The 556,036-nt window shown below is 41.6% G+C and overlaps 20 protein-coding genes, 2 long non-coding RNA genes and 2 other non-coding genes across 57 annotated transcripts; 15 read left to right on the plus strand and 9 right to left on the minus strand.

The window, feature by feature from the left end:
* Positions 1–23,547: 23,547 nt before the first annotated feature.
* LOC115591839 (uncharacterized) lies at positions 23,548–29,347 on the minus strand. The gene is made up of 3 exons (XR_003986026.1): positions 29,136–29,347; positions 28,528–28,796; positions 23,548–25,198 (listed from the first exon to the last, which is right to left on the minus strand). It is a non-coding gene; the product is annotated as an uncharacterized LOC115591839 (long non-coding RNA).
* A 107,807-nt stretch (positions 29,348–137,154) lies between these two features.
* Positions 137,155–153,158, minus strand: hdlbpa (high density lipoprotein binding protein a). The gene is made up of 28 exons (XM_030433015.1): positions 153,027–153,158; positions 150,863–150,934; positions 147,085–147,199; positions 146,802–146,971; positions 146,340–146,555; positions 146,048–146,254; positions 145,728–145,943; positions 145,434–145,640; positions 145,219–145,326; positions 145,022–145,126; positions 144,121–144,199; positions 143,862–144,001; positions 143,675–143,779; positions 143,469–143,582; positions 143,266–143,352; positions 143,040–143,171; positions 142,733–142,951; positions 142,123–142,344; positions 141,805–142,023; positions 141,553–141,691; positions 140,942–141,093; positions 140,754–140,858; positions 140,525–140,659; positions 140,162–140,305; positions 139,170–139,349; positions 138,952–139,068; positions 138,711–138,851; positions 137,155–138,604 (listed from the first exon to the last, which is right to left on the minus strand). The coding sequence occupies exons 3-28, from the start codon at positions 147,158–147,160 to the stop codon at positions 138,515–138,517; spliced, it is 3,825 nt and encodes a 1,274-aa protein (XP_030288875.1). The 5' UTR covers positions 147,161–147,199; positions 150,863–150,934; positions 153,027–153,158; the 3' UTR covers positions 137,155–138,514.
* A 7,710-nt stretch (positions 153,159–160,868) lies between these two features.
* On the plus strand, positions 160,869–188,729 carry farp2 (FERM, RhoGEF and pleckstrin domain protein 2). Of its 6 annotated transcripts, none has more exons than XR_003985929.1 (28): positions 160,869–161,023; positions 161,727–161,958; positions 169,356–169,460; positions 171,328–171,370; positions 171,453–171,531; positions 171,883–171,980; positions 172,414–172,528; positions 174,408–174,555; positions 174,657–174,752; positions 174,907–175,070; positions 175,223–175,291; positions 175,437–175,494; positions 175,649–175,910; positions 181,002–181,186; positions 181,363–181,452; positions 181,751–181,884; positions 181,980–182,061; positions 182,155–182,392; positions 182,510–182,640; positions 182,733–182,801; positions 182,896–182,985; positions 183,174–183,194; positions 183,655–183,737; positions 184,574–184,692; positions 184,904–185,067; positions 185,524–185,663; positions 186,766–186,873; positions 186,975–187,113. XR_003985929.1 is itself a non-coding variant. In XM_030433125.1 (28 exons), exons 2-28 carry the CDS (start codon positions 161,758–161,760, stop codon positions 187,309–187,311), a joined length of 3,198 nt encoding a protein of 1,065 aa, XP_030288985.1. In that variant the 5' UTR covers positions 160,869–161,023; positions 161,727–161,757; the 3' UTR covers positions 187,312–188,729. The 6 variants fall into 6 exon arrangements, 5 of the variants coding, with proteins under 5 accessions (XP_030288985.1, XP_030288987.1, XP_030288989.1 ...); XM_030433125.1 differs by lacking the exon at positions 185,524–185,663 and adding an exon at positions 187,218–188,729 and having other exon boundaries at positions 186,975–187,126; XM_030433127.1 differs by lacking the exon at positions 184,904–185,067 and adding an exon at positions 187,218–188,729 and having other exon boundaries at positions 186,975–187,126.
* Positions 188,730–192,872: 4,143 nt separating this feature from the next.
* boka (BCL2 family apoptosis regulator BOK a) lies at positions 192,873–203,529 on the plus strand. Its single transcript, XM_030434412.1, has 5 exons — positions 192,873–193,118; positions 193,325–193,647; positions 196,193–196,321; positions 199,964–200,127; positions 201,671–203,529. The coding sequence occupies exons 2-5, from the start codon at positions 193,434–193,436 to the stop codon at positions 201,794–201,796; spliced, it is 633 nt and encodes a 210-aa protein (XP_030290272.1). The 5' UTR covers positions 192,873–193,118; positions 193,325–193,433; the 3' UTR covers positions 201,797–203,529.
* Positions 203,530–204,686: 1,157 nt separating this feature from the next.
* atg4b (autophagy related 4B, cysteine peptidase) lies at positions 204,687–211,803 on the plus strand. Of its 2 annotated transcripts, none has more exons than XM_030433962.1 (13): positions 204,687–204,840; positions 207,218–207,319; positions 207,411–207,482; positions 207,584–207,682; positions 207,849–207,950; positions 208,057–208,129; positions 208,834–208,913; positions 209,273–209,469; positions 210,364–210,442; positions 210,577–210,722; positions 210,855–210,911; positions 211,000–211,093; positions 211,190–211,803. In XM_030433962.1, exons 1-13 carry the CDS (start codon positions 204,831–204,833, stop codon positions 211,276–211,278), a joined length of 1,200 nt encoding a protein of 399 aa, XP_030289822.1. In that variant the 5' UTR covers positions 204,687–204,830; the 3' UTR covers positions 211,279–211,803. The 2 variants fall into 2 exon arrangements, with proteins under 2 accessions (XP_030289822.1, XP_030289823.1); XM_030433963.1 differs by having other exon boundaries at positions 211,205–211,753.
* On the minus strand, positions 211,800–214,798 carry dtymk (deoxythymidylate kinase (thymidylate kinase)). Its single transcript, XM_030433964.1, has 5 exons — positions 214,539–214,798; positions 214,275–214,383; positions 212,598–212,688; positions 212,302–212,499; positions 211,800–212,213 (listed from the first exon to the last, which is right to left on the minus strand). Exons 1-5 carry the CDS (start codon positions 214,666–214,668, stop codon positions 212,097–212,099), a joined length of 645 nt encoding a protein of 214 aa, XP_030289824.1. The 5' UTR covers positions 214,669–214,798; the 3' UTR covers positions 211,800–212,096.
* A 1,389-nt stretch (positions 214,799–216,187) lies between these two features.
* On the minus strand, positions 216,188–220,897 carry agxta (alanine--glyoxylate and serine--pyruvate aminotransferase a). The gene is made up of 11 exons (XM_030432997.1): positions 220,496–220,897; positions 218,916–219,108; positions 218,427–218,491; positions 218,246–218,346; positions 218,087–218,157; positions 217,886–217,970; positions 217,709–217,807; positions 217,514–217,583; positions 216,726–216,821; positions 216,450–216,578; positions 216,188–216,353 (listed from the first exon to the last, which is right to left on the minus strand). Exons 1-11 carry the CDS (start codon positions 220,652–220,654, stop codon positions 216,246–216,248), a joined length of 1,176 nt encoding a protein of 391 aa, XP_030288857.1. The 5' UTR covers positions 220,655–220,897; the 3' UTR covers positions 216,188–216,245.
* Positions 220,898–221,822: 925 nt separating this feature from the next.
* Positions 221,823–251,296, minus strand: LOC115591212 (allantoinase, mitochondrial). Of its 3 annotated transcripts, XM_030432994.1 has the most exons (16): positions 251,198–251,296; positions 249,355–249,462; positions 248,971–249,115; positions 244,640–244,834; positions 242,610–242,716; positions 226,906–227,052; positions 226,666–226,817; positions 225,726–225,840; positions 225,481–225,627; positions 225,326–225,371; positions 224,887–224,980; positions 224,613–224,799; positions 224,388–224,526; positions 222,236–222,408; positions 222,117–222,149; positions 221,823–222,018 (listed from the first exon to the last, which is right to left on the minus strand). In XM_030432994.1, the coding sequence occupies exons 5-16, from the start codon at positions 242,640–242,642 to the stop codon at positions 221,869–221,871; spliced, it is 1,416 nt and encodes a 471-aa protein (XP_030288854.1). In that variant the 5' UTR covers positions 242,643–242,716; positions 244,640–244,834; positions 248,971–249,115; positions 249,355–249,462; positions 251,198–251,296; the 3' UTR covers positions 221,823–221,868. The 3 variants fall into 3 exon arrangements, with proteins under 3 accessions (XP_030288854.1, XP_030288855.1, XP_030288856.1); XM_030432995.1 differs by lacking the exons at positions 242,610–242,716; positions 244,640–244,834; positions 248,971–249,115; positions 249,355–249,462; positions 251,198–251,296 and adding an exon at positions 229,140–229,275 and having other exon boundaries at positions 226,906–227,155; XM_030432996.1 differs by lacking the exons at positions 242,610–242,716; positions 244,640–244,834; positions 248,971–249,115; positions 249,355–249,462; positions 251,198–251,296 and adding an exon at positions 229,140–229,269.
* On the plus strand, positions 229,677–239,992 carry LOC115591211 (tetratricopeptide repeat protein 39C). The gene is made up of 14 exons (XM_030432993.1): positions 229,677–229,981; positions 231,273–231,321; positions 232,485–232,613; positions 233,046–233,160; positions 234,324–234,684; positions 236,208–236,376; positions 236,666–236,759; positions 236,858–236,965; positions 237,073–237,182; positions 237,805–237,928; positions 238,039–238,136; positions 238,233–238,337; positions 238,456–238,494; positions 238,612–239,992. Exons 1-14 carry the CDS (start codon positions 229,836–229,838, stop codon positions 238,699–238,701), a joined length of 1,737 nt encoding a protein of 578 aa, XP_030288853.1. The 5' UTR covers positions 229,677–229,835; the 3' UTR covers positions 238,702–239,992.
* A 3,218-nt stretch (positions 251,297–254,514) lies between the features above and the next one.
* On the plus strand, positions 254,515–291,671 carry kif1aa (kinesin family member 1Aa). Of its 16 annotated transcripts, none has more exons than XM_030432548.1 (50): positions 254,515–254,912; positions 257,112–257,280; positions 263,298–263,371; positions 263,526–263,708; positions 263,821–263,886; positions 264,149–264,327; positions 264,565–264,676; positions 264,942–265,019; positions 265,126–265,191; positions 265,283–265,300; positions 265,395–265,473; positions 265,572–265,650; positions 265,951–266,114; positions 266,876–266,914; positions 268,488–268,690; positions 269,398–269,477; positions 269,910–269,985; positions 270,633–270,712; positions 270,808–270,914; positions 271,014–271,094; positions 271,222–271,402; positions 271,646–271,718; positions 271,830–271,920; positions 272,004–272,152; positions 272,250–272,428; positions 272,714–272,851; positions 274,218–274,535; positions 277,417–277,535; positions 277,637–277,743; positions 277,827–277,956; positions 278,265–278,424; positions 278,536–278,626; positions 278,718–278,836; positions 278,939–278,994; positions 280,313–280,421; positions 280,548–280,614; positions 280,725–280,809; positions 280,890–280,995; positions 282,899–282,925; positions 285,295–285,409; positions 285,532–285,665; positions 285,751–285,812; positions 285,893–286,038; positions 286,769–286,957; positions 287,409–287,480; positions 287,593–287,714; positions 287,810–287,953; positions 288,034–288,226; positions 288,332–288,450; positions 288,543–291,671. In XM_030432548.1, the coding sequence occupies exons 2-50, from the start codon at positions 257,175–257,177 to the stop codon at positions 288,583–288,585; spliced, it is 5,514 nt and encodes a 1,837-aa protein (XP_030288408.1). In that variant the 5' UTR covers positions 254,515–254,912; positions 257,112–257,174; the 3' UTR covers positions 288,586–291,671. The 16 variants fall into 16 exon arrangements, with proteins under 16 accessions (XP_030288408.1, XP_030288409.1, XP_030288411.1 ...); XM_030432549.1 differs by lacking the exon at positions 282,899–282,925 and adding an exon at positions 284,811–284,834; XM_030432551.1 differs by having other exon boundaries at positions 277,658–277,743.
* Positions 291,672–292,437: 766 nt separating this feature from the next.
* On the plus strand, positions 292,438–297,992 carry scly (selenocysteine lyase). 2 transcript variants are annotated; one of them, XM_030433119.1, is made up of 13 exons: positions 292,438–292,594; positions 293,378–293,479; positions 293,652–293,761; positions 294,122–294,222; positions 294,320–294,497; positions 294,600–294,727; positions 294,861–295,016; positions 295,106–295,212; positions 295,347–295,383; positions 296,033–296,116; positions 296,324–296,423; positions 296,603–296,678; positions 296,778–297,992. In XM_030433119.1, exons 2-13 carry the CDS (start codon positions 293,385–293,387, stop codon positions 296,929–296,931), a joined length of 1,326 nt encoding a protein of 441 aa, XP_030288979.1. In that variant the 5' UTR covers positions 292,438–292,594; positions 293,378–293,384; the 3' UTR covers positions 296,932–297,992. The 2 variants fall into 2 exon arrangements, with proteins under 2 accessions (XP_030288979.1, XP_030288980.1); XM_030433120.1 differs by lacking the exon at positions 292,438–292,594 and adding an exon at positions 292,605–292,826.
* Positions 297,993–298,077: 85 nt separating this feature from the next.
* espnla (espin like a) lies at positions 298,078–315,828 on the plus strand. Its single transcript, XM_030433117.1, has 11 exons — positions 298,078–298,818; positions 299,456–299,646; positions 302,909–303,095; positions 303,183–303,365; positions 303,503–303,634; positions 311,357–311,521; positions 311,606–311,735; positions 311,868–312,040; positions 312,123–312,287; positions 313,440–314,368; positions 314,688–315,828. Exons 1-11 carry the CDS (start codon positions 298,525–298,527, stop codon positions 315,217–315,219), a joined length of 3,081 nt encoding a protein of 1,026 aa, XP_030288977.1. The 5' UTR covers positions 298,078–298,524; the 3' UTR covers positions 315,220–315,828.
* Positions 315,829–316,009: 181 nt separating this feature from the next.
* klhl30 (kelch-like family member 30) lies at positions 316,010–321,150 on the plus strand. Its single transcript, XM_030433118.1, has 8 exons — positions 316,010–316,270; positions 317,109–317,956; positions 318,044–318,242; positions 318,756–318,842; positions 318,988–319,143; positions 319,453–319,641; positions 320,269–320,414; positions 320,551–321,150. The coding sequence occupies exons 2-8, from the start codon at positions 317,183–317,185 to the stop codon at positions 320,797–320,799; spliced, it is 1,800 nt and encodes a 599-aa protein (XP_030288978.1). The 5' UTR covers positions 316,010–316,270; positions 317,109–317,182; the 3' UTR covers positions 320,800–321,150.
* A 20-nt stretch (positions 321,151–321,170) lies between these two features.
* crocc2 (ciliary rootlet coiled-coil, rootletin family member 2) lies at positions 321,171–355,358 on the plus strand. 2 transcript variants are annotated; one of them, XM_030433110.1, is made up of 37 exons: positions 321,171–321,393; positions 321,621–321,684; positions 323,697–323,838; positions 323,985–324,100; positions 332,916–333,083; positions 333,173–333,256; positions 333,991–334,094; positions 335,217–335,361; positions 335,820–335,926; positions 336,473–336,679; positions 337,138–337,234; positions 337,424–337,513; positions 337,616–337,750; positions 338,539–338,738; positions 339,166–339,348; positions 339,780–339,924; positions 340,009–340,155; positions 340,238–340,468; positions 343,330–343,523; positions 344,074–344,201; positions 344,529–344,698; positions 344,782–344,961; positions 345,209–345,343; positions 345,417–345,560; positions 347,673–347,911; positions 348,008–348,167; positions 348,259–348,426; positions 349,586–349,970; positions 350,047–350,171; positions 350,262–350,382; positions 350,468–350,631; positions 350,715–351,155; positions 351,813–351,962; positions 352,044–352,244; positions 353,556–353,687; positions 354,357–354,536; positions 354,663–355,358. In XM_030433110.1, the coding sequence occupies exons 1-37, from the start codon at positions 321,278–321,280 to the stop codon at positions 354,744–354,746; spliced, it is 5,982 nt and encodes a 1,993-aa protein (XP_030288970.1). In that variant the 5' UTR covers positions 321,171–321,277; the 3' UTR covers positions 354,747–355,358. The 2 variants fall into 2 exon arrangements, with proteins under 2 accessions (XP_030288970.1, XP_030288971.1); XM_030433111.1 differs by having other exon boundaries at positions 321,340–321,452.
* A 398-nt stretch (positions 355,359–355,756) lies between these two features.
* Positions 355,757–381,921, plus strand: sned1 (sushi, nidogen and EGF-like domains 1). Of its 4 annotated transcripts, none has more exons than XM_030433112.1 (32): positions 355,757–355,773; positions 356,246–356,750; positions 363,293–363,580; positions 364,161–364,301; positions 364,450–364,612; positions 364,706–364,831; positions 365,118–365,231; positions 366,156–366,269; positions 366,840–366,953; positions 368,150–368,197; positions 368,294–368,401; positions 369,826–369,918; positions 370,059–370,193; positions 370,558–370,677; positions 370,990–371,106; positions 372,262–372,405; positions 372,804–372,977; positions 373,119–373,232; positions 373,321–373,434; positions 373,520–373,633; positions 373,745–373,861; positions 373,983–374,270; positions 374,357–374,540; positions 374,785–374,897; positions 375,610–375,888; positions 376,143–376,266; positions 376,369–376,451; positions 377,210–377,308; positions 377,668–377,784; positions 380,689–380,776; positions 380,929–381,008; positions 381,246–381,921. In XM_030433112.1, exons 2-32 carry the CDS (start codon positions 356,532–356,534, stop codon positions 381,287–381,289), a joined length of 4,176 nt encoding a protein of 1,391 aa, XP_030288972.1. In that variant the 5' UTR covers positions 355,757–355,773; positions 356,246–356,531; the 3' UTR covers positions 381,290–381,921. The 4 variants fall into 4 exon arrangements, with proteins under 4 accessions (XP_030288972.1, XP_030288973.1, XP_030288976.1 ...); XM_030433113.1 differs by having other exon boundaries at positions 370,062–370,193; XM_030433114.1 differs by lacking the exon at positions 355,757–355,773 and adding an exon at positions 381,109–381,136.
* Positions 381,922–384,557: 2,636 nt separating this feature from the next.
* Positions 384,558–423,912, plus strand: ryk (receptor like tyrosine kinase). 2 transcript variants are annotated; one of them, XM_030434316.1, is made up of 16 exons: positions 384,558–385,296; positions 399,545–399,666; positions 399,773–399,872; positions 400,951–401,082; positions 402,396–402,455; positions 403,080–403,230; positions 404,343–404,443; positions 406,429–406,512; positions 408,923–409,048; positions 413,344–413,430; positions 414,353–414,422; positions 415,147–415,279; positions 417,625–417,734; positions 417,875–418,034; positions 419,891–420,027; positions 422,703–423,912. In XM_030434316.1, the coding sequence occupies exons 1-16, from the start codon at positions 385,077–385,079 to the stop codon at positions 422,812–422,814; spliced, it is 1,905 nt and encodes a 634-aa protein (XP_030290176.1). In that variant the 5' UTR covers positions 384,558–385,076; the 3' UTR covers positions 422,815–423,912. The 2 variants fall into 2 exon arrangements, with proteins under 2 accessions (XP_030290176.1, XP_030290177.1); XM_030434317.1 differs by lacking the exon at positions 406,429–406,512 and having other exon boundaries at positions 422,703–422,839.
* Positions 423,913–427,202: 3,290 nt separating this feature from the next.
* Positions 427,203–446,697, plus strand: slco2a1 (solute carrier organic anion transporter family, member 2A1). 2 transcript variants are annotated; one of them, XM_030432923.1, is made up of 16 exons: positions 427,203–427,341; positions 427,587–427,657; positions 427,815–428,115; positions 435,244–435,381; positions 436,537–436,699; positions 437,256–437,465; positions 438,555–438,653; positions 438,745–438,884; positions 440,693–440,762; positions 440,923–441,087; positions 441,520–441,724; positions 442,547–442,694; positions 444,520–444,683; positions 445,215–445,279; positions 445,628–445,748; positions 445,845–446,697. In XM_030432923.1, the coding sequence occupies exons 3-16, from the start codon at positions 428,056–428,058 to the stop codon at positions 445,960–445,962; spliced, it is 1,866 nt and encodes a 621-aa protein (XP_030288783.1). In that variant the 5' UTR covers positions 427,203–427,341; positions 427,587–427,657; positions 427,815–428,055; the 3' UTR covers positions 445,963–446,697. The 2 variants fall into 2 exon arrangements, with proteins under 2 accessions (XP_030288783.1, XP_030288784.1); XM_030432924.1 differs by lacking the exon at positions 427,203–427,341 and having other exon boundaries at positions 427,381–427,657.
* A 2,384-nt stretch (positions 446,698–449,081) lies between these two features.
* rab6ba (RAB6B, member RAS oncogene family a) lies at positions 449,082–503,598 on the plus strand. Of its 3 annotated transcripts, none has more exons than XM_030432926.1 (8): positions 449,082–449,425; positions 472,532–472,590; positions 484,044–484,097; positions 484,466–484,601; positions 485,204–485,315; positions 491,333–491,426; positions 494,535–494,601; positions 501,228–503,598. In XM_030432926.1, exons 1-8 carry the CDS (start codon positions 449,092–449,094, stop codon positions 501,290–501,292), a joined length of 921 nt encoding a protein of 306 aa, XP_030288786.1. In that variant the 5' UTR covers positions 449,082–449,091; the 3' UTR covers positions 501,293–503,598. The 3 variants fall into 3 exon arrangements, with proteins under 3 accessions (XP_030288786.1, XP_030288787.1, XP_030288788.1); XM_030432927.1 differs by having other exon boundaries at positions 484,475–484,601; XM_030432928.1 differs by having other exon boundaries at positions 484,496–484,601.
* On the minus strand, positions 498,668–501,300 carry LOC115591173 (uncharacterized). The gene is made up of 3 exons (XR_003985916.1): positions 501,190–501,300; positions 500,977–501,048; positions 498,668–498,907 (listed from the first exon to the last, which is right to left on the minus strand). It is a non-coding gene; the product is annotated as an uncharacterized LOC115591173 (long non-coding RNA).
* A 3,023-nt stretch (positions 503,599–506,621) lies between the features above and the next one.
* LOC115592032 (E3 ubiquitin-protein ligase RNF186) lies at positions 506,622–509,208 on the minus strand. Its single transcript, XM_030434519.1, has 4 exons — positions 508,805–509,208; positions 507,670–508,163; positions 507,148–507,252; positions 506,622–507,057 (listed from the first exon to the last, which is right to left on the minus strand). Exons 2-4 carry the CDS (start codon positions 508,005–508,007, stop codon positions 507,012–507,014), a joined length of 489 nt encoding a protein of 162 aa, XP_030290379.1. The 5' UTR covers positions 508,008–508,163; positions 508,805–509,208; the 3' UTR covers positions 506,622–507,011.
* trnap-ugg (transfer RNA proline (anticodon UGG)) lies at positions 509,208–509,279 on the minus strand. The gene has a single exon. It is a non-coding gene; the product is annotated as a tRNA-Pro (tRNA).
* Positions 509,280–509,742: 463 nt separating this feature from the next.
* Positions 509,743–509,814, minus strand: trnap-cgg (transfer RNA proline (anticodon CGG)). Its single transcript has one exon. It is a non-coding gene; the product is annotated as a tRNA-Pro (tRNA).
* A 364-nt stretch (positions 509,815–510,178) lies between these two features.
* Positions 510,179–517,634, plus strand: cep63 (centrosomal protein 63). The gene is made up of 14 exons (XM_030434518.1): positions 510,179–510,627; positions 510,791–510,968; positions 511,178–511,273; positions 511,776–511,883; positions 511,998–512,111; positions 512,217–512,390; positions 513,437–513,582; positions 513,763–513,906; positions 514,014–514,113; positions 514,214–514,399; positions 514,582–514,668; positions 514,807–514,997; positions 515,082–515,385; positions 515,471–517,634. Exons 1-14 carry the CDS (start codon positions 510,587–510,589, stop codon positions 515,636–515,638), a joined length of 2,037 nt encoding a protein of 678 aa, XP_030290378.1. The 5' UTR covers positions 510,179–510,586; the 3' UTR covers positions 515,639–517,634.
* Positions 517,635–541,851: 24,217 nt separating this feature from the next.
* On the plus strand, positions 541,852–550,362 carry amotl2a (angiomotin like 2a). 2 transcript variants are annotated; one of them, XM_030434329.1, is made up of 11 exons: positions 541,852–542,091; positions 543,112–543,895; positions 544,043–544,193; positions 544,740–544,884; positions 544,984–545,067; positions 546,348–546,643; positions 547,165–547,355; positions 547,458–547,559; positions 547,648–547,808; positions 548,125–548,304; positions 548,530–550,362. In XM_030434329.1, the coding sequence occupies exons 2-11, from the start codon at positions 543,165–543,167 to the stop codon at positions 548,616–548,618; spliced, it is 2,130 nt and encodes a 709-aa protein (XP_030290189.1). In that variant the 5' UTR covers positions 541,852–542,091; positions 543,112–543,164; the 3' UTR covers positions 548,619–550,362. The 2 variants fall into 2 exon arrangements, with proteins under 2 accessions (XP_030290189.1, XP_030290190.1); XM_030434330.1 differs by having other exon boundaries at positions 541,856–542,091; positions 548,533–550,362.
* Positions 550,363–556,036: the final 5,674 nt, after the last annotated feature.

Below are 556,036 nucleotides of genomic sequence, written 5' to 3' on the forward strand. Positions count from 1 at the left end.
TCCAGCATTTCACCAAAGGCCTGCAGCTGAAGATTAGCCAGCTGGCTAACAGTGGCACATTCACAGAGATGTTGGTGATGTTGTCCTTACTAATAAATACATAAAAATGATTTAAAGTTTGTTTTTTGTCTCCTGTACCTCAGGATCCCAGCTGGCCTGCTAACTCACTCTGCCTTGCCCTCTTCCACATCTCCCCTCCTCTTCTCAGTTCTGCACCAGCCATCCCATCTCATCTCAGCACTTTGCAATAAATCTGTTCATCTGACTTTTAGTCTGTGGTTTATGCGCGGGCCTGCTTGAGAGCTAAACCTGATAGTTTTACCTTGTTCAACAAAGTAACAAAGTTTTAATAGAGTAAAATCAAGTCATGAGAAAGAAAGTGTGGCATTCACACCATATACGTAACCATGCACTGAAGAATAGAATAGAGTAGAATTGAATATCTTTATTGTCATTGTAACAGATACAATGAAATTAAGTGCAGTCCTTGTTCAGTGCAAAACGTCTATTTGAGGTAGTATATGCACAAATAAAAACTACTGTATGCATATTAATGCTAATAACATTTATGAGATGCACCCATACAGACATCCACATTCAAAAGGACTGCACTGATCACATTAGGTAGAAAATAGGGAATCAACTTTTGGTAATAAACATTGTACATTTCCATTTGACTTTATTTGACTTTTTTCCATTTGATTTTAAATAGCATTTTTCACAAAAGGGGTAAAACATACACTTTGCTGTACCAAATTCAAGTTATAAACTTGATGTTGCAACTGTCTTATTGTCAATATTAAAGGGTAACGCCGACAAATTTACACATTAAAGTGTGTTTACATGTCTTGGGGAGAACTACTGCACATGTGAAAAAAGTAGTGTAAAGCCATTTGTGGGTCCCAGAGGAAGCTGCATAACTTGATATATTGCCTTCAGTGATGTCACCCTGGCCAGACTGCATTGTGGGTAATGTAGGCGCCAGGTGTTGAAAAGCAGGTCTAGTTTTCCTATAGCACTGTTAGACTCATTAAAGGAGGTTAAAAAAACAAATGATTAACAGCAGAATTAGATATCAACTTCATAATTCCTCATGTATTTCTTCCTTTTCTAATCCTGGTGCCTACATTGCCCACAATGCAACTCAGCAACCAAGTGACATCACTGGAGGACATTCATCAGATTACATGCAGCTTCCTCCAACTTCACAATACTTCTTCACATATGCAGTAGTGCCTGTAAACACACTGTAATGTGTAGAATTGGTGGAGTTACCCTACAAAACTCCCACCGTCACTCCAATAGTTGCACTGGGAGTTATAATTCTAATAAACTGCAGCTGCTTTGCTAACATTTGCCAGGTTCAGCTGCAACATGTCCCGCAATGTTCGCCATACATTTTTGGAGAGATGATCAACTCCTCACAAAATCAGAACTCAACAAACTCACTGACTAACTTTGCTGTCTGAAAAGTTGATGAAACCCCTGTGAGTTATTATGTCCAGAGGCCAATTTGTTGTTGTTAGAGAGTCGTTATCAAGATATCACAGGATGCCCTTGATCTTTTATAAATTCCTAATAACCCAGGATATATTATGAGTTACACGTTTAAACATCTCCCTAAGCTCATTGTCGTGTCACAAAACATGTCAGAAAAAGTTAGAAGTGAAACATGTAACAGAGTCAGTTTAAAAATGTAATTCATCTCAGTGTGAAGCTGCTGATATTATACACTTCAGTGGTCGACCTGACTCTGTTTAACAAAGGCAGACTATAGAGCGCAGCCCAAATGGTGTGAATGATTTCGAAGGCGAGACACAAATTTGTATTTTGTATTTGATTAATATCATTTTTCAAGAGCTCCTGGAGAGAGTTTTGTGAACCTGGCAGAAACAAAAGTTTTGCTATTCACCACTGAATAACACGTATGATCAAGTATCTCAAGCAAGTCTCAAGTTCCTGGAAGTGGATTTTAATACTTATTAACATGAATGGGAACCACTGGGTTCAGGGAGTCCAGGTTTTGTCTTGAGTGGCCACTCAGTCAGAGATGCTGTTGAAGAGGAGCTACTCGTGTCCATGTTTACCGCGCGAGAAAGGGTTTGACTTCATTTTACAGATCTTCAAACTAATGGTAAGGAGGTGATGAATACCAAATTACATATCTGAAATGACTTTGATTGAAGAGTACGCCAACATGATTCATGAGTCCAAATGGTTTCTGCTCAACTTCTGCTGATCAATTCAATTTCCAAGTTATTTCTGTCTAACTTGCCCTCAGCGAGCCACTGAACTGATGTCAGCTGTTGCAGTTTAATTTCTAACGATAGTTTCTGTCCAACTTCTGCTGGACAGAAACTATTTTTTTTAACTATTTATGTTGTTACTAATTTCTGTCACTTGTGCAGACCAATTGTATTTTTTTTTTTTTTTACAGACCAGCCGCCATAAATTGCTAATAACCAACAGATACAATTTCATAATAAAGAATGAAGTGACTAGTTTCCCATTTTGAAAGTTTCATTCTTTAATTGCCTTTTGAGGCGTAATAATAACAATATCTTCCCACTACCAAGTTAAATGTGCAAGTTAAATGCAGTTAAATGAATAGAGGGAAAAAATGAAAATAGTTATTATAATAATAAGTACCTGTGTATAATAACTGTATGCATATGACAGAGAAAGAGTGAGAGGGAGCCTGATTATTGATTGTTGTATTGGTGAGAGTGTAAAAGGTTAAAACATGTTTCCTTAATCTACTGACCAGCAGAAGTTGAGCAGAAACCAGTGAAAAGTTGCAGATGTATTAAAGACATTACCAGCTATTTATAAACAGCTTGCTGGAAAATAATAGAATATCATCTTATATAATATTGGGGTGATGTTCTATAAATTTTGAGGCAATTATTTGGTTGATTTGGTGGGTAATTTCAAAGAAATTCCAGATCTGGTGCTTGGTAATAACTACCTACTTACCTGTACAATGAAGTCCTATGAATGTTGTCAAACGGGGTGATACTAAATTTGATTACATAAATGTTCATATGCACCGGCACCTTTCCTCAACATAATGTCCAGTATTTGCATCAACAAGAAAGACTGTAAAGAGAGGCAAATACATATTTACGTCTGTCTTTCTTCCAATATTCAGTAACGTGCAGCAAGGGTTTTTTTTTCCGTGACCCAGGTCAACAAATACATCAAACCTCTTTGTCCCCATGCCCGTTCTAATATCGTTTTATTCTAATATAGTTTCACACTGGAAACATTAACTCCTGATGGCTCCTGTGAGCGACGAGGAGCTGTGTACGCCCACATCACGGAGGGCGAAATGCCAAACTGAACACAAATCACTTGAACCATCTCCAGCCATTTACTACGTTTCTCCTTATTAGAGTTTCTTTTTGTCCAAACAGATCTTCTCCTATTTAATTAGGCATTTAGCTGATGTCCAAATCAACCTTGGCATTTTCAGACACTTGCGTCTTTGTGATCACACCTCACACCTCTCCTCCTCCTCCTCCTCCTTCCCCCCCCCCTCCTTCTTCCAACCAATTTAATTCCAAGCTCCAGATTTCATGGTCAATTTTATCTCGCTCCCTCTCAAAGAGTCCATCATCAATTCTTCACAACTTTTCATGTCCCCTTTCTCTGCAGATCCGCTGCGAAATTGCCTATTCAGGTTGTTAAATAACTGTGACTGCTATAAATTTACGGCAACACCCTGCGCTTTGAATATGCATTTTTGAATGCTGACCTCCAGCAGCAATTAGTCTTCGTCTTTGTTTATGCTTTGCACAAATCACACAGCTCTTTTCATTCTGTATTTCACACTCTTTGATTCGTCTTCGTTAGACGGCCGACACTGCCTGACCCACATACATCGGGAAGCCGATCCCCGCTTTATGCCAACTCAACTTCTTCTTTCAATTCGTGTTCTGATGAGAGAGCCTGTAGGAAGCGACTAGTTATGTGCACGTTTCAAGCAACGACGGTGAAGCCAATTAACAGCTCGTGTCGCCATTTTTTCACCGAAGAGCCGATGTCACCAGAATCTGAGTCTCACTGAATCAGTGGCTGTCTGGTAAAACGTTGGCACAAATCTGCATGCGTCTGGTTCGGTTCCAAGGAGGTCTTCAAGCAGGTGGTCTTCAAACACACATCACATGTCTGGAATGATATCTATCCAAACATTTGATTACAGTGACTTTATAGACTCAAATGCACAAATTTAAAAAAAAAAAAGGGCTGGAAATGCCCAAAATCCCCTGAAGACGACGTCCCTCTTGATAGTTTTGCACTGGAAGTAAGTAAGTGAGTAAAAAATACGTCTCGTAAGGTAAGAGAGCTCACACTCTGAGGCTGCTGTGTTTGTCAGGCTTTATCAACACTTTGATGATTAGTGTGTGAATTTACGTCAGATCAATATCTTTGCACAGAAAATGACGTTGTTAAGCTTTTAGGTTTTCAGAAAAATATTTTGGTATTAGGCTACATGCTATGAGTTACTTATACAATTCAAAGAGGGAAGCTGTGATTATCTGCAAACGGCAGGAACGTCTCAGCTAACACTTTTCAACTACGTAATCTTTTTAACGCTTTGTTACGCATTATGTATTCGATGGTTATTTGCGCGAGGGGTCTTTTGTCCTGTAACTAAACGGTCTCCGACACAGCGGTCGCATTTCGAAGCCTCCATTCATTGCGTGCTGGCTATGGCTGGATTTGATTTTACAAAAGAGAATGCGGACACAGAGAGAAAAAATAGCGGCTGAATACACTTTTAAATGTAAGATTTGACCGTCTCATTTAGCAACACTCGGTTTGGCCTTCGTGGTCTTGGAGAGCTTCAACCTTCAAACTGAGATGCAGCTTTTATGTGTCGTGCTAGTCAGCTAGAACTTGGTGACATCTCTCCTAGTCGTTTGCAGCTTGAGCTGGCTTGTCAAACAATTTTACTGATGTCCTTTTCTATAATGGTGTTCAGTGGGTAAACACATTTTTTATGACCTGCAGGGGATTTTTCCAGTGGAAAACCGCGAGTGGCCAAAATCGTAAGCTGGGCTGAGAAGCGATGCTGAATAGAGTTTAAAATAATACTGTCATGATTTTAAATTCACCCACCGACAAACCTCAGTGAGTCATCATCGTGAGACAAATGTGTGGCAAGCTGAGGTTTAAGTGCTGCAAATGTCAAAGTCTAAAATCATGTGTTTAATCATAAAAATACATTCAGTCAACACAAACTGAACAGCTTCGATAAGTAAGAAATACCTAATGTGGTTATAAGGTTTTACATTTATCTCTTGTTTTTAATAAATGCACTTATTATAAGTAAATCCGGACAAACGTTTCAGTCGAAAACAGTCTTAACTGCAGTGTGTGGCTGCACTGTTGTTTGTTTCTTTGTTTCTTCCGGCAAAAGATCAATTATTGTGTTTTTTTTTGTGTGTTTTTTTTAAACTGTCAAAGCGGCTCTTTACTTCTCTATAATGGAAGAAGTAATAGAGATAAAGGCAATATCTTTATGACACTTAGTCACACAGTCTGAGTCCTTCCCTTTGTCTTTAAAGAGACCATGGGCTATAATTGGAGACCAGTGCACATCGTCTCTCGGCTGAGAGGGTAAATGAGGGATCCCTAGACTCCAGGATTACCCTATTATTGAGAAGACGTTCCACTAAGCCTCCACCACTGACACATATTCCTGTTCTATGGCCTATTCACTTTAAAATATGTCTTGTCAGGGAGGCTTACGGAAATCTACATAATCCTTTTTCATCACAATTAAAGATACCACTGAACAATAAAATTGCTTGCTCTCTGGTTTGTTTCATGTTGCTCTGAGAAAGAAGGGGGTGAGGGAGAGGCGGCTGAGCGTCAATGAAGGTTGGAAAAAGGCTGAAATGAATTCTGGATTGTGTCTGACAGAGCAAAGGAGTCGATAACGTCCTCTAACCTTTACAAGCGAACAGCCGTCCTGTCAGGGAGGAGCGCGAGATGCAATGTCGGGCGATTCGTCTCGCTCTTGGTCTTCACTAATTAGTCATCATCATGGAAACCTTCTTCTCCGGACCAAAGTCAATAACTTTATTCTAATGTGAAAAGAAAAAAAGCAATATCAAACAAACTTCATCAACATGTTAGCGTGCCAAACAAATGACCTGCAGGTTTTTTATGGAACGAGATCGCACGTATTCAGTCGGGACCTCGCTGGATCTCGTGTTCCGGTCTGTCTGTTTATTACAAATTACAGTGATTAACTTCTTGTTGAGAAAATGCAGCTTATTCATCACTTTCTGTCAAAGTCTAAAGACTCCGAGGGGAAGCACAGCCATCTTATTTCAATGAAGGTGGGAAAATAAAAGCACATTTTGGGGAAAATCTGGATATTAAAACAACCTCCCGCTGTAGATTAACTACGATCAAAATAACTTCACAGGACGTCAGAAATGGAAAATAAAGCTTGGCTTTATATAAGAAAAAAGGGTGACACAAAAAAGTGCAGAAAATATCAGTTTGGCATAACTTGGCATTCATTCATTCACTAGTAGCTGCTCTGGAGAGAAAAACTGCTCCCAGTCTTTTCTTAAATAGCATCCGGGTAAGCACACAAAGCATTATGGTACATGCTGTTTTCTTAAAGTGAACCCTCTGTAGGCAAATACAAATAGAAATTCAATGTCGTATGTAATCAGTATCAATAGACTGTATTATGAATTCAATTCTTTTAACTCTGTTTTTAATTTAAAAAATAATATGAAATTAGCTTTTAATCAATGATGTAAACCAAATAACGTCAGAAATCAACTAATGTAACCCATAAGTTACAACACCTGCTGCTGATTGTTAAATGTTGTGATCGCCCCACCAGAGACGTCTACAGGCCGTTCTCACAGCAGATATTTAAATCTGTTAAATCTTTTAGTTAACACAGATTGTGTTTCTACATCTCCCGGTGAACGTGGCTGCAGACGTCTCTGCACTACTGAGAAGAACAAGTCAATGCTGGGAAATATATTGATATTAAACCGTTAAATGAGACTGTATAGATTTTTATATCTCGATATTGTTGTCTTGTCCTGTTTTTAAAGGCTGCATTACTGTTAAGTGATGTAAGTTTTTGCACTGTTGTATTATTAGCTGCCTCTACCCACTTCTTCGTTATATCCACATTACTGATGGTTATTTACGTGAAAGTACCAACATTCATCCCCACAATATTGCCGTTATTGAGCCATTTTATGTTGCATTATTAAGATTAATACCAACTTTATATGTATTTATCAGCATTTTAACAAGCTTTTATTAGTTATTGCATCTAAAGCAAGAACAGTGCCTAAGAAATGTTCATAAATTCTTCATTATGCGCATGTTAACAGCATATTTTATAGATATCTTTCTTTTATAGCTGGCTGCAAAAAGTGTTAATTGTTAATAAGTGCAATCTTATAAACTTCTTAAATAAACATTCATTCTGCTCTAATTAACACTGATACAGCCTTATGGATCTTACGAGGACTTTATTATCTCTAAATTACATTTTCGCTGCAATTGAAAGTCCTGAATTCTAAATATTAATACCATAAGAGTACATAAGTATCAGCAATCTGTACTTCAAGTATCATAAGTCGAGGTGCTCTTCATGTCGAGTGGGCTCTCTCTCAGCGTGATGTCAGTATTTATCTATATTACTGGATTATTGTGTATAATCATCAGTGAGGGAACCACAACTGACACATGTAAAAGTCAATACTAAACACTGACTTCTGTAAAGTCGTCGGTTTACTGTAAACACGACACCGAAACACTCCTCCTGTCTGAAGGGATGTTTCCAGCCGCTCTGTTCATACAGCAGCAATTAACACCGCACATTACAAGGCTGAATTGGAAAACTCCAGTGATGCCGTGTGAAAACAAACACATGAAATAACCATCAACATTTCCAAGGCGATGAGACAAAACCACAGACAACCACCTCTCCCTTTTGTTCTTGTTCCGACTAGTCTCCTCATCTCGTCTGCGCAGTGGAAAATAACAACAGAGAGGCCGACAGTGATGCTGCGTGCATCTACAGTAAACCAGACACTCGTCATATTACGTGAAATAGTAGAAATAGATTGATTTTTAACAAGCAAATGTTCAGACGAGAAGAGTTTCCCTTCACCGGTTGTGTCTTCCCAGTCTGCACTGTGATTACAGTCCCGCGCTCCCCCACGTGTCGTCAACCTGTTATATATTACTCCCGGCCTGCTTCAGTTAGTGATTTCACAGAATGACTATCGACGACGGGATGAAAAAAAAAGGTCAGTGAAAGTGAACGAATGTGTGCATAGGGACGTATAAATAGACGGGAAGCGTCGCCGGTGCCACGCAGAGAGTTTCTCCACGCTGAACCGCCGGAGCGTTCAGTGAGCCTAAACACAGACGTGCAGACGGTATCCTCGACAACAACCAGCGGGAGGAGCGGAGCGCGGTCCAAGTCTTCTTTTAGATCCTCATTTTAGATTTTGTTATACACAAGAAGAGTCATCTCGACACATCTGTATTCATCCGTCCAGAAAGCTCAACTCGCAGCTATGTGAGGCTGTAACCCTGTGTCAGCATGCTAACATGCCGACGTCAAGCAGGTATTATGTTTACCATGTTAACTACCTTAGTACAAGATGTTAAAGGGACAGTACACCCCAAAAACACCTATCGATACTCTTACCTGCAGTGATGATGGAACTGGATGGTCTTGCTGTGAGCGGTTTCATGGAGGAACTATTTTCTTTCCGTATCGCTGCACAGAAGGAAGCACGCCTCCACTCACGGACAGGAGGCTAGCTAACGGAGCTAGCTGAGGCTACAGCTTAGCCGAGGAGGACACCATTAATGTTTACATCCCACGTTTTCACGAGCCTCACATTTACGCTTCCTTCCGCGCATTAATACAGAAAGAAAATAGGTCCTTCATGAAACTGCTCACAACAAGGTCTGAGGATTAGCTTGAGTAACCAGGTAATGATTTTTTTGGAAAGAGCCACTGCGCTTTAAGCAACGCAAGCCAATTCCCATCTAGGTCCATTATGTTTGAGAGAAGGCAGACTTTTCTACAGTCTATATCTGCAATTCATGTCATTAGGGGTTCATCCTCTGGCCACCATGCATCTCTCCGACAGATTTCACGGATAAACAAAGATGTCAAAGCCTTGAAGAGGGAGGAAAGTACCAAAACACTGAACAGTCATGGGTCAAACATATTATTCCCTCTTTTTTTCCAATGATTAGGAGTTAAACTTGATTTGTTTTCTTGAGATAACAGGACAGGACAGGAAAACATGAGATCTTCTATCAGGGAAAACAAATAATGTATCAGAGAAAATGACCATTACATTCTCACTGCTCTGGTTTTGGGAGTTTTAAAAGCAAAAAATATGAACATTTTAAGTCCAGTTGAATGTTTTATCTATTTGCTTTGGCATGAGGTTATTTATATTACAGCTGCTGTTAGGGAGGGCTGTAACAGTAGTATCATTGTGTAGTCCTTGTTACTTTTTAAAGTTAGACTCTTGTGAGGAGAATCAAGCTGCAGTGTTTGTTATGTCATGTATATGTAAGTCTGTGACGAAGCTTTAATCGTCCACTGTGTGTGTGACCCACGAGTGTTTCGGGATTCCTTGGAGCACTTGAAATACACACAATCTGTAGAATGCACGCTTTACATTCTCATAATAACACCAAACGGTTCATTAATCCACTGAAAAACCACCACAATGTTTTAGAAATAGACTATAAAATCAGAACAAAACTCTAAAACTAGAAGAGTCCACGTCTTTAAGGTTTAGACCTGCTGGGTTTTCTGTGGTTTTTTTTCGGAGATCTAACACAGAATGAAAACTGCTATCTCCACAAGCCCAATTCATATGGCCAGCTAGCTGCTTGCATATACGCTGGGTGTGCTTATTATCAGTCTGGCCCTTCCAAAAAAAAAAAAAGCACCACGTCTTGTGGCTGCATTACATTATGGCCTATTGAAGGTAGGTGCAGCCGGTGCAGGAACTGGTACATCTCCATCCTCTACATCAGCCCCCCCTCCCTCCTCCTCTGTATGGCAGCGGTGAGTGTATGAAGAAGTCCTTGCTCTTTGATTCTGAGGGGCTGACACCAAAACATGACATCTAGCACTGATGTCCTCCTACTTTCCTCTGACCTGTAATGAACGTTTCAAAAAAAAAAAATACACCACAGCCGAGTTATTCACCGGCAGGCTGCACTACTGACTTGCACTCCCAGTTTGTAACCCTTTTCTAAGGAGTTGTATCAGCGAAGTTAACAGGTAACACACAATCCAGCGTCTCCCGCAAGCACTATTTGAAGTACGGAGCAGCGAGGAGGTTAAAGGGAGGAGGGCAAAACATCATCTCGCTCCGAATGTCCAAAAGCTCGAGTTTCACCGCCGCTGCTTTCATCGCTTGTATTCGCCCAAGTCCTTACCTACAGGATGAGGTCAGATAGTGCCGTGACACAATAAGCCCTTCGCCAAAACAGACACAGGACACACACACACACACACACACACACATCTATGTGACACACCTCAATCTTCAACATGTCTCCGTCCAAGTTTGCCGCTGGAGGTTTGTTTTAAAGTCGCATTTTTTAAGGATATTGCCATTGTCATCGCTTTATGACTCCTTTAAATGAAGCAATGTTGACTTGTGATTTTTATGAACAGTTTTCTTTACAAGACAAGTGCAAACAATTGAGAAAAGAATATACAAGAGGCGATAAAGACAGCTGTTGCTGAAGGTTCTCAGTCATCCAGGTCATTGTGAATCTAAGTGCTGCATCGTAGGCAGCTGGACAACTGGTTGGAAAATGTAACAAGTCCAGTTGCCCACGATACGATTATCTATTTCAATCCCTTAAAAAAAAGTCACAAATATGCGGCATTTATACTTTAGTGCCAAGAAAGAAAACAGCCCAAATGGAAAGACATAACATGCTAATTTAATGTTAATCATGCCCCTTTTTTCAAGCAGCGGCTGTAATCTTTCCCATTAGTCGTATATTAGTTAATCTCTATTTGTAGAGGGACCATATGTGCGATATTAAACATAAATGTCTCCATGTGATGCGTTGTACCAGAGTTAGCTTAGAGCTCATTTACATCTGCAGTCTCTTGGAATTATGAGCAGCGACAAATACACTGATGATTAACAGTGAAAGTAACCAAAAGTGACCAAAATATCTATCAATCATTTAGTTGTTTTTGTCACTTGGCTGGTTAGAAAAGTGTTTTCAGAGTAGAGTGTTTTGCAGTAACGCCGATTAGCTGTTTCTGTTTTACCAAAGCAAAGTATGTGCAAGTATGTAAGTATGTGCAAAGAGGCTCATTGATTATCATTTGACATCCCTGACCCGGTTACACTCAATATTTTTTAAACATTTTTTTGCCACTTTATCACTTTCTATTACGCGATGACCAGCGCTGATCCATTATTTAGGTACGAGTGGGCATCTCAACTCGGGCTCATGCAGATTCAGCTAACACAGCGACTCCACAGGACAAAGACTTCCCAACCGTCTAACCTTTTATTAATTTAATCTCAAATGGTACAAAGTTTAAAGGTGTAGTACTTCCTGCCTGCGATCTGAAAAACCTCAGGTCCCGCCATTTGCGTTCCGTGTTTTGTCGTTTCCGGTGTAATCCTCGAAAGTAAAGCTAATTATCTGAGGAAGCACGTCTTCCAAAATACCAGTTTGTAAGTGTCTGCGCAGCTGGGTGGTGTCTAGCAGGGATACAGGAGATTTCAGGAGGTAATCTCCATTCACACTGTATTCTCAATGGCTGCTGGTGGCTTTGGTTCAGAGAGGATGTGAAACTAAAAAAAAACCAAAAACACACACTGTATTTTATTTCTCTGCCGGGGCAAAAGAGAGATCGTCAGAACAGGTGACAAGGTGTCACAGCTGCTGTCGAGCCTGAAGTGAGTCATGAGTCACGGGCAGGTTAAGTCGCGGGTCTGATTTAATATAACGCATCGAGTATGAAGACCTTTAATTTGACTTATGGCGCTGCATGGAGCATTAATACATCAGTGAATCATCATCGCATCATGTTTATATATAAAGCACGAGCGCGTCAGACTGCTGAGACGGTAAATGAGAGCATGACAGCCCTTACTGTATCTTACAGTTTGTCAAAGGCGCTTGATGCAAAAATATGCAAACAGCTCGATAACAAGAGGTGGAACAAGTAAAATCTGTATTTTTTTTAAAAAATGTTTAAAATTTAAATGAGACAGTATAGAGAGGGAGGATACGAGGCTTAATATATGTTTATCTAGATCTTTATGTGACCCACTCGAGAGTCGTGGTAAGTGTCGTCTGCTCACTTCTACAGACATGATCGTAGATTATCTTTTTTATAGCAATGATAATAACATTTTAATGTATTTTCTGATTTAAAATGAGAATAGAAAATGTACTTGCAATGCTCCTTACTCCAGCCACCAGTAAAGCTGCAATTCATTACATACAAACACATTTTAAAATTCAACAATATATAAATAAATACACATAATTGATCATATCTGAGAGTGGAGGAGGTCTGCAGGAGGGAGCCGGGAGCAGAGCCGGAGGAATAAACACCCAGAATCACCTGCTCGTGCTCAGAGTTTCTTTCTTTAAAACTTCCGGGATTGAACAGTCGATTCATCTTCACTCCTTCTCAACAGCAAACTGAAAAAGGTGACCCCCACTGATGGGGGGAATGTGTTTTACTTCATGAACATGAAGAGAGGAGAGGGCAGAAAGAGGAGAGAGAACGGGAATCTCTGGTGAGTGCTGAGTGTCGTCAGAGGCCTAAACACACACAGATGCACCCAAAGAACGTGACATTAAAATCTGGACTAACTAACTTTACTTACTTGGTACAGTTATTTTCATGTTTCAGTTTGTGAAAGATGAGGATGATAAACAACCAGGAAGTAATGGACAGGTTCCACCAATAGAATATGACCTGTATTTTTGTCACGTTTGTTGAGGTTCTCACATGTTAAAATGTGTTGTTGCTGTAATAAACAAGGGTGGTTAGTCCTGAAGCCTGTTTACGATCAAGTACGACATTTGAGAGTACCGTCTGCAGTGGAAATGCAAAAATAGTTCCCGGGTTAATGATTCATTTTACATATATTATAACTGATGTTAAATGGTACAAAAAATGTAAGTGCTAAAATAAGGTAACATAGACTTTATTTATCCAGGGTCCCCTCGATTAGGAAGGAAATAAGGCCTGTATAATAATGCGACCATTCATTTGCAGCATGTTTGTTTTAGATGCTGCGTCTATCTACGAGCCCATCGGTGTTCTAGTTGGTCCAAAACTGAAGCTGGTAGCCTGCAGGACTAACGGTTTTGTATCTCTGTTGTTTCACTCCATCATGATACTCTTTGTCTATTGAACACATGCAGCTCAGAGCCAATCAAACTGAACTGATGACTTCTGACCTTGATAAAGGGACGCTGAACCCCCACGGTCTCATAAGCTTTGTGTTGATGGGTCAGGGAGAGAGTTAGCTTAGCATATAATTAATGTTAAATAACCCCTGGTTGTTTGTCAACACTTTTCCCACTGTCTTTTTCCATGCCTTATAATCTTCAGAGTGCCTGCAGGCACAGCATTCTCTGATAACATCTTAAGCCTCTTGTTCCAATACCCTGGCCTGGCAGTAACAACACTGGCCAGTCACTCATTTACAAGCAAAGATAAATGCACAGTCCTTAATCTGTCTCCAGTTAGGTCTCCAGCAACACAACGCAGGCCAGGCCCACGCCTTTAACTCCTCCTCAGGCTTAGCTGCTCCATCAGCTGCTGCTGCTGCTGCCATGTCGGCTGCCTCCGCTCTCACCTCTATCACCTGCCACACAGGTACCCAGTGATAAGCACACACACACGGGCCGGGAAAGGTCTCCCAGTAATTAGGATGGAATTTTAGAGCTTCTGTGCACGGCCCCATTATTTCAACGCCGCTGAAGACACGTCGTGGAGTGAATAGTTTCCTTATATCTTTTGGAATTCTGAGCGTTGTTTTACCTTTTTGGACGAGTAGAGGTCATTTAAGTTGACTTCAGCTGCTCAGCTGTGAAGATTTGCTGCTTTTCTTTGTCTAACGTGGCTGTTAACTGGATATCTTTGTGTTTTTGGATCGTTGACTTGAGCTTCAGAAGAGGGTAATCAGAATTTCTCTCTTTTTTTCCAGCATATCATTCACCAAATGATGAATAAATGATGATAAATCATAAAAAAGTAATTCACTGATCATGAAAATACCTGTTAGCTGCAGGTCTACTCGAAAAAAAATATTATTTAGAAATTAATCCGTGAGTGGTCATTTTTATTTTGTCCTCATCAATTCTAAATCAAACACGATCTCACATTTGGTTCAAAGGGTTATCAGAAAGATATTTTGTATTCTATTAAAGGAGCAAATGGGATGATATTCAACATAGATCCCACACTGGAATCCAACCAGGGACACTGCAATTAGTAAACATCATACACCACTAGTCACAGTACCCCTGAATATAACAGTGTGCGTTGAGGAATAAAGGTAAATTCCAGAAAAAGAAATGAAGGCGCATTTGTAAGAAAATGTACAAGAGCTCAGTCAAATGCTTAAACATCCAAAACATTTGAATGCATCACTGCGGCATCTGCTACACCCAAGACTTTTGTCTACTAGCATGTAACTATAAATAATTTGATATTGATCAGTTAGTGTGTTTTCAAAATACTTTAACATACATATTTGCTGCCTTAAACGTGTCTTGATAGTAAAGTATTGTCAAACTGTGGCTTGAACACCAACATGTGCTGCCACTAAAACATACATGTACGTGTAAAATCAATCCAGCATCACGCCAAACCCGTCTAATAGACCCGCCAGTCGACATTATCACTGACGCCTTCCTTCTGAAAACAAGATATTCTCATCGCAAGTAAATATGCCAGATCTGGTTACACTTTCAAAATAAAAGCGTCAAACTACTGGGTTAGCTTTGCCAAAAGATCGTTCTTCGAAAAAAATAAAACCAGAGCTGGTCTAGTAGTTATAAAAAGAAACGGCTGGATAAATCTCTCATTTCTGTTGTATTGTTGTATTTATTTTGTTAAATCCAAACGCAAACTGGAAACAACTTGTAGTTTTGTGGGGAGTTAAAACAGCCGAACAAAAAAACATTACATCACATAACTCCCAAACACCAGAAATAATCATTTCTGTTTCTGTTTGTGTACAGATGACACAAACGAGACACAAAATGTAAATTAATTAGTGAGCTTCTGAGGCGCTCTGAGGTGAACGTCTGAACTTATGACAGAGCCGCGCTTCCTGTTTTACTTGCTTCATGTCTGCATGCTAAGCTACGCTAATTGCCTCATCTACCTCCTGGCAGAAAAAAAAAAAAGTGAATAATCATATTTTCCAAACTGTTGAACCAATCCTTTAAACTCGTGCTAGAAATTGCAATTTAAAAAATAAAATAAAAAAACATGCTGAATAGAAACCAGGCTCGGCCTCTGATTGGTTGGTTTCTCAGTTATGATTCGGTTTGTGTCTCTCATTAAAAAACAGATTTATAACATCATTTCTTGGTTCTAAATTGTTCCTGGTGGTGGATTGTGAGTGTTTTTCTGTCTCAGTCACTCCTGAGCTCAGGCAATTTCAACTGTCAGGCAAGCACAACAAAATCACTGTCAGTGCCATATAATTATTGGGGGAAAGGAAGAAAGAAATAATTAAATGTGAGTCACTTACACAAGCTCATTAAAGCTTATGCTATCCACTCTATTTTCCTTTTGGTTTGAATGAGACAAAGAGAGAACAATATCCCATTAAAGGCTGTTTTGCACATCCTATTCATTTGAATTGGTACTGAAGTGTCAGTGTTTTGCTGTGGATTAAAGTCTGATAGCACTCGCAGGAAGAATGATTCCCCCGTTTGAAGACTTGTGAATACACACAAGGAAAAGACAGGCGGCGGAAGGCAGAGAAGAACAGACTGAAAGAGAGCGAGAGAGAGAACGGATGAGTGGGAAACATAATGGAAGAATGCTCCTAATGCACTGTCTGCGGAGGGTGAATTAGGAGGCAAATGGTGTGATTATTGTGCGATGTGGTGGTGGTAGTGGCGGTGATGGTGGGATCTTGCCAGCCCCCAGGATGCAGATAGAAACCACCAGGGGTACATGGAGGGGAGCAGGCAATTGTGATTTATGGGTAGCAGCGGGCTGATAAGGCAGCTCCCTTCATTTAATGCCTTATCGGCCGCGTTAAAGAAAGGCCACAATTTGCAGCATTCTTAAAAGCCCCAGATGTGACTAATCTCTGCAACCTTCCAGACAATCTGTCTCAGGGAAAAACTATAGATCACCCACTTGTCTTACTGATCTTCTCCCTTTAGCGCAAACCACAGAGGAGAAATGGTGGAAGGGAAAATGTGTGTGTGCCTCCAACCTAAAAGTAAAACGCTAAGAATGGAACGTAATGAGAATGTAACACCTGAGACGTAAAGATAGAACTTTAAAGTATCTGGTTTTTTTTTACTCTTTTTATCAATATGATTAGAAGGAAAAACATTTTTATTGACCTGTTAAAAATGTTAAAAATGTTTCTGAAGCGACAAAAGCACTTAAGGTTGGAGAAATGTATTAGTCATGATCAAACAGGGTTAAGAAAAAAGTGGAATATTTACAAAAGTCAGGGGCAGGGGCTGTTTTAACATAAAAGTTCACCCCAAAATCAGAGGCTAGCTAACAAAACTACCAAAGCTAGCTAACCTTATGGCCCAGCTGAAGAGGGTAACACACACCATATTCATTCACACAATGCATTGTGACAAATCTGAATGGTCATCAGGTCATATTTAAACTAATAACATCTAACAACATATATGTGATAATAGTCAGCTAATGTTAGCATTCACCCACTTCCTAGCCAACGCTAACATGTCATTTGTTTTAGTTTGTGTTCTTTTGTTGTAAAATACGATAGAAAAAGTAGAATATTGACGCACATGTCAGGTACATTTATTTAAGCCTTGAAGTGAAAGACACACTGGATGTAAACAAGCGGTAATGTTAGCTAGGAAGTGGTTAAATGCTAACATTTGCTAATGTCCCTCCAATATTCTACTATCCATCATATTTAACAGGTGATGGTTAATCAGGATGGGATGAAATGATAATTATTTGTCAGTTCCTCTACGTTTATACAACTTTGAACCTAAAAATGTCCGCCTTCTGAATAAGATCTATTGAGGTTTTCCTCCTGCCCCTCTCGTCCATGAGTGACGACACATTTCCTTCCAAATGACACTGATTTGTTGAAGTCTACAAAGAAAATAGTTCCTACGTTACACTGCTTACAACAAAGTCTGTATATTATCTTGAGTGACCGTGTCATGTTTCAGGAAAAAGAAATTCCTGTTAAGTGAGTCTAATGTAATGTCTTGGCGCTTTTAGCAACACAAATCGAGTTCCATCTAGTTCAAGAAAAGGCAAATAGCTCTAAGAATTGACAAATAGCAGAGGTAAGAACCTTAGGGGGCGAGCGGTAATAGTTTCATATTGGAAAAGATGCTTATTCGCTCTCTTGCCGAGAGTTAGATGAGTCTATTGATACCAATCTCGTGTCTGTGTGGTAAATATGGAAATGTAGTGTCACCATACAGAAGTCCCGCGCACACCCACCATCCATCACGGCCACATTCCCCATCATTCATGTGGGGTGAAGCACTTGACTCACGGGGGCAGAAACCATCGGGAGTGAACATCATCTCCTGCAAAACATTCAGTATGTGGTGAAACAAACCAGTAATATATGAATATACGTGTAGTTTTATTGTCCGATTGATGTAAAAGTGCACAGCTGATTAACAAACTTGAGTTTGAATCGCCTGAGTGGATTAAATATTTGTTTTTTAATGTCTCCATGTGGGAAAAAGTCTCCATTGAACTTCATTTGCACACACACACACACACACTCACGTCTCCAGCGCCGTGTCAGGTGTCTCGGCACTGTTCTACCAATAAAATGGAAACTTGACACAGCTGATCAATACTAATCACAGAAATAATTACTCACTGGAGCTTAGGTATGCTATTGATTTTAAGGGCAGTTGTTTGCATTACTGTCATATCTGATCTTAATAATCTTAAAGGGCTTTTTTCCCCCTTGAAGTTTAAGGTCCTCAGCCATGTATGAATGTCATTGCAAGGTCCAATCAATGTGTACTGATGTATTGAGCAGCGGCTAAAGTGACTTTCATGTGTGTGGTTGTGTTTTCCCCACAGGTTTGGACTTGGACAAATATAGGGAGAAAAAAAAAATGAATCTATACACGAGAGCAGGTGAATATTGATCAGCGTCGGATAAACAAAAGTGAATTTTCCCCCCCCCCCAGCAGGCTCAAAGTAACCGGACAATACTGACACAATGAGTAGCCGGAGGAGACGTTAACACGCCAGCCTGCATGTTGATAACCAGTAAGTTTTACATTTCACTTATTCACAAATCAAATTGTGAAACGCCACCGGGTCTCTGTGTCTCTGCTAATAGTTTTGTGTGCAAATAGGTAAGAAGGAAGCGGAGCAGTGTTCATCTCCAGGTCGATCATCTGCCACGCGACATCGCCTGGTAATCCCTCCTGCTCCGCCGTTCACCTCTGTGCTCAGCACGAGCAGCTACAATCCTCCCAATGTATGCCACATTTGACTTTAAAGTGCTCCTCTTTCTTTAAATTAAGTGCATATATTTATTTTTCATATGCCTCGCTGTGTTCTACAAGTGTAATTAGTCTGGGATACTCAGCAGTTGATTTTTTCCCCCCTCTCCATTCTTAAGTATTCATGGAAGCCAGTGATCTGACAAATGGAATTTTTCGGCACGGCAGCATCTCGCATCTCAGACCTTATTCCAGCAGATAATCCTGTTTAAATATCCGGCCTGGTTTACATAGCCCAGGTGGGGAAAGATCAGCAATTGCATTTGAATGCTCATACATGCATACTTGTGCAGCCTTTGCCCTCTCACATGCCTACATGTAGTAAAATGCATTAAACAATACAACAAGTTCAGCCACCGGGATGAGATGTCAACAGGACCTGCACACCACTGATATGTCTGAGGTTGACATTGGAACCAGACGTTCAGGTTATATGCTTATTAGTGGATTTTCATGTCAGAAGGTGTAGAGGAAGTAGGTGGTGTTACAACAAGCTACAAAGCTGCCAAATAGGCAACCGCAGTTGGAGCCTGTGGAGGCATTTTGGACCATCTCCAGGACCATCAACCAGAGGTTTGAGACGGTAAGCTGGACCATCTCCAGCTGTTTTATTTGTGAACAAACCAGGTGTGTTCACAGGAAGGCAGATCATCTCCAGCTGTTTTAATGCTATCAAAATAAATGGCTACTTTAGATGGACTGTTGGACCTGTCCCGGCATTTGTGTTGACTTAAACTGACTGTTTCACACAAGAAGGTGGACCATCTCCAGCCATGTTGTTGGTGACCAAAACCAGATATTTTTGGCGAGAAGTTGGACCATCTTTAGCTCTTTTTGTGGAGACCAAAACCAACGATTTTCGTCAGGAAATTAAACCTCCAGCCGTGTTATCGGCAAAAGAAACCAGCTTCTTTTGATGGCAAAAAAACCCCAGCTATTTTTGGGGAAGTCCGACCATTTTTGTGTTGACCAAAATTGTGTATTTCACTCGGGATGGAAGGCCATCTCGAGCCATGTCACTGGCCATCTTCAGCCATGCTACTGGCAAGCAAAACCAGCGATTTTTTCATTGGAATTTGGTCCATCTTTGGGCATTTTTGTGCCAATAAAATGGCTATTTTTTCACAGGAAATCGGCCTTTCTCCAGCTGCTTTATTGGCAACCAAAACTGACCGCTTCTGACAGAAGTCAGACCATCCCCAGGCATTTTGTAGCCACCAGGAGAGATATTTTAAGCCAAACCATGAAGTTTTTGTGCGGAATCTTAAGCAGAGCTCAACCACAGCGTTACGACAAGAGAGATTGATCCTAAACATTTGTAAAGTTATGAACATTTACGTTGGTAATTGGGTCTATCCAGCACATTTGTGGCTTGTTTTGTGTTATAGAGGGGAACACAAAGGATTCTTTGCCGTGTTTGTTGCTGTGTTCGTGGCTCGGCGCTCACCCGACCTCTTTGCCTCTGTAATGTGAAAACGTCCTACCAGCTAACTGCAACCGCCGACGGGCTGCCGCAGCCTTGACTTTGCCGCGCCGGTCTATTCTCAGTCCACCAGGCTAATTCATCATGAGCGCTCCTCTCACACCAAGGTCGGTTACATAATGAGGGGGGTTAGCGCGATAACGGCAAAGCTCTGATTGGATCGCGGCAGAGGGCCAAAGATGACCACCTTACAGTTTCACATTGACTTCACTTAACATGACCCACTGTTGCTGTAATGTCCCCCCCCCCCCACCACCACCACCACCACATCCAGGAGCATCCACTGGCAGCTTGCGTATTGTTTACTCTGCTCTCTTTGTTGTCACGGTCCACTGGGGAATATCCTACAAGTGAACTGGCATTTGACAGGGCTTGTATGATGTGGGAGGAAGGGGTGGCGCGGTGTGTTGGGAGTCACCTATTTCCTCAGGAGGCAGGGCCTTTTGGTCTGTTGGTCCACACTCCACTCTGTCTCCTGCCCCCTCCTTCTGTCTCTGTCTCCCTGTGTTTCCCCACCGCTCCAGCCCGCCTGCACGCCTGACAGACAGACAGATGTTATCTGCCGTGCATCTCCAGCTCTGGGCCTCTATCACTCTCCACAAACAGCCCATTGCTTGCACACAGGCTGCAAATTCCGTCTGCCTCTCTCCCTTTAGATAAGGAGCAATATCAGTGACAGAACATATTTTATGTATGAAATGTAGCTCACAACAAGCAGTCAAGCATTAGGTTTGTTTAAATAGATGATCCTTATCGGCCATTCTTTCAACACGGAGTTTCTGACATTGTTCTCTGTTTATTTTTTCCGCGCACACAATTCTTCCTCCTTTATGCTATCTGGCCCCACAATTGGCTTTTAGAGAGGCTCCTGTCCGTGGGGTTGAATTCATTGCTATTTTAATTATAGCCGCTCAGTACAGCAGGACAGACTGTGTGTGTGTGTGTGTGTGTGTGTGTGTGTGTGCGTGCATGGGTGTGCGAGGAGAAATATTTTCCTGCCCGGGCCGCCGCAGTTGTAGTTCTTCCTCCTAAACCTCATCCAGTCAACATTCCTCGCGGATTATTTTGCCAGGGATTTCTTCTTGTCAAAGAAGCGACACTATTCCCCCTACTGTTGGCTGTTGTTAGCATCAGATATTGGATGATTTCCATTTAGTGCTCAGGTTATGCTTGTCAGTTTGTGCCCAGCATTTTTGTAATGATGGAAATAAGATCTTACATATGCCACGAGTCTGGCTGACATAATAGTTTGGTTTGTGTGTGTGTGTGTTGTCTGTGTGTGTGTTTGAGGGAGATGGCGGCAACAACAAAAAGGGAGATTTAATATGTGTGTCGTTAACGCTCTACTTTTTACTTTTTCTACGGATGTTTAAACACAGACACAAGCTGCAAAGTCCCATATTAAAGGGGCATTATGTAGTTGTGGAAAAGTAATTCAGATGTTAACAATACTGATGAGGATATTATACAATTTCGGAAATATTTATTTTTTCAGTACATGAATAAACAAGCTGTTCTCAGAGGAAAAAAAGGTCCCCAGAACACTGTCTGAAGCTAGAATCATGGCAGGGTCCGCCGCATGTAAACAAAGTAAAACAGTATGACACTGTATTTTCCTTTGAGGTCAGGCTGTTTATTCAGTCATGAAAATAAAGACATTTTTTAAAATTGTGTTTGTTGGGACATAAAAATCTGATTAAAATTTCCTCCCAAAAACTACATAGTGCTCCTTTAATCGTATTTCACGTTGAGCGCCTGCAAGGAAACTCAATAAAATATGATTTAATGTACATGTACACTGATTGGATATGTTTTTTGTTTGGATAATACAAGCCTTGTTTTGTCATGAAAAGCCCTGCCCCACTACGTCCTGTTTGGTCCCCCCACCCCCTCCTTCTTCCCCCAAAAAAGCGAAGCCTCACCCCCAACACACACACACACACACAGAACCGGAGGGGGGGGGGAGCGTTCAGGTCATTACCATAACAAGCTGGCGTGTTTCTGAAGATACACTTGTTCGGAATAGACAGGGGCAAGAGGGGGGTAGGCCGGGGTGGCAGCACAGGCCCAGTTTATTTCAATAACAACAGCCAGACACAAGGCCTATCTAGTCCGACTTTGAATGAAACACTTGGGCTCTGATGGAGCGATAAGACACAGATGCTAAAAAAAACACACAAAAAAAAAAAGAGGACTGCTGCAACGGCCTCTTGACCCTCGCTTCGCTTTGAGGAGAGCAAATACAAAAACATGAGGCGGTAAACACAGTGTGTAGTTTAACTCCACTTTCTTTGTGCTGCTTTATTATTTTTTTTAATCTATTTATTTATTTAGGAATCCAGCATTCACATCGTGGAAGAGAAGAGAAGAGCAATGGCTGCACCCTCTCCTGCAATTTACTCTTGTGTAAACCTGAATTGTTAATTACAGGGTGATAATTTTCACATGAATGGCTCCGTGTTTACTGCGGGCCAACTGATCTATCCCTGGGGAGGCCCGTGTCAAGTGCTTTACACATAAACAGATGTGTTCCCTCTTTCTCCCCAACACAGGTAATCCTCGAGGTTAAATCTGTGCTAAACTCGACTGTGAAGAAGAAAAAAAAAAGAGAGAGAGAGAGAGAGAGAGAGAGAGAGAGAGAGAAAAAGACCTTCTTATTTGTACAGATAGAGCCACACGCTTAGATTCAGAGGGAGATGTCCTAAATCTCAGCTTGATTTCCTATGTTAACCGTGGCTTAGCTTCGGCTGGGCTGGATGCAGGAGAGCCTGTTGAGAGTTAGTGGAGTAGTTGTAAATATGTGGTAACACTTTCAGTGGTAATCCTCCTGCACAAAGAATTGCCAGAGATTATGGACCGGTTGTCTGACAGAGAGAATCCTCCGGCACAATCAAATTCCTATGGCTGCTGAGATTTGTAGAGGGCACAATGCTGCACTGCCTCGGCTCGCCAGCAACGTGAGGGCAGGCTGCTCCCTCGATGGGGAGCTAAGAAGCAAATATAGCATGAAGTGCGTGTTAAGTCAACGCGGGGCGGCTAAAAATATAGCATTGTGGCCGCGGATGCCGGCAGGAGGACTGCGTCCGACGTGTTTATTTTGTTTCTTTCTCTCGTTCAAAGAAAGATGGCTGCCGCTGTCCGCTGGAGAGCACTTCACCGAGACAGTTTGACCTGTGCCTGTCCTCTCCTGTTGATCCCCCACGACCCTCCTCGCTGACCCGAGCCGAGGCGACGTGAGAACCGGCAGCCTCCACCTCCTCCACCACCTCCTCCTCCTCCTCCTCCTCGGAGCGCTACACAATCGCCCTCGCTGACACATTTTGAGTGGGGTTTAAGGAAGTGAAGTGAAGAGAGAGTGTGAGGGAGCGAGAAACCCCACCGCAGCCCCATCGCCCCGAGGATGAATAGGAGATAGAAGCCGTTTCATTTCAAAATCGGCCTCTGCACTTGGCTGAACCTACAATAAAAGTTGATAATTGAGGAGTGAAAGAGTAGGATCAATATGACTGTGAGGAGAAGAGAGAGAGAAAAAAATGGAGGCTTGGGCTTATGTTTAATGCAGTTTAACTGATATTTAATATTTTCTGCTTTCTCTCTCTTCTTCTCCTTTTGTCCACATTAAAATACTTCAAAAAGAATTCTAATAAAGTGGAAATTAAAAGGAGCGTAGATTGGGGTTGGAAAGAGAGGCCTCTAATCCCGCTATCTCTTAATAATTCAAAGTCTCTTTTATTTTCTGAATAAAAAGCGGAATTAATCTGGCACTGTGAAGCTGTCCTCTCTTCTCACTGTTTAAATAAATCCCCGTTCGTACATTAGACGCGAGGAGGCCGGCTCTGGCTCCTCGCCAAGCTCTGTGTCAATTCCCTCCTGCCTCCTTCCTTTCTCTCCCAGCCCGTCTTTATTCCCTTTCTTTTGCTTTCTGCCAGGGAGGGACCTATGAGAGAAGCCATGCCACCAGAGAGCCGCTATCTCCAGAACCTGCTCAGCACACAGGCCTATCACAGGCAGCTAAGACCACTTAGCTCAGGCCGCCAAAAGGCACCCTTATGAAACTTTACCCAGATATTAGGGCACTGTGAAGCCAAATGATATATTACAAAGGCATTGTGTAAGGGGGTGACCATTTATAGTATTTATATAAGGCTGCCCCAGCTGTCAGAAGAGACACTATTTTGGCCTTTAACAGAAATAGAAAGGTGGGGATTTCATCCCTTCGGCCAGAGTGACACACGGACTTCTTATTGTGCTAATAATACACACGGATGCACAGTGGATCCTGATAATGAAGGATATCATTATGTGTTTTTGTTGCGTTTCAGATTGCGCCAGTGTTTCTGTACAAGAGACAGTTTCAACAATTCAACAATAAGTCCACTCCACAAATGGACGGCTAAGTCGCACAGCTTTTTCACAAGACAAAAGACAAGCCTTTGAAAAGTGACACCATGAAATAAAAGGAGCTTAGGCTCCGAGAGTAAAACTGAGTGAACGCAGTCGACAGAGGAGTGGGGATATAGGAGGAAGAGGCCCGAGCAGGAGCGCCAGGGCCTGCAGGCTCCTTGATTAGCACAGCCCCCCTCTATCAGTTCACAGACTGCCCGTCTTCAGAAACCTCTCGGCAGCAGGTCTCCCCTCCGTGTCCGCGGACTCCTCCTCCGGTGGTGCTGTGGGGCAGGAAGCTGCTCCAGTCGACACGCCGGTGCTCTCCGCATCCCAGTAATGCTTCTGCAGAGATGAGCGCAGAGGCTGTCCTCGCTCTGATAGATGCCTTTTGTGGCACTCTAGGATCTAAGATCCTCGGCCTCGATCCTGGATCAGCCCTCGCGCTCTCTCCTCAGTGGTCGGAGATTTATGGCATCGTCTTTCTTCCTCTGCACGCGCTCCGGCTCAAACTGCCCACAGTTGCGATTGTGGCGATGCCTTCCTCAGAGACTCGGGCTGAAAGACAAACAATAGCTTCAGACTCTTCGCATTTTCTTCGGCGGCCATTCATCCGGCGAGGCGCCGCGTTTGAAAAGCACACCAGCATCATCCGGTTAGCTGTTTGTGATTTAACAATATGCTAGAAAATATCAGTATCTTCTCAAGGTGAAGCCTTGGACTCGTGCACCCTATAACCAATACACACATCTCATTTTATGTGCTGAAAACACCTTGATTTTGTGAGGCTGTTGGAAATGAGATTGACATGCCCGGTCGAGGGCCAAGTCTTTCTAAAAAAACCCAGCACGATTCTTTTTTTTCACCGCTATATTGCTCCTTGCAGAAAATCTCTACTTTATGTGTTATCAAATGATAAAAAAAGAAAAAAAAAAATATCAAGAGAAGGAGGAAATAGAGGAGGCCCGGAGGGAAAGTGTAAAGGTGTGTCTTAAGTTCCCTGAAGGCAACAAAAAGTCATTTTCACTGAGGTGTGCGCTATTTTTATTTATACACCTCCTCCGCTCTGTTTCTTCATACATACTGTTTGTGGGGCTATCATTATACCAGACAGAGGGGTGGGGGTAAAAACCATTTGCATTAGCATCACTGTCTGACTCCAGGCACTAAGCAATGATACGTTATTCCATACCATTCAGAGGGCCATTATCACTCTACCGCCTCTGTCCCCTCTTCCAGCAGGGAGCTCACACACACACACATGCACACGCAATTACACGACGCGCCGCACACACCGCTCCCATCCAGCCCTATCGCGGATAGCATCTCGTCGCAACACTGGCACAGAGGTACAGGACGGGCGAGGGAAGTGGAGGGGAGGGACATTTCCGGAGGGGGGTCCTGGCATGTAATTGTCCTGGTGAGCACTCAATAGCACCTTAAACCAAGCAGGCAATCTACAAAGCTGTGCAGTGAAGGAGGGAAAGGCCCCGTGGCTATGGGGACCCTAATAGGAACTTCTTTCTCACAGAGATAAATGGAGAAAGTTCCTTTTATTTATCGGTAGCTGCTGTTTGGGACTGGGGCTATCAAAGCGCAGCAGTGCTATTTATCCCTCCAAAAAGGATTCGTCCGACACAGGGCTGAGGGCGAAAGAGGGAAAGAGAAGGCTAAGGAGGGGGGCGACCACTGGAAATTGGCAGAAACAGAAGGTCAAACTGTTTATCTTTTTTATTCCCATGTCTCTCCCTCTCCTTCCTTCTTCCACAACTGTCCTCTCTCAGTTTACCTGTTGTGGCGAGATACACAGCCGCAGTGGTAAAAAAAAACTCTTTTGGTAGCTGCTCCCGTGTGGAAAACAGGGCGGATATCATGTCCACAGACACGCAGTGAAAGATCAAACCAGCGGGGTTGAACCAGTAACATGCAGTTAAGGTGAGTAAATAACGAGTTTCCACACGGTCGTCAGTGATGGAAGGTGTTGTTGGTGGTGAAAGTCAAAAGTAGGAATGAATTGAAAATGTTACACGATGAAACACAACCTCCATTCATATGAGGCTGGGTGCTTTGCTTTGGACGGGGATTTTAAAGGTACAGTTCACCCCAAAAAATTCAAATGTTGTCGCATCTGTTTACCTTCATGCTGACGGAGAGTCGGATGAAGATTCATCGCTCTCAAACAATTTCTGGAGCCTCACAGCAAAATAGTGCCGCAGCGTTCTCCCAGACAACTGAGGCAGATGGGGACCTGTTAAAAAACGTAAAAGAGAAAAAACAACAACAACAACGAACAACACAAAATGGCTTCATACAGCTCACCCGCATGGAATCAGGTGTACATCTTCAGAAGCTTAAAGATTGATTTAAAAAGATGTTATTTACACATGTTTTTAAGCTGAAATCTTCGCGGTAGCTGCGAAGCTAAACCGTCTGAAGTGGGTGAACAAGTTGGACCATTTAAGGTTTTAATGGAGCCATTTTATATTTGTTTCTTTTGTTTCTTTTGGTCGCTTTTTCACAGTTTACACATGTTTAACGTAGTGTACCCACCTCAAATGGACTGCAAGCTTGATTTAGCTAGTAGCCACAGTGAAGTTTTCAGCCTAAATAAGGCTGTGAATAGCGTCTTTTTAGGATCCGGATGCTTCCAGACACTTGGATTATGTCAGACCAGCTGTACGAAGGAATTCTGCATCTTGTACACTTGTTTTCTTCACGTTTTATAACAAGTCCCCATCTGCTTCAGTTGGTTACGAGAACGCTGCAGCACTGTTTTGCTCTGAAGCTCCAGAAATGTTTTGTTGACAACAAAACTTCACCATCAGCATGGAGGTGATTAGACAATGACTGAACTTTAGTTTTTTGGATGACCTGTTCCTTTAACACGCTAATACATACTGTATGTTGGCTTATTAAAGCAGGATGTGGGCTCTCAACCACTCCTCGCCTGATTCCTTAAAACAACAGGGAATGAAAATGTCACAATCCCGAGTGCCTGTCCCTCTTTGTGTCCCGAGAGCAGCTCCACCGCGATAAAGCATTCGTTTTGTCCTGGATGACTGAGCATTGTTTGCTAAGCAGCTGTCTACATGTAAACTGTCATGACCCTGCACACATGCTCTGCAGAGTGCACGAGCCGCGAGATTCACAGCTGTGGATTCAGGTTAGTTTATGATGATCAATGTTTTAAAGCAGATATTTGGAAACAGAATAAACAATTCAATATTTCAGTGAGATATTTTGTAATGCTACCAGCTGATGACTCGTGTAAAAATGTCCTCATGTCTGACATTGCCTTCTAAAATAATCTATGACTGTTCTAAACATGATTCGTGTATTTTCTGATCCGCCCCTTCTAGTTGAGGTCTCTTACAGCTGCACTTTATAATCATATGTTTATATTAACAACAAGTCAAATGATTATGTGTGACTCTGAAGGGGCTCTTAATGCTGAACCCACAGAGAATCATCAGTCGGCTGCAGATCTGTACTGCATTTTAGTGTATTTCAGCTCATTGTTTTGGTTCAGTGTCACAGGTCTCATCATCGTTGACATCAGGCAGATAAACCCGCTGTATGATATCGACACAGAACCAAGCTGTTGGACGAGTGGCCGAGACCAAAACGGAGCTACAAGGAGAGTAAAATACTGGACTTCAGTTTCTGCAACAAAAAACTATTAACTAACTACAAATTATTTACGTGCATGTAAGAAATTGAACAACAATTAATTTGTTATCAAAAAGGAGTACAACTGCAACATCAATTTATTTTCTAATGTGATCTTTTCAACCGCCCGTCAAGTTGCTGATGTTCAAGATTAATTTATTTTGATGAAATAAAGAAGTTAATGATGAGATACATCTTAGAAACAGAAACTGTAATACCTGGTGTGGTGAGAGGTGAGAGAGTGAAGCTGCTGTGTAGTCTGTCGGTACGGCAGCGGACACTTCTGTATCGTTTGCCAGATGGCAGCAGGGCGAACAGGCTGCGGCTGGGACGGGTGTCGTCTTTTAGTGACTCTCATCAGGCTCCTCACATATCACATGTTCTGTTGATGGGTACCAGTGATGATCTGGGCGGTTTTAATCACCCGCTGTAGACTCTTCCTGTCCAGTTTGTGATGTTTCCAGTCAGGATGTTTTCTACTGCTCCCCTGTAAAAGTTAACAAGAACTCGGAACCGGAATTGCAGTGGGATTGTGGGAAATGGTGTGCAATAAATGCTGCTCAAACTAAAAAATGTTAAATAACCAACAAAGTCACCATGAGTAGTTGTGCTTATTAGAAATATCAATGTTATTCTGAAGTAAATGTTCTTACTTCTGTAACACAGCCTGTTACTTACAGTTTAATGTTCACTGTCTCACTATAGGCAACAATTGATAGCTAATTTTCTAAATGAATTTAAATTGTATATAACATGAAACTTGCTTATCGAACAGTTGTAAGTAAAAGCACATTGGCTGATATGTGCAAAAAATAAAAGTCCTTACCTTTTTTAGTGAAGCCACATTGTCCGTGTGTCCCAGTTCTGCCAACAATATGTGGAAGTGACCTTACGACAGTGATGGATCATCGAACCGATCGCACATTAATGTCATCACTTCCCGGCTCATTTACCTCGATCTCGTCTACAGTTAAGTGTCCTGGCGAAAGCAGCTCAATGGACGGCTCTCTTTGAAGCCGAGCGTGGTTTAGGAGGTGAAGGAGGACTGGGCAACCGGCACACTGGTGATGAATGACTTCACTGATCCATTACTGTCTATTTTAGTCCCGTAATCCAAGTGGGAATGCCCACATCAAAGCCTGGCTCCTTCCTAAGAGGAATTCCCCTCATACTTGGACATGCAAATGAGCCGGGCCTCCTCCAGGCCCCCACACCTGATTGAGGCGTGCAACGCCATTGCCAACGACGTGCCATGGGAATTACATACCAAGGGATGGCATCCAATTGGACCAAACTCTCCCTAAGCAATTTGCTTTGGCTTTATTCACTGGCATAGTCAGGCATGGCAGCACTTCCTTTATTTCACGGCCATGCCGCAAGATTTCTGGCTGGACCTCGCTTGGAAGCCATATTATGGCTGAGAAAGGAGGAAAAGAGGGATTTGGTTTTTACAAAAGAATGGAGCACGGATCTGTGTCAGTGTCTCTGCTCATTCAGGTTTTGGGGATGTTTTCACTTGTTGCCTGAGCTTATGATGAGATGTTCATGATTCTCTTCCTGTTCCTGATCCTATTGGAACAAAGCGATTGTCGCTGCTCAGAGCTGCCAAGCAAGTTTTCACTTCCAGGAACAAAAGGAAGGCGCGCACATGAACATGTGAAGCTACCGGTAAAACGTTAATTAATATGTTTGATTCAGTGCTTGAGAGGGACAATAAAATAAAGAGTGTGTGTGTCCTTTAATCTTCACTGTTGCACCTCAGCTGAACACAGCACGTGGCAGAAATTTACCCAGAAATAAATGGAAGAAATAGAAATAAAAAAAAAAATACATAGCAGACTGATAGCTCCTGTAACTTTTAGTGAGTTTCACCGTCCCGGAAAGAAAAGTCGCTCATGTGATTTTCTGCTGCACTCCAGACAAGACTTAGTCAAAAGGGAAGAAGGTCACCCGGCTCCCTGGACACCTCAGCCAATGAAATGGCGAGGGAACAAGGGAGGAATAATAGATATTTCAGTGAGGAAAGGGGAATTTATGTACATGTAGATGAGAAGGAGGAAAAAACGGGTCAGTGAGTGCGATGGACCATCTTTTTTGGAGAGGAAACCTGGCTGAGGGAGCAGGAGCACACGTTTAATTTCTGCTCAGCCATGCATTCAGCCGGCGGAACAGCAGACGGCGGCTCTCGCTGTGACTACAGTCGGCGATCAGGGGTCTCTTTACGTCGGGGTCACAAAGTGGGCTTCTCTCTCCTTGTAGATAATGAGATAGCAAAATGGGCGAGTGCCACCACAGCCCCCTTTTTTTTTTTCTTTTTTTTTCTTGGAGAGCTCTTATATATGTGGCTCTGACACCTCTGTGGGTTCAGGCTTTAACCGGGCTCCGCTCGCACGCCCCCGCCATAATTAATTTGTCTTAATTGCCCTGCTGCTCTGGTCGCTGTCCCAACATTATTTCTGCACTCTCTGCAGATTTAGCGTTTTAAAAAAATCTCCGGGATCAGTCGGCAGGGGGACCCGAGGAACACTGAGCCTTTTGTGTCCCGAACAAAGTCGACCAAACAACCACAACACGGGCCTTTGTGCTGTCATCACAGGAATAATGTTTATTACTTTTACAAGAGAAAAGAGGACGACTCCCATTTAATACTAATTTATCATGATACCAAACGGGTCACACGGTTTGTCTTTACCGCGACTTTTGTCATTGTTTGGAAATGTAGTCAAATTAGGGTTGATTCAACGTCATGAAAGACAATTTGTGTAACAATTATTTGAGTGAAGCATAATAACACTAAATGTATTGTACATGAGAATCTAACTTTGGTGAAAGGATCGAAAGCTTTTTGACCTTTTGTTGCAGCATGTTTCAGAGAATCCAGGGTGTTTTTTTTCGAATTGTTGATTTTAACTGAAAATGTGTAAAGAAGAACTTTTTTTTTTTCATCTGAGGAATTTCCAACATCAAGGTTTTTACTAGACGATGAAGGGATGTGAGCACATTTCTAAAAAAAATATACTGCCAATACTCCAAACTCACACTCACACTTCCAATGGGAATGTTGCACCTACTCCATTGTATTCATCTTATACATTTCTTTAAACTGCACAATGTGTATTTCAAATTAGCTCTTTCTCAACCAGCCTCAACATCACAATGCTGTTGACGCCTTGTGCATCTTGTAATAATCCAGTGACATAATGTTTGAGGCAATAAAAATCTTCCCTTTTGTCTGCATTAGTTTGTCTCTTTTGAATAAGCATCATTATGAGTGATTTATAGTTAGTCAAACTTTAGGTAGTAGTCATTTAAAGTACTTTATGAATCATGTATGAAGCAAATTGTTTTAAATTGTTGTAAAGTTGCAACTGATGTTTATAATTCTGTGTAAATGGTTAAAACATGCAGGAGGAGAAACATCTTCATTGGCGGATTTTGTTATCACGACTGAATAAACACAATGTCATACTGGTTTTTCTTTGTTTATGTGTGGCGGACCCTGCCACCTTTTCCCTATGAGAACAGCTTGTTTATTCACCGATGGAAGAAATAAATATTTCTGAGTTTGTATTATAAACTCAATAATATTGTAAATATTAAAAATTCAGAGTTTGAATTCCTTATCCAAAACTACGTGATGTCCCTTTAATGAATACAGTGTTGTAAGTTGCAACTGATGTTTATAAACCTTTACAATCGCTTAATGAGTAGTTTTTACGGCACTTAATGAGTGAATCAAGTTTTATTAACTCTAAATCAATCATTTATTAATCAATTTATTACATTATATTATTTCTATTATAAAGAGAGACAAATACAGACGGGGGACATTTTTATTCCATTAAACATTATGTTGTTGTATCATTATAACATATTACAAAAATGTGAGATCAGCATTTTATAATCAATATGTGTGTTACTAATCTAAACAACAGTATTATAACTCATACTGAATTATTTAATTGTTGATTTTATAGGGAGATGTTTTGTTCAGTTTATAAGAACCTCCAGTAATCTGTGAAGTATCCTAATGAAATGGAGTACGTCCAGCATTTCTACTAGAAACGTGGTGGACAATAAGCCCAGAATCATTCAAATGGAAATAATTACAGTATTATAGATGTAGTTAGCATCTCTGCACCGCTGCCTAACACACATGTTCCAGTCGGAGTTGTTTAAATGTAGCTGTGAGCATCTCTGTGATCTCAAAGCCTCGGTAAATAAACCACAACGACGTCATTTCAATGAACCGGACTTTTAAATACATGTTTTTGGATGTATCCTCTTTTTTTTTTTCTATTAGGAGCCAACCTCCACACCTTGTTCTTTGGCAAAATGCCCTTCTTTCCTCCGCTACAAGGATTCCCCACCCAGAAAAAAAAAAAAAAAAAAACCCTGTCTGGCAGATTTGTGCCTTTCTTGTGCTCCTTTCATAGAGCAGAGAATGCAGCTGAAAGGCAGGGCAGGCTTCCTCGCTGCCCCGGGACCAGTCCAAATTGTAATCCTATTCCTCTGTTTATCAAAAAGAGGGAGAGAGCAGAGAGAGGGAGGCATTGAGCTGACAGCTTGATTGTGATGCTCCTGTCTGATAACTCAGCTAACCTTATCCATCTATTTCACCTCAACCTTGCAGCCATGTCCCCAACCCCCTTCCACCTGCTTCATCCTCTACCCTGTGAGAGCCACACACACACACACACACACACACACACACACACACACACACACGGGCTTACCTTGCACACACACACACACACACACACACACATTCCCTCCATGTCTCTCGTTTTCTCTCTCCCGTTCACCGTAATACACACACACAAATAATCACTGCACACCTCTGACCCCTTTATCGAGTGTCGGTGTTAATCCTCATCTCTCTGCTCAATGCAGAGCACAATCACAGAGACCCGCAGGACCTGCAGTTAGCGCTGTGGTTAAGTAGCCCACGGTAAAGAAGTCTGTGATAAAGGTGGCACAAAGGGTCAGTAGCTGCTAGGAGCACGGGCCCGAGCCCATGACTGGCCATGGCCTTGAGACAGGACAAAGAGGCGGGGTGCCGAGGACACGCAGGGTAATAGAGGGATTGAAGAGGAAGTGGAGGACAAAGAGAGAGTGTGAACGGCAAGGGTTAGGCTAATATAGTGGGATAAGATGTGAGCATGTATGTTCGTAAAGAGCTGTCTTCAGTATTTCAAGGTGTTTATAAGAACTCACACAGTGCCGGGTGCACTGAAGAAAGGGCTTTCAACTCTGACACTGCCGGGGCCTCGAACCTGACACAGTGTTTTGGCAGCGGCACTATTATGAAGTCTGCCGAATTAATTACTCTCAGCCGCTGTTTGAGATGTGCCAGTTAATATACGGACGGATATCACCGCAGTGCTTATATAGCAGGAGCATTTTTAAATTGTGATGTTTCTCAGGCAGGTTCTGCAGTGATATGAGCGTCCTCTTTTCTGCTTTGATTTCTACGTGGATTTCTAGATGATAACTGCAGATAATTGCATCCGCGGAATGTGTAAGCCCCACTGAATCTTAAAATATGTGTATCATGTATGTGTGTTCAGATTTGACTCAGAAAAAGTGTCATTATTATTGAAAATCCGCGATTGGGCAGAAGTGCCTTAATTGTTGATGCTACGCAAGCTGTCGTAAACACAACTTGACTTTTTTTTCTCCACGTTTTCCTCAGCGGAGCAACTGACAAAAGGTGAGTTTATTCATTAACTTTATCTTTAATGGAGACGTTTGCATAGATGGACATCATAGAGAACCAATCCAAATGCAGATGGTGCCGTTATTTTATAGCCATAACTTCAGGATCAATATTAACGTCGTAATGATAAGTTATGTCAAAAAAACGTCTCTATTTCCAGTTTAAACTACAATAACTAACTTCCTGTTCCACCGGTCCCCATGTGAATGTGTAGGAATGACTCCTGTATAGTGAGTTGGACTCTCATGTACATTAGTCAGCCTGGCAGCCGCCACATGTCAGCGAAGTTAACCGATGTTTTGCAATTAATATCATCTAATTACTGTATAATGAAAAATTACACACTTCCCGTTAAATTAAAGCTTCCGGAGGATTTTCACCTTGATGGACTGTGGAGTGTTGATAAGTAACATATTCAAATTGAAGCCATTTGCGGGGTTTTATGTTAACATCCAGCGACTGTGATTCAGCAAATCAATCAAGCGCGGCACAGGTAGCTTTAATGATATTCTCCTATGTTCAGAAAACATTCATCTTCCCTGCTCATTCCCGCTCTGACGATTGTCCTTGGGACACCCGCGTGACGCACGGCGACACGCACGCAGGCCGACGCAGAGACACATACAAACACGCGTGCACGCTCCCACAGACAGACGGACGCACACACTCTAGACAGCTTCACTGTCAGAGATAAATGATGCCTGACACTGTGGCCCGGAGAAATGGGCTGGCTGAGCAGCAGCGAGATGAAGATACTTCTCACAAAGGTTCCCTGAGCCAAACAAGTAGTGTCCCTGGGAAACCTGGACGCTGACTTCTGTAGCTCGAGGGCCACGTGTCAGTCAAAACATCCTCCAAACAACCACTTTGAAAGCTGACGAACTTTATCACCCAGACACAAACTTGTAGATTGACAACTTAATGGCAGGATGTGTTCCGCCGACATCGTGAGCTCTGAAAAAAGGAAAAAAAACCTGCCACTTTCATTCAAAAACAAATCAGGAATTGGGCATTTATTTCACATGAATAGACTTATTACTGCACGCTCTATGATATTCATGAATATTTTTCTTAATATCTAATTGTCGGAGCGAATGCCTGCCTTTTGATTCTCCTGTTGACAAAGACTGATGCGAGTTCAAGCCGATACAGAGGACTTTTAATGCGATGTCTGTCTTTTGTGCTGAGAAACAATAGCAGCTGTAGCTCTGGGGCTTCTCTGTGCTGTGGGGAGCCCCAGACACAGACAGGAAGGGAAGACTATACACAATGTTCAGAGACCTATCCCCTTCAGGACCATCGGATCAGTCAGTCAGAGGGCCCCTCCGCGGGCCCCGGGGTCAAGGGCCACGCCAGTCAGACAAGACACAACAGAGGCCCCCGTCGCAACGCGCGAGGTGATTGTGTAAAAAATTCAGCACGGAGGAACTGTTAAAAAAACCGTGTTGTGTGAGCTTAATCACACGATGAAATAGGAGCCACAATGACAGAAGAAGAAGAAGAAAAAAAGAGAGAGAGCTGAAAGAAATAAAAGAAGAGGAGTGAAAATCTTTGTAAAACTGCTCAAAGTGGCTCCCGCTAAAAATATCTGCCGAGGGAGGGAGGTCAGAGGGAGAAAAAATGAGAGGAAAAGAAGAAAAAGGGAAAAAGGAAACAGGCCTTTTACAACTTTAAAGAGAAAGAGGCTGTGGAGTGAGCGGGAGAAAATATTTACTCAGGGAATTAGTTCAGGATCATTGTGTGCGTGCAGGGCTTTAGTTCCCTGGCTCCATTTCAAGGCCCAAGTGGCTCAACTGGAGCTCCCTCCAGGGCAGGCCTAATTATCACAGGGCTAGGGCCATTAAAATGCTTAACTAACCTCGTTTCTCCAAAACGCACAGATTAACGGCAGCCTCCAGCAAAGTGTCGGGAATAACCCTGCTGCCTAATACCCTCTTTGATTTTTTTTTTTTTTTTTTTTTTTCTCTAGCGTGGAGAGGCGAGGCAGAGGACTGGTGTGGTAATAGTTATGGACGGATAAGAATACTGAAAGTTATGGTCACACATCAACCCGCCCTTTCAATATAAAGGCTTGCAGCAGCTGCAGGAGACAGATGGGGAAGTACAGGTAGCACTGAAGAGCAGACGATGTACCTGTTTGTGTATGTTAAATAATGTAAGATGCACCACGCATTATGTTGCTGTGTTAAGATCACTGACGGCATCCAGGGACAGTGAATGTATCCAGCTGTTTTTGCTCAATATAAAGAAATCAAAGAAAACAGAAATCCAGTCATGAAGCGTTTAAAAACTGTTGACCACCACCAAGACAGTCTTATAGTATTACCGTGTGCCAATCAGTATACTGATATCTAATGCATTTAATTTGCTCTACCTCAAAGGGGCAATATCTAATAATTTAAATCTATAACTAAATTATGAACAGAATGTGATTATATAGCATTTTTGACATTATGATGTCAGTGCGCCCTGTTGCAGAGATATCCACTGAAGTTAGCATGCTAACCAGCTAGAACACTAGCTAACTAAGCAAGGTTAATAGCTAAGCTAAAGGTAGCAGCAGTTAGCGGTTTCTCTGATATGATGCACCATATTTGTTTAGAGTATGAATTTGACGGTGGCCACTTCTTAAATATTGCATCTCTTAAAGAGGTTATAGGTAACAATTTGTAGTGATTCATATGTGTTTATCACTCTTCTATTGTCCAAATGTGAGCAGTAATGTAACGTGAAACTAAGTTGTTTAATGCTGCTGGACGGCTCGACTCAACAGTCCAAAGGATGTGAATTCATGTACATTCTCTGCTCCACTAAGAGTGAGCAACGGAAGCTAACATTAGTTTAGAAATGGAGTATATATATATATATATATATATATATATATATATATATATATAAAGAAAAAAGAAAAATAGCAACAAAATAACAATCAGTTTTGGAGTTGTGTCAAAGATGTCTATGTTTTGTGTTGCAGAGATATCACTTAAGTTAGCATGCTAACCAGCTAGCGCCAAAGCTTGTGTAAACACTAGCTAACTAAGCGAGGTAAATAGCTTAGCAAAAGTTAGCAGCAGTTTGCGGTTTCTCTGATATGATGCACCCTATTTGTTTTGAGTTTGAATTTGATGGTGGCTACTTCTTGAATATTACACCTTTTAAAGGGGTTGTAACAATATGTAGTAAATTATATATATTGATCACGTTTCTATTGTCCAAATGTTTGATTGTAGATTGTAACCTGATATGAAACTAAGGTGTTTAATGCTGCTGGACGGCTCAACTCAACAGTCCAAAGGATGTGACTTCATGTACATTCTTCAGTGCCTCTCTCTGCTGCGCTAACAGTGAGCAGCGGAAGCTAACGTTAGATTAGAAATGGAGTCTGTTAACATAAACTAATAACCAGCCTGCAGCACAAAATAAATGTTCTACAGTGCCCCTTCAAGGTGCAATATTTGAGATTATAAGCTCAAAATATATATAAATTTAAAAAAAGAAAAATAGCAACAAAATAACAATCAGTTTTAGAGTTGTGTCAAAGACGACTATGTTTTGTGTTGCAGAGATATCTACTGGAGTTAGCATGCTAACCGGCTAGTTCCAGCCAAAGCTTCTTAGCTAACCGTGAATGCACGACCAATCAGCTGCAAAGCTAACTGACTAATAATCTAATGGCAGCAGCAGTTAGCGGTTACTCTGTCCATATGCGGCACCCTATGTGTTTGGAGTATGAATTGCCAGGTGGCCAGTTCTTATACATTGCAACTTTTTAAAACATAAGCAGGGGCTGCGTATGCAATCAAACCTGTACAGCCAGATGAGTGGCTTCAACATTCCGACTTGTCATAGCACGTAAACCACAGATGTTATAAATTGCTCAATTATATTTAAGTGCCCTCTATTTCAGACCTCTGAGTCAACATGCACACAGGTCTGGTCACACCTGAAAGAGTAATCTGCAAATTATCTAGCTATAGAAACTTTGGCGACATAGGGACGACTTTAGTTAATGAGCTAGCAGTTAGCTGACACACAACACCCAGCTGTGGCATGTTAGCATTGGTCTTTCACAATAACTTCTGCCTTTCTTTCTCGTTAACGCGAATGTCAAATTAAATCAGTCCTTCAAAGCTTTAACATACAGAATAGTCTGAATATTGTGATTGTAATGATGATTTCCCATTATTTCATCTTGCATTTGAATCAAGCTGTTCTGTAAGTACGCCTTCACTGTAGTCCTTTACAAAGAGTGAGTGGGAAGCGGACAATAAATGAGCCGGGGTGAAGTATTTAAATCAGCTAATGTTACAATCGAAATAACTATTTTTCAGAAACACGTTGCATTGAATTATCACGGGTTGACTCTGATCAACTACGTCGGTCTGATGCAAGTTAAACGGCAATGCAGACAAGAGCGACGGCTGAATACATTCACTTCTTTCTCTGATGGAAAGAGCAAGATGTCACAAATGTTTTCAGACTCTGTGAATTCAGCGCTATACGAGTCAATGCGCTACGTCATCTATAGGCACGGACAAAGGAGCTGCCCGCAATCATCAGCCTCAAAAGAAGACGTGCTGCTCGTGAAGTCACGTTTAACCCGTAAAACCTTTTTAGAATGGGAACTTTGCTTACCAAAGGGACACAGTTATTATATACGATATATGTCTTAATTCTGTTCAGCATGCAATATTCAAAGTCAGTGCATGTATTGAACAGGAAACAAGGTCATTTGTATGCGGTGCGGTGTATAATGAATATAATTAATCTTGGCAATAAGACCCCACGCCTATACAGATGCCGATCATGTTTTAGCACTGCTCTAAATGAATTTGTTGTGCTACCCACTTTGTCTTTCAGGCATTGAGACGACATGAATGAAGTGTCTGATAGCAGGATCACGGTCTTTGTTCGGGATAACACGAGGATTCATTGGTTCATTTAAACAACTGTCGAAAAATCAGTGCAGTACGGCGTGATTATTTTTCAAAAAAGCGTTTTTTTTTCACGAAATAAGCGAGTGTTTCTTGATCTTAAGGAAATCAAATTAAACTCAAATCTAATCTGAATGAGTGGAACGATGTGGTTTATCCTTTACATCCTAATTCGAGCTCCCCTACAACCGTATCGCTCCAGCTTTGTCTTCATTTACTCCTATTTATTGTCCTATTTAATGCATCGAAAATCATCAACGTACGTACGGCACAACGAGATGTAAATTTGGACTCAACAATGTAAAACTGCGAAGAAGTGTCGACTTATTCATACGGTTCCACCCTTCTTCCTCTGAGGAACAAGTTTATCTCAGTATTCATTTCTTTTTTTTTTAATCTTTCATCTCCAATTAAATCACACTATTCATCATTCCATCAGTGCATTATTTGTATAAACACTCTCTTGTGTGCGGTGACAGGTGGCGGCGCCCTTCAGGGACCCATCGCACTCTCCAGCAATTGTGATGCATTGAGGGGACAGTTTAGCTGATGTAATTGGGACGCAGGTGCTAACTGGTAGCGAAGTAAACCGGGGCTGACTTTTTCTGTTTTGTTCGACTCGAGCGCTGTGAGAGCGCCTTATGTCGCTGAGATGAGTGTGATGAGTTCACGGCGTTGATGTCGCTCTTCTCCTGTCATCAGAGGCTCCGTGTTACGTACGTGACCCACTGCTTTAGATCATGCAGCGATCGGCCTCGTGTCCGAGGGATTGTGTTTATACTGGACAATGTACCTCATGATTTGCTGTACGTAAGATGTAAGATAGTGCAATCCGATTCTTTTCAACGGCTCTTTGGTACGAAGGAAGTACCAAAGAGCCGTTGAAAAGAATCGAAATCGAAACCTCACTATCCACCACCCCGACCTCCGCACCTCAAAGCAGGGGGATATGGCCTCACCTCGATTAAGGTTTACAATGTGTCTTGGCATTTGGTCTGGTAATCAGAATAAATTGGTGCTGCAAAATCTTGTCCACACATGCAAAATGAGTCTGATCCAAATCCTTTTTATTATCCTCGCGATTATTTGGCAGACAAAACAATGACTGCACCACCGCCCCCTAAAACAGAACCGAGCCATAACCTCCTTCGTGCTTTGAAACTGCTGTAATTCCCATCGCTGGTGGTGAGAAGGTGCGCAGACGATGGCATGTAAACTGCCCTCCGCTCAGTCTTCACGCACCCCGAGAAAGGCTGAACACAACCACATCAGGATGCTGTTGAAGCTGACTGGAAGACTATCGCCTCTTGAGGTGCAAAGTGGTATTACAAGGCAGGTAGACGGGCCAGTGCTAGCTGGTTAGCATGCTAACTTCAGTAGCACTTGGCACATGTATGTGTGGTCTAAATGATCTATCCTCTGGAATACCTGACATCTGACATCCTTAAGTCTAAAAAAAACAAAAAGCCAACAATGTCATATGTATGTTCATTTGTGTATGTGACATCTCTGCAACACAATATGTCGTGAATGTTTTAAACTAAAATTCTGGCCATATCTCAGAAATGTACACCTTTATATCAGGGTTTTGCGGAATCATACAATATCAGTGTTGTTGTGTAGCAGTAGATTAAGGCCCTGTACACACATAAACGGCATTTTCAGAGTTTTTGTGTCTCGTCTCGTTTGCTTGACAGGCTTCCGATTGTCCGACGTGGCCTTCAGGTGGAGGTTATATCACCACCTGTTGCTTTGTGCCGTGCGATGGCACATGTATGTGTGGACTAGATCTAAATGATCTATCCTCTGGAACACCTGTCGTCTCTGAGAGTTGATCTGACATCCTTAAGTCTAAACACCGAAAAGCCAAAACTGTAATATGTATGTGCATTTGTTTTTTTTTCTGTGTGTAAATGTTAGCGTTGTGATGCATTAAATGTGTAAGAATGAAGGCTGAATGTCAAATTAAAGGTGCTGTGACAGCTATATTGTGAGATGAATATTTCTTTCACGCTTGTACACATAAATAGTCCTCTTTGCTTGTCATTTACTATAAAGTGTGCGTGTGATTGTGCTGTAGTCCTTCTGCTGCCCTTTTGTCAATTTCATGGACTCACAGCTCTTTGTGCCTCTCATCTGTATTACAGTACGCTAACACTGACGCCGGGACTCAAGGAAAAATACAACTCAGTCTGCCTGAATGAAAAAAGGCACGAGCATTGCTAATTATTTTAGTTATTCCACAAATAATCCTTTTAGTCATTTTTTATTTTTTTTGCCTCGGAAAAGGGGAGAAAAGTGCGGTAATAAATAAATAAAACCCCAAATAAATAGAGACTGATTTGAATGCGGTGTCGGGGGAGATGTAGTGCAAAGGCGCGATAATAGCTAAGCTAGCTTATAACATCTTTGTTTTCACTGAGCACTGTGCTGTGGTCTCCGGGGCCACAAGAGGATTTTTGGCAAAGCTGTTCTTCTCAAGGTCCACACTTTGCAAACACTCAAGGAGGCTTCTCTGTGTTATCAGTGTATCAGGATCCACTTACACTCTCAGAGTACTGGAGGTGGAGAGGGCTACTCGCATTCAGGGACCGTCCCCATGGACACACGTTAGTGTTTCCTAACACTTGGGGAAGGCTGAACCCAAAAACAAAGACGCCAAATAGTAGTCTTTTTAGGGAGATTAGTTCCACATTTTAAGGCGTTGAATGGAGAGCTGCATCCTGGATATTATTCTGCTCCACGAGCAAACAACACTCGCCGCTAAGACACTGAGAATTTATTGTGATTTCTTACATCCACAGTGAATTTATTGTTGTTTCTCAGAATTCCATTCTGCCTCCGTTTTGACACAAATAAATGACTTTGGGACCTTGAAGGTTTAATTTGAAATAGCACATGTCTTGCAGTCAAGACGGCGGAGTGAAACAATTGCTTTTCAGCTGGTAACCAGACATGGCGGAGGAGAAGTCAGGCATAATATTTATCTCCCTGCCCCTGGAGATGTGGGACGCTCATCCAATTCATCCATGTCTCCATCAGAGAAGAATGAAAGCGTGGCCACGAAAAAAAAGGAAAAAAGAGTCCTTTTCATTACAGCAGCATAGATGATTTATCTTGTTGAGTTTGCTCCATCACATGTCATCGATTAAGAGTTGGTTGAAACAGAGGAAGACCAGAGTTCAGGTCGCATGGAGGAAGGTCCAGCACGACAACTCATCATCCAAAATGTGACAGAGGAGGGCGACGATCCTTCACCGTTGTCGACACGGCAAAACATATTTTATAAGTGCAGGGCGACGAGAATAGAAGGAGCACGTGTTCAAAAATTGGTTAACGTGAATATACTGTGCGGTGCGATTGCTCATATTTGCACTAAAGTATCACAAACGCCTTTAATCTGAACTTTGAACTGAAAAACTCGTCCCTGCAGCTGATGTGAGCTCAGCCTTCACTTGACTGTAATTGCACCTTCAATTCAAACACATTGAGTTTGTGGCATTCAGCGCCGACTGTTCCCTCCTATCAAAACAGCTGCAGCTTTACCCATATCAGGTGACTGCTTTTTTAAGGATACACCATATAGAGATGGCGATTATTCTTAACTATTCCTGTTCAGTTATACAAAATGGACACAAAAGATGAGAAATAGTGATGGAAAATCTACTAGGCTACGTTACTGTAAAACCAAGGCAGCTCTAAGGTTCAGATCAACAACTGCTGCGAGTAAGTTGTGGCCATGAACATGTAAATGAAATAAAAAAGATGGTAACGGACATTATGTTTTGTTTGTTGTCCTCCCAGTTTCTACACTTCCACTGTAACTCGCTGCTGAACAAATTGAGCCGATAGAGTTTAAATAAGTATTTCACTGCCGGGCTGTCTATACAGAAGAGAGACGTTAATATAGGTTTAAATTGGCGCTACATGATGAGAGAAAACAGAGAAAAGTGGGCCTTGGTGTTCCCTTTTTATCACTAGGTAGAAAAGCCTTAGCATCGACTAAACTCTTTGTGTGACGCTTACAAAACATGGAACAACAACCTGTAGCAGCAAAGTCCGCTCTGACTCACATTGGCAGTGTTGATTTATAACATTGGATCACAACTAGGGATGCACAATATTGGATTTTTGACGAAATCTGACATTTTCCAACTCATTACAAAGAGCATCCAGTCTTGCTTGCAGAGGAAGTAACATCATCAGGCCTTATTGTGATGGTACACTGGCAGATGTCGACATACAGTGCTTTCTCAAAATGTCGATATTCACTGTGCAAAATAATACAACTAAGAAATTGCATAGTTTTCCTGTCAGTGATCGATGTGCTGTAAAGACAGGAGCAAGATGTGAGAGGAGGAGGGGAGCACGCCGCGTTGCTTGAGGTGTCAGAAAGCCACAGGTGGGGATCATTCTCTGCAACGGAGGATACAGAAATGTAGATAAGATGACATTTACTGTCCTATCTAAAAACATCAAACGGTCACTGTCCTGGGAAAGAAAATGATTCATGTCTGTTGTAAATGAAGGTAACCTCCTCTCTTGTTTCTGTACTTAAGTGGGTAACATTTTAGAGGACGGGAGAGAACGCGCTTGCCTTCCCTCCGCGCTGCGTGTTACTGAAGAGATCCGATTCATACGCTGAAGTCTGAAGTTCTTTGGAGAATTAACAACTCTCAAACCTCACAAGGAGAATTTCCACTGCAAACTACTTCGTCAACAGTTTGTGTCGCATGTGCAAAGATAAAGCATCATCATCTGCAAAACAGTTCACTTTGAGCCAAGGTGGTGTTTCATTTTAAAGCCTTCAGATTTAATCATGCCTCCCTATTTATTAATCTGCTGAGTGAAGGATGTTTAGTCCAGTATAAATATGTCCGTCACAATTTCCCAGAGCTCACATTGACATTTTTCAAACAAGGTCTTTTTGACCAAGTTTCAATCTCACTGAGAATTTCGATCAGCCTTCAAACTCACCGATCTACAGCTGAGAAGGGCCTTCAGACTCCGACCCGGCGATACAGCTTCGAGAGGGAAACAGACCCAACAGGTCGAAACTCGTAGCGTAAATATAACCACAAGTTTCGGCTTCTGGCTTTCGTCAGGCTCGATATAAATACATTTGGTGCGTACAGAGTCGAAGAGGGACCGACACACGAGTCGTCTTCTTTCATGCATATCTTATTAATATGTTCCATCGTGTGTAGTTCGAGTTTTTCGATATCAAAATTGACACTTCGATGTGCATCCCCTCCTCACAGCTGCTCCACAATACAAGCCGTCCCATCTGCCCATGCAAACTTGAAATTTTGTCTCTTTCACAAAAGAAATGTCAACTGATCTCTTGTTTTTCTGCACCAAAGTAACATCAGAGCACATTTGTATGAATCTGTGATATCTGATATTTTAGTTGCTATTAATACCAAAGATCAACACCGTCACGATGCCGTGAAACACTTTATGTCAAACTTACAATTCCTTGTTTTAAACAGTCCAATGAAGCGCCTCGACTCGTCTTGTGTTGCCAACTTTCACGTCTGAGAGCGCTGTGAGAGGGAAACGCTCAGCTGTCCATCTCAGCCTGTTTAGTATTCTGCCCACGAAACGGTTTAAACCTCATCCCCCATCCATCTATCTACCAAAAGATATGAGATAACTTTTTTTTCTTCTTCTCAACAGATGATATTAAGTGCCTCCTATTATCTCAGTAGGTCTGTATCATATTAGAATCTGCAATCGCAGGTCAGAAAGTATGCGCCGCTCTTGTCTCGGCCGGTGCTGCAGAATTACTTTCCTGCACACAATGGCTGAATGGGTTGAGGCTTTGTCATTTAAACTGCATAAAGAGGCCAGAAATTGATTTTTATTGTAGATCTTCATATCTAATAAAGCTCTGAGGATCTCCTTTCTTCATTGTCTGAATGGCCGGTGAATGCTTTCAATCTTCCTCTCTGTTTCATGCATAAAAGTGGGAGCTGGAATGATAGGAGGAGAATGAGAGGGAGGGCTGCTGCCACGCAAGTGAAAAGCATCCCTTCTCTTTTTCTCCTCTCCTTGGAAACGAGACCTGGGGAGGACGAGCGAGGTGAAGGAGCTGGGGGTAATTGAAAAGTGAAATGTTTTTTTCCTTCCTCTTTAGAGAGAATGTGTCTTTTTCAAAAGAGAAAACATAACCGGGGAGTCGCTCGCGCCGAAGAAATCCCCTTTAAGCAGCGTTCACAGCGCAGAAAGTCCACAAAGATATCAGGACGCTTTCATTTAGGGTGGAAGAGATTTCTGCTTATTTTCTCTTTTTTTTTTTTTACGACAGGTTAATTGTCCAATATTACATCTGCTGCTTTTGTGGAGAAGCTGCTTAATTTCCGACATGGCCCCTATTAGTATTACTATTACTATTACTATTACTATTACTATTACTGTCAATAGTGCAAAAATGCGACATAAAGAAATCAACGGGACCATCATTCCTAAACTTTATCCTATTAATTATAGTGTTTTTTTATAACAATATTAATTTATTTCTGTATTTAGCATTTATCAATACTGTATAAACACAATGTAATATCGTTATAATCAGACATAAGTCGTTTTGAGTGTTTAGTAACGTATTCCTCATTCACTTTAACGCCTCCTGTGCAGCATCCACATCTGGATGCTGGTATATAAAGATGAATGAGAATCTAACACAGCTGGTGTTTTATATTAAAATGCATTCATATGTGGACTTATGATTGTTGTACGCTGTAAAATACTGTACATTTACCAGGCAAAGTTCGTAAACAAAAATCCTACTCATTCTGCCTTAAAAAATATCGTATAGCTGCTTATAACTAAATAACAATGTCTTTGAAAATGTATGTATTGTATTGTAGCATTATGTTCCCTGGACATTATTAGAACATGTGAAAATGACATTATTGCACCTGAGGAGTTTTTTCTTGCAGTGTGCCGGTATTTTCTCACGTGTTATGAGACTATTGAGAGAGAAATGCTGAACTGGGTGGTGTTTTGGCATCAGGTTATGGGAGTAATAAGTGATGGTGATACGTGGTATGATGTCGGTTCCAACCCTGAGTTTAAGATATCTAACATTTCCGCATCATACTGGCAAAAACACGCCGTAAAAGCTGTTTCTTCAAGATATTTCCTCAAGTTAAACTTGTGCATTACGAGCGTCTTTAAATTGTGACAATGATGACGTGACGATGTGATGACCTGTTAAAACAGCCGACGTGATGTTCGTCTTTTAAACGTCCTTTCTGTGGAATATCCAGCAAATGACGATAGATGCTGATTGTGGACCTCCAGCTGCAGCTTCACAAACTGAAGCTAAGTGTTGCTATGATTTCCGGCAAGCTAACTACTATCACACTGAATATCTAGCTGGTGTGAACTCAGGGGAGAATAGATATGTTTAAAACTAAAAATAAAACAAGGTTGAGGATAAACAGAAAGAAAAGATGTATATCTGTCGAAGAGGTGATCTTGATTGTTTTCTGCACTATTGTCTTCATCATCCACAGGACCGGGGAACTATTTTTGGTCGACTGAACCATGTGCACCTCTGAGGGGGTCTGTGGACGGGCTGGGGGTGTTAGATACAACATCAGTAGATTATGTGTAATGCTAACAACAGCCTCGGCTACTCAGCTCCACTATTCCTCACACAATGATGCCTCTGGTACACTGAGACGCTGAGAGACGACACATTCAACACGTAAACAGAAAAAGCTTTGTGTTCAGACGAGTGATCGATAACAAGAGTTTCCAGATTTCAGGTCTCATGTAGGAACGTCCAACACAACAACTCATCATCTAAAGAGTGAGGACGGCAGCTGGGATCATTTCCTTTTGTTCTTACGGCGAAGCGTCCGTTGGAGGCCTTTTATTATGAAATAATGAAATGCGTGAGATCAAGTCGGAAGCGCAGTTAGTCCAGATTCACACAAGGATTCGCTGGATTGCACATAAAGCGCATTTCTAGTTTGACTTGACTCGACAAATCTGCCTCCTGTGGCTCGTGTGATGGAGCAGATTGACTTTTCCTGCCTTTATGCGGAATAGTTGCAGCATATTCATCCAATCCAAAAGAAATCACAGTTGTTGACAAGAGTTTAGCTCACAATAAGAACACAACCTGTCAAATGAGTGACTCTGCCTGTAGGAAACATACCAAATGAAATAAAACGCTCCGATCGGTATTTTAATCTGAGCGCAAAATGAACGAAGCGCGTTCCCTCCGTTCATCTCGGCGCCGCTTCTGAAACAAAATCATTCCCCGCTCGCTCGTTCGAACCAAATGTTATGCAAATGCGCAGCTCACCTAAGTCACGGGGCGGCACACTCCTCCCTCGTTCTCCTAGTTTTTTTAGGTGCTCGCAAATATGTAAACAAAATGTGTTTTTCATGCCTTTGAATATGATTAATTATCGCACAGTAATCCAGCTGCACTTGTAAAGACTTTTCAGACGAGATTAGGAATTTCAAAGTGACAACCATGATAGATGGGAGCATTCTGTAAGTCGCAGATTAAAGGTCACAGCGATGAACTGAAGGAACTCACAAGGCATCGGCGTCAAGTTGAGGCAGATGCAATCAAAAAGCCGCGGCGGCAAATAGACGAGCGCCTCGAAACAGGCAAGATGATTATGGAAATGGGTATCTGCACACAACTAAACATATGGCAGCGCCTAATGCCATATAACACTAGGGGCTGGGTTTAATCAAACTTCGCCAATTAAAAAATACAAATGATATGCAAACATCTGAAAGTCTGAAGAGAAAATGAGGAGGATTGTTATTAATGATAGGGAAGGAATCTCTCCGCACTAATTCTCCAAATGTTTCCTCCACCGCTCTCCTCTTCTGCAGATAAGACCGATCGTCATCACCGAACAGTTCCAACGAGCCGCCGCTTAAATAAACACGCCGGATGGGGGAAAAAATAAAATAAAAAATGGCACCGTGTCAAAAATAAATATACAGTAGATTACATAGGGAACATGTGACAGCATGAGATTTATGTGCAGAAGAATGATAAAAGATATTGTCATTTTTTTTTTTGCTTTGGAGATCAGATCGGAGGCTGGATCACCAACCAGGCGCCGTCCAGGCCTCGCTCCGCGTCGACTGCTCGTACGGGATTCGATTGAATGTACATGTGTTCAGACATTTGCACCATTAAACACAACATACTGTAGAGCATCCTTTAAATATGATAGTCCCCCCTTATTGACACCATCAGTAAAAGTTGATATTGTTGCAGTGGTTTCTGCGACTTGGTTTGCGTCGTGCTACCTCCACTCGGACAGGCAGAAGCTGGAAACTACACTGGTCTGCCCTTTACTGTCGGGATCAGCTGCTCACTAGCTGACTAGGTTTGTTACTTATTCATATCAATTCATAAAATTCCCCATGTCAATATTCTAATATTTGTCTTTTCCTGTGGATGTGTTGGGGGTTCTGACATTAATGCTTACCGAGCACCAAAGTGAGGTAGAGTTTCCATTGGGCGAATAAATCTGTGAAGTTTATCCTTCTTAATGTTTGCACCGAAACAATCATGTGGTTAAAAGAAAGTGCAAGAATTTTGTCCCGTGCTGTCTGTTTACATTGAAGAGAGGAGCAGGGACCAGATGGAGCACCAGGTCAGCTTAAGTTCTCTCAGAATCTTTTTAATATCGAAGTAAAATTTGCATCGTAACCGAAATTGTTTCCTATAGAGGTACAGCTAAGACTTTGTGCTGTGCCACTTCATTTTCATGCCTGTTCACTTTTACTTTTTTGTTATATTTAATGTTTAAATGTCATGTTCACATTATTATTCAAGCTTTTTTTGCACTGTTGCATTTTAATTGTATCAAACCGAATCTGATCGTGAGAGCAGCGGCGACACCCGGCTCTATATATCAGTTGCAGATCATTTTCTTTTCTTAAATCAATTATCATTTCATTAATAAAAAACGGTGAAGAAATCCCATTACAGTTAATATATGATGAATTAGGGGGTTATGAACCCAATGGGGATGTAATTAATGAGGTCAGTTAATGACATTTAGGGGTAAAGAAAGGAGAAAAAAAGGGCCATTATGATTTATCAAAGGCAAAGTTAACAGATAGAAATGAGCTGTTTGGTCGGACTAAACGAAAGATACTGAATGTCAGAGGCGTAAAAAAATGTTTTGCTTCAAACCAGTTAGTAGAATAGTTGCCAGTGATGTTTTGTCAATCAAATAATTGGCCAAGATGTTGTGCTCTTATGTGACTTGGCATCTGGGGAAAAATGTATTCACCCAAAATCCGGTGGGGGTCAACGGGGGCCCAACGGCAATTTTCCTGCCCTGCAGCCCTTCGCGGGTTGATACGGCCGTGTTTAGATGTTTCCCTCGGAAATGATCTAACGGTAATTTTGCGCATATTATCAGTGGTGGATGACAAATTCATCATATTCATCTCGTCTCATGAACCTTTTGTGAAAAATGTTTTTTTTGCCATCCCACATATGTAACACATCCAATCATGCTAATAAAGTCCATGTTTTTAACCTCGAGGGCAGAGGGGAAACATTCTGCCGCCTGAATTCAGACGCTGATCTGCATATCGGGGCCGCTGGGGGCCGCTTCAAAAAAGCAGCGCCCCAGTGTGGCTGGAGGAGACATCAGAGGAGCAGGCACTGACGGAGGAGGAGGAGGAGGAGGAGGAGGAGGCACTCGTGTCGCCTCCTCCTCAGAATCTGAGGGAAAATTTCAGAGTTAATGACATCAAACGGCGAAACAGCACTTAAAAAAGGGGAATTTTAAATATTCAGCAAACGGCGCTGAGAATGTGGAAATCTGATTGTATTCTAAGTTGAAGAGAAGGAAAGGGAAAGGACTGAGGTGTCGACCGGTGCAGGTATCTCCCCCGTTTATACACTACACCTTATTTTCGACCTCCATAAATGCCCAGTATTCCAATAAACATTTAAACAGGAGTCGATATTGCTCCTTCTCAGGCGGGGAAACTGTCGCCTGCGACCGAGTGTGTCGGCATGGAGTCATGGGCGTTTGTGAAGAATTTGGATCCCTTAATGACATGCGACTTGATTCAGGTGTCTGCCTCCATATCTGCACTGATGTCAGTATTACTCCAGCAGCAGCAGCAGCAGTGGCAGCACACACACACACACACACACAGTACACACAGTATCGAGCTCAATCATCCCTCCCCTGAATGAACAGTGTTGTTATTCCATCAGCTGGTACAGTGTGCACACAAACCAAATCCATTTAAAATCCTGCAATACTTCCACAAAAAAAAATAAATAAATAAATAAAAAATAGACTTACATATACAGTATTGCATTTTGCTTTATGGTCACACAGGTTAAGTGAATGTAGGTGAATATGGCTGGAAAAATGCATTACGTCTTCAACAAAATCTGAATTTTTTTGTTTTTTTTCGTGGGGGTTTTTCTCTGCACGTTCGTAAAGCAAACAGGAAGTAGGAATCCGCGTCTCTTTCAAACTAATTTCTCCGCGTTCGTTAAACGCGCTTCGTGACGTCCGGCACATTCTGTGCTCCATCACGTTTTTTCTAACTCTTTGAATGTATTTTCTCTTTCCTATAATGTCAGCATTACACCACTTTACTTATCCTCGGCGACTTACTGTAAGCTTTAATGTATGTGAACATCGCCCAGTAAATCATAATATTTTCACTCTAAGCTCCCCGGCCCAGGCAAAGGTGAACCTGCCACTTGTCCATTATAGACATGACACGGGTATCCCTCCCCCCCCCACCTCCCGCCTCCCCTCGGTCCCTCAGGAGAAGGTAGGGGATGCAGGGTACGGAGGAGAGAGGCAGGGAGGGAGGCAGGGAGAGAGGGGTGGGGGCTTTGAGAGGATTCTTTATGCAGCTCTGTGTATTGCTTTCATGTTGTCCAGCCGGTAACTAAGTTGGGTTGCCCGGGGCAATGGCTAATTCACACCCTCAGATCACGAGCATGAAATGAGAGAGCAGGGAGCGCTAAAGCCCTGGGGTTAATGATAGCTCCCTGGCACCACACGCCCAACACCCCTCCATATAAATCTTGGCCAAATGGTTTCATTTTTTTAAGATGATCCCCGAGAATCTCCTGCACACACTTAAGCGAGGAGGGAGGAAGCTAAACAGGGACCCCACCTGAGATAGAGAGAGAAGATTTTTATTATTTTTTTTTTTTAACATGATGGGATATGAATAAACAAATCAATGCAATCAGGCGGTCCGGTTTTTGGCTTGGTGTTTTGTTTTTTTTTTAAGCCTTGCAGCTGCCTCCTTACACACACTTATGGGTGTTAGCGAAGCACGCGTGGTATTCTTTGTATTTCCCTAATGCGAGCTTGCATGAATGGCCACAGCAGGCGGCCCACACACAAGCCATTTTGTCATGATGGAAGCCTTTTTTTTTTTTTTTTTTCTTTTTCCTACGGAGATCAGCAAAATAAAGAAATAAATATTAAAAGAAGAATACAACTGTGAAGGACTTTAAAAATCTTTTACTCCTCAGTCGAACAAGCTTGTGGATGAAGACCCCCCCCCCCCCCCACCCCCCTCCGCCCCTCCATCTCTTCTCCACCACCGCCATCCTTTTTCTCCCCCCACCCCCCCCCCCCCCAAAACCCCTCTTTAAAGTTATTTCAAATTTCCCAGCAAGGCTTTAAGAAATCTGTTTGTTTGAGGGCAGCATTAGATGTGACCAGCGTTTTATTGTGACATAAAACCGCATTTCTTCCTTGGCAGATTAAAAATAAAATCGGTTAATAAGAAAAGCTGTCAGCAGCAGAAAATGGCTGACATAATCCGTTTATCCTCCAAGCAATAAAGATATTGGTCCTTGGGAGTCTATCTTTCCTCTTATGTTATTTCGCCCAAAACATTATCTTCTATGCATTCAGATGGATTAAGAAGTCATATGGGAGATAGAAAGAAAATGACAGATACAAAAAAAAAAAAAGAAATATATAATATCCCCCTTTCATTCCACATCACACACGTTCACAGGAGGGTGCACACAAGATCCAGTGTTAAGTTAATGAATAAATAACAAAACAGAGAAGAAGAAGAAGAAGTAGAAGAAGAAGAAGAAGAAAAGGAAGCAGCTATCCTGAAGTGCGATGGGGGGAGATTGCGAGGCAAAAACGAGAGGGGTCATCGGAGCAGAGGAGCAGAGTGGGACCAACCCCAGCTCGGGGTTAAGATGGGAGCATCTTCCTCTTCTCCTCCAAAACCGGCTGGGCTGCAGATAAACAGAAATTAATTGCGGCGTCGCAGGCGAGCGCGAGTGGACGACAGAAAAGCAGGGCGACCGCTGGGGAGGAGGCTCGAACATCAGAAACAGAATTCACTGCGAGAGTCTCTCAGGTTTATCTCTCCTAATGCTACATGGCAGGAAGCGTGCTCTCACAGGAGACAGAAAAAATCACAGTTTTGATATTTAATTTTTAACTTTCTGTGACACGGGAACGTCGTTGTCTTTTTATCGACATTTAAAGGGCGGGATTACGGGTAAAACCAGAGGGGTCACCGGAGCTGGAGAGCAGAGTGGGACCAACAACAGCTCGATGTTAAGATGGAAGCGTCTTCCTCTTCTCCTCCAACGGGCTGGCATGCAGATGAAGTTGACCAGAAATATAATTGTGGCATCGCAGGGCGAGCACGAGAGGAGGAAAGAAAGCAGGAACACTGCTGGAGATGTGAGAGTCTCACCTCATCTTACCAAAATGCTACATGGCATGAGTCAAGCTCTTACATGAGACAAAAAAAAAAAACACGTTTTAATATTTAATATTACCTTTCTATGCCACAGTACATCGTGGTATTTTATGGACATGTAAGACACCACACGAGGCAGCTATTCACTGTACCACTGTTGTCTTTTTATTATCCCAGCCGTCCACCGGAGGTGTTCGCGGGGGGCCGTCGACGGCAGAATCTCCAGACGAGCTGGCCCGCTCCCTCGGGGACTCACATGACTGACAGATAAAGGCGCAAGCAGAGTAAACGTGTGGTCAAAGATGTGAGGCCGGTCATGAAAATGCTGATTTGGATCTGCGCGAGCCAGTGGGGGCCACGCTGGGGTAAACGGGAGGAGGAGGAGGAGGAGGAGGAGTGGGGTGGGCGGGAGTTTGTGAATGATGAAGGGGGTGGAGACGTCGGTGAGTGGCAGCCAACGTGTGCCGCAGTGTGAGGCTCCGAACTCGGACTCTGTTCTGTTTAATCATGTCGGTTTGGCTGGTAATGAAATTTGATTATGCCTCTAAAGGCAGCAACGTCGAACAGGGGAAGAGGGTGGGGGGTGAAATATTAATATCTTCTGAGATTATGCATGAAACCCCGGTGTGTAATTTTCCCCTCTCTCCTTGTCCGCCACCAAATTGTTAGTAGTTCATCATTAGCACGGAACTTTTGCATTTCCATTCGTCTTTCTGTGCGGGCCGCGGAGTGATTAATGCGGGCCGTGATTCATTAGTTTATCATCAATGTGGCTTTAACTGATCACTACAGATCCATCATGCACTCCACAGGGCCCCGCAGTGTAGATAAACACTCGGCACGCTCAGAAAGGCTATCTACAGATCTATTTTGGTTGGCTCTTACGGGGGGGCGGGGGGCACATAACTCACAATGCCAGCGGCCCCCCGGCCCACCACACTCAATGAGCAGCCATTGTGTGTCCACGCCTGAGAACACCCAGCTATTAAAGTGTCATCACAATCATTTGTAAAAAAAAAAAAAAAAAAAGGAAAAAAGAAAAGAAAAAGGAGTGACTCCTCGCCACCACGCGGCCACCGCCACCAAAATATGCTGGGATGGAAAAAAGAGGTTCACATAATTAAGCGCTCATGATCCGCAAAGTGAAGGAAAGTTACACTGCGGGGCTTCGTAATAATCATCGTCACCGAGTAGAACAGTGAAAGAATGGGAGACGCCGGCTTAGGAGGTCTGGAGCTGCTTGCTGAGACTCCTTCCTGCTGACTAATGAAGAACTACAGGCCTGATTTCCACCCCGGAAAGAATAATGAACCACAAGAAAACTTTGCAGAAGAAAAACTCCTCAAGTTCCGACTGCAGCTAAACAATTAAACGCTGTGTTTACACGATCAGCTCCTCTCACTGGATGAGTGAACGTACAGAAGTTACTGTTCCAGCTGGCTTACTGGTCACTCGATTTAACTTAAGCTAATATTAATGTTTGAAATGCGGTTGGATTTTAAAGAACACGCAATCATGTGATGTCGTTAATCCATCTCGCCAGGCTTCAACCAAGGTGTTTGCGGCCAGACACACGGTAGTTCAACCGATCAGCGCCACAGGTGTATTTTATTTGAGGAGCAGAACAGTATTGGAGGCTTTTCTCGATGGAAAAGATGTTTTCACGCTCCTCTTGACAGGCCTTTGGAAGAGTTCGAGTCACTGTTGATCTGATTGGTCGACGTTGGTTTGTGCGGCGCCTTTCTTGACAATTCTGTGTAACAAACCACGTGGCACGTTAGCTTGAAAATGGCTGAGGTCAACTGGAACCATGTTGCAGGTATGTTTTGTGTTGAACGTGTTAGCACTCAGTTGCCTATTTACACATCCAGCAGGCACAAAGCAACATTAGCATTCATTTGGAGTTCCACCACCTGACACATGTAGGGCTAATATAACTAGCTCCTTTCTGGTCTCCACTAATGCCTGAGAAGAATATCACCAGCTAATTGCTAACTTTGTCCTTCTTACCTGAGCCGTAACTGAAAACATCAATCCACTGCTGCTGAAACGAGGCTGATGAGGGAGGCGACACCCTTTTGCAACAATTTTGATGCATTCAGTCCAATAAAACATGTAAATATTAGCCTTCATCTTGGGATTATTAATATATATTTGTGTTACTCACACAAGCTGGGGAACACCCAGCGGTTGTTGCTAACTTCAGCTAATGCTACTACTAACTTGGTTTGGATTCAAGCACAACATATAGCCAGAAAAAAATTGACACAGACACAAATTTCCATAACTTACCAGGTGGTCAGACTTCCCAGCTCACATTTCCTCCATGCAAACTCCTTTTTTGGTCCTGTTTCGGAATGAATAGGAAGAACCATCATCCAGGTGTGAGTGTCCGCGAACCGCCCTGGTTACCTTCTCCTCCACTGCTGTTCATGAATGTCCGGACATCATCAACGTTAACGCTAAATGACAACACCGATACGCTTTCGCAACATGAAAATATGTAATCTAGAAACATGATAATTCGCCTAGTTCAGTCTGAATGCCCCACAAATGCGTTTAATATAAAACATACCAACATAATCATTAGGGTAGCTTTAAACTCAAGAATTACAAGAATTTATTTTTCTCTCAACACTGATACTGCTTATGCTGCTTGTTCACTGGTCATCTTTGTGAGCAGCTGTCATTTACAATGTCGGCTTCAACAGGCACAACAGAGCCGAGCAACATCTCCAATCATGTCCATCGCAGCGTTTTTGAAGGGAGTTAATTTCGCCTCTGTATTGATCAGCTGTAATTGTTGCCCCACTATCAGAAAATGGCACATTATGGCTTAGTCTGGCCTGATCAGCGCGACGGATCACTGCAAGGAGGTTTTGCTTATTTCTCGGGAAGATATGACATTCTGCATAATTTTTTTTTCTAAAATAGGGACTGTTTTTAAATTCAACCAGCTGATAATCAATAACAACTAGCCTGAGCTCAGCTTCCTGCTCTGAGCCCTCTAATCTGATATTCACCTCTTTGAAGACTGTGGTTCCTCACAGGCCTCAGTACAGCTCGGACGGGAGTCAAAGAAAAATAAAGGGACCGTTTCCTTTTTCATTCGAGAAGCACCTAAAGAGGAATTGCATTGGAATACACGTCCGGGCAGACTTCGTTAATCAGTCAACTTAGTTACTTAACTAAAGGTGCAATATGTAAGATTTACATGTCACGTGTGTTTTGAAATGAAGACAAACATATATATTGTGTTGGAGAGACATCGACTCCTAACTCCCGGTTGAGCCCGCTAACTGCACGGCTAAGTTAGCTACCTTTTTGTTTTGAGTATTAATTCAACTTATTCATGTTGCATCTCTAGAATGTACTTAATATTTACAGTAAGTTTCACCTGCTTCACAGAATAAAGTCCTTCGAGTCATAAGTCCGTCTACTTGCCCGTCTTCCTCTAACAAAGACGGAGGTTGACTTTTAGACTTGCATAAAACATTTTCATTATAGAATGAAATGAAATGAAATTATTTGTATGACTAGAACACATACAAAGGAAATGATAACACAAAATCAGACGATCGAAGTGATGAAGTGAAATAATCGCATCAAGCAACAATCACGCGAAATTTTCACTTGACACTAAATGACACATTAACGACTAATAATGCAGATGATAATCACTAATCGTGGCCGTTTGCGGAAACCCAGAGCTGTGCGCTAACACATCGACTCGTATCGAGACGGGACAAATAAGGAGCTGCTGTGGAGGGAAGCGAGCGAGAAGGTCAGGCAAACCTTTATTTACTTTAAAGACACAAAGGAGAAATTAAATCGTAGCTGTACCTGTTTGAATAAATCAAGTCGCACTCTGAGAAGCAGCACACTGTGTGCAGACAGCCCAGCGAGACACGATAAAGAAAGTGCAATAGAATGTCAGTGTGAAAGGCAGATATCTGAATAATCAAAATAAGCAATGTATGTACAAAAACTTTTACATCACAATGGCTGTATTTTCAGATAACATGCAGATCAGTTACATTCACAATTATTTCAGTGATTGCCCTAACTATTAAAGTTGAACTCATAAGACTTAAAGCACTGTGTCGTTCATAAAAGGCACAAGGCATGTATTGAAGGGAGATTTTTGCCATTAACACAGAACATCAGTCACATTCAGCTCGCACAAGAGCTGAAGTTCACAGTCGGCCCCGGAGTGGAAAAGATGAACCTTCGAAATGCAATAATTGTAGAGTTTATGAATTGCATGAAATTAAATAACTGTACATAGATATTGCCCTCCTAAGGAAGATTGTAAGGGCCGATATGAAAAGCAGAGAGTGGCTTCAGTTACCTCAAAGCTCCCTCCAAGTGTCAAGTTAAACACGGGAGACTGAGGAAGATCTAATATGATTGGCCCTAGCAGAAAGACCTTGGGTATTTTCCTCTGTAAAAGCCGGCCAAATGAATGCACAGCTGTGAATTAAAAGGAGTTCATCTGCTTTGTAAACGCTTTCACTGCCCCTATCTTTTATCTCAACCTTGTGCTGAAAAGGATTTAATTGATTTTAGAAGCCAAATTTCCCGATGAATGTCTGCACAGAATAGACCCAGAATGCCGTGCCCTCACCTTATTTATAGTGGCCCCTTGAAAGGATGCAGCCTCTGAGGAGTGCATGTTGACAAGTTCATGGGGTAAACATTGGAGGGGTTACATGTGGATGTGAAGGTGGACAACGGGCCGATATTTAATGCTCCTACAATAGCCGTCTCCTTTTTCTAACACAACGGTGGAGGGAGAATATCGCTGTGTCTCTTGCAGAGAGGAAGTGGCCAGTCAGGTGAGAAACGTTCCACATGAAAACACAAGCAGCGGCAAAGAGCTTAATGGGGAATTCAAATATTGCCAATCGTTGCACAGTCGCGACAATGTCACCGCGGCGCCGTATTAACTGAGAGCTACTGATAACCGGGTCTAAGTCCGGCGCAAATCCACCCGCGTTCATTTACCGTGGCCTAGCTGCCCGTATCAGCCCGGGCCGGAACAGACTTACAGCATCAGAAACTTAATAAGCACTTGGTCCCACTTAACACTAAGTGCTACCAGATATGCGTTTAATATCTGCTAGTCCAGGTAGTCAGGACTTTAAGCTATAAAAATGTCATTTTGCGTCTGTAATCCTGTCTATTAGTCGGAGGTTTTAGGGGTCTGAATGTTAGGTGAACACTGTTACATAAAGCGACAGTGTACAGTAGGAACCACACTGTACAGATGTTCAGCCTGAAGAGAGACTGTAGCTAAAGCTCAGAATAATCACCCAATGCCAAGTTATTATTAAATGATATGTTATATGCTGTAATTATATACTGTATCTATTCTACTGTACCAATATCAAATCACATAAGATGTTTCTGAAGGGAAGAAATAGGCCATTAAAAGTAACTCAAATAGCATTAAGTATAAAACATGTTTAAGGGCCTGTACACAAATTATAAGGATCTGAGGGAGGGTCGATATCAAGAGATGGTTACATGTTTTATCTTTCTGCTATAATGAGGATAGTTTGACTTTTTGTTTTTGTGTTGGGGATATTTTGAGTTTTTACTGCATGGTTTTTACTGCATGGTTATTGTGGCCTTAATGAATGTTATACGCGCGCACGCCGGCCTTTATAGCATCACGTTGTCTAAGGCGAATCTGATGAATGAGTTTGACACAAGAATGCGGTTTTCATAGTATTCAGTATTCACGAGTTTGATGTGGAAACTTAAAGCCTCCAGTGCGAATGGACATGACGGTGAAGTAGGACACATCTCGTGTTCAGCTGTCAGACTTGTAACGTCGAAAATATAAAAATATTCAGGAATTTTTAATGAAACAAAAGAATTTAGTGCTATTTTATGGATTTTAATGAGGTAATTATACTCCTGGAAATACTATACAATAAGGTACACAACAATGTGTGCAGTTACTAAGGGGAATATATCAAGAACTTTGTAATAAATTAATCTTCAATGACTAATTCCTGAATAAAGGATTTTAGAGGAGGATATCTGTATATCGATATACTGACTACATTCTTCATGAGCTGTTGCTTATTAACTATGAATCAACAGCTGAGTGGAACAAACTCATTAATGACTAGTTACTGAATCATTAGTTACTGTTTCTGTGGTTGTTGTCTTCAAGTGAAGTGAAACATAATACTGAGTAGTTACACAATAAATGTCATTAACTACTGATTACTTAGTCATTACTTACTCTATTTCTGTACCGTTGAGTGAAGTGAACCATAACACAGAGTAGTTACCTAAAAAATGTAATTAATACCTGATTAATGAATCATTAGTTACTGTTTCTGTGGTTGTTGTCTTCAAGTGAAGTGAAACATAATACTGAGTAGTTACACAATAAATGTCATTAACTACTGATTACTTAGTCATTACTTACTCTTTTTCTGTACTGTCGTGTAAAGTGAACCATAACACAGAGTAGTTACCTAAAAAATGTAATTAATACCTGATTAATGAATCATTAGTTACTGTTTTTGTGTTTGTTGCCTTTCGGTAAAGTGAAACATAGTGCTGAGTAGTTACACAATAGATATATTAGATACTAATTACTGAATCATTAGTTACTCTTTTTGTGTACTAAACACAACACTGAGTAGTTACCAAAAAAATGTCATTAATTACTGACTACTTAGTCATAACTTGTGCTTTTTGTGTACCTTCAAGTAAAATGAAACATAATACAGAGTAGTTACCTAATAAATGTCATTACCAACTGATTAATGAATCATTAGTTACTCATTTTGTGTTTGTTGCCTTCAAGTAAAGTGAAACATAGTACTGAGTAGTTACCCAATAGATTCATTATATACTATTTACTGAATAATAAATGACATTAACTACTGATTACTTAGTCATTACTTATTAAATATGATACAGAGTAGTTACACAACAGATTCATCAATTACTTATTAATTAATCATTACTTACTATTTGGTGAATTTCAAGTAAAGTAAAAAGGAAATATGTTTTTTTCCTGCAAAATGCATGTCAGAGACACATTAGATATTTATTTCTGCAAGCCTTTACTTAGATGAGATTTTTATGGTTTAAATAAGAATATCATCCTAAAATCTTTATGTACTTTAGTTATTGTGCAACCGACTGCACCAACATACACTGTAATAAAACAGAATTTAGTGGGGAGTTTGATAATAATAGGGAAGGCCTTGATTGTTTGAAAATAAATCATAAATAATCCTTTTTATACAGCCCCTCAGTTCACTAAGCTGTGAAATCTAATCTAAATATTTTCTATATGTGGTTCAAATGTACAATTTAAATATTAATATCTTTCCATCTGCTGGCTTTGAAAAGAAAATAAATACAGCTCTCATTGTTTAGAACAAAAAAAAGCCTGTTTCTCTTTAGTTTAAAGGGGAAAGAGGGTTGAAATTCTCTTTCTTTCAGCCCAGACATACACAAACAGTGACGCTCCCTTGCTGCCTCTCTCCTCTTCTCCAGCACGCCTCTAATGCGTCCTAATCCTGGCTGAAGACAGACGCCGGTTGTGTGTGTAAGAAATATCTCTTTGCTTTTTCTGCCTCAGTTCATTATTTTTCTTTCTTGTCACTTAGTGTGATAGGTTGGACAGAGGCGCACAGATGAGCACTGAAGACACAGTCACAAGGCCTTAATCTAGTCTTTAATGCGTGACTTCAGAGATGTCATTTATCTTGTGACTGCAGCAGGCGTCCACAAAACTTTATCTCTAATAATATATTGATGGATTAAAGGGGTCAGGCAGGAGACCAGGCAAGAAAAATTGCTTATTGACATCAAAATACAGTGCCCCAAAACCTGATAAACATAGGGACAGGAGAGTGGAAGTCAGAGAGAGAAGGAAAAGAGAGAGATGAGGGAGGGGGAATTGAGTTGGGGTATTGTGAATGTTTGCACCCGGTAATTTCCTTCCTTCACAAGAGCCTCTGGTGGTCTGAGCCCTCGGCTTGATAAAAACCCCAGCCTCTCCTGCTCTCGAGCTCGGCACTGTGCGGTAGCCGAAAGGAAAAAGCTGGTGACTGCTAGGTCATTTCCACGTTTATCTTGACATAAACTCCCCCACCACCACCACCACCACCACCACCTCCATCCCCCCCTGCTACACACACACACACACACAACACTGCACCTTATTAATCACACTTAAGTGCCGTGTGAGACTGGAGCACTCGTGCGAAGGCTACTGAAAGCAGAAACCTCGAATGTGTGGCATTATCAGGAAAAGCACTGCTGTACAAACTTGGGAGACCACCGGCAGTCTCCTCCATTTTCCTCACAGCTTGGAGAGGAGTGTATAGTGTTTTTATCTGAGCACACACAAGACCCTTTAGTCAGCTTGATTTTAGGATTGACTTTGAACGCCTCTAAAGGACAATTTGCAGATGCAGTGGACTTATTTATCCTCACATACAGATGACAGAATGCTATATATAAAAAAAAAAAAATACTCAACATAAGGCTGATTTTTTTTTTCCCCGACAAAGAAACTTCGGCTTGAAGTTGCCACAGCTCGCGTAGCCGCACTTTTATTGGCTTATTATATCTGTCCGTAAGCCAATCGCAAATAGGTGTGCGACGCGAATTCTCTGTGTGCAAATCAAATTACACAGAGCGGTGTAAAGCACGCAGCTATGAGAGACTTTCCGTCTTTACCGGCAGTTCACATGCAGTCACACCGCCTCTTATTTACCTCGTGTAGTAATAGTCCGCCTGTGTTGCTGCATGTACAACAAACACACTGGCCTGCTACTGTGACTGAGAATAGCTCTCCATCAAACGCCGCTCGCATTATGCAGGAAATTAGTATGAAGCGCAACTTCCTAGGTGAATCCCTGCCGGTGACCATTGCTAAGTTGACTTTCAATTCCAATTTCGAGAATGCCACTCCTGGAAAAGTCTTTAATTACTCAGATCCCGCTCCTCGTGATGGATTGTGATAAACCGCTAGGCCTACTTAAGAAATCTACCGGACTGAAAGCGTGTTTTTTTTTTTATTTTCCCCCTCCCCCCTCCTCCTCCTCCTCCTCCTCGCCGCCTCATCTTTTGCAGTCCTTGCGTGAAAAAACGCGTTTGGAGTCAGTGGCGAGTCGCTCCAATCCCAAATAGAGTCAATTCTAACCCTTCACACACTCTTCCAGTCCGAGAAAATTAATACACTTTACTATTACAAGATAAAGCTATAGGGACATATTACACCGGGCATATCTGCAAGCCCGTAATACTACAGAGTCAGCATTCAATAAAAGACATTTGCAACCAGGCATTTCTCACAACAACACTTGCGAAAGATTTAAAAGCTTCTAAATTAGGTGCAGCTCACGCGCGAAAGGTGCCTGGTAAGCAGGGCGATGCTTACTTAAAATGACAGAGTTGTTTATGAAGGGGGAGCCTCCCTCGCTTCAAGGTGGCGTGCAAGAGGAAGAGTTTATGATGCACACACTGGGTTATTTAGCCTCAAACAGTGTGCATAATGTCGGCTGACAATCAGCGCACATAACTCACATCGGGATTTTTAAGTGATCCCCCACTTCATAACGTCGCCCCTTGAATACTGATTGCCCTCTTATCGCGCCATTTTATCTGATGCGGCCGCCGCTCCGCCGCTCCCTGAGTTCAAACAGGCAGCTTTCTAATTTGCGGGCGTCGGTATTGGGGGGGAAAGTTGCGTAAACTGTTGTGGTTGCAGGTGTTTTAACAATCCTTTGAGAGAAGAACAGGAATGTGTTTCGCAGTAACACCACCTCCCCACACACCTCCTCCAACGGTTCCACACTGTTGCAGCAGTTTTTTTTTTTTTTTACGGCCAGGACAACTGCCCTTGGAGCCATTAAAAATTTAATCCAGCCGGCGTGCGCGCGTATAACATATCACCCATTACAACGGCCTCTGTCTGCGCCAGACAGGAAAGCTGGCAAAAAGTGAAAAGGAAACAGGTCGTTTCTCACCCTGAGAGCATCTCCGGCTTTATCGCTCGGATACTTTTTTTGTGCTAGAAAATGACTTTGCTAAATTTCCTAATGAGCTAACACATCATCACACGACTCCTGTGTTTACTGAGCGATGGCAGTAAAGTTTGGATGTGTGTGTGTGTGTGTGTGTGTGTGTCACCTGAAGGACAGGCAGTGCTCATCAGTTAATCCCCCTCTGGACAAAAAGCCAGGGGGGCTGTAAAGCAGGTTTACAAGCATGTTTGTTGCGAACTAAAACCGCCTGTATTAAACCTGGTAAATCTGTCTCCCGCTGTGACAATGGCCATAAAACAGAAGAGTTTTGCCACGGAGCCTCAAGGTTGCACAACACCAAATACACTCTGCGTTTCACAAGTAACAATGATGGCGGTCGAGCGGGCTGCTGTTTTCCGAAGTGACAAAGTCATTGTGAGATGATTACATTCACACTGCTCACCCCCGCTCTGCATCTTTATCGCAATCATTACTCACTCCCGGTTGTGCATCGCTCCCCCCCCCCCCCCCCCAACACCCAAAAAAAAAATAAAAACCACACTATGAACTGCCCAAACACGGGCAAGATGATCGAGACATTATCCCTCAATGCGGCGTATTGAAATGACCTACTGCATCAACAAAAAAAGAACAGCATAATACATCTCAAATTCCACCAGGGAGTAATAAAAACACCAATTTCCGTGATGAATAAAACGTTCCTCTTTTTGTTGTTGGTCCCAAACAGAGGGAAGCATGGCCAAAAGGGTTGCCACAGTGTAATCTACCTTTGGGCGTTGGTACATTAATTCCATTTTCATATTCAGTCTGCCCCCCCCTCCCCTCCGCCGCCTCCTTCTCCATCCCTCCCCACACTCAGCCCTCTGCTCCCCTCAGAGCAGGAGGAGGCCCGGGCCACTCGGAGGCCTGGGAATACCCCAGAGCCTGCACGCCAGCACTACATAATTCTGGCCTGCCTCATTATTTAGCGTGTCACCACTATTTTACATGTTAAAGCCCCCTGCATCGCCATCTAATTTATTATAAGAATATCGAATAGGGCCGGGCTGGAATGGGGTCACTTGCTTTCACGCGGCGGAGGGGAAATAAATTCACACAAAGTCAGTCAAGTCAAGGTGAAAACCCATGTCAGCAAAGATGCATTTTGTCATTCTTTGGAACAAGAGCATTTGAAAGCAGTGAGACTTTATTTTATTTTTTCCCCCTCCAGCCTCAGTTTCCCCCTCAGTTCGCTGCGAGTATTTAACTACTTTAATCTTTACTTTCATGCAGGGGGGAACTCAGGTTCCTCGCTGAAAGAAAGAATGAAAGAAAGAAAGAAAGAAAGAGGAAAAAAAAGAAAAAACAGAGCAGAGTCCTGCCAAGAGTTGAATTGGCTTTGATGAGATTCAGCTGTAATTATTTCTCAGCAATAACAATAAGGACAACAACAACAGAAGACTTAATCCGCCAGTGAGAGGGTCTGATTCTGCTTCCTGGTGACAGTGATTAGGCCTAATCTAGGGTTTTGGTGTGTTCATTGGAGAAATGCGATTTTTAATGGCAGTGCGTTTTTGTTTTGTGAGAGTTTTATTCGCACTAAATATATACGTTCACGGAGGAGTGGGAAGTGCAACCCGCATCCTTTGTGGTATTGATACCGAGCGAACAGGAGGAGGGGGGGGGGGGGGAGCAGGGCTGCGGCTGAAGATTATATTCGTGAATCGATCGATTGTTTTCGTGTATGAAATGTCAGAGATGGGTGAAAAGTGCTCGTCACGATTTCCCGAGGCCTTCGAGTGCCCAACTAAGAGCGCGGGGCCAAACTTTTATTATCAAACGAGGGAGACGAGCATCAAATGTACAACGGTGAAATAGCAGCAAACAACAAAAAGTTGGACATTTGGGGCTCAAAAATAGTCACAAAATAGGTTCTACGAGTAAGATTACTCTCCTCTGGTTGGCATTTAGTTGAGATAATATCATCTATTGTTCAATCGGTGCCAATTATCAGATTTACTATTACTGATGACAGGTTCTTACACATTTTCTCACAGTTCCCAGAAGCAACGCTGACGTCTCAACACGTCTTGTTTGGTCAAAATAACATTGTGTCCCAAATAATTAAGAATTTGCCACTGACAGTGTTCCATAAAGTTTTAAGTTGCTCCCAAGTCAACAGCTCACGACACTGAGAGATTTCTGAGTAGTTTCTCTCCGTCTTCATCTGCTGGCTGTCGAGACTTCTTCGGCTGTTGCAGCTGTTTTCACCTGCAGGATGTTGGTGTTAACGTTTGCCGTCCGCTGTAATGCCGAACATTTTCATCCGTTGTTCCTTTCATTAGATATAAGTTAGCGTGCCCGGTCAAATGAATACAACATGTATGAATGTTGAACACAGGTTACTACGACGACCTCTCAGCGCCCCGAGCTGCACAGTGAAATCTAATATAACTGGGCTGGTCCAAAGAAATGTGTCCAAAAACACAAAGATATACAGAAAACACGTCAGGGGACTAAAAGACAAGAGGTCATATTCATATTTGAGAAGCTGAGACCTTCGGAATTTTAGCTGATTAATTTTTTGTTGATCAACTAATCGATTAATCAACTAATCGTTTCGCAGCTGCTGTTGATTCTGCCTTGGACAAAATCATTCATAATCAGGGTTGCAGTTTTTTGTCTTTGTCTTTGTCCAAAACCCTCCAAAATATTCTGTTTTCTATCATAGACGACTCAGAAAACGAGAAAGTGCTCCTATTTCAAAGGTGTTTTTGTTTTAGACATTGTGTAAATGATCAATAGAGTAAAAACTATGCAGATTAATTCACAATTGAGTGAAACATCGACAGATTCTGTTTGTGCTCGACGAGCTAGTTCTCTCGAAAAATGTGTTCAAATGTAATTGACAGTTACTTGAATGACCAATTAACCTTCCAAAATGTTAAATGTCACTCAATTCCAGTGTGTAATTTGTAAATATTTGCTGCTTTTCTCTGTTTTATGTGATCACAAGCAGAATATTTGCTGCTCAGGAAAAACAAGACTTCCGAAAACATCTTTAAGAAAACGACACTGGGTATTTTTTATATTTGTATACAGATTATGCCGAAGTAAAACTAATTGTTATACGGCTCTGTCACAGATAATATTGGTCGTCTTTAAAGTGGGAAAAGAACCAGAACCAACACACAAAAAAAATACAATCACACAGCGAAATGACTCGACCGTACCACTGGAAGCCGGAATGACCATTTTTATCTTGAAAAACGACTTTTTCTCGAACGTTACAAGATTAGCGTAGCACCCACACAGTTAGCGTGGTGATAATTTGATCCTTTCACTGTGCCACAGTGACCGGCCGTCAGTCCCCCATCCACCCATCCACCCACCTACCCACCCAAAAAAAAAAAAAAAAAAAAAAAACAAGTGAGAAGCAGAGAGGATGGACTGGAAGTGGGAGAAGGGGAGAAGGAGAAAGGCCAGATGTCAGGGCGCTCCAGGAAGAGGATTGCTAAGCGGTGTGAACATTTTTCAAAAATGATGTTTTGTGCCTCAAACATCTTGCTTACAGCAGCAGGGTCTGATCCAAGCATTATGTGCGAATACATCAGTAGCCCCGGACCCCCCCTCTCCACAGGCATACAGGCACACACACACAAACACACACACACATTTCCCAGTAACTGAAGCTCACTCCCCCCCTCCTCCTCCTCCTCCTCCCCCCATCCCCCCGCCACCCTTCTTCTTCTTCTTCTTCTTCTTCTTCTACAGAAGTAAATTATCAAAACTGTGTTTGAAAGTGAATGAAGGGTGACTCGCTCTCTCTCTCCCTTTCTCGCGCTCTCTCTCCCCTTCCCGCTTTGACATCTCAGTTTTTTTTTCTCTCTCTTTTTTTTTTTTTTTTTCCTTACTTGCCACCGTTTCTGGGCTAGGTGATAACTGCCGGTAATAGGATTAACATTGATTTCTTTTTGCAAGAACAGAGATGTGCCAGTTCCAGCTATTTATTGAACTGCCAGCTTTGAACTATGAAAACTGACTGCAGGAAAAGACCTAATGCAGCATTTTAAAGAAAAGAAAAGCCTCTGTGCAATTCTTTCTCCCTCTCTCTCTCTCTCTCTTTTTTTTGTTATTTCTTCCTCCTCTGTCTTCTTCTTCTTTTTGTTGTTGCGGGATAAAAGAGGAAATCGGGTGCCTCTGTTCTAAGCTCTGGTAATGACTTTATTTATTGACTTTGTTGTTGCCTTTTTCTTCACACCTCAACCAGTCAATATATTTATGATTTGATCTATAATTGTGAGAGTGTTTGACTTCTCTTTCACCTTGAAATAAAGATCCACGCGTGCATTTTTCCCGTCGAAGCGTTTGCTGAACTGTGCTCTGATATATTAAACACATAAATGTGAACATTCGAGTAACTGACTGCCCTGATTGACATACGTTTCATTCAACCAGGCTTCATTCATATTTTAGCTATTTTAACAACAAGCCTCCACTTAAAGCTTAAAGGTCATCGTTTCCTTCAGTGCAGAATTGTATTTTTTTTTTTTTATTATGAGTTTGTTTTAATTGCTCATATTAAGAGAAATCATTCATCTTGTGAAATTTCACTCCACGAGTGTGACTCTTGTAATTAGCTCTGAATGGGTTCATTGATTACTGAGCCGTGTCCATTGATGACACTACTTAAGTGGCTAATAGCTAAAGCCACACAAGTAGTGACGCTTCACTAATTAGTGACACAAGCACCCAGTGTCATTATTCTGTACGCTGCAGCTCAACCTGTTGTTGACTCACCGTTATTGTTCGAATAAACATATAGGCATGAATGGAGTTCAAGGGGTTCCGGCTGCTTTATGAAATCATTCATTTGATGCATTTGTCAACATTAAAGGGGCTCTGTGTGGTTTTCAAGAACAAATCCTGACTCTGATTTGTAGTATTTACAATTTTAATGAGGTAATAATACAAATACGAATATTTATTCTCTTCCATAACTGAATGAAAAAGCTGTTCTCTGAGGAAAATATGAGGTCCCCAGAACACTGGAGAGGTGGCAGGGTCCGCCACTTATAAACAAAGTACAACAGTATGAAATCGTGTCGTCCTTTAAGGTCAGTTTGGCATAAAAATATCAGCAGATGAAGAGCTTTCTTTTTCTGATTAATCACGCACCTTCAAGTACAAGACTGATCTAATTATTCCGCCCGCTTCTGATGAAATCAGGATTGCAGCTAACCATGATCTAATTAAAGGTGCACTGCGTAGTTCTGAGGAAAGATTTTAAGAGAAGACAAAAAAAATCTTCACTACTTGACTTTCATGACTGAATAAACTGAATTAATAAACACAATTTCATACTGTTTCACCATATTTATGTTAGTAGCAGCCACCTTTCCACCTATTCCCCTTCAGGACGGCTTGTTTATATGGAAATATATCAGATACATATTTCTCATATGACATATTTATATACATATATATATATATATATATACATATTTCTTTGTATTATCACCTTATCAATATTTTAAATATTAACCGTCTGAGTTTCAATGTGTTGTCTGAAACTACATAGTGCCCCTTTAATAGATTAATTGTTTCATCCATGAAATAAAATTGTGATAAATGTCCATTTTGATTTTCTTTTTTTTTTTTTAATTCAGCAGATAGTTCTAAAAAAAAATGCAAAAATAAATAATGAAACAGTTCCAATTTTCAGTCGTTTGATCAGCTAATAATCTGTTCTACATAAAGCAAAGGTTGTACAAAATCTAAATCAGTCTCTAACTGCATGTAAAAATACATTACAGTAAACAGTGTTTGACTAAATGTAAGCTGACAAATGACTGACTGACTGATAATTGATGTTTCACTTTCAGATGTGATCCCAGTGAAATCAGCCTCAGTGAGTTATGGTAAATGCAGGCCACCACTATGTCACATATAAATAATAACAATAATAATAATAATAATAATAATAATAATAATAATAATAATAATAACAATAATCTGGAAAAATTGTTATTACAATTGTCTACTTTGCATACACTGGCTTGGAAAAAAAAAAAAAAAAAAGCCTATGTGGATGCAGGGTGCAGGAATGAGACTGAGCGAGGTGTTGTGTGCCGCGGCGCAGAGCAGCCGTGTTGTGCGTGACAGCAGCTCCCCCACACACGTCTCTTAATATCAGCTCAGCTGAAACAAGAAACAACTACCACTGTCACTACAAATGCACCCCCTATCCAAACCAGACGCCTGTCAGCCAGCTAATGTCCCCTGACAAAACACGCTGTGAATTAGAATCGCCCACAAAAAGTGAGTGTGTGTGTCGCTGTGTGTGAGAGAGAGAGAGGGAGAGAGGGAGGGAGGGGAATAGAGAGAGTGAGGGAAAGAACTCATCTGTGTCACAGCCTATCCCCTCGGGCAATCAAGGAAGAAAAAAAAAAAAAAAAACAGTCATTAGCAACTGGTGGTGCTTGCTCCAGCAAATCGCCGTTTGAGTGAAGATTTATGCAGACTCCTGACTGGAAATGATTTATTTATTTTAGCAGAGGCTGTGAGATCATTAACCTCCGCTGTGTCTCTGGGGAACGACATCTGCGGCCCCCCACACTGCTCAGACAAAAGGCCCCACGCGTCCTCTGGCTTCATGGCTCAGGAGGAGGAGGAGGAGGAGGTGGTGGAGGAGGAGGAGGAGGAGGAGGAGGAGGCCCGGCTGAGGGGCCTGTCTGAGAGCCAGAGGGAGACGAGGCCTCTGGTGTGCAAACTGGATCTTTTAGCAATGATCAGCCTCACTTGTTGACATCGCTTTGACAAATGAGGACCCTCCTGCTGTGGTATTTGTCTGATATTGCAGATAAACGTAACTGCGTCACGTTTGATTGTCAAATAACTCATCCATGGAAGAAGTTATTCAAGCCATGAGAAAAAAGACATTCACTCAGACGGCCAGGCTGCAATGAAAATTCCATTCTGCTTAGTATCAGCAGCCTGTGCATGTCTTCTGTGCTTGGTTTGACCTGTTTATTTTTTTTTTAAATTGCAATTACCAAACAGAAGTTTTAACTTGTATTTATTTTTCTGCGGTGATGAGGAGAGGGAGCAGGGAATTTTAGTTTCTGTCTGACAATGTCAATACTAACAATGAGCGCGTGGACCATAATCTGTATCTGTTCAATAAGCTGAATTATCTGTATTTATATCAGGAAAACAAGACGGACGTAGGTGTTTTTTAAATCAGAAGTGGGTGGGGCTTGTAGCAAGTTATTAATTTAAGCCTGTAATCGGTATAGATCGATCAAAAGTTGCCTTATTTATTCTTTATTTGAAAACTATGGTTACAAGCTACAAGGCTGCCAAACAGGCGACCATTCGAGTTTGTGTTTCAACATTTGTAAGGGTGACAGCGCTGGATGTTTTTAAGGAAGAACTCGGGACAAGTAGGGAAAATTTCCAGCCGTGTTTGTGGCAACTTAAACCACCTGTTTTTACGGTAAGTCGGGCCGTCTACAGTGTGTGCGATGTGTACAACAATGTGTGTGGAGATAGAGCCGTGTGTCTTAACTTAACCTCTGGACATTTTCAGCCGTGTTTGTGGTGACCAAAAAATTTGTATTTTAAGCCAAACCATAGCTGGGTTTTGCACCCAAACCTAGCCAGTGAATAAGAACAGTGTTGTGACAAGAGAGAAATAGAACATTTTCCATTAACTTATCAGTGTTTTTTTTTTGCAGAAACGTACCCTAACTTTTATATAGTAGTTGGGTTGATTTTCCTTCATTGTAAGCACGGATATTGACACATTTTGTAGTGTTTTAAAGGGACAGAAGTCTTAAATTGCTAACAGTACATAACCAACCTTTGTAGGGTCGTTAAAAAGGGGACAAAGTGTCATGTATCGCCTAATCGTTCGTAGTTGAAATGAATGACTTGGTCCAGTCAATAGTCCATCACGGGATTGATGGCATGTCACAACGCTGGCTCTCAGATATAAGCGTACTTAACTTCTGCCAAGGAAAATGTATGAAAGTATTAAAATAGTTCCAATTCCTGACACAGAAAGTGACGATATTTTTAATATTTTGACTTCGAACTTACCGCTAACGACGGCCGATATCACCCCACACACATTAAAACTTCTCTCTGATATCGTTCTCAGCCAAGCGTTATGAAATGACCAAATTAAATGAAATTTCAGTTGCATTAAGACTGCATTAATGATCAAGGTTAAGATGAGCCAATGCATATTTTTGCAGGCTTTAATTTGAAACAAGTTAGAGAACATGGCCTCTTGATATTCAAAACATTGCGGGTCTGTTGGTCTCCAGGCGCCATCGCGGTCCCAGCGCTTCGTGTACATCAATACACTGTTAATGACATGTACCACTATATTCATGTCCATCTAATTAGAAAAGTTGAGGAGGTCCCGTACAACTCCAAACTGATTCCTAATGGCAGGAGAAATTAGAAGGGTGAGGCAAATGACAGTATAAATCTGAAATTAATCAGGACCCGAACTGAACGGGGGGCAACGCGCGGCCTCACCCGGGCCTTTTTAAGTATGTGTAATTGAACACTTATAGCAATCTGAAAGCCGCGGCAAAGAGCATCTGCATTAACCCACTGCACCTGGAGTGGAGGAGGCCAGATTAATTAAATAATTTCCCCCCATTCCCGTCCCACAGCGCTGTGATCGTTTCATTTCATGTGATTTTTTTTAAACGATCAGAATCAAGGCTTCTTTGGGAAACGGCATGGAAATGGATACGGAGAGACAAGCTGGAGGGAGATGCAGGTTTTGTCGGTTCACTGGAAGTGATGACTGTGCTACAACCTTATCAAGCAAACACTTGAGAGCACAACAAATCAAGATTTTTATTGGGGGGTAATAAACTCGAGCAATTCAATTGGAGATGAAGAGTACAAATTTATGAGAAATGTTAACGGTGGCATGATTTCCTCCCCAGATGGTGCGATGTTTTGGGATTTAAGGTGTTATTACCATCTAAATATGTACTTTAAACACATATTTAATCCTCTTGACCATAAATACACAAGCGCTACAGGCATTACTGAACATCTTTGTAATTAACGTCCATTTGTCTCTCAAAAGAGATTTACAAAGGTGTTGATTTCACTGCAGAAATCCCCGCTTTTCACTCGGAGAATTGCACTGAAAACACCAGCGCGGCATAAAGACGGTCTTTTTACAAAAGACATTAACTTATTTTCCGAGGTTACTGTGTCTGCTTCTATAAACAGCCGCGTGAGCCGGAAAATAAAGAAAACAAAGAAAAATGAAAGCAATGTTTCAAATTCAAACGGCACAGTTTTCTAATTTAATAAATGAAGTTGGGAAATATGCAGAATAAGTTAAAAAAAAAAAAAAAAAAAAAAGAGGGAGGGGGGATAATTTGGCATGGTGGGAAACAATATGGTATGGTGAGGGTAGAGGGGGGATCAGGGATAAACAAACAAACCTTGACAAGGGCAGCAGTGGAGAATCAGCCTGGGGAGCAGCGAGGTCTGCGGTCGGGTGCAGACAGCCCTGTTTGAGAGGGGGGCTTGCCAAGTACCGACCCTGAACTGCGGCACTCTGGTGCTGCCTGGCTGCACTAAGCAGTGGCTGCCAGCATGCACTGATTTATCAGGGGGGCAACGCCAGCCGCCACCTCGGTCTCCCTCGTGCCCTCCCTTTATAAAGAGCCTCCCTGACGGCTCTGATAGTGCAATCAGGGCTACGGCAGAGCCAAGGCAATTTCTCCTTCACTCTTTGATAACCCCATGCCTTATTGAAAGCCAATAGCAATGGCAGCAACAACAACTCAATTGGAAAGAGTTGCTGCATTTTGAAGGGGGAAAAAGGTTACGCCTTGACAAAATGAGGGGGGAGTGAGGGGATGTCTGTCTCACTTTGTGTGAAAGAGTCATTGTCCTCCAACAGGTGGCGTGATTCCTAAGTGACCGCTGTCCCTCAGCTAGCTTGTCACAGTCAAATGTTGTTTTTTTCCAATCACTGAAATTCTAACAGACTGAGTGGAGCTCACATGTGACTTTTGTCCATGTTGAGCAACAAATAACAGCGTCTGCAGCCACGCTAGCGGCTCTGTCAGGCTGTACTTAATACCAAGAGCCTAGCATGCTAACATGCCTCACGATAATAACAGAACATTTCTGATGTTCAGCAGGGTTAGATTTATATCATCTTTACCCCGTTCAGGGTGTTAAAGCATGCTAATATTTGCTAATTAGCATCAAACACAAAGCACGGCTGATGCTAATTAGAATTTAAACGGTTTTGCTGGTATTTGATAACAAAAGTAAAAGATTTTGTACAAATTAGAACTAATAAAAGTACAAATTGCAAGTCACGCCCAAAACAAAGAATATCACCATTGCTCCGAAAAAACATGGCCGCACTGGATCTTTGTTTTGTGGTAGCAGTTCTGAAAACATTGTGGTTTGGGTTGAAATACGATAATTACTTACATATATAATTGCAGTTACTTTATGTATGAATTAAGTCAAACTAACTCACCGCCAACTTTTGGTTTCAGATTGGACACGAACAACGGTCTCCTGGGTTTGTTCCAGTCCTTCCATCCCCTGATCTCCTCCCTATGAGGACTGCATCACTCTTAATATTACTTCACCTGACTTCCTCCTTTACTGCTGTGATAAGTACTCTGGCCACTAGAGGGCGCCACCACAGAAACGTCAATATAGGTCGGAATAAGCTGCTTTTGCAGTCGAACCTATGTGCCGTTTGTTCTGATGAAGACGTGGCGACTAAAACCACCTGTTTTTACGGTAAGTCGGGCCGTCTACAGTGTGTACAATGTGTACAACAATGTGTGTGGTGATAGAGCTGTGTGTTTTAACTTAACCTCTGGACATTTTCAGCCGTGTCACCTAAACCTAGCCAGAAAATAAGAACAGTGTTGTGACAAGAGAGAAATAGAACATTTAACCTAAACAAACAAAAAGGTTTTAACTTTTGCAGAAACGTACCCAGGTAACGTTTATAATAGTAGTTGGGTTGATTTTTCTTCATTGTAAGCATGGATATTGACACATTTTGTAGTGTTTTAAAGGGACAGAAGTCTTAAATTGCTAACAGTACATAACCAACCTTTGTAGGGTCGTTGAAAAGGGGACAAAGTGTCATGTATCGCCTAATCGTTCGTAGTTGAAATGAATGACTTGGTCCAGTCAATAGCCCATCACAGGATTGATGGCATGTCACAACGCTGGCTCTCAGATATCAGCATACTTAACTCCTGCCAAGGAAAATGTATGAAAGTATTAAAATAGTTCCAATTCCTGACACAGAAAGTGACAATATTTTTAATATTTTGGCTGGAGATGGGTTCTAGACAAAAAAAATCAAATCACAGTTAGTGTCATTTATCCTGTGGGATGCATGTTCGCGATTTCGTGGCAATCCGCGCAAAAGTCTTCTAGACTTTTCACTGCATATTTCAACCTTCAGGTGGCACCAGAGAGACATCAGGGGATCGCATCAAGTTATTAGGAGACATCATCTGGAAACCATGAACGTCTGTACAACATTCAATTGCAATCCAGCTGTTAAAACGTGCCACTGAAAAACAAGATTATCAACCTAATGGCGGCGCTAAACTTAATGTTGAGTGATCAGCAAAGTTAGCAGAATTCATCCTCTGGTGACAATGAATATCTGTACAAAATTCAACCCACATCCATCCAACAAGTCTTAGTTCAGGAGGTAGAGCAGGTCGTCCGCGGTAAGTTGTTTGATCCAAAACTCCCACACAGTCGAATTTCTCCGACTTTTTAGTTCGGCACCTTGCGTGATAGCACGCTGTCATCTGTGCCATCTCTACAGCCGTGGCACCGGCGTCACTTAAAAGGAGCAAAAAACTTGCATTAGAACACCCAGGATATGAGCTTTACCAAGGAATGACCTGTGTCACTGTGTCTCTTTCTCTGAATTTGTTCAGTTCCTCACAGATGTACAGGCTGAATAGCTCAGCGAGAAACAGGCAATGGCTTTTCACAAGCTTCCGATAAAATGTGTGGTCCTTGGGATGAAGTGAATGTGTATGAAAGGAAACACAAAGGCGAGGATTCAGGGGATGTCATATGAAGATATTTCTTAAAAGATATTTCTTTCAAACTGTTAACACTTCATGGAAATAAAACGTGAAATAAAAACTATTCTTAGTCCGGGCTGAGTTTTGTATTGATGTCACCACTGAATCAAGCCTTGTTTGTCTGATTGTAACCGTGCCAAAGCTGGTGATGCTGATAAAGAAGTCATAGATTTCTTGCCTAAAATTGTTCTCTTCAATATTTCTTAGATACCAAATTTCACTTTGTGATGTTGGTCAGTGGTGTAGAGCGAATCTGATGTCAGCTGAATGAAGTCAGTTCATCGTCTCCATTCATCACCATTGCTTTTCATTTGTTCTCCGAGTTCTTCACATTCAGATATGTACGTAACTGAGGGGCATTCAGTGGTGCAGCAGGCTAAAGTTCAGCCATCACACTCGGTTCATTACGCATTCACAAGCCGTACTTTCATCAGATGAGATGTAAAAGTGAAGGAGTGCTGGACAATCGCCAAGACAAACATACGTGGGCAAGGTTGGAGCGGTCTCAGAAACAAAAGACTTTGCAAAGGTCATAGATGTTTCTGAGAGTGAAGGGGTTTCAAGAGATGAAGAGACAGAGGACAAACTGTTGCACATCATCAAGAGGATGCAGAGGAGGAGGTTCCAGAGGGTCAACAAGTTCCAAATGATTATGAAATTATCATTTTTTGTAGGTGTTTTAGAGGTCGCGAGGGATAAAAGCAGCGTAGCGTCAATAGGTTAGACGGGTCAGACAAGGTTTCTGAGTGTGAGGAGGTTGCAGAGGACGAGCTTTACAAGAGGGATTGAAAAAGAAATGCAGCATTCTAATGTTGCTGCGGCTTTACTGCGAGTGTACACCCACAGTGCTACTACTTGGCCTTTCTCTGGGGTGTCATGTTATTGTCTGATAGCTACTACTGTACGTCACTTTTGTGTTAGGGATCAAGGCTCCCTTTTGCGATATGGAGAAAGTGTGGGCCACGTAGTTACACAAAACATGTGATTAAAGATGGAAATCAAAATATGAGATCACTTTAAAATAAGAAACAATCTTCAAGGGCGAGTAACTAAGTGCTTAAAAATACAACTTTTCATACAGGTTACTCTAATGGAATATGTGATGGGTTCATTAACAAAATCTTCTTTTTAATGTTTCCCCTCAATCATGGCCATGTTGCACTTATCAGTGACTTTCAAGTAGGTATATTCTTTTAAAGGTTACATATTACATTCATTTTATAATTCCCCCAAAAATTTTAAAAATCAGTTTTCTCATACTGTCCATTGCTGCAGTTCTTTAATGCTCCTCTGTCTGAGAACACTCTGTTTAAGCTCCTGTCTCTTTAAGGACCGCCCTCCTGATTATCCCGTCTGCTCTGATTGGTCAGCTCACACACACCTGAGCCAGCACCGCTAACATCAACAGAGCAGCTGTGCTAAATGAATGATTACGTGCCAAACCAGCCACGAATGTGTGGCATGGTGATATAGTGTGATGTCACAAAGTCACGAAATTAAAGGCGGGCCTACTGACGAGGCGTTTCAGGAGAAGTGTTTTTTGTGGGAGACTTTGGCCTTTTAACATTCCAAAATCTTTTACATGCACAAAAACCACAAAAACCTTACACACTGAAAGAAAGGGGGTGTAAAGCATAATGGTCTAAACCGGACAAAATGTTTTATTGTCTTAACCGGACCAAACTGTGGCAGTATGACAAAGGTCCGGTTTACCTGTCGCTTGTTCACTGCAACAGTCACGTTGTTTAGGGACTCAATTGACCTTTTCAGTCATTTAGGAACGAGGATGTGTTGGATGAAATATACTGGCACCTAAACTCTCCACCTCAATACATAAAACACACACCACTTCCTGCACTGGCACCGGACATAAATCCCGAGGTGCTGGATGTATTACCAAGAGATGGAGACGAGCAGCAAGTTTAAATGAAGCCATGCATGAAAGAAGGCGTTAGATGCATTACAGCAAACAACTGTTAAAAATGCCTTTACAGTCAATTCAGTCTGCAAATCCTGTGTCTCTCTTTGAAGAGTTAAGTGTCCAGGTAAGGAAGCATTTTTGCATTGTTGTTTTTTCTACTGGACAAGCCAATAAAACAAAGGGTGCTGGGTATTTTCTGTGTCCACCGGTTCTGTTGTTTTTTTCGTTTGTTTGTTTTTTGACACGGATCACATCTCTAAAGATGGCCGAGTGCTGTTTGTGCCCGGGCTTTATCTCACAATCTAAATGTCCTTTTCCCTCCAGGTATAACAGTCATAGCTCCACGGTTAGATTCCTCCAAGTCAATATGTCCTCTCTCTTTTCCTCCACATGAATCATAGCATCTTTTCACTTTATGGTGCATCAGGGTCTGATGTGTGAGCCAGTGACAAAGGCCTTCGCCGGTCAGTGCACAGTAACATGTTTCAGACAAACAAGATCAGCTGCAACGTAGCTGCGCGATACACCGAGCACATTCGATTAATGCGCATTTTTGGTTTTGCACAATGTGTAAAATGTCTGCGTTGTAAAAATGACGCTTTCTCAACATGCACCTAGAGTTCCCTTTCAGCAAAACAGCATTTTATTCAGCTAGCTTCAGATTCAGGTTGTCATTTCACCTGTCAATCAACACCTGCGACATATAAACAGTATGCACGTTATATATTTGAAACACCTGATCTACTGTCACCTCCTTGTTCTCTAGTTCTTAATCTTCCTAAATTGCCGTGGCAGCGGTAGAGAGGGAAGAGAGTCGAGCGCTAGTTTATTCAGCGAGGTGTGAAAGACAAGACAGGAAAAGATGATTAATAACGGAGAACAGATGTGATGTTGTAGGAGGTGGAAGGACGCTTATGTGCTAGATCACTCCTTATCATCCCACAAAGTGACAAGAATCAGCGAGCACGCCGGGCCATGGGAATGTTTATTGGAAAGCAAACCGTGATTTAAGATGTCATATTCAGAGTGATGATAAACAGATGAGGCGGTTTGATTAATATTCAATTATGTTTTTTGTTTTTTTTTTGCACTGGAACTATTTCAATAGGGAGTCGATCTTGAAAGAGACATTGATAAGGGCAAAGGGTGTTTTTAATGGACCACCTGCAGGACATAATTGTATACAGCGTTGAATGGAGATGACTGCGGGGGGTTTTAATTGGTTTATTACAACTGGGTTTTTTTTTGTTTTTTTGCTTTTGCTAAGTTAACAATTCAATAGTTTAGTTGCATTCTTCTGTGTTGTAGCTATTATAGGTAGCACATCCTGCAGAGTGTACACCCTTAACGTACAAATGTGTGCTCAGTAAATGGTTTACAACTCATTTTAATGTAGTAATGTAGTCTAATAAACTACATGAGTGACAACACAGTACAACACAGCTAAAATCCTCAATAATTAAATGGAAACAAACACATTAATTTATTATCTGTTTACGTACGTGTGTAAAACTTTCACAGGCAGGTTTCAAACTGTTATTATTAATGTGTTGAGCGCTCAAGAAGACATGTAGAGTGTGAAGATTATGTTTCTGAGTTTGGAAATAGTAGCTTGACAAAGAAATTCTTAACTCAAGGTCCACTTACTACATTTTCTGCCGGAGCTTTAAGCCTTACCTCATGGCCTTCATCAGAAAAAGTAGTTGTAGTATAAATTTATTAAAACAAACACACACCTAATATTTCATTTCACATTTGATGTATTCCATATAATTAGAACTGTACTGTTTCTCACAGTTTTGTTAATTATTCATGTCTATTACAAGTCTATTCTTTTCTATTTCTTACCATTTTAATCATATTGTTTATATTTTGCTACTCTTACTGTTTTTTTTTTATATTTTGTCCTTTAGCTGCCGTGGAAAACAAATTTCCCCGTTTGTGGGACAATAAAGGAATACTGACTCTGATTCTGATGAACTGTTTTTAGAAAACTTGATTCTGATGTATTGTAGTGTCTCCATTACCTCCTGATAATTGGACACTTGTGGATCTGTTGAGTAGTTCCAGTGAAACCGTCTAAACGAACACAGGCGATCATCTCACGCGCCATCCGCTGTTAACGCGCTCCTTCAGGCTGCGGCTAAGACTTCGAGACTTTGACTTTGAATCGTGTGTGGAAGTATAACGTTAGCTGTCTCATCAATAGCTGAGCCAAAGACTTCAATGAGCTGAAGTTGACTAGTTAACCTCCTGTTGCTCAGTCATATCTAAGGTTGATGTTATTTACTGGAGCAGTTATATTGTATAACAACCTCGTGGGACCGTAATGACTCGTCCAGGTTTCTTGGCGAGTGACCATGGTATAAGTTGGATAACGCCCTCCGAGGTGTCCATTATCAAGTATTAATGGACTCCACTGCGAGTCGCAATGTTCCGGGTTCCACGTTGTCTATTCATTCCTGATAATGGACTTCCTACCCCTAACACAGAGGCTACCTGGCTCACAGGAGGTGTTTCAAATACAGTACAATAACAAGTGTCCTTATCTGCATTCAACCACATCAAATAAAACCATATATGTGTTGTTATTACATTATAATGAGACTATGAGGCCATGCATCCTGAGAGGATCTCTGTGAGATAAAGAGGCATCACTTCACAGGTATAGTGGACAAAGTTACATGTAAAGTGAGTCCAGGTTGTGTTTTTTTCTTTTCCGACCTGTAAATGGTGTTGGCCGGCTCTGGCTCACCAGGTCCCGGGCTAAGCACTGATCCTCAGTTATTCCACATCTCTCTGAACTTGGCTGTCCTGCGGTGCAGCCGCCGTTATGCCGGTTTGATCGACTTCAGGGGGCCTCAAGGTCGGAGCACAATGCAATTCAGAGGTGGAAATCCTAGGTCTTATCAGCATGACCTTCAGGACTGCTGATACTACTGATCCCACAAATACTAGAACCCTTCGCTTCCCAAACACTGCGGCACTGCAGCTTATTCTGTAGGAATCCTGCTAAACAAGAGATCACAGTGGTGACTAATGAAACAAGCGTTTCATTTTCAGGGTCGCGTTTCTGACGGTCGGTGCAGGATTTAGATTCATTAGATTTCAGGTGTCTAACAAACTGCTGTTATTGATTGCTCAGTTTTGATTCATGATCGCTGCTTTTACAGCTTTAGTTGTGACACTGTCAACAGACAGCAGGTTTCTTCACAGTGAACTGCTGTAATTATGCTTTCACAATGCATGATGGGTAATTATTTGGGTTTCTTTAATGAGAATTTCAGCTGGATTCTAATACAATTCTGGAGCAAAAGAAAAGAATTATAAATTCAAAATATAGCACCATACTGTAGGTACACACGCTAACAACAAGCTAACAGGATACATGCTAACAGTTTAACAGGCTAACAAGTAGTCCAACGAGGTACACATGCTAACAGGCTACAAAGCTGACAGGCTAACGTGCTAACAAGCAAAATATAGTGAAAACATGAAAATACAACACATTACTGTAATTTTACTGTAAAAGTACTGTACATCTGTATGTGTATATAACTACAAACACTGTCACATGTAATTGTATTTGTGTGTAATTTTACATAGAAATACTGTATATTCACATATCATATTGGGTTGCAATAGAAACAGAAAATAACTGATTTCCATCATGATTACTCATGATTACAGTATATTACTGTGAATTTACTGTTGTTGTTATTATTAGCCAGTAATTTACTGTAAAGTTACAATAACATTCTTGCAGTGGCAATTTAATTATCATGATAAAGGTTACTCAGATATTTAAGATAAGATAAAACCTGATCCATTTTGTTTACGCTGATGAAGTCTTTCTTTTTGGTTGATCAGTATTGTTTAGATTTGAGATCAAATATTGTTTTAACCTGATTTAATTTGTGAATTACAGTTTGATTATTTAGACAAGTAAAAAAGAGGCTGCATGCATTTAACAAATCTAAAAACTGAGAGAAAACCTTATTTATTTTGTAGATTGCAATGTGACGACACAGCGAGGACCCAGAGCTGTATGTGTATATTCTAAATATTGAATATATTTTGAACTGTCAAAGTAAATGAGCCTAATAAAAATCATTTCCTGGATCAACAAGTGTTTCAGGACACGATTACGAGCTCCCTGAGCAGCAGTAATGGTGGTGGCAGTAGTATCGCCGACATTCTCCCGTACTTATCCAGGTATGAGCCTCATTTAACGCTCAAGGTCCGCTCTTTAGAAACGAGTGCGGCCATGGTAACATACTGTACCCCTCCGTCAAGCAGCTCCTCCATCCGTCAGCGGTGAGGGCAGCAGAGCGAGTGCTTCACCTCCTTTTTTCACCGTCTCCATGTAAGTTTCTCATATTGTCATAACAATGGCTTGTCATTGAGGAAAAGGCTGGTTTCAGTGTCAATCCAGCATTTTTCTGACTACACTGTGAAGCCTAAGTGCAAATGAATCCTGGAAGGAAAAAAAAAAAAGACATTTCAAAGGCTTACACTATACGTACACACTGACTCTGGCAGGGTAAAGAACACGAGGATGCCACTTCAGCGCCGGTGAAAATGCTGTGTCACCTCAACAGGTGGTTGGATGGATTAGTGCTGTTCCCGCAGTAAGTCTGTGCAGATGTGTGAAGACTGCACAAAGCAGAAGATTCACTCATCTGTCTGTCGTTTTGGAAGCTAAAATTCTGCCATATTTTGAAGATGAGCTTCAGGCTAACACTGAAACCCGGACGGACAGCCTCGTGCTCATCTTCAACATGACCCGGGATGATTGATGAGCTTTATTTGAAGAAAACCTTTCAACATTTTTTAAGACAATTGTTATTTGGGAGGCAAAATTTAACCAATTTCTTTAACTTATATTTGGCTGCCTTAACAATTGATTATCAATTACTTATTGGTAACATTTGAAATACTTTTTTACTGTTCTAAACTGCTCTAATCACTGACCTTATCTATGTTTGAGTAAGCTACATCAGGACTTAAAAGAACAGGTGAAGTAAACGTGATGTTGCTTAAACAATAAACCAAATAACAAAATAACGACTTCATTTTGATTGCGGAGCTCCTTTCTGTTGCTGTTTAACATCCGGCCCATTAAAATCTAACCCATATCAAGGCTACTCGATGGTTTAAATGTGATAATATCTAAGTTATTTTAAAACATTTCATTTCATTTGATCGATCCATGTTGTAAAAAGTACAGAAAGTCATACTTGAGTAAAAAGATATTGTCCTAAAATATTACTTTTATGAACATGACTATTACTACTTCAGAAAAAGTCTTAAGGTATCTGATATTAAAGGGTTAAGTATACAAAGTTTGTTGTTGGCTATAAATGTACTGAAGTATCAAAAGTACAGGTAAAAGAACATGTATATTTACTGTTGACTGGTTAATGGTGCTGCTGATTATTGGAATTAGCATTTCATTTTGTTTTTTAATCCAGCAGCTGATAAAATGGAATTATTAGTTATTAGCCACGTTGGCTCTGATGCAGCAAGTAGTAACTATAAACTAAAATGAGTAAAATTGAGTAAAAAGTACAATGTTTTTCTCCAAAATGTAATGAAGTGGAAGTACAAAGGGTTGCAAAATGGAAATACTCAAGTAGTAGTGAGGTACCTCAGAATTGTACTTGAGTACAGTAGTTAAGTGAATGTACATAGTTACACACCAGTGAGTTATTCAATACAGCTGTTTCTGACTTTCAAGCTTTATAAATTGTAAATGTTAAAGGTTGACTTACCTCCAAATTACCAAGTAAAATAGACTTTTACATTTAAGTTGTATGAGCTCAACATGAATGTTTAACATCAACCAGCCCAGTGACTGCAGATGGAAATGAGCATTTTTGTCTAAATCTGACACATTTACATTATATTGCTTTTAATAAATGTGTGAAATTAAACAAAAATACGAAGAAAGTTAAGTGAAGTAGATGTCTCCTCTCTGCTAATGATGTGCTCCATTAATCGTCAGATAATTAAACATTTTTCGCAGTGATTGTCAATATCCATGCGTGGGTTAAATGTTATTTAGCACATAGCCGTGTGTTTCACGCGTGACTGCACTAATATTTGGGGGGTTTCTTTTTAATCCAATGTGGTGAATTGTTGCACTGATAATAGAGGCTGTGTTCATTTTTTCCCTCACAGGTCCTCTGTGTCAGTGCAACAGACAGTAATTAATTTGAGAATATTTTCAAGGTCAGAGCACGTGTTATAAAAAACTGTTATAATTACTGGTGATTTGGCAGAGAGCAGCGCCACAACCTGCCGAAACCCATTCCATCAAACAAATATATGTGCCGGGTGTGAAATGATTGGGAGACGGTCGTCGTTGTTGTTGTTGAGGTCGACTTAAAATATAAATACCAATAACAACATTTATTCACAACAGTCAGTCATTAAAGGCGCCGCTTCGAACTTCGGTGTAAAAAGTTGTTCAGTAAACTTGTTAAGAGTAAACACTGATTAGCCCACGTGTGATTTTCATTTATTTATTTATTTTTAAACATTCACATTGTTCGCATTGCTATTGAAGTTCTCTACCAATTTTTTCCAAAAGAGCAAATTGATGAGCCCCCTTAAAAAGTAATTAGGCTCCTCATGGCGTTAGGTGTAAGCGGTGGACAGGGCTTGATGGCTGCAGCGGCGTCCTAATCCAGGGCAGCAGCTGAGCTGTTGATTTGCAGACTGTGGGCCTTGCATTGTGAGGGCTTTATGGTCCCTTTATGGTACGCCAAGAGACACCTGCATGGGCGATATGTTGCCTGGGACATTTTTCTCTCTCCCACTCTGTGACTCCTTTGCTTTTGTATCATTAGCGGAGCAAGGGAGCCGTGAATCACTCGTCTCACCCCCTTGTCCCCCCCATCTTTTTCAACCTCCTTCCACCCCCCTCCCCTAACAGCCGCCACCCCTCTCCCTCCTCCACCACCACCGCCGCCGCCGCCCCCCTCCCTCTTCTAGGGTGCTAAACGGCTTGACAGAAGGGTGCCCAGACCGTTGGCAGTAGCCATCGACTGGAAGGGAGAAGCTGCCAGGAGTCCTTGATGGATAGGCTCATTTTCCAGCCGGCAGCAAGTCTCGGCGAAGCATCCGTGTCATTTGTAATGTCAGCCAACAAAATGTAATCAAACATTCCAGCGGTTTAATCACAGAGGGCTGCTCGAGAGATGATTGTAGTGTCAATATAATGCTATTTCATTATCTGTTTGTATTTTATATTGACAGTGTCAGATAAACAGTGTGGAAAATTAAGATTAAAAATATGGTAATTTCATTTCAATCACCCCGGCTACAGTTGCTGGCCCATTATGCGATTGATTACTTCTGAATTAAATTTGGGGCTGAATGTAAAGTTTAATCTTCTTTCTTCTCTGCAATTCAGCTCCCCAAAGGCCTCTTAGTAAGTAAGTACCCATTTCATTTGATCTTTAATGAAAAGTAATGGCCCAAATGAATTGTATAAATCAGCTGTCGTGTGTACCTAGTTGACATTCTGTTTCTTTTTCCCCCTTTCATTTTTAATCCAGCTCTTACACATACAGCATTATGACCCAAAAACTACAGGCCAGACCCCCTTTTTTATGTGTGTGTGTGTGTTCAGTAAATATCAAGAATGCTATTAATACTGCAATGATCCTCATCATACTAGTTTTGTTTTTAGTATCACAAAGTTTGGTCTTTTTTTTTTCTTCTTCAATCCGGTAAAAACATTTTTTTTTTTTTAAACTGAGAGTGGATTTTTTTTATTTCTATGAAAAACAGAAAATAAGGTCAAATACGAGCACTCTTGCAAGGTGCTTAGCGAGGAAATTAAGAGGAATGTTTCATAGCCTAGAGTGCCACTTTAAGGAGGAAAATGCAACCCCTAAACCAGCCGAGGGGTGATAGACATTTTAATTACATGGTAAATTTTGAGATTTCTCTCTGTGCCTGGGCAGAAACTCTTAAGCGCTGTCGCGTGCTCGAGATTTGGCATCAAATTCTCCCCGTTTCTGCGGCTATATGCGAAGTGACACAACTGTTAACGAGAGCTCAGCGGAAGAGAGAAGGGGTTGAAAAAAGGAGCTCTTCTTTGTGAGTCCCATTCAGTGCGATTTGTCCCCCTTTGTAGTCCTAATTATGTGCCAAAGTAGGATAACAGAAGTTCTCAACTCGGCCATTATGCCAGCACAAAAAAAGAGACGCATACAAGAAGCTGATCACTTTGGAATTAGCAAACATGATACTATACGGCGAGAAAAAAAAAAATCATTAATACCGTCAGGGATTAGAGGTTCTGATTAAAGGGTAGCTTCTACCGTATGCAAATTAGTGATAGGCATTTATCAGCGCCTGGGCAAGCTGTCTTAGCTGCAAAGCCACATATGTTTTTTAGCTGATTAAAAAACTGCTTGAAGTTGCAGGCTTTTTTAATGGCTGGGAGAGAGAGGGAGGCAGAGAGGGAGAGAAAGAGAGAGAGAGGGAGGGAGGGAGGGAGAGAGGGAGGGATAGAGAGGTTGTGAGGCAACTCATTTCCTTTTGGCCAAATTCCCGCAATCGCTCAGAGCATTTGCCTTAATTCCCTCCTTTATTAGCCACATTCTTTTGTATATAATTAAAACATTTCTCAAGTGAGCATGTGCGTGCTTGTTTTATTTTGCCGCGCGATTTATTATTTTTTTTTTCATCAGCGATACATATTGTGTTTCCGCGCGGGCCCCTTTTTTCTGCAACCGTATCACCGCAGCCTTGATGCCTCTCGCCTCTGAAAGAGTTTGGAATGGTGAATATAAGGGCAGAATTAGGTGAGAATTTGTCAGCAGTCTGCCATTGTGCCAGGGTCTCTGTGTTATTATATTTCCTTTCATATGGAGGTGACCCCCTTTGTGTTAACAAAGAACATGAGGATGAAACTGAGCTCTGTGTGCTTCTCACCCGGGCGCTGATAATGCCTCGGTAACCCAGCACCCCCTCTTCTCCTTGAGGGAGCGCTTTAATTTATGCTTTTTCATCTCCCTGGGCGCAGGACTGTTAACCTGCTCCGTGCACTACTGATTCAGGGGAAGGGAAACCTCTTATGCACACCAGACTGCTGCGTCAAGTCTCCCCCTCTCACTCCAACATTAGGAACTTGGTTTATGATGCACCCCCCCCCAGTCGGCCTAAATATTTGCAAAAGTGGAACTACGAGATTTTAACCTAAATAAAGATGTCACACCAAAACATCACCCGTTCTTTCTGCTTGCAAGGATTAAATCTGCTTGCAATTTTAAATCGAAAACATTTTTAGGAGTAGGTCTCTTTGTGTGCAATTGACTCACGATTGATGTCTTTCAAAGCTAATTTCGCTCATATATTTAGGTCACAGCAATTAATCTGAATACTAAATGATCAAGGACACAAGAGGGATTTCAGTGCAGCCTGACAAACAGCACAGATCCGTCTGTTTTGTGCCAGTTATAATATCAGCTGTCGCCACTGGTGGAATCCACTATAGTGAAGTTTTCAAGCAGTGGCCTTAAGTACAGTTAAGAGGTACTTGTACTTGACTATTTTCACAGTTTGCTATTTCATACTTCCCCTCGGCTACATTTCAGAGGCAGACGGTTGCACATTTCACTCCTCTGCGTTTACACGTGAAAAACACAAAAACATACAAAACATGGTGGATTGTTAGAAATTACTGAGCAACTACAACAATAAAATGCATTACATCGTATAGTGCTGATAATATAAGCACCATAAAATATACGTTCTAATAAGAATATTTTGCTGGCAGTACTTTGAACTTTTACTTTAGAATTGTAATCCTTAAAATTTCAGTTGTGGTTGAATTCTTTGATGCTTTTAATGTGAAGCAGCAGAAGCAGGAAGTGTTAGGTTTACACTGTATATACAGAGAGATAAATATCAAGAACAGTAATTCTGGATCACCTGCTCCTCCCTCATTGTATCCTGTGATTCCTGGTGGCGGACCCTGCCACTTGCAATGAAAACTATGTCACAGAGAGATAACTATTGAAACATTAATTGGCTGCCAACCGTAAAACGGTATAAAAACAGGACCTGACTTGATGAAAAGCATAAGTATTGAAACTTAATCTTACCAAAAGTAAAATGTACTGTATGTTGTGCTGATAATACTATTGTGCTTTTGCTTAAAATTGCAATCCTTGGTGTATTCAGTGCTTTTAATGTGAAACAGCAGAACCTTCAGTTTGTAGAGGCGACATCAGGGAGATAAAAATGGATAAAACATAATAACACCGTAACGCTGGATCACCTACGACATCCTTTCCCACTGTTTGTCACAACAGATTGTTCTTACGGCGTGTATTGGTGCTAACATAAGGGAAATGCGCAGACCAAAACATGGCAAATAAACCCACATTAAGACGAATTAAATAGTATTCATGCTAGACCTTATTGATAACCGCAGGAAGATTCCGTGATTAGACTTCCTCTCCTCACGTGAGTGGACCACTTACTGTACAGGCACACGAGTGGTGGCTTTTGTGGTCTGCAAAAATCAATTACTTATTCACAGTGGACCAATAATACCGTGCAAACCACTGATTCAATAAATGACATTGTGGCAAAGAAGCCATGTAATTGAAATATCTAGATAAGGATAACAGTGACTCTAAATGATATAAAATGATGAAGACAAAAAAAAAAAAAAGATGGGCTAGTGGTTGCCTTGAACAGTCTGGAAGGGAAGGCCTAAATAGCAAAGCCATAGAAAAATGATGAAAAGACCTATTGTTGCTTTTGAAGGCAACCCCTATCTCTCAAGGACATCTAATTAACAGACAACAGCTGAGTCCATTTCAAATGGTAATATTTTTTCTCTTAAATGCATCATTCTCAATGCCTTATTGCTTACTTCAACAGACATTAGTAGGTTTTTTTTTTTTTTCTTTTTTAGAGAGAGGGTTTTCATGCTTTATTTACTACATTATATATTGTTGGTCCTTGTGCAGGCATTTCTCTCTGACCTCTTCAATGTACAATGGTGAATTGGTAGTTAATGGAAAAGTACGCATTTCAACATGCTTTTCGTCTTTGACTCAACACAGGATTTTCAATGAACTGCTTTCACGGCGATTCAATCAGGTATAATTTGTCCATAAGGCAGCCGGATTTCAATCGAATCGCCTGCGATAGCCGGAGAGATGAGGGTTCATACATTCAAGAGCAAACGCTGTATTGAGTCTTACGGTTCGGAGACAAATCACTCTGACAAGTGCATTACGTCTTTACGGGGAAGTATCAGCGTGATGTGGCCTTTCTTAAACCTTTATAAAGTATGCACGGCACAACACACGTATACCGTGTTTACACCTGGTATTAACATGAGTCCTGACAGATATCCAGTCAAGCAGCAACAGTCGGCACAGATGCTAAAACCACTTCCTGTGGTAGTCTGACTGTCAGATTTAAAGTCAAAAATGTAATTTTTCATTTGCTCCACTCTTTATTCAAGGAAATATAAACCTTAATGATACTGCAGCTGCTGACCAGATCAGTTTTGGGGGCATATTTGTGAACACAGTGTCGGATTTTTATGCCTCTTTGTTATTTTTCCCATGACAGAAGCTGAATCCGCTGTAGCATTAGCTTTCAGCTATCAGCTATCAACGGCCCTTACAAAATTTAATGTTTGATACATATTATGTTAATTTTATGTTAATAACCTACTCGGACAAATGAAGGTTAGCAGGTTAGGCTAAGTATTTTCAAGCAAGTAAGAGCGGAAGGAGTTATAGTTTGCAAAAAGGTCAGAACCCAAGTGCGGACTTGGCAGCCAGATTGAGGTACAAAAGGTTATTATAACATAAGCTGAAATCTTAAAAATCAAAATGCAAGCAAAAAGGCAGTAGGAGAGAATCCAAGAAATCAAGGGTGACGCAAAAGCAGAGGACAAACCATCAAGCCATTGGGAAAAAAAACAGGGACACATGAAATACACAACGACAAACATTAAATCTAGAGACAGACTTCTACGTTTTTACCCCAGTAGCACACATGCATCTTGCCGGGATGTCATCAAAACCGGAACGTCTTCCCAGTTAGCAAACGCTCACAATACGTATTTCTAATGTAACTCTATTTGATGCATGACGTACATTTGCAATCTGGGTTGCGGCATCCAGAGGGAAGTGTGAGGCAAGCGGTGGTCAGTTGGTTGCAGTGTGCAACCACACCCCTAAATGGCACTAAATCCTTCATACTGGACCTTTAACCTCCTCTTTTTGGTAATTACACTTGCGTCTATAGCCGCAGAACATCATGCCTCAACTCCTTACAAATGGGACAACATCATCTGAAGGGCAGCACATAGTGTAAACGCCCGCTGTCAGCCTCCTATGGGTGATTTCAGCGGATATAAAAATCCCAAGAAATGTGTTTTTGTGTGCACCTGATGCATTCAGTCTGTTGCTGCTGCCACCAACATCTCCACACACACACACAGAGACACGGACACAGGTGCTAACGACTCACACTGTGCATCTGACGTTTTGTCTCTCCCGTGGGGAGAATCTAAAATCAATAGCAGCTATGTTAAAGACGTAGCCCGCCATCTGACCTGTCCTCCCCTCGTCTTCATCACGGGCTTTTTGCCTTTCTCTCTCAATGCCCTTCACCCCTCCCTCCTTAGCCCCCCCCCACCCCCATTAGTGATGTGCCCAAGCGCTCTTAACAAGGCACAAATTGTTTAAGACAGTCGGTCTAGGTGAAGTGAGTCCCGTCTCCGCGGGCTGACTGAGGTTCTGTGCAGAGGAATAGCAGGTCAGAGTTCAGACAAAGACTTGATCCGCCCCTTTAGTCTGCGAGGAGAGGAACTGAGTGCGCTTAAATGTCTCGGGAGTCGTTTGCCTCTTGATTTTGAAATCAATGAAGGGGGTGAAAAAGGGAGGGTGGAAGGTTTCTGTAGCAGAAAATGGCATTAGAGTTAATGACCAAGTTTGTCCCAGAGGGGTAGTCCATATTAAAGCTATTTCAGCAGTGACAGCACTCGCCACATGACCTGACTGATTAATAACAAAACGGTGCTCAAATAGGAATAACAATAAGTGTCAGTCAGTGTGAAGGGTAAACAATCCTCCAGCTGCAGTCGTTGTGTTTTGTTTGTTGCTCCTTTCTCTCCTCACATTCAATGATATAACAGCAAGATTTCATATCTTTGTTGTTCCTCGAACAATGAAAATGTACCTTTAATTCAAACATATTTTTGTAGAGGTTTCATATCTTGTTGAGTCTTAAAAATAAAAGAAATTCATGATAAATAAATACGTAAAGGTTTTTTTGTTACTCTTTGATAATTTCATGCTATAAAATGTTAATTAATAGTGAGGCATGCCTATTTAAACTTCCTAGAACCAAAAGTGATATCATCAAAGTGCTTAACAGCCAGAAAACCCGAAGATATTCAATTTATAGTGATACAACACATAATAATAGTAAGACAAAGTTTTAGACTTTATTACCTGATTATTAAAATTGTTGACACTTTTTTTCCCAGAAAAATCAAGAAATCAAAATAGCTGATTAATAGTTCTGCAATACATTTTTGTCACACAAGCAGTCCGTTTGAAAGCTATCCCAAAAGTTAATAAAATACAACACGTCCTAAATGCCTGAAAAGGTGAAATGACAGCATCACACGTTCCAGACATTTGTAGTATTGTTACAGTTTTGTTATGTTGAGGTACCAAAATACTCCAAAACACTACATTACTTCTGTAACTACCATTAAGTACCTACATTAATGTCACCTTATGTATTTGACGTTACTTCACTACATTAGTTGACTTCCTACCATCCATCCCGACCTCCTCCACGTTTAGACTTTCCACTCTTTACACAGTTTCTCCTCACTTCCTCCTTTGCAGCTGTAATAATTACTCGGGCCACTAGAGGTCGTGATCTAACAAGAAACGTAAATATGGGTTGAAATAAGCTGCTTTCATATTCAACCTTTTTAGTCTTTTTTAGAGGGGAGGAAAGGAGGAAAGGGAGGTGAGGAAATTTTCATTTAAATAGGAACACTAATAAAAACAGCTTTTTGTTACATTCGGCAGACGGTCGTTTTATCCAGTAAACTTTCGGAAATCTTCAGAAACATGTGCGCCAAGGCCAAATCATCTGCAGTTTGGTTAAATGAGCCACAGCAGTTTACAGGGAAAGTTTCAACAGTGACGAGTTGTTCACGAGGGTCTGAAAAAGTGTCCTGCGGCTGCAAAAAGGAAAGTGTGACAAAATTCTACGTGTGACAGAAGTTCACAAAATCACAAAAATTGCAGATAAAGTAGATTTACATTCCCTTTTTTATCGGGGCGTATAAAGTGAGGGGAGATTTTTCATTTTTTTATTGGTCACGTCTGGTTGTCATAAAAGTCCTTCAACCCACTTCTGGGCCGTAACCACCAGTTGAAAAGCTCGCGTTATGTCGGGTATTGTTCTGAATGCTGATTGTATCGTTCCTTTGCAGCGGCAGAGGCCCCATCTGATATTTACCACCGCGAGTCTGCCGGAGGTGACAAGGGGGCAAGGCCAAATCCCACGTGTCCGGCTGGAGAGCAGATTAAAGTGCTCTGAAAAGCCACACACCGCTGGCCGCAATGAGAAAAAATAATAATGTGGACATGGCCTTCCCTTTATGACGGTAACAACACATTCTCCAGAGACCAATCTTTTTTTATCAATTCCAAAGAGTGACAAACAGCGCACACCCAAAGCCAGAGTTGTATGAGAGGATGTATGGAGTATTTATGATGCTTGTGTGTCCTGAAGGCGACGATGACAAAAGCAGTCAAACAAACTTATATTACTATCCGGCCGTTTTTTATCCAAACAGGTGCGTTGTAGCTCGTTATTTCTTTTCAAAATGAATGAGGCGCTATCCGTACCCCGCAGGAAATCCTTGAAAAATGTGGCCCGGAGAAAAAAATATGATATATACGAACGAGGACTATGTAGAGTGGTATTTTTGGTCGGACATCATAACAATAATATGGCTTACTTCACACACAATGGCATGCAGGGTTATAAGAGAGCGTTTCAGACTTCAGCCGCACCACACAGGGTCACACTGTCACGTGGAGTCGTTCATTCTTAGAGCTCCCGTCACATCAGGTGACACAGTAGCAGCATATTTTTCTCAATATTTAAAGTTGCTAAATATTTGTGTCTGTGTCACTCGTTATCGCCGAGATAAGCCCAAACTACATTTTGTATCATAATAGTGCGTGGCAGCTGTGCTGATCTTTATATTTCATCAGTGATTTGTATCCTTCAAGAAACTGTGTGTGTGTGTGTGTGTGTGTGTTTGTGTGTGTGAGTGTGTGTGACTGCCATGCCGCTGTGTGTACAGCAGTCAGATAAAGAGCCTGAAATCAGACTTGTAATCTGGTTTTGGGGGGAAGAGAGACTTGATTTAAATGTTTCATGGTGTGTGAAGTGTTTTTTTTTTGGGGGGGGGGGAAGGATTCAAACTAATGCGACAATTGGAAGATTACACTGACCATGTTTTGTGTGACAATTCAAAGTTCCTGGGAAGATCAGGCGTGTTGAGCCCACATGCACTGCTGACTGTACAGGGAGCTGAGCAGGCAGAAGCACAGGGGGTACAGTCTGGTACTACTGACTGCATTTTACCATAAGACTGCATGGTTTTGGTAGCGGACACATGCAGAATATGGACATGTGAAATAAATAGTGATACCACAAACGTAGCAAGAATATTAAAGGTGCATTACGTAGTTTTGAGTAGTCATTGATTGATTTTTTTTTTTTTTATGCCTAAACAAACCAAATAAACTTTCTGACTCTGACCACAAAGGACAACACAGTTTCTTACTGTTTTACATGTGGCGGACCCTGCCACCTCTCTAGCTACAAACTGTTTCCTCTGAGAACAGCTTGATTATTCAGTTTTGGAAAAGATAAGTGCTTCTGAGAGTGATATTTGAATTTCTTCTGAATCCACACAGTGCACCTTTAAAAAGATACGGGACCATTTTCTTATGTAAAGAAAACACCTATTTTAAATGATCACGTTCCATCTATAATTGGCGCAGCAACAAACCTTTACACAGGGTTTTTGTTTTTTTATCAATCATATATAAGATATAAAGACCTGAATGATACATACGAACGAAAACATGCATGCATTTGCCGAAAATAGTCTACAACTGTTAGTACTGCATGTTGCATTCTGAGAAATACATGTGTTTCTAGCACATTAATATCAATGAACTTCATCCAGATTTAACCACAGTCATCAAAAAGACAAACGACCTAAATTGAGGAGAAAACAAACGACCGAATTATCTTAAAAACAGAGTTTATGCAAGTAACCGACCTCAAATTAAACATTTATATTAAAGTATGTTCGGCAGGAAAATGGTCACCCGAGTGAAACGCAACGCTTTGATGAATGTTATTGAATATTAAACGTGCGCACGCCCCTAAATATTTGAACACAATAAACGCACATTCGAGACAAAAGCTATAAATCTCTGCAGGATCTCTGCACACTGCGCACAAAAGCACTTGATCCGTCCCTCAGATCTCATATTATGGAGCGCCGCAAAGTAAATAGGCGCCACATTGAAGGAGTAAGAAAGAGGTATAAATAGATGATGTTATTCTGAACCATCTAATGTGAAACAACATAATTTTCCCGACAATGCTTCCCGGCATCTTTGAAATCGAACAGAGCGCTTTAATACACCCCTTTTGTTTCGCCTGTCTCTCTGTTCTATTATTGCGGAGAATTGTTGCTCCACATCTACAGAGGAACTCACATGCTCGAGATTAAACTGGTCACCATAATCAGGCTGCAGAATTTAATTGTAAGAGCTTCTGCTGGCACTGTTTTCTCTCTTTTTCTGTCCTCCTTGACAAAAATCTGACAGTGGCTTTGCATGGCAAACCTGTTTAATGAATGACTAATCCAGGAAGAGCGCATTATGGCAAACTGTCACACACACATTGTACCAATATTAACTTGAATTTACATTATCATCCTCTGGTAATGCTGGAATATTTGGATTTCCATTAATGCATGGCCCTTTCTGTGCGAAAAAAGCAAACAGCAGTGAACTAAATCTGTTTTTCCCCCTCTTTTGATTGGATGCTGGTGTTAACGCTGTACGGAGGAGCTTTCTTTATTGGGATGACAGCTCCGAGGCTTCCCCACTCCTCGCAATCAAGCTCACAAACAAAAGACTCCGCTTGCATTACTCAAAACCTCTTCTCAAGCAGCAAAGCCAAACTCCTATTACACCATTGTGCTGGAGCTGTAAATCAACAAGAACAATGAGGAGAGGCACAATCACACGGGCCGGCACCATCATCCATATAAAACACGGACCCCGAGAACAATGAGTCAGACACTCGTGTGAAGAAAAGTACCTCTCCTCCTCCAGTTATTTATTGTGTTGATCTTCAAGCTCTCTATTCAATGTTTATATTTTTATTATCCTATTTCTGACACACCAGACTCAATGCCAGAGTAAATCCACAGGGCAGACACGTAGTTTCTTTTCTGGGTGGTTGCCGGGGCATGGCCATAAGGTGTCTGCACTGAAGACGGATCTGCAAGGCGCACATCAGACACACTGTAAATATTTAATATATTACACGTCTGCTTTGAACTCGGTGACATTTTGAACCGCTGACTGCTGTGAGGCATCAAGAACTACAGTGCGAGCGGCCTGTAGGGAGAGAAAGTAATGACGCAAAGTATTAGCATATAGATTTAGCTGAGATTAAAATATACTGCAGGAGACAGACTGTAACAAGAGTCTTTTATAATACTGCAATGGTATGATTTATTAACCCTCAAAGACCTAGGCAGCCGGCGGCGGCCAAAAGTGGCTGTTGTTCTAAAATGTTTAATAACTTCTGAGCAGCCATTCCCGTCGATGTGATTTAAAATGACTTGTCCGGTCATTGAAACGTGATTACACCGTCACATCCTGCAGCACTGATGTGTCAGTGAAACCCACGTAGTTTCTTCCTCCGGGCGAACGGACACCGGTTGTGGCCGAGCTTCTTTTGCTGCTCGTGTTAAATTGAAAACATATTTCTCTTTTGCTTCTGCGTCCTCTGTTGATTATTTCATAACCTTTCTATTTATTTTCAGACACATCTACATGTTCAGGTAATTAAATAGAGGAATACACCTGTTTTTTCACTCATAAAACATACAGGAAAATGTGATAGTAAATGTCGGTCACTTGTTAAGACAAGGTGAGATGTAGGCAAAAATTCAGATGGAAGATAAAAACATCCAAGTTCATCTAGTCAAATAGAAAAAATAATAATAATAAACACCAAATTACAAGTTCTCGGACAAAACAAATGTATAATTGTGACTTTAAGTGAGCCGCACTGACACTTAAAGGTGCCATTGATAATATTCACCCACTACATGTGTCAGTACATGCCCCCCGTCCACTGCATTCACATCAAGTGGTTGCCAGTTTGTTGCATTACCTAACATTATAATAGCTCTAACGTTAATATTGCTAATGCTAGCTTACGATTACGTCGCTAGCGCTAGTTGAAGTTAAATTGCTTATGCTAGCTAGTTAACGCTGCTAACTCTAGCCAGCTAACGTTATGGCAGAACAGTACAACGAAGGGCGCATCCTGTAGAGCCATTTTTACTTTTTTTTCCCATCAACTGGCAACTAGCAAGACTCTCCACGCTCAAGAAACACAGACAACACAAGAAAACAACACTTTTATACAAAAAAAACAATAATTTTGGACCCAACAAAAAAAATTGTTAAGTCACAATCATAACAATGTTTAAAGGAAATTAGATTTTAAGAGAGTTTTCTTCTGTGTCTTTCCAAAAGCTGTGTAGACGTATTTCTTAAATGATTTGCCGACATAAAAATGTAACCAGTGTGATCTTTAACTCTCTTTAATTCATCTACCAACTTTGCATGTGTTTGTCTTTTGTCTCTGCGCCACAGCAATTTGCAAAATTGGCCTTAATATGTATACTCGTCACATCAATAATGAAAAAAAAAGGGAAGGAGACACAGAACTTGTCAACAGGCCAGTCACCGCTCTAAATTTGCACGCCTATAAAAACTACCGGTGGAGGATGACATTAATATTGTCGGAGCGGCGCACGGCAGACTGCGAGAGGGGGGCGAGGTGTTAATGTGGACTGTAGCGCTCGTTTTACCTAATAAATACACAAGTTAGTTGAAAAAAATAGCAATATGTCTCCGGTTATGTTCATTTTCCTTAAAGTAAAAAGTCCGTAATGCTTTGATAGTCCTGCTGAAAGATACCCGAAATGTATGATTTGCAACACATATGTTATCCTCATCATTGTAAAACACCGACAGTGTCACACAGTCTCATTCTCCGCGCCCTATAACTGACTAATCACCACAAGCCGCAGAGTTTTATTCATCGTCTCATTGTCTGCAGTCCAGTAAAGTCACCCCGTGTATGTAAAGTATATATATCATAGCTGTGCATAACCCAGCGCTCGTCCCCTATACGAGCATTCGTCTCCATCAATCTACACTACTTAGTTAATAATGCTTACACTTAGTTTAGTGTGGTGGCAGCTTTTCACCAGTCACACATAATGACGAAAGAGTAGGTGTGGAAAGGACATCCATAAGCCCGAGACAAGCGGAGTGGTGCCGGGGAGACGGAAGAGCAAAGCAGCAAGTTTTTGAATATTACTGACCCAGCACTTGGAAAAGGCAATGCACAACAAGACGAAAAATGAATGCTTTTTAGTCTGAAAATCCTTTCACCCTCTCACATTCAGCAGATCAGATTAAGAGAGAGGTTTAAGAAGATTTTGACACGCACAAAAAAACTTCTGAGCCGTGGGAGGGGGTGAGTCGGGGGAAGGTGGTAGGGAGCAGTTTGTAATTCAGTGGCTTCAGGCAATTCATCACAGAAATTGAGTTTCTAATGCAGCATCTTGTGAATCCCTTTTGCCCTGTCAACGTTTTAATACATTACATTGAGAATGTAAATCATGTTTGAAATTTGGCACAAACTGCACAGCCTCCGACTGCAACCGCTCGCACTGTATCACACATACCAGTCTCACATTATACACGTGTGCTGTATGCATAGGGGGAAACATGTGAACACGCGTGTGCTTCGTGCAAACATGGACACCGTGTGCAGGCAGAAGCACCTCCTGTTCTGCTGTTACCGTCCCCGGAGAATAAATTCAAGATGTTTTATTTGATATAAACCAAATATCAAGTTTTGATTTTGCTTTAAGCCTTGCAGGGTTATTGATTCATATATCAAATATCATTTCTGAATCCCAAAAACAAGTTTAATTGAGGGACCTTAATTATTTGAATTACATCTTTTAAAATGTATACAGATGTCTGTGGGTTGATGTTATTGTCACTGTATTTAGGATGTCAGGTCTAATGATTATTTTGAGAATAGTTGTGCTGATTTTTTTTAACTGAATAAAAAGTAGACCATCGGTGGAATGTGACAAAATAAATTAACCTTGATTCACATTTGAAGTGAATGTATGGACCCACAAAACAAGTCAAACTAGATTTAAATTTAAATATCAGATTATCTCACTCACTGGGAGATATAAAGCCTCCGATTAGATGCCTTTGTTTTGAATTGCTAATGCTTAAAAAATATCTTCTAACCTGGAAGTGGAGTTTTTACAGACATGTCCCCAAGCAGATAAAAATAAACAGACAAACAGACAAAATTGCTCATCAACAGAAGGTAAGTATACGTGAATTAAAGGTGCTATTTGTCCGAAAAGTATATTTTTGAGTCTCATAGCCAGCTTGTCAAATAATGTTGCTCTGGGATTGTAAATCAGGTCGGCCGTCATTCCAAAGCGTCATTATTAGACAAGCGAGGAATGAGGTTCAAAAATCAACTTTTCCTACAAATAGCACCTTTAAGTCAGAGGATCCTCCTTTAAAAGCACTAGATAATCTACTTATACCCGACAGAAGAGCTAAAAGATGCTAAATATAAGATAATTATACTTGATTAGTAGGGGTGTGCCAAAATATCGATACTACTATATATCGCGATATTTCGTCTTGAGGTACGTTATCGATACACTGGTGCCAAATATCGATATTTAAAAATGTTTTTCTTTTTTTTTTTTTGGCCCACCACCAGCTTTATCTTTATTCAAACATAGGTATACAACCAAATAAAATTTAAAAAAATGGTTTAAGCAGCTCTGAAACCCACACATATAGATATTTAATGATAGTTGTAGTCAGTGTGTGTGTGTTAAGAAGAGACACTGTGCAATATACTCTTTGTTTACTTGGCTGTCATTCATGTGAAATTGATTGACAATGTTTTGTAATTCCTGTGAAATGGATTCAGTGCAGTCAATAAATTCTGAATTTCTTCAGTGACACAGATATCGTGTTGTATCGTGGATGAAATTCCTTGCAATATATCGATTATCGCAGAATCGCTGTATAGTGATATTATCGTTATCGTGGGCAAAATATCGTGATAGTATCATATCGCAAGGTACCTGGTGATACCCAGCCCTATTGATTAGACAGTCAGGTTTTTGCAGTGTTGGTGTCTCTCAATCAAAATACTGAAAAGAACAGAAGTAGCTTGCTGATGTCGGGACACAGGGAGGGATCATGGGAGTTGCTGTTTGCAGACGATGTAATGTTCTTTATTCACGTTTCGTTAAGTCACGTCGAACAAACACATCGTTACCTTGAGTAAAACTATCTGTGTCACTTGTTTGAACATCGATGGAAACATTCAGTATCGTGCACAACTAAAAAAAATACTGTATATAACACACTGTTGGTCTGATTGTTTTTAGACATTTAATTCAGGTATCTTACTAACCATGTTTTATCGAGGAGTAAACATTACAATGACATAACCTGATAAGGATCAAGCAGCTCATCATCAGATTATGTAGCTACAGCTATTAGTTTAATGTGTCATATACATATTTAATCTAATATTTAGATGAATAAGTTTTACACTCAGAACTGGCAGATACATCCAATATTAAAAGGAATTGGACTTCCCTAATAATGAGTTCACACTTTACAATTTTAGCCCAAAATTTCCATTTGTTGATAGTTTTTGGAAATTGCCACAAAGTCCCAGATCAAGGTTAAAACTAGCTTTCCTTTTTCTCAGATAGACTGATCAAAAAGGAGAGTACAAAGAGCTTTCTTTTATCAAAAACAAAATCATGCTTCAACTTGTTCAGAGGTCTCACACAGGTGTGTGATACTTAGCCAAGATAGTAAAAACACTTCATTCGCACAAAGAAACGGGGCAACCAAAGTTTATTCAGCTCCACTTGAGCTCAGCGACCGCGTGTCCTTTGGAGAATGTGTGGATGTCCAACAAGTTTGTCAGATGAGAAAAGTCAACAACTTCCTGCTGTAGACAGCTGTGGAACTTCAACAGTCTGCGGTAACATTCACAGACGTCCCGATCTGTCTCTCTACCGTGTGATAGTGATCATGTGCTGTATCGTAGGCAGCTGGACTCGTTTCAGTTTCTTGAAGACGTCTCACCTCTCATCCAAGAGGCTTCTTCAGTTCTAACTAACTGGAGGGGAGTTGCAGGTTTTTAAACTCTGCGTGGGAGTGTCCTCACAGAGTCCATGTAAGCTAACATTGTGAATGAAAGGGTAAAACGGTGGATAAATCTTTTGAGGCGTCGTATCACGTTCATAATTTGATCCAAAGTCTAAAAGAGCCACACAATTAAATCATTTAATAAAAGTTAGCCCGGCGCTAAACCAGAGGTTAGCTAGCTCGTCAGCAGGAGTCTCTTGTGCCCTATATGGGCCCCACAACACAGAAGACCTGGGTATCTTTAGACTCGGGAAGTCAAGGATTTTAAACTTCATGCAACTGAGCAGCTTTCATCCACGTTCTTCACATCAGACTTAGTCCTGACTGTGAAGAGCAAGTAACCAGCTTCAGCTCTGAACTACGGTTCTCTGGAAAGGTAGCGGAAGGGTGTGAAATTAAAACAATCCCGATAATCGTAACAAATGTACTGCATAGCAACAACAACAACCGTGCATGCATTGATGAAGGGGATCAGGTGATTGACTGTGGTAGGATTTCTTTTCTTTTGTGATTTCATTTTGTTTGCAATGGAATAAAAGCTGCCAGCAAAAGAACACTTGAACTCTTTTCAGCTGTGAGATATTTGAGCAATAACTACCCAAAACCTCCTCACGACACGACCTCACCAAACATTGTGTGTCCCTCGAATGCGGATGGAAAACACGCTACGTGCTAAACATTAGCATTTAGCAAACAGCACGCAGTTTTCTTGGTGATTCACAACAGACATGAATATAAAGATATATATTTTAGTATTTCTCTCAGTATGTACTGCACATTTAAATGGTACACATATTTATTTATTTTTACCTCTCACATCTCACAAGAGTGGTGCATGTAACATTTTCAGACCTAGCTACGTACGGTTGCCCTCAGAAGCAGCCTCTTCTGTCGTTAGCAATAGAGCTAATCCATTAGAGCAGCCAGGGTTAAGTGAGAGGTTAAGAGAAACACGATGGTACTGTAGGGCAACATTAAGGGAGCAGAATGCATTACACGTTTTGCTTCCCTACCCACATTTTTCCGCTCTAGTGATTCTGGTCCAAAGCCCGCTCTGCTAACCTTTAGGCTACTACAGCCCCAATTAAACTTAAGTATAACAACAACTCCTCCAACAGTGGATTTCTCAAGTCAGACATTTATTCATAAAGCTTTTTTTTTTTTTTTCTTTTCTTATATTATCGCTTGTGCAAATACAGCACTGCAAGCATGTCTTCTTTGGTAGAGTGTGCCACTCACGCTGCTCCGCAAGGTAAAGTGCACAATGAGCACATTTGCTTCAAATACGGAACTATCATTTTCAGAGTGGGGGATCATAGTATTCAAATCCGTATTTAACCTTTCAAGGCAGGAGGATTATGCAGCAAAGTCTCCATTCCGAGCGGTTTCCTCGCCCCCTACTCCCCTGCCATAATAATGATCATTATCATCATTGTGTGAAAAGAGGATTATCATATCGTTATATAAACCCAGGAACACCCCTACTATTATGAAGTAATTTCACTCTCATCAGTGGACCGGTACTGTGTATGACAGTCAGCTGAGCCGTCACAGGTGACCATGGCAGTCTTCTATCATTCTCCGAGCCGGCAGAGTCTGCTGTGAAGGAGGATGGAGAGGCGGCGTCTCTTTTGAACCACAAAATGAAAAAAAGATTAGGAAGTGGAAGTCAGTGTCTAAAGCAAAAGTATCAAAACTTCTGTAATTTAAAAACGATCCTTTTTTTAGTAGACTATGAATAATTTATTGGTTTCCTTTTGTGTTGAGTCATTATACTAACAATGATTGTACCAGAAAACCTGTTTCTCCTATGATGAGATAAATAAGAACTACTAATTAAACTAGAATTAGAGCATCACATTTTTTGCAGAATATATTGATGCCACAGTGCATTTAACCTTGGACCTTCTGGACATTTCATGTCATAACTTCGTAATTTCATCCTGTTACACAAATGTATGTCAACTTTTAGCATAATTATCATATTAATTCTTGCGTAATATCCAAAAATGTGTTTTGTGAGGCCATAGTGGACATGTGTGCCAGATTTGAAGAGCGTTGACAGGCACTCTCAATATTTATTTGGCCAGTACTTAGGGGGGAGTGCATCGCAAGCTAGTTTAGGTTTTTATGCTTTGACATGGATGTTTTTTAGGAAGTGAAATGCATCTCTGTGGATTTTGGATATTCAGTAAACGACTGAGCGTTAGCTGTCTGCAGACATACTTTTCAAACCATGTACATTGTAGCTTGATCGCGGTTGAGCAACTGACGGACAGCTAGATTTAGCAGATCGTAAACAATAGTCAGATCCCTCAGTTGTACTTTAAATATGCCACATTACTATTATAATCATTGTTAATATGGAGCCCAGACATTCAGAACTGAGCAGCAGCTTGTTCTGTCAGTCTGTGAAGCCAGAATGCTAGCTAACGTAACGTTAGCTTGGCAGCCGAAGTGGAGACTGAGACGTGTTAACAGGACAGAATTAAATGATAACTAATATCTTCAGCTTTAATTATCCAATGTGACATTACTGGCAGGTTGTCACTGTTACCGTGTTGAACGCTGACAGCACATAGAAGTCATGAACCCTTGTTCACATGAATTCTGAAGTGTTCAGGTAAAATGTCGATGGTGTATTTTGTCTCAGGCGAGTCCTGGTGAAGGGGAAGGACTCTATTTGTCATTCATACGATCAAAATGTCTAGAAAAATGTTTCATTTCTTTAGTTTAATCAAATGTTCAATGAAATGTGTAATATAATATGTCGACTATCCTTCTGTGTGTTATTCTAAGCATTCAGTGGGCGTACAGCTTTCAAAACGCGGTTTATTCTCCACCTCGGGTGAAGCAGTGACCCCTTGGAAACGTACCAATGGCTCCATTTAACGTCCTTGCGAGCACAAAGCCGTAAAGTCTTTATTCTCGTATGCAACTGGTTTACATATGGAAGCAGTGTCTTTTCTGAAAGGGACACTAGCACCATATTGTGGATAAAGTCAGCACTACTGGACATTGAGTACAAAAAGTGCTGGTGACAAACATACAGCCGCCTCATTCAAAGCGGCGCTTTTCTTTCCGCTTTTCCCCGACTAATTATTTACACCGTGCCGCGCGCTGTCATTTGAAAACTCAATAGCAAGGTCAGCTCCGTCACTCCCAGGAACCCCAGTGTTTCTGCCTCGCCGTATGTACAGTCTTAAACATATGGGCTCTTTTAATTAAATCATACCTTGACTCAGTCCTTCTCAGTCTTTCTGACAGCAAGGTCATTAAACTATTAAAGGGAGTCACAGGCAAAATTGTTGTGAGCAGATTGAGGCAGGAAAGGTTAATTAAATGGCCATTGCTTCTCCTTACCTCAAGCAAATCAGCATTCTTCTATCCCAGACAGGCCAACGTGAGAGAATGTGGCTTTTTTTTCCGCGCTCCACAGGATGTGCGAGCGAAAGGCTATTTTTTTCTTTTTTTTCTTTCCTGTGCTGAGGGTAAAAAAAAAAAAAAGAATTGCTTTATCTCTAAAAAAGATATTTTTTTTTCCCTCACAATGCTGATACAAAACAGTGGCCTCCTTCTGTGAACCCTGCAATACAGTAAAACTAAGGAAACAAAAGCGGGGAGATAGCACCTATGTGTCTGGCGTGGTTAAGGACAAATCGTTTTAGAGTGCCTCAGAGATAATTCCAAAACATCCAGATACCGTGCGCGTGCTGCCTTTTCTTATTACTGTTTGCAGAAAAGGGTCAAGGCTCGCCATTGTAAACCTCATTTCAAATAATTAGCTTTTAATTCAGCGGCACTCTGTGTCACGAAATTAGTCTCATTTTCACTTTGGTGTGTCCTTGCAAAACATTAATAAAACATTGTAAAAACACAAACATGCCCCTGCAGTCTGAAGGTACACTATTAGCTCAACAACTTAACTGCATCTTCAGCTGTAGCGCTGACAAGGATCGCCTACCTCGCTAAACTGCTGTAGCTGCAAGATCCTTTTTTTTTTTCTTCCCTTTAAATATACAAACATTTGCTGCAAATCAAACATAAAGATGTTCAGTCCTTTTTTTTTTTTTTTCTTTTTCAAAGAAGCCAATCACTGCAAAAATGTAATCTCAACATTCTTCTCCACCCTGCAGCTTCACCTTCCTGGTACTGTGAAGATTTTGCGGTCGATTAGGAGACGAGATGGGATCTGTATTGTGGCTACAATCACAGCACACTATTATAACCACCTTTGCATCAGACAATACAGCGTTTTAACTGTAGACAGCTCTGATGGGTTTTACAACAGCTGGAAGTGATACTTTACAGATCTGGAGAATTTTATCTGCTCCATAACTGCTGCTGGAATTCCACAACAACTGCTCAGTGTTTTGTCTGTGAGCTGTCTTCAAAAGCTAACTAAAGCTAGCTGAAGCCTTTGTGATAAATCTGCACCTACAGCATATATATACTTCACTAAATGCCTAAATTAAAGCTCATGAAGCTGTATGATATTTAAAACACCAGCACTGGGTTGTTACCAACTGTGTACAGTTATGCAACCATCAGTTTTCTGGCTGCCATGAAACTCCAGGTACCGCAGAACATCGTAGCAAGCTAGATCAATATGTAAATATACCAATAAATTAGGCCTCTGCTGGATTACGGTGTTGCAAAATGGCATGAAATTAATGAAAAAAATAATGTAAGGTGGCAGAAAAATGTGTTGCTGTACCATTAGGGAGTATAATTTTATGGCAATTATGTGTTACACTTTACCTACAGGCATGTGCTTGTTTAGTTATAAGTTAGAGTTATGTTGTAACTTATATTCGTGTTGCAACCACGTTTATTTTAGTGATGCATAAACCTCAACTTAGTCATCAATTAATGTTGCTGCTGGGTCGAGTTTGAACTTGGTCCGAAGGTGTAAGGAAATAAAATTATTGTGTTAACTTTAACTTCACTCTCAATGGTTCTGTCGTGGCGTTGAATTGCACCCAAATACCAAAGGGTTTTTTCCAGATCCTTTTTTAATACTCAACACAAAGAAATAGATGCTGTTCACGGGGGAAATATCATTTCATTTGCTGAAAATGCTTTTCTAGGTGACTTTTCTGACCAGTTTCTGTATCATTTGCAGTCCAGTCTGCTAAATGAAAATGTTGATAGAAGAACAAACTAACAAGACTGCTAAGTAAACAGCCACACTAGTATTGGGGGTAATATGGATAAGGCGTCAGAGGCTGTTCATTCCTATAAAAGCTGCTCACTGGCGCGTGAACTTCCTGGGTTGAGCCTCTGCATTGTGTCGTCCACACAGTATATATCATGTACACTAGAAAATTCTGCAAGCCAACTCTCACCTCCAGTTTAACTTAATCATGCAGTCTTCTGTTATCGGACTTAATGGATCAAATTCTGATGGTGAAACGAGTCATTCCACAGTAATTGTCGTGCTCAGAGAATATATCCACAGTTCTTTTACAATGTAAGCTTATGGGAAAACGTATTTTGGGCCCAGGGTGCATCATGTGACGGAGAAAAATACTGTCAAATGGTTTTCAAAGCCCAGTTTGGGGCCCAGTGTTGCTCTGAGCTAACATGATGACGATGCTAACATGCCTTTTTATAATGATTAAAGTGTTTACATTTACTATTATCAACATTGAAGTTTTTCATCTTTGCATGCTAACATTTGCTAATTCAAAATAAGTATTACTGAGGCTGATGGGACGGATATTAGATGATAAATCACTGAATGGGTAATTTTGACCAGGTGGTGGCGCTAAATGTTAAGCCAGAGGATAAGTTATCACAATTCATCTGGAGGATGAATCTCTGTACCAATTTTCAGGGCAATCTATTCAATGCTAGGAGAGAAATTCACGCTCATGGTGGTACTGGAGGTAAAATCAGGGGATCAACAAAGTCGAGATGTATTTTTTACTGCTTAAATTAACCACCAAATCACCAAAACCATCAGCCATCATCCTCTGGGTTGCACGAATGCCTGTGTTACATGTTGGATCATATTGGATCAAACCAGCCAACCAACAGAAAAGTTAATTTGTCAGCCACATACCTGTAACTAAACAATAACATGATGACGCCCGTCATCTCCTGTTATAAATTGTTGAATTAAACCAATAGGGCGTTGACCTCAAGTCTAATATTATCCAACTCTCCTTGAGAATAAAATCAAATAAAAGGTAAGGATGAATTGGTTTGAATGATTTCATTCACGTTCACGATTTTTACAGCGGATGGTAATTCGCCGTCCTTTTTCGAAACTGACCCCCCCAAAAAAACCAGCTGTGACACCGACAGAGAAGGCAACAGCAGATAAAAGGTAAAAGCATAATCATACAAGCAAAGTGCTCCGAGAGAATTTTGTCTTGTTTTCAGTGAGACTCGCAGGTGAACGCGTGTCAGCTTCATTATTGTTTTCATAATGCGGGCGATGTGAAGCACTTTGAGATTATAACTGTAATAAATGAGTGCACTAAATTAACCAGGCTTGATGATAATAATGTGCCCTTCTTTGCTTGATCTCGGCTTTGTTGTGTCGAGCACTGAGTCAGTGATCTACGCAATACCGTGCAACGATTTGCAGACGGAGACAGTAGGAGTGTAAACCCTCAGAGTCAATGTTGTTGACAGCCAAACAACTCAGCGTCTTTGCGAGCATGCAATCTGTTGTGTTTCCTCATCTGACAACACGTTTCGTTCATTTTGAAAGGTTACATCAGAATGCTACTGTAATATCAGGCAATTAACATTTACAGTTGCGATAGAACTGTAATTCACAGTTTCCCGTTCAGGTTCTCAGCACTGGGCTCTCTCACGCTCAGTCATCCAGCAATCACATGTTCCAGGTAACTTAACTCAGCGCCGGTTCGTTTGGTGATATGTCGACAGTAACTTTAGATTTTTAAATGCATTTGGTGCACGATGTTTATATGAGGTAACATCCTCCGTGACCTCAACTGGCTTCCTGTTGCAGCCCGCATCCGATTCAAGACCTACAAACACTGGTCAGACCACACCTAGAGCACCTCGCTCTACTACATCAGCTGTCCGGCTGGTACCGCCATCGCTGAGAGCAAACAAAGCCCGCTCGGCGAAGTCGAGACTCTGTTTTGGCGCCTCAGTGGTGGAACGAACTCCCGACCGATGTCAGGACAGCAGATTCCAGGGTTCGTACAGGTGCTTGAAATCCTTGAAAGTGCTTGAATTTCAATGTTGTGTTTTCAAGGTCTGAAAAGTGCTTGGATTTTAGTTGAAGTGCTTGAAAGTGCTTGACATTATAACTCTGTCTTTCACAAAATTGGGATCCGACTGGATAATTAATTTCTGAAGTTTTTTCTATTATGAAATATGATTTTAGATGTTTACAGCATAATACAATTTACATAATTGTGATAAAAAGTGAAGAAAAAAATCATAAGTATATATATTCCTTTGGATACGTATTTTACCCCAGCAATAAGGTGCTGGAAAATATTTAAAAAGTGCCTTAAAAGTGCTTGAAAAGTGCTTGAATTTGACCTTGAAAAATGTGTACGAACCCTGAGATTCACTCTCCATCTTCCGCGTAATACTCAAGACTCATTTGTTCAGACCCCCCTCCCATAAAAAAAAAGTAAAATGTGTATATGCACTTTACTCACAGCACATATGTACTTAAAGTATCCTTGATAAATAGCAGCTACAGTCCTCAGACGAGGGCTTGACAATTGTTGTGGTTTCTCTCTTGTGAGAAATGTACTTACCGTATGTCGCTTTGGACAAAAGCGTCTGCTGAATGCCCTAAATGTAAATGTGAAATGTAATATCTTAACTTCAGTGTGCATAGCTTCTACTTAGCGTGTGATTTAACCGTCGTGTGAACTACGGTTGAGCTTTAAGACGTGAAACATACCAACAGCGAGCAGCACCGTTGGCTAAGTGAAGCCTTGCAGCTACATGAAGACAACAGTAAAGACAGAAGCAGAGTCCCAGGTGAGGTGTTAGAACTTGTGCCTGTGTAATTAAAAAGGATGAAAGTGCTGAACTCAATTATGAGATACGGCGCATTGTTCCAGGCACAATGTGCTAGTCTGCGATGACTGCGCTCAGAAGATGAAGTTAGCATGGCCTCGTCTTTTGTGTCCGCGTGGCGTGCAAGCGCGGTCAATGAATCACTCGGCCGGGTGAAACAGCTGCAGTATGCGGGGAGGCGCAGGTGGAGCCTCCGCCTCGGGTTCGAGCTCGCAAAGTGGCTCAACTGTCTTTTCTGTTTCTGTCTCTCAGTGTAAGGGATTCCAGAAATGGACCAACAGGTAAAAATGCAGCATGTAAATTGAAAAAGGTGTGTCGTGAAGCCGCTCCACAGCTCGTTTTTCTCAGCTACTCCTTGACATTGAAAGTAATATTCCGATCGCACACCAGCTTTCTGTGGGCGTCCTCCCTTTTGTTGGAACGCGACTGGGCCAACGTACGTCAGATACATTCTAATGACGGCACTCTTTACAAAGCTAATCGGGAGAAAGTATGCTGTCGGAAAGCTGCGATAGGATTAATCGCCATCAATTTGCACAGGGGTTCCTTTATCCCGCTTTCACCAGGTACGATCATCCTAACTGTATGGAGGGCATTCATCCGGTGAAACAATAAGTGCTGCTTATCTCGGAGCAGGACAGATATGTGCCAGTCTGTTGTCTTGCGGACAATGTCACGCCAAACTCTGTTCAGGAATGTGACGGTTTAATGCGGCCTTGATTGACCGCGAACGTTCATTATTACACCACGTATTGTAAAAATGACTCCTGCTTTTTTTTATCTCGGGCCTATACTGGAGGACAAGTGTGAAATTTGAAAATGGTGGACCATCGCTGCTGCTGAGTTGAGTTGAGTTGAGCGCCTGAGAATTTACTCAGGGTTGTTGCAGGAATTGTAAACTTTAAATTGATGTCACTGAGAGAAAAGCTGAGGAGGTTCAGTGTTTAATACACTTTCAAGTTTGTCCAAATAACTGTGGGAAAAAAAATCTAGTTTCATAACTTTTTGTGTTCCTTGGAAATTCTTTAAAATGACATTTAATCTCTGTTTTTCAAGTTACTGCTTCTCCTTTGACTATCTAACTTGAGTATGCCTAACTTCTTCGCAGAGTTTATTGGTGTTTGCATTGAAGGAAATTGCGAAAACGGAGGAGGGACTTCGAGACGGCGTCCCCGGAGCCGTCAGCCGTCTGCTTACATACAGTTGGTTGGCTGTGACAGGAAGAGGTGAGTGATCATGCACAATGAGCAGTGCCAACGCAGGTAAAGAAAGGAAGGGGTGAAGGTGAGTACAAAGTTATTTTCTATATCAAAACATCTCTGAGTATATCACCGATTCAGTGTCACAGTAAGTCTTGAGTAGTGACATAGGTTAATCGGAAGGATGGACGCTGGCGTGCAACATTACAACACGTTTTCATAAATGTTCAGTCGTAGAAACTTGATAGAAACTCACGAAAACAATTAATATTCGTGTCATCGTTCATGAATCCGGTCGTCCATAAAACACTGATTAAGAGGAGTTGTGTTTTCGACAGCACTGTTAAAGCTGCTTTCATCAACACTTATTTATTAACAATGAATTAAATAACTTTGAATAATGTGAAAGATGTTGTAACCATGTCAACCCCACAGAGAATTCTCGCCTGTTCTCGCAGTTCCTCTCATGTCCACGGAGCTTTTTGGCGTCTTTCAGCTAATTGTTTCGGTTTTCTGCTCCTAAACTGTTTCCGCTTCTCTTTAACCTCGACTCAAGATTCAGCCCTGCTTGTCATTATTATTCCATAGCCATTACATTGTGCAATCATCATTTACATTTTCATAATGATATGTTAAAGCAAAAGAATGTCTATCGCCTGTTTGAATAACTTTAAAATGTGTTGTTTTTCCAGCGGTGGGTCTCGGCTGATGTTTGAATCGTAAAACCTTGATAAGCTCCTCACGCCACTAAAACAAAAAAAGGAGATACGAGTTCTCTCCCATCCTCATATTCATGGAGTTTGGAGGGTTTAAGAAGTAGACAAAGCTGAGGGTCAAGCTGACAGATAAAGCGTGAAGAGGCTGCGTGTTCGCTGTGCTGTACCGCTGGTAATTATACACAACAAAAAGTGCTATCCATCTCTTTCCTCGGCGGGGGACGCCGGTCCGAGTCAGGGAGTTGACTTAAATGTGAGGAAGCAGAAATTGCCTTCATTGCTGCCCTGGCATTACCTATGCAGATCTTTATCAGGAGGGCCAGTGACTCTATTGTGACTGTTTTGCTGGCCTTACAATGGCTTTCTGTGCACCCATGCTACCAGGAGATTGGCTGAAATTATATTCTTTTCATGCTTGGCTAGGCTGCAGCTTAGAAACAAGCTGCTTATGGAAGCCAGGGGAAGATTGCTGATAATAGGAGCTTCACATCCAGTTGACCTTTTTCCTACTCTCTTTTCCTCCTTCGCAATAGCTCAATTGCAGTGACAGGAGAAAAGGAAACAATCTGTCCCGTAGAGGACACACAACCTGCACCACCTAAGCCAAAGCCCTGGCACTGAATGGCAAGGTCTTGGCTCCTTGCAACCAATACTGTGATTTCCACCGGGCCTAAAAGGGATTGCCCGGGCTTACTCATTATTTATGTCTGTCAATTTCCACATCTCCTTGCATCTTGTTGCCTACAGCTGGGATTCCAGACCATCAGGTCCTGGACCTGCAGTTGGCCACGGGCCGTTTGCCGCGAGGCTGCAAAACATCTGAAAATCCTCAATTTTATCTGCCCTTTGTACAACATATAAATACAACTTTGTAGGCAGAGCTACAAAAATATTGCAAAGACTGTGGAAAGCTGTACACAAAGTTGGAGGCGTTCATGCCCCGATAATAGTTGGATAAATGTACATAAATGTGTTTTGGGGGAAATATAATCAGAAAGTTATTGTATAAATCTGGAAAAATCTCACTGCAACGCCGTCCGATCTGAACTGACAGCGTGTTGCATTTTGTCAGTTGCAAGTTTCAAAAGTATATTCATATAGATTCCATCAGAAGTTTGCAGGGAATACTTCGCCAATACTTCCAAGGAAAATAGGTTCCCTCAGTTATCCAGAGTATCCGGGATACCGACTCGGGAATGAGTTGTATCCTTCTAAACCTGTTCACAATTATTTAGGGAGACAATTAGTTGGACAAACTCTGATAACACGTCAGGTAAAGCAATATTTTAGTGGTTTTAGGGAATGGACATGGAGGTAGAGAGCAAACGTTTGTCACCTGTACAATCATCAAGAACACCAGTAGATGATGGACACAGATCTTTTCCTGTCAAAACATACAAATCACTGTTCAGATGAAATACTGGACATGTTTTCTTCAAAGTTGGTCCAAGAAGCCATTTAAATGAGTCTAAACGTGCAATGATGTAACAGAAATCCAATGTTTAGAACAGGACAGTTTTTAAATGTTGACTAACTATTCCTTTTCCATGCAGATAAAGTTATTATGTAAGGAATTCGTATTCACCATTTTGTAGTCCACATATGACTTTAAGTATGAAAGCAGCTCGGCTTATAAAAGATCTGCTTTGTTCCAAGCAGGAAGTAAAATAACAGACGTGAATACTCGATTCAGTGGAGAAGAAATGAGGTGTTACAGGCTCACATCTCTCCACTGAAAGACACATTGTCAATAGGACTTCAAAACATTATAATAGAGAAACTATGAAAAATAAATAAGTACAGTGCAGTAAAATGTCTGCTTTTATCATTTTGGGATGTTAAATGTGAATTCAATTAACCTAAAGCCCCAACATTCGTTAAAAAAGTTTTTACTCGCCTGTGGAAACATTTCTCTGTTCAAGGTTGAATTAAGAAGAAAGAACAGATCAGAAATCATCAGAAAATGTCAGAAAGCACCGAGTCTTTGGTAGCAAATGAGGAGTTGAAATCCTGCAACCACATACGTGCAAGTCTTCCACAGACCGAGGGAAAGCAGTTCTACTTAGCAAGTTAACATAATGCAAGCACAAAAACTACGTTGGTAAAGAAGTAGCAGTTAACATTAGGTGACATCAACTGGAAACTGGCATTAAAGGGATATTCCGGTGTAAATTTAATCCATGGTCTAACACACCGTGAAACAGTGTCAGACTCCCTCTCGAGAGATAAAGTTAGCAGACCGCTAGCTAACGTAGTTTTAGCATCCTCAGAAACGACCACACGACAACAATACACTGCAGTAAATGGATCCAAATATAAATCGCCATCAAAAAGCCACAAATAATGCTCAGAACAGCACCAAACTTCAGCAACAACAGAAACAGGGTCCCAGCACATATTTCGAGGCATCAAATATTTGATATAATTATTTGTGCATTATTTGTGGCTTTTTGATGGCGGTTTTATATTTGGATCCATTTACTGCAATGTATTGTTGTCGTGCAGTCGTTTCTGAGGATGCTAAAACTACGTTAGCTAGCGGTCTGCTAACTTTATCTCTCGAGAGGGAGTCTAACACGGTTTGAAGGTGTGTTAGACCATGGATTAAATTTACACCGGAATATCCCTTTAACGCTGTAATATATACATTTTAGAGAAGAAGTTGAACAACAGATGAACAGTGATGTCAAAAGTACCCAGAAGCCATACGTTATAATACAGTCGTAAGCTAATACTTAAAAGTGAAAGTAACTCTCAAATTATCTGATATCAAATGTACTTTCATGTAAGTATCAAAAGAACAAGTAAAACTAATTTATACATACATTTAAATGTATGTATGATCCAATATTCACATTATATCGATTCTCAGAATTGCTTTTTTGGCAGAATGATAAAATACATTCAAAAACAAAACGTTGCTCCACAGCGCCTCCAGTGGTCACGGCAGCAACGTGACACACTTCTGCCAACGTTTTAACACTACTCACTCCACCGAGTGACAGTTTGTAGCTGCAAGCAGCCGACAAAACAAAGCAGGGAAAGCTCGTACTTTTACATTTTACGCGGCTTGATACTGCCTCTTCCCCGCGACGGAGGCGGATATCGTACACTGTGCTACATTTTGTCTGGCAGCTGTAGATACTAGCTACATTCCAGATCACTGTTTCTCTGTGTGTCGAGAAAATGCTCTTACTTTCTAAAGCTTAAGACCCTCTTGGATTAATAAACAGGGCCGCTTCTCTGAGCTTACGGGAGCTTCTCGCAGGACAGTGACGCCGCGAGCATGCGACGATCTTATAGAATATGTAGAATATATAATACGATGTGGATTGCCGCCAACGAAACTACACAGCAGCGTGTAAAGTAGTTAAAATGAGCTCAGCCTTGAATATGTACAAGCACATTAACGCAGCAGTAATATAAGACAAAACACATCAGATGTAAAAGTCAAACGGAGGAAAATTTCATTGCAAATATAGTGCTTTTTTAATTTTGCTGATAAAGTCAAGTAACTCTTCAATTGCCGGACTGTTAATCGTGATTTATTCACGTTTTCACAGTGTAAAACAGCACAAGAGGCTCCTGTGTTTGATCCCCGGCTGTGTGCACCTCACATGTTCTCCCTGTGATTGCACCGCACCATCAAAAAACATGTATATTAACTTTGGTTTGGCCAGTGGAGTGACACTGGCGCTGGCTAAAAAAAGCTGAAGTCTGTCCCCTGTGAGGCGTACAGTACAGTCACAGAGCATTATTGTACGTGGTGGTAAAAAAAATCTTCTTCTTCTAGTGCTTTTAGTTATGTAAAGGATATTTACACGCTCACGATACGTGTCACCTTTGATTAAATGTAAGTGAATTAGAGCAAAATTGTCCGCTGTCTACTCTAAAGCTCAGATTCATTTAAAGCTGGAGTAAAACATGTAATCTGATCACTTCAGCACAACAAACATGTGGTAACTTTGTACAATATTGTGACAAGAAATGTCTCACAGTTGTTATGAGGTTGCACACACAACCTCATTTTTGGCACTTCTATCCACAACGTCACCACCAACAGACAATATGTGATGTTGAAGCAGTTTAGACCGAACATTTTCTTACTATAGATGTTTTTTTTTTGTAAATATGAAATAAACGTGTGGACTAAAGATCTATACAGGGAGAAATCCATATTGATAATGATCAAGATTAAAAATATTCAGAACTGAAAGCAACAAACTTGACAAAGGAGCAGACGAGCAGTGTTGCACACAAAAGTCATACGACATAATAAAGTCTTAAGCTGTTACTTAGAAGTGAAAGTAACTCTTAAAGTAATTCTTAAATAATATGATATCAAAGGTACTTTCATGAAAGTATCAAAAGAACAAGTAAAACTAATTTTGACATACATCTAAACGTATGTATGATCCAATATTCACATTATATTGTTTCTTAGAATTGCTTTTTTTGTTAGAATGATAAAATACATTTATTTAAAGATGCACCCAGTTATCAAATACATGTAGTGGAGTAGAAAGTAGAAAGTAGAAAGTAGGAGTATATTTACTTATATACAATAGATTTATTGCATTGCTGTGTACGTAAAGGTACCCAAGTGTTTTCATGTTAACAAACTAGAGGTTTCAAATGTTCCTTCACCTGCTTAACACCTGCAAGACAACACGTTTTACACTGCTTAGAATTATAATCATGGGAATTAAAGGAGCATTATGTAGTTTTGGAGAAGAAGTTCAAACTCTGATTATATTTACAATACGAATGAGGTCATAATACAAACTTTGAAATGTAATTGTCTTCCATGACTGAACAAACAAGCAGTACTCAGAGGAGAATAAGGTCCCAGACAACTGCATGAAGCTGCAAAGGTGGCAGGGTCCGCCACATACAAACAAAGCAAAACAGTCTGAAGGTGTGTTGTCCTTTAAGGTCAGTTTAAAGGAAATCAGTCAGTGAAGATCTGCCTCTTCTGATTTTAATTTCTTCCCCGAAAACTGCGTAATGCACCTTTAAAGACTTCATAGATACAGTGCATGCATTAAGGAAAATACCAAACAGCTTCCTGCAGTTTATGTACATGTTTCCATGTTCCAGTTTGTACACCTGACACTGAACTACACAGGGAGGTTATATTCGCTTTAGAAATGAATTCGGTGAGTCGCTCCTTCCAGAACCAGAAGATGAAGGAATTAAAAAGCTTAAATACAAGAATCTGTATCTATAGAAACATTCATCTCTTCACCCTGAGGAGGCTGATACAGTGAAACTTCCGAGGCCAACTTAATTCACCGTTTTGAACGATCTACATGAGATAAAGCCATCAGGTTCTATTCTTGTCCATTATTAGATGGTGAACACAGACTGAACCAGCACACCTGGTGGCTTTTCACAGGTAATAACACTGAACATATCTGATAATAGACCTCAGCATATGAAATATATACAAAAAAAAAGCAGCTCTTATGCCATTTTTTTCAGGTCAGCACGTTCACCCACTACAAGACGAATACTCTACTTGAGGAGAGCGTTGAGATGGTGCAAACCCTGTTGAGTAAATTATATGAAATGAAATGAAATGCTCCTAAATGCCACTTTGCAGACTTTTAACCCCTCTCTGTGTGAGCAAAAACATGAATGACTTCCCTTCTTTTGCTGCTTCTTAAAGCAATAATTTTGCATCAACAGCGGCTTCGTATTTTCCGACTGCAGCTGTACACGTTGGTAGAATTTGCAGAATCTCCCTGTCGATTTCCAGTTTGTTGAATCTTTATCTGCCAGGATTTCACACAAACTCTCAGAGAGTGATGAACTGATGAAGTCTCACATTTTTTCCAAAGCTTTCAGATAGATAAAAAAAAAAAAAAAAGAAAAAAAAACAGGAATAAAAGTGATCCAGCAGATAGCTCTGGCCCTCATGTGGGGGGCAGTGGTTGCAGGGGATATGTATATCTGCAGATAAAGCCTTCTGTTCCGAAACAGTATTTACCAGGCCTTTTTAGATACACATCAGCTGTGAAGCCATGGGTCCAGCCTTCATTATACTGTGTGAATCTTCCCTCATTTAGCAGGGATAGCATCTCCTTTCTTCCACCTCCAAATACCCCTATCCACGCTCCCCATTCGCTCTGCACACGGGCTAACAAGCGAGATGTTGCCATCGATGGTGGCGGTGTAGCTGGAAACAAATGTCTTTGTTCGGGGTCGGTTTTCTCCGAGACCCCCCCGGTCGTTCTGTGTGACAAACCTGGAAAGAGCTCAAAGAGGAGACGACGCGACGTTCAGGTGGGAAGAGATGCAAGAAGAACCATCGGCAGATAGGCGGGCGAGATAAGACAGACGGAGCTTTGGGAAGTTGTCGGAGAAAGAAAGAAGAGGACAATGAGAGATCTCGGATTTGTGAATATGAGACACGCCAAGATCTGTTTTAAATCATTAGAAATGGTGAAAACGCTCGCATATAATATGGCATCCGTCTTAAAGGTGCATTATGTAGTTTTGGGGAAACATTTTTAATCAGAAGATAAAAAGTGATTCTTTTATTTTATGCCTAAGCAAACTAAATAAACAAACTCTCGTCATGATTGAACAAACTGATCTTGAAGGACGACACACTTTCATACTGTTTTACTTTGTTTATATGTGGCGGACCCCGCCACCTTTTGAGCTTCAAAAAGCGTTCTGGGGATCTGGAATTGTTTACTCACTTACGGAACAAATACATATTTCCAATTTTGAATCATTACCTCATTAATACTGTAAATAAAATAAAAAATCCTGAGTTTGAATTTCTTCTCCGAAACTACACAGCGCCCCTTTAAAATGCCAAATAGCGTAAAATCAGACAAACTTCCTGTGCTCTGCAGACACACTTCTACTGTGAGACAGCAGTGACGGCGCGAGGTGTGATGACCTCTCCCCGCTTGCAGTAATTAGAGACACTCCGTCCCGCTTCACGCAGCTGCACGGGGAGGAAAAAAAAAAATCCTTTATATCCACACGTACGGACGCGCGTGTTAACCGGCCACAAATGATCATATTCTGCCCCTTTGCATGCACGCCTCACGCGCTGATTCAAGCATCCCAAAACAGTGTCTGTTTTTTTGTCTGAGTGAAGGATTTTTAGGATTCCACGCGCTCTGATGTTATATTTTGCCGTTCAGGTCAGAAGGCACCCTCTCATTGGAGAAGATGCTCCCCCGTGACACTCCTTTGACATTTCTCCCTGGAGAACAGAAGGCCCCGGGAAGCATAAACATTGGCTTGCTAGGCGCGCACTTGCGCTGATGTTGAGATGGGACCATTCCCCTATCAGATTTCCGTCATATTTCTCCGGCTGACTAGACTAAGCACGAGTCAGAGGTATGAGCCGATAAAGGGTGTCTTTCACACAGCAACAACACGTACCAGTGTGCTTATCACCCCAGTGCCTAACATGCAATCACAAGGAGGACAGGGGGAAGATTGTTACATTTGGTGATTTGTTTTTTTTTTTCTCTCCTTTTTTTTTTTTTTTTTTGCTTTTGGGGACTGATAAAGAATGTGGAATCCGAGCAGGAAAGCCCATCTGTGCAGGCACGACATGAGCCGCTGCTGAGGCAGGCCTAGATTTGTTCCCCTATGTCTTAATGTAAATAAAATGCTTTGTTGGGTGGTAACTGAAATAAACACAAAGGTGCAGCCAAGAACAGATACAGCACGGAGAAACACGCGATAATGAATTTAGAATAGAAATGCCTTTTTTAAAAATGAGGAATCTGTAGGCAGAAGAAGAAGAAAAAAAACATCTCATGAGCCGATGTGAATGCACAGAGTACCGTGTTTCTTTACTTATTACACAAGCTTTTTAATATGAAGCGTAAAGGCGCTTTTATTTTCATTTGAAAAAAAAAAAAAAATGTTCTGCGAGCTTTCAGTGTGAAAGCCACCGAGGCTCAGACTCGCCTTTATTCCTTCAGCTGTAATGGCAGCAATTAAAAAAGAAAACGTATAAGGTAAACTTTTAAACAGCCTTTTCTCCGGCACGAAAAAACACTGTGTCGCAAAATGGTAATAATATATTCATCCCTAGGTAAACATCCCTGCCATGTCCTTTATAAACAACAGCGGTGAACAAAATGAAAGTGATAATTTCTCTCCCTTTGAGAATTCTCTTCTTTAATTCTGACAGTAAACTCGTGGCTGTTACGGGGTGTTAAGTAGGATTTAAAACTTGTCAGACAAGACATGTTTGAAATTGCTTTAAATAAGTGCACTGTGTTGCTGTCAACCACAGGCTTAGAGGAAAATATCCCTACAATTGAAGCACTCATCTGGGCTCAGAGAGCTGTGCCCCAGCAACCGCGCCAAATTCTTCCTCCTGTGAGCCGACTCGAAGCCCTGTGAGCCAGCACCCCCTGCTGGACCCGGGCCGCACAGCCGGAGCCAGAGAGGCGTCCTCTTTTTGCTCTTCTCATCTGAATGGTTAAACTTTTAATTTCAGACATGACGATGATTTTTAAAACGTATAAAACGGCATCGGGTTTAAGTGCATTTCTGTGGTTGTTATTAGTGAGTGTGCGCCGATTGTAGATTCAGTCGTCGGTGTGCGTCTTTGTTCAAAACTCGAGCACTGAGCCTTTAATGGAACTATTTTCTGCTCTGGCACTGGAACGGGTCCAGCGGTACCACATGAGCCCCCACTGGCTCGAACTACAGCAGCAAATTTCCACCTTCCTGCCAGCGCGTTTTTAAAAAACACGCCTGCATCGTCAGTGATGTTCGTGCGGCTGCATTTAAATGAGACAGTAGGAGATCAGAAATCTCACATCACTTGAAAACAGTATTTGTGCTCAAGTTTTCAAAAGTAATTTCCATTACGCATTTCTCTTTTGCTGGCAGGGTGAATACGGATGAAAGGGGAAGAAGAGCATCAGCGTTTGAGATGACACCTTGAGTCTTTTGAGTCCTGGGAAAAGCGGCATCGATTCTGAAGAACAAAAACTGCACCGAAAAAATATTCTTTAAAGGGAAAAAAAAGATGTTAACTCGCAGTGAGATAACTTCTCGGAGGACTTCACTTCCGATAAGTCGGTCTTCATCCTCGCTGCGTGCTCGCTGTGAGTGAGAAAGAACAGAGTCTGATCCGCCACCACAGAAGAATACTTTTGTAATGCCTAATAAAAAAAAATAAATCAGTGCGAAAGTTCAGTGTTTAAATAATGCAAGCTTTCTCAGATGTAAGAGGATATTCTCTCCTCTTGAAAACAGTTTCGCATTATGCGCATTTACTTTATTCAAATTACAAGCGAACTCTTCCCTTTAATTTCATTTCTCTGCCGATAAACCATTTCTAAAGTAAAAACTCTTTCGTTCCAGCCTCTGTTTAAAGACAACTAACTATGTCGTTTTGTAGTTTTTATGACTGAAACTATAGACTGAATAAACAAGCTGACCTTAGAGGACGACAGAATTTCATACTGATTTACTGTGTTTACATGTGGCGGACCCTGCCACCTTTCTAGCTTCAAACAGTGTTCTGGGACCTTATTTTCCTCTGAGAGCAGCTTGTTTATTCAGTAATGGAAAAAGTAAATCCTACAGAGTTTGTGTTATCACCTCATTAATAATGTATTCATCAAAAACCTGACTTTGAATTTCCTCTCCAAAACTACATACTGCCCCTTTAAAAAAATCCCCGAAAACTGAATATTCTTCGGGATTTTGCGAGGCGGTCAAACAAAACAAGACATTTAAAAAAAAAGACGTCGCCTCGGAAAATCGCCAGGAATATTAACCGAAGAGACGCTCATCAGATGAGACAACACAAAATGAAAAATGCACATTTTCTTTCCAGCCAATTTCCCTGCACGCGAACGCATCGTTAGGCGCGCCTGCAAAGGGTTAAAGCAGCTGTTGTCAAACGCATCACGCAACTTCTTGTATTAGCGCCACAACTTTGGCTGCGGGGCCTCACACCGCCAGTATTTCCCAGTGAAAAGAAGGAGGGGAAGAAAAGGAAGCGGAGGGCTGTGATTTGAGGGGGACTAAACGTCTGCAGCACCTTGTCCTATGATCTGGCACACTCTCCTGCCAAGACGAGTCTTTATCATACAAAGGGATTAGATTGCCCAGTGTAAGTGCCTTCAAGTTATTAGCACCTTCTTATACAAAGTATAACAGCAAACCCAAAGACATTGATTGCAGGGAACAGTTCAAATATGATTTCCTTATAGCTATTAATATGTATGCCTTAAATAGAAGCACACCGCTAAGCAGCTTATGATATTATGAAAAGAATGTTCCCTCAGGGGCATAATATGCCAGCAGTGACAGTAAGGAGAGATTCGTATTTACCCAGATTGGCTGTACTTACGTCAAGCATTCTCAGAGCTTGTGGGAGGGAAGATGGGGCAGTGGCAACAGCTCGGTTTCGATAAGCACTTACCGTGAATAAAAGACAAGCATGAAAGTGAGGTTTAGCCTCTTTAAAGATTCCCGACCAAATGTAGAGGCAGATAGGGCAGGTGCCTTTGGTTCCGGACGTGATTAGCCGTCTGTGCAGCACTGTTCCCACAGAAATGAGACATAGCAGAGACATTGTCCAAGCTTGTCCAGGTGGGGGACCTGTCATCCCAAACCAGAGCTTAGCAGTGCAGCGCTTGGAGCGAAAGATTAGGACCCAGGAATTCAGATTTTTTTCTTCTGCTGCTGTTTTTTTTTTCTTTTTTTCAATGAATGCTTAATTCAAAACTGTATTTTTTTCCCCCCCCCCTCCTCCTCCTCCTGTTCCTTATGCCTCGCTTCACATCAGCTTTCATTCCGTGTTATTCATCATTACCTTCATATTATATTGATCATCTCTACCTTGTCTCTCGCGTCTGCTGACGGCTTTGTACGCCTCTGTGTGTCACGCAGACATTTTTGGGTGCAAGCGGTTCTTGACAGACAAACGAAACACGTGCTCGGGTGGAAATGTGGAGCGTGTGTGTGTGTGTGCTCTCTCTCTTTCTCCTGCTTTGTCGAGCAATATGCAACACATCACAAATGAACACTGATCTGTTTAACTGTATTAATTCTTCCTTATGACCCGGGCTTAGATCATCTAGAGGAAAGAAAATGATCCTTTGAGGTTAGATCAAGCGCAGATCCAGCGAAACACTGACACATCTAATTAGAGGCACCAGGGTTTTAACTCTGTACGTTTCATTGTTACGTTTGATTTGCTTTGGGTTTTTTTTTTTTTTTTTTTTTTTTTGGATTGCAGGACTCATCAGCACAAATCCGAGGAGTGGAAAAAATTGGGAAATTAGGGCAGGGAAATGTAATATGTGGCAGATTTTCTTCTTTAGTTTAGGTGATCTTCAACAAGCCTCAGTGGTGAAGCGGGAGGGGTCAAAGGTGTGTGAACAGGGCCCTATGAAGAAAAATCAACGAAAAAAGAATCTTTTTTTGTTGTTTTTTTTTTTAAATGTTTTATTAAACACTTGCCGGAATTATTTCAGAAATCGAAAGGAAATTATTGACGTGAAAAATGTCTTTCTCCAACACCATCCCTTTGTGGGGGCTTTAAGGGGCAATGAGTCAGATTTAGTGCCCCGGAGCTCAGAATATATCTGTGATGGATCGGTGGGATTATTGATCAATACCAATGACTTCATGACTGCTTTGCAAAAGAAAAAAAAAAAAAGGGGGCCAGAGATTTGTGGGTTTCCAAAGTCACTTTCCAGCCTATAAAAGTGGAAATAAAAAATAAATAACCAAACCGTTCTGTTTGCATTTTACACCTCTTCATGATACGACATTACATCATATATACAGTGTGATATATTTACTTGTGCCGCACATGATGTTTCTGATCGTGGAGCTGACTCATCCCTTCTGCACAGAAAACAAACACCGCATGACTTTCTTGTTTACCCGGCGTTACTCATAGAATCAGGATGTGTGACGAATGTGGGGACTGTGTGCAGACTCGCGTAGGAGGAAGATGATCGGCGGTGATTAACACGAGATGTGATGAAGGTCACGGGAGGCACGCCGCCTTTTTTTAAAAAAAAGCGTCATCAGATATCATTCTTCAAGAGAGTGAGAGGAGCCGTTGTGCAGAAAAAAAATATTGTTTGGTTTTGTTTTATCGTACATAGATATGGCATAAAGAGGGATATTATATTATGGGATTATTACCAAGGCATTAATGTGTAAGCGGCCCTGTAGTGAAGTGTGAGAGTGATTTTAACGCTTTATATACTGCTGAACAGTTGAATTTTTAAAAAACCTGCAATATCTTCTGTCCATAACTGATTATTACGATATGTTGTTAATTTAAATCAGCTTGTTTTGAAATGATGATTGAAATAATCTGTGTTTTTAAAACTCACAAGGCAAACCTGGATTAATATCCCTGTAAACACTCTGTACATGCTCGCTTTTGACTTTCTGGAAGGTTTTTAAATGACTTTTTTTGAGGTATATAATTTGTCTCTGTATTAAGGAATTAGAGTTTAAATAACAAGTTAAAAACTCAGTTATTACTGTGTTTTAAAGTTGCAAAACTTGGAGTTGCCTCGCTTGATGAAGACGTAATAAGGAAGGTTTTCGTTTTCTGGAAACGATACGTACGCAAAAAATCTGCAAATAAACTAGAAAATACCACGGTCAAATAAATGAATTGGCTTTTGAGTGTTAAGAAGCATAAATAAAAGTACCCAAAATAGTAAAAGTTCTATTCATAATGACACAAGACAATTTCATGAGGCATTTGTGGAATATAAGGCTCACACACAGCTACTGCCAGAACACAACTGCTTTTTATTTAGTATGTGTTTTAATGTAAATATTGATGATAATCTGTTTAATTTAATGTGTTTTCTGCTTCAGTATGTACAGAAACACTATTATAACCTCATAAAAAATGATATACCAGAACAACAGTAGATTGATTAGAGAAACATTCATCCATCCAAAACTTAACACACGGACATTTTCATTATAGATGTAGACTCTTTAAAGACCGATATAAATGCCACACTTTTCCTTCCACATTAACAGTTAGTGTTAGCTACTCTTAGTAGATTAAACCGTCGACCTCTAAGTTGCTTTAAATCAGCACACACGCACAAGCAAAAATTCCAGACAGTGATGTACGGTTTGTAAAATTCCATCTATAAAAACTTGAATTTCTCACAGTGAGAAAAAAAAAAAAAAACCCCATTCAACGTTGCAAACTGTACGTAACCCCTCAGCTTACTGGCAAGATTTCAGTGAGCAGCGAGATGTCTGATGTGCCACTACAGCTGAGGCAGGTGAAGGCTGAACTGAAGGAGGTGCAGAAGCATCAGCAGAGAGAACACACGGAAACAAAGTGGCAGACAGCGAGAGCCGGATGAAGTGAGAGAACCTATAGCTTTCGATTCAGTTACTTTGTAGGCGATAGAAGACATAGAATGACAGAAGCCGTCAAGGTCGTTCAGCTGTCGGTCGACTTGGACGTTTCAGAGCTCCTGAAGCAAATAAAGACAACGAGAGAGCGAGAAACTTCGCCTGCCTCACACGGGAGGGTTGAGAGTGTTCTCATGTAAAGCTCAGAGATTCACAATGAAGAGAAGCCAGACTGTTTAACTTTAAAGCAAACTTGAGACGATAAAGGTTGAACGCCACAGACACGGTGTAACAGAATCACAGCCAAAGAGTAGTCTGACTCGTCTTACTCACTGATAGTAGTTACACAGCTAATCTAACTCAACTCACATTAGCTGATATATGCTAGCGTTAGCCATCAAATGTTACTGGTGGTACAAGACCATGACAGGATGGAGGAGGAGGAGTAAAAACGTGTAATTTCCTCTTTTAAAAATGTTCTTTCTTAAATACAAATCACTGTTGATGCTTTTTTTTTTTTTTTTTGAAGGTAAAAATGCTATAAAATTTGCAGGATCCCTAATCATCTATCTTTTTTTCATATATCTAAGCACAGCGGGCCGAGTGATACTTTGCTAGCACAACTGTGCATCTTAAAGGTGCAATATGTTAGAATAATATCCTAAAATATATTGAAAATAATTCAAATTCGGGCTTTCACAATAATAACAAAGTTGTGTCAAATACATCTATGTATTTTGTTGCATAGATATCGACTGAAGTTAGCATTGCTAACCAGCTAGCCCCTGCCTATGCTCCTGTGCTAGCGGTGTCACAAGACCAACACTCCTCTGGTGCCCCGAGCACCCGATCCAGGCTGCTAGCTGCACGGCTAACTGAGATAACTTGCTAACAGCAGCTACAGTTAGCGGCTTCTCTGCTAATGTCAATTTGATAAGACAATATTTACACCTGCTGTTATTTCAGACGAGGTGTATGCTGACACTTTGACGTTTTAAAGCATCTCCCATCTACTTCAGTTGTTTAGAAGCATGCTACAATGCTGTTATGCTGTGAAGCTCAGAAATGTATCGTGTGCTACACAAGTTACCTTTAGAAGGTGTTTGCATGTGGCCCCCCTGGCCCACCGTTAAGTTCGGGGACCCACACTTTGAACCCTACTAACTAAGAGATCTGCAAGTTTGTGTCGGTTTCATTTTTCCGTTCGACTTCTCAGTTTTCCCCCCATTTTAAAAAGCTATCAAACTGCACAATAAGCAATATTCGAATGCACATTTCCATGATATTGAGTGCATTTATGTGTGGTGACTTATTATACACAAGTGATTTGATAATGTAACATTTGTGCATGTCACAGTGAAACTCGGATTGATTGAAACCATTTCAACACACAGCGCCGTGGACACCGAGTGGGCGTCTGCTGGTCGGGCCGGTCTATTTCCAGAAAACATCCTTCCAGGAAGTGGAACAGCGTTAGCATGTAGCTGGGTTTTTTTTTATCACTTTGGATTGAATTTAACTCATCACCGCAGCCATTTATTCATGCAGTCACATATTGAAGCATGTATAAATGCATCATCAGAGGCACCATCGACATAATAATTTTGTGGTTGCCTGATAAACCCTGACCTATAAGCAAGTGAAGCAAAGGTACAATGGCCGTGTTAGCAGTGTCACTCATGGCTTCATATCTTCGCTGTTCTAGCCAGCCGATAAGTGCTGGTGACCAGCAGCAAGAGCTCCAGCCGCTCGGGCTGATGTGCATATTCGTATCCAATCACATCTGTCACAGTCTCAACACTCTCCGGGGTCAGATCAAGGCACATTGATATTTCATGTGGCCTATTTCTTGCGAGCATGTCGCAAATTATACAAATTTCCACATGGTAAATGTAGTCTGGTGCGGCATTAGAGCGGTCATACTTCTTAAATTTTTCATCTCAGATATCAAAATAAATTGCACAGTGGTCGCAAGTTGCATTATAAGATGCAGCTCTTTACAGAAGATGCTATAGCAGGCAGGCAGTCACAGTCTGACCCTAAATGTCCTGTTAACTATCCACACAATCACAGTTTTGCGAAGCAGCCCTTCCCGGGTCAATTCTCACTGTTACGGCAAATGACAAAAATATGGTAATATGCGTATTGAGACTGGACTAAGCACCACCTGAACAAGCCCCCGAACAATGATCTCACCCTGACCTTAATGTTTATCGACTCAATTATCCTTCTATCTCCACATTTGGACCGTACACTTGGGCTACTTATTTGTCCTGCGTATAAAAAAAAAAAAAAAAGATGAAAGCGAAGCGAAAAGTGTTGGCGAGGAAAAAATGAGGGGACGGGGAGAGAGTCAAAGAGTTTCATTTATGAGAGGAGGGAGGTATTATGAGCACATTTATCCAAAATTGGAAAATAATGAAGAAAGATTAAAGCCCTCCCAGTATTTTAGATGTTCCAAATGGACAACCAGTCCTGTAGTTGACAATGGACCACAGAGACTTCCAGACACTATTATGTGCCTCAAAATGAGAGCGTGACAATGTGAAAGCCTCTTTGCAAGATAGAGGGAGAGAAACTTGAATAAGGTCTACTTGTGCACATCCCCTTTTATACATTTTTGTGCAGCGGTGACAAGACAAGAGATAAGCGCTCACTGTCTTAAATGAAGGAGGGGAAAAAAAGCGTAAAGAGGCTTTTACATCACCCATTTTAGCTGTTTTTATTCTCCACCTTTGCAAGTGCAGCGGCTCCATCCAGGCTGACCCCTTGTTTCCTCTGCCTCCCCCTGCGAGGTCTGGAGCCAACACAAACATGCATGTGGCCCTGCTCATTCAGCCTCATCACTGCCTTCTGATTTCCAAAAGACGGGGAGGAAAAAAAAAATCCTTTATTAGTTCCATTTTTCATCACACTCGGCTCCTGCGAGCTATGTGTGCAGTTTTCGGGCTACACATGACAGGTTGAGCATTTTTTGTTCAGCGGAGCTAGATGAGAGCTACAGCCCCCCATCACCTCCACCTAAGCTGAGAAAATACAGACAACCAGGTCACGGAAATTCTGTCACAAGTTATTGGGCACCTAAGAGTGTGGGAAATCCTATGGTGCAATATTATTCTCTGTAAATCTCGAACTGTGAATAACACAAGCCAAGCAATTTAAGCAGGAAGGTCATAGCAAAGTAAAGCAGGAAAATTGCCAGGAGAAAAAAAAACACGGGCTTTCTGAGAGAGTGAAATAGATGAGAGATGAAGGGAGATGAAAAGTTGACGGGCTACCCAGGCAGGTCTACAAAAAGTAATGAATATCCCTTGGTGTGGAGCGATTTTGAGGAACTGTCATTCTGAATGAAGTGAGATAAAAATTATATTTTCGCCCAGATAAAAAAAACCAACCAATACAAAAGCAGAAAGGACATATGTCTGCCTGATGCTGCCCTTAATCCAAGACAAGGCCTGACAGCCCACGCCATCAAATGTCAGAGCCGCTGGAGCATCAAAACAGCGTGATTATACAACACACACGGCCGAAATACAAACAGCAGAGCGTTCGGGACAACATAACGGAAAAAATAGAATTCATAGCCGCAACGTGAGAATTTTTAACTGGTGATTTTAGTTTAAAACAGAAGAAAAAAAAATGAAATTAAAAACAGAATGTAAAGAAATGAACAGTGTTAAAATAACGTCTTCTGAGGTTAGCATGCTAACCAGCTAGCACCAGCCTGTCCCGTCTCATTATAATTTCTGGGCGAGTTTGCCGTGTTTGACAAGCTGTCGTAGCTTTACGTGTATTACGCAAACAAAATAAATCATCTACTGTACCAGCCCATCCTCATCAAAAAAAAACAATCATATAGTTCGACTATGAAAGCAGCTTATTATGACTTATACTTACGTTTTTTTTTTAATGTGGCGCCATCCAGTGGCTGCAGTGATTATTACAGCTGCAAAGGAGGAAGTCAGGTGAAATAGTACAAAGAGCATTCAGTGCGCATAGGGAGGAAGTCCGTCGAGTCCAGTGAAACCAGATGTCAGTGAGTTCTTTTAACTTACCAGCACAGTTAAGTTACGTCATGTACATAGTCACTTAAAAAATGTAGGCGCTTTTGTAACCAGAGTTCCAGAATTATCACAGTTATTTAAGCCCAGACCACAATGTTTTTCTGAACCTAACCCAGTACTTTTGTTGGCTGAGGGTAACCAAACTATCACCATGTCTACCTTCCGCTGCTTCACGCCTCTCCCATCCCTGCCTAACGTGTCTTTTCGTCCCTTATGACCAATTAGCCAACGATAGCTACCTAAACCTATGGCTAGGCCAAAGCTAGCAAAGAGCAGCAGATGACACCATCTTCAAATTCACAAACTGCATCTTTAATCGTCTCTCAAGCAACTTTGGATTATAGTCCTGCAAAACAAACGGTTGTTGTAAAATTAACTGTGAGAAATGGAGATGAGTATTCATCATTCGTCTAGTGTGTAATTTTCTAGATTCAGAATGAAATGAAGAGTTCTCAATCATGTAAATTCATTTAAAAAGTGCGTCTGAGTCCCAACTGGAATGCTGTATGTCTTGAATATGTATGAAAAGATGTCTCACCACAGTAAGCAGTCATACATGTAACCTATGGATGAACTTATTCCCTCCCTTTTTTTTTCATCAATTCCATCCCTTTTGTGAGCGCAGAATGAACCGAGAAGCCGCGGACGTTGTAGAAAATAACGTGTCCTTCGCAAAAAGAATACGGCTTCTCATTCCAACGTCTTAAAGCGTTTTCCTTGAAGAAATCATCCACATCTATTGACTCCTTTTTTCATTTTGCGAGACGAGCCCGGCCATTGAAAGTGAAGAGAAAGGAGCCTGAATTACTTCAAGCTGGAGAGTTACCTCGCATAGAGCGGAATTAAGGACCATTTGCCAATATTGTGGATCAACTATGCTGCAAATAAAAGCGCCATTCTTGTGTTACCTGGCTGGGGAATATGGCCACAATGGACTTCAAACAAGGACCAGCGCACAATCCACCAATTGATTTTTACTTGAGGGACCTTGGACTTTTCACAACAAACATTTTGCCGCAAAGACAAGCACAAAGGGAAGTGTTTGAATAGTCCTTGTGTTCCCCTCTTGGCCTTTGTCGGGAAGAATGTAGGCTGTTCATTGTATGCCAATGGATGACCTATGGATGACTTATCATTATGGCGGAGGAAAGCAAAAAGCCTTTGAAAAACGGCTGTTTTGCCTTGTTGCCCAGCTATTTGGTTTGGTTTATCACTCTTTTTTTGTACACTCGCCACCTTTGCATGCGCTTGTCTGTCGCGCAGCGGTTTATTAATGCAGGATAACAAAACTCGGTGATGAGTTCGGAATAAGTAGCACTTTCTGCAGAGCTTACATGAAATCAAACTCGTGTTTTTCCTTTTCCAGCTACGCGGGAGAGGCGGCAAAAGTTTCTGATTTCAAACCCATCTTTAAAGTGAATATGATAGTGTGATGTGGGTTGCGTTTCATTGTCAGTACTGTAAGCCGGCTGACTATCCCCGCTGCTCTTAAAGGTGCCCACACTCCCACCTGAGTGACACTCACTTGAGCTCTGCTCCAGTCTCTAGCCCCTCTAACAGCAAGATAAGACTCTTATCACCTCCAAGAGTGAAGATTTGGCCTCAATCCAAGAGAACCAACGGAGCAGGAAAACCACTGTCTAGACACTTAAGGTGAACTAAAAGCAACAATGCTCTGTTTGACAGGAAATACTAAAGGGCTGTCGCTGAGGCGCGGCACGCCGAGGAGGCTGTAGTTCAGACAATGTCATTGTGCGAAAGCGCCTCACCAAATCCTCTTTTCCTGCAGTCATTTTTCATCACCATCCACCATGAACCTTCTGCAGGACAGGGCAGGTGGGGAGCGCGTGTGTTTTTCCCAGAATGCACTGAGTTGCCAAGGCGTTAATTGCTGCGACACACACCGGCGTGGTGAGGTGATCTAATGTGGTGTCACGTCCCAGAAGGTTAGAGGCTTCCCGGGAAGTTTTTATTCCAAACAAACAAAAGTTCTGTTTGTTTGTGTTTCTCACCAGAAAGTTGCCAGACAAGCGGGACGAATACTTTTATTTGCTTATAAAACATTTGATGAGACAATATTTTAAACCTCACATGTTTTGCTAGCCTGCAGTTTCCCTCCTTGCTGGGCTTTATTGTTGTGTCTTGTTTGTGTGTTACTGTAACCAAACCTCAATCATCACAATAACAAATATAAACACTCATGCTAATGTTCAAACCTCCACAGGGCAACTTTCATTTTCAGGGTCCATCCCAGTTTTTTACTCCAAATATAAAGTAGCTTGTCTTTGGCAGTTACCAGCATCATTTCTGTACAATATCAAAGTGTATTATTATGGTCTTGAAACTTAATGTTTGTCACCTTATTAACCTTAAATGAGCCATGGCCTGTTATCTGATTCAGTATTTGCCATTTTTGTGATTATTGGAATCAGATCAGTCTTTTTTTTTTTTTTTTTTCATTTTTTGAATGATGATGAAAAATGCATTTATTTGACTCTGATGCATCCAAACTGCAAATTAACCAGTAACTGAAGTTATCGAATAAATCTATTTTAGAAAAAAAAGTGCAATATTTGCCTCTGAAAAGTACTTCAGGCAGGTAGAAAAGAAACAACAAGCTTCGATGATCAGAAGCTAAAAGTCCAGACATCCATTATTAAGAATGTGAGCAAAAAGACGCTGGCAACAAAATATGAGGGATCGCCGAGTGAGGAAACAAAGCTGAGTACAAACCTAAAACGAAACTAATGACGGAGCAGGACGGCACGAGAAGAGGTGAGACACACGGGACGGACATGAGGACAAAAACAGTCAAGCTGAATGGTGAAGGGGAAACAGAGTTAAATATAAAGGGGCTGATAACGTATGAAACACAGGTGAGCAGCAAAAAAAGGGTGGGAAAAAAGACAAAACAGGAAGTGGATCGTAAAAACATGACAGATGAGGACATAATCTACTAAATAAAACCGTGCATGACGAACCAAAAAACCCAAAACATGACAGTAATTAATTACAGTATTTGAGTGAATGTCACTTCTGTGTGCTCACAAAACAATACTGCACACTGACAGAAGTTACACACGATTTGTTGATGGTTGCAATAAATGACACAACTCAAACACACTTCCAGAGTCTGATAACATATTCTGCATAATGTGGTGATGATGGAAATTAAACGAGAGAAACATCAGTAAGCCGTAATTTATTTATCACAACAATGACGTGCTTTCTAATGTAACACTGTTGTTAATGGCAAATTCACAGTTAGATCCACAGACTGTAGAGAACAATAATGAAAAGGAAAACATTTATTTAGTTAAAAAAAAATGTTTTGGGACATTTGGTAATGACGCTGCTTTCATGTGAAGCTGAAAAAAAGGGACATTCCAATTAGGAGCCGGAGCCTGAACAACAGGCAGCAGAGCGCCGTGCCATCTCGTCTGAACATCGGCTTGTTGTGGTAAGGTTGGTCTTAAAAACAAGGCTGAGCTGTGAGAGATAGCAGCAGCTGCGGGTTGGAAGCGTGCAGAGACACGAGGCTATCTCACACCTCTTCAGGTAGGAACTCACCTGGAGGTTTTTGTTTTCTTTTGTTTTTTTTTTCTCCCTTTAACACTTTGTTTTAGTAGCCAAGCACAACTCGAAACCAGCTGGGTGTTCGGCACCTGGATGCGAAGGCAGAATACATGACATTCTTGTTAGGTTCGTTGACTAAAAATGGGAATTCATTTCTATTAAAATGCTACAAATCATTCATTTAGCACTGCTCGGTAGTTGAGGGCCAATCTGTAATTTAACAGCAGCAAAACATTTTATTTGGAGCCCCTGTGCACAAAAAACGTCCCGTGTTTATTCTCGCCTCGCTTGAAATACGTGCAGAGTTTGACATTACGAGGCTGTTTTCGCATTTCCCCTGAATTTATTTGAGCTTACCTTGAATCAGACTTGACCAGGTGTACCAACAAGCCCGAAGTCATTCAGAAGCCAATCAATCAGGATAGACAACTTGCAGTGTGGTGTGCCGCGCTGGCTTTGGGCACAAGCATTGTTGGCGACGCCTCTGCGAAGACCAAGATGAGGGGAAAACTACATCAACTGCATCAGATATCTCCAATCGAAAAATGTTAATGTTTATATATTCACATGTTCTTTTTTTTTAACATGCACGTCATTAGCGTCAATGTGCGGGTAAAAGTATTTTAGTGTTTTTTTTTTCACCTCATTGAAAGTCAGCAGGAAGCATCTGTACATGTTTTACATCTGAATATCTTTATCTAAATGAGTAAAGGCAAACGTTTAAATAAAAATGTAAAATCCACATGAAATGCAGAATAAAGGGCGACACTTTTCCTCTAAATACATGAGCAGACAATCACGTATGAATTGCGAAATAAAGAGCCACAGAAGCTAGAACATATAGCTAACTACTTGAATTGAATGGTCATTTTCAGGGGGCAAAAATACAGTCTGCCCAGTGGAATCCATACATTGTACCCGGCCCTGATGTGGACACCGATCAGTGGAGGTCTGGAGAGAATGGACCTGTGTGTAGCATCCAGCAGCTCAGAGAAACCAGAACCAGAAACCATTTATATGTTTTGGATTGCTCTGTAAAGTCAAAAAAGTACAAGCTTTAAATGCTTTTTTTTCATGGTATAATCTTTCCATATGACCTAAAACAAGTCTGCAGGGGATCTTTAATATAATCGATGGCTGTCTGGTGACATTATTAGGTAGACAGATTGCAAACATAACAGAAGAAACGCGTCAAACGTTGAATGGTAGTTATGGGTGACCTTCTTGTTTACATTTTTGATGGTGCCTTTGGGGCGCAGCGGTGAATTCCCTGGCCACATGTGACCCCTACTGGTCACTGTAACAGAGTCTGAGCATCAAGCCCGCCGGTTCACATCCTCCCCTTTCTCTGCTTTAAGACCGCAGAAGTGCTGACAGAGTCAAATAAACACTTTAGGTGTGTGGACTACCCATTCTCTCGCTAAAATCTTACAGATACGGTGCTCATGTCCCGTCAACAGATTTCCGGGCCGCGACTGAAATGTGTTTGCTGATTTTTTTTTTATTTCGTTTTATTTTGATTTTTTTCTCAACTTGACCGAGCCGAAACCCAGTGCAGGACAAATCAGAAGGCAAATTGGATGTTTTTTTTTTCTCTCTCCTTTTTTTTTTTTAATAGAAGTCTTTAAGTTAAGCAAAATTTCACATAGCCAAGCCTTTTCTGGTGGAGAGTGTGTGTCGGGGAACATTGTATTCGCTCGCATGCGAATGTGTCGCCCTCTCATCATTTGATTGAGCCCTGCCAGTCTCCGTCGCCGGGGATTCCACAGTCCGCCCGACGCCATTTACTGCCAGGGCCCTCAAATCCAAATTGACCCAGACACACACGCAGATGGGGTCTTTTTTTAGCAAATAAAATATTAAAATTAGAGATTCGCGCCAGAAGACACTTACGCAATTTCTTTTTTTTTTTTTTTGCTTTTTTTTTTTTTGTGCGTGTGTCAAAACTGCAGAAAAAGTTTAAGATGGACGACGCCGCAGCCTTAATATTCAACACCTCGTGGGCGATTTCAAACACTCGGGGTGTAAGCTATCGCCCTCATTACTACTGCGCGTCGCTGTTGTACAGCTCATTTGTTTGATGAATCTGTTGCAGCGGGAAGGTAAAAAAGAATAATAAATCCGCAGTAGAGCCATCTGTGTATCTCAATGGGATATTCTCTGTTTTGGTAATAGATGCTCTTTTTAAATTACAAAGGTGCACATACACAACATTTTTTTAAACTGAGGTACGTCCACTGGTGTGTGTAAATAACTCAAATTTAAAGAAATACCAAGAGACAATCAGTCAGAAGAATTTGCACCAAATAATCATGGTCATGTTGCCTGACACAGCTGTCTTTTAAATGTTCGGTGAAAACCTCAAATAATCCAGCTGTCCCTTCAAGCATTTTACAACTGGCCGGTTGAACAGAAGACGTGTATTTATAGTAAAAGATAGGGGGATTTGTCCGCGTCCCAGCCAGCTGCATTTAATGCTTAAAATATGCACCAGATGTACGAGAGATTCGAGCACGCTGAGCGAGCCGGTGTGGAGTGTGAAGGCCGGTCCCGGCTGAGGGGGAGCATCAACTTCAAGTCTATCAATGCCATCTAGTGGAGAGAGGGGTTTCAACTCGATCCCTCTGCAGAGCAGAGACACACTGAGACTGTGACGATTTACAACACAGGCTTTATAATAATGACAGAAACAGTTACTGATACAAACTGTAGAATACTTTGAAAAAGGGGTCGGAAGCAGAACAAAATACAAGCAGATTAAAGATGCTCTTCAGATAAATATGGAGAAAAGTGTCAATGAGGTTCTCATCGACCTCTTGACTCAACCCAATTCTAATTTTCTTACAATTTAACAGTGTTTTTGATAGTGTTAACTAAATCTGCGTTACTTAATGAAAACAGGGTGAACCACACAGACTTGTATCCGAACCGAGGGACACCGCTAACGTTAGCCGGCTAACATCTCTCACCCGAGCCTCGAGCAAAAATGCTATTTGAAGCAACAGTTCACCGTCTAGCACCATTTCTACTCACGTAATGTCGACGGAAAGTCGGGTGAAGTTTCATAGTCCACAAAACATTTCCTGAGCTTCACAGCGATGCACAATTCTGCTAAAAGACTGAATTAGAAGGAGACAAACGTAATAAAATGGCTTCATACAGCTTGTTCGGCCTAATCGAAGTCTCCAGAAGCCCAAATTGATTCGAAAACACGTTATTCACCGTTTTTTAAGCCAAAATCTGTCCTGTAGCAGCTGAGCTAAAAGTGTTAGCATGCACACCATCTGGGCTGCATGTCAAAGGGGGCCAATAACATCTTTTCAAATAAAATGGGCACCTCAAGGTTTCGAGAGATTGGATCTAGCGGACAAGCAATATGAAGCCATTTTGTTTTTTGTCCCCTTCTACTCCAGTTGTTTAGCAGAACGCTGCAACTCTGTTTTGCTGTGAAGCTCCAGAAAGACCGGAATTTCCATCGGCACGAGGCTGCGAAGATAATGACTGAATTCTTATTTTTGGGTGAACTGTTCCTTTAATAAAGTGGCCAAAATGGACAAAATAACATTTCTGAGGTTAACACAACTGGCTGTGTCCCACTCATCCTAAATGTATTATACCAAAACAACTAAAAAAATGCTGATTGTGCAGCCCGAGTTAGTAAATCACTAGTTTGCTGGAAGTTAATAAGAAGTTTGGAAGAACTTTACACGCAAACTGTGTGATGAATTGTGGGTGCGACCCTGTGATGGTGTGTTATGACCCCTGAGCTCCAAATACCTCACCGACATTTGTTCCTCGACACAAATTGACTTTTTCATTGGAGAAAGTGTCATGTCATTGTTGAGTAAAGTCGCAGGTGTTAATAATTAAATCATTGCAGCTGAATTCCATGTTGCTGCTTCAGTTTGCGGGTCCTGGTGTTGTGCACGCAGGCACACTGTCACACCGTCGTGGCACAGAACCGTCATTAATGTGATTAGCGACGCGTGTGACAAGTCCAGAATGTGCTCTGATGGTCTCTTGGACCTCTGGCTTGGTTTTTGATCCGAACAGACAGTATGAAATGTGGGAGCTTGTATTCAAAGACGTGTCTTCTCTAAATCATGTCCAGTGATTGAATTTGTCACCAGTGAGACGACAAATCAACATGCATATCTCAAAATTGATTAAATAAGTTTGCAAGACAAAGTACAAACATGTCATTGTGAGTTATTGTGTGGAAATTGATGCACAATAAGTAAATAAAATCCATTTGAAGTAAGTTTATAACATAATACAGAGTGGAAGTGAAGGGTTTGAATACTTTCCGAAGCCACAACGCCCCTGATCACAATATTTTTGAATTATTTATTATTTTATTATTGATTATTTACTTTCAATCAGTGCTGTCATATTTGAAAATGAAAAAACATGCACAAAAATGTGCTTTTTTCTTGTTTTGTTGGATCATTTTACTCCCGTCTTGTCTTGAACAAAACACATATTGTTTCATTTTTCTTTTTTCCTTGCTGAAATATTTGAAAACGTGTCTGCCGCAAGAAGCAGCAACCTCCTGCAACAGCAACGTTCTTCACCCCCCGCACACGGTAATCTCACAAAGTACGTGCTGAATTTTGAGTTTGTCATTGGACGGCAGGTGAAAGACGGAGACAGAGAGAGAGAAAGTGAGACACAGATAACGGGCCACTCGGCTCTTTTAAGTCACAAGATGCAGGAGAAGATGGCAGCGGAGGCAGGTAATAAGGCGACAACTGCCCAGAGACACGAAGCCACCACTCAAATGTTTCTTTCATTTTCAAAATCAAAACTGTGCTACCTCACGGGCAAACCTCAATGGGCGAAGAGACACCTGAGGCCACCTGGATCCCACTCCAAAGAGTTAGCCAAGACAATTTCCCTCAAATCACCTGCTATCTTAATCTGACAGCCAGACTCGATTACAAGGCGTAAAAATTGCTTTTCTCGCCACCAGCAGTCGTCGGGAAATTATCTTAATTGTGTCATGATTATGCCTCACAGCTCTGGTGGAGAGCTTTACGTTGCTCCTTTTCAAACACACAGGAGCACTTCACGAGTGTTGTGAGCGCCCCTCCATCAGCATTCAGGAAGGAGAGAGAGGATGAGAGGAAAATAAATTCACCTCCGCTGCTCTCCGTCTGTTCAAGTGCTTCACTTACACACACACACGTGTGAAACACAAAAGGGAGGAGAGTTCTGAAATCCTTCATTTTGAAAGAGCGAACTGAGAGAAAAAAAAACATGTTTGACATTACTGACAAATGTCCCTTTAGGTAGTTTTAAGGGCATGAAAGTAAGTGTTAAGTTTGGAGGAGTGATTGCATTTGTAGCTTGTTTCCAGTCCGAGGATGGAACTTTCTTTGTTCCGGCCTGATACAACGTGTGCATTATGTTAAGAGAGTTAGAGGCTCATCAGAGGTCCGACTGGACCACAGAGGACCTGCCTGGAGCCAGAGGTCGCTTTAGAGCGGAGGTGCCCGAAACTGACACTTATTAGTGGACCACAGGCCAAAAGCAAGCTCCTATTGTATCATACTGTTAACATGGAAGATGATAGTTGGATCCCGAGTTCACTTAATTTAGCGACTTCCTGTGCAAAGTGTGAGATGGGCAAAATGATCAGAGCCTGACCGATGTATCAGCAGGACGATATTATTGGCCAATACTGGCCTATTGTAAATATACTGGTATCACATTATATGTTGCCAGATATGCAGCAATGAAGAAAATGTTTGTCTTTTTAATCATGATGCAAAAAAAGATGCTTGATCACTAAATTCCCATTGAGGTTTACTGTTTCAGCACATGTTATTTTAGGCTACAAAGTTAATAGTTAAACTTTAAGATATCCTGACGTTACAAATCTTATTCACGAGTGTTCAATAACCACCAGATTGTTGCATATATCGTTAGACGAAATGTTTTGTTTACTTTAAGTTTAGTATCTTTTGGGCTCTAAAATAAATAAATAATTAAATATCCTACGTAATAAAAGAGCATTTCTAGCTAAAGAAAAAACACTAGATTAAACAGCATTAACATTTATTATAAATCATGATTATATACATTTAATTTTGCTAGAAACACCTGGCAGGCCAAAGTGAACCTTATAGTGTATAAGAGCCTACAACGTTCACTTTCACGGTGTAAGAGGGCTCGTCAATTTAACTCTTACATCTCAACCTAAACACTAATTTTAGCGGCAGTGTGGTTCAGAAGTCAAACCTGACATCTAAAGAAATAAGTTATAGAACATTTAACAATTTCATTTAGAGCCAATTGCAATTCATTGATAGTCAACAGAAAGTGAACCAGCAACTATTTTTAATAATAATTAGTTAATTGTAAAGTCATTTATAAAAGGAAAATTGCAAAATAGTCACTGTTCATTTCTTCTCTAATATTAGTGTTTGTCTCACAATATTTCTCATGTAAAACAATAAAGTTCGAGGCCAACTTTAAATTCATATTTTACCATTTTTGTTTAAATCTCTTAGACTTGGTTCAGCCACTGGGACCGAGATGGTCTCTAGACAAGACAACCCAGAGTCTCACGAGTGGATTATCATAATGACTTCTCCTGTAGCACCTAGCGCCTCGGGCCATTAAGTAACAAAAGACTGTCATGAAAACCTTTGAACACCATTTACGTCAAAACAGTATCAAGCCACAGCTGCATCAGCTTTGTGATGAGCCAGTTACACCAGTCGTGTCACATTCCTCGAGCAAAAGACTAATTTGCTCTTGACAAAAGACGCCGACAAGTGCGCAAGAGATTTTCAATTTTTATTGACTTTTTGGACAATTTCTTTTCCAGTGTCATCCATAACCGTTCACTTCAATGGTATTTGCATAATCTTTCATTCGATGCTAGGAGGATATAAACCAAGGTAGGCTGATGCTAGATGTTGAATTAGCAGCTAGCGAGCTAAAATCTGCACTCCTCAGGCGAAATTAAACTAATTACAATAACTGGGGGTGAAATATTCCACGAGCTTTCAACGGAACAATAAGCATACCTTCCAGCTGTCCATTAAAAATGCACCTAGACACCATCTCTACCTGGTTTGTATCTTTCTAGTAGTAAGGCTGATAAAAAGGGCCATTGCTATTTAAACAGAACAATCTGCATAGCAACTGGAAGACAAAGGGACTGGACACTGACCCATTACAGAGGATGAGTAACACAGGACATCACTAGACAGATAGTTGGCACGAGATGGTCTGCTGTTTTGCTCACAAACACAGTCATAAGAGTTTGTTGTAGAGTGATTTACTTTTGAATGTCAAAAGAGTTCATTCAACAGTTAGTGTGAGGTTCGATGCGTTGGAGCTCTAGGCCTAGTGTTGTAGAGAAGTTTAGTTCTGGCGTGATCTCCGAGCATCTGGCAGTTAGAACGGGTTGCCATTCTGCAGTGGCTGAAAACCACGTCTCCCCCCCCCCCTCCCCTTTAGTTAAGTTTACCAATTCATAAGGCTACAAGGTACGTGCCACTACTTGACCATATTCACAGAAGCACAACTAAGCAAATGGAAAGATGTGACAGAGGACAACCACTACAGTGTGCTTGAGAGGCTAACGACAGACACATTTTCACTCAGCTACATGAGTAAAGCAGGAGGGGGGGTGGGTTACTGAAACAGCTGGCCCCTCGTTGGTCAGGCATCATGTCTTAACATGTCGCCAGCGGTAATTCAATCCCTTTACCCCCACCCTGCGAAGGCAACTAAGGGCAGCTCAAAAAAACTGATGTCTGGCCACCGTTGAATTTGGTATAACAGTTCAAACCACAATGAAATGTCAGGTCTAATACACACGTAAATGTCAGTCTTGTACAGACTGGACTTAACCGCAACATCTGTCACATTATTATTATTTCTTTTTTTTTTTTTAGCGTAAGACAGTATCATTTAATGCAGATACAAAGCTCACAAGTCAATTACAGTATCTGAAAAGCACTTTTAGACTGACGAATCTGCAAAGGCAGACCAGGATAAGTAGACAGAGAAGGATGACATTCTCAGAAATGAAGACTTGTAGGGTCAGCGGTCAGTCCAGGTCAAGAAGGGGGACGATGGAGGGGAGGATTGTGTCCGGTTAAGTTCAGGCCCATCTGTAGCAGCACAGCTTAGAAGCGCTTGGGTCCCCAGGGAGAGGTCTTGGTTGCCACTGGGGCTCCGAAGCTTGGGAAATCTTCAGAGCTGCTCATATCAGGAGCCTAAAAATAGAAAATAAATAAATAAAAAAAAATACAGGGATTAAGAGACGAAGGTGTGACAAATTCTAATTTCAAACAGTGTCAGGCTTGTGTTGAGAACGCTCACCTTCTCATTGCCAGTGGTCCAAGGAGCCTCCCTCACCACGAAACCTTTGGATGGGCCACGTTGTTCATCCATGGAGGCAGCGCTGCCCCCAGGAGGCCTCATGTAAGCCATCTTCGCCTCATTCTCCACAACATCTGCCATCTAACAAGAGGTGGCACAAGAAAATGTCTCAGCATGATTAGCAAGCCATCAACGCAACAGGCATGTTTTACACAGTCATCATAGGCGGGGGGCATCTTACGTATTCTTCTTCCAGGTTAAGGAGGTGGTCGATGGCTTCATCCACAAGCTCAGGGCGACCTGTGACTGTCACGAGGTTCGGGTCTGCAGCTCCACTCTGGGGAAACCTGAGATCAACCTATAAAAGATGGATACCAATCAAGATACAGCATACGTTTTAATGTTGACATGTTTCAGCTTGGTGTTGTACGGCGTCTCCTGTCCTCTCGGCCGCCTCACCTTAAACTCATCCATGATCTTGCGGATGCCCTTGCCGCGGGCTCCGATAATGCGAGCATGAACCCTGCTGTCCAGGGTGATGTCCTCGGAGATCATCTCTTCAAGCTCATCCACGATATGCTGGATGGCCTCTTTTGCTGCTATGGCTTTGTGCTCATACCCTGTAATAGTAATCTGATCCTTTGCAGGAAACATGAACATGACATTGAATAAATTATTGGGGGGAAAAAAAAAACAAAAACATCTTATTCTCACATAATAATACTTTTGGTGACGGTAAACAATAGGGGTGTGCCAAAATATCGATACTACGATATATCGCGATATTTCATCTTGAGGTACGTTATCGATACACTGGTGCCAAATATCGATATTTAAAAATGTAAAACCACCACCACCACCCCTCTTCGGAGGACAGCTTTATCTTTATTCAAACATAGGTATACAACCAAATAAAAAATTTAAAAAATGGTTTAAGTAGCTCTGAAACCCACACATATAGATATTTAATGATAGTTGTAGTCAGTGTGTGTGTTAAGAAGAGTCACTGTGCAATATACTCTTTGTTTACTTGGCTGTCATTCATGTGAAATTGATTGACAATGTTTTGTAATTCCTGTGAAATGGATTCAGTGCAGTCAATAAATTCTGAATTTCTTCAGTGACACAGATATCGTGATGTATCGTGGGTGAAATTTCTTGCAATATGTCGATTATCGCAGAATCGCTGTATCGTGATATTAACGTTATCGAGGGCAAAATATTGTGATGGTACTGTATCGCAAGGTACCTGGTGATACCCAGCCCTACAATTAATTCAATGGTTGTATTGTCGTATTCACTCACAAGATGTCACCAAAATCACACTGTCCCTATTAAAATCTTTCAGAAAATGATGCAAGTGTATCGAAGCGTATCGTGAGCTGAACATCGTGTATCGTATCGTATCGTGAGATTAGTGTATCGCTACAGCCCTAGTAAACAAATCATACCTGGTTTTCGTCATTCTTCTCTGGGAACTGGATGTTAACATCATGCTCAGTTCGGATGTTGGTGATGATGGCACCCTTGCGGCCAATGATTTTGGGGTGATACTTGGGGTCCACAGTGATGGTCAGCTTGAAGCTCCTGAGTGCCTGTAGAAGGGTTGATGTAAACAACGCTCCAGATTACAACTCTAATGAGTTTGACACTTCACCTACCACTGGAAAAGTTAATAATAAAGCTTTTTCCTCATTCAAGGTTATCATAAGGGTGGCCTTTATGTTAATCTCAGAGATAACTTAGGAGACTGAAACACCGCACAGACACCAGAAAGAGCTCAGATATTAACTCTGAATACACTGGCTACTAACCCGATCCTCCTGCTCGGCCTGCAGCTCTTTGACGCGCTCCAAGAGGCCCTCTTTGGCGCGGTCGAGGTGATTGGCCAAGCCGGTGATGGCGATTTTATCAGACTGCTGATCAGGAGCAGGCACTTGAATATTGACCTGGAGGAAGACGGTTGAGCTCACTGTGAATCAGCAGCAAAACAAAATAACCCTGTGCATCTCTGTGCCAACACTAAATCAATAAATCACACACCTCAAATTCATCCATCATCTTGCGAATTCCACTTCCTTTCTGTCCAATGATGTAGCGATGAAGCTCAAAAGGCACTTCCACCTCAATAGTGACGGGAACCAAAGCCTGAGGAAAAGAGACAGTTAGGGAACGAAGCAGCGATTTTGAGAAATAGAACCGAGTTCTCTTATGATATCTTTATGCAATACCTTCAGTGCTTCCACAGCACCCTCGCAACGCTCCTTACGGCCAGAAATCACAATCACGTCACACTTTTTAGGTGCATTTGGATCGACCGGCTCCTTCACTTCACCGTTGGCCTCTCCATTCTCCTGAATAGGGGCCTCAGCAGGAGGTGCTGCTACAATAGCAAACAGACAAAGATTGAGAAAAATTCCATTCCATTTTGAAAGCTGGGGGTGTCATCATTCTCGAAATTCACGATTCAACCTTTCGAGTATAACTTTTTTTTTCCAGCACTGATGGCCATGTCAATCTAAGACCATCGCATCTGGATTTGGAAAAAAAGTTTAATGTCCTTTTAAATCGATAAAGCTTTTTTAACAACAACAACTTTCTCCAGAATAAAGATTCCAGAGTTCAACCAAACAGCACCAAAAGATAGAAATTCAGCTCGTTACAAATGGCACCAGTCAGTTGACGTCTTTGTGCACACACGATAAGTGTCTGGAAGTGCAGATGAAGGCTAATGGTAAGCTGGCTTTGTCTTTAAGTTTAGTTTTTTTTCTCCTCTTCAGATGTTCACAAGTATGCAGTGCATCTAAAACTGAAATTGTCTTTACGTTGATCCTGCGCTTACCTTGTGGGTCCTCACGTTCTGGGAACTTGATCTGTACATTGTGATCTCTGGTGATCTGCTGGATGCGTGAGCCCTTGGGACCCATGATGGAACGGTGGAACTTCTGAGCAATCACGCACTCAATGGTCACTTGAGCATCCTGAGAAAGATGATGTTCAAGTGGGAGGAAAAAAAGAAGGTACAATGGTTACATTTCAGAAACAAAAAAGAGAAGGGAAAGAAAAACAACAAAACAAAAAAAAATATACTAACCAAGTCGTCAACAATCTCCAGCATGCGCTTTTTGGCTGCTTCCACACATTCTTTGGCTCCTTTGAGAGTGACCTTTTCGCTCTGAGAACCTGTGCGAGGGAAGCTAACCATCACACCGCCGTATTCATCTGCAAGGTCCCGAAGGACCTGGCCACGGCGAGCCACGAAGTAGCGATGGTGCTTTGGATCAACGCTCATATTATCCTCAACAACGTTGTCCTGTAATCAAGGAGTATTTCAATAAATCAGACATCTGTATGAAAACCTCACCTTATCCGACCTCATCATTCCATGTTCAAAAGTCATTTGGAGCCTTACCAGACTCTTGATTAGCTCCTCTAGCTCCTTCTGAGCCTCCTGCACTGCTTCTTCAGTGCCAATCACAGTGATGAGCTCCTGGTCTTTGTCATCCGCAGTGGGGAAGATGATCCTTGCTCCAGTGCTGTCACGAACCTTGCGGATGTTTCCGCCACCTTTCCCGATGAGGAACTTGTGGTATTCTGGCTTTGCGCGCAGCTCAGCAGTGTGGCTCTTTATTTGCTGGGGAACAACATTTACAAGTCAACATCAATTATAAAAAAGGTCAGCACAAAAGATGCTCTCATTAACTTCAAAAGTTGAAGCAGACGGAATATTCCTTCATCATTAACTCAAAGTCAGAACCCCCCAAAAGTTTTTAATAAGCTAAACATGATTTAATCTCAAGAAAGAGAACTGCAGCAACCAAAACAAATTTCAATCTTCTGACACTAGCTTTGCACAAGCTTGCTGTTTTTACTCTGACAGCTGAAAGAAGTCCTCAGCATGTGGTGATGTATCCAGCTCTTCGACCTTTTACCCCTCCCTCTATACCCCTGTCAAATGGCTGCCAGTTTAGCGAGGTCAAGACAAGTTCAGCTTTTGATCACTGGAGAACATTTATACAAACCTTCTCCTCTGCCAAAGCAAGTAGTTGCTGCTTGGCTTTTTCCACCTCCTCGACGGGGCCTCGGATGGTGACCTTATCAATCCCTGAGCCCTCGGTGGGAAAGTGGATGTGCACGCCGCCACATTCTTCCATAATCGAGCGCACAAAACGTCCCTTGGACCCAATCAGGGAGTTGTGCAGCTTGGAGGGAATGGATACCTCGATCTCTGAGATGTTTGCCTGGACACAATGAGACACTGTATAAGCTCTGGCAGATGGGTCTACATATGTCTGATTAGAGGTCAAATACATGCATGCATATGCTTACCAGCTCCTTCTGAATGGCCAGGATGCGATTTCTTGCAACCTCACAGTTTGCCTTCTTTCCGGTGATGACAATCATCTCTGAGTTGCTGTTCTCAGCAGGCAGGTCAATTTTAGTGTTAGTTTCCTCCCGAATCTACGTTATCAAAAGAAAACAAATCGTCAAATCAAACCGCGGAAGCCTGGAGACTTCATTTAAAAGAATATTGAGTTGGTTAAACGAACAGTACCTTCTTAATGTTTGATCCTCCTTTTCCAATGATGTTTCTGTGGAACTGCTTGAAGATGGGGACTGAGACAGAGAAGCTGTTCTCCACCTGAGAAAAGTGATATCTGAAAGTTAACACTGGTCCTTACATGGCTATAAATGCCATATTAAAACAATCTTTGAACAGACAAAAGTATTTAAGATGAAATATAAGTAAAGGTTTACCATCTCAGCCACTATCTTCTGCATGAACTTAGCGCATTTTTCCACCTCAGTTCGTGGGCCCCTAAGTTGAACAATGTCGCTTTTCTGTGCAGGGTCGGGGAAATTAATGATGACCTGGAAGAAATATAGAGTATAAGGGGTTAATGGGTTCAGTACAGTAAAAACCACCGCCATAAGCTGTCCGTCACCAACAGTGTCCAACTCACCTCGGGGAATTTGTCGCGCACTTCTTTTATCTTTTCCCCTTTTTGGCCAATAATGGCTCTATGAAAACGCTGTTCGATGATCAGGTCCTTTGTACGCTCGTTCTCCTGCAAGAGACAGTATTATTAGTGACGGCACATCAGGATCCAGTTTGTAGCAACCTGGCTGTGGACTGAAGTTTGTCCTTACCATGCGTGACGCAAGCTCAAGCAGCTCCTTCTTGGCTTCCTGCACACCCTGGGGATCCCCCTCGATACGGATCAGGTTGCTTTTCTCATTGTCAGGGGGGATGCGGACAGTCACCTTGTGCAGCTCTTTGATGCGGTTGACTATAAAATAAAAAAAGATATTTTTAAAAATAAAATATGTGGTTTGAAAGGGAGATCAAGTTTTTGTTGCATTGTTAAAATTCAGTAGATCAGCCTTTAGAAAGCAACAATGAACTTACTGTTAACTCCTCCTTTTCCAATCAGGTGTCTGTGGAATTTGGGATCCACGCTAATCTCTGTATAGTCCATGCGGCTTACCTTTGAGATGGAAGGAGACATAAACATGAATATCACTGAATAAATTGACTTCAGCTTGTAAGATTTTGTAAAAGGTCAATTCTCTGCATCTTCTTATGTAGAGCCTCAGACCATAAAATCCCACTTTAAAAAAGGTCACACTGACAACATTCGTGTGGCTCCATCATTATTTTTGAGTAATACATCTACAGAGCTTGTAGAAAGGTGCAGAATAAAAAGTATATTTTCCTCAAAAAACATTTTGATTGTGAATACAAATGTTTTTAAAGAAAATCTAAAAACTTTGTTCGGGTCCAAAATCATTGTTTTGTTCATCTCTAGAAGTTGATGCCGGCTTCTAAAAAGGTGTGTGAGCCAATAGTATAATGTCATTGGTATCGGGTGTCATCTGTGTTTTGTCAGCAGTCACGATACTTGGTAGCTGCCATTTTTTTTTATTTCAAAGGCTGATTTCTACAATATGCACCGAGCACACTGTCCTCACTTTAGCTAACTAGTGTTAGCAGTGTTATGTTAGCTGGCATTAGCAAGGTTTGCAAGCTATCATAAGCAATGTTTACATTCACTAGCTAGTGCAACAAACTGGCAACCACTTGAGGGGGCAGATGTTTCCATGTTGACCAGTGGCATTGTTCATAAATACAATAGAAAGGTGAGATGGAATGTAACATTTAGTGGCTAAGCGTTATCATAAAACACCTTTAAGTTCTCATTTTAAACAAATCTAAATCTTCCCCGCACATGACAATAAAGGAGCTCTTTTGATTGGCAGGCCTCCGGTCAAGGTCCAAGAAACGATAGTATAGGGAGCTCAATACTCACCAAATCTGTAACAATAGCTTCGATCTGGCTCTGCACCATCTGCACGTCTTTGGTGGGACCTTCCAGGGTGATCCTGTCTTCTCCCTCGGTGAACTCAATGTGCACCTGCATGCAAAATACCCGACAATCCCAAGTTACAAAATACATTCAAAAAAAGTATTTAAAGTGATATAGATGAGATTAAAAATCTGACAAACCTTGGGCATTTGTTGGGTAATCTTGGCCAAGTTCTGCCCCTTCTTGCCAATGATGAAACGATGAAGCCAAGAAGGAGCTGAGACCGAGGAAACATTGTAGCTGTTTGCCTGCGAAGGAATAAAATGTTTTAATTTACACCTCATTGCTTTTTTATTCTTACAACATTAATGAATGTCCCACATCATCACAAAATAACATTTAAAACGTTCCTCACCTTGGCATAAACTTCAGTGAGGGCCTGACCCAGACGGTCTGGCTCCCCACGAAGGATGACAGTTTCTGAGCTGCTATCAGAAGGTGGGATCTCAACTGACACACCAGTTTTATCCAGGATCTCCTGCAGGGTGTTTCCCTTGGGGCCAATCACATACTTGTGCTGAGATTTCTTCACCTCCACTGCAATGGTGGTGGCATTCTTCTTCTGTAATACATAAAGGGTAGATGATCAGAAACCTTTGACTGCAGCAAATCAGTCTGATCTGTATCAACATTTTGATTTGTAGCATACCTTCTCTTCAGAAACCTTCTTGATCATAGCCACAGCAAGGGCCACCTGCTCCTTTTCCCCAGTGATGACAATCTCGGTCTTGTTCACACTTGGAGGGGGGACATTAATGCGGGCGCCGGTCTCCTGCATCATCTCACCTACCAGCTTATTGTAGGCACCGGTGATGAATGGGTGGAACACCTTGTCAATGTTCACCCTCTCCACAGCACGCTTGTCCTAAAAGAGGGGGAGAGGCAGGGGATGACGATGCAAATTTCACTTAAGCAGTTATGTCTGGACTGTGCCTCAGTGAAGCAAGGTAGTTGTCAGAGCCATCATACCTGTTCAGCAGAGATCAACAGGATCTCATGCTTTGCCTTCTCCAGGCCCTCCTTGGTACCAGAGATCTTGATCTGGTTGCTGAGGTCGTCAGGTCGTGGGATCTGGATTTTGGTGGCAGTCTTGAGCTCGAGCTCCTGAAGCTTCTCCCCATTTTTGCCGATGACAAAACGATGGTGCTCCTTGGGGATGGCGACAGTAGCTGAAGCCTGTTGGGGTTCAAATGCACAGTAAGCAACACCGTCCTCAACTATAAATACCTCATTTAGTTATCAACAAAGCAGCTTTCTTGACCTGAGTCTGCAGTCGGGACACAATCTCCTTGCGGGCCTTCATCACGGCATCCAACTTTCCAGAAACCATGATGGAGAGACCCTGATCTTTTGCCAAGGAGAGTTCGAGGTGGGCTCCGGTCTTGTGCATGATGTCCACACAGACCTTCGCTTGGTCTCCTTCCCCAAACTGGTTGATGTCCTTGTACTTGCGCTCCTCTAGAGGCACATGGAAAACCTAGTTCATGGAGAAAAACAAAGATTTAATGTGAAGAACAAATGTTACATCAGGATTGCCATGATAGAACTTTCAAAACCCATGAGACACACTCGAAAAAGAAAAAAAATTAAAATAGCTTGCTTTCCCAGCATTCTACTTTCCATCTCCCAGTGGAAAAACAACACAAACGACACTATGAACCTTTCTAATATGACGCCTCATCACAAGAGATGCTCTCAGTGTTAGCTTTGAAAATTGTTATACCTGGGTGATAACAGAAGCCTTCAGAGGACGGAGCTTGGATGTCCAGGCGTTGGCAGTTTCCTGGGTCCCCTCAGGTGAGGCCGCCTTCTCAGGCAGAGGTGGGAAGGCATCCTTGTAGGTAGGAAGGGCTTCCTCCTCCTCTCCAGGAGCACCAGTTCCTGCCACAGCAGCTGGAATAAGAACAAATACAATTAAAAAAAAATAAAAACCCACACATAATCCACTTATGGCTGTGAGTGTGCAGTTAACATATCAAGCAAGTCTTAAACATCCAAATACTCACCACCCTTCTGCTCTGGCAAGAGCCCACTGCGGTGCTCATTGAAGCTTTCCTGCGTAAGTACAGCGACTGAGCTCATTGTCAAAATCCCACGTTAACACAGAGTCCGAGTGTGCCACTGCAAGGGAAAAAAGGATCTTAATGACTAATCAATTAATTGTCGTTAATACAGTTTTAATCTGTTGAATCATTAACCAACAATCAGAGATGGGCATTAATACATCAAAAAGTTCCTTGTTACAAATACTTGCCTATTAAGTATATCAAAATAAAACACTAAATATTTGTATAAGAACATGTATTTAATCAGAATACAAGTAATTTGTAATTTTAGAAAATCCAAACAGACGTTCTATAGAAACTGATATTAATACCTTTGGACCTCAGTATGGGTTCGATTTTGTTGGGCCAGATTTGAATCAATATGAATGAAGTCATTATTTTGTACACATCTATAAAATGGTTTCCCTTTTTAATTCCCTAATGTAGCCTACACTGATTTTGCATCAAATGTAGATCTGAATGAGTGGTTCAAACAGTCTTCTAATATATAGAAGACCAATAGCTGTATATCATATATTATTGATGATTAACCGATAATCGGTTGTTAAAGCAACTGACTATGAAATAAAGAAACTGGATAAAATTTGTATCCCCATTTTCTAAAGTCTGGCAACAGAGATGAGAAGAGCAATTCACATTATCATCAGAAATATTGTAACAGCAGGAGCATAATAAACAAAAAAAACTCTCAATCAGCTTCAGACTGAAGGGATCCTACAAGAATACAACATTTGGGGGGCAGAGTTCTCAGTGAAGTTTACAGTTTCAGTCATTTTAGAAAATAAAGTTTATTGTTAATCCGTTGAATATGCTGCCCGCATTCCATATGTTTGATATCCACATTAAAAAGGGATCATTGCCAAAAAAAGGTGTTTATTTCAGCCAATATCGATATTGCAATTTTTTATCCCCATAATATTGGTAACGGCCTCAAAAACCGGCATTGGTCGAGGCTCTAGTTTTTGTCCTTAGTAGGGGAAGTTTAGTTAGAAAAAGTTTGTCACATTATTACTGGAGTAATAAACTCCTGTTAAGCTATTCCTGTGGATGCTTTCTTCCTGAACTTCATTGCTGATTGTTGCTTATCTAGTTGTAAATATGCAATTAGAAATACTCACAGTTGACAAGACATTAGGTACATCATCATTGCCAGTAACTATTGCTTGCTACATAGATATAAAACAAACATTTTACAGGGTTATGAATGTTTAGTGTCAGGCTAACCGATACAGCAATCTCACATGTAATAATGGATTGATTCTTTACATCACCACTCTTACTTGTTCTGTTGTCATTACAACATGTTGGTGTAGCTATAATGTGCAATCGCTTTTTGGATGTAATCAGTTATTGTTTGTAAAAAGGTTTCTCACATAAGCATTGTCAATGACATTGGGGTATGACTGGTTCTGTATTTATCTAACAAAGTGAATTTAGCAAACACACACAGCTCAATCTAAATAAATAAGGCCCTTTGTGTGAATGGTAAAAAAAAAAAAAACCCTCAGAGATGTCACATGCACATGTTTAGCATGGTGCACAAGCTTATCATAGGTGGACTTTGGGATTTCCGCCATTATCTAATCTACCTTTATCAAAACAAGGCATGTCACTCACAGAATAATCACACTTGTGGTCACATTACCATGTGATCACTGTGTTGATGTGTGCCGGGGCTGTGCACGGCTGATTAAAGAGGTTATCCTTGGCACTACAAAAGAAAATACTGGTGTGGGCTTCAGCTACAGTATAGTTGTGTCTTCCTACAAGAAACCAGTTTGTCTTCCGTTTGACTGTCATTTGTCTTTGTCCTGTGCAATTCCACAAAGTGTAGCTAAGTAAGTAGGCTCCAAGGTTAAAAGGGTTTTAACCCACTGACCCCCCTGTGCATCCACGTTGGATAGGATTAAAGTAACTCTCCACCAACAGAAAGCTCAGATGCCCCACCTACGCTCCCTGAACATGAGTAACTTTTTACGAGAGAGAAACCCAAGACAATCTTCCCATCTAGTATGACATTTATAAAAGAAACCCTACAACCATGTTGATGTCTCAGTTAAATATATGCGGATGTGCTGACTTAGTTCCATTACCAATTATATGTCCTCCAATGATATAAACAAGCCTTTGACTAAAGCTCGATTCAGCTTCACTGTCAATGAAGAAACTCAATACACCTTCAGGAGTCACTCCTTTGTTTTTCTGGCTGGCAGAGAAACTTAAATTCAGGCCAACAAAAGCAAGGAATGTGAATTGTTATAGACTGGATTTTGCCCCCAAGCATGCCTGAAATGTATCTGAAAGCATGGAGAGAATCCAGATGTCACAAAGAACTTGTTGATATCAAGAGTTTTTCCATGCAATCTTTGACATGGTGGTAGTCCGTTTAGCGAGCCGTTTTCCTCCCCTACACATTTTACATCACCCTTTCACTGGCCTCTTCCTTGTCAGGCTTCATAAACTTAAGGCTGCTGCTCTGCCCAGCACTCATTACTGTTTGCAGACCCTGTTGCCAATTTAAGGCTGCGAATATCTTTCATTTAAGCATTGGTATGAATAAGAATGTTTCGAAAAGAGGATGGCATAACACTGCTGTCACAGAAGCACAAGATTTTCAAACAGATTTAATTATCCTGAAATGTTGACAACGTTGTATCAACAGTGATTTATTTTAAGAGGTAGGCCGTCCCCACTTTGTTGACACTTTAGTGGCAAGAGAAGGTGCAAAACACTAAGCTACACTAAAGCCAAACCAACTTGGTTACATGTTTTTCTTCCACCGGACTAGACTGTGTTGAGAAACTGGACGCAAAACAATGTCCTTTGTTGCCGCTTGCTTGAACTTGGATGAATACCCTCACAATGTGGAAGGGACGTCAGGTACTATGAAATTGTAGTGATGTTTCAAACATTTCTTTTAGAAAAACCTTTAACTCCATGGAAAATGGGTCTATGTTTGCTCGCCAAAAGCCTGTAGGACAAATAAACTATGCTATAGCGACGAATGAAACCACAAAGTGCGACGGACTACTCTAAATGTGCATATATTTAGAAAAGGTAAACAAATCTAATTAATTTGCTAAGTTAAAAGTGCAAAAGATTTTTACTCAGCAATCCAAATGATTCCTCATTAATCTGGTGAGGAATCAGAGAGTTACTCATGATACGATTCACAGCATGTTGCCCGCCATTCTGTGTAATCGATACATTGCAAAAAAAACATCTAATGATACATGATTGTATCTGTCCAAGTGAAGAATACAAGATACCCCTACAAATGCAAAGTGAGAGGATTATGCATTACTGTGCTAAATTGTGGTGTCAGTTTCACAGAAGTTAAAGTACATCAAGCCTCAGCTGAGAACCACTTTATCACTCACACACACACACACTCCAACCAATCTTGTAATCATCTTAATGTAAAATAGCCATAAACTGTCAAAAGGCCAAACAGCCAAAAAGGACAGAACAGTTCTGGAGAAGAATGTGGATATTTCGCACCACTGTATCGATCCACATATTGCAAGAATGAGAGACGTATAAATATATTGCCATAAAGATATGGACCCACCCCTATTCCTCATTACTACAAGGCCTCTTTAATGCTGTGGTGAGGGTGGAAAGAATAACATTGAGGGTAAACACAACAGCATGCTGCTAATTACATAAGACTGTATTAGTGTCAGTACCTACAAAGCTAATAACTGTAAGAACTTACCAGCTAAATGGTCAGTTACCAGATAATCCGTCCTGTAAAGATGCAAGTTCCCGTCAGCCTGCCAGCTTTTGCCTGAGGACCACAAAGAAACAAGATCAGTCATGGGGTCTGATTTTTTTTTTAAAAAATAAACAAAGATTAACACATTCATATTTCAGGGGCCTAATTTTCAAAACATTGCACAGGGTGACTAGTACAGGGTTATGTATGCTCAATAATATCTAAATGAGCCTTGTATCATATCCAATTAACTCAAACCACTAATTGGTCAACAGAGGACATTTTTTTCGAAAAATACTGAGTCATTAAATGGGAGACTTCAGACAGCAAATACAAAGTCAAACTTCACCGACTGTTAAAAGCAGCTGCTGTTGAGGCCTGACTTGTATATTTTTTGACAGTCATGGTTCGGGAGAATACTGCCAGAAGGCCAAAGTACTGCCGTCTCAGACAACTGAAACCATCCCGAAATTAAGAGGTATTCAAATAAAGTTGACAAGAAGCGCATCACTGAACTCCAGTCCAGCACAGGTGCCATCGGAGCCCACTCTCCTTCACCAGCATCTGGCTTCTATAATTGGACACTGCCTTGTCAGACAGAAGGACAAACCTGGCAACTGATGAAGCTGCTGTGGGTGAACCAGGTAAATGGGCCATTTCTCTCTCACACACAGAAATTACACAGTGAATGTATCTTATAAAAAAAGGCTGTCATTACTAAAAGGTGGTCAAATTTGGTCCCGTAGTCATTAAGACATTTGGATTTACTTTGCCACTGGTGTCACCAATTACCTCTCCCTCCTGAATGATAGATGCAGGTTTATTTATCCAGCAACTGTTATTATCTACCATTTGATTAGGGGCACATAATCAGTAAGGGTATGATATTTATAAAAACAGGGTGAATAGGGTGTAGCCTACCAGCCCCTGCTTTGAGTATTTGGTGTTGTAATTCCAGGGCCTGTCTGCATTAACATTATTGAAACAACTGATGCCAGTTTTCTAATTTCTCCACCAGCAGTCAGTCAACAGAAGGAGTAATGTCTTCCCATGATGTATCTGAATTACAACACAATGATGCAAAGTAGTAACACTTAAAACTACCATATCACGAGTACAATTATGATTTGACATTAGGGATCATCAACTATTACATTATTACATCAATGACGAGCTCCACGGTCAGAAAAACAAGGCGATCGACCAACGTAACTTAAGGAAATGTAGCTTCATAATATCCACCCTACGAGATCATTTATGTTAATGAGCTGCTAACAAGTTAGCTAGTTAAACTTGCACCAACGTTAGCTGCAGCACAACATACTCCGAGCATATAGAACTGTATACCACAAATCCCAGATTAAGGATTTAAGTAGCTGGTTAGTGTGAGTGCTAGCTAACACGATATCAAGTTAACTAGCTGACAGTTGCCAACGACACATTACAGTTAATGCTAGCCGCCGTCATGTTGGCTAACGCTGATCAACCATAAAAATGCACCGAAGATCGAGATAAACTCACACTCTTTAAACTGTCGTGGACACCCAGATAACGTCGGGTGTTTAGCAAATATATGTGCCCCTTCGAAAGAGGTGGGATCCCCAGCAGCAAAATCACTGTAGCCTGGATTTAAAAACGCTAGCTTCAAACCCCTTGCTAGTTAGCAAACTTGCTAAAAACTTTGACTACGGTCTGCGACTGTGACACGTAGCTCCTCGGCTAACATGTAGCTCGGCTCACTCAGACACATAAACTTCAGGCTGTACCTTTAGCCAGCTAATGACATTAAGTGACATTAACACTGGATTAAACATTAAAACTGTCTGCCACACCCGTAGACTTGTGTCGTGTCATTTTTTTTAAAGACACCGGCCGACACTAACACGTTCGTAAAAAGTACAAGTTGAAGTGTAGCCCCCTTTAGCTAGCGAGCTCACGTTAGCATACAGTTTGTTCTACTAGCTCGCTAAGTCCACGTAGGCATACAGCTGAGCAGGGGCAGAAATGACACGGAGTCAGGCCAGAACATACTGTAACGTTCAAGGTTCAACCGACAAACTACCGTCTCAACAAGTACAACACCATCACGTACATGGCAGTCAGAGCTCGTATGTAATAAGGATACAGCCGCATTGGGAAGGGGAAAAAAAGGAGAAGTACTCACTTGTTTTATGTACTCGTCTGCCCTGAAGGTGCAGAAGCTGAGATGATTCCACTGGCGAGAAGGTGGGATTGAAGTCTGACGGATATATACCAGGGCCGCCCACCAATCACATCCTCCGACGTCACGACGAAGAGTCCGATTACAAATAACTTCTTTACATGTCTAAGAGTGACACGCTCTTGTGCAACTTCTCAACTGTGATTACATTACGAGTGAAAATCATTGTAAGATAGAAAAAATTAAAAAAAAAAGTGATTAATGTTGTTATTTCCCAGATATAGCTGACTTGGCCTTAAGTAAGGATGTGTTAGAATAATGTGTAAAGGAGATTACTCATACACACAAACACCAAAAAAAGATAAATTCACATGATACAATTCTGTATAGTTTTATATTGCGTCATTTCTGCATCTGTTTAGATTTTTTTGTGAGGTCAGATAATGAGCGAGTCATACTGTTAAAGGTGCACTGCGTAGGTTTTAGGGGGTGAAGAAAATGTTATAAGAAGCGACAGATCGTCATTGGCTGAAACTAAATAAACAGACTCTCTTTGTTGCCACATGATTGAATAAACTGAATAAACAAACTGACCTTAAAGTACGACACAGATTCACACTAACATGTGGCGGACCCTGCCACCTTTCTAGCTATCAAACAGTGTTCTTGGGACCTTGTTTTCCTCTGATAACGTCTTTTTTTTTTTTCAATTATGGAGTCTGTGTCATTACCTTATTAATATTGTAAATATAAACATGTATAATGTCTTCTCAAAAACGACATAGTGCCCCTTTAAGTTCACGGAGCAGGTCTAGGTTCACACGGTTGTTGTGAATTTGAGAGAGCAACATGCCAAACAATCCTGCAGTTTTTTTTTCGTCCGGGACATGTGCATTCAAACTTTGTCAAAAGCAGGTTCAGAGAAGCTCCATTCTCATGTCTTAGTCATTCTCCAGCTAGCTTGAATGTTAATGAATAGACTGCACAGGGTCATGGAGTCCACAGTTACTGCTCGAAGACAGCTAGAAACATGAATGAAAACAAACAAGTAGCCCACAACTGGGCTCAAAGCACGGCAATAGGTATCAAAGTCAGTCCATATAGGATCAAAAACATTGCCTCTGTGACATTTCCTTCAACTTAGAATTCCTCAGTTGTATTTACTTGAACAGCGATCTGATTTATTGTTAAAATCATGCAGCTTCTTGAATAAAAAACAAGTGTAAGCCTACTCGTGTAAGTGCTTCAACCATCTGTTAAACGTAAACGAAAAACAGGTTTCACACTTCCAAAATATTCAGCTATACATCTATGCAAATATTTTTCTCACCTTCGGGGGGAGTTTCACTGAGCACAGTGCTTTCTGTCACAGAATCACCCTGATCACATTCACACCTGCTTCCTCCGGCTCTTCATCGCTTCCTTTGTTGTCGCTTGATGGTTTTAAGTCAGCGTCACTCAAAAAAACATGAATAAATCGCTTTCTTCACCCTGCAATTAATTGTATCTTAATAGAAAATAGTAAGAACATATTGATGAAGATGAGGAAAGTTAACCAATTTGTATAAGACGGGACACATTGTTGTATTTACAGTGTAATCACAAACTATTTTGCTAAACAGGATAAAACAGAGATTCTTTTAATGCGTCCATACACACTGGCTGTCTTGCACTTAACGGTAAAGACTGATAACATGATGGTAACAACTCACTTGCATGTAGTTTGCAAGGCCAGGCTGAGAAAATATGTAAATACTACACGACATATGATTGAGCTTTGGTCGAGCCGAGGCCGTCACTTTGTTTTAAAAAAATGGTGTTGGGATCAAAAACATTTTTTCAATGGTTTTACACATATTTGAACATTTGGGCAACGTATTAAGGGGGCGGTATGAGGTCACAACAGATAACAACGGGAAAAATGTGCACAGCAGCACATCAGTAGGGTTGACAATCACAAAAATACTGTACATTCCCTATGATTAGTATGGTTGGCTTATGTGAATATCATCATCATATTGTACATTTTCTGGGAATTCAGTTGAGAATCTGAGATGTCAACGTCTGTTGTAAACCAGAGAATATTTGAATTGTATCACTGTGAATTGATTATTGTTAATGGAACACCAAGAGATGTAAAGACATAGATACTTTACCATAAAGAGTATGGATACATTTCTGACATAAAATTTATGATCTCATCAGTATCATCACATCAAGACCGTAAAGGAACTACAAACATGTCAAATAAAGCTATGTATCTGAATTAGCTTCAGATTTTCCTCAGTTACTGTCAACTCAAACCTCATCATTAGCATATTAGCAGTTTTCATTATCATTTTGTGACTTCAGTTAGTTTCTAAATCATCATACCATCACCATTTCAGTAGTTTGGTATTCTTGATATTGCTCTGACCAAATATTCACAGTATGTAATGTATAATCACTTATCAAAAATGGCAGTCTGTTGTTTTATGACATCATAGTGGGCTTGGCCTTTTAGTCCAACAAGGTTTTAAACAACCTCTCGTCAGGGGTTTGAACGTTTTTTGACCACTGTAACTTCAAGCCAACAAACCTGGACTGAAGAATCTAAGTTTAGGATTCCAGCTTACTAAACACACTTACCTGCTGGTTAAAGGTCAAAATAAACATGGCTTTACATAAAACATTAATTAAATAAATGTATGTTTATCAGTTCTGTCTGTCTGTGGAAAGAGTTTGTCAGGTTTGCAAGACATCAAAATATCAGCAGGGTTCGAAGATGGGTCTGGTCCCACGTGTTAATGTGCAATTACTGCTGAGTATAAGAGTCATCATCAGGGCCGGAGGAATCCCATCGTAAGATGGTTTCTAGTTTTCAGATGAATTAGACAATACGTGTAGTTTACAGCGAGTCAACAAGCCCGCTAATCCGATTGCGTCATCTAACACCAATGACCTTGGATCTATCATCAAATTAAGTTAGGTAACCACAATACAACATTAATTACTCTGCCATGAAGAGATAATATGTGACTATAACCTAATATATTTTACTAAACTCTGTTAAACTTGAAAGAAAAAATTTGGTCTAAAGGCAGACATACACTAAAGGAAATACAGTATATTCCCTCTGGTGAATTTTAACTTACAATATGAAAGGGATTACATTTCTACTACACAAAAACGTTACGAAAGGAGAGAATCCACAGACTATACATCAGGTGATTTAGGTAAAAGTATCATTTAAGTTCACTTTACAAAAACGTGGTAGTTAAGTTATTTAAACAGTCATGTAAAACATGGCTTAATTATAAAAATTATGAATTACTGGGTTGGGGTCAAGTGAAGAATCTCAGAAGATGACTGGTTGCTGTTTATGGATGAGATTTGGTTCAGATGTAGGTGATGAAAAACACATATGGAAACTAACGATGCATGAATTTTGTTATGTCATATCTTTGTCCGTAACCGCTTTATCCCTTTTTATTGGGTCAAGTTGTTGCTGGAGCCAATCCCAGCTGTCTCTGGGCGAGGGCAGGGTACTCCCTGGGCCCTCACTGCTGGAGGAGGCTGCCATACAAGGTGCCAACTGCACATCAGAAGCAATTTGGGGTTCAGTATCTTGCTCAAGGACACTTCGGCATGCAGCTCAGCTCAGCCCGGGGCCGGGCTTTGAAGCAGCAACCTTTCGATCACTAGCCGACCTGCTCTACTCGCTGAGCTACAGCCGCCCCTCTGCGTGAAATATATATGAGCTAAAAAAATATCATCAACCCAGTATTAGGAAACTTATATTATCAGCTAAATATCGGGATTGGTCAAATTAAAGTAGATAAATGGAGCTGATAAAATGAAGTCAAATTGCTTTCTTTAACTTTCTTTAAAGTGCAGCTTCTGCACACTCCAATACATTAGCTGCTGGTGTTCATCGCTTTCCAAGTTGACTTTTGGATCCTTCAATAAACACTAAGAAGAAAAAGAATAAGGAGAAGATAAGATGTCAAACCACTGCACATGCGTGGGATCATGAAGTGCAGTGCAGTGTGAGCGTCAAACATGTCGCTGGTGTGGACATTTTTTTACAGTGCCAGAGAAAGACAACACAATTTGAAGTTGCAATAAATGCTCAGTTTCAAGCTATGGCATATGAAATCATCAATTTGCTTACTACATCCTAACCCTAACCCTTCCTGTATCTGACAGGAGCAGTAGGTATTCATCTGTATCAGCTCAGAAAAGTACATATCATGCATCTTTAATGGGAGCAGACTTTGCCATACTACCAGGACTAAGATGGTCTATTAGCTTGTCTTTAAGTCTTACTAAGTGCTTCATTGTGGGCGACTGGACGTTTCAGTTTCTTGAGGATGTTTCGCCTCTCATCCGATGCGCTTCTTCAGTTCTTCTTCTTCTCGGATGAGAGGTGAAACTGAAACACGTCCAGGCGCCTAAAATACAGCACAGACAGAATAACCATGACATGCATGACTGAGAGCCTTCATCAACATGTATCTAAGTCCTGAAGGCCATGTTGTTTTTAGTCTTACAGTAAAGAAACTAATTTACAAACCTAACATACACTTCATCCTCAGATTGATACACGAGTACTATGGCATTGTTATACCTTTGTACATTTGTACCCGAGCAAAATAAAGTCTTGATGTCTTGACAAGTTTTTTCCCCCGGACAGTAAAATGCAGGAGAAATTGAAGGTGGCTTGTGTGTGTGTGTGTGCTGCTGTGTGACCACTGGGTGGCAGCTCACACACACACACTCACACACACACACACACACACACACACACTGAACAGACTAATGAGCAGATCCAGGTTAACTGGCTTAATGCTGACTGAACTAATTTACCCAGAATGTTTTATGCACACTTCAACACTTCAGCGCCAAATCTCAGTCCCTAATGGTCACCACCAGAAATTATAAGCATTCTAACATTTAGGATGTTTTTTCAATGATTTGTCATTGTTAATATTTTCTGGATCTCTGATCCTGCTGTGGCGCTGGGAAGATTTTCAGTCTTTTAAAATTCTTGCCAACAGACATGCTCCTTATAAATAAAATAGAATTAAATACAGATCGAGTCCACAATTCTCCCTAAAACTCTGCAATGCCAACCACTACACATACAAAGCCTGGTCTAAGGCCCGACCGGGCTTTGTAGTTGGGAATGACACTTGAAAATTAACTTTTCCTACTAACTGGACCTTTAATGTAACAAAGAAGGGTCTGCAACATATTCACCATCATGATTAGGAAGGCTATACCACATTATGAGCCAGCACAGATGTTAACAAAGGTCTACTTTGCATTTAAAAACACAGATCCAGAAAATCTTGAACCATGTGTTATTCATGCTATTTCCTCTTTAAATGGTAACCTCAGTATGTTTCAGCCTGGACACTGTCTTCTTATGACTTCAGCCTGGTTTATACTTGCCATAGTTTGAGTAGCACTAAAGTTTTCACGGCACTTGGCTGTGCACCTCTGAATCCTTGTACTTCTCAGTGTTTTCAGGTAATCACTATGCCTCTTCATGTTTGTTAATTTGGTGAGGATTCATAGACGTGGTCATCATATAGGTATCAGTATTAAAAGGTGCAATATGTAAGAATGGGCCACCTGTCAAAGTCTTACTTCAAACCACTAGGGGTCAGCATGGCACCAGAGTAAACATAATGAAGTTAAACGTAGCTGCCATTAGCTAGCTAGCTCAGTTAGTCATGTAACTGGAGGTCCAGGCTGGGAGCTTGGAACATGAGGGGAGTGTTGGTGTTGGAAAATCTTCTTTTGTGTGCGTAAAAAAGTCTTAAATCATTAACTTCAACTTCCAAAAAAACAGAGCAAAAACAAAAGTGTTGCACTTCAGTTTGAATATTCCTTTGTTACATTTTTGTTGAGTGTATGACTCTGATATGTACCCAAAGACCTTAGCTGTGGCCTATGACTTGAATCTGTGTATGTGCGGAGGATTTAGTGGCAACTAGTGCTGTGAAGCCTGACTCCTCGTCTCATCCTCCCCTACAGTGTCCACTTCAAAAGGCAAAAAACCCAGATGGCCTTCTCTAGAGTTGGTGTTTGGTTTGTCCTTAATATGGCTGTGGAGGAGGACCCGCTTCCTCTGTAGATAACAAGGTTCATTATAAAGTAATGAAAACACAATAATTCTTAGTTTCAGGTGACACACTAATGAAACATTATTGTGAATATTATATTCCATATCTGCCCTTAAATACCCCTAAATCCTACACACTGACCCTTTGAGCTGGAGGCCAAGGATGTAACTCTATACTATGAAAACAATAACAGGGAAGTTCAGCGGACTGTCAACTTATTAATTTCACTGAGGAAATGTCACATCCGAGAGCCAAGATCTGTAGCTCCATCATTTGAACCTTTCAAAATTGAATTTAGGAAGAACTTGAGACTATCCCAACTGTAAAGAATAAGAAATGTGCTCATGCAGTTAGTATGCTATGATTTATTTAAAGAAATGTTATAGCACAGTAACATTACCATGTCCTGTTGATTCACTATCCTTCTAAGAATGTAGAATGCCTGTCATATCCCCCATATGTCATTATGATGCCTTTATACTTAAATCTATTTTTTTGTCAATAAAGAGATGAATACTTTATTAATCCCCGAGGGGAAATTGTTTACCTACTGTATTCAGAGAAATTTGCCAGTACAGCTGTGTACCAGCATTGCAGGTAACCTCCAATTCTACACACTAAAGTGTGTTTACAGGTCTTTCGGAGTACTATTGCATGTGTGAGTATGAAGCCTTTTGTGGCTCCAGAGGAAGCTGCATGTAATCTGATAAATTGACTCCAGTGATGTCACTCAATGGTTACGTTGCGTTGTCGGTAATGTAGACGCCAGGTTTTGAAAAGCAGTCGACTGGTCTAGAATTGTACAGCAGAAACAAAAACATGGCCTCTTCAACACATTCTTCTTCCTCTTCAAAACCTGGCGCCTATATTTCCCACAATACAACTCACCACTGAGTGATATCACGAGAGGTAATTTCACTTGTACATTTTTATCTGTGACTGAAAACATATCTACCCAATCCAGTCGACATTATGTGCCAAAGGGTACATTCTGCTTATCAAGACTCACATGCTTGTTTTACTTGTTTAGGAGTAACATTTAAAAATATATCAATTTGTTAATTTAAAACATATATGCTTGAAAGGGATTATGTTTATTCTTTCACTTGAACTGCACACATCGAAGGCATCGCACTACATTCAACCCAAATTAGTTGGCGGAAATTCCCCGGAACGGGTATAACCCTCCAAACCTATAAAAAAAATAATTACCTAGTGCCTACATCACCCACAATGCATTTTAGCCACGAAGTGACATCACTGGGGGCAGTTTATCAGATTTCATGCAGCTTCCTTTGGAGCCACAAAATGCTTTAAATTCCTTTTTCAACTTATGCAGTAGTGCTCCTCAAGACCTGCAAACACACTTTGACATGCAAAATTGATGGAGTTAACCTTTAAAGAACAGACATGCTAAAACAGACACTCTTCTTCTCTACTTTGCCATTACCATTTAGTGCACATCATACACACTGAATCTATTTTTTCTGTGCTTTCGGTTTATCTTTGTGAGTCTTATCAAACAAAAAAAGATCAGATAACAAACAAGCTATTCACTTCCTCTAGCTGTTTCATCAGCCTGTAGATTAAAAAACTAAATCCACCATAGAAAAGAAAAAAGAGGCCTTCTTAAGAATTCACAACCTGTAATTTTTCCTGTTTGTTCTCCATCCATCAGGCTATTTAAAGAGAAGGGAGGTAAACCTTCCTCCTCAGCCTTAGAATCCTCAGCCCCATTTCAACCAATGGCAGCACGCATGCGACTCTTAGCCAATGACAAACGAGTGTGAGTGCGCAGTCCGTTGGACGACGACGACCATGGACCGGAGCCGTGTCCTCTCCGCTCCATCAAACTTTTAGCGTTTAGTTTCGACACGGACACAAACGGTAAGTTTAACTGCTACTCTATCAACATATTTACGTTTTTTCTGGCTCAGTATAGCGATGTTTTTCGGAGAGAAAGCTCGGTTTTGAGGAGTAATAGCACCGCGCGAATCTTCGGTTAACTCCGCTCACACTCAAAAAAGAAACCTCAGTTTAAACGTTTTATGAGTTGCGTGAAGTGTGTGTGTGTGTGTGTGGGTGTGTGAATGTCGTTCTGTCGCCTTGTCTCGCTTTCTTAAATGTTTGTTCCGGCGACATTCAAGTTGTTGCTGACCCAGTTAGGACCCACATGTTCCGTAACTGTTCGGCTCGTAAACGCTAAATCGGTGCGCCGTCGTTTCTTTTCTGTACTTTATGGTCGTCTTCTCTGGCAGGCTTCATCTTTACACTCGATGCCCCACAGATAACGTTAGCTTAGATGAATGTTAGCTTTTGGTGTCATGTGTCAACTGTGCGTGTGTGTTGTGAATCAGCCTCGCATGTCCTCAAACAGCTTTTCAGACAGCCAGACTACCTTCTTTTTGGAGTGAAACATGCAGAAACAATGTGAAACCAGACATCACCTGGTTGGAGTCAACCTACAACACACAGTCTCATGATAGATGTACTCCCCCCACACAGAATCAGACATTATTATAGCCATGTGAGTTTTTCATTTTTGGCAATTTTCCCACAACTTTGCTGATTTCTGTGATTTTCTTTGCAGGAGTGAGGCGGGGGAGCTGCTCAGAGCAGTAATGGGGGAGATTGATGGTTCATACCGGGTCCTGCAGACCCCTGGCACAAGGCTGGGAGCCCAGTTCAATGCTGGTATCAGCACGTTGGAGCCGGGCCAGAGCCTGAGTGGCAACATGATCAGCGGGAGCAGAAGCCAGGGGCGAGGACTACACATCCGTGTTCAGGGGCTGGACGACTCCCAGGAGTTCTTTGATATAGACGTAAGTTTCTACCCTTTAACTGTTGAACAGCCTCGTCTCTTTTATTTACACTGCGATAAGTCGGCAGTTTGTCACACAGCAGGCTACATGAACATCATCCCTTACAGTCGTGGGTATACCCTGGTTGCGTGTGGCTTGGATTTGTGACAGCTGCCACATGGCTTTGGCGCTTAAATCCCTTCCTCCTTAAGGCTTCTTATTGGGGCAACTTAGTGTAACTCAGCAGGGCACTTTTTAGTGTCTGATTTCTGAGTGATTTCCACTCCACGCCCAAGCAGTAGCAGTTTTCTAACAACGTAGACAATCTGGCAAACCAGGTCTGAAGCTTGAAAGTGTTTACATTTACATTTTGAATGCTCAACCCGTGTAGTCCTCAATGCTGAGGATGCTGGAATATGCCAATTACAGCATGTCTCTACCTGTTTTGATGGGTTTGGATTTGTAATGATCAACACAAGGCTTTATATTATAGCCACTTTTATGGTTGCAACAGAATTACATTTTCATGGCAAGATAATCATCCGAGAAAATAAGGTGTTACACATTCATTATGACTACTATCAGTTGCAAAGATCCTTTAAGGAATAAAAGTACAAGTCCCTTTTTTTTCTGCGGGGCCGAACAGATATTGTACTTCGTGTCCTGACAGATGTGAAACTTGATTATATGTGTAAACCTTGAAACGTTGGTATATCGCAACCCTTGCTTATGTTTAGTCTACTGTAATTTCACTTTCTTATTTAAAGGTGCAATATGTAAGAACTGGCCACCCAAACAAACAGGAGGCAGCATATCACCAGAGTTGCTACTTACAGTAGCTGACCTTAGCAGTTAGCTCAGTTAGCCGTGCAACTAGCTCTTCAGACTGGGAACTCGGGGTTAGTGTACACCCCCAGCGCTGGGGCTAGCTGGTTAGCCCGCCTACTTCATTAGATATCTCTGCAACACAAGACATAGTCATCACAGTTGATAATTTAGTTAAATTTGTCAGCTAAATGTCTTGCATATTAAGGTGCTGGTGTTGGCAGACAGGGCGAAGTCTAGAAAAATTGAGTTTTGCTCACTGCAAGTACATATAAAGCAACACAAATGCGTAGTGCCACACAAATTACAGTGAAAGTTTAAAGTCATGAAGTGCAATTTACAAGTGAATCTCTATCCAAGAATGTTAGCTGTTGTGTTTTTCTTTTAAGTTTTAATTAACACTGAAGTTAATCCTCTCTAGCGAAGACAGCTGGTTTGAACAACATTTAGATCCATTCCGTTATAGCGCTTTCCTGTGTTTACACGCCAAGTTGCTGCTGGAGTCACTCAGAAGGCAAATAGGAAGCAATAAGGAAGCCACTATATCAGAACAAGTTTCCTGTCTTTTCTGTGCCTGGAGACTTCTCAAAGTGATGAAAGTGGAGTCTCCACAATGTATAAACAACCAAGTCAATAAGATTAATTTACAGTGTAAATTAACAAGACTTATGGGCCACTAATTCTATTAGAATAGTTTAGTAGTGTATTTAATGTGTGAAGCCACTCTTCACTAAATCCTTATGTAGCCACAACAATAGCGGTTCTGGCAGATGTAGTGTGGGGTCACTGCTGAGACAGACATTTCATAATCTAATGCACCATATGTTGTCTCAGGGTGTCACGCTAATACAGAGCGACAGTCTCAAATTTAATTTGTATGGAAGTGGGTTTCTGTCGAAGGAACGGAAGCAAGTTTTCTGTCAGTTTTAGGAAGATATTCAGAGACAACTGAAACTGGCCTGCAGAGTTCAAAGTAAGCTCTGAACATGGTGTTGATAGGAGGTGGCAGACAGAAATACATGGCTGCAAAAGGGGAATGACAGCAATCCTGTTGTCAAGCAGACTGTAGTTTGCTGAGAACAAGATGGCCTCTGAGAGGCTCTGTTGTTCACAGCTGCTTAATATCTCTGCTCATTCATACCGAGTCGTTGTGGGCTCGAGGGAGGATGGTACTCATGTCTATGTGCTGAATGCCTGCAAAGCTTTACATCTGCTACTTGACTTATATTTAATGTTCACTGAAAAAGGACTGCCCCTGTGCTATATCATTATTAGTTTTATGTCCGTGTGACCACAGCTTCTTAAAATAAAAAATGAATGAAGCAGCATACATTGTAATTGTAGTTTATCTTGAATACTGTATGCAAAAATAGATACAGTGTTGAATGTTTGAAATGCTTGTGGCCGTCAAGCAACTGCCTCCCCTCATTGTGGCATTTTGGTTGCTCAGCTGCTCAAATACCATCGACATTTGTGTACAGTCTTTCATAATCTGCCATTACCTGCCACTCTCACGGTGTACTGTGCAGTGACGTAAGTACAGTGTCCAAGATGTGTTGAACTCTGAAGCAGGTTCCTGGCTGTGTCATGCATGATTAGAACCAAAAATGCATCACAGATTTCATCTTGTGATACTGGAGAAGGTACATACAGTGTGATAGGACATGTGTATTTATGGTCACATTATGTCTTTAGTCTGGAAATACAACAGACAAATCGGATCAGAGCATGTGTGCTTTTGATCTGTGGCCTTCATCTGCTGCAGGTACATCGCATGGTCATCATCAGCAGACATTTGCTTGCATGGCTCTCGTCCACAGGCCCCTCCCACAGCCAGCACAGGAGAAAGCTCAGCCTTGTGGTTTCTGGACAGGGAGGCAGGGCCAGCAGGGCAAGGGAAACACAGGATCCTTTTATCCAGCACAGCCAGCCCCTTAGCTGGCCTTAACTTCCAGCTCAAAACTCGCACACAAAAAAAAGGGCCAAGAGTGGGATGTGGAACCTAGCTGTGTGAAAACGCAGTACAGTCGGGGCACCGGTGGGAGGGAATCCGGGAAGGCTTTGCTTTAGTGTTAGCAAACAAGCACATAAATTGCAAGGTTGACAACCGAGGGGGTTGATGGGTGGGGGGGACATGGGGGCAGCCTCTGGTGTTAAAAGAGCAGTTCAGAGGGAGCAGGCATGGGCAGTACAAAGTTTGAGACGGGACAGTGGGGGAGGGGACACACTCAGGAGAGAAGCCCAGCCGAAAAGTTTGGAATTTCAACCACTGGCTCGCAACAGAAATCACTGTTTGAATTTGTCATTGGAGAATGATGAAACTTGTGTAATTCAAAGATGACTCGTTTTTATATGTTACATACAAAGAATTTTATAGAGTGTGGCGAAAAAAGTCTGGTGTTTATTGTCTTGATAATTATACTGTTATCGCCATCTATACTCCAGAGTGCTGCAGTATAGTTGGAGACGACAGTATAATTATCTGTAATGGAGCTGAATGGGGCATGTGTTTTGTGTGCATGCTCCAAAAAGGAGTACTCGTTCTCTTCATTAAAACCACTACAGCTGAGCATGCGGCTCTCGTCTCCACAAAGCACTCGCACTATCCCACTGTTTAGTGAAGTAGCTAATCTAATGGCTGTGCCCAGAAGGACTTGTTAAACATCTGAAGCAGTCCCCTGCTCTGCACAGTATTTGTCCCTCCTGTTGTTACTGCCCAGATATTTTGCAGCTGGGAGTAATTGGCTGCCACTCAAGGAGGTCCCACCTAGCTAAGGTTGTTTGTTTGTTTTTTTTTCTTTCTTTTGCAGAGCAAGGCTTAGTTTAAAAAATATCTGGGTTACACAGGTGACCTGAGCAGAAGGCACAGTAAAACACCTGATCCTGATTACCACTGTGTCGCCGTGCTTATCTGCCAACAGACACTCTGGCCAGCTGTCCAACAAGCGTGTCCTCAAGCCAGGGAGTGAAAAGAAATCAACACTAATGATTTGACATTTTGAAATGGAAGTTTCGATTAAGTTAAAGGCAACAAAGAAGTAGTTGATGTTTGAAATGTCTCCACACAGACTTGTGAAAGTGGCCACTGGTGAGCAGGGCTTTTTAAAATGTATGTCAGCAGGAAATCTCCTACTGGCAAAGACTAAACAATGTACATCCCACTGTGCCAGATACAAGCCCCAACACACCCCTGCTGTCAGTAGGACGTTCTACGAGAGCGCACGGCCATTTGCTGATGGCGGGGGAGCTTCTGTGAGCCATGCTTAACCTGTTATGCAAGGTACACCCAAGCCCTGGACTTGAATTAGGCTGGAGGATATGTGGGTTACCTGGGTTTTTGTCTGTATGTTGGAAGGGCGGTTCTCCCTTTCAACCCCACTTTTCACATACACACTAGAAGATTTGTCTCCCAGAGAAACATCTGTTTGTCATAATCCCTACTGCTTTCGTGGCTTGATTGGGTGACCCACTGACCTGCCTTAATGTAAGAGCTCAGCGATGAGACTGGGCCACACCACACCAAGTTGGGTGTGAACAAACTGCATGTGATCTCACTGTCACATCACAGATGTGCTTGAATTGAAAATGTCAAGCGGGCTCTGAGGGAGCAGCCCACAGATGTGACACATTTATTTGCATGGCAGAATGATTAAGATAAATCATGGTTGAGGATGGGGTTAACCATAGGGCAGGCCTTGAATACCAGTTTTCTGGTTTCGAAGCTTTGGTGAAAGTTACCCGCAAATATTTCAAAGCTGGTCCCTTACCAGGATGGTTTTCAATTCCCAGATACTGTTCTGTGTTTGTGTTTTTTATATACGCTGATTTTGAGACTACTTGAATGCCATCAAGGAGTGTAATTTCCCATGCTTTTAGCAGTCTTTTACCTCGTGCAGCCAACGTCCTCGACCTCTACAAAAAAATAATACAATTCTTTAAAAGTCAAGCACTTGAATATAGATTTTGGATGTTGATTACCATAGCAACAGTTAAGCCTTGAAGCTTCAAAGCATTTGGGTCAGCCCAAGTTGACCAAATGAAATACCAGAGTATTTTTGAAATAACATCTAGTAGTAATTTCAAAATGTTTTCCTCAGATGACTATTTTGTTATTTCCCAGTGCAACAGAAAAGCAGCAGCCTACATCATCAACTTGAACCAGCAAGTGCGTGTATGAATTAATGACTTAATGCAAATGTATTTTGGACATGTGAAAACAAGAAGGTTAAATAAGTTCAACAAATGAACTGAATGAATGCATGTTACAAAGTATTTTCCATTAACAAGCACTGACATGCCAGAAAAGGAGTAGGAACAAGTTTACACTTATTTAATTTAATCCTACCCCTTCTCCCCACTCAGCAATTAATCATAATCAATTTACTTCCTTTTTTATTTTATTTTTCATCAAAATTGTTGCTGCTTTATATTCTGTTGATAACTGGACTCAGACTTTAATGGTATCAGCTCTCGTAATCTTTTAAAGATCAGGAACAAAATTTTAACCAGGAACTAAGTATGCCTCTTCCAGGCCACGGTCATACACATCATTTTTACGATCATATATTTTACATGTATGTGATGTTTTACATTTGTGGCTCTACATTCAGGGTTGACTCATGAGGAGCTGTTTCTCCCTCTTCTTACTGTTTTGTCACTATCCTTGAATGCAGAAATGCCGACCATATCTTGCTGGCTGGTATCACTGCAGTGGTACAGTAACTGTCTGCCCACTGTGTATACAGTAACTGATTGCGCACACAGATAACCAAACTTGGTCAGCAGTAAAAGGAAGGTTTATGAAAGCGAAATGGTCAGCACAGGTCTGCACTCTGATAAAAACCTGTTGAATCATTCTGGGAATTGTCTATAGCCACTACACTGCATACTTTGTATGTATTCATGCATGAAGATTGATTTACACTCATAGTACCATGTCCTTTTTGCAAGCTGTCTGGCAGTAAACAGATCCCAGTGAAAATGTCATCCCTCCCTCTCAGATTGTGGAAGATAGAGCAGAATGTCCCAGAGGAAGATTTTACTCTCCCTCGAGACCTGAGTGCTGTGAATGCAGTGTTACATTCCTGCACAGGGTTAATGAGTAACACAAAGGAGGAGCTTTTGGAAGCACACCAGCCAACACAGAGCCGTTTGCTCAGGACTTCTGAGGAAAAAATCTGTTCACAGTTTGTACTCTGCCATTGCTTTCTGGTTTTCATGTCAAACCAGTTGCCGCAGTTGACGTTTTTTCACTGCTTGGTAAAAAAGTGGTTTGAGCTAGAGAAAAGGTGGAAATGGTAGAATTAATGATTAGGCTTATCATACCTGTTTAACATTGCTATTTATGCTGACTAGCCTGGCTTTACCCTGATTTAAAACTAAAAGAGGATAACATTGTCACCAGTAAAGGAAAACTTGGTAAAATAGGGATTATTTTGTGGAAATATTGTCTTAATCCACAAGGGATTCTTGGTTTTGCTCTAATAACTTTGTTTGCAAAACACTTCAGACATTGGTTCCGTCTGCCTAGAGCTCAATATGTGATTACTTTGACTCTTTGGCATTCACTGAACCTCAGTGAACCAGTCAAACTGAGACAGAATACCTCAAAATATTTCTTACGTTTGGCCACGGATGCATATTGAATTCTTGCTGCCTGTGTAGTATGTTTGGCCTGCACTCAAAGACAAGCCAGACAGTTTTTTAACACACCAGGTTTTGCTCTCTGCTTGAGATCAGCTGTAATCAGACACTGAATGCATGGAAAAAAGGGCATTTTACAACAGATTCCTGAATTTATGGATGTTGTGTCAGTAGGTTTCACCTGCAATTTATAGATATTGTGAATGCTGACCGTATGATTGTATCAAAGTAATGAAAAGGCCAACTACAGTAAATCTCCTGGTGCTCTTTGAGTTGTAACGCTTTACTTTAGCCCATGCAAAGCAGTTCTTTTTATAAGGCTTTTAAAAATACTATTTTACATTACAACCAGATGTCTTGGGCTATAATTTTCTCAAAAAGTCACAGGCTGGGATCCTAAACCTCAAGTGCAGTGTGTTCTTAGTACATAGTAATTAGTTCTTCGTTCAGTGAAAACAAACCCCAGAGCGTTGAGAAGGTAAACTTAGGCAGATTTCCTGCTTGTGATTTTGCTACAGTCTGTCCAGGGGCCTGCTGACAGTAAATGTACATTACAGCAGGACACATTTTTTGCAGTTTACTTGCACATCCAAGTCAAGGAAACAATTTGAATTGACAGATGGAACATGGACGGCCATAAAACACGCAATGAAGTGGATCATTTACAGATGCCAAATACTTTCTGCACCACACAGACAGTGCCTAGTTTGTGTTTTAAGCATGGCCTTCTTCACCTCAGAAAAACGTTTTCGACAGTGGTCTTGGTTGTTCACCTATGTTGTTGATCAGTTTTGTAGTCCTTCTAGCATTTTAGTGTGTAGTGTGCCAATGCAATTACTCTTTCAATTTGAGATTGAAAGTATCCCAAGTGGATATCTAAGCTCTTTGTGTTGAGGTAGTGATGAAAATAACAATTTCCTTTTTTCCCTTTTTTTGTTTTTCTCTTTCAGCCAAAAGCTCCTGCACAGACCCTCCTCTCTGAGGTTTTTCTTAGAGGCAACCTCATGGAGAGTGATTACTTTGGCCTGGAGTTTCAGAACATGCAAATGAACTGGGTACGTACATAGACAACTGTGATTTCTGTTTCCTGTCTGAAATAGATGCATGAATATCCAGGAACTGACATGCAAATTGATCAAACATGACAGTTAAAGTACTGACCATCAAAGGCAGGCAACATTTAAAAGTTCACAGTTTGATGACAACAAAACCGGTCTTACTCCTGTCACTTCTCAGCCATCAGTTTCTACTGCAGGGCACAGAGTGATGCAACATTGTTTTTATTGGACTGGAGCACTATATAATCCAGGAATATATTTAACTTGTCTGGCACAAGTGCCCATACACGCATTTCAGACTTTCCATTGTTTCATTCTTTCAGAAACATAAGTAGAATTCAAGACCACCTACAAGTTCTTTGTAAAGCAACAAAGAAGAGATATGACACGCACTGTATATCTTCTTCAAAGAGAGTGGAGCCGGTATTAGGCATTGAAAAGCCGCAATAGATATAAACAATACGTTTGATGCTTAAAGAAGCTTTCATGTGAGTGAAGCACTGTGTTGTGTGAACTAAATGATTCTTACCAAAAAAAGTAAATGACAGTCTAAGTCAAAGGGCAAATGGTTTCAGCTTTGGCTGCTGTTATTCTTGGGATGAAAAGAGTTACCCAAAGGAGAGAGGCATTGTTGCACATTTAAACTTTCGGATTTACTTCGAAACTGTCATCAGTAGCAGGTCGGACTGTTAATATCAGGTGCCAGGTGATGCTTGGTTGCTTCAGGCTGATGAACTGTCCGTAACAATGACTATGAACACATTTAACGTTACGTAACTTTTTTCATATAGATTTGAAATACTAGCGAGTCTCAACGTGTGGGCTTGATGCTGATCGAGGTGCCAACGCTTCTTCCATTAGCAGACTGAATGTTTTTTATCACAATTACACACTCTGCTGATTGTATGACAGCAGCTTAAGTGTAGTTTAAGTGCAGGACTTTTAAGTGGGTTATGAAATTTATACTGTGGGATGTTTTGGAAACACTTGACTATGTTTGGATCAATGCAGGATGTTTGGACCTGGTGCTAATGTCAGTTTAGAGAACTAAATGACATTTGAAATAAACTGTTCATTGTTGAAGCAGCTACAGCTTTGAAAACAAAAAGAATTACACTACATGTTTTCAACAATGGATATTTTTTTCATTGATCAACTAATATTGTGTGCAAGTATTTTTTTTCTCAATTAAACTATTAAAGAATAAGTTGACCCAAAAATGAAAAATCAGCATAAGCACCCTGTCTGAGGTTTGGTGCATGAGTTTGACCTCCCATCAAGGGTGTAAGTCTTTTCAAATCAGTTTCTGGGCTTCCTGGGACTGGAAGTTGTTCTTTTAAACAAGCCTCCATCCACTTCATTTAGTAGGGCGAATGATGCAATGCAAATATCTAAGAGGCTGGAAGCATCTAACGTCTTTTTATTTATGAAATTACTTAAGAAGTTATTTGATTATCTAAATTTGCTACTGAAGTTTTCACTGCTCAATTAATACAACAAGTCATATTGGTGGAAATAATGGGCTAGTAATTGTTTCTGAAACTTTGCATGAATGTGAAACTATGTACTGAGAGAAGGATTCAGTCAAATATCAGCCGATACCAATTTCTCAATATATCCATCTGCATCGCTCACATTCCACCCTCAATCAGGCCCAGATGTAACCAGGCTTGCAGACTCCTGCATTGAGTCAGTGAGCCCAGTTTCTGCCCACAACATTGCTATATGCATCTACTATCATCTGACACTATCGCACAATCACCATGCAGTAAGGGAGTCATTTAAAGCAGAGGTGTCTCCAGCGGTCAAACTCTGTAAAACCTATCAAAATACTGTGAAAGTCATATTATTTATTTTTCTTCAGGTTTGGCTGGAACCTATAAAACCCGTTGCAAAACAAGTCAGAAGTAAGTGAGCTCAAATATTAGCTCAATAAAAGCCTCTCATGATGTGTGTTGGTTTGCTGATGTGTGTTTTCATGTTTTTCAGGACCATCAAATACGCTATTTAGACTGTCAGTGAAATTCTTTCCTCCAGACCCCGGTCAGCTGCAGGAGGAGTACACGAGGTCAGTGCCTGTAATTTCCTACTGGATATTACTTCTATGACATGCCCGTGTGGAAGAGCTTCACAAACTACAACATTTTTTATTCCTTGTCATGGTTGCCAAGGCACTCTAATATTTGTCCTCTCAAAAACTGTTTCTGAACAACAAACTCAAGGCCTTAAAAAATTAGATTTTCAAAGGGAGGTTTATTTTTTTTTAAATTATCTTGGCTTGATTTAAGATGTTATTTTGTGAGGGGCTGTAACATGACATTTAACTTTGATAACAATTCTTCTGATAATCTATGGTAATCTCTGCATGTTTATTTACTTCTCATAAGTGTTAACAGATGGACACTTTTGTTTTGTACAGGTATTTATTCTCGCTGCAGATGAAACGAGATCTGATGGAGGGCAGGTTGATCTGCACAGAAAATACTGGAGCCCTGCTGGCCTCTCACCTCGTCCAGTGTAGGTTTTACCACACTATTTGTTTTGTTTCTTGAATAGTGGCAATATTCTGTAACTTTAATGTGCCAGTTAAAGCAAATTGTCTTACTGACTGATTTATTGACAACGTCTTTTGTAACATTGCACTGGTTTGCATTGGACAGCTTTGATTGCTTGTGTTGGCACGAGTGTTTGTGTACTCAAACAAGAACTTGTATGCTAAAAATGAGGTTCACCCAAGTTAACCCAAGTGCACATACAACAACACAGCACAGCTGTTCTATTGCATTGTTGAATTTGAATGTGAAAGATTTGGTACTGATGAAAATGTAAGTCCATAAATTAAACACATCACTTTAATCTTATAGAACCCAATGACCAAAGACTTTGTACATCAAATGAAAGTCTAATTAAGCATAGATGAATTGATGTTCTGCTCTACCTTAAATCACAGCCGAGATTGGCGACTATGATGATGTAGCAGACCGGGACTTCCTGAGGGTTAACAAGCTGTTGCCTTACCAAGAGAAGGTGCAGGAGAGGATCATGGAGCTCCACCGCAGGCACCTGTAAGTTTCTCCCTGTTCACCTTTGTATGTGTGTCGTGTTGATTTTTGTCAGTTTGCTTTCAGATGCATGTTTTTCTCCTCGACACTCGGTCAGTCAGGACGCTAACTAGCTTTAATTGAACCTGTAGTTATTAGACTTTGGCTAACCTCAGTAATCATGCCAAGGTCAACACCTCTTCCACCTGCTTCACATGTACCACACTCTCTCATCTCTAGCACAAAATGGAGCAGCTGAATGCCAGGCTGCCAGCAGATTGTTCTGTCGCAGCTGCTGACTGGGCACTGCTGCTACACTTGTGCACAGTTCATCATATTTTATTTATGCTTTTTTTTATTCTCAAACAGATGGGACTTAAGATACCTCAAATAAAAAGTACTGTCCTATGTACTATACCAAATACATTTTTTTTATAAGTACAGGTACACAAACAACATCCTCTTCAGATTAACAAGAGTACATGTGGTTCATTACATTCTTCTCCTGACAATGTTAGGACAGTTCACTGTGATGTGGACACAGCTCAATTTAGCACTGGCACTATAACAGTTTGATGTCCAAAGCATGACCATAATATTGTGAGTTAAAGTGATTATGCCCTGCTGTGTAAGAATGCAGTGCAAGTTACAAATGAGCAGCATCACCACAGCAAACCAGATGAGTATCATTGTGGAGCTGCAGTGTGGAATTAGGCAACACTAGCTGTTGTAAGAAGAGAAAAATAATACACACCTTCACTTCCCTGGAAGACTGAGTTTACATGTACCTATTTTAAATGAATATATTGTTATGACTTGCAGATTTATACCAGCTGAAAGTTGACTAGAATTCAAAGCCACTCTCTTCCGAACATTTCCAGCTAAATGTTGAACCAACCACAAATCCTGAGCCTCAACTACACATTCCAACCTTTTTAGAACATCTCAAATTCATACCCTACGAAGGGCATCACATGAATGGCAATTTTGGGAATTTGTAAACAGTGGCACGTTGTCTATGCTCCTATTGATGTGGCTTTAAAGACAAATATTTACTGTTGACTAGGATGAGGTAACTGAACCAAGACAACTGTGTTCTTGCTTCACAGCCATAATGAGAGGGTTTGCCCGACTCCCGAGTCCAGAGTCTGAAAAAACAACCTGCGGCATTTTTCCCACCACCAGCTTTCTTGTTAGCACAGTACTATCCTATGGCCAATAGGGGCTCTTTTCAATTCACTGTATTAGGAGGCTCTAAAGACCTTTGCTAATCTCTTCCCCCGGTTGCCAGTATGGAAGCGCAAGCAGCGAGTTCCCCGGCCTAATCCTCTGCTCTAGCTGGTCTATTAGCCATAAGGCCAGTGGGGCAGGGGAGGGCCCTAAGGAGATTTCACCGCTTAAAGGATGAACAAAATTAGAATGTGGCAATGATTGGATGGATATGTCTTCCTAACATGCTGTTTGGTTGTAATCACATGCTTTTAGATAATGCCTCTCAAATCCTCAAAGTTAAATAAGATTTAAGGACACACTACTCCAAATACGAGGACTGACGCAATCGTTTGTTTAAAGTTCATGTGGTAAATCAACAAAAAAGCCTGCAGAGTGGACAATGAGTGGACACTGTACTTTATACTCCAGAACCCTGGTTGATTTTGAGAAACACAAACGTTTAACTGCACTTTTGAATAAGAATTTATATGTGTGAAACAATATTTTAAAGTATTTTCTATGACTCACTGAAAACCACTGCTGAATCCAAGGAATTGGTGTGGTGATGAGTTTTAAACCAACCTAGGAAAATGTCTGAAAATACATTTTTTTAGTCTGTATGTCAATATTGTCTGTCCAGCCAATGTCCTATGATCATAGAGAACTGGGTGTGTTTTATTGTCTCCTCCAGGGGCCAGACTCCAGCTGAATCAGATTTCCAAATCCTGGAGATTGCCCGTAAACTGGAAATGTACGGCGTCCGCTACCACCCAGCAGCTGACCGGGAAGGCACCAAAATTAACCTGGCTGTTTCTCATATGGGCCTCCAGGTTTTTCAGGTGACTTCTGCTCTCATGCCAGCAGTCTATTTTGTGGACGTGACCTTAAGCCTCAAACAATGTGCTAAACATTGTTTCTATCTTTTTCTTTTCTCTCCCAGGGCAACACCAAAATAAATACCTTCAACTGGTCCAAGATCCGCAAACTGAGCTTCAAGAGAAAACGCTTCTTGATCAAACTCTACCCAGAGGTTCATGTACGTATCAATGGAGAGATTAAGAACTTCACTCAGAAATGCAACAGTTGGATGTCTGTTGTTTTATCTCCATGTCTCAGATTTCATATCCACTGTGAAGGAGACCGGTTTCACTGTGTGATTTACCCGTCTTTCTCTTCATGTTTGTTTTTAGGGCCCCCATCAGGACACTCTCGAGTTTATGATGGCCAGTCGAGACCAGTGTAAAATCTTTTGGAAGATCTGTGTGGAATACCACTCGTTTTTCCGTTTGTTTGACCAACCCCAACCCAAATCCAAAGCTATCCTCTTCACCAGAGGCTCTTCCTTCAGATACAGGTATTCAGTCCTGACATAAAAAAACAAAAAAAACAACTGTCATCTTTATTGCTTGTTTATAAAAAAGAACATTCAGGTTATTTGTACAATGAAATATAAATGTTTCAGACTTCTCATTGTTCAGTGTTTTAATTCAAAACTCTATCTGTTAGTGGAAGGACCCAGAAGCAGCTTGTGGAGTACGTCAGGGAAAATGGAGCAAAGAGAACGCCATACCAGAGGTGTGTGTTTCCATACACAGTATGCACACTGTTTATCAGGCAGACACCTTGTTTACCTTACCAATTCCTTCTAAGTGTTGTCTGAGAAATGTTTCCACATTGCAGTCATGATAATAAATCTGCCGTTTAATTGTTTCTTGTTCAGGAGGAACAGTAAAATACGAATGTCTGCTCGCTCCGTAGCCACAGATGTGCCAAAACAGGTCAGTGGCGCCACAAGGTTGATTCATTTGTGCAACAAAAATTTGACATATTGTACTTGGAGGTTGGAATGAATAAACTAATATGATTCTCATCTTCTCTCTTTTTCCTCCCTCACTGTCTTTTCATTGTCCTGTCTATGTTGTACTCTTTCAGAGCCTGTCATTCAATGACAGTCTCAGGGCCCAAGGCTCTCCTTCCTCAGCTACTGTGTCCTTCTACCCAGCGCACATTTCAAGCATTCTCCCGCGAACAGAATTCCCACCTCAGCCTTTGTCCACACTGAGCCAGTCTCCAGCGCCTTCCCAGCAACAGCAGCAGCAGCAGCTTCACTCCTCTCTGCAAGCTACCAGAGCCCCCAGCCCTCCGATGGAAGAACCTGTCAAGGCAGCTTCCCCATCTCACTTCACTTTTCAAGGTGCCCCTAGCAATCAGGCAGCAGGACACTGCAGCCCCTTGTTTGTGTGTGTAGAGAGTGGCACTTCCCAAACACAGCCCTCCAAAAATGGCAATGAGGATATTGGACACGGTGGGAGAAGGGGAACGGGGTGCTCGCTGGGAGGGAAGAGGAAGGGGGTTCTTACACCTGAGGCCTTTGAGGCGGAGCTTTTGCGTACAAAACAGAATCCTTTGTTCTCGATGTCCACCACACCACTGCATGTCACTGAGGAGTTCATAGATGATGATCCCACTGAAATTTCCTTTTATGGCGGAGGGGCAGAGGCTTTCACTTTTGGTCTCGATGATAAAGTTGATCAGTTTGATTATGTTGAGGAATCTGACCTCAGCAAGAACAGGATCTATAGTGTGGGAATTGAAGACCTGAATGGGAATAGTCATCCCTTCCCTGATAGCATTGTTGGTCATTCTGAGACCAGCTCTTTAGTTAATAACCGCTCTGAGTGCAGCTCCCTGGACAACCTGGGGCTCAGCTCTGCAGGTGAGTCCATGTCAGTGGGTTACGGAGGCAATGACTCGTCCTCGCTTCGCCTGCCAGGCTCTGACGTTCAGTCAGAGGCCAGCTCAATGGTCAACTTCCCAGCATACTCTGTGCGATCTGACAGCAGCTCTGCTGTACAGTTCAGTGACCTGGTCGAGCAGCTTGAGCAGCTCAGCTACCCACCAACAGCCACCGAGGGCTCTGGGAATGGCAGTTCAGATTCAGACTCCGACTGGGGCTCTGACAGCGTCCTGCCTCCTGAGCAGAACCTGTTTTATAGTAATCCCCTGACAGGGGGCAGTGGGATAGAGGGTTTCCTGCTTCAGTGCCAGAACCTGCAGGCCCTGGCACTCACTGACCCGTCTGGATCCCCTCATATTAAAATGTAAATCACATATTGTTAAAGCACCTGAGGCCTTTGTCCAGGGCTGTGACTTTTGTAATAGATAATGATAATTAGTCAAAACAGCATTATTCACTTAATAATAGGATTTAACTTTAGTCTCAACAACACTTCTCACATTCACAATGCTTTTATAAGATAATAAAAAAATGGTGTTTCACCGTGTGAACTGTAAAGCTGATAAATTTACTGCTGGTGCTCGGCAATCTTTGTTTGGAGTTAACTTCCAACCGCCTGCACTCCCATCTGCGTGATGCACATCTTTGTCGTGTACACTTGTTATCATATGCTTTATTGTGAAATCTGCCGAGAAGTGGAGAAAAATATCTGCTGCGCCACATGTTGGTTTTCTGCAGCAGTAATGCTCCTTTTTTCTTTTGTTTGTCTCAGTGCTTTTGACCAGGTGTTTCTCTGCCATGGTCAGGTTGTGGTGCTTTTTTTTTTTTATTATTATTCTTTCCTGTCTCCTTGTGAAAATTTTCATGAGGTCCTTGAAAGAAATATGCTTTCTTCGTCTCATCCTACAACATTCAGTCTGTTTTGGAGAAAATGTTTCCTATGCATTGTGGGTTATATCCCTCAAGTATTTCAGTAAGTGCAAAACATTTTGTGCTGTTACGCTGGAAGCTTTATATTTTTTAAGATGAGTTTCACATCTTTTGAAACAATAATGTACACATGAGCATAGGAATGTCTGGTACGATTTGTCTGCATTTTGCAAAACAATAATATAACTCAGGATGTCAGAAAATTCTGCATCCACCTTTGAATTTAGATGCCTGCCTTAAAAGTTTCAATTAAATGAAACGGATGTAGCTTATTAAAGGAAATTTGTAAGTAATGCAGAGTTTTTTTATGATGATTTCTACCTATATTTTAACTAAGTTGTAAGCTTAAAAAATGTGATATCTTACAAAGTACTTAACAAATACTTCACTACTTATTTCTGCCAATAACCATCATCATCTGGCTTTAAATTCTCATAGATGGTCCTGTGTGAGTGTAGAGTTTTTCAGTAGATGGTAATCAGTAATCGTTCTGTAATCTCAGGGTAATAATGAAAACAGAAAGTCGTCCAGGTTCAGTGATCCTCACCAGGCATCGTGGCACAAGTCACGGAGCTTCTTTTCCATTTGCACTTGTGTGCTTCACTGACATCTGCTGGCTGAAGTGTTTGTCAGTGTCAGACTAGTCCAGAGCAAGAAGTCGGTTCATGATGTCTGAAGGATAAAAAAACTAATTTCACCAAAATAGACTCCAAACTAACATTTTTGCTTAATGCTGATCTTAGTTAAAGAATGTAAGCAGTGTACTAATGAGCCATTAAGTGCACTGTTGGTTCCTCTTTCTTCAAAAATGAATGTATCATCTTACATGTGTGTAAGAACAGTTAGTAAACCACGTATAGTAGTGTAGGACAAAATAGTACTTCTTAATTATTAAAACTTAAAAACTCAGAAACCAACAGTGTTTGTAACTTCCAGGAAACCCTTTTGGATAAAGTTGATTTTACGGACATTGATGTTGCTTCGTCTCTTCTCTGGCGTGTGGCCTTTAGCATGTTTTTGGGGTTTTGGCATTAGCCATCTTCAGGGTACCGACTACATGGTATCCTGTTTATTGGAAGGAAATGGGGTCTTTTGCACATTAGCTTTGAATTTCTTTTTTATATTAGCTGGATTCTTAAACTTTTTTTTTAGTGTTGGTGTCAATGATGGATTGCGGTCACATGGTCGGTCGCTAACATATTAGCATGCACAAAGCTTTTTTTAATTGTTTGTTTCTCCAACCTCCAGGACGTCTTACAACGAATGTACTTGTGCCGTAGAACACGAAAAGCTAATACTGTGTTGATCTCAAGATAATTAGTAGTAGTTTGTTAATTCTGATTCTGATCCATAATCTCCTCAAAACAATCTTGCTTGCCATATTTTTGATTTCCTTTTGATTTGAGCTCACTTTAATCTGCATGAAGGCAGACTTCACTTGGCTTTTTCTGTACACGATAGTGTTTTTTCTTTCTGTTTTTCACCTCACTGCCTTAAAGCACTTATCACTCTTTTCATGCAATATGCGTATCTCAGGTGTATGTTCCTGTTTACTATTCAGTAGCATTAGTGTGTTTCCGTAAATAATTATTTGGGATAAGGGGCTGTCTAAAATTAGGAGTCTTCCCCTTAGCAGTCAAGAGACAATTGTTGAATACTCACCAGTTCTCATTGTCATTTGAAGGATGGCATGCAGCCATTTTTTATTTTTCCTCACGAAAAACACAATTTTCAAAGTGTTTTTGCAAGCCCTCCACATTCCCAAGTGTGAACAGTTGTTCTGTGTCACCTTGAGAATTTTGGAGCATGAATTTGTTTCAGGTGCCATCAGTTTCCTAACAGTACTTGAGAAGTTTTGTCTTGGTGGCTTTTATCTTAATTCTTGCCTTGATTCTTTTTCTGCCATGTGATTCTTCCCACATCTCCACTAAAGATTTATTTAATGACGGGGCTGACGATCATAACCAGCTAAGCTAACTGCACTTAGGCATCAAGTAATCATCGCTTAATCCTGAACATGTATATTGACTTATCATAAACAACCTGTACTTAATGTTTGTATGTTTCACTCTCAAGAATAAAGTAATCACTTTTGGGTACCATGAATGTCAGACTTAAAATTCTTTGTGGGATGCAGACTGAAATCAAATCGCAATGGTGATGTAATTCTTGCAACTGCTTAAACAGAAACCACAGTGGTGTTGCGCATTCTTTAAAAGGTCAAAATGGAGGATTGTGCATGGGTCCAGATCATTTACCTCTTTCTTACAGAAGTGTTGTTAGATATGTGATGGACGACAGAATCCCTCAATGCTTTTGGAGGTTATACCAGGCCACCAGACTGAAAATATTGTGTGTTTTAAGCTTCCTCATTTTCCAAATAATTGGAACTAAATGAAACTCTTCTTCTTGTGAAATTAGATTCACATGCAGGAGCAACACGCTCCAGACGGTCTCTGTAGACTCTTAAGTACTCTCAGCCAGTCCTTTTTAGATTCTAAAAGAGTGCTCCACATGTCCTTTTATAGAAGTCGAGCATCCTTCTCAGTATAGAGTGCGCTTCAATGCAGAAAACACGAGATAAAAGAAGCCTATATGCAACAAGTCAACGCACAGTCGTTCTTCTTTTTACATTTGGGCCAACAAACTCATGCTGTTGGGGGTTGGGTCGAACTCATACACAGGATTCCTCAGCCTGATTCCAGCTGAGTGTGTGTGCTCCCTGTTTGGACAGGCTTTATGCCAAGTCCTTCCACAGCTAACCCGAGTCCCCCCGCTGCGAAGCCCGATGGCCGCTCTCTTCCCCCTCTTGTGTCTTTCCCTCTGGGGCCCTTCAGATAAACTATAAACAACTATTTGCCCTCCAGACGAGCCGCATTCCTGATAAGTCATTGCGTGAGCAATTATTTCCGGGTCGACTAGTGACTTTTTTTTTTTTTCTTCCCTCTTTCTCCCGGCCTTCCCCCACTCCTTTTTCTTCTCTCTATTAGAAGTGGAAGAACAGCTGTGGTGACCTGTGACTCGGTTTAAAGGATAGCCTGGCATTTCGTCCGCTTGTTTTGTATCTTCATTTGTTGTGAAGTAGAACAAAGAGCAGTAGAGCCAGTTTTTTGTAAAAATGGAAGTGGGCTCGTTTAGGTTGGCAATGAATCATTTGTCCTTCTTGTAGTGGGCTCTGAAAACAATGGCAGGGGGGAGAAATGTGGGAACCATTACTTGCCTCGGTCTACTCCGCTGTCTCCCCTTTCATTAGTGGCCAACGTGTGTGATGAACCATTTCACTTGTTTTTGTTCCCTTGTGCACCACTTTTCGGAGAGGAAATGAGATGATTGTAGAAAAACAGGTTATGTGAACGAGAAAACTCTACTGCGGTACAGTAGATTTGACTCGGCTCAACATGTTGTAGCACAGTTACAAAAGTGCTACTGTGTTGTAGAGATTGTTGACTTTAGATCCACCCATTTCTAAAGATCATGTTTGTCCTGATTGGGCGGAGTCCATTAACCTTTGTGATTACGTTCTCTAATCTGATGTTATCTCTAATCTGATGTTATTAATTTGATGTGCGTGACTTCACAAAACAAACATTTCTAATTTCTGTTCCGCCTCTCCCACAGATTCAGTCGTGGACAGCCCTCAGCTCTCGCCCCACAACCCCAAAGGTCCCCTCTGCCTGTCGCCCTCCTTCCAGATGTCGACCCTCAGCCTGCCGGGCCAGGCCCCATCGCCACTGCAAAGCCCCATCCTGAGCGAGGTGGGCAGCAATGCCAAGCTAGAGGAGGAGGAGGAGGGCAGGAGGAAGGTACACTGCTTACATGCCACCCTTCCACCCCCCGCCTCACAACCACTTTTAAGAGTAAACTGGTATCACTGAACCAAGACTGTTCAAACTTGTTGCTGTAATAGTGGAGGTGGAGGAAAGATCAGGTGGTGGTCTATATTGTGTATTTTAAAACGCATGTCCCTCTGTTCTCGCAGCGCTATCCCACCGACAAGGCCTACTTCATTGCCAAAGAGATTTTGACCACAGAGCGAACGTACCTGAAAGACCTCGAGGTCATCACTGTGGTGAGTTTCTCCGGAAAATGAATGGATTTTCAATTTTCAACAAAATTGTGATTATTCAAACCTTGGCCTGTATAAATGTGCATTAATGGATAACAATGAATTTAATTAAACTAAATAAAAATAAAAAAATGGAACCGGCTCTTGTGGTATAACCTTCGTCTTATAATGTAAATACCTACAGCAGACAGTTAGTCGTTGAGACGCCTGACTTGTTAGTTCCATCCATGATCATGTTTACAAACCAGTCCATGTAGTATATGTAGATATGCATCATGTGTTGTCCCTCTCCTGCTCCCAGTGGTTCCGCAGCGCTGTGATCAAAGAAAACGCCATGCCCGAAGGCCTGATGACCCTCCTCTTCTCCAACATCGACCCCATCTACGAGTTCCATCGAGGCTTCCTCAAGGAGTTGGACCAGAGGCTGGCTCTCTGGTGGGTGCTCCCTTTCATGTTCCTCTGTGCGATAAGACTTGTGGAATCCTCTAATGAGATGATAATAAAGACAAAAATCTGCCTGTTTCCTCCAGGGAGGGACGCTCTAATGCTCACGTCAAAGGGGACTACCAGAGGATTGGTGATGTGATGCTTAGGAACATGTGTGCTCTTAAGGTGACCACGCTTTTTCTAGCTCTCTTCTCACATGTTTGACTGACAGGCGAGCATCCCGTATTTCATGCCGTACATGTTTATTGTCATCCTCAGGAATTCACCAGCTACCTACAGAAGCACGATGAGGTGTTAACAGAGCTGGAGAAAGCCACCAAGAGGCTGAAGAAGCTGGAGACGGTCTACAAAGAGTTTGAACTGCAGAAGGTCTGCTACCTGCCCCTCAACACATTCCTGCTGAAGCCCATCCAGCGCCTCATGCATTACAAACTCATCCTGGAGCGACTGTGCAAGCATTATTCTCCCAGCCACCGCGATCACGACGACTGCAAGGGTCAGTTCTCCACAACCTTTGTCTAAAAAATTGACAGCTTCTTACTTTTTCTCAGCATCACCCTTAAACTTGTACTAACTCATAATTTGGATTGACATGATTGGTGTCTCCTGACAGAGGCTCTGAAGGAAGTGGCAGAGATCGCCACTCAGCTGCAGAGCAGTCTCATCCGGCTGGAGAATTTCCAGAAGCTGACGGAGCTGCAGAGAGACCTGATTGGTATAGAGAACTTAACAGCACCAGGCAGGGTGAGTGCAGTGACACCAAGCAGAGACTAGGGGGCGCTGAGAAACTGAGTGAGTGTCACCCAGAGTATCTGACAAACTTGTTGTGTTTTCAGGAGTTCATACGAGAGGGCTGTCTGTACAAGCTTACCAAGAAAGGACTGCAGCAGAGAATGTTTTTCCTGGTTGGTACAAAACTACTGAAGCTGTAATTAATGCTTTAATATTAACAAAACCATGTAATAAAAATATTTCTAAATGCTTCTGTTGTCTTTTCAGTTCTCAGACATGCTCCTCTACACAAGCAAAGGTGTGACAGCCACCAATCAGTTCAAAGTGCACGGCCAGCTTCCTCTTCACGGCATGATAGTGAGTATAATGAGCTCCAGTTCACCTCTTCTACCTTCTGTCCCTCATCAGTCCTGTAAAGACCCCACCTCAGCCCTGGGCTAACTGTCAGAGGGTGAGATGTGTAGGTTAGTGTGTTCAGTATTGTTGAGAGGGGAGGGCCTCTGGTCTCCTAACTTTGCATGTCTCTGCTTCACTCCTGGCTGCAGCTCATAGTGCTGGACGCCCCGGTAAGTCCTCTGAGCTCTGCCAGCTCGGACGCCCGACCCCGACCCTCCTTCTTCTCCCACACATGTGTAGACGAATCGCCAAAAAACACACCTAGCAGACTGATGTAGAATCATGTCAGTCCTAGCAGCTGTTTTCTTTTAGCTGTAAAATGAAGCCAAAACAAACCATGGGCTTCTCAAATGATGAAATATAAGCAGGATGTAGTGATGATGAGGCAACCTGATAGATGTGTTTTTGGTCTTGGATACTGATGGGAGGCTAAATATAAAGCGGGACATAAACTCCACACAGACACATTCAGTATAGATGCTTCAGTAGAGGCTGTTTGGCAGATCTGTCTGTGACACCAGCCAGACTCTCTGACTTTGTTTTCCCCTCTTCATTCCTCAGCTGAAATAATTTATCGCAGTGATGGTGATGTTTGGTTGATGGTTTCTGTGTTTCTCTTTTTGATTGTAGGTTGAGGAAAGTGAGAATGAGTGGTCGGTCCCCCACTGCTTCACCATCTACTCTGCTCAGAGGACCATTGTAGTGGCTGCCAGGTGAGACGGGGGAGAAAAGGGTCATGATATGTATTACTATAATTGTTAATGTTCATTTTCAATAGATTAGTAAATGCAAGTAAAAATAAAGTCAAGCAAAAATTGTCTCTTCTAGTAAAACACACAATAAATGAAATTGTAGGTTTCCTGTGAATGAAGCCTCGGCTTGACTCTTCATGCAATTGAATAGTTTCCTTCAATACAAGAACGGGTTTACAGAATAATTATCCATTTCCAAAGTTATCAAATTACTGAAGCAACAATCATTCATGACAGTTAGAGACAGAGATAAAATAGCTCAGTAACTAGGAAACAACATTAATGGTTACCTTCGCCCAAATATTAGAAAGGTGATACGAAGGATATTTTACACATTTAAAGAGCAAGAAATCAAACATTGACATTATTGCATGACTGTGAATATGAGCGTCGGACACCTGTTACCTCAGCCTGTAAATATTTCTTCCACTTCTTTCTAAATTGATTTCTGTTTGACATAAGAACTTGAATTATTCAGTGCCAGTTACTCAAACACAATAATAACTTTATTTAGAGTTTATATTCAGGTTTCTACTGAGAACAAAAGCAGATCAGATGTTTTTATTGAATTTACATTTTATTCAGTCATAATTTCTGACTCTGTGGTCACAAACCTGGCTAATTCCTGTTTAATGTATAACATTTCCACATCAGAATGCATGAAAACAGAGTTACATATTTTGTTTAGTTCGGTACATTTTCCTATTTTTTTTATTGTCTCTCGATCTATACTGTATATGCACAGAACTTTCTGTCTTTCAGTCTGTGTGAGGTCTGACTGTGTTTATGGTTTTCAGCTCTAAAGTGGAGATGGGGAAGTGGATTGAGGATCTGAACTTGGCAATCGAAATGTCCAAGAAGTCCCAAGAGAAATCCAGCATCTTCCTTGACCCTGGATTTGGTGATCACTCCAATCGTAAGAGCTTTTATTGATCTCAGTGTTGTGAAAAAGTACAGTAACTGCTTAACGGGTGGCAAAGTGTGCTTAATGTGACTTTTTAACACTCCACAGCATAAGAAAATTGTTTTTTTAAAAGCTTTTTCCTTGAAATGTACAGTTAATCCATTTCCCTCCAAACAACTTCCTGTCCTGCCTCCTCCTCCTCTTCCTCCTCCTCCTCCCTCAGGATCGTCCGACGAGGTCTCTCTGGAGCAGGAGTCGGAGGATGACATGAACTCCTCCCGTACTTCACTGGATAAGCAGACACACCACCGTGCCAACACGACCATGCACGTGTGCTGGCACCGCAACACCAGTGTGTCTATGTCTGATCACAGTCTGGCTGTGGAGGTACTCCTCCTCTGCCCTCTTTGAAACACACATACACACTCATTTACACACCCGCACACACTTATTACATATACAAAAACAGACCACAAGGCATGGAAATGACCTCCAGTACTCCTTCATCATCGGCCGTTGCTCTGAGGTCGTCACGGCGTTTCACCTTCTCCCTCTAACCCCTCAGTTATCTTTCTTGTCCCTCCGTCTCCCCCTGGTCACTGTTGGTATCCTGCGTTTCTCTTGTCTACTACACAGAGGCTCTTTGTTCTTGTTTTTCCTTATGTAACTGACAAGGATATGAATAATGTGCATGCATAATAATTTCTCTGACACTAACACTCTTACCCCACAGCCCTGGAGGACTTCCTCACTGCTCTGTTTTTCCCATTTCTTCTTCTCAAAGCTAACATGCTAACACTTTCTCTACACCCGTTCTTCCTTTTTGTCTCTTCACCCTCTCAGTCTTCGGCTCTCCGGCCGTCTCACCAGAGCTCCCGCCTCGCTATCTCCTCGGTCAGGGCCAAAGACCCAACACCATCACTCACGTTTGTTGGTACCGAAACCAGAACCTCTCTCTCACTGATTACCTGCGCATGAACCAGGTACTAGAGCCATGAAGGATTACTAGAAGAGGTCCAGCCACTGAATGTTCTCAGTGGAAAGTATAACCGGGTTAAAATGTCTAATTTTGTCTATAATTACATGTTGAAATGAAATGAAAAACAAACATTGGTAGCAATTACTTAGATGCCGGTTTATTTATTGATGAGATGTATATTTTATCCTCCATGTCTCAGGAGACTTAATCAAAACAGTTTGTATCATCTGCACACAAATCAAAACATCAACTCCAATTTCTAATCACCCAGCAAAATAAATGGCAAACTAAACATACTGATAATAATGAAGAGGACTGAGAAAAAGAGAAACACTCACCGCACCCACAAGTCTACTGTTCTGTACTCATTTCGCTTCCTGACTCGTCGAGTAAGACTTGGACCAAACAAAGAACTTTTCCGAAAAAGGAACTGATGACCGGAACGATAACAAAAAATTAGGAGGAAAGAAAATCAGAACCGGAGAGGAGGAACAATTGTAAAAGAAAACTCAAAACAATGAGCTGCAGAAATGTGAGAGATTTCTGGAAATAATTCAGGCAAAACCTTAAGCTAGTAGGCAGGGGACAATATGAAAACTTCTTGTGAGAATATTTTCCTGATAATCATCAAATAAAGCTTAAAACTCTTAAAACTGGCACAAAAACATACTTGAAGCTTACAGTTTGTTTAGAAAGAATAGTGTGCTAACAGATATGGAAGTGCAAAATGTTGAATATGTTTCCACATATCTAAACTTTTCCTCTCCACAGTTGTGGCAATTCAAAAGAATTCAGAAACCTTCATAGGACTGTATGTCAGAGAGCTAGACAGCTTTTTTGAATGTCATTCATGTCAGGAAATTCACCATTATCCTGATATCAGGCGTTAACTATTAACTTTCTTATCCGTTATGAAAACTTTTGATTAACCTGATCAGAACACTCAGTTACACTCTGCATTTTAAAGTTGGAGCATGGATCAACATTTAACAGCTCTGATTAACACACAAACATGTTCTAAGTAATAAATAAATAATGCAGATACAGTCACAATCAGTCATTCAATCATAATCGTCACTATCTAACCCTTTATGTTCTCCATGTAGAACCAGCTCTCAGGTTACCTCCTGAGGAAGTTCAAGAACAGTAACGGCTGGCAGAAACTCTGGGTTGTTTTCACCAACTTCTGCTTGTTCTTCTACAAGACTCACCAGGTCAGCAGAGAAGTATTATGTCCACACAGCACAAAAACATTTAAAACGTGACGCGAGCAGATCTGGATTCAGAATGCATTTTCCTCCTACTCATTTTGCAGGATGACTTCCCGCTGGCCAGCCTCCCCCTGCTGGGCTACACGGTCAGCACCCCCGAAGAGTCGGACAGCATCCACAAGGAGTACGTCTTCAAACTGCAGTTCAAGTCCCATGTTTACTTCTTCCGGGCTGAAAGCGAGTACACCTTTGAAAGGTATCTGACTTGTTTCTAATACCCTGAACATTGTAACACCCTTCTTAAAGTCGTGTTCTAACCGTTTTAAAACTGCGTCCTGTCTTCACAGATGGATGGAGGTGATCAAGAGTGCAGCTAGCACCGCAGGCCGGATGAGCCTGCTCATACCCAAAGGAGGTCCCATGGAGATGAACGGAAACTGAATCAGACATCGTGTATCCGGAGGCTGGGCCTCCAGGACGTCAGACAGACTGTAATGTTCAAGTGAAGTGAACGTTCAGACAACAACTGGACTGAATGATGCTGCCAGTTTAAGTGTTAACATTTCTCAGCTTAAGGATTTAATTCTAATGGTCAGTGCATTTTTTTTTTTCTTTCTTTCTTTCCTTGATTAATGATGTAAACTTTTGTTCCTGTACACAGGATATAATGAAAGGGAGACGTGTATATTTTGATCAGTTTTTTTTTGCATGTGTAGCGCTCAGTTCATATCGACTGATGGGAAATATTGTTATAAGGGACCAACTCCAACACAAAGGGCTGAAATTGAGGCTTTTTTCTTGAAGGACTTTTTTTTTTTTTTTGCACACGATGACTGAAGCATTATTAAATACAGCGCTGTGCTACGAGCAGGACACAGATGATTTACAGTACGTGGGAAATGAAGGTACAGGATAGTTCGTACTTTGAAAGAGGCAGAGATGTGTTTGTGTGAGAGATGGAGGTGAGCAGAAGGTTCATGGAATGTGGAAAGTAAATTTTGCAGATGCATGGGAAGTTCTTAGAAAATCGCGCTGCTGTCAAAACAAGTGATTTTTGCTTTCAAACATTTCGTTAAGTGCATATTTCTGAGGGTATTTAGGGATAAACCTGTAAGAACTATTCGTATAAACAGTATTCGTTTCTAAAATGCGATCCGAGGCTTTATGAGCCTGTTAATTGAGGGATGCAAACGTTTAAAAAGGGAGGTCTTCTGCTTAAATCTCCTGATTAGTAACAGCCAGTTTGGTGCTACATTTCTCTTTTAATATCAAATGTAATCAAATGTACCCTGTTTTTATTTTCGCATAGGGATAACAACCTGAGGAAATACTGTGTAGTGTTTACTCTGTGTACAAGTGGCAGATTTTCCTTCTAAAAAAAAGCAAACCAGAAGAACATATTTTGAAGTAACTGTACTTGGTGACGTCTTGTTGTGTGTCACACTGTTTTAGACAAATGGGAGCTGACTTATGAGAGACACCGATGACACTTACTGTCAGTTATGTAGCGCTACGTGCAACCACGGTATTATTTTGTTATATTTTTTTTGTATGAAGACTGGAATCTTTACCCTCTCTGTGTGTGGTGTGTGTGTGTGTGTGTCTGCATTTGTGTGTGTGTGTGTGTGCGTGTGAGGAGAAGCCACTGGGGCTGTAACATTAGGGCGATGATGGAGGTCGTCTCCAAACCATCTGACATTCTGTGTGTGTAAGAGTCTGACTGTTGCACAGTTAACATACAGTATGTTACTCCTATTTATTGTCTAGCATGTCGTCAGGGCCGTGTTCCCTGGACGCCCTCATGTAGTCCTCATGTTATTCCATCAACAACCTAACAAATAAAAATCATTTCAATCACACTTTCTGTGGCTCTTTGTGTTGAAAGTTATCAGTTGCTTTGTGTATTACTGATTGTGTTTGCAACAAACCGTGGGGTTGGTTTTCAACACGATAAGCTGTGGTTGCCAAGTCATTGTGTGTTTGTTTACACAACACTAGTTTTGCCTCATCACGCTGTTTCTAAGACAACAGTTCACATAATCTTTAAAGAAGATCAGCCAGTTTCTGTCTCCAAATTCAAACTAGCCTGCATTCACCCACGAATAACAATAAATCAGTCGAACTTCTGAAGTTAGCATGCTAACTCGCTAGCCTTTCTTCAGATGGTAAACGGCACCAACAATCCTCTGGTGCTCTGGCTGCATGGCTAACTGAGCTAACTAGCTAATGGTAGCTACAGTTGGAAGCAGTTAGTGATTACTCTGGTGACACTTTTGAAAAACTTGACAGGTGGCTAATTCTTACATATTGCACCTTTTTTAAGTGTTAATGCCAAAAAAATTACATTTGATACTTGAGCATATCTGATTTTATATTCTTTTTCACAAGTACAGCACATGTTATTATGCAATAAACTGTTCCCCAGTCAGTGTTTTGCTATTATATCTGTGTCTGGATAATATTACTGTGTGTTGTTCTACTGCTGTGCTCATCGTACGTTTTTTTTTTTTTGTTTTTTTTTAGTGTCACTCTCTTGTGAGAACCGTGGAACTTCTCACAAGCTCAGAAAAACAGCCAGCCAAACAGTTTTTTAGGTTTGTTATGACACATTTTCCAGCTAATCCACCGTGGTTGTCAAACAGTTTATTTAAGTGATGATGAAGAATAGTCTCCACACATGAACAGAAGAATGGAGTGTGTCTTTAACGAATCAATTCAAATCCAAAATCACCAGGTTAGTGCGTGGTTTTCTCTAGACGGGAAGGATGTGAAACTTTTTAATCTGATAGGTAACTATAATTGTTGCTATAGAGAGCGCACAGATGCTGTGATGTAGAAGTATAAAGTTAAGCTGTATTTTTTTATCTGTACTCAAGTACCCAACATGATTAAATCTACAACAGGCTTCTTAGTTTTTATTCTGCCACTGTGTGTGGCGTCTGTATTTATAGGACTGAACATGTGAATGTTTGCATAAAGAGTCTTTCACGTTGAAACTGTGCTGTGAAATTTGAGACAAACAAATACTGTCTCTGCCAGCTGATGGACAGTGTTGTTTCTCTAACGTGCTGTGAAGTTGGTACCTTCCCTATTCTGTCTGCAAATCTGTTGAGCTGTCATAAACAAAGCGGGGCATTCTTCAGGCATGTCCCAACAGCCTGAGCAGTGGGAGTGGTGGCTTCCCCAGAAATGACACGGGAGCTCCTTGTGCTGCGGAAGTGTATTTAAGCAGTTTTCTGTTAGGGAGTGGTGAAGGTGTGGAGCGTGCTTTCACGGTGCTCTGCTTTCATAACAGCACGTACAGCCACATCTGTCTGCAGTTATACAACTGGAAGGCACTCTGTTTATTCACCTCTGTCACTACATGTGGAGCCAAGTCGTGGATTTGCTGCAAGTGCTGTAATTTCTACATTCACTCCACTACTTGTGTCTAATCGATCTAGTTAGAAGACAGTTTGGATGGCACGTTCAATACGTTGCGTTCCACGAGACAGAACTGAGAATGGAATGTGTTGGTGTGAAATCATGAGTGACTCTTATCACGGCTATCACAGAAGGAAACGCATCACTACTGACCAGGGGCGTGCACAGACCTTTTGAAGGGCAGGGGTGAAAATACAGCGCGTTCTCGCCACTGAAAAGGGCACTTTAGCACGCGTTTTGGCTCCCAAGAGGGCAGTTTATCATGTTTTAACCAGCCAAGGGGGCAGTTTAGTGTGTTTTGCCAACCAAGAGGGCACTTTAGCGTACGTTTTGGCTCCCAAGAGGGCACTTTAGCGTACGTTTTGGCTCCCAAGAGGGCACTTTAGCGTACGTTTTGGCTCCCAGGAGGGCACTTTAGCGTGCGTTTTGGCTCCCAAGAGGGCACTTTAGCGCACGTTTTTCAATAATTGGGCCACGAGGGGGGGGCGACTGCCCCCTCTGCCCCCCCCCCCCCCCCCCCCCCGTGCATATCACTGCTACTGACCTTCCTCATTCGTAATGCAATATATTGAGCAGACTGACGCCGTGGGACTGACGTGTGCTTTCACCTCATTTCCTCGTGCTGGAGAGGGGAACACCTGCAGGCCTGTGCAGAAACACTGAGTCATCCACCTCACCAAGTTCACCAGTCACCGAAAAGATAACGACGAGTCTGTCTCAGTGTGAAAGTGATAAAATCTGTCTACAAGCAGCTCGACTGCCCATTGAAGAGCGTGTTGTATTTCATGTGTTTTAATCCAGACTAGATCTCCCCCCCTCTAACCAGCTACTGACGCAACAGTTCTCAGTTTACGTGGCTCTGGCGGGAGCTGTGTTATGTCTGAGACAGATGAACCCATGATGTCATCACTATGACATCATGGGTTATCTCGGTTTGGCTTGGGGCATGAAGACGTGGGCGTTTGCTTGCAATGTGGGAAATTTAGGATTTTAGTGTCGTGACCTGTACCGACACTTTAAGGAAAACTATTCAGGATTTTACAAAACAACAAAAAGAAAAACTGTCTATAGACTCATACAAAATGAATCCCACCAGAAGTGTGTTGCAGTGTCTGTATCCTGCTCTCTGCCTGCATTTTCGTAATATTTCGACGTATTCAAGATGTTTCTACATGTCGACCTTTGGGCCAATCGATAACGGCAAGAGGTCAGGATTTTATTTTGCTGTCTCTCTGATCTGCTCTCAGTCTGTGAGAGTGTTTGACCGAGATCGGGGCGAGCTTCATACACACAAGCAGGATGAAAGCATGTATTCACAACAAATCCTGCATAATGTGCCTTTAAGGTCGGAATGTCACAACATTTTTTCAATGACTTCTATGTCTCGTCAAATCCTTCTTAAACCTGCGTAAATTTCCCTCATGGAGCGATTTATGTATTTATTCACTGCGGGCAGCATTTCATATATCACATCCTGCTCGACCAGTAAGTTAAAGGAGAACTTTGGTCGATTTAAACATGCAGCTTCATTGCTCAAGCTACCCTTGACTTGCCAGTACCGAAGACGCGAACAAATTTGGTCCAGCCATTACAGAGCTCCGTGAACGGAGACTTAGCATTGAACGCTAACAGCATGGGGTCAGAACTTTGCACTGTGTTTTAAGCGTCTTAACATGCGCCACATCTCACACCAAAAGTTATGCAACATCAGCAGACACCTTACAACTATCTCTAAACTAAACTAAACTAAAAAATTGTTAAAATAGTGTGTTTGTGCAAGGAGCTACTTACCTGTTTGTTGACATCCGTGTCTTCCGGTTGCCAGACCAAACTAGTCAATCCGTCGAGCGTGCACTTACTCCCTCACTGGCGGAGACGGAAACGTAATCCAGCATTTTCGTGTTTATGTTCATAATGTACATGTCCATGTTACAGCCTTTCATGAGCCATGAGCCTTACAATAGCCTTTTAAGCCTGTTAAGTGCACACTCGATGGATATACTAGTTTGGTCTAGCTACCGGAACACACGGATGTCAACAAACAGGTAAGTAGCTGCTTGCACAAACACACTGTTTTAACTACTTTTTTATTCATTTTGAGTCATACACGCTACAGTGCTGTGTTGTAAGGTGTCTGCTGCTGTTGCATAACTTTTGGTGTGAGATGTGGAGCATGTTAAGAAGCTTAAAACACAGTGTAAAGTTCTGACCCCATGCTGTTAGCGTTCAATGCTAAGTCTCCGTTCACGGAGCTCTGTAATGGTTGGACCAAATTTGTTCACGTCTTCGGTACTGGCAAGTCAAGGGTAGCTTGAGCAATGAAGCTGCATGTTTAAATCCACCGAAGTTCTCCTTTAATTGGCAATAAGTTTTATTTTGGTAAGCCTTCCTGTGGGCTTCCTGTTGGATAGAAGACAGTGGGATAGTTTGATTTCAGATTTGGTGATATTGTGGTGCACATTTAACATAAAATACTATTTTGATGTCTTAAGTAAGTGTGTGTGTGTGTGTGTGTGTGTGTCAGGATGGAGGCGGGGTGGGCGGGGCTTGTGTTGCTCCGCTTATCTCCGCCTTTGGACTTCACAATAAGTGCCCTTAGAAGGAAAACCTGTCACTCTATAAACTCTGAGCGTTGTTTGGTTTCTTTGTAGTCTTTTTTTTTTTTTTTTTTTTCTTCTTCTTTTTCTTGTAATCGTGGCAGCAAATCTTCAAATTCATAAAAGTCGGTGATCAAAAAACTTTGTTCCTGCTGAGTGACAAGTGAAGATGGAGCCCGCCGAGGTCAGAACTTTATAGCCGGGCGCGTCTGAGCCTCTTAATTCTCGGTAAGTGGAATTTAACTGTCTTTATCTTTATTATAAGCTTTTACAAACTTTATAGATTCATCCATAACTTTTTTTTTTTTCCTTCGTGACAAACTTGCTGAACCTTCCCTCTCTTCTCCACCTTGACGGGGGTGTTGTGCATCGACGGCTTTATCCAGGCTATTAAAAAGATGACAACCATCTAATCCGAGTGATTGTTTGTGCAGGATTATCTCCGGGGGAAGCGCAGAGACAGAGAGAGGTGACCGCTGTGCGAGGCGGTGCAGGCGGGGAGGAGAGCGCAGCGCAGCCCGCGGCGGATGACCGGACCGCGGCATGGAGATGCTGCGCCGCTCCTCTGTGTTCGCGGCTGAAGTGTTCGACCGCTCGCCCACCGACAAGGAGCTGGTGTCCCAGGCCAAAGCACTGTGCAGGGACTACATCCACTCCAGGCTGAACCGTGCCGGGATAGGCTGGTCGAAGCCCGAGCACGGGCTGGCTGCTTCAGGTGGGACGCTCGGGGAGATATCGTCGGTTCTGCTGTGGCTCGGTAAGTCCAACCGAACACTGGGTACCGACTCAGGGTCAGTTTAACATGTGAGTTTAATGACTCCAACAGCTAAAGACATGAAGTAACCCTATGATACTCCAAAAAAACTATTTTAAAATCCAAAAGTTTACATTTTTGCTAGTTTTAAAGGAGCAGTCTGACATTTTTTCCTATTTGATTTCCTTTATGTCACAAATGTTGAACCGCTGAGTCAAACATTGGTCTCTCATCGTCCCGCCATCACAATCCCCTCGAAACAAATGTTTATTCTTCATTTTTTTAACATGCAAATCTAACATAAGCTTCCTCTTGGCGGCCCCACGTGCTGCATAAAACATGATAAAGTTTCCTGTTTTCACTGTAAATGTATCAGGACTTTGTGTGTGCCGGTGCCCCTTTTTTATTTTTCGCCCCTTGTCCCTCAAACATCTTGAGTCCGCCACTGTAAAACACAAAAGCTGTTCTTACAGTGTAATAATATGAGTTAATAATTTAGCTATAGCTGCTATAGTTGATAGAGAGATCATGTCATCATTATTTTTGTGACCTGAAATGCATTTAATCATTTATAGTGAGTTCTTTAAAAGACAGACAACAATATTTATAGATTCACTTTGCTTAAATTTGACATTTTAATGGTGTAAATGTGCATGAATTGGCTCGCTGTTGGAGTCATCCTCTTAGAAAAATAGGAGTCCGCATATCACCCGAGTAGCTAACTGTAGCTGTTAGCTGGTTAGCTCAGTTAGCCGTGCATGTAGTGATCCAGACCAAGCCTTCAGGAAGAGCGCCAGGCTCCGAAGTCAGTTTTCGTAGCAGCCAAACCTCCACCAAGTGTCTCATTTCACTGTCGTTATTTGAGCCATTCAGACTAATAAAATGTTGAAAGTCTAGAAGAGCAGCGAGACTAAATGATTTTATCTCTGGTCAATCTAGCAGGGCGGCTCAGACGGCAGACATTTCATCACAACCAGATATTTTCATACCCAGGAAGTGAAGCTTATTTGGTTCAGGCTCTGTTAAGCATGTTTCATAGGAATGAACGAGGCTCCGTCTCCAACATGGCGTCCAGGTTTCATGATACGTCTCTGATCCGGCCTGCGAGCTTGAAGCACCAAAAGATCTGATGGTGTTTACAACCGCCAGAACAGGGACGGGCCAGCGCTCACTGTTAGCACGCTAACTGCTGCACATCTCGGCAATATGATGCGTAGACGTCAATGACGTCGCCTACAAAACTGTCGTTTCCTCACATTTTGTGTATGATGTTAGTTTTGGGAATGCTTTCAACTAAAATTCTTACATATCTCACTTTTAAGGCCACGAAGATTTAAGAAACGCCAAAAACAAACGATCGAGTTTGTTGAAAAACGAGTTTTTAAAAAGTTAAACATGGAATAAATATTAAGATACAACAGGATTTTCAGGAACCTTTAAGATAATGTGGAACTCATGACGTGTAGTCCGTCAGAGTCTGGTGTTACCTTTCATTTTCAGTGGAAGACCTCGAGGAGATTCCCAGGAATCCCCTTCAAAAAAGAAAAGACTCAGGTTCACTTGACTGATATTTCAGGCCCTGGATGTTTGCCCAGTGTCAGAGCTGATAGACTGCAGGTGACTCCTCCAGTCTGAGGTCTCACGTTACCCTTTGTGGTTATCACTGCACATCAACTTTATCTAGTAATGCGCCTCACTGGAAACTCAGATCTAATAAAAGTTTGTGTTTGGAAACACCTTTCCGCAGAACTCACAGGGATCAGTTGGGGAAATGAAATCGGTTACTGTTGGACTTTGTTTCCTTGAAGTCAATTGGATGAGACATTATTCCGGGTTACGACAAAGGGAGCAGTTTGACATTTTTCCCATTTGATTTCCTTTGTGTCACGAATGTTAAACCGCTGAGTCAAACAGTGGTCTCTGATTGTCACACCATCACAGTCCTGACATGAAAGTCTGGTCTTGATATGAAACGTATTGTAGAAATGTTCATACGTTTTTTTAACATGCAAGTTACAGGGTGAGATGTTTAGTATTTATATAGAACACCACAGGTGGACTTAAGGTTGTTGCAGTGGGCGTAATCACTGTTAGAACGCCGTCTTTAAAGCGCCAGTGCTGGATAAAACATGAGAAAGTGTCGTCTTTTCGTGATAAATAAATCACCACTCTCTGCACGCTGGGGCCCTTTTTCACCTCTTGCTCCTCAAACATCCTGAATCCACCACTGTAAAATACAAGAGCTGTGTGGAAAAGAGTAATGAAGTCGGCCAGCTGAGTCAGTTTTGGTATACAGCATTATTTCAACTAACCTGTGCTGAACTTAGTTAATGTTAGCTCCTGTAAGTTAGTGGTCAAACCAGATTACGTGTAGGCTGCAGTAGCAAAACCACAGAGGGTTTTGAATCCTAATGAAATCGACTCTTCCTGTGTGAGAGGCAGATTGTGATGTTTCTGTGGCTTTAGCCTGAATACAAAGTGGGACACGGAGGGACTTGGAACAGTCAGTGGAGTTCTTTTTTCATTCACTCTCTTCTGTTTTGTCCAGGTGATGAGTTGGAGTACCTCCGGCCCAACGTTTACCGCAACGTAGCGCGGCAGCTCAACATCACGGTGGCGTCGGAGAGCATCGTGTCGGACGCTTTCCTGGCCGTGGCCGCAGACATCTTCTCCACAGGTGGGCCCACGTCGCAGCTGCTGTAAATCAAGCCCGAGCTGAATTAAAGGAACTAACTTTAGCGGCTTTGTTATCATGTGAGCTGCACAAACGTGGACCTGAAAATAAAAGATTACAGGTTGTTCGTCCGTTTGGGGAAGTTGCTCTTTTCGTTGTCGTCGGGAAAGAGGAACTTCAGAGCTCGAGGCAAATATAATGAAGCCAGTGAAAGCTTTGGAGAACGTACTTTTTTTTAGGAGACATCTTCTTTTCAAAACCTCGTCATGTAAACACCTCTCACGCAGCGAGATCACAGGACTCTTCAGTGAGTCAGAAACCTTTCCCCCCCCCAACCCTCCTCCCTGGTCATTATCCTCCTACAGGAAAGGAACCATAGGGAAAACATTCAGTCCATATTAGGGTAACTTGTTGCTGGAGTGAGTGATTGTTACAGACAGTTTGGACCCCACCCAGGGAGCTCAGTCACGAACCGCAGCTGGTTTATTCCTGCGGGAATAGTCAGGTTAGTCTGGTCTTCAGTATGTGCAGAGTTACGCACTTCAAACATATTACGATTAATTAATACCGGACCTCTATCCAAACACGCTCTCGTGGTTCTAAATCCGAGCGCAGTGTTTATGAGGGGATGAGGTAAAAACGTGTTCAGGTCTCGTTCTAGTTTCACTTTGCAGGCTGGTAATAAAAGCCACCCGATGATTGACGGTGTAAAATGTGGACACGCTGTGAAATCGACACGTCACTGCGCTCAGAGGAAGTCATGGCCGCAGCAGATTGTCACCACACGCCAGACTTAATGTGTATATCACAAATGTCGCGCTGCGCTCGGCACGCCACAGATAAACTACGGCTTAATACTTTTCATAGATACTAATGTTATTTTTAAAAAAAAAAAAACTTTATTTAAAGCTGTTATCAGATCAACAGTGGATTAAATTACTGCGCGTAATGTGAAAGTTGCTCCCCCTCTACGGAGCATTTTAGTGCCTTTTAGCACATTGTTTTGGTTTTTGGAGCCCTTGACTTTCCAGTTTTGGTTGACTCCCACAGCTTTCATTAGTGTCATGTCCAAACTTCCTGTCCAGAGCCAAACTGCAGACAGAGTCAGCGACTAGCTCGTCAAAACCAGTTGTTTCTTCGGGAGTTCGTGTAGACCAGACCGGAGGTGTCAGTGTTGGTCTCAGGATGACTCAAGATGATTGCTAACGTCGTTCTGTCTGCAGGATTTGTTGCAACAAATCAACAAGTTTACTATATTAAAGGGACAATTCACCCTAAATTTAAAAACACATACATATCTTTCCTGTAGTGATATTTATCCATTTACATTGTTTTGGTGTGTGTTGCCGAGGTTTGGACATCGGCTAACGGGTTAGCTAAAAGGCTAATTCGAGGAGGATGGCATTATTGTTATTACATCCCAAAAAAACATGTTAAAGTCAGTATAAAATGTTTCTGTTACAGCTCTTCCAGCTTCATGCAAATACAGTGCTAAACCACTGGAGTCCCTCTTTTACTCAAGTGGTCCGCTGATTGGACCTGAGGGCAAAAATTGACTTTTATTTATAACAGCTGTCGTGGCACAAGACGTTAAGAGAAGCGTGTTTCTATCATAGAGGCGCTTTAATAGCTTGACTGAATCACAAAGCAAAGTCTGTATACTGCCCAAAGTGGGACCTGCAGACTAAAGTGGTGAGCCCACCATCAGGGTTGATTTAGCAGTGTTGTTTCTAGCAAAAGATTAAAAAAAAAAAAATACATATATTACGAGTCAGTGTTTATGCTGTTGTGCTTTGTGTGATGTAAAAATGCTCTATAAATATGTAGGGGTCTTGGTAATGAATTATTTTTCAGTATGAAGAGCAGAGCGACGCTTCGTGCAGCGCGTCAGGCAGAAAATAAATCAGGATCTTACAAAGGTTGTTCCAGCAAAACACATGTTTACCCTGTTCTTCAGTCGTAAACACAGAAGAGAGAGGACTAGATACTGAGGGGATGAATCACCAGAGGGGTTTTTTTTTTTTTTCCTCACTTGCCTCTCGGAGCGTCTGTGCGGTGACATTTTGCATAAAGGTGCTTGCTTTTGGCAAACGGTCCACAGTTAAGTCTTGAGTTTTGGAAACAGTTTGTCCTCCCCTCGTGTGAAGTGTCAGCCGAGCTGGCTGCTGAGGTGGAAGCCCGGGCATGTAAGGCCACACTGAAGGTATCAAGGGTCATTTATTGTCGTTTTACAACACAGGCGTGCACAATGAAATGTCAAGGCCGCCACGGCAACTTCACACATGAATGTCAGCTCAGTAGTTACGGAGAATACGTCTCAGTCTCTGGAAAAAAAAAAAAAAAGCTTTTCAAAGTCTTTAAAGGAGCAGTGTCGAGTGTGAGAGAATACCCCTGATGATGTCGGCGATGTTGGCTCGGGCATGGAGACGTTTAGGCAAAATATGTGCAAGAAAACTGGAGTGTGGAGTATAAAAGATTCAGGCGTTTAACAGCCAGGAGGGTCGTAACTAAATACATGCACACATTTCGTTCGAGCTTGATATTGATATTGATACCTGGAACTAAAAGCCAGAATATCTCGGTTTGTGCTGCGTCGACTTGCACAGTTTTTCTTTCGATCTGTGTATCACCAGGCTTCTTAAAGTCGGTCACAGTGACTCTGATCTCCATCGACACAGAAATATAAGAGGAAAATAAGAACAAAATAAGCAGTTTATGTTCCACAGCGACTTTCCCGATGACTTCCAAGCACAACGAAGTTATCAGCTGTTGGGAAAAATAGCTTTGGTTCGTCGTTTTATCTGGTGTGATGCAGCATGACTGAAGGTTTAATTTACCTCCTGCTATTTACATTTTATTACCTCGCCCGGGACACTTGAGACAAACGCACTATCGCAAGTTCTTAAAACTTAATCTTTGCTCTGCTGTTACGGTTTTTTTCCTTCACACTTTGCACTCAACTAAAACTGATTTGTCTTCTCCCGGTAGAATAAGACAGGATGTGGCTGCCAGACGTCTCAGATCTTTTTAATCTCCCTTCATTTAATGGCTTCACTCACCATCACGTTGCGGCGAAAGAGGAACATGAGCTGTTTATGAGATTCTCGGAATGAATCAGACAACACGTTGGAGAAAATGGCCGCGGCTGAGGCTCGGCCTGTGTGCGCTGGACATGTAAACACGGCAGAAACGGTCCAAAGCTTCGGCTGTAAATGGTGTGATGGTACTCTCAACATGCGAGCCAAGTTAGGAAAATGATCCGCTCGTTAATCTACTGCCTGCCTGCCTGCCTGCCTGCCTGCCTGCCTGCTGGCCTGGGCCTTGTGTTTGTGGTTTCTTCTCTGTGGGGCGGACAGGCACAGAGCCATGATGCCTCGCTGCCGCTGAGGTTTTTCTAATTTGTTCGTCCTGCTTCGAAGAGAGCTGCTGAGAATCACGAGTGCTGCACTAGAAACTACTCCAGCTCCAGAATGAGAGCGGAGCGTTCTGCTTCGCTTTGCCATCAAATCATCAAACAATCATTTGTATGCAAAACACATTTCGCATTGTTTTGTCAGTGTGTTCGAAACATTCAGTCGGCAGCACACGGAAGCTTTAAAAAAAAACGAGGATGTTCATTTTGCTCCACAACTTGTCTCCTGTCAGGTGTGACGTGGGGGAAGGTGGTCTCTCTGTACGCCGTGGCAGGAGCGTTGGCGGTGGACTGCGTTCGCCACGGTCATCCCGCTATGGTCCACACCATCGTCGACTGCATGGGGGAGTTTGTTCGCAAGAGCCTGACGTCCTGGTTGAGGAGGAGAGGAGGCTGGGTAAGATCTCATATTTGTGCTAACATAAAGTGCTCCTCTCCTTTAATGTGTTTCTAGATGGGTGGGTGTGTTGTGAATATCCGGGGCTGCACTCTACTTATTATTATTTTCTTGATTAATCAAATAGCCAAGGTGACATGTTGAGATTGCTAGTTATGTCCGACCTAAAGTGCCAAACCCAAACGTGTATAATTCACAAAGAAATGAAGCAAAGTAGAAAAAATAAGCAGAAAATATGAAGTGTTTGTGGCATTTTAGCTTGAAAATTATGTTTTTTGGGGGGCAATTTATTATCAAAAGGGTTTATTTTAAGTTTCATTAATTAATTAGTTTCCCTGACTTCCTTCCTTGCTCTCCGATAAATCATTTTAGCTCTGCTGAATATTACATCTACTCTGTACGGATGCGTGTAGGTGATATTTGACTGACACTCTGGCTTGTAATGCTGCTGAGTTGCTGTAACCGAAAATCAATTCTTACACGACGCAAGATAAACATGCGGGTGCCCAGAACACTGTTTGAAGCTAGAGAGGTGGCAGGGTCCGCCACATATAAACAAAGTAAAACAGCATGAAACCGTGTTGTCCTTTAAGGTCACTTTGTTTATTCAGTTTATTCAGTGTTTACTTATTTTGCAAAGGCGTAAAATAATCAGTCAGTGAACATCTTTCTCTTCTGATAAATTGTCTTCCCTAAAACTGAAAACCACAAGTACAGAACTCAACAAAATATATCTCAGAAGTCTGGTCATTTGAATGCAGAATTCTACTTTCAGTGATTTGGTTTACAAATATGAACAGCTGGACATAAACTGGAGGCACAGCTTCAGACACAGTAGTGGATGTGTCTTCTGTATAATCCCGTTAATGGGAATAAGCCTGTCTGATAAAATGCTCCAGGGACAATAAAGTGGAACTCGAGGGGGTGAAAGTGGGAACAAGGCCTGGCAACGTGCCTCCGTGTGTTCTGCTCCGCTCTGCTGGAAAACAGCACAACAAGTGAGCGGACGAAGGGCCGTGTGTGCTCAGAGACACGGCACCCGAGTCGGCTCTGCTCGGAAGACAAGTGGAGTGTGACAAAGCGAAGAGCGACGCATTGTATAACTGACCTCATAAGCACAAATGAGCCGCGGCCTGTTAATATCTCTGGCTGCCGGGGCGATGATGTCAGCCTGAAGGAAACCTGAGGAACACTCCGTGACATGAAGTGAGGATCTGAGGAGGGAGACATGTTCAGCGTCAGGGCCTTGACAGCTCTAGCTGTGCTCTCTGAGGAATTCTGTCATCCTGTGAGGGTTTTGTTTGGTTATATAAGTCGATTTTTTTTTGAGCGTGGCTGAGATTACAGTGTGGGCTCTGGCTCTGAAATTGCATATTTGCGGGCAAGCTGCGAGTGCAGATTCTTAGATTATTTACAAATCAGAAACACATGTTGGTTTTGTAATGTCTTTTTTTGTTGCATGCTTTGCTTCAAATGTGAGTTTCGCTGGTTGAGTTCTTTGGCGTCTAATGACCCGGTTGTGTCCTCTCTGCCGCTGCTACAGGTGGACATGACGAAATGCGTGGTGAACACCGATCCCAGCTTTCGCTCTCACTGGCTGGTGACGGCTGTCTGCGCCTTTGGACACTACCTGAAGGCCACCGTGTTGTACATCCTCAGGGAGAAGTGAGACAAGGCCCACCGCTCTGGATTCTGAGCAGACTGACCGGCTTCTGTGCACCAGCACCGCTCCACTGAAGCATCCTCTGCTTTGGATATATGTTTACACTCATTTGCACTGAACCTTCATTGATGAGCACCCTGTCCCGTCACAAACAAACAGGCTTCCCTCTTCTTCTGCTTCCTCGGCTAGTGTCTATTTATTGTTAGAGGTTATATTACGGCACGCTTTAGAGGTAAATGTATAAAAATAATGTGCTAAATCACCCACTGTCGGTGTTTGTAGCTTCACAGTTGTCCCGCTATCAGCAGTGCTGCCTGTTTTGCTGCCTGTTTCACAGTGTTTGTGCCGCCCCCTGGTGGCTGGAGATGGTAACGACTGTATGTGACGTACATTAATATTCCTCCTGATCTTGAGGCTGTTTAGGAGCAGGTGGTTTTACAAAAATCACCACTTCCCACCTGGATGGCATTCTTTGCCCTTTATGCGAGATAAACGTAGAATACAACATATTTTCCTCTAACTAAGGGACTGTATGAAAATGACTAGTGTTAGGCTGCCGGTTTAAGGATTTATTTCAGCCCGCCACCTCAAGAATAAATTAAAAAAGAAACCAGATTATTACAAAAAAAGGCTTTTATGTGTGAAATGGATCATAAAGCGGTGTCTTGCCATATGGAGCGACAATCAGGGCCTCGTGTTTCTCCTCACCAGTCAGCTACTAACAAACAGCAGCGATCACAGGGGAATTATTTAAGAATGTTTTGTGTAAACATAAAAAAAAAAAAAAGCTAATATTATAAACAGAATGCAGGGAAACTTCAGCGGACTGAAGTTAGCATGCTAACTAGCGAGCTCCCAACCCATCCTGCCTATTCCTCCACACCCCAGACCTGAAAACCTTCTCCTAGATGGCTAACTGCGTAAACTAGCTTATGGCATTCAGCAGCAGTTACTCTGGTTACCCCTATTTGACAAGATGACCAATTTTTACACATTGCACCTTTAAACGTCACCTCTGTGAACAGCTGTTCCCTCACGTGTTTCTGCATCACAATAGAAAGGAAGAAAAATATTAATGTCATGAAAAGTTGTTATATAATCCAACTGTAGGCGTCACCAACCTGTTCTACTCATTGGTGACGTGATAAGAAACATTTCGACTGCAGTTCCATGAACGTTTTAATGTTTGAATTTGGGCGTGCCGTCTTAAATTATTCATGCTTTTGGCTCTTTTAGGTATTAATAGTTAAAGAAGTTGAGCCAACTCAGTGCTCTCATGTGATGTTTAGATGTGAGGGGGTTGCAGGTTTCTTCAGAGTCAATATTAATCACGCCTGAGGGCCCTGATGTTGTTTGTTAAGTCAACTATGATTCAGCGTCCCTCCACACCCTCATCGTCTTCATACAGTCCCTAATGAGTTTGAGGCCTCCAGCCTACAATAGCTACATGTATGTATGTCAGCACTTTTTAAGAACTACACATTTAATGCAACTTCTTCTCTCTTCTATCGTTCACTGTGAGGCAGTGTATTGTTTTGCTGTGCTGTAATTGTTACAGTACGTTTTCTCTGAGTTAGAGCACTTTGATAACATTTCATTTTGTGAGTAGAATTTATTCCATGAATAATTTCACTTGTATGAGGCACGTAGCACTAGGAGTTCTAGAGAATAAACAAAATGTTTGTGAGTCATCTGGAACTGTAAATAGTAAAAAGGAATAAATGTTTCTTACAACAACCTGTCAGAGTCTGCAGTGGTAAATGTGTTTAAAATTTGAATAAAGCGATTGTGTTTCGCAGTTGTAAGCGGTCAATCAGTCAACAGTTAAGTGATCGGATGTCTTTTAACGATCATTCGTGCACAGTGCCAATATAAAGAGGAAAGGATGTGATTGTGTACTATTCACCCAGATGGTTGTTATCAATGGTAATTAAGTGAGGCAGTCGGAGTCTTTGTGCTTAAAGTGTTGCACAGTGAAACCTATTAAGGGAAAGCAGACTGAAAAATAGTCTGCCAGATGTTTGTGGGCACAAACCACAAGTTATCTTTATGTGTCCGGACTAGTTTTCAGTTATATCAAACAAAAAAACATATCCAATACATGTGCAGTCTGGCTTGTTTCTGTGTTTTGTGACCACCTCACAAAATTTTATGGGATTTGATAAATATTTTAGAATGAAATGGTACAGTCTTTCCCCCTGGTATCCTAATGTTGTCTTGTTTCTCCATGTTGTATGCTTTATACAATCCCAAACAAAGCATTGACTGTTGTTTATTGAAAGTTCTGAGGGTTTAAACTGCAACAATGGAACAAAAACCATAAGGCCTTTCAACAGCACAGTCCATGTCGATTACACCAGCATGTGCCTCTGTGTGCATGTGTGTTTACTTCCAAGGTCAGCCACATGTTGGTGTGAAAGACAGTATTTGCAGACTGCAGAATATGAGATGACATTGATGGCTATCTGTTACCACCTGGTGGTCGGATCAGAATCAGACTGGGTGTCAGATTTAACCACCAGGAGTAGGCTACTGTAAATAAAAATATTTTAATTGAATGTTTAAAGTTGCCTATCTTCCTTGAGATTTATATAATATGCCATATCATATCAGGATTTTATATAATTGTAGTTAAAACATTTATTTACAGTCTTTTTCCCCAAATTCTGACAACTTTAAAAAAAAAAGGCATAATTTTCGATTTTTCTTTCTCATAACTTTCTATCTAAAGGCTCAAGGAATTTTTTATATGGATTAAAGATGTATATATATATAAAGTGATTTCTTTAGGGAGCTGCATGTTATGTGTCCATTTATCTGTAACTTGAACGCACCCCAACTGTTTTCAACCGACGGCTACGTCATCCTGTAATGATTGGTTAACGGCTCTGGAGGAAAATACCCCCCTTTCCTGGATTTTATTGGATGCAGCACCAAATGTCCCGCCTCCCTTCGAATTCCACAACTGCACTCTCTTCCCATTGGTCCAGCGGGTCAGAGTGCAGAGAACAACAAACAAGATAGGGTGAAGACCGTCGGGATGGATGCAGGTAAGCGATATTTTGGAGCAAAATAACATCTTTTCTCTCCCTCAGCAAACTAGTCTAGCCTCAAAATAATCACAAGAACGCCATTTCATCCCTGGCAGCACACCTCCTGCTCTGCCATGGCGGGATTGCCAACCCCAGACGCTATTCCAGCGCAGACCTATATTGCTTTGTAGCCTCGGTGACGTTAGCTTGCTAAAGTGATGACTAAAGCTAACTGCTAACCAACGTTAGCCTGCTGTTGTGGTTAAATGTACTGGATTCCCAGCTCTGACAGCTCGTTGCGCAGCACTGTAACTTCCTGTAAGGTTACCAGATGTCATCTGTGTTAATGTCAAGCGTCGCTGTTGAGTTTTGCTCGTAATAATATGCCTTTTGTCCTTGGGTTGACTGTTTATGCCAACGTTATGTTACGCCCTGGATGAACATCCCAGCCGATGCACTGTCACCATCGCATCAGTTATTTGGCCACTGTTAGCATCGGGAATGCTAGTAGCTATAGGAGAGAATATATATTCTGTAGCAAGACTCATGTAGTTGAATAACAGCACTCAGAGTTAACGAACATACTTAACGTTGCGTTGTCTTCTCATTCGACTGTAAATACAAACCTCCCTTCTTGAGTTATGAGCCTGTAAATCACAGCTGTCTGTGACGAAGCTAACTGTCAAACAGTGGGAAAGCTAAGCTAGTCAACTTTTCCTGGCTGTTGTTAGCAATGTGGCTAACGTTATGTCTTGTCTTTAACCACAGTTGTTTTTCAAACTTTGTGTCAAAAGCGTTAGTACATTTCCAGCGCTTAAGAAAAATGCAGCAACTTTGTTTTTTTCCCCCCCTTTTTTTTTCTTTCTTAAGAGGAAGTGTACTCCTGCCCAGTTTTACAGCTGGCTATGAGCCCAGCACTTCAACTGCAGTGAAAAGACTGTTACTGTTATTGATTTCCACCGTCGCACTTTCTTAAAGGCTTGTTTTGCAGAAGAAATTCAATCAATTTTAATATTTACAATATAAATGAGGTAGTAATACAAACACGGAACTATTTATATTTCCCATAAGTGAATAAACAAGCTGTTCTCAGAGGAAAATATGATCCCCAGAACACTGTTTGAGGCTAGAAAGGTGGCAGGGTCCGCCACATATAAACAAAGTAAATCAGAATAAAAGTGTGTTGTCCTTTTGTTTTTTTCAGTGTTTCAATCATGAAAGAGCTATGAATTATGAAGAGCTAATGACTAAATGATTAGTGATGACTGAAGCTAAATGCTAACGTCACCAATGCTACAAAGCAGAAAAAGGTCTGTGCTGACTGGCAGCTGGAGTTTGCAATCCTGCCATGACAAAGCAGACAATGGAGATGTATTTGTTAAACTTCAACTGTAAGGAAAGAAAACAAGAAACAACACTATTCTGTTGCATTATGGGAAGTGCGGGACTCAGAATCTTTTAAAGTCTTTTCAAACACTAGGTACCAAATTTCCTGATGTCTCGGCCTCTGTTGAAACATCAGACCTTTGTTTTTGAAAACCTGTCTCTCAATAGTCTCCTGTCTTTAAGAAAGTAAAACTATTTTGCTGGACTTCCCCTTAAATTGGTTTCAAGCCCTATACTAATGGAACTTATTTATCTTGGGGACCTGTAGTCAGAGTTCCCGTGGTAATATTAGTTAATATTATGTGCTGTGAGATCACCTGCATTGGTGTTTAAAATGAACGATGACAGAGAAGATAAGGAGCAACAAAAGGATGTCATAAGTGCAGCCACATAGTTACTTGATCTAAATCAGCTTCAAGTGTGTTCTGATGCTCGTAACACATGCAGACAGTGAGAAAACAACTGTAAACTATGTCAGTAATGTGGCTGATCAAGAACTGACGCACCCTGACATTATGCCGAGAGGATAATGTATGCAAATTCAATTAGAATACAGACTTTGCTGAGCTCGTGCAACTGCACCACACCAAGTACAGGAGAGGGGAGGTCATTTCTAAATCATATGTGGTCTCCATATGATGCTAGTCTCGTGTGAAGAGGGCTACAGAAATGCATTTTGTGGGAACTTGAAACCTGATTCTTTGTTTCTACAGAGAGATTCCTCTTTCACTTGTCCACTTGCATCGAGAAATGAAGCATACGTTAATCTACAAAAACAAACATTAAAAATAAATAGCTGGATGCTTTTAAAGATGGATGTACTGAAGAACCTTCCAGAAAATGATTGGAATTCTTCTCAAACAACTAATTGGCGCTCCGTCTCTACTCGCTGACAGCCTCACTGTTATGAGCCGCACCAAGTGGTTAGTTGTCAACAAGACGACCACGACAAATGTCTCCTCTATACTCTCACACATTCCTACAGTCGACTCTGCTCCTCTTTCCGCAGCTACCTTGACGTACGACACACTTCGGTTTGGCGAGTTTGAAGATTTTCCTGAGACCTCGGAGCCTGTGTGGATCTTGGGAAAACAATACAATGCGCTCACAGGTAGGACTGTCGGGACTGTAAGTGAGTTAGTATTTGAATAGTTTACTGATGTGGATCTATTGTAATGTGGTGGTTTCCGGTCTTCATGTAGAGAGAGACGACATTTTATCAGATGTCACTTCGCGACTGTGGTTCACATACAGAAAAAACTTCCCACCAATTGGTAAGTGAATACATGTGGTTTTATTCAGCCCCTCAAATAAACATGATGAAGTTTGAGTGATCCGGCTTTTCACATCTAATTGCGTGTTGAATGTGCTGCAGGTGGGACAGGGCCGACATCAGATACAGGATGGGGGTGTATGCTGCGATGCGGCCAGATGATCCTAGGCGAGGCCTTGGTGTGCAGACATTTAGGCAGAGGTAGGATGAATACAAACACAAAGAAATATCTCCCTTGATTGCAGATGGATATAGATATAAGTAGATTGTATCACCGTGTGGCACTTAACGGCTCCTCTCCAGCGAGTTGACTATACCGAACAGAGCCCATTTTAAAGGGGCTTAATAACCGGCGTTTTGTTCTCAGACTGGAGATGGGCCGGAGACAAGAAACAAAGAGAAGAGTACATCAGCATTCTCAACGCCTTCATTGACAAAAAAGACAGCTATTATTCCATCCATCAAATCGGTGAGTAGCGAGGGCGAAACCTTTCCAATCGTGTCAAGGACTCACTCCAGACAGTCCTCGAAGAGTTTCCATAAAATTGTTCCCGTTTCGTTCCTAAATGCTGCAGCCCAAATGGGAGTCGGAGAGGGGAAGCCGATAGGCCAGTGGTATGGACCAAACACAGTCGCCCAGGTTCTCAAGTAAGTAGAGAAGCTACGAGCTTCAGGGGTTTCCATATTTTATATTTAAGGCCTGCGCTAAATTATTATTTATATCATACCATTTACTTTGTTGGTTGATTTTGCATTCATTGTAAAAATAAGCCGTAAGTTCAGAAGTCATCTCAAAAGAAAAGATTTTTAACTCATACATAACACTGATAATCTTAACGTTTTGCTCGGTAATTTAAAGATTAAAGGTGCTCCGGAGCTTCTTGTAAACAAACAAAAGCTGTGTTTACATTCAATAATTCTCACTTGTATCCTTGAGATCTCACAAATGTCCTTCCTCTCACAACGTTTCTGAAGCCGACGTCTTCTGTGTTTCAGATCAAGCACTTCTTACACCCATGTTTACTAGCTTGTTGTTTTCTTATTCGCTGCCTTTGCGGGCACATTGCTACGTTTATTGGCACATTAGCACTGCGTAAAGTCAATGAGCATAATAGATGCGAAAGTGGCAGCAGGAATGCGCTTCGTGTCACGCTCGCAGTTACATTCTTGTGCTCCGACTTGGATACAATGATTTCTTTCTTGTCCACTCTCACCATGTAGTCATCCATCCCGCTGCCAAACAATGGACAGAAGAAAAGACAACTCGGTGCACACTGATGAGGTTTAAAACTGTTCAAAGAAAAGAAGTGTTTTACTTTGGAGTAAACACAAATGTGCTGTCCCTCTTTCAGGAAGCTGGCCGTGTTTGATACGTGGAGCAGATTAGTGGTGCACGTGGCGATGGACAACACTGTGGTCATCGAGGAGATCAGTGAGTGCAGATGTGTTGCAACCTTGTGTTTTAATGTTCTTTTCCTGTTAGCAATCATTTGCATAAGCAGTTTAAATGACACTGCAGGACGTACACCAGGTTAAACCTTTGGACCAGATGGGTTTTTGCTCACAGAATGATTATTTCAGCTAAATCTTGCTGATATTACAGGACGATGTTCTGTGTAAAAAAAACAAATTCAAATGTCAGTTGGGGTAACGGCAACAAGCTCATCCAACAGCAAGATTTTGGTACTTTTACAAGCTCAAATATACGGATAGAAACGTCTTTAAGTGGAAAGCTTTCATTAGGCTGATGCTGTCCAAAATTAACAAGTTGTTGTTTTTTCCCCCTTGCAGAGCGTCTCTGTATGCCCTGGCTGGACTTTGCAGGAGCCAGCGCCGAACCAGAGGGAGCGGGTGAACTCAACGGCTGCCTGGAGGGAGCGTGTGCCCTGGCTGAGGAGGAGACCGCTCTCTGGAAACCCCTGGTCCTGCTCATCCCCCTCAGGCTGGGCCTGAGTGACATAAACGAGGCCTACATTGAAACCCTCAAGGTGAGCTACTCCAGCATGTATATTCCCATTTTGTGTGGGATATAATGATCATTCTGATTAGGGGTTATTACTGAAAAGTGGATTTACAAATTGGGAAAAACTGAATCTACCAATTTATAACTCAGATATCCAAAAACATATCTCTGTACATGCATGTAGGCCTTGCGTTAGATATGGCTACTTGATCCAGTTTTTTCTCTCCATTCCAGTCGATCCTAATTTTATGAGCAACTACAGCAACACTTAAAGTTGCCTGTTTTTTTTCCCCGCCAACTTTCGCTGTCTGCTGTGGTTGCTGCAGATTTGGTCCTAAGTCCTTTAAAAGTGCAGTATGTAAGAATTGGCATCTTGTCAAGTTCATACTCAAATCAGATAGCTGGCAGCATATAACCAGAATAACTGCTGGTTCGTTCCGGATCTTGGAGCACCAGGGACTGGAGCCTTAGACCGAGATGGGCCCTGGTTAGCTGGTTAGCATGCTTATTTGGGAAAACTAGCATCTCTGCAACACAAGACAAAGACTTCATCATGTCAAAACTTTTATTTCTTCATATTCTGTTGATAATATCTGTTAATCTTTTCAATGTTTTCAATTTATACTTTTACATATTGCACCTTTAAGGAACCACAAGGAACTTTTGAATGGTACAAAAACATTTTCAGTTAAATGTGGGTTAAAAAAGGGGCTGCCAGAATAAAAAAAAATTTAAATAAAGCTCCTTTTTAGTCACTTTAAACTGATAATCTTCAAAAAGCAAAAATGATACGCTTTGAAAAAAGGTCACTATGTCATTTATATGTTGTTTGTAGTAAATTTGGCTAAGAGAACAGGTACGGGTGAGGCAAAGTCAGCTCCATCCGGGGTGAGATAAACCCTCTTGTCTCTTTTCACAGCAATGCTTCATGCTGCCTCAGTCCCTGGGTGTTATTGGGGGAAAACCCAACAGTGCCCATTACTTCATTGGTTATGTCGGTATGTCTAGTCTCTGTGTTTGTGAAATAAACACTCAGCTGTGCACTGCACACTCATGCTCACCATATTAACTCCACTTACACAAAGAGGTTAATCTAATTGTAACCATGCTTTTCTTTTCCTTCATTTTGTAGGGGAGGAACTCATCTATTTAGACCCACACACCACTCAGCCTGCAGTGGAGCCCTATGAAGATGGCCAGGTCCCCGATGAGACGTACCATTGTCAGCACCCACCCTGTCGCATGCACATCTGTGAACTGGACCCATCCATTGCAGCGGTAGGAATGCCAGGGAGCGTTTTTTTTTTATAGTGCAGAGCTTTTGTATCTCAAACTGAAGCCCATTGTTTCATGTGAATGTCAGCAAATCAGACGCTCCACAGCTGATTGTTTTTTTTTCCTTTCCGTCAGGGTTTCTTCTGCCAAACAGAGGACGAGTTTGACGACTGGTGTATGCGCATAAGAAGGGTATGTTTCTGTGGCTCCCTTGACTCATCTGTAGCTGTTAACTTTGGAGGAATTTGTACATGATGAAATGATGGTCTGTCTCTTGCAGCTGTCCTGCAACAGAGGAGGCCTGCCCATGTTTGAACTAGTAGACAGTCAGCCCTCTCACATGGTCAGCGTGGATGCCCTTAACCTTACTCCTGGTGAATGAACTGCTTATTCTTTGCAAAATATATTCCAAAAAATTCAGTTTATGAAAATGAATTTTAATGGGTTTTTTTCCCCCTTTTCACGTGTTGACGCTCACTTCACAGATTTCTCGGACTCGGACAGGTTGGAGCGGTTCTTTGATTCAGAAGATGAAGAGTTTGAGATCCTTTCCCTGTGAGGAACAAAGACAATGCTTTACTGTTCTCGACAGTTGGGCGAGAGATTCTCGGTCTCTTCTCTGTATCAGAAGGGAAGCCTGAGGGGATGAACATTAATTGGAGACCTCTTGAGCCAGTCCAGCTCCAATGGTGTAGTCAGTGTGTGTCACACAGCGTTCTTCTCAACAGCCACTGAATGCTCTCTGTATCCAACATTGAGACTGCCTGGTGGAAGCCGTAGCAGGAGCTCAGGATAAATTCATATGCACATTTTCACATACATCTGTTTCCATTTGAGTCTTAACACTTTAAATGTTTATTCTGAAGTGATATGGTGCCTTTCCCTGACTCCATAAGTAAAATTGCCATAACAGTTTTATGTTGTATAGAAACACAATGGTTAATGATGCCCATGGCTTTGTCACTAATAACTGAAGTCTGTAACAGCCTGTAATGAAACCAAATTGAGTCAAATCTGCAGACAAGTTGTATTAATTGTTCTTGCAAAGTATCCTTGCCAAGTCTAAAAGATATACACGAGTTCATTCGAAGATTATTTATTTAATCAACACAATATATTGACAGGTAAGAGAATAGACTATGTAAGAGGATTACAAAATAAAAATAAAATCAGAATCTGATGGAAAATGGTTCTACTCAATTTAAAGACAGTAGGAAACCGTATTCGTGCATAAGCCAAGGCATTTCTCTTCCACTTTCATTCAAAGAATGACAAGTAAAAAGGGGCTTAAGCAAAGTGAGTAGTGTGCAGAAGAGTCATTTGGTTACTATACCAACAGTCTGTCTTGATACCAAAAGAGTTTCATTCAAGCCTGATTCAGGTTCCCTTCCAGAGCTCTCCAAGAGGCAGGTTCAGTGCTTTGTTGACAGCATTAAGGCTGTGGTTCGTGATGTCCTTGTGCACGTCGTCAACGCTCTGAGCAGCATCTATGACCTAGAAAACACAATTTAGACCACAAGATACTAAATATTGACATAAATGACACCTGGTATTAAATCTACAATCCAGACTTGTCTCGTACCTGCCAGTTGACTGAAGGATCCTTCATTAGTTGTTCAAATTTCTGTTGCACCGCTCTTTGGAAAACACTGGTCTCATATCTCTCTTCTCCAAACTGACCCCTCAAAGCAGCCTCAGCTGGACTGAGATTTAGGAACATAACAAGGTCAGGCTTTGGCAGCCCCACATCTGGGTTCTTGCACCAGTCCAGACAGAAACCCTGAAGGAGACAAACATGTCATGACAAGTCTGTTGCTCCTCACACACAGTAATATGGTGTGACGTAAGAAGAGTTTGAAAGGCTAACAGAAGACTCACCGGCTTGGCACTGGTGAAAGCAACTCCAGAGAAGGCGTACCGATCTACCACCAGGGAGATGCCCTGCTCCAGCTTCCTCTTCATTAAAGGCCTGTGGTCAAAATCATCTCGTTAGGCTGCATAAGAAAATGCATGCTACAATGTATACAGGCAAGTGGAAATTATCAAGGCAAATGACGAAAGGAAAAAAGGCAACAGCAGATATAAAAAGTTCATTCACGCAAAGTTCTGTTCATTTTTGAAGGACTAACTGAATAAACTACAGTGTGTGTTCATGGTAATGAAGGAGCGTGTCTCACAGTGCCAAGTGTGACTCACTGGTATGTTTTTTTTTGTCATTACTGGAAAACAACACAGCTCTGAGGAACAAGATATCAAGTTCTGGATACACACAGTTTTTGTTTGTAGGATTATTATTATATTGACATATGATTAAAAAAGAAAAGCATCAAATCAAATAACCAGAGGTTGTAGCACTGTACACTTCACATTTCAAGAGACGTCTTTTTTTGGCCCCCAAATGAGACTGATGGTGATTATGTCAATATATGAAAGATACCAAAAAATTACACTACTCAAAAAGTTAGGGATATTTGGATGCGAGTGCATATATGCATGTGCATCGATTTAAGTCTAATGAAATGTGTCATTTTATTTTTAGGGGCCAATAAATACTCAAGAAACAAAATAAAAATATATGTCAAAAAATAAATACATCCCAATATCCCCCAACTAATTTTCAGTTGTGTATTATTTAAAAAGGGCACCAGATTAAACTCTTTAGTCTTTCACAAATTAAGGCAACAGGAACTGCCCAAATATCCAAGGTTTTTAACAAAGCAGGCAGATGGCATGTTCTGTGACATCTGGCTACAATGTTAAAAGGGTCTGTTTACACTTTACTCATGTATCATTCAACCCCAATCAGATGTAGACTTACAGGTAATTTTTAATGCACACAGCACCCAATGGGACGTTACACTGATGGAACTGCATCATTGCAACATTAGGGGAAAAAAAGCTGTCCAGAAACCAAATTTAAAATTACTGATGATAATCCATAGACTTCACTGCCATGACCTATACTGGCAAGGGAGTTCATAAAAATTATGGTACCAGGCTTTATACAAAATGACCTTTCCTTCAATAAGTAGTGTCTGTAGACTCCCCAGTCATTTGGGACTAGAAACATAATATTACTAAATAAATATTTTGGGAACCATATCCCAAGTCCCATTTACATCCTTAAAACGTGATGCATGACTAGATACCACCAGGGGTAAATAGAAACTATGGCTGTCCCCTCAGTGACAACATGACAGTCGAGTCATTTTTACTGCTTCAGAGGACAATAGCACGGCAGCCTGTAAACTTTTACTAATGATTGACTACAAAAAACCAACTGCAATATCCTCTAGTAATTTGGGTTAACTGGCACTCTGAATGTGTCACTCTTGGATGCGAGTACGTAACACATTTTGTTGTCCCTTTCCACAGCTGACATCTTGACTTGTCATGACATGTCCAAACGTCGTGGACAACTCTGTTGCAAACATTTCTTTAACTTAATGAATATAATTCAGAATGTAGAACTCTGAATTCCGTAATTGTACAGTGTGTTGTTTGTACTTTAACGAAGCACTGGGGTGTGTTCCAACAGTAAATAAAGACTCTTACACCAGCTCCCAGCGGTTAGCAGAGAACAGCAGGTGCACTGTGTGGTCCTCCAGGTCACTTTTGTTCTCCAGGTACGCGCTGATCAGCTGTCCGATTGTTGTTGACCTGTCTGCGCCGATAAAAACACAACAACGGGGCTCGTTATGTCAATGTCACACTGTAGTGTAAAGTTTCAGCACAGCACCAGCACAGCGACTCAGAGGAAGGAACCCAAATCATGATGCTATGCTAAAGTGACAGCGGCAAAACAATGACGCGCCTCACCGGGAAACCTCATCATCTCCGCGGGTCTGCCGCTCTGTTGCAGCGCCTGGACCAGCTTCTTGCACTGCGTCGTCTTCCCGGCCTTGTCTACTCCCTCCAGCACGATGAGAGCTCCTCTTTTACACGCCATTATCCCCCGGCTGTTATTGACAATTGGTAAATACGAACTTCTCTCTGAGGCTAAATGTCACACACAGCGCAAGCTTTCAACAACATTTGCCCGCCTTTTTCACCGGAAGCACAACCACTCACTTCCTGTTTCGTTTGTTATTGTTTTTTTTTCACCAACTTTATTCAAATGACAGTCTCCATGAAAATTACGGCAAAATACATCGAATTAATTATGATACAAATTATATATATATATATATATATATATATATATATATATATATATATATATATATATATATATATATATATATATACTGAAATAATCATATTATACTAACATATATAATTTTTTATTATTTTTTTTATTATATAAAATAATTCCCTTCATAAAATTTGAATGTGCATTCTGTTTACTCTTTTGATATAGAATAGAGTAGATGTTTATTGTCTTTGTTTCAGAAACAATGAAACACAGTTAGCAGCTTCATTTAGACAATATAAAATATCAATATAAACAAATATTAAAAAATGATAAAGATCCTTACATATATACAACAATAATACAATATATACAACCAGATAAATATATATATATATAAATAATATAGTAATTTTAATAAAATCCACATATTCAGACAATAAAACGCACAAAGCACAAGCGTTATTGTGTTGAATTTACACAGAGGAGTAGCTGATATTGACTTTTTAAAAATATATTTAATTCATAAAAGGCAACAAAGATGTAGTATTTATGTAGTTCTAGTATCAAGTTTTAAGGGCAAGATTCAAACCTTGTTCCAAGGTGTATAGTTTACCACATCCCTGTGTGACAAATTACTTTTCTTGTTGTTCTGATAACTGCAGCAGACAGGAGGAGACTTGATAAACTTATCAAGAAGGCCAGCTCCATCCTGGGATGCCCTCTTGACTCAGTGCAGGTGGTGGGAGAAAGCAGGATGATGAACAAGCTGTCATCGCTGCTGATGCAGGAGTCCCACCCCCTGCAGGTCACTCTCACAGCACTGGGCAGCTCCTTCAGCAACAGACTGATACACCCTAAGTGTGTTCCTTTTTAATTATTTTGTATATATTGCTATTGCTCTGTTCTTGTAATATTCTGCTGCTGCGACAAACACATTTTCCTGCCTGGGGGACATTAAAAGGTTTTCTGATGCTGATTCTGATTCTGATAACAGGATGAAAACCATAACGCTTTTCAACAACTACAGCTCCCATAAAAATGTAAGGGTATACCGAAAGCTATGACTCATGGGATGTGTAATTTTTTTACTTGACCTAATTTTTTTATCTAATTTGTCTTATTATGGTGGACAAAAAGCGACTCTAGTTGTTACTGTAGCGTGTATGGATTTGTTAAATTTCTTTTTCAATAATCTAGTTTCAACATGATTATTTTAACTCATTGATTCACTGGTGTCACAAACCAACAAGTTCCTCTTTAAATGATGAGGCGTTCAAATTTCAAGTGATAACTACAGTTGGTGGTTGGATGTGGACAGAAAACAACAGAACTCTTCCTTATGACAACAACATTTATTCAGGATTTTCTCCAAAGCATCCAACAGCAACACGTTACACTTTGCTTTTGTGGCAGTGTTTCAGAGCATCTTTCAGTGCCTCCAGCACCATGTCAACATTGTCCTTTGTGCTGTTACATCCCATAAGTCCCACACGCAGCACCTGGAAAGACCAAAAACATCTGGGAGTAAGGCTACACAGGGCATCTTGGTGGGTTTGAATAAGAAGTAAAACAAGAGTATATCAGTAATCTCTCACCAAGCCAACAGATGGTCCAAGCCCTCCGGAAATCTCTAAATTGTGTGTTTTCATGATGTAGGTTGTGATCTCTTTCCAGTCATATCCATGAGGAGCAACAATAGTGGTAACTGTAGGCAGTCTTGCTTTCTGTAACAACCAATTGAAGACAGATTGAGCACATTTTTATCATTTTATATTATTACATCAACTTCTGTTGTTGTAACAACTGCTTGTAGATATATGAATTCCACTACAGGTCATTATAAGATTCCATGATTGTGTGTTTATACTCACTTTTTCTTTGACAAAAAGTTTGAGACCCATGCTTTCTAAGCCGGCGTGGAAATACTCTGCCACTTTTTCATGTCTTTCGCATGACTTTTCCAGACCCTTAGAATGACAGAAAAAAGGCATACAACACAGAACCAAAATATTATAATATGGCTGAAACACAACCCATATTTACATTATTTACATATTCATTTTCAGGGTACTAATCTGGGTTTAGCATAACGCATGAGTTTTGTTTTGTGTTTTTGCAGTTGTGTGTATTCGCAGTGTGTTCCCCGATGTTGCATGTTGAGTGCATGTCAAGCTGATTAAGATATTTTATTAAATTGCTAGTATTTTGTCTATTTGCATGTGTTTTGCCACTGTGTTGGCCTCTGCATAAACTAAAGTACAGGACAAACTGAAACTTTGACCTCATGGCTGCACAACAGAAAAAATCCTGGGATTACCAAAGTCCGTAGGAATTCTCCTCTGAAGCCAACAAATATCTGTTCAGAATTCCATTAAAATCAATTAAGTGGTTGTAGCGATATTTCACTCAAGGCCAAAGTAGTGAGCTAACAGACATTGCCATGCTCAGGGACATGCCCAAAACAATATATTGCTTTTTTATATGCATACATTTCTTAAAAAAAAAAAAAAGTAAAAAGCTAGTTAATGACTGATTCAAGTTTATGCCTCATTCTGACCAAAGAACTGTTGGCAGAGAGGTTTTTTGTCACTGTACAACTCGCTGGCTGTACAGAATTTCCGAGACAGTAGAAGGATGCAAAACCGTTTTGTTGTCTTACCTCTTCAGCAAGGACAGCCAGACTCTCCCTCAGAGAGTAGAAAGCAGTGACTGGACCTGTGTGGTGATATCTATGGAGCGGAAAAGGAGAAGACAGAGCAATGTTGAGATGATTATACAAGTCTGGCTAAAATAAGACCACAGTTTCAAATGTAATCGCTTCCTGTCTGCTGGAAAAAAGAAAAAGGTGCCTTACACTCTTGACGGCTTGCCATCACATCCCCAGTAGTTTGCAAGCCAACTCAAATCCAAGAAGAAGGACACAGGCTTCGTCCTCCGGTTGAATACTTTCTGGCTGTGGACACATTCAACTTTAACTACGCACGTTACATATATTATACTCTGAATTATTACTTGTGTGTACATTTCTCACCATGCTCTTTCACTGAAGGAGATGGGTGCTGTACCCGGAGGAGCATTCAAAACCTTTTGGGAGCCTGTGTATAGGATGTCTATCCCTGAAAATACAATACAAACACCCACAGAAATCGGTAATTGGGGCCATCAAATCACAGTAAAGGGTTTCGTCCTACGCCCCAGAGAGAATGGAATTGATCAGAATTTCGTACTAAACCTTGCTGGTCCATGAAGAGAGGAGTCCCTCCAATTGACGCCACAGAATCGACAAGTAACAAACAGCCATACCTGTAGGCATGAATCATAACATAACTGTTATCTGCCTTAATTTTGGTACAGATGTGATGACGACAGAGGAGTGATGGCTGCATCTTACTTATGGCACAGCTGCCCGATGCCATCTAAGGGATGCAAGACTCCTGTAGAAGACTCTCCATGTGCAAGGAAGAGCACCACCGGCCTGTATTTGGATAAGGCCTGTGGTGAGAAAAAACAGTTTGATCAGACGGACAATAGCTTTGACGGAATATATCTGAACTGGAGGGTCGGAGTGATACCTGCTCAATTTCTGCGTTAGTGAAGAAGCCACCAGGGGGCGCCACGATGGTGTTCACTCTGGCACCTGTTAGATTGACACACATGATATTCTGTGGTTTAGCCACACTCTTGCACTGGGAAACCTGTTCCTTCATTATGGTGAGCACGGGCCCTGTAGTTTATTTACAGTCAGTCCCACATACAACCTCACACTGTTGTAAATACAAGTGCAGCAAATGCGTATTCATCCACGGCTGAAAATAGTTCCCAACAAATACACTGCTAGAAACTACAGTGCCCAGTCGTTATAGAAGATTACTGAGCCTTTTTTAAAATTACAGTCTTATTATATCATTTGTTATCCCATTTCTTATATCTACATTGTAAGTAATAACTAATATTTGGAGTTGAAAGCCACAGACCGAAGAAAAGATTCATGGATGGACTTGCAATTTGTTTGTTTTTACTTTATGTGTTGACACAAAATTATTGAAGACCACAAGCCCTACCTATCCTCTCAGCCATGTCTGCTGCTCGCTCGCCCCATATGCCGTTGACTGCAGACAGTACGCTGTCCCCGGGCTCCACTGTGTTGAAGATGGCACACTCCATGGCGGTGTGGCCGGTGCCGCTCACAGCTAGAGTCATGTTGTTCTGAGTCTGGAACATGTACTGGATCCCACTTTTGATGTCATTCATTATCTGAGATGTTAAATGAGCAAATGTTAGTGAGAAAGATAGAAACATATTTATGGTCCTATATCCTGTTGACCTAAATGAGTGGCAGACTGTGAGTGGTTGTTCATTCATGAGCAGGCTAGGAATCAGATTAGTTGATTGGCAGAAAATTAATCACAAAGATTTCTGAAAATCGAGTCATTTCAGTCATATTAGTCATTTGAGAGCTTTTGTTATTCCTGTTGAAGGGTATTTAAGATGTTTAAACGTGTCAACCTGAGTGTGTTAAGATTGTGATGGACAGTCAAGCACGCTGTCTCTCTCACACACACACACACGTTTGTCTCTCTGTACTTGTGAGGACCTTGACTGATGTAACGCAATTGCTTACCCCTGGTCCTGACCATCATAACTAAATCCCCCACTATCCTAACCCTGACCTTATTCTAACCTCAACCTTCAACCAAGACTTAACCTTTGAACAGTCCTTTGAAGTAAGTGAATACCAGCCAAAATGTCCTCACAACACAGAAATGTCCTCACTAGATGGGGTTAAAGTGAGTCCTTACAAAGATAGCAATACAAGCACACGTTTGTTTCACACACTTTTAATCAAACTGGCTCAGCCGTGGTTCTGCAGTCCCATTGGTTGAAGTTCTTGGATACTTGACTGAAAGGAGCACTTCTCTTTTTAGGGTAAATGTCCTGCATTCACTATGTACCTAAATTGGAATACAGAATTATTGCAGAAACTACAGGATTGTATTCACTATAATATATTTCATTTCAAAATATTTGTTCTAAAGCATTACGACCCCTTTGAGGGTGTTACGTTGTTATGTAGCTGAGTAAAACACATGTAGTGAATTAGAAGCACAAAGTAGTATTAAATGGGAATACTCAAGTAAAGTTGAATTACTTGTACTACTACAACTTACTTTGTACTACATTTAACTCTGCGTTACTAAAACACAGGATGTTGCATAGAATTTTAAATTAATCTCTGCTTGGTTCTATTCGAATCTTCAGCCTGTCAAAAGGCTTATTGCCTCACTGCTGTTGTAGAGTGCTTGCTCTCTGGGAAATGCTGGATCTCTGTAAATTAACCAATATAGTTTAGACCTGCTCTTCATGAACAGTTTCATGAGATAACCTTTCTTTGCACAATGAAAATGTTAAAAAACCGTTGTGCAATGTACAAATATATCTTAACTGAGCAGGGATATCTAAGAAGCTTTACAATCCTTCACACACTCCAACATTACAATGTAGATAGCGTGAATAGTTTTGGTGGTGGCTTTTAAAGTGTATGCATTTCCACAGTTTGGCGATAGTCTGCTTAGTCTGACTTTCCTCTCATGCCTCTCTTCCTTGACAGCCAACATCATGTGTGTTTAACCCACTGACTTACCTCAAATATCTCTGGATGCATGTGTCCAATGACCGGATTGATCCCAGCCATTAAAATTCTTGAGGGAACATTGGAAGGTCCCGGTCCAAACATGTAACGATGTGGAACGGCCAGCGGTTTCTGCAGGCATTTTGGTGGAGGTACGGAAAAGGACGACATGTTCCCAGCAAGTGAGACGAACGCAGTGAATCCAAAAATAGCTGTGGAAGCAGGTGAAGTAGAACCTCGAGCAAGCACACCCCCTCTGTCTGACCAGTGAGGTCCTCAGGTCAGGAGTCCGTCACAACATTTTCGGCTTCTATCTCTTCTTCTGTAAACACTTGTTGCTTTCTGTGCACAGAGAAGTCTTCCCAACATGTCCAAAATGTTAATCATTGACAGAAGACTCTCCAGATTGCCAGGCTTAACTATTACCATGCCATGCCTTTCCCCAGGTCCACACCATATATGTCCAACCTATTTACCATAACTTACAAGTGTAGATGATACTATTAGACAACATTTTAAATCAGATGATAGTAGGTTCTGACTAATATCAGTTTCACTTATATTATAATATATATATATAAATATTTGGACAGTGTTTATAACCTCAAACAATGTTGGTAAGTCTCATAAAAGTGTAATAGATTTAAGGGTATAAACAAAATGATGGTCTGATTTCCAAGTTTCCTATTTTTCAAAGACAAATATGGCCAATGTCATCAGTTTAAGTATATTGCACTCAGTTTGATTCACATACTCTGCACGTCAAGGGTGTGTGTCACATGGTTCTCCATGAGCTAAAGAGTAATGTTACTGTCATGTCATCGGCCAATAATGGCTTTAAAATGCCGCTTCCATTTGCACACGCCACATAAACCGTGGTGGCGTAGCGTTAAGTAATCTTCTTATGTTGCCCAGTGCATGTGTACGTTTTTGAAAAGCTCAGTATGTCAGCATCTGCCACTGGACCGCCTGATAACAGTGGGCACCGTGTAAGGAGAGATGTTTCCTGCAATCTGGCGCATGTGTTCCCCCTCGCTCTCCCTTAATCCGCCCTGCATTATTTAAGTATTCGTGTTTTAAGTAAATCTCTTGCGCTGATTTTTTAAGCATTGTGGATAAGATCGTTTACAAGCTTTACATGTACATATTTGGTCGGTAATTAGCCCTTGAATCAAATATCCAACGCTTTTATAAGGTTGTAAAAAATGTGTTAAATACCTATTAAACCAGAAAGTGTCATTGTGATGTAAACATTTTTAGATATTAAAATATGATGACAAGCAGTGTGAGAGAACCAACATGGTGCACTCTTCTCAACAGATTCACACGACACAATAAGTCAGACGCGTTGAGGTTTTACTACGGCTTGTTGTTGTTATTGTGTTTCACAGTTGGGCTTGAGTTTTCCTCTGAGGGAGGAGGAGATGCTTCCCCAGAGGCTCGGGGCAGAAGGAGCCTTCTCTGTACACCAGCCGCCCCCTGATGATGGTGGCACACACCACTCCTTGTAGTGTGACGCCAAGGTATGGAGTTAGCTGTGAAACACACACACACACACACACAATCACCCACTCAGTCATATAAAAATACGCTCGAGTGTGAACATAACATTTAGACGTTTAATGTGGTTCACCTTGTTTTTATGATGAACGCTTGCTTCCTTAATCTGTGAAGAAAAATGGAAATTAAGATGAATATAATGAAAATAAATGAGTTTTCTGTGTCATAAAAGGTGTTTAATTGATTACTGACTTGAAATTCTCTGTCTGGGTCCCATACGACCAGGTCGGCATCGTAGCCAGGGGCGAGGCTGCCCTTCTGGTCGTCAAGACGACACAGCTGGGCTGTTCTCCGGCTGAGGAGTCTCACCACATCAGACAGCTGAAAGCCTCTCTTACTGGCTGAACTCCAGAACAGAGGCAATCCTGCAAATGGTACAAATGTGGCAGAGTGATTAACAGGCCTATAGAGCACTGAGTTCACATCATCAAATATTTATTCTTCTGCATTCATTACTTCTGTCTTAAAGGTACAGTCGCATCAGGCTGTGTCTTTACTCTTTGAGGAGATGAAGCAAACATTGTCGATCAGTGTCACAGTCTTCCTGCTGTCAGACTTTGACCGCTCTTTCTGTCTGAACAGTAAATGATTGCTCCGTCCTCTAAACTGGCACGCAGCTCTTGTTTACCTCGCTGTGAACTTCGCCCGGTGTCGGTGGCTGTCAGGAGGATTATGTGTGGGAGGAGGGAAGAAGAGAACAACTAATCCACCCTTTAAAGAAAATTTGCATATAAATTCCCTGTAATATTGCATGGGCCAGGTTTAAGTTGTGAATTTCACCCAGTATCTCCTTCTGCTGAAAAGCAGGAAAGGATTTGTCATGTAGAGACTAATCCTGGAGCGGCTCCACAGACAGTGAATAATGTGAAAAGTGCCATGACTCTGTGACAGCAGCCATGGAAATTTTACGGTGGTGCTGGCGCATTTTCCTCTTCACAGTCAAAAGCTCTATATTCAGATATCAATTGTAAATCCACAAACAAAAGCTCTATAGTAAGTGAAAGAGATGTAATTTTCACTTGACATCATTAATCTGCTGATGTGTTTCGCATCAATCTCCCCAATTCAATGAACACGGGACACTGATGAGTTGATGACCTTTTGACTTTTGAGACAGAGAAGGATGACATCGCTTCAAAAATGTACTCTCAGGGGTCAAGGAAGATACAATGTGAGAAGAAAAAGTTCACTGCTTAGCTTTAGATGGAAGAACAATGGCTGTGAACAAGTTAGACGCACAGTCTGTACTTTCTGCCACTAGGGGTCGCTCAGTCAAAACAACGCAAACAAAACACGTAGTTTGATAATGTCTTGTAGTAGCATGGTATCATGGGAACTGTTGTCTCCATTGTTAAACAGCCATCACTAGCCGTTTTTAGACAGGGCACCAAGCCGCCAATTTGCCCGTCCTTCTGGCGGCTCGGTCCGCGGTTTTAGACAGAGGGCGGCAAATTGGGGGTCTGTTTTGGTCCGCCGATTTTCCACCTTGGAGGGTACACTGATTTCCGCCTCGTCTGCTATCTTAATCTGAGGCGGCAATGTGCCGGCCCCTGCGTGAGGTGGGCGGAGGTGTCAATGACCTGCACTGTTGTGCGACCCACAGCCGGGGAGTTTTAAAACCAAGAAACAGCTGATCACAGCAGTCAGTCCATCACGTCATCCGCGGACATTAAGATGAGCAACTGGACAACCGCTGAGATCCAGGAGATGCTAGCGTCTCCTCGGTCTCTGTAGCTGTTTAGTTGTGTTAGCTTGTTGTGTCGGCAAGCTAAGACCGGTCGCTACTTTCAAATTAAAAGCCCCCCGCTAAGAACCCAGTTCTAAACTCAAATGGGGTGCAATGTAAAGCTTTTATTTTGAAGTCAAATTCGGTGTCATTGTTCACAGCCCAACTTCGACCTTCACGTCACGTCACATGTTTACGCCTACCTCAGAGGCGGCTTTTGGAAAAGGAGGAATATTACGCCTCCGTTTTAGAGAGACAGGCCGGCACATTGCCGTCCTTACCTTGGGGCAAATGTGCTGCCTTTTCTATCTAAAAAGGGCAACTGCTGACATGACACAAACCCTGTCCACACGTACATGGCTATTTCTCAAAACAAAGCTTTTTCTATGAGTTATTGCATTTCGTACAGAAAACGAACATCTTGGAAAACTGCTTCTAGGGGGAAGATATTCAGACACTAAATTCTTAGTGTTTACGTCTGGAGGGCATCCTCACTGGCAGATGTGAACTTGGAGTAGGCCTATGCATTGTGATACTGGAAATATCAGATGTCAAACAGACATTGATAGTGGAGTGTAGGGAATGCTTTTGCGATTGTCGTCTCTTGTCTGTAATCACCAAATTGTAGAGAAGAAATCCCCCCCCACGCCTGGGTGAAGTCTCCACTATCCAGTTTCTTGAGGTCAGGGGTGCAGGGGGAATGATCAGACACCACCATGTCAATCTGCCCAGTTTTCAGCGCGGACCATAACTGCTCCTGTGGGGACAAAATCAAGCATCTACTGGTGATCCAAGAATCTCTAAAACTGATGATCCTTCTGCTGTGCACCTTATTCTGTTCACCTGGTTAACAGATCCTCTGATGGGAGGGCAGCACTTGAATTGTGTGGCCCCTGCAGGTATGTTCTCTGCACACAGGCTGAGGTAGTGGTGGGTAGTCTCCACTGTTAGGGGCGCTCCAGCCTGCCGGGCTTCCTGGATCAGTTTGAGCGGCTCTGCAGAGGACAAGTGAACGATATGGCATCGCACCCTGGAGCAGAGAGAGTTAGCTGATAAACATCCGGATTTATCTTCTTTCATTTAATAGTTATTTTTTTTACTATGCCGGTGTTCTCACTGGTACTGGAGGCAGAGTTCTGTGACAGTGCGAATCGCCTCTGTCTCCATGACATCTGGCCTGGACTGCAGAAAGGTGGAGTACTGGGTAGGGTCTACAAGTGGTGTAAGCAGAGGTGTGGAAAATATACGCATTCATTACTGAAAACAATCGTTTTCGGACAATAACTGCAAGCTTATTTTACCGTTTTCTAATACTAATCTTCTAGTTTAAAGACAGAACATTTCAACATATCATCACAATACTAGTAGCGAGGTTCTGGGTCAAAAATAGTGGCAACACAAACATTTTCTGTGTACCTTATTGTAAAGTGCCACCAAAATAGCATATCTGATTTCGTCCATAATGTCCAGCCTGACTGTTATGTGTAATTTAACGTGTACATTTATGATGGGTATGCCACAGACGGAAGATATGTTGTACACTGTTAAATTATTACCTCCGTCCTCTTCTGTTGTGTGCTGAACCTCCGTCTCTGCATGAAACTACAGGGGGCGACACAGACGGTATTTAATTTACATTACTGTGCTTCATTTGGGCCTGTGGATTTAATAATTACAGACGTTATGGAAGATGCTGCAGGCATGGATTTACCAGCAGGACACTTCCCGTGCCTTGAAGCTGCTTCATGGCCGTGTGCAGATCACCGTCAGTCACGTGGGGGAACTCCTCCACTCCGCTATGGATGAGGAAACACTTGAAGCCAGCCACTCCCGCCTGGATCATGGGCTGAAGTTCTAGCTGTGGGGAGGCATCGTTTGTTTGTGTTTGCTTTGGTCATAATTCAGCACAGTCTGGCTGAGAAATGTGTTCATTTTGTCCAAGCTGTTCCTCTCTACCTGATTGCCAGGAATCACACCGCCCCAGAAGGCTGTGTCCACAAAACACTTCCCTGTCGCCTCCCGCAGCTTGTCACGAAAATTGCCAAGGGTGGTGGTTGGAGGGATGCTATTTCTGTTGTAGGGAAAGAAAAACAAAAATCGCTGCTGGTGACTTTCAATCGAATTTCTCCAAACTGTCCTCGGCCTCATTTGTCAAAAGCATCTTGAGGTTAAGATTATTTTATATGGCAACAACTATATGGGCTGAGATGATCAAAAAAATACTATTGTTCTTGCGATTAGTCCTGGATATCTGGTAGCTCACCAGCTAGGCTAAAGGCCATGTTAAAAGCAAGGAAAGCTGAAGCTCATTACCTTAATGAGGGAAGTGCTGTGTAACTTTGTGAATATACTAATACACTAATAATAGGGGTGTACCACAATAGCGATACTACAATATATCGCGATATTTCGTCTTGGGGTACGTTATCGATTCACTGGCGCCAAATATCGATATTTAATCATATTTAAGTTGCGGTCAGTGTGTGTGTAAAGAAGAGCCACTGTGCAGTACACACTTTGTTTTACTTGGCTGTCATTCATGTGAAACTGATTGACAATGTTTTGTTATTCCTGTGAAATGGATTCAGTGCAGTCAATAAATTCTGCTTTTCTTCAGTGACACAGATATCGTGATGTATCGTGGATGAAATTTCTTGCAATATATCGATTATCACAGAATCGCTGTATCGTGATATTATCGTTATCGTGGGCAAAATATTGAGATAGTATCGTATCGGGAGGCACCTCTTGATGCCCAGCCTAACTAATAATATGATAAAATAATATATTTTTATCAACATTTCAATTAAAGTAAAAGGTTGCATTGTGTGTCTTAATACATCATACTAAATGTATTAATTTATTTATTCTGGGAAAGGATAAGTCTCCAACTTACAGCGGCATGTCCACAATGGTTGTCACCCCTCCGGCTGCAGCGGCCCTGGTGGCGGTCCAGAAACCCTCCCAGGAGGTTCGGCCTGGTTCGTTCACATGTACATGGCTATCTACAATGCCCGGCATCACCACACTGTCGCCCACATCCAGCACCTGTCACACACACATTTGTTTAAGAGCATATATCCACTTTGATTCCACCAGGGGGAGTGTCTGCAAACTGCAGTAAGTGCAATCTTACCTCGCAGGCCCCAGAGAAGTCCCCGTGGGAGAGTATTTGATGGATCTTCTCATCCTTTATCACGATGACAGCAGGACAGACTTCGTCACCAACCAGCACCCTGTTACTCCTCACTGCGCTAACAGTTGATCCGAGCTCCATGTCTGTCTTTATTGAGAGTTAATGAGCACAGCAGACTGTCTGAACTCTGCTTCCACACATCAGATATGATCTCTGACAGTTCAGTGGCCCAGTGCTGAGGCACCACCCCCTGCAGAATGGTTCAAAGGATAATCATTTGTTGACTTTCTTGTCTGTGTGACACAGCGGAATTTCAGATCCAACCATGCAGAGCAGTTTAAGGGGCAATTCACTAGACTAGAATTATAGTCACATATGAGTAAGTATGAAATGTGAAGTAACGTAAGACTGAAACCGTTGTGCATCTAACAATAAAGAACTTGAAATCACTGTCCATACTGGCTCAAGAGACCCAGTTCCTTCCAGTGGACGTGGGGGATGAAATCCCGAGTTTATGTTCAGAAGAAAGCTGCATTCCATGACACGTCACGTTTGACGTCACGAATGCGCCGGAAGCAGTTGTAACAGAAGAGAAAACAACAATAGACCTTATTGTGAAAGAAGCGTCTGTAAAACGGTGGATAAATGGTTTTGAGTCTCACAACCCCCACGTGTTTACTTGTTCCATGATCATAATTTGAGTCATTCGGTCCAATAACAGTTGGAAAGTCTAGAAGAGCCGCACGATTAAATTATTTTATCCCCCCCTGAGTTAGCCGGGCGCTAAACCGGAAGTTAGCCGGCTCCAGGTGTTTTCATACCTGGGAAGTCGAGCTTTTATTCTTCCACTGAGCAGATTTCACAAGACTGAACGGGCTCCATCTCCAACACTGAGTTTAGTAATAAAACGAACTTAATAGACCGCATCCCAAATCCCTTCTTTATTTACGTCACCACCGGACGTTGATAACGTCCTCACCTGCATTTTGTCCAACGGTCTGTCCTTCTAATACAATCCAAATCTCTTCCAGACTTTTAAGATTTGACGATACATTGTAAATCCCACGGGTCGTTGTCGGACATGTTGATGTTTTGTGTTTACCTGGCAGGTAAGGGGGCGGGTGTTTCGGATTATCACGCGACTATGTTAACTGGGGACCTTGAGCTCGATGCGTCTGTGGTTTACGTAGCTACAGCAGATGTTGAAAACAGGAAGAGAGGTCGTAGCTGTCCTGCTGCAGCCTGTCCATTCAGTCGTAATGAAGATTTAAAAAATGCACAGGTCCATATATTCACAGGATTCGAACTCATGATGTTGTGGGAACATAGTGAAACAACTTGGATGGCACTTCATCTCATACATCTCAAAGAAAGCCATTTATAAAAGGCAGCCAGATCAACTTGTGACTACACTGACGGTTAGTTTTAGGTTAGACTTTCAATTCAATAGTTTTATTCAATAGCTTCCATCTCATGTGACCCCGCGACTCCAAACTAATGCCGAATTGTTTAACTAAATGTGAGAAATAGGACACATATCTATTGATTACATTCTACTGCTTCTACTATTTTATATGAATATTAATTATGAGAATTCAGCATTTCTTTTCAACAGCTTCCATGTCACGTGACCCAGCGACTCCAAACTAGTGCCGAATTGTATTACTAAATGTGAGAAATAGGACACATCTCTACTGATTACATTTTACTGCTTCTTCTACGTTATATGAATATTTATTAAGACAATATAGCATTTCTTTTCAATAGCTTCCATGTCATTTGACCCAGTGACTACAAACCAAGGCCGAATTGTGTTACTAAATGTGACAAAACAGACACACCTGTTTTCATGACATTTTACTGCTTCTTTAAATTTATGAGTATTTATTAAAAAAAAAAAAAAAGTGTTTCTTTCCAATAGCTTCCATGTCACGTGACCCAGCGACTCCAAACTAATGCCGAATTGTATTACTAAATGTGACAAATAAGACACACCTGTTATTTTTACATGTCGCTGCTTTTCTATTTTCTGTGGATATGTTTTATGAAAATTTCACATTTCTTTTCAATAGCTTCCATGTCAATATCAAATATTGATATGCAATAGAAGAAGCAGTATGTCCATTAGAAAAGGTGTCTCCTTGAACTGTGTGATGATACATTTTGGCGTCACTGGGTCCAATTCACCAAAGCTTCGAACCTTTCTCTGATGGAAATGAAAACTTTGAGCAGACCTGTTAGAGAGGAGAGGCTGCAGGGGAGGCATTTGCAGTGCAGGCTGCTCGATCCGTGCGTCTATTGGCTGCAGGCCGGAGACGAGTGGGTTGGGTCTGGAGGCCTGTGGGTGTGGAGGGAGTCTGAGCGATGGAGGCTGACAGGATGCAGCTTCGCCTCAGCGGGCCCCATCCCTCCATCCTCCCAGCGATGCGCCGTGCGTTATGACGCCAGGGCCGATTGACGAGCGCGTTACGTGGGACCTCGCAGAGCAGCACGGCAGCCTGGACGCTCGTTATGTAATGCTGCTGCACGGCGCTGAGTTACAGGAGGGGGAGAAAAACTGACGGATGGCCGATTTAGAGGTAAATCACGGCGCGTTGGCTGATGAATGAGCGCACAGACGTCTGCTGTCGGTGAGTACGATGATCTGTGTGAATCGCGGGAGTGCGGCGTGATCGAGCGCGTCTGGGCATCAGTGGCCTATCCCCGAGGCGCACAGACGTCTGGAGCCAGCTTCTTCTTCTTCTCCTCCTCCTTCTTCTTCTTCTTTAGCCGATCAGAGGCGCGTCTCTCTTTCAAATCAACCACCTTCCTTCCCCTCACGAGTGGAAATAAACCAATGCGGGTTTGTTTCAGAGAGGAAACGGGTTCATTTATTCCTCTCCTCCATCGCACTGGTGTCATCAAACAGCCACTGAGCTGTGGTATAAACAATGGCGGGTCCCGAGCAGTCCCAGCAGCAGCAGCAGGTAGAGGAGAAGGCAGAGCACATAGATGATGCCGAGATGGCCCTGCAAGGCATCAACATGCTGCTCAACAACGGATTCAAGGAGAGCGACGAGCTCTTCAGGAGATACAGGTAAATTACCTCGTGATTTAAATCGGGCTGTGCATTGATCGAGTGCGACAGGAAGCTGCGCGCCTCGTACCTGGAACGTTAGAATTAGAAATGATCTCCCAAGTTACAGGTGGCTGAGACATCAGAGTGACGTGCAGAGTACAGCATGTACTGCTGCTGCACAGACGGTGACAACATGCTGCACACATGCCACAGGATGGGTCAAATAAAGTGCTGCACGGGCTGCGTGTTAAAGGGGCAATGTGTGGTTTATGGGGTGAAATTTTAATCAGAAGGGGAAAATGAGCTTCACGACTGGATGAGCTGAACATCCTGAAAAGGACAGCAGTGTAGCTTTACTGTGATTATATTCTTCTTTGAGGACAGCTTGTTTATTCAGCTATAGAAATACATCAAATAAATATCAATGTTTTATAATAATACTGTAAATGTTACAGATCTGAATTTAAATCTGTTTTCCAAACCTGCATTGTGCACCTTTAAAGCCCGTTCGTCAGGTGTCCGTCTTACCAACTGCATTATTATCATCATCATCATCATCATCCGTGCACATAGTTCATCTTGCAGTCTGACTTTCTTTTTCAAGTCATTACTGCACATCAGATTTATGGGAGCATGTATCCGAGTGTGAGTACTGTGTGGTGGACAGTGGACACCTCACGTTGAACAAGCAGACAGCGGTTAGACCTCTGAAATCAGACGTGACAGCTGAACACAGGAGCCGTGACCACACCTGCTCCTGAGCACTCTGCCTTTATGCCTGATGGAAAAGTTACCATGCACGGCTCCTGTCAGTTGTGTGTGTGTGATTCGTTCTCTTTTGCTCTCTGGATTATGAGCAGTGGCGTGCACAGACTTTTTGAAGGGCAGGGGCGAAAAGAAGGGCACTTTAACGCGCGTTTTGGCTCCCAAGAGGGCACTTTAGCGCATGTTTTGGCTCCCAAGAGGGCACTTTAGCGCGAGTTTTGGCTCCCAAGAGGGCACTTTAGCATGAGTTTTGGCTCCCAAGAGGGCACTTTAGCATGTTTTAACCAGCCAAGGGGGCAGTTTAGTGTGTTTTGCCAACAAAGAGGGCACTTTGACACGCTTTTTTGGCTCCCAAGAGGGCACTTTAGCACACGTTTTGGCTCCCAGGAGGGCACTTTATCGCGCGTTTTTTAACAATTGCCCCCCCCTTGTGCACATCACTGATTATGAGACAGAGGTGAAATGCACCTGTTTTGTTGCATGCAAAGTTCTTTAAAGAAGCTCAACTTCCTTTTTTTGTTTTCTGTTCTCTGTCTTTCTGCAGGACTCACAGCCCACTGATGAGCTTTGGGGCCAGTTTCGTCAGTTTCCTGGTGAGTTTTCCTCTCAGCTCGTGACAAACTGATCCAACAAAAGCTAGCGCTAACAAACAGCTGATCAGAGGAGGTATATTTTGCTTATTTCCATCCGTGCTAAATCCATTCCTATGCGCTAAACTAGCCGCTAGCATAAATTAATCAAACGTGTTACATGGTGGACATAGTGTGAATATGTTAACATGCACAAGAACCCTTATAACACACTGGAGGAAATGGGAAAACATGTGAAAGCATACTAGGTCTCCTTTCATATAACTGGGAGTTACATTCAAGCCCAACCGTCACAGATCATAAAGAGAATATCCAGTATTGAGACCTGAGATAACCTAATCTGTCAAATGAGCTGCACTATTGTCACCACTGGCATCCTCTCCATTGCTTTTCCATCCATTAACATAATGGATGCATCTTCCTCCCTAGAACGCCATTGCTCTTGCAGGGGAGCACATTACTGTAACGCTGCGTGCATCAGCGATGGGAGAGGGGGATTTTTTTTTCGCAGCGTGTCGGTGGTCTCTCACTCGCACAAACACGCACGCATGCAAATGCACACAAAACTTACATACCGTGAAGCCAGAGATGATGTCATCCTCCGTTCCCAGATGCAAGATGGCCCTGAGGGCAGTGGGGGGGGGGGGGGGGGGGGGCAGCGTCATCGGACCAATCGCGACGGGCATTCTTGCATGCTCAGGGGTAGTTTAATGCAGCATAAATAAAGAGACTGCCTGCGTTATACAAGAAAAATGAAACTCCACCACTGTCACTCAGATATCACTACATCATTTTCTACTTTCTACTTCGTTTGTGTCGGATTATTTCCTCACACGTTCGAGGTGATCTGAGGAGGTTTTCAGCAACATCAGAGCAAAGATTTTTCCGATTGTGTCCGCTGTGTTCGTTGCATCTTTCCCAACTCCAAACACACAGCTGGACGCATGTCACCGTGTTGCTCCATTCATTGTTATGCAGAAAGAGCCCTTTGTACCCTTTCAAGAGTGTTACATAACACTCCCTCATTGTAATTACAAGATGTCTCTGATTGTAAGCCCGCTCACGCAGCGATCTGTGCATAGATCCGCCCTGTAAAACAAGAGAGTTTATTATCAGAATAATGGATGTGGCGGGTAACAAACTGTTTTTGCCGCGTGGCGTTGCAGAATGCCATGATGACGTTCGAGGAGGAGAAGATGCAGACGGCCTGCGACGACCTGAGGACCACCGAGAAACTGTGCGAGAGCGACAGCGCCGGAGTCATTGAGACAATCAGAAACAAGATCAAAAAGAGCGTGGGTACCAATCCAAAACTGTACTTCATGTATGCAACTCTGATCATAGCGCCGCTGTCAAAGTTGAGCATCGAGGGAAATGAATGTTCTATAAAAACTGACGTATTTCCATTTTTCACCTCTGCTCCATTGTTGCCGAGATGCCCCAACATCGCAGCCGCAGCAGGCTCACAGTTCATATCCTCTGCATCAGGCTTAATGATGCAGGCAGCAGTGAGATCATGCCAAGCCCACACACAGATTCAATTAGTACTTCTGTGAAATGTAATCAGCAAAGTGAGTGAGGGGGCTGTCTAGGCAGCTCTGGGTCGTTCAGGAAACTCCTTGTTACTTTGGCTGCCAGCCTCAGGGGAACCATGCAGAGGGTGTGTGTGTGTGTATACTGCTGATTGAGTGTGTGTGTGTGTGTGTGTGTGTGTGTGTGCGTTACAGATGGACTCCCAGAGGTCAGGCGTTGTGGTGGTGGACCGCCTACAGAGACAAATCATCGTGGCTGACTGTCAGGTGTACCTCGCCGTGCTCTCCTTCGTCAAGCAGGAACTTTCAGGTAATCAGATGTAGCCAGAGAGCAGGATGTTCAGCATCGGTCTCTCGTGGCAACCGGTGTTTGGTACGCTACGTCATCTTTGTACACAATAGACTGTATATCAGCACAAATTTGTCATCAAAAATGTGATTATCAATGAAATGCCGTAATCGATCATCTACTTATTTGGTCAAGTGACCAGTCAAACTCATCATGAACGATTTTGATAATTGATAATTCTGTTTGGTATCTTTATAAATTGGGTATCAATGAGTCAGCCCTGTGGGTTGTATATAATGAAATGTTCAAAAGTGACACACTTGGACTCTTGGAGCTTGTAAAGGTTGTTTTACTTGTTCATCACACTATAGATGAAACAGTTCATTGATTATTGATCACGAGGAAGAATCTACAGTCATGCTAGCGGCTCTTGTGATTCATTTACTCTCATAAAATGGTGTTTCGAGCTGAAAGCTAATCTCAGCAAGCTAACGAGCTAATGTTAAAGAGGTCATATTTGTGCTTTTTTGGGCTTTTGCCTTTATTTATTGTGTTATGTAGCATTTTTGTGCAGGTAAAACGGAGTTACGCCCTCGCACAGAAAGCACTGCTCCTGCACTGTTTCAGTGCTATGGCAGTAATCATCCTTCACAGCAAACAGGAGCATCCTGCCCTCTATGCATTCACAGCAGACAGGCGGTCCTGTGGTCTATATGGAGTTCTCTGTCCTGATTAGATAAAGTGGGCAGGGATACCAGAACCTTCCTGGTCTCTTTTACTGCATGAGCAGGAAGATGGAAGATATGGTTACTGACCACAAAGTCTATAACAGTGATTCGTGTTCGAATATAGAGCCATTTATCACTTATTTTAATTGAAAAACATCATCACAGCAGCTTTAATGTGCATCCAAATGGGAAAACGAATATTTGCATGAATTTCGATGGCGATCTTTCAAGTAGCTGTTGAGATACTTCAGTATCGACCAGAGATGTGGACTGACAAACATTTCCATCCCGAGAGTACCACTACTGGCATGGCTGAATATAATAATCAGTAGACAAACTGATCATTAGTATGTTCATTAGTTTTCATGACTTTATTGCAGAAAGTTATGGTCTCATTCTTCCACTTGAGCGTCTCCATGAAAAACCTCTCGTCCCGTCTCTTGTCTCCACTAACAGCTTATATCAAAGGAGGCTGGATCCTTCGTAAGGCGTGGAAAATGTACAATAAGTGCCACAGTGACATCAGCCAGCTGCAGGACACCTGCCAGCGGAGGTCCTCTCTCCACCAGGAGTCCCCCCCGACAGACAACGCCAACCACAACGCTCCGGTGGAGAACGGCGTGACGGCGGAGGCCCTGGACCGGCTCAAGGGCTCCGTCAGCTTCGGCTACGGTCTCTTCCACCTGTGCATCTCCATGGTGCCTCCACACCTGCTCAAGATTATCAACCTGTTGGGTTTCCCCGGCGACCGTCTCCAGGGCCTGTCCTCCCTTATGTATGCGAGCGAGAGCAAGGACATGAAGGCGCCACTAGCTACGTGAGTACGCTCAGGTTGTATTGTTTATTTTTTTTACAGAAGGTAACAGATGATGAGAGGTGACGTGTACCATTGATGTTTCCTGTACGCCTTACAACTACAGTTGATTAAAGTCTTTAAAAGCTGCTTTAAGTGGTATTTTTAGATCCACAATCTGTCAAATGACTATGAGTGATAGAGATGTTGCTCACAGTGACAGACCCACAGGTCATTCTGCAAAGTTTTAGCGTCTCTCAGCTCGATGTGTTGGTTTTACAGCCTGAAACTTTACTGTTTTGGTTCACTCTAATGTTTCCAGCCATGTTGTTTTCACTGAGAAAGCTGTGAAAACCCACCATACGTCACCTGCCCAGCTCCAAACAGCAGGCAGACACAATTAGTGACGTTCCCCATGTTGTACATTCCACTAGATTAAGCTGTACTTCAGTGAAACAAGCTGTCTGAAGGAAGTCTGCTATCTTGAAAAGTGCAAAGTAGGATAAATATGATGGCAAGCACGGTTGAATTGAGTTTCACTTCATATTTAATGTCCACACAGTAAATGTCATTTTTGGCCTTATCTCAGCGAGTTAAGCGCTATTTTGCATATGTCGTGTCAAGTATAGCCACTTGGGAAGATAGCGGAGCATTCAGCCACTAAGTACCTGATGGAAACTAGAAAAGGGGCTTAAAAGCTAAAACTTGCTTTCATCAGATGGCCAGAGACTTGGCTCTGAATGAATGCCGGCGTTGCTGCTAATGTTGTTTTACTTAATAAAGTGATGTGATGAAGTGTTTAGAGCTTGTTGCGCTGCCCTCAGGTAGCTCAAAACAAATCACCTAATGCAGTTACAACAGTTGGTGAAAACAAAGAACCCTTGATGCTGGATCCCGAGTATGAAGTCCGTCTGTGGCTCTCCCTTAGAAACCCATTACACAATTTAAAAGAACATTACTAAGCAAGACGTTATACATTTGTATTCTAGGAACAGTTTTTTTAAAGGGGCAATATGTAAGAATTGGCCGCATACAAATAGTGGGCAGCATATCACCAGAGTAACCGTTAACTGCTGCTAACCGTAGCTTACATTAGCTGTTAAACTCGGTTAATCTTGCAGCTAGGTGTCGTATTAGCCGACCCTACCTGGACCGGGAGCTTGAAACACGGGGGGTTGGTGTTGTTCACTATCGGACTATCAACTCTTGAGGTACAAGCTGGCAAGGGGACCCTGCTGGGAAAACCAGCATAGACCAGCACCAAAACACAACATATGCTGGTCTTGCTGGTGAGTCACCATATGTTGTGTTTTGGTGCTGGTCTATGCTGGTTTTTCCAAGCAGGGGATAGCGGTTAGCATGCTAACTTCAATAGATATCGCTGCAGCACACCACCTAACCATCTTCAACATAATATCGGATTGTTATTTCTTCGTAATCTGTCGATAATTTCCGCAAACATCCAATAATACGGATCCCCGCTGAGCTTTCGGATTGACAGTTTCAGATGGTAACAACTGAGATGGATCTCCTGTTGTGTTGCTCAGGTTGGCCCTCCTGTGGTACCACACAGTAGTGCTGCCTTTCTTCGCCCTGGATGGCTCTGATACACATGAGGGGCTGCTGGAGGCCAAAGCTATTCTGCAGAGAAAGTCGGTGGTTTACCCCAACTCGTCCCTCTTCATGTTCTTTAAAGGACGGGTCCATCGGCTAGAGGTACGTACGGCAGGCTGGTGATGACACTTATTCCGAACTTTTACAAGTCTGTTGATGCTGTAAATGGTTTATTTGCGATGCCGGATAAAGACTATAGATGACAAATACGCAGAAGCTTTATACAGATGAGAATTAATACAGTTAATACGCATGTCCGGTTGTTCATGAACTCACCAACGTCTGATCCGCCATCTGCGTATCGAACTCTCTCATTCAACACGTGCATGTAGTGTGTGTCCGACATAACGAGCGTCACCTGTTGGTGTGTGTGCTCTCTCTCTGTCCCCAGTGCCATATCAACAGCGCTTTGGCCTGTTTCCATGATGCATTAGAGCTTGCATCAGACCAAAGAGAGATCCAGCATGTGTGTCTCTATGAGATTGGTACGTGTTTACTCATCAGGTTAGTTGTGACATACCGACGCCTGGCTTACAAGACCGGGAGGGATTCATGTTATTCTGTCTGCTTGTCTCCGCACCAGGTTGGTGTAGCATGATAGAGATGAATTTTGAAGATGCGTTCAGGTCGTTTGAAAGGCTGAAGAACGAGTCGCGTTGGTCCCAGTGCTATTATGCCTACTTGACTGGAGGTAAGGCTGTCACACACTAACCTACTGTCTGCTTACACTGCCGCAATGAATAGTTTATACTGTGTGTCAACACCGTATTCTATGTAGTGTTTTATGTATGTTTCCAGTGTGTCAGGGGGCTTCAGGGGACCTGGATGGAGCAAGCGGAGTTTTCAAAGATGTGCAGAAGCTGTTCAAGAGGAAAAACAACCAGATAGAGCAGTTTGCCGTCAAAAGGGTGAGTTTTGCCAGCTGGCAGTGCCAGACCGATCGGACAGGCCGATAACAAATCAAGCGCAAGGAAAAGTGTGATGTGCCACTTAGCTAGTTAACGTGACAGCAGACTATCCGCAGATCAACACTCAGATGAAATGTGAGCTCGTTAGCTTCCGCGGAATCATAATTTGGGGAAGCAAGACGGCTCGTTTTGACCTGTCGCACCAGATGGTTTGGTTACACCCAACCATCTGGACAGGCACGGCTACCAACTGTTTGGAAAAGGGCACAAACTTTCAAAAAATACTTGGCAGGTTATTGAATGAACAATCACCTGCTCACTTCAACCAATCAGATCAGCAGTAGGAGAGCGCTAACGCCAGTGGAGCCAGTTGGTAAATCAGTCTCTTATGGAAGTCAGTCAAGAGAAGAGCGAAAAAACATCTTTTTCATTGAGAAAAGTGCTGTTCTTTGCTCTTTCTTCAATTATTTAATCAGACCAATCTGTCAGAGCAAATGAAACCTGGGCATATTCTTCTGGTTCCCAGTCGAGGGCTTGCTGCAGATTTGGACCTTTTTCTGTCTTTCAAAAGTCATCACAGTCTAACAAAAGGTTTCCTCCTCCGTCTGATTCCTATCTGCAGGCTGAGAGATTGAGAAAGATCTCCCCCACCAGAGAGCTATGCATCCTGGGCGTGATTGAAGTGCTGTATCTGTGGAAAGCGCTTCAAAACTGCTCCTCATCTAAACTGCAGATAATGAATCAGGGTGAGTGTAACCTTCATGATCCACGCCAACATAACCGAGTCAGCTGCAGCCAGATTTCTAAGAATTTAATTTCACCCCGCGTGATGATTTTCCTCTTCATGTTCATTCAGTGTTACAGAGTTTAGATGAAGCTTCGTGCCGAGGCCTGAAACACCTCCTTCTTGGCGCCGTTCACAAATGTCATGGAAATATGAGAGATGCTATTCAGGTACCAGTCTACAGTGAGCGCTGATTGACTTTCCAGTTAATTTACACTTTTAGTGCGACTCAACTTGCATTCCTCTCCACTTTATCTGTGATCCAGGCGTTCCAGCTGGCTGCTCGAGACGAGTACGGCCGACAGATCAACTCATACGTTCAGCCGTACGCCGTCTATGAGCTCGGATGTATACTGCTTGCAAAACCGGAGGTCAGTCTTCTGCACTCAGCATTCAGATTTTTATTCATTCACGTTTTCATTTGGATTGTACAGAATGTGATCACATGGGTCAGTTGTAACCCAGTCTTTTTTTAATATTGCAATCCAGACGGTGGGAAAGGGGAGATCATTGCTCCTTCAAGCAAAGGTAAACAATTTGTTTAGCAATCATTGATATAAATTAATTTTTTTTTCAAGGATGATATTAGAAAAGTAATATATCACATGTTACAAGTCACCGATCTATGCATCTACAATATTTCAGGAGGATTTTACAGGCTACGACTTTGAGAACAGGCTTCATGTCCGCATCCATTCAGCCCTGGCTTCTTTGAAGGAAGTAGTGCCTCAGTGACTCCAGGATGGGAAGCTGCAATAGCTTAACCGACTCTCATGGCTTTTTACACCAAGTTTCAAGCCACTCAGAATAACTGTCTGACATCCCCAGTGAACAGACTCCTGTGTTATCCATTCTTAAAAGGATTTGGGGGAAATACACTTTTTTGTGGGGTTACCCAGTCAGATTGATATGAAGTGTCATCTGCATTTTGTTAAGAGATATAAAGTAGGCTATACAGGTTCATACTAGCCTAGCACAGAGTTTGTGGAAATGGTTAGCGTAGGTATGGCTAGCAAGTTAAAATCGATGCCTTCAAAGCAAGGGTGAGGGGGTTAGGGTGGGTGTCACTGATTGGATAAAAAAAAACGTGACTTGACTTTGCCATTCTGTGCAGAAATGATTGCTACCGGTACAGACTTATCTTGTCAGCCAGCAAGCTAACCAATATATTCCCCGGACAAGCCCATGAATGGGAAGCAGTTAAGAAGTTGCAGTTGCTGGTGAAAAACATCCAACTCCAATGTCACATTTTTAAGCCGTCTTTATTAAATATTTACCCTGTGAAAATAAGACATTCTTATTGGAGGATGAATTTTTTCATAAAGCCCAAAAATCCAACAGCCCGTTGCCCCAAAAATACACTTTGGTTTCACCAAATTACCTACGTGACGTACTTGCTGTAACTAACGTACTTCCTTAACCCAAGTCATGATCTTTTCCTTAACCTAACCAAATGGTTCTGATGCCTAAACCTAAACGAAAGTAGTTCAGGTCTTTTGATGTGGGGTTTTATGAGGTACTGATCTTCTAGTCAGCGTCTAACCTGCAGAAGGTGACCGTCAGTGTTTAGCGCTGGCAGGAATCAGGGCATTGTACTGCTATAAACCATACCAGCAGCAAAACGTATTTTAACAGCTTTTCTCTTTGGCACTCAACCGTACAACGCCTGTATTCCTATGCACATGTGAAATGTAGTGCCTACATTGTAGGCTGTTTGACGGCAACGTAAGTAAATACAGCCCCACATCAAAAGACCTGAACTTTAATAATTAAAAAAAAAACTCCAGAAAGTGTTTTTTGTCGGAAACAGGTCTCAGAAGCTGTGTGGGTTTTGTTTTTGGAATTAAAGGTTGTCTTACGTTTGGGTTTTTGGTACAAGGAGGTATTTTTCAAACTCTATTTCCAGACCCCTGCCTTTGCTTCTTGCTCTCGCGCTTAACTAAGCTAAATATGTCGTTGTTGGTCTTTCTTAACAGGATGCAGGGAGATGACATTCATATCAATCCATGACCCTGGGAAAAAAAAACAACAAACAAGCATATTTCTCCAGATCTCTAACTGTTCCTTTAAGTGTTTTTTCTGCACCCAAATGTATTAGCTAGTGAGTAACAGTTTTCCTCATTAACTTGTGTATTTGGAGGATTTCAGTCACACCTCCGTCTTCAGTGAGCGATTCAGCACATAAACTTTTAAATGAGACATTTCCCCTCGATAGCAACTTCACATTAAGTAATAAAAGATGCAGCTCATAGTGTTTTTCACATTTTCTCAAAACATGCCGACGACATTTCTCTCTTTAATAATAAAATAGGAGCTACAAACTGTTATATCACATATCATGAAGAAGACGAGGGAAAGGTTAGTCAGTTTTAATATTTCTTTTTTATATAGTCTTATTAAAGGGACTCCCATGATTGTTAATTTTTCAGCAGTTATTTCATAAGTAATGCTTTTTCTTATTACAGTTTCTGCTTGTTGAATTGCAAATTGACATAGAGTCATATCAAAAAGGGAGGGGGGCCACTTAGTATACTCACAATTTAAATGAAATTACAAACGTAGTCTAGTAGTCGAATTAGTTACCATGGGTAGTTGGATGGAGGCAAAAATAACCTAAAGATCGCACATAGTAACAACTTCTTCACATTAAAATAGGTAGACGTCATACATTTTTAGCATTGAGAGATCACCACGCGTCACAAAGCCCTTATGATGTTTTTACGTAGGGAACACCAGGCGTTGATCCTGTGCACTATGCATGGTATGGGCAGGGTAACAGTGGCTTCAGCACTGTATTAAAGTCAGACGTTCCTGTGTGTCCATCCCTGCAAAATACATGAAGGTGTTATAATACGTTACACTGGGTACTGTAATGTTACCATTGAAGGTGCTGCTAAATGTCAGCCTAATAATCATATATTACTTATTTTAACAGTGTTTTAGTGATACAAGCTTTTGAATTAGGTCTCAACAGTGACATGTTTATTTCCTACATAGCAGAAGTTGTACTTTTACAAGCGTCATTTACGGTATACTTATTTTTAGTTAGAGTCTTGAACTCAAGTGTGATCTTGAATCGGACTAAGAGTAATATTTCTTGTCATAAGAGTGATTTTAACAACACGCAGTTTCGCACTGTACATATGAAATATTCTGTGCAGGGTATTGCCTTTTATTAACAAGCACTCTGGGGTTTTTTTGTCATGTGAGCAATATAATTAAAAAAGGAGTGCATCTTACAGTCAATCTTTACGGAGGCTTTCAACAATGACCGTTTTGTGTTTTTCATCCCGTGTTCGAGGTCGTGGACAGATTTCGTTTTTGCTTTCAGTAAGCTGGTTAGGCAAAGCCAGTCATCCCGTCCCCGTGGCTGTGATGGATGTAAACTGTGGTAAAATGTTGAGGTGGCCACTGTGCAAGTGGTCCGTGCGCCAGTGCAAGTAAACGTAACGGTGAAATGTCAGTAACCTCCCCGCTGTACCAAATACTTCTGTCACTGAAAGAGGTTTTTTTTTCCTTTTGTCATGAGGTTTTTGTTGAAATTGAGGTTGCCTGTCAGGATGATGGTGTTCCAATGTGTCACTGAACTCTACAATAAACTGTTCTCCATTAATCTAGACATGTATGTGGCGTTTTTTTCTTTGGCCCTGAAATGGACTTGGTTAGTTAATGTTGTGTCAAATGTGTCAGGTCTCGTACATGAGGTACATCTCTAGGACAAGTAAAATGCGTAATATGAAACATTTCAGTATCAAAATGTCAACAAAATATCAAGATATTAGTTATATATTATTTGGATTTGTGAATTAACATTAACCCACATGTATCCAACAATGTTCAACCCAAGAGAAATCCCAATTTTTCTCAAGTTAATGGTGCATTTTATCTGGTCATGTGTCACTATAATGTCCACTGAGGCAGCAAATGTAATGTCAGATGCATGAGGACTCAGCAAATGTGACTAAAGATCATGTGAAGGTACCCCACTAGCCCTTCTGATGCAGTTTTATAAAGAACAAGAAAAGTCTAATAGGCGGTTGGGGTGTTCTTTCTCCGAGGAGAATGGTGTTATGTTATGCAAGTATGTGAACATATACAAAAGACATATCTTATGTCACTTACACTATCTTACCTTATGAGACTGATTATTTCAACCCAAAGTGTGATCTTCTGCTAAAGCTAAACAATTATTTTTTGTGTTTTAATATCACAAATCACAGATTCTCTACAGTGATTTATAATCTGTGCATTGGATGAGGAAAGAAAAACCTTTTCCAGGGAAGAAATGTAACAAACCTCAGGAAGAACTACAGAATAGACAAATATAGTCATAAAACAGCGCAGACAATCACAATGATGACAAAGTTCTAGAAAGATTGTAACACAGGGGAGATGTGTTGCAATTGCTTTGCTTCTACTCTGCCACACATGTGCCAACTCAATTCATATGCCAGGAAGATGCCACAGCTCTGATTTTCAGGAAATCAGGAAGTATTTGCCCTGGAGCCAACCAGACCTGGCACAGTTGCAAGTTAAAAGCCACCATAATCTGTTGACATGAAACCAAGCTAGGAGTCATCACTGTGGTCCTGAGCTGATGAGTCAGACAGGGCTTTGAAGTTGTTTGTTTGAGGTCGGTTTACCTTAATTTCACTACATCTCTCTACAGCGTCCATTTATTTTTCTTCCACCAGAGGGAGCTTAACTCACAGGCTGCACCCACGATGTGATGTACTGTGTTTTCCCACACCTAAACAACAGCAGGACAGATGACACAGATGAGAATATGGTAACTACATACGTCTGGAGACGGAGGAGCACGCCCTGAACACAAGCTGATCAATGAAGGGAAACGTGTGTGTGTTTGTAATGTGCTCAGAGTCATTCAGACAGATAGACTATCAAGATAAGTAAAAAAAAAAATCAGATGAAATCCGATTTCTAAGGGTTGTTATATTCCATTAGTGGCTGATTGATGTATTTGCATTTCTATATAATTCTACTTTGTGGATTATTTATTAAAATATGTTTATTTGATCTTATTTAATTCAATCAGAAATACATGTTTTCATGGTTATAATATTTTCTGAGCTCCAGAAGGGGAAATGGTCTATCTATGTATTAATAATTAAATCCATGACATTACTGTCTCTGTTGTTTCCATGTTGCATGTGTTTCGGGTGGGAGTTTTTGCTCCACAGGCTCTGGTAGAAGGACACACACACAACATCGTCTCTTTAAGAAAACATGTCTGTCACACTAGGCTCAAGGCAACAGCTCACTCAACCAATGAATTATTCAGGCTCCTGTGCCACTGAATTTAGACATGGCAGAAGAGAGCTCGAAGGCTGGGCAGAAACAATGCCACCACTCCTCCGGCATCTTCCTCTAGTGGACGCTCGTAGTCTTAAATAATCAAAGGACAGTTCCTATTTACCCGCACTTTCAAAACTGAACCCTCAGCTTGGCCTACTTCACTTTTAACACAGGGAGGACAAGCAGGGTACCTCAATTTAGTATGTGGTGATTCATGCTTGGTGACATCATCCTTCTTCATATGTTGTGATTCACGCTCACTTAGTGTGTTTTTTACGTGTGATGTCATGACGTCAGACCATTGCTGCACTTCACAGCGGCATGATCGTTTCGTGCACAGATTAGACCTTGAAATCTTGATGCTGATGAATTAAATAAAGCAATTGCATCAGATCAAAGTGGATGAGGCAGAGGGGGGCCCAAGAGAGATGAAGCAAATGTGTGTGAGATAGAGAGCAGGGAGAAAGAGAGGCAGGGGGAGGAAGGGAGGGAGAGCAGTAGGGTTTGGTAGGACTGTGCAAAGAGCAAGGTCACAAAACGCAATTGCATTGTGTTTCACTCAGGATGAAACCTGAGCAGCCGAAGTATCCTACCACCAGTTCCTGTTCACCACCCTTTATCGCTGCTTAGCCTCGTGCGCAATGGATCTGGGCGTAATAAGCCCATTCACATTATACATGAAAATTGATTTCAACTAATAGGAGTAGAAAAAAATACATTTGTAATTATGTAAGCTACGACGCAGCATGCAGTACTGGCAGCCGATTGGTAGAATCCATGCAGCAAGAAAAAGAAGATAAGGAAATGAAAATGTATCGATCGGATGGCAACAACCTTTTATAGCCACCAAACCATTAGCATCCTATAATGTGCGGGTCAGGTCCCTCTGCACAAGGACACATTGACATTATTAGGCCCGGTCCCTCTCATCTCTCCAATCAGCTCGATGACTGTCTGAGAGCTTCACTACAAGAACATCTCTTCAGGCGTTGCATTTTGCCTCTGTCTGTTTACACTCAATTATTTTTAGATCCAACATTTACACAAGCTGAACTAAATATATTAATATATTTCTAACCATTTCATTATAAGTTGAAAAGAAGAAAACGCCATTTTTGTCACAAGAAATAATAATAATGAAGGCTATGGAAGCCCTGGTCTCCACTGCAGAAAAAAAACTGATAGCTCAAATATATTTATAGCTTTGGCAATGCCACCAAGAGGAGACACTGCACTCCATCACAAGGCTCAACACGTTTTTTAAAAATCAGCAATGAGCAGGATTAAAACCACAACAGAGTGTAATTCAAAAAAGGGGTTTATTACATAAATAGCCAGTAAAGACAACAGTACTCACTGTTTCTGAGCAGGTGAAACCATAGTCAACAAACAACTGCATGACTTGAAGGAGTTGTCGTCAGAAGACGGACACTCAGACACTGAGTGTTCTTGCTGCTTCAGGATCCTGTTGTGGCTCGTCTCCAGGGTTTGGCTCGTCTTGCTTATCTGGACTGCTCGTCTTGGGGATTCTTCCTTTCGACTCATCCATCACCTGTAGGAAGAAAAAGAGGAGCAGTGGTAGTTTGATGTCTCTTTGTGGAGGTTTTTTGTTTGCTTGTGGAGGTTTAATGTCTTTTTGTGTTTGTTTGTTTGTTTGTTTGTAGAGGTTTTAAGTACATTCGTCATGGTTTTATATTTGTTTGTAGGTTTGTATTTTATTTGTGGAGGTTTTGTGTTTGTAGAGGCTTTGTGTGTTTGTAGAGGTTGTTGGTGATTGTGGTGGTTTTGTGTTTGTTTTTAAAAGTTTTGTGTTTTATTTGTGGTAGTTTTGTGTTTGTGGAGGTTTTGTGTTTGATTTGTGGAGGTTTCATGTGTTTGTGGAGATTTTATGTTTGTGGAGGTTTTGTGTGTTTGTAGAGGTTGTTTGTGTTGGTTTTGTGTTTGTTTTTAGAGGTTTTGTGTTTTATTTGTGGTAGTTTTGTAGTTTGTGTTTGTGGAGGTTTTGTGTTTGATTTGCTGAGGTTTCATGTGTTTGTTGAGATTGTGTGTGTTTGTGGTGGTTTTGTGTTTGTGGAGGTTTTATGTTTTTTGGGGGGTTGTGTGTTAGCAGAGGTTTTGTGTCTGTGGAAGTTTTTTGTTGGTTTGTGTTGGTTTTGTGTTTATTTGTGGTAGTTTTGTGTTTTTGTGGAGGTTTTGTGTTTGATTTGTGGAGGTTTCATGTGTTTGTGGAGATTTTGTGTTTGTGGAGGTTTTGTGTGTTTGTAGAGGTTGTTTGTTTTTAGAGGTTTTGTGTTTGTTTTTAGAGGTTTTGTGTTTTATTTGTGGTAGTTTTGTGTTTTTGTGGAGGTTTTGTGTTTGTGGAGGTTTTGTGTTTAATTTGCTGAGGTTTCATGTGTTTGTTGAGATTTTGTTGGTTTGTGGTGGTCTTGTGTTTATTTGTGAAGGTTTTGTGTTTTTGTGGAGGTTTTGTGTTTGTGGAGCTTTTGTGTTTTGTTTGGGAGGTTTTGTGTTTATTTCTGTTTGTTTGTAACATGTGTATATAAGACCATCCACTACAAGATTAAAACCAATGACAGGTGAAATAAATAACATTTATCATCTTGTGACAATGTCTGGTTCTTCTGGGAAACCTTAAGACCTAGCATTCACGTGGAGGCCTCTTTCATCCAAACACTGCTGAAGACAAAGTGTGGCCGCTTATGGCAATGACACTTATCAGTGTGACAGTGGCCCCCAGCAAGACAATGCAGCTGCATCACTGCAAAAACTGCTCAGTAAAGACCCAAAGAACATGACAAAGACCCCAATGTGTCAACCTGGCCTCTGAAGTCCCCAGATCTCAATCCAACTGAGCGTCCAGTGAATGTACCATGAGCCAAGAACGATCCATGGGGGCCCAAACATGGATGATAATTGGCTCTGGTGCATCCCACAGATGGTCAACTGGTTTGGGATCTGAGGAATTCAAAGGCCAGTTCAGGTTCATCGGACCATTCCTGATCCGTTTCTGCAGTGTTGCAGGTGGCCTGTCCTGCAGGGGGGCACTGCCATCAAGGAGTGCTCATAGGATACCAATATTACCAATAGCAGTCAGATACCAGATCAAAAAAACAGACAAACAAACAACCGCACAAGCTGTTTGTAGCTATCAGTTCGCTGCACTTTTACCATAAACATGACCACAACAACTGCTTCTAAACCAAAAACGTCGCCACAGCACAATCGGATCCTTATTAGTGACCTGCTGGGCACTGAGGCCGAGGGCCCTTTAAAAGCTTTGTAATGATCTCTGCATGGTGTTATCAAGCAGGATGCTGTTGCACACAGTTGCAAAAAAAAAAAATCATTCTTGCAATTTCTTTCATTTTGTTTTATCACAGAGGTTCAACATTATCTTCAAGGCAAAGGCTTCACATGACCATGCTCACTGAGGTCGCTAGTGCATCTCGTCATGGACAGATGAGGGCAGTGACCCGAACCGCTTCACTGGCGTCAGGCTAGCTTCTACCGTGGCCCTGAGCATGTCCCTAGCCAGGCACTAGGCCCAAACTAAACACGCACACTTTGTGCACGCTTCTACCAACCATAGGTATGTAACAACAGGTGCCTGTAAGTTGGCGGGAACGCACAAAGGCTCGTAGGATATGCTATGACCAATACCAGCAGCTGATCAAAGGCCTGATTTCTGCCATTCATGGAAACCACAGCTTACAGCTCTGAAGGACAGCACTCGGGCATTTGCCATTGAAGATAGCTGAAGTCAAGTAGGTCAAGTTAACCTGTAACTTACAATGATAACACCAGCTTTGCCTGGCAGACCACTAACAACTGGTTTGCTGTCACTGAGCTTTTGTCCCTAGAACTCTAGGATGGTGAGCTGGTTGTCATAGCTTGCCATGCTCAACATAGTTTATCTAATACTGTTAGCTTGAGAAGCTCCGTACCACAAACCACAATGTTTCTGCAGCAAGACAGCAACTTCAAAGGCTTCATAAAGCTTATCAAGCAGTCTCTGAACGCACAGTTGCATGCTCGAGTGGAGATGTACAAGAACCAAAAACAAACCTTCAATTCAATCAGTAGGACAACAACAAACTAACAATCAGTCAAGCGGAACCTAGAGGGGCAATCAAGGAGGAAAGTCACAGTGAGACATGCGCCACATCTGAGAGCGAAATTCGGACGCTGCTTTCTTAAAAACTACTGCTGAACCAAAACAAGACTGAACTAGAATGAGCACAAAGAATCGGACACCATAGTGGTGTCTGCCAACCCAAATCATCAGTATTCAACAACCTGTGAATGAGACTTTACAATCCTCTAGAATCATAGTCATATTTGTTATCTATTAATAACAATACACTGCCCATAGCATTTATAATAACACTGTATACTATTCTATTTCTGCTCTAGCTCTAGCTCTTCCTCTTACCTTTTTTGTTGTATTGTTTATTTTTCTACTATTACTATTATTTATTGTTATATTGAACTGTCCTCTGGCTCCTGTGACGCACAATCTTCCCAACTTGTGGGTCTAATAAAGGAAATGTTTTATTCTGATCTGATCACTTACTGTATACTTACAACGATCCACCACAAGATTAAAACCATTGACAGATTAAATAAATACCATTGATCATCTTGTGACAATGCCATGTTCTGCTGGGAAACCCTGAGTCCCAGCATTCACGTGGAGTCCTCTTTGATAAGCACCACTCACCCAAACACCGCTGCAGACCAAGTGTGGCCGCTCATGGCAATGACACTGCTCAATGGCAGTGGCCCCAAGCAGGACAATGCAGCTGCATCACTGCAAAAACTGCTCAGTAACGACCCAAGGAACATGTCAAAGAGCTCAAAGTGTCAACCTGGGCTCTAAATTCCCCAGATCTTAATCCAGCTGAGCGTCCATTGGATGTACCATGAGCCAAGAACAATCCATGGGGGCCCCAACATGGATGGGACTTGGCTCTGGCACATCCCACAGATGCTCAACTGATTGGGATCTGAAGAATTCAAAGGCCAGTTCAATGCCTTGAGTTCTTTGTCAGGTTCATCAGACCATCCCTGAGCCATTTCTGCTGTGTTGCAGGTGCACTGTCCTGCAGGGGGGCCACTGCCACTGAGGAGTGCTGTTGCCATGAGGGGGTGTACTTGGTCTGCAACGATGTTTGGGTGGATGATACTCGTCAAAGAGGCGTCCACATAAATGCCAGAACTCAAGGGTTTCCAGCAGAACATTTGATTGTAACAAGATGCTCGATGCTCACTTCACCTGTCAGTGTTTCAATGTTTTGGCTGACGGTGTATATACACATGTTAAATACTTTATATAAAGAGAGCAATAGCATGTATTTAGGTGTTTTTTCCTCTCAGTAAAACAACACATTTAAAATGCTACCTCTTCTTCTTTTATCTCCTATTAAGGTCACTTAAAAATCACTTTTTTGCCATTTTGGAATCATTTTAAATTAATTTTTTATAGAGAGGAACACAAATTAAAGGCAGAGTACGCAAGAAAATCTGATAATAAGGCCTACTGTGACATTGTTAAATAGTTGCCCCATTTGCGGGACTAATAAAGGCATTTCTGATTCTGATTCTGATCACTTGTGTGTTAATAAACAGCACCTGACATATCTTACGTACTCTGCCTTTAATTCTGGCACCTCCATTGCAGGCACTGACCTTTGTTTGGTTTCTGTGAAACAAGGCATCTCTCCTCAAAGTTCGCTCCACTTGAAGCTGCTTCTTGGTCAACTTTCTGCACAGTTCTGAACACCAAACTCAGTGCAGTGCTAACGGGATCGCAGCAGACAGCTCCAACAATTCACTGCGGGAGAGGAGGAAGCACTTTAATACCACATCATGACTACATGAAGGTCTGAGAAGGGGACTCCTGTCCAGCTTCCACCACAGCTTCTTGGAGTTTCTGTCATTTCACACAAACCTGCACATTCACACAATTTACAGTATGACCCTAGACTTTATATGTTAGCATGGTCTCTTTTGTTGTTTACAACACAAAGCATAAGTATAATTGAATGGTTCTGTACATAAGATGCTTTTTACCTTGAGGTGTGAGAGGCAGTGAGACTGTTCAGGACTGTTCTGTTCAGGGGTGAAGCTCAGCTCCACCATGCCTTGGTGGAAGTCCTGAGGCCTCTCAGGGCTAGACTCCTGAAATAGAAATAACACATTTATGTTAAGATCATATTTAATACATAAAAAACAAGAACCTTTCCCTTTACTGTGATCACATAAAACATGTACATTTATAATCAAAGGTCATGGAGCATATTTAGGCTTGGATTGAATTCGCTGAAACCAAATAGGTTAGGGGAGAGTGGAAAAATGACTGACAATTACTGGTGCAAGCTGAGGAGGAGCCTGTAAACTATCTTGACTAAAATACCTTTTGGATTTATTTCAGGTCCTGTTTTCTATTTTGTATTAGTAAGTACTCAGTTTAAAACAAGGTGTAGAGACCTGAAAGTTGAGATCTAAAAATCTTCACTTGAATAAAACCTCACATTGAGACATTACAACAGCATCCGAAAGACAGAAGGGGAAAAAAAGCAAATGTAATTAGCTACAGATAAAAAAAAATGCACTAAATTAATTTACTTATTTGAAAGCCACAGTGAACAGTTGTGTTTTATTCCCTGACTTAGATGAGCTGACAGTTTTACATCAGTTAAGTTTCTACCTTTTTTAAACAACTGTATCAGAACAAACATGTTAAATAACCCTATAGAAGTAAACTAAATGTGTTCACTCCTGAGAACATTTAGTGCTTTATAGACCAGTAAAGTCTATCTTTTCACACACAGGGAGTCAATGAGTACAATGAGGCTGCATAATGAGCACATAAACTACTCTAGCTGCACAAAATGACCTTTTATCTGTCTGCCTTCTGATATTACAGGCAGTACTTCAGGAATATTTCATATCAGCTGCTGGTATAAACCTCTCACTGAGCTGCTGTTAGCTTCATTATTGTGATAAGAGATGGAGAGAGGCTAACCTACTCAGACATGATTAAACAACACATGCGCCCTGTTAGCTAACTGTGCTGCATTCAGAGCTGTTTATTCAGATCTACAGTGGTAATATGACCATCAGGATCATGGCTACATGCTAACACTCTCCACCACAGACACACAGTTAGCTAACGTGTAAACCTGTCTGTAATAACACGACGAGAAAATGACTCAGATGTCTTTAAACGCTCGTCATACTGTCAATACATGGTTCATGTGTCGTCGCCAGTTAATACAGGAAACAGAGCCGCTGCTTTCACAAACCCTGTACAACTTTAAAGTCAGCTAGCTAACAGCGACCATAGCCATTCTACTCTACAGCTAAAGTTAGCAGACAATGTTTGATGCTAAAAAATCAATAAATTAATTAATGTTTCATGCCGACTTTACCAAAACCAGCCACTTGTTTTAAGATAGTGTCCCAAATTTAATTAACTGCGGCATTGTTCTGGTTATAAGCACGACAGAGAAAAAACATTTAAAGTCCCAATGAGGTTCGGTGCACCTTTCGAAACACAACATTGATAACGCATTTAATTCGATGTGGTTAGAGGATTATATTCCGGCCGAATTTACCTCAACACTTTTCAGTTTGATGAGAAGTCTCCAGCTTCCTGTTTAGAGTTAGTTCAGAAACATTTAAGGCAAAAACAAACCTCAGAGAGGCTGGCTCTCTTTCTGTGCTGAGCCAACACATGGCTGTTATAACTAGCTTAAACTCACTGATATGGGCAGGTAACATTAAAGTTAATCTACCTGGAGAGAGGTCAATAATAACACTCCTGAGTCGACCACCCACACAGATTAATTATACCTTTACTGAGTGGGTAACTGTACAAATAAAGCAGATTAACACAGAATAGTTTACATACCTTGTAGTAGTCCTCTGAGCAGCGCTGTTCTGATCAAACTCAGGATCAGACAGCGACATTTAAACTTTACGCGAACTCACTGATCCGTGGGCGGGTCTAATTTTCGCGCGCGAAATGAGCCATACAGAATCTTTGGCGCGCACCACCTGCTGTCGTCAACTGTGGGCGGGACTTATTTCAGACGCGAAAATGAGTTTGACTGCACCTGAGTGACAGTTAGTGATAATTACCTGGAACAACACCTTAGTAACATAAATTTTTGAGCGATAAAAATAGAAATCCCACTGCACAAAACCTTTGACTGTAATATGTCAACAAATGAAATGAAGATTTTGAACCTGACTTTCAGATGAATGTTCTGTAAATATATGAAAATGTATTCATTTTTAATTTTTTTTTATTCTACAAAACCTACAACACAAAAATAATTGTGTTTATGTAAATGATCAACAGGGGAGAGTCTTTGTGATCTACCACTGCACAATGAGTACTTTTACTTTTCATACTCGGCTGAGATACATTATTTAAATAAAGGATATGAATATCTCTTATCTGATGTGTGTTTTGAAGGATTGGTCCTTCGTTTTTTCTGTCATGCGCAAAGCAAACTGCAATCTCACCACCATTGAAGAGCCCGCTGCAGACTCCAGAGTGCAGCTGCCTCAACTCAGAGGAACCTAAGAGGGAGAGAAATTGGAATTATATATCATTGTTTTCAAAATAAAAGCACAGTACAAGCAGTTGTCTCCAAACACTGGGGACACCTGGGTGACATTAAGCTTTAGAGTCTTAACCCTCCATGATTTAATACCAATATTCAGATATGGAATGTAACCATGTACATTTACTTAACTAGTGTATCTAAGTACAAGTTTGAAGTACTTCTAGTTTACTCCGCCAAGTTTTTCCATTTTATCAGGGTCCGAGTGAACATCAGCGCCTCTGTTATCTTTTGTCTCCGTTATCCCTGGTGGGCATGACAGTGTGCTCGATTTCGATGTTTCACTATAAAGCAGGAAGCCCTTATAACTCCAACATACACTTTCCCATCTGCACCAAGTTGGTCACACATGTAGAGGGTTTGGCTTTGAATACATCTATACATCAGTGTCATATCCATAGCGCCACCCACTGGACACAGGAAGTCAGCCTCATATCAACCAATCAGACTTTATTTATATAGCACTTTTCATACAAATAACGTAGCACACAGTGCTTTACACAATAAATGCAAGCAAAACCTAGCAGAAGTTAAACCACAAGCCACGCACACACACACACACACACTTTCTCTCACACGTAACACATACATTTTATAAAGAAGGCAACGCTATTTTACTCTCAGCCATTAGCAGTGCAGACAAACATCACCTGATTTATATGACATTTACAGGTTGTTTTCTCCACATCATACACAACAACATGATATTTAATTGATGGGTTATCTCTAGCGCCACATAGTGGACAGAGGCAGTGTTATTCCACCAATTCAGACAATGTCCAATACATGCGTGCCCTCCAACAGCACCACAACCCGACGTACGTGGGCGGCGAGGGCCTGATCATCGCTGCTTGCAGCTTTAATTAATCTTTCTATTCATTTCTATTTCCATTACAGTGAACACCTGATATGATTTAAAGGTAACTTCACCAAATCTACACATTATAGTGTGTTTACTGGTCTTGGGGAGTAGAACTGCATGTGTGGAAAAAAAGTGATATAAAGCCTTTTGTGGCTGAATGTTATCAGATAAATTGCCTCCACTGATGTCACTTAATGGCTAAGTGTGACAGTGATAGCTAAGCATTGTGGGTAATGTAGACACCGCTGAACCAGAGATATCAAATTTTTATTCCACCAATTGTTCGTTTTTAATACCTGGCACCTACATTACCCACAATGCAACTTAGCCACTGAGTGACATCACTGGAGTCGATTTATCAGATTACTTGCAGCTTCATCTGGAGCCACAAAAGACTGAATACTACTACCCCACATATGTAGTTGTACTCCCCAAGACCTGTAAACATTACATTACTTCAGTTTAAAGGTCATGGTGGGACATCATTAAAGGGGCACTACGTAATTTCGGAGAAGAAATTTCACCACATCATTTTGATATTTACAAAATTAGTGGGGTATTAATAGAAACCCAGAAATATTTAGTGTATCCATGACTGAATAAACAAGCTGTACTTAGAAGAAAACAAGGTCCCCAGAACACTGTTCGGAGCTAGAAAATGTGGCAGGGTCCGCCACGTATAAACAAAGTAAAACAGCATGAAATGGTGTTGTCCTTTAAGGTCAGTTTGTTTATTCAGCTTATTCAATCATGAAAACAAAGATAGTTTGTTTATTCAGGGGCAGCTGTAGCTCATGGGCTAGAGCGGATTGGAAGGTCGCTGGTTCGGAAACCCGGCTCCCCCAGGCTGAGCTGAGCTGCATGTCGTAGTGTCCTTGAGCAAGACACTGAACCCCAAATTGCTCCTGATGTTTAGTTGGCACCTTGCATGGAAGCCTCTGCCATCAGTGTATCAATGTGTGTGTGAATGGGTGAATGTGACAAGTGTTGTAAAGCTCTTCGAGTGGCCAGCAGACTGGAAAAGTGCGATATAAATGCACGTCCATTTACCATTTACCATTCAGTGATTAAAAAAATCAGTTAATGAAGATCTTTCTCTTCTAAAAAAGCTACATAGTGCACCTTTCAAGCTAGCACCCGTGCATTTCCTGCTATGACCAGTCAAAATGCGTGAAAGACCATTACGATTTGGGTGCCTAACCTTTTAAGTTTTGAGTATTTGCTGCAGTAGACGGGCGGGGGTGCAGGCACACGCACAAAAAAAACCCTCTAAACTGCAATGCAGTCAGCCACATTAGTCCAGAAAGAGGCCCCACACACAGGAGCAACACTTACAAAAAGGCAAACATGATAATATTTCTACTACTTATAGTCCCGTCGCTGTGCTCTGAGCTGGCTCATTGTGTGTTTCAGTTTCCACGGTGCAGAGACGCTGCTGTGTGCGAGGTTGTCTGTCTCCTCTCAGCTTGATGTCCCCGGCCTGACCTACTAAACCCTTTTCAGACAATCATTTCATTCTCCTCTTGTGTGCTGCGTTCAAGAACACAATCCTGGAGGGCAACTTTAAGCCCTCAGATGGGGAAAATGCTGCTGTTTTTCTTTATTTTCTGTATTTAACTTTGCATGAAACACAACAGCAGTCTTTATATGAGGTGTTTCAAGGATACTAATATCCCCACCCTTCATCATCCTCCTCCTCTCCCTCCCTCCTCCCTCCTCTCTCTCCCTCCTCCCTCTTCCCACTACTGCATTGATGCTGTTACCTCCCTCGGTGGTGATGTCACCGGCTCAGTGGAGCTCGAGCATCCTTACCAGAGACAGGGAGACGAGAGAGAGCCATTTTGACCGCTCTGGGGTGTGAAGAAGTGGCTGGTCATCCAAAAAAAAACACTCACAACCGACCCGGGTCACATTTCTGCCGAGGCGAGGCAGGGCAGGGCAGGCCAGGAGGGGGGTGGGCTTGTCGGGTGCGAGACGCTGTCGGCGCTCGGTGAGTTGAGCCGGAGCCGTTTTCATGGAGAGGAGAGGCTGGTAGCTGGTGTCTGTCAGACCTGGAGGAGGATAATAAAGCGGTCGAGCACGACAAACACCGTCTGCACACGGGGGAGTGAGACGTGACCAGCACTGCGGAGGTAGGTTCACCTTTTTATTTCCTATTCTTTTCATTTAGTCATGCAGTTTTAATGAGACAGCCTTTATTTACCTAGTGTTAAATCTCCTGGGAAGAGATGGGCATAGGGTGCGGCCATTGAAGAGGCTGTCAACGTCGGTAAAGATAAAGAGACAAGAGTGACATTAAAGCCGCTTTATGACACAGGAACGATACATGTACTGTCATGTTATTATGTCGCGTTTTGTTTTTAATTAAATGTGGTTTTATTCTGCGAGAATGACACAGGAATAAATGCCCCCTGTCACTGAGTTACGAAAGGTAACAACGAGGCTGTTAATTTGGAGACATTTTGTGTTCATAAGCTGTGAAAAATGACGCAGGAAGTATTTATTTCTGCAGTGAATTTAAGATTTTAAGTCAGGTATATGGGACCAAAAGCCAGTGTTTACCTGTGTGTGTGTGTGTGTGTGTGTGTGGCTTTACAGTCATGCTTAAAATGATAATTAAAAAAAACAAAAAAACAGTTAAAGCTTTAATATGTGCATTTTTTTTTTTAAATGAGAGTTAAGGTGAAATTGTATCCAGCTGTCAGATATAGTACACACCAGCATGGTGTTTATGACATTAGCCTTTGTCACCGGGAAGATGGTGGCCGCCCAGCTGAGCTGCATCATCAGCTGATTGGTCTGAGCATCTGTGGGAGAAGATTATAGTCATGGATGTTGGAGGAGATTGATATTTTCCAGAACTTCCAAGTACTGTCTACATTTATAGCCTTTATATGAGATTTTCTGTTGCAGTGGGACGAACACAAGATGCGCTTTTTAAGCACCTGAGTCTCGACTTCATCACCTCACCTCAAGATTATCAAAACAATCTCGACACTGACCTTAAATCTCCGGCGTTTTTTCGGCTATTTTGTTCATAAATCGTGTTTTTTCTTTCCCGAAAATGAACAGGACGGTCGACAGACATTAAATACTGTTTTTTTTCCACACGTTTGCTCGCACACATCTCGCAAATGAATCTGTGTTAGGTGCCAGCTGTAGAGGATGTACCAGGAAGCGGGGTGACACAGCAGATTTACAACGCTCAATTATGACGACAGACGTCTGAGTCACAAACCATAGAAACGTACTCTGAATATCGAAATTTGCCCAAATCTTGGGCGTATATTAAGTCCAAGAAATACGCTTCTCCTTTTATTCATATGCTATAAATCCTGATAGTCGTATAATGCGTGCAGTTAGACTCGAGACATGCAATGAAAGATAATCGTATCATCTCGCTCACTCTTAAAGCTTATTGATGAAAACATTAAATCGTTGTAATTTGATCGGCACGGATGATGAGTCATGCTGGCTCTTGATACACCCACAACACACACCCAACAGTGATTTAATGTTCCATGTTTAGGCTTTTTGGAGCAGTATGACGAGTTGAGAGCTTTTTTTTTTTTTTTTTTTTAATGAAACAGAGCTGCTGAATGGAGCCAGAGCCTGGATTTGTGGCTGGTTTCAGTGCCATTGTCATCCAGGGAAATAGCCTGACATTTAGCTGCTGCTGCACTTCTTTTGTCACTGCTGGCTGTATTATCCATCTCCCCTTGGCTGTAGCTGACCGTGCATGGTCTTTTCATGTTACAGCTCCGCAGCCCTGCCCTTTCTATTGTGCCCATCTCGTCAACCGTAAGGTGTAATATTCGGCTCTTACAATTTTTAACACGAATGAGAAAAAAAAAAGAAAATATAGCAGAGTCATTACATCATAATATAACACATGCCAGAAAGGTGGATAAGTCTATTGCAGTGTGGCATTAACGTAGCGAGAAAACAATCTAGGTACTGATATCTGATTTTTGGGGCTGATGCAGACAACAATATGATATAAATCTAATTCTATTCTAATTCTAATCAATATTTCGGCTGTTTTTTAAACACTTGTGATCAACAAATCTAACAGATGCCGGATATTTTACAGCTCAGTAGGAAACTTTATCGTCACAAATGAAATCAGGGCCCTGGAACAGTAAACTTTGACTGGAATTTAATAATAATAAATCATCACAAGCATCGTTTTACCGCTTCAAAGTTTTCATATCAGTGCGTATCAGACAACACATGCGCAGATACCTACAAATCTGTGAAAGGCTAATCGACGATATCGGCCAACTGCTATCTCCATCAGGCACTAATTCCCTATCTGCTCCCTCCTACAGACCTGCCGGGCCCTACACCTGGGCACTAACGAAGGCACCCCGAGGTGCTAGGAAGACAGCACCATGGCAGGGGCCTCTGTGAAGGTGGCGGTGCGAGTCCGCCCCTTCAATTCAAGGGAGATCGGAAAAGAAAGCAAATGCATCATTCAGATGACTGGAAACACCACCAGTAAGTACTGCGACAAGAGCTTATAATTCACCTGCTGTTTGTGTGTTCTGTTGACTAATGATGGTATGTTTAGTCTTCTATTTGATATATTCTTCCACCAGGAGTGATGGGCTCAGGCGTCTCTGACCTTGACCTTTTTCCACCTCTTGTGAAGGGGATAACTGAAATTAACATTCTCAGTGCATAGTACCAGTGGTGACTCTGCAAATCTGTGAACAAGCAAGACGCATCTAGGGCTGGGCAGTAGATCGTTATCGCGATATGAGACGATCATCTTAGATTTTGGATATCGTTAAATCTGAAGTGTTGTCTTTTCCTGGTTTTAAAGGCTGCGTTACAGTAAAGTGATGTAATTTCCTGAACTTACCAGACTGTTTTACTCTTTTTGATACTTGCCTTTACCAATTTAGTCACTATATCAAGCTTTTTAGGCTATGTCATGTATCACAATATTATTTTAGGGCCACATCGCCCAACCCTGATTTATTCTAAGATGTGATATCAGCAGAAAATCAATTTGGAATCATCTTTAATTTCAGAGGCGGGTTATTGAGATACTGTAGGAGATAATTTTGATCTGTCTACGGAGTAATGTCACCCTGTTGAGCTTGTCTGCAAGATTGACGACTGTCTAATCACCATTGAGTCAATTTTTCAGTCACTAAATAGACCGAGCTGCAGGCCCGGCTGTCGAGATGGAATCTCTTGAACATCATGCTGTAGGTGACATAATCTCCTGCATATCTGACCCTGATATTTATTTAGGACAAGGCCTGTTATTTGCTTATGTGGCCAGATTAAGCCAGATTAAAAAATGTCTCCTTACTCAACATTTTATAATTGATTTCTCCTTTAAAAGCTGCCAACAGTGCAAGTATGAAATGTGCATAATAATGGCAAATGCATCTGGAAGAATGCAGAATGATTTTGCACATCTAGAATAACTCATATAAACTTGTAACTTATCGTGTACTTGTATCCAACTGGAGTTGTTTCCAGTCGAATCTTCCGTATTTGTTTTTTGTGGACAGGTGTTTTCTCAGTGTAGTTCAGAGCAGTCCACATTCCTCTGGTTATACAGTGCACAGTGAGTGAGGACCGTTCGAGATGAGACTGGAAAGATACTCGATATGTAGTCTGCTTAGCAAGGTAAAGCCGTTTGTCAATAATGGATGAGGCTTCCTGAAATATTTACCGTTTGGCCTAATTTAGCCACCAGCTCCCCTCCTTCCTCATGTCATGGGTGACTAGACATCAAGCTGGGTGGCTTTTTTTTTGGGCTGTCATATTTTAACCGTGTGATTTCTTTTGGATTTTCTGATGTGCTTCCCTGCTAGACTGAAAAAAAAACACATTTCTTTAAAGAGTCTCAAATGAATAGTTCCTTTTTTTGGAAACCCTTCAAATGGTTCACAGCCTGGTGGCGACTAGATGAAACCTACAGTAAGATTGGTGTCATTACGTTGACACAGAGCCCTACAGCAGTGGACAGTGAGTATTTTGCTGTCAGCAGTGTCTCCTTTAGCAGTGTAAACTTAGATCAGAGGCACTGTAATCCACAGGGAATATATTTACAGCGTGGATAGCACTGAGATGCCCTTGGAGACGTCCTGTTCGAGCTTATAATTCATTTTTAATTAAGCAAGTTAGCCATGTTAGTACATGTGACTTGCCAGCACTTGAGTTTCTGAATTTCCCCGACATGCTTCCACGATAATCAGCTTGGTGTCTGCTTGTTTTTAACTTTATGTTAATTTGGACAGTTCCTGTTTATCCACTGCATCATTCACTCCCCTTCTCTAATATGTTTAGAAACCAGTGTAGTGGTTTTGCAGTACGAACTGCACTGTGGATCCTTCAACAGTATACAGCATCAGTCATGCTGTCAAGGCACTGCAGGCTGTGTATCAACGTATACCGCGGCGCGCTCGTCTGGAAAAAGATGAGGAGCCGAAACTGACTGCAAAAATATTTCATGCACTTTGCTGCTTCTGGCGTTTGTTTGTATTTCCAGAAATGCATTTTCTTCTGATTTATCAATTACAGTAAAATAAGACATACTTATGACATCTAATGTAAGTAACACAAGAGTCCAATCCCACCTACATGCAGTTAAATGAGGGAGTGTTTGAGCTTGGGTTTGATTTTAACTTACTATAAGGAAGCCCCCCACCCCTCACAAGGCCGCGTGAAAGGATTTTAATCAGGCCTAAATCCTGATTCTGTTTATCAATCTACCTTAATATCAAGAGATTAAACTGAGTTTAGCATTATGTCAGCAGTGCTAGACAGCATCTTGATAGTTAGACCCACACAGACCACAAAGCCGCTTTCAGTGAGGCTGCAGGTCTTTCAACAGAGCAGATCGTTCCCTTCCAAACCGAGTCAATAGCTCTGGATGTGAACTGGAGGATGTGAGCAGACTGATGTCATGAAAAAGCCCATTGGTTGCAGTGTCTGGAGGGGGTACAGAGGCGGGTATAAATGCCCCCTTGTCTTTTTGTAGTCTGGGCTGAGGGAAGGAAGAAAAAGAAGGAGTTGTGGAGTTTTTTTGTGTGCGTCTCGCTCGCTGCTTTGTGCTCTCTGACACTCATGTGTGGGTCAATAGCCCAGTTCCCACAAAGCTGGAGAATGGCAGTAATCTTGTTGTTTGAGAGCTCTTCCCTCCCACGCTGACCTTAATTAAGATGCAGGGGACAGACCTGAAGGAAAAGTAGGCCTCTCTGTAGAAGCCTACAGGGAGCATATACTTTGTGGATAGATTTTAATTGTATTGCAGCAAAATACTTCTGGACCGACTCAAAATATCTCTTATATTAGATTCAAACACGTTACATTTATTTCAGGGAGATCTGAGCGTCCTGGTGCTTCATTTAAATTTCAGCACATCTAAAGACCTTATTAGCATAATGTTTACTGCTCTATAATGCTAATATTGGACTGCTGAAGTGCTAAAATAAAGTAAACTCAGATACAAGTCCAGCATGAATCAGTAGACAACATACCACCCACACACACACACACAGTGCTGCTGCTGAATATAGCATCTATGTGGCTCTCCTCCAGTCTCTGTCAGTGGGTTCACATCCCCTCTGCCAGACCTGCTGACGCAGCCACATTTCCTCTCCTATTGACTGGGGCAGGTCACCCGTAACAGTCGGACCAGCATCCCTCAGTCACAATTATGAAGACCTGGCAGCTGTGACAAAGACAAACATGGAATATCCCGTAAAAAGAAAAGCTGAAAATATGATGCATGCCAACTAAAATGAAAATAAATCATATCTACTATAATTAGGATAAATGACTTTAGTTGTTGGCTTCACATGCAGTGAACTCCTGACCACCTCTGGTAACGAGGTTTGTGAGAAACACTACCAGAAGGAAAAATGGGCTGCTGTTGTATCTCGTCTGATAACCTTTGCCTTCCATGACGTGGCTTCCAGACGCAGCGTCATCTGCAAACAGAACACCTCGTAATTGAAAGCGTTTCCATCAGAAAACGAGCAGACAGGTAATAAAGTGGCGTATGATGATGAAGATGGAGGACGTGCTTTGTGCACTGTAAATGCTGCTGAATCTGGCCTCAGGTGGAGATTACTCCGACACGCAAGCTGTGACCTCTGTCAACGTCATCCGAGCTACAGACTTGACTTTAAGTAGGCAGCCCTGCCCCATGTTTCACCGTGACGCTCATATATGCTGCCAATCACTGCCGCTCTAAAGTAATTACCTTCTCTGAGAGCAGGGCGCTTCTCCATCCGATGTGCGTGTTTGTGTGTGTGTGTGCGGGGGGTTGTCTTGTATGAATCATGCCACAGTCAGGGATGAGTAAGCAAGGAGAGGATGTCGTACTGCAGAAGCTCCAATTCAGTGTTATCGTGATGTATTTTTTATTTTAGTGGTTTGGTGAATTTGATTTATTTGATGGAATCCAGATTTCGACACACACATCTGAAGAAGCTTTTCACAGAGGGCTCTCAAACAGCCATTTTCTTTAATAACTGCGGGGATGCTTGTTAATGCAACATTTCAGTATTGCAGAATAAAAAGTATTACAGTAGATTGTTGCTTTTTACAAGATATTGTAAAGCAGCAGCAGACAGACAAATGCGATGGTTAGAGGGATTAATAACCATTGTTTCGTCAGTGTTAGTTGTCTTTCTAATCCTGAGTAATATTTAGGTCTAACAGGAATTTCAAGTGATGTCATGATGACACATTACTGTAAAGGACCATTTGTTGCAGGAGACGGTGCACAGTAACGGAAATGAGCGGTGTGGACATTTGCAGTTGATTAATGAAATTGATTTTGTAGCTGTGGTTTGCAGCAAACCTCATGTATTTTATCACAGTTCTCATTAAGTGCAAAGTACGCTACTTGGATAAATATGAATGAGGGCGTTGTGTGCAAGCTGTAGTATGTCTCTAGTGCCCTTACGCACATTGTTGGCCATCGTCCAGAGTACCTGGACACATCATGCCTCATCTCCGTGTCATGGTCAGGAATGGGTCTGAAACCTGAACCCTAAATGAGACACACTGGCCTATATTTCATAGCTGGAAATACAGTAGCAGCGTAGAGAGGAAATAACAGTGTGTACACTTACTTGAGAGTGTACTTAGCCCAGGGCCCTTTCCTCTGTTATCGACCGTATCTGCATTAGTAGAGAAAATGGTGTCTGGAGCTCTGGGAGCAGGGAGGAAGCGTTTTCATAGTTGGCATCACCAGACCACACCAGATATGTTGTTCTTGGGTGGGCAGTGGGCACGCCACCAAGCGCAGTAGTGTTCACACGAAATTCCCTTTGATTTCAGTGCTTGAGTATGATAGATGCCTTGAGAATAAAACAAGAGTAATTTGTATTTACAGGATATTTTTGCCTTAAACTACACAATGTGAATTGTAATTGTAAATGCCTTTCCAACTCATGTGGAGAATAAACAGACAGAAGGCCTCAGCATCCTATCACACAGACGGTTGGTGAAAGTAAGCTTTCTTTTTTGAGAATATTGCTTGTTTGTGTTGCTCAGATGTCTTATTATTCCAGGCGTGTGGGCATAAAAGTTATAAGATGTGAATAATTCAAAAGTCATGTCTGAAAGAGGCAATAGGATATCTTTTCAAATACATATACTGCAAACAAGCCCTGTCAGCTACACTAAAGAGGTTAAGAACTCTATAACTCAATGGGAATAACACAACTAACAAGTGAAGTGAACCAGAAGAAGAAGTGAGCTTTGTCTGTAGAGGGTCACGGACCAGAAATATCAAATATCAAGTTAAGTCAGCCGTCAGGAGGAAATGATTTGATCAGGGATTATAATTTAACTAGGAAGGTTTGCTTGAGTCTTCACTGGTCATGCAGGGGATGTAAGTCTGGAAGACCAGGATTATTATTGTCAATAAGAAGAGCGCACTATGTTGATTTAGTTGAAAATGATTCAGGTCTAATGGGAGTAGGTGTTTTCCTGTTCGGGTAGACTGATTATGTGTGCGCCACTAATCGGACACCCGTTGAAATATGAGCTGAGCCTGACAAGCTGAGCCTGAGCGGTCCTAAAATGGCCACTGATACGAACCTTGAAAGTAACGACATGGTCCTTTAATGTGGCACCACCGTCTGGACAAAGTGTACTTTTGGATGTAGGAAGAAAAGAACAGCAAAAAATTGTCTTTTTTTTTTTTTAGGTGGTGTGTAATGAGTGTCGCAGCGTCACAGCACCACAGACGAGCTTGTTCTTTTTGATGATATGCGCTAGTCGCTCAGATGCTCACATATGCTGACAGGGTTTTTTTTATATATAGAGTTTGATTCATAATGTGTCACCTTGAAATTTGAAATCAAACCCCGAACTCGTAACTTCCTGCACAGACAGGTTCTGCTGGTACACAGGAAGGCGACGAAGGCCTTCCGCAGCTCTATTAGCACAACATGACACGACAGCTCAGATACAGTTTCACGTGGGCGGCGCTCACCCTCCCTCTGACCCGTGTTCCTTGTCCTGTCTTTCAGCCATCATCAACCCCAAGCAGGCCAAAGACAACAAGAGCTTCAACTTTGATTACTCCTACTGGTCCCACACCTCGGTAAGTCTTTCTGCACTCCCACAGCGCAAATGTTGTGCAGACGTCCCAACAGAGACACACATGATTTGCATTATCTGTGGATCACACCATGCTGCCTTTGACAGGTTTATGAGGAAGTTTAGGAAGTGGCTGATAAATTGATCTCTGTCCACAGCCCGAGGACGTCAATTATGCCTCTCAGATGCTAGTGTACAAAGACATCGGAGAGGAAATGTTGCTGCACGCTTTCGAGGGATACAATGTCTGCATCTTTGCTTATGGCCAGACAGGCGCTGGCAAGTCCTACACCATGATGGGGAAACAGGATGTCAAGGATCAACAAGGAATCATTCCTCTGGTACACACTTCACATGATTACTTAACCAGCGCTCATAACAAAGGAAATGAAAGAATATTTTAGGTTTTTCTCCGATCATGGAAGTAATGCTCTTTTATTTTTCTCCTTCCAGCTGTGTGAAGATCTTTTCACAAAGATCAGTGACAATTTAGACAACAGCAAGTCTTATTCTGTGGAGGTAAGTTATATGTATATTTATAGTTTTATTTATTCAATGTATTAATCAGGGTCCATTTACAAAAATCACTTATATCACACAAGAAGAGATGCAATGTACCAAATTTAGCTACTAGCTCATTTCCATCTGCAGCCCCTGAGATTTAAGCACTACAGTAATACTACTAATGCAAATAATATAAATACAAGTTCACTATATGTGCAGAATACTTGAACTCAACACCTGTTACGAATATTCAAGCTAATGTTATGAATCTGAACAGGTGAGCTACATGGAAATCTACTGTGAGCGTGTGCGGGACTTGTTGAACCCTAAAAACAAAGGGAACCTGCGTGTTCGAGAACATCCTCTGATGGGACCTTACGTGGAGGATCTGTCAAAGCTGGCTGTCACCTCCTACAACGACATCCAGGACCTGATGGACTCTGGCAACAAGGCCAGGTGATGGAGCTCTTTATTCAGCATCACTCAGGAGTTTATATGTGTTACGGCCTGAATTAAACACCATAAAAACATCTGACACATATCAGATAAAGTGGTTATTATATCTGTTACTTGCACCTCAAATTCTTCATCTTGATTGTGTTTGTCGGAACTTGTTTACTTTGTTATTATAAAAGACACATCCTCCTTGCTGCACAAACTGACAAAAAATGTATTCGCTGTCTGTCTGTGCAGGACTGTGGCTGCCACCAACATGAATGAGACAAGCAGTCGCTCACACGCCGTCTTTAACATCATCTTCACTCAGAAACGCCTCGATGCTGACACTGATAATACCTCTGAGAAGGTAGAGTTTTATCACATCAGGAGCAAACCCGTTTAACATTGAGCCGGTGCCTCCGCTTGTCTATGAGCTGATTGATGAACCTGATTTAAATCGTGTCGTAAATTGGAAATCAATGATTGCTTGAAGGTCGTATTGTAATGAAAAGATAACACTGTAAAGTTGTTGTTTTTTTAATGAAACTGCCCCCCAGATAAGATCTATTGCTGCAGCTTTTTTTGTTGTCAGTAAATATATTGCAGTTTATTTGTTGGTTTTTTTGTTGCAGGTCAGCAAAATCAGTTTGGTGGATCTTGCTGGCAGTGAGAGGGCAGATTCTACTGGAGCCAAAGGGACGAGGCTTAAGGTAAAGAGTTAACCCCGACTGCATATTGAATATGGGAATGGATCATAATGACTAGATTCATGTTCAGGAAGTTAATCAGTGCATCCTCTTTCTTGCTCTATCACAGGAAGGAGCCAATATCAACAAATCTCTAACTACACTGGGGAAAGTCATCTCCGCCCTCGCAGAAGTGGTATGTATTGTTCCTGCATATTGTGCATAATAAGATAAAGCACATTTTACGTTGGATAAATCTGTTAATTTACTGTCTACTTTATTTTTAGGATTCTGGATCAAATAAGGTAATTTAGTAAATTTGTTTATTTATTGTTTTTCTTTACATTAACGTCATTAAATACATTGATTTTAATGTTGTGTTTTTAATTGAACACACAGAATAAAAAGAAGAAGAAGGTTGAAAGCTTCATCCCCTACAGAGATTCAGTTTTGACCTGGCTGCTGAGAGAAAATTTGGGTATGACAACAATATTTCTTTCATTAATTAGATGCCACTATTTCTTACTGATCCATTAGTTCTCGACAAACTGAAGTGTTTTTCCTTGTTCGTGTCAGGGGGGAATTCTCGCACTGCAATGGTTGCCGCCCTGAGTCCAGCTGACATCAACTACGATGAGACCCTCAGCACGCTCAGGTAGAGATCTGACGACACATCTGCTCCTCTGCTGCATCTTTTTTCCTCCCACACAGCTGCTGTATGCAGTCTGAAGGACGCTGACGCCAGCGACACCAGCGTGTTGTGTAATACACGTTTTACCTCAGAGGCTTGCATCAGTTTCACACATCAAACACCCTTCACGAGTAACAGTGACTGGCTGCAGAATCGTGTGGATGTGTAATGTCGGGGAGGGTGATTTGGGATTGTGCGTGTGCCTTTTTGTCTCCTCCCTCACCTGAGTCAGCATGCTCAATGATCCCTCCCTGACACCCACAGGTACGCCGATCGCGCCAAACAGATTCGCTGTAACGCTGTGATCAATGAGGATCCCAACAACCGATTGGTGCGTGAGCTGAAGGAGGAGGTGTCTCGCCTGAAAGATCTCCTCTGTGCGCAGGGCCTGGGTGACATCATTGAGAGTAAGGGAGCATTACTGGGGCGTACGTGCTATTTTATCTATATTTTCAAATTTCAGATTTGATAGATTCTTGTTGTTTGTGTGGAAACTGTTCTCAATGATACACTGTCAGTCTCACTTCATCCCACACAGTCCCCCTCACAACATTGTGTGTGTTAATGTGCATTTAGACAGAGTGAGAGGCAACTAAAAGGTCAGTGCAGAGAAATCAATGAGAAGACGTGAATGGAGATGGACAAGTACTGATTGTCTTTAGACTGCAATGAGACCAGAATGGACAGAGTGCAGTTTAGTCTCCCGTTGTGGCCGGAAATAACACAGACAGAAGTGGAAACGGTGTGGGTGGGGTCTCAAGCATTAGCCTCTAAAGCTAAGATTTAGAGCAAGATAGCTAATATGAGCATTTAATAGAAAAAGTCTGCTTTACAGACTGGAGGTGTGGAGTTAGAAAGAGTAGGCATGAGGGGAGTAATGAAAAGATGCTATCGACACAGGCCAACAACAAATAGTGAATTCATCTCGTCGTCTTCTTCGCTGCATCTTCACATTTGCAACGAAATGTGTTTTAGTTTTGTCATGGCGGAACCCAAAAGCCATTTACTGACAACATTTGAAAAATGACAGAAAGATGTCATCAGAAATTAAAATGCAGTGAAGCCAAATTGATGTTGTGTTCAGTAAATAACTAGGGAATATTCACATCCATTAACATTTTTATTTAAAGGTGTTACGCTGTCTTACTCTCTCTTTCTCTCTCTGTCACTCTTTCTCTTCTCCTCCCAGCATATCGAGCAACCAGTGCTGACATAGAGGGTTTGAAATGTGTGTTTTTCTGGCTCTTGCTTTTTTGCTCTTGTGGCAGCTTAGCATCACCGGTGCTTATTTTGAGCATTTCGTAGTAGCTTCTCTGTGTTCTCTGCAGCACCACAATATCATAAGAATGAGTTATCCCAGTAGCTAATGTTAATGCAATATAACGAGCACTTAGTGCAGGTCTGAGTGCGTGCCATGTCATGGTGCTGCAGAGATCTGCGAATGGCTTAGTAGCTGTGGCATTAGTGGGAGCTTAATTGTTCACAAAGCAACAAAACAGAGCAATACAATATGGAAGATTATGGGCCACGATAAAATATGCTTCATCCCCATCTTTGATTTCCCCGACGTAGACACTGTAGCTTCCCATTCCCCTGGCAGCTCTGTCTGGCTTTATCGCCTCCTGTTGGCAGCAATAACAGAAAACATACGTAAGATGATGCAGCCTTTCGATCACACAGAGCGTATAATAGCTTACATAATGTGGGTCTTTTGAGGTAGTCATCTCATTTGATGCCATGAATTTTTATTGTCTTCCTATAATACACGACTTCATTAACTGCACTCCGAAGGCAATATTCTGTGATCCATCTCGGTGGGCAGCAGCCTGTCCAGATGGATGGGTGTGATACACTTTCCCAATTTATTACTCTGTGTTGCCATAGCAGCAGCTGCAGGGTTGCTATTCTTTATTTTGTAGAGTCTTATCAGAGGCCCTTGAGGTGCCGAAATGCCAAGATGAAACACTGATCAGAAAGCAGTGAAACTTGATGTAAAATCAGATCTACTTTGATACATTTTGATTTAAAATTGTCCAATGAGGACGCAGGTTCCTCGGCTGGCTGTCCAAACAAATACACCACTTTGTCTGATCCACTGCCAGAGAAATGGATTTCTGCTTTCAGTCATTTGTTTGACATTTGCTGATGTTTGAGAACACACTGAGCATTAAATGCATCTTGCTGCTTTAAGATAATAATCCAGAGTTCTGGCCTCACAATGTTCTCAGCAGGAAATACGACCCTATTACAAATGAGTCATTATGTCTCGGCACAACGGGCGGCCCTGCTTGTTTATTTCATTTTCCATACATGATGACTAATTTGTTCTTGCCGTTAAAGAAGCTTGATTGGAATAAGCAGTAGAACCACTGTGTCACGCTACAGTAGATTATCTGAGAGAGCTGATTAACACTAAATTTATGGAAGTTTGACACGTTCTTGGTCTTGAACGTTCCTGCATTTGATGCTCTGCTTGAAGTTTTTTTTTTTTGTACTAGCTGCATTTTCTTTGGTTAAGGCTGGACGCCTCCTTGTTGCATCCTTTGAGTTGGTCCTCTCTTGCGCGTGGCTTCCTGCTGGTGCTGCTCTCGCTTGTGTACTCGCAATTTAAATTTCTCTTTGTGACTTTTTGTGAGTTGTTTCAGGCCACATATCTTCTTTCTTTTTCTCTTCTTTTCTATTCTCCCTTCTCTTCTCTTCCTGATCTTTTTTTTGCATCTCTGCGTTTCTTTACCCCCTGTTATTGATTACCCCGACTCCTCTTCTTGTACACGTGCCGTGCTCCCGCCCTTCCCCGACAGACGTTTCCGATTACAAGAACAATAACAATAAAGGCCAAGCTGTGAATCAAAGGGATGATCTCTCCACAGTGACTAATGCCATGACGGGGATGAGTCCCTCTCCGTCTCTCTCAGCCTTGTCCAGCCGTGCCGGGTCCATCGCCAGTTTGCATGACCGCATCATGTTCAGCCCGGGCAGCGAGGAGGCCATCGAGAGGCTGAAGGTGACCGCTGGATATCATACATTAACACAGTGTCATGTACACAATGCACATCAGCTACATAAAGGCTGGAAATATTCTACATTTTTGTGTTGTCAACAAATCTCAAGAAAAGACTTTTAAAAAACTGCAGTGTATTAGTGTGTTTGTCGATACTGTCAGACTTCCCCAGACTGACCCATTTGTTCCAACCCACAGTCATAAATCTCTTAGTGTTTGGGGGTATTTTACGCCTGTGTTAGAAGAGAATCGATAGTAGACGGATGAAAGGAAGCGAGGGGAGAGCGATGTGGAATTAAAGCCAACAGAGGTCCAGACTTGCTGTTTATGGTCATTGCTCCTATAGTTTCATTATTAAATGTGGCTCAAAGCAGTTTTTAACACACGTACCACACACAGCAGGACCACTGGATCTGGAATGACTCAAAATGACCTACAGTTCGTCTTTATTAAGAAACATATCGACCAGTGCAACAGTGTGGCTCATTGTTGTGTTTTTAATCGTCTTTGGACAACAATGGAGCTCTGTGGCACAGAGGAATAAGATATCCAGCTTTTTTTACACAGACAATAAGTGATATTTTGATCATTTCATCAGTTTTGTTTGTTTTTTCACTGGATTTGTTGACAAAAAATAAAAGATATAACACCAGAATCTTGACATGTGTTTACGTGTTTACACTAATCACCACTGTCTTTTAAAATGTCAGGAAACAGAGAAAATCATTGCTGAACTCAATGAGACTTGGGAGGAGAAACTTCGCAGAACAGAAGCCATTAGAATGGAAAGGTGAGAAACACAATATATGCACATTAATTTTACTGTATTGTCTCAGTAAGATTCTGTTTTTTCTCTTAGAAAAGAGTCCCAAACAATATAAATATTTAATTGTGGGATAGAAAAGAGTGAGAGAACAGGCTAACAACAGAAAATATTAAAGCACGACATGTGGAATGTTAATATTCTAGTAGAACATAATATACATATTTTATAAAAATTGTTAATGATTCTGTTTTTCTAGAGTAGTTAAAATGACTCCATGATTTGCACCAAGAAGCATAGAACAGATTTAAGGAGTAGCATGCATAATTCTTTTATAACTACTGAGAGTTTTTAAGTAGGAAAAACTGGGATTTTGCAGTATGGACATAAACTTTATAGATGATTAAAGCATTTTGACATAAAGCTGCTTTGTGTACTGATTCTGACATCCATCCGCAGAGAGGCCTTGCTGGCAGAAATGGGTGTAGCAATGCGAGAAGACGGCGGGACGGTTGGCGTGTTCTCTCCTAAGAAGGTAAGAAAATATTAGACATCTCCTAAAAATTTGCTGTAATCTAACACTCATCATTTGAATTATTCACCAAAATGCTTGTTTATTTACCCCAAAGCCCTCCGATAACCCTAGAAAGCCCCAGCCTGTGTTTATCGACACAGTCGGGCTGTTTTCCCCCAACGAGGTTTGTAGCTGTGAAGTGTTTAAAGCTGTCTCCTTCTCTGAGTGCTCTCTGAGTCTCACTTCAATAGGAGCCTCGCTGAGGCAGATCAGTTGAGAGTTTTTTTCTTTTTCATTAAGTGTTATCTTAAATCTACTTCATTACTCACTTCAGACACTCCCTGAAGGCGGCAATGGGTGTAAACATGGGGGGAAAAGATAATGGCAGTGCCCCCATTTCAGTGATTTATTGCCCGCAGCACTGTAACATCTAACAGAGACTACATTAAAGACTCAAGCTGTGAATCTGTGGGGAGTGAATTTGACTGCATGGTTTTAACTGTCGCCGATTATTTGATGTTTGTATCTGGGAGAGCTTGTTTTTCCAGCTCTCTGGTGTGCAGTGGGTGCATATGTTATATTGTAAATAACATATGGTTTATAAATGATTTATGTGCATTACTCACCTCATTTCTACAGTTAGTAAATCATTTCTCGTTCTGTGTCAGACACCGCATCTGGTGAACCTCAACGAGGATCCTCTGATGTCTGAGTGCCTGCTGTACTACATTAAAGACGGGATCACCAGGTTAGATATTGTCACTTTCTAATAGCTGCATGTTCAGTTCACTGTACTGTTCAAGTGTTTGCTCTGACATCATATCATCGCGGGCTCTTTTTTAGGGTAGGTCGAGTAGACGCCAGCAGTCGTCAGGACATAGTCCTCAGCGGCCACTTCATCAAAGATGAGCACTGCACCTTTACCAGCGCTACCGGTCCAACAGGAGAAAGTGGGTGATGTTTATATTGCTTGTAGTTGTGTTTATTAGAGTTTGATATGGACTAAGCAGGAAGTGAAGCCTCATTTTGCTTTCTCTGTGTCTGAGCAGCAGTTGTCCTGGAGCCCTGTGAAGGAGCTGAGACTTATGTCAACGGAAAGAGAGTGACAGAGCCCACTGTCCTCAAATCGGGTCAGTAAGCTCCGTTGCTCCGTGAATTCACCTTTCTTTATGTCCTAGTAATAGCAACATGCATGTGGTACCGCTGTGTGTGTGTATGCTTTGAGCTTTGTACGTTAAATTTGTAAATCTCCTTCAGGAAATCGCATCATCCTGGGGAAGAGCCATGTGTTCCGGTTCAACCACCCTGTTCAAGCCAGGGCTGAGAGGGAGAGGACCCCATGTGCTGAGACCCCGGCGGAGCCTGTGGACTGGGCCTTCGCCCAGAGGGAGCTGCTGGAGAAGCAGGGCATTGACATGAAACAGGAAATGGAACAGAGGTACTTCAGGGAAATGGTGAACTTTACTTGTTATAAGAAAGGGAGCAGATTGTAGACAGGGGCAACAACTAAAGAATGAAAGAAGAGTAATATCAGTGGTTAGCGAGATCTTAAAAGCTGCCACGTTATACAAGCCTCCAGCACAGTGCGCCGTAAATGGCATGACAAACCAAATTAGTGCTTCCTTTGAGGTTGTGCATCACTCTCTCAACCTGTGTTATCCACTTGTGTTCATGTCTTCAGGCTGCAGGAGTTGGAGGATCAGTATCGTAAAGAGAGAGAGGAGGCCAACAACCTACTGGAGCAGCAACGACTGGTACAGTAACAAGCAGCTTTGTGGTGCCAGACGTTAGATTGCGTTATTTTGAGGTGTATCCGTCTTTTATTTGCATGTGTTTCACATTGCTCTTCAATAATTATTGTCCAGGACTATGAGAGCAAGCTGGAGGCTCTTCAGAAACAAGTGGACCGCTACTACCCAGAAGTCACTGAAGAAGAGGAAGAGCCAGAAGAGGAAGGTAGTGCAAATCATTGGACACATACACATATCTATGTTTGTGGTGAAATAAGTAGTTGATTTTATCCCTTTTTAATCCTGCAGTGCAATGGACAGAGAGGGAAAGAGAGCTGGCTGTGTGGAGCTTTCGTAAGTGGAAGTGTTACCAGTTCACGTCTCTCCGGGACCTGTTATGGGGGAATGCCATCTTCCTTAAAGAGGCCAATGCCATCAGTGTGGAGCTCAAGAAGAAGGTCCTGCATGTTGTTGCCATATCAACTCCTTATATCCACAGATTGGTGTCATGACATGGCTCCATAATCACACAAATGCTTTCTGTTTTCCCTACAGGTCCAGTTCCAGTTTGTGCTGCTCACAGACACGCTGTATTCCCCCCTGCCTCCAGACCTGCTGCCCCCAGAGGCGAGTAAAGACAGGGAGATACGACACTTCCCACGCACCATTGTGGCCGTGGAGGTGCAGGACCAGAAAAATGGAGCCACCCACTACTGGACATTAGAAAAACTAAGGTACATTAACATGGAGCAAGTCAATATATTGCTGACATATTGTCATTCAGCATTTTTCTTGTTGGCTGCTCATAAAAATAATTTGTCTCCTTGAAACATTCCCTCAAATAAAATAAAAATCTATATCGAAGTCTTTGATAAACAGTAGAAACAACATTGTGTTTGCTAAGGGATCAATCCACACAAAGCACAGTATTCACTGGATAAACATTTCTCATTAACTCCACGCTGTGATTGTTTTAAGCGAAATGACTTCATGTGGAAATTGGTTGCTGCTTCTTGCAGGCAGAGGCTCGATCTCATGAGAGAGATGTACGATCGCGCCGCTGATGTGCCCAACAATACCACTGAAGACTGTGAAAATGTGATGACTGGCGGGGACCCATTTTATGACCGCTTCCCCTGGTTCCGCCTGGTCGGCAGGTAAATGCTTGAACACCACCGTCCCTGTACGCTGCAGATAGAAAGACAGGACAGGACAGGAAGAGCATTCACACTGAACTCACGCAGAGCTCAGCAGCAGTGAGCAAACAGAGGCCCAGTGTTATTCATACATGTCCATTTAGGATAATGGGAGGCTGTTGGCTGTAACTGCCACATATTGTGCATGTGGTCAACTAATGGGCCATAATGACGGAGACACCAGGATGAAGCAGTCCGCCCACTTCATTGTGGTCTCTCTGTCATTACATACAGAAGTCTGGTGTTCCCAGACATTTATGCTCTGAATGCTTCATCAAATATCTCATTTTCAGACAGTATAAATAATGTATTTGTCCATTTTTTTCTGGAAGCCATTGTGAATATATTTCCCCTGAACATGGCCTTGCTGCTTCAAGGATGGATTTGACAATCAATGGAAATGATTGGTGCACGCCAGATGATGCCAGACCCGTCTTCTTTAATGGGAACAATCGGCCGTCAAACATTTGAGATTTCTTTAGTCCTCCTACTCAGAGCCTGCTGTGTCTTTCTCTCCCACCTTGGCACACAGCCTCCTCCATCTCTCTGCCAAGCTCTCTCTCTCTCTCTCTCTCATCTCCCTCTTGCAGATGGGTCCTACACAGTCACATGGCCGCTGTTACATAATATTCAGCATATCAAGCTTTTTACTGCTGTTCAGCGCCTGCAAGACAAGCAGAAATGATCAGGCAGTAATCTGAAAAAATGTCCCCTTGAAATATGTTGCTTGTCAGCTCATTTAGATTTCCAACTCATACAATATGTGAGTAATACAGGCACACGTGGCCAAAGGCACCACATCTGATTATATCTAGTTGTTCTACTGTGTTTGAATGATCCTTTACCATAAATAACGTCTTTTATAATCAGTTTTCAACTTTGGCTAATATTAGTTAAACCCGATAGTTTGTCAGTAAATTTGTACGATATAATATGATCTAATAAGACTTGATTCCTGTGGGAAAAATTTAAATTTTTGCAAAAATATGCACAATCTGAGCAAGTTGACGGCATCAGTCAGGCACACGACGTCATCAAATGCTCCTTGTCGGATATGAGGTTGCGTGGAGGACGTCACAAAACCACCTCAGAAAAAGGCACATAAATACTTCTAACAACCTTTGTTAGCTTGTCTCGCACTCTCCCATCTGTACTCTCCATGTGTGCTGTCCACTGAAACAGTGCAGTCGAAGCAGGTTTTGGCAGAGGCAGGTTTTTTCTCCTGTGGTCCAGTCCATATGGTGCTCTGACGCTCCTCGTGTTTGAACAAGTGTGTGCTCTCTTTCTAACTGTACTAACCTAATTCCCATGTCTCTGGCTACACCAGAAACCCCATTTTCAACACATGCATGAGCGAGCGCATGAGTGATCCCACCCCGTCCCCGACCCTCTCCAACTCTGAAATTACTGAGCTGGCTGACCCGCAGCACGAGGGTCGAGGGGAGGAGGAGGAGTTGGAGGAGTTGGAGGACCTGGACGATGATATCTTTTTGGACGACCCGTGCTTGGAGCTCGGGGGAGAGGATGATGATGATGATGATGATGATGATGATGATGATGATGATGAGGGAGAGTTCTGCCGAGGCTCCAGCGAAGGCCAGGATCCCTTTTACGACCGCTCACCATTATTCAGTGTAGTGGGAAGGTTGGTGAGGTTTCGGGAGCATGCTGGTGGAGGAAACTAGCTCTTTCACGCTGAGACGCAGAGTCTGTTTCCCTCGATAGACGTCAACTAGATGACATTTGCTCAACACAGAACTGATACAGCACGAGTATGTTCCCACAAGGTCCTCACTGTGATGTGGACTTAGTGGAACATGCACTTATAATCAAGGTTTCTGCAGCAGATGCGTGTCAGAAAGTTAGCCGGCTACCTTTTTGTTTGAGCTGTCCAGTTGCGACAAGTAATCTTTTGGTTGTGATATTGGTAAAACTTTATATTAAGGTACACGTATTCACCATGATGCAGCTGATTCTGATCAGCCTGTCATTATAAAGCACCTTATTCAACAGCTTCTAGATCATTAACTCTGAGTTTTCCATCAATAACCTGATAATTACTACTTACTGATAGTAAATAAGGAAGCTGTTGTAAATTGATTATGATCTTAATATGCTTTGCTTAGTATGGACCTCATATTGTGGTACTGCAAGAATATTCTCCCCCAATAAAACGTAATAACTGTGATATGTTATGAGTGTTCAAATCACTCTTAATCAAATCCTAATAACTCAGAATATATTCCCTATTCACAAATGTGGTTTGCCTCATAACTCATTTTGGTAGTTAGACACTTGCGTCGTGGTCGATGAACAATGTCAGCACTATTACCACTCACATTAAAAATTTGCCAATTTATGAAGTGTTCTTAAAGGAGAATGAACTTACTTATGAGGCCCATACTGAGCAAAGCATAATATGAGTACTCATGCACAACAACTTCCTTACTTTCTAAAAGTATGCACTAATAAGGAGGTAGTTGAGAAAAAAACTGTTTGCCCAGTTGAAGGCATAGTAGTTGTAGAATATGGTCAGGCAGAATAAGTGACTAATGACTAATAAAGAGTAATTAATAATGAGTACGGTACCTTATTATAAAGTGCTCCTGTAATATCAACTTTAAGTTTTATTTCAGTTTGGAAGCTTAAGCAGCGATTTGGAAACCAACTTTATCTTTTATATTTAGATATTTTACTGTATCGAGTATACAGTTACACTTAGACTTTTATATAATTTTTTCGATGGTTGGAATTCCATCCATTCCATCTTCTTAAAACACTTCCTGCTTGCTCAGTCCACCGAGTCAAACTAGCCACTTTAGTTTCTGTTCCCTGTCTCAGTTGTCACCATCACTGCGTCTCATGTTTGAGACTCAAACGTTCTCAAATGTCAAACCGATACAGATTCCTGTCACTGAGTGGACACTGGTGTAGACATTTCTGGGCTTCAAGGTTTTTTTTTGTTTCTTAATCTCATCCAATTTGACTGTTGCTTGATTTTTTTTTTGTTTCTTTCTTTGCTAGCTGTTTTTTCGCATTAGCTTCAACTAAAATGCTTCACCTGCATATTTCAATTTGACGTATAAAACGATACCTTTATATCAGCTCAGAGTTGGTCAGGTCATTCCCCTTGTTTTCATGGAAATCCAAGCAAAGTTGATGCTCAACGGCTGCTTGAGGTGTGTGTCTCACGTATGAGTGGCGAAATGCAAACTAGCGGCTTTCAAAGACGACTATTCACGAGCCAAAGCACTGACATGTCTCATGGAGTATATTCAGGTTCTGATTTGCATAACACAGGAACCCACAGTGAAATGTTCTCACCATGCTGTGAAACCTGAATAAGTACGAGCGAGTCCTGGAAATCAGTCGTATGAAAAAATAGCAAAGTGGTGTTCAAGGAAGACTCAAAATCTCAAGATGAAAGAGCTGGTTTCTACTGCAGCTGTCTCTTTTAGGCATGCCAGAGCACAAGTCTTTTCATTTTGACCTTTTTTGTCAATTTTTTTACTTGAATACGTCTGATGATGAACCAGTGCCCCTCCTTTGCACAAATTATCACTTCGACCCAGGAGGTGCTCTATGATTTCTGATGTCATTCGTTGGTTTTTTTGGTGTAGCACACAATATATCAAGCTGTTGGCAGTTTTTTTTATTTTTTTTTATTCAAGCTGAGCCATGTGCCGTATGATGATTTCTGTTCCATTTGCTTTTGATTCCTTTGAGTCGAGAAGTTGAAAGCATTTTTGTTCACCCGTTTTTTGTCCTGAGCATGCCTTCTTTGCACCTCACCAATCTTGTCATAAGCCTGTCCCTTTTTTTACACTCTCCACCCCCAAATGTCTACCCCTACTGTGGTCCTTGACTGCAAGCTCAAGAACTGTAGCTGAAATGTAGAGATTGAAAAAGACAGAGAAAGTGCAGTTGATCCCACATGTATACTCTCAAAAGATAGTCTTTGTCACTACCCCTGAAGTACTTTCAAATCTAATGCTAATACGATGTGCCTCAAGTGGTCCTTTGGGCTCTGTACATTTGATATATAGTGTAGTGTTTTCATATTGAGGCACTTTACGATGCACATTTTAGTGCAGTAGTGTATAATCATTCGATAACACAAAAAAGAAACTTAATTTCAGGAATAAAAATCATGAGGAAAACAATCTGCCCTCCAGCGTAGTAGTGAGCTGGATTACAGTATTTTAAGAACTCAGAGTTGACCCTTACCCACATGCTCCTTAACCTCACCAAGCTTTCACCAGTACAATACAAAGGTTAACTGCATGTTACCCATTATTGTCCTGAGAATGTCATTAGTTATAGATGGTGAGGACAAGCCCCAACAAAGCGATAGTAAAGGGCAGCCATGGCCATCGCAAGAGCAGTCCCAGCTTCTGTTTGGTTGCTTTGCAGCTCTGTGTTCTGTTGTCCAGTCCAGTGAAATTTTATAAAGTCTGAGGCGTCGCCTTAGCTTCGTCGTTTTTAATCTTGTGCCATTTCTCTCCGCCTCCCGTCTTCCTGTTCAGGGCTTTTGTTTATCTGAGTAACCTGCTGTACCCAGTTCCTCTCGTCCACCGTGTGGCCATCGTCAGCGAGAAGGGAGAAGTGAAGGGCTTCCTCCGAGTGGCGGTGCAGGCCATATCAGGTAAGGCTCGGATCCTTAGCATCTCCTCTATTGAGACTAAGCGCATGGAAGGGCTTTGGAAGGGCAAACTGTGTGGGACTTCTTGAGGGAGTGAAGTGAAGGTGCTTTGTGTTTCCCTCCAGCTGATGAGGAAGCTCCCGACTACGGCTCAGGAGTGAGGCAGTCCGGCACTGCCAAAATCTCATTTGAGGATCAGCAATATGAAAAGGTAGAGAAAGTTTCCCTATGTAGCACATACAGGATTCGCCACTCAAGATGCAAACCAGTTTGTTTTGCACTTTTCTCTTGTAGTTCCAGTCAGAGACCTGCTCTGTCGGACTGTCCCGTACTGGGATATCCCAGGAGGAGCTTCGTATAGTGGAAGGGGAGGGGCAAAACGCAGAAATGGTACCGTCAGCTGATGAGGTCAACAACAACACATGTGCGGGTAATCATATTTTCGTGTGAATGGTTGAATGTGTTGAATGTTTGGGTGAGAGTATGTGTGTATGTGGATAAACAGCGGCCTATATCTGGCACACCTAGCTGCCAAAGTGATGCCGTCAGACTCGAGATGGTCTGGGTTCTTAGTGCCGACTGGTCCAAAATAAAAACCTCCGTGCCCTGAATCTAAGCTGTGGTTCACGGTGCCTGAAAACAACCAAGCGTACTGACGATCAGCTCGACTTGGCCGGCCACCTTGAATGCAGACATTAAACTGTTTGGTTTTTATTTCTGCGTTCCTCCCAGCTGGTGCAGATGAGGTGGAGGCTCCGCTGAAGGCCAGTCTGGACGCTCCACTTGACGCACTTGAGCACCTGAGGATTGGTAATGTCTTTACCTTCAGGGTCACCGTCCTGCAAGCCTCCAGCATCTCCGCAGAATACGCCGACATCTTCTGCCAGTTCAAGTGAGCAGTTCATCAAAATGGTTTTATTGCACATTTTTTTACTTCCATGAGTGCCAATATTTATCATATTGTGTTTACAAATTCACAATAATTACATTTTGTAATTTTCAGTTTCATCCACCGCCATGATGAAGCCTTCTCCACTGAGCCCTTAAAGAACACAGGGCGTGGCCCCCCGCTAGGTTTCTACCATGTGCAGAATGTAAGAAGCACCAACCGGATCCTGTACAATGATGAGTTGTGACATGTTTTATCAGGTCAAATGCTTTAACAACACCGTGTTGTTTCTGCAGATTGCTGTTGAAGTCACTAAATCCTTCGTCGACTACATCAAGACTCAGCCAATTGTGTTTGAGGTTTTTGGACACTACCAGAAACAGCCTTTCCTTCCTCTCTGTAAAGACGTCATCAGGTATCTGTCGATAAAGTCATTACAGCACAGACAAAGATATGATGTATATTGTTGTGTTTTTAAAGAAAATGACACGTGATGTGTTGTTATTTCAACCACCAGTCCGCTACGTCCCTGCAGAAGACAGTTCCCACGAGTGATGCCTCTGTCCAAACCAGGTAAACTCAGTGCTTGAATGACTTTGCTCGAATTCCTCCATTTATTTATGTTGTATTGTCTTTGTACTGGTCTCTGTGCAAGTCATGTCATCTTAGCTTCATGTTGTTGGGTATGAGCAGTTGATTCTGATGCCTCGCCGGAACGGGAGAAATCGCTGGACCTGATCCGATACCTGGTCCCAGATGTGTTGAATGGTGCGCTGGTGGACTCGTTGTCAGGCCACGCTCTGTCTGCCGCTGGGTTGGCTGCTTCCTTCCTACTGGAAGGAAACGAGCAAGCTCAGCTGACAGCTCCACCCATCTCTATCTGTTCAGTTATTAAAGCTCAGAAGCCGGGTTGGTTACTGATGTCAGATCCAAGAGAATCCTGTGACTGAAAGCCTTTTTATATCAAGTGTTTATCTTGGTGTGTCTGTGGCTCAGTGACCGTGATGCCACATTACAATTAATTCATTAACAGATATCTCAGAGAGCACAGTGTGTTACATTGAAGCATCACTTTTGCTGAATAATGGCTCAAATGTAGCACAGACGTCCTCCCGCTGCTGGTTTGATGTTCTGTAACTGACCCTGCGACCTTCCTGTAGAGATAAAATGTCATAAAAAAGAACAAAATCTACCTACTATAGTTTATATTACAGGTACTGCTGGTCACAAACCATTAAGCCTGTAATAAAGTTTGAAAAATGAAACTATTTGATATAAAAGACAGCTTTCTGTATCAGGATTCCACTGGATTTGCTCTCTGGTGTTATGTGTGTTTACTCTCGACCTGCGTGGTGGATTTTTCCTTGCAGTTCCCTCCTTGAGCTCTTCTTGAATGGGGTGGGAATGTTATCCACGCTGTACATTATACTGTATATTTGTAGACACATTTGCAGCACAATTTCTGTCTTAACTGCAAACTTCTTTTGGGGAACTACAGTACCTTAAATATGAGGAGTGCAGTCAATTAACAGTATATACAAAACAAAGAAGATCAATAACAAAGATAGTTTTAAAGGGGAATACTGTTCAAGAGCCAGAGCGAGTAAAGGTTAATGAATACATCTCAAATAGCAAAACCATTTAAAGAAGCAAATATTTTATTTTGGAATTTTAGTGGTATTCTCCTTTAAAAGAGGACTGCAGAGTTGCTTATGCGTTTTCAGAAGGAAATTAGCTCCTTCTGCAGGACTTTCCCCGCATCACTGATTTCCTTTCTTCTTCCCTTTTTCTTCCCTTTGTAGGTTAGAGCAGCACTCTGCTGTTAGCCACTAGTCCTCTCCCAGACCGCCCTCAACCTGTCTCACCCTCTTTATCTCCCTTTTCAACGCAGTACCTGCCACTAAGCTGACAGCTATGACCCGCCCGCAGGCAGGACCCTGCCACAGCAAATATGATCTCATGGTGTTCTTTGAGATCTGCGAGCTGGAGGCCAATGGAGAGTGAGTGTCCTCTGTCGTACCTGAGCTTTCCACAAAGTATAATGATCCATTTGGACCAAATGCCTCCAGCACTGTTTATCACTGGCACATTAGATGAAGCTTGTTTTCATTTGTGTCCTTTCTCAGCTACATCCCTGCAGTGGTGGACCACAGAGGAGGAATGCCTTGTCATGGCACATTCCTACTGCACCAGGTCTGTCAATCACACTGTGAGCCAATATAATACCTGAAATGTTTTAAAAGGTATTGAACGTCACACCTCTTTTTATTTCCTTCTCTCCTGGTTGTTCTTGACAATCACAGGGCCTCCAGAGGAGAGTCACTGTTACCATCGTGCATGAGTCAGGAGGTGACATTGAGTGGAAGGACATCCGAGAGCTCGTTGTGGGTAAGTTCAGTTTTCAGACCAACCATGTTAATTGCCTTGACTAGGAGCTGTTCTAAATGAGTCGCTTGTGCTTTTCCTAGGACGTCTTCGCAACACCCCTGAAGCTGACGAGACCATCATCGACCCCAATATTCTCTCGCTCAACATCTTGTCTGCTGGGTATGTGAGGCCCCTGCAAGATGACCGGTACGTACTGCTGTAGACATTTGATGGAAGTCATATCTTTGCAAATGAAGCATAACATCAGGCCAGTCCACCTTTTAAATGTTTCATTCTTGGAATCGATGTGATATGATATGGAATTCACTATATATCCTCAGATATGTTTGTTTATTTCTAAGGATGGGCAGCATTGCTGAATTTGGAAAGCACTTTATGGATCCGATTTTTCTTTGTGTCAACTCTACTTAAGTACTGCTGTGGCAGCTCCTGCACTGGAATACGGCACACGAGCAAATGCATGGCACAATGGACCAGCTGTACATGTAAAAATGGGGTTTAAAAAAAAAAAAAAGCATGACAGAAAAGGCACAATTTGTGTTTCTTTAATCTTTGTTATTGTGTCTGCATGAGTACAGTTTCCTCTTTCTGATTGCAGGAGGACACACAAACAAAATCCAGAGTGACCATTAGCAATTCAGTCAAATTTCCCTTGCGTAGCTTTTTTAAACCTAAATCTGCCACAGATGAGTAGTAACTAATTCACTTGTCCATGCTGGCTATGCGACCCTCCATGTTAGTCTGTGCTGTTTGTTGTTTGGTCAGTGCACCGTACATGTTGCATCTCACCTTGTTTATCACCTCACCTCTCAACGTCTCATCTCTCGGTCTACTAACACCAACACTGACCTGCTTTAGACCTCAAGAGGCTGCTGAATGAAACACTTCAGTCAAATTAACAATTAAACTACATGTTTTTCTGATTTATCCAGCAGTATGTATCAGTATCAGTATCAATATTGGGGCATAAACTTGACATTTTACACAATTTCATCATCACTTCTAGGATGAATCCTCTGATTAATTGTTGGTATTTAAGAATAACAGCCTGTAGATAGAACATTGTTCAAGTCTCTGTTAGTAACACACTGACCTACAGTGTGTAATGTTTTTCTGACGCCATGAAAATGGTGTTTCTGGGTGCAGCCTCTCTTGTAGAGCAGCAGGGAGGATCATCAGCCTGAGTGAAACTACGCGAAATAAATGCTAATATACTGACATTTTACCCTGAATGTTTTTGCTCACATCTTTAGCTTCATCATAGGACAAAATAGATGATCTAGCTCTTTGTAACTCTGACCTCTTATAGAAAAAATGTTCTTGAGTTTGGGGCTAAAATATGATGTTTGCTTTATTTTGTTCTGCAATCTCTACGGCCAGTAGAGGGCAGTAGGTTTCTTTCAAGTCTCCTGGCACCATAACGGGAGCTTGTGTTTTGACAACCTGATATGCTATGGAGCTAACATGTTCATTCAAGAAGTACAGTCATTACTGGCATAAAAGCCAATAATAACTCTTCATTAGTTTGTCTTTTAACATGCAAAATCACTTACCATTAACACCTAATAACTCTTAGTGGCAGATTGTATAAAATAGAATGCCTTTATAGTATATTTGTAATGTGTTATGTGGACAAATATGTGTGTATATTTGGCCCAAATTATTATACTGTGCTAGCTTAATGTATGACTTTTTTGTTGGCTAGAAAACGTATAATTTTGGCTCATTTGCTTAATCCCTATGCTTTTCCAATCACTCCAAACAAACCTAACAATATGAGCAGCACCTTCCCCCAGACCTGTGATTACTGAGTTTCAATTTAAAGCAACCCAACGCTCCCTGCAGCCCTGTCCAGAGGCCCTGCTCGACCCGCCTCTGTTTGACCGTGGTGCTGCACCCCCGCGGTTTTCAGCCCTCAGTGTTTTTCCTGTTGTGGCCTCAGTGGCCTAGAATTGGCTGTAAGGGCTCAGCACCAGGTCAGGCTGTGGTCCAGTGTGGTCTCTGCCCAGACTAACATCAAAGTATATATGGATGCTAACATTTTTCTCCCTCCAGTCCACTAACGGAATGTTGTTTTTTGCTTTTGCAGACAGTTTCTTGATTCGGACATGCCTAGGTATATTATTTGCCTCTCTTCTCATGCTCTTAAGTTACACAAACACATCACCCAGTCTCTGTAACGTCCTCTACACCCTGTCATTCCCTCTCAGCCTCCAGTGATTTTGTTACCCTCTCCTCTCCTACTCTGCCATTACTGTCAGCAATTCATCTGTGCCTCTTTGTTTTTCTCCCTCTCATGAGAAGTGATGGGGTGTGGTTCTGCATGTCCCCGGTTCTCTGCTGCGCTGGGTGTGTGTTTGTTCTGTTATCAGGCTGCGGTTTATGATGGACTGGGTCTGCATGGCTCGCTTTGCTTCGCGTCGACTGTCCTATGACTGTGTCTCTGCTGGAGGTGTCGTGGGGCCAGTATCAAACTCTCTGTGTCCACTTCAGCAGTTGCTGATTTAAGAAAGCCCAACAATATTTGGTCACTCTTGCTTTCCACTTTTGGGGTAGGAGAAGGGAATTTTAAAAATGCTGCCGTCATTTCAATGAATTCTCTTTTTGTTCCGTTTACAGCGGTTGAACTGAAAGATTTCAGTGTGAGCAAGAGTGGTTAGTGCTTCTCGCCAGCAGGTGGTGATAGTGATCCATTTTTACTGCAGAGTTAAGCTGAAGCAACAAAGGCAAAGAGATCCTGTCCTTAGCTTGAATATTCATAAAAAGCTGGAAAAACAAGCCATTTTTCTGCGCTCCTCTCTCTCAACTCTGTTTATTAATTTCATATTATTGACCTTTGCAGTGAAGCAATATTTTGAATCCATGAATATGTTTTTGTTAGTTACATGCAACCCCAGAGAGACAGAGAGCACTTCCCATCACAGCTACACAATATTAACAGGAACACTATTACTCAAGCGCTGTAATATGGATCACATCATTTACAGTACCCGCTCTGGCACCGTATTCAAATGCAGCTATTAAAATGTAATCCAGTGAACCATTACCTCACTAGTAGCACTTAGCCCAAAATTGCTGCGATGTTGTGAATACTTTTGAATCTTGCTCGTACCTCGGCGACACTCTGCCAAGCACCAGAAACAAACGGCTCCTCACATGTTCCGCCAGCAGCATGACTTCAATCCTGGCTGCTGCATTTTTAGGAGGTAGTAAAACACAGAGAAGCACATGTTGGTATAGCGCAAAGAGGAAATTGCTTCCTTGTAGTGTAAGCTGACAGTTTTCTACTACTGGAAAAGAAGTGTGAGCGTGTCACGTATGAGTGAGTGTGTGTGTGTGTGTGTGTGTTAATGCACTTGCTAATTACCTAAAAACAGGCTACGTCTACGCTGAATCCCCTTTCAGTCACAGAAAGGAGCAGCGAGCTCTCTTTGCCACAGAGTCAACTCAGTGCGTTGCTGTTTTTCTTTCTTATGGGTGAAACATTGTTCGCTTTCCCACAAGGTCACCTCAGTCCAGGACCAGAGGGCCCAAACATCTAAACCTCATGAGGAGTCAGTTTTTATGGCTTACAGAAACATTAGTGTCCTTACAATACTTGTTTGGATTGGCCGTTCTGGGATGCAGGCCAAAGAAATAACTGGTTTCAGCATGTGATTATTTTCCCCTCTGGAGAAAAATAAAAAAAATCATGTACATTAAGGTAAACGGAGGAAATCAGAGGCGTAACAGATAGCAGCACTTTGCTCGAGGAATGGCCCGTATGCTGTTATTTGACCTTTTGCACTGGTAGGGCAGGATGAGAGGAGTCGATCAGACCCTCTCGCAGGATTTCTCAACGGTCTCTTCTGGGTGAGCTGCACAATCTATGGCGGTGTTTACACAACGAGATAACAGTGTGAAAAAAAAAGACAAACACCATCCCAGGCACACAAGCGCACAACCACAACATACTTCCTGACTCTCACTTTCTATTCTTTTGCTGATTTCTTCTTTCACAGCATTTCCTTGGAACTTGACCATAGGTATTTCACTGCCCTGTCCCTCATCCCGTCTGGCTGTCCCTCATCTCCCCCCCCCCCCCCCTTCTCTTTTTTCTGTACTAATAGTCATCTCAGCTGTCTTTTACTTTTCTGTGAACTTTGTACAAAGCAGATCATCAACTTAGTCAGCCTGTTGCATGCAAAGACATTTCATTAGGCACTTTTGGTGCACTTAGATTTTAAAGAACATCTACAAAGATGTTTAAATACTGCATAATGCCATTTTTTCAATTAATTATGCATAATATTTATGATGTAACATTCATATTGAATCAGTCTTTAAGTATAGTCATTTTGATTATTGAAGTATTGTTTGTATGTATCTTGATTTTAACATTTACATCTCTGTTGTTAGTTTGAAATAATGTCTTGTTCAGGTGGAAGGACTGAAATTTGACTGCTGACTCATTTCATTTTCTTCTCACTCGGATGAAAACCTCAGGACTTTCTACCGCTTCGAGGCAGCTTGGGATAGCTCCATGCACAACTCCCTGCTGCTAAACCGAGTCACTCCATACGGGGAGAAGATCTACATGACCCTCTCTGCCTACTTGGAGGTACAGTGCAGTACAGTGCCTGTATTCATGAGAGGCAGAAATAGCTCTCAGTGTGTCAGAGGTGATGTGTGAATTCATCTGAAGGATCAGTGTTGGAAATCTTTCACTTTTATCAATTGCAGATGGAGAACTGCACCCAGCCCGCAGTCATAACCAAAGATATCTGCATGGTGTTCTATTCACGAGACACAAAGCTTTCAGCCTCCCGCTCGATCCGAAACCTTTTCGGTACGGGAAGCCTGAGAGCGGCAGATGGGTGAGTGCCACACTTCAGTTTCTAACAATCAGTTATCTCCTGTGTTCTTTCTATGTGAAGAACTCAGTGTTGTTTCTCTTTCTAGAAACCGTGTAACTGGAGTTTACGAGGTCAGCCTGTGTAACTTGGCAGATGCAGGAAGCCCAGGTGAGAGTCGAGACACATGTTCTGTTTCGCATCAAGCTCGCCTCTGCAACATGTTCTAATTGTGCACCTCTCCACCCCAGGTATGCAGAGGAGGCGCAGGCGGGTGCTGGACACCTCAGTGGCCTACGTCCGCGGAGAGGAGAACCTGGCTGGATGGAGGCCCCGTAGTGACAGCCTCATTCTGGACCACCAGTGGGAGTTAGAGAAACTTAGCCTTCTTCAAGACGTAAGTGAAACTACTTTTATTATTTTAGATAATTAAAGGAAAGCTTTGAAAGAGTATTATATTTGCAAACTGTGAGATAATAACACTGCAGAATTTTGACCTAATTGTGGTTAAAGCTTCTTGGCTTCATGTTGCGTGTTTCTTCATTAAAATAACAGGACTGAATAACTCACATAACATGTTTCTTAAAGCTCAACTAGGAATATAAAATAGCTGTGAGGTTTCATGAACTTGGCTTTTGAGTTATAAGCCAGATGCTAACCCAAGTGCTGTTTTTTTGTGATATAACTCTGAAACACTATGAGAAAAGTATGAACTGTACAAATTCATAAAACTGGGGTGATAACAGACACAGCCAGGAGAATAAGACAGGAACCAGGATTGATCCTTGAGGAACTCCACAAGACAGAGGAACACAGTCAGATAGCAGTGGATACAAATATGATTATAAAAATAGGAAGAAAACTATTAAATAGTTACTCAGTATCAGATATCCGAAGCCATTTCCTCAGACTATCTAATAAAAGTATATGACTCACGGTGCTGAAAGCAACGTAGAGAGACATTTCTGCTGTCCCTCTGATGGAAACCAGACTGGAACTATTTCCCATGTTGTACTATTCCCAGAAGTCACTTGCTTTTGGGAATAGTACAGTAGTATAGTTTTCTCTAAAAGCAAGAGACCATGTCTGTTCTCAGTGATTGTGATGTTTTTCTCCTGCCCTCTCAGGTGGAGAAGACCAAACACTACCTCCTGCTGAGGGAGAAACTGGAGTCTACCTTGCTCGTGGGCCAGGAGTCCCTGCTGTCCTGCGTCTCTGAGGAGATGACCGAGTCTCCACAGCCCCCCGAGGTCGACCAGGAGGTCTGCTACAGTACAGAAATCACCACTGAGAGGCAGAGGGAGCTCGCTGCAAAGGTCGGCCATCATTACTTAGTCAGCAGTGAATTTAAGGTTTGACTTACGGAGAAACTTCCAGTGTGGGAAAATGATATAGATGCTAGTTTTTCAGGGGGAAAAAAATGATCTACATACACTCAACAGTAACATCTGGAGTCATTTTTGTTATATATCCACCTAAAAATAAAAAATTGCGTATGACATCACATAAGGGAGAGCAGTCAAGCTAGGTCAAGTTCAGCATTAATAAATATGGATCCTTTAAGTGCTGTCTTGACTGTGTTTTATTGCTGAAGATTGGCCTGGTCTATGATCTCTGTCATGTCAAGTGTCTGTTGAAATGTTCACCGATGTATATGTATTTATGTCAAGTTGAAATATAGTGCTCGGAGTTTTATGATATTACAGTTCTGATTTTACTTATCGTGTATCTAACCCTTTAAAGCTCTCTGTCCTTCTTCACGCACAGTGTTTGCGGCTGCTCACTCACTCCTTCAACCGGGAATACAGCCACGTGTGCATCAGCGCTAGTGAAAGCAAGGTGGATCTCAAACACTCAGATTTATACCTACACGTGAAAATAATTAGATTAATGTCGGTTGATTAGATCCTGACAGTTGACGTCTGTGTGTGTGTGTGTGTTTGTGTTGCAGATCTCAGAAATGTCTGTTACAACGTTAAGAGAGTCGGCTTCCATCTCTGCTCTCAACACAATCACACCCTCGTCGACATGCCCTTCGCTGGTTGAGGGTTGCTATAGCAACGCTGAACTCAGGTAGGACCTCAGATGTACTTTTATGGTTATTGTTATGCGTTTTAATTTTGTTCCTTTGTTGCTATGGCTATAGACCTATTGTTTCTGTACTGCAGACCTCCTACGCCTCGCTCTCGTGCCGTCAGCCCCAGTCCCGACACGCCGCAGGACGCAGAGGCCAAGAAATCCGTCAGTGGAGCCTCTGACACCAAACCTCGGATCCGCAGATTTGTCCCCGATATCCAGGAAATTAGAGTCAGGTGAGTTTGCTGCAGTAAAATCTCTTTTTGCTGTTGTGGCGTCTTTCTTGGATTCACACGTGTCACCTCTATTTTCGCAGCCCCATTGTGTCAAAGAAAGGGTACATACATTTCCTGGAGCCACACACCAACGGATGGGTGAAGCGCTATGTTGTCGTGCGGCGGCCGTACGTCTACATCTACAACACAGAGAGAGACACTGTGGAGCGGGCTATCCTCAACCTCTCCTCTGCCCAGGTGGAGTACAGTGAGGACCAGCAGGCAATGCTGAAGGTTGGTGATTCATCAAACTCTCCCGAAAATCCCTCTTCATGCCCTGTTATTGGTGAAAAACCTCAGGAACGATGTAATCCGCTTTTTTCTTCATTCTTTCAACAGACCCCGAACACATTCGCTGTGTGTACAGAACATCGTGGAATATTGCTTCAAGCCACTAATGACAAAGAGATGCATGATTGGCTGTATGCGTTTAATCCTCTCCTCGCTGGAACTATCAGGTAAAAACATATTTTAACAGTAAAAAGTGAACACGAAGGTATAACTGGAATGTGTCTTTAAAATAAACTGTTCATTTTTTTCTGTCTCTCAGGTCAAAGCTGTCAAGAAGACGAGCCGGACAGATGAGGATGTGACCCATCTATTGAGGGAAAGATAAACGCAAAGACTAAGATGTACATAGATCCTTGTCCCTTATCCTCCCCTTGTGCTGAGCCCCACGACCCTCCCACCACAGTCACCAACAACCATCTCTCCCCTGTGCGTTCTCAGTTTGTCACTCGTGTCCTCAGCACCTAAAGCGCCCATCTCGTGTCAGGCCTTTGCTGCGGTGTGAGTCTCGTAGTCTGAAGAACCTCTTCAAAATGCTGTCACTGTACTGTACTGGAGTTAATTCATAGCTGGACGGAATGAAGAAAAATGGAGGAAGTAGCAACAGTTTCTTATCTCAGATTACATACGTATGGTAATGTACTGTAGTTGTTGTGAGTGACACATCAAGCCTTATACATTTATTCCGTGAAAAAAAGAAAAAAGAAAAAAGCAGTGACATTTATTTTTACCTGAAGCTGCCATGTCAGTGAGGATCTCATTGCTACATTTGCATCAGTAAATAGACAAACTTGCAGATTCTTCTCTACTCTACTCTACAACTATATACACAGTGTCTAAACTGGTTTGCATACAAACGTACTGCTAAAAAAAAAAAACACACGCTACATGAAAAAAAACAACAGTTGAGCTTAAGAATAATCCTCTTTTCTTTGTGGTTCATGAAAATCTTGACTTTGGGTAAATCTGCCTCCTATTCCTGAAAAAATGTCTTCGAAACTTTTAGCGCACACAGCCCGGCAAAGGAATGGCGTATCATCCTAGACTTCATGTTCTTGTGGCAATTTTTGAATCAATTCATGTCGTTTTTAGCTACTCGTAGGAGCACCGAGGGTATCCACATTCACACAGCGAGTTATCGAACATCATCACCATTATTCCTCTCGATTTAATCTCATTCTCGACCTGAAGTTTTCATTTCTTTTAAAATGTGATATATTTAGATATTTAACAGCTTTATTATTTATTTCTGCATGTATTTATTTACAAAGACATTTATATTTCTAAAGTAGTAGTACCGTGCAATTTCTGCACACTGCACTTTTTAATATGAGTTCCTTAAATGTTTGAATAATACAACCTCGTCCCCTTGTAGGTAAATTATAATGACTTTATGATTGGCCACTTTCTTTGTGCTGAAGATTACTTGAATAACACTATCCCCTCTTAAGATTAGGATAGTCCCAGCTGACCTTTGACCCCCCCTCCCCCCCCCAACTAACATACATCTAAAAAGGTCAGTATCTTTAGGTAGAGAATATAAAAGGTGGTCTGTCCATCCTCAGCTGCACAAAGCTACCTGTTCAATGATCAAACGTATAAACTGTTCCTCAAGAGTACGGAATAAGAAGCTGGTTTTCTGAATGATATGTATATTGATTAAATGTAGTGCCTCTCTTTTCAATCATACTGTACAGTATGCCTCTGCACCAGTTGCTTTGAAACTACATCCTTTCATGCTGCTATAATACTGTCCTGGAAGTGTCTGCAGATCATATCACATCACTTTTTTCCTCTTTGGTCATCGTGATTGTCACAATTCATCTTCAAGCAAAAAAAACAAAAAGGTCTCATGTATATGTCACGTTCTGTCGCGTAGAACAGAATATTCATAAAACGGAGAATACTTCACGTTTATACCTTGAAACACAACCTACTTTATGATATTTCGGGGGAATGTTTGAAAGCATATCACTGCAACTGTTAAACAATCAGGCTCAAATATAGACTGTGCCGTTTCTTATCCCTTCATCTGATCTTTGATGAACACGTCAGCTGTGAATTTTTCCACAGCATTTCATCGACAATGACGGTGAATCAAAAACTTGCCAGACGCAGTTTGTGAGGCGTTGACGTTTGATTGATGAGCGTGCCTCAGGTCAGCCAGCCGAGAGAGCATGTGACAGAAATGATATACTGCCTACCAGGACAACATCTCTTAAACTGTACACAAAAAAATGAAAGAATATAATTTTTTCTCGATGTATTGGCGCAGTAGGTTTAACAATGAATTGCTGTTTAGATAATTCACACGGTATCTTACTCTACTATAAGCATATAACCTGGGATCGAAAAAGTATTCTCTGTGTTGTGGACATATTTTGGAACCATTTTACAGTTTACATGTTTAAATCAGTCAAATGTCTGTTCATATCTTTAGTCGGGTGATCAATGATTGTTGGCAGAGACTGCAGTTGTATTTTATCCAGCTATGGCACCGTCGTTCGCGGGGAACACCCTGCTGTACTGTACGTTACACTGTCTCAAGCACTCATTTCTGTCTCATTCCCTTTAAAAACCCAGTTTTGAAATGTGAGCCCGGGAATAACTCCAGTCTGATCTCTTATGTTGAGATTGTCGCTCCTGTTTTCTGTGGGCCTTTTTAATGTGCGTCACATTTGAACCAACCAAAGTTCTGTTGGTGCGGTCACAGAAAAAAAAAAACGAAGAAAAAAAAAATCACACTGAATGTACTTTGATGTTTGAAAATACTTATTCTGCAGGAGTGGTCGTGTTGACTTGTCCTCTGGTTTTCACAAGTGGGGTTCCTTATTGATTGTAGGTACTATCAGGGAACCAAAATGCAGGTTGTGAGATATACAGTAGCTGTAATTACCTGTCCACAGACGTGTGGGGGAAGAAGGTTGGTTCATCGTGGCCCTGTTAGGCATCGCATCTCGCACAGAGTAATGCTGTAGGTTACCTTACTGTCACTCTCACTCTTCTTTCACCGTCATGCTCTTGACAGCCTTCACAAAATCTACTTTTTCTAATCTCTCCTCTGCCCTTCGAAGGAATATCATTTACATTTTCTGTGCTACCACATCTAATATCTCTCTCTCTCTCTCTTTTTTGTTTTGTTTTGCACTATCAAATTGCACCGGTACATTGAATTTTATTTTTTTTTTTCTTCTTCAAATGATTTTTTGCATTGTATATAAACATGATTGCTGTGAACAGTGTATTATAAAGTTGCACCCATTTTACGAAAAAACTTAAATGGGCAGTAGTTCAGTCAGTGTCTCTGAGTGTTGGAGTTTAGCGTCAAATGTTTGTGTACACTAAACACATTGTCATATATTAAATAAACATGGAAATTATGCAACACAAAGCAATGGACTCGTCTTCTTTATACAATCCGCTGCATTCACATTTAGCAGACGCTCTTGTGCAAAGTGATTTACGGTAATTCATACATACACTGATGGCGGCGGCTGCCATGCAATGTGCACATCAGCACATCAGGAGCAGTTTGGGGCTCAGTTTCTTGCCAAAGGACACTTTGACATACAGACCAGGGGAATTGAACCAGCAACCTTCCCATAATAATATGCTGGCTCTGCCCTTGAGCCGCAGCTGCCACATTTATACTACAGTTTTTTTTATCATTTACAACAACAAATACATATATGATCTGGTGTCTGTCCCAGTGTTCTATTTGTTCATCCATTGTTAAACTCTAACATTTGATTTAGTAGACAAACATTAAATACAAACTGACTGACAAGAGTGCACAAGAGGACAAACTCCTGCTTGTAACCATGCCAGCAGAATGCCAGGGTTGCCATGTTCTCATACCATCGTTTTTGGAGTGTTTATAATACATTTCTGTTTATATTAAAAATGATAAATACTCACTTACTGAACACTAATTTACATAATCGTTAAAGCTCTTCGACATTAGAAACATCCTGCATTGTGTGAGCGTTCAAAAAACGAATACCTTTATCGCAACTAACTTATGCTACAGTTCGAAAAAAAGGCGGATTTTTTTATGCGTTTAACTTTATACGAATATAATCAATATAAGAAACCACAGATGAATTATAAAAACTTTAAATTTTCATTCCGTGTACGTCATTTTCAGCGTTTTCTGACATCCTAAACGTCAGATTGCGGATTTCCCTTTAAGACATCTGGCAACCCGGCGGACCAGCAGCGCCTCATCCACAGTCATACAAAGTGGCTAGCTAGCTGATGATTGACACGGATAGTAGTCAATATACTCAAGACCGCTCCGCATCATTTCACAAGGTCAGACACAGAGCCAAGACGTTCAGCCTGCCGTGTCACACGAAGGAGAAAAATACCTGACTCTGTTTTTTTTTAGCCGGAAGGCAGTTTAACGGTTACTCTTGCTAGCACAACACAGTTAGCAGCACTAGCTTGCTTTAGCTAAAAGTTAACTAATGGTACCTAGTTTAAGTTAGCGCTAGCTGGCTAAACATCAACCCGGTCTGGTGAGGCGTTGTCAGGGATGAGACAGGTTGTTTTAATGTTTTTTCTGTTATTATTTTCTGCATGTTTTGAATTCACTGTAGGCTCAGTCGGCAGAGGAAGTTCCACTAAAGCTGAGTAAATGCCTTCCTGTCACGTACGCGTTTGTGACGTTTGCTGGCGGACGGATCATGTTCTCGCTAGCTTAAATGTTTGTTTTAAGTGTGTAATAAGCCTCTGTAGCCTATAGGGACACACAGCTGACATTTAATGGCACACTACGTGGTGATAACAATGATCAGACTTTGAGTAATTTAATTTTTGGCTGACCATTGAGGCTCAGTTACACCTGCTGTTTGGGCTGCAGTCATCAACTGTACTGGGAATAATAACTATGTCTCTAACTGTCCAGCCAGCTTTTCACAACACATTGTAATCGAAGCTGTCCAAACAAATCCAACTCTCACTGAGGGATGTAATTACACATTTTGTTTGAAAGATTTATATGGCGTTTGGTTATAAATCTGGGGATATATTGTTTTTACTGCCTGGGTGTAATAAATCTACACACATCCTATTAAATGTCTTATTCCTCCCTAGGAGTATAATGGCCAAACAATCAGATGACATCCCCCTAATAATGGGTCACACCTTCCCTGACCATCACACCTTAAATCATTATACAGAGATGAATGTAGACAGGTAAGAAGTCATATCAGTCGTCGATCTCTCTGAATCAAATGCAAAATAAGATTAAATTGAGGATTTTGATTGCTCTAGATGTTTTGTTAATGTGTTGTAGCATATATGCTTATATATATATAAATATACTGAGACCAGGAAGTTTCTCTGCAATGTTCCTAATGTGATGTAGGATCTACATGGACTACAATGCCACAACTCCACTGGAACCAGAAGTGATCCAGGCCATCACTGAAGCCCTCGAGGATGCCTGGGGAAACCCGAGCAGCAATTATATGGCAGGTGAAGAAAATTAAAGCCTGCTTCAAAATGCCACGAAGTTGATGTTGTAACGTGAATCAGATATGAAAGCTAGTTGTGTGTGTGCAATTCATTTATTTTACTATCAGTGATCTGCTTTTTCCCTAATTTGCAATAATGGTTTATCTCAGCATGCAAACGATTTCAAAAAAGTGCGTTTTTATTGTCCTGTTTTATTCTCTTACAATTAAAAAAGTTTTATTGGAAAATTAGATTAGTGAGTTAGATTAATAAAAAAAAGTTTTTTATTGCAAGAGAATAAACTAGGACAGTAAAAATATGCTTTTTTAAACAAAAAAAGTACTTTTTTTTTATTGTTTACACTATTATTTTTATTTGTAGGTGCTAAAGCCAAGGCAATAATTAATCAGTCCAGAGAGAGTGTGGCGAGGATGGTGGGAGGTAAAGCAGAAGATATAATTTTCACATCAGGTGGAACAGAGGTAATCATTACTGGTCGCGCGTTTTATTCGGCTACATCTGCAGAATAATTGTTTCATGCATGCAGTGGTGGTTCATGTAAAACAAACCTTCTTTCAGGCCAATAACCTGGTGCTCCACACTGCTGTAGAGTACTTCAGGAGAAACTGCAAGGCTCAAGAGCAAGGTGATGGGCAGCAGAGTAGAAGCAAAGGCCTTCCTCACATCATCACCTCCAATGTGGAACATGTCTCCGTCAACCTAGTAGCCGAGCACCTACAGAAAGATGGCCAGGCAGGTAGGAGACCATCCTGTAAAGTCTCTTTCAAGAGTAATTTAAAGAAAAAAAAGATATTATTACTGACTAACCTCAAAATGTTTCTTGACTTGTCTCTCACAGATGTGACGTTTGTGCCCGTGTCTAAGGTGACAGCCCGGGTGGAGGTGGAGGACATCATTGCTGCAGTGCGTCCAAACACTTGTCTCATCTCCATCATGATGGCCAACAACGAGACAGGAATCATCATGGTGAGAAAGAGACAGACGTTTGGATATCTGACTGTCTCTTCTGCGCTCACCTGCATGTGCATCTCTTTACAGCACTGATAATAAAGGAATGCTGTATTATTTGCATGTGCCTTATATGTTCTTCTCTTGTCAGCCAATCCAAGAGATCTGCCAGAGGGTGAAAGCTCTCAACAAGCAGCGTGAGTGGCTCAGGATCCTGCTCCACACTGATGCTGCTCAGACTGTGGGGAAAATCAAAGTAGATGCCTGTGAACTGGGCGTGGACTACCTCACTATAGTGGGGCACAAGGTAAAGAAGCTGGTGTGTAAAGTGTCTTGATTTGGCATCAGAGATTAAACAACACAACTTTTTATGGACAGGTGTTGTTACGTTTCTAGTTCTACGCCCCTCGGATTGGTGCTTTGTACGTCAATGGCCCTGGGACGAGAACGCCGCTCTTTCCGATGCTGTTTGGAGGAGGACAGGAGAGGAACTTCAGACCAGGGTAAAAAACTACGTTGTCTAACCTCAGGATGAATCAATAAAGAACCAATAAAGGCATGAATGAAAGGCCAAGATCAGATCTCTGCACATCTAAATGTAAGGGTCTGGTTTTTTCTCTCTCTCTGCGTATTACAGCACAGAAAACACACCAATGATTGCAGGTCTGGGAAAGGTATGTTTCCTGCTTTTTCAGTATGAGTTTGTACACTGACACTCCATTGGTGGACTACTGACTTTGACTTTACACAGACGAGTTACACCAGGTCAGAACTAATGGCTTTATCAATGGCTAATAAATCGTCTATACTTATAGATACTACTGATAAGAACAAATGCCCTCGTCGTGAATACCGAAAAATTATTTGTGTTGTGTTTTGTGATAATGTTGTGGAATCTATTAACTGGACTGCGAGCTGTGAGTGGTATTGAAAAATAACACACCTGGGCTAGCTGGTTAGCATGTTAACGCTGGTATATATAATACTAAATCTCCGCAACACAATACATAGAAGCCTTTGGATATAACGTTACTCTTTTTTCTTCACATTCTGATGAAAATCTCAGTTCGTTTTTGAACGTTGTAATCTATAATTCTTACATATATATTGAAGAATATGTAAGAGCATTTCTTCTCTGCCATTTTTTTTAATGTCATTACATATCATTATTGAACCCGTATGTAGCAATTATAAAATTGAGTTTGAATTAAGAAAAGACTTGAAGAATAATCTGAAGGCAAACACCTGTGATATTGTGTCTTTATGTTGGTGTTAAACACGTCATTTCCTGTTTCATTTATAGCTGCTTTCTGTGTCTGTTAGGCTGCAGAGCTGGTGACCGCCAACCTGTCAGAGTACGAGAGTCACATGCGAAGTACCAGACTTTACTTGGAAGACCGACTGAAGGTAAGTTTGATTCGTTGTCATTACAACTGTGATACTATTTAATGGTGATGCTATCTGTTCATGGAGTTGCTTATTTAAAATATTGTACTATGTTGCACTGGGGGTTTTTATTCTTTGCCTTCAAAATTAAAACATCTATCAGCATTATTCTGCCTCTTATCCACTACACAGAGTGCAAGTGTACCATCAATATGTTTTCCCTTCCAGGCCGTCTTCAGAGACAAGATCACCTTCAACAGCCATTACCCAGGCTCTGATGTCCTCCCCAACACATGTAACATGTCCATCCAGGGCCCAAGATTACAAGGTGATATCATGCCTCTACCGTTTCTGTCCTATGTCTGTTTTGGCCAGCCGGTCCAACACAGTGTCCTCTAACCCTACACCCATGTTTGTCAGAGATAGTTCATGACCTGCACAGGGCTATTTGTAAACTACAAAGGCTCTGAATGATTAATCTCTCTCTCTCTCTCTCTCCTGCTGTAGGCTGGAGGGTATTGTCCAACTGTGCGAGGCTGTTGGCCAGCGTTGGTGCTGCCTGCCACTCAGACAACGCAAACAGGTAAAAGAGGTCCCTCCTTAACCTCTTATCCTTTTGTCCAGACACTACATTGATCGAAGTTACCTAACTCTCCCTACGCTGCACCTTGCTGTCCATCAGGCCCTCCCATATCCTTCTGAGCTGCGGCGTCCCTACAGAGGTGGCAGCTAACGCCATGAGGTTGAGCGTGGGCAGGGGGACGACCAAATCAGACGTGGATGAAGTGGTGGAGGACTTGAGGGAAACGGTGCAGCTGTTGGAAGAAATGAACTGATGGCATGAAAAGTTACTCTGGAGGTCAAATAATAATGTACATGATTAAAAATACATATAAAGATGTGTATATTGTTACATTAAAGGGTGAGTTCACCAATTTGACTCATCAAAGTGTGTTTAGGGGTGTGAAAAAGTAGCATAAAGTCTTTAGTGGCTCCAGTGGAAGCTGCATGTAATCTGATAAACTGCCTCCAGTGATGTCACTTAGTAGCTAAATTGCATTGTGGGTAATGTAGGCAGCAGCAGGACTATAAAAAAAAGTTCTGCTGTAACAATTTTAATCATTTATATAAAAATTGGCCTCCTTTTGGATTCATACTCAAAGCAAGTAGAGGAAGCATATCACCAGAGTAACCACTAGCGGCTGCTAACCACAGGTACCGTTAGCAGTTCAGCTAATGGTCCGGACTGTGCACTCAAAGCACTGGCAAAGCGTTCACATAGCTAGCAAGCGAGCATTCATCTGGCACTGGATAGGGCTAGCTGGCTAGCATGCTAACTTCAGCAGATATCTCTGCAACATGATACGTTAAAGTTATAACGTCAAAACTGTCATTTCTTTAGATTCTGTTGACAATTTTTGTGAATTTTTAATTGTTTTAAACCAAAATTCTTACATATTTTAACATGAGTCCAACTGAGTTGTGCAATGTAAAGCCAGTGGACTGCTTTTCTTAACCCCCCATTACCCACAATGCAATTTAGCCACAAGGTGACATCACTGGAGGTAGTTTATCAGATGCAGGCAGCTTCCTCTGGAGCCATGAAAGGCTTTATACTACTTTTGTTCACGTATATATGCAATCATGCTCCCCAAGAGCGGTAAACACACTTCAATTTGTACATTTGGTGGAGCCGCCTTTAAACTAATCATGTAAAATGGACGAAATATTTAATATGAATAATAAAAGGGGAGAACTTGAAGTGACCTGAGGGGTGATGTTATGGGGAGATGACTGCACTCAGCTTCCATCACGTCATGTTGGGAGCTCATCAGCTAATTGGAATCAGGGCGTGTATGATGTATGAGTGTTGTTGGAATAAAATATTTACAAACTCTCTTTAATATTTTTTTTTCCATTAATCTAATCACCTGTAAAATTGTCTCATCAGATTAAAGTCCTCCAGATTTCCCAGCTGCTTAATCATCCACACTGAGATGAATTTTTAAAATAGTTGTAAAAAATAACACTCGATGTAATCCACCATGCCTTGGCTCCGACTTCTCCCATTACTTAAGTTTCCGTGCTGCCTCAGCTCCCCCATCTCCAGTGAAGCGTTGGTGCGTGTGCCAGCATATGGTCAGTGCCACACAAAGGAGAGCGGGAGGCCACGAGTGGTGCGCCTCCACCCGTCTTTCATTACCTTTCTATCTCGCTGGCTCTGACCCCCTCCTCCTCCTCTCTCCCCAGCAGCCATGCTGGCCAGCTGGCTGCCACTCGGGTGTCACTTTCCTGGCTCGGGTGGAGGCAATGAGTGCATGAGTTTTTGGTTATTGTATGAGACCTGAGCATGAGAAGAGATGGTGACCTGCTGGGATCCAGAGAGCTCCAGGGAGCCTGTTCTGTGTGCCCACTCATAGCGGCCTGGGATGGTGCTTCATCGGGCCATCCAGGCGGCTCGAGCCGGGGATCTTGCGACCCTGAGGGAGCTTGCATCCTCTGGTCACCTTGAACCTCCCATCACTGATGCTCAGGGTGCCGGCCCGGTGCACCACGCAGCGAGATGTGGACGCCTGGAGTGCCTGCAGTTCCTGGTGACCGAGCTGGGGCTGGCAGCTGGCGCACGGGCCTCGAACGGGGCCACACCAGCGCACGATGCAGCAGCTACCGGCCACATCCGGGAGGTGCAGTGGCTGGCAGACGAAGGAGGCTGCAACATCGAGGTAAGTCTATCCACTGAGAGTAATCTCCACACACAAAGAGAGGGAGAAACTTACCCTGAGGGCTCGGATGCCTTGGAGACATGCCACACATGTCCAGGTTTCCGGGTAATTTCTACCGACTCGTGTGAGTCTGAATTCAGCCGGTGGCTTCAGATGATCGCCTAACTGATCTCAGAGTGAGGTTACATAACTGCAGTAGTAAAAAGGTACTGTGCACTACCTTCTTCCCATGTATTACCAGCTCATTACATCATATGGTGTTGACTTACTGGGGATCCATTAGTGTTATGTAGCTGGTGTAATTATGTCCAGATGCTTAAAGGGAGCACCGAGCTATTAGTGTAGAGTCACGTCCACCTACAGTACAGCTCTTGTTTCTTAGAGTTATACAGGTCCGTGTGATTGAGTTTGCAGAATCCTGCCTAAAATGAAAGAAACACATGTAAATCTTAATGGCCACCACTAAATGTATTTGGCCCTCCACTGCTGCAGCTTTGGAGAAGGAGTGCACCTGTATAATATCTCGCACTGTATCCTTTGTACGAACCCCTCTCAGTGCGTCTCTACCCACCAGAGAAAAGTTAAACATTTCTACTTCGGGCAAAATCTAAATGTGATCTTTGTGAATGTTTTCCAGGACAGGGACGCCGCCGGTGCCACTGCGCTCCACCTGGCAGCCCGGTTCGGCTGTGTGGAAGTCATCAAGTGGCTGCTCTCCGTTGGCGGAGGGGCCCAGGTGGAGACAAACTGTCGAGCTGTACCTGCTCATTACTCTGCAGCCAGTGGAGACCTCACCTGTTTAAAACTTCTCATTCAGCAGGCCCCCGGGTAAGCTCACAGTGGACCCGATCTTTAACAGATAATTTCTAGCTATGTTAGTTGCATGCTTTGTGTCGGTCCGTCCACCACTTTGACCCGGACTGAAGTATGAACTTTTACATGGGTCGTGATGAGATTGTGCACAAACATTCAGGGTTTGTGCAACATTTCAGTGAATCCCTGGCTCCTCCTCTGGCGCCACCCTTGTGATCCTCTGACCTTACCTCTACCATGACATTAACTTTTAGGTTTTTTATTGAAATATCTCAACAACTCTGAAATTTGGTGCACACATTCAACTATAGTCACTTTGGTGATCTGACTCTTCATCTAGCAGAATAATCTCACGACATTCTCATCCGCCTCAGCTGTACTTTGTGTTTAAAGCTCGTTAGTAAATATTTGCACGCAAACACGTCAAGCTCACAAGGTCAGCATTGAGGAACTATCATTGTAAGCATGTTTGCATGCTGATGTTAGCATTAAGCTCACATATAGCCTTGAGGCAAGTCAGCTAAAATAACATATCTAAATAATGTGTTCAACAAACGCTAGAATGGCACTTAGTAGAGTGCATACCTCCACCAAGGCCCAACAGTCCCCTTGAATTCAATCAAACCGAATCCAATATCATACTCGGTAGCCCTGTATCACTCTAAATTAAACCACCCATAAGTGCTTAACCCTGATTCAACAACACCAAATCAAACTGTACTCACATATAGACTCCAGCCACCTAAATATGCATGCATTTTAAATCAATATCCATGTGTTATTCCCTGGGATATTAACAAAACTGTTTAAGAAAACGAAAAAAAATCCTGGATCCATTTCTTAATCCAGATCTGCACCAAAAGTTAACAGGGTCTATTCTGGACTGAGACCCCTCCTCCATCCACGTTTTGTGGAAATCTGTTCAGTAGTCTTTGTGTAATCCTGTTCACAAACCAACAAACACACAGGTGAGATTTTATCTCCCTTGACAGTGGATTGACTAACACCACTTGGAGAAGCAGAGGGACATTTCACCCATTCTCCAATTCAGTATTATTGTAGCCTTAGTTAAAATATCTCAACTGTTAATCCATTATGTAACTCATTACTTTTAGCTGCACTGCATCACAAGGCCAAGAACACTTTACACTCATCACCAAAGTGAGAGCAACTCCGCACAGATCTCCAGATAACCTGACCGATGACTTAACTGCAAAGTTGCTCGCTTACATTGTTATTTGTTACACTGAACTTTATTAGTTAGATACAACAAAGACAGATTTGCTGACAAATACTTTGTGTCTCAGGCACCTTGGAATCTTACTGAGTAACTCAGATATTTAACCATTAACCATTATAATCAGTTTGTGGTTATTAGAAACACTCAGCAATATGACTTTGACATGATTTTTAAGCTTTGGGTGTAACAAGATGTAGGTTTCTGTAACACTGTCTGACACACCTCCGATGAGTAAATGTTAAACTCACATTCACAGATGATGATGGGATATTATCCAGTGATGAATCCCATTTTGACAAATCTCGTAATTAAACAAAAGGATTTATGGCATTAGACTACACCCAACTAGAGTGACAGTTCCAGGTGAAATGTCAACACCCCCCCCCCCCCCCACGGAAGTCCTGTATCTGCTCCATCTCCTAAACCTGAGACTGTGGCACTTATTAAGGAGCAGAGAAAGACATGTTGCTCTTCCTGCTTCATCTCCTTGTTACAGGACAGTATGACTGTCATTTGCATGATGTACGACAGGGTCACGCCATCACATGTGACCATCGGTGACCTGTGAATAATACATGCTTCGACGCTGTCAGTCACATGTCATCCATGTGGTTGTTGAAGCAGTGTACAGCCAGTGAAAATTCAGCCTGTGATGGACAAGAACCAGAGAGCCTTTCCACCATCGTTAATAATATCCTGAAGCCTTTCCTATGTTTTTCGATATCATAACTACATTCGTCAATGTGGCGGAGAATCATAAACGCACAAACCGAGCAAAGGAGAGTCATAACACTTAACAACAGTAGAATTATTGTATGGGAATTATAATTTACAGCATGAATTTCTGATATGTATGACAGGGTTCGTACGGGTGCTTGAAATCCTTGAAAGTGCTTGAATTTCAATGTTGTGTTTTCAAGGTCTGAAAAGTGCTTGGATTTTAGTTTAAGTGCTTGAAAGTGCTTGACATTATAACTCTGTGTCTTTTACAAAATTGGGATCAGACTGGATAATTAATTTCTGAAGTTTTTGCTATTATAGAATATAATTTTAGATGTTTACAGCATAATACAATGTACATAATTGTGATAAAAAGTGAAGAAAAAAATCACAAGTATATATATTCCTTTAGATACGTATTTCACCCCAGCAGTAAGGTGCTGGAAAATCTTAAAAATGACCCTTACAAGTGCTTGAAAAGTGCTTGAATTTGACCTTGAAAAATGTGTACGAACCCTGGTATGAGTATGAGTTTCTAATGTGCTCTGCATCTTTTGACTATTATAACTTATAATAACCAGTGTTGTAAAAAGTACCTCAAAGTCACACTTGAGTAAAAGTAAAGATATCATCTTAAAATATGACTTCGGTAAGTAAACGTTTTAAAGTATCTGATATTAAATGTGCCTTAATTATCAAAACTACAAGTAGAAGTTTATTATACATATGTTTAGATGTATGTATACACTGAATACTACGGGATGATCAATGATCAGCCAGGCCAGTTATTGGATTTGATATTCTGCTAACCAGAATCAGTGTTGTGAGTTTTAGTTAGGGAGCTGAAACCAGCAAATGTTTGACATTGAAAAAATTAATCGACTATAACAATGGTAACTCATTTTCTTTTGATTGTTTATCAACAGATGACAACTATGCATTTTAATGTTTCTCCACACATTATAATGTTTAGGTGCTTATACTGGTTTTGCCAGTTGTGTTTTTACAGTACTGGAGTAATCACTTTCTTCATCATTTCTAAAAAACACACACTGCTTTAAGACCCTGCAATCACTAAAGGCAAAGTATGAAAACACTTTGCATCGTGAAACATTTTGGGAACAATTTTATCTACGGCTTCTTTGTAAGATTATGAATGTAACAACCTAATTGCTGATTTTCTGCGCTGAGCTGAAACCTTTTATTGCATCTGGCAGAATGTTGATATTGGTCCCAATGCTGACAACGTATTTTCAAGCGTTTTATCGCCGATACTTGTAACTTAACCTCGCGTTCCTGATGTGTGTTGGAGCACAGGTGTGTGAACCACCAGACGGTCCTCGGTGCCACCCCGCTCTATCTGGCCTGCCAGGAAGGGCACCTGCACGTTGTGGAGTACCTCGTGAACGACTGCGGGGCTGACGTCCACCTCAGGGCCCACGACGGCATGACCTGCCTGCATGCTGCTGCTCACATGGGCCACCAAGCTGTGGTGTTGTGGCTGGTCAGTAGAGAATCTCAAAAGTTGACCCTCAATATCTGGATGTTTTGTGAGTCCCTATTTTGACCCTTTTTCATGAACCCTACACAGGTGACGTGCACAGATGTCAGCCTGTCCTGCCAGGACAGAGACGGAGCGACTGCTCTGCACTTTGCTGCCAGCAGAGGGCACTATTGTATCTTGGAGAGGCTGCTGCACATGGGTTCAAAGGTCATCAAGGACTACTGGGGAGGCACCCCGCTGCATGATGCTGCAGAGAATGGAGAGTTGGAGGTTGGATGCAACTTTCGTCCTTTAGTTTTCTTCTTGTTTTTTTTTTGTTTTTTTTGACTAATCTGACATCCATGAACAGAACTGTATTCATAATTGCTGTTAGTTGATTTACAACATTCTTCTATTCTTTATCTCAGTGCTGCAAAATCCTGCTGGCCAATCAGGCGAATCCTGCAGACCAAGATACTGACGGGCTCACGGCAGCAGACTTGGCCGAGTACAATGGACACCATGAATGCGCCAGATATCTCTATGCGATGGAGAGAAACGTAAGCTCTCTCCCTCAACTACTCGAGTTTATTTTATTTTACACGTTTTCCTGCGCTGTGTCTTCTCTTTGCGTCAGTCCTGCCCAGCTGTTTACTTTGGCATGAAAATCAAAGCTAGTTTGGGGTCAACAGAAAACATCTGGAAGACCTCGTAACCTCAGTGAATCATCTTTTTTAATTTGCGACATGTATTCCGTGCAGGTCAGGCCTGTCCTTCCGCGGCACTCTTCTCTCCCACTCAGCCTGATTGCTTTGCTCTCAGTTTAAGAGGTCTAGGAGAGTGGAGGATGATGGCTTTTGTGTTTAATAAGGCATTACATGCGATGATGCCATGCGTGCGGCAAGAGATTGTCCATTCTCAGTTTGCGGATGAGGCCTCTTGGAGATTAGCTCTTTGCTTTTGTGCAGAAAGCACGACACTCCTTAACGTGATTGATGAATATTTCAGTGTTAACACCTTGCTTGTGCTTGTGCTCGAGTCAGGGAGGTCAGTGCAGTCAAAGCTGGCCTGAGTTTCACTTTAACAGTCAGTTGATATCTTGATTTGTTTATTTTTCTTTGTCGTAGCTACATAATAATTAGGTTTAAAGGGTTACAGTTGACACTGATACTGTAATCTGAGCATGCTCAGTTGATTTCAAACAGGAAACAGAGAATACTGTTAACTGGAAGAGCCTAAGGGGAACTCAGTCAGCAGACTTGTTGAACCTTAAAGCCTCACAGCTGTCCGCCTGCGGCCCGTCGCTGTTTCTCCCATCACACTTGACTCGCCCCCTATAGCGCAGGCTGCACAGCGATGTACACAGAGCAACGAAAGCTGTCGGTCCAATAGAAGCCATGAATAAGTCAGCGGAGAAGAGCAGCACTCATACGTGAAGAGGACGATGATAGGGAGGCAGCGAGGCGTTGCTGCCGAGCTCCCCCCTTCAGAAATAATCCTCCCGTCAACAATGGGAGAGCTAATTAGCGCAGGGGCCGCTGCGACGTCGAACGCAGCCGGAGCCGGCGCCAGCTAAGGGCCTATCAGTTACCCCTCTCCAGCGGCTCAGGTGCAGGGCCCAGGGGCTGAGGCCGTTATGAGATCCACAAGCTTAAGTTTCAGCGTTTTCACCATTCTGATGCCTGGAACCGGCAACTCTATCCCTCCGAGGACTTTGGAGAGCAGGATGTCACTGGCTTCAAACACACGTTTGATTGTGTGTCATGTCTTTTTCCAGGGACTCAGGAGTGCTATGATTGTCACCTCTGGATATTGTGTAATTGTCGGTAGCAGACAGAAAGACGTATCTTGTTTCTTGGCAGCGTATGAATCAGAACCGCAAACGTGAGGCTTGATGTCAACGAAAAAGGGTCATCTGATAGACGAGCCGAAATAGAAGTTAACCGACTCGAAACCTCATAATATTTGGAGATCGGACCAAGAGATGTACAAGTAGACACGCGTTAATTACATTCCCGCCGGTGTTTGAGGTTTGTAAACCTCTGTAGGAGATCACAGGTTCCATCTGTTCTAAAGTGTCGGTCAGACAATCTCATTTCCGAGCAGCGACCTTAATGGGGAAGGCAGCGTGTTTGGCCTCTCCTCATGCTTGGATCGCTCACATCGAGGTCATTCAGCCGTTCAGCGCCGTCAACCGCTCTCCCTCATCTCCCATCTCAGGAACAGCTGCAATCAAATAAACAGTGCGTGGCGTGAGGTTTACTTCACACACACTTGTGTGGCTTTTTCCTGTCCATTCACAGCGATCAGGCCAAAGATACTGCTGTTTGAGGGAAGGTATTTTTAGAATACTTTGGACAGCGGAAGCAAACTTGTCCAATTCATCAAGGTGCTAAGAACATTGTCCAAAGTTCAGCTTTGTTTTTTGCAATGAGAAACAAAACACATGCCTGCAGAGCTTTTTGTATGTGCGCGAATCGAAGCTCAGATTATCTTATCTTCATTATCACCAGAGGGCATCTAATGAACTTATTGTGTTCTTCATTTTGTCATATATTTTACATCAGTTCTGTTCATATGTTAAATCATATCTGTTGTTCTAACTGCCCCAAAGTAAGACTTCATTACTTTGGTGTTGTTATAAGAATCAGTATTAGTCAATCCGACTGCCGGTAAAAGAAATCGATTTGAAAAATGTGCTGCTTTGGCTGTGATGCAACATGCAATCTGCAAAGTAACAGTAACTAAAGTTATCAAATACATGGAACGGAGTGAAAAGTACAAAATGATGCGGAGTGGAAGTACAAAGTAGCAGAAAATGGAAATACTCAAGTAATGAACCTCAAATTTGTAAATAAGTAGTAATTATACTTGAGTAAATGTACTTAGTCACATCCACTGATCATATTCATATACCTGTACACTCCCTTGATACTCTCTACATACTCAGCTTTAAATATATTTGATTAAAGGGTGCTGGTGATTGAAAGAAAACTGCAACTATTTTGATTATCGATTACTCGTTTAAGTGATTTTTTTAAGCTTCAATCCCAAAAATAAACAATTATTCGCCGATTTTCTTATCAGTCCCTTTAGGAAGTTGTGATGCCGCAAACGTGAATTTGAATTCTGCACCACAGTTGGTTTTTTTTGTCCAATCACCACAACCGTTCTGCAAGTTTGACGTCAGATGTTCACAAATCAAATTGTTGTGCAGAATTCAGGGGGAATGACGATTATGTAAGTATCAGAACAAGTAGAACAGCCTAGTAGGTTCAGAAAATGATATCACAACCTAATATCTAAGACGATATCTAGTGTCATATCATGAGAAAATACAGATTAATCAATAATCAAGCCCCAAATCGCCTTCTTTTTAATGCTTTTTAAAATATCTTTCTAACAAAGAGACAGTGATTCATGGATTTTGATGAGGTAGAGGTAATATTCATGAGTAAAATTAATAAATTAGTGGATGATTTCAGTCATTAAATCCTGAAAAATGTGGCCTCAATTTGTCACAACACAACACTGTTGTTGTCAGCTTTTCCACGTTCAACACAGTCCAACTGATCTGTTCAAGCTTATGGTGTCACATTGTGTTTCCACTGTCACATTTTCTCCTCCCCACCCTTTACAATAAAAAAAAAAAAAAACACTCCATTCAATTGTCCCAAGTGGAAAAAAGCGGCTGAACGCGCATGGATAAAATGTCTCTTTTCCAGCTGCTTTGACAAGTCTTCCGCTGATACCTCCCTTCGTGCGACAACATGCCCATTGGTTTGTCCGTGCATTAGTGACATTACCGGCCATCCTATCCTTTCCCTTAATTATTAACAGCATTCTCCGATCAGAGTTTATTGTTTATTGCCCGGCGGCCCTTGGCCACTGGCGGAGGATGCGGATGATGGTGTCAAACGAGTGGTTGGGTGATCTTACGATAGTGTCACATCCTCAGCAGCGAGCGTCCGCCCCGGATACCTGACTGCACGAGTCGGTGCCTCTGGAGTTTCACTGTACAGTGAAGCCACACCGGTGTGCGGTCGGAGAGTGTCTCAAGGTCGAGGTTGGTAAATTGGAGGTTTGCTTATTGATCACTTTCACTATAAGCTGTTCTGTTTGTGCTGCTCTTACTTGTTTTTTTTTACTCCTTTTTTGTGCTTTGGCAAATTATTGTTCTTTCAGCATTTGCTCTTATGTAGTCACTGGACAGGCTGAGTAATTAGTTTTGTAATATGAAGGGAAAACTTGAGATGAGAAGCTGGCAGATGTTTTGGCAGTGGTTCACCTATTTTCTGATCAGTAATGGCCTCTTACGGTCAGGCATGACTAATACTCCTTCCTCCTCATGACCTTAATGTAAGTTCTCATTGTTGTTTTTGCAAATTGGATAAGAAATTTCTCGCTCTTGAAACAAAAAGAAAAACTCTTTCGCTGCTCTCGATATTGTTTTTCTGATCCAGTAGTTGTTAAATGTTCCAACATTAAGTGGACAAAAATTGTTATTTGTCAGATGGATGCAATTAAAGCTGTAAACGCTGGCCAAATCATTGTCAGTCATCTTTTAGCCTCTCAAGCATTCACCTCCTTGCAAGGAAACCTGAGAGTATTTTAACATGTTGAGTGGACGTGTATTTACACTATAGTGTTCTGTGTATAATGTGCACTCGCTGTGTACATTCCATGTTGCAATTTATCACCGGGAAGGTGAACGTTTTGCGTGGAAGCAGGTTGTTTTGATGATTGATTTCAGAGCGCAGCATTACAAGACATGTTTTTTAAATACACATGCTGTTCCGAAATACTTCAACTCTCTCACGGCTCGACCCGCGGGGACCGCAGATTACTGGTGCTGCATGCTCGACAATGAGACACCGCTGAGTAGCTGTTTCTTAACTCTTGGCTCCTAATCTGTAGTGATGGGGCTCTTTGTGCTCTTTGATAGAGGGAGAGAGAGTGGATCCAGGCCAGAACAGGGCTAGGCTATCTTATATCTGCGTGGCAATTGTGATGGGGTGCTTGATGAAAACCAAATGCTCTCTGGCCACTGGGTCTAATTAAACACGCACACACACAGGACCGGTTCATCATAGCTTTTAGGACATTGAACTGTTACGAGAAGGGTCGCGAAGGCTCCCCCGCCCCTTTTCCCAGCTCCCCTTGTTTATCTATTTATGGATTGCACAACTTCGGGGAAGTTTATTCCTCCTGCCTGAGCAGTGTCACAGCATATTTCGTGCTGTTTCGACTTCAAAGTGCCGTGCGAGAGGAAACGGCAAGGACCACCACACGGACGCAAAGCACAACAGCATGCGGCAGCATATTAGGGCTGCCTTTGATGTTTTGGTTACTAATAATGTCCTCGGAGAGCTGAATTTGATATGCATTCTGCATGGAGTGCATTAAGACAACGTAGGTTCATTAAAGGGGATCTAAATGTTTCCATACAGCCTACATCCTCCCTGGGGTGGTGTGAAACGCTGCCAATTATTCCAGGTTGCTCGCCATACCATGTGTTTGTTTTGTTCCTTTGTCTTTCATGGTCGTATGACTTCAGGCGCTAAAATGTTTTGATATCCCAAATCTAGACATGCTAATTAATTCCATTTAGTCTGTTTATCCCTGATCATAAAATTAAAGAATAGTTTCCTAATACTCATTTTTGATAGCCAATGAAAACAAGGCCGACCTATTTCTTACTTCCATGTCGAACTTATATACTTGATTTGAACTGATTAGCTGGGAAGCGGCCTGTCCCAGATGAAGGCTACTTTTACACTACTGTACATATCGTGCCGACCTGTAGAGAACAATCCAACCGAACCTTCTATAAGGATGATTACACCTTTCTGTCCCCGACAAACTGTAACTGATCTTGTTCTACCTTACAGTCCGACCTCTGGGCAGAACCAAATACATTTCGCTTGCCTTTACAATTACCTGCAATACTTCTGTTGAGAGAGAAATATTGGTTCTTTGACAACAAATGAAAGAGAAATCCTCGTCCTTGTGTAATTATTTCCCTGTACAACTGTCAATAAATGACACTTTTGACACATTAGATGTCAAATATCTATAGCTCACCCTCGTAAGGGTCAGAAAGGAAGGGGTCAAAACGAGTTCAACAATGCCAAGAGATTCCATAAAAAATATTGTCATCAATGAAAGAGTTACTAACTACTACCATCTGATTCCAAAACAGCTGCGACGTGATGTAGTAAAAACAGAATGCAATAATTTGCATATTAACAATATTTCCCGACAACTGTTTTACGGAGTGCTCCTGAGCTCATGTGTTAATATCACTGGAATACGAATATTTTTTTTCAAAGCGAAAAAGAAACATAGCATGAGACATTACAAGCAGACAAGGAGCTCAAACAAGAGGCCTAACAAAAAACAAGACGGATTAAGCAGAGGAAGTCTACACAAATGGGTCTTTAGCTGCATTTTAAAGGTGTCATTAGTGTCCACATCATAAAACAACAACAACAACAACAACAACAAACTTGCATCCAGTGGGAGAGTATCAGAATGTCGGAGCTGCCACCTCAAAAGCACAGTCGCATTTTGTCTTTAGCCTGCAGCGAAGAACAGAACCCTGATCAGAGCCCCTCAGAGTCCTGCTATTATATGGCACCAGTAGCTCTTAAGTGATCATGTAAGGCTCTGAATGTGATTACAAGGATGTCGAATTTGGTTCTGAACTGATGTGCAGCCAGTGTGAAGACGTGCGGACTGGTGTAACGTTGGATCTTTTGGCGGACTTGGTTAGAAGCTTGGCAGCAGCATGTTGCACCTCTTGTTAGTGTTTTTTGTGAAAAGAGCTTTACGGTACTACGATATATACATATACCGTATATAAGTGGTGAACCTCGTCCCATCTGTGCTTGTAAGTGACTAAACTTTCAAGGATGCCCCTTTCATACGGTTACAGATGAACCGGTGTGTTTTCGGAACATTCCACAATTTTCACAGTCTTTCGATTGCCCCTGTCCCAACTTGTTTGAAAAATGTTACTGGTATCAAATTCAGAATAAGCATGTATTTACAAAAATCAATGCTGATGAGGCAAAACGTGAAACATGCTGTCTTTGCTCTGTGTTTCAAATTATTTCAAACGATCACACTCTGTTTTATTCATGTTATACACGGCATTGCAACTTCTTTGGAGTCCGGATTGTGCCGAAAGCCCTCGTTTATGCAAGAAATGATGGTTTCTCTGTTGTCCCGTTTGCTGTCTTCTCCAGTTATTTGATGCCAGTGTCAAATGAAATGCTTGGTCTGCAAAACACGCACCGAGTTCAGATGTCACTTGAGAGTCTGCTGCTTATTACAGTCTTAATCTTGTTCTCACTGAAGAGACATCTGATTCTGCTGTGTGTCAGCTTGTTCGCTGTGTGAAAACATGCAGAGTTGCAAAACTTCTGACTCCATAATCAGTATAAACTCACATGTGAAGACACACAAGGTCTGTTGCTTGTTATTTTTCTCAAAAAACACACGGGCAAGTGCGTGTAGGGGAAGCATTTGTGAAGTTGGGGGGGGGGGGGGGTGAAACTGTGTGATTGTAGAATTTCGTGCAACCCCAACCTCACAATTTTTATCTTAGGCGTTATAATATTTGATCATCAGAAGTCTAATATGATTAAAGGGATATTCCGGTGTAAGTTTAACCCATGGTCTAACACACCGTGAAACTGTGTTAGACTCCCTCTCCAGAGATCAAGTTAGCAGACCGCTAGCTAACGTAGTTTTAGCATCCTCAGAAACGACCGCACGACAACAATACATTGCAGTAAATGGGTCCAAATATAAATCAAAAAGCCACAAATAATGCTCAGAACAGCACCAAACTTCAGCAACATTAGAATTAGGGTCCCAGCACATATTTCGAGGCTTCAAACATTTGATATCATTGCCGTATTTGTTGGAGGCTTCTCCGGTGGCGAGTTTCGTTTATATTTTCCGACAAATACGGCAATGATATCAAATGTTTGATGCCTCGAAATATGTGCTGGGACCCTCATTCTAATGTTGCTGAAGTTTGGTGCTGTTGTGAGCATTATTTGTGGCTTTTTGATGGCGGTTTTATATTTGGACCCATTTACTGCAATGTAATGTTGTCCTGCGGTCGTTTCTGAGGATGCTAAAACTACGTTAGCTAACGGTCTGCTAACTTTATCTCTCGAGAGGGAGTCTAACACAGTCTCACGGTGTGTTAGACCATGGATTGAATTTACACCGGAATATCCCTTTAAATGTGATTGTGATACCTGCAGACAGCCTGTGCAGATAAGCCCATCGAGGTGACTGGTCCAGTGGAGGAGGAAGTGAAGGTGAGGCCGGCTGTGTCGTTGCAGCGCAGCAGGGAGGACTACTACGGCAGCCTGAGTGACACATGCAGGGACAGTTACAGCAGTAACGCACCCATGGATAGTCTAAAGGTAACACTCGGTTTCTTCACCACGTTTTCCGTTCCTCATTTCCTGTTATGACCCAAAGCAACTCGGTCCATGTCTCTTAATTAGCAACCTGAGAGTGAGGAGTCCCCGCAGGCGAGATACCCTGCACCTCCTTCACCGTCTGCTCCGTCCGAACCCGCCCAGCCAGAGAAAACAACTGTCGGCAGGATAGAGCAGGTTCAAATCGCAGCATCTGGTGAGCAAAACATCTGTTTATCTACTCTAATCGCTCTTTTTTACCAAAGCAAAGCAACAAACTGTCACTTTTTTGAAATGGATGTCCCTGCTCAATAAAAAAAAAAAAAAAAGATTATGATCTGTTGTTCAGTTATCAAAGGTTTCAATCAGACCAAAGCTCCTGAAAGTGAGATAACCGTCTCCAATGATAAGACGACGGTGCCCGATTCAAACTTTCTGGCCGGGAAAAAACTCCTCGGCGACATGAAGTCCATTCAGTCCTTCAAACAGTCCGGGCTGTCCGGCATCTTCACTGGACAAGCAGTAAGTGCCAAAAAAACCCAAAACATTCTCACTTTCTAAATCCTTCCCTTTCTTTGGCTTTAAAAATGCTGTATCTGTGCAGAACAAGATGGTGGTCCTGCCCACCGAGGAGGCCAACCTGTCGGACATCGACTACCTGGTGCCCACTCACGATGAGAGAGGCCGTCCCATCGCTGAGTGGAAGAGGCAAGTCATGGTGAGACAGCTGCAGGCCAGGCTGCTCGACGAGGAGGCTCAGAGGAGGAAGGTAGTGTTTTCTCGTGCACGCTATTCTGTTCCATATCAACGCAAATCCATTTCACAGGCAGTGAGTGGAACACATTTCAGAGCTGAGAAAGTGTCTTGTAGCAAAACGAAGGTCTCCCAGCCTTATGTTTTTATTTTCAAAGTGTTCAATGGGTTCAACCATCGGCGGGTCTTTTGTCACGTAAATGTCGAGGCTGATTAGTGTTTAACTCTGATGCAACATTTTCATTGTTAGCTCCTTCACTGGCTCCTTGACACGTCTTGTTCAGGATTTGACAGATGGAAAATGAAGCTCGTTTCTGCACCGTCTCTCACCACGGTTCAAATCAGGAGATGTTTTATTTGGATCCGGATTTTTCCAGATTAGCTGCCGTATTTTCCCCTTTTTCTGCACGAGCCGAAGCGATTCGTCAGTTGATCAATAAGTCGACTGACAGAAAGTGAATCCGTGACCATTTTGATAATTGATTAATCTTTTGCAGCCCTAAAAATCAGTCGCCCCCCCTCGTGGCCCAATTGTTGAAAAACGCTTGCTAAAGTGCCCTCCTGAGAGCCAAAACGCATGCTGAAGTGCCCTCTTGGTTGGCAAAACACACTAAACTGCCCCCTTGGCTGGTTAAAACATGATAAACTGCCCTCTTGGGAGCCAAAACACGCGCTAAAGTGCCCTCTTGGGAGCCAAAACGCGCACTAAAGCGTCCTCTTGGGAGCCAAAATGTGCACTAAAGTGCCCTTCTTTTCGCCCCTGCCCTTCAAAAAGTCTGTGCACGCCACTGCAGTTATGTGTTCTGCAGCCTGCTTTAAATTCAAGTCCCCTTCTTAAACCGATGCTTTTTTTGAGCCTAACCAGACCACAATGGGCGAAGTGAAAATTGTGGTCTGATTTTATGATGCTATTTTAAATCCGCATTACTGACTATTTTAAAAACACTTGAACATTTCATCGTCATTTGCTTTTAATTGCGTATAGCGAATCACCGAAGACATAACCCATCGCAAGTCAAGTCATAATTCTGAGGTTTGGATCGCAGTTTTACAGTATCATTACTCTTTCCCTCTCACGCCTCGGCCATTGAAACGTTAAAAAAAAAAAACACTTCAAATGTGACATCCTGCGTGTTTATCTGCCTGCTGTTTGCCTCCTTTCTTACAGGAAAATGGGAACAGATATGCCAAAGTCAGCTGGAGGTACTCCCAAGCCCACAATGCCATCCTGGGGCCCTCCGGTGAGCTGCTGGCCGAGGATGACCTCATCTATCTGGAGCAGCAGATTGCCAACGTCTCCATGCAGAGGAACTGTGAGGGCTACGAGCTGGAGCTGGCCCGTCTGGCCGAGGAGCTCAGGCACATCCTGCCGGCGCCGATCGTGAACATCACCGTCAACACGCAGTTCAGAAACTTCTCGAGTCAGGTTCCTCTGCCCGTGTGGTGCGGTCGCATCTCGGGCATCGTCAAGAGCATGTCTCTGCTCATGACCAACCTGACCGACCAGCCCTACTGCAAGATGCCCAACACCGAGCTGATCACCGTGTTCTCTCAGACGCCGGACAGGCAGAACTCCACCAGGGGACGCAGGGAGAGTATAGAGGATGAAATCCACCAGTTCGGAGTGTCTGTAAGGACTCTGAAGTCTAATTTTGAGACGCAGAACTCGCCTTTGTCAGATGAGCCCGAGGAGGCCGTCGTGTTGAGTTCTTCCGCGCAGCTCGAGGCCGCAGAGTCGGACAAACAGCCCAAAGCGTTGACTCCGCCCCCAGAAACGGATCAGAACAGCGACTCTGGCATTGACTATGATGAAAATGTTCCCGACATCCTCGAGACCACCAGCCTCAGAAAGGAGCGCATAGTCGTGCTCTTCTTGGGTCACTGGAAGAAATCCGCCTACACGGTGGCGCTGAAGAGCAAGGACGCAGCCGAGAGGAAGATGAGCGCTGGAAACACGGGGATCGGTGACAAATCCGGGTCCGGTCGCATTATGAACAGTTCTCTGGGACATTTCTTCAAGCAGAGGAGTGCTGTCAACAAGATGCTGGGCAACTGGAGGAACATGATCTCCAGTGTCCCCTCCAGACAGATACGCAGGTAACCCACCTGCAATACTCACATTATGTTTTGTATCTCAGTGATTCACCCTGAAGATGATCGGTGATTTTGTCAAATTAACCAAAGTTGTACAGTAGCAGACAAACACAAATCTCAAGGAAAGGACCAACACTACACACACTTTTGTCCACAGGAGCTGCCAGAATCAACACAAAATAAGAATTCTTTGTAGCTGCTTTAAATTTGTAAATTAATATCTACTGAACGGCATAAAAGTTCAGGTTTGAACGCTGCTGAAAATTGTTTATTCACTGACGTCATTCACCAGAGAAAAGTAACCAGGCCGTGTCATCCGCAGGCTCCACAGGCAGCAGGCCCTCTACTCCCCAGAGCAGTTCCTGCCTCGCCTGGGTGGTGTGCCGGTGGAGTACGACAACCTGACCCTGGATCTGTTCATGCTGGGCTACTTTCACATCCTGGAGTTGGAGCTGCCGGTGGACGAACGCAAAATGAGGCACCTGCTGTGTTTCGAGGTGTTCGACCACGTGGGGAGCTTTCCCTGGGAGCTGGTCAGGGACTTCCACAAGGCCGTCATACAGGACATCGAGGCCGGGAACCGCGAGTGGAAGGACGGCTTCGAGGACATTAAAGTGAAGTTCTTTGGTAACACTGTGAGTCAGTCTGAAAGCACCGTCGAGGTGGTGAAACACAGCCTCCCAGAGGTTAGACAGGTCCCTAAAGTCATCGTGCAGACGCCCACGCCTGACGAGGGGGTGCTCCACTGCGGGACCGACATCACCAGTTTCAGCAACGAAGAAATCTGTAAATACATCGACCGAAGCTTTGCCTTCTGGAAAGAGAAGGAGGCAGAGATTTTTGATTTTGAGTAGATGCCGGTGTCATGCTTTTGATATTTTTGTATTGTTTGTAGTTAGATGTCATTAGGGCTGGGTATCAAACCTAAAATGTGTTTGAATTGTGAATTGAACCGGTGATTGTCAACTATAAAATACCGAAAGCTAGCGCAGCCAGATTCGTAGCCTTGTTTACTTATTTGATCAGCTGTTGCCTGACTTGAATCAGAATTTTGTTAATTTTATACTGTATTTAATTGTGTTAAAACATTCAACTTTAATGCATTTCAGATGTTTGGACTTTGTTGATAAGTTTTGAAAAGATTTTATACAATTTTGTACAGCGATATAAGACATTCAGTAGATATTTTGGTATTATTTTTCAAACTCAGGTATAAACTTGGCAGCAAATTTCGTAGCATACCCAGCCCTATTACAAAATCCAGAGTGCCTAGACTACTTGTGTGTTTTCTGAGTCAACATCTTTGTTTTGAGATTTTTTTTTTTTATGTGGTAAGAAAGCAGTTAATTGTTAATAATCATAATACAGCATGGAATCCAATATCTGGCAGAAATAGGACCAGTTCTGGCGTTATCACAAAATAAATAATTACACAGATACGTGTGTAGGCACATTTCTTGTAAGGCTGACCTTTATTTTTCATTCTTTATATATTGTTGGAAAGACTCATCTCACTGATCTTCTTTTCATGTATTATCCATCAAACCCTCACATATCTTAACCCTTTTTGTTTATCATCGCTGTCCCTTTAACTGATTCTTGTGACATACAGAGTTGTTGCTCCATCGCTCATCTCCTTCGCTAGCTTCCAGGCCTGTTGCGAAAATGCTAAACATGTGCCTGTAACAGCAGCTGCAGGTCCCATGCTTGTTGTTTGGAATCCAACTTCAGCACGGAGTCACTGTCAGTCCTAAAAATAACCCCAACGAAAGGCAGCCCGTCCCAGTGACTTGGCAAAAGCTTTCCGCCATGCTGCCCACTCCATGTTGATCTAACCAGCTACTCAGCTGCAAACCGCTTTTTTACTGGAAGGATGAGCCATTATTTCCATTCTCTGCTTCTGTGGTGAGTTTTGTTGTTGGTTACTTATTTCATTTTACAGCGTTTAATGACAGGAAATGTCATTTATTGTTGGCTTCAGAGGACACTGGAGTCATTACATATCGTACTAATCACGAGCCAAACCTACTTTGTTGACCTTTCAACAGCACAGTGATGCTTCACTAAAGAAGACAAGGCGATACGTTGGGGTTTTTTTTTCTCTAACTAAGTGGGTCAAAATGTATCGAGTGTTCTCTTCAGCTCCCTTTTAGGCCTTTTTATTTGCACTTGAGTAATGGTAATAATAATAATAATAAACTTTTATATAGCTCTTTTCTTGAAAAGGTCACAAAAGGCTTCACAGAGGGAAAAAGAAAAACTGAAGATATAGCAACACCGATTAAGAACAGCAGAAAAAAACAAATAAAAACAGCACAGGGATCATAAAAAAACATTTTGAAAATGTAACTGTAAATGTAAATGTGAGCACAGAAGTATAAAAACCTATTAACTTGTACTGAGGAATTAATAAACACCTTCCTATAAAGGAATGTTTTCAGAGAAGTTTTAAAGGACACTAATGATGTAGGCTGCCTGGTTTCAATAGCTAGTCTTTGGGCTCTGACAGCAGAGGCCTGCTCACATTTAGCTGCAAGCAAAAACACGTTTTATTTTACCATTTATTTGTAAAAATCAAAGAAGATATCACGTAATAAATGACAAACTATTATTTTTAGTTGCATTTTCTGTGTAAGTTGCAGTTATCTCAGTTCTTGATCTTTTGTGAAAAGTAAATATTTTTAAGGCAGGTTGTTTTCAGGATTTTTCCTCTGCTTATTTATGTATTTTTCTCCCCTCGCAGGTAAGCTTTATACTCACCTTGTGACCATCCCCGCTGAAAGCCGATTTGATCTACATTTTAAACTGCGGTTGACCATGGTGCGAAATGTGGACGACCTGGACTTCTGCCTGTCCTCCCACCCTCAGAGCATCCTAGAGGGCTTACGCTCCCTCTGCTCTCAGCCAAAACTGGTCGATGTCACGCTGAGCGCCGGCGGTCGGGACTTCCCCTGTCACCGCGCCGTGCTGGCCCTCTGCAGCACGTACTTCCGCTGCATGTTCTCAGGGGACTTTGTGGAGAGCATAGCTGCGCGTGTCGAGCTTCAGGATGTCGATCCGGACATACTCAGCTACTTGCTGGACTTCGCCTACACGGGCAAGCTGACCATCAACCAGAGCAACGTGGAGGGGTTGATCTGCACCTCCAGCCAGCTGCAGTTTCAGACGGTGAGAGCCGTGTGCAGCCGATACCTCCAGCACCAGATTGACGCAACCAACTGCCTGGGAATCCTGGAGTTTGGGGCCATTCATGGCTGCCCGGAGGTGATGGCCAAGGCGTGGGCCTTCCTCTTGGAGAACTTTGAGGCTGTTCAACAAGGTGAGGAGTTTCTACTGTTGGAAAAGGACAGGTTGGTTTCCTTCCTCTCTGACGAAGGACTACATATCCGGTCAGAGTGCACGCGAGTGGAGGCCATCCTGAAATGGGTCAGGCACCTCAAGGAGGCCCGGCTCTGCCACCTCCCAGAACTCCTCACCTTGTCCCACCCCTCTCTACTCAGCCTGGACTACCTAGCTGACACCCTGCTGAAGGACAGTCTGGTTCAGGCCTCCCCCAGCTGCAGAGAGGCCATAGAAAATATTCACAGGGAGGTGAGTGAGTTCACGCTTCCTGCTTCTTTTTTCTCCCCTGTCTTTGCTGCATACGAGCACTTCAAAAATGTCTCCTTTACTTTCTAGAAAATGGATTTAGCCCCAGAATATAGGGACAGACTGAACTCTCTGAGTCCACAACCAAACTTGCAAGAGGTGTTGGTTGTGCTAGGAGGCCGTTCACTGGATGACTCAGATGAAGATGACTCAGACGAAGATGAGGACAGAGACCCAAGAGTGCAAAGACTGCTGCGCAAGAACTGTGCTTTCTACAACACGAAAACAAGTACAAACTATTTTTTTTTTCTTTTTTTGCACGCGTCCGAATTTCAAGTTTGTTTAAGTTCACAATTTATTTTACAACACTTTGTTGGGAAACGTCCATCGGATTCCTTGAAAAAAACAGCTTTGGCAGATGCGTCGTTGGTCGTTAACTGTAGTGCTGACAGAAAAACAGCTCAGCAAGAATGCGGTCTGGATGTGACAAAATTGGATCATCTTCTCAGTTCCTCAAACGAGCGTTTTATTGTGCGGGGCTGGAAGAAGGAATCCGTTTTGGGTTTTTCATGGGATGTCAAGGAAAAGATTGTTGCATCGCGTTATAAGATTCCGGGTTTTATGTTCAGGCAAATGACAACCGAAGCCACAGCGTCGAGGGCTGTGCCAGAGCAGATGAATTTCTTTCTTGACCCAAGTTTGACCCCTTCGGAGACATTTATTTGTGAAAACTTGAATCTAGTTTCCCCTCACTATCTGAAGGATGCTAAAACATGAACTCCCCTTTTCTTTGTCTCTGCAGAACAGTGGCACGAGCTCCCTAATTTCCCGAACCCTAACAAGTGGGGTTACGCCATGGTCTCCCTGAACAATGATGTGTATGTCACAGGTGAGCCAAGTGTGTGCAAGTCTTTAAAACACAGACACTTCAGGAGCAAATGGAAGCAATTAAATGATTTTGAGCGTAACTCTCTTGAGAGGAATGAAAAATGTTGTCAGATTTTTTTGACAAAGCGCTGTTTTCTGTCTGACAGGGGGCTCGCGAGGCACGAATACCAACACCTGGTCGACCACAGAGACCTGGAAGTACATCACAAGGGAGGGGAGGTGGGTTACCGTGGCACCCATGCTTCGGCCTCGAACTAACCACACGTCGGCAACGCTCAATGGGGAGATTTACGTCATTGGAGGTAAGAAAATAAATACAGTCCTGCATGCGGTGCCTTAAACCTGCAGTGCAGTGGAAAACTGATAAATCCAAGTCGCTCATCTGTTCTTAATGGCTTACCTCTGCGGCGATAGTTTGTCAGAATTCGCTTGCATTTCTTCTTCGTGGTTGACGAGTTTCGAATCCAGCCAGGTTCTGAGAACAGGGCAGTATTTTAGATGTGTGGTGTAGTTCGGTGATGACGGTGACGGTGCGTGCCGCCACAAACACACATCTTAAATTTGAAGTATTTGTTTACATTTATGAGACCACGTACATTTCCCCCCTCTAGGTACGACATCGGATCGTGTTGAGGTTGAGCATTATGACCCGTACAACGACACCTGGTCCTTGACGTGCCCCGCCTTGAAATATGTGACAAACTTCACGGCCACAGCGTGTCACGGGAAGCTCTACGTGATCGGCTCGTGTGCTGTGAAGTACAACGCGTTGGCCATGCAGTGTTACAACCCTGTTATAGGTAAGGATGATACAAGCAAACCTAATTTATATGAGGGATCAGCTTTTTTCACTCAAGAGAGATTATGTACGTTTTTTAACCTTCTAACAGCAGCTTCGAAATCATGTTGATGGTACATTGTCTTGTAATATGTCTCAGCCACTCCGGCCTCTATCACTTGTCTCTGCACTGTGTAACTTCAGTGTGAGGGTTGGATTACACTGCTACACATATGTTTACATCAACATACCAGTTTTCAACACACAATTATTTTACACCTGCAACAGTTAATTAATTAAATCGATTAGTTGCCAACTATTAAGTCAATCGCCATCCATTTGGAACAATCGGTTGGTTCGAGTGATTGTTTTTCTGACTCCAGCTTCCTTAAATGTTAATAATTTTTTGTTTCTTTACTTATTGTGGACGAAACAAGACACTGAATTGAGGATGTCATCTTTGGTTTTGAGAAAACACTGATATGAAGTTTTTCATGATTTTCATGACATGACAATTTATAGATCAGACAATAAATCGATTATTTGGGTGCAATGAAAAAACCCTCAATGTTTCCATTCCATTTTTTATTTACTAGCCTTGAATTAAGCATTGATATTAGTTTTTTCCTTTTCATGTTTGTTTTTACAGATAGCTGGAGCAACATATGTTCGCCCTTCATTCCGAAGTATTTGTCCTCTCCTTGTTCTGTCTGTGTGGATGGAACTATATATCTGGTTGCTGACAACACCAAGAAAGTCTACTCTTATGATCCAGATGCGAACATGTGGCAGAAGGTGGGTTCACATATATCTGACGACTGAAGTCAAAATACAGTTATTCTCTCCCTTGTATTAATGCTAACTCAACAGGATTATAGCGAAAATAATCAGTTTTATTTTGCCCATAGCTGTTGTTTTTTCCTCTTTTCAGGTCCAGCTTCTTCACATGCTCCATGAGAACGGTGGCCTGGTAACGCTGGATGGCAAGCTCTTTGTCACCGGAGGACATTGGAAAGGCATGGAGGGGGACTACGGGGTGGAAGTGGAGATTTACAACCGAGCGTCCAACACCTGGGAGGTGGAGTGCTTCCTGCCAAGACTTTGGTTCTACAGCAGAGTCTGCACCATTTTCCTTGATCCGTCCCACTGGCCTGAGCTCTTCCCCGTAGATTCAACATAACGTCCTCGAGACACGCTCCTGTAGCGTGGCATGTTTACCCCAGGATGTCTTTGTGCCCTAGAATAGTGTGTTACACGATCCTCAGGTATTCTTCTTGGACGTTTTTAGGGCCTTGCTTGGCTGCTCAGCAGGTGTTTATTTATACTCTGTATCATGTGTATGAGATCTGATTTCCTTTTTTGTGTCATTGAATGGTGCTTGAGATTAATTAAATCTTTGTATAAATAGTTTATAGGATACTGTAATGATTGAGTATATTATTAGCATTATTGTTATTATTATTGGTGATTGTTTATCAGTGGTTTGGAACTGGCAGTGCTCAAATTATTAATAAAATGTGTTACTGGTAAACCTAAAACCCTCTTTGGAGAAACCCTGTTCACTTTGACATGAGTGCCTTGATGATCATTAACCCATCGGAATCTGGTAGATCGGCTCCTGGCGTCTGTGCTGCCATGGAAACACAGAAGCCAGCATTATGTTTCTATGGCAACGGACCGGAAGCGCGTGCTCACCTTGGCAACGTCCACAGCTTGCAGTTGCTAACAAAGTTTCTCAGCTAAAAAGGTTGTCTGTGACTTTTCATTTAAGCAGGTACCAGTTCTGTTGACCTTCGTTTATGTCTTATTACTTTACTTTAATGACTAGTTGAGGTTTGTACTTTGTTTGTCCCACTATCAGACTTCTCTTTTTCTCAAGTTTTTCCAGTCAAACTTAACGTGTAGCAGGCTAACGTTAACGTTAGCGCGCGGTTTCTGCAACAATATTAGAGTTTTATCGTCACAAGCTAACGGTTTTTATTGTTGACAAAACTGGTCCAGGTTTGCAATGAGTTCTCAACGGGAGCAGGGTGACCACTCACCCAGACTGGAGGCTGTGATTCAGGTTGGTAACGTAACAGCTGTTGTCCAGTTGTGTTAATTATTCTAAAAAAGATTTGACATGTCTCAGTAGGAAAAGCAGAGGTGTAACGTCAACGGTAAATGACGAAATTAAAGATGGCGTAGTTCTATTTCACTGAGATATCCTCAGGGTCATGGTATTGTGCGTGCTGCCATACTGTCACTTGAATAAGACCTAGCAACTGTAATTGGTAACACCTGTAACACCTGTAACACCTAACGAGGTGAAGTTAGTTTTAGGTTGGATATTGGACACACATTCACTCCGGAGACACCCAGCGGCTTCTCTTACTCAGTGTCACCCAGTGTTGGCAGGAGGACGGTTAGCTGCATCCCAGCACCTCGCGCTGCACTGGAGGCTGATTTAGGGACCATCAATAAATGATGATTATTATTGTTTGTTTGATTTACACAAAAACAATGTTTCTACATGCCGACATGACGATATTAGTGAATATCATGATAAAAAAAAAAAAACTATAAAAATACTATGCTTATTTTATGCAGCACACTTAATGGGTTACGTAGTTGTCAAACTATTTTTGACACTGACGTTGGCTTTTTTATTCAATAGCTTCCATGTTATGTCTTCGAGTGACCTCAAACTAATGCCGAATTCTATCACTAGACAGGTCACATAGGACACACCTCTTTTTAATGGATTTTACTGCCTCTTCTATTTTATATGAATATTTATTTTGAAAATTCAGCATTTCTTTTCAATACCTTCCATGTCGTGACCCAGTGACTCCAAAACAATGCCGAATTGTATTACTATGTATTACTATTACAAATAAGACACACCTAATTTTATTGGATTTTACTGTCTTCTATTTTATATGAATATATATTATGAAAATTCAGCATTTCTTTTTAATAGCTTCCATGTCATGAGACCCAGTGACTCCATACCAATGCTGAATGGATTAGAACTAGAATGGATTATTGGATTAGAATTATTTGTCCCATTTAGCACAACAATTCAGCACTGGTTTGGAGTCGCAGGGTCACGTGAATTGAATAAAAAAAAAAAAAAAATGAAATAATAAATATATATATATAATATAAATAATGCTTATAAAAATCCACAACACATTAGCAATCAAACTAAGTCTGCTACGTGAAATCTGCTCAGTATTATTTTCTTTATTTTAATGATATAGCACCAATAAAGAAATACTTAAATAGAGTTCAAAACTATTAATATCAAAATTTAAGTAGAAAAAGTAGCATTGTTCTTTTTGTTGAAGGTATTGTGTAATTGTATTATAATTATTAAAGTGATGTAAGCTTCACTTTACTTAACTTTAATGATGCCACTGTTGAAGGTGGAGTTAAGAATCTCATGATGTATTTGTTGACTGTTTTGTATTAATAGTTGGTGTATGTGAAATAACCATGTAAAGAATTAACTGTAGTGTAGTAAAAATGCCATATTTGTGTCTGAAGTGTATTGAAGTTATATGAAGCAGCAAAAAATTGAAGTAGGAATGGCAATACAATATTGTAGAAAATAAAGTACTTTCCACCACTGTTGAAAGGAAAACTTAAGATCGCTGTGCCGAAATGATTAAACAATGCTAAGTGAATGATTACCCAAACAGATGAATTAGTTTGTTTTTTCGTTTTTTTTAGGATTTCTGTTACTTCATAGGATATTACATGAAGAATGGCTAACCTTCTACAACACTTTATTTCAGAGAAAATATTTAACTTTTGACTCTGCTACATTTATTTCTGTTATAGCTACCTTTCCTAGAATCATATAAAACATTATGCATTATTCAAAGTGCATAATGAGTGCCATTACTGTTGAGTAAGTACATTTTATTTGCCAACACTTCTGTATTTGTGGTTTTTAATGTTGTATTACTGCTTTTCCTTAAGTAAAGGGAAAAGTACTTCTTCTGCCACTGTTGTCCTCATAGTCAAACCAAAAGCCTGGCCCTTGTAGCTCAGTTATTTAAGGTTTTGTGGTGATTGGTATGGTTTTAGAAATTGGAGGAGTCTCTGCTTCACTCTGATGGCAGCTCAGGAGAGAGGTCTCTGACACTTAGAGGTGATGGACAGGAGTCTACGCCTGTCTCCACCCACATCCGCCAGATCATCACACGCAACCTGACGGAACAGCCAGCTGGTACGGAAAAGAGCTTCGATTGAATGCAAGACAATAGCATTGAACTCGATTAGTACAAACAATAAATCTGACTTGATAGATATCATTATGCCTCACATGGGGTAACAATGACACTAGTGTATGCATGATCTGTTTCCTTGTCCAAGGTGAGAGCTCTCAGGTCAGCAAACCGGAGGAGAGCAGGGCCCCAAGGGAGCAGCTGTCTCCCGGTCAGATGGACCGTGACCAGCCGCCAGTCAAGCACGCCAGTCTTACAGACAGGGTAGGAGTGACACAGGGCGGCAACACATTCACAAGTCAAGGTTAACCTGTGGAACATTATTTACATTTTTAGCATTCACTGGAAATATATAGGATTTCATGAAAAATGATCAAACAGACCAAACTGGATGCACAGGTGATATCATGTAGATAACTACATGTGATAAACATTGTCATTCACTGCGTTTATATTTGTACAGCAACACACAGGAAATATAGACTTTTCATAAAGATTTGGTCTGCAACTCGATTGTTTTCATATTCAGTTAATCTGTTGATTATTGATTGATCTAACCATAAAATATTAGAATAAAGGTGAAACATAAGTGTGTCCCAAAGTCCTAGGTGACAACCGTAAATGTCTTGTTTTGTCCACAACCCAAAGATATTCAGTTTACTATTAAAGAAGCACAAATAAACCCGAAAGTACTCAAATTTGAGAAGCTGAAATCAGACAGTTTGAACATTTGTCCTTGAAACAATGAATCAATTATCAAAATAGTGAGTGCTTATTTAACAGACAACTAATTGATTAGTCATCTGTAACGAACATCGTAATCATTTTAGTGTCAACATGTGTAACTACGGGTGTAACTGTATCTAAATACTTTTTCTACCTTTCCCAACCTAGTGAGGCAACCTAACTGAGATTGTGTTAGCAGACATAGTTTATAATGTCAGATGATGCAGCTCTTGCAGGATTTGGAGTATGTAGCACTGTTGCTGGTACATTTGTGCAGTTTTGTTTGGAGATGAGATCAAGAAGGTTTGCCACACAAGAGCATTGATGGCAAAAAGCTTCATGCATTTGAAATGGAATACAGCTACAGTAAACATCAGTGTACCAGTGCTCTTTCCAGCAGGGAAAGCCTTTTGGGGCTGAACAAACAAACAGTGTGGTAAGGTAGGAGCAGGTTTGCATATACTCTAGTGAAAACTGAGTTGGAAAAAGTGTGGAATATAATATACAGACTCATGATTGAATTAATGTAACTTGGCAAAGGCAGATATTTATGTCATACATTTTTTTGACTGTTAATTAACTGCAGTGGAATTGCAGTTTACAGCATGTGCTCTAATAGCATCCATTGTGTATATGTGTGTGTCTGTGTGTGTGGGTGAGTGTAAATACATGTGCATGTGTGTGTGTTTGTAAGTGTAAATAAAAGAGGGGAGGGTGGTTCATGAAGGGTTTCCTTGTGGTCTGTTCAGGTAGACTCAGACCCCCTGTGCTCACGAGGACCGGCGTCTCCCTTCATAGCCCCCCTCTATAGATGCCCCTCCGTGTAGCGACTGCTGTTCTGGTGGGGAAATTGTGAAGGTCACTGGCCTCCTCCCTGGAGAGTGTCAAAGAAAAAGCTCATTTTTCATGGTGCACAAAGCAGCCATTTGTGATAACACTGCCCTCATTCTGCTACTTGAATCTAATGAACTCCCACTTGCTTGCTTTACTCTTGGAACTTATTTTAAAACCAAGGCTATAAATATAACGTAATTAGCTTGGCAGATATATATAGCATATTTATTTTGTTGATATCTTTAGATGTGTGAAAAGGCACTGGACAGAAAAAACATAAGCAAGTGTTGATGATATTTGATGCTCTCACCACTGAGGAGCAATTTGAGAGAGGAGAGGGGTTTGCACGAGAACGACCTTTTTTTCACGAAGATCACAGAAGCTATAAGTGTTAACGCAGCTGAATGTTTCATCCAAAGGTGTCTCACAAGTCAAGAGGTTCATTACAAAACTCTTGTTTTGACTTGTCTGATCCGGTGAAAACTCCTGTCGTCTCCTTACTTTTTTTCCCCCCTGCAGAACAGCATTATTGTTTAGCAGCTTAGCTTGGATGTGACGTTAATGCAGTGTGTTAATCAATGCCCTACAGCCGAATATTCTGTCCTGGCATCCACGTGGAGCTCAACATTTAGGCCAAAAGTCTTACTTGCATGTAGCTTTCTCCCTCAACATTTTCTGCCAAAGGGATCATATCACAGGTAGACAGTATACTGCAAACTCACTATTAAACCTCAAGAGTAAGGTTGGGCAATAACTCAGTATAATCTTCCACTGGCTTTCGATGGTATAATTCGGTGATGAGGTGAAATCCAGTTGTTGAAAATTAATATTTTGAAGCAAGTTTTAAGTAAAGCCAACAAAGTGATTTGTTGAGTACTTGTAGTTTTTGTTGTAAATGTGAAGAGATTTATCTGATGGAGTGTGTAGCCGTGAAACAGTTTGGTTCAGTAAACATAAGGAAGAAACATATTCAAACATATTATTATAAATAAGAAAAATATTCACGTTAGCAATATCACCAAGTTAACATCCATCCACATCCATCAGTTATTTACTACTGTCATGATTCTCAGCCTGGAAATAATAACTTACCTTTACTGTCTATTTTGTTGAAAAGCAGCATTCGTCCCAGTTACCTTAAGAATGGGCCAACTACCCTTAATAGTTTCCATGGAGTATTGTAAGTAAAATTTGTCTTGATAATTTGCTCATAACTCTTGCAAGGCCAACTGTAATGTAGTGTCCCTTGAGCAGTTTTTGGTTGCATGTGTTGCTAAAAAGCTCAAATTGTTTTGGAGCAGGTATGATCCTGCCTTTACAGTAACAACCATCCACATAGTTGGAGTGTGCCCTCCTGTCGAACACCCAGCCCTCAACTATTCACAGCCCAACTTGCTCTGTACCCTTTATGATCAGGTTGGTGAAATGTGAGCAGGTATTTTTCATTCCAGTTTGTACCCAGCCAAAGACAAAGACACTTAAAGCAAGTAAGAGGAAGGTGTTAAAGGAATGTTCACCCAAAATTGAAAACTCAGTCATTATCTACTCACCCCCATGCTGATGGAAAGTTGGGTAAAGTTTCGTAGACCACAAAACATTTGTGGAGCTTCGTAGCAAAAAAAACTGAAGCAGATGAAGACTTGTTTTTACGGCACGGGCGGCATAAGCCAAGTCTCTGGAAGCCCAAAGATCCCAGATTTATTTGGAAAGATATGTGCATTTACACCGTAGACAGTCTAGTTGTGTACACAATTTACGTGGGGTGCGCACGACCGCTCTTATACTGAAATAATCCTTTAATCTCTCCATGGGGTTTAATTTTTCCAGCTTCATATTGTGTGTCTTTATAATTTTTCCTGCAGATTTCACATGGAGTTCCTGCTATTTGCTGACAGCAGGACTTCTTCACTTCTTCTTCTTCACAAATATATATCGTGTTGGTTAGTGAGCTTTAGAGGTGCTGATGGTTGATGTTTGGACACAGCCAGGATAACTTGTTTCCAGTCTTTGTGCTGAGCTAAGATATTGGTGGTTGTTTCGTTTTTAGTTTACAGACCATTTTCTCATCTAACTCTTGGCATGAGAATTAATCAACATATTTTCAGAAATGTCTACAATTCCTTTAAAGAATGTTGTCATTTTAAACCAAGGCTTTGACATGTACTGTATTCTAGGAAAATAAATAAGATGCACAACTTCTACATTTTTAAATACGTCTTTCTGAAACATATCTGATGTTCATAGTGTCAGAATGTTGGCTGAAGCAGACCCACCACTGACGGAGAAACTGTGCAGTTATCCCAAATCCCCATATTTTCCTAACTTTCCTTAAGCCTCTTTGACCTGACATAAGACCATTAATGCAAAACTGATGAAGTCACACCTGGACTCTGAAAGCCTTCCTCTGTGTCTCTGTTAAGTCACTCAGTGTGATCTCTGGTGACCCCAGAAAATTGCACCTGAACCTGGAGAAACCTTGACCAAGTTTGTTGAGGTGGATGGCCTCAAGAGGTTGAAGAACATGTTGGGGTGAATTCTGAACCCTCTGTGTTGCTTTTGGAGCCCGGCCAGTGTGCATTTTCTCAGACATAGACATCCATGCCCCACTGCCTGAACACTTCGCGAGGGGCTGCACAATACTGCAGTGTGGCAGTCAGTTGGACAAAGATAAACTCTTGTTGAATGATTTCTGACACCAACTGCCATTTGCCAGTGCCCTCTGAAATCTTGAATCCCTCGGGTCTCCGTGTAAAAACCTTTTCAAACATCGTTGGAGCAGATAAAGTCTCTTTTAGGGATTGTGTTACTGTCCCCTTTTACCCTGCTACCCCCCTCTGTTTCTAGTTTGTTTTTCCTGCTGGCACAAACCATTCATTTAGGCTGCAGTTTGAATGGAACCCTGCCAAAGAAAGTCTGACTCTCTCAACTATCATGAAATTGTAAAAATTAATTGCCTTCCCCAGAGAAAATATGCTTAAAAGCCCATCTCAGCGCTGAATTCTGATGAAAGTATTCCATTAAACCTTTTCAACATTTGACATTCGGCTACTCATGTTACCCGCCTTTAAAGTCAAACATTAAGCACACTTTTCAGTTCTTTTTCTCATGTCAAGAGAGTTCAATCAGATGTGACTTGAACTGACTGAGTGGGTGTACGTGTGCGTAGGGTCTCTACAGCATTGTCTTTCAGGATTGCATTGTGTTAAGCTCTGCAAGGCCGGCCACATGCTTGTGAGTACACAGCATGTATTATTAGTTTGGCTGTGTTTATACAGATCACTTGTATCCCTGTGTGCCATCATAGCAGCTGTCCCCATAACCAAAAAGTTCACTCCATGGTAACACACACACAGCAGCTCCCCCTCCTCACTTCTATTCTCTCTGTTTGTTATTCCACATTGTGTAATTACCGTTAGTGATGATACATAAACAGCTTTCACAATCAGCTGGGGCTCTTTCACAGAGTCAGCAGCACTCAGGGGGTAATGCGAGGGGAAAGGGGAACGCGTATGTTGTTGAAGTAGGATAGTAAGTTTTTTGGGCAGCTTGGGGGCGATGGACATCCGCTCCAGCTGTGTTTAGGAATCTGACAGATAGTGCACTCCATTAATTCCCTTTATTAAGCCTCTGGGCCTAGGCCAAGCCAGGGAAACGATTGCAGCTGTAACCCTTCACATGCTGGCTGGACTGTGCACTCAGGGCCAGATTTTGCTCTGAGTTAGTCAGAGATAGAAAGAAAGAGCACTGAGAAAGTGCAGTAAATGTTGACAATGCACTGAAATGTATAGAAAAATTGGTAAAGATCAACAATGACGACAGAAATGAATTCAGAAGTGCATAACAAATTTAACAAAACCCAGCTGAAACATTAGGTAAATGGTTCAGTTAGTTATCAGATGTCCAAATGTTGTGACATTAGGTCAGTGAGAGTATATTGTAATCATAACTTGGTAACTGAAATGGATTGGATTTTGATCTACAACATGAGCAAGGCAGCAAGTTTTGGCCCAAACACCAAAGCTTTCACAAGGGCCTTGAAAATGATTCTCTTGTTGCTTGTTGGCAGATGAATCAAAGCAAGATTATCCCTTGATGTTGTTTGAAATATTTATCAAAAGAGACAATACAAGGAGTGGTGCAAATCATAAATATCAAGAAATATAAAACACTAATTCAAAGCACATTTTAAGAGGCTGAAAAGACTTTTACTTTGGAAACATAAGTGGGGCTCAAGAAACAGATACTTGGGGATGAAAAAAAAAGAAAAGCAACCATATGGAGGCATAAAACATACCATGACAAAAAGGCTGTTTTTATATAAATTGCATCTTGAACTTTATTGCAAAATGGCAGTAGATGACCTCAAAGACTAGGGCTACATTGGGATTAGGCTCAGCCCACTTTAGGGGGCCGCAGGGCTGCTCGAGAGTGATTGTACTCTGAGGCAGATCGTAAATAGCAAGGGTGTTCAGTGAGCACACTTCTAGGCCCCCAGTAAGCCCTGTAAGCCCCTGAGTTAGGGCAGATGGAGGACTGGGATTACTTGCTTCTCTCTTTTGCCTTATTACAGTCACCAATGGATGGGTGTGTTGTGAAGAACAGTGAGCTCAAACTGCCTTGGAGATGAGGGTGATGAGATTAAATGATGCAAGCAGAGCAAGGGAGTAAATATTGGTGTTGGGGAGTTAAGTGAAGGTCCGGGTCTCCACAACAGAATGTTATGGCGCCCTCTTGGGAGCCTCCTGCACGGAGCATGGCTAATCCAGAGCAGCCCCCGGCCTCCTGCTTTACAGCTGACTGGGGAGAAACAATAAAAAAAAGCGTCCCCTTCGCAGTGTGCGGAGCAGGGGCGAGGCGCTGGCAAGAAGCCCACACACTGCAGCAATGTATGAAAAAGTGTAAACAAGCCTCCTCATCCGGGCAGGGCGGGGACCTGCAGGAATTGCCAGGGATACCTGGTCACTGAGTGCACAGCGAAGGAAGGGAAGGCGTCATCTACAGTGGTGACAGTTGTTGATGGAACTGAACTAGACATATATATGAGAAAATTGTGCTCAAATTTAGCTTGAGAATGATATGTGACAATTCGCCCATGTAGAGTCGAAACAAATATACAATATTTGTGTAATTTTCATGACTTTCCAGCTTTAGGGAGGTTGGTGTGTTCCTGAAGTATGTATTTTTTTCTGATGATGTCTTTCATTTTAGAAAGATTTCACAGATATGCAAGAAAATACAGAGTCAGGCTTGTAGAGTAGTAGTAAAGAAGAGTTTGTGATATTCTGACATCGCACTTACTGATAATTTGCAGTTTGCAGCTCCAGACACTTAAGTTTCAGTGTCTATATCACTTGTGCTTAATTAGTTGATTGCAAATTTGTTTGGGGATATAGAATATCATAGGTGCCCTTTGGAGTTTCCTATTTAAAAGAAATGATGTTTAAATTCAGAGTTACTCATCATTGTGTGTCTCCCTGAGGCCTGACAAACATGTTGAATGTATTTCCCTCCTCATTAAACATTTACACAGCCAATATGTAAATGTTTCTAAATCCTGGATAGTTTACATCCTTGTTTACTTGTAAAATCTTGTTGTATAGTGCATCTTTAAAGAAGAGTAAGAATTGTGCGTGGTCAGCTAGGATCCATTGCTCATTTTTGTATTAGGCGTCCCCAAATGGGTTAGTTCCAGCCCCAGTGATGTTGATTATGCTCCCTCTGGGGCCTTATTAGAGACAAATATGTGGGGAATATCTCACCCGTATTTATGAGTGTCTTCTCACAAGGGTTATTATGAATTAGTTTTGGTATGTTTTTACGGGATACATTGGTGTAGCACAGTATCACAGCACAAGACCCCTCTTTGAGGCTCCAGATGTAGATTGTGCTCATGTGCTGTTGTAAATCTTGTGTGCTATAGCCATGTATTCAAGGTGTATTTATAAAGTACATGCTTGTTAGTAAGTCAGTGTTATTGCTATAGTTGTGCCAAAATACTTAAAAGGATGCATAATCACTAATGCTCCACACACAGCTGTTTCCAGGAGTCCCTTTAAACACAGCTGCTGCAGTTTTGTGTGTTTCAAACACTCCGCCCATGTTGTTCCTCCCTTCTCAGTCCCTAAAGCTGTCACCTCAACAACGGGCAGTAAAAGAAGCTTTTGTGCTCCCCGAGTCCTCAGAGAAAAACACTAAAAGCACAGAGCCAATTGCATGATGGCCGTTAGAGTAGTTTGTAGTATAAAATTCTGAAAAGGGCATTTGAAAATGTGTTAATAATGGTGGCAAAGTGGCTGGGTTCAGTGTTGAACAGTGAGACTATTGTCTTGGCTCTCTTGGAGCCTGCTGGAGAGATTAAGCACCCAGAGAAGAGATGAGGTACAGAAGAGAGGTGGGAGGGAGGGAGTGGGTCGCAGGGTTGATTTGAAGGGCTTGGATGGTGGTTTGGAGTGTGTTGCAGGGGAGGGGGCTCCCTCGCTTTTGCTCTCTTCCTCTCCTTTTAAATGAGAAGTCGGCAAGGGCAGCTGGAGGCACGCAGTGTGTTGTAGTGCTCTAGGGCCATGTGGTTTGTATTAGTGAGGACAGGGTGTCTGGCACCAGGATAGAGAGTGGGTGGTGCAGAGGGAGTTTAGGTTGTGTGAGGTTGAGAGGTTACAGGACATTTGGATTTCAGATATGGGAGAGGAGATGAGATTCTACAATCACAAAGAGCAGCCAGTGCATGTATATATCTTTGTTTTTAGATGCATTTGACAGCTCATAATGCATAAACACCAATATGAAGAGACCTACCGTACTTGGACATCCCCACCCAGACCCCATCTTTAAGTCTAACCACTGCTTTTCCAACTCTCCTGTTGAATTAATACACATGGTCTCTAGATTGGTCTAGTCAATCAAATGTTGACCGTTACAGGGTTTCTGGTCTTGTTGGGAATATACTATGCACATATTTAATCTCATCAGTATCGATATCATTGAATTATGTGATTATAGTAATTAACAATCAAGAGTGCTGTATTGTATGTCCCCTTTGGCATAAACATGCATTCATAGAACACCTCAAAAATGCATTAAGAGCTGGCATGCATTAACTTTATTTTTTGTGTTGAAAACGACTCAGTGATTTGTCTGACTGCAAGTATATCTTTTTGCCCATTTATTAATGCTTGGTATATCCAGATAATTAGCATGAGATATACTGAGTTACAGGTTTGTTCAGTACATCCATATTATATAATGCAATCTAATACATTTGGTCTGCAATAAACCCTTGTGAATGTGATGGATGTACGGTTCACTATAATGCAGCCCAGTACAACTACACCACAATAGCCGCAAAAATGTCCTCCATGACACACTGTCAGTAAAAGAGGATACATAAGCTTTGTGAGGGTTTATTGCAGGGCTGTTGCAATTGATCAGATTAGACTATACAAATGTATCAAGTATATTTATACTATGTCTTGTAATGTAAAATATCTTGTCACATTGTCAAACTTGTTACCACTCCAACTAGCTCGATCAGATGCTAATGCTGCCTTCATCAGCTGACTCAGACCAGGACAGCGTGTCACCAGGATCCCTGCAACTGCCAAACAAGGAGAGAGCTTACAGGCAAAGATTGCAGGTGTACCAGGAGGCCCAGCAGAGACAAGCCCAACTTGTTCAGAAGCTTCAGACCAAGGTGAGCAGAAATGGACCTCTCTATTCAGTAATTATTACATGAAAAAAATAAGGTCCCTATGGCTTAACTGTGCACTTTCTTTCCACAAGGTCCTTCAGTACAAAAAGAGGTGTGGGGAACTAGAGGAGCAGGTGCTGGAGAAAACCTCAGATTCTGAGAAGATGAGATTGTTGGTATGTGTAGACTGCAGCGTCACCTTCAAGAATCAATGTTACATAGATATACTGTAAATAATCAAGCGTAAGCATTAAACCATTATCTAGGTGTTTTCCTTTTTTACCTCATTAGCTTTAAGGAAAAAAGGATTGTAGTCCAGTAAATAGATTCTTTCTCCTGACAAAATGTGATACTGTATAGGGCAGGTAGTGAAAGGAATTGTGATCATTATCACAGCATTATCACAATGTCAAAACAACTTTCACAAAAATATTCAAAATCATGTTCAAATCATGTTTGTCCCATGGAAGCACATGTTTTTGTTTAACTGGCTATAATTCATTTAGACATGAAAACTATTAACTTTTATACCTCCATATAAGAAAGTGATTGCAATACAATTCTGTCTTTTGTTCTCATTTGTTTAAATCCAATTGTTTTTGCAAGAAATGAAAAGTGACGTAAACAGCCAATGGAGGCATCAAGCAGAACTGAGTAAAACCGAGTAAAACATGGTCTTTTCATGTTGTGTATGAGATTTGTGCTTTTATTTAAATGTATGTAATTCATCCAAATATTATTCTTGGCTGAGTGGCTCCCACAGAGAATTTGGATTAACAGATTTACACTGTAATTATGTTGCTTTATAAATATTAGGTAACTGCTAACTCCCCACTGCTAGCATATACTGAAGTGTTATCACGATGCCAGTAGATGTGGTGTGTGTGTGTGTGTGTGTGTGTGTGTTCAGCTGCAGGCCCATCTGGATTCAGCCCAGCGTCAGCAGCGGACAGAACAGGATCTCAACATGGCTCTGCAGAATAAGTCTGCTCAGCTGGAGGAGGAGCAGAAGAGGTGAGTGATGGGCACCATGCAGTGCAGGTAGGCATGTTTCCCAGCCAATACAGAATGTTCAAAGCTTCTGTATTCATAAGTACTGCATATTCGGAAGATATAGAAAGAGTGCACAGTTTGGAATCTAGAAATCAGACAGCATACAGCAGCAGGGAGTCGCTACTTGGATGCACATTTCAAGCGGTAAATTCACGGATAAGCCTGTTAGAAATTTGCTCCTGTTTTTCTTTCTCTGTTTCTTGCAGAACTCAAGCTGAAATATTTCTGTGAAATGAATGGACCAGAGATATTCTCAGCATTTCCTTTAGCTTTCCTGCTGTGTTTTTCTCTGCCCCTGCTTCAGGGAGAAGGCACAACCTGCCCTTGGCAGATAATCTCTGCATCTAATTTGTCAGAGTAAATTAGTGGGACTGGGTTGGCTCTCTTCTCTAAAGCATTTTAACGATGCTTCACATTAAGTATGGTCCAACCTCTGCAGCTGAGGCCAGGTTTTATTCCCCTATGATTTATACAGTTATGGAACTTCATTTCAAATGCCCATGGCAGAAACTTTGCAAGGACCTGATCATTTTTACTAAAATATAACTCACTGCAGGGTTACTAAACTTCATCCAGTTAAACCCCTTTTAATCTAAGTGTAATGTTGAGATGAAGTCTACAACCATGATTTATATGTTTTTGCTTATAATTGAAATTACTGAACTCTCTTTCCCTACACCGACTTTCCCTACATTCCCATAAAACACAATATTATCCCTTACATGCAAACATGGGTTTGGCCTCATCTCAGACAGATAACCAAACATACCAATGTGGCGTGCTTTACTGTAACTGGGTGTGTGTTTAGTATGCGAATGATGTAAACATTTTTGTCAATGACTATACAAGCAAATCTGGTTGAAATTACACCTAAGTTGACACAGACGTTATAAAACTGTCACACATGTTCACCCTGTAAGTGTGGTTGGCAAGAATGGATCTAAGGGCTACAGATGTACAAGTAATATATTGGCTATATAAATGAAAGAGTTTGGGTGCTATGGAAAGGTTACAGAAGAGTGTCATGAGTTGTTTGTCAGGGAAGAAGTTACAAGTCGTCTCTCAGTGTCTTGTTATTTCCAGGTGTGCCAGCCTCAGCCAAGTTAACTGTATGCTGCGGGAACAACTGGAGCAGACAGGCATTGTCAACCACGGGCTGACAGAGAGCTTAAGGAAGGCTCGTGAAGATGCTGAGTTGTGTGATAGCCGTTTGCGCAGAGAACAAGAGGTGAGAAAAAACCCAAACATTTAGTGTTTGAGTCAGAAACCGGGAAAGCTAAGGTTTATCCCTCTCTGCAAAGAGATTGTGCAATTAAACTCCTGTTGAGTTCACATGGGGTAGGAATTCCATTCATAGCCAGTTTTGTCAATTCATACTCATTCCCTGTTCGTTTCAGTGCTATGAGTTTTGAGTTGTTGTTTCCTGTGAAAACATTCCAACTGCTGAGGGGGAGGAACATTTTGTGCAAACAATCTGCCGTTCGTGCTGTAAATGGGCTACATCTGTTGATTCAGGGAAATCCAATTATTTGTATGTGTGCCAGTGTGCCAGAGTCCAGGAGTTCTAGTATTGCGTCTGTTTGGGATCACAATAAAATGAGAGGTGCCATCATTTTGCTGTAAGAAATCTTTGCCACCCACCCTTCAGTCTCTTCCAGTCCCTTTGCTGTCTGCTTCTCTCTGCAGACGTGCGCCTCCCATCTCAGTCGTGAACAGGCTCGTGTCAGAGCACTGTGGCGCCAGGCCGCTTCCCTGCGGAGCACTTTCACCCAGCTAAGGACGTTCACTGACAGGTGAGCATGGCACACTGCCAGAATGCCTCCAGCGACTCAGGATTCCACAGAACCCCCACCTCTCTTGTGTCTCACACACTCAACTGCAACCACAATCCATCTCTCTCAGCCAAGGATCAAAGTGGAGCAGGTCAACAGGGTCGCCAGTCTCCCTGCTCATTGTTTCCTTTCTGGGGCAACCGATGGCTTACAGTGTCTCTCCTCACTGTTGAAATCATCCATCAGGGCAAAGCTTGAGCCCTATAAGACATGGCTTCTATCATTTTGAACCACTGTTGAGGAGTAATTTGCTTTAATAATGATTGTTCAGCAAATGGACTGCAGTGATCATGTTAGATGCTGTACTATAACTTAAGCTGAAGACACTTCAAAGTGAGCCCTGATCCCCAATCTTAACAACTGCAGACATCCATCCTTTTCAAATACAAACAGACAGTTTTTTTATTAGACTAATGGCTCACAACTGTATGAACAATAACAGCATGTCACGTTTCATATGTTATGATACATTCTATCATTTTTGATGCACATGATTCTGTTCAACAGGGCTCTGTCTGATATGCGGGGGGAGTGTGTCGCTGCCAGTCGGCAGCTGCATGTGGCCTGCATGAACTTGGAGGCCAAAGTAACACAGGACAGCACCTCTAGTTGTGTGGAGATGTCAGCATTGGAGAGGCAGCTGAAAGACAAACTAAAAGAGGCCATGCAGCTTCAGGGTCGCTGGGATGCAGAGAAAATTGAACTTAACTACAGGTAAAGTCCTCTCCAAATCCATATGGGCCTGTCTATCATAAAGAGTGAGTAATTAAAAAGGCATTATAAACTGTAATAGAAATGCTCATCCTTCATTTATAGTTTAGTCAGTTGATCAGTTACAAAAATCACATCTTCCTATGACTGAAATTGGAACTACATCAAGCTATTTTCAGTGACGACCTCTCTTGATATAGGAGAAGCAAGTCTTTTGTACCATCTCCTGCACACTTCATTCAGGGGACTGCAGGACTGTCAGTGCCTTTGTATTCTGCATGTTAGCAGGCTTTTGATCTTATCAAAGTCATTGTTAATCCCATAATTCTGTGCAGAGAATAGGATAGTGTTGATGGTCTAGTAGACGAGAAGCACATGGTAGTCTTGTATCTTCAGTGTCTCAGGGAACTTTGTTTGCATTTGTGAAATAGTCCATTTACATGCTTATCATATCTATACAGAATCCTGGAGCTGACTGATATGGTGAAACACCTCCGCAGCCAAAACAGTGAGAAGGATGCCAGCCTCAGCACCATGCAGATCAGTCTGGACAGGATGGTGGGGCCTTGGGAATCATGACTGGGAGGTGGCAGATAGATTAGGTGGTTTAGAGGGCTAAAGCACATGTAGTCTGGACGTTAGGCTTGATAAACTCCACAACTTCCATGTCTAGAGGGCTGCCGTCTGGGGAATGTCAGGTTTGCTGTATGTGTGCTGCTTATCTGACCTTAATGGTTTCCTGCTCAGGAGACCAGGAGAACAGAGGACAAAGCAGGGATGGAGGTCCTCCACACAGAGATCGAAGGCCTCCAAAGGATTCTATCCAATGTTCAACAGGTCAGAACAAACAAATGCACTTAACTAGATTATGCATTAGGGCAACAAATAAGAAGATTCATGTTGTTTTCCTTTTTCTTCCATTACATCTTCCATATCCAGTTGGTTGGCGGTGAGAGTGATAGCAGTGGCTCTGAAAGCATGTCCCCTTTATCTCATCATGGCCGGTCTCCTCTGAGGAACACCACACTGATGGCTGTGCAGAGTGCACTCTCCAAGCACCAGAAACAAGCACAGGTCCAACAAAAATGGCTATTTCCTCATTGTGGATTATTTAGAACAATGGCCCAGACACAGAAATCTGAGAGGTCACATAAAACAGTATATAATCCAAAAATGTTGTTTGTTTTCCAGACTTTTCTCTCTTTCTTACCTTTTTATTGTGAAATACTTCAGAAATACGGGCATCTAGAAGTCCTTCAAATGAGACAATCCAAGAAAGAAAAGTCATTCTGTGGTTGAATTGCTCATGTCTTTACTTGTAATGATGGGTCACAAGTATTTATAACTTAATCTTAAGAATGGCTGCAAATAACAATTATTTTCCTTATCGAATAATCGTACGATTATTTTCACAAATAATCAATAAGCTTGTTTAGTCATTTCTTCAAAGAACTATGAGAAATGGTCATCACAATTTACCAGAGCCCGAAGTTACATTTTCAAATTGCTTCTTTTGTTCAGCCAAAAGTCCAAAAGACTTTATTCATTGTCATGAATGACAAAGAAAGACGCAAATCTGTACATTCAAGAAGCTGGAAGCAGCATGTTTCACATTTCACATGTTTCACAGATTTGCTTCAAAATAACTGAAACCGATTAATCAGTTATCAGAATAGTTGCCAACTAAATTTCTTTTGACTGAATAACTGATTTATCGACCGATTGATACAGCCCTAATTTAAAGAGGTCAAAAGCCAAAAATCTTGGGAGCCTCTGTTTCAGAGAGATACCATGTTTCACATGTTCAACCAAGTTTATTTACCTACACAACACAAACACTTCATCCACCTAACAAATTACAGGACCTTCGTGGGCGTCTGGATGCAGCTCTGGAGCAAGTGGACACACTGCGCGATCACCTGCAGGAGAGGGACACTGAGAGGAGAGAGCTGGAGCAGAAGATCCAGGAAGTAAGGAAGGAAAGTCAGGAGGCTAAAAAAGATCTGGAAGAAAGCCTGAGAGACAGCAACAGACACCGCTGCTCACTGGAGCTCATGTCCAGGTACTTCCTGATCCTGACGTTATTAACCTTTATATGGGCTGAGTTGAGGCTTCAAGAAGAAAAGTAGCTGCTTGGCTGTGTATTTTGTGTTCATATTTTCTAGACTTTGTTTTGTTATTTGTGAAATTGCCATTAGGACTAAATGTTGTTTTTGGAAAATTACAGATGTTATAATGATTATGATGATTATGACAAATGTTATGCTTTAGTTTTATGTATAATTAAGCAGATGATTTTAACTCTCATTATTAGAACATATTAAAATGTATTGAAACTTCTCCAAAAACTATATTTACACAATAATTTACAAGAAATAAAGAAGAAAAACAAGTGTTCTTATAATGATGATGTTGATCACTGTGCAGCAACTGACCTAAACATGCTCTCTTTTTTTCTCCTCTGCCTCTTATACCTCCGTGTCTCACAGTGAGAAGGCACGCCTGGAGAAGCTGCTGTCAGGGTTACAGCAGGAGGTGGACTCCCAGCGTGCCGAGCTGGAGGCACTGCGGGGCTCATCACTAGAGCTCCAGAGACAGCGGGACCTCCTGAGGCAGCAGAGGGAGGATCTGGAGATGCAGCTGGCACGCCAGCGCACAGAGGCCCAGAGAGGGTACAGCATGAGCGAGGGAGAATGACCATTACACAACACACACCCCGTCACCCGTGATTGTTTTCAAGCCCCGTTTGTTTAGAGTTCAGATCAGTAACACATGTCATTCTCTTGCCGGCAATGCATCCAGATGACATTTGAATGAAATGTAAATGATTTACATTGCATTACTGCACTCATGCAAGAAGAAAACCTTTTTTTTTCCTCTGTTTGAAGGTTTCTTTTGCTTCAAAAAATTTGATTAGCTGAGAATTGGAGCAGGACATGCGATACAGCAAAAAAGTAACTCCCACAGTGGTCTGGCCTTTGGCACCAACATTTCACCATATTTCAAAGTGGAGATGGATTACTGTTCAGGGAATTTGTTTATAAAAAATAATCTTCGTGTGTGAGACAAAGAAACAGTGTGTGAGAGTCATTTTGTGTTTCAGCGAGAGGAGCCTGGAGGAACTTGAAGGGAAGCACTCAGATCTTCGTAGGGAGCTTGTGACAGTGAAGGAGGCCCTGAGTCAAACCACCCTGCAGAGGGAGGTGTTGGAGGATGATAAGGCCAGTCTTGCTTTGGCTCTCAGCAAGGTATACTGCTTTGTTCTCCACCAAGTGGTCTAATCTGAAGCCTGAGGGTTTAAATCCTTCTAATAGTTGTGATTCAATTCACAGATGGAGTCCAAGAGTGCTGCACATGAGTTAGCCCTCACCAAACTGCGGAATCAGGAAGCTGCCCTTAAAGATTCCCTGGCCAAAATGGCAGCCCTGTGCGAAGGCCTTGCCAAAGACAAGGTTGAGCTCAATCGTATCCTGCTGCAGGTCAGTAGCGTTGCAGTTGCCCTGCATCATTAATGGAAGGCAGAGCTGAAAGGAACTGAAGTATTTTTTCCTTCCCTTCCAGACAGAAGGTGAGAAGGCAGAGCTTGGTGAGCGTAGACGGGAAGCTGAAGTGGAGCGGGCAGCAGCCAGGGAAGAGACAGCACGGGTGCAACAGGAGCTGATGGATCTGCTTGCTGACAAACAAGCCCTGGAGAGCTCTCACAGCCACTTGCAGGATCTTTGCCAGAAGCTCGAAGCAGAGCTGAGCCTGCTGCAGAAGGAGAACTCTCAGGCCCTGGAGCAGCACTCCCAGGTCAGAGACCCCCGGCCGTTCACACGCCTCAGCCTCCATCCTCCCAGCTCCCACCACCTGGGAGAACTATGTTGATGTTATTAATGGCTTTCAGCAGGTTCGTGGAGCTTGTTGTCACATTAAAATGTATTGGGTGATACATTTTAATGCGTACTGGACACATCTGCCATGTTTTTTTCTTTCAAATTGGATATGGGGAGCAGTTTGAGCCCCACTCTGCGTTTTATGAGTAACTTGGGATATAGCAAGCAGGGAATCTTCCTGAACAAATGTGAACTGCAAAAGATAAATAGATAGACATATAATATCCAGTGGGGGTTTGTGAGAGACCCAATAAATTAACACCTAAAGTATTCCCATTCTGCCGTCAACAGATCCACATCTCCCTGTTTCGTCCCCTAAAGAATGAAAAGAATCTCCTCTCCTGTTTTGTTATCTGTTCCGAATGTGAACTGGGATATCCGTGTTGATCTCAGCTAGAATATAACAAACCTAAACAATTTGACAAATTCCATCCAAACATTTTTCGTTAGCTTATCTGTAAAAATAAATCAGCCGTGTATAAAACAAGCCCTGGACTGGCCTTCGTCGCACTAAGCTCATGTTTCATTCCCTTATTGGGCACCACTAACATCTGTAACGTTGGTGTAATTCATCCACTTTAATATTTACCCAAGGAGAGGCTGAAAGACATCATGTGCTAATATTGAGTTAGTGTGAGTTCATTTTAGTTTGCCTCAAAATTAAATTACAGTGATTGTTGCTTTTCAGACAATCTGTTTGAGTGAAATATTAGAAGTTGCAGGGGCCTGTTATACATGTACACTCAGCCATTGTGTAATGGTGCCTTAGTAACTGGCCCTTATGGCACAGTATATCAGAGAAATACTTTTCTGTTACAGAATACAGCTTTAACATTGTTTGACTCAAACCAGGGGAGTCAACCCACAAAGGAAGAGTTTTGGGGAAAAATAAGTTAATCAGGTGAGAAAATCAATCCCACTATCATGTCCGTACCATTGATCTGTATGCCGAACATAAAGATAAAGCAAGCTGCCAATTAGCTTAGACAAAAAAAGAATGGCATATTTAAGTAAAAAGATGGCCTAATATTTTTTTTTTTTTAAGATTTTTTCTGGCATAGACACCTTTATTAAGCAGTAGACAGACAGGAAATATGGGAGAGAGAGGGGGATGTGACATGCAGCGAAGGACCTCCGGCCGGAATCGAACCGGGGTCGGTTGCGTTTATGGCATGCGCTCTAACCACTCGACCACCTGCGCGCCAACATGGCCTAATATGTCTGAAAATATCTGCCCACCAGCAGCTAACACATCGTACCTTCTTTGTTTAATTTGTCCACAAACAGTAATGTAAAGATGAGGTTGTATAAGAGAGGTTCTGGGTTATTTTTGAAACTATTTCTTGGCTTAGCCAGTGGAGTCTTGTTGTTGTGGGGAAATTGCCAGGCAAACAGCGGAAAATGTGCAAAGTCATGTGCCAAGAAATAGTTCCTGGCCGTTAACCTTATAAAACCACAACATGTTATTTTTACACTTTGATTTTCACACAGAGTAAACAAACAAAACATATAGTGGTAATTTATTAGTTTTAAAGATGCTGAAAGGCTAAATGACTTCGGACAGAACCAGACTAGTTGTTTCCTCTTGCTTCCAGCCTAAATGCTTTGCTAATTGCCTGCTTGCTCTAGCTTCATATTTAGCTTAAAGATATGTGTCTTAAGTGTTAAAATATATATATTTTTTTAATTATTTAAACCCTTTGATTGTCAACGCCTCTATGTAAAGGGCTCTATGTAACAATCTGTAGCAGTTTACATGTGGTTATCAGCTTTTTATTGGCCATATGTGAGCCGATTGTAACATGACGTGAAAAAGACCTTCCTTGTCTCCCTTGGTTGTCCATACAAGCCTGTGGACAATTCGTTTAAGTTGTTGTATGCTGCTAGACTTGGGACTTCTTTGTGAGGGATTCCGGTAGTATACAATCAAAAGGATGTGACTTAATGCATGTATTTGAGTGTCTTGTCTCAGTGCCTCTCCGCACCGCAAACAGAGAGCAACAATAGCTAACATTAGTATAGAAATAGAGTGCGCTTACATAAACCAACGACTGGCTTCTAGCTCAACACAGACGTTCTAGAGAGCCGCTTTAAGTACTGTTTTACTCTGATCTGTTAAGCCATCTGTGTCATGTTTTAAGAGTAATTTCCATTAGAAATTGTCTGCCAAATTCAGTGAATTTCTCCATTAAAGGGTGAATCCCAGGACAATCATCTCCTCAGTACAATTTGTCGTTGGAGTTTAATATATGCTGAATAAAATTCAGCAAGTTACGCATTACTGCACATTTTCACAGTTTATTATTTGTGTTGCTAGGTATAGGTCCTGTGGTGTGTCACAGTGATTTAAGTTGTAACTGGAAAAAAATCATAACCCCACTAATCATTTTTGTTTTGCTTCAGGTGGTGCATTTGTTATGGCCCTACAGTTCCTATGCACTGTCATGAATCACTTAAAGTTTGTTTAATTTATGCTTTATAACAGCAAAAAGGGAGGGATGTTGAGTTCAATATTAGAGCGTAAGTGTAGAGGTTGGGTGGTTCATTCTCAATCCAACAGATACACATTACCCTCCATAACGTAACTGTTAATGTAGGACTTCCTTCTGCTGCTCGTGAAAAATGTGTTCCATAGTTGTGGAAGCAATGAAGTGTGTAAGCTGAGGTGTGAATGTATATAATGATTCAGTTTATAGTCTTTATTTTTTCTGCTTTAAGCAAAAACTATAGATTAATTGTGTGATGTTTTATTTTTTATTTGTGTGTGTCGGTCTCCAGGTCAACAGGCAGATGCAGGCTGTGTCAGAGGAGCTGTGTGCGTGCAGGAAGGAGCTTGAGACACAGACCACAGCCCTAAAGAGAGCTACCCATGACAGGGAGGAGCTGGCCAAGGACAAGGCTGCTCTGGATGTCAAGCTAAACACCGCTGACCGAAACGCCTGCGGTCTCACGCAGGAGCTGGTTGCACTTAGGTCTGAATGTGTTTGTCTTTGTGTGTGTGTTTGTGTGTGTATTTTTGTTGTATGACCTCTAAAATGTTTTGGGACCAATTTCAGATTTATAACCAGTTTTCCCAGTTTGTTTTGTGCAGCTTCATTAAGTGCAATTCAGCTACAGTAAAATTGTTTCTGTCCTCACTGGTTAAGGGCATGGTCATCATTGAGGTTAGGCATGTGGGGTTAAGCATGTATCAGTTATGGTTATGGTTAGGTTAAAAGTGTAAGGAATGAATGTAAGTCAGTATGGTCTCCTCAAAAGCATCATAAACAACTCAGTGTGTGTGTGTATGTGTTTGTTTAAGCCAGCCCAACTGCCCAAATGTGTGTTTAAGGTCATTTTGACTTTTTAAGCATATTTTATTTTCTAAAGCACAGCCCGTCACAGGTAACAAGAGTCTTTAAGTAACATAGTTTTATTTGGAAAGTTTGCTCATGATGGATCATTGGATTTTACGACCTTCTACACCTAGCGGTTCAAAGGTCTTTTTTTCAGAGCTCAAACCACTTTACCACTGTGTTCCAGAGCAGAGAAGGAGTCCCTGGAGACGGGTCTGTTTGAGAGCCAGGAGCTTGCCTCGTCTCTGGAGGCCGAGCGCACCAGGATGGAGGGGGAGAGGCGCAGCTTGCTCCTGGCTAACGAGGCCTTGACGCGTGAGTAGCCCCCTCCCTCAGAGACCCCACTGTCCTCCTTGCCAAGCCCCCTGGCCATGAAGCCTTTCCAACAGCCCACTAGAGATCCATATTTCAGCTGTGAGCTCTGCAACAGCTGGGCTGCAGGATCACTGGAGCTGCTTTCTCAGCTGACCAGGGTCCCACCATTCCACGCAAACACACATGGATTGGATAAGTGGTGTTAAGCTTGCATGTTCCACATAAAACATGCATGAGGATCCCCTGAAAATAAAACCCAAAATAAAATCTTGCTGATCCTGACTGTCTCCACCTAATAACTGACAGATATTTAATGCATCTGTCCAGGTGATGGTGCTCAGATGCGCGTGGATGCTGAACGCCAGTTTGCACAAGCCGCACAAGAACGGAGTAAGTTAGAGGAGAGGATGGCCCAGGTGGAGAGAAATGCCCTGCTAGCACTGAACAACAAAGAGCAAAGTCACAGAGAGCAGCTTGAAGCTGAACGCAGACAAAAGGTACAGTAAGACTTAAAGATTTGAATCAGATCCTCTAGCTACCTATGAACTAATAGGGAGTGTGTGCACTTGGTGGCTGACAGGAGCAGCAGTGTGCGGAGCTGACAGTTCAGCGGGAGCTGGCTGAGGAGCAGCTGCGTAGACAGTATGAGGAGCTGCGTGTGCACAGCCAGAAGGAGCTGCAGCAGGTGCAAGAGGAGCTGGCCAGGCTGCAGCAGGACTTCAACCAAAGCCTCCTGCAGGCTGAGAGTGAGAAGCAGCAGGTGTGTGAGGTGGTACATTACAGGTTTTTGATAATTCATGAACTTTAAAATGTTGGTGCATTTGAGGGTAGCCAATAGGGTTAGAAAATGGTCTCATGAAAACAGAAATTTCTGTCTTCACAGTGTGTGTCCATCAAACGTCACATGTCCTGCCAATATCCTCGTGCAAGATGCTAGGTCCACTCCTTGTCCGTGGAAGTTTCTGTCAGCTTCATGTCTTCTGTATTTCCCAATTTTTTGTGAGCAGGCTTTGTCCCAGAAGGAGGTGGAGAAGGCTGCCCTCATGGAGAAGGTAGCAGCCCTGCAGCAGGACCTGGCGGCAGAAGGCATGGAGCTTGAGTGCATGCAGAGGGAGGCAATGAGCAAACAGGAGCAGGATAAGGTAAAATACGGCAGAGTCAAAATGGTTCTGGTCATTTTTCTTTTTTTTTTTTACATATAACTCTCTGTTTCAGCATGCAATGGCCGTCTGTCAGACTGAGCTACAAGACTTGCGGAATCAATTTGAGGAGTCTTTGAACTCCCATGAGGATGTCAAGAAGAGTCTAACAGAGCAGGTCAGGGAGTTGAACCAACAGAGAGATCACACACAACAGGAGGTGAGCTCTTTATAAACATATCTTTTTTCCAGCCTTTCTTTGAAACATAAACATCATGCTAGTCTTTTCAGTGGCACCAGTGTTTAATAATATCTGTTGCTATGATGACTCATACCGGACTAACGTCAACCTTACTGATGTGTATATGGACGGGGAAATATAAACAAATCATAGAGTATATAGGGTGCATGTCACCAGAGGTGGTTTGTACAGTAGGATCACAGAAATGGATAGGAAATTGAAGGCTTGTTTAGCTTGGCATAGGATGGGAGACCACAGCTCTGCCTCTAGAGTGGGGGAGAGTTTGCACCAATTAGTACTAGTGTGAGGCATAGCCATTTACCATAGGCGGCTGTTGACCTTGGCCACAGGCCGTTACTAGCATCAGGGTGCCATCAGGTGCAGAGTGCACAGGGCCAAATCCTACAAGCAGAGGTGGTATCCACTCTTTAGGCTCCCACTCAGCACTCGCTCTCTGTGTCTTTTTCCTGCCACTGGAGGAAAAATTAGTTCCATTGACCTTAAAATAAACATAAAAATGCAATTAGAGGCTATAATTTTGGTCCAGTGACATACCTCTCAGAGCCAAATGAGAGCTGTAAATCTAATCTCTTTGGGTTGCTTGAGGTCAGGATTCCAGGCACGAGGTCGCTGGGCGTTTTAGTGAAATAACAAGCTCACAGTCACCTCATGAAGATGTAAGTGCAAGAGTTGTAAGGGCCTCAACATGCCTTGATTTAAAAGCATGCTCTCCCTGGAAAGGGGGATTGTTTATCTGTGTGGGACTTTGGGTTCAATAAAAAGCAAAAACCAAGATCATCCTGTCTTCTCTCTGTCTCCTTAGTCATGTCAAAGTATAGTGAATGAGGTTGTGCGGAGCCAGAGCAGAGGAGTTTTGAGGTTTGGACAGCCCTCCCAACCATATATCAAGTCCAGCTTAAGCGACACTGTCATATTTGGCCACCACCCCTGCTTGTTCTCTCGTTTGATTATTTTCACTTATCCCATCTCAGGAGTCTCATGTCAGACAGTGACAAAGCAGGAGAGAGAGCGTGTGACAGAGAGCTTGTGAGCATGAAAGAGAAAAAAAAGTAAAAGGAGAGAGGGAGAACGAGAGGATGTGTGTGTGTTTGGGGGGGTTGATACGGTCCCTGGTACCATAATATGAAATCAAAGTTTGAGTTAACCCCTTGTGTAAATAAGCCAGTGGGGGAGTGTTTATTTTCTCCCTAGAAGCAGCGAGAGGCTGGCTCCACTGGGACTCCAGGTCCCCCTCTCCCATCCACATAACATAACACTGCTGCCCTAGTATTCTCTGCCTGTCTCCTCCGCCACCCGCCCCCTCCAAAAATCAGATAAAATAAAGTATAATTGGCCAGATCAGCACTGGCTTGTTGTTTCTCACATTAGAGTTTATGAGAAAGAGCCATCTTGTGTGGCCTCTGAACATAACACTCCTCCTCATCCTCCCTCTCCCCCTCCTCCTCCACCACCTCTGGGTGGGGTTGCTGTTTATCATGTTGCTCTCTGTGGTCTTTTTACACTGCGAGCCGCAGTAGGGAGACGAAGAGAGACAGCACCTGGCTACAGGCCCAACTGGCTCTTATCCATGCCCAGATAAGCTCTGTCCTCCCTATTTCTCTACACACAACATGTTGCTATAAAACAGAATATAGGTCATTTGGTATCTTGAGATTTTGAACATGGCACTTAAAATAGGAGATGTTAAAGTTTAGCTTTCAAACAATGAAGCTCTAATACATGATCAGAACCAAAGTCAGTCTTATATTACGCAGTAATACTGTATGTAAGGAATTCGGTATGTTCTGTAGGTAGGAACTGCAAATAAGTTTTAGATTAATTTGGACAATATAAAGCTTTTTGTGTGTGTTGGGTCATTTAATTCACATTGAAAATAGGTTTTAAAAGCAGATTTAATTTTTTTATTACTTTCATAAACTATGTTTGTATTTACTTGGAATTTATATCGCCAAATAAATCCTGGATTGGCTTGACAACAAATAAAGAAAACTTAACAAATAAAAACTTTACTTGACCTCCTAATTTACCCCGATTGTTGTGCCTTTCATTCTCTATAATCTGAACATAAAGTTAGAGGGCCTTCGTCGGCAGCTGCAGGAGGCAGAGGATGAACTTGTTAAAGTGCGGAGGGAGCTAATTGAGACTCACAGAGAGCTCCAGGATTGTGCCCAGGATCGGGACAAACAACGAAAAGAAGCCCTGGACCTGAGAAGGCTCTTGGGTGATGAGACCAGAGAGAAAGAGGCCATCCAAGCCTCCAACCAGGAGCTGAGAGCTTTCATCAAGAGAGCAGAGGGTGACAACAGCAGGTACGTCTGTCACATGGTACTGGTGATTTAGTAGCTGTGATCGTCTAGCAGTGATAGATATGTGTTTTTTGTAATATTGATATTAATCTCGACTAGCTTGAGAAGAACTGTGGAGGAGAGGGAGCAGAAAGTTGCCGTCTTAGAGGAATGTAAGAGCTCGATGCAACAGGAGGCAATGAGTCTACGGAGCAGTATGAGAGAGCTTGAGAAGTCTCGCCTGCAGGCACGCAGAGAGCTGCAGGAGCTGCGCAGACAGGTAAAAGATTATTGAGGTAACTGCTTTCCATCTGATTTATTTCAAATAAAGGATTTCCTTCAAGTAGTGTGTGCCATGTTAAAATGAGCAGGTAAAGGTCCTCGAAGGCGAGAACGGCCAGCAGAAACAGGAGCTGCGAGAGCTACAGGCCCGGGTATGTCAGGAGGAGCAGAAGGAGGAGGAGGCGCGTCGCGAGGCTTTCACTCTCAAGCAGAGAGTGTTGGAGTGCGAGGCTGGCAGAGAAGCAGCGCTGAATGAGGTAGAAGGCCTCCGGGAATTAGTCTGTTAACAACATGCTAGAGCAAACATTCCACCTTTGAATACATATTTGAAGAATACCTGCCATACTCACACAGAGACTGAGAACATGAACCACAACACACTGGATTTTCTGCAGTGATGAGTTGTCCTGAATTTGATTTCGAAATGAAATTTGGATATGAAATTGCACACTACCTGAAGAAAAAAATTAAAGTTAGTATGCGTGGCATACAGCAAAGCAGAGTGTGAGGACATTTAGCCTCTGTATTCTATAAAACTGTTTTTTTTTAACCTTTAATGTCCCATAACCCTTAGATTTTCAGGGTCACCATATTCTCATGACCCCAGCAGTTAGTCAAGTGAATAAATGGCATTTGTTTGCTTCTAAGAGCACAGAGGCTCCAAATGACTCTAAATGGGTTCCTCATTATGATGATAAATTTGAAGCCTGGTTAATTTGTCTTTTTGGAAATGAAGTACAAATATCTATCACCGGTCTTTGAAATATCCCCTGACCTTGTCTGCATGCCAGTCATCTCAGCCCTGAGGTTGAGAAGCTCTGCCATGAAGGGATAAAGAAAGGATTTCATTCCCAAAGTATATTGTTTCATTGTATACCTCAGTCATGATATGTGTACCTCATAACATCTGATGACACAGTTAAGAAGATATTTACAGAGAACTATCAGTGAACTTGTCATCTCAAAGCACATTAACCCTTTACAGAAACCATGTCCCTGTTTTTTAAACAGTGTTCAAGGCGATGTTTCTTCAGGAATTACACTGCAGTGTTGTTAATCATTGTTTTTCACTGCTGCAGTTAGAGTGATGTTCAGCACGTTGTCCATATTTTGGCAAATGTGGCATCCCTTTACATTTACCCACTGTCTTGGTAAAACCCATGACAAAAGAATTTAAGGAAGGGAATTTAACTAAGGGATTTTCATGTAAACCATGTCTGTAGATTCGATGAAATGGGCTTTCCTAATCTGGTGACATCTGCATTCTTGCCTTCAAAAGTGTCTGTTTGTGTCATCTTATTGATTTTAAATCCTCTAAAAGTAATTATGGCCTGGATATTGCTTATGTCATAATCTACTGTATAGAATTAATACATGCAGGAGTAGTAGAGAAAATTAGGTTTGTCTTGCACCCAGGTTGTCGGTCTGCAGCGCCGTGTAGTGGAACTGGAGACGGCAAAGCATCAAAACCAAGAGCTGCTTGAGGAAAGAGAGGCTTATCAGCAGCAGTTTGACCAACAGAACAGAGTGACCACTGCCCAGCTGGAAGAGGCACTAGAAGACGCCAGGATCCAGGTGAAAGAGCTCTCAGTGCAGGCTGGCTTCGCTGAAAGCAAAGTCCAGGGCCTGGAAGAGCAGCTGGGCCTAGTCGATGCCAAACGCAGGGACCTGGAGCTCAAGTTGGCGGGATTGTGTTCAGCTCTGCGCCGCACTGTTGGCACTGGCCATAAGAGGCTTTCAGGCACACCAGGGTCCTGTAAGCGCTCTCCCTCTCCCTGGAGAAACCACCTGCAAATAAAAGGTACACTTTTATAATGAGGTGTGATGATGCTGGTTTTGCTATAAGCCAAGCATTTATGGGTGTGTTCTCTGGTTAGGAGGAGACACTGTGAAAGACGGATCTGTGTTCTCCTTGTCTCATGGCGAAGATGAAATGGACGTGGAGTTGCACACAGCACTTCGGGAGTTCCAGCAGGAACTCAGGGGCACACAAAGAGACCGGGTATATTTGAATCCATCAATCTTAAGTTTAATTAACTTTTTTTTTCAGCAGAATTTCTGGCACTTTTTAACCTAACATGTCTTCCGTCAGGATGAAGCCACGGCTCAGATAGTTAGTTTAAATCAGCAGTTGACAGAGCTTCAGAGCAGCAAGGATAGGTCGGCCACCCAGCTGCGACACCTGCAGAAGTCCTTGCAGCAATCAGAGCAGGGTAAGAAAACCAGTAGATCCAACAAACGCAATTAATGTCAGTTATAAAGTCTGTTCAGGCATACATATATAACATATTCTTCCAGAAAAAAGAGCAATGGGAGAGCGATTGCACGAAGCACATACGTCCCTTTCCCTGCAAGAAGAAGAAGCACATCGTGCAGAGAGGGAGAAGAGAAGCCTTGAGGAGGAGATAGCGCAGTTGAGGACTTGTCTGCAAACTGCTGAGGCTGAGTGCAGAGCACTGCAAGTATGTAAAAGGCAAAGAGATAAATATAACTAAAACACTATGCAGCATCGTCAGTGACATCTCCTTTGCCAATTCCTCCACAGGACAAGCTTGAGCTTTTTCAGAGCTCAGAATCCCGTGCAAATGTAGAACAACGCAAGTTGAAGGAGTCTCTGGAAGCAGCAGAGAACCGGGTGAGCCGTCTGGAGCTCTCCCAGCGCACCCTTGAGGGTGAGCTGCAGAGAGCCCAGCTCAGGGCAGCAGAGCTGGATGCAGAGGCAGGGGCGCTGCAGGAAAGACTCACAGAGCAGAGGAGGAAGCTGTGTGAGAGTGAAGACCGCTGTGCAGCTCTGAGGATCAGCGAGGAGAAATTGGCCACTTCACTGGCTCGAGCTGAGCAGCATGAGAGCCAGCTGAGAGATCAGATCCACAAACTGTCAAACACCCTCAGTGACAACAGGAGCAGCAGTGGAGCGCTGCAGGAGCAGATCACACAGCTGCAGAGGGCTCTGACTGCCAGTGAGCAGGACCGAAGGCTGCTGCAGGTAGTGCATCACCTTATCATCCTCAATACAGGATAAGTGAAAAGATAAATGCAGTAAATTAAGAAGTTATATGTAGAAATGTTGCTAATGTTTTAAGAAAACCATTCCCTCATTGCTGTAACATAAAACAAATCATGTGCACTGTGTATTTCTAACCTCTAAGATTTGCTCCTCTCTCAACATGGGTGTTTGAGTCAAACCGTGCTTCCATTGCTGTGCTTTGATTCACAGTGCAGCTATGTAACCTTCTCAGCTCCACACTAAGCATTTTTTATTTACATTTGCTGCTGTGGTTTTCCTGAAGGACCTCAAAGACTGAGCAATAAAATGCTCAGGCAAGGTCATTAATTCTCCAAGAGTTTCTCAGGAGAGCTTTCCGGTTTTAGTTTGGGACTGCACTTTAAAGATACTGAGCAAACAAAAACATGGCCTGCTTGGTATAAATCTCTTGATTTGCTTATAAGCTGTCAGGTCATTACAGTAAAAAGTGAGAGAAAAAGCCCAACTCTTGCCTGCAACTTTCAACACTCTGTCAAGAACAGTAAAAGAGACAGGATTTAAAGGATGGTGAGAATTGCAGGGTCAGCCTAAGTGCAAACTTGTGTTTTGATGATACTGAGCACCACATTGTGTACATCAACATGTGAATGCCCATAGGAACGTCTGGATAAAACAAGAGATGCCCTTTCAGAGAGTAAGAGGCTGTACCACAAGCTAACAGAGCAGAACCAGAACCTTCAAAGAGCCCAAGAGGACTTAGAGCTCAAAGATTCTGAGCTTGAGAAACATAACAGGACGTTGAAGGAGGTGAGTCACACTGAGATTAAAGTGAAGAGGTGTTAAGTTTTAGACACCATTTTGATGTGTGGACGTTTGACTGTGTCCCAGAGCCTGAAGCAGCAGCAGGAAGCTGAACTGCAGATCCATGAGAGCTCCGAGCAGCTGCAACGAGAGAAGGAGGAACTCCAGGACAGGGTCACCAACCTTCAGAGCTCTTTGCAAAAGCTACAGAGTGAGAGAGCCGAGATGGAGAGAGTGCTGACACGCCTCGCTAAAGACAAGTCAGCCCTTAGGAAGACACTGGAGAAGGTGAGCAGACCTATTTGCTGCACTGGGCTTTAGCAATAGTTTGGCTCTTTGGAGAATGTGTTTATTCTCTTTCTTTCCGAGATTTATACAAGAAGATTGACACCACCCTCATATCTGTAAAGTAAATAATCTACTGCCAGCAACTTAGCGTAACATAAAGACTGTAAATTGGGGGATATAGCGGGCAAAACCCAATGTATTCAACTATTCATTTTTACTGTATTTGTTGGATTTTATGATCAAAAGAATATACAGTACAGGCATTAACATTTATATATATTTATAAGATGTATACTACTTTTCATGTTGTTTAATGTCACACATGAATTTCAGCCTAATCACCAATCACAAAGTGTTCCATATTTCCCTGAATTTGTTTGATTTTCTTCTGGCCACAAAGGTAATTTTTTCCAAAGCAAGGCAGGACGTCGTTACCACAGTGTCATCCATAGTCTTCCATCTCTGGGCAATCACTCTCCTTGCCAAATGCACAAAATACATTAAATAAGTTAAGTAAGTTTTTTCTCAGAAAAAAAATCTGAGGATTTGGGGGCTTTAGCAAAGACTGATTAAATAAGATGATGCAGTCATAGATTGTAAAAAAAACAATACATAGTAAGAGAAAGGACATAAAACTTTTATAAAATTATTATAAAAAAAACCCAATAATAATAATGTAGCACTCATGCAGCTGCTCTGCTTCTGTGGGTGAGAAGTCACAACTAAAACTGTAAAGGCAAGATCCCCCCCTGTGTTGGAACCCAGAACATTAAACAACTTTTGGTAAGGACTAAAAGTTTTGGTGCTAAATGTGAGGTACAATATTTGATATATGCATGGGAGCCAAACCACAAAGGGCTTTAAAATGTAATTAAAAGCGTCTTAAAGTCAATTCTAAAACTGCTGGAAGCCCTCGTACAAATAGAAGCCAGGACTGAAGTAATACACATTTCGTGTTGGTCAGAAGCCTTGCTGCCACAGTCTGGACCGAGGGAAGACGTGCAGTTGCTGAAGCATTAGTGCACATAAATGGATAATATTAACAGTAATATTAATCTCTGCAGGAGGACATGACTTTGGATAGTAATTTGTCATTGATATAAAAGTGTTTGTTCCATTTCTCCACATGTACCTCCTTTTGTCTCACATTGTACAAAGAAATCTTGAAGTGATGGAAACATGTAGGTGGACTGTGAGAACCGAGAGAGGCTCTCAGCTTGGCCTCTGCTACACGCATTACAGGAAGGCACATGAGTGCAGAACAATCATGGTAAAGTCGTTCACATGATGTCACCCTTGTGTTGTTGTCAGGTGGAGGTGGAGAGGCTGAGGAGGGAGGAGGATGCAGCGTCGGCAGCCAGAGAGAAGGAGCAGTTGGGGCAGATAGTCCGTGGCCTGGAGCAGGAGCTGGCTGAAAAGCAGGACGAGTGTCAGGCTGTGCAGGTCAGAGGCTGCTGGGTAATAGACAGGAATGGGGCATGGGTCGCACTGCAAGCAGCTCCTCATCAGATATTAGAAAGACATTTGGAAGATTCAGACAGGGAACTGAAAGTTACTACACCACTGGGCCTTGCAGAAATGTTCACAGACAAGTGTTTCTATCGAGTATTTACAAATATTTACATTTAAATGGTTTGTCTTCCAATTTCTAATTTCTCTTCAATGCAAAATGAAAGAACAGTGGCAAAATTTGGATGCTTTTATTCTAACAGAGTATTTGTACACTCTGGTATTAATGCATTTACTTAATAATAGGTAAAAGATATGAATACTCTAATGATTTTCTACCAGTATGAATCCAGACCCTTTTTACTAACTTCAGCGTACTTGCTTGCATGAAAAGCCTGATATCCCTGCACTCTATTAAAGCATTTAAAACTGCCTTTGAACTGCACATCAGACATAATTCTTAAAAGAAAGCTGCTGCTGTTACAGTGTGATTTCATTTTAGAGAACTAAGAATCTCTGTGAGCCAGGGGTCATTACCTCACTAACCCCAGGGTCAGACAACCTCTGTGCCCCCCCTAACTTCTGCTCACATTCTAATTTCTGCCACACATAAGCACTTACACTCTATTTTCATTCATATAAACTCATCTGAACTGTCTTCAGGCCCAAATCTCCCAGCTGGAGCATGCTCATACACAGCGCCTCCTGGAGGTGACAGCCCGCCATCACCAGGAGTTGACTCTGGAGACAGATCGTCTGAGAGACAGTCAGCTCCAAGCAGAGGAAGCCTTGGAGACCAGGGAGAAGGCCCATCGCCAGAGGGTCAAATGCCTGGAAGAACAGGTATTTTAATTCAAAATGTGTGGATACTTTGTTAGGCAGGTCTTTATTTTGTGCTACAGGTTTATGTTCCTGTTTTTGTGTTTGTCTACCGACCTTTTAATTTGTCTGTTTTATTGCTTTTCCTAGTTGCTGACTCTGAAAGAGCAGCTCGATCAGGAGACGAGGAGACGACAGGCCTATTTCAATCAGATGCTACAACCTGGTGTGTAGGCAGAGACCCTGCAGTGACGTATGTAGCACCTCTGGCTTCCTCATTCACGGCTCCTCTGGCTGCTTCCCAACAACATTATGTTACACACACACAAACACACTCCTAAGGCTTTTGCTCCCACCCATGCACATGTGCACAGCGGATTACATTAATCTGCAGGAAAACTCAACAACAACAAACAATGAGTGTTTTGTTTATGAGCGGACTGGATGTGCCAAATTGTTTTAAGGATTTCCTCTGGCTCGCTACAGCTGGCGTTTCTGCGTCTGTTTACTCTGTGTCATTTTTTAGGAAACACTGTGATGAAAGGTTTCCTTAGTTGGTGCTTTGTCCTCTTATGATTGCTCTTGTACTCATTTGTCATATTGATCATGCACCAATTTTATATGTCATAACCACTGTTTATGTGTCCTAATGAGAATAATTTCCAAATATTTACAATAATTGTTTGCAGATTTCTGCTGTGATTTATTAGTGATTCAGGTCATGTTATAAAGATTATATGGTGTAACTCATTTATTTTATTACGTGTTGTGTTTGACTCAATCAAAAGTACTGTGTGCAAAAGTTGTCATTGTTTTTAATAAACTGGGTGTATCAGAGCACAATTATGCAATTTGTTTTTACGAAAGATGTTGAGATCTGATAATGATGTTTATTCTACTGACCACACAACTTTGTTATGGAAAATGTTTTCTGTGAACTTTGCGAAGGACAGCACTGCCCTTTCATGGCATGTGAGTTCTGGCGTTGGGTTCGCACCATTAAAAGCCTTTGTGGATTTAGTGTTGTGGGTGAGAGAATGACCTTCGCTCTCTGTTGCCAGTGCTGTCTTCAGTGTTTTCTTTCAAAGATCGTTGCTGACTCCAAGGTCTGTGGGGATCATCATTCCTGGAGAGTTTTCACTCGCAAACTTTGGCTAATGTGTGGTCTTCTCTTTGTTGATTAGGAACCACAAGTATGTTGTGTTCTCCATGTGTTTGTTTCCATCAGCACATGCATTCATTCTACTGCATGTGAGTGCATGTGAGTATCTAAAAAAAACGGTGACTCCTTTTTTCTCTCTTTCTTTCATTCAGTGCTTTTCTAACTGTTGCATTTTCACATCGTTGCACATGCATGTCTTCTCACTGTGTAACCTTGTATGCCTTGCTAACTGTACATAGTAGGAGTTTCACTGAAAGAGGAAAATCTTGTCGGAGTTTCTTTAAAGCAGCCCTTTGATTATCATAGATCCGCCCAGTGGTTATCCAGTTACCGGCCTCTTTTCCGCTATTGGCTGCAAGGAGCTAATTATGCAAGGTAGTGAATCCCTGTGGGGGAGGTGGGGCCAAAACTGAAAGAACTCCTTTGGCAGGCAGAATAGAGCTTTTATTGAGGATATTTCTAAGCTGACCATCAGGGACCAAATCGCTGGATTGTTCAAAAAAAAAGAACAACATCTCAGCTGAATCACGCTTGCTCCCCCTCTTTCATTCCTTCCCTCGTTTCATTTCAGTGAGACGGAGTGTAGCTCATGCAGTACCCAGCAGCAAGCAGAATGCAAGGAATCTACAGTATTCCCCTGTCTCACACAAGAAGCCCAGTTCACGACTAAAGGACAAGTGAGGAGAGAAGGAGGCAGAGCCAGAGAGCAGTCAGGGGAGGATTCAGACCGCTGTGGTTGAGAGGAGGAACGTACGCTCTTGTCCTGTTCTGCTCTGCTCTTGTTGCCTCAGGTGTGCGTGCTCCTCCCTCCCCTGCGCGGTGCCTGCTGTCAGCTCCATCCCTGGGTGGCTGAGGCCATGGTGTTGGTGCTGCGAGCCCTGCTGCCCTGCTTCTGCACCCTGCTCTCCCTGGACCTGCTGACTGGGGTGGAACCCGCTGTGCCCTTGGAGGACTTCTACCCCTTTGGCCAGGACGAGGGGGACACCCAGACCATCGCTCAGGACGACGGAGGCTCCAGACTCGTGGAGATCTCTGTTGCTTTCCCCTTCTTTGGAGACAGGCACACAGGACTCTATGTGAGTACAGAGCAGTGTGTTTTTACTGGTGTGTGTGTGTATGTGTGTGTGTGTGTGTGTGTGTGTGTATGTGTGTGTGTATTTATGTCTTTATATGTCAGAGTGTGTGTGTGCATGCACTTGGCAGTTGGCAATTGAAACTGACATGGTGTGGATTGTATAAGAGCCTGAGGGAGATGAGATTTGGCATGCAGCCAAACACTACATTTCAGTGCCCGTTGAGAGTTTGTATATATTTGTGTGCGCTCACAAGCATTGGTGTGTAACCTCATTTGTAGAATATCGTGTTTTCCCCCCACGGGTGGAATCACAATCCTCCCTGACATTCTGTTCACTTCCCATCTCATACTCTGACGGCTCTTAAGTACCGAGTGAAGCTATTAGCAGAAACAGTGGTAAACCCTGTACTAATAACTCTACAATGAGCTGTGAAAGGAAATGACAGTTTGTGTTTTCACTGTTGCTGCGGAGCATCTGTGAGCACTTCTTTTTCAGAGAGAGAAATATGTACGCCGGCAAGAGAGAGAAAGAGAGGAACAGTGCTCATGGGAGGAAGCAGAATGGTTTGACAAGGATTTTCGCGCACCACAGTGAAACACTCTTTGATCTGCCTTTGTCATGTATTGGGTTCAGCTCCAGCGCATGGAAAGGCAGAACTCCCTTAAATCAACACCACCTGTTGCGGTTATGCATCCGCGTTCACTCTCTTCGAATCCCCTCCTCCTCCTCCTCCTCCTCCTCCTCGCTTGCCCCGAGCTCCGCCTGCTCTCCTCCCTGTTCAATCCATGGGCAGGGGAGGCTGAGGAACCATGGCAACAATGGGCAAGGTCAAAGGTCGTCTTTCTAATCTAAGCATCTGCGCCAACAGGGTGAGGTCAGTCTCTCGATAGAGACATTTTTAAAACTCTTTTGCTTGTACGTACAGAGCACAGACAGTGACACAGTATTTTTAAGTGCAGTGTGTGAGGGTTGCGTCTGGAGCTTCTGTGTATCACAGTTTCTGTCCCACAGTGAATTCCAGTGCATCACTTCTCCTGTAATAACACTGGCACACAATAGTCCAATTAGACAAGATAAGACAAGTTGTTCGTTGCTTAGCTTGTTGAATTTCGACTGAATTGTCATCTAATGGAGATAAACATCAGAGCCCCTCGCTTTCTGAAATGTGCTGTGTTAGTTGTGATGTGATATCCCGGAGCTCACTCGGCATCTCATCGGGCTGTAATTCTGTAGTCACGCAAGGCATAACGCATTGTGACAGGCACTTGAAATTACAGTCACGCTCATTTTGAATGCCTCACCTGAATCCATTAAACATCTGCTGTAAAGCGCACACACAGTGATCTCTGCCACCGGAGAGCTGCTTTGAACACTTAGCATTTCAGTGAGCGCTAAGAGCCTAGATTTGTATGAATATTTTCATGCAGGAGTTTGTTCCACGCCTCTGGGCGACTGCCACATGGAAGCTGTAGAACCAAACTGATTTTTGATGGTTTGCGGGTACTGTCTAACTTTATTAGCATAACGGATTCCTTGTAGCAGTACACACACCTCTAAACCCTCACGGCAAATCCTGTAAAATGCTCAACCATGAGCCTTTGTCCCTTCCTTATGAAAAACATCTTATTTTTAGCTGTTGTCACTGAAGGATTAAAAGACTGCCTCAGTCACATGACGCTTGGATACAGAAGTCTCTAATGTCCCCTCAAATCCCTTTAAACATTATGTATCGCCCCTGACTTGGTCCTGCTCCAGTCCCACTTATGCCTCATGGTAACCAGACTGTCCCTCTGTTATGGTTTGTGTCTGGGAGTTTTCACACGTTGCTGGGATCTCTCCTCCTCCTCCAGGTTCCCCCCCTTCCTCCCTCCTCCTCCTCCTCCCACGCCTCAGATAACATGGCAGGGGTCTTCCCCCTGGAACTGTCCAGCTGCTTTATCTGAGAAATGACCAATCACTTTAACAGAACACAGATGTATCTGCAAAGCGTCTTAGGGGCTTCCAAACAATGCGGTTCACGGATTAACTACTCTTACGGATGGCCAGTGTAAAGAACATGAAGGAGGATGTCCAAGGTCAGAGAGGAAGGAACGCAAGCCTAAAAGCAGATGTGAGAATAGATGCTCGTGATCAAAGACATTTAATGTAGATAGATAAACTCATAGACGGTGGAAAGAGTTTTCGTGCTTCCTGTTTATGTTTGTTTATATGGTTGTCTGTAATTTGAAATAAACTTTATTTAAACAAAATTCAAATACATTTTAAAAGATCCTGCCAAGAACCTGCTATAGTGTAACTGCACTCTTTATAGATTGCACATCTGCTAGTGCTCATCTGCTCCTCTGAAGAGCTTCAACGCTCGGAGGTCTTGCAATTTCATTCACACACTTTCACTCACCACTTTGTATGGCTCAAAGATGTGTGCATATAGTTTTATTCTTTGTACTCTGCTGGAGTGCTTTTTCATACATGTGTGGGATGAGAGATGTTAGAGGCAGTTCATCCACCGCGGACAAGATATATCTGCACATACTTTAAAATGTCTGAAAAGCCTTAAAGTTTTTTTTTACACTTTAGGGAACATGCACTCATTTTTTTTTTACATAGAGTTAGATGAGGAGATTGATACCTCTCTAATGTCCTTCCAATTATATGTGAAGCCAAAGCCAGGAGATGGTTAGCTGAGCTGAGGATAAACACTGGGAGCTTGTTTATGTAAAAACAACAAGTTGCGGTTTTACGGGAGGTTTATGTACCAGACTATTTCTTGGCCGGGCACAGTGACTTCCTGGAGTCTCCGCTGGCTGCCTGTTAAGCTCACAGTGACGACAGGACTCCAGGAAGTCACCGTACCCAGCCAAGAAATAGTTTGGTACATCTTCTCATCTAACTCTCGATGAGAGGGGAAGGAGGTGTTTTTCCAAAATATGGAACTATTGAATTAAGACATTAGGCCTAAATTTGAGTCAGGCAGAAATGTTCACATACGAGGTTATGATTTTAAGTTTTATTTACACTATGTTTAGTCACGTGCGCTGTCTTTCTTCCTGTCTCTCTGCCTAAAACACTGTTGATTAAATTTACAGATTTCTCCGGATTTGAGAAATTTTTATAGAGAGAATTTTAATGCAGAGATGTAACATGTTATATCTTTAAAAGTTTTTCAAATCCTCTGTTATTCTGGAATATGTGATTGTCTGAATAAAATGTTTGAATACATTTTCCTACATTAGACAGACCACTTTCACAGGGCACTCACATCTTTTTGCACCACACCTCTACATCTCTCGCACCATGGAAGTTGTATCAGAGTCCCTCCTCACAGCTCCAGACAGGATTTATTGCCTCAATCTAGACTTTTTGGAGATAAAGGTGAGGCGGGGGCTCAGGAGACAGCCCAAGTGCACAGACTGTCAGACTGTAGTCACTTCCTTCGGCCTCGTCAAATAATTGGACAAGCTTGTAACTGTGAAACCTCCGTTTTTGACACGGAAAACGAATGTTTTCCTGAGTTGATCCACGGGCACCTTTTTCATACAGGGGTTTGCTTTGGCTTGACTTAAGCCAGATGAAAGTTTATTTTAGTCCATAAATTGCTTGGCTCTAAAGAAAACCACCCAAGCAAAATCCTGGATGTATCCGGCGAAGAATTCCCAAAAAATAACAGGGGAGTTGTAGAGTGGAGTGGCACCATTGAGAGTGAGAGAAAGAAATATGGGGAGAGAGATGCTTCGTACAAGGTTGACTGATCGCACCTCTCTCCCCTGTGATTCTGACCTTGGTCATGTTACAGCATAACACAAGGCAGCTCTGAACTCATTCACTCTCTCACATAAGTCTGATGCATAACCACCCTTCACTGGATCTCTGTACTAGTTACAGCCTTGTCGAAATCCACGAGAAGAAGGAAAGTATGTGATATAGAGCAAAAGAAAGGTCCCAAGTTCAGTTTAAATTCCTCTAAGGTCATTGCCATGTCAAAGCGGTCCCTTAAAGAATCTTAACAAGTAAGAAATACACTTGTTTAAACAGTTCCAGATGCTACAAGAGATTGGATTAGGCGATTAAATATATTACAGTATTGGACTATAAACTCAGTTTAGTGTTCAGCATGATTTCCTACACTAATTTTGCTGTAAGATGGGTGACTTCCAGACCGCTGCCACCACAGGTCTCTCATTAGTGGGAATGTGGGTGTGGGAGGTTTTTTAATTCATGTACATCCCTCCATTCAGCCAGCTCTGTGCCCTTTCTCTTGTTTTTCTCCTGGTATCAGATGGCGCTCTGGCTGACCTCTGGGCCCTGCCCCTGCAGTCGGTCGTCTTTTTCCCCACATCAGCCACGTTCTCACCACATCACGCTGATGCAGAGGGGAAGACTGTGGTCGGGCAATTAACTTAGCCCCTGTGCCGTGCCAAACAAAACTTCCTCTGCTGTTTTTACAGCAAAGTCCTTCAAATTATGGTTTTCATACATGCAGCGAGCAAAGCCGAGCCATCTGACGTTGCTTTGTCACTGTCACATGCCAGTCGGCTGGAGTGCAGAGAGGCAAAGTTCGTGCCAGCGATTAGAGGAAACAGGATAGGTGCCACGGTGGGAAGAATCTCCTCTTGTTTATAATATGCAGAATAATGTATGAATGAATGAAGGTCATTCATGGGGATTCAACCCTTCAGCCTGCAGAACTTTCCTCTCCACTCAGGTTTAGTTTCTAGGGATGTTCAAAATGCTGTGCAGTCGCTTGTCGCCCACCATCAAATGTCTGTGATTTATGGACTCTATGCTTCTCATCATTGAAATGATCATTTACCAAACTGGTAACTGCTTTTATGATATCAATTACTCAACTTCTGCTGGCATTTTACTTCTTTTTCTTCCAAACTCTCTCCCCTAAATGAGTTCCACCTCATCCTGAAACATCCGTCACTTATTTCCTGTGCACCTGATATAAATAATCTTTTCCCACAGCTCACAGTACCTCTTTTATCTGGCGCCATGGCAGGAAACCCTCTGGCAGAACATGAACATTTGTCATATTTACTGTCATGGTTCTGTGGCCTTCTGCTTGCAATTCTATCTTTTGCCATTTTGAAATCCACTTTTTAAATTGCATGAATGTACGTCACAACATGACTGTTGGTCGAATCATCTGCCTCCTAAGGTGGTTGCCAGTTTGATGTAGCTAATGCGCTATCTAATGTTAATGTTGCTAATGCTAGCCAGCTGACATTAGGGCAGTGCAGTACGCTGGGCTGTAGAAATCACCTGTTTTTATGTTGTTTTTTTTCCCCACAAACTGGCAACTACCAAGACTCTTGATGCTGAAAAAAACAGATACCACGCGATTTCAACAGCATCATGCTACTGGCTAAGAAACCTTGTTAGAAGATGGAACTGTCAGAATTCCCAGAGATAAACAAAACACTTATTTTATTATGATGTTTTTATGGAAAAGTTTTATTCTGCACATTTCTACAGCCTCCCTTTTTAAATGATTTGTCTACATGAACAATTGTATCAGTATGAGTCTAATCCACATGTTTTTAAAAAACAGTTGCTCAAATTACTTACTTACTGTGTAATGTGAAAGGATAGTGACGAAGCCACAGAGAGTCACCTCACGTTGCTCTTCCTCTCACCTTTAGAGTATTTTAGTGCCTTTAAGCTCATTGATTGGATTTTAAAGATTGAAACATCGCTTTTATGGTTCAGTCTCACCAGTGTAATCGACTTTGTTTGGCCAAAAAGCTCTGCCTACTATTACACATCACCTACCCAGCACCAGTGAACATGAATGCATCAATCAGTCGTCTGTACAATGTCAGAAATGGCAAAAATAAAAAAATAAACCAAATCGCAATTGTCTTCAAACTGCAGATTTGTGCAACCAGCAGTTCAAATCCAGAGATATTAAATTTGCAATGATATAAAACAGAGAAAACCAGTGAATATCCACCTTTCAGAGTGAAAGTGATGGTTGGTTTTAGTGTCTGTTGAGTGAAAAATCAGTTAATCAATTACAAGCACTTCAGCAATATACCAATCAATGAACTTTTGATGTTGATATTTCCATAGGTTGATATTCCACCATGGCTGTAGTGCTGACTGTGCATTTCTCACAGCGGAAATACTGTATGTGGACGAGAGCAGGATGGGTTCATGTATTTGGTTACTTTGCCGTCAGCAGACATCCGTGGATTTACAGGCCGTGAATGTCCTTCCTGGTGTGATGACTTGGCAGGTGCGTGAGCAGCAGAAACCCGGTTTCCTCAGCTGCTGTCATTTCACGGAATAAAAGTAGCGTCTGCTCGCTACATGAGAAGCGCAAACATCCGTTATGGAAGCGTCCGCTGCCACATGCTGCTGTTTGCCCCACAAGGCCAGACTACCTATGTTTGTCCAACTTCCCCTCTTCTCCTTAGCACTTCCTCTCTAACTCTGCCTCGTCCTACAGACAAGCCACAGTGACTCTGACATGTTGGACAAAATAGATCAACGTAGGATCGATCTTATTCGGATAACTCCAACTTTCTCCTCCTCAGGTCAACAACAATGGCCTGGTATCTTTCCTGAGGGAGGTGTCTCAGTTCACACCTGTGGCTTTTCCAATCGCCGGGGACAGGAGGGTTGTGGCACCGTTCTGGGCTGATGTGGACAACCGTCGAGCAGGGAAAGTTTTCTACAGAGAGAGCCGAGAGCCCTCCATCCTGAACAGGGCCTCAGGTGATGTCAGGACGTACTTTTCAGAGTTCCCCAACTTCAACGCAACATGGGTCCTCATCTCTACGTGGCTTCAAGTTACTTTCTTTGGAGGCAACTCACGCACACCGGTACAAACTCACACTTAGTTCTACAGCTCTGGTTCCCTATGTTAGTTTTAAGGATTGTTTAGGTCTGGATAAGTGATTCCTAAACAAGGGTATTCTCCTTGTACCCCAATGATGTAGAATTGCCTGAAAGAGAAGAATTGTTTTGTTTTTATAACCTTAGAATGGACCTTTTTTTATCTACAGATGCCTCTGAATACCGCACTAGACCTTTAACATCCACTTTAAAATCAAGTCAAATTGGAACATGACAGGCGATGATGATGTAGAGCTAATATAATAGGGAGAAACTACTGGGAATCACTTGGCTAGGATAATCCTATAGGCTGAGGAAATAGCCTTGTTGTTCCATGGTTAGAACTGGGATACAATATGTGATTAGAAAGCAAAGCTATTGGGTTTTATTCTAATCGTGATTTATTGTGCTATCTGCCTCAACAAAAGGCCCACAGTAGTTTATAATGTCTGTAGTAGGACTGAGATCTGTACCATTAATATGAGGAGTCTGTGAGATGCATGCACTGTTACCAAATTTCGTGGAAATCAGGAAATGGTTTTACCGAGCCTGTTCTTCTCTGTGCAGGTAAATACTTTCCAAGTGGTGCTTATTACAGACGGAGAGCTTTCCTTCACTATATTCCAGTACAATAACATCACTTGGACCACAGGCATGCATGCCAGCAGTGGAGGAAACCTGGCTGGGCTAGGAGGGATTGCAGCACAGGTAAGATCACATTGTTATTTACTTCTAGTGATGGTCAAAATTTGGAACAAACAGTATGATTTGCTTCCTGTGACACTATTTGTCAGGTGTCTTAACTGTAATTCATCCATCTTTCGTGATGTCTGCCTCCCTGTTACTCTCTTCCCAGGCAGGTTTTAATGCCGGTGACGGCAAGCGCTATTTCAACATACCTGGCTCTCGTACGGCTGATGTGGTGAACGTTGAGGGAACGACCAACGTGGGCTACCCAGGCAGATGGGTGTTCCGTATAGATGATGCAAATGTGGAAGTGGGTGGCTGCAATGACTCCGGTAAGACCTGCTTCTAAGAGATTGGTTCTCTACTCCTGACTGTCTTGGTTTTTTGCCTCTTAAGATTCAGATTACTTTGCCCTCTCTCTATAGCATCAGTGTGCCCACACCTGCGACCATGTCTGAATGGAGGCCAGTGCATCGATGACTGTATTACAGGCAACCCTTCCTTCACCTGCTCCTGCTTGGCAGGTTTCACCGGCAGGCGATGCCAGATCAGTAAGTTATGGCCGACACCACTTCCTTCTCTGTTGTGCTTGACACACACTGCACTCTGTGCATGAATACCTGTCTGCCTGACATGAGCCAGGAAAAATAATGTCCACTTGTAAAAAAATACTAAGTTTCACCTGACCTGCCAAGGGGACACTCAGATATTTCCTTAATACCTGTATCAGCTTCATCTGTTCTCCTCAGACATTACCTGACTAACTGACCTTGGCCAGATGTTTTCTTCTAATTAAAAGTTACACTACCTCCTTTGTATGTCTCCTTGTCTCTGTAGATGTCGATGAGTGTGCCTCACATCCTTGCCAGAACGGAGGGACTTGTGAAGACCAGATTAATAGTTTCATCTGTCACTGTCCACCTGGATACACTGGTAGTCAGTGTGAAACAGGTACAAAGGAAGCTTTGCCTCAAAGCTGGTATATACTGTGGTTACAATTACATTTCTTACATCTTATTTTAGTAAAGCTTTATATTAAGGTCCTTGTCATTAACATTAATATATAAGTAATAAGGCTGTTATCAGAACCAATAACCAATGTTTGCTTATGATAACTAACATTAGACTGGAGACCGACAGGCCACAGACTAAAGAAAATTGCCACCTGAGTTCACCCAAGATGTCACCATGATGTAAATATTAAAATATGAAATATGCACAGCATAAACATGAGAAAGGTCAAACAACTGTGTTTTATTGATTAATTAATTCGTGTTACAGGTACGGCTGAAAATTACAGATATTAACATGTTTGCCGATTTCACATTTTTCCTGTTGTTAGCACAATGACCCATTCTTAAGCAGCCTATAAACTGTTGACAAGATTTTTACAAGTGCTTTTAAATGTTTTATAATCTTACGTAGTAACATGTACAATAACGGCCACATACATATAATTTTACACATTACCAAGAAATCACCCCAACGTAAGTTGATCTAAATAAAGATTTTTTTTTTAACATTTTTGTACATCATAAAAATCCAAACTTCTTCCCCCAACCTCAGCACACTGAAACAGGCTGAAGACCAGGAAAAACTCTGATTAATTTAAGTATTTCTGTGCCTCATTAAGGAGTTTCCACAATCATACAAAAAAAAGTATGTCAGAATATCTGTCCAGCCTCTCTGGAGCTTCTGTGCCTATTCCCACAGTCCAGCCTGTGGATATGTATCAAACCTCTTCTAATACCTTTCACAGCCAGCAGCACATACTTGCAGAGTGAGGGGAGTAGTGTGGCGGATATATTAATCAGCTGAGTAAATATTCCATGAGCGTGTCTCTCTGTCCCTTATGTGTATGTGCGTGTGTTACAGACATTGACGAGTGCAAAGACAGGCCGTGCCTCAACAACGCATCGTGTGTACAAGGCGCTGGCAGTTTCACCTGTGTGTGTGAACCGGGCTACACTGGTGTCCTGTGTGAGACAGGTGAGCTGGGTTTTTCACACTCTGGGGTAAAGTAGGCATCTCCCTCCAGAGGAAATATTTTCTGCTGCTTTCTACATCAAACTCAGTCATTTTGGCAGATGTTTTTGTCCAGAGAGTTTCCAAGTCTATCTAGACAAATGGATCCAAGTTGAGGTTGTGGCTGAATTGCGATTTTTTTTTTTTTTTTTTTTTTTTTGGGTCACACAATGTAGCAATGAACCACAATAAGGAAGATTACTGAAGTCAGGTAATTTCCAAAAATACCTTCACTAATCTCGCTTCTCTTGTGATTGATCGTTGATGAAACTTGAACCCACTGGGGAATTAAATGATCAGACCCTGCACAGTTCATGAATCTTTGTATCTACATGAGAGGGGATTACTCATAATACCAGACACCTGGTCAATGAAACTCTACGCTGTCAGAAGGGAAGTTTAGTGCTCTTAATCCGACTAAATGTCCTAGACAGCAACAACCTCTTGCGTGTCCATGTGAAGACTAAAAAATCTTTGTGAGAATCTGAGTCAACAGCAGATTAGCTTCTCTTTTTTTTTTTTTTATCCCTCCAGACATAAACGAATGCGAGTCGCAGCCCTGTCTGAATGGAGGAGAGTGTGTCGATCAGGTTGCCAACTTCACCTGCATTTGTCCTGCTGCCTTCACTGGAATGCTCTGCGAGACAGGTGATTTGGATTTAACTTAAATTCTGCCAGAAAAGCATGTTTGGCTTCCTGTATTGTTGCATGTTTCCAACTGTGGCAAGCACAAAGGGAATCCTATCATACTTCTTTGAGAGCAATAAGAGTGTTTATGGCTTTGAACTTTAAGTGAGCTGGTTCTGTCGATTCTCCAGTGTTCCATCATTAAACCAAATTCTGTAAAGAATTTCAGATATATTGCTACTGCAAACCTTTTCACTATGTTTTATTTGCTTTTACCCAAATTGTGCCTTTGTAGATTTGTAGATTTGTGATCTTACTAATAAGATCACAAATCTTGACAGCTGTAAAGAAAAAAAATCATAAAATACGACCCATAAAACATAAAAAAGAAAGTTGAAATTTGCTGATTCCTTTTAAAATATATTTTTGAATATATTCAAACGAGTTGGGACTTTGTTGCCTCTGTCCCAACTCATGTGTTGCCCCTGTAGAGTACTCCAAAAACACCTGTTTGGAACTTTCCAAAGGTAAACAGGTTCATTGGTAACAGGTGATAGTATCATGATTGGGTATATGAAGAGCATCCTGGAAAGACTCAGTCGCTCACAAGAAACGATGCCATGATTTTATAAAAGTATTAGGACATGGGCTCGGGAACACTTTATAAAAGTCGTCATTAAACATCCAGTTTGTGCAAATGATCGCATTCATTTTTTATTTACGTTTTACACAGTGACAAAAATTCTCATCCTAACTTTCAAAATGTAGGACCCTAGCTAAATACTATGGAGTAACATGTTATTATGTTATAAGTGTAAAATATGAAACATTCCCACATTAAAATGTCTGAAACGATTAGACCTATGTCATATATTTTGTTGAGTTATGCACTTACATTATCCCAAATGTCTCAAACAATATTCAAACCCAATTTTATGTCAAAAATCTGTGACAAGCTGATATTGGCAAACAGTGATATCAGTAATAATCGGTCAGAAAGTTATTCCTGTCTCACTTATATCTAGTAAGTCGTATCCAGCCATGCACATGGTTTTAGATCTATTTGCTCAGGTTTGGAGACAGCTGTCTCTGAGAGGTGGATTGAAAAAAAAAATCTGAATAGCTTAATAACACCGGAGGTAAGTCAGGAAATATGTTGTGTTGGTATTTGAATGAACCAAACCCTTTTGAAGCATGTTCCTGTCTTCCGCTCTCAGAACTGGTGGTGCTTCAGGTCAATTCAACTGAGGCGGAAAACCAAACAGGTAAAAGCAAGTCCAGCTACAGCTCAAGCTCTGCCAAATATCTTCACCTCCTGTTTGTTTCTCACACCCCACACTGCCATGCTTTGACACATACAGCCTCGTGTGAAGAGGAAGACTGCAAGAAGAACCAGATTTGTGAATACACCAGCTCGGGAGTCTCCAACTGCACATGTGCTCCAGGCTTCTACGGCGACAAGTGTGAAGGTATTTCACACTCCGCCCCGGCTGACGCTCACTGCAGGCAGCTGGGCAGGTAGAGAGCAGACTGGGGTATTTAAAGAGGAGCTGTGCTATCCCACAGGAATTTGGAGCTCTGCCCTGGAAGAGGCTGCTGTGATGATGGATTATTGTAATTATCAAAACTGACACGGCCTCGCCCAGTTTACTACGGGAACCAGTCGCTTGATGTTGTGAATAATTGTTTTATAGCGCATTTTATTAGTTTACCAACAAGAGGAAGTGCTTTGTCTAGACTTGAAAAGGCATCTTTATGAGTCAAAGCTGCTCTTTGGTATTCAGGTCATTTCTTCAGACAGAGCTGTTGAAATATGCATGCTTCCACACCGCTACTTGCTGCTCTGGAAGTTGGCCACTGTACCACACTGTAGTTTGAAGCACAGCTGCTGCTTGCATAACCAATTTGAACACAAAATATGTAAAACGCAATCATCCTCCGCTAATGCTTCATGCCTTCCTTTCATAAGTGCTTAATAAGTCATCTCATATGATGTTTAATGTCTGTATCATATTATATTTGTTTAGGAAATAATTATTGAGCCACTTGAAGCTTATTCAGGCTCCCATGGGAAGTCACCCTCCGATAGCAACCCTCTGATTAGTTTTTTCCCACCAAAAGCTCTTTAATAGTATTTGAGCTATTGCAAATGCATGCTACCTCTCACCCTTGAGCTGAAATAACTATCAGTGCTTATATAGGCTCTCTTAAATCTCCCAAATACTTTCCTGCCTGGCTCACTTGGAAGGCACAGTGGAAAAAGGAGCATGATCCTCCGAGGAGGAGAAAGTAGCGGGACTCAGAAGTGCCTAATCAGGCTCTCAGATCAAAGGGCCCGGGCCGCACAGGTGGCCAATGAAAGTGTCTCTTGCAGATTAACTATCCATTAATTGCCCTCAGGGCCATACGTTCTGGTCACAAAATATGCTTCATATCATCAGAAAAATAATACCCTCCACTGAGCTCCCGGGACTTCAAAGGGGAGCCACTTAGCTGTGATACGGCCACGTCCTTTGATCCACTGCTGCAATTAGGAAGGAGAGGAAAATAAAAACATTCTAACAATTTGTACGGAGCGGATGTGCAGCGTGCTGACTGGTAATCCTCTAGTCCTGTGAACTTTGTTGGAAGAGATTAGAGAAAGAGAAATGACGGCGAATCAATACATAGTTTACAGTATAGCAGATGAAAGACGCTCAACATATGGTACACATGTTGACCATTTGTATCTTCTGCCTATGTTTACACTTAGACTTAAAACTTAACATAATGTAACTACTTGCTTTCAAGTAGCTCAGGCAAACTTTCCAGCTTTGAGCCTCTCTCTCATACACGCACACACACACACACATACACACACACACACACACTCTCTCTCTTCCTGTGTCTGCAGAGGAATGCCTTTGCCAGAATGGGGGTGTCTGTGTGGACAGCAATGGGACTTGTGAATGCCCTTCAGGCTACACAGGACTCTACTGTCAGTTTGGTGGGTATGACAATCCTATCAGGTGTCTCACAAGAGCTTTGATAAATGTGAAGACATTTTTGATCACTGTAAGATCACAAAACCAGCAGCCATTTTTTTCAAAATATGTGACACTATCTTTCACAATCCCTTTCTCTCAGAAGTAACTCAAACGCCGTGCAGCAACAGCAGGCCGTGCCCTGACGGTGGTCCCTGTTTGGAGTACGGAGGAGCCTACCTGTGTACATGTCAGACTAGTGTAGCCGAGCTCGATCATAAAGACTTCTATCCCTATGGTAAGAGCCTCAGGCACCAACCCAACAACAGACCACTTTGCAGCTATGTGTCATTGCATGAGCAGCTGGTTTCTATAGCGACAAACACATTTTGCAACACACTGGTCTTGACAAGTGTCACTTTCTATTTCAAAAGGAACAGTCACATTTGCAGTTTACTTTTACAACGTGCAGAGACATTTCAAAGTGATTTATGCTGCTGTTAAATCCTCTGGGGAGATTTTGTATTTGACACAATCATAAAATGACAAATAATATGTGCTTTGTAAAGGTTGGACCAAGCCCACATGCTTAAATTAGATTAAAGAGGTGTAACGTTTCCCAGTTCAATGGAACGCGGTCAAGTATCGTGTGTGTTTTTCAGTACAGCCCCAATCGGTCTGCGACTCCTCTCCGTGTCTGAATGGGGGCTACTGCTACGAGCGGGATGGAGGCTACACCTGTGAATGCAAATACGGATACTGGGGGAATCACTGTGAAAAAGGTAGCACCACTGATGAAAACAGAACACCTTTTCCGTGAACTGTCTTTTTAAAAACATCCCTCAGTCTTGTGCTGTGTTGCTCGGGCTCAAATCCAGCTTCAGATGCACCAGGAAACATGCCATTACTTGTAATGCTGCTTGAAATATTACAATGCTGAAAGGCTCATGATAATTTGTACTTATGACTGAGTTACGAGCTAGTTTCCTGAATTATGGCTTGAATTGCAATGTACTGGAACGGATTTATTTTGTGTGATTAAAAGCTAGAGTTGTCTGTACTTCAAGGATTCCCTTCTCCCTGTCTCTTTCCAGTTAGGCTCAATACCTGTGCTTCTGGGCCCTGCCGCAACGGAGGCTCGTGTAAGGAAGAGGCAGGGAGCTACAGATGTGTGTGTCCATATAGATTCACTGGAAAACACTGTGAAGTGGGTGAGTGCTGCCCTCAAGTAACAGTCAAAATCTTTTGGTACTCGATGCACACATTTTTTATTGAACATTTTTGTGAAAGCATTAAAAGTGAGTGATCTAATCGGTACACAACCCCAGTTCTTTGGATGCTCTGTTATAAATATTTAGATGAGTCATATTTTTGTATAACTAAATGAGCAGAAAACAGAGATTCTACTTGTGCGATCAAAAGTAGACAAGCAGAGCCTGTCGTCAGTGTTTGGTTGTCTGTCAGGATAATACATTTTACAGATCTGAGAGTGGTCTCATCTAAATTTGATTTGCTATTTTAACAAGGTTACAGCAACATTATGTTTTGATCCAAGGAACATCTTCAAAATTAGACTATTTTTACTCAAAACAATACTAAAAAGTCGACACATGGTTTTGTTACAAGTTGCCTGGATTACCACATCTCTCTTTTCACCAGTCTTACTCAAAAAACTTAAATAATAAACTTAAAATAAAATGGAACTAGATGGCACTCTGTGTTGCTCAAAGCGCCCATGAAAATACATCTGAAAAACTCAACACCAAAACACTCTTGATTCATAAACAGCAGTAAGGGTAAAGAGGAAAAAATATATACTTTTGATTTTGGGGTGAACTGTCACTTTAAGGAAAACTACTGTTAATTCAGAATTCTGCAGGAATTTGACTCCTAAGAAAGATTAGATTGCAAACCCCGCTGATTGCAACACTCACTCACTCAATACCTTAATCCTTTAGAATTGATTTTTAAGTTCTTTAACTTGTTCATTACCTAACCTAGCAACTTCCTACATCAACAACTGCCTTAAATTCATGTTCCAACAGATTCCACCGCCTGTCTTCTAGAAGTAGCATTCTGTTGTTATGCCCACAAACTGTAGAGTACCCTTTCTTTAGATCTGAGAACAGCAGCTGTTTTCTTTAAAAATAAATTAAATGTTAAAGTAAATGTATAAAATATATTTTTAATATGAGTTTTATCTTTGATATTTATATTATTTATGTCATTTTCCCTTCATGGTGTAATTGGTATTGTTTTTAATGTTTTAGTCCAGCAATTTGGGCCACATAGAAGAGAGTACACAAATAAGATGATTATTGTTATTATTGCCAGTGATAATTCTCATTGTATATGTTTTCTTGTAGGTAAGCCAGACCCCTGTTCCTCCAGCCCCTGTCTGAATGGGGGGACGTGTTTTCATTACATAGGAAAATACAAATGTGAATGCACTGAGACCTTCAGCGGCAGGCACTGTGAGATAAACAGGAGTTCATTGCAAACCTCCAAAGGTAAGCAGACGCGTGTCACCACACAATAATCTGGCTCGAATGCTGAACTTTGTAAGATGTTGACTTGAATAGATTAACAGGCAGGGGATATCCTGAGCTGTGAAGTGTAGAGATACCGACTTAACATCTGAAGATAATCTTAGCAGTGTTGCTGCACTGGAGGCCCCGCTTTTACAGATATAGAACAGCTATATAAGCTAAATAAAGTAAGGCCTGATTAGAGCCGATGATTCATGTCTACACACTCTAACAGCATGCTGGAGGTAATTTTAGGAGGACAAAAACAGAGAGCCTGGATGTTGCCATTAGTCTGTCCTGAATGAGCTCCTTTAAGCCCCTGTGTTTGTGAGCTTGTGTTACTATGCAGCCATTCTGATTATTTCAATCTTTGCATTCAGAGCTGGGCTGTGGGCCGCCCCCGCAAGTGAAGCACGCTGAGGTCCAGTTCTCCTCAACAACACCGGGCTCCATGGCTGTGTATATATGCAACTCAGGCTTCATATCTGTTCCCAGAGCTACTCAGAGCATCTGTGGTATTCAGGGGGACTGGAGCCAGCCACCCGTTTGTGAGGGTCTGTACATACACCAACAGAAAGAAACTGCCTCTTCATGATCCCTGAAAATTCCTAAAAATGTATTTTCCAGTATTAACAGCAGTTTTTTCCCTTAAACGTGTTGGTTTATACTGATGTCTTTATTTCTCATCATTACAGAGATCAATGAATGCCTGTCACATCCTTGTCTTAATGGCGGTACATGTCGGAACCAGGTCGGATCCTACATGTGTGAGTGTGATGAAGGCTTCAGCGGAAAGCGCTGCCAGACAGGTGAAGCATAATCAGATTCTTCTTTCATTTAATCCAAACATTTGGGCACAGTCATGTAATTCCTGTGTGTACGTTTTTCACCATTAAGACATAAATGAATGCCTGTCGGAACCCTGCAAGCACGGGGGGACATGTGAGGACCAGCCTGGCTCCTACTTGTGTCATTGTCCACAAGGTTTCACAGGCCAGAACTGTGAACTAGGTACAGTATTCATTTAACATGTTACATTACTTCTAAAATGTATGCAGGACAAAATTCAAAATCTACTATAACTATATGTGTGCAGATCAGGACAGCTGTGAGTCCAACCCCTGTCTGAATGGAGGCACGTGTCGGGGTTACAGACGGAATTATTTGTGTGTGTGCAAAGAGGGATTCTTTGGGGACCAGTGCCAGATGTGTAAGTGACTTTAAGTTTGTTTGATTGATGGTAAAAGCTTATTCGGACAACTTGCACTCAGTTGTGACATGAGCCATGTAGTACAAACTGCTTGTCTTTGTCACCCCCAAGTGGAGAACCCGTGTGTACTGCAACCTTGTGGAAACCGTGGCCTCTGCAGGAGTGACAGGAAAGGCAACTACAACTGTGCTTGTAAAGCAGGACACACAGGCAAAGACTGTGAGAAAGGTAAGCTAGCTCAGTCAGCTTTGTGTTGTGTCACCTCTGTAGCTCATCCTCTGTACTTCAAAGACAACTTTGTAATTATTTAATGTATGGATTAGACATGTAAGGTTGCCACTGTTCCCAGACCTGTTGCCTCCCTCTGGTCTCCATGTGGTGCGTGTGGAGGAGAACGAGGTGGAGCTACGCTGGGATGAGCCGGAGGCCTCACAGAGTCTGATCAGTGGCTTCATCGTCACTTACGGTCCACTGGGCCGGAGCAATCGCAAATCAGACCTCCTGGACAGGTTGAAGTCCACCCACGTCATGCGAGGCCTGGTGCCCGGTGTGCTCTACAACATCTCCACCTTCTCCACCAAACGAAACACAAACAGCAACGACATCAGCCAGCCTGCCACCGCCTTAATACGCACCAGTGAGTACTAATGTTCTGTCTCCTGAAGAGTGTTTCTCTCTTTGCACTCATATTTTCATGTCTAATTATGTGTGCTTTTCTTCCAGGACCTCGGCGGGTGGAGCAGCTGCAGGTGGTTAATGTGTCGTCCTCTCAGGTGTGGCTGAGCTGGCTGGTTCAGGCAGCTCGTCATGCAGCAGCCAGCAGGGTGCACGTGTCTCTGTTGCCTTCAGCTGGGAGTGAGGCTCGCACTGCTGTGCTCAACATGAGCACCACTGAACATACCTTCAGGTCAGGTTCTTCACTTTGCCACAACGTAACACTGATGACCCAGAGTTTTAATCTGTTGTGCAGACCTGCAGCTTCCTGTCACTAAATGGCGCTGTTGAGGTGGTGCGTATTGAGTAGCTTTGGGTGTTATACCTTTCCACCACTAGAGGGCACTATTTTAACACTGTTTCGAGGACAGTGGTTAGGTATCGTGATTGGTTTTGCTGTAGTGCAATTTTTTTTGTGTGCCTCTTCTGTTCCCCAGTTCATTACTCCCTGGTCAGATGTACACAGTGGATGTGGTGACTCAAAGTGGACTCAGACCAGATGAGTTTCCCTCCACCAGCCACTCAGCTGGTCCGCTGGCATTCTGGACAAGTAGGTTACATGTCATCTTTCAGCAGTCAACTATGTATTACTAGGAGTCATTAGGATGATAATAACATAACTGCTGGCCACCTCATGAGATGCTAGTGTGTTCCTCTCTCATTTAAATTTCACCACTGAAACTATTAGATGTAAAGAATGAACTTTGTTATTGCATTTCATTCATTGTGGAAATGCAGTTAGGATTTTTTGCGTGGTTGTTATTTTATTAGCATAACTTGGGCCTTAAGTCAACTAAAACATTCACTTTATCTTTACTTAATGGGGCTCGCTGGTAGCTCACTTGTTAGAGCGATTAACATGTATAACAGCAGCGTACTTACCACGGTGGCCCTGGTTGAATTCCAGCCTCCTTTGCCGTACGTCATCCCTTCTCTCTTCTGTGCCTTTTCCTCTCTCTTTTCAGATGCCACTACTTAAGTAAAGAAAATAACAAAAAAGTAATATTTATACAGTTTCCACTATATGCCTTTTCTTTCTAAATAATAGCACATTTAAATGTAGTCTTAATCACATGAAAGCTTCTAAGCATTCGTCGATACATTTACTGTAGTGATGAGCATGTAACTCTATCCATTAATAAAGTGTCCAGTGAATCAGTCAATCAGTGCAAATACAGTTTAAAAACAGCTATTTTGGTCAGCAAGAAATATATTAATTATGTTGTCTTACAATCTGACCATCTACATGTGTTTTCCCTCAGGACCTCTTCCCCCACAGAACCTCTCTCTGTCACATGTGACCACTAACTCTGCACTGATCACCTGGAGCCGCCACCCGAGAAGCATCCCAGATGGCTTTGTGGTCAACGTGACCCGAGGGTTGAATACAAGGAGTCGCTTCCTGCCAAATGGGAAATTAGGATCATATACCCTGCGTGAACTGACGCCAGGACAGCACTACTATGTGGCTCTCACATCCATCAAAAACGCAGGGCAGGAGCAGATACACAGCACGCCACAGAACTTAGCCTTCACCACCTGTGAGTGAAGAACATTTCAGTGTCCCACTTACACTGCTTTTTTATCATGGAAGGTTACTGTAGGAATTTTTGTCTCTCTTGTCTCGATAGTGTTGATGCCCTGACCAGCTATTCAGCTTAAAGTGACAAAGAATATTGTTTGACTCGCACTATTTGCTTCATCTGGTCAATTTGATCCACTGAATCTATTAGATTCCAGAATTTTTGATTCCAAATAACTGAAGTTTAAAACAAGTTGCTTTTCTTTGACCCAGTGCCAATGGGCACGAGACCAGGCAGAAGAGACAGGCCCATCGTGACTGGACGCACACCTCCCCCATCTCAGCCTCAGGTCCTGGGGGGCACAGCGGAAACAGAGAACTCAGAGGAATTACCCAGGTACACATTGAGCGATGATAATTATTTAAAAAGTAATAAATGTTTCCATCTGATAATTCATCTGTCAGTGCTAAACAATTGGCATTGTTTCCTATTTTGAAGATACACTGAACTCATTGACAGAAGAGGAAGGATAACAGCCAAGTTCACTCATTTGCCTCGAAAAGCCATTCGACATCGTTCTAGTGAGTATAACTAATCGGTGACCATGTGTACAACTTAAACACTTATTGACATTTAAACATTTAATGTGTTTATACAGTATTTGACACGAAAGATTCTGGTATCATGTTAATATTTGACACTGCCAGATTCATTCAGCAGGACATGTTACGCCAGCTTAAAAAAATGGTTCTGATTTGCTCAGGATGTCCAAACAACCAAAGATGGATCTTATTTGCTTATCTGGATGCACATGGAATGATTTAGGCCATGGTCCTGTAACCATATGGTTCTGACTATGGCCTGTCTGGATGAAATATGGCAGCTCCTCTCATGTAAACTGGATTCTCTGCTGTCACACAAACAGACCCATGTTATCTGACACATGTTGATGGCTTTATCTAGCAGTTTTTGATCAAGTGAGACAAGTTAACTTTTATTAAAATGTATAAAATTGTTATATGATGACTGTATTCATTATTTGTAAAATATATTTTAAATTTTTGTTAACTTAACGCATCCCAGTGCAGAGGTGTATAGCCTTAGCCTAACAAGTTACAGATGTTATCTTGTGCCTTAGAGAATAAGCTCTTAATGATGTTACACTCAAGATGTCATAATAGGACTTTAACCATTTTGTCAAATCAGTAATGTCGTGTTTCAATGTTCCAGCTGAGGAATGTACACAAACTAGGTTAGAGTGTCTGACATGTCTGTGTTACAAGAGTCACCCTGCAGTCTTTTTACACTGATTCATGACAGGAAATGTTTTGCCCTGCAGAGCCTGAGCCACCAATTAGATTAGAGAAGATGGAAGAAACAACGAACAAAATCAGCCTTGCACTAGAGATTCAAGAAGACGGCTCAAGAGCAAAGCCTGGTAGGTGTTTAGCCGTTCGCTCCTTCAGGTGGCACATCTGCTCTTGTAATTGATCCTTGCTGATACGTGAGATTAACGTCCCTTTGAATAGAGACTACTAATTAGTCTTTAGACGTGAACGTTATCATTGTAAGTATGTGTCTAGCCTATAATTAAAATATCAATGAGGATGCTAACTTGAAAGACAAAGATGTAAGATTCAGGAAAACAGAGTGGTAAAAAAGAAGGTGACGTGGTGTAAGAGCTTGAGGCTATCAACACATGGTATCAGCTGTAGAAAATGTGGAGTAGTGGGCCTGAAACCTGAGACCCGCACTCATTCTGCACAGTGGATGGTGATGGCAGCTGTTGTCTTTTAGAGTTGCCACAAGACTGCCGCAGTCTGCCCTGCCAGAACGGAGGGACATGTGTGAACGGAGGTGACGCCTTTATCTGCGACTGCGCAGCGAGGTTCAAGGGCAGACAGTGTGAACTATGTAAGTTTATGTGGTTCCTCTCCACACACACACACACAAACACACACACAGGGTGGGTTCGGTGAAAATGGGCTGTGTTTTTGCCAGAGCATCAAATGAGCTGAATGAATCTGTTGGAATTCCAGGATATCAAATTACGATTTTAATCAAGCGGTTTCTTTAGCCATCTTGTCCCATACAATATTAGGTTTAGAGGCAGGGAACGTGCATGTAAATGTTTTCTTTCAAACAAAGCAAAGCCTAACAAAAGTTAACACGTTTAAGAGTCTGAAGCTATGCTAGCAGCTCTGTGAGGCCGCCCAGTGGTGCTTTGAGCCACATGCTAATGTCAGCATGACAACATGCTTTCAATGGCAGTGTTAACATGCTGATATACAGTATGCAAGTATAATGTTTTCCATGTTCACATCTTAGTTTAGCATGTTAGCATACTAACATTAGCTAATTAGCACAGACACAAAGTACAGCTGAGGCTGAATGGACTGTCATAAGTTCTGCAGCATTTGGTCAAACATTTTGATCTGTTGAAAAGTCCGGGTATCACTCATGATTAATTCCACCCTGAGGAGGATATGAATATCTGGACCATACTTTCATGGCAATCCATCCAACAGATGTTGAGATATTTCAGTCTGGATCAAAGTGGTGGACCGACCATCCCCAGAGTCCCTCTGCTAGCATGGCTAAAACTTCTTTCCAAACTGTAACTCAGCTGGAGGAGTCCGTCCTTAGTATTTTATCAGTGACCCAACCCTAAGAATGACATTGAAATGTGTGGCAGCACAGTGGTTCAATGATTACCACTGCCTCAGCAACAAGATTTCTGTGAGGATGTTCTCCCCGTGTCTAAAAAATGTCCAGAAAAAGAAACTCAAGCCACAGGTCCACTGTCAGCCTGAACATGATAGAGGATGTGAAAAAAAGTGGGTTGCTATTTTAAAAAAAGAAGCCAAAACTTTCATTTGATCTTAAAGGTATTAAATTAAGAGGTAGCATTCTTTCAAAAAAGTATTAGCCTGCTTCTGATGCAAGACATCCACTCACCAGCTGGTTGAATGTCATGAGTGTCAGTGCAGGATTGACAGTCCTGTCTATGTGCTTCCAAGGCTTCCTCTTAGTGTAACTGTAGCATCTCATGGTGTGATCTTCTAGTAGATTCCATGTTAGATTTGCATTTCATCACGTAAAGTGACATCGTGCACTGAGCTATGTTAAGACCTCTGATGCTTTTAAGCAGGAAACATGCTCCGCTGACAGTTGACCCCTCTGACATGTGAATGGCTTGGTTATCTTTGAGACTTAGGGGCATGACTGTGCAACATGAATACAGTGTCAGTGAAGGCACAAAGCACTGTATTATTTTCACTGCATCACTTACCTTCCTTTTCCCTGGGAGCCAGTGTGACATGTATAACTCAGAGTTGCTGTTAAAAGTTTCGAGGCAGCAGTTTGTTACTTGTGGGCAGTATCCTTCAGATTAGACTCTGTCTTTGATATTTGTCCTGTCCGTATCAAAGGCAAATCTGGAATTACTCTGTGCCTGTAACAGGTTCCTTCAGTTTTATAACCGATATTACTAACATTGGGTAATGATAAAAACTAAAATTTCATATAATTATAAAAATCCCTCCTCAGTCCAACTATGCAAAGATGACTTGAACCTCCCCATGTACACTCTCATTACTTTTTAAGATACACTGCTCAGTTATGACTCAAGCAGCTGGTATGTATCAAATGTATCTCTGACTGACTATAAATGGGAAACCTCTATCTGCTCGGTCTTTTGGTCATTACTACGACTACTTCTACTTTATATGGACGTCAGCCAGTAGGAATGCATTATCTACAGTGTGTCTTATTGAAGTTAATGATCATGGAAACATGTGTGTACTTTTATCAAAGTAGTTAATTATACGCTACTAATATTAAAGCATAGATACATTCTTACTTGGCAGCATGAATAAAATGTAATTGATATGAATAGCAAAAAGCTGCTTGATGTTTTCTTTAGTTCGAAAGTCAACAGGACATCCAGAACCTCACTGAATCAAAAGTCACCAACAATTATTCTGCTCTACCACAGTCTTTACTGCAGGACTATTAGTGATATATCTGTAGCAACAAGCAGTTTCCATTGAGGAATTTAGATATTTTAATACAGTTGTAAACATCAAAACTCTTAATTAAAAAAAGAAAACTTTGAAATGTTCTTTTATTTTGTAGCTGCATCTATTAATTGCAACCAAATGTTGTTTCTTTGTAGTGAAACATAATCGCATCACATCTATAAGATTTTTGGTATTTGGAGTGTCATAGATCTTGATACATTTAGCTTCTGAAAACAGTTTAATACATACTTTGACTGTTGACTTTCACAAGAAACATTATCTTTATTAGCTTGAAGCTTTTTTATGTGACTGGTGAAACTGTTAAAATTCATTGCAGATAATTAAAAATGTATCATAGATGTTATGTTACTCTATCATTTATTTATTTTTTTAACATAGCTGATTTATTGTATTTTTCACTGGCTGTAATATTATATTTAGAGGTTTTATTTCATCGGTAGATATTTGTACATTTGTATGTACATTCAAGACATTGAGAGAAACAGTGAAAAACACAGTAAAACAATATCCGTTTGCATTCGCTTAATTCACTAATAACGAGACTTTGATGAAGTTGTGTATGAGGAGACACTGGTCACACCCTCGTCGCCCCTCATGAGTCCTTTTCTTCACCTAAACATCCAGTTTCAGATTGTTTAAACATTCCTTTCCTAAAACCATCCATCAGCCAGAGACCAGGGCCCAGCTCCATCCCACATGACTCTGAAACCGTCCAGCAGACTTTCTTTCTTTCGCTCACAATTCATACCTCATGTTGTGTGACCGCTGTTTGCAGTGTGCCAGCGAGTGCCGCACCCCTGCACCCGTCTGTACTCTGAGACCAAGAGTGTGCCTGTCTGGGAGGGCGGAGTGTGCCACTACCTGTAAGTTATTATCAGGCACAGACAGATCTCCTGTTCTGGCCTCGCTTGCTTACATTAGTCATTACATATGAGAAGTTTAAATTGCAAAGCTGAAGAAATGCAGAGATTATTTGTAACTAAAGGATTAATTCTGTGAGTTGTGTTCTTTGCAGGTACAAAAGGACATATAAAGTACAGCAGGATGTTTGTTATCGAGAGATTTGTGAACCGGTGCTTCCCAAGAAAAGTCAGAGTAAGTTGAAGAAGCTGTCTGAACAGTGTTGAAATTGTTTTTTTTTAGCAAATACACCAGTGCAATTCCTCTCTCATACGCATATTAACTTTCTTTACAGTCAGAAGAACAAACAGACAACAATAAAGGTTTCTTTTCTTTAACACAATCAACGTAATAATTTGTTTTGTGGTGAAAGTCACAAGATGTTGAACCGTTATCTAAAAATCTAAAGAGTCTTTTCTTCCTTTTTTCCAGAGCACTTGGATACTGGTGAAAGGACTGTCATCACTGTCATGTGAAAAACCTAACTTCAATTTTGGTGTTTATAATCTACTTGAAGTAACTGATTATGGTCATGTTTGTGCTGAAAAACCCTGTCAGAACCCACTGTAACATTTTAGAAACGTCGTTCATCTGAAAACAAGGTTGTATTTGTTCATTCCTGAGAGCTGTGTTTGGAGCTCCACGCTTCGCCAAAGGACTTTGATCAATCAAATGAAAATGGCCCTAATCGTTTATCATTTGTGACGTTTAACGACTGATTTTTCATACAAAACGTATGCAAATATTAATGGTAAGCAGTCCACTGTGCTGCATCGGAGACCTTATATACCTCATTTCCATGTCCATGCTGACACATTAGGCAATGTTTTTTTTTTTTATTATTTGTGATTCAGCTGCAGGTTTGTCCCTCAGGGAAATAACTGTAGAGTCCCAATCTTTTCCTTGTACCTGCCCCGAGATAAAGATGATGGGAAATTTCTCCTCACCGCAAAAATTCATCTCTTCTTCTGACAATGGTGCACAGTATTTTCTGTGTATAAATATCTTTGTCCGTGTCTTAGCAGGCATCACTGCTCGCTATGCTGTAAATAGTGTTTATAGGCCATTTTGTAGGTGAATATTTTAATAATAAAAATGTTAAAATGTTTTTGGTGTGTCTTTCTGTATCAATTCGCTTTCGTTTCCATGCATAGGAACTTGCAAAGTGTTTCTGTTAAAGTAATCTCATCACCCAGACATGGTCAACAAGTTTAATTATAGATAACCCAGCATCCTTGGTATATTTGTTCTCTGTCACCACTAGATAAACTATATTCAGTCACTCATTTGGTTGTCAGTTATTAAATCAGCCAGTCAGTTTAAAAGTAACAAAAATCCCCTGAGCGGAAACATTTTAGCAATAGTTTTTCGAGAGGAGGCAAGCAAGACCAAAGCCAGTTGTGACGTACGAGTAGAGTTGATTGAAATGTGGTTAATTATTTCAAATTGACATTTTAAAGAATAAATATTATGCGTCATGTAAAATGTAGTCTGCTGCTACCTCTTTGCGTCACATTGCTTTGGTAACTGTAGAACACAGTGATGAGCACAGACTGGCACAAAAAAAAGAGAGCGACTCTAACTCCAGCTTTAGAATTAATCCTAATGAGGCAGATAGAGACATGCCTCATCGTAGAAAACACAGTGTCTGTGTTCTTGATCATGAGTGATCCCATTCATCCCAACTAACCGTGGATATCTCAGAAATCCCCTTGGAAAAAAAAGTAATACGGTTTTGTAAGAACTGGCACTGCATCTCAAGAGCTTGTCGCTAATACAGTCTCTCTGCTCAACAGCTCACCTAGGTGACAGTGCAAATTCTCATAAACATCATCAGACTTTCTGCTATGAAACTTCTACTGCTCAGGCCTCTATATGCAGAGAGGCAGCAAATTAAAGGGGAAATCTAGATAAATAGGTAAAGAGAAAAATGAAGAGGAGTTTGTTTCCTTCTCAAGAAATATCAAAACACACTCGGAATAATTTTGCAATATTTTTAAGCTATATCATGAGACAAAGTGCATAAATTGTTATTTTGGTTCCTCCTCAAAAGCACTTCATAAATGTTCGGACAGCATGACAAAATCCAATATTGCAATATTTCTGACCAAATACTTCGATATTGATATTGCAACAATAATGTGAGGATGACACAGTCACATTTTTGATAAATAATGATCTGTAATGTGGATATAATGAGCAAGATGGGTAAAGGCAAACATTAGAACAAGAAGAAAACTCTTTTAAGTTCAGGAAATTAAATCACTTTACTGTTATACAATCTTTAAAACCAGGAAAAGACAACACCTATGCAGTATTGCGACATCCAAACTCTAAAAAACATACAGAAATAAAAAATCCTGCTTTTCCAAGTTTCAAGTCCATTTTCACATGCGTCGCCTACTTCACATTGAAAATCTGATTTTGAGAGGTGTGGCCTACAATCATGATTGAATATGCTCCGCTTGAAGGATTTTAATGTGGTCATTATACCTTTTTTTCCTGCAGAAACATGCCAGACACACATCATAGAAACGTTATGTAGGCCAAGTCCTGTAATACACGTATGAAGGGGATCTTAAAGGACCCCAGACTTCAAACCGACAGACAACTACAAGCACACTGCACGCATTTCATATGTATTCTCACATTACATTTTTCAAAGCTGATGTCCTAATGGTAGTTTGTTTGATGATGATGAAGGTTCCCAGTCATCCAGGTCGTGGTAATTATAAGTGCGGGCCACTGGAGAGGTGGGGCCTACAATCAAGTTTCCATATATTCTGGTCTTTAATTTGGGAGAAGGAATATCCTCCACTTTAAAGATTTTAATGCGTTCATTATACCTTTTGTTTAATGTTGGCCTCGTCCCTTAATACATGTAAAGATGTACTGAAACAAGTCTGGCTGCCTACGATACAGCACTTAGAAGTTGTTTGTGTGCCCTCTGTGAAAATATGTCTGAGGGGGATAATCATCCCGCTTGTTCCCCAGTCTTGTGCTGCCTTCACTGAACCTCGGAAATTTCACGATGTAGACAGCCCACCTTTTCCTTCTGCAGTCCAGCAATGCAAGATAGAAAAAGTATAGTAAAAAGTGTAAAAGTATGATTAAAAAAAAACCCAACTCTCTGCAGTCCAGGGTATAATTGACCGTTTTTGACTACTTTTGATTTTAGCTCTATGTTTCACCTTAAAAACTGTTCACCTTGCCTTGTTTGGTGTTGTTTTTATCAGCACAACCTCACATTTCTGACTGGACAGTTATTCTTTCATTCTGACATACTTTACAATACATATTTTCCCATTGGACCTAAAAAAATCACACAAAAAACACAAAATCCGATTGGGAAAAAGTTTGATTTTAAAAAAAAAAACATGTTTAACAAACCATTTTTATAACTTAAAATGCAAATATAAATTGTTGTATGCTAAATTTGTACATACGTTGTTGAAATTCACAAACGCATATACAACCATTTACATTGAAAGAAAACAGTGCAGTGCTTTGGAGAATGGGCCCATACAATACAATACAAATTGAATATATTAAATGCTTGGATTTAATTTACAGTGCCTGATTGAATAGGGCGGACCATTACTGATTGATTTAAGTAACTAATTGGCTAACTCATTTTGCTTGCTTCAGCTGGTTCTATCCTTTTTTGGTCCGTTCACTGACACACTTGCTGAAATATTTCCGACGGCCCGTGAAGGCATCACGCCACTGCTGTAGTCGGGGCAGTGGTGCCCCCGCTGCCCCCCTCCTCCTCCTCTACCGCCTCCTCCTCCTCCTGCTCCGGGTGAAAACTGAGATAGTGAGGAAAAAGCAACGGGAGGAAAGCCCATGGAGGGAGGAAGCTGGATGTATTAGCTAGTTTGCTGCTTGGTGGAACTTTTTTCCTTCTTTCGTTTTGGCCTGCGTGAATCAAAGTCCCTCAACGTGGCGACATCCGGTGTGTGTTTCGCGTCTCGGGAAAACGTTGTAAATATCCCGAACGTTCCAACAGCCAACCGACAGTCTGACCGCGGACGGTTAGCACAACCCGACGAAAGTTAGCCCGCTCCGGCTAACTTAGCCCGTCTGAGCTAGCAAGTAAGGACAAAAACCAGGCTAGTAAGGGGGGAAAAGGAGCAACAGTGTAGAAGTGGCGCTGCGGCGTGAAGTAACTCGTAATGTTGCCTCTCGGGATTAACTTCAGATACGGATGAGAAAGAAATTGGCGAACAGCGAAGAACAACTGCGAGCCAGACGACCACTGCTATGTTGGGGTTGATTCACGGCTCTGGCAGCCCGCCTGAGTCCCGAGGTTGGCCACACTCGGTGCTGTGGAGGCTCGGGGGCTTCTTCTTCCTCCTGCTGCTGGAGGGGGCAGGCTGCCTGGCTAACAACCCCAGCAGCCCCTCAGGCGTCAACAACAACAACAACAACAGCCCCAGTGTCAACATTTACATGAGCGTGGAGGAGGTGAAGAAGCTTTTGGGTAAGAAGGCCCGCATATAAAGTCTTTTCAAACTTTCTTATCAGCGCGTGTATGTGTGTGTGTGTTGTGATGCAGCTGTGCCACTGAGCCCTCCACCTCTGAAGTTTTGCTCTCAGAACTGCACTGGAGTATTACAACCGACTCGTATTGTGTGAGATTAGCCTAACAGTAATTCGACTTTAAGTGCTTCCTGCCTGCCACACAGTAGAGCCTTTAACTTTGAGCCAAAGAGCATGAGATCAAGATGTAAGTCTGTAAGCCTGTATGCAAAGTTAACTGTAACACTCGGAACAGGGCAACATGTGCTGCACACATTATTACTTTGATCATTTGATGTGCTAATTGTGTGGTGAGCCCATGGTAACTTGAAACTGAGTTGAAATGAAGGAAAAGAATCACTGAACATTTCCAAAACCTCAGGATCATGCCGATGTGTTAGTTGACAAGGTTTCAGAGGGATAGTTGGACTTATAATGATAAGAAGGCTGCCACTAACTTATTGTCATTATCGACCAATTTGCAGAATTTTTGTCAATGAAATGTCAGAAGTGTGGAAGAAACGCTCGTCACAATTTCCAGGAGGCGAAAGCGAGACGTTCAGATTGCTTCTAATGGTCAACCAACAGTCTGAAACCCAAAGGCTGTTTTAAGACATGACAAAGAAAAGCAGTAAATTCTTAGATGTCAGAAGCCGGAAAACGGCAAATATTTAATAGTTTTGCTTGAAATGTGGCAGAAATGATGAACCACTTATAAAAATTGAAGGGAAAAAAAAAAGACCTGTTGTTGCAGCTTGAAAATAACAGAATAATATAACAATTAATTGTTATTAATTGTTGTTACAAAGACATCACACTGTAGGTATATGTTAGATTAATCATCTACCATGAAATGAACCATGTGCCATCACAAAAACAATTGACAGTTGACCTGTAGCTATCAAGAGTCTGTATAGATCAAGATGCAATGCTTGACGAAACCTGCACATATCATATCTGGATCTTTTGACTTAAATCAGTACAGCTGTCATGTACAGTGTTCCAACGTTAAGAAAATGGACACGCAGCCAGAAGCGGATTCACAGCTGTTGGTGAGTTTTACCTCGTCTGCATCAAGAAAGGCCTTCTGATGTGTCACCAGGAATTCTGGAAAGGAGGAAGTGACTAAACCGTACATTTAAAAACAATAAGCAGATTGGCCATATTTGTGGTTGAGTTGTCAGGGTTGGGTTATATGAAGTGAGCTGAAGGGAGGTCAGTGTGGTCCAGAGTGTTGATAGTGCTGTCGGAGGGCATTGTGCAGCTGTGGATGATGTACAAAGTTGTGTCTTTATGTTTGCTTCTTGACACACAAAAAAAAACCTCCTTCTCCCTCTCAATTTGGCCGTAAATACACTAATATCCTTTATCCTGATGCCAAGTTTCAAGCCAATCCATGGATTGGTCCTAAATTGTTAATTTAGGGTTTACCGAAGACGTCTGGAGGGAGCAGTTTGGAACTAGTCATTTGCCATGTGAGTGCCACTGTACAGCCTAATGAACGGGTAGACGTGCTAGTGTGTAAAGTCTTTGTGGAGGGAGGAAGCTGATACTGCAATTGATAAATGTGCAGCTGCTGTAAAGAAATGTATCATCATCTTGTAGTAGCATCAGCAGTTTGGCATCTGATGTGATTCATCAGGTCTCAGCAAAATGAGTCGTCCATTCCCCCAGCAGAAAGCATTAACTGTGTCCAGGTTTGTGTTGACGAACCTCTATATGCTCAGTATATGCAGAGTTATTCAGTGCTGCCAGCCATCGAATAAGAATGAGTGTGTCTATGTTTAGGCTCTTTTTTGATGTTTCAACACATGAGCATCATGTCGATGCACATTTAGGGAGTTTTACTAGATCTTCTGATACTTTAAAATATGTAAACAGTAAAACTAGATGGTTTTGGTCTCTGGCTTTTTGCTGAGAGGATTTAAGTATTGTGCTGTTTAAAAAAAACATTTCCTCCCCTCTATAATCTGCCTGGTGTTAGACTGTAGGCTGACTCTGTCCCTTTTGGTTCTTCTTTTTCTCCATCAGGCTATAGTTCATCTTGTGTTGCCAGATGAGGGCCTCTCTTGTGGCTCGCTTGAAACCTTGTCTGGTCGTTTAGAGAAATCTTTTAATGTTTGACAACTATGAGCGGGGGAGCTAAAAGTATGTGTGGAGAGAAACTTCCATGATGCGAGGAAACTTTAGGAAAAACTGTGTGGTGAAGCTGGCATCACATGGGCACTGGAGATAGGCGGTTTGTGTTGTTTTTAAATCAGCCGGTACAGCAGAGGGTAATGTAGAAACAATTTTTAAAACCTCAGCTTCGTAGGTTAGCTTGCATTAAATACCACTAACTGTTGACTAAAAAATAATGTAATCTACTAAAGTCATTCTATGAACTCCAAAGAGTTTCCTGCAGCGGTTTAATGTTGCAGAGTTTCTGGAGAAACTTGTATTAAACATTAAGATATCCTGAAGGGTCGACCAATAACCAATTTTTGGGGCCAATGCTGCTAACTTTATTTGAGAGTGATAAAATTCTGATACATCAGCTGTTATACAGACATTTTTTTTGCAATGATGACGATGTAACCACAGCAAGATATTTAACAGTTTGACTATAAAGTTTATCGTCCAAAATGACATCAGTGCACTGAAACAGTAATCGTCACTTAGAAATTAATTATTAGATTTTCCCAAGCATCTTTTTCTCCATCATAATCTCTGGCTGATAATACATCGGTTGGGCTCAAATATCCAGAGCAACAGGGATAACTATACCAAGATGGGGTCTGGATGAAATTCTGATTTTGGGACATTAGAAAACATTCAAGCTAAGGTAGCCATAGATATCTGGCCATGTATCGATTTACTCAGTGAGCCAGCAAAATCATGCTATTTTACAGAATACATCTTGACATGTCTATAGCAGGAAAATCACAGGTGTGTATATAATAGAATGAATGATGGCTGAAGTCCATTTAGCTGCTTCAGTTTCAGGGTCCTGGTGTTGTTCATACTGGCTCACTTTGATGGCCTGGGGAAACTTTAATGAAATGGAGCCATTGTTAGTGTTGTTGTTACACCTAAGCAACAAAGACAAATCAAAAGGTCTGCCTTTTTGTGAGGTGAAAATGGAAATTTGAGAGTCACAAGAAAAAAAGATTGCAAGTCAGCCAAACCACAGATAAAGGATGTTTTAACAAGCTGTAGGAGGTGAGATATTTTTTGTGGGCTGCTTCTTTCAGACAGGCCGATTTTGTCCAGTGTAACCAATATATGTTCATATCTGCAGCTGACCAGACTGCAAAATTACAGTCTTGGCTGTTGCCCTCAGTATGCTGGTATCTGTACAATTTGCTCATGTCACTGTGAACTGCTAACCATCTACCTCGTTAGTGTAAATAACTGACAGCTGGTGGATAGTGACACATAGTCAGAGTCTTCCAGTGAAATCTTGAGGCACATCATACCATTGTTTAGAGCTGATCACCTCTAAAACTTTAAATAATGGAAAGAAGTTTAACTTTTAAAATCCTCACTGAACTCCGTCCTGACCATTTTTAGGGTTTTGAAATTCATTGGCTCCACTGGGTTCCTATTCATTGCAAATGATAACAATGAAGTAATACAATTGTATTTGCCAATAAAGCATAGAGACATTATTGTTAGAGGGAAAAAGTGACATCACCAAGTAATGCAGCCTTGCTGTGGTCTCTCTGCTTCTCGAACAGATGGACTGTCCATTCAGGGTTTCATTTTGATAACTTTAACAAAATACCTGAGCCTCAGGGGGTTGGTAAGGAACAGGAAAAGTCATGCTTGGATTGAAACAGGGTTTTGCATACACAGCGTGTTTGACTACGGATGAACTGCAGGCAGCATCCCTGATTGTTTTTGCATATGACTAATGGGTTGTGAACCGTCTGTCTCTTGAACCCCTACCCTGCACCCAATGCCTGAATCCTGGGTTTGAATTGTGTTGCTTAACATGACAAGTTATAGGGACATATGCCGATTTCGGTCAAAAGCTGGTACTGAGATCACACTTGGTCTTTATAGATGTAAAACCACCTCATTCTTCCAGACTTCAGTGTTAACAGTTACAGATTTCTGGAGTGTATTGAGGAGCCGTAAAGGTTAAATGTATTCATGAGCAGGAAACAAAAGGTTGAAAGACATAGTTGACCTATCAAGATCATAGTTGACATATCCAGATCTCTTATTTTGTCCGACCAACAGTTTGAAACCCAACGAATAAATCAGTTTAAAATTATATGAAACAGCTGATTAATTTTTCATAGGTCTATTAAATGACAACCCCAAGTATTTAACTGTTACGGCACCAGCTGGTACCATATGTAAGTGTTGGCTGTATCACACTGTTCATTAAGCACTAGGCAACTCGTATACCCCTTTCACATAGAAAAAACCCACTTACACCCACTAGCATCTGGCTTTTGTCTTTAATGTGAATGTGTGTTAACACACTACTGTGCAGTAGTCATTGGTGTTTATTGTCTCCACCTCAAATCAGCTGTGATGAAAACACCGGGGTGCACACAGCACAATGGTTTGACATTTTTCAAAGTTATGGCTGCCACCATGACCACATTTTTGTATCCGTCTCTGTTCAAGCAGCACTTTAACATTGTTCAGTCAGCGCTGAGTTTGACTGAACGTAAAAGATATTTAAAAAGTAAATGTTTTTAGTGGCTTCTTTGCTTGTCAGCCTCTGTTGTTACTGCACATGTGAAACTCAGCAGAGAACAGAAAGAAGCAAGATGTCTCACTCTTAAGCAATTTCTGTTATCAGCCCTGGAAAAAATGATGCGTCTAATTCAGAACACCGATTAAGACTTTTAAAACTTGATCCTTTGCTTTCTAATGTTTCCCGTTTTACTGCACAAAAATTACACACGGAGAGGCAAACTCATCTCCTGGCAAAGTTAAAAAAGTCAAACACCTATTTTTAGCGGGCTTACCCGCATTTGAAAAGCTGCATATACATGCTAATTTGGGGTTAAAAGTGGTGTTAGAGACTACATTCATGAGGCCCATGACCCAAGCTATGGCATTGGTTTTATAGGCTTCAATAGGTTTCTTTCTTTCCGTCTTTCCTGGCGTTCTGACCTTCCATGTGATAGTTCAGAAGATGAGGGATGAAGTATAAATACGTTTTCTGTATATTCATTTGCTGTCTCTTATAATAATGACCTTTCAAGCCCAGTTTTCCATGGTAGAATCACTGTCGGCTTGATCCTTAACACATTACTCTGAGGAATGTTTCTTGGTGGAAAGTAAGCCCTGTGAGAGTCTGTTTTCTAGCTTGCATGGCATACGTACTATGTCTCTGTAGTAGATCTGGCCTTTTCCAGTCAAAGCGAAACCAAAGCTCCCAGGTCCCCAACCAAAATTAGTATTGTGCAGACAAAATAAGCAGTTCCTCATTAAAATAGTTTTTCCAATACTTTGCTCGTGGGAAAGGGAAACATGTGTGTTGGTTGTGCAGCAACAGTTGTTGACGGACTCTGATCAGACAATCTCCACCTGGTATTCCAGCTACCTCACATTGTTACCTTAAAAAGCAATTACATTTTCCATTTTATTTAATTGTGTCTTCCATCAGGGAAAATCCTAGCAATGTGGTATTTTTTTTCCAACCACCCTATCAGAGTTTGGTGGAATTCCTCCAGATAAACTGGTAAAAATGGCTTCTTCAAAATGTGAGCAAGTGTGTAAAATCGCCGAGAGCCAAGTGCATGTCGGTTAACCAGCCGCTCTCCCCTCCTCCAAAGAGCTGAAAGGCAAGCAGAGGCTTTGAAAAAGAGCCTGTGAACAGTGAGGAGTGATTGGCAGCAGCATTCATTTCCTTCATGCCACTCTCCAAGGATCCTGTGGTTGAATAGCGGAGCCCCTGCTTTCACATCTTTTGTCTAAAAGCTGCTGCGCTTAGACAAAAGATGAGTCGCTGCTTTACAGGAGATTCCCATTTTGTAAATTGTTGCTCTTGTGTTTAAATTGGAACATCGGCAACGGAAATATATGGTCATGTTTTTTCCTGCGCGTTGCACTGTAATTCTATTGGAACTGCTTTCATGTTTGAGTTATACTGAATTAATTTTGCAGATTTTTCTGGAGCTGTTTTAAGATAATATAATTAGTTACCAAGCACACCTTTCTAACCCTAAAAAAATACAAAAATATTTGACTTTGCACACACAGCTCAGGCGTTCAAACTGCAGCTATGCTCACAAAGCTGCCCATGTAAAACAGCTTCCAAAAATAGATGAATACGGTGGGTGCGTGAGACCTCCTAAAAGACCTGTTAGTCAGCTCAAGATGAAGTTATTCTGCTGCAAACAGCTAATCATTTTTTCAGTAAACCATTTGATATTTGTTGAGTAAACTAAGGAGCCCCTTTAAGCAATGAATAACCATCAACGAAGTGCCTATAAAGGGAGTGCGGCAGACAGCCTTGCTTAGTTTCCTTACTCTGCCTTCATCCTTGTCTGCCCTCAGGGCACTTCATAGAATAAAAGAGGGAAACTGATGTATGGTTTCTTTGAAGCGAGTCAAAGAAAACCACAGAGATTGTGACTTAATGTGTGTTTTTCTTCTAGCTGGAAGATGCTTTCAGATGTGCCTCGAGTGCTGCTCTTGTGGGCCAACTATTAAAGCTTAGTTAGTGACTTTGGTCTGGATGTTTGGTTGTGTTTTTCAAATAACATACTACATAAATCATGATAGTTTTATTCTCCATTGTTATTAGGCTTTTCATATAAAAACACTGATACTTTGATGCTTTTGTAGCTGGAAGTAAAGAAAACATGGTGGTTTTCTGTTGGGACATGCAGTAACGCCATTCCTTAACCATGAAAAGGTGCATGGCTGCCAGTGAAAAAGCTGACGCTGTGCTGAATGTCTTTGCTTTATTTTTTTTTTAATTCAAAGCTTTTGTTGAAGTTTTGTCATCATCATATTTTATGACGGCATTACCCCAAAAACTAATTAGCTGCAAAATTGTTTGTTTTTTCACACCAAAAGGCTAGAATACTGTATATTAGCTGTTACATGGTGAAAAACAGCAGGCAGCAAGGGTTTGTGTGTCTGTTTTTAGATCAGCACTCACCAGACTTCTCTCTTGTCAGTCAGTTCATGAAGTGATGTACATTTCCCCTCCAGTCAGCAGTGAGAGGAGAGACTAATTACAGTAAATCAGTAAGTCAGTACCTCTTGCTCAATTCTGCAGACAAGTCGAAGGGAAGTAAATCAATTTGGTAATCCTCGCTGTGATAAACGGCTCTGGATCAGAGCAGAATCCGGTGTCACTCCGTGTGTTTGCTCCTCCAGAAGCTTCAGTCTTGCCTCTGGTGCTTCCTCCAGAGCTCGCCAACTTAATTTCGTGAAAGGGTTAGAAAATGAAAAATTGTGCCAGTCAAAATGAAAACTTTGTTGAAAACAAGATTGAAATAAGGTACTTATGTTTGTTTTTGTGTATTCATTTGAGAAAGGTTACAGTCTCCTCATTGCTCCACGCAGGTCTGACGTTTTGGTGTGTTCAGTAACCTAAAGATTCTGTTTCCATTAAACTTGAACATTTCTTGCTTACTACACCTAAAAGTTGTCTGATTGACTTGAGAACAACTCAAGTCACGCACTTGATTTTGCAGACTTCATAACCCAAATAGAGAGTTGAACCAAAACAACCTCTCAACTGCCCTACATGTCTGAGAGAGCTGACTGTGAGATGGGATGACATGTCAGGTGATTTCCTGCTCAAATTGTTAACCTAATGCCTCGTATTAGAGGGGATATGATTAAATCAAAGGGTGGCTATTCTGGGATTTCAAAGCCAAAATTGTATTTTCTTGAGAAAAACTGTTAAATATTTTGTTATATGCATTTTGAACAAAGTGTCGTGTCACTATTAAAGTCTACTGTCCTTGCTGAATTTAAAAAGTGACGACACATGCCCTGTATTAGAGAGTTTAACCTGCCATCGTTTCAGTCAGCACATAAAGTGCTGCCTTTTCTGAATTTAGTTCAAATGTGTCATCAGTCGTGTGAGTCCTTTTCCTACTCTTATCCTAAGCAAGTCGGTTGGCAGCAGACTCTTCTGATGGACGTACTCCTGTGGTGATCATTCTTGATATTCCTTTTTATCGTGTCAGATGACAGACTAAACTACCTATCAAATCCAGAGACCATAGCATTGGGTTACTTTTATATGATGTCTTTTTCAAACACAGTCCAACCTGGTGTCCTCAGTTTGTAGCCTTCTTGTTTGTCAGATATCTCAGATCTTGAGATCCGTTGTACATTATCCTTCCCCTTCTCCTGCCTCATTCATGCCTGTGGATTTGTTTGGAGTTTCCAGTTGATAGAGTTTCACGCAGGCCCTCATTTTCTCCTTCCTTGGTCAATGTGGCTCTAGTATCTTCCCAGTGAGAGGCTGGAGGGAGTGTTTATCTCCTGAGCACTCAGGGATGAAGGCTTTGGGAGGTATAGTGTCGACTGTGCGCACAAGAGGGTCTTTGTTGTATCTGTCCTGGACCTTACCACCTGGCCACTGCCACCTTTTGTTCTCCTCTTTCAAAGTCTGCAACGTGATCCACTGCTTGCAGGAGAACACTGCATGTCGACTTAAAGCTTTGTAGACCAAAATGTCAAGACAAACTCTGATTTATTAGTCCACGACTTATATTCTTGTGTTGACATCTGTATATGAAAAGAAGGGCCTATTTTAGTATATTTATAAGACTTTATGTGTGATGTTATCTTAAAGTATCCATGTCAATTTCTGTGTCTCAATTGGTAAAAGAAAGGTCGGATGGAGAAGTGAGTGAGTAATCCTCCCACAGTGAAAGAATTGTCGATGAGCCCTTGAGCAAGGTACTTAAATCCTACTCCAGTGGAGCTGCTCAGTGGTCAACAGGATAGGATTGAATGTGGGAAGGTCATAGGTATAATGTGTTGGTACTCTAGGAATGTCAGCAGGGTGTTTCATGGAAAAGAACATGTGGTTTGTTTTGTGCTGAATCCCAATGAAACCAATGAAGTTGTTAGGCATCTGACGATCTTTCATTATTTTCCAACAGATGTACTGCATGGCATCTCAAATGGCATTTAATGGGCAGTGTCCGAGTGTTTGGCTAGCAGTCTTTCTCTCTCATTTGGCTTGATTACTCCGACTCAGCTGCCTCAAAAATGCTAAGGTTCCTGTTGAGAATATAGCTGTTAGTAAAATGTTCCTAACCCATCTAGCTATGAACTATTAGCGACCAAATCTACTACACATGCCAAGAACGAGATAGTTCGTTCTGATGTAAAGAGCGAGCTGACTTTTATGGCCACACACTGAGAGAGGATAAACAGAAGGAATTGACTGACTTTAAAGACAAGATTAACCAGACTCTTAAAGATATTAGGAGTGACTGTGTAATTGGAACAACACAAGTTGAGGAAGCAGGCAAGCATGTCACAGAAATATGCTGAGTGTGGTACACTCATACACTACCTATTCTTGTCACTTCTGTAGCAGCTCCTTCTCTAGAGTTGGGTGAATTGAAAGGAGGGTCTATGCTAGACCCCTTCGCTTTTTTCACATTTTATGTTGCAGCCTTATTCTAAAATGTTCCCTCATCAATCTACATGCAATACACCATAATGATAAAGTGGAAACAGAATTTTACATATGTTATTGTCGCAAATTTATTACAAAGGGAAAAACTGAAATATCACATTGACATTAGGATTCAGACCGACAGCCGAGGCACCTTTTGGCAGCGATTATAGCATGGAGTCTTCTTGGGTGTGACGCAACAAGCTTTGCACACCTGGATTTGGGGATTTTCTCTGCAGATCATCTCGAGCTCTGTTAGGTTGGGTGCGGACCGTCGGTAGAAAGCCATATTCAGGTCTCTCAAGAGATGTTCAGTTGGGTTCAAGTCAGGGCTCTGGCTGGTCATTGTCCCGTTGGAGGGTAAACCTTCGGCCAGAGGCTATACAGTTCAGTCTTGGAGTCATCAGACCAGAGAATCTTGTTTCTCACATTCTAAGTGTCATGCAGGGACCTTTTTTTCTTCTTTCAAACCCCCAAGCAGGCTTTCATGTGTCTTTCTCTGAGGAGAGGTTTTCGTCTGGCCACTCTGCCATAAAGCCCAGATTGGTGGAGTGAAGTTTCTCCTATCCTCACGCAGGATCTCTGGAGCTCAGCCACAGGGACCATCGGGTTCTCGTTCACCTCTCTTACCAAGGCCCTTCTCCACCGATCGCTCAGTTTGGCTGGACAGCCAGCTCTCGGAAGAGTCCTGGTTGTTCCAAACTTGTTCCATTTAAGAACTATGGTGGCCACTGTGCTCTTCGGGACCTAAAATGCAGCAGAAAAAAATGTGTAGCCTTTTCCAGATCTGTGCCTCGACACAATCCTGTCTCTGAGCTCTGCAGGCAGTTCCTTGGTTTCAGTATTTTGTTGTACCAATAGTCATAGTCCTGAAGTAGAGCTTATTAGGTAAAAAGAGGATTGTGATATTTGTTTTTGTCACCCAGTCCTAACTTCTGGGTAGTTCTAAAATACTGTGATATTATTGTAAGGCCATGCTCGCCAGCCCTAGACTGATCTCTAGATTTGTTGGGAACAACAGGAGACTGTAGCCGCAATGCCAAAGACCCAGCTACCACCTGCAGATTTCATTTCATGCAGTATGGTAAACAGCTTTCACAAAATAAAGGAATCGTCACTGTAAGAGTTAATTTAGATTCTGATGCTCAAGTGTGCTGGAGTTGAGTGTTTTCAGATCAGTGCAGGTGACACAGTTTGTTCTGCCCTTGCTATTGTTAATCACTCCACACCAGCAGAGAGAAATGGAAATGTCCAGCAGGAAATAATCCTTCAAAACACAACATGCTGCCAAGTCATCCTGCTGGAGTTCAAAACGATGTTGTTATTTTCCATTAGTGTTTTAAGAAGACTGGAGCGCGAGAGATGTTCGCATCTGGAGTGGCAAACACCACGATGATGTAGCGAAGCACTTTGTATGTTGTGACCAAACACTAACTAACAAGAATCTTGTTTACAGGCACACCTTCTAGTAATGCTGTTATCAGATTCCTGCGAGCAGAGAGTGTGAGTCAGTGATGAAGCTGCAGTGCATGGTTCAACGTCCTTAACCCCCGGGAACCACTTGTTCTCTGTCTGTGTACACCGACGGGCTCCTGTTGCCATTCCTTCACATTCCTGTTTTGAGGTTGCTGCAGTTGGGGTGGATGGCTATGGTGTTGTGGGAGGGACACACTTGAGCTCACACTGATCCCCGTTTGGCCTTTTTGTCTGGTTGCGTAGTTTAATTGGTATCAAAGCAGTGTGGCCACATGTTGAGGTGAGCATGAGAAGGGCAGTTATGACATGACTAAACTGTGTGGCTGTGTGGTTACTGCCAACATTTTATAATACACACAGGAGAGACTGCACAGAAGAGTTGCGCAGTCTGAACAACATTTCAGACTGGATCACTATAGAGTACATTTATCACAGCATTTTCTTATTCTGATATTCCGATTGCTTGGCTGAAAGATACTGTAATAAACATTTTATGTTGTCAATGGATAAGATTGCTGTGTGTGTAATGTTAAAGAGGTCCACACAGATTTTAGCATGTGTTATCACTCTGCAGTCTATACTGTTTTCAGCCAAAAAGTTATAAACATAAACTCTACCTACTGTACATGCTCAGCACCAGAAGACAGACTGGCAAAATTAGCTGCGAACATTAGTTAGCCTAATATTTCTCTCAGGAGAGTGAATACATGACAATACATTCAGCAAGTGGCCGTCTATGTTACAGGGAACGCATGACAAGGTGACTGTTTGTCTGTAAATTAGCCCCAAAAAATCATATTCATGCCAATAAATGCAAAAATGACTAGCAAAGCTAATGTAAGTTTATTAAAAAAAAAAGATAATAAAAGAATTCCTTTAATCGGCTTATCTTTGAATATACAGGGTTTGTACGGGTGCTTGAAATCTGTGAAAGTGCTTGAATTTGTTGTGTTTTCAAGGTCTGAAAAGTGCTTGGATTTTATTTTAAGTGCTTTAAAGTGCTTGACATTATAACTCTGTGTCTTGGCAACATTGGGATCAGACTGGATAGTTTGCTTATTACAAGGAGAAATAAAATCAGTGTGTGTGTGAATCATCACACATGCAGCCTGGTAGCAAAAGAGAAGGATGGCTGAGGAGAAGGTGAATTTGATGCAATTTGGACTGATGACACGTTCAGTATTAATAAACTTTGATGAATAAGCAAACATTTTACAGGGTAATTTTGTAATTTTGTAACAAAATTACAGGGTGCTCTCAAGTCTCTCTTTGTCTCGGTGCAAGTGTACCTGAAGGATGTCAAGTGGCTTCCCTTTTTTTGGATAAAACTTTGTGTTCTCCTTTAATTTCTAAAGTTTTTGCTTTTATGAAACATCATTTTAGATGTTTACAGCATAATACAATGTACATAACTGTGATAAAAAGTGAAAAAAAATAATCATGAGTATATATATTCCTGTAGATATGTATTTTACCCCAACGATAAGGTGCTGGAAAATTTTGTAAATGACCCTTCAAAGTGCTTGAAAAGTGCTTGAATGTGACCTTGAAAAATGTGTACGAACCCTGAATATAGTGCTGCACAATTTAATTGAAGTGTTATCGAAATTGTGGTATGGCTAAGTGCAATTTTCAATTTATAGAGGTTTCCCTTTTTTGATATTGATAAATAACAGCATTATAATGTGATACTGTAGCGTTGAAGAGCTGTCCTGGTCTACAAGTCTGATATAAGGAAGCTTGTTTGTTATATCAACACAGTCTTAATATTTTTGGAATGTGAATATTCTGATGCCTAGATTGTCACTCCCACTAATTGGGAATCTTGCTGCAAATGTCTGTAAAAACGATTGCACTAGGAATTTTTTTACCATGTCATGCAGCCCTGGAATATAGTATGCTGCAATACTGCAGAATAATATTTCAACTAAGACTTATACACCTATGTTACCTACCCATTAATACAAATATGTCTTTTGCAAATTAAAATCTATATTTCTCTACAGAGTTAGATTAAACTCTCTAAATTGAGTTTGACAGTATGGTCAGGTTAAGAATGAACTTTAATTCTTTAGCTAGTCAGTCATTATTAACATATACAAATTATTAACCATATACAATTATTGAACTGTACATTTAATTTAACATGTATTGACCAAAATGTAACCTTAGGTTTAACATTAGTAGTTTCTTTATTAAAGGAAAAGAAAGCCATCAGTGTAACTCTCTGGCTTACACTACTTTATGTAACACCCATCCCCTCTCTGACTTGGTAAATACTTGAGAATGTGTTTAATTGAGCCAATGTGAGAAAGGTCTATGAGCCAGAGCTGTGAGAGACAGCCTAAGGGTATTGGGGGAGCCTGGGCACATTCTTCCCCTTTCTTTCAACTAGATACTCAGAGACTGATAGACAGACCCCACTCTGCCAGCCAGACGCTTTCAAGGACTGATAGCACTGCCCCAGGCCAGGGTTGGGGATTTCACCAGCACACATTAATGACTTTTGATGCCGCAAAAACAACTGTTTAGCTTTGACTCTGTTAAAGAGAGTAAGAAGGAAAACACTTCATACAGTACCAGCCCATCTAGCTAGCATTATGGCATTTCCTAAACTCTGTACTCACTAAAGACTGAATGCTTTGACTGTGGTTGATGTATGCAAGTTCACATTTTTCTATCTAAGGCCCCTCCTCTTAACCCTTCCCCTGCCCAATTTGGTGTCCTGGAAAGAAAATTGTGGTCATATTTTGGATGTTGTCTCACTTGAAATGTTTGAAGTTTTTCACTCGGGCACTAAGAGGTCTCAAAGTACTAACAGATGTGGTCAGTCCATCTCTCATATTGGGGGGAAACCCTTCTAATCCAAGCTGGCAGTTTGACTGGATATTTTACCAGTTTCCTCAGGCTTTATGTCTTTGGTCTGTCTCTGTGTGTGTGTGTGTGTGTGTGTGTGTGTGTGTGTGTGTGTGTGTGTGTGTGTATGTGTGTGAGAATCTACCTCAAAAATAGAAATTTCTTGTCTTCTATGTCCAGTGTAGTCATTTCTCTTGGTGATGTTCATTAAATGGGTCATCAGCATTTTCTCATATGGTACAATTTTCTGTCCTCTGTCCTCACACAGGCCTGGACGCAGAGCTGTACTATGTACGAGACAATGTGGTGAATTATTACGCTCTCTCCTTCACCCTGCCTGTGCCCAGTGAGACCAACAGCCTCCACTTCACGTGGCATTCTAAGACAAAGGTAAGCCTCCGCATTCGAAATTATTGATAAATCACTTAAGTAATTTGCCTTGCAGACATGTACAAGAAAGCAGATATTGATGTGTTTATGTGTTGTTTGTTTATAGGTTGAATACCGGCTTGGTTTCCAAATGGAGAACCCTATTGTCATGGACCAACCACAGAGCAATATCTCCAGTCAGGGGGAGGTGCCCCATGTTCCCTCTGGTATGTCAAATATCTGCCCTTTTGAAGATTGAAAGATTGATACTACTATCATATCTATCTGTTAGATATGATGCTGGAGCCAGCAGCAACTTAGCTTAGCATAAAGTCTGGAAACAGAGTAATGGACTGTCCACACCAAGAACGATTACTATTACAATATCTATAAAAAGATTATTTTAAACATCTTTCCAACAACCAAGTGGGTGGTGGAGTCCAAACCATAACTACAATGACAACAACAGTGGCGAACATTATCGTTGGCATCACTTTTAGAGCGATTTGATGATGAATGAAAAACTGACTGCTTATCTGAATACACCAGAAATTATAGGGTTTAACATGAGCTGGCAACTTTTATATAAGCTAATTAATGGCAATTAGATGGTCTACTCTCATAACTCAGTCTTGGATATTTACACGACTTATTAAATGCTTATATAGAGAGTATATTAGGCTGCAAATTACACATGCAAAACATAATTTTACGGGGGCATACTGCCTAATGGTCTTCGGCATTAATGTCCTTTATAACGATCTCTAATTAGGGCATTATATATCTGTTATTTTTTTAATCCATACAAAAACACACATATGAAAAAGAGACATTTCAGTGTGTGGGGGGGGGGGGGGGGGGGGGTTATGTGCCCAACTATTTCTTGGCCAAAAATGGCAATTTCCTGCTGGTTGCCTGATGCTTAGAGCCAAGAAATCGTCCGGCATTTAACCTCCAGTAAAATGGTGCATTGCAGAATTAGATTCTATATTTCTAATTTCTTGGCAATACTGTAAAGTCATTGTGAAATCATACATCGCACATATGAACATTTGAACTTAAAAAGTGAGCATCTATTTACATTCACAGCCCTCAGACAGTTATGACAAAGTTATATACAAAATTGTAACAATTTCATGAGTCCGATGAACAACAAAGTTAATCTTTACAGTTCATACATCCCCAAAAATGTGATTGCTGGCATAGATTTAAACAAGATATGCATCTCAGGACACAACATTTCTTTAATTGATGTGTGTGTGTGTGTGTGTGTGTGTGTGTGTGTGTGTGTGTGTGTTTCTACAGTCTTTAGAGTGGACCTCCTCTGTTCCGGCAAGGTAGATGGAGAGGCTGTTTTAACAGTGCAGCTAAATCTGACCATCCATGCCAACAACTACACAGTGCTCAACTTCAAGAGGAGGAAAATGTGCTATAAAAGTAAGTATTTTCATATCAGCTGATTTATATGGGCAGAAGTACACATCAAGGGAGAAGTCCAGCCTTACTTATTATTTCATTTTTAGTCAGTATTATTATTTATCCACCCGTGGAGCTTTTTCATGACGGACGTCTTTACTTGTCACAGCAGGGGAAGCACAGGTGAAATTAATAACAGTAATGATGGCTGTGCCCGCTGACTCACTGGGACTTTTCAGTGGAACAGAGCCATCGTTAATGTTATTAAGAACACCTGTCCTTCTCCCGCTATGACACGTAAAGATGTCTGCTGTGAGACTGGCCGACTGGTTTTGACCTAATAGAAGCTGTAGCACGCACTGTTATGACACTTGGATAACATATTGTATTTCTTCCCAAAGTATATTCTATGCAGATCGTAAAGGGTTGTGGAGAATTTTATTGGCTTGAATTCTAAAGAGTTACCGTGGGCGATCTATAGGTTTTGTATTTTGAGTTTTTCAGTTCTGTGCTATTTTCAAACTGCCTGAAGATAATTATATGTGGCTATGAGGTTTCTCGTCATATGTCTCGTGGGGAAAAAAAAAATGTCCCCATCTTATTTTGAGTCAAATTAGCAGCCATAAGAGAGTCTTTGTACGCCTGAGTGGAACTGAGAGCGTACGCTGAGCAATCCCGCTTGTCAACTCTATTTCCTTATTAGACGTGTAGTGTTGTAGTAGAGGATCCTAGGAGCCTTTTTAAGGAAATGTACAAAAAAAACTAAAAAAAAAATTTTTGTGACTATCTTCCTTTCTGGTAGTTTAAATTCCTTTGAGGCTTCTGCCCTTTTTCTTTCAACATTGATCTTCAAAAAACCTAAAGAAATTCTCAGACACACATCTTTAGATTACATAGAACATTTTGACCTCATCCTAGGGTGGGATTTAGTGATTTGCTGTATGCCTGATGTTTCCAAAGCTTGTTTGCTTTTTGTATTATTATTATTATTATTTTTATTTTATTATTTTATTATTTTATTTTTTATTATTATTATTAAAACTTATTTTATTGTCTTATTTTGTCTTTAACGTGTCTGAATAAGTAAAAAATAAAAAATAAAAATAATATCTCACACTAAGTTGTTTAATGTGGCAACGCTTATGATTTGCTGTATTTTAAGTACATGACATGTAGTGGAAGTACATCATTTCTTGGTTCTGTTTGAGTCGATCTTACTGAAAACTTTTTTTAACCTTCATTCAATTTTTTTTTGCCCTCACATACTACACCAAATACTGTAGCTGTGTGTATAAAGTCTGACATGATTCTCTCTCCTTCTGGCTCTGTCACAGGAATAGATGACCAGAAGATTCCCATCCCCGTCAACAATAACAATGTTTCACAGCCTGGTTGTAAGTAATCTTGCCTCCACACACTGCTCCACTTACTCCTCCTTGTATCATCTATCATTAGGTGGCATCAGCCTGATAAAACTGAGGCTGGATTAGTACTAAGAAGTCTGGATAGCAGTGCACATAAGTCAAACTTTCCATAAGAAAGGCGTATGATTTCAGAGCCCAAAGAGAAACATTCAGTCTCCTGTTGAAGTGCACTCTGTCAGCCCCCACCCCTCGGTGTGGTAGTCCTCTTCAGTGGGATTTATTCAGACTCTTTGTGAGCCCACAGCCTCAGTAACAAAGTACCATTAGTGGGTTGTCTCCCTTCTGCTTGGGTAGGCCCAAGGAACCTGGGGCCCTCAGAGGCTTTTAGAGAGGTGATGAGAAAAGCTCTCAGACACTGGATCCTGGGTATTCAAGGCCTCCATTAACCCAAAGTGGAGCCCTCGGTGCACTTAGAGCTTCCCCCTCTCTCACTCGGGTCTTTATGTCATCGCCTTACCTCATATTTTTGCTCAGATTCTTTCATAATAGCTAACGCTGAAGCTTCCTGTAATGAGCATGCTATTTTCTGTGCAAAGATTGCCTGTTTTTCTGAGGTTCTCCCTTTTCTGTGTCTGTGTGGCTTGTTTTCATCAGCAAACAGTGTGACCACCCCCACCACCCCCACCACCTCCACCCAGGTGTTCTATATAAGCGTGAGTGTGTGCTGCATTGTCATCTTCCTTGTGGCCATTATCCTGGCCATACTGCACCTGCACAGCATGAAGAGAGTGGAGATGGAGGACAGGTTTGTTTGTTTTAAAGTTTGTCCACAGAAACCCTAGTCATGGTCATATATCATCTTAGCAAAATACACTTGTTGGAGCTAATGAAAACCAGGACACAAGTCAGCAGATTTATGACCTTCTATGTGTCACCTGTGAAAGTTATGTTTTCTGAATGCTGCTGCTCAAAGACCAACAAAAATAGGTCATCTCCACAGAGAGGATTATATCAAAATGAATCCTGTACTTTAGCTCTCCTGTGGTTCAGTTCCTGTAATCTTCTCTCCAGATGTCTGTAGGAAGCCATGCAGGTTATCAGATATCAATGTCAGAGGAAGTCTTGCACATCCTCTCCTTGATGTTGATCTGAGGAAGTTGGGTATCAGGACAGTGATACATTTAAATTGTACAAAGATTAGAGAGAAAGCCATTTGATTTAATCATTGTGTCTGAAAACTTTTTAAAAGTGTTTTTTAGCAACAAAAAAAAAAAAGCGTGTACATTTTTTCATAGTGTTTTATACTAGTAAACTGATTTATCTTTTGGTTTTGGACTGTTTGCCAGACAAAAAGGCATCTGCAGACATCTACAAATTCCTAACTTTTAAAGGAATAAACAAATTATTTGATAAATCAAGAAAATAATTGTCTGTTTAATAAACATTAAAGAGTTTAAAAGTTTTTTGTGCCGAAGTTAAGAGTTCTGTTTGAGAGCAGTAGCTGGTTGAACTGGCTGTTTGTAAAATCAAACATTGTTTAGTTATGACATAGGTGCTTTGTAAGTGGAGATTTACACACTAATAAATTAAAACTTGTTTCATCAGGCAACACTAGTGGAGATCTGGGCTTTGAAAAGCTGTTAGGAAGTTATGATGCAGCTCATGGTGCTACAGGGACTCACCATTTACATAACTGACTGCTTTTAGTTGGACAGTGCTACAGATGTTTCATGACCAAGCTCTTAAATAACTCAGATATTCAGTTCTAATGGTGCAACCTGATTCAGTAAATTACTAGGTTGAAACTTTCTCGTGGTTATTAAGAAGTTAGGAAGGACTTTACACGTGATGAACTTGGTAATGGATTTTCCAACTGCTGCCCTGGATAACTCTGTTTTTCCTCTCTGCGTCTTTCAGTGTGAGTGACAGCGGGAGCTCGCAGGGCCTGTCTCAGCCGTCCACTCAGACCACACAGTACCTGAGGGCTGACACTCCAAACAACGCAGCCCCTGTCACCAGTAAGAGATTGTACTTACCCAAAGGCGATCGATAACAAGCTGCAACCTCAGTTCAAGTTTTGTTTTAAAAAGATCTGAAAAGTTTTTTTTTTGCCCTGAAAAGATGGAACCTAGAAGTACCCAAGTACATTCAGCCCGACTCGGTCCGCCATAGTTGTTTTCTTCTTCCCTCACACTGGCATCTGAGAGTGTGCATGCTTTTCCAAATGGAATAATCGACTGTGAATGACCTAATTAACTTAACCAGTATCATAAGATTGTAATGAAGAACAGAGGTCCTGCAGTGATGTTCCCTTTCTTTTTGTCCCTTGTGACCTATTACTGTCTGAGCAACGTGTAAATGTGCTGCTCACTGTGTGCTTTGTGTCAAGCCAACTGTTGAGCATTTACAGAAGCACAAGCAGGCGTTTATATAAGACCTGGCAGAAACTGTCCTCCTCTAAATTGGTGTAAATTTAGAACATGCTGGGAAACAGAACTACAATTTTACCACTGCATGTGTATACATCTAAACAATATACTTACCCACCTCACAGCTGTTTTAGGACTTACATTTAAGCTCTTACCAGAATGACAGTGGATTAAACAGCAAGTGAATCTCAGCTCTGGGAGAGTTATTCGTTAGTTGTTGTTGTTAAGGTAGCAGTATGATTACTCATCCAGCCCTTGTTCTCTTGGCTGGCTTCCTGTTGTAATTGTGGTTAAGTCTGTACTGTATTAGTGTTAATAATTTGGCCTGACAACATAAACATTACGGCGAGCAATTTCTGCTAATCATGTGGGGTTATCCTTTTAATTAGGTGTAAGTAACGGAGCCATGAAGTTAGATTCAGGGTTGCCATGATAAAAGCATCAACATAGTTACCACAGCAGCCTGAGATTTCAAATATGGCACCGCTTTAAGACAAACATGTCTTCGGTAGTTGAAAGGCTCTTTTCTTTGTCTCATCTAATAGCTCCTCTAATCTTTTCATTAGTGTGACTCACTGGATGAAGGCTGGTGGTATAAGCCTCACATTGGTCGGGTATTTCAGTCGGCATTCTCCTCCCTTCTTCAATTTGCCTGTTTCAAAATCCCTAACTCTGCAGGCAGCAGCACTTTGGTCTGTGTGACTACCTGACCATAATGCACCTTTTTATATCATACCTGTTGTCCCCTGTTACCAGTCTGCTAAGCTAAGCTATCTGTATCCTGGCTGGAGCTTCATATTTGAAGGGAACGTTTGTGAAATATGTATTTTCACTTTCTTGCTTGGAGAAAGTGAGAAGTGGGCTGCACAATGTGTCGTTTCAGCATCGATATCGCGATGAACGAGTGTGCAATAGTCAAGTAAGACGGTCTTGGCCATTTTATACTCCGTGTCGCGAGGGCATTTCCAGTATAGGCTAAAAACAAGGCTTACCTAGTCTGATGCAGGATATATTTTGGGCAGTGTCATGGCTTGAAAATGGACATCCATCCCTAGAAAGGTATGGTCTCATCGTGAAATGAACAGTGCAGATAAACTCCATACCTGATGTGTTATGATCCACGTAAGTTAGATAACAAAAACTACATATACGTTCTTTGTTTGTGTAGCATTAAGGAACTTATGACATTAATCTTGGTCTCATTGGAACATTGAAATCCGTGGTTTGTTTTGGAAACCACTGGAGAAGCACACCAGCTGTTTTCCTGCCTTATTGATTGTCAGTGTTTGATTTTCCATCGCCCTCTTGTGGATGCAGCCCACATCTCGCCTCCTGTGCAATTTGTGTGACCCACTTGCCTTTTCCTGTCTTACGCTTTGCTAAATGTGATAATTTGCTCCACCATCCAACCATTTTATTTCCACCCACCTTCTGATGGCCTAGTTTACCCAAGTTGCAAATTTCATGTTGTAATTTGAGTGAGCTATCCATTAAATCACCTCTTTCTCGCTGTCTCCCTGTCTTCCTGTCAACCCCCACTCCCTCCCCCTGTCCTCCTGTCCTCCTGACATCAGACAATCACCCTGGTTCTGCACCCATACTCCAGCTTGCTGCCTCCTCCTTCCAAAACCCTGGTGCCCCCCCTCATGAAACCAAAAGTAAGTTCCACTGAAGCTCCAGAGACGACTCACAACTATAATACCGTTTTGTGGTCATTTGAACATGAACACGTTAACCACGTTTTGTCCACACACTTTTTGGATGATTGCCTATATCTCCGCTCTCTGCTTCTAGTTAAAGCATCAGGGTGAGACTTCATCCCTAGAGAAAAATAAATCTAAGGCTTCCCTTCCAATTATTGGCTTGTTCAAGCCTCAGATCCTGGTCCATGCATCTCACCAGCTTTATACTAATATTTTCTGTCATCTTTGTTTGGCATCTTGTTGTGCTGTGTGTTGTAGGTTACATATACCTGTTTAGGTATTTCACCCACAATTGTCAATCATTTTTATAAATGAATGAGAATGTAGGGTTTTGTTTTTTTTAAAGAGTAAATTCTTTACGTTCTTTGGTTCCATCCTCTTAAGTTGTCAGTATTTGCTGCTTTTCTCAGTTTCATATCTTTATACATGTAATATCATTGGCTTATTAATTATTAGTCTCAACTAAAAGCTGGTACCATGGCATTTGTTACTATTTTCTGATATTTTATAAACTGATGAACTGAAAGTTATAAATGAATGAACAGATAATGAAAAAACTTGTTAATTGCAGCAATTATGCAAAAATCTAAGAAGAAAGGTGTGTTTGTTCTCAGTTGAGGTAAAGTCCTGTTGTGATCACATTCTTTATTCTAAAGTATTTTGTGTAATTCAAATTGATGATTAAGCTCGTACAGAGCTGTACAACATATCCTAGTAGAGTACAACTCTACATTAATATACTCTTTTTCATAGATCATGATTATCAGTTCTCCCCCAGACCAAGTGAGGTGTGCATGAATGACTAATGAAAGACCAGGACATAAACACACTGACACAGTGAATTAACCTAAAAAATAAATCTTAAATGTACATTTAAACAGACCTAACTAGTGCCCCAAATCAAAACAATATACTAATTCTAAACAGGTTTTGAGTATGTTACGAGTTCATACTGAAAGAGCGACAACGTGAAGTATTCTTCATCAGTATGAAAACTAAACAAACATTTAATTTTGAGCAGACACTATCGTCCAACAATGAAATGCATAACAAATAAAAAGAAGCAATGCTCACAGCAGGAAAACATGTCCACGCATTTGATATTTGTTGAAACGGCTCCAGCAACACATCAGAGGAAAATAATGTTACATTTTTTGACTTAAAACAAAACATTGTTTGCATTCCAAATTAGCATTATGAGTGACATCGGCCCTCCCATGTTTTGAGTGTTTTGACTCGTTTAATAAATGCAGAAAAAGTGTGTTGGAAAGATTAGTCTTCAACACAGTATGCAGTATAACCAGATGCAGCAGAAATAATTGTGCTACATACTGTATTGTCCCCTAGTTGGCATATGTACAGTTGCTCCTGACATTGCCAGTTGATGTAGCGTTTAAAAAGGTGTATGTTTAAACTTTTGTCTTCCACGTCGTCTTAGAATTTAAATCATGCTGTCTAAAATTAATGTCACTCTTAGTTTGACCTGTAGGGGGCAGCATTGACCTGTACTGTGGTACCTCTGACTACAGCGTTTACAGTTTGCAGGCTCCAGCAGAGATTTAAACCTTTCATCATAGCATCTTATAACTGATGTAGCTATGTCAACACGTTTGAACTCTGATTGGATTCAAGATTAAAGCTTCATCTTAACCCCCCCTGCTTTATTCGCATATATTGAGAACTCTTAAGTATTAGATGTAGCTCACAAAGATAAAAAGAGGCTGTTGTCTGTTGGAGGCAGATTGATTGTCCTTGCCTCCAACTTTATCTGGCGGTTGTTTGTCAGTGACTCCTCCATCGTCTCCATTCATCCCCTGGTTTATCTGCAGCCTGTCTAAGCAGCTGCACACAGTTCCTCCTGAGCAGCAGTGAGCTGCAGAGAACGGAGGTTAGAATATGTTATCTCTCATCACTGACATGTTGTGTACACATGCAGCGTGTTGATGTAAAGGGGTTGTGCTTTTACTGTTTGCAGACACTGTGGGGAACTTTGTGTGTTTTTCTATCTAAACCAGCAGCTAATGACAGTGAGTACACAGGGAGGTTATGTAATAGAAGTGCTGTAATACAGGACTTTGCATGAAGTTGCTTTGATGCAACATGTGCAGGGTAATGTACACGTCTTGCTGACTTTGTTTCTTGTAATTGCTGGAATTCTTTGAATGCAATGTGTCTGTATGTGTTTTTGAAGGAACCTCTCTGAATAAGAATTTTGCCCCTTGTCAAAAGTGATGTACAGTCCCCCCGGGGTTGTTTTCGGGTGTTAATTAGATTGAAAAGACCTGTCAGTCTCCTTACAAGAGTTCTGTTTACATTTGGATAATTTGTTCCGTTAATGCAAGTCTTTGTTTTTCCGTCCTCACAGGTTACCCATCTCTCCGCATAGAGAAGAATGACCTGAGGAGTGTTACTCTAATGGAGGCCAAAGCTAAAGTGAAAGACATTGCCATTTCAAGGGAGAGAGTCACACTACGGGATGTCTTGCATGAAGGTACTTGTCTGCCTTGCTTCGTCTTTCCTCCTCCTTTTTTCTCTGTGTCTCTCAAACACCAAAGAAGCTCCGAAATCAGCATTCCACAGAAAGGTCTGAACATTATCTCTCAGAATTTCACTGAAAAGTGGAACACAAATTCAGAGTGTCTGCTCTTGGCTCTCCAAAAACGGTGCTGATTGCAGTCGTTATTATTTCTTTCCCTCGCTTTGCTCATGAGTCTTACTGTGCATTATTGGAGTAGCAGGACTAGTTGGTGCAGAGGAGCCAGAGGAGTGTGCAGTGGTATCATTCAAAAACCACAAGTCATTAAGAAAGACTTCCTCAAAAATGCAAACACTGAAGAGATGCAGACGAACGAACAGAGCAATAAAACGCTTATCTGCTGATGGCAATAATATCAAAACTAATGAAGATTAAAGAGGTCAATAAATTATGATTTGGCAACATGACATAAAGTGGTAAGAATGTGTATTTACATATAAACACATATCTGATTATTTCTGTATTGAAAGAACAGTGGGACAGAAACTCCCTGCCAGTGTGCCACAATGACTCATGATCTTTTTTTAAATTCTTTTAATAAGTTCAATACGAGTTTGCAGAGATGATGAAAGTCATAGTATTTATTTCAGCTTATTGGTTTCCTTTGTGTAAATTCCTGAATATATCTTGCAGCCATACATATGTGAAATTCATAAGAAGCCTCCAACCATACGATTAGAGATGAAATGAGAGGAAAATGAAATAAAGGCTTCGAACTCTAGTTTAGCACCTGAGGAATGTGAGAAACAAGAAATAAAAAAATAAAAAAAAGACCGTCAGTAGAATTGTGCATGGGTGCAGCAGCTGTGGTTGGTTCACTATTAAAAGGCCAGAGTCTGAAATGTCATTATTGCTTCAGATAAAAGATTATGACCAACATAGTCTTTGTTATCTTCCACACTTTCAGGAGTTTGGTTGATTATGGGCCTCAAATGTAACTGGACAGTGTTTAATAATGGAAGCACCCAAGTCTACATGGCCTTAAATACATTCAGAAAACTTTGCAATCCAGTTGTCCAAAGACTGAACGATGTTTAAGCACTGCTTATCAGAAATGAATGGAAACACACGTCACAGCATCTCGCCTGAAAAGGAGAGAAAATGTGTGCATTCACCCAGGTGTTTTGCTCACATCACGGCTAAGCTGAGCCAGAGGTGTTAAATACCCGCGACTACTGCAGGGTCAATTATCCCGTGAGTAAAACCACATACACATTCACATTGTACACAAAAGCCGGATGTTTGCAGGTGATAGTGGGGTGTTTTTTTTGGCCAGTGTGAAAGGGGATATCTGCTACGAGACACAAGAGCCTCAAAGTCCTTAAGATTTACTCACTTCAAGCTATTACCACTAGTAACACTTTGGAAACAAGTGCAAAAGCTGTTGGGTAATGTTGATGAGTCTGATAAGGCGAAACATCGTGTGGAATATCTGTTGAGTCTAGATCCTGATGTACCAGGTGTTTCCGTTATTCCCATGTTATTTTAACCAGGAGAGAAGAAAAACAGTCTCTGGACATCATGTCCAGTGGAAAACATTACCTCCAAGCCCTTTTTGAGTTACCATAACGGCAAACAGCAACAAGCGAGAGAGATCAGACATTGCAAAAAACTCAAAGATAGTTGTAAAGATAGTGATGATGATTCTGAGATACTGTCTGAAGTCACAGAGGCATCACTGGATTGTGATATCCTGCATAAACAGTTGTTTTTTGTGAATGCTGCTTTTTTTTCCTGCAGCGATTAAGCATGCTCCATCAGAACAGTGTCAATGCACCTAATACAGCAAAAGTGTGTTGCATTACACACTGACAGGAAATCTGAGAAACTGAAGTTCCTAAATCTCTTTCTTTGGCTTCGTATCAAAGATTAAAACAACTTTTGGGCTTCAGTTTGGCTCCGTCAGTCTTTCTCACTTTAGGAGCTGGATGCTTTTGGAGACGATTCAGCATCGTCATGGAGTGATGGAGCTGAACAAGACTGTACTTCACTTTCTGGAGATTTGCCCACATTGGGGTTTAGTGTGGAATGATGTAATAGTTACCCAAGGGTGTCTACAAAACAATGGAAGAGAAATGTGTTGGTGTTCTGTTTTTTAAATGCCGCTTCAAGGTCCTTGGATGCTTTTCGTTCTTTTGTTCATCTCTTCTAATTATTTTTTGGGCCTCTTTAACATGTTAACTATTTACAATACAAAAGCTGTAACTGAACTCAGTCTCGAAGTATGTCAATGCTCAAATATAGCTTTGCAAGTGACATGGCTGTTGGAATTGCAAAGTTGATTTGTCAGTCAACCACTTGGGTCCAGACTGAAATATCTCTACACGTACTGGATGGATAACCATGACATTTAGTACAGACATTTATGTTCCCCTCAGGATGGGTTGTAATAACTTTGATGATCCCCTGACTTACAATCCTGCCCCACCAGCAGGTTAAACTTTTTATTTTGTCCAGCCCTTGTGTTTTTTACAAAACTACCCACAAAATAGCCTCAGCTGTACTTCCTGTTAAGTGCTAATAAAAATATGTTAGCATGCTATAACACAGTAAACAAAGATGTTAAAGATTTTTTCCCCTTTAATTCTGTGTTTTATATCTCTTTTTGTGCCTGTAAAAGATATTGAAATGTAAAAAGGTCAAATTTCGCACCAACAGAAGCTCCTCTCTCCCACAGAAAACCCTGCACCTGAAACGCCTCGTCAGTAGTCCCAGTATGCCTGATTTTGCAAAGCTGCTCTGTTGATTTTTGCAGTGCTGGGTCGGGTGTGTGTGAGCTGACCAATCAGAGGAGACTGGGTATTCGGGAGACGGGGCCTTAAAGAGACAGGAGCTAAAACAGGGCATTTCAGACAAAAGGGGAATAAAGTGCTGTATCACTGGACAGAATGAGAAGAGCATGTAAACCTATGCGAGTAGTAAACCAAAATACAATTATGAACCTGAAAATGAGCATAAACCATCCTGCCATGTTGAGCATGTTTGCATTTATCCCACCCTGCTGCCTAAGTATGGCCCCACAGAGCTGCCAGTGTGGACTTGTTAACCCAGAACTAAGCTGGACCTGCCCTCACTTGGCTATGTCTCGCTTGTTTAAAACCTTTAGGCAAATATTAACACATCTATATGTTGTCAGTGACAAACACAACCCCACCATGGCCTCTGATCAACAGCTTGGAAGCTTTTGGTCGGTTTTAAGACTCCTGGTCTTGTCATTTGCTTTGCTATATAGTGTGCACTCAGTCTTACCTGACTTTTATAGATTGTCCCGGATTGTACTTTGTAAGGGTGTGGTGTCTTTTAAAGGGCAGTTAAGCTCTTACGATACCAAGAGTCATCAAAATGACTCTTCGGCTTGCACAACTTTTATTGTTTGTGTTTTTAATCAAAGCCATTATGGTCAAATATTGATGCAAGGTAACACAACGCAGGTATGAGGTTCAAAGCACTGCAAATATATTTTCAGGATGCTCCACATTCATCTGCAAGTATATCTGTACATCTGTTGACTTCCAGACTTGTAAACTACCTTGTATGTGGGTAGTTTCCCAGTGCAATCAGGGCAGAGCTTCACACATCAGATCCTTCATACAAAATCACAGCGAATGCAAAGTAAATATTAAACACACAGGAGTAAGAAGTGATAAATAACAAGACATACAAGGCCATGTCTCAGACGTGCTTGAACTCTTGAGTTGGGTTCTGTTTTTCAGGAGCCGGCAGGTCCAGACAGGCTTGATGGAGACGGTGGGGGTGTGAAGACGACGGTTACACACTAACACTGTTGTTACACTTCGACTCCTCTCCTGTTGAAACACAAGGCACAGTTAGCCTTAGGGCTCAGATTTCCTCTGAGTTTATGTTGATGGTTTATCTTCTTAAATGGCATCCTAGCTCAGTAAAGTCCTGGAGGCAAGTGTGGTGACAGTTTAGACAAAGGAGATGATGAACGTGCTGTCTATGCCTTTCCCCTCCGTTCGTATTTCTGAATGGTTCTCTGCGATGAAAGGTCCTCTGAGCTCTAGTGAATCTCTTGTTTTGGCTCTTGTCAGTGAGACAAGAGCCAAAACTGCCTTATCCTATTAATAGACAAAGGCATTTAAGCTGAAGCCTGTCCATCTCTGTCCACTGATCAGCCAGGCATGGTGGGCTGTGAGTGAGGTGACATTTGGGCCTTAGCTTGCGATGCCTCTGGCTGCGTCTCTCCTGCCCTTTTCCTCAAATAAAATCCTGGCATTTGTCTTTGACAGGCACATTTGGCCGCATCTTCCACGGTGTGCTGCTGGATGAAAAGGACCCCAGTAAGGAGAAGCAGGTCTTCGTGAAGACGGTGAAAGGTATGCGCCCCCCCATCCTCGCTTTTAATACACAGTTAAATGCACAGCTGCCAAAGAAATGAAAATGTTGTGAAATAAATGTGTTGTAAGTTTGCCTTTCTCTCATATTAACGTGCAACTGACTGTGTTGGTTGGGCATGCAAACAGTGAAATGCTCAGTAAAACGTCAATGGACCGAAACATGATTGTTACGCCAAAGACGAAGGTGAATGATGATGGTTGTTGGATTGAAATGCAACTGTATGTTCAGTACAGAGAGAGCATTTTTTTTAATCTATTTATTTTGCTCTAATGAGCAGCGGGGTGTTGAGCTCTATAGCTTGTTCACCAAACTGTTCTCTATCAGAAATAGGAGGTACTTTTCTAACGTCTTCAGCAGATGGTCATGTATGGATTCAATCCAGAAAACGGGCGCAAATTTGACAGTTAATGAACGATATGTCATGCTGCATGACTCCATTATGTGCGACTGTCAGGCTCTTTGTTAGCGGCATGTGTCAGCTTTCTCTGCCAGTTGCCTTCTGACCTCTCCATTCTTTAATGTTTACTCAGAGAGGGGTGGATACAACTCGGCGAACAATATCTTCATGCCAGTTTTGGCGTTGTTAAAATCTTTACTTCCTCCTCAAGAGCCCTTTTGGGAAGGGAACAATACGGCTTTCCATAAGTAGCAGACGATGGCAAAGCTGCATACACAGATTAAAAACTGGACTCGTTGCGCTTGGCACAAGTCAGTTTTCCTCTGAAGTTTCCCACTACAGATGACTGTTGGCAAAGGATTCTGTGCATGGCATCCAATAAAAATCAAACACCGCATGGGATCTGAGAAATTAGAAACTATGTTTTTAACTTTTTTGACTGCACGGGTCACCCTAGATTGCTCTATTTTTAATGAGGTCTTGTGTCTGATGAAATTGTTTAGATCACGCATCTGAGGTGCAGGTGACCATGATGTTGACTGAAAGTTGCAAGCTCCGTGGACTTCACCATAGGTGAGTAGAAGCAAACACAAAGGAGCAGTCGTTGCATTTTCCGTCATTTGAAGATTTATGTTTTTTTTTTAAATATCAAACATTTAAGCAATAGATTAAAAGAAGGGGGGAAAACCAGAATACCTCATAACGCCAGTGTGGTTTTCATCTTAGAACAACAGGCCATAGTTACATCACATTACATTATCAACCTGTACCACGGTTATACACATATGTTGGTTTCTTTATCGTCATGGCTGTTCACTTTCGCAACACTCTCAGTTCATAACGTAGCAGAAAAACGTCTGGTTTACTCACAACCCAACACTGTATTCCATCAGAGCAGTTCCTGTAATCATCTTTTAGAAGGCTCGGTTTGAACGCTGACGAAAGAACACCACATTTGGGGAACAAAATGTGTCTTCTGACATAAATGCAGCACTCTGAAATGAAATTTGAGCTTGTTCTGGTCTGGGTTGTAAAATACAGTAATTTATTTTGCAAACAATTGCTCTCGGTTTTAAAAGTGAAGCTGACAGTTACTACAATTTTCTTTTAGTTAAGTTAAGCAAATCTTGCCTGAAGTTTATGAGGTTTGAACTCTCACTGTACTGCCTTTACGTAGGACAGATTATCGTCATGTTGGTTTAGTTCTTCCTCTTTCTTTTAAAGATAAGCTTTTCCTCCAAGAACTGTTTAATGTGTAGCTCCCTCACGTCTCATCGCTCTGTCTCTCCACCGTCAGAAATCTGCTGCCCATCAGTCATGTGTGTACAGAGGACGGAGAGAAGCCCATGGTGCTGTTGCCTTTCATGGCTTGGGGGAATCTCAAGCTCTTCCTGCGGCAATGCAAGTTAGCTGAGGCTAACAACCCACAGGTGAGGTTTCAACTTGCCATTGATCTGACGGAGCTAAAAACATGAGTCCGTTGTTAAACCACTGCAGTAAATCCCTAAGTTGAACTCAGTTATTGCATTGGATTGAGACATTTATGAAGCTATTAAGATAAATCCTTACAATTTGAAAAAAAATTCTGAGTCTGTCCGAGAGTGGAACCTGAAAGAAGGTTTTGTATGTGCGCAGCAATCAACACCTCGCAGTAACTACTGTTTACACTGTTATTAGAACGACTGTTGATATAGTGGTGAAGCCAGTGCTCGAGGCAGAGATTTTTATTCACTATGTAAAGACAATCAGGCTTTTGTACAGGTTAACCCCAGGGAGTCTTTGATGTGCTTGGCAAAGCCACAGAACAGATCCAACCAATCAATCAGCCCCAAAATACAGATGTAGCAAACACTTAGCAATCACAAGATGAAGCTTGCAGCGCATTTACATTAATCAAAACTGCTTGGTAAAGCTTCAGGTAACACATCAGCACCTTCGTTCTCCAGAATCTCATTATGTAGTTCTGGCAGTTGTAGAAGACAAAGACATAGTCATTAAATTGTGCTGTTGCAATAAACATCGGGCAATAAATCAGAAATGTTTTAGTACGGGGAAGATAAAACAGGGGAAAGCACTGAGAGCACAATACTACAGTGTGGCTTTCTTTTTGAAAGTGAACATCTGGTTTGGAAGCAGAACAGTAAAAAGTGTTGAGTGTTTACTTTTTCCACAGGTGTCATTTTTGCACTTAAAAACAACTCTTAAAGTTTCCCTGCATAAACACAGAGTGGCTTTCTGAGCTGTCAGGCAGCAGCTACACACATCTCCACATTTGTATGAGATGTTGACTTGCATGTTGTAAAACGGAGCATTTTGGATATAATGGCATCGTCACCTCAACTCATGCAGGTCCATTGTTGTTTTGTGTAATGAGCATACGCCTGTTTTGGGTCATTTTATCTAACCAGAATAAACTCACGACGGGCGTTTTTCCTCTGGTGTTTGACATACTGTTGACTTTTTCACCTCTTACCGGCCCAGCGTGCTTGTTGAAGCCTTTCGAATGGTATTCTCTTGTTTTTTTAATCGAAGGTAAAACGTCAAACATGAAAAAATATCTTTAAAGGAAATATTTTTGGGCAAGGCCTTTTTTAAAAATGTTGTTATCACTGGTTGCTTGTTTTCCTGTGTTTTCGCAATAATCAATTTTCATCGAATCATCTGTCCACTGTCAGATAAGATTAAACGGCAGAAACATTTCCGAAGTAATTGTGTCCGAGCCACAGATTTGTATTGTATCAAACTGTCCACTGCTCAATAAGATAAAAGGCACAGACATTTCCGACGCAAGTGTCCGAGCCAAGGACTGTGCAGCCAGTTATATCAGACACAACAATATGTGAACACAGACATTAATATTTGTGGTACTGTCACTTTAGGAGCTCTTTTCTTCAAGCCAGTGCTATCTTTAAAGTTACCAGGATGTTTATATACATTGTAAGAGCTGCCCTACTTTGTTACCAGTCGGATCTTTGCTTTGTGCAGTATGAGGCTTTTGTCAGACACACCTGCTGGCCCAGCCATTGTCTACGAGCCCTTCAAGAGCTCCAAGCACAAAACAAACAGCTTTCTTTAATGTCAGATTGTGGTTCAAAAAGTGAGGGACTTTCTGAGCCATGTGATCCAAATTGTTTTCCCTCTGGTGCATACATATTTATTCAGCAATGTGGATTATGTAGTACAGTCATATCTTTAGCCATGTATCTCACAATGCTATTGACAATGTCGATGTTAAGTACGCACAATGTTTCTTGTTCTTTCTTAGTCAAGCATGTTAGACAAAAAGGTGGAGCATCCTAACATGCGCTGATAGCCCCGAACACAAAGTACGTCATGATGGCATGATAATGTGACCTTGTGAATCCATTGTGCCCCAATCACAGTGGTTTGGATTAATCAGTATCCCATGATGAGCTCTGGGTGTGGTATAGGTGCAACGGTCAGTGAGAGAAGTGACCGCTCTTTTGAAAATAATAATGGCCGCTCCTCAAACGCAAACGCTTTTCCGTGGCAGCAGTGATGGGTTAAATTGTTCTTCAGTTGAGTTGCCTTGCGCTTGCATTTAAAGACATAAATAGTCTTTGTGTATGTGACTCCCATCTTTGACCCGAAGTTTATCCTAAGGAAATAAGAACAATTTGACACAGAAGACCAATTTCAACGCAGTAAAGTCACGTCAGCCGTGGTCTCCTGTCCCCACTTGCTCCCTTTTTGTGTTTTTCCTGCCACTGCTTTTCAACCGCACATTGTGTCTCTCTGCCTCGTTTCCTTTCAGGCGATCTCTCAACAAGACTTGGTTTACATGGCCATTCAAATTGCCTGTGGAATGAGCTACCTGTCTCGCAGGGAGGTCATACACAAAGACCTTGCCGCCAGGAACTGCGTGTAAGTGTCCCTGACCTGGTTCAAAGCTTTTCTCTTTGTGTTCACTTCTTTCCCTGTGGATTTAAGGTGATTTGGTTTGGAATTTAATCACAAAAAAATAAAGACGCTGACTTTTCTCTCCTTTCCCCCCCCTCTGACAGAATTGACGACAACATGCAAGTGAAGATCACAGACAATGCCCTTGCCCGAGACCTATTTCCCATGGATTACCACTGTCTTGGGGATAATGAGAACCGGCCCGTCCGTTGGATGGCTCTGGAGAGCTTGCTCAACAACGACTTCTCTAGCGCGAGTGACGTGGTAAGAACTGCAACTGCACACAAACAGTTTACTTCTTGCAGCTTAATCATGCAACCATATGTTAACCTTTCCTGTCTCTTACGGGTTAGCTAAAAAAAAAATAATAATCAGGAAACATGATGCAGAGAGGATGATGCGGGAAATGGCACCAGTTGCAGCCAAGCCATTATTAGACCCCTGGTCAAGGTGTCAGAGGGGGAAGGGAGGAGCGGTGTGCCCCTGGCTCTTCCCTCTTTCCTGTCTCAGGATAGCAGAGCGGGTGCATTGGAGTCAGCCAGGAAGCTCCACAGATCCTTAGAGACACCAGTCAGACATGCCTCCACCCCTCAACATTCCTCTTATGGTCACACTGTTTCATGGCAACCACCCCCCTCCCTAACATTTACAGTTAACAGAGGCCATTACATCCAATTAAGCTTTAGGAAAAGTCTAGACAAGTGCCCACAGCTGTGTAGTATCATCAGAGCATCATACATGCCATAATTACTCACATAAATAGTCCATACCCTTATGTCAGTGGTTACATAAACTGGATACCAACAGGACAGGATGAGAAAGTGACTATTTGGCCTTCTTGGGAATGTTGGCAGTGGCCTTGGTACCGATGCGGGAACAGGGTGGATTACTGTACAGCAGCCCCTCCCATCACGATGCCCTGTGCCCTCTTTCAGTCCTTGCACTTCCTTTAAAGGGGCTGTTCATCCCTTTAATTAAATAACTTCATTTATAAAGCACTTTTTAAAAAATCGAGCTACAAAGTGCTTTAAAAAGCCATATAAACAAGCGAAATCACCAGTTAAATAATCAGCAAAAATACAATTACAGTAATAATGACATATGGCATACGAATAACTAAAACAAGTCGAATGAGATAAAACGGGTAGTAAAAACAAAAGAATAACTGATCAAGAGAAAGCAATGCAGGAAATGCGTAAAAGCTATTTCCCACCAGTGCGATGTGAAACTGCAGTGCAGCAATATGGAGAATACTCATGTGATTATTCCACATGAAGACCAGGACTGGCGCAAATTGTCCACTCTGTCTTGTTCCATTTTTGTCCCCGTCCCCCGCTTTATGCAGAAACGTTAATAAGCACACTTTATGATCATATTTTGTCATGTGGATTTTCTGAATAAGAGCCACAACGTTTCCCCCGAACCCCAGAAGCCCCTTTCCATAACCAACATATACCGAATCAAGTGACTATCAGCTACATCCCCAGCCATATATTGTCCTTGACTTGGTTGTTGAGGTAGTCACTGAGGTGTTCCTCATACAGTATTGGATGTTGTGAGACATCACTGGACATTGATTGGTTGAACACATACCTCCACAGACATTTTATTGTTTTTTTAGTAGTCTGTAGCGAGTTATAGAAGACTAAGCAGGATGTAAAAACGTCTACACTTTGGTTTTTAAAATGACCTCAGATATGGGTAAATAATAAGTAACATGACTAGAGAAATGCTCCTTGTCCTCGAAGTCCTGGGAAGTCAGAGTGAAGGGTCATTGCAGGGCAGACCCTCTCTAACACCGGAGCTCAAATCCCCAGCCTCCCTAAACATAACTGATCCCCGACTGTTTACTCTAAGTCTCATAACAAAAACTTTCAGCAATTATGTATATTCCAAATAAATGTATCAACATCATTTCCTTGAATTGTTCCAGTGGAACATTTTTTCGTATTTGAATGCAAGCGGGCACCAAAGAGTTTCCGCACTGTGGGTACAAATGTTAGTTGTGTTTGATGACAACATATTAAAGACAACGTCTTGTATTGACCATGTTTAGAACTGGTAGTAAATGAATGTTCAGCACTGGTCTCAGTGTTGATCATGTATTGTGTTTTTCACAGTGGGCCTTTGGAGTTACTCTGTGGGAGCTGATGACACTGGGTCAGACCCCCTACGTTGACATTGACCCTTTCGAGATGTCGGCGTACCTGAAGGATGGGTACAGAATAGCACAACCAATCAACTGTCCAGATGAACTGTAAGTGAATTCGCACATGCAAATAGAAATATTGCATTCTCTGATTCTGATTAATGAATTGGTGAAAAAACAATTAATTCACATTGAGAAACAGCAGTTAATATATCTTGACAAGAAATGTGGAAACAAATGCACAATAAATATAATACAACTCTTCAGGAACAAAATTATTTTAACTTCCTCTTAATGTTAAACAATGAGTTTCAACTGTGCTCTTGCTTATCCTTATCATTGTTATGACTATAAAGACATAATGTATGTGTATAGACCTCTGCGGTTAAGATTGTGTGCAGGTTCGGCTGCGGCCAGCTTTGTTATTGCAGACTTTGACCAAATTAAGTGTTGTGAAATATGTAGGCTCAATGAAACTGAAAAGTTGAGCAGCTACCAGCGGTGGTTGATTTGAAGCTTATCAACATCCTGCCAGTGAGACGAAGGAGGAGCAGCCTGTGCCCACAGGCGTCATTTTCCCACCGCGGCATTATTGTGTTTAAAGGCTGTTTCCTCAATATCACGTTTGCAGTGAGCCTGCTGTCACCTTCTCCCTAATAACAGGGTTAACTGGCTCAGAACAGGGCTGCAGGGGTGGACCACACGTGTGGATTATTATGTGATGCATGATTGAGGGAAAATCAGTGAGAGTTCAAGTTTTGGGCGGAAGGGGCAAAAACCCAGACAGTGGTAACCAAGGTGTAGTGATTCACTCTGAGCCCTGATAACAATACAAAGACCATTAATTAGTGCTATTAATCAACAATAATTTCATCATCGCCGTCATCTTTATCAGTATTTATTCCCAATTTAAACTAACCCTGAGGGCACTTGGCTCAAAATAATATTCCTATTGATTTCTGCTTGGTCGTGGCATTCACAGGCAGGCTATTTCTATCCATCTTTATGACCGGGCCTGGCTGATTTCCAAATATTTATGTCATGATATTGCTCAGATAGCACAGTAGACTATATTATCATAGCCAACCGAGCTGGGTCACTGGGTGATGGGTTGAGAGTTGAGACTGCAAATTTGTGCAGTAACCCCATTTAGTTTACAGCTGCTCACAGCAAAGACAACATGTAGCCACATTCAAATATCTTGACGCGCCATCGTCTCCCGCTTTAAGGCCCCCACACACCGCCCAGACGTCCAACTGCCTTATCCGACCACTCTCTGACCACTCCGTTGCCTCTTGTCTGACCCGTTCGGCAGAAAAGCGGCGTTGAACACACCACTTCGACGTGCTGCCAGCTCCACAGTAGCGTGTATGTTCTGCGCTTGCGCAAGATGCAATAAGCGGGTGGCGCTTGTGTTGTGAGTTGTAAACGAGAGGCTTGTGCACGCAACTCTCTTTACTTTCGATCAAAACGAAACTTAACTATTTCCGATAAAACAGCTGCATACTAAACATGCAGCAAGGCATTACCAAACGAACACAAATTAATTCGTCCTGAACGGACATAACAGTCTGGTGTCAGTACTGCAAAACATGAAAACGGGGAATGACGGAACGGAGTGCATAGAAAAACAAAGCGCACACAGTATTCCGCCCCTCCCACACACCACGCTGATTCGCTAGCACACCGCCAATCAGAACGGCCATTCAGCTGGCACACAACCAATCAGAGAATCCAATGGCTCAGACGTCCGACGGCCCACCTCCTCAGACTTCGCATGCTCAGTCGGATCCGACAACGTCCGTGCAGCTCCGAAAGCTTCCGACGCAGCTGAACACACCAAACATATTTGTTCCCGACCTCGTCCGCCCGAAAATTGGCGAGATGGTGTTCTTATAAACTAGGTCCTTAAAGTCTGTATGAGACAGCATTGCATGCATGCTGCTACATCAGGTAAATTAACCTGTAGTAACCTCCCAAATATAAACAACTATTGTTTCCATTGCACCCGAAGCATCCGATACTTTAGATAATGTGAAAAATTTTGTGGAAATGTATTATTAAAAGACTTTTTTGCTCAAATCTTTTCATATCTGAGCTTCAGAGACGCCTAATCCATCCAATATAATTTGATTTCCTTATGTTTAGATAACTGCTGGTCTCTTAACAGGCACCAATCATCAACACTTCAGAAGCTGTAAATCGCACAGAATGCAACAAAAACTATGAAAATAACTCATATTATTCCACTTTTAATGTTTTCACATTTGGCTAGTACTTTATCACACTTCTATTACTACTAGCGCTAGTAAAACGATCTGCAGATGTGGAATTATCAAACTACTTTTTGTTTTGTTTTGCAAGCTCAATGTTCTGCCAACAAACAGCTGTACTGAAACCTGGAGCGGAGTTCAATCTCCAATCTTCAAAAATGAGGAAATAATTACCTGAAGTGAATGTGGTTTCCTTCTGAATACAATAGGTGGTGAAGTGATTGCTTTCTTTGCCAGAATATTAGCATGGTATTTGGAGTTGAAAAATAAAACATTTAGGTCATGCATTGATTAGGAGATGATTATATCGCACTTATTTATATCAGTGCTGTACAGGCAGCTCCTGCACACATTCAAAATGTGTAACATGTGATTACAATGCCCAGAGTTTGACGCCAGCTCTACATCCTTGTCTCTCCCACTGCATCCGGTCTCACACACCGAACCCCCCAACTATATCCTGAACCTGCTCCTGGACAGACTTAACTTAACTCGTCTTTTTGGTTGCAGGTTTGCAGTGATGGCTTGTTGCTGGGCCCTGGACCCCGAGGAGAGGCCTAAGTTCCAGCAGCTCGTCCAGTGTCTCACAGAGTTCCACGCAGCGTTGGGCGCTTACGTGTGAAAACAAGCTCTTTTATTTTATTTTTTTTTTTACCCCCAAGAACAGCAACACTAAAAGCTGGTGGACACTATTCATAAGGAGTACATGTATGAAAATGTGCCTTATCGGATGAAAGAGCAGACTTCAGCCTGATGATTTTATTTTGTACAGTTATTTTGGAGTTTTTATATAGTTGAATTACCTTTTTACAGCATAGCAAAGTAAAAGGAGTCTTTGTTGAATATCGTTTCATGTGCTTTGAAAGCGAATAGCAATTACGGTGCTCTTCTCCTGCCAAGAGGACGGAAACTACGGAAAGATTTCTTCATCTGTACAGCAACATTTACAGACCTTTATGTGCCATCGGACAAATGTTTGAACCATCTGACAACCTGGTTTGAAAGACAGTATTTTCTACAGTTTTGTAGCTTAGTCAAACAGTTTAAATTGCTGTGGATAGACGTGTAACTCTACAGCAGAATGATTTAGGTACCAAAGTAGACTTAAGGGCTTCATTTAAGTATGCAACTAAACTCGCCAACTCGGCTATGGTCAGCTCCAGCTTGGTACGAGAAGCCTCTTGGAACAGATTTGTGTTTGTTGAAATGATATCTGCAACCTTAACAGTACGACTGGTACACTGTTTCCTCTGGATGACACGAAGAACTGTTTCCTTTTCTTCATGGAGCAAACCAATGGATGCCACAGCACCACAAATCTACATGTGTGAACTTTCAAACATCCAGAGGGAATTTTGGACAGACTATTATTTGATGCCACCGCCTTCTTACTCTTTTGTACATTATATTTCCACTATCTCAAACTCCAAACAGAATTATCATTGTCTCTATTGTATAAGCTTGATTGTTCTGTGTCAGAACACAGCCCATCACAGGATTTTGTGACTGATTTTTTTTTTTTTTTTTTTTTTTTGTGAGTAACTAGAACACTAATAATCACTGTGAACATACAAAACTGCCAATCATCTTGGTCCTAATCTTATTCTCACACCTTTAACATCTTTGTCATGTGTCTTTATGGTCACTGCATGTTGAATTAAGGTTGTAAACTGCTTCCCGAATTCGTATCCACAAAATTAAATGGGATCTTTTAAATACACAGCGTCTATTTATTGTTTTAGAGAGAACACCTGATATCACATTTCTGTTTTTTGTACCACAGAAGCCACAGTTGAAGCCAAGTGTTTTGGTACACGACTTGTTTTTTTTCTGTTTAGCCTGCAAAGCTGTTCAAACATGCCAACTGTCCTCTTCTTCATAGAAGAGCCAAATGAGTAAAGCTTCAAAAATAAGTAGTGCAGTATCAGTATTATCAGATATGTGTCCTCATGTATGTAAAATGAACACTGTTATGAGTTCTAAGTTTTCCTAATTTCCTTCTTTTACTTCAAGTTCCTCTTGTTTTAGCTTTAGACTAAGACGAGCTCTGCACTTCTTCATGATGTCGTAATGGAAAGTTATGTACAATCAAATTTGTGCTGTCATTACAAAGGCTTCATGATTACATGCAATCAGTTATATTTGTGGCAGGCATCGCATCGCATGGGCAGCCGGTCCGTCTTTTTTTTAATTTTTTTTTTATCAACAACAGAAACATTTCTTCTTCTTTCTTTTTTTTACTTTGAGTGGGAATAAATGTGAAGGAATAATTGTCATCATGGATATTATTTAGCTAATCCTTCGAGAGGTTCACTGACAAATTCTGACAATCTTACTTCCTTTTTTCTGTTTTGTGTCTGGTGGAAATCATTTGTATTTCTGTGAATAACCAGCTGAACGTCAATGACGTGAAGTCACATTGAAGTGTTTCCACACACGTAGAACAGTGTTTGACAGCAGCATCCTTTCAAAATATTATCAGTCATTGTGTGGTTTCAGGTCGTCACTGTCTTAAAGGCCTGTGTCAGTTCTGCACACCCGTACAACAATTTCTTTACTGACAGCATAATAATAGACGTAATGCAATGCAGCGGCAAGCCGACGTGTTGGGTAAGTGGACATCCTCATTACCAGAGTTGTTGTGTCACAGTCTCGTTTCCAAAGCAGAACCCTGAAATTCACAAGGTTTGAGGAGATGTCTGTTTTTTGTTCGTCAAACTACTCCTGATGAACTTGTTACTTGGAACTGTTGGACTTCAACCACATATAAAACAAGATGGATCCCAGCTGGGATCCTATGACTCACTTTTGGATCTGCTTTATCTTACTGTCAATTCAGTTGCCTCAAAGATTAAAATATATGTTTGTGTTTTCATTATTCTCATATAGCTAATAGACAATTTAACTGAAATCGAATTTGATTAGCTGCATGATAATGTCGTTGCACTCTACTTGAACATACACGTACATTTGTTTGACTAATGGCTTGGTTATGAATTATATTGAGGGGAAATTAATGTATGGCTTTCTATGAAGATATTATGATAAACATTTGTGGAAATTTTATAGACCAACTAACTAATCAATTATTCAAGAAAATTATCATTGAAATAATCTTCACCTGCAGCCCTATTATAGTTAGACGCATAACAAATTGTAACAGGTTCCCAGTGCATATAATCCTTTACGATGTCTCATTACAGCAGCCATGATGTATTCCGTTATGAAGTATGATTGGAATAGTTTACAAGCTTGAGTCTGTCTCACTTCATTCATAATTTCAGTATATGAAGGTCATTTCTGACTCTGACATATGATACATTTATAAGAGTGTAATATCTACTTCAAGTACAAAAATCATACATTGATGATAATTAGATATACTGAAGGTTACAACCAACCAGATGACCAAAAGAGCACATCAAACATTCAGTGGAAATAGAAACGGTCTGATTTCAGGAGCTGAGAGGAAATACTTGCTTAACCAGACCAAGCTACACAATCTGTTATCTCTTATATAACATCACAACATACAAGACGCATTTGAGTCTCAACTACAGGAATCTGTTAGCTACTTCTTCACTACCTCCGCTTTCATATGTTGATGTTATGATTTTAGTGCGATACCCCTTGATGGAGAAGTTCACCCAAAAATGAAAATGTAGTCATTATATACACACCCCCAAGCTTACGGAAAGTCAGGGGAAGTTTCGTAGTTCTCAAAACATTTCTGGAGCCTCACAGAAAAACAGAGTTGCAGCATTCTCCTAAAAAACTGAAGTAGCTGAGCTTGAAGTCAAAAATACAAATAAAATCAGGTTGTTTGGAGTCCGACGTTTAATCAAAAAAATATGTTCTTCACAAACCTTACAACTCAAGTCATACTAGCTTATTTTGAGACAGACGTACGTGGAAAGAAGGCTAATTATGATTTTTCATATCAGAGCTTTCAGTCAGGGTTGTAACTACCATTGATGTCACCGAGTTCATCTTTGTTTGTTCTGGAAATTTTGGGGTATTACCAACCTGGCTGGAAGTTTAGTTGTTTCACACTATAACAATTAAAATCCTTCATGGTGGATATTTAATAGGCCTTTGTCATTAAATAGACATTAGACAAATAGACATTTTAACATGTCACAGTAAAAAAAATAATAGAATTAATGATAGCTGAATTCGATTTAGCTGCTTCAGTTTCAAGGTCCTAGTGTCGTTAATGTTTTAATGAAACAGATCCATTTTAAAGCTGCTGTGAGTGTTTTTTATGGAGTGTTTGGTCAGTAACCCATGTCTCTCTAGTATCCCTGCCCTCTTTATCCAGAGAACTCCTTAAGAGAAGTTTGTATCTGGTTGGATAACATGCAGGCAACGGTCGGAACAGGCAAAGCTACAAATACCAGCACTCTCTGTGACAGCTCCTACTACGAAACAGGCCAAGCGAAGAGTACGATTTTTTCAAGTGTGGTGATGAAGGGAGAGAAAACAGAGACTTATGAATGGAGACAGAGGCCTATTCGTAAGCTGCTTTAACTGCAGGATGAAGCCAAAATGTCTTGATAAAAATCAAAGATCTTCTGTGTTGTGGAACTCTTTGACTGTCATAATTTGAACAATTAGCTAAAGTAGAAAATTGGAGAGTCTAGATAATTGGCATGATTAAATTACTTTATCCCCATTCAAATCAGCCGGGCACTAAACAGGAAGTTAGCCGGCTCGGTCAGCGGAAGTCTCTAGTGCGCATGCTCTATGAGCCACACCATGCAAAAGCCATGAAGGACTCGTGGCCGGAAGTCGAACGTTTTTGGCTTCATAATTAACGTGGCTGCTGCTCAAAGGCTGTGTCCAGATTTAATTTAACGTCCTTGGGATAAAATAATTTAATTGTGCGGCTCATCTCAAATTATGACAGTAGTGAAGCTCAAAAGAAAAACAGCTATCGTTTTACACACGCTTCTTTTTACAATGTTAGCTTTGCTGTTAGCTAAAAGTCGTTTTGTGCCGCAGTGCATCATGGGGTAGTTACGCGATCTGGCCACTAACCGGCGCTCCTCGTGAGGGGAGAGAGAGGGGATGGCTAACGGCCAAACGGACAGGAAGTTAGCTAAAACAACGATAAGGCTTGACGGCAGTTTTGAAAGAAAACGATAATGTATTCTTTAAATTTGAATTTCGATTTTGAATATCTTAATATCTATCTATTGGCTATTTAAATACAGGGTTAGCTTAGCTTGTAGCACTCTTCTAAACGTGCTAGTTAGCTTTTAGCTAGTTTGTCTGAAATTCCAAATTAAGAAAAAAATCAAACAGTGAGCAAAAACTCACCTTGACACAGTGAACACACGGTTAAACATCTCACTTTGAAGGAGTTCATTCATCGGTGTCTCTCTCTCACAGCGGGCCCACCACTCATTAGCTTCGGGCACAAACAGCAGAGAGCCGCATACCACAATTAATGAAGCGTTCAGGTCGGTTGAACCGCCGGAGAACAAAGCGGGGCTTCACTCGGGCAGTGGCTTTGAGTGAAGCATATCGAGAATATGACGAAGAATATAATTATAAATGTAAGGTGTTAGTATGTTGTAATGTCATGGTGATTAACGCTTTCGGTCGCGTTCCCAACAGGTGAGCGCCGCACGTACAGCCTCTCCGCGCATGACTCAGCGGGTGAGCGCGGGACTGGCTGTTCTCAATATACAACTTTCAAAACATTGACGCGTGGAGCTGTGGGGGTGAGTCCAATTACATCACCGACCGGTCATAAAACAGACAGCTCACCGGAGGGAAAACGGAGACAGACACACAGACGGACAACCTCTTGACACGGACCTCGAGCGGTAGTTCCTTTCACTCGCGAGCTGAACTCATGGACATACATTCCTCCAAAACCATGAAGACAGCGAGGACGTTGCGCTGCAGCATTAAGGTAGGCATCCATCACACCTTGTGGCAGCTTACACGGTTACTATCAAGTCTTGTTTTAACCTGCCGCACTTGCTCCCTCATTGTTTATGTAACCAAATCTGTGCTAAATGTATTTTTAGAAGATTGCATAACGATACACAGACAATATAACTGTGGCAAATAAACGACAAGTTATTTCATAGGCTCTCTTTTCCCCCAGTTGAGTATACCTGTGTGGTCTTGTCATAGAAAAACGAGATATTCACCTGTAGATAAACAAGTACTCAGTCATAACTTGTGTTGGTGTTTTGCCTCATATCCGTGAAGTGTGTAGATTTTTGTCGTCTTAATGTAAAACACAAGTTTTCTTGTGTTTTTCATTTTATGAACACTATAAGTATCAAGCAACGTAAATAGTACGGATAGTAAATTGTCAAGATATACTACTGCTCAGTTGTTTCAAGATGCATTATGTAGTTTTGGGGAAGAAATCTTAATCGGAAAAGAACGATTTTAATTGACTGATTTTTTTTTTTTTTTTTTTAAATGCCAAAACAAACTAAATAAACACTGTCTTTGTTTTCTTGACTGAGTAAACTGAATAAACAAACTTAAACTTAAAGGACAACACAATTTCATACTGTTTTACTTTGTTTATATTTGGCGGACCCTGCCACATCTCTAACTTCAAGCAGTCTTCAGGGGATGTTGTTTTCCTCTGAGAACAGTTTGTTTATGCAGTTATGGAAAAAATGTGATAAAGTTTTTATTATCTCATCAGTATTGTTAATATTACCTTTCTGAGTTTCTGAATTCCTTCTCCAAACTAAATTGTTCTAATTGTGTTAAAGTATTTAACCACTTAATTAAGATGCCTGATCATTGATTGAAAAAATAAATCTATTTCTGCTGATTATTGTTTTCATTCATAGAAAAAATAGAAGTTACTGAAAAATGGGCATCAATATTTTATAAGCTGAAGGTGAAATTATTAAATGTTTCACTTGACCAACAGCCCTTTACACCAAAATATCAAGTTTAATGTCAAGTAAAAAAAAATATCAATATAAAAGCAAATTAATTCGTTTGTCAACTAATCGCTTAACTGAGTAATCAACACAGCTTATTTAAATAGGAGAAAACCGTGACAGTTTTGTGTTTCTATCATTAATTACGTCAGTGAGTCAGTCTTCATAAAAGTTTTCATGTGTTTGGCAGTTGTGTCTAGTTCAAAGTTTTGTATATATATTTATATCTGCACCTCTGGCTCTGTTACTGAAAGCTTCACTGAACACCGACCAAGGTGCCAAATGGAGCAATTGCATTTTACCGTATGCCAAAGATAGGGTAGTAACAGTCTGTTCCAGGGCTGTGAGTAATACTGAGGCAGAACTCCGTGTAGCTCGCAGCAAACATCACCGAGAAATGACACGTCTTCTTTATTGGTGTTGTGTTGTGAACCGTGACTAATACACCTGTAGTCTGTACGTTTGGAGGAGATGGTGAAAGAAGTAATTAGTTAAGCAACTTCGGAATTTCCGGGAGGTGATGGTTCATTTGGAACATTTTAAACGCGGGCTCGCACACAGACTGTGGTGGGTCCCGATACTGCAAATCCTCTCCTGTTTATGATTTCAAGTCTTCACTTTAAAGCCGCCGTCCCCTCTGATGAAACAAAGATGTACAAATAGAGATGGGGTGGAAGACGGCTCATCCTACAGGCAACGTTTAGTTTGAGACTTCTTAGTGAACTTCCTGCCCATCCTGCACAGTGTGAACGTACCTGAAGTTCAACGCTGTGCAGCCGTGTGTTTAGATAATGGGAGCAGTTGGCTAAGCAGCTGGTAATGTGTCAGTAAGCTGTTTGGACAAGTCATTCCCACAGCAGAGGGATATCTCTTGTCAGAACACTTGATTGCTATTTGGCCTTCAACTTTCTAGCAGAACTTTGTTGGAGTTGCTTTTCGCATGAAACCAAGTTGCTTTTCCCTCAGCAGAGCCAGCCACTCAACAATAGTTTCACAGGGAGCAATCACGTCCTCCGTCTTTTCTTGACGCTGGTACGTGCTGTACAGCGCTTTGTTCACTATTTGCTCATTTTCATTTGGACATTCTGTTTGTTTTGGTTTTTACAATTTCAAACTTATCTACTGTGGGCTGCACCTAGTCTGCACCCAAGTTACACCATCAAATTCTCTTTACAGATACCTCTGTCAATATCCAAGCCAAGTTTCTGCTCAGGGGCAGCTCTGGTTCACTTCCCTCCACACTTCAGTGCACCAGAGGTTCACACTTTTGGATGTGTCGTAGAGATAAAGCAATCAAAGCTAGCATTTTAGAAAAAAACACTTTTTTGCCCACTCTTTTAATAATCATCCATTCCGTATAAAGCTACCACCAGCAGCTAGTTATCGTAGCAAAAACACTGGAAACAAAAGAAAACTAGTTAGCCTGGCTCTGTCCAAAGATAACACAGCCATCAGTCAGCATCTGTCAAGCATAGTAGTTAACAAGTTCTATCTTGTTTGTTCAATCCATACAAAAATACGAAATGTAAAAACAACAGGTTGTGTTCTTCTAGGGGTTATCTACCAGATGACAAAACTGCAGGAAATGACTTCTGTCAGCCAAGAAATAGTCCACATGAACCAAGGGTAAAACCATTACCTGTCATTTTTAAACGCCTTTTTGTGCTGACTAAACACTTGATACATAAAATGTTAATAGTGCAATTTAGAGGTGCTTTTAGCCTGGATATGCAGCTCCTACAGACATAGCCAAGCTAGCTGTTTCCCCCATTGAAACATGGCTGATAGCTAGCATGGCAGTAGTCTTTAGGCTAATACTGCAATTCTCAAACTGTGGTAGCGGTAAATCGAGGAATGCATGTTTTTTTTTTCAATTGATTTTAAAAACCTTACAGTTAATACTATAGAATTTCAAATTATGAAACCTAAACTGAAATCTAATTTGAAATAAATCATGTCTTTTCCTGTTTTTTCATTCAGTGTGCTACATAGGGTAGTCAAGTTCGTGCACGTAGAGCACCCGTATGTCATCCATGATTAGTTACAACTTACACTCAAACTGTGATGACAACATAGTAAATAGAGAATCTTAGTTGATGGCAGTGAACCAAACACAAATACTAGTAGCTACTTAAACAGTCCTGCTGAAGTGGCCACAGCACATGTTAGCAGCAAACGGAATTGAGTATGCCCACTCTACCCTCACTCTGTGTAACAATTTGTTGTAACTAATATGTATTAATGATTTTTTTGATGACCATATGTGAGTAGATTGTAACATGACATGAAAAATGAAATCTTCCCTATCTCTCTCTTGTCTATACAAGTCTGTAGATGATTTATTTAAGTTGTTTAACGCTGCCTGCCAGTAGCTTTCTTTGTGAAGGACTCCAAATGATGTGACTTCATGCAAGCCTTGTCTAAGTGCCTCTCTCTGCTCCACTAACAGAGAACAAAAGTAGCTAACATTAGTTTAGAAATGGAGTCCGCTAACATAAACCAACAACTGGCTTCCAACACAACACAGAATTTCCACAGATTAGCTTTAAGGTTGGCCATAAGAGCGGTACTTGTAAGGAACAGCTAACAGTCTACCTGGTGTATCTTTAGCCTATATTTAGTGGACAAACACAAAGGTGCTTTTGATCTTGTAATTTTAGTGAATAAGCATCCCTCAAATTATGTACACGTTGCGTCAAATCCGAGAAAGTGCTCCTTTGATCATGATGCTATTCTTTTGCAAACCTTATTTAACCTGTGTTGCACAATGAAGGGAGGTGATTTTTTGGCTTTACTTTCTTTCATCTATCTTTGGAGACTTGATACACTTTTCCTTTATTTAGTTTTTGACCAAGTAGGTCATACATTTCCTCATGGAAATGCACGGCTAACCAGCTTCTAACCTTCAACACGTGTCCCTGGAATAAAAGCGTTTTGAAATTCATGTATGAACTTCCCTCAATTCTTCCCCTCGCAGCAGGGTTGAAGGCCAGGACAATAACATCCACACAGACGGAGCTGAGAGTGTTCAAAAAGAATAAATGTGAACATAATCCACAGAGAATCCAACCCTGCACAAACACCTTCCTGCTTAAACACATCAAATAGGCTTAAATCACTTGTATGAACAGTGTGGATAAATAATGAAACCTGCGTTTTTTTCAGTGTTGACACACTGCAGCATTCAGGGTGTGCATTGCTGCTGCCCTTTTATTCCATCATTTATAATACTCTTAGATTATCTTATCCAAGCTTCAACATTATGCAACATTCCTTCATCAGGAAGAACAGATCTATTGTGTTTTATCATCAATGCTGAAACATTGTTTTTGCTGTTTCTCAGGCCTCAGGTGAAAGATTGAACTTTAATGGCTTATGTGTTATCAGAAGTGTTTTTTTGTTTCCAGTGTTAAAGCCAACTGTCTGAAAGCCGGATACTTGTCAGTGAAACATGATATTTGTATTATGCGTTATCTGCAGTGAAAACATAAACCCAACTTCGTTAAAGGCCAAAGTGGATCTGAGTTTGACCTGACGCTGTGGTTAAAGAAACAGTTGTGAACATTTTGTTGGAATCCAGATCTCCAACAAAAGAAGGTCTTTGCCTGCCAGTGAATGAATTTTTCGAGTCACTTAGATAGTTAAATGCCATTTGACACAAAATGAGGATGAAATATTAGTATCAGTGTAAATGCATCTATTGTGTGTGCTAACAAACCATAAAGCCATGATTTAACAGGAGCATTAACTGTTCTGAGTCAAACGCATCGTTTATTCTCCCTCAGACGACCTGGCAGCTGGTCAACGCGCTGAAAGCTTGGCTTTATCACTGTTTTCACAGGAAATTCACTCCTAATCTCAACACGTATCTTCAGTGTCATTCCTGCATTCATGGCCCCTCAAGCAAATAAAAACCAAGTGCAGTCATACAAGTGTCTGTGAACACCTCTCGACACAGAGAGGTGAGAGGCTCTTCCAGATCACTGGGAAAAACGTCCAGTGGGCGATCTTGATCTTTCCATTTCTCTGGATGTGGAGAGAAACGTCCAGGAGGAAAAATCAGGCAATCAGTTGGAGACACATACAGTATTACCCGAAGTTCAGCAGTTGGCTGAAAATCAGTAATTCACACATTTTCATAACTATTTTCGGGCTGTGCTGTTTAGTTTCTAGGAAAACCAGATGAAGTACTGCTTTGCAGAAGACCACCATTTATCATATCACTAAAACTTTCCACTTCTGAAACCACACAGTGAAGTACATTTACGCAATAATTAGATAGAAGTTGGTACCATACCCAGAGAAGCTACATTCAGTAATTTCTCATCATTGAATGAAGTGACTGTGTGTTATGTGAAAGGGCTCCGTTGTCGTGAAGCTTCACTCAAATCTGCAGGTCCTCTCAGCTGTACGGAGCATTTTTGCATCTTGCAGCTCATTGTTTTGGTTCACTGCTTTCACTGGCACCACTTTCAGCAGCAGTGGTAGCAGAAGGAAGATGTTTTCAATGAAAAGCTCTGAAAACAACCCACTTTATTTGCTCGGTGCCAGGTAGCCTACAGACAAAGTTAGCAAGTCGCTGGTGAACATAGCGGAGTATTCAGCAGCTAAAGAGACAGACATTTGGTAGGGACCAAAAGAGAGCTGAAAGTAGAGGCTTGCATCCGTCAACTCCAAATTAATGCTAAGGTTGTTTTGTGTCTGCTTTTATACTATTTATTTCTTACTTAAAGTAAAGTCTAAAGACTGTGCGAAGACTAAAGTCCAAAAACTAAAGTGTAAGAAAGCCCTTGTTTTCAGCCATTATGCTGATGTATAATGTATTGCTAGTTTTCTCCGCAGGTGCTGTGTACTGTAGTGCAGGAGTATGCATGAGTTTGGTGTCTCAAAGAAAGTGCTTGGTTTAAGATATTAACATATAAATTGACACTCAGATGGATGCATAATGGCATGATTGGGAGTTTAATACCAACTATAAGGCTTGAACTTGGCTGGGGACCGTACTCTGGACGATGCTTAAAATCATTTTTTTGCTTCCGAAACAAATGCACATGCTAGGAGGTGGATGTCAGGTGGTGGTGGTGGTGCTTTTGTCCACACAGGTCGCCAGAATCAACAACAAATGAAAGTCCTTTGATTGCTGCTTTAAGATTTTGCATGATATACATGAGGTGCATTTGTAGAGATTACCAACTGGTAGTTAAAACGATCTCTGATTCACTAAAACGCTTCATACTTGCAAATAAATCAGTAACGCCAATCCAATAATGTAATATAAATATGATAATTAACACTTTAAAAGGGGCCTTTCTGCTTAATGAGCACCTGTCATACTTCAATACATTGATTATTATACTTATGTACTTTCCACTCCTATTTTACAATAATTACATGATTTATATTTCTTCTCCACATTGCCTTGTTTTACACTTTATTCAATCTGTCAGTTTTTCCGTCTAAAATATGTAAATGTTAGTCCTTTAAATGTTTAATGTCTTTGAAATGGTAGAGTGCAGCCTGATGTGTTGGTACATGTAAAGCTGCGCTTTGTGTTTGTGAAACAGCTGTTTGGTTTTCCACTGGCCTCACTGCATTTCACTGCAGAGGTAATATTGTTTAAGTACGCGCCCCACCGGATGAACCCAACAGTGTGCTGCGGGGGCTGAAGAGCACTGGAAAGTTGTGTTGAGCACAAATCCTTCAGAACTTGACACCACACATGTGATTATGTGTTTCTTCTAAATTGTTCTCTTTTACTTGGAACAATTTATGGTTCTAGGAATATGATTCAGTCTGTTCAGCCTCTGCGTGAGTGCAGCCAAACGCAGAAAATGACAAAAGACACATTTGACATTTATGATTGTAAGTTATTTTACCTCAGGATACATCACTATATCAAGTTTTTGTCAGAGCCGGAGATTAAGGCATGCTGAGTGAACTAATCCATTGTATGTTTGGCAGCAAGATGCTGCAGTGAAGTAGATGTGGAAATTTGTTTCCAAAGATCTTTTCAGATTCGACATTTCTGTCGTTCCTACAGTGTGTATCCTTCACATACCAATATTTCTGTTTCTGACTAAAAAAGCTCTGAGCATCTTTAACTGTTTGTCTGTCTTCCATAGCTGTTTGTCCTGTGCCACGGCCTCCTGCAGTTTTCCCAGCTGCTGTACAGCGCTTACTTCAAGAGCATCATCACCACAATCGAGAGGCGCTACGGCCTCAGCAGCTACTCCTCAGGAACCATTTCCTCTCTCCACGAGGTAGGAGCCAACAATAACATATCCTCACACGGATCATGATAGATTTATTTCAAGGCTACCGATGACAAAGGAGGAACTGGAGAACAAGCAACTTATCAAAATCACACTTCCTGACGATTGGGGCCAGACTCCGGTATTTTGGAACTGTTTTATTACAGATAAGAATAATAAAAGAATGTACTCGTCTTGGAGGGTGCTGGAATTTTTTTGTTCTCTGACATTTAAGTCCACAACACAAATAAAACATTTTCCACTTTCAGGTTATAAATATGCATAAGCAAAGGTCACTAGACAGTTACTAAATCACTGTGTTTTATTACCTTTTTCAAATTTTGCTGCCCAGCTTCTCTCAGGATTTGTTAGTTGTAGTGTGATTTACAAGGTCAGACTTTATTGTATGGTATTTTAGGAAAACAGACCAAGCAAAGCCTGAACATTTGAATTTTACAGATCCTCTTAGTGTGGCTATTTACAGCTGCTGTGATAGATATTTTGATATTATCAAAGAATCACATGTCTAATGGAAAATAGGTTGTTAGTGATGAACCGACTATAATAATAATCATCAGTAATACAGTTTTTACACATCTGCTGGTTGTTTTTTTATTGCCTGCATCTCTGCACCCTCATCAGCCTAGTTTTCAGACTCAGAGGGCATCTGGTCTTTTATTTTTCAGTGAAATTGCCCATTATTAGCTTGATATTTCTATTTTTATACGCATGAGTAGCTAGAGAGCAAATAAAGAACTGAAAAGAGTTAATATTGAACTTATTCATGAGGTGGACAGAAATACAACAATATATTAATGCTAATCTTACAATTAAATGTTTTCTCACACTTTTGCCACATTAACTGAAAAAGTAATGTCAGTTTTGTGACGATGGCTTGTTTCCAGCGGCCCCTAGTGGTCAATTGATCAGCTATGTAACTTGAATTTGCTGTTTCTGTCATTGATTGTTTACTCTGCCTGTGTTGTGTGCGGGCCACACTGATCTTGGATTACAGTGCAGTTACTTCCGTATTTAATTTTTAGGTCCATCAACGTTGGAAAACTTTCAGACCTACAACTAAATGCTGACTTGATGAGTGTCCCACAGATGGATAATGCTGCTGCTGGATGCTGTTTGAAACGTGTGTCTGTGTCTGTCTCTCAGATCAGTAACAGTGTGCTGATTGTGTTTGTGAGCTACTTTGGAAATCGGGTCCACCGTCCTCGCATCATTGGAATCGGGGGACTTCTGATGGCAGTCAGTGCCACCATCCTGACCTTACCTCACTTCATATCCCAACCCTACGACTACGACTCTGTTCTGCACAGTAAGACCCAAATAACAGACCACAGTTCTTCTCTGTCTCCTCTCTGACAGCTTATGTGATTCAGTCCAGAGCAGGGGGCCCGTGAATGTACAAATATGTCGATGCAATTTATGAGACTTTACTTAACGCTTCGTCGAGGACGATGCAGGGTCTTCTCAGTAAAGGCACCCCAGCACTCCGCTCAAACAAGTGTCTGCTGTTTGGCTTTCTGTGCTCTGCAGTAAATAGTGTATTTAGAGAGCCTTGCTGTTGCTCTCCAGTTGAACTTTGCATTAATCAAAAGGAAATTCATAATCTTTGTGCACTCGCTGAAAGATAAAGAGATTAGAGTTACCTCCAGGGAATTTAATTTGCAACAACAATCAGCCTCTTCCTCCTTTCATTTTGCCCCCAGTCAAAGTAACTTGGCATTGAACAGGGTGTCAGTGAAGGGCCAGAGAAGCTTCAGGAAATTAAAGTAGTCAGACATCTGCATCCACTGGCTTGTCATCAACTTTCTCTGTCTTTTGTTCCTCCTCCCCTCTCTGTCTGTATGTCATTACCTGCCACTATCTAGATCGCCATGACATCTGTAACTTGCATGGGAACACAAGCGACCCGGACTGTAGCCGAGATCAGTCCCGGCAACTGGCCGACACAAGCAACATGTGGCTGTTCATGGGCTTCGCTCAGCTGCTCTTCGGTGTGGGCTCGGTGCCCATCCAGCCCTTTGGGATATCCTACATTGATGATTTTGCTGGACCTGGAAACTCCCCTCTTTACATAGGTGAATGGCCTGTGGTTCAGAGGCAGATTGATTTGTTCAGATAAATAAACACAATCTAAAGGTCACAAAGTTATTCTGGGTGATTCTACACACTTGCATGTTTATGTTATGGACATTAGTATTTCATGACCTTGAACTAATACGGTTCTGACTGCAGTTTTAGTGGTTTTCAGATATTGAGGGCTAAAGGATTCACATCACAGACAGCAAAACTGATATGCAATAAAGTTATCTTTTATTAATCCAAATTACAGGCATTCCTAATTTAGTCTATACAATATTAAAATCCTGTCACATTTTTGACTGCATGTCAGATGAGTGAGATGTCAGAAGAAATCTGTCAAATTTGTCATTTGGAACTATATGGTTCCTGGTGCTGAGGCTGAGTTATGAGATACTCAGGCACAGACAACAATTCAGAAACATGCTTCTAATTGGGCAACGAATAGAGCTGATAGAGCAGGTGAAGATAGGCAGGACACAGGAAGAGAGAGAGAAGGGTGATGATGTGCAGCAAAGGGCAACAGGTCGGATTTGGATGCTGTGCAAGACGTTTTAGTAAAAAACGAAATTCTCCTTCATACTTATCTTTGAAGTACTCACATTGACCTGAGTTATGAATAATAGCATTAATTCCTGCCTACAAGCACTAGCTGTAAATGCTCAGTCAAGACAAATGAAATACTTCAAATTGAGTGGACTTTTTTTTTTAAATCAATATCACTCATAATGTTCCTGATAAAATCCTTAATTTTTAGAAGCAGAACATATGATTGAGCAGCTTTTCATGAATGTATGCCCTTTCATCCACAGTCACAGAGCATGAGCTTACATGGTAAGCAGAAAAAGCTTGATTGGTCTCCTGAACATCCCAAGCAGCAGTTTGGTGCTGTGCCTTGTACAACCAAGAGACTGATTTTAGGGATAGAACCTTTTTGGGTTTTTTTTTCCAAATTGTAGTGCCATTAATGCTTAAAGCCAAAATACACCCACACCAAAAGTTTAGAACTTCTCACAGATTTTTCTAGATAACCCATTTTCACAGAGACTTCAGAAAACTCTGCCTCACAGATGCTTTATCATTCACAGCCATCCTGTTTGCTGTATCTGTATTCGGGCCCGCCATTGGCTACCTGCTGGGCTCAGTTGTGCTGCGGATCTATGTGGACGTGGACAAAACTGGTTTAGGTAATGATGATGGTCTGATAGTTATTTTATGGACAGGTTAAAGCAGGACTTGTGACTCACTGTTATGCCCGGTGACTCCTGTTTTCCACAGGAGCTGAACAGGAGCTGAGACAAGGTGACCCCCGCTGGGTTGGGGCCTGGTGGATGGGCCTGCTCATCACCACCGTCTGCCTGTTTCTCACCTCCATCCCCTACTTCTTCTTCCCTCGCAGAATGCCTTCAGAAGATCATGTAAGTCACAGTCTCACTCTTGTGTCTTGTGGATCATGTAAGACTGCAGAACATCTCTTGTGTTGTACTGACACCTACTGGCTTTGTGTCAACGTTGCATTTGCTTTTCTTCCATTGGTTTTAAACCATGTTGAAGGTACGAAAACAAAAGATGTGTTGTTGTTATCATATAACTCCACATTATAACTGACATATGTCACTGAACTGTTTTTATTGCCAAGAACTGATCTGTACTAGTACATCATATTTGTCTGCGTCACTCTGCAGAAAACACGAGTCATAGATGAGCTAAAGCCAGATTTTACTCGGCACATGTTTGTGAAACCACATCATACTCCTCCAGCTTTGTTCAGGACTTGACCCTGTAAAAATATACAAATAATAAGGATGCACATTTCTGCATTTTGGTTGGTGACCAATTGTTAGAAATATCACCAGCTGTCAAGTTGATAATAAGAGAAAAATAGAATCTTTTGCCGAAGCCACAAGCGTCTTTATTGGTTCTGATTCCTCACAGAAAGAAAAAATTGTGAAAAATAGTAAACCTGCTCTTCAATGTTGTGTTTTCAAGGTCTGAAAAGTGCTTGGATTTTAGTTTAAGTGCTTGAAAGTGCTTGATATTATAACTCTGAGTCTTTCACAAAATTGGGATCAGACCAGATAATTAATTTCTGAAGTTTTTGCTATTATAAAATGTAATTTTAGATGTTTACAGCATGATACAATGTACATAACTGTGATAAAAAGTGAAGAAAAAAATCATAAGTATATATATTCCTTTAGATACGTATTTCACCCCAGCAATAAGGTGCTGGAAAATTTTAAAAATTACCCTTAAAAGTGCTTGAAAAGTGCTTGAATTTGACCTTGAAAAATGTGTAGGAACCCTGATCCTCACAAATACAGTGAAAAAGTAGCCTTAATGAAGTGAGAATTACATGTACAATAGATACGTATGTATAGATTACTCTAATAAAATAAATGGGATTAGCAGAAATCAATAGCTAATATAAGGCTAAAACTATTGGATACATTTGTATAAATACCATGTTTATATCCATTTTAATAAGTCTAATGGGACGCCTAATATGCGTCAGTCACTCCAAACCAGGTGTAGATAACTTCAATATCAGATGTGTTTGCTTACATGAAGAGCGCATGATAACTAGCTAACATGCTAGTTAGTTCACAGAGAAGTAATGGATAAATGAGCCAAAAATCATGGATTTTCTAAACACCTGAAATAGTTATAGCTTAATAATGGATAAACAGATGAAATGATTTGCAAAAAGTAATGGTTAAATGTTTGAAAGTGTCGGCTCGTGCAGAAATGTTAATATTTTTGGGGGAAATTTCAAATGTAACTTAAAATGTTTGGTTTCTTGTAGAACACATTATAATTATTATAACATTATTATTATAACATTATTATTATTATAATTATAAACTAGGGGCTTGTAGTTCGGTGTGAAAAGCGAGCACAAAAAGACAAAAAACTCTACAGAAATCTTCTATTATGATGTGTGACAGCTGTGGATGATTTTGATTGCATGAACACTGTGGAGCTGTCAATTCAGTCCAGTGTTCCCACGTCACATGCATCCAGCATAAAGAGACAGGGGCTAATTGTGAGGGACTGCGGTGCCTCTTGTAGGAACAGGGCTGATGTGATTAGCAAACAGTTAACCAGATTTCACTCAAAGACTGAATTGTATCACAAAAATGACTGTGTGTTCATTACGCTCTTCTGTACATATGTGCCTTCACACAAACTTCTGTAAGAGTTTATTCTCCATATTATTTTCCAGGTTGATAACGACACTGACATGTCGGATGACTTCAAGAAGCCAGAAGTCTCTTTACTTGATTTCCTGAAAAGTAAGTTCATTATACACAGACTGATATGGTCCCACCTGTTAGATTCATAAACCGTCTCTGCATAGTTACATCTTCTTAGCGTGTGCTGTAACAAAGAGATAAGTCATGTCTGGCATCACAGTGCTAATCAGTGTCTCTATATGTGACTGTGTGTGATCAGTGTTTCCCAGGATGTTTATCAACCTCCTGTTGAGCCCTCTCTTCCTGATGCTGATCCTTGCCCAGTGCTGCTTCTCCTCGGTGATTGCAGCTCTCGCCACATTCATGAACAAGTTTCTCCAGCAACAGTACAGCGCTACAGCTGCATACAGCAGCCTGCTAGTAGGTAGGTACTGTAGGAGGGCAAATATAAAATATTGGACTTCAGGAAAAGAACCTGTTATAGATGACGATGGCCCTTTAAGTCAACTGCTTGCAATCAATGTCAGTCAGTGTTATTCAAGTCTTAATGTACAGCATGACGTAAACTGAGCTGAAATTAAACAGTCTGTAAAATAATTTTATGGACTGTCTGGATTTTTCAGTCCTGTTGCACCATGTCCGCTTTCCAAAGGGAGGATTTACTTTGTACTGTCATTTAACCTCAGATGGAATGTTTGTCCTTCCTTAAAGTTTGTCCCTTTGCATCATTGCATTTATTCATGGACATCACCTGTCATTTGTGTCAAGGTTTCAGCAAACAAATAAAAGGGCACATGATTTGTATGAAACCCCTTGTGGACATCTTAAGATCATAATCAATATTTGTGGTTCACAGGTGCTGTAAATCTGCCGGCAGTAGCCGTGGGGATGCTGACGGGTGGAGTCATCATGAAGAAGTCGGGTCTCTCGCTGAAGACCATCCCACGCTTCTCTGTGGTCATGCTGACCATTTCCACCCTCCTCTGCATCCCTCTTTTCTTCATGGGCTGTCCCACACAGAAGGTCTCCGAGGTCAATCATAACCTGAATGCACAGAATGGGTGAGAGAGATGAGTGGGATATACTTAAAATTAAGCTTTTTACGCGAACAGCACGGTTTCTGGAAAGGGTCATTTAGTTTTTGGGATGATTTTTTTCCCTATATACCCAGGGTCACACACATCCACCCTAGGTTATACTAGGGTGGATGTACTTGTTCAGATAAAACTAAATCAAGGAACAATCTTGAAACAGTCCCAAAATTTAGTAGCAGCTGTAATGCATAGACAGTCAAAGTCAGAATCTTGGAGAAATGTATTGGTATTTGGGCATTTTACCTAAATCTAAATTATTTACATAACTAGCGAGTTGTCCTTTTTCTCCCTCCCTTTTATTTGTATTTTTTCTGTGTTTATTGTTGTTGGTTACCGATCAGCCTGAAAGTGGCAACATGAGATTGTATTATGTAAGTGTATGCTAAACAAATCAGTGCCCCGCTCATAAACACATTGCTCTATAGCACTACTAGTGGTGAAAACTCCACCGAGCACCGTTAATGATCTGATAGCAGCTAAAACAAAATGCTGAAAGGTCATCATCATGTTGGAATTTAGATTGTATTTTCTCTTTTGAAATGACGGTAAACTAAAAACTCTAAAAACTCATTACTTAAGATGGTAACTTTATTAGCTTTCAGTTGTTTTTGTCATTCAATATCTATAAAATATAATTGCATCTAAAACAAATTGGAAAGCATAATACTTGAATCTCTTGCTGACACAAAGTTCTTGGATGTTGTGAAGTCAAAAGTAAAAACATGCTAATGAAACTAGCTGAAACATGGTCTTAACTTGTTCTTGTTTTACTCTCTCTGCCCTATGCAGGGCTCAAAATTCATGCTACTCCAACTGCTCCTGTCCACCCAACGCCTTCAACCCTGTGTGTGGCTCTGATGGTGTTGAGTATATTTCTCCTTGTCATGCGGGTTGCACCAACTTCACCACAGACCCCAACAACACCCACAGGGTTCAGGTCAGTGCCTTTGCTAAGCACCAGTTCATGGTTTCCTGTATCAATACCTGCAGGTTAGGCTGTTGTAGATTTATGTATTCAACGCTTTGTACTAAAACACTACTGTGTATGAAAAAATATAAGTCATTAAAACATGCTTGTGATGTAGAATATATGAATAAAATTGACATTTAGTCACCTTTTTTATCTGAGGAATGTTTTTGCAACGCCAGAATGAGATTGCACAATAAATCATGAACAGTATTCAGTGAGATTACCTGCTGCAGAGTCATCGTGTAAGATAGGAACGCTTAATTTATTGCAAAGAAAACATAAGTATATCACATCCAAGATGAGCAAATATGTTTTTACAGAAGGGTTGAAAGTGTAGAAAACTTGAAATATCTGTAATTAACTGCATAATTTTCTTCTGTAATCTTGTGTAATTTTCTTAGTGTGGTTTGAAGGAATAAGAATTTCATTCTTGTCCCAGCACAGGATCTGTAAATTGGCCTGTAATTAACCTTTAACTGTGTACTCGGGGGCAGAGTACTGCAGGGAATGCTCGCTGCACATAAAATGTCATTACGATGAATTGAATGTGTTTTAATATCTCATCTTCAGGGGGTAGACTTGATCTTTTAACGTCTTTTTCAGTGTAAAGTAGATGATACTTGGAACAGGAAGTGACTTTGACCTTAGATGCCTCTTAGATCTGAAGCACAAATTAGATCACATGGACTTGGTTGTGTCAGTGTCCCTGTATTTACACTCTGCCATGTGGCATGTTTTATATCAGCAGTGATATCAAGTCCCAGACCTTCAGTATGTGTCTGTTCAGCCAGCAGCCTCCAGTCCAGGAGCAGACAGAGAGACTGTTCTGCTGCTCACAGGACACAAGTGGCTCATAATCAATGTCGGATCAATGCTTATTAGTCACAGAGCGTATAGGAGGTGTTTCAACAGGGACTAAAACGTCAGTATTTAAACGTCACAGCTTGTGAATAATCTTCCAGTGGGTGGATTGTGTGACTGCTAATAGAGTATTAGTCAGTTTGACTCAGCCTGTAAACCCACTGTGTAATACTGAAGCACAAACACAGACAGCGGTGGCTACAGCTAGCTTAATGGATTAATCCCATGAAATTGCAGAGGAGTTGTTTTCTCTTTCTTGTGGACTCGGATGTCCACAAGTGGGCGGCTGAAAGTGGAATTTTGAAAACTCACTAATTAACATTTTAAATCTTGGTATCTTTATGCTAAGTTAAAGGTGCAATATGTAACAATTTTAGTTATAAACATCACAAGATTAACTAAAATTATCACCAGAATGTTTGACATCATGTGGAAGATGTCTTTGTATTGTGTTGGAGAAATATCTATTGAAGTAAGCATGCTAACTTAATTGCCAGGTTGTACCTTAAGAAGCGAATAGTCAGATAGTAAACAACACCAGTCAGGGCAGAATCAGCTAATATTACCTCGACCTGCACTGACAAGTGAGCTTACTACAGTGAGCAGCAGTTAGTGCTCATTCTAGTGGTATGCTGCCCCATTTTTGTCTGCATTATGAATTCGAGAGGCGGCCAATTCTTCCATAATACATCTTTAAAACTAACCATTGCTTCAAATATTACGTAAAGACATGGCAGTAGTATCACTCCTGTCTTCTAACACTCAGCAGGAAATCTAAAAAGTATATTCCCTGAAATACTGGTAGGTGTCAATCCCTCGTAAGGAAAATAAATATCACAGCAGATGTAGTAAAACACGTCAAAAGTCAAATGTTTTTCAGTTTGTTTGCACAGATAACATTAACATTTGTTGTCTCTCTTTCTGGTTACAGCTATATACAAGCTGCAGGTGTATACCTGGAAGCAAAAGTCACGCTCGCCCAAAATCCTGTCCAAACAACTGTCAACATTTTCTCCTTCCCGTCATGCTTGTTATCTCTCTGGCCTCACTGATCGCCTGCCTCACTCATAATCCCATGTACATGATGGTGTTAAGGTAAGGATTGATGACGATGTATTACACTATATTTATTCACATAATCATTTGTTGTATATTTGATATATCAGTAAGTGCAAACAATTACAAATGATTTTATGAACCTTATATCTTGGGTTTTACAAAACATTTATAAAACCTACATAACTCTGTATCATTCAGTTATGGCCATTTCTTCTTGGTAACTGCTAAAGTCGGCGCTGAGCTGCCCTTGTTTTTAACACTCACTGCCAGTCTCTTGAGTCGGTAAAAAGTCAAAAGTTGGTACTGGGTGCGCTTTTTATATGTGAGGTTTAAGAATGAAGGGAAAGCAAATAACCTACCACGAAAGATGTTGAGAAAGTAGATTTCCAAGGGTTCATACAGATGCTCACAGATACATTCAGTGACCTTATCAGCTGTTTCTGAAACATAAAAACAAATGCACTGAACTGCCTCTGCCACTGTTTGTAGTGTATTCAAGAATAACTCAGTACATCAATGGAAAATTAATTGATCTATTAATCTTTTGTCTTTTCCTGTTCTTGTCAGATCTGTTCCCTCTGAAGAGAAGTCATTTGCAATAGGAGTTCAATTCTTACTCATGCGAGTATTAGGTAAGTTAGACACAAGTACTGTTTGTGTTTAGTCCCATATTCATATGAAAAACTAATTATTGAGTTAATGATGTTGTGGAACTGACTAATAGAAGACTCAAGTCCCATGTCCTCCTACTGTGGCTCACTGTTATCATTGTGAAACTCAACAAATAATCAACAAATTAATCAACAATTAAAATTGACTTGTAGCCCTATTATTGGGTGCTACAACAAAATAACTCATTTTTTAACCGTTTGAATACAACCCAAGAACAGCAAAGGTATCGTCCCCTTGTGACTCTCCCTCAATCATATGGGAATAGAAGTTTGTTTACCCTAAACACACTGTTTGTTGCTCTTTAATAGCCTTTCTACCTGCCCCGGCGCTCTTCGGGACGGCCATCGACACGTCATGTATCAAGTGGAAACAGGTGTGCAACAAAAAGTCTAGCTGTGGTTACTATGACAACAACATCTTGAGGAACAGGTTAGAAATCACTCAGAAAACATATCAGACACAGAGACATAGTACATCCACATCACTGCTGACAATCATCTATCATATGTGTCTGACCCCCTGCAGGTTCTTGGGCTTACAGGTGGGATATAAGATCATGGGCATCCTTCTGCTGATGATGCTGGGGTGGAAGGTGCAGCGGACACAGGAGTACAGTCTAGAGAAGCCTGAAGGACTGCTGTGATCCTGCTGTGAGCGTCCATGTTCATCCAAGCATCTCTGCGATGCTGCGGTGTTAAACCTTTTGAATCAGTGTGCTGAGCGAAGCTGTGTCAGTGGGAGGAAATGACAGCCGACATGGGCCTACACTGACCTCAATTTCTGGAGGCCCACCTTCCTACCTGGTGCTTCACTGGTTTGAATTGAGATTGTCCAAAAGGGAAAATGTCGGATGTCTTTTGAATGCTGTAAAGCATCTGTTTAGAATTACTCTGACAATGATCCACTCGTTATAAGTTAAGAGAGATCTGCTGAAGCACTTCTTTTGTGTGTTACCTCACATGTTCCATGCACCTGAGACAAGAGTTCAAACAACAGATAAATATCTTTGTATATAACTTAATCCTATAAGGCAGGAATCTATTCAGGTTTCTATTTCCAATGGGAACATATTCTGTAACTAATTAACTGTATTAGCTTAATATTTAAGTATATTTTTTATAGATGTTTGTCTCATACATAGAGACATCTGTAATAACTGTAATACTCATTTCATATATGATGACATATAACACTTGATTTAATCGCAATGCTGATGAATTTTCACCTATCGATCACATTTTTAAATAGAGTAATTTCATTTACAAATTCAATTAAACCACACATCTTATGCTATCCTCTGGTGTGATTATATGGTTATTATTGTGGACTCCATAAATGTGTAAGCATTAATAACCAATAAAAAATATTCAGTACAATTTTCAAGTGTAAAGCATGAAGTCTGTTTGTCTACGCTTTGAAGGCTGGATAACTTTTATTTAAGTTCAAAAATGTACTTCTAAAGTAACTATAAAATATACTAAGGTGGGTCCTGTATTTTTAAATCTAGTTTTACATCATATTAGATTTATTTTGCTGATGCTTTTATCCATCGCAACTAGCTAATCGTTTGGACACAACTCCAAAACAGCAAGAATCATGCCAGTACATCAATTTCATAAAATAAGTTGAACTGCTGATGCAAATATTAACAATAGGGAGGATGAGAGTGGATGGGAGATGTCTTGCCACAAAATAAGAGAAGCCCAGAACGAGATGTTGTGCAGACGTCCACTGAGAGATTTCAGCGAGACATGCAGAGATTTGTGCTGCCAGCTGGATCTCAGACAGGGGAGAAGACATCGTTGGTTGAGTGTCATCTTCATAGTGGTGGCAGGAAAAACCATGGACAGACAGGACAGAAAGTGTGTGAGACTTAAGTATTAAAAAGTTACACACAATGTCACACACGTATCACAAATAAGAAATTGATAGGAAATTAAGTTTTTACGAGAGGTAAAATCTCCAAACATATACAATGATGTTGTGCGTGATAACATTCTACTATGTATTTATCTTGTACTGGTATGACAAGGGGCCTCATTGGAATTGCATAGATAGGTAATGAAAATCAAAATACATTCTAGTTACAGCAGGCAAATGACCAAAATACATCCCCCTTGTCAACCTGAGAGAGGGGGGATTCTCTCCCCTAGCACCAGAGAGAGTGCGGGGGCAGACGGGTTGTTTAGTTGAAGCTGTTCGTCTACTTTGCCTGAGTCATTGATCCTTCATCTGTTTGAGCTTTCTACAAATTAGAATCTATGGCCCCGACCATGGCTCTAAATCATATCAGTACCCTAAATATGCTGTGTATTGATAAATCCATGGCGCTGTCGGTAGTGATGAAACACATTTGTAATTGTGCTTCTATTTCCTCAGTCCATCTGTCTCTTGGTTTCATCTTGGATCTATAACTCAATTCTGTATATATTGAATTCTATGCAGTTTTGTAGCCTATGTGCTCCATAATCAAGTACCACATACGTAGCAATGTGTAGAAGAAGAGAGAATCATAGACACACTGCCGCTTGTAATATGTTTCTATGATCGTTTAGGAGCGTCCGAGTGACTGAAATACACACCTGTGTCACAAAAAAGGGTTAATGTTATGTTATGGGCAGGTAGGACTGTGTAGCGTGGCCAGCTACACTGTCACCAAGTTGTGTTATACCTGTGACATAGCAACACTTTTCTGATGTCAGTTCTTAACTTCATATCATCGACTTCCATGACTTGTGGCCTGTTGCTTTGTCACCGGTAGTCTGGGCAAACCATAAGGGGTCACCACTGGGCCATCACCCCTGTTAAAAGTAAACAAACCACCATGTGTCCAGGTGTGAAATATACATGACTAAATCTCCATTTTACTTTCCTGCACATAGCATTCATACTGTATAAACATCAACATCTCTTAAGACTTAATATTTAGACTTTTTAGAAGTTTAAATATATGTTGGATATATGCCAGTATAATGTAATAAATGAATATCATAGGATATAATGTAAATCTATATTTTGGCAAATGTTATTATGGTTTTATGCCAATGATTTTACACATAAAGATCAATTTACTAATGATGGGAAGTAGTATCCAGGATAATCTGTTTTTGTGGCCGCAATAAAACTTTTCAAAGTCTGATACCATGACCCCGATGATGTCAGTTGATGATGTCATCAGGGTTATCACAGCATTGGGCTTGGAAATTATAAATCATTAACAGAAAGCCTGTGATACAAAGGTAACGCAGGGCCATGCAGCCCGGCGTTTGAAAGAGGTACATTGAGGCAAGGAGGGTAATTGAGAGATCCTATCAAGGTGCATTATGGGAATTGTAGAATCCTGTGTTTAAATTGGGTTCATAGTGGAAAGTCGAAGTCAAAATATCGCTGCCTGCATTTTCTTAAAATCTCTTACTAAGTTGACTCACTTTATGTCAGAGGATTAATAATATAACACTGTTTAAAATATTAATTTGTTTTGCCACACACACCTTTATGTTTAGCAAGTAAGTGTTTTTTTATATATATAATTTATGTTGGAACAAGAGAGAAAGATCCTCCAGACAGATGATTAAACTTTTTTTTTTTTAGAAAACTGTATTTAGGAGAGAACAATTTATAAGAAGTACAAGAATCTTTCCATTTGAAACAGCTGAAGAGTTAAGTTATCTGACAGAAATTGGGAAACATGTCTGCCTCTCCCTCCCTGTCTCACATGACGTCATTTTATATCACGGCTGTCAGTTCAGCGGAGAACGAGGAGAGGCCGCGCATGCGCATCAAGAGAAGGAAAAAAAGGAAAAAAACCCAGCCCGAGCGTCACGGACCGGTGCAGCAGCAGCAGCAGCAGCACAGTGTCCCCATCACGAAGAGAGAGAGAGAGAGAGAGAGCCGGGCTGAACGGGAAGCAACATCACTGCCTTTTCCATCCAGCATCTCCACCGACCGACCTCGAACTCGAGTGGGAGCCACACAAGTACACTCAGACTGTCCTCCGGTGTCCAGAGTCCCCCCCCTCCACCACCTCCTCCTCAAAATGTCCGTTGGCAGTGACTTTGGGAACCCTTTAAGAAAATTCAAACTCGTCTTTCTGGGGGAGCAAAGTGGTAAGACGTGTTTAAATTCTCCCGAGAAGTTCTTTTTTTTTTTTCTTTCTTCCTGTCGTGTTGTCGTAGTGAACCCGTTGCACCTGCTCGCCAGTCAGCAAGTTCATCCTGTTGAAGAGACGGATATTTAGCTAGCTAGTCTGGCGGCGTAACGTCTCGTTTTAAGGTTCTAAACTGAAGAAGAAGAAGAAGAAGAAGAAGAAGAAGAAGAAGAAGAAGAAAACATGTCCTCAGTGTGGAGATGTGTGTGTTCAGTCTGTGGGAGTGAGGGCAGGGAGGGGAGAGGAGGGCATTTTAATCAAATTACCAGCCTGTGAGGCTTCACACAATGGACTGGAGTGTTTGAATTGCAGCCTGCAGTCTCTTTAAGTTTATCAGTAAAATTACAGAGGCTCTAATAATGCCTTAATGCCCACCTTAAAGGGCGGATAAGCTGCCTATTAGTTGGAAACATCCCCGGACTAGCTATTAGGAATTAAACAGCATCAGTTGCAAATGAGTAATGCTCGGTGAAATGAGACTGACTGTGTGCACGTAGAGAGAGTCTGATGCTGTGGATGATCCAAGTTGGTAAATATTCCTGTGTGTGTGTTGAGACACACCCAGGCTGATCAGTGGCGATGAGATAACTTGTGTGGCTGCAGTCTCTGCCCTGGAGTTGTTCCAGTCTGCCTGCTGAGGCTGCTGACCAAGTTTCTGTGGGGTTTTTTTCTTCCTTTTTTTTTGCATGATGACTTGTCCTATTAATGATTTGTTTCCTGTAGAGACACATCTTTGATTTGATCCTTTTTTTTTTGTATCTGTGCCTCCATCCTGAGCTTCACTCACCCACACCCTCAGCTCAGCCTCTCCTTTTTTCCCCCGATGCTTCAGTGTGGCAACAAAAATGGTTATCCACAAGATCACACACTGAGCCGGCTGAGACATGGTTTGAATCTTTTAGGTTTACTTTGTCTTCTGAACAGGGCAGGTCTGTTTATGGTCAAATTCGGAGGTCTTGAGCAGCCAAATGAACCACATTAGTCATGGTTCAGTTCCTTCACTGAGCCCTATTGATCATTCAGTATAGTGGGGGGTCACACATTACACAGTATATTGTTCAATTTACAACAGTGTGGCACACTCATTATCTAAATAATACTGAGTTTATGTAGTCCAATATCTGTGCAACCAAGCGTCGGCACTATACCCCACAGGGGATTATCATCGAGATGCCTTAACTGAACTTAAAGGAATCCTGAGAATGTCTGATGATACCCTGCAGTGCTCAACGCTGGTGTTAAAACAATTAGTCCATTAATCAATCAGTTGATCAAAAAGAAGTCAAAATGTTTACATAACGGATTAATCATTAATCAAGTAAAAAAAAAAAAAAAAAAAAGCCAATAATTATCTGGTTCCAGCTGCTCTAATGAGAGGAATTGCTGTGTTTTTCATCACTGCAAATTGAATTTCATTAGGATTTGGACTGCTGGTCAGGCAAAACAAGACATCTGAAGACACACTTTCTAACATTTTAATAGATTAACTGAAATAGATTTGAAGGAAACAATCAGTTGGTAATCAGTCATTAGATGCAGCCCAAGGCAAAATGAATTTCGGTGCATTGAGAGGTTTGTTTGTAATAAAAGAGAACTCTATTAAACCTGACAACATGCTCTCTATCTTTTCACAGCACATGTCTTAATTAAAGTCAGTTAGATACAGTATATATGTGTACTACACAAACACTGGCATATTGGTTGGCATTACTCTTGGGCAGTTTTATAACATGACGTGCCAAGCAACAAGCCAAAGGGGATTTGGGCTGCACAAACATAATATCAGGGAGGGTGCTGCTCTATTCATGAGACAATGAACCTGGCTGAATGTGTTGACATTGTGAATAATGGCCGAGCTTCCTTATTTTGGTAAAAGGTAAAATATTCTTAAGGATTTATCAGCTTTTAGAATTGATTGGCACAGAGGACAACCATTTGATCTGTTTGAACTTTGTGTGCACTATGTAAAGCTTTATTTGAGTTTTTTGTCATTCTCATTGATTGATACCTCTAATACCAAGGGTCATCTCTCTTTAATATCATTTATATGATTATTGAGCAACTGGCAGTGTTGATAAGTTGGTTCTTTAGGTCCTTTGGTTTGACAAAGGTCTGTTTTTTGGTTGGCTGTCGGACTCTGCGGTCTGTATTCAGAGTAAGACAGACATGTGTGTTATGTATTAGCATACATTGGTTATGACTTACATTAGGGCTTGAAGGATTAGTAAATTAATCATCATGTCAATCGAAATAAAAATTAGTTGCCAAGCTATTTTGATAACTGATCAACTGTTTAAGTTTAATGTCAACATGATTTCAGCTTTTTAAATGTAAATTATTGCTGCTACTCTTGGTCATTTTGGAGTCAATGAAGGGATGTAATATATGGATTATACCAATAACCAATAATTACCTGCTTCTCAAGGCTGATACAGATAAAGCAGCTGAAAGCAGTTTGGCTCCATATTATCAAGTCCATTTATTGGCTATAAATGTAACCAATTTACCGATATTTATTTTTTATAAATTTCCCAATATCAGGCAGGTCATTTATCAAGCCAGTATTTATTGTGTATCATTAGTGTAGTTGAGTCTTTGAAGACGTCACTTTGGCTTTTAAATTGTTATGATCATTTTTCAAATTTTTTTTGACATCTCATAGTCAAAACTTAAGTTAGAAAAAGGCGATATGGCATGAAATAAAAACATGATTTTTTAAAGCTTTATCCTGATACACTTTATATATATATCGTCATTGCTCATTAGAATGTCGTCAATGGACATGTTTAGTGCCACACATACATACATACTGTAGCATACAGCATGTATTTGTGTATTGCTCTAATGATATGTAACACATTATTCCAGAATCAGCATTTCCTATAATTACTGCTGACATCACCACTGCTCAGTAATTACAGTAACAGCTGTAAAGTTTTATCAGCAAGGTAAACCTTTGGCCCGGTATCATCTTGGAGGTTTGTGTGGACTTTAGAGAGTATCATGCTGTGATTGGCAACTGTGATAAAATGACCAGGGTCATTGAAATCTTATGCCGCTGGAGACCGTGTAGGTCTGTGATGAGGCATCCAAGCCAGTCTGGAGGAGTGAAGTCTGTGCCGGTTATCAGTGCCAGGCGAGCTAGGGGACTTTATTTTTCAACCGGTGCTCGTCCAGACATTGGCAGCGCCAGCCTTGTGTTTGATTGGGCCGTCTCCGGTGGAGCTGTGTCTCTCTGACATGTCTGTTATAATTGCAGCTGGTGCCCAGGCGGGCGTGAATCCCGTCAGCTCTGCCACTATTATTTATTAATGTACATGACTGGACTGAAGTGTGTCAGGAACAAGGGTGTGAGTACAGAGGCTGCGGTGAGAGGACCATTTGTTCTTTCTGGGTTGATAGTTCCTGTGCACAGTGAAGGTCCATTATGGTAGAAGTGTGTGAAAAATGTGTCTATAAAGGGAAAGATGGCATGATGTTCTGTTTTTCATAAAAGAATCAGCTAACGTCACAGAGATGGGGGCTCTAGATTAAGTGGGTGGAAGCAGGCAGAATGCTAAATGAGCTGTCAGGAAGTCTCTCCTCCTGCATACTTCTTCGGGTGTTTTCTACACCGCCTGTACAAAGAGGCCAGCTAAAGATTTCCTTAACACAACTGAAGGCTTTAAGCAGGCCAATCAGCTGTCTCCAAGTCTGTGTGCCCACGCTCCTGGCAGAAACAGCATTTTGTAAGTTCCAGCCTCAGAGCAATCCACCCGGTCATTGTTAGAACACCTCAGATTACTGCTTTGCATTTATCGGGTCATAGATGTTTTATGCCATGGGCACGTTTCTAAAGGAGCAATGCTGCACGGTACTTTGGAAAAGCTAATTGTTTGGAGGTAATCCCCTGCTGCATGCTTCATTTCACCTCAGACAAACAGATGGGAATACATTTGGTCGATCCATCCGCATGGCTGCCATGAGATTCCGTTCACTGAATCAAAATGCCATCTTTCACTGCACAGAGATTGCCATCGCACAAAACGAGAGCTGGCTTCCAAATACTGCTGAATCACCGGACCAATATGCTTCAAAGTAGGCTTTAGTTGGCTGTCTAATGCATCAATCACTGTGTCTGCAGGGCACAGCTTTCTGGGCAAATGAAACTCAGAGTTCTGGCTTGCCCGGGCAGGGAGCAGCTGACACATTTCCTCACCGAGGCTGTGAAACCACAGATGCAGATACAGATACAACATGTTTGCACACACATGCACACATCAAAAACATGCAGCTTTTTATACTGAAATTGTACAATGATAAGCAGAGGGATGTGTATAAATACTGTAGCAAAAAGAGGTTTCAAGTTTGACTTGACACTGGCTTCTAAAAACTGCTTCCTGTGTGGAGCCTGTGTATGCAAAGCCTGCATGTGCACCCATTTCCTCACAGAAACTGAAACAAACATTCACTGGTGAGAATATTGTGCTGGTGTGAGTCAGAGGGAGATAACTGATGAAATATGTTGAGAACACTGCTGAGATTTGTAGGTTGATTTGCTGTTGTTTGTTTTTTCTTTTCTGTTCCAGCTATTTGAAACTCTTTGCATCAACTTGCAAACATTACAAAATAATCCTTTCATTATAAGACAGGTTATTAAATAGTGAACCAGGATAATGTTATGCCACAACCAAGAAACACCACATTTCAACTGAATTGCATCAGGGTTCAAAATTCTAGAAAACAACAAAACCAAAGTATCCTAAAAATTTGTCAAAGCAAAGTCGTTCCATCTTTTGCAAGAGCATGTTATGATGTGTATAGGGCCTCAGGTGTGTGGGGGGTGGAGCAGGTGAGTTCATCTGTGGGTTAGAACAGAGCGGGGTAGCATACAGGACTTGACTTGCCGGCTCTCTTCCCTGCTGAACCTCATCAGCTCATCCACAGCTCTTTTAAGAGGTCTGGCTGTCCCGACATCATTACATTCCTCTCAAACTGAATCCTGTAGTGCGGCACTACTGGAGAGCTGTGAATTAAATAGAGTTACCAGACCTCCAGCTTGTAGGATTTTTCCTTGAATGAGGACTTGAAGACAGGCTGTCGATATTGACTTGAAGATTGAAGCCTCTGGGCGGCCAGTCTACATTCCCTGAGAGTCACTTCTGCTGCTGTAACATTTTAGAATCTAGCTGTGCCTAAGATAACTGGTCGTCCCTTTCATTTCACATCCCATTGCGTCTTCCCGGCAAGTGTTCTTCTTTCTCTGATGGATTGAGGGAAACAGCTCCTTGACAGCTTTGATCTGCTATTGATCGGCTCAGCTGCCCATTAATGGGTGTTATCGATCAAATAGCACCGCTAGTCCTTCTGTTCATGGCTTTCAGGAGAGAAAACATGTCTGTTCTGTTATTAGCCTGGCACACTTTTTATTCACTAATCTCCTTTCATGTTTTTATACCATGCTAGAGGCGTAGCTGTATGGATAACTCTGTGTTGGCCCACCACTTTGGTCCACACTGAAATATCTCAACAACTGTAGGATGGATTGGAATTCTGTTTTATTCATGGTCAACAGATGATGAATTCTAATTAATCTGGTTATTCCTGGACTCTTCCTTTAGTGTTACAAACAGGGTTATAGTTTTTACTTAGCCTGTGAAACACATCAAAATTGTACAACAACAAGAATTTTAAAGTTAGTTCAGTTAGCTGTGTAGTGTCATAACTGTTATTTCTTAACTTTCTTTTGTCAGTTAATTTTCAGTTAATGCTTTAACTACATGGGGAACACTTAACTCGGGACAAGAAGAGAACCTTAATCTGTTATGGTGCATGTTCTACTGTGACATATTTCACAGTGATATTGCACATCGTTGAAGATGCTTAGAAGTAGTCAGGAGCGTAAAGATAATTTTGATGACTGTAGATTTCTTTTGTTTGTTTGTTTTTTTGATAACTGTGACATTTTGTGACTTATTGAGAGGTGTTTTCAGTCCTGCAAGAGCTGGTCTGCAGCCAAGGAATACCAAGCAGAGTGACGGTAGCTCTATACATATGCTGCACAGCTGAGTGGGCGTGTTCCCAAAGGCCCATGGGAAAGCGCAGCCGCACTTATACACTCTGCCCAGAATAAAACAGGATTGCAAATCTGTCTGCTGCCCATGCAGTGATGTTGAGAAACTGTCTGATTCAGTTCCGCCCGCCTGTGTGCAAGTGAAAAGATTTTGGAAGCAATATCTGATGACACAGTTTTTATAAAGAGCTAGAATGAAACAGGGAGTGGGCGCTGGTCTTATTACAAATGCACCTTCATACCCTGCTTTGCTAGAATGAATGTTGAAGGAAATAGATTCAGGAACTTTTAAAGGACCTCACATCATTCAGCTTGAGACATTATTTGAGGACCACTGTCTCCAAATTGTGTGTGTTAGAAATGGAATGGGCTCTTGCTTAATATGAGGTCTTTGGAAGGAGGGAGACAAAGAATACCATTTAAACATAATCCTGGTTGCTCAAACAGAACGGCTCAGTGAATAAAATCCCTGCTGTGGAGGAAGGCTGTCATTTACCCAGCATGGGATGTGACACTTCACTGAGTTCAGCAGGTCTCCATCAGTGTTTACCCTTTCCCCAGCTCCCCAGATGAGCTCTCATCATGGGGCTGCTTTAGCCTGAGTGCAGCCCCATGGTGGGGCAGTGTTCAGCAGGCCTTTGTTTACCGAAAATGATAGTAATGTTTTTAATCAGCGCTGTTCGACACAGTAGATGTGACCGTAAGAATATATATTGTCTCATTGAGATGCCAGTGTGAGCACTGAGCAGAAGCTTCTGTGGGGATTTATGGAGTAGAGGGAAGCTGAACATTCATCACTCCAGTTTAACATAGTAGGGAGTGTTTTATCAAACTCAGTGGACAAAGAAATGAATCACCACCACACGACTAGCAGAGAAACAGGTGGCTCCATGCCGTCGGGCTGCAGCAGTGTTGGACCACTCATGATGTCAGTGACAGCTATTTTTAAAGCATTACAATTTTGTTCTTTTTAATCAGATTCTAAGTATTTCTGTCTTTCCTCTGCCCTTTATAATGCTTATCCTGTTAGCATTCATTGATGGACAAGAAGGCATCTCCAGGCACTGTTTGAATCTTTTTTTGTCTATTTTCCTTCCTGGAACCTGAATGATTCTTTAGAAGCTGATGGTGTGTTTAGTTGAGCATTTTGTCCCACACACACACACACACACACACACACACACACACACACACACACACACACACACACACACACACACACACACCCGTGGAGCTGCACAGTCTAGGAGCAAAGGCAAGCCTTGATCCCAAACACAATGGTTACAATGCTTGTTTTGTTTCTGCTGTGGAGCAAGGATCTAAAGGTAAACAAGCTACAATTTCACAGCATGAGATCAGCCTTGAGTCAGCATTTTCGTTGCTAGCTGGGACCATCATGACTGTTCGGTCAGATTCAAACTAGATTCCAGTGCCAATGGACATTTGTTTGTGTTGCCGCTTTTCTTCTAGGCTACATATCTTGATTTTAAAGGCCCCAGCCTGTAATTTTGACCATGATATTTACAATGGAATTGTTTTTGTCAGGAAAATTAAAAAGGATTTTTTTTTTTTTTTTTTTTACAATCAAAAGCCTAGGCTGGTTGCACATGTGTGAGTAAACAAACCATTTAGAGCATTACAAAGATTTATTTGTCTGAATTGTTGAGTGCCAGTTTGAGAGAAAGTGTTACCTGCTGTTAACACGAGGAGCATGGACTGTGCCTTAGTCTTAATAAAATCGAGCTCCTGTTTGACTAAATATATTAAGTTGCTTTCTTAATTAGATTTGGCTGAAAATAAGCTTTCTTGTCTCTCAGGCACATGAGAGCAAAAGCTGAGGCCGTGTCATTCTGACCCACTGGTTTAACAGTGTACTCGGAAGCCAATAATTTATCGGCTCTGGCAGTTTGCCACAGTCAACAGAACAGGCTTGAAGACACCATTAGGATGCCCATGTGGCACTGTTTCTGTCAGCCATGTGAACTTGAAGGCCTAAAGGTTTTGATCTGTCAGTGTTCTCAATGGCTGCATGCAGTTTACACCAGTCAGAGGGTCAGTGACCCAATACATAATCCTATGTTGACTTAATTTGCCAATTAGTGTTATGTTGTAATAGAATGTGTGTTGTACAAACATTAAAAAAAAAAAAAAAAAAAAAAAAAGCATTCATGATTTTTGTATCGGGCTGCACATTGAGTCATTCTTACTTTTAGGCCTGATTTACAAATTATTACTATAAATCTAAAGTATTCTCAGATTAATTGATGGATTAGAGGGTAAAAAAAGTGCATTATCATGGTAACATCAAATGATAACTGAATCCAACCTCATTATTATCACTGATGAACTTGATTCAAATTGAGCCAAATATTCACCTGTTATGCACGTGGCTAAGCGAAATGCACCTGATGGACACTTGGGTAATATGATTTAATTTAATAAGCAGTAGACAAAATTACCACAGTTGGTTACGTTTACAGTCCTGTCTAGACGGTGTTTGTCACTAAACACAAGAGCAACTTGTGTAGTTAAATCGGAGCTCTCAGGCATTTTCCTTTTTACTCATTAGCTGAAAACTAACCAAACTTCACAAATTTGTCAGGACATTCACTAATTAGGTCTATAGACAATTAACTCCCACTTCCAGATATAGCTGCAAGCTACTTTGTTTTAAATTGTTCATCCTATCCTACCTTGAACATCTATTTGAGTTATCAGTGGTCTCTATAGTCTGCACTCTTTTCTTTGATTTCTCAACTCAACATTGTTTATGAAAAATCACTTTCTATTCATTTTTCCAGCTCCATATTGGGCCATTGGACATTTTTGAGTAGCTCTCTGTACTATTGCAGACTGCATTATTGATAAACATTTAATTAGTGTTCCATACGTGCAACAACAAAATTATTTGTTGCCAGTAAACACAAACATGTGTTTCCATGTGAGTCATTTGGAATATACTCTTGTTGAGTATGTTGTTGCAACTTAACTTATTCATTTATCAGAATTTAATTAGCAGAATGGACTTAATGATTTTGTGTGCCAAATAGATTTATGAATTATTTAGTAACCCAGTGTCACTATTAAGGGGAACATAGAACGATTCTGAGCAAGAAATATGAGATGTCTCGTCCATACTGAAGAATTATACAAGTTTTAATTAAAATGAATGAAGGTTATTAGATGCAATTATTGTATCAATGTTTAATTAAGAGGTAATGGTCTCTGATGATGTAGAAGCAACAACTTGACAATAGATAATCTAAATAGAATGGCTGAAAACCAATGAAAATTAATGAGTATGTAGTAAATTTAACCCAGTGCCGATTAAACTTCCCCTTCAACAGCAAGAGGAGAATTTAGGACATTCTGGTTTTATGTGGCATTGTACTTGTGTTGATATTACAAGTAGGGCTAAACAATATATCATTTAAGCATAGACATTGCTATGTCCATGTGCATAGTAGTAACTTCGGAGGAAGTGCAACGTCAAGGAAGGCAAATTATTGAATCACATAATGCCACAACTTTATTGCTGCTTGATACAAAGGGAGAATTCGTACAGTTCTCATTGTCCCTGACAAATCTGCAAAAGGTCACACATATGTCAGTTAATCTAGCCCGATGTAAGGGTTCTTCTGTACATCGGAATTTGTTGATTGTGAGTGACGTGAGATACTGCTCACACAGCAAACCACCGCTCACAATCATTCTTGATCAATCAAACAAAGCGGGACCGACTTTGGTTGTTTGATAAAATGCACTCATCTTTACAATTACCCCAGTTATTCCAGACTGATTCATTATATCCACCAGACTGTATCTTACAGACTGTATTTTATTCATATCCCAATATATATTGCAGAAAATCTAAAGCTTGCAATGTCGTTTTTTTTCCTTTATCATGCAGCCCTAATTATAGGTAATAATAACATGCTTTTACCTGTTCATGGTTATTTTCATATTTGGATATTTCTCCATAGGAGATATCTCCAGTAGCATTGAGCTGCCTGGCTCACAGGCTTAGGTTCTGACTGTTGGTCGTGTCTGTGAAAATAAAGATTGTAGGACTCTCTGAAGTCTCTGCAGCCTGTAGAGCTCCAGACTAAACATCTACATTCTTAGCACCAGTGTGCCTGATATTCATCTGGGCGAACACAAATGCAGTAACAAACAACAACTGGGTGTGTTAAGAGTTGCTTTTAACAAATATTAGCATATGAACATAATTTCTCTAGATTAGTTTGTGTTTAATTTAATTTGGTGTGTGTATGTACAAGTGAGAGGCAGTATTTACCTGTGCATTTATTCCCATTTACAATCATTTACATAATGGACAAAAAAATGTAATTATAATGTAGGCTTGGTGCCCCTAGATAATGTATACGTGCACCTAAGGGAAAAACATAGGTGCACCCATGTAAAAAATGTAAACAGTGAAGCTCTGGTCTGGGATGTCAAGGAGAGGCTGTGTCAATATTTCAGACGAATTTGTAAACAGCTCGTCGAGGGGTAGGAGAGATAAGGTGGGAAATATTGATTAAAGGGAAACAGACCGTTTTCCCAGCAGACATTTTAGCTTGTCAAAGCAGGAAAAGCACACGTGTGACCAATAATGTTAACAAGGGCGCCATCCTTTAGTATTAAGTCTCCCAGTAAGCCATGTTAGTGAGTGAGAATGCACAATACCTGAGTCCTAGAACTAGTTCACCTAAATGAAATGCAGCCATCATTAATGTTATAATTTCCACCTGTGCTTTTCCAGCTTTAACTAGTCAAAATGTCGGCTGTGGAAGGTTTTACTGTTATCCGACCTGACCTGAAACATCTTGTGAATCAATTACATTTGTAGATGGTAAACCATAAACAATTATGAAATGATAATTATAAAAACAATATTATTGAACTAATTACACATTTTGTATTTGCTGCCTGTTTCAGCACCTCTGCTCTTCTGTCCTGATGAGAGATTGATGCAACATATTAAAAAATGTGTGGACAGCACTTTCACCACCTGTTTCACTAATGAAATGAGATTAACTCGCAGGCACTGCATACTTACCGTCAGTTTTGTAAATTTGTTTTGGTAACCCCACTCCAGCTAATTTATTCTGAGTGTATAATGTAATTATTATGTTTAACTGCTGTGTTCAACTCTAAGAACATGAGTATATCTCATGATTTTAGAAGTAGCACAACATACTGTATGTCTGGAGGACTGGAAATTAAAGCAGTGTCCTCTTTCTTCTGCTGCTTTTTTCATTCCTTCAGCCTCCAGCTGCCTTGTGAGAATCAAATTTAAACATTAAAATGTCAGGTTGGTCTGTCTCACGCCCTCTGGTCTCAAACAGTAGACATATGACTTCTATCTCCTTTCCCAGGGCAATCACAAACTCCACAAGATTCATATTTTCAAACTGGTGTCACACTTCAGTGGATGTCATTGTGCTCTTACCGTGTTTGTATGTATGTACGGTTGTGTTTGTGTGTGTGTTGCTATTGCTTTTAGTAATGTCAAATGCCTCATTAGACTGCATAAGAGCCGAAATGGCTGTCTTGAGTGCTTTATTTGTGCACGGGAGACTCGGCCTTTGTTGAGTTTGAAAGCATGTTCATCCATTATTCAGAGGTATTGGTAAATGGATGTGTCCTGGAAAGAGTTCATATTGCAGTTTGGGTGCAGGTGTAGGCCATGTGACACACATTTTGAAATAATTAATCCTTTCATGTAACCTGACAGGAGAGAAAGCCTCTAAAGTGATTGATTTACAATCTTTGATATAACAATATAGAATAATATATTGTTGTCATCTTGTTGGAAGGCCAGTACAGCTTTCAAGTACTGCAAGAGGGTGCAATATTTTTATTTCCATTATTAACATAATACAAAAATGCAAACAGCAGTTTTGTATACATTTTTCTATATTTTCTTAACAGTTAGTGCCAATCTTTTTTCCTTACTCCCCAACCCCCCCTGACTTATTTAAACCTTGCACTGAGCTAAAAAATGAAATACTTTTGTACAGACATCTGGCAACACTTCTACTAATATTTTCTTCATATTATAAAAGAAATGCAAAGTTATTTAAACCTTGCACTAAGCTTGTCTTGGTAGTCGGTTATCCTGGTGTTACACAGTGGTCGGACTTACACAGATTCAAAATACTTGGCTACCACCCCACCGTCATTTTACTCAATAGTTATTGACTCAATAGTCAAACAATGGATGCTTGGACTGGAGGTGTTGGAGTCACATTAAACTTTTAGCGTGAAGAGAGCTGACTGACGGGACGATGACAGAGGAATTGTTGTCAGATTTATGTCGGATTTCAATTCATAACAGGTAACTCGATAAAAATTAATGAGGGAAAAAGAGTTGTTACCTCTCTGAAAAGTTGGAGGTGTGCTGCCTGTCACCTGCAGCTCCTCATCAAACCTCTCCTTCTCGTCCATTACTCATACAGACTGAATAAAACTACTCCTAGACAAATTTAAGATTGATCTGCTGTCTACAAATGCTGAAAAGAGACCGTTGTTTTGCTTTGCAGACACATTTTGATGAATGACAGCAATGCAAACTGAAGACATTCCTATTTCCTGATTAGACTGCTTCAAAATAAAAGGAAGTGGCCTGGGGGGCCGGCAGTTTAAGACCCCTGCACTGAAGTAGAGCTGGTGCTGATGGGAGTTTCATTCGTTTTGCAACAGTTCAAAAATCATATATCATCAAAATCATATAAAAAGTCCTCAATCCTCAATATTTTAGAACAAATACCTCAATATCAATGCTGCATCAATATTGGAGAGTTGTCTTTTTGTACTTTTAAAACATAGTAACACAGTGAGATAATCAATTGATTAATTAATTAATTAATTTATAGAGATTAATGGAGATGTGTCTACTGAGTCTAGAAAATGACATTGCTTTACTATAGTGCAGTCTTTAAAACCAAGAAAACCACATACAGAATCTAAGACAAGATATAGTTTCACATCATGACAATGTTTTAATATAGATATATTACCCAACCCTTTATCAAACTCTAGTAGGGAATCACCAGAGTTTGTAGGGTTCGTCCTCTGGGAACCATGAATGGCTGTACAGGATAACATTGCAGTCAAACCAATAGCTGTTTGTGGAGCCGAGATGACAGCGTGGCTAAAAAATGTCAGCTCTGATCAGTTGTATATGGATAGAAACCATTTCTATGTTTGTGTTTACTCTGCCATAATAATAATTGGCTTGAGCGTAATGGTTTCAGTTATCATGTTATCCAAGCCAGAAAGGTTGACTGGCATCAAACAGAATGAAGCTAATAGGACAGTGCACAGCCGAGGAACCGTGCCTGTTGTTTGCCATTTACCAGTTTAATTTTGCTGGTCTGGCCTTTCTCATTGTGAACTAATAGAAACAACACAGCTCGAAGGGCCCATGTCTCCAGATATCTGTGCGCTTTACGAGGCTGAGGTCAGCTTTGTTACGTCCACATGCTCTGTCACGGATAATATCACAGTTAGTGATTTGAAGGTGTGTCTTTGCTAACATATAGCATATATGAATAGCAGTGGCGTTTTGAAACACTCTGTGTAGCCAACCGTCATACAGAAAGTATACAGTTACATGTCAGTGACCAATTTTGACGGTAAGCTGAATAATTGTGGTTCTACACTTTGAACAATTGAATTAATGTAACATGCCTGGTTTACTCACACAGATGTTTTCAGTGCTGGCTGAAGGCTCTAGTTGGATGTTAAACTTCTGTAATAACAAGAATAATATAAAAGTTGTACTGTCTGAGGGAGATTTCAATCAAGCTCAGTCTGTTCACAGTCTCACACTCCTGAGGTCCTGATGAGAGGTTTAATCAAACAAATACAGTGGAAACACCTGTGAGGATAGACCAGAGCTTTCTGATTTAAATGAGTTATAAACTCTTTTATTAAAGGTGACACCTGAACATATGCTGTAAGGCCTGTGACACAGTGGTTAACCTGTATGTGCTATAACATAACCACAGATGATTAAAAAAGCTAAGACCTTACCAACCAAATGTAGCTGGCTTTAATATTGTTTAATGAAAGAGAGGATGTCATGGATTACTTTGAATTGGACAGCACACAGGCAAAAGAAGGTTCTACTTTTTATTCACAATAACACAGTGACAAACAAAACTGCAAATCATTCTACCCAGCTATGTGTTTGCTTCACACATAATTCTAGGTTTTTGATGATGAAGCAGGGTCCCGCAGTTCGTCTGAGGCAGCCTCACATCTTGTGTTTGAATCCAGAGAGCTCGCCATGGCTTAGTTTTGGGACTTGCTGATATGAAAAATGCAAGAATTAGATTTTTCCCTTTTTTTAAGATCTTTTGAAACAAACTTTTCTAAAAATCTTCAAACGAGGGGTGTGGCTTTGGGTGTAGTAAACGATGCCATGATGCTGATTCTGCCTGTCAAGTAGCCCTTCAGCAAGGCACCTAACCCTTGATGTTTTTCTGAAGCAGTATTTTGTGACATAATCTTATATACAGCTAATTTTTACAATATCCATATAACATTGTGACAGTTATACATCAAACCAGCATTGAAACTAGACATATTTTTTACTGCTCTACTGGTGTCATTTCCGTTTGATTTCTTAATGTGTGTATAATTCGTTAACTTAGACTGAAGGAAATTCATTTTTTGGGCCATCTGCTGTTTGGCTTTCTCCAGTCGGGTTCTGTACGCCAGCTGCTGTGACTATGAATAAACAAGAACACAGATGCAAGAGTCCATATCTCTCCCACTGTTCTGTATCTTCTCCAGGTCTCCTTCCTCAGCAGGGACAATCTTAAATAACCACTTATTCCTCTGGGTTTCTTCATTCATCGTTAAATATTAGATATCTGCCTCTCTCCAGCGTGCTGAGCTCTCATCCTGGTGTCGTGCGAAAGCAATGCATGACACGCACAGTTTTATTTTTATCCATCTCCTTGTGAGTGGGAGTTGGGCCCATGCAGAAAGCACTGCCATGCTCTGATTGGCTGCCAAGTCCTCAAGGGTATTCCATGATGCTTGCCGCCAAGTGACCAGCAGTGGATTTACCTGGCTGCTTGGCACACAGTTTCAGGGCTTGATGGACAACTTAGTGTATTATTCAGTTTTAAATAGCTCAGCAAGAAGTGGTAGTTCGAGGTTTATCTTACTGTGTATATGCATTGGCTAGTCCATAGATTAAAAGCAAGGCTGTTCACAACTGTTAAGTACTTTATGTAAAGCATCAACCATAATAACTAAATGTTAAATAAATAAACAATGTTTGTAGAACTTTTGTTATTTTTTTTGGAAAGAAATTTATAGATCAACCTCTGCTGTTAAACATATGTTTCATACACATACACTGTATAATTGTTATGAAGATACTAAAAGATTACTAGATAAGTTTACCCCAAACTTCAGTCATTATCTACTCAGCCTCATGCCTATGGAAAGTGGGGTGAAATCAAATTATTGCTACATCTTCACAGCAAAACAGCGTTGCACAACACTACCAAACAATGGAAGTAGTTGGGGACTTGAAAATTTAAGAAACAACCAAAACAAAATCATAAAATGGCTCCATACAGCTTGTCTGGTATAGTTCAAGTATACATAGTATTAGTTTGGGATCTCTAAGCCCAGAGAGCAGCTCCAGATTTCGGCTTTAAAAAGTGTACCAATAATGTCATTTGAAATCAGTCGGGGATCTTGGGCAGACTTTGAGTATGCCAGACGAGGTATATGCAGTCACGATATGTTTTGTTTTTTGTTGTTTTTTGTTTATAATTCTGCAACGCTGTTTTGTTGTGACTGCATCAGGATGGGGGTGAATAGTTAATTACTGAATATTCATTTGTGGTTGAACTTATCCTTTAAAGTCTGGCTTTGTCATTAAAAGTTTGTGAGATCTTCTATTTTATAGAACACTAATTTCAATCGCTTCCATTCAATACAATTATCTTCAGTTCTTGCCATGTCTCGTAGGGATTTATCAGGTTCGCTCTAGCGTATTTGTTACACATTAGTCACTGATTGTTTAGGTGTAGAGGTGAGAGAATCCTTAACTAACTAATTTTATGGATGCATAGTTCACAAATGGTAGGTGGGAGGCAAAGCCTAATGTGAGCCCGACTGCGTTGGGCCTTTAACATGCCGTTAAATTGCATTTTGAGCTTTTAAGAGATGCCTTGATGAGGTGTCTGCTGACTGTGCTCAGTGGAGTCCTGGTAGTGAAAGTGCAGGTTGTGCAGCAGCAGGTGCTCAGTTCTCTCCGTTAATTGGCCCTCATGTTGCTAACTCACTCCGCAAAGTCTTTGAAGTGTAGCAGCAAGTAGAGACTTTATTAAAACTAAGGATATAATTTGAAATGCACAACGCAGGAATCCCCTATCTTTGTTACTATTTATTAAGATGTCTATAAGGTGGCTACATAATTGATAGCTTACACTGTGTGGTTGTACATCATTAATAGAGACAGTGTGGTGTGTTGTTACATCTTGAATAGCTCCCCTGTGGAGAAATGTGCATTCAGAGTCTGAATATTGTGTTGCTGTGTCAGTTTTCAGTAAGCGGTCTACTAAAGAAAGTCAGTATTGAGAAAGTTCGCTCTTCCACGTAAAATACTTGCATGGCTAGTTTGTGAACTAGCCAGCATGGCTAACTGCTATAGCTGGCAAGCTAACTGTAATCTTGCTAGCCAGGCTAGCAGTAGTCATTCACAGAAACTCTCAGAGCTCATTATTCTCTCTTTCATGTTCTATTCTTCCCAATGGCGTTTATTTCACCTTTGTACACCCTTCGTTTCAATGTATGCTTATTGAGGAAGGAAAGAGCTAACAAGCTTGCTAATGCTTAGTTAGGAAATTCGTTAGCTTAATTGCTTGGCTAAGTCAATCACATGACATTAGGCCAACAGCATTTATTAAAAGAAACATATTCATACCACATACTCCCGTTTGCTAACTGTCTGCAAACCATTGCTCCGCCTCCTCAGTTTTTACTCAAATAAACATAGATTGAGACATACAGCTAACAAGCCACCAAAGTCTCCAATGTTGCTGGAGGAAATAGCGGAGGTGAAGGCCAAGATGGCTTGGGTCAGTGATCTCGTGTCAGATTTCACCCAAATTAAACTGTGCGTGAAACGTTAGCACTGATCTGTTTGACTCCTCAAGCAGATTAGTTTGAGTGAATTGATGCGCTGCGGCGGCTTGTTTATGTGTCCAGGCCTCTATAACCAGCCATAGAGTTTAAAGATGATGGCTTATAACAGGCTTAATAAAAGATGTCATTGAGTAACATTGTGGGATGTTTTATCAGCTTGGCCTATATAAGGGATATAAGCTGTTTTCAATCTGTCTCAATACATTACACTGTGTAATACTTAATTACTGGAGAAACTCTTCAAACATGCTGAGGTCAACCAAATAATGGGGCTTTTGGAAACATTACAGAGTTTCCAATGCAGCTACACATACAGCAAAGCGATTTTCACATACAACGTGAGATTGTCCATGTCAGACATCTTCTCACCTTCTGGAAATACTCTTGGTTCAAGCGAGAGGTACACCTGTGTAGAGCATGTAGGAGAAAGAAAAAGGAAAAATGTGTGTTCAGGACTAAAAAAGTGTAAAGCAATATGCAGGCACCTACAACACTGCTGGGAGTTCTCTGGACAGTGACCACTTCTTTGAACAAATTGGCTCAGTTAACATTACAACGACTTTGTATTATGGGGCTGTCTGATGAATGTCTGTGCCAACTGTTTCAGACATTTACCTTCACATGTACAGCTCCTCCAGGTAATGTTTGGAAAATCTCAGGGGGAGCAGAGCACGCGTGAGAGGGACTTAAGTTGTACAAGTCTTGAAGAGATGTCTATTTACATTAGTCAGTCTCATCAGATGGCACTGTCTATTTCTGTGAACTTCATCTAACTGCAGGTCTAAATGGAAAAAGATGTCGTCAGGTTCACATACAATGCCTCACCAGGATGTTAAAGATTTAAATGCCTTATGTAACCTCATGAATTCATCCTCTCTGACCCCTCCTGCTGCTATGTAACAGGAAAGAATAACTCCTCTAAAATTACCACAGCTCTTTGGGCAAAGCTATATGTAACCACAGTAACCAAAAGTCACAACAAAAAATCACAACATTCTTTCCAGCTGTTCCAAAACAAAAAACTTATGTCAAATAAAAAATCAGTCGTGTCATTAGAGGCAGGGTTTTTATTCCAGACCTCATCAAGAAATCACAACAAAACAATGCAGCAGCTCGTCACTCCACAGCCCAGACAGTCACTAATTAAGGTAACATAAAAGGGTCACATTAGCATATTCATTGTGAGGTCCCCCTTTGAGTCCAGTAGCAGATCAGAACTTGAATGAGCTGTCCTCAAAACTAGCCTGCTGGGTCTTTATTAACAGGCACAGGTTTGCTTTACTGGTGGGAGCCACATGTAGGCGGTTCAGGGGATTTAGACTGCCGTCATCAGAAGACAAGTCGTGAATGGTGGACAGCCCGCTCCTGTCTTTAAGGTGGCCATTTGCACTACAGGAGCTTGTACACGTTATCCACTTCAATTAGAATGTGCCGGTAATCAATAGGTGCCAGACGCTGAAGAAAAAGCTGCACTGAATAGCCTAAATGGCAAGATGAGACATTTGCACAGACGGCCTGGAATCTGCGGGGGAATTCATCAAACACAAAACTGTTGCATCATTGCTTTCACTAAAGAGAATTTCCTGTATATGTAGTTTAATACCAAACGTTTTGACCTTTTCTACCTTCCTTCATCATGTTTTTAATACGTACTCACTGAACCTCCTCAAGTCGATGAGAGGAAGTAGTTTTGTGTACTAACATTTTATTAAAAATATGGAATTAGTCCGTTTTAAAACTAGTTTCTCATTCCATGATTAGTTTTCTTTAAGGTTTGTTTTTGCCGACAGCCAGGAAGTTTTAAATTACTGCTCAACTTCTTGTAGTTCAATGTTATCCTTCCTCCTCAAATTTAATAAGCTACAGTTTTTTCTGTGAACCCGCTACCCTGTGGGAACACACCTCCATTACGACCTAAATGAAAGGAGGTTGTTGCTTTGTTATCTCTGCCTTTGCTTCAGATTTTACTTTTATGTCGACTGAAGCTACTAATCATTTGAATCCCATCATAATCTCCAAAGCAGTGTTCGGCGTTAATGGCAAAGAGGATGAAAAGCTTATGAGGGGGGAAATGTTCAGAAATGCAGAGCTAATTCTGAAAATGTAATCAAAAATCTGCCTTGTTAATCGTTTCTTTTTAGCCTAACAGGAAAATGTACTAAATTATTGCAGCCATGAGCGTAACTAAGCTTCCTGCTTCCACCTCAGTAATTAAATTCACACAAACAGACCTGGAGTTATATCTGTAGGTATTGACAAAAATTGAACAACACTCTCAGTCTAGCCTTTTAAGATTATGAAAATTAGAAGGTTGGATCAGGACTTTAAGGGACATGTTAAGGTTTCCCTCTAGTGTGATGTCGATGTGCCCCATTATACCATTTTGTACATCTATCCAAGTGTGCTAGTGCTGCTCTGAATGTCAGTGCCTCTTCAGATTTTGGTCATACTGCACTCACAACTGATACTACTTGAGTAAGAGGAAGAAAGTGAAAGGACGTTCTGCCTGTCCCTGAGTTTTGAAGTTTTCAGCAGTGACTGAGAGGAACAGAGTGCTGTCTCTCATTGCTCAGTGGTCGAGGAGGATGAGTCAGCAACAAGGACGTCTCTCCATTCTTCTGCTCTGCTCTCAAGACCACTGATGTCAGGGCGTTCTGTTCGAGCAATTATTTAAGGTGATAAATTGTACCCATGCTGTATTGTAATGTGTAGGGCTGCAACTATTGATGATTTTCAATACTGATTAATGTCAAAACGAAATACGAAAGAATATACCTGGGGTCATCTATGATTGAAATTCCCAGTGTTCACTCTGGCAGTGCGCTAATGTCGTTTAGGACAATGAAGTTAATTGTTAAACCCTACCTCTGTTGCTAATCTTTGCCACAAGTGTTGATAACCACTTTTGATGGATCTTTGCAAAAAAACACCTCATTAGCAGATATATTTATATTGAGAGCTTTTATGCCAAAAATCAGCTATTGGTCAGGCTGTAGTTTTGTTGTTTGTCATTTGAAAAAAGGGGGGAGAAGAAGAGATTTAGCTGTTTTTTTATGTTGTGAAGGTGTTTCATCTTGGATAGCAGTCTCTGCAAATACAACCTGGAAGTGCTAATGTGGACTTACATTGAGTTTTAGACGGTAGCTGTAGACGTAGTCTTAGATTTACTGCTTCATTTGAAAATGAATTCAAAGACTCAGATTTAAATGTTTCAGACTGACTCTGAAAAATGTGAGTCTGTGACTGGCCTTAAACATTCATTTAATAGTTACAAACACTACCATGCTAATTTAGTGTTGTGTAAGGACACAACAAATGCTGCATTAATGCAGAATTCTGTTTTAACTACAGATCCATGCAGTTGTCTTTACTAGACCTTACTAGTCCTAATGTACTTATAATTCCAAATAGACCATGACTGAATTAACAGTACGTGTCAAATTATCTGATATCCATCTAAAGTAGGACAACTCTGGTGCTAAGTAAGCTAGATGATGTGTTGATAAATTAGCATGAGATCATTAGCATAATCAGTCGCTGCATATCAGATCCTGCCTTGCAGATATGGAAACCGAGTGAGGGCACAGACACGTGTAATTAGTCTGCCTGATAAAACTCTTTCTATATACAATTTGAACAGAGTGCCCATTTGATGAACTGTGATTAAAGACACATTATGTTTACTGAGCGAGCCTGCGCTTGCAAATTTTGAGGATTCAGTTACTGTACATTGCTTTCACTTGAATAATTCATTTCAGTTTTTGCAAATATTTAATAACAGCAAATCTGGAATGGCAGCGGCACAAAAAAGATGTTGCACAGTGGGATACTGTATGTGGATGAGTAGATTTATGTTCATTTGTCAAGAGTCAATAAGATGAAATGTCAGTAAACTATATGGTAGTCAGCACCATGCAGAGGCGGGTCAGTGTTTACTGGCAGATGAGACTTAAATGTAGTACTTTGAATCTGTTCCACTGGAGTCAGAGGGATGTAAGATACCGGCTCTCAGCCAACCCCTTCTGCACTGCTGCTAAATGGATATAAGAAGAGGATGTGATTGATTCCTGCTGGCTTCCCCATTTTCTGTTCTCCAGTCCCCTTCATTAGTAAAACCACGAGAATAAAAAATCAGATACGCCATCTATCACTGAGTCGACCATGTCTCACCAGCCTTCCTTCCTATAAGCGATTTATCCTGGTATATCATGCCTTACACTCTGAAAATAATGAATCTATTCTTGCATTGATATGAAATCAGTTGGCTGCCTCCCGGTCATTATTAGTCACGTATCATAACACGCCTCCATAATGATTCTTGGCAGTTTAGTTCAGTATCATTTTTCAGGTAACCATTCATGTGTAATATGAAAACTTCTTGTTTCTTCTTTGTAAGAGCAACTTTGATTTTGCTTAACAGGAATTAAGGAGCACGATGAATCAGTTGTCCATTTATTTTCACTTCGATATTAATCGTATCACTAATGTTGCTTGTTATAAATGGCCAAATATATTTTAATATCTGTTTAATATCTCACTTTGGTCCATGCAATACTGTATAAGAGTGTACAGTGCAGGATAATTGTAAATTATTGTTTTGTGATGCACCACCCAATTATCCTGTTCAATGGATAATGAACAATGCTCAAAAACTGGAGAGTTAACACCAGATAAATATTTGTCCTTTTTATTACATTGTTCTCTAGCTGTTTTTTATATGATAAAGATGTAATTTGTTTCACAAGTATTATTTGTCAAGGTTAAAAATCATCTGAGCTGCTTCATGAGGAGTGTGTTGGTGTGGTTTGATCAGATTTGATTGACAGTGGCCTGCAAACAAACAGTCTCTTACAATATGTTTCAAAACCAACCAGTTGTCATTGTTTTGGACTAAAAGGTGTTATTGATAACATTCAGCCTCTAAAAGTGGCATCCCCCCTTCCGTTGCATTCATGTCACACCACTGCAGTTTTTTATGTCTTTTGCCCCCTGAAGTGGTTGACAGTTTGTTGAATTAGGTCACGTTGCTAATGCTAGCTAGAAAATGTTAAATTACTATGCCAGCTAGCTGATGTTAATGTTTCTAACGTTAACCAGCTAACATTAGACAGTAGGCTGGGCACATATTGTAGAACTCAGCCATTTGTACTGTTTTTTCCCCAAGCTGGCAGCTGCCAAGACTCCTGATGCTGATGACACACAGATACCACACGTACCAACGCTGTTGTACTACACAAACCTTGTTAGAAGCTGGAGATAAACAAAACAATCATTTTAGACCTCACAAAATTTGTAAAATGATTAATTTACAATAATAATATTGTTTTAAAGAAAATGAGATACGTTCGTTCTGCATCTTTCTCCATTAATTATTCTTAAAAACTGATTTGTCTACTTAAAAATATCATCAAAATGACCTGACATCAATTGGTGTGTTTCTCTCTGCATTCTGTTTAGATGATGTGCAGATAATGGACGACTGTAAAGGAACACAAATCCCTCAGGTTCCCAACTGTTCTCTGAAAATGATTTGGCCTCTTTGCATCTCATCACCATGCTCTCCCCATTAGATAGATTATATTGGAAATGTCCGTGTTTTGGGAGCACACAAAATGCCAGTAGTGGCTGCAGCACTGCAATTACATGTGGACCTGATGCCAACGCTGACCTCCTGGTCACCCCCACACTCTGTAATGAGCTCCCTGGGCAGCAGTGGCAGAAACCATAACCACTACTCCTGCTGTTACGTTTATTGTGTGTCTGAACAGAGGAAGACAAAAAGCCTCTTGTCTCTCACTTAACGCAGTCTGTCTGTTTTTTCTCTTGCAGTTGGAAAGACGTCTCTGATCACACGATTCATGTACGACAGCTTCGACAATACGTATCAGGTAGGTGCCAGGGCAGGTACTGACAGCCAGTGCTTTGTCTGTCATGATCGATATTGTCTCTATTGATCAGTTACACTGTGCTGTGTGTCTGTCCACTGGAGTGAAACTTACAGTTGCACATTACTTGATGATGAAATACATTATTATCAAGAAAATGAATTCACCAGAAATGCTTATTTGTGTGTGTTAGAAGAGGAAGTCACAGCCGAGATGGATGTTAAAACAGACAACTTTGAACCGAACAACATCAAGAGCACTGTGGGCCCTCAGGCGATCACTATTTCTAACCCTGTTCTCCAAAGCAGCCTAATCTCCCTCGTCATCCTAAAAACAGATTATTGCTTAAGCAGCCACAGCTCTTGTAGAGGCCTTTGCAGGCGTGTGCACACACGCAGAGGACCCTTAAATAAACCCTGCAATATTATTGCTTTATAAGCAAAAAGTATCTCCTTATATAGTAATAAAAAAGGAATTAAAAATAAATCTCACCAAGCTATTCCGCCCTCCTTCGCATATAATTTAGTGTGTGTGCGTTCGTTCACTCTGGCTCTTTATTGAGGGAACGTACAGTGTTATGAGCCTGTGCTACGTGTGAAAAACCTTAAGCAGATTAGCTGCTCTGAAATATCAATATATGAGATTACCTAACGTGAAGAAAACTTAAGAGGTAACTTTTCTTTGGCTAAACTTGCTTAAATTGTCACTGAATATTATTTTTCATCTGCTGATGATATTGGCACTATACCACTCAGTGTAGCTACTTCATGCCAGGATGAATACTGTCTGTCATTTAAACAAAGTAAAGGCTCCAGCTGTTGGCTTCTATTTTAATTTAGATTGCAGTGGAAGATTTCTATCATTTGAGATTGCTTTTAAAATTACAGAAAAGTTTTATAATAACAGAACATTATTATTTATTATTTTTATTTTACTGATTGCTATTAAGCAGTCTTTTTTCAGATGTGTTTCATTTAACTTTTGTGCACAAAATATTCTTTTCCAAGGAATACAGTATTTGTAGAGGACCCTGACTGTGAGCATGTTTTGTATTTGGTTTCAGGTTGAAAGACATGACTGGCCCCTGAGAAATGATGAATGTAATTTTCTTCACAATGTTTTTGTGGTTTCAGCATGGTGTACCTGCGTACATTTATAATGGACAGCTGAGGCCTGTGCCTTTATCCAACAATACATAATCTCTATTTTAAGAAAGTATTTTAGAAAGCGTTGCTTTCATTTACAGTCACAGTTTTGCGATTCTGTTATTTCCTTTTTTATTTTGAAATAGTGCCCTCATCTGTCCTGTGTTGCTTTTCAGTTCCTGCCATTGTGTGATTTGCCTCCTTCCAGTGTTTTTCCGTTCTCTCATCTGTCCTTTCCGCGCCTCACTCCACCTGCACCTCATCCACTCGTTAGTGTGTGTGTGTGTGTTTGTGTGTGAGTATATAGTCTTTGTGCTCCCTGATGTCTTTGTTAGATCGTTCCATTTTCTCCTGTGTTTTCCTCCCGTGTTTCACCCCAGCATCCTCCAGTGTTCTCTAGTGTTTCTCCGTTTGACCTCTTGGTATGCTCGTACTTTTTGTTCCTTGTGTTTTCATTGATTTGAATTTTGCGTTTGTTTGTTCTTTGTGTTTTTGGCCTTTTGCTCATTTTAGGTCATCTTGGTTTTGTTGGATCATTCAGCTTTTGTTTAATTAAGTTGAACTCTTGTTCCTGAATCCTGTCTGCCTCCTTGATGTGCCGCATTTGGGTCCTCGCCTCACCATTTCTCAACAACCGTGGCAATTTCCATCAGGTGTAAATGTGGCTGGCAGACTTGCTATCAGGCCAGTAGAGTTAATAATGTTCTGCAGCCCACCGGACCTCCTAAAGCTGGAGACGTGCTGCTTCAGTCCCACAAGCCTAAGTGTTAATCTGGCTCTGTCTTTAAATCATCTACAGTGGTCTCTGAAGATTTTCTCAGTTCTTGATCTAAGCCTGCTTCCTTTTTCCTCACCTCTTCCGTCTAACTTAGTACAAACATCTATAATTAAAACCGACTCTCTTTATCCCCAGGAATGAAAGTTTATTAAAGAAACAGGTTGCATAATAAGATTAGCTTTTTCCCTGTTTCACATCTTTGTGCTAAGCTAACCAGGTGAAAATAAAAAACTCTAAAATCTTGGACTTTTATTATTAAATTAAACAGCATTGAGAGTGCAACGTTCTCATGAACAAAGTCAGTAATATCGTTCAGCTTGTACTCTCTAAGGTTTTATTGTATTATCACTGTTGCTACAAAGGCCTGTCGTCTTTGGCCTTGCTGCATCCTGCTAACCCTCAAAAAACTTGGAAAAAAAAAAAATATGCCTCTATTCTTCAGCTTTTGCACAAGTGCTGTGCTGTGCTGTGCTGTAATGAGATTTGGATGGCTCATTGTGTTTGGATTAAATTGTCTGTGTTTGCTCTGGGATGCTGAGCTTTCACAGTTGCCGTTGTATCCTCTTTTACTTCTATATTCCTAAAGTCATGAAAGACATTTCACTCTGCCTGTTAGGGCTCCTGTCTTTGTGTCGATGGGCTGCTGAGTCTCTGATGTATAGGTGTTTCTTTAAACAGACTTTTGTCACAAATTGCTGTGGAACGGGCTTAGAGTTGGCGGAGGACTCAAAAGACTGGAAAGCAGACTTTTTTTTAACAAAAACTGTGTACGAACATCTTCCTTTATCACGACTCAATAGTCGGGAAAGAAATGTATCCATTCATTAATTCCTGTATAAAGGGGTAGAGTTTTTGCTGGATGATAAGCTAATGGCAGAGTGGCAGAGTTCATTATTAGTTCTGGACCCATATTGTGCCTTCACACAGTGAAGTTAGTGAATGGAAATGTATTCATCTTTTTCAGAGCTATTCAAATTGAGAGGTGTTCCTCGGTGGTTGGGCATGTTGGAACAACAGGATGTTAGTCCAGCCCATCCTATCAACACGGTCAACAGTCACAACAGAGGCTGTGACGCAGCCAGTGGAGGCAAGGGAAATTCTCGGCAAAATGCGACCTAGGCCTTTTTTGCGAATGTATATGAGTTAAACCTCTGTGTAAAAGCATAATTATGATGAAAGAGGCACTTTTAAAATTAACCATAGTTTCGTTTTCGGGTCAAGCTCATTTTCCCAGTGCAACGGGCACTTTTACAATAGCATCAAAATCGCTATTTTTAAAACACTAAGAAGGCTCGACACAACATGAAACTTTGCTCGTAGTATCACCAGAGTCTCTACACATGAACACGAGCATTGAGAACATTGTTTGTGTGCACAGAGTTTACTAAAAAGAGAGTTTTTCGTCGTAATTATGCTTTTACACGAAGGTTTGAGTCATACGTTCACAAAAAAAGCCTAGGTCGCATTTTGGCGAGAGTTTCACTTTAAAGAAACAATACCTGATCGCTGCAATTTGCATCAAAAACCATTCTGCTTTTAATCTAAATGCAGAGACATGACCCGCTCCAAAGATACCATTATGTCCATTGCAGTTAATGTCAAGGTTAATAGGACCCAAATGCAAAACTCTGAGGCAGGTGGGTTGAAAACTAAAAGCTAGCTTTAATAAAAGCTGATGTCCAAGTCCAAAATCCAATAATCCAAAACAAAAGGCAACAAAACTGGAGTAACAAGTGAAAAGTATAACCTATGAACAAATCAAAAACAAAGTACAAACCAGGATAACACAAGGACAAAGGCAGCAAATACAGGTAAAACACAAAGGGAAGACAGGACAGAGAAACAGACAAACCAACAAAGACTAACCTTTTGACTGAACTTAATTACAAGTTAAACTAACCAGTCAGCCGAAATCTAAATACATATAGGATAAAGACTCACTGAATCCACAACACTTTCATGTTACCCAAATTATTATAGCAACTGTTGATCAAGGAGTTGGGGCATGTAAATCCCCCAAATAGACAAAAAGGATAATGATATGAATGATGCAATAACTTTTATAACATAGTGTCAGTTTTCTATGAAGGGTGGATACACAGTGGCAGACTTTGAAAAAAGCTTTGTTCCATTTCAGCATTGTTCAGTATACTATGACTGTGGGGAGATTAATATTGTCATAAACAAGGCCTGTAATGCGTGGATGGTGAATGCGACATGATCATCTCCTGCATCATTTTTAGAGAGCAGCACACTCCCAAGTACTATTACCTGAAGTGAATGTGGGCGTCTATTGTTGCCTGCAGTCTGACTCGCTTCAAAGGCTACTGCTGTAACTCCCAACCTGAACGCAGCTGGATATAAATTACGACTCTGAAATCCGACAGACGTCAAACTCAGTGCTAAGTACAGTCATTCTGAGGAGCACGGGGGAACTTGGCTTTCCAGACAAATGGCCTTATACACCGGCCTCGTCATGATGAGCCCTGGAGGGACAGAGAGCTCTTTTCAGCCCTGTCCTCCCTTTGTAAGTGGGCAGGCAGCATGCTAGGCAGGCAGATGCTGGACAGATAGCATCTGCTTATTTAATAATGCCTCCATATGCTTTTTAATGCAGGCTCTGCCCACCGCTATTGTAATGGAGTATGAATATCAGCTGGTTATTTTATTTGTGTGTAAAAAAAAGCCATTTGAGCCCAGCACTTAACCCTCCGTCCACAAATCTGCCTCTTCATTTCCTTCGTAAAGTCACCTTCTAATGATTTTTCTATGGATGCCATAACCTCTGCTTTGTAGCCACAGATCAAAGCAAAAGCTCAGTCGCTCCTAAGTGTGTGTGTGTTCTTTTCTGTGTGTGTCTGCATGCTGCCCCGCTCCCCTCGTGTCTTAATGCCTCTTCTTTTTCCTCCCTGGCTCAGTGACAGGTAGGGCTGTAAATGATTTTGCAGTTTTTCTCTACTTCATCTCCAGAGACCTTTGAGTATTAATTAAAATGCTGCATGCATTAGCTCCGTTTGAGTGTTTATGCTGCTGCTCAGAGGGGAGGCTCGATCTGCCCAGCGAGGGTGGAGCGATGCTATGAATGTGAGCCTGCAGGAGACATCTTTCCTGATGAGAAGATTTATGAAGTCACCGTTTCCAGGCCTCCATACTGAATCACTATGTGTTTATTTTCCTGCACATCAAGCTTTTACATCCAGTCGAATCTTTTGAAGGAAGAGCAGCAGTATATTTAGAGACGGAGGGGCCATCGGAAAGATGAAACCGAGCGTGGTAGTGGCTCAAGTCAGCAGGAGGATGACTAAGGCCAGATTTGCTGCCTCTAAAGCAGCAGACTCCCATCAAGGAGCCACCCAGCCGAGAGAGACAGAGGCAGGCGTCCTCACTGCCTCGCAGCACATGCTAAAGGCCTCAGAGCCCTCCAGAGGCAGAATGCTTTTGTCAGCTGTGGTGGAGCTGTCAGTCAGGCCTGGCCACCAGGCTGTGACTGCATCTGTCTGCTCTGCCCGAATACTCAGATATTTAGTGTATCAACTGGTGGATCTGATTTATTGGACAGTCCAAAAAGATATAAAATGTCACAACTACACACAATTTGTGGCAGATGCTAGATCAATACAGCTGTGGAATTTTACTTTACCATTGTGGTTGTCTTTCAGTAGTTCAAATTAATTTGTCACTAAATTTTCAGTCAGTTTCAAACTCCTCCAAAAAGCGCAGTGAAAGCAGAGTGTATAGGGGACCATTCAAAACGCAGATGGTGTCATTACTCTACAGCCACGACATTGTGCAGTCAACATCAATTTCATAGTGATTCGTTTAAACAAATAACGTGTCCATTGTTAGTTTGACACATTATATCAGAATCAGAATCAGAAATCCTTTAATGTCCCGCAGACGGGGAAATTTGTTTGTCTCAGCAGCAACAGAATATTACAAGAACAAAAACCAATAGGAAAAATAAAAAATTTAATAAAAAAGGGAAGAAATAGAATAGAAATATAGACAGATTTACCTGGTGTGGTGCAAAATTAACAGCACATTTTTATACATAGATTTTGAATATAAATAATAAGTATGTAAATATGCATGTATTTATGCATGACCCTGTTTGAGTAAACAGCATACTGAGCAGAACAACAATTTAAAGATGTTAAATGATGCACATTAAATGTTAGAGACAATACCTTGGAGGATATGAAAACTTTACCTTATGATTGTCCTGGCCAAAATAGTTGGGATTTGCGATTTTATATTACCATTACTAACCATCCTGGAGTCTTTAGTTGGAAATGTACAGTATTTCTACACATTCAGTGGGCCAGCCATGTCTTTAGCCATGTTGACATGTTTACGATTTTAATGGCTGGACAGATGCAGGTTCCAGCCTTGTGTCAATTTAAAATAAATCAAGAAATGGATATTGGACTGCAGTGTTTCATACAGGTTGAGAGTTAACTTGAGGTGGTGAATGTGGCATGTGACGGTATGGTGTGTGACGGAGTAGTTCAATAGTAAAGAAAGGTTCATCAATATCTCTTTTTGGTCTCTAAAGTGCTGACCATGTTCAGTTTATGATGTTTACCTTGCCGCTGTAGGGTCATGGGGGTAAGGTCAACAATCCTCGGCCTGCTCCATTAAACTAAAAAAACCTGACCTACCGTCATTGAGGTGGCCAGAATTGTTCACTAATCACTTGGCTTTCTGATTCGTCAGGTGATGTTTATTCCTTTAACTTCAACAAAATATGTATATTTATATTTTTTAAATGAATTTCTGGGTCCTATAAAACCAAATCTCTTTTACTTATCATTGTACTTACTGTCAAATTAAACTAAAACTGCTGTGGACTTTGACTGTCACACAGCTCTGTTTATACCACGGTGAGCGCACATAGAGCCTATGTATGGGAAATGTGCCTTACTTAAGCTACAACCTCTTTTAAGGTGGACTGTTATTTATAGTATGAGTTGGCATTGTCAATAAATCAACAGACCTCAAATTAGACAACTCACGATGATGACGATGATGCGTATAATGTCAGTACATCTTTATCAACTTATCCTGAGTGTTTCTAGTAATTTAGTCAATTAGTTTTTTCATGAATTGAAAAAACATTTGATAATCAGTTATGAATATTCAAAAGCAATTATTAGCTGCAGCCCGACTCCTCTGTGATCTTTTCTAACTGTATTTGAGCCATACAGAATGACACCTTTTACTCTTTACTGCTGCAACAACCAAGTCTACTATCAGGGTTGGAAGATTGGATTCATCTTAAATTAATGTTGTCACTGGGTACAAATCTACCCTTAATGCTTTGTGACACAACTCAAGTGAGTGACACTAATAGACTAATAGACTCATTATGAATCTGCACCGGCACTACTCATTACTGTGCTTACAAATGTAGCATGCTGTAATTGTTATGATCTGTATATATTAAAACCACAGCCTGAGGTCTGACACGGAAGACACAATCTTAGACTGATCACATTCCCCCTTGTGCAGGCAGGAAACCGTAGATTGATAACATTTTCTGTGTTCAAAAACTTCTGTTAAGTACGCTGCTGTGAGCAAATACCAGTGTGCTTACTGTGACTCAAGGTCTGTTGGATTAACAGCGTCCCTGCCAGATGGAGGACCTTAAAAGTCGTGGTGGGAGCAGCAGTGGCGGAGGAAGTATTCAGATTCATTACTTACTTAAAAGCAGAAATTCCACAAAGTTCAAACCCTACATTTGTTAATTAATTTATGCGCTGTGATTAAAGCTAAAAGCTGCATTTCTGTTTGGCTGTAAATCCGACATCCTAGCTGTGCAACCCCCCCCCCAAATATGAATTAGTTTGGATTATCCTGCAGGCCTCGTTCTGCGTGAGTTAAACTGTGAAGCCTGTGCTCACGATAAAGACATGAAGGCATGGTAGAGAGTCTTCACTGGATAATACGTTTGTTTGAAGATCTTTGGTTATTCCAACAAGTCAAACTTTCCACATTAATCATCCCATTACTTCCATTCAGGATTCACTGGAGTGAGTTGCTTTCCAGTGAGCCAAATTTCCAGTTCGAATGTAAATATTTAATGAATAAGAATAACTTTAATACCAAATTAGAAGAGGAGCAGTGTTTTTTATTCAAGTATTTCTCAACACACCTCCCCCATGTTTCAGTAAGATAATACTTGTGCCTCTATTTTCATTTCTGGTTGAACTCAGTAGTGTTAGTCAGAAAACACATCACATTGAATAACAGTTTGTGTGACCGCTCACACTCGCAATTACGATGTCTCAGATAAGCTTGGGGTCAGAACACCTTGATGGAAAAACAAGGTTTCACAATAAACTTCCGACCTTGGAGGTGCATGAAACCAAAAGTTAACAAAAATATTGGCTGACCGTAACAAAATGATATCTCTTTGGAATGTGTACAGACAACTGAACCCTCAGCAGTGAAGCCTCCTTGCATAACAAAACAAACAAACAAAAGATTTGTTAAGCCAAGCCAAAATGTGGATTTGCTTCACCACCAGATGCAAATGTTTTGTTGCCCCTGTACTCATTAAAAATGGAAATGACAAGGAGGCAAATGTTGATTTTACATAAATGTGACTGCAACCTAATGACAGGGCTGATATTCATTATGCCACTGACTGGGTAACTCCTCTAACACACCCATTTAACGAGAGAAATCATACCTCAAAGCCTGTTGCAGGCTGTTTGACACCGTTTCTCTGAAATACAATGTTGAACCTGGAAACTATGGCAAAACAAAGCAGATTTGAAAGTACCTGCCCCAGGTGTGTTGTCTGAGGTGTGTGTGTGGAGTGGGGGGGTCACGTCGTGGAGTGGGGTGGGGGGGGGGGGGGGGGGTGGGGGGGGGGGTGGGGGGGGTTCAAGTCATACACAAACTCTGAGGCCATCTGGAAGATGGATTGAAAATGGCAAATTAAAGGGCCCAGGGAGCCAGGGGAAAAAAAATCCAGTTTGTTACTGTTACTGAAAAGAAATGGACATTTACAATAATTGTACTAATGTTCAGTTGACCAGTTTTGGTCAGCTTACATGGTTGTTTTCATACAGTGTTCTTCAATCATGGTACTTCTTAGATGTTTCCCTGCCCCACCACACCTGATTTAAATTAATGGGTCGTTATCAGGCTTCAGCAGAGTTCGATGACGAGCTCATCACTTGAATCAGGTGTGTTGGAGCAGGGAAACATCTAAAACATGCAGGACAAGCCCAAGGACAAGGATTGAAAAGCACAGCTTCAGTAAAATACAGTTCATTCAGCCTGGCTCGATCACAGTGATTTTGCTTCCATTATTTTGATTCTACATAGTTTCCTGTTTCCTGCAGTAAATGTTAATACATCTCAAAAACTATGTCTCCTCATGTCCCCGCATCTGGAAACGAGTTCATATTTCCATGTGATGAAATATCTTAAGACCAATATCTTACAGCCATATTAGTTAAAGTATGAAAAATACATTTAAAATATGCCGTGAGTGAAATCCGGCGGATGTGTTAAAAGCATTTTTTTGGCCTAGTCTCTGGCAGAATGGGCCAGAGAGCTGTGAGACTCTGTCTTCCAGCAGTGTGGGCTTGTTAAAAATTTAAAAGGAATATTAATAATTTCTGGTGATCTAATCTGTTCATGTATAGCTGTCTGTGTGGGGTTTCTATATTTAAAACTGGGGCCAGAAAGAAAGAGTCCACAGCACCTCTGCCATCCCCCAAGAAAAACTCTTGCAACACGTCTGTTCATTCAAGCTATTGTGTCAATAATGTCACTCCACATGAGCAATTTTCAATGTTTTCTCAGGTGACCCAAATCTTCAGTACTTACCATATTCTAATGAGCTGTTATGGAGGCTCAGTTTAGATGAATTAGTGCCTTTAACCTCTATCACATGTGCGTTCCACTGACAAAAAAGTAATAAAGTTGTGAAATACACAAAAGCATCTGCCAGAATAAATAGGGGATTTATTTTTGTAGTTAATATAATCCACCTGTCTGTTTTGCAGCTGATACAGCCAAAATATTTTTATTTCACTCGCTGTAATCTTGTAACAAGTGCTTTAATCCTTTTAGGGCTGTTTATTTTCAGCCTAACAGGGCTTGATGTGACTGAGTGTAAAGAAAAGTGAATAAATGACGTCCTGTCTCCATGCCAGACTCTCTGAGTTAGTCCTCTGTGGTAGCTGGCATCGCCAAGGAAACGAGTGCGTGATCAAGCTGCTGATGCCCAGTTCAGTCAAAGTGGGCAGTGGGCACCCTGCTGGGCTGCCTAACATAGACAAGCGCAGCAGATACAACCAACTGCTTAATCAAAGATGGGTAAAAATGTATGAAAAATGTGCAAATAAAATCTATCATCATAAACTTGTTCAAAACAAGTAGGAAATGTGTGCAGACAGGTAATTCCCCATCAGCCCAGTCTGCGTTATGTGCTCCAGCTGGTCACTACTTTAGTTTGCAGTCTGGGGTCTTACAGACTTTGAACTTGCAGCTGTATAATCCTGAGTCAGTCCTTCCCCCTGCAACCATCCTTTACACCCTCGTCCCCTCACCTGTTCACTCACACGGCAAACATCTGGACGCAACACATAAAGAGGTCACAAACCACATCTGCCCTAACCAGCTGTCACTGGAAGTCTCACATTCCAATTTCTTATGTCTCTCACTGTGTATCTGGTTTTTTTTAGGTATAGGGATAAGAATTTGTCAGCAAATAATGAATCGATTTGATTCCTATTCAGAGGCCCACAATGCCATAATCAAGTGATTACCGATTTATCTTGATGGATCTTAATTTATTTAACTTCTGTAATTTTCCCCAGCCCTAACATGATATTAGGTAGATTTACAACACATGGCCCTTGACTGCGAAACCACTAACATGATAGTTACTACTAATAATGATTTTCATCCTAATGACATTAATGTTTAAAAAACAGTGTATTGTTTAGTTTAAAGGAGTAATTCTTGTGATTGTGAGATAAGAAACTTGTCCAAAATGACTGGCTTCAGCAAAAACAAACAAACTCAGATCTGCAGTGGCACATCGATTACTAGGTTTTGAATCGTCCGAGCCAGAGCACCTGATGATATGATGGCAGGCAGCAGAGCAGAAAGGCGTGGTGGGCTTGGCTGCGGAAAAAGTAAACATCCTTTGAAGAGGGAACACAGTGCCATCTGCCCTGTGACACAGTGAGGCAATGATTAGATTGCTATTATAAATGGATAATGTGGGATGATTTGAAGTAGCCCATTTGAGTGTTAGACCCATGCACAGCATACACAATATGTTAATAAAAATACACTCGTCCTGATATTGAAGTTGAATATTTGCAGGATAAGAGCTGACGTGCTGTCTGATCCATGAACGTTGGATCTTACAGTCTTCCTTCCTCCTCTTCACCCTCTGCATCATGAACTTGCATTATTCAGTTCCTCAGTAAATACTCTGGTCTTTGCTCGTAGAGGTATTTACAGTGATGTTGATCCATGGATATCTTCTTTCCCCAAACTAGGCCACAATTGGAATTGACTTCCTGTCGAAAACCATGTACTTGGAAGATCGAACGGTAAGATCCTCACTCAGAGCTGTACAGTTCCATGACCGAGATGTTAAATGTTTGCAGTGCATCAGCAGTGCAGTAGCTCTACACACACTGTAGAAGATGTCATGACTACAATAGTGCATGCACTGAAACATTGGCTTCTGATATGTAGATGAATAGAATGAAACCTGTCTGCCTCTCTGTTTATCTTGGGGGATCTTTCATGCAGCAGTACGACTTTGGAAACATCATAAATAACGCCTGAATGTGATTATTGTGTTTTGTATGCTCAGATGCATAGCTTACTGTAAATGTTTATGACAGTGTGTGTGTTGTGTAAGCTTGTGTGTGTGTAGGGAGCCTTCTGTTTCCAGGCTCTCTGACTATCTCAGCCTCCTCAGCTTTCTCTCTCTGAACCCCAGGTGAGGTTGCAGCTCTGGGACACAGCGGGACAGGAGCGCTTCAGGAGCCTCATTCCTAGTTATATACGGGACTCCACCGTGGCTGTGGTGGTCTACGACATTACAAGTCAGTGTCCTTTATGAAGTATTTCTTACACTCAGCTGCTGACCGATATAATGTTCCTGATTTTTTTATTGAAAAATTGTGCTTACCATCCCCCAAATCTGTGCTCTTTTTTTCACTCTGAAAAAGACCCACGTCTTGTGTGTCTCATCAACCTCCCAGTCCGAGAGTATAATAAGACCCTTAGCCTGCATGCCAGAAAGCCTGCATACTCAGTGGATGTGGCAAGGTCAAAAAGAAGAACATTAACATGCTACAGAGCAGAGCAGAGGATCTACTGTGCAATTCCAGGACTGTATACAGTCACCTATAGCTGATACCGTTTTGATATTATCCACCACATTTGTTTTTCTCTGTATCTTCTTGCATCAGTTATAATGTACTGCACAATGTCTGACTCATTTTATATCATCATTTCTCTCATTATTTCCTGCCAGCTGTCGTAAAAAACAATAGCGTGTTTGTGTAAAAATCCATTTGAAATGTTAATGGTTGTGTTTGGAGCGGTAACAGCTGGAGAGGTGTCAGTGCATTGAATGTCACTGCAGTTTCACAAACAGCCTCTTTAACTTGACTCTGCTTTGTTTCTCCCCTTCTTCAAACAGATGTTAATTCATTCCAGCAGACGTCAAAGTGGATCGAGGATGTTAGAACGGAGAGAGGAAGTGATGTCATCATCATGCTTGTCGGCAATAAAACAGACCTGGCAGATAAGAGGTATGTAGTTACTGCTGACTCAGACGTCAGTACTGGTATCACATTTTACCTTTTTACTCAGCATTTCCTTTGAGGTCTTGGCACCATGGCAACCATTATGTGCAAAGTGTCAGTCTGTCAGTCTGCAGGAACGTTTAGAGCACAATACCTCGAGAACAAAACACGACAAAAACGTCAGGCCGACTCCGCAGGCTCCTCTACACAGTGATGATTTGATTAGATGTCGGAGTGTCTTGCTGAATGAATCTGTATATTAATGAGACCGAACTGACTGTCTTGACACCAATAACTCCTCAACACATTACCATGCGAATTTAATATTCATACCACCTGAGTGTTATATGGAGACAGGTATGAGAGAAGAACGGTTGCTGCTTTATAGATCAAATATCAAAACAAATAGGCTCATTAGCATAAATGGTTATATTATGTTGTTGTAGTAATTGTGATGGAACATTGAACAACTCAGCTGCTTTTACTGCTTTGAAATGAGAAAATGATTGCTTGCTTGGGGAAATTATGCAGTGATCTACCCTCCTCCGACCCTCCTGCTGTGCATGAGGGAATTCTTTTGTCATATATACATATACAGTATGTATTTACATATAACTGATAGGTGGTGTTTTGAGTGGAAAGAAGGCTGATGAAACAGGTTTGATAAAGCTGAGGAGAAAAATTGATTTTCCGAAGGAACTGCTTGGAGCAGCAGGGTATAAAGGAAAAGACATGAGGCAGAAATGTATAGAAATATTTATTCATGAGAAAACTAAAGGGCGAATTGAACCATAAAATGGCTTCTGTGATTGTGCCAAAAAAGCATCAGTGCATTAAATCTTTGTTTGAGCTATATCACAGATGTAAAGTTATCAGTGAAATGTGAGACTGATATGGAAATATCCCCTGATGTTGCCTCTCCATCCCCTTTGTCCACAAAATGACCTGAATGCATCCCGCTTATTAACCTTCCATCCATCCTCTCCATCCCGAGCAGAGTGTGCAGTGTTAAGTTTGGTTTGGCTTTGGGCCATTTTCCCAATTTAAACAAAATTGTACAAATCACCGGCTTATGTAAAATTCCTTTTCCTGGCATGCTTTAGCAAGTGTTGAAAACTAAGTGCACCACTGTTATTCCCTAATATATGTTCACTTTTTTACCAGAAAGTGACTGGAGATGCAACTGGACGGGTCTTTCTTTTTTATCACTTTGAAAAAGAAAGACCCGTCCAAAGTAGCAGCTGATTCCACATAGTTTAAGGATAAATAGAATTAGCCAACTGTTGAATTCATATTCCAAGCAAATAGGGGGCAGCATTTAACCAGAGTAACCGCTAACTGCTGCTAACTATTGCTGCCGTCATCTAGTTACCTCAATGCAAAGTTGTCTTTAACATGATGTGAACACTGTTTCGTCACCATTTGTTGATTATTTTTAAGTTAATTTTTAAATGGTTTAATGAAATTCTTGCATGTTGCACCTTTAACACATAGTGACTTTAAACAACAATTAGGTTACTTTTTTTTCACTGTATGTGTTTAAAAGTGTATTTGCTGCTGCAGCACTGAAGACAAAAACACATCATCTGTTTTTGTCCTTTGGTGAAGTTTACACTAAGGTGCATTTATCAGCAAATGTTAGCATGCTAAACTAAGATGGTGAACATGGTTGAACAATATACCTGCTAAACATCAGCAAGTTAGCATGCTGACGTTCGCATTTTTCTCAAAGCTCTGCTGTGCATAATGACAGTCTTACAAAGCCGTTAGCATGACTGCAGACGACAGTTAACACTGTTCTATCATTAACATTACTTTTACATATGCGGTGGGTTGCGTATTTTCATTAGTTGTAATTAGTTGTATAATTCTGAGCTACATTCAAGATGCTGACGAACACTTGATGTGGTCCATTAATCCATCTTCCTTATATCTTTTTGCTGTTCTGCTGTCTTAAGTAATGACAGCCCTCTGGGATTTCCATTATCTCTGTTTGGACAGCTGTTTTGGTTTATGGTCTGTTTCTTTTGTTAGAGACACATTTTTCTGAAACAGCTGACCATCTACATTCTGTTTATGTTGACTGATCTTAGTGTGATCTTAAGAAAACACTCTGCTGACAACGATGGTGGATGCTCAGCCGTCCTCTTTCACCTTTATCCACCCCTCAAATTTGCAGCCTAACTGAAGTCAGGTTTGTAGAAGTCTTCAGGAGAGCATTTTCACAATTATCGTAACCATGCATAGATTATGCACACAAATGCACCAATTCAATTTGTTATTGTCAGCATTATTTGTCCATGCGGCGACAATAACATTCACTGCATTAACAAGTGGAGCTGCAAAAAGAAATTCCCTTTGGCATACTTGTGTCTCAGACTGAAGGGAAAAGCAGGTAAACTGCTGGTGGTGGCAGTTTTTAGGATTTATCTCACAGGATCTGTCAATAAGATGGCTACCATAACAACAGACCAGAGGCAAAAGCTTTGCACATTGAAACTGAGATTGTGTGGTGTAGTGAACTGCAAGCTAGCTGGTTAGCAAAATAAAGATTTTTGTCTTATGTTTCGTCTAAATCTGTCTTGCTAGATGAGTTGTTATATTAATCCACAGAATAAGATGTCCTAAGTGAAATAATTTTGAAAGTGTTGGCTTCTAGAAAAGCTCTTTAAAACTACTGAACCATTCAGCTTTTTATTTTTGGGTAATTTACCTGCAATTTAGTTTGGTCTTAACGTGGTCTGGAAGTAAAATCCCCAGTAAATGTTCATGGTAAAGCAGTGAAGGCTATTTACTGCATTAACATCGCCACAGCTGCCTCTCCTAATTTGCTTCTTCTTAGAGGGTAAATCAGCCTAATTGCTGTGTGTGCGTGCATGCATGTGCGTGTGAGCCTGACAGGTTTTTGCCAAGATTAGTGCAGAAAAATCAAAATGGCTCGTTCCTATTTTTCAATGCGCTATAGTTTTTCTGTGCTCCAGTTTCCAGCAGCAGTGTGTCCCGACCAATCCTTCTGAAACTGGATTTTTAATCTATTTTATTTAATTTATTGCAAAGTTAATTGAGGCAAATCAAATAGACACTGTGGTTGCACTTGCAGAGACTGTTTCACTCTGTGACAATGTAGAAATATACATCAAATGAAAAAGAATAAGTAGAGCATGTGCATCGTATGCCAGTGTGTGATGAAATGACTTGGCACATGATCTGACAGGACTGTAAATAATGTAGCTGACATTGAAAAACGAGTTCAAAGTCATCAAACCTCTGGCGGCAATATAGTGTGACATCTTAAATCTGTTTCTGGGTGGCAGTGCGTGTGTCTGGACCTTTTAAAAACATCTGAAAAGAAGTCAGTGGTGCAGTTTAGCTACATTGTCTTACACTATATCACCACTGACATATCCAAGCCTTCCTTTGACATTACTTGAGAAGAAGCAGAGATTTATGGGTATTGGGTTTTGTTGTTTTGTTCATTCATGCATCGCAGAGCTTCTCAGAATGCTCAGTGCAACAGGGAGTTGAAGTATGCTCAGTATAGGTGCTGCAGAGTCCCTGGAGCCATGTATGAGGAAAATCTAGTGAGCACCGCGCACCAGGCGGCATCAACCAAGTGCAGCCTGATGTGCGGTGCGCTGACAGGAAATAGCTCTGGGACTTTTAAAACTGTTAAGTCAGTGTATAGATTGAATGTCTTGTTCGTCTGCTTCCTGTTACACTGCTGCTACAATACATGATAAAGTCAGTTTTAAAATGAATGTACTTTCACTTACAATCAGCCTCAATGATCTGGAGTCTTCACACGGCTTAAAGTGATTTATTGTAGAGGAGAATTCAGATTATTATCGCTATTTCAAAAATATATTGTTGTGCTTTGAGTATACAAAATAAACACACAGATAACACAGAATAATTCAGTATCCCTGTGATAAATACGGCTCTGGTAAACTTAAATAAATGGATATTTTTGACCATTTCTCAACAAGCTGTAAACACAATATCGTCATGTCATCATATAAAGTAAATATAAATCTTAAAAAGTTGTGTTGTGAAAGTTATGGTGCATGTGTTGCAAATCCACTGCACTGATTCCTGAGGGAAATATTTGGCTCCACTGTGTTCACCAGCTCGTCTTTAGCTGTGTCTTGTCTGCTGTTTGATGCTGAGCAGATAGCGCAGACTGGGTTTATCAGAGCTTTTTCACTGTAGAGATCTGGCTGCTGCTGAACTGAAGCGGTGACGTTTGGGGCCGTAAAACCAATATAATGAACTTAAAAACGCCTCAAGCTTTGTAGAGAGCAACTACAGAGAGTGATAATTCTCTGCGGGTCTGTCAGTACACCTTTCACACTACATGTTAGGGCTGAACAAAATGCAAAAAAAAAAATCATATTGCAGTTATTTTGTACAGATATTGTACAAGTAATATATGCAACCGTGCTATATGAAGTAATTTAATCTTTTATCAATATCGTATATATCTGTATAGCTTTCATGAGCAAATGAAAATCTGATTGAAAAATCAAAGATCACCGTTCGTATCACGGGTACTTATCACTTTGTTTTGGAGCATCCTTAAAAATAAAGAACCACCTGGTCTAGTTAAGTATATGTTTAATGAGATCTTGTATAATGAGTGATTACATGACAAGTTAGAGTGCACGCAGCAGAGCCCATACTGCCGCCAAGGCCCAACAGCCGCCTTTAATTCGACCAAGCCGAAGTCATCGCATGACACATAATTAAACCTGCTGGATTTACTAACATACTCCTGGTTTATTCATCAGTGTCCATTCATTATAACCTAAGAGATTGACAATGTTAGTGAGAACTAATTTCCTGGATCAGCACCAATGGTTATGGGGTCTATTCTGGGCAGGGGACCCACCTCCCGTCCAAATTATGTAGAAATCCATTCAGTAGATTTTGTCTAATCGTGCTGACAAACCAACAAACCGACAAGGAAACACTGGCAAAAACATAGCCTCCTTGGTGGAGGTACCAAAAAAAAAAAAAAAGATAAGTAAGCAAAGATAAAATGTATCTTTTTGTTACTTATTTCCTCTTAAGTTCATAATAAAAAGTACATCCCCCTTATTTGCATACTGAGAGCTGACGTCTTATTTCAGCAGTCCTGCAGCTCCAAATGCCCACAAGCGTGCGTGAAAGTTGCTTGGATGCCACATATTGCACATTCATTATGCAGTTTTCTTGCCAACTGCCTGTCTGATGATGAATAACTGTCGGTGCTGTTTAAGTTGGAACTCAGACACATGCATCCAGAAATAGCCACAGCGGCACTGGTACCAGCTCTGTCAGGTGGTGTTATTATGTAAATACATCGCCGGTGCAGTGTTTTCTGTTCTCGCTGCAGAAACTTCATCTACCATCTCTTAAAGACTGGATTTCTCTTTCTTGTGTTCTTTGATGCAAAGGAGTTATTTCAGGAGGAGAGGTTTAGGTTTATATAATGCTGCCCTGTTTGATGCTTTGCGCAAAAGGAGTGTGTAGAGACAGGCGTTCCACCACTTACGGTAAGTTGAAAGTAAAGAAGTGGTATTTTTAAGATTCTCTTTGTGTGGAGAGGAACAAAGAGGACAGACTGATTACGTCATGGTTTTCCCAGAAGAGCCGTTGAAGGCAGGTTGATTTAAGCCCGTCGTCTTAATGAACCTGCTGGCTGTGGAGTCAGCAGGACTGTACCGATCGCTCTGTCTGTGTTAATGGACACCTGACACAGTCTCTGTTTCACAGCGAGAGCCAAACAACCACTGCCTGAGTCATTAAATTGTAATGCAAATTGGTTGTTATTAATTTGTTGCTGGACAATGTAATTAATCCTCCTCACTCGTTAGCTAATTAAGTCTGGTGTATCCTCACTGGCCTAGAATAACAGGAGCTTTAGCTGCAGATAGGTGGCATTGTGTAGAGTCTGTTTGTTGAAGGTAATATGAGAAAAGCAGCCTCTGCTTTGCGTCCACATGCTGTAAACTGGTTTGATGATATTTCCCCTCTTTTCACAGGCAAATCACGATTGAGGAAGGTGAACAGAGGGCTAAAGAGCTGAGCGTCATGTTCATAGAGACCAGCGCCAAAACAGGTTACAACGTCAAACAGGTGAGTTCAGACAGCGTTTTTAGAGATGTTGAGTTGTTCATAGAAATGCAGGCCGTTATGTCTTTTGACTGATTATGAATGAAAATAGAACTACAGGTTATGATAGTGGTGATTTTATCACACGGGACATGGCTGGATGAAGACACAGAAGGTTCATATTTACACTACAGGTTCCTCCTATAGGTTAGATCATGAGATTACAGATTTTTGCTACACAGTCATCATGGCCGAACAAATTTCCAATTACACTATTATCGTGATGCACGAAGAAAACTTGAAAAACAAAAGATAACAATGTTAGCATTCAAATTCAATTCGTGCTCTGTGGGTTTTGCCCCCTTTTCTGGTAAATAAATTACAAGTTAAAATAGGAGTGATGTTAACGTGTAACTAGAGTCTGTACATATAACTGTAAAAAAGCGGATAAAAAGAATCCATTTACTTCAAGAAGAGTATAAAAAGGGAAACCAGATGAACTGTTGAACAGAAGATCCACAAGGCTGAACATATTTGCTTGCACTAGTATAACGGACACCCCTAATCTGCATATAATGAGAAAGAGTATCACGTCTCAGTCGTCAGACGGTGATGAACACCCAAAACCTTGTCTTCAGTTCCATCTACATATGATCTATGTAGCTTCGACAGTTTGAGTTATGACATCATAAATTCAAAATGGCGGAGGGCAGAGGAGATGCACCAGGTACCTCTGGAATGACTGTTAAATCGTGTTAGTTTCAGAAAACAGATTAAAAAAAAAAGTTTAAAAAAAAAAAATCCACTTTAGTGTATGCATTTTCTGTCAATGAAAAAAGATGCACAAGACAGATATTATTAAAAGTATAGTGTTTAATATAATATATTGTATAACTGTATAATAAATACAATATATTGATATTATCGAGTATTTAGCAGCATCTAGCGGTGAGTTTCCTGACTGCAACACTCACTTGATCACCCCTCCCATTCCGAAGACGTTGGCGAAACTACGGTGGCCCTCATGGCGGTCCCAATAAAAGCAAATGGCCCTCACTAGTGCCAGGTTTGTCCATTCTGGGCTTCTGTAGAAACATGCTGGTGCAACATGGCGCCCTCAGTGGATGGAGACCCGCTACCTATTAAGATATAAACGGCTCTTTCTAAGATCATGAAAACGACTTTTATTTTCAGGTGATTATACACTAAATAAAACACACTTACTGTCAGGCGGGGGGTTAAAGGGAAGACTAAGGAAAGGGGAAGGTGGACCCAAATGCAGTTACACACGAGAGGCAAGGCTATGGGAAACAAAAAGCGAGCTTTATTGTAAAGCTGAACATGAAAAACAGGAGCAGACAAAACGGGGGCAAGAGACAAAGTACAAACCAAATAGCAAAGTACAAACCAAATAGCAAAGTACAAATCAAAACCAAAGTTCAAATCAAAAATGCAAAACTCAAATCCAAAACACATACCGTGGGGGAACAAGGAACAGACAGGAGCAGGCACATGAACGGGAACATGGACGAGACAGAGGCTGACAATTACAATGACCAGACAAGGAGTGAAAGGAACACAGAGACTAAATACACAGACACTGATGACAAAACGAGGAACAGGTGAGGTGGACCGACAGGTGAGATAACGAAGGGGAGGAGCACATGAGAACATGAAGGGAACAAAGCAATAGACAGAGGGAGCCAGAGGGAACATAGGAAAATACACAGGAGAACTTAAAGGACACATGAGGGCATGGAAAAACAAGACACAAGACAAGATACAAAGACATGGAAATCAAATACAAGAAACCACAAGACAAAACCAGACAAGAACACAACAAACAGATCTACAGTCATGACACTTACGAATATTATATAAGATGCCACTACATATTACACACTGTACCTTTAAAAATCTGATTAAAATGGTGTCAAACATTATGTTGAAAAATAGTGTTTCTACCTGTCCGGTTTTCTGAGAACAAAACATTTTCAACAAAAAAAAGTTACAGGTGATGGTTTCATACTTTGTCACTTGTTTCAAAGTGAAAACAAACGTATTACTTTGTGATTTAATAATTCATGCATGAAAGGGTTAAGGACATGTTTGGACATGAATATTTGAACATTAATATGGATCAGATCAATTCTTGACTACTTAAACATCTGATAATGTTCATTATACCATGGTTGTTGAGACAGGAAGTGAATCAATTTGTTTATTTACGTTTCCAGGCACAGTACTGACACTGACTGTGCATTAGAGGCATATCATGAAACTGGCAGCAGGAATATGTGTTGTGTCCAAGTGCTCATGCATGTGCGGCCTTTTGTATTTGTACAAGACACAAACAGAAGAAGCACATGTCACACAGCTCAGAGCGCAGTATTTCTTGCTAGGTAGGTCCATGCTGCCACAACCAGCATCTCACTGAGACTGAATGGTGCACATATTCATTCCTTTTAGTGAAGCAATCTAAGGGTTGCAGACACAAAGAGAAGCAGCCTGGTTCAACAAACAGCAATTTGTCTCTTAACAGATGTTTGTCTTCGGAAACAACGACTGTCTGTTAAGTTAATAAGTAGAGAGATGAAGGGAGGCTGTATTGTGTCTGTCAGTGGATGGTGTTGCTGGCAGCCAGTAGCAGTGCAGACAGAGGAGGCCATTCTTCACCTTCATACTTCAGGACTGTGGACAGGATGGAACACAGTGGTGTGAAACCTGCAAAAAAACAGTGCAGGCTGCCTCCAAAGGCTGCAGTGTTCACACTGTTCGGCTGTGTCATCGCTCCTTACTGAGAGGATGTGTCAGCAAATTTAAGCTTTGAGACTAATGTGTAAGACTTCCTATTGACATGGCTTAACATAAAAAAAAAAATAGCCATATCATCATGTAAACATGACTTTTTTGTTGTGTGTTTAGCCAAAGTTTAGATGGATTTGACATGTTTTTGTTATTTATACCTGATTTTATTTTAATTCACTTTCTCTATTTATTTTGTTCTTTGATATGATGAGTTGATTACCTGTGTATCAAAAGGCCAAAAGGCTAAGTGTTGATGTTGTGTTCATGTTCATGCAGTCTGAAGTCAAAATGCCGTCATTGTGTTTCTGTTCTCTTCCTCTCCAGCTGTTTCGGCGTGTGGCAGCTGCTCTTCCCGGAATGGAAAGTATTCAAGAAACAAGCAAAGTAGGGAGTATCCTTTGACCTATTTACATAACACGAAAATCCCTTTTTTTATGATATGAAAGAAACCCTCTTTTGGTAATATGTGAACCGCATATTAACAAGCTCGGAGGAAGCATTTTCTCATTTTAATCTCCGTGTGATAGCATCATTCACTGCTCGCTTTTAAATTAAAGAAGTTCCAGACGTGAACTCTGCATACTGGCACCTATTCAAATAGGTGTCAGCTACCTGTCCAATTAAATGTGTTTTCAGCACGACGCTCTGGCAAACTGTTTTTCAGCACTGGTTGTCTGACGAGTGCAGGAGTGGGCGGCTGGTCGGTCAGACAGTTGGCGCCTGCAGTTTTGTCTACGGTGGGTGGGAAGGTTTGCTCATTTAAACCAGTGACAGGAGTCTCAGGCTGGGATGCCGCTTACTGGCACCTCATATCTGTTGCTGTCACCTGAGACGTGTCACACCTCCACCTGTGGGGGATTTTTTCAGGGCTTGTATTCTTTCAATCAACACTTTATTCTTCCGGAAGTTACATTTTCTAATGCAGAATAGTTTGAATTACATTTTTTAGTATTGTGAATTTTAAACACACACACACACACACACACAGTGTAGAAGGTATTTTTGTTTTGGTCACATCAATTGATTCAGCTAGATACGCATGTGTTTATGTCTGATGTCAAATAGAGCAGCGGAGACAGATTTTAACTGTAATATCCACAGAAACTGAAGAGCCTTGGGGCTAACTGGGCTCCTCACACACGCATGGACTGATTTTTACTTCTGTAAATATATCCAGCGTAGGTAACAATAAGGCAGCCTACACTTCACACTCTGAATCTTTTAGATGATTTTTGTACTCTTAAGTTAAGAGCCATTATACACATAATATTATCTGCACTTCACTTTGATTAGTTGGATTGTTAGAGAAAAGCTTTTCAGCTCCTTAGACCATGTGTTGATTAGAGCTCCCTACAGATCTGTATTTACTGTAATCTAATCTATCTATTATGATGCAGAATATACTGTGAAGTTTTATATTCTTCTCTCCCTCCTCAAGTTATTTATTTTTTGAGAGAGAAAAGAATAATTCAAAGCATAACAGATGAAACACGTAATGAAAAGAACCTAATAATACAGATCCACCGAGATGACAGCGTCTCGTCACGAACACTGTTGAAATCCATTATCACAGCAGCCGTCCGAGTCACTATAACTCTCAAAATTTCATGACTCAACTATAAATGCAAAAGCCCACTCATACTAAAAACACTTGCATAACACACACAGTGCATAGAGAGATGATAGTCGTAAACGGTGCTGGGTAACCTACTTATAAAATGCAATATATTGCATAGTACTACTTGCGTTCATTTTAAGGTCATATATTACTTAGAGTAACATATTACACATTACTACTTTTTAGTAGTAGTTTTAGTCTGTTATATTATGAGATAGGAATAAATATTTTTAATTGTAGGCTCTGTCATATGAAACTAAAAAGACCTATAGATTTTATAATGTAGCCTATAATGACATGAAAAGACAAATCTGTCCTTCTGTGCCTTTTTAATTGTAGTCCACAGAACAAGGAATGTACGGGCATATGTGATTCAAGATTGTGAATTAAAGTGCGCTCAGAGGATTAGGTTTCATCATGAGGCCACGAAATACTGCTCATTTCAGTCAACACAGAAACTTAAACAACTTATAGGCTCAGCTTTCTTAAACACACACAGAGGTAATATTGATATGGTCACGCACAGTTTAGAAGGATTCTTAAAAAACAGCAAAAAAATTATTAATTTTTGTCGGTAACGTGTTACACGACATAAACGTAGTAATATGTTACTGAATATTATTTGTAACATGTTTAATTACTCCGTTACTGCTAAAAGAAATATATTAATTTAACCCTTTTGTGATGCGTTACCCAAATTCTGATTGTAAATCGTAGTGAAATCAGTGATAAGCCTTTAACACTTAACAGACAGTAAGCTGTGTAGCTAAAACCACCCCACACATCAAGAGTCAGACAGATTATACAAAAAGTTTTCCTGCATGTTAAATCACATGTGCGGGTCAGTTTACCTCACTCTACCACATGGGGTCACTATATCTACATCTACAATACACAGTACATATATAGTACATCCCCAAGTGGTGAGATTTAATATCTGTTCATTCTTCTCCTTTTAATAAAGTGTATGTTTCTGTACAGTTAAGTAACTCCGCTGCCCTCAATGTTTATTTACAAAGGACATTTGGGATGATAATATTCTCAGGAACTAAGTTGCACTTTATGTAAAAAGATGTGTCTCACGTCTCCGTGTGGTTTCGATCAGCGTGAGTCATGACTTCCTTGTGTTTTTGTCAAACAACAGCAAGTCCATCTCACCTCACTCCATATCGATGCCTCCTTCCCCGCTCCCCCTTCCACTCAGTCATGCCCCTGCTCTCCAGGTGAACAATGGGACAGATGTTGATTTTGTCTGCCATCACTTCTATTGAGAATGTATCTTGAACTGATCTCTTATTGGCCAGTGTGAACAAAAGGGATGATTACAGCAAGCAAATCCTGTTTCAGTGTGCAAATGTATGAACAGTTCACCCAAAAATAAAAATGTAGTCACCACCATGTTCCACAAAACATCTCTGGTGCTTCTCCTAAACAGCTGATAGCTGGCTGGAAAGTAAAATGACTCCATACAGCTTGTCTAGCGTCATCACAGTCTATAGAAGGCCTGAGAGATGTTTTGATGGCCTGAGATCCCAGATTGATTCGAAAAGACATATTTTACACACTCTACAATCATTCAAACTTGTGCACCCACTTCAGATGGGGTAACACTTTAAGCCTGGCAGCTACAGTGAAAGAAGAGGGTGTAAATGCCTTAAAGAGAGTGTAAATTACATCTTTTAAAAGCAATCTGGGATATCTGGGCTTCTGGACCCTTGGATAACACTGAATGAGCTGTTGTTGTTTTTTTTACATTTTAGAACAAGTCTCTGTCTTCTTCAGTGGTTTAGAAGAATGCTGCAACGCTGTTTTGCTGTGAAGCTCCAGAAATGTTCTGTGGTTTGTGAAACTTCACCTGAATTTCCATCAGCCGGGGGGTGAGATAATGACAAGATTTTCATTTTTGGTGAACCGTTCCTTTGAGACAGACGTGAATGTCACAACCCAATTTCAAAGTATGATCTGGTAGCATAATTATAACCCATCAGAGAGAAATCACACGTAAACACGACCTGTCATCTAAACCAACACTTTGCCTCTAACTGCCTTTTCCTTCATCTTGCATAGAGTCGTTTTAGCTAGTTTAGCTGTCGTCTATTACAAACACAGTTGTCCTTGTCCTCGTTGCTACTTGGAACTAAAGTAAATCAATAGTATTGAATGCCGTCAGTCACTGGTTCTCCTCTGATGGCAGCAGAGCTTGATAACCTCCGGGGCCATCTCTATGGTAACGGGGTGAATTATGAAATTGTCTTTGATTTAACCACGTGCATATAGCATCGTAGTTCCTCCTTCAATGTGTCCAGATGAACGGCTCAGCGGGTTTCTGTTCTAACGTAATCATAAATCAGACACTGACCTTGGTGAGGGGAAAGAATGCCGACATTTGTTTCCCTGCGCATCTCCGATTATAGACCACCCATCATTCACCGGGACTCGTCCAGCCTCCATGATAAACTAAATAACTGAACTGTTGAGATCACCCCTTTGCTTTCTATTTCTATTGCCATATTTCCTGCTCAAAACGCATCACTCACATTCAGCCAATTAACTTTATCTCTCTTCCTGTTTTTTTCTTTTATCTCTGTCCTAATGAGGTATAATGGATGTGGGGGTGAGCTGTGTGAGGTGGAGGTGTGCTGATGGATGGCAGGTGATGACAGTTCCTCAGTAGCTCTGTGCCTCAGCTGACAGTGTAGCTCCTCTGTTGTTATTGCTTTGTGAAAACTATTGATTTCACAGGGAGAACGGCAGAAATAGACTCAGTCTAGGACACATACATGCATGTTATATAGCCAGAACGCATGGTGCAGTGCATATTTACAGTCCTCATCATGTATAGCAAACATTCATGTAATGGAACAGCATTTAAAAACAGAAATATTGTGAAATAAAACACATGTAGCCAGGTGAAATCTTCAAACAGTCCAATATGTGTGACATTCGGTCAGTATTTAAACAGCGTCCATGGTACACTCTCTCCTTTCCTTTAACTGCCAGCTTTAAATTGGGGACGGGTGGGTCACGCTGATTAATGGTGGATGTCAGGGCTCATGGGGCGCAGTCTTCTACTCTCTTTCTGAAAACAATTTCATACAGAGTCACTGGGTAATATAACCACTGCAGGTCTGAAGGGAGAGAGCGCTGAGAGGGTGCTTGACCCATATAAGTGCTGGGGTCATCTGTGTTAATAAGAGGGAATCAAAAAGCAAAATAAATCAAGCCTGATGTTGATCAGAAAAAAGGCAGTCAAAGGAAGGTGGCACTCCCTGACTTGGTAATAAATTGTATTTACAAGGAGTTTTAGTCTGCAGGGTTTATGTGAAGTACTAAAATTAGATCATGGTGATTTTATTCAAGGTAATGCTTTGAAGTTTGTATGTCTGATTGTAGGTAAGGTTATGAGAAAATGACTCAGTGAAGAGTTTCGTACTGAGTGAATGGTCTCATTCGATAGTATCAAGTCTTGTTAAATACAGCATGATGTTAATTTTAACCATGATGGTCGAATTTAGAGTAGAAGAGATGATAAAGCAGGGGAGGGCGTGGCTATCTTGTGACTTACAAGTCACTACAATGGTAACCATCAAACAGGATAGAGACAAAGCAATGTGTATGTTACCATGCTCCACTCATCAAGAAAGCATCTGGCTCTAAAACCCCGACATGGCAACGGCCACAATGCCAAGCACGAGGTCTCAAAGTGGTAATCCACAAACCAAAGAGTGATGCACAACAGAGAACAGACTCCATACAACTAACAAAATATGCCCTAAAGATGTGTTCTGTATATTTGTATTAGCCCATTGGAATCTTAAAAGATCTTAAAGTGTTGAACCACAGCGTTTTAAATTCTTTCTACTTCTACCTTCAGTCCCACCACTCTCATCAACATTATTTCCAGCTTCAGTATACTGTACACTACCTGCTCAGCATTAAATAGCAGACACTCAAAGATAGCAACTAGCCCTTCAATGTAGTGGAGCGTGACCAAAACAGTGCTGAAATGACATTGACCTAGTTAGGCAGAAACACGATTGCCTGACAGGCATCAAGATCAGCGGTCCTCACTCCCTGAAACACTCCTCTCAGGACAGGTGGAGCTAGAAAGGGCCAGAGGGGAAAGGGAACAAGAAGCACAGGGGACACAAACAGCAATAACACCAGCTCTTAACTTCATGAACAACTTTTCTGTACCTCGACTATATGGAACAGATTTTATTCAAAATACATTTACTAGTGGCACAGTGGCAGAACTCATTACTCGTTGTTGAGGAGATGCTGTAGGCTGTACCTACACACACACACACACACACACACACACACACACACACACAGGTATCTGAGGACTAACATATTCAACACTGAGGCTCATTTGGTTCGGTGAGGTTGCTGCTGAGATCAGGCCTCCAGATCCCAGATGGGGATCCAATCCAAATGGGATTCAGTGCTCCAGTATATGTTTGCATTTAAAGACTGTGTTTCATATGTTTCCACATCAAGATGACGTTAAAAACACACACACACACACACAAACTGCTGCATTTAACAGCCAGTGTAGGCCGGGCATTTGAAAGCCACAGCGGGACTGTTTCCAGACTCACTTGCATACAATATGTAGGCCACAGTTTCTGTAGCCTCCCTCCTTATACATGCATAATGTTCACCAGCACACTGAATATAATGAGTAAGAGGCTGCAGCTCTGCCTCCCTCACCAGCAGTCATACATGGGATCATTCACAAGCTCTCAGTCATGATACAGAGGAGGTGTGCCCCGCGTTCCCACTGCTAAATATAACAGAAGCTCTGGAGGATTGACTGGGAATAACACCTTATCTGAATGAGAAAACACTGCAAAATCATTCTGTTTTTGTACAGCAGCAACTCATTAACACACCATTGTTCATCAGCTTTAATTGTAGCCCAGCAGTGCCTGCGATTTTTGCCAACATCCATTCTCGGTTTATTACCCGACCGACAATGGAGGAGAGGATTCCCTGCTGAGCTGAATAACTTGTCTGGGGAGGATTTTTAGGATGATCTATCACCACGTCCAAAAACTGCTGTAATACACTGACGACAGATTATGTTTTATTTTAACTTCATCTAAATGTCTTTTGTCAGAAATGTTGTTCTTCTTGACTTACCTGAGTATTTGGCTGTTTGATTTGTGGATGCCTTGTCCAGAAATGAAATAGTTCCATGGGAAATAGCACCATCTAGGGGTGGTAAAGTGATACTGCAGCACATTAAAATACATTGTTTTGGTTCTCTGAACCCAAAACCTGTAACTTGTGCCTCCATTCCCTCTTTTGAAATTTTCATATTAGCCGATGCATGCAGCTGAATGATATTAATACCAAATGTTTCCAAATGCTTCCTTAATGTTCTCCTCCAGTGGTCAACATCAATTTTGACAATCCGCAGGAGCCCCAGACCACCGAAGGCGGCTGTTCCTGTTAATACTCAGCACCGTCCCTGGAAAAAGAACAAAAAAAACATCATTTACACCACATGCTTGTTATGTTGCTTCCTATTGGTTAACCTGCGGTCGACTTTGCACGTTGAGAAATCTGGCCTCCTTACCCGACCGCTTCTGGTCATCGGTTGGAACTAGCAATATGTGAATTTGGTTCTAAAGTAGTGTAGCCTACTTTGTTAACGAAACTGCCAAAAAGTCTTACAACTTGCAAAAAAAAGGAAAAAAGAAAAAGATGTGAAAAAGATCCCCAAGTCGCGTATGTGGATGATTTTTTAAAGTAGACAAGGATGTTTCCCCAGTTTCTTTTTTGTATATTTTTGTATATTCAGGGAAATCTCCCTGGGTTGTTTTTTTTTTAAAGATGCAAACTGAGCTCTGTGTTCGGGAGCTCGATAGGAAGAGATGGTTTAAATGGATTTTTATGGATCCCAATCCGATGTTACGGGCAAAAATGTTCCTGTTAGATACGCAGCGTAACCATTTTTAACCTTACGCCTGAAGGCCAGTCACAGCGCTCCTGTCCATAACTCCTCTGGGATCCATCATTTTCCGGTATCTCGACGTCATGGGACAAAAACTGAACAGTAACATGTTGAGTATCTAATGCATGCCTAGTTTTTCAGCATAGGTACTGTCTCTATCAGTGTACACAAGTTTGATCATGTAAATGGTAACATTACACCAGTGACTTAATGCACTCTGATAGTCCAAGTCTTTTTGTTTCTGAGAACTGTTGAACTGGATTTGTATACTTGACTTCAGAATATCTTTTTGTCGTGCGTGTGCGTGTAAATGTGTGCTTTCTGTATAGGCAACATTAGAATGCAGTCGTATAGAGGGCCAATGCCAGCTCGCGTCATCCTCGCCACATTACGGCACCGTTGAGGTCACCATTTGTTTGCAGTATGTCATAGACTCCCCCGTAACCCCGCCACCCACAACGATATGACATCTGCTGTTGCATTGTGTGATATCTTGTAGTTGTGATTATGATAGTCTGCACATACGCTGTAAGTGAGCAGTGGAGAATCGAAGCCCTTGCCTTGTGTCACAGAGGAACATGAACACGTGGTTCCCCGTGTGGTGATCTGTAGACTTTAACGCAGGTTCTGTGATCCCAACAGACCTTTAACATTGTAAATCAGTGCATTGTTTCATTCCTGACAAAAAGACTTAATTTGCACACGTAGACCTTTCAGGTTAATATGAAGTTGTGAGAAGCTTCATTGTAAATGTACAGTCACTTAATTCAAGACCTGTCTGATTGTCATAGAAACTGTCACGCAACGTGTCCCCACTGAGATGAGGTTTGCTTTGCTGCTTGTGTTTAAACTGACTACTGACGTTATGCAATGTTGTTTAATTTTGTTCCTTTTGTTACTTTGAACCAGGTATCATAATGTACTGGTGGTGATGTCAGCCAGTGTTGAGAACACTACTCTGATTTGTCTTTGAAGTGAAATCTTACTGCACTTTTAAGAACATGTTTTAGAAGTAGAGTGACGATATAAGTCTTAGAAACATGGTAAAAAAAAAAAAATTAAAAAAAGAAATCTCTATCTCCAGAACGTTGGGAGTACTGTGTCCTAGAGTAGACTTTACGAATTGTTCACACGTGTCCGAAAAGGGGAGCACTCTTGGGAAAAACTAGTGAACCTTTCTAACCCACGTAATGAGCCAAATATTAATAATACTAAGAGACAGAGTTGGATTAAAATATCACAGGAGATTCTGACTGGAACACACTGTTTTGTGGGTTTGGGAATGACAAAGACAGGTTGCATTTTAAGCTAAACTCCCCTCAAAATTGGAAGATAAGAGAGTAATATATTACCCCCCTGTGTTGCTGCCTATTTATTATTTCGAAACAGGAATGTACTGCTCTCATTACTGACCACACAGCCTTGTAAAGAGAGCACTTTTTGAGAAATAACTCAATGGGTATTTATTTGACATTAATAATCAGTTAGTGTAGACGTTCCTTTGTATTTATTCCCCTGTCGTGTTAAAGTAGAGTCTTTGCCTCTGTTTACCATTTTGACATTCCCTGTAAATGGACCAAGTAATGCAACAAACGTCTTTGCATGTCGGGGAGGGGGGTCTGCATTTGTGGACGGAGGCCGAGGCCATTCCCTGGGGTCGGAGGGTGGGGGTGTGGGTGTATGTTCTGTCACAGCTCTGTGCAGCAAAACCTGATCCAGTCCAGAGCTGGCTCTCCATTCACACTGTACAGAGATCTAGCATGTCTCTCCAAATGATTAATAAAGATGTCTTATTACCAAAGTCACACAGAATCCTTGATTTTTCTTGAACACTGAAGTGTCTGTTCTTCACAATGCCTGACCACCTATTATGTTGTTTTGTCACCTTTATTTTCCTGTTGTTTTGATGACTTCCAAAAGATGCAGACTCAAGATTACAAGTTATCCACCCAGGGTAAGTCAAATGATGCTGGTTAGACTAAACAAAACTGTCAGTACTAGCTACATTCTGTGCTCATGCAGGTCAGTGATTCCATCTCTGCAGTTGCATGTTCTGTATATACACACAATATACTGTAATTAGTACCTTTATTGAAACTATACCTGTAACACATCCTGCCACCATGGATAACTGTTAAACATTCAGCTGAGATAGTGAGCTGAAAGTAATCTATTAATATTTTATATTGTTAAGAATAAATCCACATTTGAGATAGTTAGCAAAAAGTAATAATGGTCAACGTCATTACCTGAAATTAATCAATAAATGGGACAAAAATGTTGTTTAAAGCGATTTAGAAGTTGTCTTTCTCTCAGTGATTCCAAAGCTCCTGTGCCAGCAGTGTAAACACCAGCACTCCCCCCTGGTAGTCCGGCTAGCTGTACAGCTAACGGAGCTAACAAGCTAACAGTAGCCACACTCGCTCTGGTGATATCCTGCCTTTATTTGTTGAATACAAATTTAACAATACCCACAAAATGCACCTTATAATGTTCACCGCTCACTCCTCATGTGATAGGAATGTCTGGTGCATCAGACAGAAAAATGTTGGGAACCAGTGTGGTAGTTAATAGTAATGAGGCAATAATTGGGTCAGTGTTGGGTATTGGCTCATGTTGTTGCATGCCTAGTTTCTGTGTTGACACAACAGATATCCCCAGTTTCTATCGATGACTAGAGGTCACACCTGTCAACAGGATTACCCGCTGAGTTGGCCACGGCGAGGCTAATCTTCAGGGAGCCCCTCGGGCAAAACTGAACCGTTTGACCCAATTATATCTGTATAATAGTAACTGAAATAGGTGGGAAGGCAGGAAACACCCAACCAAGACTGTGAAACTTTATATAACTTAATGAGAGAACGAATAGCCTAATTTGTTGTCTTACAAATTAATAGTTACATTCTGGAGCATTAAAACAGGCTTCATTCAATACACTCAGAGGTTAAAGTATTTGGTCAGTAGCTAATTGTGGCTACTGCTGTTGACTTTATAACTATTCTCCACTTGTGTTATTGTTACAGTTTGGTTTTAGCAGGTCATCCTGCACTCACACAGTGACCACTATTATCAAAATATACTGCGAGTCGTCTCACTTTCAGGCTCCTGCCAACAAATCGTGCTGTGATGTTAAATATTATCAGTACACTGTGCAATGAATTAAATTACCACCAAGTTACTGTCACCTGCTGAGTGTCTGGGAGCCTGAGGCAGGTTTACCTGATCTGATATGCCCACTTTTTTTGTTGGCACTATAATAAAGTTCTCTCCTGTTCTGTTCCATATAAGTCCCTGGTTTCCTATACTGCAAAAATACATCAGTCCTTAAAAGTATTTATGTTCAATCAGGGCACTGAACACACTCATGGAGTGCAACACACGTACTCTCACAGGAATGTACTACTGCTCAGTGTCACGGGCAGCAACGTGGACGCCGTCTTGCGCCACGTATTTGTTGTTGTTGCAAAGACTTCCCGCAAGAATTCCTCCCATGAAGTATGTTAATATGTTGTCATCTGATCGCTGCCTCATTAGTCACAGTGATAAATCCGACCAATCTGCAGTGGTGGAATGTAACTAAGTAACTAACTAACTACTCAAATATTTAAGTACAATTATGACATACTCTTTTTATGTCCACTATACTTCCTCTCCAGTGCATTCCAGGTAAAATACTGCACTTTTTACTGCACTACATTTATCTTACAGTTAGTTACTTGGAAGATTATTTTTATTTACATGTCATAGTAAAAGGAGACATTTTTCTACATGTTAAAAGAGTACTTTTACTTTTAAAACATTTCTCTGATTATACTTTTGCATTTTTTATTTGGGGAAGCGTTTTGAAGGCAGGACTCTGATATGTAATTGAGTGTTTACATATTATAGCATCGATACATTTACTTCCCAGTGCTGCCAGCCCGCACTGGGAGTTGCTTCCTGATCTATTCCAATCTAATCCCAGTGATCAGCGCGACGAGGACCGCGCTGCGAGCCGGTAAACACGTTGCGAAACTGAAACTGGTCCTGTGCCATTTTCACAACCCTGCTCCGTTTGTTTTGCTCTCCGCAGGGTTTGTGCCTCCCTGCTGTAGTCCAGACTGCAGCTGTGAGAGCCAACGCCGCTGATGCCAGTTCATTTAGAACTTGGATGCAGCTCGCTGTTTGTAATCATGGAGGAGATGATGTCAGTCACTGTGATAAAAACTTGACCGTGGGAGAGCATGAAAGGCAAACTGACACACCAACTGACTGTACGGCTGACGCAGCCTGTTACGACTAGTCGGCTCCCAAACCAGTGTGACGACTAACAGACTTCTCGCTTCATCCAGTCAAACAACAGTGACCTTAATATGACTGAGACGCCAAACACGACCTCGAGCTGAGATTTAATTCCCTTTTTTCGTCTCAGAACTGCACATGCTGTATATTTATGAACTGATATGTGCACATAAGGTGACACAAAGGGATAAAATAATGATCCAGAATATCATGGAAAACTGCCCAGATGCTCGCTGAATGGAGTTTATAATCTGCTTTCATGCTTGAACAACTCTTTTGTGACATGTTTTTGTTGCGCGTCGAGCCCAACAAAAAGTGATATTCACATTAAGCCGTTCAGAAAAAAATCTCCTCCTGGCTTCACTTACTTTCAGTCACTTGAATACTTAATGTGTCATAAATGATGTAGACAGTGAGGAAGAAAAAAAAGGTTTTCATGTCTCGGCTTTGAGCTCATGATTCTTTCAGATGACAGTCATCTCCCGCGGACGCCTGCACGCAGTGATCGGCATTAATTAGTGAATAAAAACACAGATGCAGAAGAAAATTCCTTCAAAAATAGGGTTTATTAAATACTTTCAGCTATCATAAATAATAGAAAAAAAAAAGATAGATTGAGTGTTCAGCAGTGAATGTCCTCAGGAGACCATCTGTCACGAGGGGGTCTTTGGGTGTGAGTCCCACTGGGACAGCTGAACCAAATCCCACAGCACCAGCTGGGAGAATTAAGCCGAGAATAAATAATGGGGAGAGCAGGGCACCTTTGGCTGAGGACAAAACAATTGTCTTGACAGGAACACAAATGGATTCTCCCTCCTAACGGCCTCGACTTTCTCTTCCCTGACGGGGCTGAGTCGAGTCTTCTAGTGGCGTCTTCCATCCGCGAGTAATATCCTGTCACTTCGTCCTTCATCTGTCTCTTTTTTTTTTTTTTTTTTCAAATGGTCTCATCAGCAGACAGCCTGCGCCAGGATTTCATTTCCCTTTAAACAAAAGACAAACAGAACAAACATTAGTCCACACTTTCATTTAGTTTCTCCTTGCTTATTTCAGCCATTTAAGTCAGAACTTACACGTTGCTGCCGGGCACAATCCTCTCCTGGTGCTGCTTTATCAGACTGAACCGTTTGAAGAAGGCGGGCAGTTTGAGCTTGGTTCTGGCGGACCTGGAGGAAACACTGGAAAAGTAAAAGTTCTTCAGTTAGAAGAGATGTGGCACCGCAGAGCTGAGGCGCTAATGAGAGGCCTTGTGGACAAACGTGCGGATTAACATTCACGTGTGAACGGGAAAGTATGGCTGGAATTTGTTTGGAGCCAGGTTACAATTCTTCAAATTCAACACAGGTTTATAAGATATACTAATTTCTTTGTCTCTTTTTTAACATCCTCGTAGTAAAAATCCAGAGTGAACCTTTCAATTTGAAGCCAGTCAAAACTAAATTTAAAAGGATAGACAACAAGAGGTCAAAGGTCACAAAGCCTTCTGTTTGTAGATGCCAGCTGAGTATGTAAACGGGCCTGAAAAAGTCCCAAAACAAAAAGAAAACTGAACCTACAATTGCAGCGAGCCACTTAAGGCTTTTCCTTAAACCCACCATTCTGCCTGTTGTTTAGTCTCCGTCCTCTCCTCCGCAGCTTCTCCTTTCAGTCCACCGTCCTCCTCCTCCTCCTCGGCCTCCTCCTCCTCCGGTATCTGCTCCCACAGCCGGCTGTTGACCCACAGGGCTTCCTGCAGGCTGAGGCCGTTTCCTATGCAGGTCACCCGGCGACACAGCGGGCAGCTGACGGTGAGCAGCGCACTCGTGGCCTGCGACATGGTGTCCAGGCACAGCTCGCAGAAGGTGTGCCTGCAGTGGAGCAACCGGGGGATCCTGTCCATCCGAGTGTAGGGAAAGAGGCAGACGCTGCACTCGCCGTCCTCACACAGAACCATGGTCAAGCTGAGCAGGATGTAACGAGTTGACTGTAAGGATTAAAATTAGTTTTGTAGTCTGTAAATCCGATGAAAACCGATCCAGTGTTTAAAAACTGATGGAGGTTGTTGAAGAAGATGGTTGCTGCAGGTCCCAAGTTACAAGTTTGCTTCTTTCTGTTAAATAAACACAGTTGAGATGATTAGATGATTATCAGATGTGCAGCAGGATAACAATTATAAACCTTTTAACAGCAGTCATGTATGAAAAATAAAAGATTAAAAAGACATTATGTAGTTTTGTAGAAGCAATTCAAGCTGAGAATTTTAATGTTTACAATATTAATGAGGTAATAATACAAACTCAGATAGACAGATCTATTGTTTTCCGCAACTGAATAAACAAGCTGTTCTCAGAGGAAAATAAGGTCCCCAGAACTCAGTTTGAGGCTTGAAAGGTGGCAGGGTCCGCCACATATAAATATATAACAGTATGAAATTGAGTTCTTTCATTTTTTTCAGTTTATTCAGTCATGACATTTCATTCGTTAAAAATGGCATAACATTTTTTTTAAACATCAGTCTTTCACCTCCCTAAAATCTACATATGCAAAATGTGGAATACATCACTTCTCTTACTATATATACAATATATAATACAGTCAAATGTATGTTGGAGAATAGTCAAGACAATAAAGAAAGCTTAAGAAAACTTGAGTTGAATAACACTAAACCATAGCATAAACAAGTATCCACAGCTAAACACATTTTAAGGACAAAATAAATGAAGATATTGATAATAATGTGTGACTACTTACAGTACAGTTGAAGCCTCTGTAATGACGTTATTCCCAGAACAGACAGTCCTCCTTCAGCCTTCTATAATAGTGCTGTCCCTTTGGACTGTAGGCACAGCCACGCTGCAGTGAATGGAGAGGCTGAGCTCGTCTGCCGCCTGTTAAGAGTGTCTGGTGTGTTTGTGGGGGCGGGACAGCCCAACAGCTGGGGAGGCACAGCGGCCGAGGCGCTCTTTGTTCAGTGTTTGACGGAGGGCAGGTGGAGGGACGGGGGTTGAGAGAAGGTACAATAAAGCAGTAATAACGAGCCTTGTTCGCTGCTCCAGTATTCAAAACCTACCCGAATCACATCATTATACATTTGAATGTATTAAAATGAGCCTACACATGGAAAGACAGATGTGTTTTTTGAAACAAAAAACGAGGGCTCGTCCGGGATTTGAACCCGGGACCTCTCGCACCCAAAGCGAGAATCATACCCCTAGACCAACGAGCCACACTACAGCAGTATGATCGTTCAATTTATAAAGCTAACTATATTTCATTTTTGTGGTATATCTCCTCTGTTTTTTGCTCATTTCTATGATCTATGACACCCGATGCGTGTTTCATCAGCTATGCTCCACTCAAAAACCAATAACAGTCCAGCTTTCTGTTAGGATAGCACACCCGTTCAGAGGCTGAAGCTAACTGCTATCTGTGAGCTAACCCACCTAGCGTGACATTAAAACCATGATACCATCAGCCTGATATCCTGTGCTTAGGAAAGACGAGAATTCAGTCTTTAGTTCAGTCACACAGCAAAATGTAGCTGGAGGGAGACACGTCGCCACAGCAACTGCAATGACGCTGACTTATAATACACGCAGGACATGTTTTAAGCCACCGCTGATTAGAGCTAACGCTGTTTGACGTGTCAGGTTAGCAGACGGCCATCACTTACGGGTATCCAAAAGGGTGGGCTCGTCCGGGATTTGAACCCGGGACCTCTCGCACCCGAAGCGAGAATCATACCCCTAGACCAACGAGCCACGTGTTCAACCACATCGACACAACTTTATTTAATAAATTTCTGACAGATACTTCAAGTAGCGATGATGTAGAATTGTAACATTCTACCCGCGTTTTCTCTTTTTCTTACAGTCTCCCTAGAATTTTGCAAACTCTGCGCAAATTGGGCGTCCGACTATTGACATCTAGGTGAAAAAAGGCATCCGCAAAATGTATTAAAGGTTGAACTGCTGCATTAACGTTACCTAAGGCGCTACACGGTTGGACTCGTAATGTAATTTGGTTTGATAACAACGTACGTGCTACAGGACATGTTTATCTTTGCCTTACCTGTCTGCAGAGCCCCATCTGACAGAGAAGACCCACCGCTCAGGACGTACAGCGTGATGAGGTCACAGGTTGTAGGAGGAGTTACCGCCTAACATCAGGAAACTTATTATTTTGTGCCGTTGGTTCAGTTAACGATGTAAACAAAGGTAGCTAGACGCACTGAAACTATCTAAAGTCAACTGCTCATGTTTGCTAGCCATGTAAGAAACATTAACAGTCTTCTTACTTCGCTGAGCCTTTCCTATTATCCAAACTTAACTGCTGTAAGGTTAGTAAAGTCAGCTCACGCAACCTAACAGGCACCGTTGCAGCTCAGGTTGGTGATGGTTAGCTAGGTGCTAACTTTAACGTTGTAATTTAGGTTAGTCTGCTTAGCTGGTCGCTAACTTGAGACGAAGTTAACGGTGTTCAAAGAGACAGTAAGTTATTTACCAAACTTGCTAAAGTATCACTTCCGAGCAGATGGAGGCTTCTCTGGGATCTCTGCACAGTCCTGATTTAAGGTAACAAATATATACTGTGGCTAAAGCTAATGATTAGCTCATAAACTTTTAGCTAATTTAATATCACAGACAACCAGTGATGTTAGGCTCTTGCAGAGATGACAACCATGTCGTATTTTAACTGCTCTAGGTAACGTGTTTGGGTATTTTGTGTGTATTCCAGCTCTGTACTGTCATCATGTGAGCCAGAGCTTCAGGAGCTGATGAGACAGATTGACATCATGATCAACCATCAGAAGAGGGAGTGGGAGGCTGAGATGCAGGACATGGAGCTCAGGTTGAAGAACGGGGAAGAGGAGCTGTTGACTTCCAGGAATCTCATTGAACGGAGGGACCTGGAGGTACAGCAGGAAATCCATACTAAAGTTATATTGTACTGTTTTGTGAGGGATCCATGTTTCTTAACTGGAATTCACCATTTATCTTATCTTTGAAGATATGGTTCTGTTTTTTTCTTCACCTCACATCATCTGCATGGAGCTAATGCAACCTAGCATAGTTGTAATGTTAATCTTTACCATACCTTGATTGTCATCACTCCTGATTATAGATCGGACTGCTCCGCCAGCAGCTGGAAGAAGTCCAGCCTGGTCGGCAAGAGATGGTTGCCAAGTACGAGCAACAACTGCAGAAAGTCAGAGAAGAGGTGAGACGGACACAACAATCGGTCAAACTGCCTCTCAGTCAACATTGATTACTTTAGTCCTAATTCAACAGTTTAACCAAACAAAATACAAGTCCAACAAATCACTACAAAAGGAGCTGAATAAGTTTTTATCTTTACAGACTGAACAATTTTATATTTTACTCAACTCTTGTCACTTAGTCTGTTGATTACCTTCTCAATTAATCGATTAGTTGTTTGGTTTCTAAAATTTTAGAGAATGGTGAAAAATGTGATTCACTGTTTCCCAAAGCCCAAGACGTCTTAAAATGTCTTGTTTTGTCCATTTAGTTTACTGTCAAGAAAAAGAGAATATTCACATTTAAGAATCTGTAATGATTCCAGCTCATACTACATACCAGTAGGTGGCTTTTAATATTGATTACTGTGAATGCCATTGCTTAACATTCTGCATTGTCATCCTTATGTGTTTTTGACAACAGCGTTTTCAAGGCTTCTGATTAAAAACCTTTTTTCCTCGCAGTTAGATAAATTAAAAAGAAGTTATCACAAGCTTCAGCGCAAACATCTGAAGGAGACTGATGGAGGAGCCAAAACTAAAGACATGACCCGACTCAATGAAAAAATTGAGGTACAACAACATAAGTCCAACTCCTTTTTCCTGTTGCCTTGGTCACTTATAGATTGCCCTTTACTGCCATCTACTGGTTATATGGAGTATAAACATCCTTGTCTCTCCATGCAGGAGTATCAGCAGCTCTCTGTAGACTGGGAGAAGCAGCGTGTCCAGTACCAAAACCATCAAACAGCACTGGAGGCCCAGAATAAGAGCCTGACTGATGAGCTCACACACATTAAAGTAAGGCAGATTTATAACTTTTTCATAATATCATGACAGCACAACAGTGTCAAGTCGGACAGAAGTCAGGTTATCTTTTCACACATTCTGTCATCTGATTTCTAGGCCCGGCTGCAGGTGTTACAAAAGGAGAGGGAGCACAGGGAGTGCTGCCTAGAGGTGCAGCATCTGTGCAGCCAGCTGGAGAAGGCTCAGGGCAGCCTGCACTCACAAGAGCTTGAACTGGAACGCCTTCGACCCCTCGAGATTTGGCTGGGACAGTACCAGAGAGAGCAGCAGGTTAGTACCTGTAGGAACATAGACGAGCAGGGGCTGATTAAAGCTTGTGACAAACCTGAAGACTAGCTAAAAACTGGACACACCACATAAAAAGAGTGTTTCCAATAACTTTCCAATAACAAACTCTAATGGTCAGTAATGATCGAAGTCTGGCCATAAACAACTCCGTAAATCCAGCAAGAACTCCAATTGTTGTGTGTGATTGTTCCAAAACAACCATGGATCACAACCAGCTGCTTTCACTCTTAACATGTAATGACACTTTGATGGAATGCTGTAAATGTTTTCATCCTCTTGCCACAGTTCAGTCGTTTTTTCCTTTGTTTCAGTTGTCCAATGCACTCTCACAATATAAAACTTTACGCTCTGAATTATTGTTCTCCTCTTGTTTATTTGGCTCCCTGTCCTATGTGTCAGTCGCCAAATATCAAATCTGTTCTTTTATTCATGAGAACAGCCAGAGGCGTCTTGATCAAAGACTTGTGATTTTTCTTATCTTGTCAATAACGACTGACCCAGATTGGAACACAATCAAATCATATTCAAAATCAACACTGCAATTCAGTGACAGTTTTCGATTCAGTAAACTGCTAAATATACAGTGTGTATGATAAAAAATAGTTTAGATATTTTCCACAACATTTATTTCCGTCAGGCACAAATCAAATCTCTGCTAACAGCGATAATCTCAGTGTTGACGGTGATAAATAGTGACTCTGAAAATCCTTTTTCCATGGCACCATCAGATGTGCGATACACCTGAGTTGCATCAATCAGTGCACCAAACGTCAGTAACTCAAACAACGTTTTTCTAGCACACGCTTTGGACTGCACCATAGTCCAGCCAGTGTGTTTATCTTTTTAAATATACAAGCAACAAGTTTGAATGTGTTTTCCAAGAATAATCAGTAAAAAAAATGGAAAGTGGCATTGTGTGGAGTAGGACTCACAAACTAACATCAGCCTTGTTTAACAGTACATTTGTGCTGCAGTGAAGGAGGTAAAAATACTGTTTTGTCAGCTGAGGATCCTCTGCTGCTCCACAGGTCCTGACAGAGGAAAGGCAGGAGCTCCACGCCACCCTGGACTCCCAGGATACATTTGTGCGAAGAGCCAGTCTTGAACGGCAAAGGCTTCGCAATGAAGCGGCCAGACTCAACCAAGTACTGCAAGCTAAAGATCAAGTCATACGGTGGGTTGATTTCTACCCGTGAATAATGTTAAGATGCAGTACAGTAACAATACACAAGAGGGCGGTGTATACTTGTGGGTAGTCTGATACAATAAGCTCAATGCTTGTGTGCTGTGTGAAAAACGCTTTTATAGAGGTCAATAAAGCCCAGCTATGTTGTTGTTGTTGTTGTTTTCTCAGCTCTCTGGAGGACTGTCTGGCAGCTCAGGGCTGTGATGGAGTGGAAACCCTCAGACAAGATCTGGAAAAGACCGCAGCCAAGCTACACTGCGCCCAGGCCTGTGAGGTTCATCTCAAGGCTGAACTGGCATGTCTCAAAGAGAGGTGAATACTGGCCTCTTCATACACCCACATTATTATTGCTTTGAACATATGAGCTTGACTGAATTTGGGATATCAACATGATGTTTATGTTATTGTGATTTGCTCAGGCTGGAGAGGGTGAGCCGACAGAGAGCTGACCAATCAACGAAGGAGGAACTGAGGAGTATTAAAGCACAATATGATTCCTCTGCTGCTGAAATGAAAAAGGTCAGAGAACTTGTAAAGCGTCTGTGACATACATACTGCATTTGTGTAATATATAGCTAAATCAAATTTGTATCACCTCTTCTGTGGGTCCATTCTGCAGCTCAGAGAGGAGCTTCAACGGGCCAAGCAGACTCACAGCGGTGAGGTGGAGGGAATGATGAAGGAGGTGTCAAAGCTGACCACCGAGCTGCATCAACGCGACGTCGCCATCGCCTCTCTGAACAGCGCCTCGTCCAGCATCAAGCAGCAGGTGGAGCGAGCTGAACAGAAAGCAGCTGAGCTTAAAGTAAGAAAATGAAATGAAAGGAAATTAGACATTTAATTTAGCATTTGATCATCTCAAACTGTCTGATCATTTTCGGTTTAAGCTTGAGAAGGGGTTGAGGCAAACTGCATTATTCTGGATCCCACGCATCTGCTCAGGCATTCAGTAACACAAGTCACATTTTTCTTCTTCATCTTTCTCAGATGACTCAGGCACAGCTGGAGACTCTACAAACTGAGAACCAGCATCTGAAGGGCCTGCTGCAGAGGCTGGAGTCTCAGTCACCAAAGGTATGTCTGCTTTGACATAGTTGTGATGTAGTCATTACAGTTTTGCAGACCGCAGCAGACAGGGTTCTTTTCTTAACTTGGCTTCAGTGACTCATCTCTCTGTGCTTTCTACCCCCTGGTTCACTTCGCTCTGCTCAGAGGGGGGATCCATCGCTTGCATCCCTGAGGGAGAGTTATGTGTCATCTCTGAGCAACCTGGAGCAAGAGAATCGGCAGCTGAGGCAGGCGCTCGCCCGACTGGAGGTCTCCAGCCGGACCTGTCAGGACAAATATGAGCAAGCTCTGCTCAGCCATGCCATGACCGACCAACCACAGCCTGCACAGGAGAGGTACCTGGTTTGCACAGACACACACAATATCACAAAAGATCAAGAAACTGAACCCAAGTCTATCTTCTGTTCTGTCTTTACCAGACGTCACAAACACAAGGAGGAGGCGCAGACAGCGACTCGCTCCGAAGGGGAGATCCAGAAGCTTTTCGAACAGCTGCACACCCTGTCGCGTTCCCCTGGAGAGCACTCCTGTGGCCAGGCCCCGGACAGCGGGGCTCATTCAACAGCATCCTCCTCCACTTCCTCCAACGGTAGCGCAAGACTCAACAGGAGAAACTCGGTGCCAAGTACAGATGACTCTGCTGCTGATGGGCAAAGTTGCAGCTCCGAAGACTCTCTGCCTTTAATGTCCAAAGAAACAATCATACCCTCTCCCTCTCCAGTGGTGAGGCTCATCACAAATTGCAATCCAAGTCCATAGTTATGTTATAGGTTATGTTCTTCAGCTATGTGTTTTCCTTCCCTCCCAGGAGCCCTCCTCAACGTCACCTGTAGACGGCATGGTTTCTCGTTTCCTGGAGGAAGAGGACCTGAGGTCCACGGCGCTGCTCCACAGATTGGACACCTTCATCCAGGATATGAGTGAGAACAACACAAAGACAGTGTCAAAGTACCTTCCAAGCGGCTCGGAGGCCTGAGTCTGCTCAGACTTCAGCACAGACTGGTCAGTGAGCGAGTAAGGTGGGATAAAAGTGCCTTGGACAGCACTGCCAAAGACTGTCTTGTACTCAGAGCTTTGAGTTCAACCATTTAATTCCAGGGGGCTCTCAACATGTACAGTGGTGTCATGTTGCAGCACGATACAAGTGAGCTTCATCAGGACCACTTCATCCCTAGAGGGAGGTTACACGTCTCACATAGTAATGTTCTGCAGCTGATTAGCTCAGATGACTGCCTTTGATTATTCACCTGTTCTGTTCATCATGTATTTATTTTGTCTGTGTGCTCTTGGAGAACTGACACAAGCTGACTGATCAAACTCTTTGCTTCACCTCAAATCTTGTGGTGAAAGCTGTATTTGAACACGCCATCAAAGACAAACAAGCGAGACAGCTGCACTGTGAATCTGTGTCAAACAGTGTCATCACAGGCTTTGGAGTACTGTGCAGCTTTGTTGTACTTTGCATTAGCATTGTTAGCTTCAGGGTTGCAAGTAATGATTACTATAACAAAACAAGGGCAGTGCCTTCCAATCTGGCATATGTTGATTTACCACATTGACCACCGCGATTGACTGAAGTCACTCCTCACTAGCTCGCCACTGTTAACACACCACTGACACTTTGTTGGCAAGAGATCCGACAGATCAGCATCTCGAGCGAGCATCCAGCATACATGCCAGTGCCAGGTTTAGAAGCAGCCTTGTCGGCCATTGGCCCAATCCTGTCAGAAAACAGTTGAATGTGCAGCAGTTTCACAGAGCCTAAAGCGACATCCTCGGATGTCTGGGCTACATCCAGAAATAATAAATCATTTTACAACGACTGACGCGTGAAAAAAAAGCGTCAAATCCACAAAGTTGAGAAGCAGGAACCAACTTATGTTTTGCATTTTCTGTCAGCCAGTTTTTTTAAAAAAAAAGAATTCCATTGTGGAAAAATTAAAAGGAGTAGAGCAGCGAGAAGATGGGAAAACTGCACTTAATTTGTGAATTAGGTCTGGGTGAAGATGCAAGTGACCCCAGACACACCGCCTTAACTATGAGTCATGATGGTCTGTTTCTCAGAAATAGAATTGTTTGCCATAGTTTGACTTATTGTGTAATCTGGAGTACTGTTAAGATCCCTTAATGCCCGAGATATCCTGTGTTGTGTTTTCTGGCTCAGATAAGGACAGAAAACTGGGACATTTGATGACCAGAGAGACAGCCTTTTTAAGAATACGCCTTGTTGTTACACCCCTTTTATGTATATCTATATAAATGTATTATCAGACCATCATGGAAATGTGCCTGCATAGTGCGTTGAGTAGAATGAAATGTCCTCAGGACTGACTGTTCACAGTGCATTCTGCCCTGCAGTCCTTCATATTTGTGTGACACGTTACCGATTTATAGTTCCTGAATTCCACCTGAGTTAGTCGTTGGAGTCCTGACATTAAGCGGAGTTCCTTTGCACTTTTCCTCTCAGGACGCTGCATATTCCAATTTTTCAAGTGGCCTGGAATGCACCATTAATACTCGCTTTGCATTGACGTCCGGAGAAAAGAATGTTGCCGCGAGCCAAAGAGGTGTCCGTCCTCCCTGCACGTCTGTCATAACTGGGAAAATACCACATATGTACATGTCTATCCAGACATCTCACAGTCGGGAGGGAGAGAATGCAGCTAATACTGCAGCTCTCCTCATTTCTCCCCCCCCCCCCTGCACCAACGCCACCACCACCACCCGCTGCAGAGGCCCTCGAGCTAGTCAAATGCAGGAATGTGTTGCCCATGCCAATGCTGTCATGAACGTTACCCTGCGGCCTGCTTTGTCCTCATCATTAGAAAGCTGATGGAATGTTAATATCAACCATGTGGGGCGCTCGACCTCGCAAAACGCTGGAAGGCCAGAGGGGATCAGTTCTATTTTACTGCTTTCCTAATGAGGGACACACTGATAGAATGGAAATAAAGTGGAATATTCTCATGAAATATGTGTTTTTTTTGTTTTCGCTGTCATACTGCTACAAGACAGATGTTCCGCTCAGGAGTCCCCTGAGTCCACTGACTTGTCACTTTGGTATTTGGTAGCCTCTGTTACCAGCACTGTAAGCCCCAACAAACAGCGCGGAGGAATTTGGCAAGGCAGGCATTCCTCTGGCTCTCTCTTGAGGGAGGTGAAAAGGTTTTTATATGTGGAGATTCTTTGAAGGGGCCTCGTAAAAGGGAGGAGGAGTGAGGCTGAATCAAGTCCAGCGGGAGTTTGACTTGTTTTATTTACGTAATGATTCACAGCAGAAGTTTGCTTTGGGCAACGAGATGATTGAGTTAATTGATTACGTTGATGAATTGGATTGCCAGGTTATTGGATTGCCTCTTTAAACACATCAGGACAAATGTTACGAGTGTGATTATGATGCACCTTCCCTCGAAAAGGAATTCTCCCAGATATCCATCGCCCTCATTTTGTGGAGGGTATGTATTAAAGGAGCATTCCAGCAATTAAGTATTGGAATTCCATAACCTTAATTCAACTCCAAGAGACACGATATTAAAAAAGGGAAGGCCAAAATTGAAGCTGCAGACGTCAAGACAGTCTTACTTTTATTGTCAAGTATTGTTTAAAGCCCCTATAAAACCGAATCCTACATTTCTCATTATGCAACTCATCACGGCCTCTCCTTATAGGCTGACTTTACAAACCACATGCCCTGAGTTTGAAATGCAGGTTTTCTGCTAAACAATTTGAGTGCCTGTTGCATTATGGATAATGGAGGCACCAGGTGTTGGAAACGCAATCTGCTGGTTTAAGAACAGATGATCGAAAATCAAGCAAAACCAGAGAGATCGCCTATTTTATTACATGCCTTTTTCCTTTTTAAAATACTGGAGCCTACAGTACCCACAATGCAACATCACTGGAGGCAATTTATCAGATCACATGCATCTTTCTCTGGAGCCACAAAATGCTTTTCCACACATGCAGAATAGGGCTGCCCGATAAATTGAATTTTCATCGTCATCGCGATATGAACATGTGCGATAAACACATAAATCGCAAAAAGACTGCCTAACACACGATGAATAAGAAAAATCATTTTGTTTACATGCGCCATGCATGCACCTTGAGCATGCCAAGATTTAGCCTATCAGATGGAGCCCTGGATACAAGGGCCAATCAGATGACGCCCCAGCTAGCTGTTAGCTACCCTGACAAAATTAATCGTCATTCAGCATCAGTTTGGTGATTGCCAGGTTATGATGGCTGAGGGAGGAGAGAAAAACGATTAAAATGTGGTCGACGAAGACCTTGTGGTGAAAAGAAACAGCACTTCTGCTTTATGGACTGATTTTGGATTCAGGAGAGATGACTTGTTACAAACACAGGTACTGTGTAAAACATGCCGGGCAGTTGATACAACTTCTAGAGCAGTGGTCCCCAACCACCGGGCCGCGGACCGGTACCAGTCCGTGGGTAGTTTGGTACCGGGCCGCAGAGAAAGAATAAATACGTTATTTTATTTCCGTTATATTGACGATCATACTCGGAAAGTTGTTTTATTTTGAAAAACGGATTCTCTTTTAACAACATCCGTCTCTTCCTCTTGGCGCGCTGGACACGTACCTGTTTCAGTCACGGACCGGTATACCCTAAAAAAACAAGCTAGCTGAGATTAGTGTAAAACAAACGTCTTCGGAGAGCTACTTTGCAAAGAAAAAAGGAAACGGCCTAAAGATGAGACGGAAGAAGAGGGAGATGGACAACTCTATTGAAGTTGGCTGTTAAAGTGGCTGAAAACTGCAGCTGCGTGGATGGTGAGTGGACAACGGCTATAATTTTATTATCGCAGAATCACACGCGCCCCCGGTCCGCCAAAATTTGTCCTACATGAAACCAGTCCGTGGTGCAATAAAAGTTGGGGACCACTGTTCTAGAGGAAATACAACCAACCTCCATCACCAGCTGCAATACAACCATAAAGACCTACACCAACAATTCCAAACTGACGTTAGCAATCATTAACTGTATAGTTAATAACATGCAAACAACAATATTTGTTTGTTTATCGCAAGTTATATCGTCATCGCAATATTGACCAGTGTTATCGCACATCGCAGATTTTCCTCATATCGTGCAGGCCTAATGCAGAAGTACTCTGTACGGCCTGTAAACACACTTTAATGTGCAGAATTGATGGAGTTGCCCTTTAACTCTCTCATTCAAGCCTCAAAATCAGTGCGTTTCTTGTTCTACCACAAACAAGCAGCAGGGGGGGCACTTTAAATGCTCTCCCGTCGCACCGGAATCTGTTAAATCAAACCCTCAATCAACCAGTAATTCAGGGGTTTGTCTCTTTGTTTACTCCTTGAGAGATACCTCCCCTGCTCCCCCCTCGTAAATCAGGAATGCCTCTACAGTCCAACATGTACTGAATGTGTTATGTCACGAGCCAGACATCTCAGAGGTTACATGAAGCCAAATCAACAAGAGAGTGAGTGACACGTAGAGATTCCTCTGTGGGAAAATGGGTTAATTTTATCAACCCATCTTGAAGGAGGGAGATATCTGAGGTATTTGTTTGAGGAATCCGCCTTATCGCCGAGATCATAACTTGTCATGGGAATAGAGAATAAGGATGGAGCGCTTGTGCGGAGGCCTGACTTATCTCTGTAGGATGGCTGAGAGGCGATGCAGGTTGGCGGGGATTTTCTGAAACTGGGACTGCCGGGAGATTGATGAGGAATGTGTTGGAAGGAATTCCCGATCCGTTGAGTGATAATTCATTAAAACCAAAGTGGCCCGCAGTTTGTTTTCGTCTGAGAGAAAGTTGCCCAATAACAGAGAAATGCCTCCTCGAGTGACGAACAGCTCCACTCAGAGGTTGTTGCACCTTGGCCGACTCGATAAACATATTTCTATTAACTTCCTTCGCAAGATTAGAAAAAACTTTTTTTCCCAGAATTGTCACAGCCAGCGTGCATTCTTTGTTGCACATTCCGTGGCGGGGCCCTCACACTACATGCTTGTCGTGCTTCGCCTGTGTCCATGTCCCACTTCTAGCTCCAGACATGTCCGTTCTTTAATGGGAACGTCTCATTGTTCTTGAGTCTGATTAAGCTCGGGGAGGGTGGGGTCGAGGGGTTGAGGGGCTGAGGGTGTGGGTGCAGGTTGTGGCCGGGCTCATCTGGTGCAGTGGGACTCCGGACGTTCGCTCCAGGATACTTGGAATGCTGCAGAGACAGAGGGGCGAGTTCTTATCAGCCCTCTCGGGTTCCGTGCCAAGAGAGCGGTGCCAGAGAGGCCCGAGAGGAAGAGACTCATTCCTCTAATGCACAATGAGTGCGTGCGTGCACACTGGTGTCCTACTTACAGTATGTGTTTGTGTGTGTGTGTGCTGTGGTATGTAAACAGTCCTGGAAGGAGGAGTGAAATGTTGTTCTTAAAGGTCCTGTTTGTGAGAAAGTCGTCAAATACCGACACTTTGGGGTGGCGACCGTCCCGACCTACGATCCCAAAGCATCAGGATTTGATGTTTTGGAAATGAGACTCAAAAATATACTTTTCTTACAAAAACGACCTTTTGTGTAAAAGTAGGAAAACCAGAACATGAAAAAAAACAAAAAAACCTCATGGCCTCCCTCTGCTTATTGAGTTTGCTTAGATGTCTTGGTGCAACCCCTGCTCCGGTCATGAATGGTATCTGCTGCCAGATGTGAATAAGTACCTTTATCTTTCTGCGGATTTTGTGGAATTTTTAGTGATTTATTTCAAATCCGTTCTTTGGACCTGTTGGCCCTGTTCATGCTTCATCTTCCTCTCCACCACATCCTACTCCTCCTCGCTGACCCAAAGTTCTGCTCTATGTTGGATGGTTGAGTGAGTTTTCTTTACTGTTTCCACAGACAGGTGACAAATTAAAGGAACAAATCTGATAAATGACTGAAAGAAATATAACAAGCATTGACTCTGTTATGCTGTGGAGGTCATTTTGTCGGCATGGTTTGGGTCCATCCACAGGACACATCCTGTAGAGCGGGGATTGGTAAAACTTTTTCCTCTTGGGAGTCAAATCTGAAACCTAATGGTGGACCATGGACCAAACGTAAGTATTGTGTTGTAATGATAAATGCATCCAAGACCTGTTGTAACGCATCATTAAACCCGTAAACAATGAATCCTGTAAAACTAATATTAATAAACATAATATCTTTTGCGTCAGAGGATGTTAATGAGCATGTTTGGTTTATACCACACCCAAACTTTTGGTTCTTACAGTATCCTAAATTCAGCCAACTATACTATTAACTAAGTATTAGCCGATTTTAACAACTGAGTCGAAGAGAATTAATGCAGTCTGAAAAAGAAAAGTATTTTATTCAGGAAAACTTCAAGTGTCCGCAGGCTGAGCTCTGAATATTCAGATCAAATCTGATGGAGTCAAAGTGTCTGAGGTTTCGTTATATCACAATAAAAAAATATATATAACGGAATCCAGGGCTGCTCTTAATTCAGCTCAGGTGAGTTTACTCACAAAAACATTTACAACATCGTATGTCGACTAAAGTGCTTTATACAGAAGATACATTAACATACATTTAAGCACTCAAAATACAAAAACAGATGTATTCATGGAGTTAAATGTCAAGGCTGCTGCTGGCTGACGAAGACTGTAGGTTATAGCATCAGATGTCTGGTAGAGACTGCTGGACCATCTGGACCGGCCAGGAGGCGTGTGGATGAATGGTGACAGCTGAAGCTGGAGGCTGAAGGCAGAGACTGTAGATGGAGGCTGTGCTTGGATGCTGGTACTGAGGAAAGTCAGGTTGTAAGGTTATAAGTACAGACAGTAACAGAAAACATCAGTGAGGGATGTAAAAACATATTGGGCTGAGGTGATGCAGGAGGCTTGGAGGCTGGCAGGATGTTACGACTGGCAAAGAGAAAACACCATGTTGTTAAACAAGCCCAAATGAATCAAGTAGAAAGTTTGAATCTTGTTATCTTAGGGTATCTATTAGCCCTTTGCATTTTTATTGTGATGCACATTGTTTAGTGCAGACTGTAGCTGTCCGAGGCTGCAGGTGGAGGCTGGAGCTGGTGCTGAATGGCTGGATGTCAGAGGCTGCAGGTGGAGGCTGGAGCTGGTGCTGAGTGGCTGGGTGTCAGCGGCTGCAGAGGGATGGGCTGATGCTGGCCTCTGGAAGGTATGAGATAGTGGTCCTGGTGCTGCCTTCTTAATCTTGAGGCTGCAGGTGGAGCTCGAGTTGTCTTTTTTTTTCCTGAAGGCAGATCAGCGCTGGAGATGTTTTTCCTGAAGGCTGGCAGAGAGATGGATGGATGATATCAGCTCGTGTGCGCTGAGGGCTGCAGCTGAAGAGTGGCAGCTGCATTTTAAACTGAGGCTGGGAGCTGAAGGCTGCTGGCAGAGGCTGAAGTAGCCGGCTGTAGTCGGAGCCTGGCAGTAAGAAAAATGGAATTATACACAGATAACCATCACCATATTGTTCAACAAGACAAGTAAGCAATGTATTTATGTTGTCTTAGGGTATCTATCATCCATTTACATTTCATTATGTTTTAAAGATGCACAGCTAGAGGTGGAGGCTGACGCTGGCTGCCTGAACAACCTCTGTTGGAGTCCTAACCCCTAATTTGGAAACCAAAGAGAGGGTTGGATATGTGATGATAAGATGATCAGTATAAAACGAGGCTCATTTGGTCATTAATCTCTGTTCGAGCACGAGGATAACTCCAGGTGTCACTGCAGGTATGTTCAGTCATGACATTTCTACAGCATCATGGAAACATGAGGAGGTTTTAGAACCAGAAACGAGGAAGAGCGTCACTTCCTCAGGCATTTCTCTCGAAAAAGACATGCAAATCAAAACATGTTCAGCTGTTTATGTCACTACGGCTGAAAGAATGTAAACTGACATCCCCTCGCCAATTCATCTGCGTATCCCCGCGGGGCTTGTGAGGCGTAGATTATAATCAGTCGTACATTGTTTTTCTTTTTTTTCTTCATTTTTTTTTTACTTTTTTTCAGGGAAAACCATATCAAGGAAATCACAACTTTCTCAGACTGAGTGGCACCCAGAGTGTTACCTTAAAAAAAACTTTTCTTTTGGGATGTGACAGTTCCGATTTGGGTCTTTTAAAGGGGCACTATGTAATTTTGGAGAAGAAGTTTTAACTCGATATTAACAATATCAATGAGGCAATAATACAAACTCAGAAATGTTTATTTTTTCCATAACTGAATAAAGAAGCTGTTCTCGGAGGAAAATTAGGTCTCAGTTTGAAAGGTGGCAGGGTCCGCCACATGTAAACAAAGTAAAACAGTCTGAAACTGTGTTGTCCTTAAAAGTCAGTTTGTTTATTCAGTTTATTTAGTAGTGAAAACAAAGAGAGCTTATTTATTTAGTTTGTTTAGACATAAAAAGAATGAGTCAATGAAGATCTTTCTCTTCTGATTAAAGTGTCATCCCCAAAACTACACCGTGCACTTGTAATGTGTTTACATCAGTTTGTACTGACATAGCTGCAGTTGCAACAATATGCAACTGAGAGGGTGTTACTTTTATCACAGAGTGTCTGGTTGATATTATGTCGTAGCTCACACCTCAAACCTGAAGCAGTGGACACAACACAGCGGTCACACTCGGTCAGACCTGTGCATGTCATTACGTAAGACGGGGAGAGAGAAAATGAGGCTAGCCGGGGATGTTTGGTGTTGCAGCGGAAATCTGAGGACTAATTACACGAGACGTTCCAAATGGATGCCCTCTTTAGCCATGAATGAACACGGAATGTTCCAAATAGTTTTTACATAACAGAAACCAACATCAAAGCGCAGACGCAGAAACTGCATCCAAGAATTTCTGCACGGGGCGGGCTCAATGTCAACAAGACAACACTCCGTTTTTCCAAGAAAATTTATATCACTCAGGACACATTCTGGGCATACTGTACGGGTGTTATTCCACGCAGCCAGGGAGTTTTAACTTATTTCACAGAGTTCATCCATTGTCATTAAAGGTGCACTGTGTAGTTTTGTTAAAGACATTTTAATCAGAAAAGAGAGATCCTCTTTTTTAAGCCTAAACAAACAAAGTAAACAAACTCTCTTTATTGTTTATGTCTCAATTAACTGAATGAACAAACTGACCTTAAAGTACAACAATGTCATAATGTTTAACTTTGTTTATATTTGGCGGACCCTGCCACCTGGGGAGCTTATATTCCTCTTAGAACAGCTGGTTTGTTCACTTGTGGAATAAATAAATATATCTGAGTTTGTATCATTGCCTCATTACTATTGTAGATATTCGAATTCTAGGTTTGAATTTCTTCTCCAAAACTACCCAGTGCCTCTTTAAAGGAAGTGCAGTAGTCTTTTAACGGATGGTTTTCCTGATACGCCACACAAATTGATCACAGCATGATTGTATGAGCTGCCAATTTGCTGTTGATAGCAGCTTGGCTATTTTTATTTTTATTTGAGTAGGATCTCCTGTGCCGCACATTCCCCTTGACGGTTCCCTGTGACCAGTCGGTGTTATCACGTCACTGTTCAGCTGGCTTGCAACCATGACCGAGGTGATACCAAAAATTCCACAGTGGAAAACAAAAAGAGCAATTAGAAATAGAGCTGAACTGAGTCAAACTGTGCTGTACCCTGCAGTGGAAACATGGCTTATGCACATGCAGCCTCACAGAGCAGTAAGCGTGTATGTAGTCAAGTTTCCACCTTATTGTCGGGCAAATCTTCACTGAATTTCCAGGAAATAAGCAAAAATGAATGATAAGAGAGGCGAGTTTCCATCTGCAGCCCAGTTGCCAGGATGTAATGTGAGCGGATAACGTTTCTGCCAAACACAGATAACCTGCAAGGATGATATGTGTAGCAGACGTTGCACATCACATTTACATTAAGTGGATATTTATAAGGACACCTGGGGTTATTTCCATCGATTTTTTTCATGTCCCACAGAGACCCTCCATCGTTTTTTATGGCACATTCAGAGAGACAGTTGGTGGCGTCATGTCTTCTGTCATGGGCGCCATCAAACCATTGCAGCAGGAAGGGGGAGCGAGAATTAAAAAGAGCGTCATGTATAAATGTGATGCAGTCGTGCCACTTATGTCTGTTTCATGTACTAATACAGGAGAGAGCACAGTGTCGTCATCGCTCCACACAGATCTGATGTTTCCATCTGCCTCTATATTCAGCATGTGTCATATACGACATGATTATTCGCTCAGGATGTTCTCTCTTCTCCTTAAAAGATAAATTGGAAGTGCAGGAAAAAATACATTGTTTGAAATGTGCTTTAAGACTTATTAAAAGACTTATTGCTCCAGGTCTCTGTAAACTATAAAAATGAAACAGCTGAGAAGGGAACATCACTGTCTTGGTGAACTGCACAACATGTGATGAGGGATCATCAGTGGGCCAAAGGTTAGGAGTCGTCTAGATCAGTGCTTTTTCCAGGAATGACTGTAGATTCAGTAAATTTGTGTCAAGATTTTCTGTCAGTACATCAAATTATTTCAGCATTTCTTTACTCTTCATGCTGTAAACATTGTGAAGCCCCTTCAGACAAACTTGTGATTTATGTCAGGCAGCAAGCAATCTCTGATGATTCCGAAAGGTGTACTTTTTGCCAAAGTGTGTCAAACACAAAACAAATCACATCTTTTAGTCATTATCCATCTAATCATGCCCATCTGTCTCACGCACCATCAAAAATATGTTTACATACGAAGCAAAACACGGTGACAGGGAATCAGATACCGCAGCGGACGGTGTAAAAATGTGGACACTCTTGTTTTCTTGAGAGGGAGACTTTTTCGCGCTTCATTACTTCCAGGCAGCTGTTGTCACTTGACGAGGCGGTGGGGGGGGCAGATAACAACGGTGTTATCAAGATTACTCTCACTCACAAATGGATTTCTTTATCTGCCCATTCCCAGAACAGTCCCCGCTGAAGTATGCAGAAAGGTGAAATCATCCCACTGTACCCTATAGACCACTACGCCACTCATTAATCCCCTTATGTAATGTCTCTTACTTCACCTCTAATCATTCAAAACTTCTCATGTAATGGTGACATTGAACAAAGTGGCGGGTTTCTGATGATGTGCAGCAGCTTGAAATTGCATATTTCTCATGCCATTGCCTTATCTGGGATCTCCGAAGCCAATTTAAATGCCTCCTCGGTCAGACGAAGACGTTATGGACTCTTAACGGCTTTCCCTCCTTTCATGCTTGAGTCAACTTTGGCGCTGCTGTGTGTTTAAGTCTTTAATTACACAGGCCATAAAATTGTCAGTGGAGTCGGAGATCACAGGGAAAATTGTCGTCACCTGTGGGGATCACTCTGCGGGGGGACTGCTTCATAAATCAACAGGCTCCCGCGGCCGCTCTCACGGGGGTTGATTCAGCTAATCTGAAAGAGTCAGACACGGCAAATGCACATTTGTGGGATCACGTACTAGATAATTATGCCCCAGTCAGACACTGTGAATTTGACTTATTTAGTAGAGGTGACAAAGCTTTAAAATATGCAATTAGAGGCCAAGAATGTGTGGCATGCATTGGTTACACAAACAGGACTTGAGTTGTGATGTGTGACTGTTGGAAGTGTTTAAAGTCTTTGACTATAAGCCATTTAATTATCTGATTTATCTAATATGGGTGTGCACGCTGCTGTCAGCTTAATGCACAAAATGTTTTGAAGGATCATGAATCTGTTTATAAAGGCATTTATATTCAACTGCAGAAGTTGCCATTCAAAAGTAATAAAATCAAAATGATTGATTGTACCAAATATGCTCTCTGGCCCGTGCTGCTTATGAAGTATATAAGTCAGCTTAATTACAGCTGGGGGGGTTTTTTTTATTAGTGTTTTTATTATTATTATTAAAGGGTCCAACTCCAAAAAAATCTCATCCTTCTCTTCAGAGCTACTGATCCAAAACTCATGAATGTGCACTGCCTGACTACAGACTTCCCTGTAGCTTTCGCCACCAGGAAGAAATGTGTTAGCGGCTAATTTGCTAAGTTCAACAAGCTCTCCTTGTGATTTTGGTCAAATAAACACAGACAAACTCTGTTAAATGGCAAAACAGCACAATGCATTTGCACACTTGCAAATAGCCATACGAATGTACGACAGTACTGCCGTGGTCGTGTGCTTTGTGCCAGTGGGGTTAGCCTGGCTCATGGGTGGTGTGCTTTGTGCTAACGTTAGCTGCTGATGTGGCTCTGTTCTTTGGCACAGGGGCTATGTGCTTTATGCCAACATTAACCACTACATGAGTGTGCTGCTGCCCCTGTGGCTCTTTCATCAGGCTCAGCGGCAGTGTGCTTTGTGCTAACGTTAGCTGCTGAAGGAGGGGCGTTGCTGCTGAAGTGGCTCTGTTCTTTGGCACAGGGGCAGTTTGCTTTGTGCTAACAGAGTTAGTGACTCAACAACAATCTGTCACTCCCACAGCTGCTCACTTGTTCTTTCGGGTCCAGCCACTTCATTTCTCACTCGCATATAAGAAAACATCTAACATTTTGATAACGAACTGAAACAACAAACATGGCTATTGTTGGCACTGATCAATGTCAAGCTAGCATGTTGGTTTCGGGAAATCTTGGCTAACCTCTCTCTGCCAACATTCTTGTGCCACTAGCTCGCTATTAGCTTTATCAATACATCCAGTCATGCAGAATGAGTGCAGAGTGCACGCAGGTAAGCAGGTATGTAGGTGGATAAAAGAAGTAGCCTGTTCAATCTTTTCATACGTGCCAAATACGACGATTCGATGGGATTATTAGAGGCCTGCAACAACCACAGATAATGTCTTTTATTTTGAGGAAAGCTTTATCATTTGATTGCTGTTGGGAAGTGATGTTCTACAAATATAACAAAAAAGGCTTCTAGCATAACGAACCAACTGAAGTGTAAAATGTACTGTTCATTCAACTGGTCATTCGTCAAGATCCTCTCTTGGTGAAAGGGACTCCTGGACTTGACATAAATGGTTCCTCTTTATCTCCTTCCTCTGTCCCCACAGTCACGGCCTGTGGATGTCATCAGGCACATAATAATGGCCACCTGACAATGCACTATCAGTGCTCTGCAGGTCTCCTCCCACGCTTCTCACACACTCACCCTGGGCTGCACATGTTGCACGACTGAGGCTGAATTTGTATGCAAATGGAAGTGCTTCCTGTCCTCTATCTGCTGGGGCCAGGGTGGGATTTCCTCATTCCTGACCCCGTCCACTCCTCTGTCTCCTTTCCCCCTTTAACTCCAGTCTACCATCTGGAGATAGAGGTTATCACAGCAAGCCTGTGGCCTCTTTCTGTTTGTTCAGTTAGGCCTGTATTTACCGAAGCTCTCTGCTGACATAGTGTTCTTTAATAATTATCAACTGGTTCCCTTTTCGGTTAGAGCTCAACATGTAGATGACCTGAATGACAGGTCGAAAAAAAACAAGAGTGGCTTCAGTTACAAAATAAAAGCTTTTCAAAGCACAGGAAAATAAAGCACAGCATCAAAAATACATGTGGTTATATAAAAAAGAGAGTTTTCATCATCAGAGGGTGCTTTCGAGTGTCTGTGAGGAGAAGAAGTGGTTTATTTCTTAGAAGATCTTTCTTTCTATTCCAGTCAGGACACCTGATTTTAGCCCAACTAAGGGCAGAATTACTGCAGTTAGTTTAATAGCATTGGATAGCAATTATTCTAAAAGTCAAGCTGATTGTATTTCTTCACATCATAATCATGGTTACACAATATAGAGAGAGAGATTTATGTTTTGAATCCCAGGATAAATATGATATGTCACAATAATTATAATTCCAATGTCAATAAATTGATCACATGACTGTTTCAATGTGAAACTGGGTTGTGAATGTTGATTAACTCACTGAGAATTATCTACCTCAGCTCTAGAGAACTTTTTAGCATCTTTTAGCTTGCTGTTTTGGTTTTACAGTCTGTACTTTTGCCTTCATAGTTTCAGCCAGAACAAGCGAGAAAAGTGGTCATGCACTTCCTGCCCATCAACAGACATTTAAAGTTATGAGCTAGCTAGCAGTGGAGCATGTAGCTACCAGAGAACCATATCCTTCAGGAGCTGGTGGAGAACCAAACAGAGCTAAAAGAAGAGTAAATGTTACACTTACATTCATCAGATGGACACAAACACGACCACAAATGTATGCTTGAATGTGTAAAAAGGCAGCTTTGCCATATCAAATTAAAAGTGATCATGTGTTATAACCCTTTCACACTGGAACAAAAAACCCCATTCACACCTTCTATCATCTGGTCTTTGTCTTCATGGGAAAAGGAACAATCAGCATTCATTCCCAGGTCAAATGACTCTGCAGTAGTCATGGATATTTATCTGCTTCAGCTTCAATTAGCAGCGAAGCTGTGATGCTAATTTAAGTTGTGGGTGTTGGCTCAAAATTAGTCTTCTATACGGCTTCGTACAAGAAGCGCTCAGACATCATTCAGCCAGAAAAAAACTGACGCAAGGACACAATCGCATATTTTTAGGGGGTTTACCCGCATTTTGGAAAACACCATATACATGTACTATAGGTGGTAATTTTAATGTAAAATGGTAAAAGATTTCAAAGCGTGTTCCTACTGCCACCAAGAAACCAAAAAATAAGCTTATGTGGGTTTTATAAAACACAAAAAAGTTTGCAGACGACACTATTATTTGTAGATACTTATTAATTTTACAAGCAAAAGGATTTAGAACCATCATTTATAGTCACGCCACTGTAAGAATATTTATTCCATCTTTCAGCTCCTGTTGGCCATATAAACAGAGTTTCCTTTATTTATTTATTCATTTATTTATTTCTTTAATGGCAGGTCATCCTGTATATTAAATGCTGTTATAGGTGGACAATAGAACAATAACAATATGCTACGTTCCCAGTGAAAATAAACACTTTGCCAGCGTCCAGCAGTCTGTTGCAGTCAATCACGAATGAAGTTTAGATTGTGTGCTGTGTGTTCACTTGCGTGTCTCTCCGGAAACACTTTCTCCAGACACCACAGTGAAAATGGCAGAAATCGGCCCCAGAAATCCAAAGAAACATCCGTAATTTTAGAAAGGAATGTCACATTCCTTTGCAGTTGACTGAGCCCAGTCTTCCAGAGTGCCTCCTATCAGGAAGTGCTGCACAATGGGAGCAAATTGCCAGAAACACAAAGTCAGACATTTGGGACAGAGGTGGGGGCAGACGGAGGAAACTGTGTCAGGGCGCTGCTTTCAGACAATAACCTCTGCTCCCATACACAGATTCAGCAATAAATATATGGAGGGTTAAAACAATCAGTGAAATAATTTGGGATTGACCTCGATCTGAAAAGGCCACATCAGCTTTGCAGCTATTAGTTGAAATGAGGTATTAATCCAGTTGTGCTCACGACATTTGTGAACAAACTGGTCTTTGTACAAATATGAATCAATGTTCGTGTTTAAATATTACTTTGGGAAAAGTGAAAGTCCCCCATATGAATGGTACTTCAGTAAAAGTCTTAAAGTATCTGATATTAAATGTAGTAATTTATAAAAAGTAAAAGTATAAGTAAAAGTAATTTATACATATACCACAGGTCGACTGATTATTGGCCCGGACAATCAGATCAGGTATCCAGGCTTTATCATCTGATAAATGTGGTGGAGTAAAAGTACCATATTTGCCTCCAAAATGAATTAGAGAAAATGGAAATACTCAAATAAAGTACAAGTACTGTTACACCTGGAACATATACAGCTGTAAAAGTACCTCAAGTACAGAACAGTACTTGAGTAAAAGCACTTAGTTACATTCCATCACTGTAGTGTTTTAAGTAAACAGTCAAATCAAAATATTTGTGGAGAATGAGCAATTATGCAAATGTTATATAATGTTGACAAGTCAAAAGTTTATCCCGTGCTGTAAGACTGTGTAAGAATATCTGTTATGGTTATGCTTATACAGTGTATATTACTTTGGCCTGCAAATAAATGTTTACTCGATAAAATATCAAGATCATCATAAAAATCCAAAGACTCTTAATTTACTGTCACGAACAAAAAGGCAGCAAATGATTCACATTTTTGTTGGAAAAAAGTGACTCAAACTAAAAAAAACGATTATCAAAACTAGTTGTTGACTAATTGTCTTTTGTTTGACTAATGGATTAACTGACTAATTGTTGCAGCTCTGTTATAATAAGAGCCAACTGAATACATTTACTGAACAATAATGTGACACAAATGTCATTCCACATCCACAACATTTTAATTATAAGGAAATAATGTTTTATTAGAGGTTTATATCCATCAGTTATGTTTATAAACTCAGACGTTCATCAGTCTTATATTTGCTATCAGGATTAATTAAAGCAACGTAATGTAGAAATTGGCATTTTGTGTAATTTGGCATCCCTGACAGTTTTGACACACTGCTGTAAATACAAATCACAGGTCAGGTGCTAACTACAGATTCAACAATAGTACAGAATTAAACTTAAACTGATTGAATGTTACTTCTACTCAGTATGCTTATTGACTGCTCTCTGACCTGAAACACATCTTCCAAGTCAGTCGTCCTCGGTCCTAATTGCTAATATCCCCCCTCCTCGACCAGTGTTTAACCCCTCTCCTTCCAGCAGCAGGCCGGGTGAGATATTTGGCCTCTGGTCACTGAGGTCCACCACCTGCTCTGTGTCCGACACACGGCCGCTTCTCGGCTTCAAGCAACGGAGGACATCCATCTCCTCTCGGTGGCTGATGAGCAGATTGGGCGCTCAGCACTGCCCTGGGAGACATCTTTATCTGGCCTGGAAGCGACGGCTTTACCCAGCCATCTGCCTCTTCTGCTGGGACCGCACCAGGCCTGCATGGGGGGGCAGGCGAGGCGAGCTTACACGCCGAGCGCTCATACAAGCATGTGTGTAACCTGATCTTCATTGTTCAGACTTGTTGTGACTGTCACTTTGGATCCATAAATGATGGTGCGGATTAAAGTGGAGAGTTTTTTTTTTAAGATGAGCAACAACAGCCGGCCTGTTAAACAGTCTGTTCGCAGCTGTAAGTGAACTGCAGCTGATGTGACATGAAATGGTTCTTCCACCTGCTCCCAACATAATGGCTTTAAGAATTGGAACAAGAGAAATGGGAGGATTACACTTGAATGGGTCTCAGTTAGGCGAACAGGTGGTAGGTTTATTTTCTACAGAATGCGACTACATATTTGAAGTGTCTCTCTTTGTGTTTCTGAGCTGTTGACTGTACGCCTGGTCTGCTTTCTGCTTTGCTTACACTGCATTCTTGTCGAGTAAGTCCATACGGTGGGGGCTGACAGGTGCATCTGCCTCTGAGCTGGAGGGCAGGAGATATCTGCCTGCTTTGTTTCCACTAAACATCTGCTGCTTATAGCCTGGAGCCCCGCGGTATACCATTAAATGCCATCTTTTTGACCGAAAGAATCACTAAATCTTTCACAAAATGCACATTTCTAACTGTACTCACCTTTTAATTTGAGGGTTTTTCTTTGTCATTGAGTCTTTTTCATCATTTGTGCCTGAAATTAAAGTTTCCAGGCTTGTTCTGTTCAGTAAAACGCTTCTTGTTTATCCCACTTCTTCTTCCTGAATCCTTCTTTCAGATAAGCTATTTTTTCAATAAACATTAGGCAGCTTTCACACGGACAAACCCAAGCATTCAGAAGAATGCTCTTGTTATCAGTTGACACAAGATCTGTGTTGTGAGCCAAACACAAGTCGCCTGTTTTCCTGAAACGGCTAAATTGAGCTTAACACCTTTCCCAAAAAGTTTCTGCAACAGCGACAGAGAGGAATGTCTTTTTCCACATGGATAGTTTGGGGTTTCGAGGGCTTATAAATCAAATTTTGCTTTATAATGTATTTTGACAGCACAGTTCTCCATTTCTAACTAAACCATATCCTCAAATCTGACAGTTTCAGTAAACACATCCAGTTTTTTCGAGGTTCAAACTCTTTCATTTTGTTACAAAAACTAAAACAATCAGAGGAAAAAGCCAAACTTGATGTTAATGTGTATCACTTCTCTTAAGGCTTTGTTCACGCCTCCTCGACATAGTGAGTCTTTTGTTCATTGTGTGGATGTGACGCACTTACTTGTCTTTGAAGGCTGCAGTCAAGACACCTCGGCTACAATAAAAGATTCAAAGAGCTCATTTAGACGGAGAGTAATTCAACAGTCAGCCTCAAACATCTTCCAGATGTTTTGCACACCTGAGTGTCAGGAATGGTTCATTTTTAGAGAAGACAGAGCTTCTCTTCGTCTTTCACAAATACATACAGTATCTATACAAAATGAGATTTGCTCCCAAATTGTCTCATTTGGTGTCTTCTCAACAGAAACCCCCGAAGAGATCCAGAAGACTTTGTGACACGCAGCGACATGTTTGTCAGTGTGGCCGTTAGGAGAGCATCTTAATCAGTACCGGACCGGGCTAGAACAGATTTGTTTAGGCAAATGAGGCAGCAGGATGTTGGTGTAGCAGCACCGATGACTATCACCACAGCAGTTGCTCTCTGACCCCGGGCTAAGGCAGATGGCCCGGCGGCCCCGGGTCGACAATCATTACATGTCAGCAGTGGACACGTTATTTATCAGGATATCAAACTGGTAGAAATGGTTTGTAAAAGCATCATAATGGAGGTGTGAGCAAATGTTTTTAAATCAATATCTTTAATTGAGGTTTCGCAGGGAATAATAAAAGTGCACTGCTGTTATTAGAGAAATAGGAGAGTGTAACAACAGCAGACCGTTAGCCCTCAAGGCCAAGACGACGTTAACAGTTGGTGATCTGGACATTCCTTCTAACCGCAGGCTGTCAAAACCGCAGTGTCTTTTTTCTACTTTTAGACGTGTTGAATACAGAAGAAGTGATGTTTGGGTGTGGACGCCTCAGAGTCATTTAGGTCTTTGAAACGCAGGGTCTCAGCAACAAAAGGAACAAGTAATGTTACTCGGTTTGCTTTTGACTCTCTAAAGTTACTTTTTCAATGAGTCATTTGTGATGAGTGATTGAGCACATGATTACTCGTGATTCAAAATGTGCTGGTAATGTGAAACCAACACATTTAACTAATTTCATGGGCAACCACTAGCCAAAGGGCCAATTCATTCATCTCCTTTATATGTGCGTAAAACGTTGCAGTTCAAAGAAGCAGGTGTAGTCATAGCCAAATGATTTAGCGCCATCATCCTATGACATTATTACTTTTAATGGCTTTATGGGCTGTGTTCACTGAGTTGTTGAAACATACTCTGACTCTCCAATCCCAAATTATCACCACATTGTTGCAGTATACCATGAAAGAACAAACTGTACTGAATTTGCTTCGGTAGAACCACCGAAGCGATGAGCCCGCGGGGCGATCATGAAAATATGTGTCCTTGCTTTATCTGTAAACAGCATCACCCAAAGGCGTAGTCCTGTTTGGAGTTCCTCACTGGCTCAGTGTGACTTGTTTACTTTTATGGTTAAGTGAGGAATGTCTTGAGAGTGTCACCAGTTGTGAGGGACCGTTTCTTGGTCGACCTGCGACAAGTCAGACTTGTGTAAATGTTGTTCACTTCCAGTTGTCTAACGGGCCCCAAATATGGCTGCTGACGTCTGTTGAGAAGTTTGAGTCGGTGAGAGGAAGCAAACACAGCATGTCTGTCATGGCTGACATTTCCTCCTGTCTGTAAACTATTCACAGCATGAATATTTCATTTTCACATGTGCACTCTTTTTAAAAATGCATTTCATGACCCATTGAAACGTATTCTCAATTCACAATTAAATGCACAGTTGTTTCTCTAAATCAAAACATTAAAAAAAAAAGTTTTAGCTTGATGTGTCATGAAGAAGTGAACAAGTTGTTGTCTTCACTGCTAAAAAAATCCCTGTTCCAATTAAAAATATAACTGAAATGGCAAATCAATATTCGAAAGCTCGCGTCCTCATTCTGTAAGGCATCGTGTTGTTGTCCCAGAAGTTACGACAGGCGACCGAATGAAACGCAACATAACCTTGACTAAAATCGTGGATCTCTCCGGGTGTGAACACTGTTGGGTTCCTGAAAGAACACAGCTCAACAAAATATACAACAAAGGTCGAGTGGGGTTTTTTAAAGATATTTTAATGTGGAAATTTTACATATTAAACCTTCACATTGGTCTGCCTCCACATCTGTCACCCTCTCTATTACCATAAGTCATTCACGGCTATTGTGAGAAGTCGTGCTTATGATTTAGGACAGGACTATTATTCACTTGTAAACCCCCCCCCCCGCCGCCGCCATTAAAATGAAAATGTCAGTGGCTGCTGGTCGCCCTCCTGTTGTCCCCAGTAAAACAGCAGACTGGAGGCTCGGTCGGACCCCATGGACATGGTAATGTGAGGAATGTGGCCATTTCCTCCCTTGCAGGAAAACAAAAGGAGCTGCTGAAGCGCCTAGCTTGTCCCACCTCACATAACAAGGCTGCCGCTCCCAGATCACACTCTGCATTGTGTTAGCCCAGCGAGCCCGGGCCTCGCCATTAACAGGTTCGAATGGCTGATCTTAAATGTCACTCCTGTTGGCAAATGTGTCTCAAACTCTGAGGAGGAAAAGATTGAAAGTCTCACCGGATGTCGGTTTGGTAAAGCTGAAAGTTGCTGACATGGTGACAAACATGGTGTAAAATTCTGTTTGTGTGTTCAGCTCGACATGTGAGTTTCTTCCCTCGGGGAAACGCGAGCTTCACCTACCAACTGTTCAAGAAGACACCGGTGATCACACCTGCCCCCCCTGAGAGTCTGTCATCTGAACAACTCTAAGCGGCACTAGGTGAAAAATAAAAACATCTACATCATATTCCTAACAGCAGCTACCTTCTCTCAGCAACCCGCATGTCATTTTAATGCTAATCATTTCATCTGTGTACTGATTTAAAGGTTCAGTGTGTAGGATCGGGTGGCAGAAATTGAAAATAATATTCCTAATTATGATTTCATCAATGTATGAAACTAAGTATCGTTCTGTTTTCGTTACAAAAGAATGAGCCTGTTAAATCCACAGAAGGAGCAGATGTTGCACCACCGTGTTTCTACAGCGGCCTGTCATGTCTGTGTGCAAAATATAAACCTACAGCCAGCTAGTTTAAAGGGTAACTCCACCAATATACACATGAACGTATGTTTAAAGGTTTTGGAGAGTACTACTACACATGTGAAAAAAAAAACCCCAGTATAAATCCTTTTGTGGCTCCAGAGGAAGCTGAATGTAATCTGATAAACTTCCTCCAGTGATATCACTCAATTGCTATGTTGAAATGTGGATCATGTTGGGCCAGGTTTTGAAAAGGTAGAAAAACTGCGTGGAATACAAGAGGTGATATATCTGGTTCTGCTGATTTTAAACTGTCCACGATGACAGCTGGCCTGGCTCTGTCCAGCAGCAGGAAGTAGCCTCTGTTTTGTGTCTCTGCTCATCATTTACAGAGTGTATTTCTGCAACTACAAGGTCTATTGGATATTCAAGGTATCATAATAAAGGGAACATTTAAAATATTTGATCAGAAGTATAAGTATATATGTCACTGGGTCCGCGTAAATTAAGTTTTTAGAAAGAATATCTCTCTCCAGGAATAGGCACAATGCAGCTGCGGCTCTAAATCTCTAGCAAACCATAACAAAGTATCTTTTTTGGTAATAAAGTGAATCAGCTACACAGTTACAGAGGTTTTAGTACGGAGCACTCAGGCAGAACTTCTGGCATTTTGGCACATTCCGGCACCATCTGTGCCGTTTCAAATTTCTCAGGCACCAAACTATATATTGGCCTCCGCTCTGGTTTAACGGGTTAATATATTACGTAATGTTTTTTTGCTGGCGCACTCTCGATAAATGTCATACTGGTTCTCACTAAATGACATATGGATTATAATTCCAGTTAATGGAATCACACAGTCATTCATTCAAGTGTTTGGCTGCAGGCCCGAAGCTGGTGTGGTTGACGTTGAGTGGAATCGTAAAAAAAAAAAAAAAAAAGAAGATGTTGACTTGTAGCAGCAAGTTTAACACTGATTCATTGTGTGCTGGCTTTGTTGTCTGTGTGCAAAGAGACACTGGAAACTCATCAAACGTCAGAAAATGATTTCCCATTAACATGACACACCCAAGTAAAACTGTAACATCACTAATGGCACCATTTACATCCGGTCTATTGACTCTATTTGTAAACGTTTGATGTGTTCACTGTCACTAAAATGTTGTCTTCTTTTATAAATGACAGTAGTGCAAATAGTGAAGTCAGTTGAAACGGTTCGTTCCAGCAGCTGTTGCGAGGTAAGTGATGCTTCTTCAGACTGACTTTTCAAAAGGGAAGAAAACAACTGGCACTAGATACATGTAATGCCACATTAACAGGATGGTTCTGTTGATTGAGCTGTTTCACAAAGTTTGTTTAAATCCTAATCTTAAAATCACACATTTTGTAAAGAAGTCTGGGGATATTGTGGTGACTGGTTTGATGGTTAGTTGAGACAGAAAGTGCCTCCTCAACAGTCTGCAGTGAACAGTGGCCGGTCAAGAGAGCCCGAACACATCATTTTATATTACAATGAACCAAATGGAAAATAGACAGTTTGTAATCTATTCTGCCTGTTGTTGTGTACATGGCTCCTTCTTCTTCTTCTTCTTCTTCTTCTTCTTCTTCTTCTTCTTCTTCTCCTTCTTCTTCTTCTTCACGGAAGACATTAATGAAAAATTGGTCCTTCAAAATGGGAATGCTAATGCATCTAAAAGGGTTTCACACCTGTACTTGAGCGTTCCGCTTGTGATCGGATCGGTCTGAACGGATATTGACTGGACCTTAGACAAATATGTAGCTACAGCTCGTAGCCTCTTGGCTTAGTTTTTCATGACAACGAGAAGCAGGGATAATCAGCTCGCCAACACTTTATATCTCGTTTGTTCAAACAGAGTTGTGGTTTCACGAGGGTTTAAGTTCAGAATGACTTCTTAATGGAGAGCAGTGATTTGGGGGGTCTTTGCTAACCCTGCTGGAAAAGCCAGCATGGACCAGCACCAAAACCAGCACCTAAACACAACATATGCTGGTCTTGCCGGTGTGTTCAGGTGCTGTTTTTGGTGGTGGTCCATGCTGGTTTTTCCAGCAGGGAATTGTTTGCTAACTGCGTTGACGAGACTCCATGAAGTGACCGCTCCCAAGGAAAAACATTTCCTGTAAAACCACTACTTGCACTTTAAGTATTAAACAAACAAGATACAACATGTCACTGGTGAGCTCTAGAGATGCTGGTGGGTGGATATTTTTCCAGTCAAAGCTAAGCTAACTCGTGTTTAAGGGCCCAGACACACCAAAATGACATTTATAAACTGCAACAAAGGCCGACTGTCCCTTCGTCTGACTCGGCTTGTGTCTCTGCTAAAAAAGCTGCAATTGAACACACTGCAAAGTCTACAGCTGATGGAGTACAAGCTTGTACGTTCTGCGCCTGTGAAAGAGGAAATAACCCTCCATACCAGGTGGTACTGGTGGTCGGTTTTCATCACTCAAACAGGGACACAGGCAACCTCAAGAAACGCAGCATTCGCCACGTTATTCTTGCGAATATACCCACTTCTAATTGAGAATAAAAAGTCACATGAGGCTCTGGTGATGAGGCGGAGGCCAAAAGTGAGGAGAAACCGCACCAAATGGGTGAAATCATGGATACTATGCTGATTCAATGTGCTCGGTCAGCCGAAAAGCCGCTAACAAGGGCTGACTTCTGCCAAAAACTACGGACTCAGACGCTCGACAGACAGTAATGAGAGGGTTTTAAGCTTATCAGTGAGTCTCGCTAAGATAGCAGATGAGTGTATTTTCCAAAATGTGTAACTAAACCTATATTTGCAGCTCTGTAAATTATAACTCTTAGTAAAATGCTACATATAGTGCAGCATGTGAGGCGTTAAAGACCTCCTGCTTATCTTGTCGATCCAGATGAATCTGGAAACGTCTAAAAAAAAAAAACCTGCTGATTCTTATCAGTCGCTGAGGTGAGCGACATTCTTCAGCAACTGTTGGCCTTCAACTGCCATGCAAAGCAGCAGGTGGACGTTTGAGATAAAGTCACCTACAGTTTGTCTGCCGTCTGCATCGACAAGAGGAGACTTGTTTACACCCGGCGAACCTCCACCGCCACATTAGGATGATTCTTTTCATGCAAAGAAGGGCTGCGCTGACAATACTACCCAATACTACAACCCAACCCCCAACGCCAGCTGATCCCAGGGTCTCCATCTACGTGTGCGCGTATGAATGAAGCGTATATCTGGTGCTAGTGGTGGAGGGGTGAACAGCAGATGGCAGGGCTGCCCCCGTCATGTCTGCTTTTTGGGGGAGAACAATGCATCTCTCAGAGCTCTTATTAAAGGAGGGGAAGGGGATTTGAGTCCACGGACAGCTGGCAGGCAGCGTGCCTTGCACCCGCCCCTCTCCCTCCGTGTCCACACACAGACACACACTCTGCAATTAACTGGCACGGGCCACGGCTTAAATATTTACCAGGCACATGCAAACAAAGGGCTGCTCGAGAAAATAAAGATTAATCCGTGTCTCAGTTATATGACAGCACTGTTTTCATCACTGCGGTAGTTATAATGAGATGTCAACAAGTCTGTGCTGTTTGTTACATGTAAAGACGGTAAAAAATGGAGTGTCAGTTCAAAATCAGATCGTTTCTAGAGCTTATTGGGGATGTAAAATGTAAACCGTTGAGTTCATACTCAAAGCCGCTGCCTTTCAACAGAATACATTGAAGTTACAATGTCAGAACTGTTATTCCCTCACATAATGTTAATGATTCTATAAACTTGAATCGCCGATAATTTAGAAAGTCAAGTAATCATTACAGGTGCAATATGTGATATTTGTCCAGGTGTCTAATTCATACTCAAAACTAAATGGGAGCAAATCACTGGAGTGACCTTTAACTGCTGCTAGCTGTAGCGGATATTAGCTAGTTGCCGCAGTTAGCCTTGCGGTTAGCGGTCTGGACTGGGAGTGTTGGTGTTCACACCACTAGCTTTGGACTGGGACGAGTTAGGGCTAGCTGGTTAGCATGCTACACAGTACATAGAGATTTTAATGTCAAAACTGTTATAATTTGAGTTAATTAGCTACATGTAACATCTTAAAAGGGGCACTACAAAGTTTTGGAGAATAAATACAAACCATTTCCATAACTGAATAAACGAGCTGTTCTCAGGGTAAAATAAGGTCTCCAGAACATTGTTTGTAGCTAGAAAGTTGGCGGGGTCCGCCACATGTAAACAAAGTAAAACAGAATGAAACTGAGCTGTCAGTTTGTCAGTTTGTTTATTCCGTCATGAAAACAAAGAGTTTGTTTATTTAGTTTGTTCATGAGTCCATGAAGATCCTTTCTCCTCTGATTAAAATGTCTTTACCAAAACTACGTACTGCACCTTTAAGGTTTTACCAGGTAAAAATGTTAAACTTTCTTTGTTTTCAGCTTCTCAAAAGTGAGAGATTGCTGTTTTTCTCCATCTCCAGAATAACTGGCCTGTGTGTAGGACAAACAAGGAGTTTGAAAACGTCACCCGAGGCTTCTGGGAAACATTTTTCCACATTTTTCGGTCATTTAATTTACTAAAAGACACATTTATAGATGCGTGAAAGCAGCTAGTTACAGCCAGTGTGTGTTTTTTCTCAAATATTGATTTTCTTTTCAGATTTTAGCAAAACTTCAATCCTAAATCTTGCATCTTTTCCACAGAAATCCTCACATATCATCAAATTTCTTAATAAAACATCCCCGGAGTGGCTCATTATAATCTGTGTGACAGTGAGGTTGTAATCTTTTATCTCCTGCAGCCTCTCAGCAACATTCCTGCCTCCGCTCCTCCAACTGTAAGGACTTAAATCTGCTCCGGCTGCAGGAGCAGAGGGGGACTTAAAATTCCTCCAACGGCAACACAACAAAAACTACAACAAGGCTCTTTTACATGACACAAGCAGCCAGCTGAGACACTGCTGCTGCTCTGAATCCAATTTTTGCTCACCCTCACCCTCCTCCCCCCTTCTCACCCTCACCCTCTCCTCCTGCTCCTCCTCCTCCTCCTCGTCCCTCCTCCCCTGTGCTTTTGATCCCACAGGGACTTGGAGCCTTTACATTCCTGTCATTCCAGCCGCAGCGAACAATCGGCCCTCAGTTATTTATTGGTGCAGCTCGCAGCTCCGCTCGGTTCAGTCTGCTGCCGGCCGTCGACGCGCGCACACACGGTTACATGGAGACAAACTCTGGAAACTTGTGTTGAATCGAGCGCAGGATACTTGTTCACATTAACGCGAACTGAGTGGTGTGGGATGAGACTTTAATCTGGTGAGTTGCTTTTAATGTTTTTTTTGTGTGTGTTTTTCTCGCCTCTTTGTGGCTCGGGTCGGATCGCGTTTGGCACGGATTTGTCGCATGGCGCAGTATTAATGTGCGATTAATGATGTGAGTCAGTGAGTTTACATGTTTTTAAAGAGAACAGTTATTTATGTACGTGCATTTTTAGCCATCGGATTTGATTTTTTATTAACACACGTATCTCAAAATGGCATAACACATTTTATTTTAAAATTCATTAAATTGAGTTTCTGGTCGATTTAAAGGATGTTTTCTTTTTAATTCCCAGTGAAAGCTGAGAGAGCAGGTTGTTTTTTAAAAAGGGGCAATACGTAGTTTTGGAGGAAGATGAAAAATCTTAATTGATTGGACACAATTTCATGATGTTTTACTGTGTTTATATTAGCTAAGTAGCCCCCTTGTTCGGTTCAAACAGTGAATATGTATGGAAATATATCAAATAGATATTTCAGTATTTGTAATATTACCATAAATTAGGTTTTTCAGTTAAAATCTTCTTTTCTAAATTACACAGCGCCCCTTTAAATTAAGCCTTTTTCATGTCTTGATCATTTTTTGGACGTGTACGTCGTCATAGTTTACGTCATGTTATGTGGAAGCTACCCTGTTTGTTTTTGTGTGGGGGGGAGAGTCTGTGATGTTTATAGCCACTGGTGACTATTACACTTCCAGTCTGTCTGTCTGTCTGTCTGTCCGTCCGGGGAAAGTTATGCTTCAGAGTGTGTGGGCAGTAAAACTGGATCTGCGCTGACATCACTGTCAAGGGGTATTTCCAGCAAGGGCTCGGATGTCCTGACAGCAGAAGTCATTGTGCAATGGATGTTTGTAAAGTAATTGAGAGGAATTTCTGACTGTTGGCTCACAACTGAAATAGTGCAATTGATCGTTGAATAAACTGGATGATGACAATCAGGTTGACAAACCCTGATAACCCACTCTAACATTGATGTTGTGCAGTAAGTCTGATCCGGATTGTTATTTTTCCTCCAGATCTGTCATCCGCGAACTGCCACCGTTTCTTTGCTCATTTCCCACTGACTGAAATGAGAACTGCTGAAGACTCATCTGGCACGGTCCTGCACCGTCTCATCCAAGAGCAGCTCCGCTACGGGAACCTGACGGACACTCGCACGCTCCTCGCCATCCAGCAGCAGGCCCTGCGTGGAGGCAGCAACAGCGGCGGCGGGGGCACGGGCAGTCCTCGCTCTTCTCTGGAGAGCCTGACTCAGGAGGAGACCCAGTACATCCACATGTCAAAACGACAGGAGCCTCAGGGCCAGGAGCACCAGGGGGACGGCCTGCACTCCGAGAGCCAGGTGTGCCATCTGTACCAGCTCCATGGAGAGGAGCTGCCCACCTATGAGGAAGCCAAAGCCCACTCCCAGTACCTGATCTCTCAGCAGGGACAGGCAGAGCAGGAAGGGCCCAGCATGGACATACTGGGGGGTCACAGTGAGGGACAGTGGGATATGAAGAGGGAGCACGCTCGCTCCCTCAGCGAGAGGCTTCTGCAGCTTTCTCTGGAGAGGAACGGACTGAGACACAGTCTGGCTATGAGCTCTTCACACAGCTATCCACAGCTGTGTCATAATAATAATAATGTGAACGCTGTGGTCCCTGACAGACAAGGGGTCCAACAGTGTGTGGACCAGCGCGGGCCACCCCCGGACTATCCTATCATTGCCAGACTCCCTGGATATATGGTCAGCCACTCACAGGAGCACGGACAGTACTGCAGGGACCCTCCTCCACCCTTCTTCTCGCAGCACGACAGGTAAACAGATGGAGGACAAGGTGGAATAATGCTTCAGTTAAAATGTGGTCCGATTAAGAGCTTCAGACAAAGCATGCATTCACTGTTTCCCAGACCTTGTGGCTTTCAGCGGTGTAGTAATGAATTACTCATGTCTCCCCTCCACAGGTATGTGTCGGCTCAGTCCCAGGTGGCTCACAACAGCATCACCGCCGCCTCCAGCAATAACTCAGCTCAGACCGACGTGTTGATGCGGGAGAACGAGCGGCTCAGGAAGGAGCTGGAGGTCTACGTCGAGAAGGCCGCCAGGCTGCAGAAGGTGAGAGAAGAAGGCGGTGCGATGAGTGGAGCTGCTGGCTCACGGAGGGTGTGGAAATCATAAAAATAATAGTTTCTTGCCAGTGCATGCCAGGGTGATAAGCTGTCTGGAAGTTAAGGAATAAACACGAGAGAGAGATCCAAGCTATTGGTTCACGTCATGGAGGTTTTTTTTTATAAGGTTTATATCATGGTTTTCATGGTACGTTGAGAGTTTTCTCCTCATTCCAGCCGTTGGAATGTCCCACAACACATCCTACCCTTTGTCCTTCAAACATGCTGGCGTATTGCCATGAAAGGAGATAAATGCCTTGACACCTGGGACCCGCAAGTGTTCACTCAGGAATGTTGATTCCCGCTTTTCAGTTGCGCATAGTGTTAAAAAGCCATTTGCCTGCAGGCGGTAAAAAAGAGAAAAAGGCTGGTATTTGTTGAAGTGACTAATTAGCCTCATTGATATTAATGACTGAAACATTAACCACAATCCAGACTATGAATGAGAATGCTTCTCCCGGAGACTGATCACCGTCCCACATTCTCTTCCCAGTTGGAGTTGGAGATCCAGAGGATATCTGAAGCGTATGAAACCCTGATGAAAGGCTCTGCCAAGCGGGAGACTCTGGAGAAAACAATGAGGAATAAACTGGAGGCTGAGATTAAGAGGTTGCACGACTTTAACAGAGACCTGAGAGGTATGTGGCCAATTAAAATGCCCTGGTAATGCACCGCCTGCTTTTAAATGTGACCCAGTGTGTGTAACAGCCATGTTTTGTCTGTTGTCGTCTCTGCAGAACAACTGGACACGGCTACCAAACAGCGAGCGGCCGAGTGTTCAGACCAGAGGCAGCATGTCTTCGTTAAGCTGCTGGAGCAAAGTGAGTCTTTCATCAGAGAAACTGTCCTCTCATAGCATGCTTCAAGAGGGGGGAGAGATGTGAGTTTTTATCTGATTCGACGAATCACATAGCCCTGTGAAGCACTAAACAATGGCAGGAACATAGTTTAGCAGGGATTGGTTTCCTGGTATGTTTTAAAAGCCCTGCATGTCACGACACAAATGGCTCAATCTCTAATGTTAAGAGTCACTCTTGGCACTCAGATGCCATTTTTCATAGCTGTAGTGAATGCGGCCTGGATTCCAGGATTTTTTAAAGGTATTTGAGGCTGTTCCAGCGTTAGGAATGCCCCCCTCCCCATTCAGTTTTGCATCACTGCTGACTTCCCTCCTTGAGGGGAACTAATAAGTCTGGGACTCCAGGGCGTCCAGGCCCAACTCAACATGACCCCTGGCTCGCTCACTCTCCTTGTTTGGGCATTTCTTTACCTCGTGGTTTAATCACGACGGGCCAGTTGTGCATATTTCTTCCCTCTGTTTCTGTTCTGTGCAGGGACAGAAAGTTAACCCAACTAATGTTTTCATTTCGCTTAATCTTTGCAGACATATCTGACAGTAAAGATTAGATCTGTTTTGCAAAAAAAAATCTTATGAATCGGTTACATAATCAGCCACATTGTAAACAGCCATGTGATTGAAATATTGTCCGTTTTCCTGAAAGCAGTTATCTTTGGGCAACAGCAGCAAAACCACATTTGAGTTACAATAGAGGGATGTGTAGTTTTTTTTCTTTCTCTTACAAGGACCACTTGAATTATATTTTGAGCTGCTTGTTTACTTCACGTCCTTAGAAGCATTCCAGAGCTTTTCCCAAGTACAAAGCTATGCCTGTGTGCGTAAGTGGATAAGAGGAAGTCTGCATTCCCTCCACAGGCATGCACTCGCGTTGTGTAATCAACCTCCTTTTTAAAGTGGCACAAGAGATAAACTGGCTTCCTTTTGAAAAAGTTTCCATTGAAACATGGACTAACTTTTGATTAGTGAATGAGGAATGGTTTATTTTAATGTCGATTGCCATGTTGAGGTTGTAACTTATTCATTTTAGAAGACATGATGTCTGACTTTGAAACACATGGCTTCACGGCAGTTCGTTGGGTCACATTCCACTGAAAACAGCCACTTGTCTGACCCCATCAAGGGCCACTGAATAGTCTTGACACAGCTCACCCTTCTTAAGCAATGATATCCTTTGTATCTTCCAGGATAATATCAGTGACTTGAACCACCACTCACCTCTTTTTCCCCTTTCCCGTATCTTAGATGAGGAGCAGCAGCGTGAGCGTGAACAGCTGGAGAGGCAGATACAGCACCTGCGTGTCTCCGGAGAGGACTGCCAGCGGAGACGGGAGATGCTCGAGCAGGCTCTGGCCTCGACGCAGGCCCGCAACCGGCAGCTGGAGGAAGAGCTGCAGAGGAAGAGGGCCTACGTGGAGAAAGTGGAGCGTCTGCAGAGCGCACTGGCTCAGCTGCAAGCGGCCTGCGAGAAGAGGGAGACGCTGGAGCTGCGGCTGCGCACTCGGCTGGAGCAGGAGCTGAAAAGCCTGAGAGCTCAACAGGTGAGGAGAAGAAGAGCTGACAGGGACTTGTGTTTGTCTTCTTGTCAAGAGGTAGATGAGTAGATTGGTACAACTCTCAGGTTTATACGCTAAATATGAAGCTAGAGCCTCTTGTTTAGTTTAGCTTAGCTTAGCTTAGCATAATGCTAAAATAAGGTTTGTTCAAATCAACCAAAAACACTTAAAATTGCTTTTACATTTTAGATGTATTCTAGTTAAAAACATTCAAAATGTACCTAAAATGATTAACAGAATATGAGGAAAGAATAGTTATGATACTTTGATGTCTATGTATTGTGTTTCTGAGGTTAGCATGCTAACCTGCTAACTGGACCAGTCTGGACTGCTCCCTGTGCAGCAAACGAGCTAACGGCAGCTACAGTTAGCGATTATTCTAGTGATATGCTGCCCCATAGTTCTTAGTATTCAACAGTTAGCCAATTCTTACATACCACATCTTTAAATTTTTGTTTTGCTTGTATCACATGAAGCCAGATGTTAACGATTGTCCATTGTCTCAGTCTCATAACCAGGCTGCTGACCCCACGGCTTCAGAGCTGAGCTCCTCCACGTTGCAGCAGCAGTTGAGGGAGAGAGAGGAGCGTATTCTGGCCCTGGAGGCCGACATCACCAAGTGGGAGCAGAAGTACCTGGAGGAGAGCACCATGAGGCAGTTTGCGATGGATGCAGCTGCCACTGCTGCAGCGCAGAGGTACGTTTAAACATGGAGAGTCATAGCAAAGATAAAAAACATTTAATTATGACAAATGTATTGAAGAGGACATCTTTTAACAGACTCCTGTTTTCTTTGCAGAGACACAACCATCATCAATCACTCGCCTCGACATTCGCCAAACAACAGTTTCAATGAAGACCTGCCTTTGTCGAGTCACAGACATCAGGAGATGGAGAACAGGTAACCATCCTTCCACGTATTTGTCAGATATTATTTATGGCTGCTTCTTGGGAGATTTTTGGTCTAACGGTGTGTTCTAATTGTTTAGGATTCGTGCACTTCACGCTCAGCTCCTGGAGAAGGATGCTGTGATCAAAGTCCTCCACCAGCGCTCCAGATTGGAGCAGGGCAAGCTGGAGAAACAGGGACTTCGTCTCGCCCGGTCCGTCCCCTCTATCAACACCGTGACCAGCAGCACAGAGAGCAAAGGTGAGCGTTAGACACCGAGCGAGTTTTGAATCCCTAATGACACGTGCGATCAAGCGACAACTGGCAGACTGGTCAGCGTCGCCAGACAGAATGTACACTTCCTAAATAAAAATCTCGGCAGTGGGAGACAACCCTTTCGCCTCCCTCAAATAGACAACATGTTTTTAAACTGGAATGCATATCATCTCTCGCGCCAGAATAGCCCGATCCAGAATAGTCATGGGAACAGACTCAGCGGGGCAGATGTTCGGTGGCGTGTAAATGTGGATGTTAAGCGGGTAATTAAGCAGCCTCCTCTCTTTGTCTGTGTTTGTAGCAAAGAGCCTCTCAGATGACCAGACAGGTGCTGCTTCTGCTGCCGCGCTGCAACCCCGACCCCGCGTGGTGCCCAAGCGCCCCAGCCGAGACTGCAGCACCCAGAGTGACGAGGCCCCACCGGAGCCTGCGGTGGCGGCAGAGCTGAAGATGTTCGCGCCGTTGTCAGCAGCCACAACCGGTGGGTTTACTGTTTTGTTAAGCCTTTGACACCCAAATCCCCAGCACACAAACTACTCCCTTTGACCATCTATTTGACCTCCATTCAAAGTGTAACCAGCCCCTCTGTCAAGACGTACTGTTTCTTACAAAGAAGTTAAAACTTTGCCGGTAAAATTAAACAGGCTTGTTTGCAGCTTCAGCACACCGAGGCTGCTCTTCTAATCTGCTAATTTTATCTTCACTGCAGACACCTCGGAGGAGCCAAAAGCACCACTCAAGACATTCAGGAGCATCAACAGCTCGGACGCAGAGATGGTTGAAATCCTCATTTGAGAGCTCACTCCAGCTGCGTACGACTGAACACTGACAGCCAAACGATGACAGAGACTTTTGGCCGAAGGTGTTAAGGGCCTTCCTCGACGTCTGACCACAAGTGAAGAAAAGGCTGGTGTAAATATAAATAACAGTCCAGAACGTGGCACAGTCTGGGGATGGAGAGCTGAGCTTTCCTTCTACCGCACGAGTCGCCTCAGGAGTCAGAATGGTTCAAGGTACCTGGACTGAATTGTGCGCTAAGAAAGGAACCGGGCTGCTGATTGTGCATATGTTGTGCATGTTATGTTTTGTATTTATATTTGTAAATGCTGCTCATATTGTGAGATGATGAGGAGAACAAGGATCACTCGTCTCGCTCTGGTCCACTTAAATTATACACAGATATGCCCGTCTGAATTAAGAGCTCAACACATCTATGTTATGTTTGGTTTATTTAGAATTTCCAGTAGCGATCCTATTACAAGTCTCTCTGAAAATAATGGGAATATTTATAAAATGACTCAGTATGAGGATAAATCTGTCTAACAGAGCCACTCAAGCCTGAATTAACAGTTGCTCCCCTCTTTAAAATACACTCGGGTCGTGCTCACAGCTCAGCGGAGGATTTGGAAACTTCCTTTGAATGCGAAGCCTGCTCATTTCTCTCTTAAAAAAGCCTGCGAGGATTGACAGCGTTTCACGGGGGTCTAATTTTCCAGATCCCAGGTTAATGTTCGGGGGGCCTCAGACGGCGACTGGCCAGCATTTCGCTTCCCTCCGCTGACATGCTGGAGCTAATCTTCTCACATTCCCCTGGCTGAGGGAATGCTCCCGTTAAAGAAAAAAGGCTATCTAAAGTCTGACCCCTAGCCCTTGTTAAAATGGCACGCATTCTCCACATGATTCCTTTTCTGGGGCCGTTCATTTCTTCTGAACTGCGGTAGCTCGTCCTACTGCAGGCACAGAAATGGTCAACTATTATTGGCCTGCATTTGCTACTTGTTGTCCCCATCAATGTGTTATATTCAGCTGTGTTTTCCCCCGTTGCTCAAGTATCTCACATTTCTCAGTTATCCTCAACATGGAATCTTTCTATTTATTTCTCCCTGTGTGTGTAGGATCACTGAACACTGCTGAATGTAGACTCCTGTTTCCCAGGACTGTGTTTTATATTTAACTGGAATGTGCCACAGTTCAGATTCGTTCTACTCTTTAGAGGGGAAAAACTGCTAAAACTCAACATCAGTGGATTTGTGAAGAAGCTAATACATCACCCTCCAGTTTCTGTATTGTTGAACTAATGTAAAGTTGTCGGGTGCCTCAAACTCTTCAGTCCCTTCAACAGGAGCGTTGTTTGAATTCCCACAATTAGCATGTCAATTCTTCAGGCTTTTTCATCATATGTCCGGTCACAATGCATTTGCTGGTCAATGCAGTGTGTCAGTTTGAGTCAGTGCCCTTCACTTTGTTTGGAATGTGTTTACATGAATGGCTATTTGAAGTGAGAGAAGCTAATATATTTTGTTTTGTTTTGTTTTTTTTCATTTATATACTTTGTTTTTTTTTGTTTCCTGGTGCCAAAGATGTACTCTATTTTTAAGTTATAACCGATGATGAATACAAAAGGTTCTGTTAAGGTGCCTTGCTTCAGCTGGTTGACCCATTTTGATGTTGCTGTGAACTTTTGTAAAGGAAACATTTGTATGTATGCCTTAACATTTCACTACAATAGAATAAAATTCTTAATATATGTCTGATAAAATGCTTTCCGTTTTGATTTGTCACACTGGTTTAAAACAATGTATGTATCGGTTTGATTACAGAAACCCATTGGTGGAAAATAACTCAGAACAGCGATAGAGGGCCCTACTACAAATCAAGTTGCATTAAAATGATTTATGAAGCTGTTATTTTACTGTGAAATAGTTACGTAGCATTATAAAACTATTTCAGTGTTTTGATGAAGCTTCTCAGTCATCCAGGTCATTGTTAAACTAAGTTCTCTATCGTAGTCAACTTGACTTGTTACAGTTTATTGAAAGACTTTTCACCTCTCATCCAAGAGGCTTCTTCTGTATGAACTTACTGGTTAGGAGTTGCAAGCTTTTAAACTCAGTGTGGGAGTGTCCTTACAGAGTTGTTAATAATGGCTGTCTTTAAACAGAGGAAGTGGCCTACGACATTACATATTACCCACCTATAATGCTGTAGTTCCCTCCCCAGACAGCTTAACAACCACCTAGTCCGAGCAACCCACATGAAGGCCCCGATGACTCTGTGAGGACACTCCCACGCAGAGTTTAAAAGCCAGCCAACTCCTCTCCAGGTAGTATGAACTGAAGATGCCTCTTGGATTAGAGTTGAAACGTCTTCAAGAAACTGAAACAAGTCCAGTTGCCTACGCACCTATTATTCAGTGTAATATTATGAGTTAATTGTTCCTTTATGGGTTGAGAAAATTCTACATTTTAAGCTAAATAAACTTGTTTTAATATGTCTTGGGTTATCATCCACAATATTTGGATCTTCAGGCACAGTGAGTGTAGGATTTTTTGCTAACATAAGAGTTCAGTAAGTGATGAATCAATCTGTCAGTTGTCTCTAGTTACATCACAGAGTTAAGTAAAAAGTTGGGAGAGACATGTAAACCTAAATAAAATGTAAGAACTGTTACATTTCTGTAATGAACCTTATCTATAAAGCAAGCATATGTAACACAGAGTGAGCACAAGTGTAACAGTAGCAAAAGCAGAGTGACTAAATTAGCGAACTGACTCAGTCATGAAAGCAGTCACACAGCCGTGTAAGGTTACTTACGTTAGCTACAGTTAGCCACAATTAGCCACAATGAGCTACTTGTCATACCAAGCTAAGTAAGGCTGTGCCACTACAATGTGATTAATTAAGCAAGGGTATGTTTTATTGCCTATGAATTAAACTTTTCTTTGTTAAGCGACGTGTGTGTAGGGTGGAGACTATTAAGACTGTGGTCAGCTTGAATACGTGGTGGTCATCAAGGATTCCGCTGGTGACCAAGACAGAGGACGAAATGTATCAAAGTTTCCACAGACAGTCCTTTAACCACTCCTAAAGAGCAATGCATCCCAATGCTCCGCATGTATGATGAGTATGTTCCAAACACTTGGATCTGGCTGAATGTACTGCTCCACTTTTGCCTCACTTTTACCACTTTCATCAACGTTTATGTGTAGCGAGAACGCTCTAAAGCCCTCCCTGCCCAGCACCAACTGGTTGACAATTAAAGTTAACAACTAAACTGGTGAACATAGAACATGGAGCAGCAACTAAAGAGACCGATATGTCCCTCATGTGTCACTGGAGACTAAAACAGCGTAAAAGACGGTGTATAGCTTTGCACAAAATATATTTACCCTCACCTGACTAACACAGTGTGGCCCTCATTGTCTGTTTTCCATTATCCATCTCTCACAACAGACAAACGTTAATAGCGGCGTGCCATTAACTGTACTGTGATCTGTGCTTCGGATTTCCAAGCAAATTAGGAAATACTTGGAATTCAGTGAGTCTCACCAACAGCAACAGATCTGGTTTCGTGTGATAATAAATTTAAAACCTCCTCTGTTCTGATGATGCGTTTCAGGAGCAGCGTTGTCTGTGGGAGAGAGGAGCTTCTGTTGGTGCAGACCTAGACCTTTTTTTATTTCAAGATCATTCACACTAGGCATTCTGTACCATGCCAAAGGATGTTTGACCCCCAAAAGTCCAGTTTGTTTGCAGAAGTGGGACTGGGGAGGAGAGACAATCGAGCAACTGGGCCAAGTGTGAGTGTGCCCTTAAAAGCAGAAGAACATACTGTATATAAAACTGTGAAAATGTCATCCGTCTGCTAATGGCATTTATTCCCAGGGTAGCTCATGTTTATGTGTACAGCCAATCTAGCAGCCTTTACATAAAAAAAAAAAGAATCCCTCTGTAAACATTTAATGTAAATATTTTTGCCAGCCTCATTCCCCCTGGAGAGTTTGGGATGGCATTCCACAGATGCCACGCATTTTCCTCCTGCTGCCTTTACTTGTTGTAGCCGAGTGCCACTTTTCTCAGCTCGGAAAGGAAAATGCAAAAATAAATCTCCATCTGCCGAATGCTGTTTTCAGCTGGGACGTAGTTAGCACCTCGGGGTCTGTGATTTACCATTTGTTTGGCCCCATTTGTGCTCAGACAGAACACATTTCAGATATTTCACTCTGCCTCCAATATCTGTACATGCAGGACATGAGCCCCCGCCAAACTGTGAGCGCTGTACGGGGCTTCTGTAGGTGAAAGGTTATGATTACGTGCCAAGTTTGAAGCAGCTTCACAAAATCCCATCCTACATACGTGTATGCATTCCACACACATCTGGAGCTGTGCAGGAATGACTGTGATTGGTGCATTTATCACCCATGATTTCACCACTTTGACTTTCCCAGCGAGTGTGAACGGCTCTCACTTGACCGCAGCATCCAACATAATGGATCGGGAACAGATGTCTGTGATGTAAAATTTCTCTGAGGTAACGAAGAGTGTTGCTGTTTGTTTACCACGGTCGGTAAACTAAAGAACGACATGAAATAATGTGTATACTTTTCATAAATTCTTTACGTGTGTGTCTGTTTACTCGGCTTTAATTCATCCTGCCCCCATGCACTTTTAAAGCCATGCGCTATTTGTATCATAATGTAAGTAAATCAAAGTGTCTGGCAGCAATGGAGGGGACATTTGGTAACAAATCATGTATCTCCTTTTGGAGGCCTTTGAGCACATTTTTGCACTAAAAAGCCTGTGTGAAATACTTGGAAAAATAACTGTGGAGCTCTGTGTTTTGCCTTAATATCCATGGAGATTCCAAAACTTCCTGCCTGCAGCAGTCATGGAATGCGCCCCCACCCCCTCAACTTTTCCACATAAATCAGGGCACCGTCCTCTAATTTTAGGGCTTTTACTGAGATGAAGTAAACCTCTCAGATAGCAGGCTACTTGGAGCGATTTTTGCGCTCCGTGTCAATTGCAACATTGTGTGGCTGGTATGCCAGAGGTATGACGCTGTTTTACTTTAAGGTATTGACTGTGGCTGAGCAGTCCACACACCTCCACACCTGTTCTGCCTCCCCTTCTGCTACTCATCTCCCATCCACTCCAGTCCTTCGCTGCACTGTATGCTGCCCCTTTAGCGCGATGTGTATGATAGTTATGCTTTACCATCTTTAGGCATGTTCGATGTTATGGCCTACAAGTTCACTGACAGTTCTTTTTATAGCAAATAAATCTCTGAGCCTCTCCTGGACACTATCTGCCGAGCACCAAATGACAGTCTGACAAAACTAGCAACTAGCTAGTGAACATAGAAGTGATGCCCCTGATGCAATTGTTGGCCACACCACTGCCTCCTACATGTGAGGGCCTGCATCGCCTCGCCCCCATGGAGTGCCCCAACCAGAGAGTTGCATAATGCATAACATGCTTCTATTTGATATGTAACACAAGTTGCTATTTTATTTATTTTTTTTACAATAAATCAATAATAAAAATGAGAAATGTGTAGCTAGCCAGCCAATATTGACCCCTGCCCTCTGCATTTAGGAGGCCAACCCAAGATATTCAGTAGCCCCCACTATGAAAAAAATGTCTGTTGGTGTTCCTGGAACCCAGTGAAGCATTTAGCAGATAAAGATCCACATATTTCCCACAGGAGTTGGTGAGTTAAGTGCAAAAACAGAGTGATCGGTGGACATAAATCCATCAGGTGGACAGAAACATGACTGCTCCCTGTCTGTTAGAGGTGTAATGAGGCATTTGTTTGCTAACATGTTTGCCATGATGACTTTCTTTTACAGTAATAGTATGTCAATGGTGTGCTCATAGGTTCTTCTGCTGCCCCTAAGTGGCCAAACATGAATTAATACCGCTTTAAAGGTAAGTGACACCAGTCTCATTTTAATACAGGCGGAGCTGTAGACCTGCAACTTAAGTCACATAGATGAAGACTTGAGGTTTAACTTGATTTACTTGAGTATTCCTTCCTGAAATAATTGACCGGAGACCCAGAGACTTCAGAAGCATACAGCAAAAACTGTGAAGTGTCCTTTTGATGATAACACAAATAAGATAGGACAAGACAGGCAAAAAGATTGAAATGACTTGGTAGAAGAGGTTCGATCACCCCCTCTGGTTTCCCATGTTTAAAGAAAAATGCTGCGAAAGTGCCCTCATGTCTGTCCCTGAAGTAGATAAGTGTGCCCTCTCAGTGCTTTTTTTTGCATACTGGTGCCCGACTGCATACAGCTGATGCCCTTTTAATTTTCTTTGCCCCTCAAACATCCTAATTCAGCCACTGGATCCAAGCACTTATTTGCTTTACTTGTAGACTGTGTAACCCCTGACCCTGTCCTTAGACCAGGCTCGGCCTCCAATCCCAACCCCAACCTCAACACTATGCCCTTCCTCACCCTACCCAACCCATGTCTGCCCCTTGCTGTTTCTACATGTAAGCAACAGAAACACTGAGGCCTGAGGCCTTGTACATGAAACATGCATGAGGCTCCCGGTTCACCGTGGCTGTTTGGATGTCTCCAGTGTCTTTTTGACCGCCAGTGGTTTCCAGTGAATCAGTTGGGCTGCACAACCCAGAAAGACTGATTCACTGTGAGCATGAGTCAAAACATTCTGTGTCTGAAGCAACACAGGGATACGTGCTGTGGACGATGATCTTCAGGCTAAATGAAGACAATGGCACCTGAGTCAGTAGTGAAGCTCTGACACTGTGTAGCCAGGTGCGAGCTGTTTACCTGGGAAAGTTCGGTTTCTTTATAGTCTACGATGCCAATGAGTAATTTACAACACAGACGAATGAGTGGGTGGCAGATTAGTATGTGAAACAGCAGAGACCAGAGCGACGGAGGAAAGAATTCATACGAAGAGGATGAGTAAAAAGATGGAACAGCATAACTGTGAACATAGGCAATCATTTTCCCCTGAAAAGCCCCAATCAGTAGACCTCATGTTAATACATGGATGTCACACTAGTCTAACCTTAGCTTGCGTCATTCTGTGTAATCAAACCCTGCTTTTTGAAGTTCTTGGTTACATTTCCTAATATCTACTTCTCTGTAAAAATGAGTTCCTCAGACGCGACCTTTCAAAACAACCTGCATCATTTTCTTAACTAGTCAGCAGTACTATCCAAAGAATGCTTGTCATGAGGGTTTTACGAGTTCTCAGTTAAAACAACATACCAACAGGTGCATGTGAGTGAGTGAGTGCGTGCGTGAGCACAGCTGGGGAATTTAGTGGTCATGCCTCAGCATGCAGGAATCTTTTATACAGCCCTTTATGGCCCAGGTGTATGTAGATGAAGATGTGTTTGACTCGTCCTCTGTGGGATTAAAGAGTGAATAGTGTGCTCTCAGGTGCTGAAA

This window comes from Sparus aurata, chromosome 11 (genome assembly GCF_900880675.1).
Source record: "Sparus aurata chromosome 11, fSpaAur1.1, whole genome shotgun sequence".
NCBI lineage: Eukaryota > Metazoa > Chordata > Actinopteri > Spariformes > Sparidae > Sparus > Sparus aurata.

Excerpts from the sequence above, each read along its gene's own strand:
- slco2a1 (XM_030432923.1), top strand. The coding sequence starts at position 428,056 with ATGGACATACATTCCTCCAAAACCATGAAGACAGCGAGGACGTTGCGC. Across the intron at positions 438,654-438,744 it reads CGTGGACAAAACTGGTTTAG|GAGCTGAACAGGAGCTGAGA; the intron begins GTAATGATGATG and ends TGTTTTCCACAG. Across the intron at positions 442,695-444,519 it reads ACAACACCCACAGGGTTCAG|CTATATACAAGCTGCAGGTG; the intron begins GTCAGTGCCTTT and ends TTCTGGTTACAG.
- LOC115591211 (XM_030432993.1), top strand. The coding sequence starts at position 229,836 with ATGGCGGGTCCCGAGCAGTCCCAGCAGCAGCAGCAGGTAGAGGAGAAG. Across the intron at positions 233,161-234,323 it reads CGTCAAGCAGGAACTTTCAG|CTTATATCAAAGGAGGCTGG; the intron begins GTAATCAGATGT and ends CTCCACTAACAG. Across the intron at positions 238,137-238,232 it reads ATATGAGAGATGCTATTCAG|GCGTTCCAGCTGGCTGCTCG; the intron begins GTACCAGTCTAC and ends TCTGTGATCCAG.
- sned1 (XM_030433112.1), top strand. The coding sequence starts at position 356,532 with ATGGTGTTGGTGCTGCGAGCCCTGCTGCCCTGCTTCTGCACCCTGCTC. Across the intron at positions 368,402-369,825 it reads CTACGGCGACAAGTGTGAAG|AGGAATGCCTTTGCCAGAAT; the intron begins GTATTTCACACT and ends CTGTGTCTGCAG. Across the intron at positions 377,785-380,688 it reads GGGCAGACAGTGTGAACTAT|TGTGCCAGCGAGTGCCGCAC; the intron begins GTAAGTTTATGT and ends CGCTGTTTGCAG.
- LOC115592032 (XM_030434519.1), bottom strand. The coding sequence starts at position 508,007 with ATGGTTCTGTGTGAGGACGGCGAGTGCAGCGTCTGCCTCTTTCCCTAC. Across the intron at positions 507,253-507,669 it reads ACTAAACAACAGGCAGAATG|TGTTTCCTCCAGGTCCGCCA; the intron begins GTGGGTTTAAGG and ends TTACTTTTCCAG. Across the intron at positions 507,058-507,147 it reads ATTGTGCCCGGCAGCAACGT|GGAAATGAAATCCTGGCGCA; the intron begins GTAAGTTCTGAC and ends TTTTGTTTAAAG.
- atg4b (XM_030433962.1), top strand. Across the intron at positions 207,951-208,056 it reads TTATTCCATCCATCAAATCG|CCCAAATGGGAGTCGGAGAG; the intron begins GTGAGTAGCGAG and ends TAAATGCTGCAG. Across the intron at positions 210,912-210,999 it reads GGTGTATGCGCATAAGAAGG|CTGTCCTGCAACAGAGGAGG; the intron begins GTATGTTTCTGT and ends TGTCTCTTGCAG.
- dtymk (XM_030433964.1), bottom strand. The coding sequence starts at position 214,668 with ATGGCGTGTAAAAGAGGAGCTCTCATCGTGCTGGAGGGAGTAGACAAG. Across the intron at positions 214,384-214,538 it reads GGAGATGATGAGGTTTCCCG|ACAGGTCAACAACAATCGGA; the intron begins GTGAGGCGCGTC and ends TTATCGGCGCAG. Across the intron at positions 212,214-212,301 it reads ATCCTTCAGTCAACTGGCAG|GTCATAGATGCTGCTCAGAG; the intron begins GTACGAGACAAG and ends TGTGTTTTCTAG.
- rab6ba (XM_030432926.1), top strand. The coding sequence starts at position 449,092 with ATGCGCATCAAGAGAAGGAAAAAAAGGAAAAAAACCCAGCCCGAGCGT. Across the intron at positions 472,591-484,043 it reads GCTTCGACAATACGTATCAG|GCCACAATTGGAATTGACTT; the intron begins GTAGGTGCCAGG and ends TCCCCAAACTAG. Across the intron at positions 485,316-491,332 it reads ACAGACCTGGCAGATAAGAG|GCAAATCACGATTGAGGAAG; the intron begins GTATGTAGTTAC and ends CTCTTTTCACAG.
- crocc2 (XM_030433110.1), top strand. The coding sequence starts at position 321,278 with ATGTTTCTATGGCAACGGACCGGAAGCGCGTGCTCACCTTGGCAACGT. Across the intron at positions 344,699-344,781 it reads AAGCTGAACGCAGACAAAAG|GAGCAGCAGTGTGCGGAGCT; the intron begins GTACAGTAAGAC and ends GGTGGCTGACAG. Across the intron at positions 348,168-348,258 it reads TGCAGGAGCTGCGCAGACAG|GTAAAGGTCCTCGAAGGCGA; the intron begins GTAAAAGATTAT and ends TAAAATGAGCAG.
- LOC115591212 (XM_030432994.1), bottom strand. The coding sequence starts at position 242,642 with ATGGACGCTGTAGAGAGATGTAGTGAAATTAAG. Across the intron at positions 224,981-225,325 it reads CACAACAGAAGAGGACGGAG|ACCCTACCCAGTACTCCACC; the intron begins GTAATAATTTAA and ends CACCACTTGTAG. Across the intron at positions 224,800-224,886 it reads GAACTCTGCCTCCAGTACCA|GGTGCGATGCCATATCGTTC; the intron begins GTGAGAACACCG and ends TCTCTGCTCCAG.
- farp2 (XM_030433125.1), top strand. The coding sequence starts at position 161,758 with ATGGGGGAGATTGATGGTTCATACCGGGTCCTGCAGACCCCTGGCACA. Across the intron at positions 171,371-171,452 it reads CGTTGCAAAACAAGTCAGAA|GACCATCAAATACGCTATTT; the intron begins GTAAGTGAGCTC and ends CATGTTTTTCAG. Across the intron at positions 187,127-187,217 it reads AGCGAGTACACCTTTGAAAG|ATGGATGGAGGTGATCAAGA; the intron begins GTATCTGACTTG and ends CTGTCTTCACAG.
- amotl2a (XM_030434329.1), top strand. The coding sequence starts at position 543,165 with ATGAGAACTGCTGAAGACTCATCTGGCACGGTCCTGCACCGTCTCATC. Across the intron at positions 544,194-544,739 it reads AGGCCGCCAGGCTGCAGAAG|TTGGAGTTGGAGATCCAGAG; the intron begins GTGAGAGAAGAA and ends TTCTCTTCCCAG. Across the intron at positions 547,560-547,647 it reads CATCAGGAGATGGAGAACAG|GATTCGTGCACTTCACGCTC; the intron begins GTAACCATCCTT and ends CTAATTGTTTAG.
- scly (XM_030433119.1), top strand. The coding sequence starts at position 293,385 with ATGGCCAAACAATCAGATGACATCCCCCTAATAATGGGTCACACCTTC. Across the intron at positions 293,762-294,121 it reads GAGCAGCAATTATATGGCAG|GTGCTAAAGCCAAGGCAATA; the intron begins GTGAAGAAAATT and ends TTTTATTTGTAG. Across the intron at positions 295,213-295,346 it reads GAGAGGAACTTCAGACCAGG|CACAGAAAACACACCAATGA; the intron begins GTAAAAAACTAC and ends TGCGTATTACAG.
- boka (XM_030434412.1), top strand. The coding sequence starts at position 193,434 with ATGGAGATGCTGCGCCGCTCCTCTGTGTTCGCGGCTGAAGTGTTCGAC. Across the intron at positions 193,648-196,192 it reads GTCGGTTCTGCTGTGGCTCG|GTGATGAGTTGGAGTACCTC; the intron begins GTAAGTCCAACC and ends TGTTTTGTCCAG. Across the intron at positions 200,128-201,670 it reads TGAGGAGGAGAGGAGGCTGG|GTGGACATGACGAAATGCGT; the intron begins GTAAGATCTCAT and ends CCGCTGCTACAG.
- cep63 (XM_030434518.1), top strand. The coding sequence starts at position 510,587 with ATGGAGGCTTCTCTGGGATCTCTGCACAGTCCTGATTTAAG. Across the intron at positions 511,274-511,775 it reads TGCAGAAAGTCAGAGAAGAG|TTAGATAAATTAAAAAGAAG; the intron begins GTGAGACGGACA and ends TTTTCCTCGCAG. Across the intron at positions 514,400-514,581 it reads AGAAAGCAGCTGAGCTTAAA|ATGACTCAGGCACAGCTGGA; the intron begins GTAAGAAAATGA and ends CATCTTTCTCAG.
- klhl30 (XM_030433118.1), top strand. The coding sequence starts at position 317,183 with ATGGTGCGAAATGTGGACGACCTGGACTTCTGCCTGTCCTCCCACCCT. Across the intron at positions 319,642-320,268 it reads GTGTTACAACCCTGTTATAG|ATAGCTGGAGCAACATATGT; the intron begins GTAAGGATGATA and ends TTGTTTTTACAG. Across the intron at positions 320,415-320,550 it reads ATGCGAACATGTGGCAGAAG|GTCCAGCTTCTTCACATGCT; the intron begins GTGGGTTCACAT and ends TCCTCTTTTCAG.
- kif1aa (XM_030432548.1), top strand. The coding sequence starts at position 257,175 with ATGGCAGGGGCCTCTGTGAAGGTGGCGGTGCGAGTCCGCCCCTTCAAT. Across the intron at positions 272,852-274,217 it reads TGGTTCCGCCTGGTCGGCAG|AAACCCCATTTTCAACACAT; the intron begins GTAAATGCTTGA and ends TGGCTACACCAG. Across the intron at positions 286,958-287,408 it reads AGAGGGAGCTCGCTGCAAAG|TGTTTGCGGCTGCTCACTCA; the intron begins GTCGGCCATCAT and ends CTTCACGCACAG.
- agxta (XM_030432997.1), bottom strand. The coding sequence starts at position 220,654 with ATGTCGTCCTTTTCCGTACCTCCACCAAAATGCCTGCAGAAACCGCTG. Across the intron at positions 219,109-220,495 it reads TGCATCCAGAGATATTTGAG|ATAATGAATGACATCAAAAG; the intron begins GTAAGTCAGTGG and ends TTAACATCTCAG. Across the intron at positions 217,584-217,708 it reads GATGGCAAGCCGTCAAGAGT|ATATCACCACACAGGTCCAG; the intron begins GTAAGGCACCTT and ends TCCGCTCCATAG.
- hdlbpa (XM_030433015.1), bottom strand. The coding sequence starts at position 147,160 with ATGAGCTCAGTCGCTGTACTTACGCAGGAAAGCTTCAATGAGCACCGC. Across the intron at positions 145,327-145,433 it reads TCACTGAAGTTTATGCCAAG|GCAAACAGCTACAATGTTTC; the intron begins GTGAGGAACGTT and ends ATTCCTTCGCAG. Across the intron at positions 139,069-139,169 it reads AGATCATGGATGAGTTTAAG|GTTGATCTCAGGTTTCCCCA; the intron begins GTGAGGCGGCCG and ends CATCTTTTATAG.
- ryk (XM_030434316.1), top strand. The coding sequence starts at position 385,077 with ATGTTGGGGTTGATTCACGGCTCTGGCAGCCCGCCTGAGTCCCGAGGT. Across the intron at positions 399,873-400,950 it reads GGTGCCCCATGTTCCCTCTG|TCTTTAGAGTGGACCTCCTC; the intron begins GTATGTCAAATA and ends GTGTTTCTACAG. Across the intron at positions 403,231-404,342 it reads AGAGTGGAGATGGAGGACAG|TGTGAGTGACAGCGGGAGCT; the intron begins GTTTGTTTGTTT and ends TGCGTCTTTCAG.
- espnla (XM_030433117.1), top strand. The coding sequence starts at position 298,525 with ATGGTGCTTCATCGGGCCATCCAGGCGGCTCGAGCCGGGGATCTTGCG. Across the intron at positions 311,736-311,867 it reads GGTTCAAATCGCAGCATCTG|TTATCAAAGGTTTCAATCAG; the intron begins GTGAGCAAAACA and ends TCTGTTGTTCAG. Across the intron at positions 312,288-313,439 it reads AGGAGGCTCAGAGGAGGAAG|GAAAATGGGAACAGATATGC; the intron begins GTAGTGTTTTCT and ends CCTTTCTTACAG.